Source organism: Megascapheus bottae, unplaced genomic scaffold, assembly GCF_031878675.1.
Source record: "Megascapheus bottae isolate mThoBot1 unplaced genomic scaffold, mThoBot2.hap1 HAP1_SCAFFOLD_50, whole genome shotgun sequence".
In the NCBI taxonomy this organism is placed as follows: domain Eukaryota; kingdom Metazoa; phylum Chordata; class Mammalia; order Rodentia; family Geomyidae; genus Megascapheus; species Megascapheus bottae.
Genome location: NW_028327837.1, coordinates 1659940 through 2236655, shown reverse-complemented (window position 1 = coordinate 2236655; position 576716 = coordinate 1659940). Strand labels below are relative to the sequence as shown.

Sequence of the window (576716 nt, the reverse complement as noted above, 5' to 3'; positions counted from 1 at the left end):
GTGAGGTAAATTTGTAGATGTCTGGGGGATTCTCAATTTCTGAAGACCTGTCCTCACCTAGGCAGGCCCTCTAGGTTAAAATGGAACCTTTGATTTATTCTTGTTTTCACAAGTACTTGTACATAGTAGTTCCAATTCAATGTGTCCTTTCATGAGTACAATGCATCTTGAGCGATGTCACCCACAAACGGAAGCTTATTAATAATCACCTTCCATCTTCAGGTGATTTCTATTTTACCCAGGGACACTTAAATCCTGAGGAAAGATTTGTGTCTTTCCAACTAGATGGGTGCTCTGCTCCCAGAGTCTGTGGCCTACTCTCCCCTCCCCAACCAGTTCTCTCTTCCTGTCCTCCTATCCCCTCCTTCCCCTCTCCCATCCTGTACCATCCACTTCTTTCTCCATTCCTGTCTACTTTTCTCTCCTCTCTTCACTTGCCCTCCCCCTTTTCTCCTCTTACCTTCCTTTCCTCTCCTGTCTCCTCTCCTTTCCGGTTCCTTCCCCTATCCTCACTCTTCCTTTTTATCTCTTCTCTCCTGTCTCTTTTCCCCACCCATCCTCATCTGTCCCCTGATCCCCTCAGCCACTCCTGGGTGAAACCAGAAGATGTGTCTGGACTTTTATTCCCGATTCAGTTCTGTTCTCCGAAAGGAATCTACTTCATTCTGGTTTTCACTGTAACTGATGCGACAAGTGGTAACCATTCTCTCTTTCTGAAGTAAGATGTCCTAATTAAAACTTTTAAACAACAACAACAGAAACAATAATCTATGTGAGCTACATACTTGCCAAGGGGGACTGGGGTAGTGTTTGTGTTCAGTCACTCAGAACCAAGAGCAGGTAGTAGGCTTTGTATCCTTCAGCCAGTAAAGTAATACATGCTAAGGCTTAATGCTTATTTTTTTTGAATTACATTTTATTTTGCCAATTGTGCTGAGCCCAGTCTAATTTAACAAATGGCTTTGGGGGGGGTGGAAATACAGTAGGGCAGATGCAGGTAGCCACCATTAAATTAGGATCCAAGAGTGAGATCTACACACAGAAGGAGGTTCTGCCAAGCAGAGCAGGAAAAAGAATAATGACAGGCCCAAGGAGAGTGAGTGCTTTGGGGTTCAGAGGGGAAAGATAATAGAGCCGAGACCAAAGAAGGCCACATCCCCAGGTCCCTTCCAGACGGCAGCCCCTTCCTGTGACCATAAAACTATAGATGGCTCCTATGAAACCTAATCCAATTACTTTCAAGCCTGTAGCTTTTCCCAGTTCTTGCTTTTCTTTTCTTTTCTTTTCTTTTTTTTTTTAAATCACGAATAAGATGCATGGATAATGAAGGACTCTTTTGCATGCTGTGCTGTTGTAAGAAATTCACTTGCCAGCTTGGAAGGCAAGACATGGTGTGAAGGGTTCCTAAGGACTTCTTGGCGGGTCATCAGAGCAACAAGCGTTTCCCACAGGCTCTGGAGACCCAGCTGTGTCCCTGGGAGAAGCCCAAGCTTGGCTAGATGGCCAGTGGGGGTATTCCCTGGGGTTGCAGGTCCCCTGGGCACGTGAAGACATGTACTTCAGTTCTTCAGGGCGGGGTTTGCCAACTTCTGCGTGGCATCCATAGAGAGGTGCCAGCCTCACTTTGCAATTTGCTGCTTTCCCTGAACGGACTCCCTCGCCAGCCTCCCTCCTCTCCGTCCTCCTCCCCACCCTGGTACCCCGGGGAGCCAGTGAGTGGGGCGCCCTGGCATCTCCTCTGCTGGCTCATGGTGTCTGGGGGGGGATGAGGTGCCATGCTCATCTCTGCCGGGAACCCCAGCCTCCTCGGTGGGGCGCGATGTGCCTGGGCTGGAGGTGGGCGCCCCCGCGCGCCCCTGGCCGCCGCCGCCGGCGTGAGTGCACGGTCCACGCGCCATGGCCCACCCGCCCGCCGGCTCGCCCAGAGAATCCACACCGGGTGTGGGGAGGGGGAGTGGCGGTCAGGGATGGAGCTGCTGCCATGACAACCCCGGAGGTCCGGGGCTCCCGGGGGAGGGGTGGGGGCGGCGCAGAGGCCTGGGCGGCCGCTGAACGGGGCATCCGCTGGTCCCAGGAGGAGGAAGAGGAGGGAGGGGGAGAGGGGTGGAGGGGGGAGGGGGAGAGGAGGAGGAGGGGGAGGAAGAAGAGGGGGACGAGGGGGAGGAAGAGATGGGGGTCGCCGCCGTGCGCCCCTGAGCCAGCGGCTGGGCAGGGGCTCCTCTAGGCTGGCGGCGACCACCGATTGGACCTCGGGGGAGGACGTCGCCCACGAAGGAAACCTCTCTGACTTCATCCTAACCCGCTGCGGGGTTCCTGCTTGGAACTTTTGATCGCCTTCAGGGAGGGAAGGAGGGAAGTAGGGAGGGAGGGAGGGAGGGGGAGAGAACCAGATGCGAGACTTGGGGACTGGTTTATAAATACATCCATACATATGTGTGCGCTAATAAAACATCTCCTCCCCTGGAAGCAGGAGGCTTTCATGACACCTCCTTCATGTCAGAGACACTTGCCTTCCTCCTCTCTGGCTTAGAAACTTTGGATGCCAGACCTCCGCCGAACCTGCCCCACTGCATCTTAAAGTAGCATCTCCAAGACAGACCCAGGCGGAGAACGCGCAATCGCTGACCTTCATCCCAGCACCTTGCGTCTCCTCTCCCGCCCGGACTGCCTCCCTCCCTCCTTCCTGCCCTCCCTCCCCCCCCCCAAGAGGGGGGGAGGAGAGAAGCATCGAGAAAGCTCTTTTTTTGGATGCAGGAGTTGGAGAGGGGAGGGGGGCATCAGGTTCTGCTGGGCTGCAAAGCTGAGGCAGGAACTGAGGAAGAATTATTAGACTCCGGAGAGTCGGCTTCTCCTTCTCCCTGTCTGCTCCTCCAGGCTGCTCCAATCTCGGTCTCCTCTCTCTCTCTCTCTTTCTCTCTCTCCAGCCGCCCCCCGCCCCCACCATCTCTCCAACACACACCCCACTTCCCGCCAGTGGTGGTGGTGTTTGGGACAGGGGAGCAGGGGGGGCGCGCGTGCGCCAGGCGGCCCCGAGTTGTGGGAAGTTGTGGCAGTCGAGGATGGGGGTCTGTGGGTACCTGTTCCTGCCCTGGAAGTGCCTCGTGGTCGTGTCTCTCAGGCTGCTGTTCCTTGTACCCACAGGAGTGCCCGTGCGCAGCGGAGATGCCACCTTCCCCAAAGCGATGGACAACGTGACAGTCCTGCAGGGGGAGAGCACCACCCTCAGGTAGGGGAGCATCCTACAACCGTGGGGGGGGGTGCTGAGACCCTCCCGTGGATGCCTTCTCCAGGGGGCAGAGAGATCCGAAGGCTCCAGGAGGGGCCAGAGCTTCCTGCGGAGAGGCTGTTTTGTAGTAGGCCCAGGTGGTGGTCACTGGCGTTGTGAGATGCTTAGACCGGGTTGTCATTTGCTCTGGGTTTTTTGTTGTTGTTGTTGTTGTTGTTTGTTTGTTTTGGATGGATGATCTTCTCAGGGGGTACTAAATGCAACACCTGGGACTTGAGGTGTCTGTGAGTCTTGGCACAGCTGCATGGATGTCTCTGTGAACATGGAGAGGGGTACTTGGTACTTAAGGTACTGTGTTGGCTAGCCTAAGACCTTTCCTTAGGTCTCTCCCAGGCCCAGCAGGATGCGATGAAATAGAGGCTAGACCCTTTCTCAAGCTCTGCATTCACCCATGCCTGCAAGTCTGTTGAAGAAAGAGCCTCTATGCCAACCCGGTGTGGTGTGCGTGGCGGCCCCTCTTGTAAATGTGAGAGCTGTTTTGGTTTGGCCATCTTGGGCCATGCAGAGAAATGTGTAGTTTTCATTCGACAACATCATTCCTGGGTGAAAAGCATGAGAGGGAAGCTTTTTGTTTTAGCTTAATGAGTTACAGAGAATCACTCACATGCTCTAGGCAGAGGGGTGGAGATTCTTGGAATATGAACCATTGGGGACTGGGCCTGCTGCAGTGGAGACTTTTAATAAAAATGCAGCTACCACTTTTCACCAGCTCAGCAGATATCATCTTTTATCCCTTTAATGAGGCAGTTCTGGTCCTAGGAGAGAGATTCAGGGACGTCCCAGCTTAACTGTGTCTTACAATGTACACAGGGTGAATGCATTTGCCCTGCCTGTGATTTTGATGGTTATGGTGAAAATAAAACATTCTGACCCAGATTCTGCAGCCAGTGTGCAGAGAGAGAGAGAGAGAGAGAGAGAGAGAGAGAGAGAGAGAGAGAGAGAGAGAGAGAGAGAGAGAGAGAGAGAGAGAGAGAGAGAGAGCTCGCACATGGGGGGAGTCCCGTTCTTATAAGCTTCTTCTGGGGAACTGAGGAGAGCCTCTGAGACACAGGTATTCTGTTCCTGAATGCCAGGGTTTGTTTGAGATTTTGGTTACTTTGCTTTTTTAGCTGAACCTTGTTTTGAGCTAAAGAAGAGATCTCAGAGGCCAGTCTACTGGAGGATAGACAAGACAGACATTATAAGGGACAATTTCTCTTGCCCAGTGAGCATGCCTTAGCTTGTCCTATATGAGAATGTGATATCCCTATTACATTGGTCAAGGAGTATGTGTTTTCTGAAACCTATGCAATGCACATCTGTAGAGGATTAGTTGGTTCCAGGATCCTAAGAGCTTAAGTAAAGGTCAAGCACGGTGTGAAGGGGCTTGAACACTTCCTAACACCACTAATCTTCTCATAGAGACAAAGAGGCCCGGCAATGAGTATTATTAGCTCAATGCTGAACTTTCCCAACACTTTAGAGCTCCTCTGGTCTCAAGAATTACACCAGAAACTTGGGTTTTCTCCTTTCTCGGATGCAGTAGGTGAATTTGACCATTAGAGGGCGAACTTTCATCTACTTTTTTTAATTTTTTATTTTATTTTATTTTTTATTAGCTGCTGCCCTGTTTTCATGATCTTCAAATTGTAATGTTTAGCAGCTGGGCTTGGTAATGAGAATGTGAATAAAAAAGGAAAAAAAGCTGAATACTTTTCATGCTTTGTGGGAAAAATCCCCAACAACTTACATGTTCAAGTATAAATGCTATTACCTTAGTAATTGGTTTTATGCTTTAGTTTTTCTAAAAAAAAAAAAAACAACTCAGAACATATTCTATAGTTGGTTTTGCCTCTCTTCTGTACTTTTGTCTCTGAAACAGAGAAATCCAGGACATTATGCACATACTACTTTTTAATATACTCTAAATTCCATCTTGTATATATATTTATTACTTTTATGTTTGACAACAGAACTAAGGTTTGAATTTGGGACCTTGTGTTTGCTAGGCAGCTGTTCTGCCACTTGAGCCATGCTTCTATCCCTTTTTTTGCTTTAGTGATCTTTCAGAGAGATTTCACCATTTTCTCCACACTGTGCTATTCCTACCATAATGGGAATTACACATTTGTACTGCCAGTTAGCTATATTTCTTTGTTTATTTAGATGGGTTATTGCTAATTGATTGCCAGGGCTGCCCCCAGAACTTCCTGATATCTGATTCCTGGGTAGCAGAGATTGTAAGTGTGAGCTCCTGTACCTGGCTTCATTATTTAATTTATTTTGTGATAGTTACTGAGGCTTGAACTCAGGGCTGGAACTCCATCACGTAGTCTTTACCCTCATTGCCGGTAGTTTACCATTTGAGCCAAAGCTTCACTTCTGAATTTTTGTTAAGAGTTTCATGAAGTTTCCTATTCCAGCTGGCTTCAAACTGCAATCCTCAGATCTCAGCCCGCTGCATAGCAAGGATTACAGGCATGAGCCGCTGGCGTCTGGATTCATCCTGTATTTTTCATAATATACCTCCCACTGATTTTCTTGAATCTCAGCCACTTCCTTTTCTTCTTTCCTTCCTTCTTTCATTATTTAAATTCATATCATTCCCTGATAGCTAAGAAGTTCTGAGTTCAGTATAATCACAATGTTTTGGGGTTTTTTTTATAGAAAAAAATAGAGCACTTCCTGCCAGTTTCTCTGGGTCCCACACATTTGCCTTTCATTTCCAATGCACATAGTTCCTCAGGACACTGAGATAGAGTCTACAATTGAATTTGATAGAAATATATGACGATGGCCTTGACCACAGATCAATGTGCTATGTCTTTCTTTTTCAGTTTGAAAATATTAGTATTTGTTCGTTTTATTTATTTTTGTGGTGTTTGGGATTCAATCCAGTTCCTCATGCATAGGAAACATATACTTTAACAATGAGCTACATTTGAGAAGCTTGTAATTTTTATGTCTAGTCACACTTAAGTGTCTTCGTGATAGGGTTCACTGGGAAGTCATTCCTTGGCAAGTTAATTTTTCAAATGGAACTAATGATACCATGTCTATTAGCTACAGAAGTCATTTTTCGATGTATCCGCTAGACATTATATTTATTACCCTTCTGTATCTAAATGTTGCATGAAGTTAGCAAAGGAGCAAAACAAAGGGATGAAAAAACTTAAGTCCGCCTTCAGATTTCCCAGTGAAAAATCTCACAGTTTAGAGGAAATGGCTCCCTTCCTGTTGTGACTGTTGTGGGGGACAATTGCAAGTGATATGAGATGACACTGAGATTTCAGATGGGGAAGAAAACTTGCTTTGTGTAAGTGAGTCAATATTATCATCCCTGTGACTACTTCATAGAGCTACTTGAAAAGGAAGAGCAATTATTTGAATATTGAGTTATTTTGCCTTTTTGGAAGTGAGTCGGTATGGAAAACGAAGGTGCTATTCACTATGGTTGAATTATAGCCTCTATGAATCTGATTTGAATTCATTATTACAAATGGGCCCTCTTGGCCAGAATCATTTCATTACAATTATGTGCTGTTGGGTTAAAAACGTTCAGTGCCTTTCAGTTAGATTAGATATGACAAGTATCTGAGTTTCCTGAGTCACTGCCTGCCTTGGGACAGAAGCCAGGGAACCAAGAGCAGAATCAGCTGGTATCTATCTATTAAGCCACCTCCATGGCCCAGGTGCCAGCCAATGGTGCCTTCTTCACAGACCCCATTCACCTCTAAATTTCCTCATCTTCCTCTGTGAATCCTCTTGAGCCTTCTGTGTGGCAGTTTTGAGGGGTGCCATGAAACTGTGGTCATAATTGTCCCTGTGGTACTTTGTGGGAGAAGATCCCACGCACTCAGTGGTTTATTGTGTTGATGTTTTCTCATTTGTTTTCAATAGTAGGATAATCGTTTTGCTGTGTTCAGGGGTTGTTGATCCAGGATTATGCTTAATGGCTCTTTTCTAAACTGTGCTGGCATTTTGAGTTGTAGTTTTGAGTGAATCCATTCAGAAACAAAGATATAAGGTTTGACTACTGCCAAGTAATAATCTGAGTAGTGGGGTTTGGGCCAAAGAAGCTGTGCAGTGGGGGTTTTCCTGCTTTCTGCTCTCACCACCAGCAGCGTGTCCTATTACGTAAATGAGGAAATATGAGGTCAACTGTTAGGTCATTGCAAACACACATGCAATTTTGGCATCTCAGTGTTTAAGGGACTAAAGCGGAATTAGGGCTGTATAAGTATGAATATGGTGCTCTTGGTCTGGGAAGATGAATGTGTATAAAGATGAATGTGTATAAAGAGCAGGAACAGTCTCAAAAGGATCTCTTTCATGGTGATGCTATCCTGAGTTTCTTATCAGAGTTAATGAAGATTTTACACACACACACACACACACACACACACACACACACACACACACACACGTATATGTCATACATATATGTGAACCCAGGGCCTCACATTCTTGATTTTTTTAATATTTATTTATTTTTATTTTTTAAATATTTTATTGTAATTAATAAAAGGGTTACATGATATTTGCCAGATAGAAGGTGCATTAATTCACATACATTGATACCCTTTCACATGTCTTGGTCCTCATTACCCTCCCCTCCACCCCCCCATCTTGATTTTCCCCCCTTCCGTATCCAATTTCAAATAGCCAAATACAAATATATCCAATATATCAGATAACAAAGTGAGATACTGTAACAATATGGTATAACCAAGGGACAGCAAAAGAGATGAGAGATAACATAGTTGTTTTTTTTTTCCTTCATTCAAGGATGGTATCTACAACCTGCTACTTCTTTGAGATGCTTTTTTTTTTTGCCAGTCCTGGGCTTGGGCTCAAGGTCTGAGCACTGTCCTTGGAATTTCTCAAGGTTAGAGCTCTACTACTTGAGCCTCTGCACCACTTCTGGCTTTTTTCTATGTATGTGGTACTGAGGAATCGAACCCTGGTCTTCATGCATTGTAGGCAAGCACTCTACCACTAGGCCAAACTTCTGGCCCTGAGATGCTTTTTTAAAACAGTGGCATTGTTGCTAGGGATCAGGGTGCTACTTAATGGCATATATCGAGCTTACCATGCACAAAGCTCTAGGCTTAAACTCCACCACCTCTCAAAAATATCTAATATCCAGCTCCCAGACGAAAGGAATAAACATCTCTCGAGATGGGCACAAATGTGGTTGAGAACTACTTCTCTCAGGGGCTGTCTGACCTGGAACATGTGAGCAAGGGTGAATGTCAGGTGTCTCACTCCAGCTGACGTGCCTTCTCTGTACTGTGCAGTGATGGAGACTCTGGGATGATGGATTCTGTGCTTTACAGGGAGTGGGTACCAAGGATGAAAATTAAGTGCTAGCTGAATGGTTCAATCCATTTTAATGTGCCTCCATTTCTTCTGAAGTAGTATCATCTCTCCGGTGATCCAGGAATCTTATCAGAACAGTTTCATTCTCTTTGGAATGCAGTGCTTGGACAATGAGCCATTAGTATTTGGGGATCTTAGAAATTCTGTGAGACTAGATTCCATTCAAATCCTTGGCCAAAGAAGGGACCACTGAACCTACTGAAGCCTGCGGTTTGGTCTGAAGCTATACAAGGGCCCTTTGAATCTCTGCTGACTAGACAGTAAGCAGATGGAAGAGTCAGGGGACTTGTCCAGGCAGCAGAATGGATATGTACCAGGAAGGCTGTCCTATCTCTGCAGAGATTTGCCTTGCCATAGATGGGAATGGACACAGACAACCAGAAAACCACTGACCAAGGATGTGGCTCATCCTTAGTTAAGCCATAGCTGCATGATTACCCAGACTAGAAAAGCTGGGATGGCTTGAATATGAACATGGCTGATTGGTAGAGTTACATCTCACTCCTACAACACATGCGCCACTTTCCCACCCTCAAAGCAAGGGATGGAGTCATGAAAGAATGAAGGGGCCACAGAAAACACCACATGTTATCCAAGGCCTTTGGTTAATTTGGCTTCTTGTAGTAAACCAGATCTTTGGGTTTAGGTTAGCTCCATCTTTCTATTTCATTTCCATCTACCTTCTAACAAAGACTGCACCCTTGACCTTCTTACTGTGCCAACTGCAGAGCTGGCTGTGAGGAAGCCATCCCTCAGATGTGAGGGGATGTGGGAGTGAGTAAGAGATGAGACAAGCCAGGCCTTTTTGACCTTCCCAGGGGAGGACTTTTTTTTTTTAAATTGATTCTTATTAACAGAAAGCACTTTCTACTGTCATGAGATGAGAAGAGGGAATTAATCCAGGATGTTTTGTAGAAGTTTGCTTTGTCTATTTTGTAAGAAAAGAAGTATTAACCTTTGCTTTTTTAAAAAAAATACAGACAAGAAAGCACCAAAGTATTTCAGATATGTTTGCTATTGTTTGTCTTGCAGGAAGATGGTTAGTCTGATGTTGGCTTTAGTGAAATTGGTGCCACAGTTTCCAGGGAGTATTGGTTGGAGAGGGGCTGGTTCTTTTCATCTTTGTGCTTCCACAAGCCACTGCCACACCCAAGCCAATAGCATTTTCCTATCTGTTTCTACACTGGTCTATGTTTGTATATGAGAAGGATGCAGTGAAGCTTCTGTGTCTTGGCTACTCAGCCCTTGCCCTGCCCTTGATGTGTGGTCATTTTTCTGCGAGGAAACATTAGAGAGAGGAAGAGTTTGAGCCTTGTGAAAATCTTTTCTTTTAGGCAAACACCATGGTCTCTTTAATAAAATTTCCAAGGGCCACAGTAGAGAGATATGATTTTGTGTGAGTGTGTGTGTGTGTGTGTGTGTGTGTGTATGTGTGTGTGGTTTAACTTGTTCCTTAAAGCTTATGTTCTGTTTCTTTCATTTTCTTTTTCTTTCTTTTTTTTTTCTATGTATGTGGTACTGAGGAATGGAACCCAGGGCTTTGTGTTGCTAGGCAAGCATTCTACCACTAGGCCACACTCCCAGGCCTATACTCTTATTTCTTGAGTCGCTCCTCCACTCTGGCTTTTGGGTAGGATTACAGGCTTGAATAAGTGATATCAGGTCCCCATGTGCTTTTCCAACAGCAAACCTTTGGATAGTCATAATTTATTGGGAGTCAGATGCCACACCCATCACCTATTATCTCCTGGATACCTAGGAGATTATCTTAAAGGGACATTAAACCACTGCTCTTCTGTCATGTGATTATGTAACAGATTTTCCTTTATAAGGCCTTTCTGCTTCTCCTCAGGTTCCAAGTATTCATTTCCCTTGCAGATACTGAGACCAAGGAAGGTGTCCAAAACAGAACAGAGCAGGAGTGTCTTATCTCTTTCCTGGACACATTGGAGCAAAGGCCAGGAGACTTGCCTTTAGCTGAGGGCCTTAGGTGGCAGTTGTGTCACCTGTAGGGTGTTGCATTTAAGTAGGTGCTGAACTCCTTGTTCCAGCTAGAAGTCATGAAAGTTCAACACTCTGCAAAATGATGGCCACCAGAGGGTTTCCATCATGAAGCACATTGGTGTTCTGGGCCAAATCTCTATGCTCATGTATTATCCTATCACGTGACCTTCTGCAGCACAGACAGAGCCCTAAAGGACTTGAAAACTAAGGCAAAGAAGCACATCATCTATTGACCAAAAGCCACCAATGAGACCCTTAAGGAAAAGAGTTTCTTTCCCTGCAAAGTATAGAGTGAGCAGAAACAGTTGCTTTAAGCCCTAAAATATGTCATCTCATACTTTCCTTACCTTTAGATTCACATTTTAGTTGAACCACTAAATAGCTATAGGCCCTCTATTCACCTTTCCTACTGATTCATACCCTAGGGAAAATCATGTGACTCATTTTATCTAACTCTTCCCTGGAAATGATACATTTTGCTTAAATCAAAGAGATGCTGAAGGATTTGACCTGGCTTCCCATAAAAGTGCAGATCGATAAAGTGTTTAAAATTGGTTTTGAATATTAAACATTTTCAGTAGTTCTGAAGATTTACTGCATCCGATTAACCAAGTTTCCATTGCATAATCAGAACAAAGAACATTTTAAGTGGTTGTTAAGTTTTCTGGCTAGTCCTCAGAAGATAATTTAACTCACAATTACCCAAAACGCTGTAGAATAGCAAGGAAGAAGAATACAGAATAACATTGTTGTAAAAGAAGTAATTATGCCAAAGAGAAAAAAATGACTATGATAATTTTCTATTTATTTTGAGTTCCAATGATGAAGAAAAGTAGGTATAATTACAATAAGATAATATGGAAACATTTTCTTAAAGCTATTTCTGAATACTTTCAAAAGTTCTGAAAGTTTATATTACTGTTTCTATAGGGCCAAATTTAATTTTTAAGATACGTGGTTCTTTTGAGAATCCATCAGTGTATGCATTTGTTGGGAAGCATTTTGCTGGTAATTGGGGAAATTCCATAGAAGAGGAAGGAAGGACCAAAGAAGATTTGCAGAAATAAAGGATAGAGATAAAGTAAAGGAAAGACAAAAAAATGGAAAGGCACTGGACAAGGACAAGTAAGAGAGTTATTTTCTGCAGGTAGTATCAAGAAATTGAAGGAAGAGATAACAGGAACCATGAGGCAGGAAAATCATAAGGGGCAGGGGCCCTAAAATACAATTAAAATCAAAGGCTAAGCCTTCTAAAGTTCTGGTATTTAATTGTTATCTCCTTGATTCTTCAGGCAGCACAACCACATATGACTAGAGTCCAGTGTATTTCAGCCACCATCAAGATAAAAGCAACCTAGAGTTCTTGCTTGCCAACAGGCTCCAGGCCTCCTTCCCTTCCCTCCCTCCCCCTTCCCCTTTCCTTTTTCCTTCCCTTTCCCCTTCCTTCCATCCTTTGTGCTATGGAACTGGGTCTTGAACTCAGGGCCTTCCATGACTGCCATGATTGTTTTCTCTCAAGACTAGGGCTCTATCACAGCAGCCACACTTTCATTTCCAGCTTTTTGCTCATTAGATATAGATAACATCTCCATCTCATGGAGATGGATTTGTCTACCTGTGCTAGCTGCCAGCAACGGGCCTTGTATTTCAGCCTCCCAAGTAAGTAGGGTTGCAGGGATGAGCCATTGATGCCCTGGAGGGTTCCAGGCTTTCGGATTCTTTTCTACCTGCCTCACAGCTCCACATCTTCCCTTGCCAGTAATCTTGTTTCATGTCTTTCTCATCTACATTGGCTCTGAGTGGTTGTACCCCCTGCTTGTCAGCTGGAAACTCCTCTTTGATTGAAGTAGTCTTGCTTAAGAGTGTCCCTCTGCCTTTTCAGAGATTGCATTTTTGTTTGATTATTTGAATGTTCATTGTGTAGATCTCTTCATCAGAGGTCTAGGCTGAAGGATTCTTGCTCTTGTCTGTTTGGATCCTCATAATTCTGTACTTTTCTCTCCCATCTACAACTTACTAAATCAGTTACTTTAGACGTCTATCTTGACCAGCCTTCCATGTGGCTCAGACTTGTGACTTCAAGACTGCTACAGGGCTGTTTACAACTCCCAGGTAATAAAAGACAGAGTTACTATTATCATCTACAGGGTCTTAAGTCAGTCCTGTGTTTTATTTGAATGGCAATGCTCGTAGAGAGATAGGATGCTGTGAGACACCTATGAAGAAGAAATTATAGTATTCAAGTTGATCCTGCCCTGATCCAATTGCCTTTTCCTATGTCATTTCCATTGTTTCTCTGAAGCTCTCTGTGTAATTCAAAAGTCTTCTGTGGTCTCTTTAGTGTGTGCAATTTCTAACACAATGTCTAAGACACTTCCTAACAATATATTCCCCAAGTTGTTAAAATAAAATGCTTCTCCTTTCTTCCTGTTTCTTCCTATCATAAGTACATGTGGGCATACACATGCACACAAATGAAATGACATTCATGCATGCTTCCAGTTCTTAATGAAGATATTCTCACTCATTTTTAAATTCAGAAGTCATTGAAATTACCACCAGAGTTTCTGGCATTTGAATTCTAGTTGAGATAATGATCTTTCCCTAGATGCTTGGTATTTAACTTGTCCCATCTCCTCCTGCTTGTTATAATTGCAGTATTTATGAATTTCGTAATATTCTTAAAGCCACCGGCAGACTTGGTGCCATCTCCAGGGAGGCATGTCTTCTTTCTTCCTGTCAGTAAGGGTCCTGATGAGAGCATGTATCCATGGAAGTATGCCAACATTGGGGAACAGAAAGGCCAACGTGATTCCTCTCCTAACATTGAAGAGGGCATCTGGGGAGGAAGGAGTTTTTAGACCTATCTTCTGGGATACCTGAAATGCAGCTGTTTCTGCAGCAAACACCTACCAAGATGGCCCCCACTACATCTCTGCAACGCGCACTTACACCGGTGCAGTGGGAAGACCTTCTAGAATGCTCTTGATTATATGCTCTCTTTTACAATTGGCAAGTCAATAGGTGCTTAGTGAAAGGTAAGATAAAGTATAACCTCTCTCAAGAAGTTAAGAACATCAGCTCTGCAGTTGAAAAGGCTCATTCAAGCCCCAACTCTGCTAGTTAAAGAACAGCTGTATGTGGTTGGACAAGTGACACAATTTCTCTAAGCCTTAATTTCCTGATTGAAAAAACAAAATCAAAAAACAAACAGGGTGTTTATACTCACTCGACTGGGTTACTGGAAGAGAGAAAATGGCCTTGAGTTTGTAAAAGAGTTTAAAAAAAAAACCTCACAATGTAGTAAGCTCACAATAAACTGCAGCTATTAAAATTTTTAAATATAAGGCAGGTCAATCCTTATTCTGCATGGGAGAATGGTCCAAAGTCCTATGCAGACATTGAAATATATAAACTCAAGTCCCTGATACAAAATATTATAGTGTTTGCATGCACTCCCTGCACATCTTTCTGTATTTCTAAATTACATATAGAAATTAATATCATCCAAATGCTACATGAATAGCTCCTATTTTATGTTGGATAGGGAAGAATGAGACAAATATGTGATTATTCACACATATAAGAACATCTAGGTGGGTAGATGTTTAATACATCTGCCTTTCTTTTTCTAGATGTTCTTGTTTTGTGATTAAGTTGGAACAGGCAAAACCACACGATCTGGAGAGCTAATTGTAGTAAACTCATAGTTTAAACAAATAGCACTCATTTATTGCTAACTATACATGATGCATCATTGTAGACAGTCAATATGAATATTATTCTGTCCTGTCCTGTCCTGTTCCATTGCACGGTTTTGGAGATTGAACCCAGGGCTTCCTGCACATTAGGCATCTCTATCACTTGAACCACACCCAGCCTGAATGTGGACATTTTAAAAGTTCTAGGGCTGAGAGTTTGGCTTAGTGGTTGAGTGCTTGCCTAGCATGTGCAAAGACCTAGGTTCGATTTCTCAGTGCCACATACATAGAAAAAAACGAAAGTGGTGCTGTGGCTCAAGTGGTAGAGCTCTAGCCTTGAGAATACCCAAGGACAGTGCTCAGACAAAAAAAAAGTTTAATTCTAATGCTTTCTTTTATAAATATTTGCATATAATGAATATATAAGTAACAGATCAAAGGAACCAGGAAGAAAGGAAAGAGGGAGAGAAATGATGGGAAGAGATATATTTATTTTAAATAAAGCATTTAAATAAATGTTCATCTCAATAATTATGAACACATACTCATGTTAACTATCATCCCAGAAAGCATAAAGTGTCTAAGAGAACCCGGGGTTTTTCCATGCCTCCTTTTTTACTGCTGTAAAATAACTGAATAAATAAAATGAAATTTATTGTTTGCAGAATCTTTTTCAGTGGCATTAAGAATATCCATGTTGCTGCATAGCCGTTCCCAGCATCCCTTACAGAATGTCTTTAAACTTCCCCAACTGAAACACTAATCATCATCCACCATTCTTCCCTCTCCCACAGGCCATGGAAAGTACCATTCTATTTCTGTCTTGAAGATTCTGTCTCCACTTGGAATCTCTGACAAGTGGTATTGTGTAATACTTGTCCTTTTGTGAGTGGCTAATTTAATTAGCATATCTTCAAGGTTTTTTTTCCCTGTTGTATCACATGTCATATTTCTTTCCTTCTTAAGATTCAATCATTGCAATCCTATATCATACTCCTTTAACCATCCTCTGATGGAGACTTGGAGACTTGTATTGCATTCACTATCGTGAATTAAAGCACTATGGATATGGGTATACAAATATTGTTTTGAATCTTTACTTATAATGATTATTTTGGTATTGCCCCAAAGTGGAATTGTCGGATCATGTAATCATTTTCTGATTCATTATTTGAAGAACCGCTATCCTATTTTACATGGTGCTTGTTCTATTTACATTGCCAACAGCCTAACCAATACTTGTCATTTTTTCCTTCTACTTGTTAATTTTTGCCATAATCAATTTAATGAATAGAAATTGTTGTTGATGAGTTGTAGTCTTGAAAAGAAGCCTTTAATCTATGTATGATTTGCACATAGTTTTGAATGTGTGCACATGTTTTAAAATATGTCCCACTGGATAGGTTGTTAATAGGTTAAGCAAATTAATTTTTTATGAGACAGTGTCTTGAAAAATAGCTCAGGCTGATTTTGACCTCATGATTCTATTATCTCTTGAGTGCTAGGAGTTATAATCTTGATCTGTAATGAATATTTCACCATGTTTGTATAGATATTTTTTGTTTAACATTCAGTAGTTGGTATAAATCCAGGAAACTCATACAAGTTCTGCCATTTTACCCTCCTGTCTCTGCCTCCTTTAAGTCGTTAGGGTTACAGGCATGCCTATCCTAATTGTGTTTTTGGATGCATGAAAGTTTTCAGTTCTGCTGTAGTCCAGTTTATCTGTTTTTTAAAATTCCCTTTTGTTGTCTGTGATTTTGATGTTTTATCCAAAAACCATTGTCAAATCCAATGTCATAAGCTTTCCTCCCATGTTCCATTTTGAGTTTTACGGTTATTGTAGATGCATATATAGTTATATACATATAGTTATTTATACATATTTACATAGATATACAGTTATATATGTCCATGTATGCATATGTATAGTTATATATACATAATACATTTATATTTGTGTATATATACAGCTATATATACATATTCGGTTACATATATTATGTTATATTAGTTTCTATATATGGTATAAAGATTCAACTTTATCCTCTTGTGGATGGATGTCCAATTTTCCATCATTTCATGGAGAAATTTTTATTGTCTTGACTGAGTGTCTTTGTTCCACATCTTAACATATAGTTGAGCATTATTTGACTGTGGAAAATCATTTGAACATTATTTCTGGGGTTTTCACCTTTGTGTCCAGGACAATCTATTTTGATTAGTGTATTTGTATAGAAAAAAAATAAAATTAAGGAATGTGAGATCTTGTATTTACAATGTTGTTTTTGGAAAAGGTGGTTTCTTTGAGATTTTACATGGATTTTAGGTTAGATTTTTGTTGTTTGAAATATGAAAATCTTGTATGCTTTTATTTAGATTTACCAGTATTTTATTCCATTTATGTATGCATGTCTGTGTGTATGTAAGTATGCATGTATTCATTCATTATTTTTGTGATACTGTGGTTAGATCAGAAGGCTTCACAAACATGAAAAATCCTCTTTGATGATTTTATTTTTATTTATTTGATCCTATACAAAATAGAATGGTTTTGTGAATTTTCATTTTGAGTGAGCTATTGTTTTCATATAGGAATGCAATTGATTTTTGTTTATTAATGTTTCCTTCTGTGACTTTATTGAATGTGCTTATTGTTTCTAATATTGATTTTGTGTGGAATATTTAGAATTTTCTACACATAAGATCATACCATATGCAAACAGATAATTTCTCTTCCTCCTTTCTTTTCTTTCTTCTTGACTAAATGTTCTCTGCAGAATTTCCCAAACTATATTGAATCAATGTGAAAGAAGCAGACATGTTTGTTTGTTTGTTTGTTTTTTTCTGATAGTATAGGAAAAACTTTCAGTCTGTATTTTTGTCAATGAATATATAAACATAAGATTTTCATATACAACCTTCATAGGTTTGAAATAGCTTTTTAGGTTGTGCATAGGTGTGTGTTTGTGTGTGTGTGTGTGTGTGTGTGTAGTGTGTGTATGTCTGAATGTGTGCATTTTTTTATTGTGAAAGATACTGAATTCTGTTTAATATCTTTTCTGTACCAACTGAGGTGACCAACTGTTTTCGTAGCCTTTTCCTTCAGTCTGTTAATGTGCTTCATGAGATGATTGCATTTTGTGTATCAGCTACCTTTGCACTGTAGGAATAAATACACTTGGTCATGATGTTTAATTTTTAAAATATCAGTTTTCGTACATTTGGAGGGAAGAACTTTGCTTCAATAATTTCACAAGTTGTTGGTCTGCAGTCTTTCACCCTTTCCTGTAATATTACTGTTTGACCTTGTTATCTGAATAATTCTAACTGTTAGAATGAGTTTGGAGCACTGGAGTGGAGCTCAGATGGTAAAGCAGCTGCCGAGCAAGTACAAGGCTCTGAGTTCAAAGGTTGGTGCTGCAAAAAAAAAAAGTAATAGAATGAGTTTGGAAAGTCTTTTCTCCTCTTAATTTTTGGGGGGAGAGGTTGAATAAATACTTTAATAAATACTTGAAAGAACTCATCCATGAAGCTTAAGCCAGGCATTCAGACCTTTCTTGCTTTGGTCACTGTATAGTCAGGTCTGCTTTTTGTCCAGGCCACTGTGGTCTGTGATCTTCCTATTCATACTTCCCACGTAGTAAAAAGGCACCCCCCATGATGCCCTGTTTTTATTGGGTGGTATGAGGGCTTGAAAACTTTTTATCTTGACTGGAATTGAACGGCAATTCTGATACCTGCTTTCCAAGTAGCTGGTATTATAGGCCACTGTGACTAGCTGGGAGATTTTAGTATTTCAATCTAGTCATAAGCCTATTATTATTGTGTGTGTGTGTGTGTGTGTGTGTGTGTGTGTGTGTGTGTGTGTGTGTGTGATTTGTTTGGGATTGAAAATTTTTTTTCTAGGAAATTTTTGATTTCCTGTATACAATTTTCCATCATACATTTTTTTTGGGGGGGCTGGTTCTGGGGCTTGAACTTTTATTCTTGAGCTTCGTCAAGGATAGTGTTCTACCACTTGAGCCACAGCAGTAATTCCAGCTTTTTCTCTGTATGTGGTATGGAGGAATCAAACCAAAGGCTTCATGCATGCTAGGTAAGCTTATTCTACTAGTAAGCTTCACTCCCTACCCCCATCATACTTTTTTTCATAGTACCTTTTCATGAATTTTGCATCTATAAAATTGGTTGTATGGCTGCCATAAACTCTCTTATTTTTCTGATTTGAGTTATTTGGACCTTGTGTTTTCTCAGACTAGTTAAAACTTATTTTTGTTATTTTTTTCAAGGAACCTACTTGTTTTCTTTATATTCTCTGGTGTTTTTCTTTCTCCATTTCCTTTTCCTTTTTTTGTGTGTGTATTGAGGGGGAAGGGAAGGTGGTCCTGGGGCTTGAACTCAGGGCCTGGGGGTTGTACTTGACTTTTTATGCTCAAGGCTAGCCCTCTTGAACCAGAGCTCTACTTCCAGTTTTTCTTTTTTAGTAGTTAATTGAAGATAAAAATCCCACAGGCCTTTCTACCAGGGCCTTTGAGCCTTGATCGTCAGATCTGTCTCCTGAGTAGCTAGGATTATAGGCATGAACTACTGGACCCAACTCTCTATTGTTTATCCTACCTCTGGCCTGCTTATATTTACATACACACATGCATACACACACATGCACACACATTATATACCCATATATTAATATATCTCTCTATATAATTATAAACATATGTATACATATATTACATACATATATGTACGCGTACATATATTCTTATGTTAATTTTATGTATAGTTTTTTCCCTGTTTTGGAATTTAATGGCTTAAAGTCAAATTAATATGAGAACATACTCTTCATTTTTGTTTCTGCATAGAGCTCTACATTTCTCTCAATGTTGCTTTCTTTATATCTCATAGTCCTTGGGGTGCTGTAATTTCATTTTCATATTTCTCAAGATTTTTTGCTATTTTGTGTACTAATTGGTTGTGTAAGAGCATGTTGTTTAATTTATACATATTTGTGCATTTAGTGGTTTTCCTTCTGCTATGGATTTCTGATTTCATTGGCTCTTTGTTAGGGAAAACATTTGGTGTGATTTCATTCTTCTAAAATCTATGAAGATTTGCTCTATGATTTAGCAGTCTATTTGTCCTTATGAAACGTGCATCCTTCTGCCTTTGCTGCATAGAATGTGCTGTGTCTATTTGTTATGTCTGACTCAACTAGAGTTTATTTTCTCATTGACCTTCTGTTGTATGTCTTTTCTCAAGAGGGTGTTTGTGATGCTTCCTATTATTATTAGAGGAACTATTTCTACCTTTAATTCTACTAGAGTTAGCTTTATGTGAGTAGATGCTATGAATTTTGATACATATAGATCTTTATGACATCTTCTAGGGAAATGAATCCCTTCATATTTCTATTGTACTTTATTCCTTACAAGGTTCCTAACTTTGTTTTATGTGATATTAGCAATACAATCATGCCTGTTTCCTTGTTTCATTTTCATTGACATATATTTCCAGCCTTTTCCTTCAACCTTCAAGCTGTATATAAACTTAAGTCTCAAATTAATATGTTCTTTTAGGAATCATATATAAATGGATTCTGTTGTTGTTACATTCATTTTAGAAGCTTCTTTGTGTGAGTGTGTGTGTGTGTGTGTTTATGCTAATCCTAGGATTTGAACTCAGAATTTGTGTTTCTACTCGCCTACATTGACAGCTTGAAACCTAATACTCAAACAATGCTTTCAGCCCAGCTTCTGCAATTAATTAATAATTGAATATTGTGGACTTTTCTGCCAGAGTTATGTTTGAACTATGATCCTCCAGATCTCAGCTTCATGGATAGCTAAGGTTATGGTTTATGAAGTTTATGTTATTTACATTTAAGAACTCAATGCTAGGGATAGAGTTACTATGCAATGTTACTTTTTTCATGTGTCTTATAGCTTTCTCCCTCTTCAGTTGCCCTTTAATTGACTTACTTTGTAATTAGTAGACTTTTTTTGCATTATAATTTTAATTTTTCTCTCATGCCTTTTTGGATACTCTATAGATATTTTTTGTGGTTAACATATGCAGCATACATAGAGTTTTCTAAAATTATAACGATTTATTGTAACCTAATAATTTTAATTACATACTAAAACACTAGACTTTTGAAGCTTGACTATCAAGTGCTAATGAATTATGTTCATATTGTACTTACATTGCTTTTATCATTGGACATGGATTTACAATTTTTTTATAGTTTTATTTTCCATCCTGCTTTTCTTGAAAGTTTTAGCAAGTATTTATTTTAATAAAACAGTTAAAGTAAGGAGAAAGAGTAACACATTTGCTGTTCTTCATGCAGGAAATGGGAGATTGACTCTTTGAATCAAATTGTGAAAGTAAAGAAACAATAATAGTTTCTTCTCTATTTGTCCATATATTTGTTACTTAATCAGATACATTTTTATAGAGTTTATCTTCCTTTTAGCCTCTTTTTATTTTATTATTTTTTTCTTTTTCTTCCAGTTCTGGAGCTTGAATTCAGGGCCTGAACACTGTCCTTGGGCTTTTCCTCAGGACAAATGCCACAACACCACTTCTTGCTTTTCTGTGTATGTGATATCAAGGAATTGAACCATGTTTCATGCATGCTAGGCAAGCATTCTACCACTAGGCAAAACTCTGAGCTCTTATATTTTACTTTTTTCATATATTTATTATTGTAATTTATAGAAGGGTTACATGATATTTGCCAGATAGATGGTGGATTAATTCCCATACATTGATATCCTTTCACGTGTCTTGGTCCCCTTTTCCCTCCCCCCCACCCCCACCCTTCATCTTGTTTTCCCCCATTCCCTATCTAATTTCAAATAACCAAATACAAATATATCCAATATATCAGGTAACAAAGTGAGATACTGTAAAGTCTCTTTTTTCACAGTTCTTGAAATACTAGTCTAAGGTAATGAATTCTTTCAGTTTTTATTTATTTGAAAGTACATAGCTTCTTCTTTATTCTAGAAGAAAACTTGCTGAGTTCTGAACTCTTGATTGACAGTTTTATCTGTTTTTGTTTTTGTATTTGCTTTCTTCCCCCCCCCCCATTACTTTAAATATAAAAATGCATTACCTTTGGTGTGAAGGTATGCAAGTTTTCTCCTGGAAAACGTTACCTGTGACCTTGCAGGGAGGGGGATTTCCTTTGTACACAATAATTGACCATTTGCTGGTTTCTTGATTTTGATGTGGGGCAGATCTAGTGCCACATGCCTGTAATTCCAGTACTCAGAAGCAGTATGCTTGATGGTATCTGGCAAGTTCCTTAGCCTTAGTTCAGTTTTATTCCTTTGTTCTTGGCTTGTTCCTCATACTTAGTAGTTTCTGATGACCATGTTTCAATTTGCTGAGGTTTTTTTTTTTTTTTTTAATGTCTAAGTCAGGAAGCGTTTCAGGAAGTGGTGCTGTGGCTCCAGGGATAGGACAGTAGTCTTAAGCCAGGGACAATACCCAGGCCCAGAGTTCAAGCTCCACGACCAACACACATATACACACACACACACAAAAATCTTTGGGCCCGGAGTTTGGCCTAGTGGTTAAAGTGCTTGCCTAGCATGCATGAAGACCCAGGTTCGATTCCTCGGTACCACATACATAGAAAAAAAAAGCCGGAAGTGGTGCTGAGGCTCAAGTGGTAGAGCTCTAGCCTTGAGAAAGTCCAAGGACAGTGCTCAGGCCCTGAGCTCAAGCCCAGGACTGGCAAAAAAAAAAGAGTAAGCGTTTCAATTCACAAAATAGTTTTTATTTACAAAAATTTTTATAAAAATTTTATTAAAATCTTTTATAGAAATCTTTTCTAGAAATCTAGCTATTCTCTAGTGGTTCATGCTTATCATCCTACATACCTGGGAGTCTGAGTTCTGAGGAAGCCATCTCAGCAGGAAAATCTGTGAAACTCTTATCTCCAATAAACTACTCAAAATAAAATCTGGGAGTGGTGCTGTGGCTCAATGAGTAGAATGCTTTTGCCTTAAGCAAAAGAAATTCAACAACAGAGCCCAGGCCCTGAGTTCAAACCTCAAAACCTTTTGCAAAATGCAAAACAAAACAACAATATCAAAAAACCACTTTTATCCTTGTTAATATTCTAATTTTGCTCCCATATAATTTTCTGATGGTTCTACTTCTTTACCTTTCCCTCTTGTCCTTTAAGAGCATATAAGATAGTTTGTAAAAGTTCTTTTAAGTAAGTCCAAAGACTGTGCTTCCTTAGGACTTGAGAGAAGATATATTTGATTCCTTTAAATTGGACAAGTTTCCCATTTCTTTGTATGCCTTGTTAGCTTTTGTTAAAAATCAGGGCAACTGTTGTGAAGTACTCCCACTAGACTCAGTTTTCTTCAATACAGCCTACTTTCTCACTGCTTGACCCACTGAAAGAGAGGAAATAGTCTCATCCCCTCTTGCTTGCAGGCAGAGCATATAGTTTGCAGACCAGAACAAACATCAGATTGCCACTCCCATGCTTCAGAGATTGGAGTCATCAGACTGTGGCCTTTAGAATGACCATGCTTATTATGCTATGGGACTACACAAATGAGTAACAGAAGTGAAGGGAAAGAAATGCAAAGAAAGAATTAAAAGGAAATACTAGAAAAAAGGGGGGGGTAGAAGTTTGGTCTAGTGGTAGAGTGCTTGCCTAGCATATGTGAAGAACTGGATTTGATTCCTCAGTACCACATATATAGAAAAAGTTGGAGGTGGTGCTGTGACTCAACTGCTAGAGCTCTAGCCTTGAGAAAGCCTAAGGACAATTCTCAGGCTCTGAATTCAAGCCCTAGGATAGGCAAGAAAAAAAATACCTGGTCGTATAAATGAAAATTGTCTTTTGTGTATTCATTATTGGACCTAGAGAGAGCTGAGGAAAGATTAACTTAAAGATACACTGATGGCATCTTTTTAAACTACAAAGAGTAAACAAGAAAAAAATCCACTTGAAAAGCCTTTGCATAATGGGAACACTGGAAACAAAAGAGAGAAGCTAGAAAAAAATTAGCAACAGTGGTTGAGAAAGCTCAGAGGACACTACACAGGAGGAACTAAAAGATGAAGAAAAAGAGATGTCTTTGCATACCGTATTCACACCAAAGAAGTTCAAGTGAAAGAAGGCAGATGAGAAAAATATCTTACCTGTAGAGGAGTCAAAATAAGAATACCCCTGAACATCTCTTAAGAAATCATGTGCAAGAAAGAGTATGATGAAATATTTAAAGGGTTGTAAGAAAAAGAATCACTAACCTGGACAAAGACTTCTTCCAGCAAACAGAAATGGAAGAAATTTGTCTTCAATAGCCCTGCCTTACATGAGATGTTAAAAGAAGCTCTTCAAAGAGCTAGGTCACAGACCTGGTCTTACAGGTAGCTTTGATTAGCTCAAGCCGGTTCTGATCATACTCACCCCACTCCAACCCAAAGACCTCCAGATACAGCTTATTCCATATCTAAAATCAAATGGTTCATTTTTAGTTTCTCTCTTCCTTGCTCTTTCTCTTTCACCCTTTTCCTCTTTCTATCTCTGTCTTCTCCCTCACTCCCTCTGTCACTCTCTGTCTTTTTCTCTTTCTGTTTTGCATACATACACACTTCTTTTTTCATTGGATATTAATTTCTCAAGAGTAGCAATGTGATTTTAGTTAATTTATGTCTAGTAGATCCACGATGAAGATGAAGATTAGTCTGGACTTGGGTGGTTAGGGCTTTCGCAGTATTTTCTGCCAACTGATTGAGAGTGGTGGCGGTTGGAATGGCGGTAGCCAAGGATACCGCAGTGGCAGTAGCTGCGGCTGCAGCAAGGACCACAGATGCAATTAAAGCCGTGATGCCAAAATCTCTCTTTTCCCGTAGGACAACAGACAGGCTAGAGTCTTCCACTATGGCCGGCATGGGCAGGAAGACCGGCAACCTCATCACGACGGCACTCGTGCCGGGATCCATTCCAGTACTGGATCAGCATACACATTTGTTGGCTGCAATTGAGGGTCGAGTACTCTGGTAGAATTAGTTAGTGGCATTGGCAGAGGAATTGTTTTCAGGATGGTCCACATAGTCCGACGTGTGGCCCCCTCCACCGGCAGGAGTAGAAGGATCGTCACTCCCAACATCCACACCGTCTGGGTCCACATGTTCATCTGGCGGTGATACAGGTCTGGTGAGATGCTCCAGCACCCATATTGGTGTCGGCTCCGCCTGTGAAAAAACACATACCGCTCCCCGTGCCCTGCGTAGAACCGGATCTGGTCCCTTCCATTGCAAGGTCACATTGTCCTTCCATAGAACCCAGGAGCGTTGCTCCAAGGCAGGGGTATTATGTCTGTCCGCGGCCGGCCGAGTGACCGTCCTCATCCAAATTTAAAAAAATTTAAGATAAAGAGGGAAATATTAACTATGTCTTTTGGGCTTTTATAAAGGCCTCCGATTCCCCCTTTTTGTTTTAAAAACATAATTTTTATGGTTCTATGAGCGCATTCAATGATGGCCTGACCTTGTGGATTATAAGGAATTCCTGTAGTCAGTCGAATACCAAAACAGGAAAGAAAGGAGTTAAATGCTTTAGATGTATAGGCAGGACCATTATCAGTTTTTAACATTTTAGGTATCCCCCAGGCAGCAAAGGAGTAAAGGCAGTGCTGGATTACATGACTGGCCTTTTCTCCAGCCATAGGTGTGGCCATAATGATGCCCGAGCTGGTATCAATACTTACATGAACAAATTGTAATTTTCCAAAAGAGGGATAATGGGTAACATCCATCTGCCAAATATGATTGGGCAGTATCCCTCGCGGATTTACGCCCAAAGAGGGTTGGGACAATAAGGGTGCATAGTGCATGCAGGATTTAACAATTTGACGCGCATCTGCACGGGAAATAGTAAACCGCTGCCGCAATGCAGCGGAATTGACATGAAATTGAGAGTGAAATAATTTTGCCTGCTCCAGTTAGGAAAAGTAAAAAATAGTTTTTGTCAAAGAATCTGCCAATGTATTTCCTGCCGTAAGAGGACCTGGCAATTGAGTATGAGCTCTAATATGGCCAATAAAAAACGAAGCGGACCACTGCTGGATGACGGCTTGTAAAGTCTGGAAACAGGAGGCAGCGGCAGACTTTTGATCGATGTGTGGTACCACCTCCAAAATATTGACCGAGTTGACTACATACTGGCTATCAGACAGAAGATTAAAGGGTTTATCCCCCACAATTTGAAAGGCATATAGCACTGAGGCAAGCTCAACTAATTGGGCAGAGGAATAAGTGGTAGGCAGGACATATTTCTTTTCCTCTTTATTAGTATCCATAATTACTACTGCCCCGACGCCGGTGGTGGAACCGTCAGTGAATACAGTAGGGCAATTGGACAATGGTCTACTTGAAGTTCTAGTAGGGGACACCATAGGTACCTTAAGGAGGAATTGAAGCCACGGGTGCTTGGGGTAATGATTATCAAATTGGGCTGTCACTGTACAATAAAGTATTGCCCAATCATCATTATTATTTATTAACCAGTGAACTTGTTGGGAGGTAAATGGCACTACTACTAAGGCCGGCTGGCAGCCAAAAATGGCAATTGCCTTCTCCACTCCCAAATAAATAACTGCGGCTACAGCCGAAGGGTAGGTTTTCAATACCTTAGAGGGGGTGTGTTTAAGATAAATTAAGCATATGGGGCCATCTTGCCATAATACCCCAAAGGGGTCTCTCACACCAATAGGTTATGTGTCTATAGGTTTGTGCTTATACTTTCGTTTTTTTTTTTTTTCTTTGCCAGTCCTGGGCTTGAGCTCAGGGCTTGAGTACAGTCCTTGGACTTTCTCAAGGCCAGAGCTCTACCACTTGAGCCTCAGCACCACTTCCAGCTTTTTTTTTTGTATGTATGTGGTACCAAGGAATTGAACCCAGGTCTTCATGCATGCTAGGCAAGCACTTTAACCACTAAGCCAAACTCCGGGCCCCTTGTGGTGGAAGAATATTACCCATTTTATCTTTAACTGATCTGCACTCACTGGCCCAGTGATTCCCCTTTTTACATCTAGGGCAAAGTCCTGGGCGAGGAGTTGTTGTGGCGACCGACTTTAGGGGTGTGCCATTGGCTTTGAGTAATCCCTTGATGGTAAATTCCATCCGGTTCCGAGAGACTTCGGAGCCCATATTGCAACTACCGTCGCTCTCGGCGAACCTAGTTATCCTCTTGTCGCTTACTGCGAACCTATAGACGTCTATCCTGGATCGGGGTCCTAATGTCCCTCCTAATGCTAAGATCGAACCCTCACGGGGCTGCCTTACCTGTAGATTACTTACCGGCTGGTTTCAGATCCTGGGTTTTGGCACCAGATATCACGCACTGACCCTCGCCTGCAAAGATCAGACACACGATACAGGCTGCAAAGCTTCTTTATTCTTCTCCTTTCCCCTCTCGTATATATATATATATATATATATATATGTATATGTATATATATGTATGTATATGTATATGTATGTATATATAATATATATGGCAGGCAGGCTCTGGTGTCTTTCAGATGTTGCTTCCTCTGTTATTTTATTTTCTTCCAGATTTTTTCATCACTCACCTTTATCTCAATAGGCTCTTAGCTTTCTGAACCAGCTTTAAGATGCATACTTTGGCATTATAAAGCTTTCTTGAGGGAGTAGGAGGCTCTAGGGCTTGAACTCAGGGGTTCCTACACTCTTGCTTAGGGTATTTTGCTCCTATCTGGTGCTCTATCACTTGAGCCCTGCCTCCAGTCCCTAAGAAAGATCCTGTAGAAGATAGATGAATGAAAGCATCTCCAGATTTGTTGTCAGGAGTGCAGAGGCACTCATACATCCCATACTGGTTCTGTGAACTCTTCTTTGGAGCTACTGATCTTGACTATAATGTTCTGTTGTAACTTTTGTCATCCAACAGTATTTTCCTGTCTACTGTAAACAGGATCATGTCCGTAGAAAGCAGGAAGAATGTCTCACACGATTGTCTTTCTACTGCTCTGCTACAGGAGGCAGCATGATGTTTAAGGGGAACTAGAAACTAGGGACAGGAACCCAGGCATCCATTTTGTTACCTCTCTTTGTCCCACAGTAACAGGGTCACCTTTATGTCCTCTTTTTCTGCACATTGTCCCTCCTTCACAAAGGAAAAATGTGCCACTTCTCAGGGGACAAGCCTCTTCTGAATTCATAGATTGTCTCTACATATTGTCTGCTGTCTTTCTGTACTGTTGTCAAATTTCCAGGAGATTAAATACGGTTGTCTCAAGTTAAGTTGGACATTTACTCTTGATCCAATCAAGCCACCACTAGGAAAAAAATGTTACAAATCAGAGAGGAGGTTTTTAGACCAAATATACATTCACAATGATGCATTCAATGGTAACATTTATAGTATTGCTTACAAAGGATCTTGGAGAGGGGACAGTTCCAGGATGTGTTTCCATCAGCTAAAGTGCTGATATCTGTCTTTTTTTTATGGCAACAAGGTGGCTGCTGTTGCTCTAGCCCTCACAAGTTCATATAATAAATTCTAAAAGTAGTCACTAAGAACTTGTGGCTTTCTCTTTAAAAAATGTCCATGTTGGGTGTTGGTGGCTCACACATGTAATCCTAGCTACCCAGGAAACTGAGGTCTAAGGATTGTGGTTCAAAGTAAGACAGACAAAAAAGTCTGTAAGAAAGTAGCAAAAAAAAGATAAAAAGTTGGGAGGAAAAAGAAAGAGAGAGACAGAGAGAGAGAGAGAGAGAGAGAGAGAGAGAGAGAGAGAGAGAGGGGACAGAAAGGAAGGAAGGAAGGAAGGAAGGAAGGAAGGAAGGAAGGAAGGAAGGAATTTTCTGTCTTAGCAAATTTTTCTGTGATGACTTTGGCTAGGATCACCATTACAGAGCCAGGCCTATAGTTGGAAGAATGGACCCGAAAAAGGGCTGAATGTCATTTCCAGACCCCATATGAAGGCGTGGCTCTATCAGCACGTTTTTGTAAAGAGTGAGTACACAAGGTCCATGCTGCAGAACTGGGAGGTATGCCTCATACTGGGCTTGGTGAAAGGATGACAGGAGGTGGCCAGTCCTCAGAGCTTGGCCTAGTGGATTTCCCCACGGTGCCATGCCCACAGCATTGAACACCGGGCAAAGACACCAAAGTGGGGCTTGCTGTGGAGGTGTTCCCTAACAATCTACCCTTGAGGCTTTAGCTCTGGGGCCCACTCACCCAGGATGCTGCCTGAATCCATGTATGGATGATGCACAAAGAAGCTTCACATGTCTAGAGAGGGGAAATGGAAAAAAAGAATGCTCTGGGCATTGAACAGAGGAAAAGCACTCTGTAGATGAGGCAGCTGGCCAAGTGGGGTGAAAACAAAGGCCAGGAGGAAGCCTGCAGGTAGAGAGTGGATATGGAGGGTCTAGTGGGGGTAGTTCCCAGGCCACAGGACCAGCAGGGAGAGCCGGGAGAAGGTTCAGGGAGGAGATAGAGGAGATTAATGAGCCACCCTGCGCCCCTCAGCCAGCTATGCCAGGACATGACAGCCAGAGCCAGCAGGCCAGTTCTTATTTCCCAGGGAGGGAAGTCAGTTATTTATTTATTTTGTAACGGAACCTAACAAATTCTAAAACCAGATAAATCCAATTACCAGTGTTTTGCCTTCAGGGAGTGCAAAAGATTAATGGTGGTATTTTGGCAGTCACATAAAAAGGAATAGGTGATAATAACAAGCAGTGCAATATAAAGAGCTGAGATGGAAGAGTGCAGTGCTGGAACTTCTACTAGCCACAAGGCTGTGGCCTGTGTTCCCTCTGCTTCTGCACAGAGACAGTCTGTGTCCTTCTCTGCTGCACAGGGGGTAGAGGTGTAGACTGGAGCCACACAACCACATCTGCAAGCATGTTCTTAGACATTCCAGAACCCAGGGTTTCTTATATGTAAAATGTGGGGTTGGAAATCAGCTGACTGTACACTTTTTGTTCTGCCTAAGTTTCATTGCATGAACCTTTCAGAGTCTTCCCTGCATAGCTTTTGGCTTTGGCCATGTTTCTTCCAAAACGCCTTGCTTGATATTAACATGTTCTGCTTTAAAAAAAAAGATGTAATTCTTTTTATGGAGATGTAATTCACATACCATAAAATCCACCCTTTAACAGTGCGCAATTCAGTGAGTTTTAGTGTATTAATAAGGCTGTACAGCCATCACCACTATGTAATTCCAAGATGTTTCCACCCCTGCCTCCCCCAAACTACTTCCAGACCTTTCCCCACATCTTGCAACCTGCAGATATAAAATGTGATTAATGAATGTGTCTGCATAGGACATACTATATACAAGGGCTCCTTTGAACTCCTCTATATACTCATTCTTTCATTCCACAAATATGTATGTTTGTATTATTGTTATTATTATTATTATTATTATTATTATTATTATTATTCAGTCATGGAGCTTGAACTCGAACCCTAGCTTTTGTCCCTGAACTCTTTTGCTTAAGGCTTGCACTGTTCCACTTTGAGCCACAATGCAACTTCTGGTTTTCTGATGGTTTGTTGGAGGTAAGAGTCTCACGGACTTTCCTGCTCTGGCTGGCTTAAAGCCATGATCCTCAGATCTCAGCCTTCTGAGTAGCTAGGATTATAAGGCATGAGCCACCCACCAGTGGCCAGCGTCACAAATACTACTTGCTCTCCTATAATGCTCAAACATTTCATTAGGTAAAATGGAAGGATACTACCAGCCATGGTGTCTGTTTTCAAGCCTATCATTTCAAGGTGACCATAATGAATAATGGACCCAGATGTGCAAATGACTTTACTGTCTCCTTAATTGTAATCTTCTGGAATGGCAGTAAACCCCACTACCAGCAGTGGAACTGGAAACCAGCCATAGGACAGAGTTTGATGGGCACAGCCACTGCTCTGCCTCATGTGAAGAAAGTTAGCTCGTCCTGGCAGACATCAGTATAAACTCTTTATTCAGACCCTAGGGAAGGGATATAATGAGGCTAATGTTGCTTCCAGATGCCCTACCTGGCGAATGCTCCTTATCCTGGTTCCCTTATTAGAAGTACATCCTGGTACATCTTCTGCTCCCTGAAAGTGTGCATGAGTGTGGTGTGATTAGGCTGTTCTGAATTCCCACGGTTCCATCCAAGAAATGTCTTTATGACAAAGGACAACCCTACACTGAGGAGACTGAGGGACTGCAGCCTTCTGCTTAGTACTCAGCCTCATGATTCTAGCCTAGTCCTAACATTGGTTCCAAACTCCTGGAAGCACTATTCAGCAATTTTACGCTCTTTAGCCTATACCACTGTCCAGGGGTGTCAATAGGACAGAATGCAGTTGGATGCTAATGGCTGCTCAGGAAGCTGAGAATCTGAGGATTGTGCTTCAAAGCCAACTTGGACCAAGAAAGTCTGAGAATCTTATCTCCAATTTACTACCACAAAGCCAGAAGTAGAGCTGCAGCTCAAGTGGTAATGGGTTAGCCTTGACAAAATAGCTCAGGAATAGCACCAAGACACTGAATTCAAGCTTCAGGACACTCTCTCTCTCTCTCTCTCTCTCTCTCTCTCTCTCTCTCTCTCTCTCTCTCTCTCTCTCTCTCTCTCTTACACACACACACACACACACACACACACACACACACACCAGAATGTAAAATCAGTAGTTCCAGCAGAGAAGTTTCAGTTTAATCTTTTTCCATGTGCTGCAATGCTGTGAGTCTAAGTATGGCCCTTTCAGAATCATAATTCTTCAGAAAGTTTATCTTGGGCAGGCTGCCTGCCTAGGAATGACAGCTCTGGTAAGAAGAGGCTCTTCTTTCTCTTGCTTGTATGTTACTAAAGCTCTAAGCTTGCTATTAAATCCAGATTTAAGGCATGAGGCCCAGACTTACAACCAGCTTGTTCATATTCTCAAATTTTTTCTACTTCCTGCTTGTGTCACTTTTGTGACTGTGTTTGATGGTCTTCTTTGATGATAACCAATGCACTGAGTATTGTATGTCCTATGTGTACTTAGATCTCTCTATTAATCATCTTATCATGGTTCACATTTGAGTCCTAAGCAGAATCTAGTCTGAAGTTCCCTTCTGTAGTTAACTGAGTCGTAGAAAATAATAAGCAGATAAGACACCAGATAGCCCAATACAACCTTGGTACACTTCCTACTCCTATTTTGCCTATTTCATAAGATGGTTATCGTGACAAAGATGGCCTTATTTCCTAGTTTGCTTATTTAATGATACGATTGTGATCATAACAGTGGGGTGATTGGTAAGACTAAACTGGGAGAAAACAGATAGCCTTGTAGTCTTTGTAATTTGAGTATTCTCACATGAACCTATTTGGAAGGTTGTTGGTAACTGGGAGATCGTAACCAAGAATGTCTACGTATTTAGGAATTTAAAAGAGTTCCAAAGCTTCATGTGCACATATTAGAGAAAGATAACGTATTTATTGGGGATTTTGTAACATGGAGTTAATTCACTTAAAAAAAACAAAGAACCCCAACCTAAGACTCTCTGGATTTGAATACCTTCTTTTTACTTTTAAAGTGAAAGTTAAGCTAGTTATTAATGGTTCATTCCTGTAATCCTTGCTACTAATAAGCAGAGACATCTGAGGATTGTGGTTCAAAGCCAGCCAGGACAGAAAAGTCCTGAGACTTGTATCTCCAGTTTACCACCAAAAAGCTGGAATTGAAGAACTAGTCTTGAGGACAAAAGCTCAGAGACAGCACCCAGGTCCTGAGTTCAAGCTCTAGTACCAGAACCAAAACAAAATGAATGTTGTACAGACAACAGAGTGTGCATGTTGTATAATTCAATTTTAGAAAGCTCATGAGCATGCAAACACATCACTGATGTTACCTAGATTTTAGCATAGTTACCATAGGAGCTAACAGAGAGGAAGAAGAGAATTGAGACAGAAGGCAGTGCCTAAAATTTTCCTGAGGAAGACTCACGGGAAGGTGAGAAGGTTCTATAATTTGACCTGGCTGTTTTCAGTATACTTTTGTTTATATGTGGAGAAACCCATGTTCTTAAGATCATTGCCTTTAAATTCTCTCCACTTAAGGGATTCTTCATTAATAAGAAGAAATGTGAAAAATATGCAAAGCAGTTTAAAATGTGAGTACTAAAAAATAGCATTGTGAAAAGGTAAAGGCAGATTTCATTCATGTAATTAAATTAGTAAATTAGAGGTGACATTGTGCTTTCACCTTATTGGGAGATAATTTTCAAGTCTAGTGACTTAAAACTAACACAATCATAAACTTGGAGATCTTATTACAACAATAAAAGGAAACAAGTGGCCACCCCAGCTGGGGTGGGAGTGGAAGTCTTGTTTCAGAAACCATAGAACAACAAACACTAGTGTCTTTTCTTACACATAAAGGACACTTATTTTATTTTAAGGCAGAGATATGAAAGCTTGCAATTATCTTAGTAGATAATTCATAGGTAACCCACAGTTTGTTTTATATCAATATGCCACATAGGAGAGGAGACATATACCCTTTGTCTCTCAGATTCTGACTTACTTCTCTTAAAGTACATTTTTTCCACGTCTATCCATTTCCTTGTGAATAACATAATATTATACTTCCTAATGGTTAAACTAAGTTCCATTTTCAGGTGTGCATGTGCATACACACACACAGATACATACGCATCCATATCACCTTTTCTTTTATCCATTCATCCACTCTAGAGTGTCTGGGCTATCTCCATAATTTGATTATGGTGAATTGTGGATGAAGCAGTGAATACATGTACAAGTGACTTTACTCTCTTCTTATTTGTAATCTTCTGGATTGTCAGTAGTCTAACTGAGAACCAGGCACAGGGACACAGAATTTTATGGGCTCAGCCATGGCTCTGCCTCGTGTTGCAAAAGTTAGCTCATCCTTGGCAGGCACCAGTGTAAGTTCTTTATTCAGACCCCAGGGAAGGGTTATAATGGGTCTAATGTCATTTTAGATGCCATGGCAACCTGAAAAGCCCACAGCTTCTAAACAGAAGCGTTCCTGCAGAGGAAGCCAGCCATCTTAGAATGCTGGTGAATGTTCCTTTCCCCGGGTAGCTAGGAAGTAGCATGTGCCTCCTTCCAGCCCAATCCACTGTAAACTGCTTGTTCTGTGTGCCCAGGGGCCTCTTCCAGATCTCAAAGATTCATTTCAGCCCAAACAAGAAGTAGTGACTTAGGCCAACAAGGAAATATGCTCATAGCCTTGGAGTTAAAGAAGAGCCTATAAGCCTGATATTCGGCTTTCGATTTTAATCGATAAATATTAATTAACAGAGAGAATAATAACTGTCTTATTGAATCAGCAATGATAAAAACAGGCCACTGATGCTACTGAATGCTAATTTTAGTTGCTGTCAGTTTCCGAAGGAGAACAGGCACGTGCAAGGTATAACACAGAGCTTCCAATACTCACTGTGGTGGTAAATCCTCGTTATGGTGTCTTAATAATCAATTGGACTTGAGCGTACAATATTTGTCTAATTAACTCCACATCGGCACCCAGGAGCCAGAATTGCTGGCCACAGATGATGGATTAGTTATGGTAGCTTGGGCTTGATGGCTGGAGCAGTATATTCTCTATGCTCTGGGGGTTAGAGGGTGGTTCATCTCCAGGGCCCAATGCTAACAAAATAACCTCTGGGGCTTCATGTGAAACATTTGTCACAATGTACAATTAAATAAGAATAAGAAAAATGCTACCTTTGTTAAATTTCCTACTTAGTGGAAGGGTGGAGTCATCTCTTCTTTCTTACTAGTCACCGTGGACTGTCCCTAACAATGAGATGGTAAGACCCCTTTGTGATTGGAGGAGGTAGGCTGAGCATGATCAGCTCTTTCCTTTCTACTTTATGTGTGTGGGTTTTGGTGGGAGGAAGCAGGGTATGGGGAGAGGGTGTTACTAGGTTTGGATTTTGTTTTTGTTTTCGTTTTTGTTGGTTGCCGGGCTTGAACTCAGACCCTAGTCTCTGGTCCAGAGCCTCTTTGTATTCAAGGATAGTGATCTGCCACTTGAGCCACACTGCCACTTCTACTTTTTGTGTGTGGTCAATTGGAGATAAGAGTCTCATGGAGACTTTTCTGACTGGGCTGGCTTCAAACCACAATCCTCAGATTTTAGACTCCTGAGTAGTTGGGCTTACCAGTCAGAGCTACCAAGGCCTGATATTTATTGATTGATTTTTTTTTAATCCATAGCCTATGCTTAGTAGGTAGGCACTCTACCATTTAAGCCACACAACAGTCATTTGGGCTTCCTAATAGGGTGTTATGCTTTTACCTGGACTGATGTTTGTATTGCTATCTGTCTTCCAAATAGCTGGAATTACAGGTGAAAGATACCATACCCAGCCACATTTTCACTTTCTCTGCTCAGAGGACCCTGCTAAATCTTATAAAATTTTCCAGACTATTCCCCCCGTGCACTCGTCCTCTCCTAGGATATTTTTGCTTCTTTCTAGTCTGTTTATACCTTTTTCTTCTATCTCTTCCTTTTAGTATCTAAAAGGCTAATGACACCATGTACTTATTTTTTTGTAATTTATGGTATATCATTTTTTGTGTGCGTTTGTGTGTGTGTGTGTGTGTGTGTGTGTGTGTGTGTGCGTGTGTGTGTGTGTGATGGGACTTGAACTCGGCCTGGATGCTGTCCCTGAGCTTTTCAGCTCAAAGCTACTGCCCTACCATTGAACCAAGCCTCACTTCTTGTTTTCTAGAGGTTAATTGGATATAAGATTCTTGGGTCCTTTGGTGCCCAGGCTGGCTTTGAACCGTGATCCTCAGATCTCAGCTCCTGAGTAGCTAGGATTACAGGTGTGAGCCACCCGTGTCAGCAAGGTAAATCTTTTATTCTTATGTTTTTTTTTATTTTGAGGGAAGTTACTGTATTAGCTGTTTAGCTTATAGTTTTCAGTTTAGGAGCTGTGAATTTTTACTGACCTTTTTCTGTCTTGAAAATGACACAGAAGTTCTCTGCTAGCCCTGCCAATCCACACAGTATTTGAGCAAGAGAGTAACTATGTTATTCAGGTCCCTACAATTCATATGGGAGTAGTTTTAATACATGGTGGAAAACTAACGTTATGGAGAAAAAGGGTCTTTGCTGCCAGGTATTGGAACAAGCTTCTAAGAGTCTATCTTTATTAGTAGAGATGACATTGTAAAGAAAATTTTAATTATCAACTTGTAGTGTATTATTTCAAAGGAGAGACATATGGATACTATGTGTTATCGTCAATTCAAATTGGTAAAACTGTACTTCTACAAAAGTAATAATAATAATAATAATAATCATCATCATCATCATAATTGACCCTGGGTATTGACTAGCTTGTTATGGAAAGTTTATGTAGCATGCTAAGGTCCAGAGTTTGATTTAATCTCTATTACTCCCTTAGTAAATCATAAACATCCAAATACTTCTTTTTTAAAAAAAATTGTATGGGTCTTTCTTAATCTTGAATTCAGAGTTCAGTTCCCTTTCCCAGCTTGCTTGATCATGACGACCACTCTACCATGCAAGGTACAGTTACAACTCCATATTTTACTGGCTAATAGGAGATAGAATCTCATGGACTTTTCCATCTGAACTTGAATCAAACTACTTTTCTCCTTATTTCAGACTCCTGAGTTGTTAGGACTACAGGTATCAGCCACCGATACCCAGCTAATACTCAACTGCTGAGAGCAGGAAAAGAACTTTACATACACTTAAACACATTTTTATGTAATCTCGAGAATAGAGCAAATAAAATCCCAAAGCTATGAAGGGAAAGACAGATATATGGACAGATGGGTCTTGTTAAATATGAAAGATCTCAACAGAAAAAGATAACATAAGCATTTAAAAGACAAGTGGTAGACTGGGAAAAATGATTAACAATATTTATAGCATGTATGTCTAGATTATATAAAGAATAGCTACAAATCACAAACAAAAAGATAAATCATTCAATAAGAAGCAGACAAAGGATATGAATCAGCAACTAACAGAAATAAAATAGCAAACAAATATCTGGAGAGATGTTAAGCATCATGAGTGATTGGGGAAGTACAAATTAAAACCCAATACAATGACCACTCACAAGCTCATAAAAATTCAGTTTGTGTCAGTAAGGAATCATGAAAAAAGTATTTCCTGGGCATTGTCTGCAGGAAAATAAAAATGTGAATCTTCTGGAGCAGATGATGTATAAACAAAAAGATTTAAATATTTACTAACTTCCAGTTCTATCCCATGAAAAGAAAATGTAAAATCAGGGGCCAGGAGTTTGACCTAGCAGTAGAGTGCTTGCTTAGCATGCATGAAGACCTGGGTTCTATTCTTTGGTACCACATACATAGAAAAAAGCTGGAAGTGGTGCTGAGGCTCAAGTGGTAGAGCTCTAGCCTTGAGAAAGCCTAAGGACAGTGCTCAGGCCCTGAGCTCAAGCCCAGGACTGGCAAAAAAAAAAAGAAAATGTAAAACCATTTTAAGAAAGTATTCCAAATGGCAGCCAGGTAAAAATGTGGCAGAATCTAATTGCCTATTTGACCAATTACTGGTTTTGTCACCTTTCTGTTGTTTGAGTTCTTCATTTGTGGAGTGAAAAGTTGAATAATTAAAGTTATTCATTTTTAGTTACATCAAACAAAAAATCTAAATGCCCAAAAGACCCTTGACAAGCTTTCTTTACCTTGCTTTGCATTTATTGCAAAGAACAAATAGGGTGCGATTGGCTCATGCCTGCAATCCTAGCTACACAGAAGGCTGAGATCTGAGGACTAAAGTCTGAAGCTAACCCAACAAGAAACATATGAGACTCATCTCCAATTAACTATCAAAAAGGTGGAAATGGAGCTATGGCCTATTTATTAAAGTGCTAGCTTTGAGCAATAAGGGATAGCCCAGGTCCTTAGTTCAAGTCCCAGTACTAGCATAGACACACACACACACACACACACACACACACACACACACACACACACACATCCTAAATGCTGCAGGGTATGTTGAGGTCTGGGTGCATGGTTCAAATGAAATATTGCAAAGCAAATTCAAGGGCCAGAGTTCAAACCCCAGAACCTAACAAGAAATATCCATAGATCCCAGAAAGAGAGAAGTAAATTGTGTATTAGCATGTATATATCATTCTTAAAACTCAGAGGTGTGCAGCATGCTTATACATGTATGATGCATGTATGCTTCAAAGTAGGTGTTGGAGATTGGTCATTTTCATTCTACGAAGGATTGCCTTGGAGAAAGTGGATGAGCATAAGACAGTGAGGTAAAGATGGGGCATGTGTCTGTTCTATGAGTCCTGCATGGATAGTATAGAATTAGCTTTAGAAATGTCATATATAGGGAGTTTGGCCTAGTGGTAGAGTGCTTGCTTAGCAGGCACGAAGACCCAGGTTCAATTCCTTGGTACCACATACAAAGTAAAAAGCCAGAAGTGGTACTGAGGCTAAAGTGGTAGAGCTCTAGCCTTGAGAAAGTCCAAGGACAGGGATCGGGGCCTGAGCTCAAGCCCAGGACTGAAAAAAATGTCATATATAGTAGAACTCAACAAGTTCAAGAGAAGAGGACAGATCAGGCATGGGCCAGACATCAATGCAGTCATTACATAGTTTACAGCATCCTCCTCATAAAGAGAGACTGCTGCTGGTAAATAACATCACCTTATCTTATACCAATCTCACAGCCATACTGCTGAGAGTCTCACACAACACCTTATGGAGTGTCACAGTGGGTACGCCTACTGCACGTACTTTTAGCTGGCTCCATGAGGTTCCCTCTTTACACTACTCTGAGCTTTGTCCTTTCTGCACAATTGTATTCTTCAATGGTCAGTTTGTACAGGAATCAGCTAAGCTATCAGCAGTCAAATTCTTTGTCTCACCAGGTGTCTTAGTGAAAGAAAACTTGGCTGACTTGCACATGGAGGAGACCAAGGAAGGAGCTGCCTTGGAAGAATGCCCAAGTTACCCTTGATCTGGACTGTGATCTTTCAAGCCTGCTCTTCCATTCCATGATTAGGGATAGAGGATTAAATTCATCTTGACCATAATTACAGAAACAATAATGTCTGACAGTAATTACTATGGAGGAGAAAACGTGGTCCCAAAGGATGAAATCATATTACAGATTAAATATTAAAATAAATAAGATAATTATCCTTTAGAGCTGCAGAAGTAGCCTGGATGGCGATCAGATGTTTAAATTTAGCCCTGTCTACCAATGACCAGGTTCAGAACAGATGAAATGACATTGACTTATATAAACAGGTAGACATAAGCAGACATGCAAAGCTGTCTATCCAAAGAGGGGACACAAATGTCTCTTTGGTGACTTCTCTCTCTGTGTCAGGGGACAAATGGCAGCACATTGCCAAGGGTTATCCTTTCACCTTCTTGAGGCAGACAATTTGGGACTTGTTTTGTTAATGCAGTGAGATGAATTATATGGCCCCTGGCTTTTTGAGACAATCAAGTTGTCCTTCACACTACAAGTGGATGTAATTAACTGCACTGATAGGATGTTATGCCAATAGCAACTCTGAAAACACCGGAAAATGAGTCAAAAGGATGCTTGGTGAACTGTAGCTCAGGCAGAGAAAGGAGGAGTCAGCCATGGCTGAGCTAGGTGGCTCACCTCTCAATCCAATGTTACCCGAATGGCTTTCTGACTTTCTAAAGTGGACAAATATGATTTTCATTAGCCCTGGGGGAGGGGAGGGAATAAGGAAAAGAACAGAGTGCATGTTCTTAGTTGCCATGTAGTAGGTTATTTCAAGAAGAATCAAGCACAGTTAGCAGTGTGATTTTTCTGGCAGATGAGAACATTTTAATCTTGGTCTCAAGAGTGTGGTGCTCACACATGCAGCCTTGGGCAGTCCAGCTTGCTATGCTGAGCTTGGCAGTCCATCTTGTCCAGGAGAAGAGAAAGCAGATGACCTGGGTGTATCTCTGTGCTAATTGCCTCTGGCTTTACACAGGGATAATTCACAGAGAAAGATGGAAAAGGGAAATAAGAAGTGAATCTTGTCACCCGACCTCATATTACTTTTATTTTCTGATGAATCTTAATCAGAAATGATACTTGTAAGCAAAGTGCACTGATGTTTACTAACACTATTGGATCATAATTTTAAGTAATTAAATACTAGTTAATTGATTTCCTGAATAATATATTTAACTTTCCAGTAACCATCCTCCATTAATGGATGCATACACTTATGAGAATTTTTACTACAATAAGTCATTAAGATTTCCTGAATAATTTCTCTCCAAATCATCGATCTTAAGTTACTTTTGCTAATGCAGATGCATAAAATCTGCTAATGTTGCCATGTATCAATTTCAATCGATGCCGTTATGACAGTCTGTGATTTGTTTATGTTTTACTTTTAGATAATAAAAAAATAGTGGGAAAAGGTGGTTATACTCACAGGTAAAATATTTGCCAAGTTGCAAATAACTTTCACCAACTGTTATCATTAGGTAATTGGTTCATTGCCCTTCTTAAACGATTATTTTAAGGGGGTCAGTTAAGGTTATGGAAATAGATTCTGCAATATATTTGAGCCAAGGTGAAAGTTGGCTTCTAATTTGCTCCCTTGTCTTCAGAAGGCCCAGAGGAAAATCCAGTGTAAATTTCTATGCCCTGGGGAGCCATAATCACTATGTGTTAACAGATCATTCTGGCAGTAGCATATGGAAGATGGAGTGATGTGGGCTGAGATGAGAGTCACACATGAAATGAAAAAACAGCCTCAATTAGGATGCTTTTTTTCCAAATAGTTTATGAAAAAGATGATTAAAAACTTAAGCTCTAGAATTATTTGTTTGTACAAATGAAAGACATTTACTCAGAAAGCTATCAAGGGTTGCCATAGAAAGTATCAGATTGTATGAAATGGTAAAGAAATAATACAGTCCATCTTTTTTGTGCTCAATTACCGGGTTGTCGTGGGTAACACTGTATAAAGATCCATAATGCAATTCACTAGGGATCTTTCTTTTGTCAGTCTTTTACTTTTTATCTCTCTTGTGATTCCTCCAAGTTATATTCTGTACTTCCATCTCTGGAATAATAACAATGGAAGTTTTCGGAATAAACAAAAAGGAAGGAAAGAGAGAAGGCAAGCGGGAAAACAGAATTAAGTTGTGGAGGCAGAAGATTATGATGAGTAATTGGCTTTACTACATTTTGAATGATTTTAACATGTCATTTAGATTCAAAGAGTTAAGAACAGAACCATATTCTAACCCTTGAAGTACCTGGAAATATGAACCTAACTAACCTATCATTTTTTTCTATGATAATTTTCTAATCCATTAGGTTTTTTCATCTTATTTTCTTTAGAGATGTATAGAGTACCAGTTTCCAAAGCATTTGTTTAACTTTTCCAGTAATGTGCTTTATAAAACCCCACATTTTATACTAATGATGTTTGTAGTGTTGATGATGAAGTTAATTATTAATTATGCTTCTGTGGGCTCAAAAACAAGGGGTGGGAAGGAGCTCATTATATGGTGGTGACTTATGTATATTGGTGTAAACAGAATATTTTCATTTTCATCAAAAACTATCTGGTTATCTGCTGCATTTGCAACATACTATAGCATGTAAATACTTTTCTTTTGAAAATTTTTACCATGGTAATTTCTAGCTCTATGAAACAGAAGGTCAGGATTTTAATATTACTTTTGAGAGCCCTGAAGGCTTAGCTGTTTATTGTTCTTTCTGTTTTCTCTCCTTACCCACCCCTTTACTGTGCTGGATTTGGATTTGTGGAGGCCTTTATCTTTTATATGTGAAGGGAAAATCAAAACAAAACAAACAACAACAACAACAACAAAAAACCCCTAAGAGTAAGTCATGCATCTGTCCAAGGTGCTGAAGATTTCTACTATACCAGTGTCCTCAGAGCTGCTGTATCCAATTAGTCCCAGTGTTTGAAGCTGCTTAAGTCCCACATTCTCCTTTCACTGTAATGTGAAGGGGTGAATTAAGATGCTTCCAACTCCATACATTCAGAATCTATGATGCTCTATGGAACTGATTGAGAGGAAACCTCTGGAAATCCATGAAACAAGTCTAATGTAAATATAGCCTTGAGTACAACATACAAATATAAGTATAAGCAATATACATATCTGCTTATGTGTATAGATGGCTATTTATGTATTTATACAAAGGTATAGATATGATATGTGTACACATATATGCACAAATGTACATATATATACATAATTCACTCAAAACAGTCATGCCAACACTTGACATGTGTCTTGAATAAATGATATATTTGTCTAGAGAGGCAGATGGAGATGAAATGGATCACCCTGTCATGTTTAGACATCAAGTATGGGAAGAGGAGTATTCTCTCCATTCTTTGAGCCATATTATGACATTTGGTGGTGTTATATTTAAAGAATCCAAAGAACATAAAGACAGAATTTGTCACTGGTCTAGCATCCTGCATGTGATATCATGGTTCTTGGTGACCCTTCCCCCACCTTGTGACTGGAGAGGCGTTGCTCGCTGCTATCTGTGTTTAACTGAAGTTTGAAAATTTGCGTTAGGAATGTGGCTAAAACAGCCAGAATAACTTTCTTCAAGGCTGTCTTGAGTAGTCTGTGTAGGGCAAGGCGGGCCAGTTTGCCAACTGTAATTTTTCTGACCAGTTCTGGACTTAACTTCAGGGCTTGGGTACTGTCCATGAGCTTTCTTACGGCCAGTGCTCTACAACTCGAGCAACAGCACCACTTCTGGCTTTTTCTGTGGATGTGGTACTGAGGAATCGAGCCCAGGGCTTTGTGCATACTAGGCAAGCACTCTACTACCAGGTCACAGTCCCAGCCCCCAGTTTGCCAGTTGGGCTTGGTTAAAGGACAATAGATTCCAGCACAGCTTTTGCTGTGATTATCAAGCTATTGGATCTCAGAAATGGTGACTTGTCTACTGGTTACTTCACAGTTTTAAGAATCTGGGATGCATATTTGCAGCTCAAAGGACTGATTTCCAGCTTTGTCTGGGAAATAATTCCAGCCCAAATTCTATTGTAAGTCTTTACCCACATAGACCTTTTACATGAACTGTGACAGGAGTTGAGAGTGAAAGACTAAGTGAGGGTACTTACATACAGACTTAAGAATAGGTTCATGAGTATTGAACTTGGGGCTGAGAGTTTGGCCTACTGGTAAGAGTGCTTGCCTAGTATGCACAAAGACCTGGGTTTGATTCGTTGGTACCACATAAATAGAAAAAGCTGGAATTGGTGCTGTGCCTCAAGTGGTAGAGCTCTAGCCTTGAGAAACCCAAGGATACTGCTCGAGCCCTGAGTTCAAGCTCAAGCCTGGCACACACACACACACACACACACACACACACACACACACACACACACACACACAAGTGTACTGAACCTATTTCACGTGGGCCATACTTGCTACTGTAACTTGAATATCCATATGTGTAAAGATGGCGTACTCTTCAACATTCCTGTTTTAAAAGTCTTCATTTTTAAAATTAGGGAGAACCTTAAGCATTCTTCATCTTTCTTTCTACCTATTATGGTTTGTTTTTTGCTTGAAGTTGAACTCAAGGACTCCAGTTCTGGCTTGGCCTTTTTTCCTTTTTCTTTCCTTTTTGACTTCAAGTATTGGACTCTACCACTTAAGTCACCTCTTTCATTCTGGCTTTTTGCTAGTTAATTGGAGATAAGGGTCTTTTGGATTTGTCTGCTTGGGCTGGCTTTAAACCTTTACCTTCCGAACTCAGATTCCCAAGTAGCTAGAATTTTCAGGTGTGAGCCACCAACACCACTTTTTCTACCTTTGCATGCCAGCTGACTAATTTCTTCCAGTGTGGCCTGGGTCTTTGTTCATTTGCTACAATTATGTAGTTACTGTCACAAAGCTGCAATCAATCTCAGGTTTGTGTGAAGATACTGGGTGACAGAAGATATTGTGCAAATGGCAAGGAACAGCAAATGCACAAAGCTTGGCTCCCCAGTATCTAAGTTTTGCTTTCCTCTGTGTGTGTGTGTGTGTGTGTGTGTGTGTGTGTGTGTGTGTGTGTGTTTATATTTAAACCTACCATGAGGAAAATAAAAATACTACTCACTCCTTGCTTCACAAAGATGCTAGGAAGAGGAAGTTCTGGAGCAGGATGATCTCTTACCACAGGAGATGAGCTTGAGGAGAATGATGAGAGAATTTTGTAAAGGAGAAAGAAAAGGACATTAGCCTCACCACACTGTGGGACTGTGACTCAGTGCCCTGCATGCATCCTATTCTTGTAATGTGCCAGCTATGGAATTTCCCAGTTTTATTTTGTCATATGCTTGCCTTCAGCTCCGCCTCGGGCTGCATGATTCTCTGAGACCCTCGGCCGTGTAATTAACTTCACATCTGAAAAGGCACTGCTTTACAGAGCTGTGGATCCCCAATTGCTTCTATTCACTCAGAGGCCAGGTTTCCTTCTCCCCATGGCTTGAGAATCCATGCAAAGACCCCTCATGTCATGTCTCCTTGTACCACTGCTAATCCCGATGTTCACAGCCTCCACTTGGTAATGAAAATCTGTGGTTTACCTTGGTGCTATGGTCACTTTAATTGCAGGGGGGAAAAAAGCAGCCCTCAGAGGAGCAGGCCTCGTGTACAAAGATTTCACGGGCGGCTGGCATGGTTTCTATTTTCAGTGTGGACTTTCCCGATGGAAATCTCTTTCTCCCTCCCTCACTCCTGTCTGCTGAATAAAAATTCTCCACGCAGTGATGGTTAAAAACATCAATTAACTCTAAAACAATTATTATTTTTTGAAATGCCATTTTATAAATGTAATAACACGACACAATAATCCAGGGTTATTTAACAGAGCATTTACCCTGAAAACAGTCATTACTCTTTAAATGCAGCCGACTCGAGAAGCCTCTTAACATTCAATGGCAAGTGAGGCAGAAGCAATATTGTCAAAAATGCCACATCCACCACATTTGCTAACAGGAGAAGCCTAGTGGTTGCCCTGCCCCATCAGATGCTGTTTCCTTGGCATTTCTTGGGCCCCAAAGCTTTCTTGTTTGGAGTGACATGGGCTGGCACTGATGTGACAAGCTGAGAGTTGAAAGAAATGTCTTGTGAAGCATTCCCTGACTCCTGTTTCCCTCACTCCTCCCCAAGGAGCAGGAATCTGACTCAGTGGTCAGTCGGGAGACCCCTGTTAGAGATCCAGCTTCACAAATGGATAGCCAGTTGTTTGTCCTGCCATTGGATCTCATGTGGGATTGCAGGTACCCTCCCTTCTTTCAGTAGCCTTTAAACACAGGGTGTGTTAGCATCTCTGACTATGTGACTGTGACTAAACCAAACACTACCTCTACGTTTGGATCTATGAAGCACTAAAGTCTTTTTTTACCTATGTTGATTACACGCAGTGCTTGAAGCCTGGGGCTCCTCTGGAATGGCTAACAAGAGGTTGCTGTTTACTTGATTGGTTGTTTTTTAAATTGTAGATGTGTGCACTGAAGGAAAAAAAATGGGACCTCTAACACAGGCTTCCCAGGTAAATGCCCATGTGTCTGCCAAGGGTGGAGTTTGAAGTTATATCTCACCTTAAGTGCTCTCATGTCTGTGAGGCACCCTTGTTCTTTGAAGAAGAGTTGCAGGGTGGCCTCAGAAGCATTCTAGCTGGGGTTACAGGGCCTGAGAAATCTGTGGCTCCTCTGTCAGAGAGGTCTTGTTTCCATAGCTTTAGGTATCAAGCTGTTACTTGCTGATACTGAGCATGTTTTGTTATGAAGTACACCCCACTTCCCCCTTACCCAGGCAGGGTCTGCTACAAGAAAAGCCTTTCTCTTCCCTAGCTTTCATGTATATGCACAGTAAGGTACAATTGTGTTCTATACACAAATAAATTCCCTTTTCTAATTTGTCTTCACACTGAGTAGTATCTTATCTTCATTGTCCAATAATCACAAAAATGAATGGGACTGTGATCAATTAGAGATATTGTTTGGACTTCATGAACCATGTATCCTGAATAGCACAAGAGAACACTTACAGAAGAATCTAGAAGACTACCAGAAAGAGTGGGAGATTAGAAGCATATATTTTAGAGCAAAAAAAATAGAACTTAGAATTCATATACATTTAAAAAAATTAAAAGATGTCAGGCATGGTGACTCATGCCTGTAATCCTAGTTAATTGGGAGACAGAAATTGCTAAAATTATAGAATTATAGATCTGGCCAAGTACTTGTGGTTATTCGTGCTATTAGGGTAATTGAAATAGCAGGATGTTGTTCCAGAATGTCCCAGGAATAAAAGTGAGATCTTTTTTTGAAAAATAATAAATGCAAAATCACCTGAGATATGGCATAAGTGGTAGAGGGCCTACTTAACAAGCACAGGGCCCTGATTTCCAACCACAGTATCACACACACGTGCACACACACACACACACACACACACAATCAGAGAGAAGGTTAACATCTTTCATTTTTGTTAATAAGTACTCAACTGTGAACTTCTGGTTACTAGGCTGAGAACTCTTGATTGCTGGGAATGTATCTTTCTAAAACTCATCTTGTTCATTCTTGATTGGTGATGTAACCACAGGCTTCCTTTTGGAAATAGTTGTTTCAGATTTGAAATCCCCTGTCAACAGACGATTTCTGGGGATGAAGCTACAAAATAGCCTCTGGGAACACAGTATTTCTAGAGTTCTTGCATTCATGTAGTTCCTTTGGTTCTGTCAGAATCTGTCAACTGTCTACCATGGAACTTCCGGTCTTCTAGATATAGGACGATGAAGGCAGATTCAACAAGGACTCCACATGCTCAACCTCACTTAATGGGATGACGATCTCATACACACTTGGATCACATGCAGGTGCTCTAGGAGATTAAGGTGTAAATAGTGACAGTAGTGTTATGAGCCATTGGTTGATTCCATCAGACACAGTGCATGACCAAGAGATAAGGTCATTCTGGAAGGTTATATTGAGGAATCTGCTTATGTAGGAAGCTGAATACTGGGAACAGGTAACACATACTTGTAATCCTAGTTACTCAGGATTCAGAGGATCACAGTTTGAAAGTACACTGGGTAGAAAAGTCCCTGAGATTCTCATCTGTGAGGAATCAGCAGAAGGAATCAGAATTATACCTCCAGAAGTTGGAGGTATAATTCAAGTGGCAGAATGTTAGCCTTGAGCACAAAGCTAAATGAGAACACAAGGCCCGTGATTTCTAGCCCTAGTGCCAACACACACACCCACTCACCTCCACACCCACTCTCTCTCACACAAGCACACACACGCACACACAAGTTAAATATTCTGAAACAAAAAGCTCATGGAAAAGGAAATAAGAAATCATTCAGAGCAAAGGTAACGTAAGGAAATCATATACAACAGGAACCAACTGGCTAAAATGGTAAGGGATTGGATTGAAAAAATACATAGGGTTCGTGCATGAAAGGAGCTGTAAGAATCTATTGGAAGTCAGTGAAATGAACTAGTAACAATGGCTTCTAAAATAAAAACTCGATGTCAGGTCATAAGACATAGTAAGGGCTGAGTGTTATAAGCAGGAGAACCTGGCTTTTTAAAAGTTAGCGTACGTAATGACTGTTATCCATTTGACTAGTCATGTTCATAATGTTGTTTAAACAAATACAAGTATCATTTGTCATCCAGTGAGTGTACATTTTGGGTCAGTCCCCTGTGTTACTTTAGACCCTATCATTTTTACGTTTATGCTTGAACGAAGGAGTTACTAGTAATGGAAATGATATCAGGCAAGTAGACTAACACTCAAAGCATGTTCCTAGCTTCTTTGATTTTAGTTTGGTTTTAGTTGGCTAGATCTGGTCTCTAGTCTCAGACTTTGAACCCCCCTCCCACCTCCGAAGTAGCTAGGATTCTAGGCGCACACCATCATACCATGCTCAGAAAAGTAAGCTTTGCCAATCTAGATACATGCTCATAAAAGATGCAGGATTCTTCTTTCTGGAAATATCTAGTTCTAGTGTTAGCATTTGCCTGAGTTCTTTCAGCCCCTAATAAGGGCATTTCCCTCTCTACCTTTCTTTAAGCTCGCTGACCTTTTCAATGGCATTAGAAGAATAATACTGCTGGTTCCTCTAGGGTATGCATTATCTGGATGCTTCCTGTGAGCAATTCTGAATGGTGGATGAGCCTTAATGCATGAATATTTCTTTCCCTGGCTAATGGGCTGCCCACCAAAGAATCAGCATCCCTGCACAACTCCCAAAGACTCGACTACCCCCAGCACAGAGACCCCCCAGAAAGCCATACATCGAGCCTGGGCTTTTATAGAAAGCATTTTAGGGTTTACATTTGGGAAAGCAAGAACCCCTTAGGACTTGTTCTTCACAGAGCCTTAAAGATAAAAGAAAATAGCTTTATTTAAAGATTTATTTAAGATGTTTAAAAAATTGAGTAGAACATGCATTTTTAATACTGATTGATATTATTGTAAAACATTTTAATGAGAATCTGCCCCGAGGGCCCTAGCCAGCTCCAAGGATAGAATATTCCTTTACATTCCTACCATGAGTCATATCTGAACCATGGATTAATACATTGATGAAAGGTGCCTCTGTTCTGGTAGGGGCAGTGGGGAAGAGAATAGAGAAAGGCAGCAGAGAGAAAGAGAGCGTTATGGTGTAGAAAAGTTATGTTTAGGCTACACTGAGAAAAGAGCAACAATAACAACAAAAAAACCCAAATCTTTCCAAATAAGAGACTTTCTGAAATATCCCTTGTAGTTTGTAAAACACTGCATTTGAGAAGTGGTGGAAGGCTCTGGATGCTAATGTAGTCACTGTTAATATATGATTCTCATTTATTGAAAATTGTCTACGTTTCAGAAAGCATCTTGTACCTTTACATTTGTTAATTCCACTGTAGTTCTCAAAACAATCTTGACAGTAACCTTATTATAGGGATGTTTTTTTTTTAAAGACATAAGCTGTGTGCCAGTAGCTCACATCTATAATTCTAGCTAATTAGGAGGCTGAGATATAAGGATCAGGCTCAAGATTCCAAACCAATCTGTGCAGAAAAGTCTGTAAGACTCTCATCTCCAATTAACTACCAAAACTACCAAAAACGTAGGAAGTAGAACTGTGGCACAGTGGGAGGATACTAGCCTTGAGGGGAAAAAAAAGCTAAGGAAAGGCTCTTTGGCCCTGAGTTCAAGTCTCAGCACTGGTACAAAAATTTATGAGGATTGGAAACATTTGCTAACTTACCTGAGCTAATAGTCTAGGACTACATTGCATTATCAAAAGTCAGTTTGAGCCAATTTTTAAATGTGTTTCACATGAGTATATTTTGCAATCTCTATTGAACGTTTAAGTGAAATTAGTCTTTATTTAAAGGAAGGTTAAATATGCTTCTTTGATCATCAACTTTCTATCTTAGGGACTGACTTAAGTGGTGATTCTTGGGGCTGGCGGCTTTCCACACTTCTTTCCTTTGATCTCTGTGAGATTCTGGGCAAATTAAATGCCCTCTCTGAGTGTCAGTGATTCAATGTGACTGGCTTTTCATCACTTCCAGAGCGGGGTTGTTTCGACTAAGGAAATGAACAGTAGAATTTGCACAAGGCTTGGCACCACAACTCAATGAGATGGTGGCCAAGAAGCAGTAAATACTCTGAGGAGTAACGTTCAACCTTATGGAGCATGCATATTGTGTTTCAGAAAGCATGGCAAGCCCTAGAGTGTCACCAATGTATTTCATCCCGTTGTTGAACACTTGAGAGGCTTGGTAAGAGTTCATAAAACCAAATCCTACCAATTTGCTAGCTTATAAGAAATGTCACTAGGCGTTGTCCACATGCAATTCTATCACCACATAGACAGCCCAGGAGAGCAGACTAGGTCCAGACCTGAGTAGCCTGGGCCCCAACGCTTGGGTGTCCCCTTCTAAGTACCCTTCTTTTTTCTTCTTCGGACTTTTGCTTCACTTCCTGCTTTTGAATTTATAGAACTGTTAGCTTGCAATTCAAACAAAACCCCTAGTCTTAATAGCTTAGTCAGTAGGTGGTTCACCAACCATTTCAAAAAACAAGTGCGTTCCCAGAGGAGTAGCAGTTGTTGTTTGGAAATAATTCTCCAAATTGCATTTCTTTCACAGCAGTCTGAGGTCACAAATTCAAGAGCAATGAGAACTCTCCATTCAATTAGACAACTCGATCAAAATGGATCTGTCAAAATGACATTCTGTTGCTGGAATCAATTGGAATGGAGAAATAATTGAATGGCTGCTGTTGTTATTTAGGTATTTTACCATTTATGGGAGTAGGGGAGCTGGGCATGAGTGAGTACTGGGTGAGTCCATGATATCTGTTGCTCCATTAGAAAGCAGTGCGTTGTCCTCCATCTAGTATTTCTGCTGGACAAATGGTTAAATGAGTGAAAAGTGTTTGCTAAGGGAACAAGTAGTGCTTTTCAGCTGAGTGTGTACAGTCTTCCTTCCCCAACACATTTTGGGACCATTCTATTTGCCAGCCCAAGGCAAAACTCACAACTCCTCAAGTGATGCTGGCACCTGAAGGACTCACCAAGATTACAGAAAAATGGTAGACAGTAACATGTTTTCTTTAGCCATTTTCTGATTTCAGAGAGAGGATGCTATCTATCAAAGGGCTGATGGTTGAAATGCAATTTAGTATCCTTTCCATCAATCAGTCATTAACAGTGAACTCACACACATACACACACATTGACACCCACTTTGGCTTTCTCGTAATGGTAGAGGGAAGCTACAGAAGAGCAAAGAGTGAAGAAATTGGAGAGTGTATTTTTTTTCAAAGATACTCCTTTTGCTGTTATGGTGATACTCTATTTGAGTCTTTGTGAGGTGAGGAAGGATAGTCTGACCTCAGAGTACCAATTCCCTTTTGCTTCCAGTTCCCACCTGTCCTGTGCTAACCTGCTACACCTAGCATCTGACACATACCATTCCTCAACAAGTTTGTGGACCAGGGCTTGAATTCAGAGCCTCATGGTCTTGGCCCTGCTTCCTTGCTCACTGCTGGCACTCTACCACTTGAACCATATTTCCAGGCTCCCGTCTTAATTTTTTGGTTATTTTAGAGATGAGAATCTCAGAGACATTTTTCCCTGGCTGGCTTCAAACCATAATTTTCTAGATTTCAGCCTCCTGAGTATCTAGTATTACAGTCATGAGCCTTCAGTAGCTGGACATGAAGTTTTTATTTTGACTTTTTTTTTTCAGGACATGTGAACTGCTCACTAACTCCTTCTGAAGCCCTGATACCTTGAGCCTGATCCCCTCTAGAATAACAACTTGTGTGAGTTTGAACAAGTGTGTAGAAGTTCATTCGGTTTTTCATTGAAGAATCTTGGAGTCTGGGATCTCAAAGTGAATATCAAGAGAAAGCTCCAACCAACTATACTCATAGAGACCTGATTTATTAAGCATCTTCTTACTAAGCTGGCTTCTCAGTTGCTGGTTTTCTATCTGGAGCTAACATTTACATATATCCTCATTTGAATAATCATACAGAAGTTTACACCAAACTGAATAGAAAGGATTAACTTAATGCCCATACCACAAACTTCAGGGGCAGAGCTAAGCAGCTCTGTTGGTGGCTTTTTTTCCAAGAAGATTCAGAAGCAGGTTTCTTTAAATACAAAGATGCTCCGGTGAAATAAAGTATGATTTCATTTACACATAGCTTTCACAAACATATCTGTCACGTGTAAATCAAGATGCATTTGAATAATCTACTTGCTAGTCTTGGAAACTGTCAACCTCTTTTTCTTTAATGTCTCTTTATCTTTTCTCTTTCACTGCTTCTAAGGACACTTCTGATGTCAGAAAGGCATAGAAAGGACATATAAAAGGCAGAGACGCACAACACCCTTCAAAGAGGACTGCTTTCCTGGGGAACAACAGTGTTGAGAGACAAATGTATTAATGGAGAATTTGCTCCCCCAAGTGTATTGTCCTTATTTTTAACCATGGCTAAACCTTCGCCACTTGGTTCCATAAAATAATGTGTATATATTTTGCATAACTTAAGAAAAACTATTATTGATGGGTTGTTATTTGCACATATTACTAAATACTTAAAGTAGCTTCTTTATAGTTTCTTACCATCCGCTTTAGGAAACAGGCTCAGAGAATCAAACCAAGTTAATCACATTAGGTTTAAAACAATGTAGTCGCAAATAATGTGTCACTTATTGGCGATTTATCTCCGTGCCAGGTTGTTTTAGCTGATGTTCTTTAGCTTTCATTGAATGTCAAACACTGGGCTACCTGTGGGAACTGTAACAAGGAGCAAAAGCTAGACATAGACATTATGTGGTCCCTTAATCCAATGGAATCCTAAGGGTACCGGGACACTGACCAGAGTGCTACCTGTAGCTCCTGGAATATGGATGAAGGATTTGAGCAGAATATCTCGAGTAGTTAGAAATGCCTGAACAGGTCTCTCCACATTCAGAGATGGCATTCCTTTAGTTCAGGATGGTATCCTACAGTAGGAAGGGTGCCTACCAAGTTTCTGGGGAGAAAGAAGAGAAAGGCAATTACATTGTATATCAGAGCTCATGAAAACAATGGCAGATGTGCTGAGGTACATTCTGATTTTTGTTTTGTTAATCCCACAGGAGGTAGGAGTTGGGTGAGAAGTGGGAGGGAGAGAGCAATCACATGAAATGCCTGTACAAAGAATATTTCACCTGAATGGTAGAGAAATGAATAGGACAGAGAGTGAGAGCACCAGCAGATTCTTTGGGATCGAATGAAGTACAGTTTCAGATGAGACATGGAGCGGGTTTAGACTGGAACTGTTGGGTAGGGATAGAGACCATCACACAAAGTTCAATAACCCATTGAAGATCAAATCAACAAGATTCGCTGATAGATCAGGTATCACTGCAGAAGAAAAGAGAGATGGTAGCTTTGACAGGTCTAACTGAATGGCAGGTGGCTCAGTTATTGAGATAAAAATTAGAGAAGGGGCCAGGAGTTTGGTCTACTGGTAGAGTGCTTGTCTAGCATGCACTAAGACCCAGGTTGGATTCCTCGGTACCACATACATAGAAAAAAATCTAGAAGTAGTCCTATGACTCAAGTTGTAGAGATCTAGCATTGAGAAAAACCCAAGGACAATGCTCTGGCCCTGAGTCTAAGTGCAAGACAGGCCAAAAAAGAAAAAAAATAAAGAAAGAAAAATAAATTAGAGAACTAAAACTCATTTGGGGCTGACGTTATAATCCCACCATGATCTTGTTTTAAGACATAACTACTTTAAATTGTCTTAAATCTTGGAGTTCTTGCAAAGAATGCAGGACAGAAAATGTCTGCTAGAATCTGATATGATGTGGAATACTTCCATCAGGAGAGACTTTAGATCTGCAGGAGAGAAAGAAGAAAGACTCGGAAAGTACTTGAACAGAGATTTAGTGATCATTTGTAGTTAGTGGCTTGAATTTAGCTAAAGGGACCAACCTTAGGAGGAACAAGACTTTTCCTAAATATTAGAAACACAAGAAAGATGGTTTTAGAAAAAGGAATTATTGAAATAATCCATTGCTTTCTGGTATAGTAATGTATAATGACTTATCAAAAACTTACTGGACTCAGTACTAAGATATTTGATGATAATTAACATATTACAGACAAGGGAAGGACTAGAACTTTAGATACAGTGAAGATCAAATGAAGTGGAGATGGTAAATCATGGAGATTCTTACAAGAAACAGCAGTGTCAAGGAGCAAAGAAATTGAATTAATTGAGTCATGTCTGAGGAAATAAGTAAGCTGTATCGAAGTTGGAGCTGGTGACATGTGTACAGGGTGTGTGTTTGTTCTTGTTCATACATATACCTCCAGCTCAAGAAGTGTAGCACACTTTGGAAATTGAGGCTTAATATGGGATTTTTTCTTTCATTTCGATTGAGGGCCCTCCATGTGAGATACCTGCTTTCACATCCAGAGACAAGATGCTGGACTGTTTTGCAAAGCAGTTGACCCAAGTTGGCTTGCATTCTTGCTAACTGTTCACCTCTAGCCTCCAAAAGAAATGGGCTGAGGTCTCTCGGGTGAAGAATTCATATAGTCTATGATGGATACCCCAGTGGAAGAGGGGTGGAGGGTGCTTCTTCCTCATCTCAATGCTAGCTGGAGATACCACAAGGAAGGCAAACAGACAGCTAGATGAGTGATCCCTGAAAGCTAACGAAGAAGTTAGGTAGTAGCTTGTGTAATGTTCAGTGGTCCCAGAGAACCAGACTACTTTTAGCATGTCAAAATTTGTGTTGTTTTTTTTGCCAGTCCCGGGCTTGAGCTCAGGGCCTGAGTACTGTCCGTGGACTTTCTCCAGGCCAGAGCTCTACCACTTGAGCCTCAGCACCACTTCTGGCTTTTTTCTATGTATGTGGTACTGAGAAATCGAACCCGGGTCTTCATGCATGCTAGGAAGGACTCTACCACTAGGCCAAACTTCCGGGCCCAAAACTTGTGGCTTTTAAGGATGTGCCCTGCCATGCTAGAACAATGTGTAAAGTTCTTGTCTAAGAGCCATATGATTTGATGCTCAAAAATCTAAAGATCAGAAAGCATCTACTGTAATTAATTAGCTATGATGACTGGCAATCTCCAGGCAAGGGCATATGTGAAGCTGGCAGGGTTACAGTGTAATGGGGATATAATGGAGATGGGAAGTGAGGAATTACATACAGTGAAGAAGGGACAGCCTTTATAGGAATGATAGGAATTGGTTCGAGCTATAGGAAGTACTTTTGTTTTCAGGCAGGTCAATATCTCAATGGAAACCAAATAAAGTCAAGCTTCCTTACTTCCAGAATAAACCTTACTGCTGCATTATAATCAATTCAAATAAATAAATAGCAGTCCTGCAAGAGCAATAAGGCATATTATTAGAAAGAAAATTAATATTTACTTTTGGAAAGTAGAAAGGTCTTCCTTCTCGTTAGGATATAGATCAAAACGCTTTTAAATTATTTTTTACCTGAGTTTCTCTCAATATTTGGCATTCCCATCTCAAAGGCCCACCTCAAACTACTTTCCTCTGTCGTGCAACAAACCAATACCCCAAACTCTCCATGGGGAGAGTTTCAGACTCTTTGGTCTCTGTCATATATTTTAAATTGATTCTACCTTTCTAGGGGGGAATCCTCTGCTCCTCCCACTGTAAGGTTAACTCTCTGTTTCTCATCATCTCACCAGTGTTTCTCACTGATTTAGCTCAATTCAACTCAACAAAATTACAAGATCGTATCTTTTAAAAGGGATGGAGTAAAAGTTCTTTGTATATAGATTTCAATGTTTCAGCTGTGTGTGTGTGTGTGTGTGTGTGTGTGTGTGTGTGTGTGTGTGTGGTAGTGGGTCTTGAACTCAAGAGTCGTGGCACTGTTCCTTAGCTATTTCATTCAAGGTTAGTTGGAAGCTACCATTTCATTTTCATCTTTTACTTGATGAAATGGAGATAAGAGACTCATACAGTTTTTTTGCCCAGCCTTGATTTGAACTGTGATCCTCATATCTCAGCCTCCTGAGTAGCTAGGATTTAGGTGTGAGCTACCCACATTGGCTTGTTTTGGCTTTGTTTGATGCAAGTATTTTTTTGAATTTATTTTTATTTTATTATTCATTTATTTAGTCAGTCATAGGGCTTGAATACTGGGCCTGCGCATTGTCCATGAGCTCTTCAGCTCAAAGTTACTGCCCTGCCCTTGGAGTCATCGTGCCACTGCCGGTTTTCTAGTGGTTAATTGGTGATAAGAGTCTCAGAGTCTTCAGTGCCTGGGCTGGGTTTAAACTGCAATCCTCAGATCTCAGCCCCTTGAGTAGCTAGGATTACAGGTGTGAGCCACCATACCCAGCTGCAAGTATTTTTTTAATGTAGAATTATTAATTATATCTGGAAAGAACCAGAGGAAATAAGCTGATGGAGTTAGGATTGATGGAGCTGTTAAACCCAATGAATGTGTGGAAACAAGGATCCTCAGAGATAAGCCAAAGGGACTGTGGTATCCCTTGTGACAGGGAGGGTTCTGTGTTATGGAAGGATCAGGAGAGGATTCTTGCAAGAGAATGTACAATGAATAATCTGCATCTCCTTTCATGTTCTCCCAGCTCTTAGGCACTGGAAGCCCTAGAGAGAACAAAGGGGAAAAATCTTTGCTCTCATCTGTCTTGTTATCTAATGAGGGAAGAATGGGAAGGACCATTTGCATCTTCAGTTCCAACACAAGGTCATGGGAAGCAAGCAGTGTCAAAGTGAGAGTAAGCTTCTTCTTCATCCCCGGTGATGGAAAAGAGAGTTCCTCTCTGAGCAGTGATGAGCCAGGACAGAAACATTGAGGGGATATCCACAACTGAGCTACCCAGATGCAAAGACTGTAGTTGCAGCCAGGAGAGTCAGACCTTTTTGGAAACCTTAGCTATGAGCCTTCTTTTTAACTTACATTTTCAGAAAAGTAACCATTAAACACTTCCAATTACCTTACCTGATTTATTTAAGTGTTCTAAATTATGTGTGCTGATTTCTCTTAAGGCAAATAACTTTGAATGTTGCTTATAAATTGAACTCTATTATCAAGAGTGATAAAAAACAAGGTGAGATTGTTCTGGCATCCTTAGTGTGGGTAGAAACTAGCAGGGATGTAGTGCCATGCTCACATCACCAATTCTGACTGTGTATCTCTAATTTCCTATCCTAGCACCATATTTAATTATTCTCCCTCTCTCTTATTTTTAATTTATCTTGTTCTTTTTTTATGCATCTTGCAACCCCTTTCAATTCTTTTGGGTACAAACTATATGTATAAATAAATAAACAGCACGTTCTAGAAACTCAATACTTTTTTTCCTCTCTAGCTCCACTCTGATCTGAACACACTGGCATGAAGTTCTGAATGTATCTTGCCAAATTAAAGTGAAAGAGCCATGGTTGGCTCTTTCGTAACTTTGAGGGATTTGAGTAGGAGCTGTGAAGGTTAAGGAAAGGTGTGTTCAGCATAGATGGTCATGGCTTCCTGGACTTCTCTGAAATAATATATAAGGTGCATATTCAGCCTTCAGATTCCTTTAAGAGTGTTTTTGACCTCAGAATTCTTGAAAATAGGCAATAAGGGCATCAAAAATCAAGATATAAAGGAAGAAGCAGATAGAAGGTAGCAACAAATTTCAAAAGCACCTTGAAGATCTAAAGTTGCCTTGTTAATGTGGGTGGAAGTTTCATCAGAATCTCTTGCCTAAAAGAGGAAATGATTTCAGATTTTTGCCAGTTTTCAATTTTGATAATGTCAGCTTCAATTCTGAAAATTAAACCCTAAAATGATCGATATCTATTAATAACTGCATCCATGTCACACTGAAGAAATCAAGATTCCTAAGTCGTTTCTGATGATTGATATTTATTCCAGGAAAATACTGGCCTTGACATCCTTTACATATAAACCTGTGATTTTAGGCTGGCATTATCCAGACAATCCCCAGACAGTTTACCCTCATGCTGAAGTGAAACACGCAGGGTTCTCCTTCAACAGTCACTTTTTCCAACTCCAGAGGAACAAAATATGAACTATGGAGTTAGAGAACAAAAGTATTGCTGACAGCAGGGCAGCCACTAGAGTTTCCTGTCTGCAATCCTAGCTCCTCAGGAAATTGAGAAGTGAGGATCATGGTTTGAAGCCAACCCTGGGAAGAAAAATCCATGGCACTATTATCTTCAATTTCTAAGCAAAGAGCCAGAAGTGGAGGTGTGGTTCCAGTGGTAGTGTTTCAGCTTTGAGTATAAAGGCTAAAGGAAAGTGTGAGGTCTTGAGTTTAAACCTCAATACTGGCGTGTATACACACACACACACACACACACACACACACACACACACACACACGTGCACAAGGATGAAATGTATTATCCTGATCACTGGCTATAGGAAGAAAATACCCAGAATGAAAATATAATCACTCAGGTTCATTGATATATTTTACTTTAATCCTTTAGCAGCTATACTTTTCTAGTGAGGTGGGAGATGCTGCAAAGATTCCAAGATAATCAGCTGTTGAACGTGGTGTCAGGGACAGAGGATCATCTTTATCATCCTGGATATGGATTTAAAAGTCCTGGTAGGTAAAGATTCTCCCTTCCTAAAAGCCAGCCACATGTGCGTGTTTAGCATATGAAGGTGGTATTCAGTGGACCTGTGGACAATGCTAAAGATTCCAGTTCTGCCTCTTGCTTTCTGGGTAGATTCAAGGGAGAGTTGTTAACAGGAAGAAGTCAAATTTTGGCAGCTTCTTTTGTCTGGAGTTAACCTGAGTTGTCTTGAGCTGATTGATTTTCTTCATTGTTTCTCCATGAGATTCTCTTTGAAATGGCATTTAAAATAGCTGTCCAGAGGCAACCAGCAATGCCCATGAGGCCCATGATCCTTTATTATTATTGTTTCTATATATGTGTGCAAATTCTGGGACTTGAATGCAGATCTAAGCACTGAGGTTGTTGTTGTTGTTGTTGTTGTTGTGTTTTTGATTGGTTGGTTGGTTGTTTTGTTCAAGGCTAGTGCTCTACTTCTTGAGCCACTGCTCCACTTTTGTCTTGTTAATTTATTGGAGGTAATAGTGTCCTGGACTTTCCTACAGAATTTGCTTCAAACTGTGATCCTGACCATCTCACCCTTCTGAGAAACTAGGATTACACTGAGTGTGGGCCTCAGGCACCCAGCAAGGCATGTTTCCTTATTCATTTATTATTTTTTTTGAGGGGGGTTGGTGGGGGAGTCCTGGGGCTTGAACTCTGGGCCTGGGTATTGTCCCTGAGCTCTTTAGCTCAAGGCTACCACCCCACCCCTGGAGCCACATCACCACTTCATTCATATTTTCTAGTGCTTAATTGGAGATAAGAGTCTCACGGACTTTAGTGCTGGGGCTAGCTTTGAACTGCAATCCTCAGATCTCAGCCTCCTGAGTAGCTAGGATTACAGGTGTGAGCCACCGCAGTTGGCTTTTTCCTCATTCTTACACTGCTTTTCTTGCTTCATTCCTGGGCATCAATCCTATAAAACTATCTCAGGCTGCCAAGAACCCTGTAAACTGTAAATTCTCAGATCAAACAGTAAAACAATGATTTCTGAGAATTTAGGATTGATTTGTCCTTTTCATCTATTCAGGCATGATTTAATGTTCCAGAAGTTTAAAAGGAACAGATTTTTTTCCATATATTTTTATTGTAATTAATAGAAGGGCTACATTATATTCATCAGATAGAAGGTGCATTACTTCACAAACATTGATACCCTTTCTCATGGCTTGGTCCCCATTTCCTTTCCCCCACCCTGTCCCTCATCTTGTTTTCCCCTCTTCCCTATCCAATTTGAAATAGCCAAATACGCATATATACAATATATCAGATAATAAGATGAAATACTGTAACAATATGAGATAGCCAAGGGACAGCAAAAGAGATGAGAGATAATATAGTACATTAAGGACAACAATCAGTCATTGTATGGCTTTTGAGGAACAGATTTTTTCTTTCTTTTTGTTGTAAAATTTGTGAATCATTTATCGAGTGACTGAAAGAGCTGTAGCTTTAAATGATTAAAATGTATTTTTGGTTTCAAAAGAAGACATTAGAGATGTTTGCCTTGGCCTTCCTTATGCCTTTGCACAGCATCTAGAGGTTCCTGCAAATTCAGGCAATGGTGAGGTGATTTTCTATGATTTATGGAGTGACTGAGAAGGAGTCAAAAAAAAAATAAAGACCAAACAAACAAATAATAGGGACAACTTTCATTTAAGACAGAGCCTTTTTCAGAAGCAAATAACCTTTGGTTTCATCTCCTGAGAAATGACATTTCCTTTCCCTTCTCCTGCTTTACAAGGATTTCAGATAGGTTAGGAGCGAAAGGGAAATAAATGGAAATCACGGCATACACAGACAACTTCTCATTTCTTCTCACTGCCCATCAGATATTGAGCAAATGGAAGGCAAGAATTGTGCTCTATTCAAACACAAGACATAGATGCAGTGCACTACCTCTGATTTCATTCCGGTTAGTATGGTCTACATAAAAAGTTTGAGATAGGCCGGGAGTTTGGCCTAGTGGTAGAGTGTATGTCTAGCATGCATGAAGTCCTGGGTTCGATTCCTCGGTACCACATACATAGAAAAAAGCCAGAAGTGGTGCTGAGGCTCAAGTGGTAGAGCTCTAGCCTTGAGAAAGTCCAAGGACAGTGCTCAGGCCCTGAGATCAAGCCCAGGACTGGCAAAAAAAAAAAAGTTTGAAGTAGGCCATGAAATCCAATTGAAGCCTCGAGTATTTTCCATGTGTCTTGAGGGTCCATGGTCTGGCCTTATCTGCCTTTGTGTAACTTTCTACATAGATCTTAGTAACATAGCCAGACACTGGTGCCGCATGCCTATAATTGTAGCCACTCAGGAGCCTGAGGTCTAAGGGTGGAGGTTCAAAACCAGCCTGGACAGAAAATTCCAAGAGACTCATCTCTAATCACCAGAAAACCAGAAGTAGAGTTTTGGCAGAAAGTGGTTTAGTGCTAGACTCAATCAAAAAGAGTTCAGAGAAAGCATTCAGGCTCTGAGTTCAAGCCCCATGACCAATAGAAATCAAATCAAAACAAAACAAAAAGCAGTTCTTAGGAACAGAATGATAAACATCCTGATAATTCCATATTCTTTCAGACCCACAAGCTTCTAACATCCTGCTTTTCTTATTTTGTCCTCTTTCATTTATTCACCCTTTCAGCTTTACACTGATTTCTCCTTTATGATACCATCCAAAGGCTAACATATTGCCTTTCCAGCTCCTGGATCATACTGGAAGTAGGAAAAGACATTCCAAAGCAACAAGACCTAAACTTGTGTTTGAGGCTGGCTCCTGGCCTGGCTTTGACTTGCTAAATATAAATTCCTGTAAGAAATTATCTCTGGGATTGGAAATATATTTCTCATGACACAACTTAAGCAGAGTAAGTTACAAAGCTAAGCATAGTAGGAAATATGGCAGAGGTGCTGATGTGTGAACAGGGAGTCTTTAAAATAGCAATCCCTTATGTTTGTGACTCTCCTTTTAGTAAGAAAGCATTTCTTATTATACCAACCTCTACCTACTTTGCTCATATATCAATCCCTTTCTCTGGGAAGGAAATGAAAAGTGATTACTCTTAAAATAAACTAAACATTTTTTTAAGTTTTCTTTCTTTCTTTCTTTCTTTCTTTCTTTCTTTCTTTCTTTCTTTCTTTTTTTTCTTCCTTCCTTCCTTTGCTTTCCTTTGCTTTCCTTTGCTTTGCTTTGCTTTCCTTTCCTTTCCTTTCCTTTCCTTTCCTTTCCTTTCCTTTCCTTTCCTTTCTTTCTGTAGTCATGGGGCTTGAAAACAGGGCCTGGACACTATTCTTGAGTTTTCTATTCAAGGCTAGTACTCTACTACTTTGAACCACAGTTCCACTTCTAGTTTTTAATGGTTAATTGGAGTAAAGCATCTCATGGACTTTCCTGCCCAGACTAACTTCAAACTGAGATCCTCAGATACCAGTCTCTTGATTACAGGCATGAGCCAACAACCCAGGTCCTTGTTACTATCAAAATGGCTTTGTCAGGACCACGTGTGTGTGTGTGTGTGTGTGTGTGTGTGTGTGTGTGTGTGTGTGTGTGTGTGTGTGTTCCAGTATCCTGGTGCTTGAACTCAGGAACTGGTTTCTGCCCCTGAACTTTTGCACTCAAGGTTAGTACTCTATAAGTTGAGCCAGGATTTCATTTTTTTGTGTTATTTGGAGATAAGAGTTTTGTGAATTTTCCTTCCCTGTTGGCTGAAACTACAACTCTCAGATGTCAACTTTCTGAGTAATTATGTTTAGCAGCATGAACCATGCATGCAGGGTGGACTATCTTGGCTTTTATAGTCAATAGGATGAAGGATTGTCATTACATTCAACTTGTATGGTGTGCATTGGGGACTTTTATAAATGTTAGACCTCATCTTTGGAGCAAATATAAAATACTTTGAAAGCTGGAGTGTTTCTCTCTCTCTCTCTCAATATATATGCATAGATATACAAATTATTCTCTTTTGCTCTATAGAAGGATCTGGAAGATGATATATATACAAACATATATATGTGTGTAATATATGTATGCGTGTATTGCATATATATATATATATAGTACATCCGCATTGGGTGGGGGTGGGAAAATTGGACTCAGTTGACTTTAATATTCTTTTACTGATGAAACTTGTCTCTGAGATGTTCAATAGTGTGAATCCTTGGGGAGGGGAGATGGGCTCTTTCCATGACTACATACTGGCTTTTCAAGGTGGGTGTGTGGATATTGCCTGGAGCCACATATAGAAACTCAGGAAAACACTCTTCAGAACAGCTTGTGTGTGATTCCAGAAGGGTTTTTCAGAAGTCAAACATAGATGCACATATTTAGAGTTAAGATAATTGTGTCACATCTCCCCCAATCCTGACAAATACCATCCACTCCATTGACTCCAACAAACTAGCCTTGTCTGACACATCCAGACCATTCCTTTTTGGTGAATTTTGTCTGGCTTTATGACTTCCTTACAGTACAATTTGGCAAAAGTGAGGCCACAGATTCTGAGGCTAGGTGAGCGAAGGTATTGCTTCAGCTTACCTGGTAGTCACCTGGAGAAGCTACTTCTCTTGGAGGAAATCTGGCTACCCAGAGATCATAAGCTTCTGAATGGAACCAGTTCAGCCAGCAACCCTTACCAGGGACTTGGACAAACCAGCCAACCTCTATCTTTGTCTGTGGGACCCTAGACCCCAGTCTTCTCAGCAGAGACCCTAGATGTCTTGAATCAGAGGGAAAACACACGTGTCATATCCATATTCCTTAGTCTTTTCACTATCAGAGTTAACAGCATCATAGTTTCTCAGGTATCTGTCTAGACATGTCTTGTGTATTTATAATTCGGTATCTCTTAGAGTATGCTTGTTATTTATAAGGTGGAGGTGGCTTGTGTGACAACAGAATACTCTACAATAATGTTTATGATAAATGAAATAGAGAAAAAATGGCCACAAACAATAAAAAGGTTAAAAAAGCATTACCAATACGGGGCTGAATGTGTAAGGTAAGATTGTCCAAACAATACAATTCTGGACAGCCCTCCAGGTGGGTGATAGATGTGTGCTTCCTTTGGAAAGCTCTTTAAGACATATTGCAAGGTAGAGAATGTTAGCTGTAAAGCAGCAGGTGGATAGTAACTGTGTTTATGTTTACGTGATGAAGGAAACTCTGTGTGTGTGTGTGTGTGTGTGTGTGTGTATGTGTGTGTATGTGTCTTGTGGGACATATATATGGGAAATTTCAATATGAATACAGGAAGAAACAAATACATTGTTAATTCTGAGGAGTGAGAATGGAGACCCAGGATAGGAGGACGTATTAAGAGCCAGAACAAATTTAATGTTTGTATTACCCTCTTTTGTTTGATTTTCTGCCACCAGTGTGTATTGTTTTTTCAGTTATTTGCTTCCCCAAATTTTAGAACAATGAAAATTCCATGTTCCATTTCTAAAGAGAAAAAAAATTCTCATTGCAGACACCAGCTGAAATTGTATTTTTTAGTTGCAGCACAAGGATAATAAAAATAATTTATTTTTGCAATTTTTGAGAAAGCCATCATAACCATATACCCTTCATACTAAGTTCATTTTCTGTAAAGCTCAATTCTCTGTGTTGTTTGAAATAACATAAAATGTGATGTCATGTGAAGCAGATATTGTTATGGCATGATATTATTAGGGCATTAATTGCATTTTCTTTCTATACCTCTTGACCCTCAGCAGAAGCAATACAAACAGCATGTTTAACCACAGGCAGAAATTAACTCAGTCACCCAAAGAGAGTAGTAATTAGCAAGATGTGGTTTTGGGTTATTGAATGTACTCTCTCTTTTCTAGTAGACATCCATATTGTGTTTTGCATTCCAGCAAAATGAAGATTTTCACCATTCCCCAGATTTCAGCATCTCTGCAGACAACATCACTGTTCATTTAGGGAGAACTCTCATGCAGTAGCTCTTGTGGAGAGGCATGGGATTTTGGTAGTGGGGTGCATTTATTGTTCATTGGTAATTTAATTTATATGGTAGAAAGGAAACGGGAGGATAAAGGATAGCACATGATCTGGGTTGCTGGATTAATAACTCAGCCTTTCTTGGGCTCCTGTGTCCTTTCATCAAGGATTAATCAGGAGCAACTTTATGTAACCAAGTCTTTGTCCCGCTTGCAAGAGTGTACTATTATAAAATAAGTCTGTGTGTGTGTGTGTGTGTTGGTGTGTGTGTTGGTGTGTGCGTGTATGTGTGTTTGTACTGAGTTTGAACATAGGGCCTGGGCACTGTCCCATGGCCTTTTTTTGCTGAAGACTAGCACTCTATCATTTGAGCCACACATGCTTATCTCCTGTTAATAAGAAGAAACCAATTTTCCTGCTGGTGATGGCTTCAAACTGTGATTCTTAGATCCCTGGCTCCTATATAGCTAGGATTACAGGAACTAACCAATGGGGCTCACTGAATGGGAGCAACCTTTTTTCCATTTTGTTGGACAGCACCTTTGAGTATGGCTGCCTATATATGTTAGTGGAAACAATTTTATAATGTTATCCCTTTTATCACCTATATGGTATCATGGATTTTTGATTGTAGCCACCATTAGAGTTGGGCACACATGGCCTCTGAGTTTGTATGTATGTAGCTGTCTACAGTTACCTAGTGCTATTTTATAAATTGTGACATCTTCTCATTATATCACCATGAATCATAACCAGAATGCAACTTCACAGAAGTCTTATTTGCATGTTTCTTCATAAATGATATTTTATTTCCCAACATCTATTCAAATAAAGAAAGACCAGGCAATCTTTCTCACCCCATGGTATTGGACTCGAAGTACTATTTTTGTTTCTTTCACAAGTTCTCTGTAAGGCCTCCTAGACATTACTAAAAATTGGAGTCAATTACCATGCTTTCTCTGACTTTCGAAGACAGAGTTATAGACTACCACTTTGTATGGATCTGCCTTTTCTGATGTGGAGCTGCCCAACTCTCTTAATGGATTTTTCGTGAGGCCTCTGTGCTACCCCACAAGTGAGCCATCTCCTCTACTCCCGCTTTGAACGGTGGGCACAATCAAAGGACAGTCATTAGCCTCCTGCTGCATATTTTCTCTCATATGGTGATTTCATCCACTTCCTGCTATGTGAATATCTCCCAAATGGGTAACTCTAGTTTTAATCTCTTTTTTATAACTTTGGTTCAATGATTATATAATTTTTAAGATGCCTTCCAGGTCTATAAATCTATGATCCTATTATACTTAACTGCTCACTAGATATTTCCTATTGGATGTTCCATTCTCATTCCAGACTCATCATAGTCAGGTCCAAACATGTTTTGCTTCTCATCAGAACATGAGGACATAATGGAGAGTGGAGTGTAGGTATTAGATTTGCCTCTCCAATGTATCACCCTTGTGCTGGAATTTGCAAAACTTCCCTGACACGAAACTTCGCCATTTGCAAGCATGAGTTTTGTTAGAGAAGGGCTTTATAAGGGTTAAATAAATTTTTGCATTAGAATGAAACACTGAAGATAAAAATTAAAAATACATTTGACACATGATAAATGCCAGGACCCATTCCCTTTTCTGCCTAATTTCTGAAGTTTCCAAGTTTTCCCCTTTTATTTTTATTTTTTATTTATATTTTAGTGCTAACACTGGGGCTTGACACTCTGCTTAGTTTTTTTCACTCAAGGCTAGCACTTTATTACTAGAGCCATAAACCCAAGGTATTTTTTTGTTTGTTTGTTTGTTTGTTTTATTTTGTTTTACTGGGCTGGCTTTGACGGGGCTGGCTTTGAAGGGGCATCTTCACATATCAACTTCCAGAGTAGTTAGGGTTACAGGTATTTATCACCAATGCTCAGCTGTAACTTTTCTTTGTATTAAATAATAGAAAAATTATGTTTGTCCTAATATAACTATTTGATGTTGTATGTCAGCCACTAAATTAAAAAATGAACTGAAATGAACTTTCATTCATGTAAGATACTGGTTGTCTCTCTGCTTCTACCTCTATGTTCTTGTTTGCTATCTGTAATCCACTGCCATGCCTCTAGAGTCCAGGGGTCTCCCTTCTAGGGTCCTGGCCCTCTACTCAACTATCCACACTCCCTGAGGAACGCTCTCCTCTGTTCTCAGTTCTTTCCCGACCATCACAGCAAAAGTGCTTTTGTTTTCATTCCTACAAACCCATCACATGCTTTTGGACCCCTTTGCTTGGCACTCACATTTATGGGTATGAGTGCTTTTGTATACGTAATTCCCACAGCCTGAAGCATCTTCCCCCATTTCTCTACTTAGTGAGTTTTATACTTTTTTCCAATCTGAGCCAGACAAATCTCCCCCTTCTTCTGGAAAGTCTTTCATAGAACATTCAGCCCTGTCTGTCCACTCTTCTTCCAGCACCTCAAGTACTGGATGGTGTGTGCATCCATCTCAATGTTCCTTATCTTCTCTTATTGTACTTACTATAGTGCACGCTCTGAGTTTTCCATATGGATGCTTAGAAAACTGGATCTCTATTTCTTATTATTCTACTCTCAAACTAACATATTCCTTTCCTTTTTTCCTTCCCTTCCCTTCCCTTCCCTTCTCTCCCCTCCCCTCCTCTCCCCTCCCCTTCCCTTGCCTTTCCTTCCTTTTCCTTTCCTTCCTCTTCCTGTTCGCTTTTTTTCCCCATCCCTATTCTCTTTCTCCTTTCTCAGTATCTTCTTTGAACTCAATATCTTTAACTCAGCTTTCCTCTTCAAATAGCACACTATCCCTTGAGCAAGACCTTCAGTTCAGGGGTGTGTGTGTGTGTGTGTGTGTGTGTGTGTGTGTGTGTGTTACTTTGTAATTTCACAGTCTATTTTTCCTAGGCTGGCCCCAAATCACAATGCTTTGGATCTCAGTCTCCCATGTGGCTAGGATTATAGACATAAGCCACTGTACCCAGCTTCATCAGTTTTATTTTTCTTGTCGCTGTTGATTTGTTTGTTTTTATTTTGTGTTTTGACTTTAACACATAGAAAGTGCTTAATAAACAGGACCTCAAAATTTGAGGTATCTTTTAAGAAAAAGGTGTAAGATGGGGAACGAGTGGGGATAATGAGCGGGGATAATGTTGGTGAATGTCCAGAGTGATTTCGAAGTGTCTGTCAATTGTGATATGAAGACCACTTGGAATAAAAGCACACAGAACAAAATGAAAGACAAGAGTGCTAAGACAACCTGACCCTGGCCATCATGCCCTCCCTTCAAATTTACTTCTCATGTGTGAGCCTGCTCATTTCCATCCAGAAAGGCACTTATATGTCGTGGAATGCTGATGTGCTGGATTTGGTCTTGTACTTATGTTATTTTTACTTGGAACAAATAAAAACTAAAATAGAAGGTTCATTTTTAGTTTATTCTTTGATCCTGGGCAGCATTTTAAATTTACTTCTCAGAGTAGAACATCCACAACACTTTCTAGCTGTCATTAGTCATTCCTTTTTATTGTCTTATCTCTCCCTCCACATTTAGAGTTTTCTTTTTCTTTTTCTTTTTTTTTTTTTTGTTTGCTTTTCCCTTGAAATGTCCCCAGCTTAAACATCAAGTGATGTTTGGTTCCAGAAGGAGAAAGGAAAAGTTGGGTTAAGTCTCCTTAGCCCCCAACCACTGGGCTAGAATGCAATGGCAATGAAATGTACTAATTTATCTTATTTTACATAATTAGAGTTAGGGGCTATTGAACACAGAATGCAAATGTATGCTAAATATGCAAATCAACCACATTTCCCAGATTTGGAGAAGTGGGAAATGTGGTAGCCTTATGTTAGATGGTTCTCTCTTTTCTGTGAACACAACTTTTCAGCACTACAAATGCAAGCAACAGCACAGTCACAGTTGGGGCTGCTAATTTGAAAATCCAGTTTAGGCTGATTTGAAAAGACAACAACAGTTTGCAATCACTGGTGTATTTTTTATGAGAGAGCTGGTTCTGCCATTTCTTATTTTCTGAAGATAGCCTATTAAAATTATTATTTTTAATTTTGAATACTGCCCAGTCCTTTTGTCCAAAGTCTGAACCTAAAACTGTAATGATCTATTGTGAACACTTTAGCCTGACAATGGCTTTGGAGATGCCTGATGTCCTATATCTCTTCCCAACTGCAGGGGACGCAGTCAGTAGACTGCCCACTCCTGTCCCTTCCTTCAGTGTCCTTGTGTTGAAGTGGAGCTGCCTCCTCCTTAGGGAAGCTCTTAATACAGTGACACAGGCACCAAGAGTAGGCAGTGTTACCTCATGGTGATTCAACCATGGGGTGCAATATTGCTTTGCTCTGAAACTCCTGCTAGGATAACAAAATATTTCTAGGTATGTGTAGCTTGTTTATTTTATTTTTTCCTATCCAGCGGTTACTGTTTCCTTCCTTTTCCTGTCTCAGGAATAAATGAACCTGTTGAATCCCAGACTCGAATCCGGGGTCTGTGTCCGCAAAACCAAGCTTATAGTAACACCCTATATTCCTTTCCTAATTTCTTGCCATGATAAAAAAGTAGCTGTGGAGCTAGAAAGCTCCTTCTTTCTCAAATGGGAAAACAAATTACTTTCTGGTAGTGCATCCTAATGTATAACTAGTAGCACTTAAAGTCATGATCTCAAAATGCTGAGGTCAACTAATCTGAGCCACTTTCAGATTGTATCATGTGAACCATGTTGTCATCACCAAATCAGACTCAAAAGAATATTTTTAGCCTTGTATCCCCTCATATGATTCTGACGCAAATGGTTGAGAGTGGATGATGAGAGAGCCTTTTCTGCAGGTTAAAGCAGTATCAACTCCATTTCAGAGGTAGGGGAGGAGAATCCAAAATGGGGATAGGTTTCAAATTACTATCTGGACTCAGTTAAGGAAATTATGTACAATTACTTGAAATTGGTATGCAACACTATTATAAGGCGTAGAATAATATGACCATTCTGCCAGTAATTTGGTTAGTAATTTGGTAGTAATCTCTAGTAATTACTGTAAATGCTAACCAGTTCATTTCCCAAATCACATTTCCTTTTGGGTGTTCGCTTTATTTCTTACATTTTAATTGACTTTTTTGTAGTACATGCTAACAATGTTTTACATTCTGTGGCCTTACCTAAAGTTGAGAGGCAGGGAAGGCAAGCTTGAGTTCTGAATTTGATCTTTAACAGTTGCTGCTTACTGCAGACTGAATTCCTGTGTGTCATTGTTAAGACTTGGTTTTCAGCATGCAATATCTTTGTGTTATGACAATAAGGAAAAATAAGATACTAAGTGAACAAAGAAAAAGAACCAATAGGTTTGCAACTCAGAGGAGACACATAGGCCCAGATATATACTGTAAGATTTGCATCAATATTATAGACAAAAGAGAGTCTCTATTCAGTTTATGGGACCAATATATATGCTTACATGTTTTATATGGGGTAGGAAGCAGCAGTGCTTATACTGGGGACTGGGGGCTGTTTCTTGGCTTCTTTGCTCAAGGCTGGCCCTCTACCAATTGAACCCCGGCTCCCCTTCTAAGTTTTTGCAGGTTATTTGTAGATGAGTGTCATGTACTGGCCTGCTCAGGCTGACTTCAAATCATGATTTGGAGCTATTCAGCCTCCTGAGTAGCTATAATACAGAGCGAGTGAATAAGTTCTAATTATTTAAGCTCTTTTTTTCATTCATGACATTACATTGATTCACAAGAGCTAGAAAAGGAGTCAAGAAACAATACAAGAAGGATGGGATTTGGATGTATAGGGTTTCAGCTGGAATGGAGCTTGATTACAGATCTATGCATTGGAGGGGAGAGGAAGAGGGGGCTAATTCTATAGAGATAAGGTTATAGGATTGATGCCTCTGAAATCTCAGTTTATGGTTCTGTAAAATGGGCTTAAATTACCTCTAAAGACCCAGGTAACTTAAAGAACACTTCGTCTGTGAATGTGGTGTCTGTGAGGCCTGCAGAGCCTGCAGGCAGCTAACAGCCCTCTGATTTCACCTGTCTGGGCATCTCTGTCTCTTTGCAGGGGCCCTGCCTCCCTTTTGACTTCTTCCTCCCGTCTCCCAGGGAAGTTTATTTGTTTGATTTATTGCCTATGCATGAAATAGGCCCTTGGAACACACACCTGTCTTATTACAATGAGGAGGAAAAACTGCTCATTGTTCCTGGACTGGTTTCAAACATTAAGTCCTCGTACTCTTTCTGAGGCTAGAGCTGGTGCTCTGGAAATTACATTACACTTCTTCCGTGCAAAAATTTTAATAGCTGTTCTGTATAACTTTCCACTGAAGTTTTGTTATTCACACCCATCATATTTTTATCACAAATGTGTCACTCTGGAAAGAGAAGCTCACTTTCCCAGTATCTTTCCTACATTAATTCTTGCAAAATGTAATTTGGTTCATGGGCTGCTACTAATAACTTGCAAAGCCTGATTCCTATTTTTAAAAATCTTCTTTTCTAATAGCACCTCATCTTGTTTTATTTTATTTTTGAAATGCACAGAAGCTCTGATGACTCCGTGTCCTTTTCACGTGCTGATTTCTGCAAAGCTGTGTGACCCTGGGAAGGTCAGCATAGCTTTTAACACATGCATCTCTTTTCCTGCTACCTCATCAGACTCTGCTCATCCAGGGCTTTGTGTTATTCTCTGTACAATTGCCATATTTTACACTATTTTCCATGTCCTCATTGCCCATGGAAACGTACACACACACAAGGCATTTTGTATATCTTTTTTATTTAGATGCTGGGTACAATATCTAGATATCATTTTATCTGGGGAATAGGAATTAAACAAAGGCAGCGATTTTCATTCTGTGTTGTTTTCGATTTTTGACTCTAAAGAGAATAGCTTACTTATATTAATTGTGTTTATACAGACTTTCTTTTAACCACTAAGCTGTGTGAAGTGGAATGTGTTGAAACAGTTATTCTAATACCACTTGTCACCTATATTTGCAATGGTTTTAGCCCAGCTCAAGGTCCCTTCAGCTCACCTCAGAGCCTTTGAAGAGTTCACTTTTTATGTAAATGGATTGTGAAGCACTTAATGCACAGGCTCTTGAATTCTAATTGTCATAGCATTGGGACAGGATGCTTGTTCTGGCTCTGAATATTTTACTGTCAGCATTTCCTAAGCCTAGTGAATAAGCCAGCGTTCTTTGGAAGAAGAAAACCAGTAGAGTACGTTTGTCCTATCTCTTCTCTCTCAGTTCACACACACACACACACACACACACACACACACACACACACACACACACACACGGAGGATAGAAAGCTAGATAGGATGTATAGATGAAAAAAGGCAGATCTAGGATGTAGTGCTGTGGCTTTAGTGGTGGAGTGCTAGCCTTGAGCAAAAGGAGCTCAGAGACTCTCCCAGGCCCAGAGATTAAGCCCCAGAATGGAGAAAGGGAGGGATGGAGAGAGACAGGGGAGGAGGGGAGGAGGGAGAAGATATCCAGAAAGAAGTGGGCATAGAGGCTTGATCTCATAGAGAGATCAAGTTGAAATCTATCTATCTATCTATCTATCTATCTATCTATCTATCTATCTATCTATCATCTATCTTCTCTATGTAAATGTATTATATATGTGTCTATTTATAAATAGCTGTAATGCTGTGTCTATTATGTATGTGTGTATAGGTATAGAGAAATAATGAAAAAGAGACAGAATAAGACATTGGGTCAGTCATTTGCAGAGACTGGGAAGCCTCAAGCTCTGGAGCCACCTGGTAGTGTGAATGCCAGTTTTATCTTGAAACTTACACTTTACAGTGCTCTAGTGGTTAAGTTTTGAGCTTTCTTGAAGGAAAGCTGCTTTAAAGGACCCCACATTTGAACAAGTAGAGTTCAACACATCTGCCCCTACTACCATGAAGAAACTAGACTCCATCCCAAACTCAGCCAGCATTACACAGAACCTGGGTCTCTATGAGGTCTGAATAGCCAGGTCTATTTATCTTGAGGTTCATGACCATGGCAGTTTGAACGGTGCCAGACCAGGGCTTTGAATACTTGCCTTGCTCTCTTTTTTTCTCCAGATGAGACCCATTTCACAAGGATTCTAAAGTTTCTCCATTAGTTACTTTCCTATCATTCTTCACTAGAAATCACCTGCACTCTCACGAATTCACATCCACTATACAATGTCCTAGCCTGTTAAGTAGGAGACAGCCTCCAACCTTGGCAGCAGACTTCCCTTCACAGATTTTCTCCTGAAGAAATCTGTGTGGGTATTGAACTATGTCTTTATCTATTCTGCATGTCTTCTAAACCTGTTAGTCTCCAGCTAGGAGATAATCCAGTTATAAGTATCTTGACTTTTTTTTTTTGTCAGCCATGAGGCTTGGTCTCTGGGCCTGGGCTCTGTCCCCGAGCTCTTCAGTTCAAGACTACCACCCTATTCCTTGAATTGCAGCTCCACTTCTGGTTTTCTAGTGCTTAATTGGAGATAAGAATCCCTTGGTCTTTAGTGCCTGGGCTGGCTTTGAACCATCATCCTCAGATCTCAGCCTCCTGGGATTACCGGTGTGAGCCTCTGCAACAGGCTTGACTTTTAATATATCACATTGTATCTGTTGGACTTCACTGATTGCCCAGGCTGGCTTAGAACTGGGATTCTTGATTCTCAGCTCTTGAGTAGCTAGGATTGCAGGGGTGAGCTACCAATACCTGACATTGCCTTCACTTTTTCTTATAAAAATATGCTGAAAACTCAGATATGCTTATGAGTTCATCCCCAGTTAACTGATGGCAGAGCTGGGTGCCTGGTGCTATGCACAGTACTGCAGTCTTCATTAATCAATGCAATTATTTCATTCTTTAGATTCTTAGAGCCGCACATTTTCCTTTCCTCTCATTCCTGTGACTATAATACCATTTCAGAAAACCACCTATTTTAGTGTCTCAAGTTCCCCGCCCATGGCCAGTTCAGTCTCTGTCAATGTCTGTCATCAGAAATGCTGACCGTGAATTTTGGGACCAAACACTTCAAACTTTCTCTGCAGGTTGAAAAGATGGATCTCACATCTTGTACATCCATCTCTGAAGAACGTGTCGACTGCTTCTCACTCAGTGGGACATACATCACTTCTAAAAGGCTACCACTGCCTCTTGCCATGCTGAGAACTGATTTGGGTAGATGAACCAGCTTTCCCTTGCCTATGATGGCAGAGAATTCTGAGGCGAAGCCTTATGTTTTCTTTATCCTGTGAACACAACCACTCTCAGTCCTGTTTCCTATTTTTAAATCACTCACTGGGGAAAATTAAGCTTTGTTTTGTTTCCTCTAACAGTCTGTGGCTGCCAGACCCTCTCTACTCCTCCTTGTCTTCAAAAGCAAAATAAATAAATAAATAAATGCCACATTTCTGGGAGACAAGCTCCATTCTTCCTGAGGCTCTGTACCCCTCCTTCCTTAAAAGAAAAAGCACCGGGCATATTTACCATTCCTTTTCATTTTCAGTCTCCACTTTCCATTCCAGACTGTGTGAAATAAGACTGGGGTACTAGCTCATTCCTGGCCTTTCTAAATACCCTATCATTGGCACATTTGTATTAGATATTGATTTCTGTTTAATAGAATAAGCCAGGAAAAAAATCACACTCTTTGTTGATGTTCAAAGGATAAACCATAAAAGCCATTAAGGAGAACTGTAAGTGTGAGAATGATTAATGAGAGTGGAGGTGCCGTCCACTGACTATTTCCAGATAATGTCTTTGAGAGATTCCATTGCTTCTGGTTGCAGTTCAGAGCTATTTATTTGCAAGGTGAAATTCTGAGTAATGATGTTTCCCAGGCAGCTTGACTGACAGTGTTAAAGAGACAGACTGGGATGGCCTTGAACTTGCATCTTACAGGGTTTGCTGAGAAGAGTTGCTAAGACTTGAGAGGTTGTGCTTTGAAAGATGGTACATCTGCTTCCCCCCTCAAAAAAATATGCTCCCATCCTAGGTGAGCCACGAATTTCCTCGTCAGGAGAGGCTGCTGGGCTGAAGATTTATAGGGAAGAAGAGATTTTCGAGAATTATGGATTCCTGACTTCAGTGAAACCAATGTGCACTTTTTTTTTAATTTTATGTTTTTGCTTCCTGACATTGGACCTAGTGTTATCCTGTGACAGCTAAGAAGGCTGTCCAAACTGGGGCTGAGACCACTACCATTCCCATGCACTTAGAGATCAATTGTGGGTTAGGACCCCGAATGCCTCCAATCTCTGATTCCTGCATGTGAAAGAACTGCTGAAAACTCCTTTCTCAAAGGACTTTGGACTTCAGGTCCTGCCAGGTCAGGGTGAAGGAGGCACAAGCTAATCCCCTTCTGACCTCACTGCTGCCATATCAGCATCACAGATACAACAGGCTTTGCAATGTGCAAACCAGCTCTCCTAAGATTGTCCTACAAACCTGTACCCTCAGTACCACAAAAAGCAAGGCCTAACTCAGGCTTCTTGCAGTGAGTTCCAGGGTCCTCTAAGACCATGTGCCCCAAGTAGACTGCAAGTCCTGCCTTTGGCCTTTAATTTCTCCCCAGTCTCCTCTGTCCTGCACTCTTTGTGAGAGGAAAACCCCATGCTGTGAGAGGGAAAACCCCATGCTGCCAGCATAGTGGGAATGGTCCCAGAGGTAGGAAGGAATTCAGAACGCATCCTGCATGGAACTTGTAATCAGTAATCAGTGCTGGTCAACTCCACAAAGAACTGGACAGATTCTGCACCTCATTGCAAAGACAAGACAGCAACACCACTGTGGCTCATTATCATTTGTGTTCCTGGTATACATGAGTCTTACCTGAGTCTGACTCCTCTTACCATCTGTGAGTCTGTCTCTGTCTCATTTTTCTTGCCGGTCCTGGCCCTTGAACTCAGGGCCTGACCACTGTCCTTGTGCTTTCTCAAGGCTAGAGCTCTATCACTTGAGCCTCAGCACCATTTCTGGCTTTTTTGTATGTATATGTGGTACTGAGGAATCAAACTCGGGTCTTAGTGCATGCTAGGCAAGGACTCTAACACTAAGCCAGATTCCCAGCCTGTCCCTGTCTCTTTTGCTACTTCAGTCTCTGTCCCTATCCCTGTCTCTCTGTCTCTGTCTCATCTACCTAAACTTTTGTCTAGCTTTTCAACTTATATCTTTTATGAGTAAGTCAACTTTTGGTTCACTTATCTAACTCAGTGACTCGGTTCTCCCCCTCACCTGTTTGTTCAAGATAAGTGTTGTGCCACTGGCGCCATATGATTTTTCCTGCTTTACTGTGGTTGATAAGAACAAAGAGAATCACAGACTTCTAACCCAGGCTGGCCTCCAACCTAGTGCCTCAGTTGAGCCTCCTAATGAACTGGGTTTGTAGGCTGAGTCCTAGGCACCTGGCTTCTAACCCATTTGGAAGAAAAACACATAAGTAGAGAATATTGGGAAGTTGCCCATGAGTTCTCAATAGCTCTTTCAGGGCTTGCATTAGTCCATGATATAGGGTAAGTGGTGTTTGAAGGCATAGTTTTAATGGTGTGGTAACAATGCAAGGGTCTCAGGAACTCTCGGCACACACTTTACAACTGAATGACACTCAAGTGTCAGGTATTTTCTCAAGCCATGTGTTCACATTGGAGAATGACAAAGTCCGTTCTGGTGAGCAAGCCAGCCATTCTGTCCTATGAGCTGTATTCTCTCCAGTCCTCACGGATGGTCTCTGCACTGGCTACTTCCTCCTCAGACAGGGCAAGAACAAGCATGTCCATGAGGGCAATAGCTGTGCAGCAACCAGGGCTGGCTTGGGCCTGGGGTCTAAGGCTGCCCTTATGCTGCCATACCCTGATGGAGGGGTTGGTGGGTGAGGACACTCTCTCCTGCCATACTTCTTTTTTTTGCTAGACCTAGAGGCTTGAAGTCAGGGCCTGAGTACTGTCTTGGGGCTTTCTGAAGGCTAGAGTTCTAACAGAACCACTTCTGGCTTTTTTTTTTACCTATGTATATATTTCCAAGGAATCGAACCCTGGTGTTCTTGCATTCTAGACGAGCTCTCTACCACCAATCCAAACTCCTGGGTCCCTGCCCACCTACTTATTTGCCTGTCCTAGCTATTGGTTTAGGACTCATTTTGATCCTGAGTGATGATCTGCACCAGCTCTAAGTCTTCTGGCTTGTATCCACGCACCTGGAATTTCTTGATAGCTTTCATGATGACGTCTGGGGTCTTCTCCTGGTTGGTCACCTGGGTTGGATCAGGAAACAGGCCCTGAGGACTGGGTCCCAGGGATCCCTCCGTGAAGTCAGTATCCAGGGCTTCTGTGGAACCATCTCAGTGTTAAACATGAGAAATGCCATTGGTGTCATGGGTGTGTTTCAAATCTTCCTTCCTGAAGAGGAGTCCATGCATTGAAGTTGGTTATTTAGTATTCTTAGAGTTTACCAGCTCTTCCTGGATCTGCTTTCCAGGTTTGGGCCCCTGAGATTTAGTGGAATACACAATAAACTCCAGAAACCCCAGGCAAGGGAGGAGCCAGCCAAGTGCCCAGTGCCTGCTCCTAGCCAGGTCTGGTGTGAGTTGGAGGATGCAGTGATTGACAACACCCCGTGGAGCCTTGATCAACTCCCCTAACACTGAGAGTCCAGGAGAGAGGAAGTCGTTGCCTCCCCAGATGACTGCTCATGACACCTGTTCTCATTCCTGTTGGTGAGAGGACTGAACCAGATGCAGACACCAGACCCAGCATGAGGAAGGAGGGGCTCTGAATGTCATCTGCCCAATTGAGTAGCTAGAAGAGCAGACATCTCTCTCTCCTGTGAGGAGTTTACTTGTGAGCAGATCTTTTAGCTCCATCATCTGCAGCACCCTACCTTAGACATTCCTCATCTTCCCAGAACATAGGATCCCTATGTCTCGCTGTCCTCCAACCCAGATGTGATTGTCAGAAGAGCCTACTAAGTAATGTGCGAAGATTGTCTGTGAGACAGTAAACAGTCTCAACTGGCAATCGTGTTCATTCACTACTAATCTTGTGATCAAACACCAGCCTTTAGGTTGTTTCCTGGGGAAAGTGAAGTATCTAAACTATGCCCTCCAGAGCCTAGGATTTCCCCAATCTTTGTCCGCATTCTTCCTCTCAGTCCTCCTCACTGACCCTGCCTGAGGATCTATTCTAGCCTGGAGACTGGGCATAATTTTCCCTCCCTCTTTTTTAGGTCAGAAGAGCAGAAGGAAATGCTGCCGCCCAACTCACCTCAATGCTTTTGCATAGACGTCTGTTTTCCACAGGCAGCACCACCCTGATGACACACGAGTCTCCCAGCCTGAGATGGGGAGGCACGGATGAGTTGTCACTACTCTGCCCTGAGGTGCCGCTGTGAGTGTTGGCTGAATTGGTGTCCATTGTGCTGGTGTCTGTGGGTGAGGATTGGCTGGCAGAGGCCAAGCTGGTCACCCCAGTGGACCGGGAGGAGGATCCCTGGACCTGTGGATGACAGCAACATCAGGAGAAGTCCAGGTTTCCAACCAGGTCTAGGGCTTTCCTCTCAGGCAGTGGAAAGCAGGACTATGGGCAAGACAGGAAGTCACCTTTTTCGGGTCTCCTGAGGATGTTTGTGAGATGCTCCTGATGAGCTCTAGGTAGGAGCTGGAGGAGGGAGCTGACTGCACATTGCTGTCTGACTGCATTGCAGCGCTGTTTGTGCTGCTCATCTCAGGGCCACCCTTGTCCTGGTCCATCCACTTCAACTGGGAGCTGCCACTGGTACTAATTGCAGCACTCTGGGTCTGGTGACTTTAGAGAGGGGTCAGCTTACTAAAGGAACTTCTCTCAGGACACACACAAGACCCTAGACCTCAAACACTGGGGACCTGAATCTCCACTCCATGATCTGGGTCAGTTAATATTTTCCCATTCCCTTATGTGATGGATGAATCACAGAGCCAGAACTCAGTGTGAGCAGAGGGGCAGACACCCCAGAGAACTGAGTGCCACACCTGGCTTCTCAATGGAAATGTCTCATTCCCACAACCATCCCATCATCTTCCCTGGCTCTTGCCCATCAGTGGCAAGGTCCTTACTGCTTCCAGGCCATCCAGATGCTGAAGCGCTTCTTGGTCGGAGGGCTTGCAGTGTCATTCTGTCCCGGGGGCTCCAGTGTACATGACAGGTCATAGCTAGGCAAGGGGTGTGAGGTGAGCAGACCAAATTGAAGCTTGGGACCTCCCAGCGTCTGCTTAGATTTCAAAGCCTACCACCCACCTGGTCATTGGCCCTAGGGAGTGTAAGTCCTCAAGTCCAGACATGTGACACTCAGGCTGGCACCACATCCCAGTGACAGGCCACTCTCCCTGTCCTAGTGCCTCCCAGCTCACCTGGACTCCTCGCTGAGCCGCTCCAGGCCCCTGAACCAACCTAGAAACTTCTCCTCTGGGGTGATGTGTTCATAGCTGCAGCTTGCCTGTAGCTGCTTCAGTTGCTCCATGATTGCATATTCCTGGCCAGGGAGAGCATGAGGAGAGTGGAGGGCTGTGCTGTGATGCCCAGAGGATGACCATTCACCAGGCTTTGCTCTGGGAAGCCTCAGTGCATCAGGGTGCTGTGGCTCTCATAACTGTGTCCACACTCATTCACAGGAAGCTCTCCTCTCCCACTTCACATCCCCACCCTGTCATCAGGAAAGATCTGCACTCTGAACCAAATTTCCCTACCGGTCATGGTGACTGAAGCTGACTCTGCTGCTGGTCCCCATCCAGCCAGGAGGGCACCTGAAACTCACCTTTCTCAATTTCTCAAAATGGATGACTCCCTCCTAGAAGGCAGAGAACAATGTGAGGAGAACCCCACCCTTCCTCCATTCAGTCCACCCTGTCAGGGGCTGGTCCTCTTCCATGGGACAGAGGGCATCTACATGTGCCTGTGAACCAAGTCCTAGATGGGACCTGGACACATCTCCAAAGAGGTTCTGGGATCATCTTGTCCAAACCTTCTGAGGACATGGGGAGACTGAGGGCTCAGCTGAGCCGGACTCACAAGTGCCTGCTTGGCCTGTCCTTTGTTTTCCACTAATCCCAACTGCCCACTGTGCCCAGAGGAACTTGAGTCCCAGCTGTGCTATGTGCCCTAGCTCCCTGTCCCAGCAGCTCTGGATGTCCCTTCTTAAGATGGATGCAGTGATATCTTAAGAAACCCTTCACTGTGCCAGAACTCAGCACACAGCAGGAGACTTTCTGTCCCAACCCCAGCAGCTCAGTGATGCCCAGACTACTCACATCCAGGAAGTCCCTAAAGGCCGTGTCGATCATTTGGAAGTCTCCCAGGAAAGTTTTCAGGTAGGGCACAGTGCCCTTGATGTGAACCTGTGGAATTGGATGGGTTGATGTGCCATGGCCTAGGACCCCATTGCAGGCTTCCCCAGACAGCCTCCATCCTCACAGGGCCTTTCTTATCAGAGTCACCTGAGGACCTTCTGGCCAATCTGTTAGAGCCCCTTCTCTGCACTTGGGATAATAAACAGTATAAGGGTGGCATTGACACCTCCCCAAGTTAGGGAGCCTCTGAAGGCCACCTGCCACACAGGCTTTGCCATGCTTGGGCTTCTACTCCTCCTTTGTCTCTGGCAGCCACTCAGGACAAGGGATTATAAGAATCAAATCCCGTGTGTATGGAGTTATTTCAGGCAGGGGAACAAGAGGTAAGATGAGCAAGCAGACCTCTCTTCTCTTCTCTTACAGGCACTCTTGGTGCGTTCAGGACACAGTCACTCACCATGTCCTCAGCCTGCCTCTGGCCTCTCTTGGCCTTCTTCTCCTTGGGGGCAAAGTCACCAGGCTCCTGTCACAATGGAGAGCAGAATTCCTGAGACATGTGTCCTCTCAACCTTTGTCCCTGACCTGAGCATGGATGGTGCCAAAGCTAGTGCCACCTGCTGCTTTGTTCTGGTTAAGTCTCTGCCTCAGCAGATCTGTGGGATGCCATGCTGTGAACTGGCCAATCTCTGCCTGCTTCCTCATCTGCAAACTCTGCAAATAAATGACGTTCCTCTTAGCGCTGTGGGATCCAGTAGTTTCTCCCACTGTTGGTGCTGCCCTGAGTCTCTGTGCCAATGCCTTCTCTGGATTCCTGGAAATTTGTTTCTCCTCATTGTCTCATCAATCATCCAAATTCCTCAGTCTTCATAGGTGACAGGAGGGGACCGAGGAATAGGAAGGGATGGTGGCCTGTCCACTTCACTGTAGGCAATCATAGAAGAGACACTCTAACTCTGTGAGCAGGGTCCAGTCAGTGAGTGCTCCCATAATTGTCATGGGCCAGAGGGTAGAAGAGTCCAGGAGGGAGAGGATTATGGACTTTCAGCTAACTTCCTAAAAAAAAGTTCTGGATTTCCTCACCTAGGGGAGGGGCTCTGAATCATGAGAAAGCTTCTGTCCCACAAAGCTCTTCCCTATGTGTCTGTGCCCTGACAGAAATCTTTCTCTATGCATCTGGGTGGGGAGTTCCCCAGATATACTGTAGTGGATAAGCGGGTCAAGGCATTGAGGAGTGCAATCTGTAGCCCTTCCCACTGAGGCTTCTGGAATCGTGTGTGAAGGAGCCCAGTATGTTGGAATGTAGAGATAGATACATCTTTTCCTTTCTTGATTTGTGTGGGTGACTCTATCTGAGCGACTAGTTCACTTGGGAGGTTTCATGGTTGAGTCTCAAGGTTTGGGCTCGCAGTCATGTCCAGCTGAGATTTCAGGGCTGAGTGAGCAGTGCCTGGCCTCCCTTGTCAAGAAAACCCCCAGCCACCTTCAGTTCCCCTGTCTAGTCCTTCTCTGTGTTTGTATGGCGGTGAGCAGCATCTGCTCTAGGGAAAGCACGGAGAGACCCAGTTCCTTCAGGTAGAAATCCTCGGTCTGAATGTTAAGATTCAAACCAAGTGTGTGCTATGTCTGTTTGGCTCCAAGGACAGCTGTGAAATATCCCATGGCAGAGCAACTCACTCCTGATCAGTGCAGGTGACTTACATACCAGGTACTCAAGAGCCTGAGATCAGAGGATACCAGTTCAAACCACAGTCACTGAGTCCGTGAATTACAATCAACTCCAAACATGGAGTGGGCTTGTGACTGAAAATGAAGGGCACTGAGTATTAAAAACTGTGGACAACAGCCATGCCCTGAGTTCAAGATCCAGAATGGAGAGAAAAAAAAACGGGAAAGCATTTCTTTTTGCAACTGGATCCCAATTTTGCCTTCTTAGCCCTGTTTTTTCTGACCCCTTTCTCTCTACCTGAAAGAGTAGCACTTTGGTCCGGAAGTAAGAGCATGAAAGAGGGGGCCGGGAGTTTGGCCTAGTGGTTAAAGTGCTTGCCTAGCATGCATGAAGACCCGGGTTCGATTCCTCGGTACCCCACATACATAGCAAAAAGCCAGAACTGGTGCTGAGGCTCAAGTGGTAGAGCCCTAGCCTTGAGAAAGTCCAAGGACAGTGCTCAAGCCCTGAGCTCAAGCCCAGGACTGGAAAAAAAAAAGAGCATGAAGGAGAAACGATCTCTGACAGTTTCTGGTATATCTGCATGCTGTCTCTGTAGGAGGGACAGAGAGAAGTGACAAATGGTAAAGTGAGATAGAAGGGAGACAGGCTTGGTTTTGTTTTAGAGCCAGGCCTGCAAGTTGCCTGAAGAGGAGGTTTTCAAATGATTGCATGAAGCTCCCAAGGACCCAGGAGCTGGAAGAAATTTCTCCTTCCTGTCCCAATGGAGTCCAGCCCAGTTCTATTAGAAAACTGTTCTCAGATTTCAATTAGACAAAAATGTAGAATTACCACAGAAACCCTGGACAGCTCCTCTGGGTCTCTGTCCAGCTTCCGTGAGACATTGCACTGAACATTTGCCGGTGCATGAACAGGCATAATGCAGGCACTGTCCCTGTTTTCCTGGCTAGCAGCCCAGGTCATACAGGCTTGGCTCTGGGGCTGGTGGTGAAGCTGGCTAGTCCCTGTGTGCGCACAGCTTCTGTGGAGAGAAGGACCCACCTGGAGACCTCTTGCCATGTGCTGTCCAGGCGCTGGATGGCGCTGCTGTGCAGAGCAGAGAGGATGGCATGGAGGGAGGAGAAGTTCCTGAGGACTCTGCATTCCTGCATGGGAAGGGGGTGTGAGACTGCATGCTACTGCTGCCACCTGATGCCTTGCTGGCTGGGCTAAGCCAGGGTCAGTACAAGGATTCTGGGGAGCTGCTTACAGGGCTTCAGAGGGGAGAGAGGGCTGACCAGGCCTGGGTGAAGTTGCCCCTGAGTCCTGAGTGTGAGGAAGGAGTGAGCACCATTGCATGTGTGGTATGTGGGAGTCCAGACAAGATGGCCCTGGGCAGGAGGCCCTGAAGTCCACACAGGGCTCTGAGCACATTGGAACACCTCAGAACATTAGACCCTGAAGGGAGAGTCTCTAGGCAGCAGCTGTGTCTTACCATGGCCACCGAGATCCAATGCTCTAGCACCCTAGCCCTGGAGCAGGGCTGCGTGCTGTGGCCCCCTAAGCAGGTGGTGAGCACGCAGGAGAACACCTGGTCAAACTGTGTGAAGGTGGCCCGGATGGTGGGGGCCAAGTTCTCCATGTCGTGTGTGTCCTTCTGGGAAATGGCAGAATGCAGGCAGTGGTGGGGCACCACCTTCAGGAACAGCTCCTGCCAAAGGAAGGAGTGTCTCATTGCCTGGCACACAACACAGTGCCCAGCCCCAGATTGGGTCCCGTAGTTGGGCTGAGAACTCGGGCTGTGTAGGGGTCTCTGAGGAATATCATGCTGCTTCGCAACCCTGGAGGGCACCTGAGTGTCCCTACCTAATGTCAGGGTCTGCTGTGCAATGTGACTCTTCCTCCTTGGCCTAGGCCGAATTTCTACCCTCCCCAAGTCACCCCATGCCTGTCCTATGGTGCATATCCACAGATGCTGCTTCTGTAGCACTTTCTGTTTTCTGCACTAGGCTCTGGCACACACACCAGAATCCTCATAATTGCTTGGGGTCATGTGGTCCCTGCCAAATGCGGAGGAGCTGCAATTCTGGCTGCACCTCTCCACGCATAGCTCCTGGGACACAGAGGTGTCATGTACACTTTAGTGTCTGCACTTTGGAGAGTGATACTAGGAAGCGTGATCCAAGGTGAAGATCAGGCTGGATGAAAGCTTGGGCTCTAGGGGAAGGAGAAGGATGATAAGACAGCCATGCACAGAAGGAAACCTCGTCCACCCTTCCCTGCCCAGGGCCTCACCGAGTCCATCCTGGTGAGCTGCTCAGCCACCAACAGGGGAGGGAAATCTAAGACCTCATTCTTCTCCTTGTTCAGTCCCTCCCCTGTGCTCCCTGAAGGAGGACAGGAAGATCCTGTGAGGAAAGCGTGCCGGGTCCTGTTTCGATTCTCCATATATTAAGGGATCCCACCCAAGCTGTGGACCAGGTCCTAGCTTGTTGCCCCCCAGGATATGGATTCCAGGCTTCCTTGGGAGTCTGCCATGAGGCCAAGTTTCAAACTGGCTCCCAGTCAGCAGAGCAAAGGAGGCGGGCACTGCATGTGACATAGCCTCAGAGTCCCGGGAAGACATGGCTGCCACCCACATCTGATGCTGCTGCTCCCATCTCATGGTACAGTAGAGTCAAGGCTGACTTTGGGTGTTGGTCTAATCCTGGTAATGTTCCTGCAATTAGGCTGCATGCCAGAGCTTGGAGCTCAATGCTGCCGTCTTCTTATACTTAGACAAACACTGGGCTAATGCTAGAGATACAGGAGAAGACAAGGCCCTCTCCATGGAGGATTTGTCCTGAGTCTTTGATAAGAGAATAAAGACCCTCTTCCCTTTGACTTCCCAACCTGGATCCCTCTATACATCCACATTTTCAACTTCTTTGCACAATCTCTATGTTCCAGTGTCTTTCTTCTTCATGGCAGAAGGCCTATATTAGAGCCTTTCCACCCTGTTATGGCCCACATTCATCCCGCCTCTTTCTTCTGTCTTCCCACCCAGTTTCCACACCATCAGGCTGTGTCTGGCTTGGCTCTTGGGCCTCCATCTGAGCCAGGAGCAGTTGTGCACAGCTCTCCACGTGTGATCCAGTCATGTGCCTCTTCAGGTGAGCCAGCAACTGCTTGAGGCAGGCAAAGTGTGCAGGCTGGCAGAAGTCCTCCCCGTACTCGTCCAGCCACATGTCCAGGATAGAAGAGATGGCACTAGGGGAAGATGGTGGGCAGCAGAGTCAGAAACCTGACCAGCGGCTACCCCAGACACTCTCAGCACTCATTTGAAACATGGAGATCAGTATCTCCCCAAGCCAAGCTTCTTTGGTGGTGGAGGTAGTGACAGTCCTCAGGAACCAAGGAGGGATTGAAGGGAATTCCAGGGAGCCAGCACCCAGTCATGGGATGAGCAACTCTGCCCTCTCCAGGGAGCTCCCCATACTCCTGCAGCTCTCCAATCCCTCCCCACTGCATGGAGTCTCCATGGGGTCTGTTGTATGCCTGGCATGAACTGGCTGCTGGTTCACATCCACTGGGGACTCTATTGACTCCGTTCCAAGAGCCACACATGGGCTATCTCCCCACCTCACTGTTCTCTTGGTGACCCAGCCAGGCCTTCTACTCTGCCAGCCTTCCTAGGGTCAGTAGAAGTCCTAAAACATGACATCAATGCTCTAATCCTGTTTGCGAGGCCATGGTGAGGACAGGCAAGGCTGGGCATCAGGGGCTTTGCAGAGGATGGGTTGGCACAGGGCTCAGCTCTGAGTTGAAGCCTCCACCAGTGATCCCAACAGCACTCCGGGTCATGGGTCAGCCTCCTCCTGCATACATATGCCACACTTCAACCCTGTGGTGAGAACGTCAAGATCTCTGGGATCCTGAGCTTGCCCACCACGCTACACTCAAACCTGGCTCCACTCTGCACACAGATGCCCTCCTTTGCGACCAAAGTCCACACACTTTCTGAGTTTGTCCTGTGGCATGCCATCCTGGCTGGAGAAAGGCAGGATTTCATCCTGTGTAGAGGAGTCCTTGAAGGCCTCATCTCTACTGAACCTGTGGAGGAATTGGACAGTTACTGGCTGTCTCTTCCTGTGTTTTATCCGGCTTGCAACAGTGTGGCTTATTTGTGCTTTCTCCCTACAAACATGTCCAGACTCGTAGGGGCTTCAACCTCTATGCAATGGAAAGGCACAAGCCTTTTCTCCGTTGAGAATCCTGTGGGCCAAGGGTCTCTCACTCTGCCTTCACCTATCCCTGCTCTGTCTACATGCAGTTGAGGAACCATTCTCCAAACAGGGAAAGTCTGCTTTGTCTGAGGGCTCAGAGCTTGGATGCAGAAAGCTGTGTCCTGAAGAAGAAGGTCACAGGGCTGAGCCTACACTACTAGGGAGCACACAAGGCATTTCTCATGGCCCTGGCATAACTTAAGATGCTTCTCTGCCCACCGCCACTCCACAGGATCACAGTAGCCCTGAGAGTTGTGCAGGTCATTCCCAGGGTCCCGTGGAGAAAAAGAGTCCACTGCCCTTGCAGTTGGTACTCACGTTTGGAAGAGCAGGTCCAGGACCTGTTCGGTGCTGGTGAATTTTCGGTAAGTGGAGAGGAAGGTGGGGATGAAGAAGTGTTCCCCGGTCAGCTGGGCAGGCACCAAGTGTTCCACCAGCTGCGGCAGGGGGCCTGCCCTGCAGCCCTCGTCCTGGCTTGGAGCTTCATCCTGGAGTGGGACCAGGGGAATAGTTTAAGCTGAAACTAGGGAACCAAAGAGGACTCTGACATACAGTCCAGGGAATTACATTAAAATAAGTTCCTATTCTCTCTATGTATGTCTTGCTGTCTCTGTCTCTGTATCTCATTTCCTGTCTCTCTGTCTTACTCTCTTGTCACTCTGTCAGTCCTTCTGTCTCCATGTCTTTCTGTTTGTCTGCCTCTCTCTGTCTCTGTCTCTCTCTGTCTCTTTCTTTCTCTCTCTCTCTCTCTGTCTCTCTCTCTCTCTCTCTCTCTCTCTCTCACACACACACACACACACACACACACACACACACACACAGACAAATAGACAGAGGAAATGGTGAGCTGGCAATGACTGGAGACTTAGATGTGGTGGGCTTTCCAGCCACTTACTGGCCTGGGCCTCCTCATGTCACCTGTGGGGTCCAATGATCCAGAAGTTCTCACTGCCAGGACTGGCCTTGTTTGGACACACGTGTGCCAGGCACCCTCTGCACTCTTCCATGAGGCCTGAGCCTCGCCCATTTCAGGAAAAACTGGCAAACATCTCCTGAACATCTGCTAGCCACACAAGTGAGTGGTGTGGGCCTTGTGTTGACTGTGGGTGCCAGGATACCAAGGTCCTAAGTTCCATTGTGAGGCAGTGAAGTCATCTGTGGAGGTCCCTTCAATTGACCTCTTCCTTCTGACACTCTCTCTCCAAAGGTCCCCTTCTCTATCCATGTGCTGGCTCTGAGCAGGATACAGCTGTCCAGTGTTGCCCCAGCACCTCAATTCTATGGTCCTGGGGTAGACCTGAGTGGAGTTGACACCACCCTGGAGGAGACACAATTGGGTTCTCAGCCTCATGGGACCCAAACTTAAACCCCTTTTCTCTCAAGTCCCACTCTGCTCTTCACTTGTCTTCTAAGACATGAAAGGGGAACCTTAAGATGAAGATTCCTGAGAGATGCTATGGATTCCCCAGTGGTCAGGCTTCAGGGTCAAGTCTCACCAGTTGCCATGCTTCAAGTAGAAAATCACTGAGGCTCAGGCCAAGGTGCTCTGTCCCTGATACACAGTTGTTGTCTACACAGGGCACAACCCCTTCCTTACTGGGACTGGAGGACTGACACCTGGGTAGAGCATGCGTGAGTGTGGGCCAAGGGAAGTTTGACGTCCTCATTTTGTGGCTGTCAAGAGTGGGTTTGGGGAACACTGTATTTCAGTATGGACCTGTGTGGCCATTTCCTGGTCTGGGAAGTGTGTTCTGTCATGTCTCTCCAGCCACAGGGACCTCTTTCCTACCTGCTCCTGGACACACGTGTGCTTCTGCTGTCTTCCTGGTGCCTTCATCGCTCCCCCCACATTCTCCCACTTATTCCTAGAGAGTTTGGCAGGGGCCTGAGAGACTGAATGGACATCTGCCCTCAGGAGTGAGGTGGAGGACTGGGGCCCTCCTTCCTGCAGGCGGCCAGCTTGCAGAGGACCCATGTAGCCTGCAGTCTCTCCCAGCTGCGGTCACATAGCTTGGATCCCATGAGCACCTGAGCATTATCAAGGTCTCCAACCTTTCCCTTCCTGTCTTTAGGAATTTGTACTCAGGACCTGGACGTTGTTCTAGAGCTCTTTTTGCTCAAAGCTAGAGTACTGCAGCTTCAAGCCCCATGTCTACATGTGGAGTTTTCAGTGGCTATGTGGCAGGAACATTTCATGGGGACTTTTCTGCACAGGCACCGTGATCCTCTGATCTCAGCCTCCCACCAGCACCAACCAGGCTCTCACTGTACTTTTTTATCACTATGTAAAGAAGTTACATTATTTTCACAGATGCGTAGAATGGTTAGTTACATAGGACATGTGTTGAGTTCTTTTCCTTTTCTCCAGTGTCAATCCTTCCGCAAACTATCAGTTTCCTGCTTCTGTTTCTACATGTGACTTGTGTAGATGTCTTTCAATACAATGTCTATTGAACATCACTGATGGACATTTTCACACTTTTGTCCTGAGTTCTATGTTCCTACCCAAGATACACACGAAAACAAATGTACAGAAAGAAATAAGAAAACAGAATCAGCAAAACCCCACAAGAAAAATATGTTTTTCTATAGTGTCTTTCATAGAGATATGTTTCTGAGTACGTATATATACCTATTGTTTAACCCATGTATACATCAGTATATAGCTATGTATTTATATATATATGGCAAACTGATAAGTATATTGGGTAATTGTTTTCTCATATGTTTCAGCCTGGTCTTCACAGATGATTTAGTTGGGTTATCCTTTATTTTGCTGAGAGTAGATTGTTAACATCTATTGTTGAACGGAGCCATCATCTTTGGTTAGCCTTAAGACACTGTTTTAAAGTGTACATAGTTGATGGGCCGGGAGTTTGGCCTAGTGGTTGAGTGCTTGCCTAGCATGCAGGAGGACCCGGGTTCGATTACTCGGTACCACATACATAGAAAAAAAAGCCAGAAGTGGTGCTGAGGCTCAAGTGGCAGAACTCCAGCCTTGAGAAAGTCCAAGGACAGTGCTCAGGTCCTGAGCTCAAGCCCAGGACTGGCAAAAAAAATAAAAATAAAATAAAGTGTACATAGTTGATTCATTGGTTTGTGCATCAATGTTTATTTACCTCTTCTTGGGTGTTTTCCCCTTAGATCATTCCCTTCATTAATATGCAGTGTCCTTCATTGTCTCTTTCCACTGGTTTGAATCAGAAGTCTATTTTATGGTGTAACCTCATACAAACCCCACATTCAGCCAGATATGAGCAATGATGTGCATGTTTGGTATTCTTTTAGGCTATTTGTGTATCCTGGCAGTGGATCATTGTTGGAGAATGTTCTGTGTGCAGCTTCTTGAATGTGAGTTTCATGGTCATCTGGTGACATACTCCTTTGAGGCCTATTAGCCCCATTGGCATTATTTGAATTCAGAAATATGTTTGTCCATTTTCTGCAGTGAAATCACTTTTCTAGCAATTATTGGACTGCATAGAAGTCAGCATTACAGGACATCATAAGACATGGAACATCTGTACAAGAATGAAGCTTCTTTAACAGTGGAAGGGCCTACACACTGAGGAGAGTCATTAGATCTAGGGATGCTGTAACTCTCAACTACATAGAGCAGCTGCTTTCTATCTCCACTATGTTACATCATACCCTTGAGTTTCTTGAGCACACACACACACACACACACACACACACACACACACTTATATATACTTATATATTTGTGCATCTCTCTCTTCTATGGATATATGTAAGTGTCAGAAGCCTAGACTGAATTGCCAAATATAATTTTTTTCTTTTATCAGTCTGGATATCTTTAAATACATGCTTGGGAGCTGTCCTTAAACTTTATTTTTTCCTATGTTTAGAGCTCTAGCGTTTGAGCCACAGGGTCACTGCCTGCTTTTCTGGAGTAGTTATTTGGGGTTTAGTGTTTCCTAGAGATTCTGGCCAAGGCTCTACCTCTTGTTTCTCAGCACCTCTTTGCAGGTTTTCCTGTTTCTATTGTACTGTGGAGTTGAACCTAGGGATTTGTGCATGCCTGGCAAGCATTCTACCCCTAGGCCACATTCCCCGCCCTGTGCATTTAAATGGAATACCATGTGTTGTAGGTCCAGTGTATATTCTCTGCAATTCCAGTGACATTTTCTGAGAGGCTGCAGTCCTGTGTGGGTGGGTGACCTCGGGTCTCTTGAACCACATGCCTATGGGATAACCACCATTCATAAGGAGGATTGGAGCAAGGTACCCCTATCCCATTGAATATCCTCCATACTCAACAATGTACTAATGAGGAGTCCAGTTATTGAAAAAAGAACAGTGATTAAGGTTTACAGGCTCATGGGGTTGTCTATCTTAAGAATAAGGTCTCGGGTTCAATGCATAACAAAAACAAGCAAACAAACAATCCAAAAGTCATCTGTCCTGCCCTGCTTTGATTCATTCCTTTTCTAAGATGAAAGAAAGAGGCTCATATAATGAATGATTGTTGTCCTTAATGTACTATGTTGTCTCTCATCTCCTTTGCTGTCCCTTGGGCATCTCATATTGTTACAGTATCTCACTTTGTTTTCTGACATATTGAATTTATTTGTATTTGGTTATTTGAAATTTGATAGAGAAAGGGAGAAAACCAAGACGGGGCGGGGGGAAGGGTAGTGGGTACTTAGACATGTGAAAGGGTATCAATGTATGTAAATTAATGCACCTTCTATCTGGCAAATATCTTGTAACCCTTTTATTAATTACAATAAAAATATAAAAAATACGTACTTTGGGTGTCAGGATAAGTAAGTAAATGAATGAATGTATAATAAATAAATTAATTTTAAAAAAAAGAAAGAAACAGGCTCAGTGACAGCGGCTTATGCCTGCACTCTAGCTACTATGGAGTCTGAGATCTCAAGGAGATTCAAAGGCAGCCTGAGGTGGAAATTCTGTGAGAGTTACATGTCCAAGTATCCACCAAGTGCCATAGGAATGTGTGTCTCATGTAGTATAGTACTAACCTGAGACAGGAAAGCTGAGGGGACTCTAGCCAAAAGAACTTACCCCTGGCAATGTTTGTGTTCCCTTAGGATGACTTTCACCTGGCCTTCCCTTTTGAGACCAAGCATACTCCTTATGCTTCCTCCTGAGTAGTGTGGCATCACATGTTTACACGAGTGTGGATTAGCCAGAGAGTCAACGAATATGAGTACACATCTCTGATTTTTGTTTGTCATTCATTTAGTATGCATGCACGTGACTATTGACAAAGCATACTTAATAGCTCTATGCTAAAAAAAAGGCACATGGAATAGGCAAACATAGGGTCAGGTGAATTACTTAAAGAATTATTAACCACACATACACACAAGTACACACACACACACACACACACACACACACACACACACACGGAGAGGAGAGCCGTTAATGACCAGGAAATTTCCATATGTTCAGCTACCCAGACTCTCACTGCCCTGAACCTCCCCATGTCACCTGTTGGGTCCAGTAACAACATCTCCAGAAGTGTCCACGGGCAGGCCTGGCCTTGTTTGGGCACACGTGGGCCAAGCACCCTCTGCACTCTTCTATGGGACCTGAGCCTCTCCCATTTGAGAAAAATCGGGCAAACATCTCCTGAACGGCTGCTAGCCACACAAGTGAGCAGTTGGGGGCTTGTGTTGACTGTGGGTGCCGGGATACCAAGGTTCCAAGTTCCACTGTGAAGGAAGTGAGGTCATCTGTGGAGGTCCCTTCAGTTGAGCCCTTCCTTCTGACACACCCTCCCCAGATGACCCCTTTTCTCACCACTTGCTAGTCCTGACCATGAACTCATCCATTCACTGTTCTAGCAACTGTTCAATACTACTCTCCCCAGGTAGACCTGGGTGCAGCAGCCACACCACCTTAGAGGAGATACAGATGGGCTCTGTGCCTCCTGGTGCCCAGTCCTGTATCCCTTTAACCACAATTTCCAATGTTCTAAGCTGGTGACTTTAAAGAGAAAGAACAGGGCAATGGAAATTTGAGGAACCATAAAGATTGTATGGGATGCCCAGTGGACAGGCCTCAGGGCTAAACTCCACCATGTCCCAAGCTGCAAACAGAAAAGCACTGAGGCTCAGCCCAATATGTTCTGGCCCCTGACACAGAGTCTCTCAGTCTACAGCCACAAGCCGGTCCTCACAGGGCCCTGAGATTGAGGCCTGGCTAACACACGTCTGTCTGATGGAGTTAGGAAAATTTGATTTCCTTCAAGTGTGTGGCTATCAGCAGTGGATTAGGGGACACTACATTTCAGCTTGGAAAGGTGATGTCATTTGCAGGCCCTATGATATTCCTTGGACACCTGTCCCTTCATGCCCCCTCATCCACACTTACCTCTGTACTGGGATGTTCCTATTTATGCCTCCAGTGGAGCTTGGAAGACAGATATGAAGTGGTTAATGTTTGTGTTCTTTCCTGGTGCCAGTTGTGAGGCTTACATTCTGGTTCTGGGCACTGTCCTTGAGCTTCTTGGCTCCAGGCTGGTACTCTGTCACTTCAGCCACTCTTCCACTTTTGACCTTTGAGTGTCAGGAACTTTTCTTCTGGAGATGGCTTGGAACCTCAGTCTCCACATCTCAGCCCCTGAGAAGCTATTAATACAGTGGTTCCTCATTGGCGCCTGGTTTCTATAATGAATTTTCACTGTTGTGTATCACATCTCCTTTTCCTTTCAACTGCTGGACCCACTGTTGTCGTGACCTTCCTGACAGGCCAATATCTGAAGGTCCTTTCCCGGACTCTATGTCATAGACCTTTGCGTGGCCTGCCAAGGAAAATACAAGCAGTGATGATGTCCCTCAGTTGATGAGTGGATCAACAAGTTGTGGTATTTGTACACAATGGAATTCTATGCTGCTGTCAGAAAGAATGACATCGCCCCATTTGTTAGGAAATGGAAAGACTTAGAAAAAAATCATATTAAGTGAAGTAAGCCAGACTCAAAGGAACTTAGGCTCAATGGTTTCCCTCATTCGTCATAATCAGTAGAAACCTTGGGCTCTACTAGCAGAGATCTGCAATAGAGCAAAATCTTGATACATAAGGCCATATAGTATGAAGCTAATTGAAAGGACCTCCAGGATATCGAAACAAAAGCCATATAACGAATGATTGTTGTCCTTAATGTACTATGTTGTCTCTCATCTCCTTTGCTGTCCCTTGGTTATCTCATATTGTTATAGTATCTCTCTTTGTTATCTGATATATTGAATGTATTTGGTTGTTTGAAATTTGATAGGGAAGGGGGGGAAAACCAAGACGGGTGGGCGGTGTCGGCGGGGAGGGAAATGGGTACCAAGACATGTGAAAGGGTATCAATGTACGTGAATTAATGCACCTGCTATCTGGCAAATATCATGTAACCCTTTTACTAATTACAATAAAAAAATGCAAAAAAAAACCAGTAAGGATTTAAGCTAGGAAATGGGTATGTAAAGTTCCAGGCGAGACCTTGCCTCCATATCCTGAAGGGTTCAAGAATGAACACAAGTACAAAACAATAACAACTCCCTGTGGCTTGTGTTCTTTCATCACTTTAGTTCATGTTTTGTGACAGCCGTTGTTGCTGACACCCTGTATGCGCAGGGTAGGTAATTCGTAATTCAAGGCTATTTCCAGACACTTTTCTTCTGAAAACCCTTCTGAATCCTACACCTGGCTCTCCCACATTGCTAGTTTTTAAAGTCCTGGAGAGATAAAAGAAACCATGGTGGATCATTGTAGCAGTGCCTCTGACCTCTTCTCTGTGCGAACAAGTAGTGCTGCTAAATAAGCAGCACAGACATTGGAGTGCTTTTATAACTATGCTGGGAAACATAAGCTAGATCTGAACCTGAAAATGGAGTCATTTTCAAGATCCCTGAAAATGAAAGACCAACTCTAATTGAAGTAGCCTGATTGCAAGCAAGTTTTGGCTACTATGCTCAACCTTCTTTCCAACAAGCTAAGCACACCATAAATTATTCATATGTGTCAATGAGATAGGCTGGTTGTCATGATGAGATTCTGGCTATGGGGCCATATCTAATTCATCCTCAATTTATTCTAACAATAGAGTACTCTTACCCTGATCAGGGCCTCATGTCCTTGGAAAGAATTTTCCCAGATATGGATAAAAAGCTGCCCTTCCCCCTGCCTGAGCCTCCTGATAGCACTATACACTTAGAACACAAGGTGGCATATAAAAACCCTTCTGGAACTTTATGGAGAAATTGCTGATTCCATCCCTTTGCAAGCCAGAAAGAATGGATGTTAGCCAAAGATCCAGTCCAGAGACTCCCAAGAAGGCAAGTGACTTAGCCCAAACCTCACTATTTTGAAGGACCAGATTTTGCAGGATCAGTCAAGTGTCAGTGCCTCATACCTGCACTCCTAGATACATGAAGTAAGGGGAGACACAGCTGAGTTCAAAGCCTACCTGAGAAAAACATCCTTGGGACTCTTTTATAATTAACTAACAAATAGCCTGTATGTTCAAAAGGTAGAGTCCCAGCCACGGGCAGAAAAGCCTAGCAATTGATACTGCAAGGCCCTTGTATCAACACACACACACACACACACACACACACACACACACACACACTATTTTGCAAGACCCAAATAAGTCTTCTCACTATCAAATTCAAGATCATTCCTTCAAATGGTTTGTTTCTAAACCAAAAGAAAATAGTGAACAATGAAACACCTTTTCTCACCTAATGAAATTTTACAAATGAATTTACTTCTTCCACCACCTGAGCACTCCTCCCCTCTGGTCTAGACAAATGACAGTGGAGTTACTCTGATTGTAAGAATTGTCCCCGAGGAACCACTGGAGTAGCACATGATTCCCAGGTAGTGGGGGGTGTGGAATAAACTGAACTAAGGGTCCCAGAACAATGCATCTGGTTTCTCTCTGCCTGGCCATAACTCATAGCTGCTAAGCCTGCCCTTGTCACTTCACGCATAGCTTCGTTGATGCTGGGGTTCTTCCTAACTCCTATTTTACCAGTTCCACCCTGGACTACAGTCCACACACTTAGTCCCAGTCCTGGGAACACTTGAACTTGGCTGGCCATATGGTTTTCTGCCCTACTTCCTCTCTGTCTAATAGCTTGCCTTAGCTTCTCCTGCTGCCATAAAAATCTAACTGCATCTAACTGGTTTTCAATGTTAGCCCTTGGCCATGCATGGCTCAGCACTCCTTTGCAGGCAAGTAAATTTCTTATCTATTCACCACAGAGGTAGTCTAGCCATCCAGCCCATCTTAGTTTTCCTTGTAGCCTGCCTTTTATTGTTCTAAAAAAAACTGGAGCTCAAGGTCACCTTCACTGCAGTCCAACAAGAGTAGGAAAAGAAAACAATCCCAATTTTGCAGATGAAAATCTGAGGCCTCAAAGATCAGTGCTGAGAAATGACAGAGCTGGAATGCTGGCCCCGAAGCCTGTGTTCTTAGTTAAAATCCATATGACCACTGGTGACTGTTCCTGGAGCTTCCGTTAGAAAGCAAAAATGGGCAGCCAGTAGGTTAGCTTAGTGGTAGAGTGCTTGCCTAGCATGCACAAAGACCCAGGTTTGATTCCCCAGTATCACATACACAGACAAAAATCCAGAAGTAGGGGCCAGGAGTTTGGCCTAGTGGTAGAGTGCTTGCCTAGCATGCATGAAGACCCGGGTTCGATTCCTCGGTACCACATGCACAGAAAAAAGCCAGAAATGGTGCTGAGGCTCAAGTGGTAGAATTCTAACCTTGAGAAAGTCCAAGGACAATGCTCAGGCCCTGAGCTCAAGCCCACAACTGGCAAAAAAAAAAAAGGAAAAGAAAAGTTGACTCATTTAGGGCCCGGGAGTTTGGCCTAGCGGTTGAGTGCTTGCCTAACATGCACGAAGACACAGGTTCGATTCCTCAGTCCCACATACATAGAAAAAAAAGCCAGAAATGGTGCTATGGCTCAAGTGGTAGAGCTCTGACTTTGAGAAAGCCCAAGGACAGTGCTCATGCCCTGAGCTGAAGCCCAGGACTGGCAAACAAAAACAAAAGCAGAAACCATCTGGCATCCAGTCTGCCCACTGCCCTTCCTCCTACTACAGAACTTCCCTTTCCTCCTCTGCCAGTCTAGACAGTGAGACTCTTATCTCCAATTAAACACTAAAAAGCCAGAAGTGGAGCCATAGCTCAAGTGGTAGAGTGCCAGCCTTAGTGAAAAATTCAGGCCCTAAGTTCAAGCCCTAATATGTGTATACATATATATATATATATACATATATATATATACATACACATACAGGTACACTACATTCATACACACAGAGATCAATATTGGGTAATTTTACTTATGTGAGATAACTAGAATAATAAAACTCACAAGACAGAAGAAAAAATGGTTATGTTATCTGTCCCTGAAATAACATTGCCTAAGATTCCACCTCACTCCAGTTAGAATGGCCAGGATCAGGAAAACGAATAACAACAGATGCTGGAGGGGATGTGGCCAGGAGGGATCACTGCTACACTGTTGGAGGGAGTGCAAACTCGTTCAACCACTATGGAAAGCAGTGTGGCAGTGCCTCAAAAGGATAAACATAGAACTCCCCTATGACCCAGCAATTCCACTACTTGGCATTTACCCAACCACCCAGAAACAAGGACATACTAAACCCACTAGCACAACAATGTTTATTGCAGCACTATTCACCATAGCAAAGATATGGAACCAACCTAGATGTCCCTCAGTTGATGAGTGGATCAACAAGTTGTGGTATTTGTACACAATGGAATTCTATGCTGCTGTCAGAAAGAATGACATCGCCCCATTTGTTAGGAAATGGAAAGACTTAGAAAAAATCATATTAAGTGAAGTACGCCAGACTCAAAGGAACTTAGGCTCAATGGTTTCCCTCATTTGTCATAATCAGTAGAAACCTTGGGCTCTACTAGCAGAGATCTGCAATAGAGCAAAATCTTGATACATAAGGACATATAATGTGAAGCTAATTGAAAGGACCTCCAGGATAGTGAAACAAAAGCCATATAATGAATGATTGTTGTCCTTAATGTACTATGTTGTCTCTCATTTCATTTGCTGTCCCTTGGTTATCTCATATTGGTATAGTATCTCACTTTGTTATCTGATATATTGAATTTATTTGTATTTGGATATTTGAAATTTGATAGGGAAGGGGGGAAAACCAAGACGGCTGGGGGGTGTGGGCTGGGAGCATAGCCTAGTGGCAGAGTGCTTGCCTAGCATGCACAAAGCCCTGGGTTTGATTCCCTAGTACCATATACTCAGAAAAAGCCGGAAATGGCACTGTGGCTCAAGTGGCAGAGTGTCATAGCTTATGACAATGAATATACTCCTTATGAGTATATTCAAACTTGTCATCTTAATGTAAATAAGGCTTCGTGTTTACCTATCAAAACATTGAAATTGATCAATGACTTGCTGTGACTTGCAGAGTTCTATAATTAACCACTTCATAACTTAATATAAAATTTCTGTTTAGTGTTTGCTTTTAACCTTTAGTGTTTGATTTTCTGCCTGCCCCACAACCCCCAGATATCTCCCAGATTCTTGAGCACTCACAACAAACACTTAGAAACCGGTCCTATGTACTCTCCACAGACTCAGGAAATGCTTTGTTCTTTGGATGAACAGCACATCATCTTAAAGGAAATGACACTGGCCATTTTTACACAGAACTTATAAAGCTTCAGAGAAAAGCTTAAAGAAGTTGTTTGTTCTGGATCTTTTCATAAAAGGTTTTTTGTTTTATTCTCCCCACCCCCAATTTTAAGGTTTTCACATAAAATCCACAACTAGACAACAAAGATCACTAAGGGGCTTAAGGAGAACCTAAATGTTTTCTTGAACAAAAGTGGAACTATCTTTTATTTTAACTCATCATCTCATAAACAGAAATGTCCAGGCTATGGCTTTTAAAACATCCGTCCCTTAGTGTCTTGCTTTGCTTCTATTTTAATGTGTCGGAATTAATCTTGGACAAAATGAGCACGTTTGGGTCATTTAAATAGCATTCTCTAAGTTGTGAAAACTAGCACATGTATTTGAATCTTCAATTCATGGTAGTTAATTCTTTAGTAAACATAGTTTTGAAAATGTTTAAGGACATTTACCTATGCAAATTCATCATCACAACTCAGGACCCCATCTGAAATGGCTTGGATTATACATAAACTCACTATAAAGTAATGAAAAGTAATAATGATGGTAATAAAACTAGATGAGGTTTAAAAAAATAATGGCTATTTCAATTAGAACAAACACACATGGCTGTAATCCCAGCTACCCAAGAGGTTGAGATTAGAGGACCATGGTTCGAAGCCAGGGGGCAGAAAAATCTGTGAGATGCTTATCTTCAATTAACCACTCAAAAAATGAAAGTGGAGCTGTGACTCAAAGTGATAGAGCACTAGCATTGAGCAAAAAAGTCAGGAACAGCACCCAGGTCTTGAGTTCAAGCCCCATGACTGACAAAACCAAAAACTCTTTCCAAGGGGAAAAAGTGGGAGAAAAACATGGGAAGGGGTAACAATGTTCAAGAATGCACCTTGGGTTGGGAGTTTGGCTTACTGGTAGAGTGCTTGCCTAGCATGCACAAAGACCCGGGTTCAATCCCTCAGTACCACATAAACATAGAAAAAAACATAAATGGGGCTGAGGCTCAAGTGGTAGAGCTTTAGCCTTGAGAAAGTCCAAGGACAGTGCTCAGGCCCTGAGCTCAAGGCCCAGGACTGGCAAAAAAAAAAAAAAAAAAAAAAAAAACAATGTACCCACTACCTTATGAATGTAACTGTAACCCCTCTATACATTACCTCAACTATATTAAGAAAAATCATTTCCACAGGTCAAGTATTTACCATAACATTTTTATAGTATTAATTCATTTCCCTTTAGAAATAAAGAGCATATAAGGTCTTTGAAATTCTACTAATATTTACACTCCTTGGATTTCAGTTCTATTAATATTTATTTATTTTTATTTATTTATTATTTATTTATTTATTTTTGCTAGTCCTGGGCTTGAGCTCAGGGCCTGAGCACTATCCTTGGACTTTCTCAAGGCTAGAGCTCTACCACTTGAGCCTCAGCACCACTTCCAGTTCTTTTGCCACAGGAGTACCTGTGAGCAGGCACCAGGCACAAGTAGCCTCAGTCCCCGCCCCGCCCCCGCCCCGCCCCCGCGGAAGGCGCAAGGGGCGTGGCCCGGGGAAGGGGCGTGGTTTGGGAGTCGCGGGGTGGCGGAGCCCGGGCCGGCTCAGCAGTCCTGGCTGCAGCCTGCCACCTGGGCCCCCATGCCTCGCGCCCCCACGCCTAGGAGGTGGTCCGGGTGGAGGAGGGAGAGCAGGAGGGCCTCTGCGGGCGTCTGCTCCGCCCGCTGCCCCTTCTCCGTCGGGCCAGAGCCGAGGCCACAGCGACCCACGCGAGCGAGCGGCCAGAGGGCAGGTAAGGACCCTGGCGGGGCCCCGCGGGCGGGGACTGCGGACCCAGCTCCGGCGGCGGCGCTAGGCCCGTGCGCCCTGCTCCGGGAAGGCGACTCCGCGACCGCCGCTCTCCACCGGCCCGGAGTCGGGAAGTTGGGGAGAAACTTCTCCCCTCCCCCGGCCCAGCGGGCGTGTGTCTTCTGCCCGCGCTACCTGCTTGCTGTGGCCGGGTCCCCGCCCCACCCCGGGCTTCCCGGTCCCTGCCCGCGTCCTCCGGGGCGTCGTGTGCCCACCCCGCCCCCGACGAGGTGTGCGTGTTGGTGGGGGAGGGAGGTTGGGTGGGAAATATGTGTGTGTGAGTGGGGAGGGGCGTTGAACCTTCATTCGGATCCCGGAGCCCGATGAGGGGTCGCGGGGAGCGGCTCCTTTCTGCCCTGGAGAGTGGACGGAGGTCCGCGGGCCGCCGGGCTCAGGGGGCTGCTGGGCTCAGGGGGCCGCTGAGCCGGGCTGGGAGGCCCTGGGCGCGGGGACGAGTGGGGGTGGGGGGAAGCTCCGGGCGGCCCCGGGTTTGATAGAAAACCGCAACCTGTGTAAAGTTTTCCTTTGTTTTGCCTGGGGGGTGGGGAGATCCACCCTTCCGCGGCCACTCGTGCGGCACCGGGCCGCTCCGCCACCTCCCCTTGGGTTCGGTTTCGGTCCACATGGGCTCAAGGAAATTTTGTTTTAAAAGTGTGTGTGTGTGTGTGTGTGTGTGTGTGTGTGTGTGTTCTTCTTGGTAATTGCTTCCAGCTTTTGCTTTATTGGGCAGAGTTGTTTTAAGGAGCTCCTGGAAAATCGTGTCTGGTTTGGAGGGATTGCTTTAGTTTTTGTTTTGTGAGTGGAGTGGGACGCAGCGCAGTTCAGCCTGGGTTATTTTCTGCAAAATTCATGGAACCAGTCATGGAATGACGTGCAGGCTCGTCACCTTGTAAGTTGCTCAGTGAAAAGTCTTCTAGTAGCACTGAAGCTAGCACATTCATGCCATTTAGTTTGTCTGCTGATGGGGGGAGGTTGTCATAGGTAATTTCAAGAATGTATGTCGTGGTCGTATATACGTGCATGGTTGTGCTCAAAGTGTTTATACCATTCACTTCCTAAGAGTTAAATTACACACTTAGGAAAATACTGCTAAATGTGTCCATGTGACTGCATTTGCGAGAAAATACGTATTAAATCTAGGATATCAACCAACACAGTGCCTTGGCACACAGCAGACAGGAAACATTTTGAATGGAATAGGTAATAAAGGAATGTCTTGAACTAGAAGCCAGGGTTCTTCTGTTCTTCACATATATTCGTACATTATACTTTGAGACAAAGTTACATTTCACCAAGGCCAATTTTTTTTAAAAAAATTATGTGCGAATCCTGCCATATCAACATTTAGTTTTAGCAGAATTTTTAGACATTAGCTGAACCTCAGTGAAAAATGGATATGTTTGTTGAGGACACAGAGGGTCCTAAATTTAGAAAAAAAAATAAAACCCCCACCAATTGCTTTTGGTCGCAATCTTAAGCACAAGACTGTTCATATACATGTTTCAAGGATAAAAGATAAAAGGGCTCCTAAAATATGTACTTAGTTATAACTACCGTAATGTTATAATAACTTTAATTTTCCAGTTAGTTTTGCTGCCTTCATAAACCACAAAATTGACTCCTTTCTGTTTGACCGAATGTGAAATTACAGCTTTTATCTGTCTTCCTGGGATAGGTGGAATTTGTCTTATGGTTAGAGTATATATAATATTAATACATTGTTGGGGGAAAATGTCTAGTTCAGGAATCCTGAAACTGAAAAAAAAATCAGTGTTTATATAAATGAATTTGTATCTTATTATATGTAGTAGTAAAAGAAGAAATATACTAAAAGAAAAGCAGTGACTGAGTAAGATACTTATTACCAATCCAACTTGTTTATTCATGGTTCATTTTCGTGGATCTTAAGTTATACATATTTTTTATATGAGTAATTTTTTTCCTTAAAAATATAATTAGCTCTTACATTGGGCACTGGTGGTGTAAGCCTTTGGTCCTAGCTAGTCAGAAGGATGAGACCTGAGGATCAGAGTTCAAAGCCAGCCAAGGCAGGAAATTCTGAGCAGACTCTTATCTCCAGTTAACCAGTAAAGGCAAGAAGTGGAGGCATGGTTCAAAAGGTAGAACACTACGCTTGAGTGAAAAAGCCAAGTGAGACCTTGCCCTGAATTCAAGCCCTAGCAAAAAAAAAAAAAAAAAAAAAAAACCCACACATATATATTTAGGTCTTAATCTAGTCAATCAGTTCCGTGGACATCCCTTATTAGTCCAGTTAAGAAAGAAGCCTAGTAAAACATTTTGAAAAGCATTGTTAAGATTTGCTGTCTAGGAATATACATCTGTCTGTTAAGAGATACAATTTCAATGAAATTATGCCTTTATAAGTTAAATATTTGCTGTCTTGGAATGCAAACTTGGGTGGCAAGACTACATTAAGAAAAAAAAGTCTGCAGGAAACTTATTTCATTAAAAGATAGGTTAGGAAGGAGAAGGCTGTGATTGCTATTTTGTTTCTGAAGTGGCAGGGTGTTTTTGTTTTTCCACCGTTTGTTTTTTAACCTAGTTGTGGTGCAGTGGAGTTGGCCTTTGTGTAATGCATTAAGCCGAATACCTCTTATGTGTGCTTTTCTGTATCTGGGCTTTATTTTAGGTGGAAGTTTTCTTTAAAGAATGTGTGTAATGTATATAAGATACTTGGATTAAGAACTAAGTGTTTGGTGATTGGATTTAGAACTTTGGTGGGGCTTTACTTTGCCTTAGGGGTAGACTTAAAAAAAATGGTTGGGGTGGGGTAATGTATTGAGGGGTTACAGTTACGCCCGGCAGGTAGTGGGTATATTACTTTTTGAATTTTGATACCTCTTCTCATGCTTTTCTCCCTCTTTTGCTCCCCAACCCCCCCCCAAGTCATCTTGTTTTTCCCCCTTTCTTCCCTATTTCAAATAAATGCATACAGTAACAACAGGTAGGGTTAGGTTTATTTAATCTTAATTTTTATATACCAGTTAGTGTGTATAATTGCCTTGAAAATGCTATGTACTCACTTCCAAATGTATAATAACTAGAGAATTTCAGAAAAGATATTTGCAATAAAGTTCTGGGTTCTTTTAGGATGATAATTATTTGACTATTTTGAGAGTAGACACTAGGTTTACTTACTTTAAATGTAAGTGAAAAATAAAATAAATACTGTTGTGTTGTCAAATACCCTGTTTTTCAGAAAACTGGTCAATATATCAACACGGCATTTTGGCATCACGGGAGTAATTTTTTTTTACTTTTGTCCATTTTTAGTTTTCTAGAGTAGAATGCTTTTAGACCAATAAATCCAGCCTTACATTTGACATTTGACATTGATTGTTAGGAAATTCTGTGAAAAATAAGTTGTCATTACTTAAATTTTATGAAAGTGTATATCAGCGCAAGGAAGATATACATCTTCCTTCAAGGGATATGTTTCAGAAGGAAGCAAATGACTGTATGGTGTTAGAGTTTCAGAAATGCAGATGGAAAGACTTAGAAAAAATCATATTAAGTGAAGTAAGCTAGACTCAAAGGAACTTAGGCTCAATGGTTTCCCTTATTCGTCATAATCAGTAGAAACCTTGGGCTCTACTAGCAATAGAGCAAAATCTTGATACATAAGGCCATATAATGTGAAGCTAATTGAAAAGACCTCCAGGATATTGAAACAAAAGCCATATAATGAATGATTGTTGTCTTTTTCTTTCTTTTTTCATATTTTTATTACAATTAATAGAAGGGTTACATTATATTCACCAGATAGAAGGTGCATTACTTCACAGACATGGATACCCTTTCTCATGTCTTGGTCCCCATTTCACTCCACCCACCCCCATTCCTTCTTTTTTTAATGGTTGTTACTTTTGTGTTGCTTAAGAAGTTTGGGCCTACTGTCAGGCCACAAAGATGGTTTGAGTTTATTCAAAGAGCTTGATTATCTTACTACTTCATACTGGTACAAGGGCTTAAACTCAGGGCTAGAGCTTTCATTTGGCTTTTAAACATTTTTTTTATTGTTATTATTAAGGTCATGTACAGAGGGATATCTCACGTGTGTGTGTGTGTGTGTGTGTGTGTGTGTACATGCATGCGTACACTGGTAGTGGAGCTTGAACTCAGGGTCTTGGCATGTCCACTAGCATTTTTGCTTAAGGCTGTGTAGGGAGCACAATAATGATACAGATAAGCTGAGATGCATAAAGGTGTTTATTTCTCCAGTGCTAGTTCCATAGTACCTTATTCCATTACCATCCAGTAGGCGGCGCACCTCACCCACCCAATGCAAGGCTACCCAGCCTCCTCCTACCTGCCTGTCCCAGCCAGGGCCACTCACTTGGTCCCACAGGTTGGCCTGCTACCACTTGATCCACAGCTTCACTTCTGGGGTTTTGCTTGTTAACAGGAGATAAGAGTTTTATGGACTTTTCTGCGTGGGCTGGCTTTGACCTTGAATCCTCAGATCTCAGGCTCCTGAGTAGTTTAGGATGAGAGGCAGGAGCCATTGGTGCCCAGCTCAGAATTTAATACTTTGGAGGAGTTTTAAGTTCACAGTAAAATTAAAAGAAAATGACAGATACTTCCTATGTCCCTACACAGGCCCAGTCTCCCCCACAACCAACATTCCCTATAGAGGGGTACACTGTGAGAATCAGTGACACACACCTCCCACTGGCACCCATGTCTCCAGAGACTGCAGAGTGTGGCTTATTTGCCCTGTTGTGTCATATGTGCACTGTGGTCCTGGGCCCAGGCACAATGTCGTGTGCCAATCGCGTTATGTTTCATCAGGAGTAATGCCAATGTTATACAATCCTTTTCTCCAATATAGATTTGGCCTAATGTCTCTAGATTTTGTTCTATTTTAAATCTCTGGGAGGAGAGCCCAAGGTTTCTACTGATTATGACAAATGAGGGAGACTATTGGGCCTATGTTCCTTGGTGTCTGGCTTACTTCACTTAATAGGATTTTTTCTAAGTCTTTCCATTTCCTTATAAATGGGGTGATGTCGTTCTTTCTCACAGCAGCATAGGATTCCATTGTGTATAAATACCACATCTTGTTGAGCCACTCATCAACTGAGGGATATCTGGGTTGGTTCCATAGCTTTGGTACGGTAAATACTGCTGCAAAGAACATCATTGTGCTATTGGATTTAGTATGCCCTTGTTTCTGGATGGTTGGGTAAATGCCAAGTAGTGGGATTGCTGGGTTATAGGGGAGCTCTATGTTTCGTCTTTTGAGGAACTGCCATACTGCTTTCCACTCCCACCAACAGTGTAGCAGTGATCCCTCCTGGCCATATCCCCTCCAGCATCTGTTGTTATTAGTTTTCTTGATCCTGGCCATTCTAACTGGAGTGAGGTGGAATCTTAGAGATGTTTTGATTTGCATTTCTTTTATGATCAGAGATGTCGAGCATTTCTTCCTGTGTCTCTAGACCATTTTTGTTTCTTCTTCAGAGAAGACTCTCTTTAAGTCTTTGGCCTATCTAATTGTTACAACTGAGGGAAACCATGGAGCTCAGTTTTCTTTGGGTCTGGGTTACTTCACTTAATATGATTTTTTTCCAAGTCTTTCCATTTCCTTACAGATGGGATGATGTCATTCCTTGCTCACACTTTATGAATGAATGAATGAAGGAAACACTTTCCCCTAATGACCTACAATACATAGTACCATGAAAGAGAGGTGCATCAGAACATCCCTGTCATTCAGTTTACCTTTTTCTTAGAAACATTTCATAAAGATTTCCATGTAGTTGAGGGTTGATCCTTCTGCAATAATATTGCTGGCCTCTGCAGACCAAATCAAGGGTATTCTGGATGCTCTGCCACTGACTTGATACAGGTAGCCATGTTAACAAAAGGGTAGCACTCCAACATGACTCAAATTTCCTGTACCTGCCCATCTTGAATTCCCTTTGATAGTTCAAGCCTATTTACTGAGAGGGGAACCTGTGGAGTGTGAGATGGTATGGTATGTGAGTGGTGGTGGGTGGAAGACTAGCGTGGGAGGAGCAGGAAATTGGAGACCCTGGGGATGAGATTGTAGCATTTTCAGTTGCAAAGCTGTGCAGCCAGGATAGCTTTGTGAGCTCTGTGGGTGAACTCTATTATCTGGTTCTTCCTGGAAAATCCCTGTAGTTACAGAGATGGCAGAGCAGCTCTTCCACCATTATTAAAGAGGCCAGAATTAAATCTGTGTGTGTGTGTGTGTGTGTTCCTCACATTAGTCACTGGTGAATGCTAATGGTCTTTCCAGTCTCAGGCATTCAGAGAGGGGGTACAAATGTGTTTCTTGGTGACCCTTAGCAGTGTGGTAAACTAAGTGGTGGTGGGTCCTTTCTTGTCTCATGAGAATGTCCATCACTGGATGACTTGCAGTTGTTGGAAGCATCATTTTAATGATGATATATAAGGAATTATTACTATTTTGGGGTGTGTGTATGTGGCAATCTTGGGGCTTACTCAGGGTCAGAACAGTTTTCCTTAGTTTTTTTTTTTTTTCACCCAAAGGCTAGTGTCCTAACAACTAAGGCAGTCCTCTTCTCCTGTTTTTTTTTTCATATATTTTTATAGTAATTAATAGAAGGGTTACATTATATTCTCCAGATAGAAGGTACATTACTTCACAAATATTGATACCCTTTCTCATGTCATGGTTCTCCTGGGTTTTTAATTGGAGCTAAGATTCTCATGAACTTTTCTGTCCAGACTGACTTTGAATCCTGCTTCTCAGATCTCAGACTCCTGAGGAGGTAGAATTCCAGGCATGAGCCACCAGTGTGCCTGGATTAAGACTTGTTATTAACCACATTAGAAATGAGCTCCTCAGCCCTCTTCTCCAGGTGAGAATGAGTTATGGAACAGGAAGCTTTCAGAGGCTGCAGGGAATTATACCCTGGTTTGAGGTTGAGAGGTCACCAGAAAACAGGGCTATCAGAGGTAAAGGAAGGTGGATCACATTTCTCAGCAGACATACAAATTTAGTTACACCACATTCTTGACTTCAGTGTATTTATATATACTGGACATTTAGAGTTTCAGTTAATAACATTGATTTGACATCTCTCATGGAACAGGAGAATGGGGTTGTAAAGGCTAATGAAGCTAGAGGACAACTGAGCAGTAGGCCACCTACCTCATCTAGATGATTCATTGCATTGCAGTAAGGTAAATAAGTACCTGTAAGTAAGTACTGAAGCTCCCGGGATTTCTGCACCTGGCTCTGCCTTCTGCTGGTTTGCAGCACAGTGTCCTCTCACTGCCCTCACGTTAAGGGTTAGACTATACTGGGTCCTTGCAATTCAATGCTTGGAGCATCTGAGATCCTGATCAGAGGCCACTGGTGACCAATACCTGTTCTGCAAGGGATGAAGTGATTCCTGGCTTCATTTTACTGTTTGTGGGTCTCCAGTAAAGTGGAACGGCTGAGAAGCAGGCCACGGGACAGCTGACCTGAGGTGTTGCCAGCACCAAGTGACAGCTTTCTAGAGAGGATAGTGGTAATGCTGCATCTGGAAAGTTCTCAGCTGAATTTCAGCTGAACAGATGCCAAAGGCCAGCCAGTTTCTGGATGCCCTCTGGGGAAAGGGCAGCCAGTAAAATTATAAAGACGAGACAGGGCATGAATGAGCACAAACAAGAGTAAGCCATTTCCACGAAGTCAGGGGGATGCCAAGAGAATAGAAAAAATGGTGTTGGGGGCAGAAGGCATGGAACTGAGTCTCATAGGCTTTCCTTATCCTTGGCTGGCTTCGAACTGCAGTGCTCATATCACAGCTTCCTGCTTAGCAAGGATTACATGTGTGAGCCACTGGTGCCTGCCTTACTTTGTATTGTCTATTAAATGCTCTAAGTGGCTTTTCTCATGTCTTCATTTTTCCCAGTTCATGCATGTTTGGCTCTGTTTATCCTATATCCTCTACTAAGGTGTCATTGATATGTTGGTCAAAGGGAATAATAAAGACAGATGAGAGGATTTTTTTAAACCAAACTTTCAGGCACCCAAGGGTTCTCACATTTCCTTTGACATTTGATCAATTTATATTCATATTAGTTGGAGCTCAAATATTAGGTCACAGCTACACTTAAGAGTAGGTTTTCTATTTTCTCCATTTCTAAACATCCAGTTTATTACTATCCATAGACTCTGTTTTTGTCTATCTAATGACAGAAGAGCTGCATAGCAGGGGCAGGGATCTTTTAGAATGGACACGTATGTATTTTGACTAAGATACTCTTTCGTGGAGCAAGCATGGATCTTTAAAATTGTTTGCACAGCTATGTTGTAAAATGGTAGTAGACAGAGCTGTTTTCATTGCATATCAGATTTGACCTGATGTGTGTGTGTGTGTGTGTGTGTGTGTGTGTGTGTGTGTGTGTGTGTGGTGGAAGATACCTCATGAAAGAAGAAATATATATTTATAGCAATGGGAACTGAACTGTTCTCTTCAGATGCCCAGAGGTAATACATTACATGAGCAAGGTGTGAGTATAAAATTTTCTACTTTTGAAGCTTTATCAATTATCAAGGCCCTTCTGTGTTACTATAGGTCTACAAACACCTTTCGAAATTCTGTTTATGACTGTGCAAATTTGTTAGCAGTTGACTTTTCCTGCTTTCCCAGGCTTCAATAACCTTTAATTATATAGGAGGGCTTCATTTAGTTGTTGCGAATATTCTAGTAGGTGATTTCTAAGCTCTAAATTAAAGTCCCTAGATTTTTCCAGAGTTGTTGATCAGTGAAAGTATGGTTTTAGATGTATCAACACAAATCTTATCTTCTGGAATTTCATTGTTGGACAACTGATGTACAAGCCAGCATACTAGCCTAGCTCTTAATAGTCTTGTGGTCTTATTATCCATTCTAGGGTATTCTACAAGATGCCAGCACTTGAATCCTCTAGGAATATTTAAATAATGTAATATTTGGACATAGGCCAATAGTTCATTCCTTTTCCATAGAACAATAATCCTTGGCCAATGGGTCCAGAATTTAGACAGGATCAATTTTTAAAAGGATCCCACGTAAGAGGTAATCCTAGGTATTTTTACTTGTTCTCATTCTTCCCAATTTGTTTCGGTAGATCCCAGGTAGACTAACCAACTTCTGGTCTATATTTGTTACCCTGTGGATGCTTGTTAGTGGCAATCTATTTTCCAATGTGGGCCCTTCTCTCACATGCTCCACTGGGATTAATAACCTTGGCATGCCTAATAAACCACTTCCTTAGGAAAGTCTTCTGACGCTTTGGAGTGTAGTAGACCTTGTTGTACTCTTCCACATGGTTATCTGTTTCTACTTTACTGTAATGTCTGGAATTTCAGGTCTTTTAAAAAACTATATACACATTTTTTTCTTGCTAGAAGGTAATCCTCTTAATAGCAAAAAATACACGTTATGGTGGCACTTCAATGCCTAGCAATTATTGTTCAAAAATAAACAAATCCATAGGCCTTTGATGATGGAGCCTAGAGGAGTTACCCATGGAAAAATCTGGTGCCATCTGCAGGTGCTGTGAGAAAGTGAGAGGGGGCATGATGTCCTCTCTCAGAGGCTCCTGAGAGGAAAATCCTTTGAAACTAGCCAAGGATTTAATATTGGTAGAGCATTTGTATTCACAGCACAGACTCCTCTCACAGATTGTTTTTTTACTGTTATTATAAAGGTGATGTAAATTGAGATTATAGTTACATAAATCAGATAGTGAGTACATTTCTTTTGGACAATCTCACCCTTTTCTTCACTCTCTCTCAGTTTTTTCCTCCCACCCCCACCCACAAGTTGTCTAGTTCATTTTCAACGTAGTGTTTAGTGATTACCACTGCTGCACTGGTTCACTTCCTTACCCTCCCAATGACATATAAATGAACATATGACAAAAAGAAGAGAAAACTTACAACAGCGACAAAGAAAAGAATCTCTAGTTTCCATTTCTTGGAGCTCACTTAGATAAAAACTTGATGCTCAGAGATACATAGGCCATGGTACCTTTGTGTTCTGTTCTTAAGTCTATCTGCCTTTGTCTCACTGTGTGGGAATGACTTGAGTCTTGTCCCAGTGTACTTTAGACCTAGCTTCCCCATGTGAGATACAAGTTGTGTCGTTTGGGTCTCTGAATTTGCCTAACCTCCATTAACATGATTTGTTCTAGGTCTATTCATTTCTCCACATCTATTGCTGATTCTAAGAAGGCTGTCTAACTTTGAGCTAAGCCACTTAGTGGTTTTGACTCTGGCCACTGTAATCTTTTTACCATCTTACCTTGCATCCCTACCCTAGTATCTTATTTTAGTGATCAGGGGTCAAGAAAAGCAAAGTGAAAAGAGGGCACAGGAAGTAGAATGGAGACAGCAGATCAGGTCCTGCTCATCACTACAGATTTTCTTTCTCCTTGGCATGGCTTCATACCTTTTTTCCAGCTTTACAGAGCTGTGGCTGGCTATAGGAAAATAAGGCTTTCCTCTAGATAACATTTTCTAGTCTTATTTTGATATTTTTATGAACATCGTATTAAATTATCTAGGGACATGCAAGCCTATTCTTCCTATAAGGGCTTGTGAAACCTGTACTATGAATCATTATATCTAATTTTCTTTCAAATCTACAGGCTTTTTATCAAATTTTATCAATTTTATTAATATCACTTGTAATGTACAAGAGTCATGGCAAACCTAAGAACTTTTTAACCATATCATGATTATCTTAAGATTCTCCTTGTTGGGTGCTGGTGGCTCATTCATACCTGTAATCCTAGCTACTTAGGAGCCTAAGATCTGAGGATGGCTGTTCAAAGCCAGCCCAGGCACTAAAGTCCATGAGACCCTTATCTCCAAGTATCCACAAGAAAACCAGAAGTGGGCTGTGGCTCAAGTGGTAGAGCACTAGCCTTGAGCTGAAGAGCTCAGGGACAGTGCCCAGGCCCAGAGTTCAAACCCTAATAGTAAAAAGGAAAAAAAAATAGTCTCCTATTTTTTAAATTTTTTCTATCAATGCTGGTCTTGGGCTTTGAACTCAGGGCATGTGCTCAGTCCTTGAGCTTTTTTTGCTCAAGACTAGCACAGTACCACGTGAGCCACAGCTTCAGTTCATTTTTTTTAGAGAATGGAAAATACGAGTCTCATGAGAATTTTCTGTCCTGTCTGGTTTCAAACCATGATCCTCAGATCTCACTTCCTGACCAACTACAGGCAACAGTGCCTGGCTAGGTCTTCTGTTCGTATATAAATCAGAGCGTAATAGATTACTTTTTTACCACACCTGAAATTTTTTTTTTTTTGCCAGTCCTGGGCTTGAGCTCAGGGCCTGAGCACTGTCCTTGGACTTTCTCAAGGCTAGAGCTCTACCACTTGAGCCTCAGCACCACTTCCGGCTTTTTTCTATGTATGTGGTACCGGGGAATCGAACCCGGGTCTTCATGCATGCTAGGCAAGCACTTTAACCACTAGGCCAAACTCCCGGTCCCCACACCTGAAATTCTTATGCAAAACTAAGTGCTCAGCAATCTATTTTCTGAAATAAGATGCACATTAATGATAGACAATTCTAACCTAGTTGGCTAGGGATTATGAGCTATATACCTGATTATAGAGATTTAAATGTAATCAATTTTAATAGCCTCAAGAAAATCTGTAATATTTTCTAGAAGCTAACGTCCCAGTGATGTGATACTTTATCTCTAGGCAAAGGATGAAGAGGGAAGCATTTGTCAACTAGATAGGATATTCTCTTCTATAGGATACCCAGAGTTCATTGCCCCTGGCTTCTTTCTAGATCGATCCCATTGTTGGAAATGAATCATGCTGTCACAGCTGTGAAGAATGACTAGGAGTTTTGTAGTCAGGACTGGATATAATGGAAGTGCCCTAGCAGCTTCCTGGGCTCCATCAGGGCAGCAAGATTAAATTTGAGCTCGAGTTTTGAAATGATAAAAAGCTGTTTGACTGCATTTTCAATATGTTTATCAGGAGAAAGCTGTAAATACGAGATAACTCCTGCAAGAAATTTAGAAGTTGAAATGAGCATCTAACAGTCTGAAAGGAATCTGCTGCCGTTGAACATTACTCATGTTTCTATTGCCGAGCACCAACACTGCACTTTTCCTCCCAGAATTATTTTTAACTAGCTTGGAAGTCATCCAGGTTTAACTCCTCTCCAAAGCAATTCTGTAAATGTGAGAGGGGCTAGCTAGGTTCTGATTCAAAAGACAGGTGTACCTGGATGTCTTTTGTATAGCTGTGAATATCGACAGGATGGTTCTCACTTATCATTCTGCAGTGGAACAGCTTAAGTGTGAAATGCAGTTCCTTCCAAAGGTGATGAAACCAGCAAGGCAGCTCAAAGGTAAAGCCATGCTAATGCACACATGCTTATTTTACTTTTTTCTCTCCTCAGAAAATATTCAGGTAATAAAATGAAAGCTTTAAGATGGGAGACATTAGAGACAGCAGTACATATTCAGTAGGAATGACAGTTCAAATTTAACATGGAAAACATGTTCAATACACCAGTGCAAAATAAATACAAGATAAGCCACATATAACTTCATTTGAAACGTGCCATGAAATAAATTGGCTATTACCAACTCATGGTTTATCAAGAAAGAAAAAAAAATGACTATACATTAACGAATGAAGAAAAATAGGTGGAATCTGATCTAACAATTATTTCTGATGGTCCTTTGCTTCTTATTGAAAGAAAAAAAGCTAAATTCCATTATGTCTTTTTCATCTGCTATCACATTGATATTGTAAATATTCAAACATTATAGCATTCTCACTTATAGGAATATTACAGACTTCATAGGAAACTTAGACATTTGACTAAGTATGTTTAAATAATGGGACACCAAAATAGATTAAATATTTAGTATATTGAATATATGCTACAATGAATATATATGTGTGTGTGTGTTTATTGTTTGTGAAAATTGCTTTTAAAATAAATGTTCATCTTGAGTAATGTTTTCAAAAGAGTTTGTTTACCAAGTGGGAAATCTCCAATTTATTCAATTTTTAGGACAGTTTCAAGAATATACTGTTAATTAAGACCAGTCCCAGTGTAAAACCTCACATACCGTCCTTACCATAAACTACTCAATCACCTGATTAATTTATTATTACTGTTGATACTATCTGTCTGGTTCAGTGCAATCCACTGAAAGGATTGGATTTATTCACTAATTTCTATGAATAAAATAGAGCTTAAAGGACCACCTGTCAGGCATGATGGCACATACCTGAATCCCAGATATCCAGTTGATTAAGACAGGAGGTTCTTTTAAGCCCAGGAATCAACTGGAAGCCATTCTGAATAACAGAAAGAGACTCTTTAAAAAAACAAAAGAAGAGAAGGAAAGAAGAGAAAGAGGAGGAGGAGGAGAGGAAGAAGAAGAAAGTTGGAAGAGGTGGAAGCAGAGGCAGAAAGAATAGGATGAATTAAATAAGAAATTAGATTTGGGAGTAGAGCTGTGGCTCAAGCTTCTTGATCTATCCTTGAGCAAAAAAAAAAAAAGCACAGGGACAGACCCATGTCCTGAGATCAAAGTCAAGGAACATCCCTCACTTACACACACACACACACACACACACACACACACACACACACACGCACACATGCACACACACTAGAAGTTTAGGTTATTAACACTGTAAATCAAGCAGGCTTGAAAAAACAAAATGTGACTTTTAAATTTTCTATTGAGCTGGACCTGTGGGCTCACACCTGTAATACTAGCTTCTCAGGAGTCTGAGGATCAAGGTTCAAAGCCAGCCTGGGCACAAAAGGATCTGAGACTCTTAGCTCCAATTACCCTCTAGAAAAGTATGAAATGGGGCTTGGCTCAATGGTAGGTTGATAGATGGTAGGCTGAAGAGCTCATGGACAACACCCAGGTCCAGAGGTCAAGTTCCACAACCTGGATATCTTTATCAAAATACCATTTTATTGCACATTAGAAATTATTTACCTATGAGTTATAATAGAATTATGCTAGGAATCATCATTTCATAGGAGGTTTGTGTTTTATAGACACATATGTGATGAATAAATGTTCCTCATAAGTTATCATTTCAGTAACAACACAAATCATTTTCATTTTCAAATGAAACCAATCCCTATGAGAAGGCTTTCACAAAATTGTATGACACAATTTGAAATTACCTTTATTTTTCCTCCTTTCTGGAAATTGATTATTGCACCACAATTTTCCCATTCCTTGAGCTGCCATCTGGATATTTCAGACTTTGTGGTCCAGAAGTCAATCAACCTAATGCACGACTGTAGCCATCTTCAGAAAATCCTCACCTGCAGCGTAAAACATGATTAATTTCTTGACAGGTACACTTGAGTCTTCCTCTTGTCCCCCTAGTCTATCCTCACTCTTAGGAGTTTTGTGTGCTTTTCTTTCATCATTTACATGGAAGAGCCACTGTTCATAAAACTGTCCTTGTGAAGATTTATCTCTTATTATTAGTTTGCTGTGCTGCAAAATCAACCTTATGTACAAATAAATGAAATGAGCAATCTGAACTGTAATAAAGAGATTTAACACAATATTTGAGAATATTGTGACTGAGACTGTTGGTCTTTGTTTTCTTCTTCTTTTAAATTTTTTTCTCATTTTAGTGTAGATTTAGGCATCTCTTTACTATACCTTTTTACAACTGGGGAGTGGAGGGAATTAACTTGGTTTGATAGAGGCATTAGACAAAAAAAAATAGGGAATTCTGGAGAAGAAATTAATGACAATTTTCAAAATTTAGGAAATAATTATAACTTGGATAATAAATAAATATTACTTTTATATGGTACGTTGCATAAAGACAGTCCTATTCACCAAGTAAAACATATTGGTTATGGTATATTCTGGTGAATTTATCTGTGGATAAATAGGTAAAATATCAATACATGAATGCATGATTTCATCCTAAGGGATGTTTTGTGGAAAAATGTATGAAATACTGGTTAAAATTCATTAGTCTGAAAAAATAGAGGTTAAATCATCATAAATTCAGTAAGTCTATATGTGTATAGATTACACAGAGAAAAATAACCATGTCTGTTATACTATATAATTCTGTGGAGCTTGTGAATTGGCTATGCTTGTAGTTCTCTCAGATGTTTCTTGTTGTCTGTGCTATAAGCCATAAAGGATACAATTGAAAAAAAATACTTTTAAGTGTGAAGTACCCTTCGTGACAAATATATTTGGTGACAGTTTTAACTGTAGAATGATTCACAAAGATGACTTCTAGGATGGCTTCATGTTAATAGAAAAATAAGTTCCATGCACAGTATGTTTGAGAAGCACTGACCTAGTGGCTTTCCTCATATTTTAGTGCTTGTGCAAAATGGTAGTGGACATGGTGAGTTTTCTTTTGTTTTTGTTTTTTTTTCTTTTTCTGTTTTGCCAGTCGTAGGGCTTGAACTCGTGGCCTGGGCACTGTCCCTGAGTAATTCAGCTCAAAGCTAGTGCTCTACCACTTGGGCCACAGCACCATTGACTTGGTAAGTTTCTAAGAATGTGTCCTTTTCTAAAAGTCATGGAACCAGGTGGTGCTTTTTTTCAAGATAATATTAGGCTTTCTTTTCTGTGGTGTAGGCTTTTTAAAACTAGATTAAAGAATTCTGGAAATGTAGTTATCATTTTCCATCACTGGTTATACAGTTGAAGACATTATTAGCAATTATTTGTTTTATGTTAACTATTTGTCAGATATATCACAATCCAAACATGACCAAGTCTTGAGATCCTTTGAGAGATTCTGTAGAAATGATTGAGCAGTCAGTATGCAAATTCTAAGTGGAAGATGTATAACTGTAATATCAAGCAGAATTAGGTAGGTAGGTAGCAAAAATCGTGTTCTCCTCCCTTCAGGGTTTAATGACTTACTGGAGGCATTCAATCATTGAAGAGGCACCGAAGAAAGTTTCTTTAATTTTTTTGAACCTAAGAATCCTAATCTCTGCAATTGTCCTAACAACTGCCACTTTTTTTTTTCTTGTGTCAGTTGTGGTGCTTGAATTCTAGGCCTGGGTGCTGTCCCTGAAATCTTCACCTCAAGGCTAAAACTCTAACCCTTGAGCCACAGCACCACTTCCAATTATCTGGTGGTTAACTGGAAATAAGAATCTCATGGGGGGCCGGGAGTTTGGCCTAGTGGTAGAGTGCTTGCCTAGCTTGCACGAAGACCCAGGTTTGATTCCTTAGTACCACATACTTAGAAAAAGCCAGAAGTGGTGCTGAGGCTCAAGTGGTAGAGCTCTAGCCTTGAGAAAAATCCAAGGACAGTGCTCAGGCCCTGAGCATAAGCCCAGGACTGGCAAAAACAAAACAAAAAAAAACCACACACACAATTAAAATATCTGGGGCCGGGAGTTTGGCCTAGTGGTAGAGTGCTTGTCTAGCATGCATGAAGACCCGGGTTTGCTTCCTCAGTACCACATATGTAGCAAAAAAAAAAAAAAAAGCCAGAAGTGGTGCTGTGGCTCAAGTGGTAGAGCCCTAGCCTTGAGAAAATCCAGGGACAGTGCTCAGGCCCTGAGCCCAAGCCCAGGACTTGCAAAAAAAAAAAAAGAAAAAAAAATCTCGTGGGCTTTCAAGCCTGGGCTGGCTTTGAACTATGATCCTCAGATCTTAGCCTCCTGAACTAGGATTACAGGTGTGAGCTACTGTTGCCTTCCTTTCCCTTTGGAAAGAGATGACAATAATACATTTGGAGATAATTTTATGTGTTTGAAGATCTGGAAAGTAATAGTAATAACTATAATATATATGAATATATGTATATATGCATATATGTAATATATATATAAATATATATATTATAAGGGATGGTAGTAAGGCAAGAAAAAAAAGAAACCTGGACTGATAAAAAAATGATGAGAGAAAAACTTTTCTCTGTGTATTTTCATACAAAAGAAAACCTTATAGATGTTAGAAATGCCCCCTATTCCAAAAAAATTCTTTTGCAATACCAGTTATGATGAATAACTTTGAGACAGTTTACCTATAGGAAGAAGTGCTTGTTTAGCACTAATTTAGTGAGATTTGGGCTTTAAATAGCCATCTTTAGTTAGGACCAGGTTTTATTCTTCTCTGTAATATACTGGAAGGGGTAGGTTTGGACAATTTGAGAGACGATTTTTAGCTTGAGTCTTGCTCTTCAGGTACCTTTTAGTTTAAGCATCAAAATACAAATTTATTCTTGAATATTTTTTCTCTAAAGAGACTGAAAGATCAATACATTTTGTCAATCTTTGCTTTTTAATTCCAAGATCTACCCAACAAATTGACATACAGGGAGAATAAAATCTGTTTTCCGCTAGCACTTAGTTAATGGTATCTGCAATAGGAGGATTCCAAGGATTTTTCAAGTTGGTGCTGTTATTATTCGTATTGCAAGGTCACAGAAACTTTGAGCTTAATAGCAGGTAAAAGATGGCTTAAACTTAGGAGTCCCAGGGAACCTTTGATCTTACCTTTTATCTCCCCTGAAGTCTTCTTTTATTCTTTGTTTGGCTCCACCATTTACCAACTATCTTGTCCAGGAAAAATTGCCATTGGCCTGGCAAAGGACACAGTCAAGTCGATACTGATTTTATATAAATTAAATAAAAGGGTTGTGCTTCATCTCTTTGACAACTAAATTACATGAGGCTCACCGGAATATCAGAGCTTGTTACATTCCCAAAAAGCTGCATAGGAGGAGCAATGTCATTTGATGCTATTAATGGCTTAAATGCCTTCAGGTTTGGTCATTCCTTTGGATCTACTTCTAACTTTACCAAACCAAAATGTTTAAGCATGAAGAAGTCATTGTAAAGACATACTCAAGGATACTTTAGAAAATGTGAGGAAACAATGATTCTTTTAAATGATAAGTACTGCCTGTATTTGTTAATCACAGAATGTACCTACTATCTGTGTAACTGGTATACCAAAGAAAGCAGAAAAAAATGACTGGAAGAATGCCATGTAGAGTTTAGAGCACAGGCTGTTTTTCTTTGATATAAGGAAAACAAGAATATAATATACTATGGACAGGACATACCATGTATTACTTTCCTGCTTTTTTATATAAAAATGTCCACAAACATATCTTAAAGCAATACCAATATATTACCGCACTCTCAGAAGTCTGGGTACAGTGTGTCTAAGGTGGGTCCTTTCTTGGTACCAAGATGGTGGCAAAGCTGTTCCATCCTGGAGATGAGGAGTGGATATTAGTTTGTGTCGTCATTCAGCTTATGATTAAATTTAGTTCCTTTCAGGCCCTAAGGTCTACTTAAACCTTGAGGTCTACACTCTTGTTGGCAATCATCAGTAGCTGCATATTACTTTCCCTCCTTTCTTTTCATGTCCTTTCTCATACCTGCCCTCATGAACAAGTCAACATCCTCTTATACTTTACATCTCTCTGATTCCATAGCCTTCTGAATCTCTCTGAACTCCACAAACATTTCTCTGTTTTGTGCCATTAGATGGATCCCACTAGAGTGGGATCCTCTTCTTATTTTCACATCCATAATATTAACTACATCTTCAAGTGACTTTAATCACAAAAAGTTATATTCATGGGAACCCAGGACTCAAGTAGTAGAGTGCTAGCCTTGAGCTGAATAGCTCAGGGACAGAACCTAGGCCGAGAGTTTATGCCCATGACCAACCAAAAAAAAAAATAGTCTGCACAAAATAGAGATTTCAAGGGCCTGGAATTTGGCCTTTTGGTAGAGTGCTTGCCTAGCATGCATGAAGCCAGCATGATATAGAAAAAGCCGGAAGTAGTGCTGTGGTTCAAGTGGTAGAGCTCTAGCCTTGAGAAAGCCCAAGGACAGTGCTTAGGCCCTGAGTAAAAGGACTGGCAAAATAAAAAGACATTTCAAGAGCTGCATAAGGGCAGCTATATTAGGATCCAAGGGGACCATTATACTCTTAGGGAGCAGATGGTATAAAAGTTCCACAGTGTTGACTAATATTTACAATGTCTCAGAACTCTTGAAAACTATCATATTTAGAATATTTTATTAGTCAAAGTTGACTTTCACTTTTTGTACAACTTTTACTTTTTTCATATATTTTTATTGTAATTAATAGAAGGGTTACATGATATTTGCCAGATAGATGGTGCATTAATTCCCATACATTGATACCCTTTCACATGTCTTGGTCCCCTATAACTTTTACTTTTTATTAATTACAATTTACCATTAATTAAGTAATTATAGTTATTGCTAGGAGAAAAAATGCAAGCAATTGGTCTATGTATGTCCCACTTCCTTTCCCAAAACAAAACATCTTTAACTAATCTCCTGTGAATTTGGTATCTTGTAAATAGAATACTGACTTTGGCTACAAGCAAAAGACTTGTTGCTCTCCTTAACAGGATGTCACTGGGTGAGGATTACCTGTAGTGAAGACAGCATGAATATAAAGCAAGGATATTTGTGTATATCCTTTGCGCACTGCCACCAGATGGCATGTCAAATGTTTATCTGAAACCCTTAATAGCTATAACTTTGAAGTCACTTAGTAAAGGTGGAAAATAAGTAATTTGATTCCTTCTAGTTGGATTTGAAAAATCTAATACTCACAGCTGTTGGAGATAACACAATCACATACTTAGAAATTCAAGTACAACATGGACATAAAGATATATTCTAAGTTAGACACTGGTGATTCATAATTGTAATCTTTGCTCCATTGGGGGCTGAGTTCTAAGGATCATGGTTCATAGCCAGCCCAGGCAGAAAAGTCTATAAAACTCATCTGAAACTAACAACCCAAAGGTGAAAAGCAGAACTGGGGTCTACGTGGTAGCCTTGAATAAAAAAGCTAAGAGAAAGCATCCAGGCTAAGTTCAAGACCTAGTATTTGCACACACACACACACACACACACACACACACACACACTAAAAATAATAAATTATTAGGCACATTATAGATTTTGCCTGTACCGAGAGGAAATGTTCCTAACTCAATATGTTGGTAAATAATTCCAATCTCTCTCATACAATGGTAAAATCAGAGCCACTTTTTGAAGCAGTGAAAATGCCTGGTGTAATTTCAATAGTTATAAATCAAAATTAAGCCTAGAAAACTGGACTCATAAATAAGTGCAGAGACTCCAGCTGGTTTTATTCTAAAGGCACTCTCAGATCCATTTGCATGAAGCTGACATGAGTATGGGAAAAGGGAATTCTATTTTAGTACAATCAGTTAGGAGCAGTCCCCAGGATTTAAATTTCCTAATAGGGAAATATACAGCAATTAATTTTTAAAGATTGAATTACTAAATGGAGAAATACAAGTTCTTATTTGCCCTTTGATGATTGTTTCTGTTCTGTGGAAAATTTCTAGGATTATAGATGAAGATTGAGGATAAGGAATTCTTTCATTCAACCACAAAGTCAGTAAGACAAAGCATGTAACCTACATTTTCTTCTAATCAAATCTGCTGTTTCTTTGATGAAATTGGTTTGGTGGGCTTTTTCTCAGCTTGAACTTAACCACATAAAATGAAACTTCATAGATTCTGACTCTAAATTCTAAAGATTAGAGAAAAATTAACCATCCTGACTTTTCTGTTTTAACCAGACTGCTCTAAGACTTAGAATGAATTACTTCAGTAAACAAACTGAGAAGATTGTGAAAGACCACAAAAACAAATAATTTCAAGAATTTTTGTTGTTTATATCAAATGTCTTATCTGTGGCAGTTAATGTAGAGGTTCACCCAGTTAGTTCCAATTGTATATTAACTTTTCCAATGAAAGAGAAAAATGACTCAAAGAAGTAAAATAACTAACCTAGCTGACACAACATGTAAATGTAGGAGACAAAGTTAGGAAATCCAGTCCCCTTTCAAATTCCTAATATCTTTTGTTTTTCTTAGTCAACTATATGAATATTAGGAGTGTCATTGTATTTATGTAGCCATTTATATGTTTATACCTGATGTCTCCTACTTAAAAGTACTATAAAATCTTTACTCAATACACACTTTTATTTTTATTCCTCAAAGTCTAAAATGCAATGCCATGAAATACACTTTTTTTTTTGCCAGTCCTGGGCTTGAGTTCAGGGCCTGAGCACTGTCCTTGGCCTTTCTCAAGGCTAGAGCTCTACCACTTGAGCCTCAGCACCACTTCCAGCTTTTTTGTATGTATGTGGTACCAAGGAATCGAACCCAGGTCTTCGCTCATGCTAGGCAAGCACTTTAACCACTAGGCCAAACTCCCGGCCCATGAAATACACTTTTAAGTTACTATTATATCTGCACTTTTAGAAATAAGCAAACTATATCAAGTTGAGTTAATAATGCAAAAATTTGATCCTACTTACTGTCCTTTTCCTTTTCCATATTTTCCTTTGGTAGTTAATGGTAGTAGAACTATTTTTTTAAGTTGTAGAAATATCACAGTTCATTTACTCAGCATGTATTTCTGGAGCACAAACCATTATGATGTTCTGTTTGTAGTCATGTGTTTGCTTATTTGCTGATTTATTTTGCCCTTTGTACCAAGTGTAGATAGGAAGAAATGCAACAGTTCCCCCACAATGAGCAGAAGGGACATGATTGTATCCTGAAGAGAACCTAGAAGAAGCAAGGAGGCAGCCAAAACAGGCTAGTTATTACCCAACTCTCAATGCCAGATATGGCTATATTTTGCCAGCTCTAATCTTGATACCTCCTATGTAATTGGTTAGGTAGAATTAGTTTAGGTAGATTTTTTTTATTACCAGGTATTTGCTCTTTACCATATCCTCATTCAGTGTTTTCTTACTTTAACTTTATTCCTCGGGGCTTTATCTATTCCTTATTCAGATGTTTTTACTCTTTTGGATGGATTTTTGTTGTTTTAATGTTTGTTTTTGTTTTTGTGCTGGTCCTGAACTCATGGATTAGGTGCTGTCCCAGGGGCTTATTGCTCAAGGCTTGTGCTCTACCGCTTGAACCACAGCTCCATTTTTGAATTTTTGGTGGTTAATTGGTGATAGGAGTCTCCTGGACTTTCCTGCTTGGGCAGACTTCAACTGCAATCCTCAGATGTCAGACTCCTGAATAATTAGCAAATAACTAGCATTACAGGCATGAACCACCAGTGCCCAGCTGGATTACCTTTTAAATGTGCATTTTCCTGTGATGAAAAAAGCCGTTCACGTAGCCTACAACATAGTCTGTGGGAGCTATTGCTTTCAGGACATGCAGCAAGCTAATGTTTATTTCCCTTACCTTGTTTGTTATTTTCCTTTTCAATGTTTCAATACTAGTAGCAGAGGCACAGATGACTTAACATTTCCCACTTATGAAACCCCTTTACAGAGTTTTATCTCTTCCAGATCGAGCATTTAAAATTAACTATGAGACTTCTCTATTGTCCTTGATTGGAATGCTGATTCAGTATTCACAAAATGAACATTTTGGCTGGCAGCTGAAGAAACAATGATTGATCATGGTACTTTCAAGTTGTACTAACATGAAAGAGCTGACTGATGAGAAGGGATGAGAGTATTTGTCTAAGTACTGCCCCAGTAGAGTAACTCACAGTACCCAAAGAATATAGAAGGAACAGAGAAAAGGAAACAAACAAACAAAAAAAAACCCTCCCCTTAATTCTTAATATCAGGTCATTATTGCTGACACATTTGATGAGATGGGGAAAATAGGCTTTTTGTTAATGTGTCATAAAATAAATAGGAACGACATAGTGGCAGATGAAAGCTTTTGCTTCTCTCCATTTTATCGCTTTTAAATGTGGCTTTTCACATTCTGATTAGAATTTTAAACATGCATGGGAATTAAGAAGATATGGAATTTATGAAAAAATGATCTCCACCAAGTAGTTTCTTAGGCAGATTGGAATGCTTTGACCTTGAAAAGATAAATCCAGAACAAGTTAAAAACAGTGCATTATATTGCTGTGAACATATACAACTCCTAGCGTGTTGTATATCACAGATTAACAATAAAATAGAACAATCAGAAGATGAGGATGAGACTGACTTTCAAAACATGATTTACTAATGCAATTTTGAATGATCCCAACTGTATTTTGTTCCATTTATGAAAGAGATCTTGCCTTTCCTAATAAAGATGATTCAGATATAAGATAACCAAAAAGCATATTTTTCTAAGTTCGGCTTATTTATGTTCTAGTAAAAGTAAAGGAAATTAGTAAGGATTAGGATTTCCAGTAAGGATTTGCTAGTTTTCTTTCTTGTTAGTTTCTAAAGCCTTCCCAAATGAGTCTGAGATAAAAATTGAAAGCTTTATAGATGAGTTTGGGTAACCTCCCAATAGAATGCTTCAGTTGATGCGCAAGAAAATTCATCTATTTTCAAATAGGAAAGACCTTCAAGGATGTGCCTTGAAAGTAGTCCTCAGTTTGTTCCTGGGTTCTTATTAAGGCTGATTATAACTATAACAGGCTGGTGATATGCTATGAAGACCAGTGTCGTAAAGAGAACCAATGAACTGACTGATGCAATCCTGATCATGAAAAAAGAGAGAAAAGAAGTATCACACATTTTCACAATGCCATCTTGGAATATCACTGCTTTGTTCCTTTATATTGCTCCGTACATAGAAGGTTGGGGGGTGGCTTATATTTAGACCTTATTATTTATACTTTCTTTTTGCCAGTCCCGGGACTTGAACTCAGGGCCTGAGTGCTGTCCTTGGGCTCTCTCAAGACTAATGCTCTACCACTTTCTGGCTTTTTCTGTATATGTGGTACTGAGGAATTAAACCGAGGTTTTGGTGCAGGCTAGGCAATCATTCTAGCACTAGGCCAAAACTCCCAGCCCTTTTTAGACCTTACTAAAGAACTAAAATGAAGACTTCAACAATCTTTCATTTTCTTCAAACCTAATATTTTTTTTTAAAAAAAGCTCCTGTGTATTTGGATGGCTAACAAAATATTTTATGGGATAACAGGTCACTGTGAACCTGTCATGGTGGGTGAGCCTATAAATCTGATTTTGAGAAAAAGCATTTCCATTTACATGGCATGAGAGTATTGAAACTAGTTCTCCTCAGCCCCTCTTCCTCAAATCCAACATTTCACTCCTTTCTTTATTGTATTTATATATCTACCTACAAAGATAGCACCGCTATTAGAGATTCCTTTCCTGCCTCCATCTGAAATGTAGTTATTGACTTTTGAAGTATTAAAAGAAAATGCCTTTAGAAAAGTGTCTTCGCAGAATCGTGAAGTTATTGAGATGGTATTGTAAATTTTCCAACCCAGCTTAATCCATCACATAATCTGTTGTGTCCAATAAGAGAACAGATATTTCAGATGGGTCTTTGGAATCACCATAGGTAAGTGGTCTGTGTGATCAGCGGGCAAAGAATGGAGAACAAGGTGGTTAATATTCATGTTCATGCATGAAATAACCAGTGAAAATATTAACATTTTAAGTTTGATCTGTAACGTTCTTTTTCTTTAGTAATTAGAATTAAAGTTAGGATCTCCTCTTGCATTCCAGGCAAATGTTGTGGAGTTCATATTCACAACTATTTTTGTACTTGCTTTTTGAGACAAAGTCCAATTAAGTTGCTTAGCTTAGCCTCAAATTTGTAATCCTTGTGACTCAGCCTCCCTATTAGCCAAGATTACAGAATCAAGCAACCATACCAGTACTGTCCATTTAAATAACAAATTATGATTTTCTTTTCCGAATCTTATTTTTATTATGTTTAAGTGGCTTTGCAAAGAAGTTGTCATTCTACGAAGCAGTTTATGGATACAATGGCTTTGAACCACCTCCACCCCTTTTATCATTCTTTCTATCTCTCCCAAGGCTACCCTGTCCCTCAATTTCATTAACTTGTAGGATATGTACTGAATTTTAAGACTTCATACTCCCGTCTGAAATACAGTTTTCAAATGCGTATTCAGATCTATGCACATGCTGGTATGGAAGTCTGAATTCAAAGCCCTGCACTCTCACTTGGCTTTTTCCCTTGAGGCTGGCAACCTTCTGCTATACTTTGGCTTCTGGCTTTTTGCTCATTAATTGGTGATAGGAATCTCTTGGCTTTCTCTGCCCTGGCTGGCTTCAAATAATGATCCTTAAAATCAGCCTCCATAGTAGCTAGGATTACAGGAATGAGCCATGAGTATTTGGTATCAGTGGTAGTTATTTGATATACATTGTAGTCCCATCCCAGCCTACTCAGTATGACACTATGAAGATAATTGCTCATGATATTTCTAAGCAAAGAAAGAAGTCCAGAGATGTAAAAAATATTTTCCTTTTCCTAACTTACATCATCTTTGGTCCAAGGCTTTGGTGGCCTGATAATAAAATACGTTGGGAAATCAATCTGTTGTGTTATCCCTGGGTATTTTTTTAAACTCAATACATAAAAAGTACCAACTGACATATGTTTTGGGGCTATATCACTCATACCATAGACACTTCTATGAATACTTTTATATTTTGGAATGTTCCATTTTATAATGCTCATGCTTTACATTATGCTTTGCATTTCAGGCTAGGTACAGATACTTGCTAATTGTGCAAGAAAGCTAATTGTGCAAGTTAGAAACTTAGATATGACCTAAATCTTGATGTAAAAGCGACATGTTCACCTCACAGCATTCTGTTTGCAGTTTGTTCTTTGGAATATGAGTTGATAAAAGGGTTTAGATTTTTTAATTGCTATCCTTTTATTCCCTTCTTTCAAAATAATTGTTTTATAGATAAAAGTCTTGCATATAACTCATTTTTCTACTTTAGACTCTCCTCTAGGCACTTTTCAAGACCATAGAAATGTAAAGTGTTTCCTTCTTTCCTACCTAGGATCTTCAAAATGAAAGTGACCATATAGTAGTAAAAATCAACACAGTAAAAACAAAAACCCACAAAAATAAACAAAAATTAAAAAAAATTCTAAAAGGGTAAGCCAAATAATTCTGGCTCTTCAGCTCAAGGCCACCACCCAACGCTTGAGCCAAGCCCCACTCACCCCCATTTTCTAGAGGTTAATTGGAGATAAGAGTCTCAGGTTCTTTTGTGCCCAGGCTGGCTTTGAACTTTGATCCTCAGATCTCAGCCACCTGAATAGCTATGATTACAGGCGTGAGCTACCTCAAATCTGGTTTTGCTTATCTTTTTAAAACTGAGACTTCTGTAGAGAAATATTTTAATACTAAATACTGATATGTTTGACCCATTCAAATAGCCATTTCCACTGTCTTAATTCCAAAGTTGGTTTATTTATTTATTTATTTATTTATTTTTCTACAAAAATAGATTCTACTTATCCCAAATAACTTTCAAAATTAAAAAAAAACACTCCACATATAAGTCAGGTGTTTAAATTATCAGCTCCCACTCTGAACCTTACTGATTCCATTAGCATGGCATTCTAATTGACTTGGTTATCTAGTTTCCCAGACCACAAAAGATTAGAAACAGTAAAGAAGTAAAGCCTAGTAGAGACACAGTGACAGCAGAAATGACAGCTGACATTGCAACACAAGAGAAAAATAATGCGGGCATAGAACTATATAGCCACATTGTGCAGTAATGGATGCTCACAAAGATGAGCCCTAAATCATTAATTAAGGGGATTCAACAGATAATATTATGTTTAGAGAGCTTTCTAAGTGAAAGAAGAAAGTAATTACATGTCATAGAGATTCTTATCTAATGTTTCTTCTTGAAACTGATATAAGCTGAAAAAATACAATTCTCTAGACTAGTCCGGCAAAATGAAGTGTTAGTAATCCCATCACTAAATTATTCTACTGAGTTTCTAACAACTTGGTCCTAGTTTCCATTTTTACTGGATTTTAGTAGCTGCCTTGTTAGAAGAAAAAAGAAACCAAAAGTAATTCTGAAGAAAGTTATTTTCTCATCCTACACAATGCTAACAACATAATGATTCTGAATAGAAATGGAGAAGGCACATACCAATGACCTAATGATGGAGTTGTGGAAAGTCTTTCATTCTCATTTTAACCCGGACTAAAAAAAGGACCAGTAGAAAGGTTGAATGCAGAGTTTCAATTTTACCAAACTCAACAAAATCTGCAAATATTAATTCTCATTTAGATGCATAGTACTGAAGAGGCCATGACCTAATCAACCCATCATTCCAATACATCTCGAGAGAGAGAAAGTCTTTGTTTCACCAACTTAGTGCCAGCCCCTACCAGTGACCAATAAGTCTATTATCTTCTCCCTGGGGAGGGAAGAGGGATATGGAGGGTGTAGTAAGTGTTTTCTAAGAAATTGCATTTGAGAGTATGGACTTGTTGGATGTTGACTTTTATGTGTCCTTTTAATGTGTTTTTATGTAACATTTTACAGATTACTTTTTTAAAATATTGTTTCCATTTATTAAAGAAGATAACAGCCGTATTTTGCAGAAGGACAGAGGACTGGGAACAAGTGAGATAGGTTTTATTTTCTTTTTTTCCTGAGTTATGTGATAATATGTTGCAGAGACATGATTCTTTTTCCAAATATATATTGTAATATTAATTTCTATCAAAGAAACTCCTGCTAGAATGGCTTGAGAAATGTGAGGAAGATGTGCTATAATTTCTGCTTACAGATTTTAAGTACTTGCATGCTGTAATGCTGTAATTTAGAACAGTGGAACTTGACCAACAAAGCATTACATCTTCAGGGAACCTATGTGAACATGAATGTATTACTGGAATTTACATGAGCATCCTGAAATGTTCTAACTCCACCTGGTGTAAAAAGGACCTTATCTTTAATGTTGCCTGTTTGCTTTTGATTTGTCTTGGCTATCGCCTGCCAAGAGGCTGTATAGCTTTAAAAGAATAATTTGTTAATAGGATTTTATTTAATCTAAGCATTTTTATTTCAGGTATGGCTCTTGTAATAGAAATAAATGGACTGAGACATCACAGAATGTTAAAGTGGGTCAGGGTCAACCTGTGTTTTTCTCAGAGCTGTCTGTTTGAAATGCTTGCTCTTCTCCACCTTTGTATCTACCTGTTTCATAAATTACTATAATATAGTTTGATTCTGTTGAACCAACCCCTAAAGAAACCAGTTAAATATTATTTTAGAAAAAGACATAAATGGTTAGTAATATAAAGAAAGGTTCTGTGAATCAAAGACCCTACAGATAATGTAGATGAGGTAAGGAGATTTGATGTATAATGTTAAGTGTGGTAAAGTTTGTAAATCAGAGAATGTCAACTCCCTTGAATTCACCATGGGAAACCAGTGCAGTTCAAGAATGCAGACTCAACATGCCTACATGCTTTATTTTTATTTTATAAATGCTTTTCACTTTCTTCATTCTCCCCCATTTTCCCCTTTGGCTATACTGAGATTTGAACTCAGGGCTTTGTATTTTAGTTAGATTATTACTCAGCTAACATTTATCGGGACACAGTTGCAATTTCCATGCTGATTTCCAGCTGTAATGTAACAGTGACCACATCTAGTAATTCAAATTCCTATAAAAGTCATTGACTTAACATTAAGTCACTTGCTGTTATTAGTGATAGAAGTGTCATGGCTGCCAAATGCACTTATTACTATTAAGTAGTTTATCAAAACAAACTTCCCTTTTTCCCTTGTACTTCAAGATTTGGGGGCTTAAACTTTAAGGTAGGAAACTACTAACCACAGTAAAATTTATCCAACATCCAACAGACTGGAAGTGATTAATATGAGAATATTGCTTTTAGACTGGAATTTATACATTTGGGCTCAATACATTATTGTCTTACTAATATTTACTAAAATGCATTTAGTACATAGAATGATGTTCTATGCCTGACCAAAGAATAGATACTTATTCATAAGCCTGTCTTTCATGGCTTGATTCTGTAGAGTGATCTTTAATTGTACACTGGCATAACTATATCTCAGTTCACTTTTGCTTGACCTCCAAGTAGAACACATTGTTTAGCTCAATGTTTAGACTGACTGGCAAAACAAGATAATGAGAATAGACAAGTTCTTGTGTTTAGTATCAATTTTTTTAAAGTGATCATCATTCTATTTGTACTTAATCTTGTCTCTAATGCAAGTAATCTGTACTTCATAGACATGAGACATTTTGATAAAAAAGTAGAGAATCAGATAGATTTGTGTATTATTCTTACTATTAGTTTCATAAATTTCAAATAAAGGCAAATCATGTACAAACTTATTTCCTTGAGAGACCAGCTTCTCTGGTTTTAATGTCTTAGATGTAAGCTCATGAATAACTTCTTTGGGGTTACAATACACAGTCATAGAGAAATAAGGGTATTCTTGGGCTCACTTCATGTAAAGACAGAGTGGATGTTTGTAGGTACTTATTTGAAAATAAAGTATTCTCAAGTGAAGTAACCTCCTTCATCCTCAGGCAGGTCTCAGTGAGCTACTAGGCCACAGCTGATAATCATTTGGCTATAATTGCTGCTGGGCCATTGTAGAATTGAATAGCATAAATTGAATCTTAACAGAGTATACTTTTTCTTCCCATTGCTTGCTTCATCTACTCTTTTAAAGTAGCTTTAACTAAATTCATCCCCCAAAAGGCAAATTCCATACTCTATCACAAACTATTTTGATAAAGCTGTGCTAATTTCTTCTCTATAAGATGTCTGTCTCTTTGAGGGTGAATATTACCTTGAGTGCTATTCTATATACGCTATTATTTTTCTTTTATTGTCAGTCCTGGGGCTTGAACTCAGGCCTGAGTACTCTCCTTGGCCTTTCTCAAGGCTAGAACTCTACCACTTGAGCCACTTCACTATGCTGGCTTTTTCTATGTATGTGGTACTGAGGAATCGAAGCCCGGTCTTCATGCATGCTAGGCCAGCACTCTAGTACTAGGCCAAACTCCCGGCCCAGTTTACATTATTTTTGACTCCAAAATATCTTACCTTTAGTTCTTTTTATTTTTTTCATATATTTATTATTGTAATTAATAGAAGGGTTACATTATATTTGCCAGATAGATGGTGCATTAATTCCCATACATTGATACCCTTTCATATGTCTTGGTTCCCATTTCGTTCTTTTTAAAATATTCAATACAAATACAACTTTCCTACCCCCTTAAAATGCTTGAGTGTGTGGTGTGGCTAATGAATTTGAGAAAAAAAAATCCTGTAATTTAAAAATGTTTAAGTATGGGCCAGGAGTTTGGCCTAGTAGGAGAGTGCTTGCCTAGCATGCACAAAGACCTGGGTTCGATTCCTTGGTACCACATACATAGAATAAATAGTCAGAAGATAGAGCTCTAGCCTTGAGAAAGTCCAAGGGCAGTGGTCAGGCCCTGAGCTCGAGCCCAGGACTGGCCTAAATAAATAAATAAATAAATAAAATGTTTAAGTATGTATGTAATTCAGAACTGTATGTAGTCATTAGAGGCACTATAATTAGGTACTTAATGTCCTGTTTCAAACAGATAATGCTATGTTAAATTTTCTTAAACTTAAGTTTAAAAAGAAAGTCATTGTGATCCTAAGGTGACCTTTAGAAATAATATAACCTAAAGAGTAGAATTCTATCATTTTCTTTTTTTTTTTTTTTGGCCAGTCCTGGACTTGAGCTCAGGGCCTGAGCACTGTCCTTGGACTTTCTCAAGGGTAGATAGAGCTCTACCACTTGAGCCTCAGCACCATTTCTAGCTTTTTTTTTCTATGTATGTGGTATTGAAGAATCGAACCCTGGTGTTCGTGCATGCTAGGCAAGCACTCTACCAGTATGCCAAACTCCCAGCCCCAAATTCTATCATTTTCAACCTTGAAATGCAGGGAAATTACTTCAACTTTATGAGATTCATTTCTTCATATATATTTCCTTAAGCAGTAAAATGAAGATAATTTCCTTTACCTTTTAGAATTTTATGAAGACTGTGAAAGTACAGAGGAGAAAACTCCATGGCTTACTGCCATTAGTTTTAATCAATAGTAAGTATTCTAACTGATTGCAGTATGTAGACTTTGTATGAAGGAAGTTTGTAATCACTCATGACATAAAACCACACTAAAACCTTAATTTGGGGAGAGGCAAAACACTTTATATTTTGTTTGTTTATCATTTATTATTTTATTCATATTGATTATATCATTTTTATTTATTATTTATTTTGATTTTCTTAAATATAGAATTTAGCTTTCTTCCTTCCTTATTCTATATTCTCAACAAAAAAATACTTCTTTTTAATTTTTAATTCTATATAGCCTGGTTATCTCCTGGCTTAATCCTGACCATCCAAGTGAGAAACAATCTAAGCTTCTCTCTGGAAGTCTTCCTAGGGAGAGGTCTACCAAAGCTCAAGACCAGTTATCATCTGCAGCTATACTGATTGTCTAGCACATCATTTCTTTATAACTTTGTGGCTTCTAATTTTCATTCATCTTGCTTTACACTTGCACATTTACTCTTCCCTTGGCTTTCCTCTCTCCCAATGGCCCTATTCATCTGATGATTCATATTGGTGCTAAATTGGAAAACGGAAGAGTATTGCCTATTTAGTATCACTTAAAAATGTCTCCACATTGTTATATGATCCTATGTGATATAAAAGATATGTGGGAAGGCTGATGTGGCTCGTACTGGTAGGGTACTAGCCTTTAGCAAAAACTGTTCAAGGACTGTGCTCAGCCCTGAGTTCAATATCATGATGGACTTCTGTGACTAGAGCTGTATAATTACTGTCATGAAGATCCAAATTTAAAAGATGCTAAGAAATTGAAAACAAATTGATTTTTTAAAGCCAGATTCAGAGAGACTCACATGTTTTCTCTCTTGACTTACCTGGTAGTGAGAGCTAGAATTTAAAAAACGCACTATGATGTTTATGCATGTAGATATAAGCAAACTGGCTGAAGGATGGTATAGTTAGGAGAGAAATCCAAAGGTATGACTCCTATGAAGAAACTGCTGCACAAAATGAATACCAGGAAGCAGAAACTTTTTTGTGGGGGAAGTTCAATAATGGGGAGCCACATAATAGAGAGAAAGCAGGTGAAAAAAGGTTTTAATCATATCCAATACATATTCTGTGGAATTGAGTTATATAGCCTGAGAATAAGGGTAGATCTGAGAAAATGGAAGAGAATGAAGGAAGGAGTGCCACTGAGCCAGATATATATTATTCATAATCTGACATGGAATTACAATCTCATTGTACAACTCCTTAATAATAAAAGCTAAAAAAATACATTTGCCAACTTTGGTCATTGGTGTGGATGGCTAAAAAAATTTGCAAGAGTTGATTCTAGTTGAAATATGGAAAATGAACATGTCCTAGCCCCTCAAAGCATCACCTTATGACTTTTGCCATTGGTATTAGAGCTGTGTGTGCCTCATTATTACAAGGTTGTCATTTAGACTAATAAAATCCTTTGTAAAGATCATCATTGTCAACCATGAAACTCATCTATATTCTGCAAGGAAGAACACTTTTCAAGTGAAATAGAATGAAAATTGTGATGCAGGTGTACGCATTTGTGCTGTATTAATCTAAACAATACTTGATCAGAATGTGTTGGTGAACATGCTCAACAAATGTGTTCCACCAAACAAAACACCAGATGCAGAGCTGAGAATGGTGACTTGTTAAAATTAGACTCATTGGGTAGAAAAGAAAGTGGAATGCTCTAAATAAATGCCATCAGCATTTCAGGGAATGGAAGCAAATTGTCCTGATAGTATCTCTGACCTTTTCTCAATTGACATCTTTAAAAATTGTATTTTGGGTGCTAGATAAGGTGGGAGAATAAAAAGTACAAATAAAATTTTACCATGATCATTTTTAAAATATTTCCTCTTCCTATCAGCTGTTTCCAATGTATTTTTCACATGTTATAGGCTATTTGTTCAAATGTAAAAGTTCGCTAATAATATTTCTTTCATGATATACTTCAACTGAAAGAAAGAGTGGACATACACATGGGAATAGAAAGAGTAGAGAAGGAAACTTTTCCCAACTATTTCCCTGTGAAAAGGAATACCTTATGTTTGGACTGATTTCCATGAAAATATACATGACCTGAGATGATTATAAGATGTAAGGGGAACAGTAGTCTCTTTTTTTATGGGCTCGAAAACTACATTCAAGTACTCTGGTGTAGCCAAGTGAGGTTTAAAAAAATCAATTAATTCAGTGAAAGTTCTCCAAACGAATTCAATTAAGTAAATCGATTGTCTGTGTGACTGAATTAGGCCAGTAAATTTCATCAAAATGGTAGACTTTTTAACAGAAAACTCTCTAATTGACAAAAGAGTTACAGTGTTAGGGAACAGGAAAGCCAGAATCAGACATTAGTGTATTCAACTTAAAATATTGCATCTGACTTGCTTCACGGTCTTCCAAACATGCCCTAGTTAAATTATAGAAGAAATACCAATTACTCATGAATGATCACACATTCATTCATGTCTCAAGGTTTTCTAAAATGAAGCGTTATTTACTGAATCAAGCCTATGTAATATGTCATGACCGTTAGTACCTGATCTCAAGCAATGATTCAATGTTTTCACATGTAGTATTAAAATATATTAGTGAATAATTAATGAACCAGGGACTTGTAAATAGCTTCTGTTTTCTTTTCACCTCACAAAGCTTATGTGGTTTTTCAAGATTCAACACAGAACCCATCAGATTCAGGCACAATTTTCTGTGTTTTTTGAGAGCTCTTTGCATATCATCATCATTTTTCTCTTTAATTAGTACAATAATAATTATGCTAGAGAAAATATTTAATGGTTACTATGCATAAGGCACATAGTAACACATTATCACAGTCCATATCTTTTTGTCTGTAATTTTCATAGCAACTTGGGAAGTAGACAGAACATCACATTGTATAGATGAGAAAAATAGGGGCTCACCAGGTATAATTACATTATTAAAGTTACACAAGAGTGAAACTGAGAGTCAATCCCAATAGTCTACATTAAGGCCTATACTTATACTATTTTCTTCTTAGGGACCATTCTCTCATTACTTTGCTTTAGTGCATATTTTGTCTTCTTGATTACATCTTAAGTTTGAGTAACTCAGTCTGAGCAGAATCTTCATAGAGCTAGCCACAGTACAGATTAACATTTACATATCTTCTTAGCTAACATTCCTCCATTTGATTTTTGTTGTTAATAGTTACTAAAGTTCAGGTTTATTAAAGAGTAATGTGCTTATCTAACAATGATGATAAAGTAATTCATGGTTCAATTATCCTTTCTGCATCTCCTGTGGATTGACCTCAAGTTCTCCTGGATGCTCATACACATAAACTCTACCATTGATGGAATTTTGAGATGATGGAAAATATCACCTTATTTACACTGCATAGTAATAGCTTAAGTTAACATAGTTTCATCTTGTTTTAAAGGAATCTTCTAGTTTGTTATCATTTCACTGGCCAAGTGCAAATGCTGAAATCTTTTTTTCCAAATTATGTTGCTTATTTATGCAGACAAACCACATCTAGTTGCTTTCTTGAAAAAGTACAAATTTACGCTGTTTTCCAAACAGTAGTAGTCTAGCACAACAAATGACATCACACACTTCAGATCTGTCAGTGTTTCTGTAATTGACTGGTAGCCCAAAATACTTGAACATCTTTTAAAATTGAAGAGCAATGCCAATCAGTTTGAAAATTTGTTGAATTCCTCATATTTGTGGTTTATGTGATTGATGATTTATTGCAATTCTTTTTTCTATGAGTATGTTTTATTCTCTTACTGTTAAGAATATCTGCCGCTGAAGCTATTATCTTCCCTTCAAATATACCCGTCTTTGTTTTCATTGAGAAGGCTCCAGAGCCACCCAACCTAAGATCACCTTATTCCCTTTGAAATGGCTATGAGTTCACAATGTGTTCCTATTTCTGCTCCCAAGCCCTCTCAAATGTCCGTCCTCATCTCCATTCCATTATTGCTGTAACAGACCTAGCATTCCTCTTTACCTTAGTCTCCAAGCTTGCCTCCCTGAATTCTATTAACTTCCTTTACATTTTCTACTTATTAACACTTCATCGGAGCTATGGAACGCTATTTAATTCATGTGTTCCTGTATAAGAGTTCCTGATACTCGTTGGTTTGCCGTCTACCTATCCTCTACAGTACTTCCCCTTACCATCCTCCATATCTAATCCCTGCTCCAGGCATGCAAATTGTACTTAGCAGTTCTTCATCGTTGCCATGTTGGCGAAGCCTCATTTTGTTGTTAATTAGGCCGCAATTGTCTAAAAAGAAGAAATCACCCTTACTTTATTCTACCTTTCTCTTTCCTGACACCATCACCAAAGATCACCAAAGGTGCCTTATTCCTGTCTGAATGGTTTTATCCCTCATTTCTGTCACCTATCAGGCTTCTATTCCATTCCACACTGTGCTGTTTTTTTTCTAGTAGAACATTTCTTGAAATGGGAGGAAACGGAACCTATGTCTCATTTGCAATTTTATTCAATTATCCAAGTTAGATCCAGCTACGTGTAAAGTGTTTAATCAGTGGGTAGATGGGCTGATAGGTTCCTATCTGAAATAGGTGCACCCATTTTTTCTATAAAATACTTTTTCTGTATCTGAATATTCTACAAAATAAATATCCTTAAATCAGTTTAAGCATTTCACATATGCAATAGTAATTCTCATTCTACTTAATGTTAAATATCTTTTAAGACACTTCTGAAGATGATCTTTTCTTTGTATTCTGCATAAAGAGCTCATAGTATTTTGTATTCATTTCCACATGGACGGATAATTTAAGCATGTCATCATTGTCTAATTGGCTTTATATGAAAGTATAAATTCAGTATCACTGGCTTTATATTATTTTCAATTAATTATAATTCAAAATGTGTTTGGTACAAGGTATAGAGGTGCATGCTTATATTCCCAGCACTTGGGAGGCTAAAGGAGGAAGATCCTGAGTTCAAGACCTTCCTGGGCTACATTAGGAGTCTGTTTCGAAATATCAAAACAAAGAAAATTGGTAATAGGAAATAACACAGATAAATTTAACCTTCTCAGCCACATTTCCTCATTTATATTCTTCAAACAAAAGAAATCTGTTCTTCAAATTTCTTTCTTTACCTCTAACTATCACGCATTCATTCTTAAAACTTGAATTCTCTTAGTTTATCAAAATCCTGGAAAATATTTATGGATAGTAGATACTTCTATAAGTAAGACATTATGATTCATGACATTGTATACACACTGCTAAAATAGCAAGGTTCTATTCCAACAATTAGTTCTTTATTTTTGTGCTTAAAATGTACCATGTCAGTGCAATACTAAAGCCTTTCCCCAGAGCAGCAAGCTTTCCTATACAACAAATCTCACTCCAAGTTCTTACTATTGATAGCACATATTTAGTTACAAGATGTGCATGTAATAATAAAATATTGATTTGTGACTTGAGGCTTAGTAAATATTTAATAATTTGGTATAGCAAATATTTATCATCAGGAGAAAGAAATGATTAGAAAATAATAAACTTGAAAATATAAAATTAATCATGAGTAATATAAGGTAGCAATATTTGGCTTCACTTTAGGTATCAACCAGGGGAAATGATTTATGATTTTTCCATATAGAAAGCCAAATAGATTAAAAAGTAAAAGAATCTATTAAGTTCCTCCTACATTGTGCAGAATGTAAAGTGTTATTAATCTTCCATATTACTGTGGTTTCTATAGCAACCTGAAAAATCTTGTTAAAATAAATTCCCCAACAGTTGTTTGTATTGTCCCAGAAAAAAAATAGATGAAAGAAAGTGCAGTGTATCTGAAGATTGTGGAAATCAGGTTTTTAAAGACATGTTTCATGGGCACATTTTGGTTTGCAGAAAAGTATGTTCAAAACAACCAAGATCTACAGATGAATGCTAAAAGTTGTAGGCAAAAGTTTTAGGAGGAAAAGTATATCTGCATTATCTTAACCCCCACATCTGGGATTTTAGCAACCACAGAGTGAAAACAGTTATTTTTACAGTAGAGAAATATAAGTTACCAAGGCAAAGAACAACACTAAAAAGACATACAAACATCAATGTCTCCAGAGGCATATTGCTCTGGGTAGGGAGGGCCACTTCTGGAATGTTTTTGCAAGCATGTAATCTCAATCTCATCATGAGAAAACCTCATGTGAGAAACCCACATTGAAAGATAGCCTACATGGTTCCTCAAAAGACTAAACATAGAGCTCCCCTATGACCCAGCAATTCCACTACTTAGCATTTACCCAATCGTCCAAATACAAGGACATACTAAACTCACCAGCACAATGTTCATTGCAGCACTATTTCCCATAGCAAAGATATGGAACCAACCCAGATGCCCCTCAGTAGATGAATGAATCAAGAAGATGTGCTATTTATACACAATGGAACTCTATGCTACTGTCAGAAAGAATGACATTGCCCCATTTGTAAGGAAATGGAAAGACTTGGAAAAAATCATATTAAGTGAAGTAAGCCAGACCCAAAGGAATATAGGCTCAATGGTTTTCCTTATTTGTAATAATTAGTACATAACTTGGACTCTCCTAGCAGAGGATTATAATAGCTCAAAACCTAGATACATAAAACTATATAGGATGAGGCTAAATGAAAGGACCTCCAGGATATGGAAACAAGAGCTATATAATGAGTGAATGTTTTTCTTAATGTACATTATTTCTCATCTCTTTTGTTATCCCTTGGTTATTCTCATATTGTAAAAGTATCTTATCTTGTTATCTGGTATATTGTACATATGTTCATTTATTTGAAAGAATAGGAAAGGGATAGGGAAAAACAAGATGAGGGGAGGGAGTGGAGGGAGGAAAATGGGGACAAAAACATGAGAAGGGGTATCAATGTGTGTGAAGTAATGTGCCTTCTATCTGACAAATATAACTGTAACCCTCTATCAATTACAATAATAAAAAAGAAAGCCTACAGAATAACTGATGAATATGGGTCCAAACTGTGTCTAGTACCCAAGTACTAAGAAAGACATCAGAAATAAATGTAATGTGGTATCCTAAAATGATTTAATTTCAGAATAATAGTATTAATGGAAAACTCTGGAGCCTACATCAAGTGTGTAGTTTGGCTCATAGTTTTAAACCATTGTTTCTGGGATAGTGAAAATGGAAGATTTTAACAGGAGAAGTAGAAGCAGAAGACACACCATAGCACACCCCACTATCTCCGTAAATTTTCTGTGAATCTAAAGTTGTTGAAGAAAACTTCTATTTGCATCATGTTTGGATTATATCATAAAGTCCATAACCAAGTATTGCTATAATTAATGAACATATCCATAGCATTAATGGTATGTCCTTTTTAATAATTAAGAAAACAATGATCAGTTTGTCAATATTCAAAGAGCAGGTTTTTTTTGTCTGAACCTACAGGAAGCTTTGGGACATTCTGCCATATTTCTAGGAGTTAGCACAGGGTGGAAAGGTAGAGACAACTCTTAGAAAATTGGTATGGTGAGCAAACACTTGTGTTTATTCTTCAGCTTGACAGCACTCGTTGGGAGATTACTGTTCTAACTTGAGTTCAAGTTGATTCTGTTGTTTTGTTTAGTTTTGGATTTTTTTGAGTAACTCTATACAGCCAATGTATTTTTGTCCAGAACCATTATTTGTATCTCAGCCTTTCCACCTATAGACTACTTTTGCTGTAATAATTTAGACTGACTGTACTTTAACATATGTTAACTGGTTTAGCAGTAGATGGGTATGAAAATAAACTAATAAAAATTATTGGAAAAATGCGCTCGATTATATTTTAATCAAGCAGCAGGTAAACAGCACTTAAACAATATCTAATTAAATTTTCTAATGTGGCATTGTTCAGCTTTATAGGCAATTAACATTTACATGATGTATGTGGTAGTTAGGGAAAGTTGGATTGGGTGTCTGTGTGTGATGAAGGTACCAGTATCAGGGCCTGAACTGGTTAAGGGTAATATTTGTATCTGTATACCAGTATTTCTTTCAAGGATAGCCTGCAGTAGTGACTTAATTTGTAAAATATAAATATTCAAACAAAAATTGTATAAATACTCTGTATTCACCTCTGTGAGCCGTTCTCTCAAACAGAATATTCTCAGGCACGGAGTACTTGAGTTAATAATTCTATTTGTATATTTAATTGTCCCAAGTATAAACAGTGATACTCTATGAAACAGAAATAGGATGAGATTTGACAGATCAAACTGTACTATTATCTGGATAACAGTACAGGAAGCCTTTTGTAGCAAGGAAAAGAGAAGGGATGGTAAATGCTCTGTGTACTCCTAGGACTGAATACCATCCAACATGCTACATAATTCCCATTGTTGCAAAGAGGCATTTTAATATTCCAGGGAAACCTAGTAGAAACCATGACTACAGGAGCACTTGGTTGAAGGCATCCTGCTACATTTTTAGCCGTTGTCTGAAACTAGATGACATGTTAGGCAAATGAAAATCATGACAAAGGTGGTATAGACATGGCACATGAGACACAACTAAATTAGATTGGGATTTACTAAATTCTGGGAAGTTTTGATGAAGTTGTAATATGTAAAAGACGTGAAGATGGATGAGTAGATAGCACTGTAAGACCTACTAGTAACATCAGAATATAGATGGTAAGGGAAGAAAGGAATACAAATAATTACCTAAACTGCAAGGCCTTGGGTTCAATCCCCAGAACTGCACACAAAAAGAATACAGAAAATCCTAAATGGAAACAATTGAGAAAGGTTTGCAGAGAAGCTAACAAAAAATAAACAAAGAATTAATTTGGAAGCTACATTGTGTCAGTGAATTTCCTTTGGTTATTAAAATTATATGATATGTTATATCTTAATCTTTATAAGTTAGCAAAATAGCCTTTAATCCATTCATGTATTACTGCTTGCAGAATGTTATTTGTTTTACAGCAATTGATATAGTGAAAGAATCTAAGAGCATTTTCTGTATCTATGAACATGTTTAACCTGTGCTATGGCCTTTCAATACTTTGAAGACCTTTATTCATCAAATGCTTTGTAACACTTAAGTAAATGTTAATAGACATTATGTTACTTCTCTGAATATAGCAATTGTCAATTTGTTCCTGATGAATAGCAGACCATGCTGATAATGTAAAAATTCCAGTTTTTTTGCCACAGGAGTCCCCTTAAGCAGGCGCCAGGCACAAGTAGCCACAGCCCCCACCCCGCCCCGCCCCCGCTTCCGCCCCTCCCCCGCGGAGGGCGCAAGGGGCGTGGCCCGGGGAAGGGCGTGGTTTGGGAGTCGCAGAGTCGGGAGCCCGGGAATTCCCTCCTCCTGAAGTCAGGCATCCGGGGCCGGCTCCGCAGTCGTCGCTGCAGCCTGCCGCCCCGCGCCCCACGCCTCGCGCCCCCACGCCTAGGAGGTGGTCCGGGTGGACGGGGAGAGCGGGAGGGCCTCGGCAGGCGTCTGCTCCGCCCGCCGCCCCCTCTCCATCCGGGCAGAGCCGCCGCAACCCGTGCGAGCGCGGCCGGAGGGCAGGTAAGGACCCTGCATGGCCCCGCGGGCGGGGACTGCCAACCCTGCTCCGGGCGGCGCTGGGCCCAGGCGCCCTGCTCCAGGAAGGCGACTCCGCCGTCGCCGCTCTCCACCGGCCCGGAGTCAGGAAGTTGGGGAGAAACTTCTCCCCTCCCCCGGCCCGGCGGGCGTGTGTTTTCTGCCCGGGCTACCTGCTCACCGCAGCCGCGGTCCCCGCCCCACCCCGGGCTTCCTGGTCCCTGCCCCCTTCCTCCTGGGTGTCGTATGCTCACCCCGCCCCCGACGAGGTGTGCGTGTTGGTGGGGAAGGGAGGTTGGGTGGGAAATGTGTGTGTAAGTGGGGAGGGGGTTGAACCTTCATTCGGATCCCCGAGCCCGATGAGGGGTCGCGGGGAGTGGCTCCTTTCTGCCCTGGAGAGTGGACAGAGGTCCGCGGGCCGCCGGGCTCAGGGGGCCGCTGAGCCGGGCTGGGAGGACCTGAGCGGGGATGGAGGGGAGCTCCGGGCGGCTCCTGGCGGCCCCGGGTTTGATAGAAAACAGCAACCTGTGTAGTTTTCCTTTGTTTTGCCTGGGGGGTGGGGAGATCCACCCTTAGGCGGCCACTCATGCGGCACCGGGCCGCTCTGCCTCCTCCCCTTGCGTTCGGTTTCGGTCCACATGGGCTCAAGGAAATTTTGTTTTAAAAGTGTGTGTGTGTGTGTGTGTGTGTGTGTGTGTGTGTGTGTGTGTGTGTGTGTGTTCTTCTTGGTAATTGCTTCCAGCTTTTGCTTTATTGGGCAGAGTTGTTTTAAGGAGCTCCTGGAAAATCCTGTCTGGTTTGGAGGGATTGCTTTAGTTTTTGTTTTGTGTATGTGCGAACCCTGCCATATCAACATTTAGTTTTATCAGAATTTTTAGACACTAGCTGAACGTAAGTGAAAAATTGATATGTTTGTTGAGGACACAGAGGGTCCTAAATTTAGAAAAAAAATAAAACCCCAACCAATTGCTTTTGGTCGCAATCTTAAACACAAGACTGTTCATATACATGTTTCAAGGATAAAAGATGAAAGGGCTCCTAAAATATGTACTTAGTTATAACTACCGTAATGTTATAATAGCTTTAATTTTCCAGTTAGTTTTGCTGCCTTCATTAACCACACAATTGACCCCTTTCTGTTTGACCGAAAGTGAAATTACAGCTTTTATCTATCTTCCTGGGATAGGTGGAATTTGTCTTATGGTTAGAGTATATATAATATTAATACATTGTTGGGGGAAAATGTCTAGTTCAGGAATCCTGAAACTGAAAAAAAAGCAGTGTTTATATAAATGAATTTGTATCTTATTATATGTAGTAGTAAAAGAATAAATATACTAAAAGAAAAGCAGTGACTGAATAAGATACTTATTACCAATCCAACTTGTTTATTCATGGTTCATTTTCGTGGATCTTAAGTTATACATACTTTTTATATGAGTAATTTTTTTCCTTAAAAATATAATTAGCTCTTACGTTGGGCACTGGTGGTGTAAGCCTTTGGTCCTAGCTAGTCAGAAGGATGAGACCTGAGGATCAGAGTTCAAAGCCAGCCAAGGCAGGAAATTCTGAGCAGACTCTTATCTCCAGTTAACCAGTAAAAGCAAGAAGTGGAGGCATGGTTCAAAAGGTAGAACACTAGTCTTGAGTGAAAAAGCCAAGTGAGACCTTGCCCTGAATTCAAGCCCTAGCAAAAAAAAAAAAAAAAAAAAAAAAAAAAAAAAAAACCCACACATATATATTTAGGTCTTAATCTAGTCAATCAGTTCCGTGGACATCCCTTATTAGTCCAGTTAAGAAAGAAGCCTAGTAAAACATTTTGAAAAGCATTGTTAAGATTTGCTGTCTAGGAATATACATCTGTCTGTTAAGAGATACAATTTCAATGAAATTATGCCTTTATAAGTTAAATATTTGCTGTCTTGGAATGCAAACTTGGGTGGCAAGACTACATTAAGAAAAAAAAGTCTGCAGGAAACTTATTTCATTAAAAGATAGGTTAGGAAGGAGAAGGCTGTGATTGCTATTTTGTTTCTGAAGTGGCAGGGTGTTTTTGTTTTTCCACCGTTTGTTTTTTAACCTAGTTGTGGTCCAGTGGAGTTGGCCTTTGTGTAATGCATTAAGCCGAATACCTCTTATGTGTGCTTTTCTGTATCTGGGCTTTATTTTAGGTGGAAGTTTTCTTTAAAGAATGTGTGTAATGTATATAAGATACTTGGATTAAGAACTAAGTGTTTGGTGATTGGATTTAGAACTTTGGTGGGGCTTTACTTTGCCTTAGGGGTAGACTTTAAAAAAATGGTAATGTATTGAGGGGTTACAGTTACGCCCGGCAGGTAGTGGGTATATTACTTTTTGAATTTTGATACCTCTTCTCATGCTTTTCTCCCTCTTTTGCTCCCCAACCCCCTCCAAGTCATCTTCTTTTCCCCCCTTTCTTCCCTATTTCAAATAAATGCATACAGTAACAACAGGTAGGGTTAGGTTTATTTAATCTTAATTTTTATATACCATTTAGTGTGTATAATTGCCTTGAAAATGCTATATATTCACTTCCAAATGTATAATAATTAGAGAATTTCAGAAAAGATATTTGCAATAAAGTTCTTTTAGGATGATAATTCTTTGACTATTTTGAGAGTAGACACTAGGTTTACTTACTTTAAATGTAAGTGAAAAATAAATACTGTTGTGTTGTCAAATACCCTGTTTTTCAGAAAACTGGTCAATATATCAACACGGCATTTTGGCATCACGGGAGTAATTTTTTTTTACGTTTGTCCATTTTTAGTTTTCTAGAGCAGAATGCTTTTAGACCAATAAATCCAGCCTTACATTTGACATTTGACATTGATTGTTAGGAAATTCTGTGAAAAATAAGTTGTCATTACTTAAATTTTATGAAAGTGTATATCAGCGCAAGGAAGATATACATCTTCCTTCAAGGGATATGTTTCAGAAGGAAGCAAATGACTGTATGGTGTTAGAGTTTCAGAAATGCAGATGGAAAGACTTAGAAAAAATCATATTAAGTGAAGTAAGCTAGACTCAAAGGAACTTAGGCTCAATGGTTTCCCTTATTCGTCATAATCAGTAGAAACCTTGGGCTCTACTAGCAATAGAGCAAAATCTTGATACATAAGGCCATATAATGTGAAGCTAATTGAAAGGACCTCCAGGATATTGAAACAAAAGCCATATAATGAATGATTGTTGTCTGTTTCTTTCTTTTTTCATATTTTTATTACAATTAATAGCAGGGTTACGTCCTAATTAGCTAGGATTATAGGTGTGAGCCTCTGTGCCCAGCAAGTCCAGTTTTATTTTTTTTAATATTGATCTTTTACTCAGTGGCAAGGCATATGCATATGCATATATTCCTTTTTTGTGGGTCATGGGTTCCTCAGCTTTTCAGCTCTGTCACTTTGAGCCACAGAACCACTCCTAGTTTTCTGGTAGTTAATTGGAGATAAGAATCTCATGGACTTTTTTGCTGGGCTGGCTTTGAACCACAATCCTAGCTCTCAGCCAGTACCCAGCAACATAAAGATTTTGAGCCAGGCACCAGAAACTCATGCCTGTGATCCTAGCTACTCCAGAGGCTGAGATCTGAGGATCACAGTTTGAAGCCAGTAGTGGCAGCAAAGGGTCAGAAGTGGAGCTAATAGTCAAGTAGTAGGATGTTAGCCTAGACTGGAAAAAGGGAATGCATAACATTTAGACTCTACATTCAAGCCCCAGTACCGTGAAAAAAAAAGACAATCTTGTATTTCAAGTTATCTGCTTTTTGGACTTTAGTTAACTAAGCTGATTTAAACATCTAGAAAAGTTCTATTAGTGAAGAAACTAATTCTCGGCAATAATACTAATTGCATCCAAAGGAAAAATCATGAGAAAATATATGTTTATTTATTATGAATTAGATACTTTCATTCTTTACCTATAGCCATTGGAATGTCTTAAGTTAAAAGACTGAGATTAGCCAAAGACACCTAAGGCTAGTGTTGTAGACTCTGGGTTAGAAATGCAAAGTACTTATTTTTCCTTTTAATTATTACACAAGTATTTTATTAAAATCTTAGAAGAGATTAATAGAAATGAATATAAAGGAAAAAAATCTAAAATACAAATTGTCACCATCCAAACAATTAGGCACTAACTCATATCCTTCTTTAACCATATGGTTTCCTGATGCCTTTGAATTTTAATATGTTCAGCTGATTCCTTCCTATATACAAATACATATGATTTATACTCATTATCTATCTATCTATCTATCTATCTATCTATCTATCTATCTATCTATCATCTATCTATTATCTGGACTCTTTCTTTGCTTTTTTTCTCAATGACTCACTTTTTTATCAATGAAATAAGCATCCTAAGTATGATTCTGTACACAGGAAAATATGTCTGGACATGTTTGGATTACTGGTCAGTGCCCTCCACATCCTAAAAAGATATACTGGATATAGAGGGCATATATGAGCCCCTGTATTCATGTGCTTTTGTTTCACATATATACTTCTCACATTTTCCTGTTCCACTCCTTCTAAAAGAGGAAGTTCAAGCATCTCGTCAGAATGTGATTCCCACATCTTCCCACAGCTTATTGTTCATCCCATTATTCTGCAGACTCCTTGCTTTGTTCTTTTAAAGAAGGGTGCTGCTCAATCCTCTGAGGCTGCAGATCTAACAACACGAAGTCCAGTAAAGGCACAAGTTCTAGGTAAGAAGTCCAATTTAATTCTAAAAATTTATTTGACAAATTTTCTTTGTAACGTATTGGCTGCCATGTTTCATAATCAATAAAAATGATAGCTAACAAAGGTAAATTTAAAAGGTGGATCCAAGGAACAATTACAATGGCATACTTCATTTTTTTTTTCCCCGTACTGGGACTTGAGCTCAGAGCCTGAGCGCTGTCATTGGGCTTTGTCAAGGCTAGAGCTCTACTATTTGAGCCACAGCACCACTTCTGGATTTTCCTATGTATGTGGCAACAAGGAATCAAACCTGGGTCTTTGTGCATGCTAGGCAAGCACTCTACCACTAGGTCAAACTCCTGGTCCCCCTTTTTCCTTATAGGCCAAAAGTCACTTTGTAAATTGACCAATTTTTTATCATCAAGTTCTTTGAATAGGTTCATTAGAGTATGCCACAGAATTGGATTCCATAATGAGTTTCAATTTAATGTGTTCTGATACAATAGGAATGTCATGGGATCACTTACAGGGGAGAAGAAGTGATAAGCTCACTTAGACAAGAGACTAGATTTAGGAAAATAAGGTATGGATATAGAAATGGCAATGAGCAGATGAAGAACTTTGTTGGAAAAGGAAAGACACAGTGGACAATTATGAGAAAATATCAATTCACTTTCTAGAACAGCATCTTTTTTAAGAAATATAATAAATCACTCTCTCAGAAATGATGCTTAAAGTTGCGAGAGCTATTATTAATGGAGAGTCTGATCTGAAACACAATCCTAAAGGTGCATGGTCACAAGGCCGTTCCTCCCTGGTCTTGTCAGAGAAAGTGACACAGTAGGAACCACCTTGCCACTAGGGAAGTGAAAACCATCTAAGGAAATATTGTTCATTCTGAAAGTTTTAGATGCCGTGCAAATTTGATAAAGAAGTAAACTTCACTTCAAAGAATGCCCGATTTGGGCAAGTAGGGAAAAAAGGCATCTTTAATGAGTGTTACAAATAGTAGATTAAGTCACAAAAGAGGAAAACTGATTGCCAAATAAGAGAAGAAATAGTTCTTGAAAACACTTGCTGTTGAGGTGAAAACAATTGGAATGAGCTGCTGATAGGTTACTTAAATGAGGCAGATAAGAATAGGGTGATTGTGGTTCTTAATGTACAGTTATTTCTTTTTTCTTTTTTCCCCTTCTGGTTAATCTCATGTAGTTACTGTATCTGGCTTTGTTACCTGGTATTTTATATATACATTTATTTGTATATTTGGGAGGGGTGCGTGGTGAGAAACGGGACAAACATGAGAAGGGTTATCAATGTGCAAGAAGTAATGTACCCATTACCTGACAAGTGTAAGTATAATCCCCTATACATTACCCTGACAATAAAATAAAAATAAAAATAAAAGAATATGCACTTTGAATTTGCTCTTTTTTATTATTTTTTTTACATTTTATTTTTAGCCTCTTGTGTTGGTTCACTTGTATCAAATAAATTAATCACAGAAATGTTTCCATGTCTTCCTCTCAGATGATATTCAGTATATATTCAATTGATGAAAATCTGGGTCATTAAAGTAATTCCTGAAGGGAGAAATAAAAGTATTTTGCTCAGGGTTACTTTGAACACTTCAGGATAACTTTTGTTATGTCTAATTTAAGAATAGACTTCTTTCTTTTACTATCATTTATCTGACTTCAGTAGATGACTGGTGAAAAATATGGTTTTCTCAGCAGGCCATGACTCTCAGTCTATTGCAGCAGAAGAGCAAGAGAGTTGTGAGGGCAGGGAACATAAACAGCCTTTGGTATGTTCATCATTTACATTCTATCTTCTCCTACAAGTGTATTTTATTTATTCAATAATATAACCAAAGGAATTTATTTACCTCACAGACTACTCTAAACAATCAATAGTTCAAAATAACAAGTGCTCTATAATTATTTTACTAAGTATGAATATTGAGACATTATTGCATCTGAAGGAGATGACTAACAAGGAAGGGTTTATAATATTACAGCACAAACAAATTTTTTTTTTTGCCAGTCCTGGGCTTGAGCTCAGGGCCTGAGCACTGTCCTTGGACTTTCTCAAGGCTAGAGCTCTACCACTTTAGCCTCAGCACCACTTCTGGCCTTTTCTCTATGTATGTGGTACCGAGGAATCGAACCCGGGTCTTTGTGCATGCTAGGCAAGCACTCTACCACTAGGACAAACTCCCGGCCCAGAATTTTTTACTTTAATGAATGGAATCAGAAAATATAACTAAAAATTTATAGATGGATTTAATGATAACTTAGCATATGTTGATATTGGGTAATCTGCCGTGATTATACACATATGAATGACGTAGAGATTACCAAGTTGAAGAAAACCATTAGCCAATGCATCCTACAGGAACTTAGGGCTTGGTTTTTTTATAGCACATTAAAAATTGTTATGTGTTAGACACTGAATCCATTTCCTTTTCTGAATAATTACCTTTGGAGAGATAGACAGGAAACAAACAGGATGAATATTTACATGAGAGAGAAGGAATCTGTCAGCAAAGAATTTTCATCTCTAGAATCCCTTCCAGTGAAGATGTTAAAAAGGATTTCATTTTCTTGCTTGCGGAAATGGAAGCCATTAGGAAGAAAATTCTATATTCAGACAATGGGTTCCCTAATATGACATTGTATCAGACAAATGAATATCTAGGATACATTATCCAGGGAGACAGAGCAGAGAATGCCTAGGTTCATCATTTTATACTTACAGTCATATATTGAGCAGTTGATAGTGAGATACTCATTATCCTGGCATCTACATTGTTACAATGAATAAGAAAGGAATGATGGCAGAAAGACAAGACACATTTTTCACATTTAAGAAATAGCTTCTTACCAGATACAGAGGCTGGGAATTGGAAGGTCCAGGTTCAAAGCCAACCCCCACAACAGTCTGGGAGACTCCTGGTCAACAATAAGTAGCCAAAAAGGAGGCAGGCAGTGTACCTCATGGGGTAGAGTCCCCGAGTGGTCTAGAAAGCTGAACAAGAGTAAGAGGGGCCCTCAGTGTAAAGGTTGGAACAAGCTGAATCTGAAAACCAAAGAAACAAAAACTGTCCTATTGCTTTCATTCTTAAAACTTATAACTTTTCCTCCTAGGGAAGAGTTGTATATTGTGATAAAACTTTCAGTATTTAAATGTAATGTAAAGAACAAAATTTCCATTGAGCTCTCTGTGATTTACTGCTTTCTTCTCACTGAAAGCTTTTCCTTAATATATAGGTTCTGTACTTCTGTCTTTGTGTATCTAGGACAATACTCTTCTTTTTTCTTTTGATGTTAATCCTGAGTTGTGATCTCAGGGCCCCTGCCCTGAGGGTATTTTTTTTGCTCCAGACTAGCAGTCTCCCACTTGAGCCAGGCTCTATTTCTGGACTTTAGTGGTTCATTGGAGAAAGAGTCTCACAGACTTTGCTGCCTAAGCTATTTCAAACTGCGATTCTTTGACCTCAGCCTCCTGAGTAGTTAGGATTACAGTTGTGAGCCATTAGAGCCCAGCCGACATTACCTTTTCTTTTGCTTAATTCAGTATTAGAATCTCTCTTTATTATACAAATATCATCTTTTGAGATGTAAGCTATTCTTCTCCTGGAAAGTGTTTTTATATTTAATTCTATCCCAGTGAAAATAGTAGTACTTTTAAAATTATGTATTTGATACCCTATCCTCCAAAGCTCATGGGATATGCACGATTGCTGTCTATGTTCTTGAGTTAGTTGCTTGCTGAAATACTCCCACCAGCCATAGTTCTGTGCATCTGCTGGGTTTTTCTATAGTCACACGCTTGAATGACATGATCAATGACCTGACGACAACCACAGCAGCAACAACAGTTGTTTCACATGCAAATCAGAAAGAAATAGGCACTGCAAATAACAGGGTCCTTTTTAATGAACGGTAGCATTTACCCTTAATATTGAAAAAGTAATTAAATCATAGCTAGTATTCATACTTAAAATAGTATCTTTTTATCTTTATCTTATATATTTGATTCTTGATTTTTCCTCTAACCTTACATGAAATGAGTTCATTTCAGAAGGATCTTTAGTGCAAATATAAAAAGATGAATAATTACCATATTTGTATATTCGATATATGGCATTAGAAGTATTTTCAGAAACACATACACATTTTGAAATACTGTTACTTACTTTATAGACCACAGACCAAATCAATGGAACAGGTGGCACTAATGTCTTCTCTAAGTCGTCTGAATCAGTCCCAGAAGAGTCTGCATTGCCTCATTATGAGCATTTCTCCATGCAAAGTAAACAACACAGAATGGAAGGTGAAGGTAGGGCCACTGAATACCTGTAAGGTCCTTTTTTAACCAGTCCTGGGACTTGAACCCCAGCTTGGGTACTGTCTCTGAGCTTCTTTTGCTCAAGGCTAGGACTCTACTACTTGAGCCCCAGCCCCATTACTCTTTTTCTGAGATGAGACCATTATGGAACTTCCTGCCTTGACTGGCCTTTAACCAAAATCCTCAGAACTCAGATAGCTTAGAATACAGTTGTTGTGAGTCACCGGCACCTGGCTTCTAAGGTCTTTTAGATTACTTACACTAGCACTGCTTATCACTGTTATACAATACCAATGTGTTATTATTGCATTAGTGTCACAAATATGCCTCAGTTTAAAGTAGAATGAGGGCTACACACTTTGCCATAGAGAGATGATTCCCACTGCATCGCTCTCAGTGGAAAATCCCTCCTGTGTCTTTTCACTGTGCTTCTCCTCCATGCTCTCCCATTCTCACAGAGGGTCACACCTACAATACTACAGGAACTTTAGGTACCTTTCACTTTCACCCCAACTTAGGAGACCCTAGTCAGCTCTGTAAATGCTAATCCCATATTTAGTGCCTACCAGATCTTTTCAAGCCTTGGTTCAAAAGCCAGCTACTGTTTCTCATTGCTACAGATTTCTCTAGATTTCTCATGTACCTTCCCATATCCATACAGGAGTATTCTTGCAGTAGAGCATTTAGTTTTCTTTTGATTTTTTAGGTGTTACTGATGCCTGATGAACTACACATGATATGAAATTTACAGTTTATTTTTTCACTATTGTATTCCATATATGTTTATTCATGGCCACTAAAGGAGCGAATAAACATCACTCACAAAATCTCTTCATGTTCCTTTATGTGACTTTATTGGGAGCTTTCCAAAAGCCAGGCAGGGTGACATGTATTTGTTTTGTTTTGTTTTTTGGCCAGTCCTGGGCTTGAGCTCAGGGCCTGAGCACTGTCCTTGGACTTTCTCAAGGCTAGAGCTCTACCACTTGAGCCTCAGCACCACTTCCAGCTTTTTTCTATGTATGTGGTACCAAGGAATTGAACCTGGGTCTTCATGCATGCAAGGCAAACACTCTACCACTAGGCCAAACTCCTGGCCGCGGCAACATGTATTTGTAATCCCAGTGCATCTCTGGCTAAGACTGGATTTAAAGTTTCAGACCAGCTGGAACTACATAGTGAGGCCCTGTGTCAAAACAAGTGGGGAGGAGGTGAGTGGCAGAAAGGAAAGATAAAAGTAAGGAAATTTCCAAAAGTTATGTAAATTCTCATTGCCATTAGCTATTAACATCAACATTACTGGTTTCCTTTTCTCTGTTTTTACAAGTACACTGTAATGTGACATTGGTTGTGAGTTTTAGCATTTTAGCTGGTCCCTGCCCTGCTGCATATCCAAGTCCTTTCATTGCATCACAGACGCATGCTGATGGTTGCTATCCTGCCAGGGCCAATTCTATTTGTGTATCATCTCTGGTGAATTGTCTTTCCACAGCTCATCCTGAAGAGTTCAGATCACCGTTACTCTAACAGCTTTCATTTTCGAGAGGATACATTTTTGGCTTTATTTTTTAAGCTCTTAATATGATCACTGTGTGTGTGTGTGTGTGTGTACACGTGTGTATGCACATGTGCAGAAAGTCTGGAAGTCTGAGGCTCAAATGCTTGGCATTTTGCTTTTGGTTGGTTCTGTACCACTCGAGTCTAGGCTCAACCCTCTGGGGGTTTGCTAACTAACTGAAGATAAGGGCCTCCTGTATTTATTTACTTGCCCACCCTGATCCTGTGAGCCTCCTGAGTATCTAGGATTATAGGGTTGAGCTTCAGCATCCAGATCTATCAGCATATGATTTCTTTCTTTTATTAAGTTCTCCCAAGTGCAGAATAAAATGTATCAGTTGGGACTACTGAGAAAACTACAGAGTAATCACGGTGGTTAATACATGATTAGTTATGCTCATCAACCTTCTGTATGATTTCTGTAATGTACAACTTGATTTCTTGAGCCCTATTTTTGGAAGCAAGTCACTTTCAGATAAAGTTGGTTCTTTCTGTCTTGGTTTCATAAATTGTTAAGATATTTCAGGACAAGATTTCTTGAGGGTTAATTCTGCCCTGTTGAAGCAAGGCCTTTCTGATGTCCTCTGTTCTATAAAGACATCAGTTCCTGGCAGTGTGTGAACAATAGGTAATTTTCTGTCATCTCTTCATGTGTTTTATTCCTCAATGCCAGGCCCCTTTCTGAACACACGTGATCCACTGCTCTGCTACATATGCAAGGGGGTCCTGTGTAGCTCTCCTGAATTCCCCTTGTTCCTCTCTGAACTCTCCAGTGCGCTGTCACGTGACACTCATCCTCCTCGCTTCCATCAGCCTGTTTTCCTCACCATTGCATCTTGGGAACCTGGAGTATGCACCACCTAGCTCTCTTCTTTCTGTGCCTTGGTCTGTACCCCTCTCACAGAAGGGCCTGGGTACTGGGCATATTTTCTTCACTGTCTCTCAAGGACACCCCTCTGCAATAGTTTAGCAGTGCATTCACTGACTCCATTCTCTCAAATATGTTGTCTTCAAAGTGCTTTAGTGTGGTTTGCTTGAATATTTTTGGATTGGCTTCAGGCAGAAGCATAGCTCAACACAGTTTACTCCATCTTAGGTAGAAACAGACTGCCATGAAGCATCAATAACTATTGTAGATTGGATAAATATCAGCTCATAGTCTCTCTTCCTGTCTCCTTTTTAGTGTTTAATTATCAAGGTAGCTATTTTCTTCTGGAAAGTACTCCTGTGCCTAATAAATTCCTAGAACAAGGAGAAAATGCATCTAGTTAATCGACAGTGGTCATTTTTCTGCCTTTCCACTGCCCTAGGCTCTAAGCTAACCCAGAACAGGGATGTAACCTGCAGAGCTTTGTACAGTGGTTTCATATGGGGTAGAGTGTCCAGAGTGAGAATGAGAGATTATGGGTACATCTGGTCCTTTATGTGCCCAAAGAATTTTTTCTGTTTTCTTTCAGGTCAGCTATTTCAGACCCAGGGTGCAATTCACTCATATAAAATATCTTCACAACTTAAAAAAAGACAGCGTAAAATACATATAAGAATATGTTTGGAAAATGTATTGAAATGCCAGGAAAAGGAGCGAGCAGAAAGCAAAGTATTATCACAGTTACAGTGTGAAGAAGAACAGGAAAGAGAATTTTGTCATTGGAGGTATGTATCTAGTTGTGTGGAAACATTTGAGCTCCATTTAAATACATACAGAAAAGAACTTTTGCTGTGACTGACTTCCCTCTCACTTTCTTCAGGGTTTTGTTTTGTGGTGCTTGATATTTTTTGATGAGTTATTTACCATTGATACATGAAGTAATTAAAGGAATATTTTTATTGCCAGTCCTGGGGCTTGAATTCAGAGCCTGGACACTGTCCTTGGGCTTTTTCCTCAAGGCTACCCTCTACCTCTCAAGCGACAGTACCACTTCTGGCTTTTCTATGTATATGGCTCTGAGGAATCAAACCCAGGTGTTCATGCATGCTAGGCAAGCACTCTACCACTAGGCCAAACTCCCTGCTCCAGGAACATTTCCTGAACCTCAATTTTAATGATGTAAACAAAGTAGAACAGACATCTCAGTATATTGCAAAAACTTTTTTTTCCAGTCCTGTAGCTTAAATTCGGCCTGGACATTGTCACTGAACTTTCTCAAGGCTAGCACTCAGCACCACTTCCAACATTTTTTCTGTGCATTTGGAACTGTGAAATCAAACCCAAGATTTCTTCCATGCTAGGCCACTTCCATACTCTACCTCTAGGCCACACTCCCAGGCTGCAAACTCTTTTTGAACCTTAATTTTTTTAATTAAAACTGATGCTGATGAAGAATATTCTTCATATAAGTAATTTTATATATTTCTAATTATTTACTTTCAATAAATGTTATGTGTAGCAAATATGTCTACCTGTGTAAAATATGAGTAGATAAAGACTTTGATCAATATTTCAAAAATACTCATAGAATGTTTCTATTCTTTCACAATTCCTTACAATATACAATTGTCATTTCTACTCAGTAAAATGTTTTTAAAAATTATATATTTATTTTTCTACAGCTGGTTCTGGGGATTAAATCCAGTGCTTCAACTGTGTTAGATTCTTCTGTTTCTCTGAGGCTGACAGGAGCAGTCACTTATTCTCACTCAACAACAATGAAAGAAAAAGTTGATTAGAAAGTAGTTCTTTGGGGTGGGCGGGAGTGTGACTTAGTGGTAGAGTACTTGTCTAGCATGCCGGAAGCCCTAGGTTTGATTCCTCGGTGCCATATATATAGAAAAACCAGAAGTGGTGCGGTCACTTGAGAGGTAGAGGGCTAGCCTTGAGGAAAAAGCCCAAGGACAGTGCCCAGGCCCTGAGTTCAAGCCCCAGGACTGGCAAAAAAAAGAATTCTTTAATTATTTTATCTACTATCCCTATTATATATGCATATCTAAAAATTAATCTATGCTAGAAAAGTTACTGTTTTATTTTAGTAACTATTGTATTATTTAAGTTTATCATTTAAGTTCTTCCTAGTATTCATACTGATATTAATCAGTGACACTGTTACATAAAGGAAACATGGAAGTGTGGTTGCAGATATTAGAAAACTTAGCTTGGCTTGGGGTTCTGGTACTGGGTAGATACATGTTGTGTGAAAATATCTTAAGGGGCTACCTTACACTGCAAGTCATTCTTTGAATTATCGGAAAGATTGTATAAAGGTAAAACTTTTTTGTAGAAAATGTATGCACATTTGTGCACATTAACCTTAAAACTTATTAGCTACATTGTATTATATTACCTAGTTTAGTTGAGAGAACATTAGGATTATATAAAAATGACTTTCATCTCTTATGAATAATATTAGAGTTTCATTTTCATATTTTATGCTAGTAAAAGTAGCTTCCTAAGTAACAGAATTATCTTTAATTGTTCCTTTTCTACTGTGGTAGCTTTTGGAAGAGATTTAAGTGACATACTACATAAGGCTAGAAAGGAAGGGATCATAAAAGTTTTATTATGGTAACATGTGAAGAGATATCGGCCAATGAGCTTTACATTTTCTAACAAAAGAAATTTTACAACTGTATTCATGTCTTAAGACTAGATGACAAGAAGACAAATGCACATTGCTCATCTGAACAAAACAAGGAAAGACAAGATAATAAAGAAGGCAATCAGCAACCTTGTGCATGTGATATGGAATTAGAGACTTTACGAAATGCCTTGATTCAGGTAAATAAATCTGCTACAGACATCCAATTGCTATGTTTATTTCATTTATTTCATTGCCAATATTATTTTTTGTATCCCTTTGATTTAGTATATTCAGCAGGCACCTGCAGAAGGAACTGCATAATTAGGCAATTTCATCACTGCAAAACCATCAGAAGGATGCACTTCCACACACTTAACACACCTGCTTCATCAGTAGACTTGCTATCCTGTGGGTCCACCTTTGTATGCCTGGCCTGTGTTTGACCAAAGCTCTGTATGTGATTTGTTATTGTTTCACTTAGGCAGGACACAGTGTGTCTCCTTCTAGAAATAATGATATTTAAAACAAATAATTGGGACTAATTCTTAACATCTAACATATGTTTAGTATATATTATCCCTTCCTTCTTTCCTTCCTTCTTTCCTTCTTTCTTTTTTTCTTTCTTTCCTTTTTCATCCTCTGCTCCCCTCTCCTTACTTTCCCTCCTTTCTTTTTTTCTTCTTCTTCCCTTCCTTTTCCCTTCTTTTTTTTTTTGCACTACTTCTGGCTTTCTTCTATGTATGTGGTACCGAGGAATCGAACCTAGGTCTTTGTGGATGCTAGGCAACCACTCTACCACTAGGCCAGACTCCTGGCCCCTCCCCTCTTTTTTTGAGCAACTGAAATTGAATTTAGAGTTCGAATTTGTCGGACAAGTACTCCACTGCTTCAGTCACATTACCAATCCTTTCTTTTGTTTTTTGCGTGATTGTCCTGAGGCTTGAACTCAAAGCCTATTCACTGTCCCTGATCTTTTTGCTCAAATCTAGCACTTTATCACTGAGCCACAGCTCCATCTCTGGTGAGGTGTGTGTGTGTGTGTGTGTGTGTGTGTGTGTGTGTGTGTGTGTGTGTGTGTGTGTGTGTTATTGGAGAGAAATATCTCACAGACTTCTATGCTATGGCTGGCTTTGAACTATAATCTTCAGGTTTCATCTACATGAATTGCTAAGATTGCAGGACGACCCACCAGTGCCTAGCTGCCAGTCCTTTATGTGATTTAGTTGCTTTTCTCTTGGTATCCATTTTGCACAGAGATGGCCACAGACTATGTTCCTTCTTATCCTTGCCTATCATGTACTGGGATCTCGAGTACATTCCAACATGCCTGGCTTGCTGGGTGATAAGGGAGACTCATCACATTCCCTCCTACACCTAATTCCAAAGTCTACCTCTTACATACCTAGTGTGAGCTCCTGTGGCAGACCCTCGTGTTCTATGTTCTTTCTTTCTTTTTTATTTTATTATCAGGGTGATGTATAGAGAGGTTGTGGTTTGATTTGTAAGGTAGTGAGTACATTACCTCTTGAACATTTTCCCTCTTCCCATGTTTTTCTCCCACTTCCCATACCTCCACCACATCCCAAGTTGTAAAGTTCATTTGCAACGTATTTTCTTGTGAATATTCCTTTTACACTGCTTCATCCTTTGGCCTTTGTCTCAGCATCTTGCTTTTCCCCTTTCCTTCCCTGATTCAAATAAATAAATAAATATATGTATAATACATCAGGTACCAAAGTCAGATACAGCAACAACAGGTGAAAAATAATAAGGGAAAAAAGAAAAAAATAGAACAATAAAAATAAAAAAGCAGAGTAAAGAAACAGCTTCACATAATACATTAAAGGCATCATCCACAAGGACATATCTCTTTTTTCCATATCCTGGAGTTCATTTCACTTAGACTTATATTTCCCTCCTTCAGTGTATATGTTCTAAAGGAAGGAGTAGAAGGCATATTGATTTTAATCACTGGAATAAATATTAATATAAGTATTTTAATGTTAAAGCTTTGAAAGTATAATTACACTAGTCAAATATTTTGTGAGATGATTATGTTTCACAGTAGAATCTCATCTCTGACCGTATTAAAGAATTATTTTTGATTGTTGTCAACATTTTGTCATAGGAGAAATTAAAGTCTATGTAAAGTATATTGGATAAAGGACCTTAAATTGTCAGATGCGCAGGTTAATACTTGTAATTTCTGTTAGTCAGAAAGCAGAGATGAATAAATCACAGCCTGGTAAAAATCAGGAAGCCCCAATCCCAGGAAATAACTGGGGCCTGGTGAAGCTTTCCTTTAATGTAAGCAACACAGGAAATATCAGTAGGAATATCATGGCCGGAGCCGTGCCCCCCCCCCAAAAAAAACAAAATAGCTTAAAAGTAGAGATGTGGCTCAAATGGTTGAGCAATTACCTAGCAATCAAGAGGCTTTGAATTTGAGCCACATTACAAGCAACAAAATGGTGAATTAAAATAAGCACTGTTTCAAATTTAAGATCTGCTCCTCCCAGTTATAGTATGACACCAAAAAATTAAGAAAATGTATTTCTAGCTTTCAGAGGAACAAAAAGAAATCAAGAGGGAACTTTCCAAACTAGCAAAAGACAGAAGACTAGAAACTGAAATCTCATCAAATTGTCTTTGCCTGCCCAAGGAGATACAAATGGAGCAACAAAAACTGAATTCTGAGGTATTCCCTTTAGTCATTTCCAAATATTGTATGATTGTGCAGATGGACACATTTTAAGAACCAGCTCTGTGTGTTATGGAATTGCATGTGTGTATGCAATTGTTGGTCTCATCACATGAGGTATAGTGCAACAATGACAGGATGACATTCCCAGTGGCCTCAGCCAAACAAGAGGTTTTTGGGGGGGAAGGGGGAGGGGGAGAGCCATCCAGGGTTCCCTTGCCCAGCAAGTCACAGGCTATGTTCAAAATACCGCTATTGCCAAAATCCAAAGACAGCCGGGCACAAGTGGCTCATGGCTGAAATCTTAGCTACTCAGAAGACTGAGATTTGAGGATCGTTGAGGATCGTAGTTTAACGTCAGCCTGACAGAAAAGTCCCCATTAGACTCATCTCTAATTAATGACTCAAAACTAGTTGTGGCTCAAAGTGTAGGGAGCAAAAGAGCTCAGAGACAGTGCTCAGGCCCCAAGTTCAAAGCTCAAAAAAAAAAATCCAAAGAGAAAAGAGAAATTTGTAAATATTTTCCAAGAAGAAAATGGGTATTTTATCTTTTGTATCAAAACTCTTGAAATCAACCACTTGTATTCTAAGTTTTGATGTGTGGATGTGGACGTTAATTTCTTCCTTCACTTGTAGATAAGAGAACAGGGAGCTGGGATGAAACCCTCCTGTAAAAGTCATTTCCTTCCTTTGAGAAGAGCCAGCCTCTACCTCACATAACCTCCTATTTCAGTCAGAGAGCTTTTGGGAAGTGATGTGTCACAACAAACCCTCAAGCTGAGTCCCTTCCACAAAACCTCATTCTCATCCCCGACTCCATATTCATTTGGTTCAGTATTTCAAGATAACTTGTAAAGAAATGATTTATGAATTTCCCCTGAATTGCAAATATATCACATTAATTTTTCTCTCATTTTACACCTAGAATAAAAGGCCTGAAATGTTAAGCATACGTAAAATCTATAAGTAGTTGATAAAATATCTACATTATGCTATTGGATTTCTTTTTAAAAGAATATTTATGTTAGCTGGGCTCAGTGGCTCACACCTGTAATCCTACTCAGGAGGCTGAAATCTGAGGATCGCAGTTTAAACTCAGCCTGGGAACTAAAGACCATGAGACTATTATCTCCAATTAACCACCAGAAAACCGGATATAGCACTGTGGTTCAAGGGGTAGGGCAGTAGTCTTGAGCTGAAGAGCTCAGGGACAGAGCCCAGGTCCAGAGGTAGGAGAGTAGCCTTGAGCCAAAGAGCTCAGGGACAACACAACACCCAGGCCTAGAGTTCAAGTCCCACAACTGACAAAAAAACATACTTTTACTGAACAGTTGTCATTATTAAGGAATTGTTACTAATGGAATTATTTATTCTCAAAAAATTGACATACCAAGGTTTTTAAGCAATAACTCTTAAGCAATTATATATCAAAACCACATAAGGTAGTATAGGGTACCTATACTGTAACTGTACTAAGGTAGCTTTTTAAATAAATGTGCATGGTTTTCTCACAGTGGTAAATAGAGAGCTTGTTTCCTTTACTAGATATTACCATATCATCTCACCTACAGAAAGAACTGCCAAAAAAAAAAAAGGACTGCCTCTCCATTTTCTGCTAGGTCCCATTTTACTTTGCACCTTTGCATCTGAGTGCTTGCTAAAGTTGCCCGTCATGAGCCCTGTCTTAGAATGAATTGCTTTGAGGGGAATCTTGACTTTAGAGTAGAGTTCAGCATTTCAGGTGCATGGCTTTCCCCTGCCTCTGATTGTCAGCTCCATTACTTGCCGTCCAATGGAGAAGTGCCATTGTGCTTTCTGCTGCATGATCATGACCCCCTGAATAGCACTGAGAACAAGACATCTATCTCTTGCTTCCTGTGCCTAAAACCACTGCTGCCTATGGCACCTGTAGATACTTGCTTTAGCCATGGGGATTGATTCTGAAACCTTGTGCTCTCCACTTTCTGTCACTGTTACTGCTGTGAAGAAGGATTGGTCTCCTGAAGACTTCTCCCACCCACATGCCACTTCCTAAAGGATGGCATGTTATCAGAATATAAAATGTGATCATATGCAAATGCAGACAGTTCTCTGTGCTACTGGCCCTTTCTGGATGTTTCCTAGCTTAACATTTCCACAGCCAGTGAATTCTATACTGTTCTGATTTTCATGGCACCAATGGAGAATTGAAGACACAGGCATTACCTTGCATGATAACACATACTAATTAGCTGAGGAGGGTGGTTCAGAGGCAGGCACTGTGCAAACTATGAACATGCTACCACTCACTCTGAGATGCAGAGCCCATTTATTACAGAATAACATGCTATTCCATCCCAAGCGTAGCCTAGTTCTGCATATTTGTATATGTGAAAGTTTCATATTCTATACAATGTGTTAGTGCTTTAAATTCCAAATATAAATGTTTTCCACAAACACTTCCCCATTTTGCCAATTAGAATGTCTGATAAAAAAACAAAGCTTAAAAATAATGTTTGAGCAAGAAGTAAAAGGAGAATCTCTTAAAGGAGGAGGACTGGGATCATGTAGAGAGTAATAGGAGAAGCTAATAGAAGATATGATTAACATAAAATATGTGCAAAGAAACCCATTGTTCTAATACACACTCAAAACATTTTTAAACTACAAAAGTTCTAGAACAGGGTCATAATTATGTCTGTACAAGGCTAGCCAGTATAATTGTAGGCTCTGTGGACCATGTGAATTCCTTGAAACTGCCTTAGCGAAGTACACAGTATGAGCCCTAAAGTGGACCAGAACAGCATGGGGATGAAGGGGTCTCACAATGCTTGAAACATGCCAGCACAAAAACAGTTGGTGTACAAAAGTGCACCAGAATGTTGCTAAAATGTTTCTCATCTCTTTTAGTTGCAAGAAGGAAAGGAGGAAGGATGCACAGAAGCTGTACCAAAGGCAAAGGAAATGGAAGATGAAATGCAAAAGTATAAATTGAAGCAGCATAAATTACATACATGTGTGTGAAGCTAAGGAACCTGCATTCTGAGTTCCTAAAATGCATATCCAGGGGTTTGGGAAGTAGTTCAGTGGTTGGGAAGATGGTTGGCTGAATGGGCGCTTTTATAGGATCCACAACAGAACAAGAAGAGAACCATGATATGTGTATAGCATCTCAAGTTAATCCTAATTTTGCACATTTTATATGAAACAAAAGTATGATTACTAAAATCTTTTGAGGCATTTCAGAATTTCTATAATCATTTATTTAGAACCTTGTTTAAAATTATATGAAACATTTAAAACTGGATATGTGGAAATAATTATTTTAAAACCTGCCTTGTAGGCTTGTACTTCAAAATTTCCTATTGAAAGCTACCATAGAAAAGAAAACAAAGAAAATTGAAAGACTTCAACAAAAGCTGAAAAGACAAAGGGCAAAACTGGCAAGCTCTCCTTTGGTGAGTCTCTTCCCAAAGTCTACCACACTAAAGAGGAAGACTTCTTTTTCCATTGTCAGAGTAAGGAATGTTTAAGTCAATTTGACAAAGGTTATTGATGGCCGTATTTCTTTTCTCATTGGTTGTGGGGCTTGAACTCTGGGCCTGGCCACCGTCCATATCCAGCTCAAAGCTACAGCTCTACCCTTTGAGCCATAGTGCCAATTCCGTTTTTTTACTGGTTAATTGAAGATAAGAGTCTCACAGGACTATTTGCCAGGGCTGGCTCTGAACCTTGTTCCTAAGATCTCAGCCTCCTGAGTAGCTAGGATTACAGGCATGAGCCACTGGTGCAGTATTTCTTGTATTCACATTGGTGCTTCATCCTCTTTACAGCTGTTGTGTTGACTTGATGGCACTTGAATTCAAAAAAGTTGATGAAGTTTGTAATAAGATGCCAAGGAAACTAGATCATTGTAAAAGAAACTTTTATACACACTTAATTTTATCAATGGTTAAATTTTGCCATCTAGAAATTGGTGTAATATCAGTATCAGAGAGTATTTTTAAATTAAAAAAATAAATTTATTGTAAAGATGATGTACAGATGAGTTACAGTTACATAAATCAGGTGATGAATACATTTGTTTTTGAACAGTGTTACTCTCTCCTTCATTTTCTCACAAGTTGTTCCCTCCAGATCTCCTGACCCTCCCCGTAGTTTAGTACATTTACAACATACAGTTTTTGATATTACAAGAAATTTAAGTAAAAAACAAACTTGTACTAGAGTCCTGAGTTTGTCTTTATAATCTAATATTTCAGTGATGTTTTGCAGAGGAATCATTTGTAATCTGAATTCCTCATGAAGAATGCATGGTATGTCCCTAGGGAACACTTTTCCCTCTAGAATGTTTTTCTCTCTGGCATCTGAAAAGAAAACCTAGCTGAGCATGATGCTACATACCTACATGAACTCAGCCCATGGGAGCCAAAGTGAGGGCAGCTTCTGTAGGTGGCTGTGGGTGCATAGGGAATTGACATTTCCCTATCTCAAAACAAACTGGGCATGCTCATAATCATGTTCATAATCTCATGTCTAAAATCTCAGCTACTTAGCATTGTTTAAGCATTGTTGCTTAAAAAGTATTCCCAGGTTTTATTCTTTGTTGTTGTTTTTGTTTCCTTTTTTTTGTCTGTTGATTTATTTGTCTTTGTGGGGGTAAAGGAGAACATAAAGATAGGGAACGAAGAGTAAACAAATGTAGCAGTGGTACTCAGTAGATTGTATGTTGAAAATGAGTTGTACAACTTGTGGGTGGGAACGGGAAGGCGTGACATTGTCCAAGAAGAAATGTACTCATTACCTGACTTATGTAATGCCAAGCATTCTGTACTTCCCCTTTCTAATAACAATTAAAACTGAATATTAAAAACTAAAAAATGAAGAAACTATTTCACTTGGTTCATCAGACTTTCCAGGTCTTTCTTAAACAGCTCATCTCAGTAGAAATTTTTGAATCATTCAAGATGCCGATGTGTAGAGAGAACTGAAAGCTACATAAGAATTTAGCAGGAGAAAGTGTCTCCTGTCACCCATGCTTGCTCCTGTAATGATCAAGAACACAAGATGGCATGGGGAGGACTCGATGCGAGTAGTGAGGTAGTTGTCTCCAGGAACTGATTCTGGATATAGTAGCTGTTTGCATGCAGTTCCATTATACACGTAGACATTTGTGATGACTGATCTCTCTGAAGGCTGAAGAAACACTGAAACATATGAATTAGTGCCATTTAAGTGGCATACGTTGATACACAGGACAGGAAAATACACTGATAAAAGGTTCTCCAAACCAGGCACTGATGGCTCACTCCTGTAATCCTAGCTACTCGATCAAGGTTCAAAGCCAGCCCTGGCACAAAAGTCTGTGAGATTCTTATCTCCAACTAACCACTAGAAAGCTGGAAGTGCGCCATAGCCTTGAGCTGAAGAGCTCAGGGACACCGCCCAAGCCCAGAGTTCATGTCCCATGACCAACAAAAAAAGAAAGAAGAAAGGAAAAAAGAATAAAAAAGTGTCCTCCATAAAAGAGACTGCCAGGTTACATCAGATACATCAGGTTCTTAGAGAAGTGTATTAAGGAATTGAAAGTTATAAAACGTGTAGTTCTACTAGTCATGTTCAAAAATAATAAGGGATTTGTTTTTGGTAATTCCCAAAGATGTGAAGTAGACATGTGGCCTAGGTTTATTAGCCACTTTGATCTCTTCTAAGATTCAAAAGTTCAATCTGAGATCTATCCAGCTGTATCCCTAACTCCTCCAGAGGTGCTCATGTCAGAGCCCATTAGCCAGGGATTCTGGGTGAATTTATTTCACAGGCACTGTGTTAACATGGAAAAACCAATCAAGAATAGGCTCTAGATATCCAACCCTGCAAATAATGCAGTTGAATATATGTCTGAAAGAAGCTTTAGAACAAGACCATGGCAAAAATAGGTCTCTAGAAAACTGCTCACCAAACAGAATAGGGGCAAGTCCTATAAAAAAAAGTCAGGGATTGTGGGTGAAAGCCAGACAAAGAATGATATTCAGCATCTTCAGGAAGTTTGTCCTCCTACACACGAGACCAGAAAATCACTGCTCACAGCAACGTGAGTTAGAATGAACAAGCAACATGTGACACCATCTACAGAAGGGACCTCGGCATGTAAAGGATTTTGTAGGTTTGTCTACAAGTACAATGGCAGGAACAAATACCATAGAAGTATAAATGATCTCCTTAAATAGGTAAGGGCTGGAAATGTACATGAGGGAAATGAGTTTAGCCTTGAAAGGCTATGGAAACTGGAAGGGGAGGGACCAAATGTCAGAGATTGCTGCAAGTTCAATAGGAATGGCCAGACGCACAAGGGAAAGGTGTGGCCACTGTTTGTAAGTGGAAGTGATGAGCAAAGCCAGACGATTCCTCTGCTTGGGATGGTTTTCCAGGCATGCTCCTCAGAACTCAGCCTCCTGATTGTCTGGGCTTACAGAAGTGAGCCATTGAAATCATTGTTACAGTAGCTGTTTTCATGAAGTTCTGGGCTTTGCATGGCCAATGCTGTAATGCTTAAATATGTGTTTTAATTTGGTTTAGAGCCAAGGGCATGTTCAAAAGGGTTCAGAAAATTTAATGGAAAATCAGATTGAATGCAGGGTTAAAATGTTCGAATCTCAAGTTTCTCAACTAAAACAAGGACAAGAGATGCACAACATTCCAAGGAGTTCTGTGTAGAGAGAATAACCCACAGAGAGACTCAACAATATGAACTCAGCAAGTAAGTAATAAACTGAGAATGACAGAACATAATCCAAGGTCAGTGACTGTGTCTCTAGAGAAATGGTTGATGACATTAGTAGGCTATGAGACATAAGTACTATGACTTTGGAATATAATTGTTAGTAAATTAACTTGTAAAATGTTACTCAAAAATGGGTACTATTATTTTCTTTATATGGATTTTCCCACTTAACTCTCTTATATGATGAATTTATTCTCTTAAATTATCTGCTACATATTCAATGTTAGTAATTAAGAAAGATATGTTGTTGTAAAATTCCTTTGCAGATTTGATATAAATAGAAATGCTGAATACAACTGTTTTTTTTTTTTGCAAGATTCTACCCTAATTATTTCTCATGGGGATGGAGTTAAAATACTTTTAACTCCAAGGTGACAGACACTAGGGTTAGTCTTTTAAACTAAGACTGGAATTGGTCAATTCAGCGGCTGCATTTTTGTGTGTGGCCACTTGAGGGAGGCTGGAGATAAAATGCCTTTAGTGTCGCTCATCTGGGTGGGATATGTGCCTCTTCTTCCAACCATAGGACAAAATATTTTTGGGCAGCAAGTACGTCAGCTTCCTGGTCTCTTTTGTTATGCTCAGCACATTGCAAGCATCGACGGGAAGCATGGCTTGTTCACAGGCTTAACTCCAAGACTGTGTTCGGGAGCCCTTGGAACTGTGGTCCGTAGACAGGAACTGGAAGTTTCCGTAGAGAAGCCTCATGTTCCTTTGACCAAGTTATCAAAGAGACAACTCGAGAGATGATGGCTCATTGTGCTGCTACCCTCATTACACATCCCCTCCACGTGATCACTCTGAGATGTATGATACAATCCATTGGCAGAGAATCCAAATACTGTGGACTTTGTGACTCCATAATAACTATCTTTCGGGAAGAGGGCTTGCTGGGATTCTTTTCGGGTCTCATTCCTCACTGCCTAGGTGACATCATTTCTCTGGGGTTCTGTAACTCCCTGGCCTACCTCGTGAACACCTATGTACTGGACAGTGGGGTTTTTACCATGAATGAAATGAAAAGTGATTCCCAAGCTGTCACAGCATACTTTGCCGTATGTTGACCTATCCCTTTATGCTTGTATCTAATCTTATGGCTGTCAACAACTGCAGGCTTGCTGGTGGAGCCCCTCCTTATTCCCCACTGTATACTTCCTGGATAGATTGCTGATACATGCTGCAAAAACAGGGAAATATGAGCCAAGGAAATAGCTTGTTTTTCTGGAAGTCTCCTGTGGGAACTCTTATTATTATGACCTGAGAATGTTAATTTGAAGATGTGAGGCAGGGACAGTGACATTTCTATAGTCCCAGATGCACAGAATTATGGGAGAGAATGTTGATTTCTATACAGTGTGGCATGCTTTTTAAATAATCATTTAATCTTGGGAAAATGGAAAAAAATGCCTTTGGTGTTTCTCTACTGCACTGAAAGGAGAAATGAAGAAGGGGTTAAAATATTTCCTTGTTAAGTATGAAGGCAAGTGGAAGACAGAAGGGGCAAGTCCTGTCAGGCCTCATTGAAGATAGATAAAAGGAAGAAACTGCTCAAGAGCTTTTAAAATGATTTCTGATCCTGCATTCAGCTCTTATTCGTCCCAGAGGTTGTGACTGAATTATAACTCAGTGACAAATGCTCGTTTCCGCTCATAGTATATACATAGATGATGAGACTGAATGTTTTCTAGTTCTTGGGAATATTATCTAGAAACTTTTAAGTTGATTTGCTAAAAGGAAATTGTTCCTTAGGCGTTCTTTATTGACTAACGAAATGCTGGTATTTGTCCTTGGCAAACTTCACAGGACTGTGGACAGCATGAAGGAGGCCATTGAAGGAATTTCCTTGGTGATTGCACACACTCAGTCTCTTGCCCATACTCCTGTCACAAGGCCTAGCAGCGAGGGCTCTTCTATGGAAAACCTTCCACGTGATGCAGAATTGAAGGGAAGTTTCCCTCCTCGAGAAAACCATGTGACTTCTTCCTCAAATGCATACACTTCAGTTGAGAGCCTGGACCAGTACCTGAGCAGGGTCAGTTGCATTTCAATATGTTGCAGTATTTGAATGATTGTTCTTCAGTTTTTGAAATCCTGACTTGTTTGACTGCTTTGTGTTCAGTTAATATTGCTACCATTCAGTGTTCATAATAGAATTGGAGATCTGGGCATTTTTTAAAACTTCAAGCTCTCATGCTGAATCTCTACAGTTATTTTGTTGTTGGTGGTGGTGGTATGTCTTTGTTGTTTACAGTGGTGCTTCCAATATCCTCCATACCTGTGCTCTCCACTCTCAGAATAATTTCAACAGTTGTTCTGGTTTCATTCATAGTTATCAAATAGTATACTTAAGAGCATTTCATACATGTCCCATACCTTCTTCTGTCATGTCCTCATTCCCCACTGCTGTCCTTTCCCCCAAAAGTTCCTCTGGTACATTCCTATTATTCATCTTTAAAGTCTAGATTTACAAGATAGAGAGAACCAGTGACATTTCATTCTCAGTCTGGTATATTTGGCTTAACATGTTAAGCTCTGCTGCTATTTTCCTGCAAATGATATTATTTCATTCTTTATAGCTGACTGATTTTCTGTTTTGGCCACATATTGTATTTATGCATGTGCTCCTTGATGAACAGGTACTTGTTTTGATTCTGTGTTTTAACTCTTTTGAAGAGTACTAATATAAGCACAAAGGTACAGTGAGAAAAGATATGTTTTGTGTAACTTGCCTCTATAAGGATATGGAAATTGGCATTTTAACTTTCTGTGGAAGCTGCATCTGAATTGGTTTGGAAATGAACACTGCTGTCTAGACATATCACTGACCGTGCTTACTACCTGCGTGACTTCACCTCACAGAACCTGATTGTCCTGCACCATCTCAAGCTTACCATCCACTCTTGAACTCATATGCTTACAATGTCAGCAGAGAATTTTATAGACCTGTAAACTTAAAAACTGAACTTTGTTTCATGGATAAAATTGTGTCATTTGTTGACCTACATTTTTTGTTGTTGTCAGTTGTGGGACTTGATATCTAGGCCTTGGCGTAGTCCCTGATCTCTTTAGCTCAAGGCTACTGCCATATCCCCGAGTCACAGTGCTACTTCCAGTTTTCTGGTGGATAATTGGAAATGAACAACTCATGAACTTTAGTGCCCAGGTGGCTTTGAACTACAATCCTCAGATCTCAGCCTCCTGAGTAAGTAGGATTGCAGGAGTGAGCTATGGCACCCAGCTACAAAATTTCATAATTACAATGTTCTTGACAAGAACAAGTTTTCCTAAATAACATTTATTATTCTCATTCTTTTGGAAGTGATGATATATTTCCATTGAATTTTAAGGAAATAAGTGAATTTTACTATACTCTATTTCCAACTTCCTGTGCCACACTTGTGAGCTCTATTCTTTGTCTTTAAATTCTCAGTCATACCATCACTAGAATGCCTGATGGATAAGTGAGTAGTAATAAATAACTTCCATGTTAGGGATGGCGAGCTTAAATTATCAATTTGTTTCTCCTATTCAGATTCTGCGCTTACTGTCCTCCTCTCATCTATAGGTGTCATGTAACCATTTCATCCCACCTTGTGATACAAACCCGGTAAGTCCCCGTGTGTGCACCCCTGGAAATGTGCAAACTGTGACACATGCCAGTCACTGCTGAGTGTGTGAGAGTACATTGATGACAGTTTTGCTATTTATCCACTGTTTGAATATTTCTAGACCAAGATTAAAAATTACAGCAGCAAAATATTTATTGGAACACATAGACAAATATGTCATGTGACCCAGCTGTTTAGCCATTTACATCAGTGAGCCTTGGCTCAGAGCTCTGATGGGATACTCTAGATGTTTGAACACACAGAGAAGTCACACAGGTCTGGGTTAAAAATGAAATTCAGCCACATCTTCCTGTTCAGCTCCTGCCCAAATAGGCTTATGGAAGGAAAAAAATGAAAGATGCCCAAACATGTTTTAATATATAATTCATGATATCCTAGCTGGATAGTGTTTGTTTTGTTTTGTTTCAGAGTTTTTCATCTAAGAAAAAAACGAGGCTCCAGGTATTCATGATACACAGTCATTTACTGGACTCATCTGGCACAAGTGAGGAGCACACAAAAGCTTTCTACTTCCCCATTGTTAGGCTTAACACAAATGTGGAATATTCTCCTTAGCACTTAGCAGAAAGATTAGAGAATTATTTTTCAAGAAAATGATGATTGGCCCAAGCAAGATGTAGGGGAAAATAATTTACATAGTTGGAGGCAAGTAGGTTTTTGCTGATTTTTAATGGTATACAAATCATAGAATGTTTACATAGAATCTAATGGATATCATGTATGCGTGATTATGCTGTGTGGAATTTGACTTTTGACTTTGAGTCTTTGATATTCTTTTATTGTTGGGATAATGTATAGAAGGGCTACAGTTACATTCATCAGTTAGTAGGTGCATTACTTCTCACACATTGATACCCCTTCTTGTGTTTTTGTTTCCATTTCCCTCTCCCCACCCCCTCCCAATCATCTTGTTTTCCCTCTTCCCTTTCCTATTTCAAATAAACAAATAAACATATATATAATATACTAGACAACGAAGTCTGATACAGTAACAATATGAGATTAACCAAAGGACAAAAAAGAAAAGAGAAATAGTACATTAAGAACAACAATCACACAAGATAAAGCTCTTGTTTCCATATCCTAGAGATCCTTTCATTTAGTCTCATCCTATATGACTTTAGGTACCTAGGTGTTACACTATTGTAATCATCTGCTAGGAGAGTCCTAGATGTGTACTAATTATTACAAATGAGGGAAACCATTGAGCCTATAGATTCCTTTGGGTCTGGATTACTTCACTTAATGTGATTGAGTCTTTGATTTTCTTATTCTTTGAAATATCAGATTTCACGAGTCCTGATCTAGGAAGGGTTCAATGTTAATTTCCCACTCACAGCTTCAATACTCTTTTAGAATCTCTCTCTCTCTCTCCTCTCTCTCTCTCTCTCTCTCTCTCTCTCTCTCTCTCTCTCTCTCTCTCTCTCTCTCTCTCTCTCTCTCTGTCTCTCTATCTCACACACTCATACACATACAGATACACACATACACACACACAAATGGGTTTAAAGTTCAGAGTTAATTCATCTGTTTTAAATATTTTAAACTACAGTCCTCTTTTGTTCCTGGAAACAAGAAGAATGCCCAAGAGAAGTAAAAAATTGCTGTGGTGCCAGAAATCTTTAAGAAAAAAGCAAAGGAATATCACGGAGCCTCATGTAAAATGTGACAAAAAGAAACTGTTTGCCCAAAGGATGCTGTGAAAGGCAAAGAAGATGTTCATGAGTACCCAGGAATGTCCCAAACTGAGATCTGAATGCCTGGTACAGCACAAGAATCTGGCCAACTTCTAGATACCTGGGCAAAACCAAATTGGCCTTTCACATCAGAATCAGAAATTTCAATGTAGTGAGCCTAGAGTTCCTAAAGGTTTTACAATGTGTCTGTTTTGATAGATTCCAATAACACTTTCGTTACGCTCAATAAAGCTTCCATTATCATGCTTGTTACACAACAAAAGACTTTTAATTTCTACTTCTTGTTATTACTGCTCTTACTCCTCGGTAGAAAGATGGTCAGAGGTGGTAGATGAGTTTGGGAATAGGTGGAGAAAAATGAGATAAGATAATGTTGGGTTATTAATAGAAGAGAGGAACATTGTTTTCGTTGTTGGTGGTGGTTGGTGGGGCTTGAACTCTGGGCCTGGCCATGGTTCCTGAGCTCTTTTCTCTCAAGGATAGTTCTCTACTTTGAGCCACAGCACCACTTCCAGTTTTCCCAAGCCCTAAGTTTAAGCACTGGGACTGGCAAAAAAAAAAGTTGGGACTGGCAAAAAAAGGTTGGGACTGGCACTATCATTTTTTCCTCTGGAAGCACAGATGATAGTTTAAGTCTATAGTTTTCAAGAATACAATTCTAATTAATCCCAAATAACTACAAAACCAAACAACAACTAAAACTTCAAGCCTATCAAGTTCAGTTAAGTTTTGGGGGGCTTTGGAGGGTTTATTTATTTTTTGGTTGGTCATGGGGCTTGAACTCTGGGCTTGGACCTGGTTTTGTCCCTGAGCTCTTCAGCTCAAGGCTAGCTCTCTACCACAGTGCCACTTCCAGTTTTCTGATGGGTTTAATAGGAAGTAAGAATCTCATGGACTTTCCTGCCTTGGCTAGCTTTGAACCTTGATCCTTAGATCTCAGCCTCCTGAGTAGCTATGATTACAGGTGTGAACCGCCAGCATCCAACAAGTTCAGTTTAGTTTATCTTGACTTTTCAGATTTATCTCCTACTCTTTTGAGGAAAGAGTATGGTGAGCAGTTATGATGGGACAGTTGGGTAGATGGACTCAACAGTTCTTGTTCTCTAGTGTACGGGGGAACTCTGGTTACCAATAATTATACATACCAATACAGATAATAGAAAAAATTGGGGGTTTGTACTGATGGATATGCTATTTACACAGTAGGCCACAACTATTTACAACTATGTACCAAATAAAACCCTTAACATTGTTGTAAATCGGTGAATCTATGGGATAAATCCCAGAGTTTGATGATCGTAGCCCAGTGACCACTGATTTCTCAACTGCAGTTGAGGTTGGAGGTGGTGGGAGTCTGGGTTTGTTTCATTTCTGTTTTTAGGAAGCAGCCCTTTGCTGTTTTGAACTGTGATCTTCAGATCACATCCTTCTGAGAAGCCAGAATTACAGGCTTGAGCCACCAGTCTCAGAACACTGTTTTTGATGCAAACCCCAGAGCCTAGAGTTAAACAGACCTAGCTGTGATCATAGGTCAAATCTCCCTGGAAGGCCCAACCTTCTATCTCCTTGATGCTTTCTCTCTAGTGATCTCAGCCAGACACTGTAGAGTGCATCCCTGTTTCTATCCTGCGAAGAACAAGACAACAACTTCAGCCTCTGGGAACACACAGGCTCCTTTTTTGAGGCTTCTTCAGTTCTTCTTGTATCCCCATGAGTCAAAACAGAGGAGTGCCATGTACAGAGAAACTTGAGGGTCTTTTATTGAAGACAGTGGGCCTAGAGCTGGCTATTTCCAAAAAGATTCTCTCAACCAGGAAGGGAAGTTGAGCTGGGTTTTGAAAGTCAGCAAAGCTTAATTGGCAGCGAGGCTAGCTTCTGACCAATTAAGCAGACAACTGGGGCAATGAGGAACCAGCAAGAGGTGTGCTTTAACTCCAGGTGGCCAGAGGCCAGGACTGGGTTAGATAGTTCATCCCCCCCTTAGTGGTAACTAATGGAAGCATTGGTTTAGTTTGAAGTCATTCTCAGTTGTTAGGTAAGGTGGTATAATGGCTGAGGAGGTACCCTAGGGTAAAATTTGTCCTGGGTAGTCACAGCTGCTCTTGCCACACAGTTTCCATTCTGTATCACACAGCTCCCGTCCCTGTAGAGGCTGACATCCACACATGGCCATGTGGTTCTTGCAGGCCAGGGTGAGTCGGCTGGCTAAGGTCTAGCAGGGCTGGACTGTCATGAATGGGAGTCTCTGGGTTGTCATCAGGAAGAAGTGGGGCTGGGTTTAGACATCACCTGGGTGCAAACTGGAGCTGAGGCTGGTACTACATGTATAATCATGAATCATCTAAGTCTCTATGGTATGAGGGGTGATCCGTGTCAGCTTTTTTTTTTTTTGGCTGATCCTAGGGCTTAAACTTGGGGCCTGGCTGCTGTCCCTTAACTTCTTTTGCTCAAGGTGAGCACTCTACCACTTGAGCCATAGTACTGCTTCTGGATTTTTGAGTAGTTTACTGGAGTGAGAGTCTCATGGAGTTTCCTTCCCAGGTTGGCTTTGAACTGCAATCATCAGATCTCAGCCTCCTGAGAAGCTAGGATGAGAGGTGTGAGCTACCAGTGCCCAGCTAAGACACATTTCAGGTATAATCACTGCATATTTCTAATACAGATTGGTTTACCCAAGAAAGTAAAGAATAAACTACAGCGCAGCTCCATTAACCTAAGAGTTAAATTTTAATATCAAAGATGTAGCCAGCAATGAGCATGCAGGTAACCATCAAAGACATTGTAAAGGTAAGTCCCAAACTGCTCCTCTCAGTGAAGTCCTTTGTTGAGTCACAGCATAAAAGACTACTGGGACCTAACCTAAGAGTGTGCTCTAATTTAGGATGGAAATCCCTTCTGTAATGGTCATGAGACCTGTAGTCTTCTCATCTAGTTGGTTTTCCATTTCATTGACTGCATCTCCATCATAATTCCTCCAGACAACTGTTCACAATGCTTGTATCTGGAACCCAAGAGGCACTGCAGCTTTCCACCCGCAATACACCAGCTTGTGTCTGTAAAGAAATTTAGCTGTAGAAGGCCAAATAACGGTTAAAAGAACATCAAATCCAGAACCTCATTGGAAACAGAGTCCACTGAAAATACATTAGCTATAGTTTCATTATTATTATTTTCCTCATTTTCAACAATTTTCTGTTACCAATCATCTTATGCCTGCATCTTTTTTTGTTTTTTTTTTGTCAGTTGTGGGGCTTGAACTCAGGGCCGAGGTGCTGTGCCTCTTTGTGTTTGAGGATAGTACTCTGCCACTTGAGCTACAGTGCCACTTCCCCTTTTTGAGTGATTAATTGGAGATCAGTATTTCATGGGTATTTTTTCTGTCCAAACTGGCTTTGAACCATGATCCTCAGATCTCAACTTCTTGAGGAGCGAGGATTACAGGTGTGAGCCACTTGCATGGCAGATATGAGGGCAATGATAGAAAATAAAATTTTGCCATTCTCCCCCAAAATACTCCAAAATAGAAAAATTATTTTTATTCATGATTGATAGTACTGCACGTGAAGTTCATTGGGTGAATACAGTGGGAAGGAAATGCCAAAAGTAACCACAGATTGTTTCCATTTATGTGATTCCAGACATGTCAGAATAGAAAATACTTCATCCAAAAGCAAAAGAGCAGAGCAACATAGGATAAGAGGAGAAGAAATAGAGATGATGGGAGCCAAGAGAACATTCTAGTAATTAATGCTGCATTTCAGAGACATTTTTACATGAAATAAATATCTAAAAGCACTACCATCAATAAGCACATTTCAGTTTTCTTTCTTTATCCTGTTTCATATGAATATTGTACTTTTTATACAAAAAAAGAAACTAAAGTCATATCATAGTAATGAATTGGGTATATGGTAGTTTAGGATAATATTTTACAGTTTACTGATCATAAGCTGAATCTATATAATAGTGATATTTCTGATTCCTGACTCCATTTTGAAACCCACTAAAGTGCAAGAGTATCACTCTTTTTATTTGCCTCAAATTTTCTTCCTTTTTTTTTTTTTGCCAGTCTTGGGCTTGAGTTGAGGGCCTGGGCACTGTCCTTGAACTTTCTCAAGGCTAGAGCTCTACCACTTGAGCCTCAGCACCACTTTCGGCTTTTTTCTATGTATGTGGTACTGAGGAATACGAACCCAGGTTTTCGTGCATGCTAGGCAAGCACTCAACCACTAGGCCAAACTCCCGGCCCAAATTTTCTTCCTTTTAAGTAGAAAAGAATCAAGTCTCAAAAACTCTGAAATTCAATTGTGTTATAGTACTTGCTCCAACAGATGTGTGAGGACATTTGTGAAAGGCAGTTGAACCTCAAATTATAACACATTCAGAAGTTTGTTTCCAAAATGAAGGGTTGCTGCAGTGGTAACAAGTAATATTAGCAATCTCAAGTCATTTTGTCTGAAGCCAAATCTAGGAAGACAGAATTATAAGGAAAAACAGTTCATGGGACTCTTTCAATACATTATCGTCTTTCTATACATATAACATGTCAAATTCACCATCATGAACTTTCTGAAATTGACCCATGTTTTAAAAAAATGGTTTAAAAATCACACCTTTCATCCTTTTTCTTTAAAGTTTTGAACTGAAATGTTATGTGTGACAAGTAGCTGGCCCAACTGATATAAACAACTAAATCATATTAAACTTCTTTGTCAATATATAGAGCTACATCATTCTATCATACTTGCCTTGAATTTAGGCATGAGAAAAACTTATCATAGCAATTCAAAAGGAGTGGATCAAAGAAAAGAAAAACTGTAGAAGAAGCAAAGACTTGATGAAAGCAATATTTGTAAAACACTCAGATCTGATAGTCAAGTATTAAAAATGCTCTAAAGGAGATAATGAACAAGGTCTATTATAACAGTCAGAAAATGAGACAATCTCACAAATATGAAATGGCATTGATAGGCTCTCTGCTGTTAAATGTAAAGACTAATGATTCAGTCCACAATTCCTTTTGGATTCTCAAAGGGGTTCATTTGAACATCATAAATCTCCTACTCTATTTTTCTCTTGGTTCTTTTCAGGGAATAGTTAGTTAGAGGTAGCGGAGAGGGAGAGACAGAGAGAAAGTGAGAGGAAGAGAGGGAGAGAGACAGGGAGAAAGAGAAGGAGAAAGAGAGGGAGACAGAGAAGTTTCCAGTATCCTTCAAGGGCATAAAGTAACTCATCTTGCAGAGAAACACAATGGTTATAACCAATGTGAGAAAGCCTACCCTTCCTATACTTACCTTAAAAGCCCAGGAAAGAATTCACACTGGAGAGAAATCCTAGGAATGTAAACAATATGAAAAAACATTCCCCCTTTCCAGGGTCCTTTAATGAACTTACACTGGAGAGAAGCTCTATGGATGTAAGCAATGTGGGAAAACCTTCATTCTTCCCCATTTCCTTAAAAGACAGGAAAGAATGTACACCAGAGAGAAACTCTGTAGATATATGCAGTGTGGAAATACATTCTCTTTGTCTTGTTAACTTGAGGCACAATAAAGTAGTAACACTAGAGAGAAACCCTTCAATGTGAGTGATGTGGGAAAATATTATTTCTGGTTATCTTTGAAGACATGAAAAATCTCACACTGGAGAGAAATCCTAAGGATGTGTGGAATAATATTTATTCATCCCTGCTACCTTCAAAAACATGAGAGAACTCAGACAAAAAACCCTAAATATGTAAGCATTGTGGGATTTTCTTCACACAACTCTCTCACCATTAGAGACATGAAAGAATTCACACTAAAGAGAAAAACCTATTTGCATAAACATTGTGTGAATAGTGTCTCTGGTCTAAGTGCCTTGCGAATCAAACTATACATGATGTTGAGAAACCATGTGGACATAAACAATATGGGGAAGAATTCACTCCTTGCCATTCCCTGTAAGTCCTCCTCTTTTTTGTTTGTTTGTTTGTTTATTTGGGTTTTTTGTCATGAGGCAGAGCAGGAACCAGAGCACTGAACAGTGACCCTGCAGGTCAACCAGCTGCCCTTTGCCTCCTGTCAGGCCCTCTTCTGTGATGATGTATTAGGCAGTAATCCTTTCAGGGAGGAAATTTCATTTATTTGGTTATTTTTAAGTTTTATTTGTTATTGTTATTATAAAGGTGATATACACAAGGTTACAGCTACGAAAGTCAGATAATGAATGCATTTATTTTTCTTTTCAAACTTTTACTAGTCAGGGGGCTTGCTCTTTTGCTCAAACATTTTACCACTTTGAGCCACAGCACCATTTCTGGTTTTCCGGTCGTTCGTTGGAGATGAGTCTCATGGACTTTACTAATTGGACTGGCTTTGAACTGTGATCCTCAATTTCCGCCTCCCGAGTACAAGGATGACAGGCATTCGCCACTAGTGCCCAGCTGTCACAGGTTCACTTCTTTTTAGACAGTGTCAATCTGCCCTTTCTCTCTCCATTTATTGTTTGTGCTCATATTTGTATTTGAAATCAGCCTTTGGCATTGTCCCTTAGTTTTTGTTATCAAGGATAGTGCTTTACTCCTTGTGTCACAGCTCCACTTCTGGGTTTTGGATATTTTGGTCCTATGGTCTTTTCTTTCTGGCTGTCCTCAGATATCAGCATTCTAAGTAGCTAGGATTACTGACACTTGGCACTCTAGAGCACAAATCTTATCTCAGAAGCATGGATGGGCATGGAGGAATCTTTCTCCTCTGGGTCTTGGTGTACCAACACAGGAGGGTTGGCTCATAGGTGGTGATCACCTGATGCCAGGGCATCAGAATGTGATTACCTGTAATGCAGAAGGGCCCGCGGGCCAATATCTGGGAACAGTTTGGCTGCCACACCTAAGGTAGGTGCTTCTTACATGAAGATGGAGGCCCCGGATGGTGTTCAGCACACTACAGTGCCCATGACAACCACACAGAGAACAATCCCATCCCAGTGTCCACAGTGTTTCCTATAAAGGGGGTGCAGGAACAGAAGCCCGTAGACCAATCAGGAGCTGGGTCAGACCCTTCAGAAAGCCACAAAGACCAGGAAGCTTAATAGGAAGCAACGCTGTTAATCCCTGCCACCTGAATTGTTACTTCTTTTCTCTGTGCCTCTGTTTCCAAATGTGCAATATGGTTATCCCAGTTCCCGGTTTGAAGTCTTTAGAAGGAAGACTAGGTGAAGTAGTCTGTTAAAAATTCAAACATCCAGTTCCCAGTGCCTGAAATCTGAGCTAGTTTGGGGCTTGAGATTTGAGGATTGTGTTTTAAAGCCAGCCTTGACAAAAAAAAAAAGGAAGCTCAGGGACAGAGTTCAAGCCTTAGGACACACACGCACACACACACGAAAACAGAGTTTGAGAGAGGAGTGCTGCAGCTCTGGATAATTTACAGGAAGCGACTCGACTTGTCTCCTCTCTTCCAGATGACATCCAGTGGTTGGCAGGATCTAGTTCTCCCATCCTATGCTGAGCCCTCAGTGAGGAAGCCCCTAGACCTTAGCTGACTGGCCAGAGGCCCTGGCATTGGGGCTGTGCTGTCCCCGCCCCCTTCCTCTGGGCTCCGCCCCCATGCTCTTGGGCATGCCCACTCTGCATAGGGGACAGTGGGTGACAAGGCCTTGGGTTCCTTGACTGGAAACCTCCTTGCTTTGCTCTCTGGGTAATGGATGCACTTGGGAGCTTCAGGAGGATGCAGCACCTTTCTGCCATGCTGCTCACTTCAGCGCCCGGTAGGATCAGGCCAAGTCTAGTTCCTCAGGGCCCCCCAAGGCCCACAGCCTTCCATGTCCCACAGGAGGCTCAGAACCCGGGATGGGCCCCCTGGGCTTCTGGCAGAGCCCACATGACAGACGTGAGCCACAGCATCCAGCTTTTTATTGAGCTGAAACTTGTGATATTTTGCTGTGATGTCCTTGGACTACCATACTCACTTCTCAGCTTCCTGTGTAGCTGGGATTATAGATGTAAGTCACTGCACCTGTGTTAACCATTCTTCTCTAAGTCTTTCTGCACATATATTTTTTCATTTTCCTCAAATTAACATTTTATATGGATGTTTCATGTTTTTGTGTTCTTCTTTGGATTTATACTCAAAATGTGATTATGATTTGTGCTTCTGATATGCCTCACATGATAAAAGTTTAAATCCAAATCAGACTTACAGAGCAGTAGGAATTAAGAATCCTATTTTGTTTTTAACCCTTAGCTTCTTACCAAATGAAAATAATTCTAAAGGCTCCAACTTCATAATTTCATAGAATATCGTTAATGCCCAAGATAAGGATGTAAATATACCATGTAGTGTCCAAGTGTTACCTTCACTGTATAGATTGAGGGAGATAAGAGTCTGACATAACCTAACTTCTTGTGTCTGAAGGAGATAATTGAAAGGGTGTTTAATATTGCAAAACAAACAGAATCTTTCATTTTAATGAGTGGAATCAAAAAAATACAATCAAGTGTTTATAGACTGATGTAAATACAGCTTAGCATAGATTTACACTGGACATTCTGCTGTGAGTATACACAGATAAAAGACCCTGTAGAGACTATAACCAAGTTGAAGGAAACCATTAATCCACATATCCTATAAAAACATAGGAATTGGTAATTTATGCCATGTTAAAATTCTGTTATTTATAAAATTATGTATAAAATTGTGTTACATTGTATATTTGCTATGTATAGACACTGAATCAATTTCTCCTTCTGAAAATTTACCGCTGGAGAAACAGTTAATCAGTGAACAAACAGGATGCATATTTACATTGTAGTGTTGTATCAGCAAAGAATTGTCTCCAGAACCCCTTCAATGTAGGAATTGAGAAGGATTTTTCTTGGTGGCTGAAAGGAATACCAGTAGGAGAAACATTCATATTGAGATATGGCTCCTCCAGAGAAAGAATACTGACAGACAAGCCTCCAGGGACGCAGAGCAGAGAGTGCCTAGGTTCATCATTTTATCCTTCCAGTCAGGGAATGAGCAGGAGGCAGCTAGAAAGATACCCATTTCCTTGGCATCTGTGTTGTCATAATGAATAGGAAAGGAATGATGGCAGAAGGAAATATTTCTCACATTTAAGAAATATTTTCTGAGTAACACACCTATTATCTGGTGAATGTAATTGTAATCCTTCTATACATTACAATAATAATAATAATAATAATAATAATAAAGAAATATCTTCTGGGAGTCGTGCTGTGGTTCAAGTGGTAGAGCACTAGCCTTGAGCTAAAGAGCTCAGGGACAGCATCCAGGTCCAGAATTCAAGCCCTACCACCGGAATAAAGAAATATCTTCCTACCAAACACAATTTATACTTTTGTTAATCAAGAGGCTGGGAACTGGAAGGTCCAAGTTCAAGGCCAATTCATCACAACAGTCGGAAGACTCCCTGTCCATAATAAGGAGCAAAAACGGATGTAGGCATTCTGCCTCAAGTGGTAGAGCCCTGGAGTGGTCTAGAAAGCTGAGCAAGAGTAAGGGGCCCTCATTTTAATGAGTGGAACCTGCTGAATCTGAAAACCAAAGAAACAAAGAATTGCCCTTTTGCTTTATATCTTAAAGCTTATTATAATTTTTTTCTCATAGGGGAAAGTTGTACATTGTGGTAAAACTTGCTCTATTAAATCTAATGTGCAGAACAAAGTTTCCATTGAACTCTCTGATATGATTTACTACTCTCTTCTCACTGAAAGCTTTTCCTTAATGCATAGGTTAATATGCTTTTCTGTCCTTGTGTATCTAGGACAGAGCTCTCGTTTTTCCTTTTGGAGTTGCTCCTGAGTCTTGAATTAGGGCCCAGGCACTGATTATTTTGTTCCGGGTTAGCAGTCTCCCACTTGAGCCACAGCTCCATTTCTGGATTTTTAAGTGGTTCATTGCAGAAAAGAGTCTCACAGACTTTGCTGCCTAAGCTGGTTTCAAACTTTGATTCTTTGATCTCAGCCTCCTAAGTAGTTAGGAGTACAGGTGTGAATCACCAGAGCCCAGCTGGCATAACCTTTTCTTTTGTTTAAATCACTATTAGGAATTCTCTTATCATGGGAATATCATCTTTTTATATATAAGCAATTCCTCTCTTGAAAAATGTTTATATTTAATTCTATCCCAGTGAAATAGTAGTACTTTCAAAATTATGTATTTGATACCCTATCTTCCAAAGCTCATGGGATGTTCTTGAGTTAATTGCTTGCTGAAATATTCCCATCAGCCATAGTTCTGTGTATCTGCAAGGTTTTCCCATACTCACATGCTTGAAGGACATGACCAGTGACCTGACAACTATAGCAGCAACAACACTTGTTTTCAATGCTTATCAAGAAGAAATTGCCTAAATGATAAAGCCAGTTCAAACAAGGTCCTTTTTACTGAACAGTATTAATTAATATTGAAAAAATAATTTAGAAATAGTAGCCATTGTCATCAGAAAGAAGGATATCACCCCATTTGTAAGGAAATGTAAAGACTTGGAAAAAATCATATTAAGTGAAGTAATCCAGACCCAAAGGAACATAGGCTCAATGGTTTCCCTCATTTGTCATAATTAGTACAAACCTTGGACTCTCCTAGCAGAGGATTACAATTAGCTCAAAACCAAGTTACAAAAGGCTACATAGGATGAGGCTAAATGAAAGGACCTCCAGGATATGGAAACAAGAGAAATATAATATGTGATTGCTGTTCTAAATGTACTATGTTATTTCCCATCTCTTTTGTTGTCCCTTGCCATATTGTTACAGTATCTTACCTTGTTATTTGGTATATGGTATATACATTTATTTGTTTATTTGAAATAGGAAAGGGAAGGGGGAAACAAAATGAGGGGAGTGGGTGGGAGGAGGGAAATGGGGACAAAAACATGAGAAGGGCTATCAATGTATGTGAAGTAATGCACCTTTTATCTGGGGAATATAAGTGTAACCCTTCTATTAATTACAATAAAAAAAGTAGAACGTATAAAAGAAATAGTAGCCATTATATATAGCTAAAGTAATATCGTCATGTCTTTATCTTATATATTTGCTTCTTAATTTTTCCTCTAACCTTTAATGAAATGTGTTCATTTCAGAAGTATCTTCAGTGCTAATATAAAAAGATAAATAATTACCATATTTATATATTTGATATATGGCATTGAAAGTACTTACAGAAATACATACACATTTTGAACTACTTTTACTTTATAGACCACACACCAAATAAATGGAACAGATGATTCTTTTTGTTATTTTTATTATAATGTTTTGAGGGGTTACAGTTACATTCGACAGATGGTAGGTGAATTACTGGAACAGATGATTCTAATGTCTCCTCTAAGTTGTCTGAATCAGTCTCGGAAGAGTCTGAATTGCCATATTATGAGTATTTCTCCATACAAAATATACATCAAATGGAGGGTGAAGGTAGGGCCACCACATTGAAAGGAGGATGAAGTTTGGACAACTAAATATGTCAGGGGTCTTTTATCCTTTTTTTTTTTGACCTGGGACTTGAACTCAGGCTTGAGCTCTGTCCCTGAGCTTCTTTTTGCTTAACACTAGGGTTCTACCACTTAAGCCATAACCCCATTACTGTCTTTTTCTGAGAATCTTATAAGATGTGAGGGACTTATGGACTTTTTTTTTTGCCTTGGCTGTCTGTCTTTGAACCACAATCCTCACATCTCAGCCTTCTTAGTAACCAGGATTAGACTGTGAGTAACCAGCACCTGAATTCTGAGGTCTTTTAGATGACTTACACCACCACTGCTTACCATTGTTACACAATACCAATGTGTTATTGTTGCATTAGGGTCACGAATATGCCTTAGGTTACAGTAGAATGAGGGCTACACAGTCTGCCATACAGAGATGCTCCCCACTGCATCGCTCTCAGTGGGAAATCACTCCTGTGTATTTTTCATTGAGTGCTTCTCCTCTGTGCTTTCCCATTCTCACAGAGGGTCACACCACATACAAATACAGTACTGCAGGAACCTTAGACGCCTCTTACATTTACCATAGCTCTGGAGACCATGGTCAGTTCTGCAAATGCTAATCCCATAATTAGTGCCCACCAGATCTTGAAAGTTTTACTTCCCCTTTCCCTATTTGGCTCCCCTTTATGCTTGCTTCTTGCCTTATTGCACTGGCTAGGAATTCTAATACTATGTTAAAGAGGAGTGGCGAGAGTGGGCATCCTTGTCTCATTCCTAATTTTAGAGGGAATGGCTTTAGCTTTTCGCCGTTAAGTATAATACTAGCTGTGGGTTTGTCATACACAGCCTTTATTATATTGAGGAATGTTCCATGGATTCCTAGTTTCTCCAGAGCTTATAACGTAAAGGGGTGTTGGATCTTGTCAAATGCCTTTTCTGCATCTCTTTAGACAATCATGTGATTTTTGTCCCTGCTCCTGTTGATGTGTTGAATTATATTAATCGATTTGCGTATGTTGAACCAGTTTTGCCTCCCTGTGATGAAACCTGTTTGATCATAGTGTATAATTTTTTTGATGAGTTGTTGTAGACAGTTGGCCAGTATTTTGTTGAGAAGTTTTGCATCGATGTTCATCAAAGAAACAGGTCTGTGGTTCTCCTTCTTTGATGAATCTCTGTCTGGTTTGGGGATGAGGGTTATACTGGTAAGCTCTTAATATGGTGTTTGTGTGTGTGTGTGTGTGTGTGTGTGTGTGTGTGCTAAGACTTGAAATCTGAGGCTCAAACATGGCTTTTTGATTATGGTTAGTCTTGTTCCACTTGAGTCAAGCCTCCATTCTCTTGCCTTTTGCTGGTTAACTGAAGATAGTGCTCTCTTGTTACCTGCCCCAGGTGGCCACAAACCCTGATCCCCTGAGCCTTTTAGTATCTAGGACTATTGGGATGAGCCACTGGCATGTCATTTCTTTATTAAGATATATTGGCATGCTGTTTTTTTCTTTATTAAGTTCTTCCAAATGTCACAGGAAGCATATCACTTACAGTTGGGACTACTCAGATAAGACACGGGTGGTAAACACATGGGTAACTTTAGTTATCGTCATCAACATTCTGCCTGATTTCTATCATAAATTGGTACTGCATAATTTGAATTTTTGAGCCATAATTTTGGAAACAACTGAGTTACTTACAAACAAGTGGATTCTCTGTCTTAGTTTTATAAATTGTTAGCTATTTCCAGGGTTGATTGTTAATTCTGCACTAATGAAGCATGTTAATTCTGCACTGCTGAAGGAAGACCTTTCTCATGTCCTCTGTTTTGTAAGGTCATCATTTGCCTGCAGTGTGTGTGAATAACAGGTAGTTTCCTGTCCCATCTTCCTGTATTTCTATCTCAATGCCAAGCCCTTTTCTGAACACATGTGAATCCATATCTGCTAGCCATAAATTAATAAACTACCCTAGGCAGCTGGTCCTTTAAAGAATGAGCAAATGTCAGTGCTACAGATGAAGAACCTTAAGACTGACTTCCTCCTAAAAGGGCTCCTTCCCTTCCTCACTGCCTCTCCATCCACTACCCACGAGGGATATGCATCTGTCCTCATTGGATATACAGCCTTGGGCTGGGACCCCGCAGCCTTCAGAACCATAAACTTCTCAGAGTCAGGTCTTTTATTATAGCAACAAAAACTAAGACATCTACCATTTCCTCACACTCCCACTATTTTCTAGGTCAGGAAATGCAACTGATTGGAACAACTAGAGACAATTTTGAAAAATACATACAAGTATAATATTTGATTTTTAACAGACTGTATGAGTTTGTAATATAGCAATCTGATGTCCTCAAATATACTTGAATGTTAACTGCTGAAATTAGTATGTAATTTGCCTTTGGTTTTGAGTTCAGTTTTTGGTGGTGCTGAGGTAGTCTTTACCACACAGCTGTGTCCTCAGTCCACAGCACAGCTTCTTCTTATTAAATGCCATTGCACAATATCTCATGGCAATTGAACAATTTGGGAATTCTTCCCTTATGAGTTGGGGTGCTGACCAACAGAACTTACTCTTCATTGGGAAAGGCCTGTCTGTTCATTACAAACCACATGTTGGGCCTTACTGATTCTACTTTTGAGTGGAAAAGCAATATTCACTTCTGTGGTCCTAAAACCATTTTGAATCCCTGGCTGAAGTGAAATAAGAAAAAGATGACATAACAGATGAGGGATGTGTCTCAATTACCTGGCATCACAGGCTGTAATTTGCCATCTTGTACCCATAAACTTGGTTTCACCCAAGTGTTAAAATTGTCACATAGAAGCCAGGAGAGTGGTGTTGGGGTAAAATGCTTGCCTAGCATGCACAAAGCCCGAGAACTGGTTCTTCAGTACCAAATACACAGAAAAGGCCAGATGTGGTGCTGTGGCTCAAGTTGTAGAGTGCTAAAATTGAAAAAGCCTAAGGAAATTGTCCAAGCCCTGAGTTGAAGCCCCAAGACTGGGAAAAAAATATGAAAAATTGTCACACTGGAATGAGTTATAAATATGGATGATCTGCTTATTCTATTTTTAGTGTTTTATCTGTAAATTTTTCCACAATAATTCAGACTACTATGTATATTGTATGATGAAACTGTATGGTAAGAAAAGTTTTCGTGACTATACCCATGGTGACAATGAGAGTCTACCATGTCAGCCAGTCTATTTTTTTTAAAGATAAAAATGAGTTCAATATAGCCCAGAAGTCATTAAATATAGACAGTTTTACTGGTAAACTGTTTATATTTTCATTGTTTCACTGAAATATAAAAGCTCCAACATTCACTTTGGTAAAGATGGCATGCTATAAATTTGATTGTGCACGGATGGAAAAAATGAGATCTGAACATTCAGTAGAATATTTTTCATTTTCTCCATCTCTCCTGTCTCTATTTTAACTGCTGCGCTTTTATGATCCACAGTGCCACCCCTGGAATTTTGCTTATTTAGAGGTAAGGGTATCTCAGAATTTTCTGCCTGGAATGGCTTCAAACCTGGTACAAGTGTGAATTACTGGCACCCACTAATTCTCACTAAAGGGAAATATGTTCACAGCCAAGAAATGTATGTAGACACATTGATGGATGGATAGGAAAACAGAAAGACAGATTTTTCCAACAATTCTTTATTGAAAAAGACACTCAGCCAAGTTCTCTTTTGGGGCAAAATGAACAATGGAGGCCTCAGGTTTGCTTTTACCAGTTCTCCTGGTCATACAGAAAACCCTAGTTCTGCATCGTTATTTTGAGATTATTTTTGAGGTTATTTTTGATGTTTGCCTCTAGTGTGGCTAGACAGTGATCCTACATTCTGCTTCCTCCCATAGCTGAGATGATAGGAAGGTGCCGCCATGCCCAGGTTTTCTGCTAACATGAAGTTTAACATGAACTTTTTTGCCTGTGATGATCCAGAACTACAATCCTCCCAACCTAGCTTTCTACACAGAAGCTACAAGTGTGAGGAAATAAATGCCTGTGTTTAGGATCTCTGTGGTAGTGTTTAATGGCAAAGTTGGATAACCAATATAACAGGGATGCGGAAACATAGCATGGAGAAAGGCTGAGCCAGGGTAAGAGGACTACGAACCAGGTGAGGGACAAAGTGAGAAGACAGTGTGCAGGGAAGGTCAAGGAGCAGGCAACAAGGAACTGTCATGCCCCTTTGTCAACTGAGAGGCCAAGCATCTGATTACCTTTCCACCTCAGGAGAATGAGAGGAGCCGATGTGATTATTATTTTTTCTGTGATTATTTCTAATTAGTTGTACAAAGAGGTTTTAACTCAGCCAATGAGTTAATGAGTACACTGCACCTTGATAATTGTCTCCTTCTTCCCCATCTCCCTCAACCCTATGTATCTCCCCTTATTTTACTAGGTTCCAGTTTCATGGAAGTGCATTGAAGAGTATTATGCTATCAATCAAATCCTTACGAATTTTATTTACTTATTTAATACCTGAGTTGAATTCACTCACAAAATATGACCCCTTTCTAGATGCTTTGGATACAATGCTTCTGTCGCTGTCCCTGAGGCACTCACTGGAGGAGAAACCAGGCACGTGGGCATTAAATGTTACAGCAGAGGTGTTCACAGGGTCCTGTGGGAACGCAGTGCAAAAGAGGGCCTAAGTCACCCCCACCCACATAACGATCATCAGTGATGAAGAACTTTCAGGATCACACACACACACACACACACACCAGACCTTGAAAACGTGCACTCACTGGCCCCTCATGTCTTGCAATCATAGTTACTCAAGAGGCTGAGATCTGAGGGCTATGGTTCAGACAGCCAGGAGAGGCCATGAGACTCTTATTTTCAGAAAATGCTGATAGTAGTACATAGCTCAAGTGATAGGTGTAGCTTTGGGCCAAACAAGCTCAAGGATGGAGCTCTAACCCTGAGATCAAGCCCAAACACACACACATGTGATCTAGAGGACTAGTGCTGCCCCTGTGGGTAATTTACAGGAAGCAGCTCATCATGTCTCCTCTCTCACGGATGACATTCAGTGGTTGGCAGGATCTAGCTAAACCATCAATGCTCAGTCCTCAGTGAGGATGCCCCTAGACCCTAGCAGACTGGCTGAAGGCACTGGCATTGGGGTTGTGCTGTCCCACCCTCTTCCTCTGGCCTCCGCCCCCATTCTCGGGCACACCCACTCTGCACAGGGGAAGGTGGGAGAGGAGGCCTTGGGTTCCTTGGCTGGAAATTGCCTTGATCTGCTCTCTGGTTAGTGGATGCGCTTGGGAGCTTTAGGAAGATGCAGTATTTTCTGTCATGCTACTCCCTTCAGCGCAAGGTAGGAACAGCCAGGTTCAGTTACTGGGTGGGGGGTAGGGAAGGGAATCCCATGGCCTTCCATATCACACCCAAGGTGCACAAGCCTGCATGGGTCCCAGGGGGCCATGGTAGCCAGGGTACTGCTCTACTATCTGAGCACACACTTGCTTGCTTTCATTCTTTCCTCCTTGATTTTCTTTCCAATTGTTCTCTTTTTTCTTCCTCTTCTTTCTTCTGGTTAATTAGAGATAAGAGTGTCAGTCAATGGATATTCCTGCCAGGGCTGGGTTTGAACCTCCATCCTCAGATCTTAGCCTCCTGCATAGCTAGGATTACAGATATGAGCCACCAGCTCCCAGCCTGTTCATGTTTTGAAACAGTCAATGCTTTTCCTTCTTATGGTTTTAGGTACAGCATATTCAAACATAAAACAAAAGCGATGGTTTGAGGCTCACACATGTAATTCCAGATAGTCAGGATCTGAAGATTGAGGTTCAAAGCCAGCTGGGGGAGAAAAGTCTGAGTTTCAACACAACTTAACCAGCAAAATATGCCAGAATTGAAGATGTGGCTCAAGAGGTAGAATTACAGCCCTGAGTTCAAAAGCTAAGGAGCAGTGCCCAATTCCTAAGTTCAAGCCTCAAGACATACTTGTGTGTGTGCACGTAACACTCGCACACAAATGCACACTTACACACACACGGAGAGAAAAGTTACATGTTCAGTAGTACAAAATTAATGCTTTCTTTTGCTGTTTCATATTACCCTGGGTTAGTGAGACCCATTGTGAATAAAAGACTGAGGTACATTCCTACCAGAACCTCCTCATCCACCCCTCATTCAGCTGCCAGACTGGTATCTTCCAGGCAGGCTGCTGGTATTTGTGGTATTTGTCCACTTTCTTCTGGAAATCCCAGGAATCCCATCCCTAGCTGGAGACTTGGCAGATGCCTATACTTCAACAGCCAGCTACTCTCCCAAATCTCAGGATACAGAGGTTCACTGGGCACTACTCCTGGGTTGGTTTATCATTGTCGAAAAAGAGTAATCTATGCCTAGAGCTCTCCGCATCTCAGGATCTGAAATAGCAATAGCAACTGTAAGGATATACAGGAAACAGCTTCTCCTCTTAAAGAAAAATCACTAGCTCTAAGCTACCCAGGACTACACTAACAGTGAGAGGCTGTCTCAAAAGAGCAAAACAAGCCAGAAACCAGAGGTTCATGCCTAGACCTCTGGAACTTTTCATACTCAGATAATAAGAACAAATGTTTTTCCACACTGCTTACATTCATACGGTTTCTCTGGAGTGTATACTTTCGTGTCTTTGAAGATGATAGGGAAGAGCAAATGCTTTCTCACACTGCTTACATTCATAGGGTTACTTTCCAGTATGAATTTGCTCGTATTTTCGAAGGAGAAAGAAGAAAGCAAAAGTTTTCCCACACTGCACACATGTGCAGCATTTCTCTGCAGTGTGAATTCTTTCATGTTCTTTAAGGGATCTAGAGGAAGAGCATGTTTTCCCACATTGCTTACATCCATGGGGTTTGGGTTTCCCTCTAGCATGAGACTTTTCATGTTTTCGAGGTCACTAGAAAAAACAAATGTTTTTCCACACTGCTTGCAACCATGGGGTTTCTCTCCAGTGTGAATTCTTTCATGTCTTTCAAGGTAGCGAGGAAGAATGAATGTTTTCCCGCACTGCAGACATCTATAGGGCTTCTCTTCAGTGTGAAGACTTTCATGTCTTCGAAGGGAACAGGAAAATGCAAATGTTTTTCCACATTGCTTACACTCATAGGGTTTCTCTCCAGTGTGAATTCTTTCATGTGCTTTAAGGTAATGAGAGGAAGGGAAGGTTTTCCCACATAGCTTGCATCTATACTGTTTCTTTCCAGTATGACCTCTTTCATGTCTTCCGAGGGTGCTGCTAGAAACAAATGCTTTCCCACATTGCCTACATTCATAGGGTTTCTCTCCAGTGTGAGTTCTTTCATGTGCTTTAAGATAACTAGAAAAAGGAAAGGTTTTCCCACATTGCTCACATTTATAGGGTTTCTCCGTGTGAACAGTTCTTTTGTGCTCCTGAAGGGTAGTGGAGTTAGGGAAGGGTCTTCTACAATGCAGACATTCATAGCAGGGTTCAACTTCAGTGTCAATTTCTTCATGTCTATGAAAAACACAAGAATGGCTACAGGAGTTTTCACATTGCATAGCTGCAAATGGATTTTCCTCATGGTGCATTCTATGGCCAGTTTGATCCTGATGGGATTTCCTGCAGGCTCTCCCACATTCTTTATGAGTGGTGGGGATTTTCTCCCATTCCTGATTCACAAAGGCTGTCTGTCCTGTGTGAGCTCTGAAAGGCATACCCATGGGGGAAGGAGTAAGGATGGTTTCTCCAAACACATGGGTATTAAAGGGTGCTACTCCAGGTAGAGTCTTCTTATTCAAAATGCTTTCCACATCCTGTTGGAAGGCTTCTTCACACTGACTGCCCTGTTCATGTTCAGACACTCTCTCTACAAATTGAGTTCTGTGAAAAACAACACACACACACACACACACACACACACACACACACACACACACACACACAGAAACTGAGAACTGCTTGCAAACTAGGAAACCATTAGAAAGCGTCTCCTGAGCTTTCATGATGTCCTCCAAATGCTCCCAATATTGGCATATTTTTTTAGATTCCTGAATTTTCTAGTTTTGGAGCTCCATTTGTATACAGTTTAAAAGGAAAATTTTCTAAGATAAAATCAATTTCTATCTGTGTGCATTTGTATAGCAGCTTGGTTTAAAAATTTCCTGCCACTCTGCATAGTATTATCTCTGGTTAGTGCAATTACCTTACTTCCTCCCTGGGATTTTTGCAGTTAACTTCAGTCTTTTCTTTTTCTTTCTTCTTTTCTAAAATGCAAACATAGAAATCAATGATTTTTCAACAATATAAAAAATATTAAGAATGCAACTATCATCATGAATAATGTGATCACAGTATATTTATAATTATCTATTCACCCACATGTTCAGTTTTTCATTCCAAATCATGCAGCATCACTCAGGGCAGGAACAGCTCACAGGTTAAGTAAGGCAATATTTACTTATAGAGGCCAGATTTCTAATGATTTCCCCCATCACATCTCGGTAGAGCTTCCTTTGAGAAAGACTCAGTAAAGCCCATTCTTCCAGGGTAAAATTGATGGCCACATCCTCAAAGTTCACAGTCTCCTAAAATATTCCACAAAGAATTCCAAAGCAAGAGTTAAAGTCACAGAAATGAGTCTCATCTTATTTTTTTTTCAAAAGGATACCTTATGTTGTCTATATATCAATTATTAAATACTCACCAGACATCTTTTCTACATGGTACTTCTCACATAGTTCTTTGTTACTTTTTCCTCCCCACAAACCCACAATTCTAGCACTCCTTAAACCTGAGAAAGGAAGAAAGAGCTAAACGGGAAAATATGATGTAACAGAGGAAGAACAAAAGAACTTTGAATTTGTTTAGATGATATTCTACAAAGTGACTGGCAAAATAGATCAAAGGAGGGGACATGAATTCTTACTAGGATAAAACATAAATTCATTCAGGACACAGTAGATAGCACACAGTAAGAGCAAGTCTACAATCTGACATCTATTGGGAAACATGTACTTCATTTCTTTTTATCAGAGACATTAATTAAATTGTCTTGAAACAGGAAAGCTAAAAGTAGAACACGTTCCCCTACATAATGGCAAAGGCCTAAAATTTAAAGCATGGAGAGGATGATGTAGCACAATCTGAAGTTCAAGGTCAGCAAGGGCTGAATAATTTGTTTCAGACTCGTGTATTTTTGTCAGGGCTTCAACTCACAGCCTGAACACTGTCATGTAGCTTTTTTCTTCAAGGTGAGTGCTCTACCTCATGAGCTACAGCACAGCCTCTAGTCATGTTTTGGTTAAGTGGTGAAAGGAGACCCATAAACTTTCCTACTTAGGCTAGCTTTGAACTCTAGTCCTTAGATTTCCATCTTTTGAGTAGATAGGATTGCAGGAATGAGCTAATGGACATCTGGCCCAGCTCCAGACTTATGGCCTAACACTTTTGTCGCAAAGTATTGTAGCCAATAAAACCTTGTCTGTAATAATATTACCCAACACATGGAGGAGTTTAATATGTGTAAACTAAGGGAGACAAAAGAAAATTAGGTGCAATACAAGTCAAAACAAAGGATTAATATGTTCAGTACACTAATGAATGAAACTATATAAAAATACACAAGGAGGGGCCAGGAGTTTGGCCTAGTGGTAGAGTGCTTGCCTAGCATGCACGAAGACCCGGGTTCAATTCCTCACTACCACGTACATAGGAAAAATCCAGAAATGGTGGTGAGGCTCAAGTGGTAGAAGAGCTATAGCCAAGGACAGTGCTCAGGCCCTGAGATCAAGCCAAGGATTGGCAAAATAAATAAATAAAAGAAAAAAACCAAATACACAGGAATGACTAGCTAGTCAAGATAATTTTGTACATATAAACAAATTTCCCTGGGACTGACTCACAATCACAAAGTAAAACGTATTAAAACCTTACATACCTTTAGTTATGCATGAATAAAATTGAAAATGATGCACACTTTACTAACTTGATTGGCTAAAATTAAAGATCTGAGCCATTGGCATCGGGACATATGCCACGTTTTTTTAATTTGGCCAGTCCTGGGGTTTGAACTCAGTGCCTGAGCACTGTCCTTGGACTTTTTCAAGGCTACAGCTGTACCACTTCAGCCACAACACCACTTCAAGTTTTTTTCTATTTAGTGATACCAAGGAATTGAACCCCAGACTTTGTGCATGCTAGACAAGCATTCTACCACTAAGCTAAAGTCCAGGCTCTATATGCCATCTTTTCAAAATGTTATTATTGTAAAGATGATGTACAGGAGACCATGGTTATATCAGTCAAGGACTAAATACATTTCTTTTTGGACAATGTTATCCCTTGCCTTTTCATCCCAATCCACAAGTTCTTAGTTCATTTTCATTATAGTTAAACATGCCACTGTTACATTTATTCACTGTTTGCCTGGCCATTTCTGTTTCTCCTTAACCTGGTAAAGACATATATACATAAAGAAAGAAGATGAAAAGAAAACAACAAGAAAGAAAAAAGAATCCCCATTTCCACATGCTGGAGTTCATTTAGATAAGCATTATTTTATATGATCTGATGCACAGAGGCATTGCCCCTTCATGTTCCTCTCCTAAAAATGTCCTCCTTTGGTCTCACTGTGGTAAATGACTGTAGTCCTGTGAAACATGTGCCATCTTTTTAATATCCAGAAAATGTAATGTGGATTTGTTTCTCTCGCATATATATGTGTTTTGAAAAGTCATCTTAAATGGCCCCCACATCAGGACCACCTTAATAAATGAGGAAGCAGGCTGTCTCTAACCTCATACATGTGTGAAACCTACAAAGGCAAAAAAGATCCTAGGATTTCATCTGGAACAACTTCAGCATTTGCTTTTGGAACTTTCAAGGGTCAAAAGTAAAAGAATAGTGTTCAGTGTGTAATCATACAGAGACACAATTAAAAATAGAAGGCCAGGTGCTACCACCTCATAGCTATAACCAAGCTACCAGGAGGCTGAGATCTGAGGATCACAGTTCCAAGTCAGGCAGGGAAAGAAACTCTGTGAGACTCGATCTCCAATTAATCACCAAAAATGCCTGAAGGGAAGCTATGACTTAAAGAATATCCTTGAGTGGAAAAGCTCAGGTTAAGCTTCACTACCGACAAAATAAAAAAAAAAGTTCTAAGGGGAAAGCAAGGGCTCCAGGACCTATGAAAAGCAGACAGGACAAGGGAGAGCATGTACACAGGAATGTGACAGTAGAAACTAAGAGACTGAAACTCTAGCCCTGGCTGCACGGGAAGTGAGTCTAGAGGCCCCATCCTCATCACAAGGTAATATGGTGACAGACCTAGTTAATGAAGTGACTTCTATTTGGAGCCTAATTACAGTGTTTGGACCTGGCAGGGTAGTGACTCTCCCAGCATGGGACACATGACACATCAGCAAAGGATAAGACAATCTAGCTTCTCATATTGCAGAAAGCTGAAGAAAGCATTATCTTGGAAGAGGGCCTTCTGTCCAAGACTTAAGTACTTGAAGCTATTGAAAACAGGAGCAATCTCAGTTCCAGGAGTCTTAAGAGACCTCAGCACAGTGTCTGAAGAAGACATGGCTAAAAGGATTCATGGGGCTGGGGTTAGTAGATCATGCCAAAAATCCTAGTTACTCGGGAGACTGACATGTGAGGATCATGTCACAAGTCCAGGATAAACAGGCCAGTCCGTGAGACTCTGATTTTCAATTGACCAGCAAAAATCTGGAAGTGGGAGGAATAAGTGGTAGAGAATCAGCTTTGAGTGAAAAAAAACAAGGAACACTGCCCTGAATCTAAGACCCAGGATTTGCATTGAAGAAAGGAAGAAAGAAAGGGAGCATGGCCTAGTGGCAGAGTACTTGCCTAGCATGCACGAAGCCCTGGGTTTGATTTCTCATTACCACATAAACAGAAAAAGCCAGAAGTGGTGCTGTGGTTCAAGTGGTAGAGTGTTGGCCTTGAAATAGCCCAAGGACAGTGCCAGGCCCTGAGTTCAAGCACCAGGACTGGCAAGAAAAAATAGTAAATAAATATTACAGCTGGGAGTTTTGCCCAGTGGTTGAGTGCTTGTCTAGCATCCAACAAGGCCCAGGTTCGATTCTGAAGCTCTGAGTCTGGCACACTCTGTCACAGTGTACATGTACTGTCCAATGGGGAAATGGCTTCCAGAACCAGTAGTAAACACGAACGAGTTTTGACTTGGGTGAGCTGAAAGATCCAATGGGAATAGCTTGGAAGCCCCTGCTTAAGAGCCTCTTAAGGAGTTGGCAGTTTGACTCTGTGGAAGAGCACTTTCCTAGCAAGTATAAGGCCTTAAGTTTGGTCCTCAGCTCTGAAAAAAATATAATATATATATATGTATACTTATAGATTAAAAAATTAAAGCTAAGTGTTTCCTAGGCAATAAAGAAAAGTGTTTCCATAGTGAAACAGGGGCCAGGTTCTAGGACCTCTGAAAGCTGATAAATGAAAGCAGCTCCAAGATGCTGGACAGTGGTGTGCCTTCTGATCAGTGGACTGGGATCCCTGGAGGAGAATCATCCAAGCCTTTGGAAGGAAGAGAGTCAGCAGCACTCAGGATCTATCTGCTGCCCCTGGGTGCTGGCTGCTAGATGGGACTGAAAGCAATCAGCAACACATATGGCAGCAGGTGGCCCCCCTCCCCCTACATGGGTGAGATCTGAGAGAACTGAAACTGCAGGGAGACCACCTGAACCCCTCACTGCTAGAAGTAACAGTGCCAAGGTAATGAAAAGCCCTGGAATGAAGAGATTCACTATAGAATTCTTCCAGACTAAAAGAAGTATCAATAATGTCCCACTAAATGGAAAGAAAGGAACTCTGTCATTCATTCTATGAAGTCACTGTTACTCTGACAAGGAAACAACATAGACAAGTTACTTTTCTTTTTTTCCCTTTTTCTTTTGTCTGCCATTCCTAGGGCTTGAACTCAGGACCTGGGCACTGTCTTTGGACAGTTTTTGGTCAGGGCTAGGAATCTGCCACTTAAGCCACAGTACCACTTCTGACTTTTTCTATGTATGTTGCACTGAGGAATTGAACCCAGGGCTTCATGCATGCTAGGCAAGCACTCTACCACTAGAGTGCTGTCTAGACAAGATGTGTTCACAAAGTATAAAGAATGTCTACGTAATTCATCTTTTGGCCAATGTGGATAGAGAGAAAGATTACATTAGAAAGAGAGACCAACACTTGCTGGCCACCCCGCCGCCCCAGAGGCCCCCGGGTCCAGCGGCAGGGTAAGTCTGAGCGAAGTCAGCTTTCGGGTCCCCTCCCCTGGTGCGCTGGGCGACCGCCCTGGCAGCCTCCCCACTTCGGGCCCCCAAGCCCCGGCCGGAGCCCCAAGGCCCCAGACCGCCCCCAGTGCAGCTCGGGCGGCGCCCTCCGCTGTCCCTCCGCCCTCCGCCTCTGTGCCCACCCCCTCGGGGGAGGGAGCGGGGACGCCGGCTCCCCAGTCTCCTTACCTGCTCAGCGCGCCCAGGACACGTGCGGACACGGACTGACACTCGCTGCCGTCCTCAGGAGGCCCAGAGCCGCTGGGCCCCGCAGGTTCTCAGACTGCTGAAGGAGGCGCGCCCCGGCAGAGTATGTGATTGCCTTGGTGTCGGGGTAGACACTTCGCTTCGGGGAGGGAAGAGGAGGGATCAGGGGTTTGCTCCTCTCAGGCAGCAGCAGTGCGGCGAATCCGCAGGCGGAGTTTCGCAGCGGCCTCATCACAGTGGAGCCAGGCGAGCTGGCGGGGAGGTCGCTCCATCCAGTCTCGGCGGCCACAAGAATCCGGGCAGCCGAGGCACCGGAGCACCGGAGCGGGCAGGGCGAAGGCCAGCGGAACCCAGGGAGCGAAGGCTCCAGCCGGCGAGCGCACCCCCACCGGCCCCAGCGATGCAGCGCAGGGCGGCATGGAGAAGGAAGGGATGAGCCGAGCGGACCAGCAGTACGAGTGCGTGGCAGAGATCGGGGAGGGCGCCTATGGCAAGGTGTTCAAGGCCCGCGACCTGAAGAACGGGGGTCGGTTCGTGGCACTGAAGCGCGTGCGGGTGCAGACGGGCGAGGAGGGCATGCCGCTCTCCACCATCCGCGAGGTGGCGGTGCTGAGGCACCTGGAGACCTTCGAACACCCCAATGCGGTCAGAGCCTGAGTGACCTTGCCGCCAGAATGAACAAACAAACAAAAAAAGACCTGCTTCTTTGCCTCTGGGCCACTCCCAAGTGCATTCTCTTTGCTGCCTTTTGGGGGTCCTGGGGGAATTGGGTCCTATTGGGGACAAAACCCAGCCATCCTGAAACAGGTTCTACTAGCCCCATGTATATACATACATGTATTTGTTTTTCTGCCGTAGGAAGACTTTATGAGACTCAGAATGAATGGAGAGGTAATGGGTTGTGTGATAATTAGAAGAGAACTTTAAGGGTGGGGCCTAGTATAAATCAAGTTAAAGAAATGCAGAACGCAGAACTTGTCAACCCCACTCACAGTTTCTTTTTATCACCGTTGCCAAATGATTGCTGATGGTCTAGGAAGTTTCAGTCGTGATGCTTGATGTCAAATGTTATTTTAAAAAATATCTTCCAGGGCCCGTTTGGCCTAGTGGTAGAGTGCTTGCCTAGCATGCAGGAAGACCCGGATTGGATTCCTGGGTACCACATACAAAACAGAAAAGCTGGAAGTGGTGCTGTGGCTCAAGTGGTAGGGCTCTAGTCTTGAGAAACTCCAAGGATAGTGCTCAGGTCCTGAGTTCAAGCCCCAAGATGGGAAAAAGAAACCCAAAAATCAACAAATAAAAAAAAATGTCTTCCAAAGACAGGTATGGTGATACAATCCCAGCACTTCGGAGGCTTAAGTAGGAAGGTTCAGAGGTAAAGGCTAGCCCGGGCTATACACATTGGGAGACCCTATCTTAAAATAAAAATAATAAAATAAAATAAAATTGGGCTGGTGAGTGGTAGTGGACCAGTTTAGCAAGCATAAGCCTCTTTGGGTTCCAACCCCCAGGACCATCAGGTGGGGGGGATATGTCTTGCACGCTTGTCTCACGTTTGTACTACTTAATGCTTCTGTGCTGACATAGTCCTTAGACTTCTGTTAGGGGTTAGCTGTGAATCCAGGATGTGGCATCTTTAGATTCTACATGTTCTGCAATGGCTTTCCGGGACTAATTGTGCAAGTGGGTAGACAACAGCACTCTAAGCAGTCTCCCATGTAGTAACCAGTATTAAAAGAAAGTGTTTGTGATTTAGGATAATGATGTTTTCTTAGTGATCCTGGAATTTCCCCATTGTGTGTGGTTGTGTCATCCTTTTCTTTCTGAAACCAATGCATAGCTACATAGCTTGAAGTAAAAAAGGAATGCAGAGAGGCTTGTATAAATTGAGTTGTAGTTTTTAACCTTATTGGGCTCTTAATATGTGGGAGAAAGGAGATTTGGAGGGTTGTCTCCCTTTTTCTTATCCATCTAAGGATTCTGTTCGACAAATATGTGCCTACTATGTGCTCTGTGGATGAAACTATGTAAATAAGCATAGCTAAATATTTTTGTAAAAAGTCAAAACAATTTAACATTAGTCATCAAAATGGAGAGACCCAGGACTGACCTTTGAAATACCAAGCCCCCAAGAGAGACAGATATCCCCAAAATCTTCCTGGGAGGTTTTAAATTGTCTCCTCTTATCCTGGACTCCGTGATTTGTGAGATGCTTTCTTACCAGCACTGAGGCTAGAAGGCAGCAAAGAATCATAAATACATAAATAAAGCAGTAAAGGGTTGTAAAGATAGGACCACATTAGCCTATGCTTTAGTCAAGACTGGGAGGCAGAAAGATAATGAAATTGGGGGAATAAGTTTCTGGAAGATAGGGATTTATATAAAAGAATTAGATTGCCTTTTGTGTCTCTCTGTGTGTGCATGTTGAAAAACAACAAAAACTTTTTGGGGAAGGCGGTCATTCAACTCACCAGACTTCATTCTTTTCTCAGAGGAATCACTGAAGCTCTTCCCAAAGAATGACTTTCAGCCCTAGAATTTTAAGAACAAAGCTTTTGTTTTATTTTTGTTACCTGTTCTATAGAGTGTGATTATCAAGCATACAAATAAAATCATTTCTTACTAAAAAAAAAAAAAGAAAGAGAGACCAGAGTGAGCATGGTCTTACATTCACCAACAGTTACTGCACATGTTAATAATCTCATGCACATTCAGCATGAAGTAATCGATTATAAGAAATCTGTTTCTTTATTCTATGCTCTCAAGTCCTGAATAAGAAAATCTCTATCTTCCACTCACTTCCTAACAGAAACTTTTGAAATGCATATGCAAAACAGTATTTCTTACGTGTGAGATTTCTGTCTTATTTTGCTGACTAGAACAATAGATTGTGTTCACTCTGTCCTTTGGGGCTTTTTAAATAGTTGCCTCTCAGATCTGAGTGTTTCAAAATTATTTGTTACATTTATCATCCATTTCTTTTCTCTATGGTTTTCCTTTTCCTTTTCAATTCCTTCAGTAAGTTTTTCTCATGCCTATGTTTAAGGCAACTATAAAAGAATTGTTGTAACTGTCTATGTTGGCAAAGAAACTTAATGTGATTTAGTCTTTTTTTTTTTTGCCAGTTCTGAGCTTGAGCTCAGTGACTGAGCACTGTCCTTGGACTTTCTCAAGGCTAGAGTTCTGTCACTTGAGCTTCATCACCACCTCTGGCTTTTTTCTGTGAATGTAGTACTGCGGAATCCAGCCTGGGTCTTCCTGCATGCTAGGCAAGCACTCTACCACTAGGCCAAACTCCCGGCCACTGTTATAGCCTTTTATAGAAGTTAGGACCAGCTATTGTTACATGTAATGTTTCAGTTAAGAATTTGAAATGGGCCGGGAGTTTGGCATAGTGGTAGAGTGCTTGCCTAGCATGCAGGAAGACCCGGGTTCAATTACTTGGTACCACATACTTAGAAAAAGCCAGAAGTGGTGCTTAGGCTCAAGTGGTAGAGCTCTAGCCTTGAGAAAAATCCAAGGACAGTGCTTAGGCCTGAGCTTAAGGCCAGGACTGGCAAAAAAGAATTGAAATGAAGAAAGTGGAAGAAAAGTATGTGATCTTTACCTTCTTTTTTTCTAAAAAGGAAAACAAAACAAAAATGTGAGTCCATTTAAGAAATTTCATGGTAGTTGAGTTTGACATGTCATGTATATAGAAACAGGACTAATAATCTATATAAGTAAATCATTGAGAAAAAGAATCTGTTTATCCTTACAATTTTGTCTTTCTTTCTCCCATTTCTCCTTCAAAGTTGGCATCAAGAGACAAAGTGGTTCAGTGTTCTAACTTAGGCTTTCTGATTATTGGTTCCTGCTTGCTAACCCCTTTTTTCTTCTTAACCCTTCATTCTGGAAACATGTTTCTGTATATGTTACAATTCTAGGTTCATTCAACACCCACAAACATCCTCACACACCTGGTGGAAATTAAGGTTTGACTGTTTTCTCTCTAAAAGGAAAGATATTTGAGGTGAATAAAAACAGTCAGTCCACTGAAGTTTGGTGGGTTCCAAAAGAGTCATGGATGAGAACTATAAGTATGACATAGATGTAGCTTATGACCAGTAAGCTGTAAAACTTTGTCCAAAGTTAGCACCTTAGAATTGTGGTGAAGGATAGGAAATTCCTGAAAACTCTTAAGAGGTGAGGCCCCACCCACCCTCAGGTAGAGGTCTGCATGAATTGCTAGAGGCAGGGCTAGGGGCTTGGACCTGGCAGACCTGCACCAGGAACTCATCTCTTTTGCCATCCCTTGGTTATCTCATATTATTACAATATTTCACCTTGTTATCTGATATATTTTATATGTGCTTAATTGGTTATTTGAAATTGGATAGGGAAGAGGGGAAATCAAGATGGGGGGGGGTTGGAAGGGAAATGGGGACCATGTCATGAGAAAGAGTATCAATGTTTGTGAAGTTATGCACCTTTTATCTGGTGAATATAATGTAACCCTTATTAATCACAATAAAAAAACCCTGATAATCAAAAGTCAACATCTAGCTTGTTGCCAGGGACACAGGCAGCCTGCAATGCTAGCTACCCCGGAGGATGACATGTGTAGTTTCTGGTTCAAAGGTAGATTAGGTAGGAACATCAGTGAGACTCTTATCTCCAATTATCCACCAGAAAGCAGGAAGGGCAGCTGTGGCACAAGTGATAGAGCACCAGCCTGAGTGAAAAAGCTCAGGGGCAGTAGTCAGGCCCCGAATTTAGCGCTCACACCTGCGCGTGTGAGCACACTCACTCACACACACACACACACACACACACACACACACACACACACACATACACACACACACAACCAATATCATAAAACAAGTCTGAAATCCGTATCATATTGAATATAAGATATTGACATTTCTAAGGAGTGTCCCAATATTCATACTTATGAAATGAATTATAGAGCACTTAATGCTTTGTCCCACTGATTGTTTAGAGTAACCTGCGAGATAAATTCCTTTGGCTATATTATTGAAAATACAAAGACCCCTTATAGGAGAAGATAGAATGTAAATAATAAACACACAAAAGGTTATGTTCTCTCACACATGTCTTGCCCTTCTGCTGCATTAGACTGAGTCATGTCCTGCCGAGAAAACCATTATCTTTTATCAGTCTCACCTACTAAAATCAGATAAATCATGGTATTTAGAGCAAAAGAAAATTTGATCCTTAAAGAAGCAAAAGTGCAAATCCTCAAGTATTCAAAGTAACCAAGAGCAAAATTCTTTTTTTTTTTTGCCAGTCCTGGGACTTGAATTCAGGGCCTGAACACTGACCTTTGGCTTTCTCAAGGCTAGAGCAATACCAGTTGAGCCACCACAGCACCACTTCCAGCATTTTTTGTATATGGGGTCCTAAGGAATCTATCCCAAGACCTCATGCAAGCGAGGCAACAAGGCTACCACTAGGCCATGCTCCCGGGCCTAGCAGGAATTACTTCAGTGACCCAGATCTTCATCACTTGAATATATACAGAAGCTTACCCAAGATAAGTGCATGGAACCATTTTGGTGGCTAATTTATTGGGTGCAATTGAAGCAACAGGATAAAAAGAAACAGTAGGGGTGGGGGCATGAGTTTGGCATAGTGGTAGAGTGCTTGCCTAGCTTGCGTGAAGACCCTAGTTCGAATGCTCAGTAACACATACATAGATCAAAGCCAGAATTGGTGCTGAGACTCAAGTGGTAGAGTTCTAGCCTTGAGAAAATCCAAGGACAGTGCTTAGGCCCTGAGCTCAAGCCCAGCACTGGTAAAAAAAAAAAAAAGTAAACAGTAAGGCCAGGAGCAGGAGTGGATAGTGAAACTCATTACGTAGCCCCATTCTGTGGCTTGCTCCACTGATCCTGTTCAGAGAGCTTGATGACTTAAAAAATTATCAATTCACAAGGTCACTTTTGAACTGTAATGAAAAAGGCAAATGCAGTGTACTACTTTAATTATTCTGTGGATCTACTTCTAAGCTTACCTTTATTAGCTATCATTTTGATTGACCATTTAACGTAACAGTAAATCTGTTGAGAAAATTTCCGTTAAATGACTTTTTAGAAGTAAATTGGACTACTTACCTTGCCCTCGTGCCTTCACTGGAGTTTGTATCCTTAGCTTTTCAGCCTCAGAGGACTGAGCAGCACACTTCTTCAAAAGAACTAAGCAAGGAGTCTGCAGAATAATGGGATGAACAATGAGCCAGTGGGAGATGTGGGGATCACATTCTGACAAGATGCTTGAACTTCCTCTCTTAGCAGGAATGGGACAGGAAAATGTGAGAAACATGTATATGACATGAAAGATCATGAATACAGGGGCTGATACACGACTTGTATGGCCAGTATGTCTTTTTAAGATGTAGAGCCATTGACCAGGAATCCAAGCACCTATGTCCCGTCACAACTTCCTGACACACAGAGTGATAGCTAGGGTGCATAGTTCAACTAGGAATTTATTGGGAATAAAATCAAAACAGGAGGACAAGTCCTGAGTTCAAGCCCCAATTCCAATACCAGGAAGTACATAAATGACAGATAGAAAAGACAGACTTATAGATGATAGATTGTATAATCATATCTACACATAGGTACTTATATTCAGGAAGGAATTATCTGATCATATTAATATTCAAAGACATCAGCAATCTAACTGGCTATGGAAGTCTAGGAGATAATTTTGAAACTTTTTGTATGGTGACATTTTCTATGACTAGTTTTTATCTTTATATTCATCACTATTCATTGCTTCAGAATTTTTCTGTGAAATGCTACGTAACAATTAAAAGAAAAAAATAAATACTTGACCTTTCTAACCCAGAGTCTCTAAAACTAGGCTCAAGTATCTTGAGTTAATCACAGTCTTTTTACTTAGGACATTCAAATATCTATTGCTGAAGAAAGTACATAACCCTACATTCCTATACATTGATCTTTCCTTTTGTTTCAATTAATAGCACTGCTGAGAATTAGTCTCTTCACTAATAACACTTTTCTATGTTTTTAAATCTGCTTACTTAAGAAAGGCGAAAAAGCATATTACATTGAAATGCAAACTTGCCTGCTCCTGTTTTCTAACACAGTACTAGCCCGTAAACATGGGGTCTAAATGTTATCCTTTCCCTTTTTTCAATCAAGGCTAATGTTCTACCACTTGAGTCATAGCTCCACTTCTGATTCTTTGCTGCCACTACTGGCTTCAATCTGATCCTCAGATCTCAGCTTCCTGAGTAGCTACGATTCCAGGCATGAGTCCCTGGTGCCTAGCTCAAAGAAAATCTTTATACATATGTCTTGCCATTGAGCAAAAGATCAACACAGAAAAAAAAAACAACTAGACTGAGGTTTTTATCTCAGTAACATAGTTCTAGTAGTGTTCATAAATATATTAGATGGTGCAATTAGATCTCTGGTGCCAAGGGCATTTTGTGCACCATTTGCACCTGTGGAAAAAATGACAATGTAAATGTATTATTGGTATAAAAATGCTATTTTTCTTTTTGTCTTTAAATTGACGCTGAGACCTGAAGGCAAAGGCTTCATACACAGTATGTACATGATGAAGCTACATTCTTTTGTCAAGGAGTAATCCTTAATTCAAATGCTATATCATTTACAATCTTTTGGACAAACTAATTCCCTGCTCCTACCCAGGAAAGCATTCTGTTCTCTGGATTTACCAGTTCTGAATATTTCATACTTTTTGGTTTCAGATTTTATGACCAAACTACTAACCCAATAGCTCCATGTATTCATATTATATTCATGTATATTCATAATATAATTACTATATATACAGGGCTTCTTATGACTTGAATTTTGATGAAGCCCCGGAGGAAGTGTAGAATAAATGTACATCATCAACAATTAAAATGAAAGGCCAAAACCACTACACTTTTAGCCTGAGAAATTAAATTTAAGAAGCCCAAAACACATGGGATCATCAAGGATACAGAGCAATTTTAACACTTCTACATTATTTTAGATACATTGTTGGGGAAAAAATCTGACATTTTCATAAAATTTACACTTACGTTTTATGATCTAGCACTTATATTCCAGACATTTCCCTCAGAAAAATAAATGCATCTGAAGAAAGACTTCCATAGAATGTGTAGCCCAGGCTCAGTGGCTCACACCTCTAATTCTAGTGACTCAGGAGACTGGAATTGATAATATCATTGTCCAGGGCCAGACTAAGCCAAGTACTCACAATCCCTCATCTCAACAATAAAAAGCTGGACATGCTGTCATTCCAGTTCTGTGAGAAGCATAAATAGGGGGATAGAAGTCCAGGACGGCTTGGGATAAAGGACGCCCTATTCAGACAATCACAGCACAAAGCTAACAAGAGGTATGGCTCAATGGTTAAAATAAAATCAACCCCAAACTACCTGGCAAGCACAAGCCTCTGAGTTCAAACTTCACTAAGTGTAACAAGGAAAAAAATAAAAACCAAGAAAATAATGCAGAGTGTTTATGTAATTAATGTAAGTATCTCAGAACAAACAAATTTTATATGAAATGGTGCATTCTGCAGTGTTCGTAAAAAATGCAAAAACTTTACTATGGTAGGAAACAATAATATGTCAGCTATGGTGAAGCTTATGTGTAATAACAGCTCCCAGAGGGCTGAGACAGAAAGATCTGGAATTCAAGCCCAACTAGGCTCTCTTTGTCTCAGACCTTGTCCCAAAAGAAGAAGCACAGTAAATGGAAGGAAGGAAGAAGGACAAGAAGGAGAAACTGAGTATGATGGTACATGCTTTTAATCTCAGCTACTCTGGAGGCAGAAGGATCATGAGTGTGACATTCCTATAGTAAGCAGATGCCATACAATTTGTATTTTATGGTGGCCTTTTGGGGGACTGTACTGGCACAGACACAACCTCAGTCTCTAAGTGCTGCCTTGTAGCTTTTAACTTAAAGGTTGTGCTCTACCATTTGAGCCATTCTCCTCCACTTTTCACTGGTTAACTATGGACGTTCCTGCGTGGCCTGGCTTCAAACCACCATCCTCAGCTCTTAGTCTACTGACTAGCTAGAATTACAGGAATGAGGTGCCCAAGAACAGAGCTTAGATGCAAATGTTAATATTCTATACCTAAAACTGTAACAAACAAGGCTTGTCTATCTTGAAAACTTGGATAAATTTTCATCTTTTAAAATTTTTTTTTGCCATTCCTGGGCTTGAGCTGAGGGTCTGAGCACTGTCCTTGGACTTTCTCAAGGCTAAAGCTCTACCACTTGAGCCTCAGCACCACTTCAGGCTTTTTTCTATGAATGTGGTACCGAGGAATTGAACCCGGTCTTCGTGCATGCTAGGCAAGTACTCTACCACTAGGCCAAACTCCCAGCCCTAAATTTTCATCTTATCCAGCAATTTTAAACTTTTATGAGAGAAAAAGGTGACATATAAATTTCAGTGGTGACCTCTTCAACAAGTTAACTTACAATTGCCAAATCAATATTCTCTGTAAGTCCTAACAAATTTTTGTAAGTTATTGAGTGAAACTGGAATATATGAAAAATGACAATATTATTATTAAGAAAACTTTTAGTTGGTTGTTAGTGGCAAACATCTTTCATCCTAGATCTCAGGATGACCGTATGGAGCCAACATAGACAGGGAAGTCCATGAGACTCTTATCTCCAATTTACCACCAGAAAGCCCTAAGTAGTGTGGCTCAAATGGTATAGCACTAACCGTGAGCAAGAAAACCCAGACCTTTCCCCAACCCAGTTCAGGACCCACTACCCACAAAATGAATGAACAAATTGTTAGTTATAAGTAAACTATATATAAATAAACGTTTAAATTATAAATAAAGTACATATTTTAAGGTAAAGTCAATGTACGACAAACTCCAGATGCTCCTTTAGTAGGTCTACCAAGAGCCCCTGTCCCTTGGCCTCCAACTGTGCTTTCCACAGGGATTCCAGGCAAGCAGCTCCCATGGTCCTCTGGGCAGGAGGGGCGTGTCTAAGCGCGGGTGGGTGGGGCCGCGGGGGCGGGCTTGGATGGACTGCAGTCCACCTGCAGGCTGCCAGCCCAGCTGGTAGGGGCATCCTCACTGAGCTCTGAGGGAAGGTCAGTGGAGCAAGAGCCAGCCGAACTCTGGTAAACCATCTGGAAGAAGATGGGTGAAAACCAGCTGGTTGCCAGGAAATAGCTCTTGAAGCTGCAGCACTGATCTCTCAAACTTGGCCAGGATTTCTGGTCTTTTTGGTTCTTTACATCATCTTGTTAACTGAAGATAAGAGTTTCATACCCTTTGCAAACCAAGCTCAATTTGCACTGCAATCCTCAGTTCTCAGCCTACTAGGCAGCTAGAATTACAAGTCAGAGCCAATAATGCCCTGCTTAAACCTCTCTTGATTTAGACGTTCATTCTTAGGTATTTATTTCATGAGTGGAAAATGGACTCAAAACATCTAGCATTGGAACACCATGTGTTGACCTAGCAAGACATTTATCAAGCATTAAAAAGCTTTCACAGATTTGCCAAGCCAATTCCAATAAACTAGTGACTGCCTATCACATATTTATCTTGTCATAATACTTGTGCATGTGTGCCAGGGCTGAGACTTGAACTCAGGTCCTGGGCATTGTTCACGAGCTTTTTGCACAAGGCTAGTAGATGATCACTTTAGCCATTGTTCCACATTCAGCTCTTAGATAGTTAATTGCAGATAAGAGTCTCTCAGACTTTCTTGCCCTTGTGGCTTTGAACCATTGATGCACATCTCAGTTTCCTGAGTAGCTAGGATAACAGGTCTAACCTACCAGCATGTGGCTAGTAGTTTTGAACCTAAAGGTTAAAAGCAAATTATCCTCAAAATGCAGAATGTGATTTTATTTTTCTATTTCAAACAAATGAGATCAGATGGCTAGCTTTGGTTATTGTTCAGATAGGTCGTTCCTTTACCCCAGGCCATCCTCGACCTCTAGCCCCCTACTTTGGCTTCTTCCAGAACTGGGATGACAGTCATGAGTCACCGTGCCCAGCTATTAATTGTTGAGATGAGGGCTTGCAAGCACTTGGATTGGTCTGGCCCTGGACAGAGATACTCTCAATTCCAGCCTCCTGAGTAGTTAGAATTAGAGGCGTGAGCCACTGAGCCTGGGCTACACATTCCATAGAAGTCTTGGTTTAGAATAATACTTGCATTTTCTCAGGGAAATACTCTGGAAAATCATTACTAGCTCATAACACATAAATGTTAATTTTATGATAATGTCAGACTTTCTCCAACATTACATCCAAAGTGATGTATGATGTTCCAATTGTTCTCTCTCCTTGGTGACCCCATGTGTTTTTGGCTTTTTAAATATTATCTCTCCTACTAGAAGTGTAGTGATTTGGGTATCACATTTTAGTTGATGATGGCATACATTTATTTTACACTGACTACTGAGCTTCATCAAAATGGAGGCAATCCAATGAAGCCCTGTACATATAGCATACACAGTATGAATATGATATAAAGCGAATTAGGCTTAGTAGTGTGGGGAATCTGGTAACGTCTATATGTGTGTGTCTTTGTATAGTAAGGCTAGAATCTGAGGCTCAAATGCTTGGCATTTGATTATGACTGGTTTTGTATCACTACACTTGCGCCTCGACTTTCTTGCTATTTACTGGTTAACTAATGATACTGGTCTCTCATATTTACCTGTCTCGGGTAGGTAAGAACCCTAATTCTCTGAGCCTCCTGTGTATCTAGGATTATACCTATGAGCTACTGGCATCCAAGTCTGTCAGCATGTGATTTCTTTCTTTTATTCAGTTCACCCCAATGTCAAAGGAAAATGTATCACTTACTGTTAGGACTACTCAGATAAGACACAGATGGTTAACACATGGGTAACTTTAGTAATCCGTATCAACCTTCTGTATGATTTCTATCATTTATATGAGTACTACATAATTTGATTCTTTGAGCACAAATTTTGGAAACATTTTAGTCACTTATAAACAAATTGATTCCTACTCTTAGGATTTGTGTTTGTTTATTTTGTTTGGCTTTGTTTGTTTTTTGCCAGTCATGGGGCTTGAACTCAGAGTCTGAGCACTGTTCTTGGGCTTTCTCAAGGCCATCATTCCACCACTTGAGCCACAGTACCACTTCTGGCTTTTCCTATGTATGTGGTACCTAGGAATCAAACCCAGGCCTTCGTGCGTTCTAGGCAAGCACTCTACCACTAGGCCAAACTTCCGGACCTCTTTCTCTTGGTTTTATAAATTGTTAGCTATTTCAGGACAGGGCTTCTTGAGGGTTAATTCTCCCCTGCTTAAGGAAAACCTTTATAATGTCCTCTGTTTTGTAAGGTTATCACTTGCCTGGAGTATGTGTGAATAACAGGTAGTTTCCTGTCTTGTCTTTGTGTATTTCTACCTCAATGCCAAGCCCTTTTCTGAACACATGTGAGTCCACATCTGCTAGGCATAAACTACCCTAGGCAGCTGGTCCTTTAAAGAATAAGCAAATGCCAGTGCTACAGCTGAAAGACCTCAAGAATGAGTTCCTCCTGAAAATGTAAGTTGGGTTCCTTCCCTTCCTCACTGCCTCACCATCCACTGTCCACGTGGGATATGCATCTGCCTCACTGGATACACAGCCTTGGGCTGTGACCCTGCAGCCTCCAGAACCATATGACAGACTTTTACTTTTCAAATATAGTTTTCTCACTCAGGTCTACTATTATAGCAATGCAATATCAAGACAACCACCATTCCCCCTCATGTTCCCACTATTCCCTAGCTCAGTAAATTCAACTGATTGGAACAAGTGGAGAATTACCATTTTGAAAAATGCATACAAGTATAGTACTCATTTGATCTTTCAACTGTCTAAATGAGTCTGTAATATGACAATCTGATATTTAGAGGAAACTACCTTAAACATCATGTAAAAATACAGTTTTACTAATGTTTCTTTATATCATCATTTGGGACTTAATGAGAGTTATTTTTTATTATAATTAATAGAAGGGTTACTGGCGAAAGTAATGTAACTAACAGTTATTTTTTGAGATTATTTACAATAGTCTAAATTGAATAAGTTCATATTTTGTCCAATTCTTTAGTTGACCTTCTGTGATAGCAGAAATGTTCTATACTTTACACCCTTGCAGCCTCATGTGACTTTGGGTTCTGGGAATGTGGCTAGTGGTAACTTTTCATTTGATCGCATCTGAACCAATTGAAATGTACTATGACACAGATATCTGTGTCTGGTGGCTGTCATGTTAAGTAATACAGATTGTACCCATCTTCTGCATCTACCCGGGTAGCTCTTATTATCTCTTATGTATTTGTGACATGTCTTCAACAAAGGAATGTGTAGAAAGATGGATGTTGGAGAGATGGATGAATGGCTGAGTGAGATGGAAGGATAGGTGCAGGGATGGCTATGTGGGATGGATGGATGAATACATGAATGAACATGTTCATTATCCTCAAATATACTTAACAAATTAGGAAATGCCAAAATTAACATACAACTTGCTTTTGGTTTTTTAGTTCAGTTTTTGTTTTAATTTGTATTGTTGGGTAATGTATAGAGGGGTTACATAGTTCCATTTTTGGCAGTGCTGAGGATATAACCAGGGCCTGTGTATGCTAGGTGGTCTTTACCACACATCTCTGTCTCTGTCCACAGCACTGCCTCTTACCATCATATATCTTTGCACAATATCTCATTGCAATTGAACAATTTGGGAATTCCTGCCTTATGGTGATTTGGGGTGTCGACCACCAGAACTTACCCTGCATTGGGAAAGACCTATCTATTCATTCCAAAGTACATGTTGGGCCTTACTGATTCTATGCTCTCGGCACACCCACTCAGCACAGGGGAGGGTGAGAGATGAGTCCTTGGGTTCCTTGAGTGGAAACTTCCTTGCTCTGCTCTCTGGATAGTGGATGTGCTTGGGAGCTTTGGGAGGATGCCCTTCTTCCCTGTCACGCTGCTCCCTTCTACACATGGTAGGACCAGGCAAGGTTCAGTTCCTCAGGGCCCCTCAGGCCTATGACCTTCCTTGTCCTATGTGAGCCACAGACCACACATGGGTCCCCCTGGCCCTGGCCCGGAGTGGGAGCCGTGGTAGCCAGGGTACTGCTCTACCACCTGAGCACCCGCTTGCCTGCTTTCCTTCCTTCCTGCTTGCTCATCTTTCTTATTTTTTCTCCAAAGACTAAGTCACAGGCTCTGAATTTAAGGACCAATAATTACAAACACATGCACACACACACACACACAAACACACACACACACACACACACACACACACACACACACACACAGTGGCCAGGAGCATTCTGGATTCTTGTGATGTCTCAGATATTCAGAACATGTGGCCCAGGGAGCATGGCACCTCCTCTGCATAGAGGACCAATTTGTCTGTGCCTGAATCCTAAACTGGCTGGACCCCTCTGGTCACCTTGGACTCCTGTGTCAATTTTGGCCATCACAATGTGTTCGCTCATGTCCCCAGGTGAGACCTAGGTTTCCCCTAGAAAAAGGCTAAAATACCAGATGTATGGGCTTGGATGTCTGAAGCTTACAATTAATAAACAGGTAGTAAATGCACCTGTAATCCTTGCTTCTTGAAAAGCTGAGATCTGAGCACTGGAATTCCAACTCAACCTTGGCAGTTATTTCAATAAAAACTCATCTCTGATTACCCATCAGAAAACAGTAAGTGGTGCTGTGAGAGAAAGTGGTACAGCACTAACCATGTTTGAAAAAGCTCAGGAACAGGGTCCAGGCCTTGAGTTCAAGGCTGTTTTGACCATAAAGATATGAAGGTAGAACAGGGGGTAATAATGTGAAAATACTAACATAATGAATAGGATGGGAAAATACTAGAATAATGAATATATTACAAACTAGATGAATATGATGTGAAAATGCTAATATAATGAATATGATTAGAATGAAAAACAATGGGATGAAATATAGCTAAACTACTTCTAGAAGTATATTGTTAATGCCAACTTGTATCTAAAGGCATATGGCATATGGCCAGGGCATGTGGCAATAACGATGGAAACGGCCGGCATCCAGGCACACAGGATAAAGTAATCGCAAACGGCTAAGAACCAGATACCTTGCCATAGGAGAAAAGGTAAGAACCCATCACAACCCTGGGCACAACTAATTGAAAAGAGACTTTTCTGGGGCCTAATCAAGCAAAATAAACAAGAAAGAGTTTGGACCAGAGAGAAATAGCCAATGCCCAATATAAGCAAAAGACCAAAAATGAGGGTCAGCAATTCTTCTGGCCTTAACCAAGACTGTGGTTTGAGGACCTACACTGGAGCTACTCCTGAGCCAAGAGGACTGATGAGGACTGATGTGGCCCCAGAGCTCACACCATGACAGGACTGGGAACTGCATCTACCAACTGACTGGCAGGCCCTGTTTGACTTAGAAACTAAGAGATGTCAGAGTGGTGGGTCCAGCATGTGCACTGGATAGGCAGGGTAGAGTTAGGCAAGTTAGGAATCGAATACAGTAACTGTGTTAATTCTGCTAAGATATGTTAAATCATTAAACTGTGTTGCATCATATTACCTGCCTGTTGGTGAATAATGTCCCCTGCTCAAGAGAAAGGCCCATGAAAAAAAAAGAAAGAAAAACAGAAAATCATCAGAAGATGGTTGCTCATGCCTGTTGTCGTAGCTACTCAGTAGGCTGAAGATTGGGATTGCAATTTGAAGCAGGCCAAGCAAAAAAGCCTCTGAGACTCTGATATCCATTTGACCAGAAAAAAAGCAGAAAATTGTTGTGGGTCAGGATGTAGAATGGCAGCCTTGAATGTAAATAGGTAAGGAAGAACATCAGAAGTTCAAATACCAGGCCTTGGGCAAAAAATAAAATAGAATACAAAACAGCCTTTTAATTGCCTGTAATATCTACCTTACTATTGTCTTTGGGTTCCTTCCTTACTGCTCAGCCACTAGGAGTCCAGTTTGCTTGTAGTAGCTTTAGGGTATGGTGTTGAGAAGATGGTGCCTTACCCACTTAGGTTCAGATGCTCCCAACTTTGCCCTGGTGCCTGGTCCTCAGACAGGCCTCCTCCAATCCAAGGCCTACCAGGGACATAGACCACAAGACCATAACTGCAAACATTAAACCCAGCTTCTTTGGGTTAACAAACAAGAATAGGGAAGCCCAGGGAACTCTGGGTGCTCTGCCCAGAGCCATTTGTGAGCACAGATATCTCTGAGCTAGCCAGACCCAGGACTCTCAGGAGACAGAGACTTGGACTAGAAACAATGGGGCCCCAAGGATTCTGGGAGATTTCAAAGCTCTGGAGGGCGAAGGGAATAGAAAATCCTCTTCTACTGAAGGAAGCTGAGTGATGGGGGAGGGAAAGCAGAGAGGGCATTAAGCTACAGGTTATAGGCAATTAAACAGCTATAAATTTTTAAAATTCAATTTACATACTTTTTTCTTACTGATTATAGAAAGATTACATGAAGAGGGATTATGTCAACAGTCAGGTCATATGCATATTGATGTTGAAATAGTGGCATCCATTTCCTCACTATCTCCCAGTTTTTATCTCTATCCCCACCCACAAGTTTTTGGGTTTTGCCAGTCCTGAGGCTTGCCCTCAGGGTCTGAGCTTTGTCCCTGAGCCTCTCTGTGCTCAAGGCTAGTATTCTACACTTGAGCCACAGCAGCACTTCCAGCTTTTCCTGAATTGATATTGGAGATAAGAGTTCACAGACTTTCTTGCTAGTGATGGCTTTGAATCATGATCCTCAGATCTCAGCCTCCAGAGAAGCCAGGATTACAGGCTAGAACCACTAGTGCCCAGCTCCACCTACAAGTTTTAGAGATTATTTTCAATATAATATCCAGAGAATACCACTGCTGCATTTCTCCCACCATTCCTCCCCCCATTCTTCCAAGGATATAGAATGAGAAACACCAGATGAAAAGAAATGTGAATAAAAAATGTGAGAGGCCAGTATTTCACGCCTGTTATCTTAGCTGCATAGGAGACTGAGGATTGCAGTTCCAAGTCAGCTCGAGCTGGAAAGCCTTTCAGTTTCTAACATCCAATTAAACACTGGAAAATTGGAAGTAGCATTATGACTGAAAGTAGTGGGATGCCTGCCTTGAATGAAAAGCTTAGATAGAGGGCCCAGGCCATGAGGTCAAGCATGCTGACATATGAGAAAAAAAAAGAGAGAGAGAGAGAGGAAAGGAAATAAAAAAACAGCCAATTGTTTCTTTTTCCTGGTGATCAGTTTCCTATTATTTTTTCATATATTTTTTATTGTAATTAATAGAAGGGTTACGTGATATTTGCCAGATAGAAGGTGCATTAATTCACATACATTGATACCCTTCCACATTCTTGGTCCCCATTACCCTCCCCCCACTCCCCCTCTTGGTTATCCCCCCTCCCTGTCCAATTTCAAGTAAACAAATACAAATGTATCCAATATATCAGATAACAAAGTGAGATATTGTGACAATATGAGATAACAAAGGAACAGCAAAAGAGATGAGCCATAACATAGCACATTAAGGACAGCAATCATTTGTTATATGGCTTTTGTTTCAATATCCTAGAGGTCCATTCAATTAGCTTCATACTGTATGGCCTTATGTATCAAGTTATTGCTCTATTGCAAATCTTTGCTATTAGCGCCCAAGGTTTCTACTGGTTATGATTAATGAGGGAAACCATTGAGCCTAAGTTCCTTTGAGTCTGGCTTACTTCGCTTAATATGATTTGCTATTATTTTTATGAAGTCATTGGGTGGTGTGTGTGTGTGTGTGTGTGTGTGTGTGTGTGTGCCTCCACATATGCACATGTTCATGATTGGGTGTGTTCGTACTAGGGTTTTAAGCAGAGCCTTATGCTCTCCCTTAACTATTTCTACTTGAGGCAGAAAACTTATAAGCCAAAGCTCCACTTCTGTCCTTTTCCTGGAAGACTGGAGATAAGGTTCTCTTGGATTTGTCCAGCCTGGCTCTGGACCTTGATTCTCACATCTCAGTTTCCTGTGTAGCTAAATTACAGGCATGAGCCACCTTGTGCTGGAGTAATTGAAAGTCCTTGTTATCTTCTTGGTTAACAAGAGGCAGAACCATATGGGCCAAGATTTGAAATCAGAAACCCAGTCTGAAACTGTCTGCACCATTATTGTACCTGAAACTGGGACTTTAGACTCCGGCAACCAAATCAAGGAGTCCTAGCTGCAATAGGTCCAGCCACTCACCTACAGAAGACAAATAAAGAGATATGGTGAAGTGTGGGTAAAGGATATTAAGTTTATAGCAGGCTTAGGAAGATAGCACTACTTCTTCAGCTGTCTTCAGAGGTACAGATATGGATTTTAGGTTAAATAGGGAGGCTTAGGGGAAGGCAGGGAGAAGAGCTTGCATACAAAAAATAGTCCCAAATCCCACGGTGGCCTGGTTGACCACTAGTGAGCTCAGACATTGTCCCTAGAAGAATTCCAGAGAAGTTGTTATCACTTTATTACAGGAACAGAACAGGGACCAAATTATCTCCTGAGATTTGGGCCATTGGTTTTCAGCTGCTAAGAAGCATCTTAAGGCTGTTGTTTCCACACATGATGATTCTCAGGGAGTCTTTATATCCTCCTGGAGCCCAAAGGTGATTGTGAAAGAATGCAGCACAGAAGAGTTCAGATCCAGATAGGAGGCCATTCCGTGAATTCACAAAGCCTGGCAAAAACATCTAAAAGGTTACATCTTACATACCAAGATCTGCTTTGGATCTAGTAAATCTGTTCCCTGTCCACTTGGATTTAGAGTTTGTGACTGAGTGGCACTGGGGACAACTGAGAGCACATGGAGGCTAGGACAGCTATTGGCCCACAGGCTCTGGAACAGAGAGGGACAGCAGCCACCACATCCAATCCCAAGAATCACACACATGCTCCCTGCAGTGTCTCTAGAACCTTCCAAAGAAAGACCTTCAATACCTAGCATTTTGCCCTATGCTAAGGGGGTCCCCCTCTACTTTGGGCAAAGAAAACACAGCACCTGAGAACTGCACAGGGATCTGCCAGACCCACACACAGCTGTCCTCTGCCTCCTGTCACTACCCTCCTCTCCATCATCCTTTTAGAGAGCATTTATAAAAATTTTTATTGCTTTTATAAAGCTGAGATACAAAGGTGTTAAGTTGCAAAAGTAGCTAGGATTATAGGCAAGACACATAGTACTTGTCTTGCTCTCTCCCTATTTATGATTTTGCTAATACTGAGGCTTGAACTCAGGCCTTTGGCATTGTTCTTTTGCTTTATCTTTCAAGGGGAGTGTGCTTTAGTACTTGTGCCACAGTTCTACATGTGGTTTTTTGTGGTTGATTACATACAAGTCTCGTGGACTGGTGTTTCTACCTGAATCAGCTTCCAACCACAATCCTCAGATCTCAGCCACAGACAGGACTTCAGAGAAGCAAAGCTGTGAGTGCCTACGTGGCAGTGCCCCCTGGGTTGGAACTTCCCTCCTCTGAGCCTCAGTTTCCAAATGTCCAATATGGATTTCCCAGTTGCCACATTGTAATCTTTCTGAGGAAAACTACACGAGGTAGTCCTTGTTAAAACTTCAGACAGCCAGGTCGTTGTGTCTCTTGCCACTAATCCTAGCTACTCAGGAGGCTGAGATATGACGACTGTGATTGAAAGCTGGTACTGAGTAGTGAGACTCTTATCTCCAAGAAACAACCAAAAATCTACAAGTGGATTTGTGGCTCTAGGCACAAAGAACAAAACTTGAACCAAAAAAAGTATAAGTTTAATGCCCGCGCCCTGAGTTCAAGTCCCAGGACAGTCTCACAGGCAAATACAAACACACACACACACACACACACACACACACACACACACACACACACACCCCAAAACATAACAAAAATTAAATAAAGCACAACACTCCTCACTACTATAATTGCTTACCACTAGTCCTCCTGCTATCCAGCTCCTCTGACTTTGGCCTCTCTCCAACCCCAATACCTGTGACAGGAGCTCCCATTCCAACTGCCAACTTTGGCTCTTTGCAGCTGGCCAGACAGGCAAGACCATGGGAGACAAGTAACGTAAGAAGACTGTGTTAACAGCACAGTAATCAAAGTATGTCTAGTTCTTGGAATTAGCACATGAATCAAATCTTATTCTATCAATTGCATGCATTCTATGCAATATTGTGTGAATAAACTGGTGGTTTGTGGTGCCTGTGTGCGAGAGTACGTGTGTGTGTGTGTGTGTGTGTGTGTGTGTGTGTGTGTGTGTGTGTGTGTGTGATGATACTGGGTTTGAACTCACGGATTGTGTGCTGTTGCTTAGCTATTTTGTGCAAGGCTGATGCTCTATCACTTAAGCACAGGTCTACTTTTGATTTTTTTTTATGTGGTTTACTGCAGAAAAAGTTTGATGGATTTCCCTGCCTTGATTGGCTTTGAACCTTGATCCTCTCAGCTCCATATACTAAGTAGCCAGGATTATAGGTGTCAGGTACTGGGGCTCAGATTTGGTCAGATGTTAGTAAATGCCAATCATGACTTTACCAAAGGCCAGTAGGAGTCTAAACGTGATACTTATGGGAAGGTTGTCTGAAAAGGACATTTCCAAGAAGTATTTGTGTGTGTATGTGTGCCTGGTGCTGGGGATCAAACCTAAGACCCAGCACTTGCTAAGCAGAGGCTGTGTCAGTGTACCATTGGGAAGCCTAAGTTAATACTGAAGTTGTATGAACTTCAGCAAAAAGGTATTTTTTTAGCAGGCCCCACCGGAAGGTCACTCTGAACTAACTCTAAACCAGCAGAGATAGCAGTTTCAAAGAAAGTAATAAATTACAGCCTACTCCCAGTGATTTGAGGCCCCAGGATAAAATAAGCATCGAAACATCCTGTGATAACCATTGAGATACCCTGGCCAGCTGCCCTTCAGCTGCCCTGCAGCTCAGCACATATCCCCTAGCACTAGCCAATCAATTAATAATACATCAACCCTGTGAGCTAACCCTATAGAAACCATGTACAACAGGAAGTCAGGCCTCTCAATTCAGACCTGCTGTGTCAGTGTCGGTCTTGAGTCCAGGCTTGAGCTTGCAATAAGGACTCTTGTGCTCTTACATTGGATTCAGCTCCTTGGAGGAGACCCTGAAATCTGGACCGTGTCTTCAGAATGAACAATTCAATTTTCAACAGAATTAACTTAGGTTTGGTCTACAGTCTAGACAGTAGCCATAAACCTAGAGTATCTTGCTATCTAATAGCTTCACTTGTGTCTAAGTATACTGTGCAAATAGGAACAGCAGCTAACATAACGAGCACTTGCTTGAGCCAACAGTTTCAAGGGCCTTGCAAACGGAATAGGATCTGTTACTGTCAACTGTTAATAGGAGAATTAGGGGCCCAGTGAATTTGACTGAGAGAGGCCAGCAGGGAAGACTGAGATCAAACATGGCAGTCTAGTTCCAGATCACAGGCTATTAACCACCACCCTGGTTTAGTTCTAGGTATATTTTATATTTTAAGTTTTTGTGTGTGTTTGTGCTGGTACTGGATGAATGTATTTTCCTTTAGCTGTTTTTGCTCAATGCTGGTGCTGTACGACGTGAGTCACAGCTTTCCTATCGCCCTTTCATGGTTTATTGGCAGTCAGGCTCTCAGGGTCGTCTCTCCGGGCTGGCTATCCACTGTGGTCTTCATAGCTGAGCCCGCTGAGCAGCTGCCAGGAATCATGATATATTCTCATGTCCCTCAGCTCAGTTCTTTGGGCTGCTGTATAAATTACTATTGTTGTCTTTTCACCTAACGAGAAACTTGTACAAAATTTAATTTTAAACAACAAATTTTCCCTCCTGAGTCCAGGTGCATCAGCTCCGGTGGGTTTGTGGTTCAGATAGACATGGCCGAGTCCAAGAACCACACTACACACAACAGTCCAGGAAATGGCACAGAAATGGCATCAGGACACCCAGATCACAAAGATACGCATCTCTGAAGGGGAGGACCCCAAGTTCCTGAGGAACATGCGTGTTGCTAAGAAGCACAACAAGAAGGGCTTTAAGAAGATGAAGGCCAACGATGCCAAGGCCATGAGAACGTGGCCCAAGGCCATCAGACCCTGAGAAGCCCAAAGCAACAAACACAAGTTCCACAGCAGGCTACCAGCAAGCTCCAGCAACTTGCCTACATCGCCCACCCCAAGCTTGGGAATCACATCCATTCCTACATTTCCAAAGGTCTTAGGCTCACCTGGCCCAAGGCCAGGGCCCAGGCCTTGGCTAAGGCACAATCCAAGGCCCAGACTCCAGCTGCAATGCCAGCTAAGGCCCAGGCCCCAGCTCCTAAGGGTGCTCAGGCCACAGCCTCCTAAGGGTGCGCTGACTCCAGCCTCTAAGCTGGAGGGCTCTGTGAAGGCCCCACAGAGAAGACCTTTGTCTGCCAGTGTGATGACAGGTGAACTGCTGTGGCTCCCTGGCTGCCATCTAGAGGGTGGGGTGTGGCCTGTGTCAATTCTACCAATAAACCTGAGGCAGGAAGACAAAAGTAAATCAATGAATAAATAAATAAATAATGTTTTTTTTTGCCAGTCCTGGGGCTTGAACTTAGTGCCTGAGCACTGTCTCTGAGCTTCTTTTTACTCAAGGTTAGCTCTCTGCAACTTCCCAGCTTTTTGCATGTATGTGTGATACTGGGAATTCCAACCCAGGGCTTTACATGCTAGGCAAGCACTCTACAATTAAGCCACCTTCCCAGCCCACAATTTTAATTTTATACTGTAGTCCATGACAACAATTTAGAAATAAAATATGTTTTGTATTTAATTATGTCATTTAAGTTCCTTTCTGCAGTTAGCAACAGAAGACAAATTTAAACACACACACACACACACACACACACACACACACACACACACACGTACACACACAATTTCTTAAGATACTTAGCAGAAATGGAGGAAGACATTTCTAGTGGAAATTTATGTGAAAAATTCAATAATATCATTTCTGATTGGCCTTTTTGATTCTCTTGGTTTTTGCTCCACAGCTGTCCATCATTATGGTACCAAGTGAATAAGAAAAAATAGAGAAAGCTATTCCCGTACTGGCATGCTATCCAAGGTATTAGATTACTATGTTGGGTGTAAATCCTGAATTTGTTACTTTACTAATTTTTTGATATATCTAATTGTCCAAACTTCTAATTTCCCAGGAAAATAGAAGTAATGATAGCACTTGAATTATGAGGACTAAATGAATTTACTATTGAAGAGCTTCTAGGCAGTGGATTTATTATGATTGGGCTCCATAAATGTTACTATTTTTAGAATTATCATGAATAACTCTCTAAAGTAGCTACCGAAGTATACTAATAACTTTGCTCTTCTATGATATTGAAAAGTCTATTTTCCTTTTTAAAATTTGTGTGTGCACGTGTGCATATATATGTATGTGTGTGTGTGTGTGAGAGAGAGAGCAAAAGAGAGAGAAAGAGAGGGAGAGAGAGAGAGAGAGAGAGAGAGAGAGAGAGAGAGAGAGAGAGAGAGAGAGAAGGAGACAGAGAGAGAGAGAGAGAGGGAGGGAGAGAGAGGGGGAGAGCCCATACATGTGGGAATGTACCTGGGTATGTGCCCATTATGTGCTTGAACTCAGGGCCAGGGCACTGTCATGAGCTTTTTGGCTCTAGTGTAGTGTTCTACCAGTTAATCCACTTCTTACTTTTTTGGGGACGTGATTAACTGGACATCTGAATCACATACATTCCTGACCAGGCAGTCTTTGAACTGGGATCCTCAAATCTTAGCTTTCTGAGTAGCTAGGATTACAGGCATGAGGCATTATCTCCCAGTTGAAACATCTTTGGAAAATCTTTTCTGCATTACATTTAATTAGTACATTATATTTAATTAGTGGTTTCAATCGAACATGTCACTTTCTGAGTGCAATGCATGTTGATCCATGCCACGCCTTCAATCATTTTTCCCAATTTCTCCCAATCTTTTCCATTTCTCAAGTTACCTAGGTCCATTTTGATATAAAATTCCTCACTCTTCCTCTCTCTCTGGATCAATCTGATGTAGGGCATCTGAGCTGTTTCCTTAACATGGTTGTATAGTAATTAGTGCATCAATGAACATGGAGGTATATCTATCTATCTATCTATCTTTATTGTATACTGACTTTCAGTCTTTTGGATAAATTCCCAAGAGGGTTACTGCTGGAACATAAGAAGTTCTAAATACCTATCTTACCTGAAAACTCTTTTTAAAATTTAAAGAGCTTGTAACAGTGTATTGGAAATAAATTATTTTCACTATAGACTATTAGAGGTAGAATGATGTAAATTATATGCATATTTTCTAGCAGTACTTTTTTTTTCTGCTGGTCATGGGGTTTGAACTCTGGGCCTGGGCACTATCCCTTTGCTCTTCAGCTCAAGGCTATTGCCCTGGCCCTTGAGCCAGGGGCCACTTCCGGTTTTCCTAGTGGTTAATTGGAGATAAGAGTCTCATGGTCTTTAGTACCCTGGCTGGCTTTGAACCCAGATCGTCAGATCTCATCCTCTTGTGTAGCTAGGATTACAGGAGTGAGCCACCACTCCTGGCTTTTTTGTAGCAATTCTGAAAAATGGATACACAGGGAAGAAAGAAAATGAGTTGAGAGAAGAAGGCCAGTAGTTGTGGAGACATACAATTGGTAAATTCATAAACTAGCCAATTCAAGATTATGATGTATGTACATATGTATACATGCATTGATGAGTTCATAGAAACATACACACTCTGAAGAGAGGTTACTATTACCAATATATAATTTATTTAATAAACATACAGAATATAGTGTGTTTGTCACTGAAAGACTTCTTCAAAGAATATATCTACAGCAAAGTCTGGACGATATATGTTCCATGTCTTTTCTTTATGTGGATTGTCCAGGTCAGCTCGTGTTAAATAAAGTCTAAGGACAGGAAAAAAAGTCATTACATTTTCTTTTAGGGCTTACAGTATGTGATTGTAGTTCTTAATGTACTATATTATTTCTCTTCTCGTTTTTTTGCCCTTATGGTTTTTCTCATGTTGTTACTGTGTGTGACTTGCTACCTGGTATATTGTATACACATTTATTTGTTTATTTGAAACAGGGAAGGGAAGGGGGGAAAAGAGAGGACTGGGAGGTGGAGGAGGAGACAAAAGCATGAGAAGGGGTACAATTATGTGAGAAGTAATGCACCTACTACCTGACGAATATAACTGTAATCCATCTTTACATTCTCCCGACATTAAAAAAAGAACAATAAAACCAAAACAGAATAGTCATCCAATAGCACACCCTTGTTTACAAAGAGACTTGCTGGCTGCAACCAGGATTTAAGTCCTACTTGTCTTCACTACTTAGCCCATTCTGCCTCTTTGGAATGACATAAAAGACCTTAATCTTCAGAAACAAATTGATCAGTCACAACATGCCTGTTAGAGAATTACTGACACCCACATTGAGCATATTATCTAAGTGTTTTGTAAAACTTTTTAAATTTCATTTGTCAGGTAGTAGGAGGTGCAGGTCTTCTCACACATTAATACACCTTCTCATGTGTTTCTCCCTGTTTCCCTCCACCCACCCCCTTCCAATCATGTTTCCCCTCTTTCCCTACTTCAAATAAACAAACAAACATATATTCTAAGTGTTTATAATTGACAAAAGTTACCAAGGGGCTGGGAGTTTGGCCTAGTGTAAGAGTGCTTGCCTAGCATGCATGAAGACCCAGGTTCAATGACTCAGTACTACATACATAGGAAAAGCTGACAGTGGTGCTGTGGAGCAAGTGGTAGGACTCTAGCCTTGAGAAGGCCAAAGAACAGTGCAGAAGCCATGAGTTCAAGCCCCAGGACTGTCACAATAATTACCAAGACATAATTGGGTGTATAATGAAACCTCGTAATTAAATAGTGTTCTGGGGTTTTTTTTTGTATTTGTCTTTGTTTTCGTTAATGTCAGTAGTGGGGTTTCTACTCACGACCTTGAGTTCTCAATAAACTTTCTCTGCTCAAGCTGACCCTCTCTTACTTGAGCTCCAGTTGCATTTCTGATTTTTCAAGGACTCGTTGGAGATAAGTGTGACATAGACATGCCTGCCCAGGCTAGCTTCAAACTGTGTTCCTCAGATCTCAGCCTCCTGTGTAGCTAGAATGACAGGTCACTGAGCCACCAGTGCCCAGCTATATCGCCCTGAATCGGTGAAATGATGTTTTTGTCTAAGCCACAATCTCATCAGTGTAAAAAAGATTTATCAAGCAAGGAAAAAATGATACCAATTTTCCAGAAATGACTACAAAAAGGAGGATCCAATGTTCTTATAATCTCCAATGAGATGATGGTGGTGGAAAGGACAAAGCTATCCTTTAGCAAGAACCAGTTTGACAAGAAGCAACAAGTAAACACCCTGCCTTTGTCGAGGACTTTGCTCAAGAGACAGCTGGACACATAGGAAAATGGATAGAATTTTTCCTTTAAATGTAGAGTTTACTCTTTCCAAAATCAAATTGTATGTGAGTTACAAATCTGTAGAAATGAGGCTTTCTTGCTGCTGTCTTAATAGATTTGAGGTATTATCAGGCCCAGTTCAGATTTCAAGAGAAGTCTGGCACTGGATGTAACCAATACTATCCAGCACCACTTCTGGCTTTTTCTATGTATGTGGTACCGAGGAATCAAACCTGGGTCTTTGTGCATGTTAGACAAGCACTCTACCACTAGGACAAACTCATGGCCCAAGGTTTTCATTCTCCCCCCTCTCTCTCTCTCTCTCTCTCTCTCTCTCTCTCTCTCTCTCTCTCTCTCTCTCTCTCTCTCTCTCTCTCTCTCTCTCTGTCTCTCTCTCCCTCTTGGTGGGTCATGGGGCCTGAGTGTTGTCCCTGAGCTCTACAACCCAAGAATAACACCCTACCCTTAACTCAACCCCTATTTCCCTTTTCTAGAGGTTAATTGGAGATAAGAGTCTCAGGTCCTTTAGTGCCCAGGGTGGCTTTGAGCCTTAATCTTCAGATCAGGCTCTTGAGTAGCTAGGATAATAGGCCTGAGCCACCTCCCCCAGCTCCAAGGTCTTCATATCTATCCTCACAGTTTTATGAGGACATGGCAACAGTAATTTCTACCTTGATATGGATGATCTAGAAAGTGTTTTTCTTTTTACCACCACAGGTCAATACTCCTGAAAACTGAGTCTTTGTAGGTTCAGGAATGAGTTTCTAGATAAAGTAGTAGGTTCTTAGCAATAATACATCATTCAGTCATGAGGAAACCTTTTCAAAGGGGAGGTTAACCAAACAATGCTTTTGAAATTGCTAATACTTCTCAGGCCTTAAAACTTCTGTCCTACATGGAAATGTGCCTACAGCAGAAGAAAGCCAGCTAAAGCCTCCCTAGACGAATCCCACCAATCATGATCCAATAAAGTGACATCCACATAGACCTTTCTATATTCCAGGAACCGGGTAGATGTACAGGTCGTGAGAGAACTTGATCATTACTATGATCTGAGTAATTGCCTCTTCACTGACACATTGCCTTGTGGTAGGGGATAGGAAATGTTTGCTTAAGCAATTCTTTATTTTTGTAGAAAATGAGCTTAGTATAGTAGGCAAAGGAATTGCCAATCTGTCTTACAATCTGTCCTTACCTGTTCTTCTCTATGAGAGATGTATGGAACCACATGAAGAATGCACAGTCATCATAATAGTTTGGAAGCTTCTAAAAACACATGATTAAAGAAAGAGGTGATTTGTATAATAAAATGGATACCAAAAACTAATAATTGCATTGGGGTTGACGTTCCTTCCTTCTGCCTTTTTGTGTACATCAATTGCAACATCCTATCTATTACAATGTACTCAGAGGCTTGAAGAGAATACTTTTTCATTAAAAATATAAAGGATCAAAATTACTACAATGAAATAGAAAACAAGTGTTCAGTTGGATTTCATTAAAAGACATAATCAGGGTGAAAAAATGTAGCACCAAAATAGAGGGAAACATAGGCATATTTTGTATCTGGATGGGATCTTGTATTCACAATATTTTTAATTCAAAAACTAATGTCTGAAAAACAAAAGCAGATGCAACAAACACCAAGGGTTTGAGCATATACTTCAGTTAGTCAGAGAGTATACCCCAAAGGTGGCAAGCACATGCAGAGCAGAGCTGGACTTCTACTGTCTCACCCACTAGGATCACCAACAAAATTCAGCAAAACCACAGACCACTGGAGTCCTCAGACCTTGCTGACACAAATGCCAAATGGGAAAGCAATGGTAGAAAAGCGTCTGTGGGTTTCTCAATAAGTTAAACATAGAATGACCATTTGGCACCAATTCAACTTCAGGGATGTTTTTATATGATAAATATAGACAATGATCTCTCAATCTGATTAGAACACCACTAAAGAATCAACTAAAGACCTATGTTTAGACACACACACACACACACACACACACACACACACACACACACACACACACAAACATACTGTGGTGAATTCTTCATCCTTTCTGCTTGCTCTGCTTTCATTTTGACTCTGTTAGGCTGGAATACCAGAAGCAGGGCACAGCCACCCCCAACAGTTTCCAGTCTCTGCTACCTCTCAGTTCCTCAGTGGGAATGAGCTAGACACCTGTCTCATGCACCCATTTTCTAGTGATCACCTGTCTATGTGACAGCAGATACAATGCACTTGACCTAGTGACTTCATACTACCAGGGACCTCTGAAGATATGTCACAGTGACTACTTGTGTTACAGCACCTTGGGCCACAATGAAACCTCCCATGGAAAACCTGCTAAGGTCACACCTGGCCCCCAAGAGAATGTTATTTGCTTCTAAGGTTGCCTTGTGTCCCTCTACTGGTCAGGTATCAGTTTCCCCTGGATGGCTCCCCTCCATCCACTGGCCCTGCAAGATGTGCTGCCTTTCCCTTCTCTGTCATAAACTGCTTCTCTTATTCACTGTGTTGTGTTTTCATGCTTTGTTGGTGACTTATCTAATAAGCATATACAACCTGCTCTATTCAGGGTTTTCCTAGAGTGATTAATTTGGTAGAAAGTCAGACAGCAGCTATAGGTCATGTGTCAGTACAAACAAGTTTCCTGTGAGGAGGATCCATGGTCACCAGTGGGACAATTAGACATGAAGCCACTCCCCACCAGGGTAAACAATCATCCTGTGAAAGACACACTGTACAGCATCCACAGCCATTTCACCTGGAGCTCCATCACAACAAAGCTGGAATGTATGGTCCTGTCCAGAGACAGAGTCCTTGAGAGTCAGCCCAAAGACATAGAACTCACATCTATTTCCATAACTGACAGCTAGTTTGAATAATTAGGCATCAATATTGGTGATGGCTAGCTACACAAGAAGCTGAGATCTGGAGGATCAAAGTCAGCCATGGCAAAAAGTAAAATATTGTTTCCACGTTAACCAGCAAACAAACAGGCCTGGAGGCATGACTCGAGTGATAGATGTTTAGCCAAGCAAGTAAACCAAGCAAAAATCCAAACCAAAGTATGGCCAAAAACAAAACAAACCAGTAATCAATAATTTCCTCATTTTTCACAAGCATTCCATCCCATCTTAACCCTTAATAATCACAAAACTAGCTCTCATCAAGACCCCCTGCACCAAGGAAAAAAACCACAGTGTTTGTTTAGAGACACTAGCTAAGCAAGAATTCACAGTGGTTCTGTTATGCAATGGGAAACATTGAAATGGAGAGACTTCCCAGGTGGTCACTTGCTTCAACATTTACATTCACATCTCAGTACCTAAGACTGCTCAGCAGTGAGCAAGCAGGTAATGAAGGAGGGCATACAGAACACATGGAAGTTCTTACTGAGAGTAGGAATAGATGATTTCATAGAAAATCATTATAGTCATATATGACACTCAGACATGACATGTACGGCTGATCCATTAAAATTACACAGTCATACTAATGATAGCAAGTCAATAGATAATTATGGACAGGAAAGTAAAATCTCCCTCACATTTGGTAGACACACTGATCATGACGTGTTTAAAAGATAGACAACATAACTGTAATTACTCTTATGGAAAGTCAACAATGTCAGTTTCTTTTTAGCATCTTTGCTTTCATACTTTTCTCATTTGATAAGTAACAGATATCAATTGCTTACAATTCAGAAGAAAGTGATCAGAAATATTTTAAATATATACAAGAAATCCTGATGACTTTGTTTTGTGTTTTCCTCCCCTTCCCGAGACATGCATTTTTATCTGTCCTTTATATTTTAGGGAACTGCAGCAAAGGAAATTGCAAACCCAGACCAAACAAAAGAGCATACAATCATGCAGGATACTTGAGGACTCACCGAAGAAGAAAATTTTACTTTTATATCATCACATAAGTCCGGACAGTTGGGCACCAAAAAGATTGCTCTATTTGTATCAATATCATGGACAACCTGTCAATGAACACATGGAATTAGGAACTCAAAGTGTTGCCAGCGATTAGTATTCTTTTTCACTCATGAAATCATCCTTAATTCATTATATACTCATAATTTCATAGCTCAGTAATTTCATATAGAAAATAGCAGTAATTTTTTTCTGAAGTGGTAAAGGTACTGGGCTCCAAATGTTTGATAGCTATCTTAAGACTACACTTGAGAAGCAAAGTATTCATTTTTGACAAGTGTCTTTTTGTTTATTGTAATGTATAGAGGGATTACAGTTATATTCACCAGATAGTAGGTGTCTTACTTCTCACACATTGATACCACCTCTCATGGTTTTGTCCCCATTTTCCTCCCCCAACACCTCTCCCAATCATATGGTTTCCCCACTTCTCTTTCCTATTTTAAATAATCAAATAAACATACATACAATATACCAGGTCACAAAGTCAGATACAGTAACAATATGAGATTAACCAGAAGGAAACTAAACAGAAGAGGAATAACGGAGTGCATTAAGAGCCACAATCACACAAGATAAAGCTCTTGTTTCAATATCCTAGAGATCCTTTCATTTAGTCTCATCCTATATGACCAGGAGTTTCTAATGTAATACACATGACTGTTCTATGTGAATCATCCGATTTTTATATTCTTTTAAGGATGCGCTTTTAACTTCAGTCTGAAACAGTATATTGATGTTCAAGAAGCAATGAATAATTGACCCTACTTTCATGACAAATATTATGTTGCTGATGAGGTCAATGAGCCATTCCAGTGAATGGAATGACCACAAACAGGTCAAGTTTGGGGATTAACAACTATGAAATCATCCCATGTATTACTCTGATATTCATATACCATCATAGAATAAGAAGAAAGCTATGCTAGGCTTCAAGAAACATACCCACAGAAGACTCTCACATGATTTTCAAGTTTTCAGGAAGTTTTCTACATACAGAACAATATGAAAATAATATATTGTTTTCAAGCTTTATAAGGAAGTGTGCAAGTGTGTCCTATGGGAGGGCAGTATACAGCAGAAAGTTTGAATAACAAAGCATATTCTAGAAAATAGACTTTCAGTTGGTCATTGGAGGATTTTAATAAAGGAGGAATAATATAGGCCTGAGAAGAGAAACCAGCAAAAATATCAATGAAACTGAGAATTTTATTCCATGTGCCAAACAGATGAGTCAGTCTTCTCTAATGGGAATTTGTAGGTCCAGATATTAATGGAAATAGCTTGGCTACACTAGGGTTGTCATGGATTCAGAGCTTAAAATCCAGGAAAATAAGAATAAATGTGGGCTAAGAATTGATGGGATCAGTGTCCTATGTGACAAAATGGTTTGAAAATGGTCACTTTTTACACTGATTTGATAACTCATAGATTAGAGATTAAATTCAAATATATTACCTAAACCTCACAACACACTACACTTGTGTGCATGTACAGAAGTTACAACAGGAACCTGGGAATCATTCTGAAAGCTTCCTTTGGGATTAAAAAGGAAATTAGCCAATTTCTCCTAGAAAAGGTGCACAGTCTTGAGAATTTCTTGAACATTTCAGAAATGGCTGTGGGTAAAGAGGCATCTCCTCAGTCCATATGCTGTCTCTACTGCTCTCAAGGTGACATCCAACAAAACGTCTCAATGACAGTCACTGAGCCCATTGCTGAGTGGACAGATTCTGCATCACTCTTTGAACCTATGACTTTCCACTTCCACAAGTGCCAAGGTGACCTTCAAGAACACTGCATTTGAGAATCAGAGCTTTGTAATAAATGATCAAAATGATCAAAAGGAAGATCATATGGCAAATACTGACATGATGTATGCATTTAAAGCCTCGAGTAATTCCTGGGGACATTCTTAGCATTTGTGGGCACAAGTGAATTCGAAGCAGCACTAAACTGAAGCCCAGTTTGACAATATCTTTCAGAAACTGTTTGGAACAAGGCTCTGCTTTGCATCTGAACTAAGCAATGCCAACTGGAATGGTGACAGAGGGCAAGAGCTGTCTCTTTTTGGTGAGTGTTACTTTGGGGAAGACCATCATGCCACTTGACTGGGAGCTTTGACACAAACATGAGAATTCTCATTTATGAGCTTTGGCTCACCGTGCAGGTTTGGCGAGTACAAGTAAATACAGTCTTGTGCTGCATTATTATTTCAATTTTCAGGTCTGCTCCATTACCTTCTCCTACTCCTGCATAAAAGTGAAAAAGAAAACGTATATGTTTGTTAGAGTACAGAGCAAAATGTCTTGCCAGTTAACTCAATGGAGAATAAAGAGAGAAAATATGGGCCAGCTAAGGTTGTGGGTTTAGTTAATCATTTGATCTTGCATAGAATTTGTCCTTTACAAATGGTTTCTGCCTCTTAAAGCAGTTCACAATATTGCAAAGAAAGACAAAAATCATTATATCTTAATCTTCTACAAGATAAATTCTTACTACATCACCATTCCAGGAAAAAAAAAACATTGGGAGCTTCCAGAATTTCTTGCTTATGAAATGCTACCTTTAGAGTTCTATAATAATAATCTAAATTTAATTTTCTCTAAGTCAAATTTATAAATCAATATCAAGGATAATATTGGTCAGGTATACCCAAACATTAGAGAGAAATAGTCCTATGCCATTTTAACTTATACTTTTAGTATCTTAGGTGGTTACACAAGCGGGTTTACATTAACCAATCAGTTTATAAGTACAATATATCTTGATGGATATATCAACCCCTATCCTATCTTCTCCATTTCCCTAGGTTCATAGGATATATGTTGTTAAATATTATGGCTGCATTCCCCTATTCTCTCCACATTAATCTAAATTCCTCCTCTATATAGACATAAAAACCTATGACTCTATAGACATAATGTTTTATTTCATAAATTAATGTGTTTCCATGACATACAAACCTTAGCTTCATTGTGATTAAGTTCTAAATACTAAGTCCCAGTGATTGTAAATAGAGATTGCCTCCTTGAACACTTGTATGTTAAACTTGTCATTTAAAAGATGATGTAAAAATCAACGTTAATAAATTCTTTTTTTTAAAAAAAGAAAAGGTTAAAAAAAAACTAATGGGTTGTCAGCCTGACAAAATGAGTGTGGTCAGGAAAACAACCAGGGAATCATTGGGAGAATTCACCGAAGTCAGGCCTTAGGTTTAGCTTCTTTAACCAGTTTGTGCAGAAATTTGCAGGCAACCCAGCAGGAGGTGTGACATTCCATTGGAGTTACTGAGAGATGAAACTGCTGCCACATATTCTGTTCTGCCTGATTCTACCACCACCCCACAGCCGTTTCCTGAGAGGACTGGAACCAAAAACTCTTGGTGATGGGACATTCTGTGCTAAACTCAAAGTCCCCTAGTTGGTTCCAGCCATTATGGTGACTCTGGATGGGTGAATTTTCCATCCAGTGCTGAACAGCCTAGATGAGGGAGATGCTAAATGGGTATGAGGACTATGGGCCCCCCAGAGGAACCGTAATCCCCACCCGAGGGATATGCATCTACCGTTGACCGGTGTAGAGCATTTGCATGAGGTGCAGCTAAGACTGCGAGGAGACAGCCTAAACAGCCCTCAGTCTCGGGGTCTCCTGAGGGACACGCCCAATAGCATGGAGGTTGGCATCTATGAAAACCATTCCCCCGCAAAAAGATGCTTGGCCTCAGCAGAAAGACAGATACATGAGCCAGTGGGTCTTGCTTCTTCCTCAACATGGCCTCCATTCTAGGAATCATGGCCTCTGTCCCCCCTCTCAGGTTAATGCCTACCATAATTCAGATATTGCCTAAATCCTTGCCCCTCACTTATTTCAAGATGACGGGAGGAGATCGGGGACATTCTCCCCCTCCCTGAATTCTTACTGTAAGAATGTGCTTGCATCTTGTAAGTAGGTCACTAAGCAACACATGCCTGCTTGCGTTGATATGCAAACATCCTACTACCTGGCCTCTACCCCAAGCAAACATCCTACTACCGGACCCCCTCCCCCGAGCAGTTCCTATACCCCAATCCCTCTCCTGAAGAGGCATATAAACCCTTGTGTGAAAAATAAAATTGGCAGCTTGATCAGGATGCTTGTCTTGCTGCCTTCTTCATGTCTCCTGTCCCTTTCATTCCTCCCTCTAGGTTCTTGGCCCTAGTTGATGTCCCGCTGGATGGGACACTCTTTCACTTTGGAATATTTATAATTAATTGGGGATAAGTGTTTTCTATCTGGGTTGGCTTCAAACCACAATCCTCAGTTCTCAGCCTCCTAAGTAGCTAGGATAACCAACGTGACCCCAGGGTGTGTGACCTTTTCCTCAGTTCAAATGGCCCCTCTTCCTTTAGCCTTTCCTCCAAGATCTGGTTTCAGAGTCCACAATGAAGTTTTTCCTTTCAACCTTGCCTATTTCACATTAACATGAAGCATGTCTGATTGGGTTTTCATCTTGCCTTGTTTTGGTGTCTCTTAATTTCATGGATCAAACACTATCATCAGAAAGATTTCTGATGGAAACATGGCTTTTGCTGCACTCTCCTCTCCCTTGTTCCAGTTGTCCAACTGCTTTCTACTGATATCCTCTAGCAATAAGCCACTGAAATTCACAAGTACAATGTGCTAAGCCTTTATTTTCCTCACATTTAAACAATTTACATCACACAAAGGAATTTCATCCTTGAAAAATACAGACAAAGCTGGGCTCAGTGGCTTCCATAGTAACCATAGCTCCTTAGTGTCTGAGATCTGAGGATCAAGGTTCAAAGCCAGCCTGGGCACAAAAGGACCCGAGACTCTTATCTCCATCTAACCTCCAGAAAACAGGAAGTGGGGCTTGGCTCAAGGGTACTGCAGAGCTTAGGGACAACACCCAGGAACAGGGGTAGGGTCGTAGCCTTGAGCTGAAGAGTTCAGGTACAACTCACAGGTTGGGCTGGAAACCCATGATCCCCCCATGCACCCACCGACAAAATGCAGACAAAATGAAGTGAAAATTCTCTGTCTCACCTTCTTCTACATGTTTAGGTTTCTAGCTCTAAATAAATAACCTCTTTCACTATTTTTCTAGGCCAGCCTGTGTAAAGAGAGACTTCATCTAGGAAAAGAGTAGAGCGGCCCAAGCCTGTAGTCCCACTTGTGGGAAGACTGAGATGGAGAACCCAGGGGAAAACTTTGGAGAACTGGGTGGTCTGTGCCAGTCTTTCCAGCAATACTGGGAAGTCTAAACTAGACAGTCTGATTTCTTGGAAACAGCACCAACTTGGCAGTTGCTAGAGGAGTCTAGTAGAAGAACAAGTTCTCCAAACCTGTTCTATGTCCATGGAGATTCAGGTGTGAGTGTCAAACAAGGGCAGTCAGGGGAATCCAAGTGCTGCCCTCTAGGAACCTTGTCTGTACTACCTAAACCTGGCCTGCAACAGAGTCTAACTTTTGTATTTGCAACTAGCAGAGTTTGAAGTCTGGGTCTTGAACCTGCTCAGCTTGTCTAGCTGACACTCTATCACTTGAGGCATGCCCCCATTTTGCTTTTTTTGGTTGCAATTGGAGACTCAGAGTGGCTTGGGATGGCTTCAAACTGTGGTCCTCCACATGTCAGCCTTCTCAGTAAGGAGGCTTTTAGGTAAAGAGCCTTGAGAACCCCTGCATTGTAGTTGGTTTTTTTAAAAATCTAAGCACTTATTTGTCTTTTCTGCTCACAACCCCAGCTGAATGCTAGCATATGACCTGGCCAAAGGTGGCAACAAATAAAATAAGGCATCCTGATGGAGAAGATAGTGAGGAGATGCTTAGAGGAGGAGGAAAGAGAGAAAAGACTATAGTTCTGAGAAGAAAGGGCCGCTGGAAGGACTGGCCAAGAAAATGAGGCAGGGCCAGCAATGCTGAGATGAACCATGAAGGAGAAATGAGTCTGAGAAAGAAGGATTCTACTGGGTTCTTTAATCTTCTCTTCTATGAAAAAAATCTATCCTAGGTTGAGACAAGAACATCGAGAACAGAACGCAAGGGGTAGAACCTCCCCTCAAGTGGAAATGGGCAAGGGAATAAGAGAGGCATCTAAGGAGAGCTCAAGAGGGAGAAGGTCACATGCATTGACACTTAGCTGTGATGTAGGATCATTTGCATAACATAAGCAAAACCCTCCCAAATAGTGGATCGCACATCCTCTTGTCTTCTCCTTCCTTTCTAAAGCACTTACCTTGGATGGAGTAAATCACAAATTTCACAATTTTAAGAGGTTTTTTCACTGGCATTTCCCAGTTCAACACATTCTTCAAGATGTCAAAGTAGTGGACATAGCGACTCTGTAAAGCAACAAAAGCCTCCACTTTAGTGGGAATGCCAGATGTAAAGTCAGTATCCTAATCTCCTTCTCTTTTTCAGCTTGTGAACAGCAGTAAGAGCGGAAGACAACATTTAGGGCTGGGAGTTTGGCCTAGTGGTTAAAGTGCTTGCCTAGCATGCATGAAGACCCAGGTTCGATTCCTCGGTACCACATACATAGAAAAAAGCTGGAAGTGGTGCTGAGGCTCAAGTGGTAGAGCTCTAACCTTGAGAAAGTCCAAGGACAGTGCTCAGGCCCTGAGCTCAAGCCCATGACTGGCAAAAAAAAAAAAGAAAGGAAGACAACATTTAGAATGAGCCCTTACATTATCAACATTCTTATGTATTTTCCTCATTGTGGAAAAAGAGCCTAGCTGAGACTTGCAGATAGTAACATGGAAAGAAGAAGCCCTTGCTTCTAGGCTTGCTTATGACCATGAGAACAGTGAAGGTGCTGAAACAGCGATGACAAAATCTGTTGTCATGCACTAGAGAAAGGACTATGGTTGGGAGATAGTTCCTCATCAGGAGGAATGACATCTCCACTTAGCTGCACTAGATGATTCTGTACCATTAGTGAGGGGTCCTCTACAGAGAAGAGATTCTTTATCTACCTTTTTCTCCAATATGTTTTTTTTTTGGTAAGGGAACCTTTCAATACTCTGGCTCCTAGCAAGTTGCTCAAAGAGGATTTCTTAGAATTCTCTTTGAGAAACTCCAGATGTCTGATGATGAACCAACTGAGAAGAGTTCATAAAGTGAACTGCCACATTTCCAATTAGCAAAAGCACTTGTACTGCATGCGAGTGGCTGATGTCTGTAATCCAAGCTACTCAGGAGGCAGAAGCTGAGAGGACTGAAGAATAATGCCAGCCAGGGCTGAAAACTTTGAGATAATCCATCTCTATATACTTAGCCAGAAGTTGAGCTAGAGATCTAGCTCACCTGGTAAAGTGCCACTTGTGAAGAGTTCAAGCCTACTGAGCACCAGGCCACTGAGTTTAAGCCCCAGGATGGGCAAACAATGAAAGGGCAATAGTGAGAAAGATGCCTGAAAATGCAATAGGGCAATGCAAGATGCAATAGGGCAGTGCTGTACCACTTCGCATCTCCAACTCAGGCTGTTTTGGTTCTTCATTAGAACTAAGAATGAAAGGATTTCCTGCCAGGGCTGGCTTTGGAACACCATTCTCAAATCTCAGCCTGTATCTAGAAATACAGACAGGTGCCAGTCATCAGTGTCGGGTAGATGCTTTGCAGTTGTTGGATTTTTTTTTAGAGTGCATATGTTGGGTGTCATGCCAAACTTCTTGTGAGATAAAAGGACCTGATGAATAGAATTTCCTTCAAAGTAATCCTGGTTGAGGAAAGAAGAGTAGGAAGGGTGACCCAGGGTTTGAGAAGAGTGGGGAAGGAATAAACAAAGCATGACTGTAGGTTGGGATGATGATTGTAGAATGCACTGTATGGTTCCATCTTTGTGTGTTAGAATTTGGATATGAAATGTGCACTTAAAAGGCTCATAGATGGAAGGCTTGATCCCCAGTATACCAGCAGCGTTCAGAGGTGGGTATGGGGAAGTAATTATATTATGAGGCTTTTGACTTTATCCACAGATTCATTCGGTGAGGGCTTCCTAAATTTAAAGCATTAGTAGGAGGTGGGGAAAATGTTAGGAGTTGGGGCCTCATGAAACCAAAGAAGTCACTGGAAGGATGGATCATGTCGCAAACCCTTCCTTCTCCTCAGCTTCCTGGGAACCTTGAGGTGAGCAATCCTTCTCCACAATACCCGCCTCCTTGACATGATTGTTCAGTGTCAGTGTAGGCCCAAAGCAATGGGATCAAGTGGCCTTAAAGGAAATCCTGAAACTGTGAGCCCAAATGAATCTTTCCCCACTTTAAGTTCTTTGGTCAGTTATTTTTTTTTATAGTGACCAACACTCCAATCCAATATAATTGGGATTTTTCATATTTTCATAATAAAGTATTATCAGAGGAAAATAGGACAACAGTGGATAGTTTAAACAATGTTAAGAATATGGAATGAAAGAATATGATAATGTCTGCTGGAACAAGATTTGTAAAATACTTATTTTCCCAGTTCATTCTGTTTTCTTCTTTCATACTCCCATTATCTCTGTGTGTCTTTATCTCTCATTCTTGGTCTGAGGATCTCTCATTCTTTCTCTTCTCTGCACTCTTCTTTCCCCTACACTGGGGTCATCACAAAACCATCCTGGCAGTGTTCTAAAGACCTTGAATTGCTCATTGCCTTAGCAAAAACTGGTGAAGGATCCAATCTCTCTTTCTAGGGAAACCAATGGCTAGTAGATCATCTACTAGCCAGAGATCATGTTCAGGCATCAGAAAACCTTAGATATTTGACCTTCCTTTTTGGGAGGGGACTCAATTCCAGAAGCTGTAGGGAATAAAGAATAAGAAATGGAATGTGTGATGCTCTGTTGAGAACTGTTGGGAGCCAGAGTGGAATCAAACTGTACCTTGATTTGCATCAGACAATTGCTTTATTGTCTTATGGTTTTCTGGCCTTATTCTGTTTAAATGACCTGAGATTTACCATATGAATGTAACACCTGGAAGTTCCCTGGTTTCAAGAAGGGATATAAGCCTTGAGTTGAGGATAAACGGGGCTGCAGTCTTTACCTGGGCTGCAGACCTACCAACCCCATGTGTTTGTCTCTCTTCTATTTTTTCCAGGCCCTGCCCCGTATTTCAGGAACCCCAATTTGCTGCCGGTAGGCCCCGGCAGAGAACCAAGCCAAGTAGCCTATGAGGCTACAGATGTGGGCCTCCAAAGATCAGGAAATGGTTAGGAGTCACAAGTCCTCTGCCATCATTGATTGTTAAAGAAGGGTTACAGATGCGACCAGGCTAAATGTGCCACTAACATCTCCCCGTAAATAACTTTTTGTGAAAAGAGAAACTTACTTGGGAAGGAGTTTCTACACCTTGAAACTGACTGCTCACATTCCTGTCAGTTCTGCGCTCCCCGAAGTATTCAAGGCTGTCCTACAGAAAAGGGGTTAATACAATCACAGTGCTTATCTGTCCTCTTTGGACAGAGCTACTTATGAACTTTCTTAGTTCCTAGCTTTTTAAGTGGCTAAGATTACAGGCACAAGTCTACAATGCCCACCTTTCCTTTGATTCTTTTAAAAATTACTTTATTATTTTTTGAGAGGTCTTTCTAGCTCCTTTGCCAAATTACTGATTAGCTCATTAGTTTTGGGGAGATGTTAATTTTTGAGCTTCTTGTATATTTTGGATATTAGGACTTTGTCAGATATATTGCTGGTAAAGATCTACCAGTCTGTTGGCTGTCTTTTTAGTTTAGCACCTATGTTCTTTGCTGTGCAGAAAATTTTTATTTTGATATAATCACATTTGTCAAGTCTCTCCTACTTTCTGTGGCCTTGCCACTATTTCCAAAAAGTTCCTGCCTATGCCTATCAGTTCTAATATTTCTCCTACTCCAACTTGCAATAGTTTCAATGTTTCAGGCCTGACTTTGAGGTCTTTAAATTCATTTGAGTTGATATTGGTGCATGGTGATAAACAAGGATCCAATATTAATTTTCTACATATGGAAGTCCTAATACCAATTATTGAAAAGACTATATTTTTCCATCACACATTTTTATTGTGCCTAATTTCTTTATATATATATATATATTTTTATTAAGATGCTGGAGGGGATGTGGCCAGGAGGGATCATTATTACACAGTTGGTGGGAGTGCAAACTCATTCAAGAATTATGGCAGCTCCTCAAAAGACTAAACATAGAGTTCCCCTATGACCCAGCAATTCCACTACTTGGCATTTACCCAACCGTCCAGAAACAAGGACATACTAAAGCTACTAGCACAACGATGTTCACTGCAGCACTATTTACCACAGCAAAGATATGGAACCAACTCTGATACCCTTCGATTGATGAGTGGATCAACAAGATGTGGTATTTTTACACAATAGAATTCTATGCTGCTGTCAGAAAGAATGACATCACTCCATTTGGAAGGAAATGGAAAGACTTAGAAAAAATCATATTAAGTGAAGTAAGTCAGACTCAAAGGAACATATACTCAATGGTTTCACCTATTTGTCATAACCAGTAGAAACCTTGGGCTCTCCTAGCAGCGATTTACAATAGAGCAAAACCTAGATACATAAGGACATACAGTATGTCGCTAAATGAAAGGACCTATAGGAAATAGAAACAAAAGCCATAAAATGAGTGATTGTTGTACTATGTTATCTCCCATTTCTTTTGCTGTCCCTTGGTTATCTCATATTTTTATAGTATTTCACTTTGTTATCTGATATATTGTATATATGCGTATTTGGTTATTTGAAATTGGATAGGAAAGGGGCAAAAACAAGATGAGGGTGGGAGTGGGGGGAGGGAAATGGGGACCAAGACTTGAGAAAGGGTATCAATGTATGTGAAGTAATGCACCTTCTATCTGGCGAAAGTAATGTAACCCTCCTATTAAGTACAATAAAAAATATTTTTAAAACTCATTATAAAGGTGTTGTACAGAGAGGCTACAATTACATAAGTCAGTTAATGAGGATATAGCTTTTTAGAAAACGTTGATTCTTATTTCTTAAATACGGAATTACAAAGTCATGTCTATATCCTACAACATTAAAGAAATGGTAGGAAGGAAGTAGTGGGTGGAGATGGAGGGAGGAGAATGATGAACGAGTGACCTTACTCACAATGCACTGAAATCTCAAACTGCTTTTTTGAATGGCAACTACTTATAGATGGTAAAAAATATACCTTAAAATGCTGTTCTTCTTAGTAATTCTGAATTTGGACATTCCCTCGCATTTGTGTCTCACTGCTCTCACTATAGGCTTGGCCCAGAACAAGAATACAAGGGTACAAGTCCAGTAAATAACTGCATATTAAACAAGGCTGCATTAATCCAGGCTTTCACTTTCACTTAATCACCATGAGCTAAGCATTTCCTTAATATTGTACCATGAATGCTTCAGAACTAGCAAATTCAATACATATAAAAGACTAAGTATCAAAACCTTTTTCCTACCTTTGCGGTTAAAAACGTGCCAGTGGCAAGAAGTAGAATAGATATCATTGTGCCTGTTCGTCCTAGAAAAGAGCAGAAATGAGTTCAAGAAACCTTTGTTCCAGTGTAAAAATACACTCACAAATACTCATTTGGTATTGGTACTGTTTCTTCTGAAGTGTTGCTGTCTCAAAATTTCCAATTGAGAAATATTAAGACTTTCTCATTAATGTAATGAAAAGAACGCTGGTCCTCATGTATAATTCCAGATTCCCAGGTGGGAAGATCAGGATGGTTGTGATTCCAACCAGCTTAGGCAAAATAAGCAGGACCTCATTCTCAACCAGCAAGATGGGCCGGGTGCTTCACATCTACAGCCCTCATTGGGTGGGAGACATAGAAATGGGTTTCAGACTGATGCCAGCTCAGGAAAATGTAGGAGGTACTTTATCTAAAAAAAGCATTGAAGCAAAACAGAGCTGGGCATATACCTGAAGTGGGAGAATGCTGGCCAAGCACGTGCCAGGTGCTGAGTGCAAATGCAAGCAGGAACCCACATTACCAACTAGAATTGTAGTCCCTATGTAATTGCATTATTTGAATTGTATTGTGAACATTTGCAAACATAAGAATGTAGAGAGACAAGCATAATGAATACGCATATTCCTATTCCTCAGATTATATAATTCTAAGTATTTTGCTGTAGTGTTCTTGCTTACTTTCTACCTCAGCTTACATGCCTGCTTTTCTCTCTTCTCCCTCTCTCTTTGCCTCTGCCTGTGTGTGTGTGTGTGTGTGTGAGATAGTGTTTTGTAGCAAATACTTTGACAATTATAGCAAATCCTTGACTTCTTCCTGCTTCAAATCACTCATCCTCTAAGTCTCTTCTGTTACCTTCTACTTTTATCTTAGTTTTGTCCTACAAAATTTAAGTTTGAAAATATGTTCTTTTCTCTTTCTATATTCATCCTTATAATCTAATTTTTAACATACCCATTTACCTGAAAAGTACACATTTTTCATCTAGTCTTTAAACATTTTTTTCCACTGGAGGAAGAACAGATTTATTATCTTCATGTACAGAGAAATCAACATTGCACATCTAACCCAGCTTAGTAGCCAGTTCCTTAGCCTTTGCCTTTTCCAGCTTGCCAATTTGAGTCACATATTTTGGACTGAGGACGTGCCTTCCCACTGAGGATGGATCTCATCGTGAGCTTCAACTCATGAACTCCTTTGGCTTCTTTTGATCAAGAGAAGGTACTCTACCAATTCAGTCATATTATCTCTACTTCTAGCCTTTTGTTTGTTAAACAGAGACAACCATCTTAGGGATTTTTTTTTGCCTGGGTTGCCACAAATCTCACATTCCTGAGTAGCATGGGTTACCAGTGCCTGGTTGAAACTTTCACAAGGGCAAAAACAAAGTATCTTAAATGCCAAGTGAGAAGTCATTCATGTTGAGGTCTGGTTCTCAGAAGATATGCAAATGGCTAATTGATACCTAAAGAAATGTTCAACTTCTTTAACCATAAAGAAAATACAAATAGAATCTGTGCTGATTTCATCACACCAAGGCAGAATGGAAGTCATAAAATAAAACAATAGCAAAGGCTGGCAAGTATGGAGCAGAAAGGTGAGAATGAACTATATTAGTATACTGTTGGTTGGTTTGAAATTAGTCTATCCACTAGAGAAATCAGTATGGAGGGTCTTCTTCAAAACACTAATCATAGACTTACTTTGTAAGTTTTATAGGTCTTATAAGTTACAAGGTAACTTCTCATTTTATAGAATATCTTGTTTGTGACTTTGGATGTGGTGAGCTCTGTGTGTGTGTGCTGTGTGTGTGTGTGTGTGTGTGTGTGTGTGTGTGTGTGTGTTTCATACGTTTTACTACAGAAACATCTCAAACCAACAATTTAATGGTACAACTTAAAATGCTGGAAAAAGAGTACCAAACCCAACCAAAATCTAGTAGAAGGAAACAAATTATTAAAAGTAAAGCAGAATCAAATGAATTAAGAATCCAAAAAAAACCCAGAATCCACAAACAAGGAGTTGGTTCTTGGAAAAAATTAACAAAACTGACAGACCCTTACCAAATCAGATCAAAAAATGAAGGGAGAACACCTAAATAAACAAAATTATAGACAAGAAGGGCAATATAACAACAGAAATTACCAATATCCAGAGCATCCCAAGGGATTACTTGTCAAATCTTCATGCCAACAAATTTGAAAATCTAGAAGAGATGGACGAATTTCCAGCAAATATTGAAATAACCAAACTGAACCATGAAGATCTAAATCTACTAAACAGACCCACTTCAAGTAATGAAATAGAAAAAGCAGTAAGAGTCTATAGGATTCTTTAAATACAGAATCATGTCATCTGCAAAGTGGGATAGACTATACTCCCAAGCTCCTTGAGCTGATTCAAAACTTAGGAAGAGTAGCAGGCTATAAAATCAACCCTCAAAAATCAACTGCCTTCCTTTACGCCAACAGTGAGAGGAACGAGGCAATAATCAGGAAAGAAACTCCTTTCACAATAGCTTCAAAAAAAATAAAGTACCTATGTTGTCTCTCATCTCCTTTGCTGTCCCTTGGTTATCTCATATTGGTATAGTATCTCACTTTGTTATCTGATATATTGAATTTATTTGTATTTGGGTATTTGAAATTTGATAGGGAAGGGGGGAAAACCAAGACAGGTGGGGGGTGTTGGGGGGGAGGGAAACGGGTACCAAGACATGTGAAAGGGTATCAATGTATGTGAATTAATGCACCTTCTATCTGGCAAATATCATGTAACCCTTTTACTAATTACAATAAAAAAAATAAAAAATAAAAAAATAAAGTACCTAGGAATTAGCTTAACTAAGAATGTAAAGGACCTTTTTGACGAAAACTTTAAAACCCTAAAAAAGGAAATTAAAGCAGAACTAAGGAAATGGAAAAACCTCCCATGCTCCTGGATTGGAAGAATCAACATTGTGAAAATGACAATCTTGCCAAGAGCTATCTACAAATTCAACGCAATACCCATCAATATCCCAATGTCATTCTTTAAAGAAATAGAAAACGCAATCCAAAATTTCATATGGAATAATAAAAGACCCCGTATAGCAAAAACACTTCTTAGCAGAAAGAACAGCGCTGGAGGAATTTCATTTCCAAACTTTAGACTCTATTACAGAGCTATAATTCTCAAAACAGCTTGGTACTGGCACAGGAACAGGCCTGAAGACCAATGGAATAGAACTGAGGACCCAGATATTAAACCACAGACCTATGGCCACCTAATCTTTGACAAGGGAGCCAAAAAAATAGAATGGAAGAAAGACAGCCTCTTCAACAAGTTGTGCTGGCAGAACTGGTTAAGCACCTGCAGAAAACTAAAGCTGGATCCTTTGTTGTCACCTTGCACTAGAATTAACTCCAAATGGATCAAAGACCTGGAGGTAAAAGCTGACACACTGAAAACATTACAGGAAGGAATAGGAGATACACTAGGCCTCCTTGGCACAGGTCGAAACTTTCTTAATAAGGACCAAGAATCACAACAAATCAGAGAAAGGCTGGATAAGTGGGACTGCATTAAACTGCAGAGCTTTTGTACGACAAAGGACATAGATAGTAAACTAATCAGGAAGCCTACAGAGTGGGAGAAGATCTTCACCAACCAAACAACGGACAAAGGCCTCATATCTAAAATATATCAACAACTGAAAAAATTGAATCACTCCAAAACTAATCTCCAAAGTAACAACCATCCCATTAAAAAAATGGGCCAAAGACTTAAAGAGAGTCTTCTCTGAAGAAGAAACAAAAATGGCCTATAGATACATGAAGAAATGCTCAACATCTCTGGTCATAAAAGAAATGCAAATCAAAACAACTCTAAGATTCCACCTCACTCCAGTTAGAATGGCCAGGATCAGGAAAACGAATGACAACAGATGCTGGAGGGGATGTGGCCAGGAGGGATCACTACTACACTGTTGGTGGGAGTGCAAACTCGTTGAACCACTATGGAAAGCAGTGTGGCAGTGCCTCAAAAGGCTAAACATAGAACTCCCCTTTGACCCAGCAATTCCACTACTTGGCATTTACCCAACCATCCAGAAACAAGGACATACTAAATCCACTGGCACAACAATGTTCATTGCAGCACTATTCACCATAGCAAAGATATGGAACCAACCCAGATGTCCCTCAGTTGATGAGTGGATCAACAAGTTGTGGTATTTGTACACAATGGAATTCTATGCTGCTGTCAGAAAGAATGACATCACCCCATTTGTTAGGAAATGGAAAGACTTAGAAAAAGTCATATTAAGTGAAGTAAGCCAGACTCAAAGGAACTTAGGCTCAATGGTTTCCCTCATTCGTCATAACCAGTAGAAACCTTGGGCTCTACTAGCAGAGATCTGCAATAGAGCAAAATCTTGATACATAAGGCCATATAATGTGAAGCTAATTGAAAGGACCTCCAGGATATTGAAACAAAAGCCATATAATGAATAATTGTTGTCCTTAATGTACTATGTTGTCTCTCATCTCCTTTGCTATCCCTTGGTTATCTCATATTGGTATAGTATCTCACTTTGTTATCTGATATATTGAATTTATTTGTATTTGGATATTTGAAATTTGATAGGGAAGGGGGGAAAACCAAGACGGGAGGGGGTGTGGGGGGGAGGGAAATGGGTACCAAGACATGTGAAAGGGTATCAATGTATGTGAATTAATGCACCTTCTATCTGGCAAATATCATGTAACCCTTTTACTAATTACAATAAAAAACAACAACAAAAAAGCAATAAGAGACCTCTCATCCAAGAATAGCCCAGGACCTGAAGGATTCATAGCTGAAATCTATAAGGCCTTCAAAGAAGAGCTCACACCAATACTCCCCAAAATCTTCAATGAAGTTAAAAGTGAAGGCTCTCTACCAAACCCATTCTATGAAACCAGCTTAACCCTCATGTCAAAATGAGACAGGAACTCATCAAAGAAAGAGAACCAGAGACCCAGTTCTTTAATAAATATTGATGCAAAACTGCTCAACAAAATATTGGCCGATCAACTTCAACAACTCATCAAAAAATTATACACTGTGATCAAACAGGACTGATCACCGGGATCCAAAGCTGGTTCAATACATGCTAGTGGGTTAATATAATTCATCACATCAAAAGTAGCAAGGACAACAATCACATGATCATCTAAATAGATGTAGACAAGGCATTTAACAAGATCCAACACCCCTTGATGCAAAAAGTTCTGGAGAAAGTAGGAATCATGGAACATTCCTCAGTATAATCTTACACGACCACCCTACAAACTAGCATAAAAGTAAATGGAGAAAAGGTAAAGCCATTTCCTCTGAAATCAGGAATGATACAAGGATGCCCACTTTCTCCACTCCTGTTCAATACAGTATTAGAATTCCTAGCCAGAGCAATAAGGCAAGAGCCAAACATAAAGGAAATTGAAATAGGGAAGGAGGAAGTGAAACTTTCTCTCTTTGCAGATGACATGATTCTTTTTTTCCATACATCTTTTATTGTAATTGATAGAAGGGTTACATTATATTTATCAGATAAAAAGTGCATTACTTCACAAACTTTGATACCATTCTCATGTCATGGTCCCCATTTCCCTCCCCCATTCCCCCATTCATCTTGATTTCCTCCCTTCCCTATCCAATTTCAAATGACCAGTTAAGTATATATAAAATGTATCAGATAACAAGGTGAAATATTGTAATAATATGAGATAACCAAGGGACAGCAAAAGAGATGAGACATAACATGGTACATTAAGGACAACAATCACTCATTATATGGCTTTTGTTTCTACATCCTGGAGGTGCTTACTAGATTTTGTTCTATTGTAAATCTCTGCTAGGAGAGCCCAAGGTTTCTACTGATTATGACAAATGAGGGAAACCATTGAGCATATGTTCCTTTGAGTCTGGCTTACTTCACTTAATATGATTTTTTCTAAGCCTTTCCATTACCTTACAAGTGGGACAATGTCATTATGTCTGACCTCAGCATAGAATTCCATTGTGTATAAACACCACATCATCTTGTTGATCCACTCATCAACTGAGGGACATCTGGTTTGGTTCCATATCTTTGCTATGGTAAATAGTGCTGCGATGAACATTGTTGGGTTCGTGGATTTAGTATGTCCTTGTTTCTGGACAATTGGGTAAATGCCAAGTGGTGGAATTGCTGGATCATGGGGTGATCTATGTTTAGTCTTTTGAGGAGCTGCCAAACTGCTTTCCATAGTGGTTGAACAAGTTTGCACTCCCAATAACAGTGTAGTAGTGATCCCTCCTGGCCACATCCCCTCCAGCATCAGTTGTTATTAGATTTCTTGATCCTGGCCATTGTAACTAGAGTGAGGTAGAATTTTAGAATTGTTTTGATTTGCATTTCTTTTATGACCAGAGATATTGAGCATTTCTTCATGTGTCTATAGGCCATTGTTATTTCTTCTTCAGAGAAGACTCTCTTTAAGTCTTTGGCCCATCTTTTAATGGGATGGTTGTTAATTTGGAGATTAGTTTTGGAGTCATTCAATTTTTTGAGCTGCTGATATGTTTTAGATTTGAGGTCCCCAAAATACAAAACAAAACAAAACAAAATTAAACTAAATCATAGACAAGAATGCAAATATCACAGCAGAAATTACCAAGGTACAGAACATCATAATGGAATACATCTCTAACTTTATGCCAACAAATTTGAGGATCTAAAAGAGATGAATGAATTTCTCGCCAATATTAGCATACCCAAGCTGAACCAAGAAGACCTAGTCCAAATAAACGGACCTATGTCAAGTCCCGAAATAGAAATGGCAATAAGAGACCTCCCATCCAAGAAAAGCCCAGGGCCACATGAATTCACAGCTGAATTCTATGAGGCCAGCAGAACAGAGCTCACACCAATACTCCTCAAGCTCTTCAATGAAATTGAAAGTGAACACTCTTCTGCCAAACTCATTGTACAAAGCCCCCCTAACCCTCATCCCAAAACCAGATAGGGACTCATCAAAGAAAGACTCATCTCTTTGATGAATATTGATGCAAAACTGCTCAACAAAATACTGGCCAACCATCTTCAGCAACTCCTCAAAAAATTATACACTACGAAAAAAATTATACACTATGCTCAAACAGGATTCAGCACAGGGGTGCAAAGCTGGTTCAATAGACGCAAGTAAATTCCTATAATTCAACACATCAACAGGAGCAAGGGCCAGAATTCCATGATTGTCTCAACAGATGCAGAAGAGGCATTTGACAAGATCCAACACCCCTTTATGCTAGAAGCTCTGGAGAAACAAGGAATCCATGGAACATTCCTCAGTATAATAAAGGCTGTGTATGACAAACCCACAGCTAGCATTATACTTAGTGGTGAAAAGCTAAAGCCATTTCCACTAAATTCAGGAATGAGACAAGGATGCCCACTCTCTCCACTTCTCTTTAACATAGTATAGAATTCCTAGCCAGAGCAATAAGAAAAGAAGCAAGTAGAAAGGGGATCCAAACAGGGAAAGAGGAAGTGAAACTTGCCCTCTTTGCAAATGACATGATTCTTTATTTAAAGAAATCTATAGATTCTACTTGCAAGTTGCTTGAGCTGATTTGAAACTTTGGCAAGGTAGCAGGGTATAAAATTAACCCTCAAAAATTAACAGCCTTCCTGTATACCAGCAATGAGGGGATTGGGGCAGCAATCAGGAAAGCAACTCCATTTGCAATAGCCTCAAGGAAAATAAAATACATAGGAATTAATTAACTAAGAATGTAAAGGACATTTATAATGCAAACTTTAAAAACCTGAAAAATGAAATTTAAGCAGATCTGAAGAAATGGATAAACTTCCCAGGCTCCTGAATTGGAAGAATTAACAACATGAAAATGGCAATCCTGCCAAGGGCTATGTACAAATTCAATGCAATAATCATCAATAGCCCAATGTCATTCTTTAATGAAATTGAAGAAGAAATCCACAATATCATATGGAATAATAAAAGACCCTATATAGCAGAAAGAGCAACTCTGAAGGAATATCCATATCAAATTTCAGACTCTATTACAAAGTTACAGTAATCAAAACAACTTGATACAGGCACAAGAATAGGGCAGAGGACCAATGGAATCAAATTGAAGGCCCAAAAATCAACGCACAAACCTATGGCCACTTAATCTTTGATAAGGGAGCCCAAAAAATAGAATGGAAGAAGACAGCCTCTTCAACAAGTGATGCTGGCAGAACTGGTTAAGCACCTCCAGAAAATTAAAGTTGGTACCTTCTATGTCACCCTATACTAGGATTAGTTCCAAATGGATCTTAAAAACTTTACAAGAAGGAATGTGAGATACACTAAGTCCCCCTGGCACAGATCGAAACTTTCTTAATAAAGACCAAACAAGCACAAAAAATTAAATATAGCTAGGACAGAGGGGAATGCATTAAATTGTAGAGCTTCTGTAGGTCAAAGGACATAGGTAGCAGGTTAAATAGAAAGCTCACAGAGTAAGAGAAGATCTTCACTAATCATACAACAGACAAAGGCCTCATATTTAAAACATACCTTTAGCTAAAAAAATGAATCATTCCAAAATTAAGCTCCAAAGAAATAACCATCCTATAAAAAGATTGGCCAAGACTTAGAGTCTTCTCAGAAGAAGAAATAAGAATGGCCTATAGACACATGAAGAAATGCTCAACCTCTCCAACCATAAAAGAAATGCAAATCAAAACAACTTTGAGATTCCACCACACTCCAGTTAGAATGGCCATGATCAAGAAATGCAATAACTACAGATGCTGGCTGGGATGTGGCCAGAAGGGATCATTACTACACTGTTGGTAGGAGTGCAAACTCGTTCAACCACTATGGAAGGCAGTGTGGCAGTTCCTCAAAAGGCTAAACATAGATCACCCCATGACCCAGCAATTCCACGACTTGGCATTTACCTAATAGTCCAGAAACAAGGACATACTAAAGCCACTAGCACAACAATGTTCATTGCCACAATATTTACCATAGCAAAGGTATGCAACCAACCCATATGCTCCTCAGTAGAGATTGAAACACCAAGATGTGGTATTTATACACAATGGAATTCTATGCCGCCATCAGAAAGAATGACATTACACGATTTGTAAGGAAATGCAAAAACTTGGAAAAAATCATATTAAGTGAAGTACTGAAAGAAACATAGGCTCAATGGATTCCCATTTGTAATAATTAGTACACATCTAGTTTGCCCCTAGCTGAGGAACACAGTAGCTCAAATCCTACACACATAATGCCATATAGGATGAGGCCAAATTAATGGACTACCAGGACATGGAAACAAGAGCTTAATTATAAGTGACTGTTATTGTAATGTATCATGTTCTTCTCTCTACTCTTGTGTTGCCCTTTGGTTAATCTCATATTGTTACAGTATCCCACTTTGTTACCTGGTATATTATCTAGATGTTTACTTGTGTATTTGATATAGGAGGGGAAAAATCAGGGGAGGGGTTGGGCAGAGGGAAATGGGAACAAAAACATGAGACGGGATATAGATGTGTGAGAAGTTTGGCACGTTCTATCTGGCAAATATAACTGTAACCCCTCTATACATTAAATTTTGAAAAATAAAGTAGATAATCAGCTGAGCAAAGAGGTATACGCTATGGAACCAGAGAATCTCCAAAATGGGTTAAGAAACAACACAAATAGCAAGACAATACATTAACCTTTCCTAAAGCAGGACAAAGAGGGAGGTATGGTGGCCATTTCTGCCATTCAGCACACAGAGGCAAGGGCAGGAAGATAACAAGCTTGAGACTATATAGGGAAATCCTGACTCAATCAAAACCAAACAAATGCTCACAAAACACAAAGCCAGCCAGCCGTAGTGGCTGTATTACTAGCTATTCAGATATAGACAATGGGGAGGTTTGTCATTCAAGGCAAGCCCAAATCTATACAAGAATTCTTCTCAAGTAAAAAGTAGAGCATCACAGTATGTATCCATGAACCCAAGTGTGTGAAAAAGTTAAAGAGGGTCACAGTCTAGGCCTTTCTGGATTCAGGATGAAAAGTGAGAACCAATGTGAATAATGACTAAAGCAAACAGGTATAAGGAATGTAAGTGGCTCCAGTAGTAAAGGGCCCCAGGACGTGTGAGGCCTTGGGTTCCGACCATATTAATGCCAAGAAACAATACAAAATCACCCCACACTCCCAAGAATCAAAAGGCAGTGTGGTAGGACACAGTACTTGGAAAGACATTTCTGAAAACGAAACCTTAAAGTGGCCAACAGATTTGTGAAACAATTCTCAATGTCACTAGGTAACAGGGAAGAGCATCTTAAAAGCCCAAGGCGAGAATGCATTTGTTAACTAGCTTCATTCAGCATTCCACATTGTATATAAATAGGAAAGTATTACATTTACATGATACATAAGTGCAGCACTGTCAGCTAAAGAAGAAAAAGGCATCACTGCAAATGAGATACAAATGCAATACCATCCTGAAGTTGAACACTGTTTGGGGGAGGCAGGTATACATGGCTAAACCAAAATGGAAGAAACCCATATAATCAGCAATTAAGGGAAGTAGCTCATTGTCCTCCCTTCTTTACATTAGTTTTTCCTTTGTTCTTCCCTCCCCTTCTCTATTTTCCTTTTAGTATTCTTTGCTTCTTTCATCCTTTAAACACAATATTAATATGTTAGCAATGATGAATCTATCTGAGGAGTAGCAGTAGGTATCTTCCTACTGCCTGTCAATATTTATTCTCAACTATCTTTTTACAAAGGAGACAGAAAGGAAAGCATCATTACCTTTTCCACCTTTGCAGTGAATTATGATGATGTTGTGAGGATCCTTGGATAACCAGGCAATGACTTCTTTAGAGAAGGAAACCATCTCTCTGGTTTAACAAAAATTTTTAGTTAATTAAAATTCATTCCCAAATTTCAAGCCCAGTGAATTTAGTGCTTTTCTGACCATCCGTGTGGCATCAGACTTACTCAAGAGTGGGGACATTGTGATCCTCTATCATTATTCTATGCACACGGTGATGAAAATACTTAGGGTCATAAGACCGTTCGCCTGAAAGAAATGAGATATGTGTCAAAGCTGTATGCCTACTGACATGAAAGTTAGGAACGAAGTTTAAAATTTCTCTTAGGAATTCTTATCTCCTTTCCATTGTTCTAAAAGGATTTTTAACATCACCAGCACAAAGGTCCTGAGAGGAACACAGGCAGACCAGTGGACAGAAGAGTCAAGGAGACATGAAGGACATTAGGGACAGATTCTTGTCCTTAAAGACTTTTTCATCCCAAGTAATTTAAAATCAGCTCATGCTTCATATTCCTTACCTTTAACCTTCTAACAGAGTGATTATTCGATCTTCTAGACTGCATATCCTATCATCCTGCATTCTGCTTATTCTATCTTCTAGACTGCTTATTCTATCATACTACATAGGTACCACTAAGTAGAGGTTAATGGTGCTGTCTAAATGCTCAATCCCTGAAAATATCATTAAATGTTTATTCTGACAATAAAATGCAATAAAAATGTACATAAAAATCATGATTGGGAAATCAGGGGACAGTGAAAAGAGGACAAAAACATGAGAAGGGGTATCACGGTTTGAGAAGTAATGTAACCATTACCTAAAAAAATCTAACTGCAACCCTTCTATACATTAACCCTAAATAAAGTACAAAAAAACCCCACACCACCATAAAAAAATCTAGACAGGTGTTAATGTCTAGACAGGAGAAAAACTGAAGACAGACACAGCAAAAAACTGGGGGCACATTCTTCTCTTTCTTCTGTTTTCTTTTGTCGTTTCTTATCACGCGCCTTGTTCTCATCACCAACTCTTTCTGGTGGATCATAGAACATACTTGCTGAATTGTCTGTGATACAATCTGGCATTAAAGGCAGGAAGAGTTGATTGAGCATAAGAGCAGATCTTTCCTGAGCACTTCCTCTGTAAGTCTGCCTCTTCGCTCTCACTGGCCCATCTCTTTCTTAGGGAATGTTGTGTTGCCAAGCTCACTTTTCCTACTACACAGCACCAGCGCAATACAGAGATTTCTGATCTGACTTCTTACTACGTAATATTTACAATTAAATGAAAGATACCCAAGGTGACTTTCTTACATATCTACAGTAGCAAATATATTAAAGTGATATACATACTACAAAGGTTGTATACAAAATAATGCTCAGGATGTCTGGTGTTGAAGAAACGAGCCACTTCCTAAAAAAGATAAATACATTCATAAACTATATTGTTGAAGGCGGCTCCTTTGTACAACTACTTAAAGATACTAGTAAAACATGCTGTCTACTTTTGAAAACGCTTTTGTCACAGCTTTAATCTTCTGATTTTCTTCTTCTTCAAGTCTGCGAAATGCTTCTTTTGACCTAAGAGTATACACTAGCTCCCCCCTTGTTCTGAAGGACAAAGCAGCCAAACATTCATGCCTTCTAATCCTTGTCTATCTCCAGATAGACCCTCAGATTAAACAGGAAGGTGCTGGAGGCATTAAGGTAGGCATGTTAAATCTGTCCAAGTCTCAGTCTGAATGACCTGCCCTTAGCCTTTGTCTCTGGAGGCCTGGCCAGTGTTTATAGTTCTGGATTTTTCTCTTCAAGATGACAAGAAAAGGCATTGTGTTTGGAAAGCAGTCTGCCTTTTGCAGTTTTATAAATCCTGTTCTTCCTGGATCCCTAGATATCTATGAAGTGACTACAAGAGAGCATGGCTAAGATCAAGAACACATTGTATTTTCCAGCAAAAGTAGCTTTTACTTGACTTAGGGGCAAAGGGACATGGTCTGACTGCATACAGAAGTGGCCAGACTTGTTGATGCTTCCTCACTGTGTTTGTTTCTCCAGTAACTGTGGCTGTGTTCCACGCATCTGCACTCTGACCCTTTTCTTTCTATATTCAGTGTTGTTCAAAATACAATGCTGAAACCTTCTTCCCTTTGAAGGACAAGCAGGAACATATGACCTGATTAGCCTCCTCAGGAATTAAGTTTGTTCAGTGTTATGTTTATGATGTACAGATCAACACAAAGTACAATGTTTACCCTCATTGTTTTCAAACTCAAATATTTAAAGTCATATGAGCTATAAAATGTCCACTCAAAAACTTCCAGCTGCCAAATTTACATCTCTTCCTCCAGCTTTATTTTGTCATAGTTGCATGTTTTCCTTTCTACCAAATGGATTTGCAGAATATAATGCATTTCATGACACTTTGGAGCAGTATATAACACTATACTTTCTGTGCGTGCATTTTCCATAGATCCATAAATATTAATCCTATTTTTAAAAGAACAACCAGGGCACAAAACTAGAATTTCTTTTGCTGGTAGAAACTCAGTTACAAAAGACCTACCATATGATTCTTCTATGAGAAACTCAAGAAACATTAACCTGATCTATGGCAATCAAAAATCAAAAGAACACTTTCAGTGTTTAAAAAGTGATTATAAATGCCAGAACATTGTCAACAATTTCATAGTGGTGTTCATTGCATGCCCTCATACATAATTGCGTTAATAGACAAATGTAAGATGAGGGCAATGTGGAGTCTGCATCAGTAAAGGTTTATTTATATAAGCATGCATTACATAATGATGGTTTTTCAGTTAAACACCAATTGTTTTTTTTGTTGTTGTTGTTGTTTGCCAGTCCTGGGATTGAGCTCAGGACCTAAGCACTGTCCTAGGACTTTCTCAAGGCTAGAGCTCTACCACACTTCAGCCTCAGCACCACTTCCGGCTTTTTTTCTAGGTATGTGGTACCGTATTGTTCTTTATTGATACATACGGAAGAATAAATGTCATGCAGATTACTAAGTATCACATGAGATTTTGAGACACACACATGTATATGCGTATACACATACAAAAACACATACATACATGTACATAAATCAGGTTAAATACAACTATTATGTCAAGCATTAGATAACATCATAGTGAAACTTTAAAATCCTTTCTTCTTTAATAATATATAACACAATGCTGTTGTGTGTAATCAACCTACTGTGTAACAGCTCAGCGAAAAGTTACCTCTTATGTCATTATAATCTCTTGCTCATTGATCAACCTTTGTCCAAACCTTCCTCCTTCTGACTCACCCAAGTTTCTGATATTCACTAGTCTAGGCTCACCTTCATTGAGATCAATGTTTTTTTATTTCACATATTCCATACTTGCCATTTGGCTTATTTGATTAACATATAACTTCTCCTTTTGTGTTATTGACAAAGACAGTTGTTTGCAGGAGTAAACAATGCACTATCATGTAGAGGTGCCACAACATTCACCTTGGAATGGAAACTTAAGAGGTGGATTTCATCCCTTGGCTATTCACTGCTGAGCAGTGAGCTTTTAACCAGGGGTACATATGTCTCTGCCACATAATGATCTCTTTAAGTCGCATCAATACCCAGTCGAGGTATGATTGGATCCCAAGATCATTGAAGTGTGATTTGTTTGAGAATCTTCACACTGTTTTCTTGAATGTCTATGCTAATTGATATCATCAATAGCTTGCCATGGGCCATCTTTCTCCACAAGTTTACTAGCATGTATTACCCCTTAACTATTCAATAATTGTCATGCTTGTGGAATGTTGCAGTGCTATCACATTGTGGTTTCCACCTGCATTTTTCTGATGATGAGTGAGGTTCTACATTTTCTCTTACACTATTTTTTTTACCAATCCTGGGGCTTGAATTCAGCGCCAGGTACTCTCCTTGGATTTTCTCAAGGCTAGGGCTCTACCACTTGTGCTACAGCACCACTTCTGGCTTTTTCTGTGAATGTGATCCCAAGGAATGGAACCCAGGGCTTCATGCATACTAGGAAAGCACTCTACTACTAGGACTTGCTCGCTTGTCTCATAAGAGTTGTGGAGCATTTATTATTTGCCTTGTGTGGGGAAAGAGACCTGTAGTCCTGAGGCTATGTTTGGATAACTGATGCCCAGCTTACACAACAGTACTCTTATGGGATGAAGCTGCTTAGAATTCCAGGAACTTACTTCAAGTACATTCATTGATGTTCACACACTGAATGATCACCCATCAGAGCATTTCCTGTCATTGACCACTGAATGTATATACATTATATATGAACCTATACACAGATCTCCAATTATATTTCATTAAGGAAAAACAGTAGGAATTACTACAGGAATTCACTGTATGTGAATACATACGTACATATATCCCTAACCCCAAATTTTATGTGCTTTCTTAGTAAGGAGCTTCAAGGGGCTTAAAATTAAGTTAGTCACTTACAGAGCCAAAAGTGGGATTTCCCTTATTTAATTATCAGGGAATCTATGTGAAAGAACATATATATTTTTAGACATGGCTTTCTTCTCCCTGAAAGACTACATATGGGGACACAATTCCTCTCATCCTGTGATGGAGACTATTTTCTGATCCTTGAATCCAGACTGCTTTTGTAATTCATTTTTGTCTTAGCTAATGAATTCAAGGCCACTCACACTCACTTGAAGACTTAGTCTTAATGGAATTACATTCATTTGCTTGCTCTTCCTAAGGCCATCTCAATGGTCCCCAAGATCTAGCTGCCTGGGAGAAGAGACATAATAACAGAGAGGCAATCAGAAAAGCCAATTCAGATTAGCCAGTCCTCAGAGGAGCGGCAACTGATCAGAGATGCCCAGATCAGCCCAGTGAAGTAGCCAGTCCTGTACCTAATCATTGGAACCACTCCATTAAGCCCCATCCAAATGTTCAAACCACTCTATCTTGAGATAAATAAATGGGTGCTCTTACGAATCAGTAGGACCTCCAGGGCTTCGCATAAACAAAAGCAAGTTGATACCATGCTTTTATGATTTTTCACCAGAAAGAATAAAATGGTAGAACACTGCTTTGCCTGGGTCAACACTAAGCTCTTGAGTCTATAGAGTTCACTCTGTGCTGCACAAATATGCTTACCTGCATTGGATTCCTATAGAATGTATGTATCCCAGAGGATGGAAATGACATGGCGACAAGACGGTCTGGAAAGCAAAAGAATCCCTATTAGGAAAGTCAGTACAGATGGGAACAACAATAATAACAAAAATTATTTGTACATCTATCCAGGTTCTTTTCTCAGAGTACAAGAAGAGTTGATATGATAGTGACATAACCAAGATGATGCATTAAGATGAAGCAATAGAAGTCTAGGGAGGTGATTTTGTGGCAGAGCGTTTGACTTGCATGCAAAAACACTCTGAGTTGGATTCCTCAGGACAACATAAAGAGAAAACACCAGAAGTGGCAGTGTGGCTCTACTGGTAAAGTGCTAGCCTTGAGCAAAAGAAGCTCAAGGACAGTTATCAAGTTCTGAGTTCAAGCCCCAGGACTGACAATACAATACAAAAGTAAATAAATAAGTTATGCAATATCATAATATCCTTAGGCTCAACAGGAACTTAGTGTTTGAAGCCGTCTTCCCTTAGCAAACCTGACCTCATGGATAATGAACTTGTTCTCTGGGATTTTAGAAGATTAAGGTCTCTTTCTCTTGGATGCTTAGATAGCTAACAAAACTGAATAAATAATAAGTGAAATTTTAATGGAGCCACTTGAAATTGCATCGTATTTACTGTCTAACCACCAGGGAGTCTTGGTTTGAAATGAATGAGATTACCTGTGCCCAGATGTAATCTACCAATATATTACCATAACACAGTAGCCTATGAAATCATTGAGAAAAATACTTTGAGAGTATGGAAAGGAAGGAAGGAAAGAAGAAAGAAGAGAAGGTAAGCGAGACAGAGAAAGGAAGAAAGAAGAGAAACAAAAAAGAAGAGAGAGAAAGCAAAAAAGCTAGGCATTTTTGGCTCAATCTTGGAAATCAGCTATTCAGGAGGCAAAGATCTGAGGAACATGGAAAGACTTCATCTCAATAAATGGCTTGGTACAATGGCATACAAGTAGAAGAACTGTAGCTCAGAAAAGCTGGGACAGAAAGCAAGAGCCTACCTTGAAAATAACAATTACATAAAAAGTGCTAGTGGTGTGGCAGAAGTAGGAGAGCCTCCCAAGCAAGCAAGAGACTGAGTTCTTTTCCCAGAACCACCAAAGAAGCCAACGTAGTAACAAATCAAAAACAAAAAGCACAAACCAATGTGCCTTAGATAAAAAACATTGTAGTTTGGGAAAATCAAAGGGAATATTCTTACTTCAAAGGAAAATGTGGATTAAACATAAGTCAATCACATGACAAGTTTCAAAAAACAGTAATATAATTAAGAGAAGTCAATCAACAGTTAAGTTTCACAAACCAGTGATGTAAGTTAAATCTAGGTCAAATCCATCCTTGGCATATCGTCTCTTATTGCCAGACACCTGGGAGGAACAAAAATGATGAAGCTGTAAAACAGAAGTCAAGCACAAAGAATTTGATATTGCTACCTAAAACGTTTACCAGGATGGGAAGCAAACATGTCCTGCCCACTTACCAGTCTTCTGATTAATTTTTCTAGATGTCTTTTCTGAGTTGCAAGGTGAAAGATCCTCATAAGTGTTATGAGCCTCAGAAGCCGAAAGAATACAATCATTCTAAAAATTGATAGATACATACTTTTAGTTCAGAAAGAGAAGAGTTCATCAATACATACGTTTAAATCTGTGTACATATGTTACATTGCTCTGCACGACCCCCATGGCCTCCACATTCTGCTCTAGTGCTCTAACAGTCAGCTATACCCCTCATCCCAGAGGACACTGGGTAACATATGGACATACTTGGTGGTCACAACCAAATGGATGCAGGTGCTAATCACATCTAGGACTGCTGCTAAACACCCTACAATAAATATGAATCTAGGAAGAATGATAGGATGTTTTTGTCCTCTCTTCCCTACCCAAGTAATAACTATCTTCTCAAAATATCAGTAATGCTAAGATTGAGAAATTACTGTCTGGACAAACAGTAATGAGTTCATTCAGATTTATAGACTATTTTAGTTTTCATCTTCCCCCCAAATGAACTTTGATTGTTTGTACATTGGTGTTATTCCTTTTAGTAACAGAGGCTCCCTACAGCTAGTACATGCATATCAGGCAGGGAACAGGTTGCAATACTTCCCAACCATACTGGCTGGTGTTTCTCCTCCATTCAGAAACACAAAGGTGTGGACATGTCCAACAAGATTCATTTGGCAGAACTGCTTCAACCATGGTTCACAGATCCCAGAGTTTCCAATTCAGTGGTCTAGGGTGGAGGCTGATGTGTTCTTTCTTTCTTTCTTTCTTTCTTTCTTTCTTTCTTTCTTTCTTTCTTTCTTTCTTTCTTTCATCTTTTCTTTCTCTCTTTCCTTCTTTCTTTCTTTCTCTCTCTGTTTCTCTCTCTCTTTCTTTCTCTTTCTTTCTTTCTTTCTTTCTTCTTTTCTTCCTTCCTTCCTTTCTGTCCTTCCTTCCTTCCTTCCTTCCTTCCTTCCTTCCTTCCTTCCTTCCTTCCTTCCTCATTTCTTCGTTTCTATCTTTCTTTCTGAAAAACACACTTTATTGGGAAGCAGAGTGCTGCACAGCATAGACAACAGAGATTGCCAGATGTGAGACCTACAAGCCACATTTCATAAGACAAAGGGGAATTTTTAGTAAAATCATCTGACCCATGGTTTCCACTGGGCAGGCACTAATGGCTTCCCAGTGGAGAGCTAGGAAAACTCCCATCACTTTCCTGAGGCAGTTGTGGTTCCTAGAGATAGAGCCCCTCAGGTGTGCCTTCTTGTTTTTAATAAACAAGGTTTCCTTTAGATTTTTTGAAGTCTACATTTGTTACTTTCATTCTGCGTTCCCTCAAGGCCATCAGCGCAGCTTCCGTACAGATTGCCTTATTGTTGGCCCCAGAGAGATCATCTTTGCCCTGATCAAGTCATCTAGAGTCACGTTGTCTGCCAGGACAGTCATGCTTTTATGAATGTGGAAGGTGAGCTTATTTTTTTTCTCATCTGGCAGGGGGAACTCAATCTTTCTGTCAATGAAGCCTGGTCTGATCAGTGCTGGATCCAAAGTTTCTATCTGGTTTGGGGCCATGATCACTTTCACATCCCCCCTTGAATCAAAACGATTCAAGTGGCTTAACAGCACCAACATGGTTCTCTGAACTTCTCTCTCACCTCCAGAGTCCAAATCTTACATTCTGGTGCCAATGACATCAATTTAATCAATAAACACAATGGATGGTTCGTGTTCTTCTGCAACTCGAAACAATTCCCATACAAGTAGGGGCCCGTTGCCTAGGTGCTTTTGAATAAGTTGTGAGCCCACCTCTCTCAAGAAAGTGGCCAATGTTTCATTTCCTACTGCTTTAGCCAACAGTTTTACCTGTGCCAGGTGGCCTATAGAGAATGATGGGTGTTTTATACCAATCTCTTCATAATATTCAGGATGAGTGAGAGGCAATTCCTCAGATTCCTTAATATACTGGGTTTGGTTGTCTAAGCCACCCATATCTGCATATGTCTCCTGGGGAGCCTCTCCACCTTCATCACTGTGACCAGGGGGACCGTGTCATCCATTAGCATCCCTATCACCGCATGCACTTTGTGGTTGAGCAGGACTGAGCAGCCTGGTTCCAGCAGGTTCTTGTCCAGGATGGAAAGGATGATGACACAGTGCTCAGAGCCCACAGATGTGGACACCATAGCACAAATGTCATCAGTGATCCTCTTCCAAGGTGCCTACCGACATCAGGGTCCCCCCCAGGTCATCCACCTTTCATCTTTCCTCCTCTTGCTTTGCTTCTAATAGCTTCATTTGTTCCTGATTTCTAAGAAATTCTTCTTCCATGAGAAGATAATCTTTAATTATCTCTAACTTCAGTTATTTCAAGTGACACTGAGTTTAAGGTGTCACCAGTGGCAGTTTGCTGGCAGCATCTGGTCACTTCGTTTTCTTCTTCTATTTCTCCACTCTAGTTGGTACAGGTGCTTCATATTTCCTTTTCTTGTCCTTATCATCCTTCTTGCTACCTCTGGCCATGACCATGACTCTGACTCCGATCCATTTTGATTCAGCTGCTGTAGCTGCTACCTCAAGTGTTGTCTTGCTACCAAGGTCTCAAGTGGTGTTGAGGTTGCCCATTGAAGGACCATATGGATTGAGGTTATTTTCAAGATCCAAACCCTAGCCAAAGCAATATTTACTTGGGGATCACACTGGACCTCTCAGAAACTTTGGTAAGAAAGAATCTATTTCTTTGACTTCTAATGAATATAGCTAAAAGCCTCCTAACATTAGCCCTCCAATGTACATTGGTATTTTTCTATCTCATTTAGGGAAAGGGAGATAGAGACAGAGGCAGACACAGACACAGATACAGACAGACAGCCACACCCATACACATATTACTTAGTAATCCCTTACTGCTTTAACTTTGCCTTAACATTCTTCGTTTTACCAAACTGCCATTGCAAAAATCCATTATCTGGGTTGCCATATACGTGATTTCCTGGTTTCCATCGGCTATTTTTTAGAGAAGTATAACTAGAGCCACTGAAACTTCATACATGTTCAAGTCAATACACTTGCAACATTAGGAAAAGCAGATTAGTAGATCATCAAGGGGGGATTTCAAAATGATGTTCCAGTTCCTATATCCAATGGAAGTACTTTAGTGAAGACACCTTTAACTGGCTTTAAATGCTGTCTGTTTTTAGATCTCAAGGGTATGAAAATGTATCATTTTCCCTTCATTTGTTCTTCCATTTTTGTGTTACAGTCCCTTGAAATCAGGTTCTTATACTTGCTAAGTAGGCCTCTACCACTCAATCCATGTCATCTTCCCTAATATTTTATTTTCAAAAAATGTATCAGGTTCAGAACTTAAACAGAAATCGGTTCAATATACACAATTTAAGCCAAGAATAAGTACAAATTAAGGAACAAATGAAAGAAAAGTGTGACAGTTAAGTCATGGGCTTCCTACCTTTGGATATCTTTAAAAAATGTAGCATTAAAGAATATGTATGTGATGTCCATAAATAAAATAATGATAGTGATGGCAGCATCTGTAATATTGAGGAAATCTGAAAAATAATGCTTTTTCCTGTAAGAGAAAGTAAAAAAAATGGTTATCTTCTTTAAGAGGATAGAGGAAAATCTTTAGAGCAAAAAGTACTTGACTCAACTTCATTAAAATTGTTATTGTAATAGATTCTATGAAATGGATGGACTGGATTTGGGAAAGAGAAAACATAATACTGGTGGAAGGTATTCAAGTAGTAAATTTGTATTATTACATACTTGCATACCTGATGACAATCAAAGCTTAATGAATAAGCCATCTACCCCATCCATTGGACAAGAGGTATGCACTGCCTTCTCCCATGGAGTTGGAAGAAGACAAATGCAACAGTTCTGTTGAGCAACAATTTCAGTACATCATACTATCCCCAGATCAATATATGAGTATCATATGAGATGGGTATGAACTGCGCTTCTGAACTCATAATCTGTCCTTGCACCCACAATGGAATCCCACGGGGCTGCTGTGTCCTTAAAAGGACAAAGACCGACATCCATCTACCAGACTCCTCTCCACCACTGACTCCTGCAGAGGTGAGCACTAGTCCTCCAGGAAAAGCATCTTCACACTCTGAGGCAGTCTGTCAGGATCAGACTAACCTGGCAGTGAATAACTCTGCTTAGCTCAAGAGAAGAAGGAGAACAAGTCCTCAGGAAAGAACATACACTACCTTCTGAAATGACTTGGAGAAAGGGAGGCTAGGAAACCCAGTGCGTGACTCGCCCAGCAGCCCATCCCTAAGGCTTGCCTCACCCATCCTACCTTTCAGAAAACCAGCAAGCAGGAAAGGGAAGCAATCTATTTCTTTCTTGCTACATCTCACTAATGAGATGATAAGCAATCTCCACATCACCTGCAGATGCTTTCATTGAAACTTTTCCTTTCAATGAACTCGGGACTATTTAGAGTGCAGTATCTAGTATTTCACATACTATCAAACGTTACTTGAAATTCCAGTCAGAATCAAAGTATTGATCTATAGACCTCAAGTATATACTTCTCCTTCTAATTTTTAACAGTCATGGGGCAGAACTCTGGGACTGGGTACTGTCCCTGAGCTATTTAGCTCAAAGATACCATGCAACACTTGAGCCAGAGAAACACTTCTGGTTTTCTAGTAGTTAACTGGAGATAGGAATCTCACAGACTTTAGCACCTGGGCTGGCTTGGAACTGTGATTCACAGATCGCAGTTTCCTGAGTAGCTAGGATTACAGGCATTAGACACTGGGCCCAGATTCTTCTTCTTTTTTTTTTCTCAAGTCTTGGTGCTTCAACTCAGGGCCTGAACACTGTCCTTGGACTTTCTCAAGGTTAGAGCTTTACTACTTGTGCCACAGCACCACATCTGGCTTTTTCTATATGTGGAACCGAGGAATTGAACTTGGGTCTTTCTGCATGCTTGGCAGGCATTCCACCATTAAGACAGACTCCTGGCACTCATACTTCTCCTTCTTAACATACACATTGACATATTAATTACCTGGTCCCTTTTGGTAAGTCCCTTTAAGCTTTATCTGTTCAAAGACTTTTCTCAACTACTCCATGAGAGTGTCTCAAGCAATATAAAACTAATTAAAGCTACTCAATGAAAATCTGGGTTTGGGCCTTGGCTTCAAGAATGCTTTTCAAGAGGCACACATTTGTTTGGATTGATCTTCTAATTAATTTAGTATCCTGAAAAAAATTTGGCTGGGAGTTTGTCCTAGTAGAATGCTTGCTATCATGCACCAAGAACCTGGTGCAATTCCTTGGCACCACATATATAGAAAAACACTGGGAGTGGTGCTGTGGCTCAAGTGGTAGTTCTTTAGCCTTGAGAAATGTCCAAGGACAGCGCTCAGGCCCTGAGTTCAAGCACCAGGACTGGCAAATAAATGTTATTTTGTGTAAATCAAGGAGATAAATGGGAGTTTCAAGCACACAGTTAAGGGAAATAGTGAGCCTGAGCTACTTGGTGGAGGAGCCAGTCTCAGTAGGGTTCTTCAGATTTAGGCTTCAGAGAGAACAAAACTTACCCTTTCAGAAATACTTGTAGAACAACATCCAAAAGGAAAAATATAGCAATCACAAGGGAAAGTGATCTGTACTCTAATGGAATATGGAGTTTGCTGGTTGTAACTGTAATATCTGTTACCATTAGACCAAGATCGACAAAAATCAGTAGTATTGCCAAAATCCTAAAATAAATAAAGACAATGAGAGTTTGGCACCACATTTCAACAATTCCTAAAACTATATGTCAGATGCTAAAAAGACATTATTTAAGATTATAGTGGCCAGTGGTATGAAGAATTAGTGCATTACTATCTAAAAACATTGTTCAGTTTTTTTATCCAATAGAAGCACTGAATAGTGAACAACATTCCCTCCTAAACAGTATACTGGAGGGTATGTAGAAACCACACAATAACTGCAAGCTAGAACAAAAATGGAAATGAAATGACTAGTCTGTCAGTATAAACTCTTTAAATATTGATAAATTCTGAAGATGAATCTATCAGTTTCTTTTAGCACATTAAAAGTCATCAATCTGAATCTTTGTCAGACTGTAATAGTTAAAGCTCAGTGAAGGCATAACTGACCTAGCGCTTGAAGGACTACCTGCCTGTGTGTGGTGGTTCATAGCTATGATATTAGCTACTCATGAGACTGAGGAGGATACCAGGTCAAGGCCAGCCCCAGCAAAGAAATTCCACAAACCCACTTCAACAAGACAAGCTAGGTGTGATGATGTGAGCCTCTTGTCCCAGCCAGGTCAGTAAGGCAACTTCAGTCTTCCTACTGAAGTCCAGGCCAGTCAGAGCAAAAAGCCAAACCTTATCTCAGAAATAAGAAAGCAGGAAGGGCTAGAAGTCTAGTTCAGTCAGTGAAATGCCTGTCCAGGAAGCATGAGGCCCTAAAATGACTAATGCCCACTTGGATCCTAAGATTTTTATTGAGGATTTTAACATGGATATGATTATTTATTTGGGGGTACTCCTTGCGCAGCTATGGACATATGAAAAAGAATTCAATTCCATACATATTTATGGAATTGAACTCTAAGTGCTTTGAAGCCTTTCTGTCACATATTTTAAACGGACTACCCATTGGTTGATTGTATCGTTTATGTCGTTATGACGATGAATTGAGAAGATTTCAAAGTCTTTAAAACTGAAACTCAAATGAAAATACTATTAATTTTTATGTACTCTAAGGCACAGTATAAAATTATTCTCATATGTAGAGTGGAAGCCTAAGGAACGTGTTTCCAGAATGGAGGAATCACATAAATAAGGGAGTTATTAGAATACAACCTATACTTCCAAAAGTTTAACACTTCGTTGTTATTCTTTCCTTTATTTTTGCTTTCCTTCTTTCCTCACTCCCTCCATACTTTTCCCTCTTTCCTTCTTTCCTACTTTCCTTCCTTCCTTGCTTCCCTCCTTCCTTCCTTGCACTCCCTCTCCCTCTCCCACACCCTCCCCCTCTCAATCTCCCTCTCCCTCTCCCTCACACCCCTCCTCTCATTCTTCCAGTATTTCTGTCTTTCCTTCTTCCTTTTCCATTCCTGAGCCTTGTACTCTAGGTGCTGTCCCTGAGCTGCTTTTGCTCAAGACTAGCAAACTCACTTGAGCCAAAATGCCACTTCTGGCTTTTTCTTGAGATAAGAATCTCAAGAACTTTCCTGTCCAAGCTGGCTTCCAGTGGTAATCCTTAGCTTTCAGCAAGGATTAGAGATGTGAGCCACCAGCACCCAACTTATATTTACTTACTTTCATGAGTAGAAAAACACATAGCCATATGTCATTACATAGACTTGCTTAAATGCCATTTTTTTCTGAGTTATAAGACCAGCTTAAGACAATTTTCCAAGATCAATTGGATTATAGTATGAAGGCACACACGGGTTATTTTTCAACATCTTAACAGTAGAAACTCTTGTTGCTCAGTTTGGACTTTCTTAGATTCTTTTCACTTCAAATATTGATGTTATATTTTATATACATACTTCATTGCTTGTATTTCTACAGTCTTACCCACCTGAATGATAGAGACAGTAGAATTTTATTTGCAATTTTCTTCATGTGGTTGCTGTAAAATGTGAACAAAAATAAAATCAGTCACATTTTGTCTCTCTTGATATGGCTTTTTTACCTTTTAAGGAAAAGAGTGATCTGTTGGTCTTAGGAACCGAAACTTTGGTGCAAATCCAAACAAAAGTACATGCATTGTACAAGATTAACCAAAACCAAAGTCCTGTATAATATCAATTTAAAGGGATATTCTACACCAGTTTTATAATGAAATGCTTTTAATAAACAACTAAAATATTTACATTTATGTTTCATGAGTTTTTCACCTTCACATCCAGAATATATGAGGAAACAAACATACATATACCATACACCAAGTTTTGAATCTTTAGTGTAATATTTACCTTTCACATAAAATTCTAACCCTGACTTGATGGTAAGAGACTTTTCATCCACTAAATAAAGCACATACAATATGAGGGGCCTGTCCTCAGCTGTCAGTTCTCCATGAACAACTGGAAACCTAGTCAAGTCATTATATATTGGCCAACCCAATTCCCAGAGCAATGAAATGAGGTACATCGGGATAAACACGGGCCCAAAAAGATTCTCGTGTCTTCATCATCATCTCTTGATATGGACATCTGACACGTAGTTGGGCAGAATTTTGTTTAAGGCTTGAAATACACCTTGGAGGTGAGCCATTATAGGAAAACATATTTCAAATTAAAACTTCCCTAAGGACTAGTCTTTTCTCATTCTGAGAGAGGGGGGGGGAGGGAGGGAGGGAGGGAGGGAGGGAGAGAGAGAGGGGGGGGAGGGAGGGAGGGAGGGAGGGAGGGAGAGAGAGGGGGGGAGGGAGGGAGCGGGGAGAGAGAGGGGGAAGGGAGGGAGGGAGGGAGGAAGGGAGGGAGAGAGAGAGGGGGGGAGGGAGGGAGGGGGGAGAGAGAGGGGGAAGGGAGGGAGGGAGGGAGGAAGGGAGGGAGGGAGGGAAAGAGAGAGAGAGAAAGAGGAAGAAGAAGGAGGAAGAGGAGGAGGAGGAGGAGGAGGAGGAGGTGGTGTAGGAGGAGGAGGATCAATGCTGGTGTTGTATCCTCTAGCTGGAGATAATGGAGCACCTGCAGAGTAGTTTCTTATCCTGCTGGGGCTTCCATCAAAACACTGAATTGGCTTTGGCCATTACAATAGATTAGGAATAAGAAGAATTCTTGATATTTATTCTTAAGACAGCTAAGGTTTGAGAAAGGTAGCTGCAGATATTACATCCAATGCATCTTAGAAAAATATCAAAAATCCTGTATTGTCATCAATACTTCCAAGAAAGTTCTCTAATCTAAATCACTTTCCTTTCTTTGACTATACTTTCATGTGTGTCTGTACCTACATTCATGTTAATATCTATAAGTATACCTAGGTGAGTGGTGCATATATGTTCAGAACATACCCTTCATTGTTGTTAAGTTCATCACGTTTTGTTGTGGTATCAGACAAGATATCGCTACAGGATGAAAACAAAGCACATTGTCAGGTATCTTCTAGACTTGATTACATATCCCCCCATATTTCTCCAATAACCATCAACCAACCGTTCAAAAATGTTTTGTTCTACTTCTATGTATTTCAATATATTCTGTAGTTTATCTAGCTGTCTATTTCTACTGGAATTCCATCATGGGATGATAGCATGCAGTAATACAATCATTTCTTTTTTCCCATATATTTTTTGTAATTAATGGAAGGGTTACATTATATTCACCAGATTGAAGGTGCATCACTTCACATACATTGATACCCTTTCTCATGTCTTGGTCCCCATTTCCCTCCCTTCCCCCCGGAACATTATCTTGTTTTCCCCCCTTCCCTATCTGTTTTCAAATAACCAAATATACGTATATACAATATATCAGATAACAAGGTGAAATACTGTAACAATATGAGATAACCAAGGGACGGCAAAAAAGATGAGAGATAACAGTACATTAAGGACAACAATCACTCATTATATGGCTTTTGTTTCTATATCCTGGAGGTCCTTTCATTTAGTGTCATACGACATGGGCTTATGTATCTAGGTTTTGTTCTATTGTATATCTCTGCTAGGGGAGCTCAAGGTTTCTACTGATTATGACAAATGAGGGACACCATAGAGCCTATGCTCCTTTGAGTCTGACTTACTTCACTTAATATGATTTTTTCTAAGTGTTTCCATTTCCTTCCAAATGGGGCGATGTTGTTCTTCCTGACAGCAGCATAGAATTCCATTGTGTATAAATACCACATCTTGTTGATCCACTCATCAACTGAGGGGCATCTGGGTTGGTTCCATTCTTTGCTATGGTAACTAGTGCTGCAATGAACATCGTTGTGCTAGTGGCTTTAGTATGTCCTTGTTTCTGGACGATTGGGTAGATGCCAAGTAGTGGAATTGCTGGATCATAGGGGAGCTCTATGTCTAGATAAGTAGGGCTGCGTTAAACTGCAGAGCTTCTGTATGGCAAAGGACATAGCTAGAAAATTAACTAGACAACCTACAGAGTGGGAGAAGATCTTCACTAACCATACAACAGACAAAGGCCTCACATCTAAAATGTATCAACAGCTCAAAAAAAATGAATCACTTCAAAACTAATCTCCAAAGAAACAACCATCTAGTAAACAGATGAACCAAAGACTTAAGAGTCTTCTCTGAAGAAGAAATATGAATGGCCTATGGACACATGAAGAAATGCTCGACATCTCTGGCCATAAAAGAAATGCAAATCAAAACAACTCTAAGGTTCCACCTCACTCCAGTTAGAATGGCCGTGATTGAGAAATCTAATAACAACAGATGCTGGAGAGGATGTGGACAGGAGGGATCATTACTCCACTGTTGGTGGGAGTTCAAATTCCTTCAACCACTATGGAAAGCAGTATGGCATTTCTTCAAAAGACTAAACAGAGCTCCCCCAATCATTTCTTATGTGTGTCTATTAAGACTTCCTTTATACTCTACAAAGAAAACCATTTGTATAATTACATTGTAATAGAGAAGGAAAAGAACAATTCTGCCTTTGTGCTGTAAATATTTCCTTTGGAGAAAGCTTGGGGAGTGCTGGGATGATACTTATTCTGTGACTGTTGAGTGGAATATTAGGCAGATATGTGCTTCCATTGGCTATATGTCATTGGTTGAATCGGTTGCGGATTCTATGGAGAGGATCTAACATGGTTGGGATCCATCTCCTCATTTATGTGCAGCGGTGTCTGTTGTGTGAAATTGGGTGCATTGAGGCTTAGCTGCCTTTTTGTTGCTAATCATTGCAGTATCTTAGCCACATGAAGTCACTTTCATCTTGTATTATTTTCAAGTTTTCTTTGTTACATAGAAATACATTTTCATTTTCTTCCTTTTCAGCTCCATTCTGGGAATACCTTTTTCCATCCTTTCACTTCAACCTGTACTTGTCTTTGCTAAGGAGGTGAACTTCTTTTTGGGATATTTTTGTGCTGAAACTACTAGGGCTTCATCTTAGGGATTGGTTGCTCTTCCTTAGGTTTCTCTATCAATTCTGGTACTCTACCACTTGAGCCATACTTTCAGCTTTTTGCAAGTTAAATGGAAATCACAATCTCATACATTTCCTGCCTATGCTGTCTTTGAACCATGGTCTTCATGAGATCTCAACAGTACTGACCATTACAGGCATGAGACACCATTGCCCAGAATCTGTGTCGTCTACCTTGACTGAGGTAAAAAGTACCAGGTGTATAGTATTCATGAGGTACATAGTATACATGATTCCATAATTTCAGCAAAGCAGTGCCAATATATATATATATATATATATGTATAAAAACACACACATGGAGAATTCTTAGGTGAGTCTCCTGTCTCCTGGAATTTATCATTTGTTTAGATATAAGACTCTTCTTGGGGTGGCTACATAAAGACAATCGCATTTGGAACAGCATGAGGTAGTGGTAGGCAGGAAGCAGAGGTGCCTTCAGAAAGTTCAGTGAAGCTAAGAATCCTACAAGTGCTCTTCCCTCTCAGGTAGTGTTGTCTCTATGTTAGGTGGGTGCCCCAGGCCTTCACAAGTTCCTTCATCATTCCTGATGGAGCTTCTCTCACAGCCCTATAAAGTCTTGATATGTCTTCACAGAGATGAAACACTGAACCTTGAGTTTTTCGGCTGTTTTGCTTTGTTTAGTTGGTTTTGTCCTTCTAGTCCTGGGTCTTGAACTCAGGGTGTGGGCACTGTCCTTGAGCTGTTGCAATCTATCACTCTATCACAACCTACCACTATAGCAGCACTTCTGAGTTTTTCTATGTGCATGTAGTACCTAGGAATCAAACCTAGGGTTTCCTGTGTGCTAGATAGGCAATCTAATAGTAGACCACCCACTCAGACCAGTTGTTTATTTTTTCTTTTATTTCCTTTCTTTCTTAGTTTCACTCCCTTCCTTCCATCCTTCCTCCTTCCCTCCCTTTCTCCATCTCTCTGTCTCTGTCTCTCTGTCTGTCTCTATCTGTCTCTCTCTGTCTGTCTTTTTTCTTTCTTTCTTTTTCCTTCACCTGGCTTGATACTTGATTTTGGGGGAGAATGCGGTGGGCGTTGGTCCAGAGTCTTATACTCAGGGCTTGGCTGCTCTCCCAGAAGTCTTCAGCTCAAAGCTTGTGCTATGCTCCTGGAGCCATAGCTGCACTTCCAGTTTTCTGATGATTAATTAGAGTCTCCTGGAGTTTTGTGCTTTGGTGACTTTGAACTGCAGTCCTCAAATCTCAGCCTCCTGAATAGCTAGGATTGCAGGGGTCAGCCAATGGCACCCAGTGATACTTGATAATTTTTTCATGAAATATATTGACTGTAAAGTGAGATGACTCAAGACTTGAGCTGTGGCATTCACAATCAAATCAAATGTCAGTGACAACATTGATTTGTCTTTTCAATCAGCTGTAGTTTGGAGGTGTAAATGCCCTCAATCCACCCAGTTTGCTGATTCCTTCATCTCATCCATTCTTCAGCATCATCTTGATGCTTCTGTCTCAGATAGGATTCAGAAACCATAGTCCTGAGGCAGGAGCTCGATCCTTGGGATTAGAATGTGGCCCTCACTTCACTTGGTAGAAGCACCATAGCAGAAGCACTCTGGCAGGATAATGAATACTTCTAGGATTTTAGTTTCATTGTTTTCTGCTAAAGAGTCTTCAGAAAACAGTGGAGCCTCCTACATCCTATTACCTCCAAATAAAACAATTAAATCACTACTGCTTTGTAAAACTTAAGAGAACTTTAATCTCCCTGAGAGAGTCCACATGAAGTATCTAAGTGACAAATGTAGGAATGATGATTCCCTCAAAAAGAAAATCACTCCCCCCTGCCCTCCTCCCCCTTCTTCTCCTCTTCCTGCCACTTTCTCCCCCTACTCTTTTTCTTCTGTGTCTTCATCTTTTATGTCTTCCCTTTGTCCAATTGTCTTTCTCTTGCATTGTAATGGGGATTGGACCCAAGAACTTGCCCATGCTAGACACTTAAATGACTTGCTACACATATCCTATCTCAAACCAAAGACAGAGGAATAGTCTGTAAAGATCTTAATGCCCGCTTCAGTGAGGAAAATGCTCTGAAGTCTAGATACTGGCCGTCTCCCTTCCCAGCCCTTCCAGTCCCTGTGACCACCCCAGCCAAGATGGCCTCTAGAGTGCAAGTTGCTGAAGTGTGTCACATTTTCTATGACATGGAAGTTTAAAAATTCTCCACACCAGAATAAAGCAAGAAAAGGAAGAAGGTTGTCCTTTTTTGTCTCATTGCAGACAAAACTTACATCATTGTTGAAGAAGGCAAAGTAATTTTGGATGGAGATGTTGGTGTTACCATAACTGATCCTTTCAAGCATTTGGGGGAGTGCTTCTTGAAACAGGTTGTCACTATGCTTTGTATGATGCAAGCTTTGAAACTACAAATTCTAGAAGAGTTGATATTTTTGTGGGAGCAAAAAAAGTCAAATGATCTGTGTGAACTCCATGCCATTACAAAGAAGCTTCAAGGCATAAAACACGAATGTCAAGCAAATGGGCTGGAAGACCTCAACATGCTTGTATTGCTGAAAAGCTAGGTGGGTCATTAATTGTACTTTCTGAAGGGTGCCCTGTTTAGGCCATCATTCAGTGCCACAAATTAAAGCTTCCATGTTTAATGTTATCCTCTTGCTACCTAAGTAAAGCAAATTTACCTAGGACAGGGTTTTACTGGGGGGAAGCTGTCTTGTCATCTTCTAGAGTAAACTAAGATATATAAATATATGGGGAAAATAGCCATAAATATATCTAGAGTCTAAAGTTAAAAACAAAATCTTGGTGCAGGAGTGCGGGAGTTGGATGGCGGGAGGTGAGGTTCCTGGTTTCAGAGAAGATGGCAGAGGAACTGGATTTCATAGGGCAAGACTCAGTGAGGAGGTGGTCCTAACTCTTGCAGAGCTCATGGAAAGGCTGGAGCAGGCCTGGAGGATGCAAAATTTGCTCCTGAACTTCTGGAGAGCAAGTGTGAAATTGTAGAAGGCGTCACAGAACAGCTGGATCACATGGAAGAAAATCTCAAAAGAGCCAAAAAGGGAGATCTGAAGGTTAGTATATGTCAAATGGAGATGGAGAGAATCCGTTATGTCCTTAGCAGCTGCTTGCAGTATTGACTCACAATGATAGAGAAGTTTTTCCCTCACATTCTAGAGAAGGAGAAGACAGGATCCTGAAGGGGAACCTTGCAGCCTTTCTCCAGAGGAATTTCCCTTCACCAAAGAGCACATGGCTCACAAGGACACTTATCTTAAAAATGTCACCTTAAAGCACATGCCTCCCAACTTACAGAAAGTGGACCTCTAGAGGGCAGTTACCAAACTAGATCCAGACTCATATGTGCTTCTGAGAGTAAAAGAACAGCAATAAAATAGTTTGGTAGAACCGAATCAGATGAGCAGATGGATTGGATGAGGACTCCCAACACTTGATCCAGTATTGTTCCTCTGATTGCTTCTGGAGCAGTGCAGCTAATTTAAAAATAACCAAGTGTGAAGACACGGAACCCCAGAAAACATGAGAAAGCCTATGTCTCTACATGCCTCAGAACACTAAGGAGCTATTGCTCCTGACAGCAGGCTTTTCTCCCATTGCTGTGGGCCAGTAAGAATGGCAGGAATGCTACACTTCCATCTCAGCCAGCATCAGTGGGTGGGGCCCTTGCTCTTTTTGTTCTGAATATGAGGCAAATAAACAAGTCTGTATACCTTTTCAAAATAAAATTCTTTGAAAAATAAAGAATAATTCTTTTAAAAAATCTTAATTGTGAGAAGACTTTAAGAACAGTGTTGAAAGAAATCTATGGACACTTGGATGCCAATACAGTGATCTCCATGTTTGCTTCTTTACACACACACACACACACACACTGTACTTTCTATCTTACATTTTAATTGGTAATCCACTTGTAGGTACTCTTTTGGTTTCTACTTCAGTTTTGCTAAAGAATAAAAAGGAATGCAAAAGAAACCATGTCAGTTTGGGTCAAGTTAGTTATAATTAATGTTTAACTAGCAAGCTGATCTTCTAAACTTTACACGTAGTAATCTACCATGTTATCTGTTCTAGAAAATGATTCTAATTGATCATATCAGGCCTGTGAAGACAGAAGATTTCAACCTGGTTATAGTTCTGCATGCCTGTAATCAATGCACACTAAACGCAGGAGAAGAAAGATCATTCCAGGAGAGCTCAGAGTACCTTGAGACCATGGATTAACAACAGCAGCAAAATGCCGAAAGATGTATTGTTGAACTTCTTATTTTTACTACAATAGGACTTTATAGGCTAGCAATGAGGACCTCAGAAAATAGTATTATAAAAGTATCTTTATTAAAAAGTGAAAGATTTATACAATCTGAAGAGAAACCAAACTACATGACCCTGATGACAAAATGCCATAGGAAGAAAAAGTATCGTCATATTCATAAAACTCTCACCATAATGTGGAATTAGGCAGACAGGCTCACAAGATGACCTAGGACTGGTTAAAGAAGAGCTTATGTGTGATCCTCGACTTTGCTCCACAAAGGATTCTTTTTTAGCATAAACTTTCAGTCAAAAAACTGATTACATATGAACCAATCGATTTTCACTGCTCATGTCATATTGCTACTTCATATGACACCATACATATTAGTAGCTAAAATCAGAAGATAAGTGAATTCGGTCACCATTTAATTAGAATAAAAATGATACGGCTTGAGATAAGTGCCTTCCCAAGCAGGCTTCTAAATGAGATCACATCCAACTTCCACTCACCCCACAGCCATGTGAGAGGCATGTGTGACAGGCTGACCCTTCCTGATGTATGCTTCTTTCATTTTCCTAGCAGCACTGGTGTTCCAACACAGGATCTTTACTTTCTGCCATGCGCTGCATCACGCCTGCCACCAGTCCTTTCATGGTGTTGGTGTTTCTTTGTGTCCAAGTGCTCAGCTCCAGCCATGTGTATGTGCATACTTATGAGTACATGTGTCTGTACATATATATATATATATATATAATATGAACATAAACTTCCACCTCTACACTTGTCTTGGTTTATATCTTACCTTTCTGTCACATTGCCATCATCAGGTGCTGGACAAGGATCATGTGCAGTTGTGCTAAAGTAACAAAAACACCTATGGTCACATATCACATGAATACGGAAGAGTTCAAATTCTGGGTCAAATTCTGATGCAGGTCCTACATTCATGCACTGTTTTTCCCTATAACTGGTTCTCTTCTCACGTTGATTTGAAATAAATGCAACCTTACAGTTTCAGACCATGAAGAAATACACTTGATGACACAAAAATGACAGTTAGCATGACTGGCATTCTGGGAGTGAGTGTGTTTCTAGTTCAGTGTGTCATTAAGGAGGACAGGTGCAAGGTCATCTCCAAAAGAGAAAACAACCACATTACTCACCAAGCCACCAAAGAAATTTGGCCTCAAATCACTAAGGGGAAGGCGGGCGCGTCGACTATCCATGACCTTCCTCACATCTAATCAAAACCTCCAGTTTTTCCAAGTAACTACAGTTAGATGAGAAAAAGTAGCTACAGACTCATTTCTGATCTGAAAACTTCAGTGTCCTCCATTCACATGCTGGGGAAATCATCAGAGTGACTGTTGGAGCAAGGAACTTTTGTGTAGTCCCTCTATTGAACATTTATTCCCATGTCAATCCATCACTTTGAAACTTATCAACCACTTTTCCATGCAAATAAGTGTGAGTATTAGGGGAAGGGAAAAATCTAATCTGAGACGATTAGATAGAACAAAATCTTTATGTTCGTGACTTACAACTAAGTGAAAGCAGTGCTCTTAGCTTTTTGTGTTTTCTCCCTAATGGCCCTCTGTTTTCTCAGTCCAAATTTCCTCTTTCTTCCTAGTTAAGTTCCAGGTTCTCCACTCCTTGTGCCAACTTTTTATTGCCATCATTATAAATATCTACCTTGCTCTAATACTATGTGTGGCACGAGGTCGAGCCTTTTCAGTGTGTAACAGACTTGGATAAGAACAAGTCTTGCATGGTGGCAGAGCAAGACACAGTGCCATTGTAGACACTAATTTCACAATGACAGGGCTCTGAACTATCAGGGATGCATGCATGATCTTGATCTTATACATGCAGTTCTGTGCAGACTCAGTAGCCTCTATTTTTGTTTCTTTTACTTTTCTGCACATCGGATCTGCTCCTTTGGTCCAATCAATTACAGACTCACAAGTTGGAAACGTCATGTTTTCTAGAGGAATATGTTACTAATGTTAACAATGTACTTGAAGCATATTGTCATGACTGAGTCTTTCTCCAGCGCTTCAATGGTATTAGAAAAGAAAGTGATCCACAAATCTCTCAGGGGCTGAGATCTGAGCACCATGGTTCAAAGCCAACCCAGCCATGAAAATCCATGACTCTTATGTCCAATTTACCACCAGAAAACCCAAGGTGGCGCTGTGGCACAAGCGGTAGAGCACTAATAGCCCTGAGCTGAAGAACTTAGGGACAGCACCCAGTTCAAGCCAATGAATTACCAAAAAAAAAATAAAAAATAAAAAGTGAGAGAGAGGGAGAAAGAAAAGTATACCATAACCCAACAAATCTACCTACTCTAGTAGATAATGACGTCTTGTTCACGTTCAACTCACTTCAGAAGAACTCAAGACTTACATATCATCTAATTATCATCTAATATTCCCTGCTGCTGCTCCTGCTCTTCAGATAGGAGTAAGAAAAAGCAGTCTAGAAGTAAGGCTCCCCTTCAGTATGAATGTGGGCCTTTCAGGGTTTAAGCATTCAAAAGAAGGAAGGATCACCTCTTAGCTACTGCTGCTAGGCCTACTTTTGGTTTCAGCAAAGGATTCCCAGGTCCCTTGCCACATTCGGAGTAGCTGACAGGCACCGTGATAATCTAAGAATTTTGGGTGCTAGTAGTTGCCTTCATAGCACACCATGAGCAAGTGTCTTTGGACAGGTTCTATCATTTCTATTGAGTTTCAAAACACATCATGATTACATTCAATATCGATAAGCAGTGCTTGTGTACCCTGAAGATATCATTGTGCAACATGAGTTATCACTTAGATGACAAAAAAAATCAACTCACCAACTACTGATGTCTTCATTGGAATGAACTATAACAGCTCTTAAGCCACTATCCTCACTGTGGACATATTAAACACACATAATAATTAACTGGGAAAATGTGAGAATTAATCACGCATTTTTTTTCCAGAACACTAAGTTAGGAAACTAAGGTCTTGTGAATGCAACACAAAAATGCTGCCAACAGAGCTTCATCTGTACCATTTTTGTCCCTGCCACTCCTGCCACTACTGAGATCTCACCCCAGAGCCCTGTCCTTGCTACTCCTTTGTTCATGGTATGGTGACAATTTGGGCCTATAATGAGATATGATAATCTAAGGGTTTTGGGTGCTAGTATTTGTCTTCACAGCACACCAAGAACCACTGTCTTTTGATCTGCTCTATCATTTTCTACTTAGTTTGAAAACATGTCATGATTATGTGTGATATGAACAGGCAGTCCTGTGTGCTCTGAAAAGCCATCATTTTCCAAAATGATTTATCAATTAGATGAAAAATCAACTTACAGTAAATGAAAAAAAATTCTAGAATACAGAAACAAGAGCTTTACCTTGTGTGATAGTTGTTCTTAATGTACTATGTTATTTCTCTTTTCCTTTTTCCCCTTAATTGTTAATCTCATATTGTTATTGTATCTGAAAATTTACCTGGAGCATTACATATGTTTATTTGAAATAGAAGAGGGAGGGGATAAAGCAAGTTGATTGGAAAGGTGTAGGGGAAGGGAAATGGGATGAAAACATAAACAGGGCTATCAATGTGTGAGAAGAAATTCACCTACTATCTGAGGAAAATAAGTGTAAGCACTCTATACATGATCCCCAAAATAAAAAAAAAATTAACTCACGCAGTACTGATGTCTTCGTTTGAATGAACAACAACCGTGGTTAAGTTGCTGTCTTTGCTGTGGACAAATTGAAACATATAAAAATTAAGTAGGACAATGTGGGAAGGAATGTTGTATTTATAACAATATTAGGTTAGAAAACCATAGCTTGTGCATGCTACACAGATGCTCTGTCAAATGTACTATGCCTCTATCTCCTCTGTCTCTGCCAAAACTTCTCTCCAGTACTGAACTCAGAACTCAGAGCCCTGTCCTTGCAACTCCTATGGTGATGGCATGGTGATCCCTCCTACCTAAGGCTTGCCTGTTCAATGACACTTCCCCTTAGGATTTCACCAGAATGGTAGATGGATGTGTAGACTTGGGTTCACAGGTGAGATTCTGTCTACAGTGGGGTTGAACAGCAGAGGATAGCAATATGAAGCCTTCCAGAGTATTCCTTCTGGCAGAAGTCCATCTCCACTGAATGAGCAAAATGCATTGCATGTGTGAATGAGGAAGAAGAGATTCAGTGATAAACAAGAAAGTAAAATATTCCTGGAGCCCTGACTTGAAGCCATAGTATCAGAGTATTGCCACTCTGCCACACACGTGTGGACATAATCGATCTTTCTCTCTCTGTCTCCTACCTCTTTCATTGTAAGCATAAATTTATTCACGAAACCTGTATTCACAGATGTGAGCAGTAAGGAGCTTGACATAATGCTGTGGAGCCATCTGTCTATCCAATAGAAATGGTGCCCATAAAGTACTCACACTGTCACAAACCTTACAACCACAGTTTTGAAAAGCTGGCATTAATGCACAATGAACATAATATGTATAATTTAAGGTCTAGGCCTACAGAAAGTGTATAGCCATCAAAGAACTGGACATAGCCAACAGAATATGGAAAGGACCGAACAAACATGTAGCCACTTCGATCTGACACTTGTATTTCTTCACCTGTGAAGAAATTGTTATGGCAGGAAATAAATGCATAGGATTCTGTGTCTTTGCCATCAGACCAAAGGAACACAACCAGTTGTAGTAGGATCTCATACACTGGCAATGTGGGGGGTTTTAGGCGTTTCCCTTCACTGCTCCCTACAATAGCAAAACACTTTTGTGCAACTCATTTCTCATTTACTCATCAAAATGGAAAAGGGGCAATCTGACAGACAGAAGGTACACTGACAATATTTGGAAACTACCCAGAAATGATCAATCTGTTTCATAACATTTATATTTATGTATGTTTATCTACTTGTAGATATCTGACCTTTGCTTGAATTCTTCCGTCCCAAGATCTGGTGGGTCATTTTTATCCAAGCTAAAGAGAATTAAATTATAGATAATCAAATACAATGTGCAATAATAGTTTTACATTTTCACTCAGTGTAGTAAGTTAATCTAAGACTAACAAATTTGTAGAAATCAAAACTTTTACATATTTAGCTAAATGAACAAAGGAATTTAATTTGGGGTAGGGGAGTTACATTTTATCATTTCAAAAGAAATCTTTTATGCATGGTCAAAGAATTTTTCTCTCTTAGTAAACCTAATACACTGCTCCCTACAATAGCAAAACACTTTTGTGCAACTCATTTCTCATTTATTCATCAAAATGAAAAAGGAATAATATGACAGACAGAAGATACACTGACAATACTTGGAAATTTCCCAGAAATGATCAATATGTTTCCTAACATATACTTATACACATTGATGTATATGTCTATATCTGACCTTTGCTTGAATTCTTCTGTCCCAAATTCTGCTGGATCATTTTTATCCAAGCTAAAGAGCATTAAATTATATACAGTCAAATACCAAGTGCAATCATAGTTTTACTTTTTTACTTAAGGTAGTAAGTTAACCTAACACTAACAAATTTGTAAGAAATGGAAACTTTTACATATTTATCACTTCAAAAGAAAGCTTTTATGCATGGTCAAAGACTTTTTCTATCTTACTAAACCTAACACACTGATTATTGGTATCATGTAGTTTAATTGTACATGCAACTCACTTCAGAAGAACTCAATCCATTATACAATCTGATTTTCAGCTTTCTAAGTCTGCTCTTCTCTCTCCTTCCTGTCACTAACTTGGCTGATTTCTTAACTGCTTCTCACCAAAAGACAAGAAACAACAGCCTAAAAGCTGGACTCTCATCATACCTGAAAATGAGCCTGTCTACTAAGTACCAGATTTCTAGAGAAGGAAAGAGGCCAACCAGCATTTTCACCTCAGAAACACTGAGACCACCTCATTGTTCCTGACTGGGACTCTCTCCTCCATTGTCTCAGTACAAGTTGCAGGAAATAGGTAAATAAGGTAGAGAATAGGTAAATAAGGATACGGTTACTATGTTTTACTTCACAGTATACCATGACCAAGTCTCTGCTGCCTGACGCTATCATTTTCAATTTAGTTTCAATACAAGAGAAGGAATACATGAGGACACTGATCAGCTGTCATATAGATTGGGTACTAACCTCACCCTAGAAGTGAATTTACACTCAGATGACAGAAAATTCAACTCACCAAATGTTAATGCTTGGGTCACAAACTGCAATGGCAGTTAATGCTGTGTCATCTCTAAAAAATAAAATAATAGAAAATCAGCCCCAGAAAATCAGTTGGAACATTTAGAAGAAATCAAACTGTTTCTACAAGGCTGTGTACTAAAACCATAACTGTGTTCATCTGAGGAACATGCTCTGCCACTTGAGCTACATCGCCATCTCCAGCTCTTCTGTTCCCTCTAGCTATTTGCTCTGGTACTATGGTGTGAAGTAGGAGACCTGTACTTAAATGAAAAGCAGTATTTCCATTTTACAATAGAATAGATTTGAATCTCTTCAGGAACTTAAATATGGAACTTAGAAAAGTAAAGTTTTTACACAAGATAGAAGAATTGTTCGCCCTACCACAGTACCTAATGCCATCTTGTATGACTTTCAATGCAATGCAATTCAAGGGCGCTCAACCCAGAGGTCACAGTCAATATTCTGCTTCCTCTCTTCCTCCTATTCCCTTCTTATTTTCAACAATCGTGGATGTCTTTACTGACTTACTTGCAGAGAGTACCAATGGGTGGCAGGCCAGAAGCAGAGAACTCTCCACTGCTAACCAGGACAGTGAGAACTCCCTCTCCTTCTGGAGTCTCAATCCTTCACCCAATTTGCAAAAAGAAAGAATGGCACAAAAAATTGCACTTCCCTGACCTTCCAAATGTTCCCACAAACATGGTGCTTAGTCTCTCTACAGCTTTCTACACAAGTCTGTCGACATTTGGGTATCTGACCACTTAGGGCTGTCTTGTGTGCATCCATGTGCATCCTGCTAGTTATTATCAACATCAATAATTAAATTGCACACAGTCAAATACTGTGAGAATTCCAAAACCTACTTTTTCTCCCCAAATAGCTATAACTGCCTGAAAACTAACTCTACATATACTGTATATGCAAGGGGGTATTTCGTGTGCTTTCCTAAAAATATGGCCTCTCACTTCAATGAAATGTTCACCTGTGCTAAACAACCACTTATGCAAGACTGACAAATTCTTTTCCTAAACCACTGGTAGCACTGTTTTTGTGGGTTTCCTTATCTTCCATTTCCCTTGCTATGGAATTAATCAAGCTGATCTACCACCTACATTTCTGCTTTCTCTCTTCCCTCCATGCTGGCACTATTGTTCTCTATCCATCCAGCCTCTCTGAGTGATAAAAAGGATTTGTATTTCATGAGTTATTCACATTAATATCCAGAATATATGTTGGAATGATCGCACAGACATGCTTTTACTATTTAGTAGTATTTCACATTCATATAAAATTCTAACCCTTACTTGATGGTAAAAGCCTTCTCATCCCCTAAATAAATCACAAATGGTATGAGGGAGGTGTCTTCAGCTGTCACGTCTCCCATGAACATCTGATATCCTAGTCATTATATTTTAACCAGTCTCCTTCCCACAGCAATTGAAGGAGACACATCAGGGATGAATACAGCATGAAAAGATTCTCTGGTCTTTTCATCACCATCTCTTGAAATAGACATCCAGCACATAACTGTGTAAATTTTTGTTTAGGCCTGAACGTGAACTTAGAGGTAAGGCATTTTTGGATAATACCTATCAAATTAAAACCCAGTAATGACCAGCCTTTACTCATTCATTCTGGAGGAACAGAGGGAGGGAGAGAGGGAGGAAGAGAGAGAGGGAAAGGGAGAGAACACATCTAAGTTGTTTCATCCTCTAGCTAGAGAAAACAAATTCAATAGAAAGAAGTTTCTTAACCTGCTAAATCTTACAGCAAAACATTAAATTGTTTTTGGCCATTAAAATAGATTAGGAACAAGAAACATTCTTGGTATTTCTTCTTAAAAATAGCTAACATTTTAGAAAGGAACTACTGATATTATGGCCAAAGTAAATTAGAAAAATATCAAAGACCTTCAATTGTCATCTATACTTACAGGTCCCTAATCTCAATTACTTTCTTTTCTGTGACTGTCCTTTCATGGATGACTGTACTTACATACATGTAAATATGCATAAATACACATGGGTGACATTGTATGTTTATTCGGACCTTACCCTTCATTGTTGGTTCCTTTGTCATGTTCAGTTGAGGTATCAGATAAAATATCACTAAAGAATGAAACCAAAATATATAGTCAGAGGCTCCAATGATTTTCTACATTTGATTACATGTCCCTCCTTTCTTTCTTCCATAACCCATTAAACATTCAGATTTTTGTTCCATTTCTATGTATTTTAATTTTTTCTATTGTTTACTTCCATGTCTATTTCTAGTTGAATTCCACCATAGTATGATAGCACATGGTAATATTATCTTTTCTTATATGTCCTGTTAAGACTTCCTTTAGACTCTGCCAAGAAACCTCTTTGAATAATTACTACGGAGGAGTATTAGAGAAAGGAAAAGGAAAGAAGAGAATAACGCTGCCTCTATGCTGTAAATATTATTTCCTTTGGGGAAAGCTTGGGGTTGCCTGGACGATACTTATTCTGGGACTGCTGGATGGAATATTCTGCAGATATGTGCTACCTTTGGCTCTGGGTCTTCAGTTAAATCTGGTTTCTTGCGGATTCTTTGGAAAGGATCGAACATGGTTGGGATCCATCAACTCAGTTATGTTCAGCGATGTCTGTTGTGTCAAATTGGGTGCATTGAGGATTAGTTGCCTTTTTGTTGTTAATCATTACAGTGTCTTTAGCAAAATGAAATGACTTTCATGTTGTAATACTTTCAAGTTTTCTTTGCCAGATAGGAGTACATTTACATTTGCTTCCTTTTGGGTGCCATTCTTGGAATATCTCTTTCCATCCATTCACATCAAGCATGTGACTGTCTCTGTTAGGGAGGTGGACTTCCTTCTTTCTCTTTCTTATTATGTTTCTCTGCAGGTACTATTGGGTTTCCTCTTAGGGCCTGGGTGTTCTACTTTAGCTTTCTCTATTAAGATGAATACTCTACCACTTGAGCCATACTTCTTGCTTTCGGGAAGTAAACTGCTGGGTTTCCTGCTGATATTCCTATTTAGAATGCCACTGCTTTGTTCCAGAAAGGATTCTATCCTTTGGTTGAAGTGTAGCTGATATAATGACTAGAAGAAATTCTCCTCATGACCTGTTCCTCTCTTACCCTAGTTGTTATAAAGAAGGAAGAAAGATGTGCATTTGTCTCTCAGTAGCTGGGCTGTCATGCCTGTGTCTTAGTTGCTTCCCATACTTCTTATTTCACATTTTGACATCTGTTGGTGTACGCACAAATATATTTCTTTCCTTCATGCTGCCTTTAGAAATATGTGTGGATATATATATGTATATGTATATATATATATATATATTCAGAGAGTCCTCCTAGATTTAAACTCACATTTCAATGCTAGATCCCACATAACATTCTACAGACACTTCTTCCAGGATAAGAAAGTCTCGTCATAAGGCACAACTATACTATACATTTTCAGTCAAATAGCTACCTACTTTATACATGAAGTGATCAATTTTCTCTACTGCTATAACACTGATACCTCATACTTCAGTATACATATAAGTAATTAAAATCAGTAGATAAATGAAGCTAGGTCATCAGTTTGATTCGAATGAAAGTATGTTGTTAATGATTACTAATAGTGGAACTGTCCCTCACTTAACAACAGTTTCTTAGTATTACCATATATGCACATGAAGGCATGTATCACTTGGAAAGTTAGAGTGTAAATACTGCACCCACACAGATTTTACTGATTATTAAGTCTTTTAACCATATGCTTCCTGTTGCTCATTAAGTTAACTACTGCTAGTAGTAAAGAGTAAATTGATAGGCCAGATACACAAAGAAGAAGAGAATAAAACTTTCTCTACACTTTCTCCAAACAACAAAGGAGGAAAGAAACAAGGATACAGTAAAGAAAAAGAAATGTGAGCAATATGTCCCTTATGATCAAGCAGAATTTGGGTGATACGGACTATTCTCTTTAATGAAAGATGCCAATGGTTTTAATGGTTTAAATATAATGAATTTAACCTTGACTCAATGATACACTGCCCACTAAACACGCATTTCATGAGTGAGTATGGAATGGAGGAATTTATTTCTGGAAAACAATCAAATGTAAGCAATGACAGAAAATTCTTGTTACACAGTTAAAAGAAAAGCGCAGTAAACAGTGGAAAAGTATCAAGACTGGCAGGAAATTTTGTGAACTATATCAAATAAACAACCATGGCAGCATAGATATCTCCTGATTTCTGCTTTTCTGAGGTGTTATTCCCAAAGAAGGAAATTAGTCATAAGTTCTTGTCTCTAGACTTTCTTTATGGAGAACTCAGGTTAAAATATATAAAACTAACAAAAATAGAAACCCCATCTTGTTTTCCCCCTCCTCTTCTCTATTTCAAATAAGTGTATTAAAAGGGGGGAAGGGAGGTTAGCCTAGTGGTAGAGTGCTGGCCAAGCATGCAGAAAGACTCGGTTTCAATTCCTCTGTACCATGTACATAGAAAAAAGCCAGAAATGGAGTTATGGTTCAAGTGGAAGAGCTCTAGCCTTGAGAAAGTCCAAGCACATTGCCCAGGCCTTGAGTTCAAGCCCCAGGACCAACAAAAAAAACAACAACCATGAATAGTCATTGTAACAATATAGGTATGTAGGGCAGGAAACTGCTGTTCTATAAAACCAACAGCATGAAATCTTCAAGGAGACATACACTTGAATGACATTAGATGCATTCTATCCATTGCTAGTAAGGAAAGATCAGTTAGATAAAAAATATCAATCAAAAAACATCAAAGTTTACTACAGTCCAAATTTGTTTAGAAGACACTTGAAAACATTTCATCTTTTAGCTGAAGAATATATATTCTATCAGAAGATCAGATGCTGAGCTACTAACCTAGTCTGAAGAAATCAAAAAACAAAATTGAAATCAAAAGTGTATCTTACTTTTTTCAATTCATGGGGCTTCAACACTAGGCCTCGGCTCTTTCCGTGAGCTCTTCAGCTCAAGACTACTACTACCCTGTCCCTAGAGTCACAGCACCACTTATGGTTTTGCTAGTGGTTAATTGGAGGTAAGAGACTCACACAGTCTCACAGGCCAGGGCTGGTTTTGAACTGTGATCCTCAGATCTCTGCCTGCTGAGTGGCCAGAATGACAGCAGCAGTGTATCTTATTTAAGGACATAGAGCTACAAAAATACTAAAGGTATTAGAGATTATATTAGATATGAAAGTTAACTGATAAGTAATTGATCAATCAGAGGACTGATAAACCAAGAAAGAAAGTTTAACTTACTTAAAGGAAATGGGAAAAAATTGATACTATTGCAAAACACACTAACTTTGATATGGTAGTAAAGCTGATATTCCAGATGTGTAAGATGGAATAGTAGTCAGAGATAAGGCGTTGCCAGTGTGGGTAGAGGGATTGTGAAATGTCCCTTGCATTGTGCTGGTGTTTTATCAGTGTCTTACCTCCTGGGAACTACAGACAAATGAGAGTACCTTTTTGTTTCAGAAAAGGATTCCCTGCGACCTTGGCTCATTGTGAGTAGCTGACAGGCACCTAGGGATTCTAGGTGCTAGTTCTTGACATCACAGCACTCCATGAACCACTCTCTTTTGATCTGCTCTTCATATCCTGCTTAGTTTCAAAACACATCTGGATTACATATGATATTCATAGGTAGTCCTCTGTATCCTGAAAAGTCACCACTGTCCAATTCTGATTTATCACTTGATGACAACAAACTCAATTTACACTAAATGAAAGGAACTTTAAAAAAATGGAACCAAGAGCTTTATTTTGTGTGATTGTTGTTTTTAAGGTATTATGTTATTTCTCTTTTCCTTTTTCCTCTTTATGGTTAATTTCCTATTGGGACTGTATCTGACTTTATTATCTGGTATATTGTATATGTTCTTATTCGGTTATTTGAAATAGGAAAGGAAAGGAGGGAAGACAAGATGATTGGGAGGGGGTAGGGAAAAGAAATGGGAAAAAGTATGAAAAAGAGGAATCAGTTTGTGACAAGTAATCTTCCTATTACCTGACGAATGTAAGTGTAACCCCTCTATACCTTGTCACGACCAAAAAAAAAAATCAGTTCGCACACTACTTATGTCTTCATTTGAAGGAACAATAACAGTTGTTAAGTTGCTGTTCTTGTTGTGGACATATCAAAACATAAAAAAATTAAGTGGGAAAATGTGGGAGGAAATGATACAATGTTCTAACACTACTCGGTTAGAAAACTGTGGCCTTGTTTTTCTACACAGGTGGTCTGTCAAATGTACTATGTGTCTAGGTCTTCTGTCTCTGTCAACCCTTCTTTTCCTGAGGTCAGAACTCAGAGCACTGTCCTTGCTACTCCCATGATCATGGCATGTTGATCCTTCATGCCTAGGCTTGCCTGATCAATGACCCTTCCCTTTCAACAGAATTTTAGATAGATGTGCAGACCTTTGGTTTACAGATGGGGAAAATATGAGAGGATAGCAATAGAAAGCCATCCAGGGTATTCCTTTCTGCAGAAGTACATCTCCACTGAATCAACAAAAGTGTGCACTCCATGTGTGGATCAAGAAGCAGAGGCCCAATGATAAGCAAGAAAACAGATTAATCCTGGAAACCTGATTTGGAGCCCCTTTACCTAAAGCACACATGTGGACACACACTCTCTCTCTCTTAGTCTCCTAGCTCTTTCATTGCAAACATAAATTTATTCACAAACCCTGTATTCACAGGTGTGAGCAGTAAGGAGCTTGTCATAACGCCATGGAGTCATCTGTCTATACAATATAAATGGTGTCCATAAAGTATTCACAGTGTCACAAACCTTAGAACCACAATTTTGAAAAGTTGGCATGAAGTTCACAATGAAAAGAATAGATATAGAGAAAGAGTATACCCATCAAAGAACTGGATAGAGCCAATAAAATATGGAAAGGCCCGAACAAACTTGTAGTCACTTTGATCTGACACTTGTATTTCTTCACCTGTGAAGAAACTGTTACGGCACGAAATAAATGCAAAGGATTGTATGTCATTGCCACCAGACCAAAGGAACACAACCAGTTGTAGCAGGATCTTATACACTGGCAATGTGAGTGGGGGGTTTAGGAGTTTTCCTTCACTGCTCCCTAAAATAGCAAAACATTTTGTGCAACTCATTTCTCATTTACTCATCAAAATGAAAAGGAGTAATATGACAGACAGAAGGTACACTGACAATATTTGGAAACTACCCAGAAATGATCACAGTCTGTTTCATAACATATATATTTATGTATGTTTTTCTATTTATAGATATCTGACCTTTGCTTGAATTCTTCTGTCCCAAATTCTGTTGGGTCATTCTTATCGAAGCTAAAGAGAATTCAATTATATACAGTCAAATACCATGTGCAATCATAGTTTTACTTTTTTACTCAAGGTAGTAAGTTAATCTAACACTGACAAATTTGTAGAAATTGAAACTTTTACACATTTAGCTAAAGGAACAAGGTATTTCCATTTTTTTCCCTAGAAAGGAAATTTGTTTTGCAGGAACTTATATTTTTACCTCTACAAAAGAAAGCTTTTATGCATGGTCAAATAATTTTTCTCTCTTAGTAAACCTAACACACTGTTTATTGGTATGTGTTAGTTCATTTGTACATGTAACTCACTTCAGAAGAAATCAATCCACTATACAATCTGATTTTCAGCTTTCTAAGTCTGCTCTTCTCCCTCCTTCTTTTCACATACTTGGCTGTATTCTTAACTGCTTCTCACCAAAGGACAAGGAACAACAGCCTAGAAGCTGGACTCTCATCATAACTGTCAGTGGGCCTGTCCAAGTATCAGATTTCTGGAGAATGAAAGAGGCCCACCAGCTCTTTCACCTCAGAAACACGGAGACCACCTCACTGTACCTGACTGTGATTCTTACCTCCATTGGCTCAGTAAAAGTTGCATGTAGGCAATAAGTAAATAAGGTAGAGAATAGGTAAATAAAGATACGGTTGCTATGTTTGAATTCACAGTAGACCATGACCAAGTATCTGCTGCCAGATGCTGTCATTTTCTATTTAGTTTCAATACAGGAGGAGGAATAATGAAGACAACGATCAGCTGTCATATAGACTGTGTACTAAACTCACACCACAAATGAATTTACATTCAGATGACAGATAACTCACCAAATGTTAATGCTCGAGTCACAAACCGCAATGGCGGTTAAGGTTGTGTCATCCCTAAAATGTAAGTAAAAAAAAAAAAGACACAGAAAATTCAGTTGGAAACTGTAGAGGAAATCAAACTTTTTCTGCAGGCTGGGTACTAAAACCATAACTGCGTTCATCCTAGGAACAGGTTCTGCCACTTGAGCTACAGCTCCATCTCCAGCTCCTCTGTTCCCTCTAGCTCTTTGCTCTGGTACTCCGGTGTGAACAAAGAGACCAGAACCAAATGAAAAGCAGTATTTTCATGTTACCACAGAAATACAGTTGAATCTGTTCAGGAAATTAAATATGGACCGGTTTCATGCAAGGTAGAAGAATTTTTCCCAGTACCCCTACCATAGTACCTCTTGACATCTTGTATGAATTTCAATACAATACTCTTCAAGGGAACTCAACCTGAGATCATAGCTAATATTCTGCTTCCTCTGTTCCTTCTATTCCCTCATTACCTTCAGTAATCCTAGATGTCTTTACTGACTTACTCTCAGATTGGACCAATGGGTGGCAGGCCAGAAACAGAGAACACTTCATTGTTCACCAGGACATTGAGAATTCCCTCTCCTTACAGGAGCCTCAATTCTTTATCCAATTTGTGAAAACACGGAATGGCACAGAAAAATTTCACTTCCCTGACCTTCCAAAGGGTTCCCACAAACATGGTACTTAGTCTCTGTACAGCTTTCTACACAAATCTGTCTACATTTGAGTATCTGACAACAAATGGCTCTCATCTGTCAATGTATGTGTATTCTGCTCCTCATTATCAACATGAACCATTAAATTATGCACAGTCAAATACTATGGAAGTTCCTAAAGAGACTTTTTCTTCCCAAATTGCTATAATACCCAGAAAACGAACTCTACATATACTACATATGTAAGGGGGTATTTCCTAGAAATGAGGCCTCTCTCTCCAATGAAATGATTACCTGTGCTAAATAAAAACGTATGCAAGATTCACAAGGAGTTCTTTTCCTATGACCCTAAAGCACTGTTTACACTGTTTTTGTGGGTTTCCTGATGTTCCGTTTCCCTTGCTATGAAGGAAATTGAGCTGATCAACCATCTACATTTCTGCTTCCTCTCTCCCCTCCTTGCTTCCTCTGTCTGTCCAGCCTCTCTGATTCATAATAGGATTGGTAGTTCATGAGTTATTCACCTTAAACTACAGAATATATGTGGAAACTAACACACAGACATGCTTTGGCTATTTAGTAATATTTGCCTTTCACATAAAATTCCAACCCTGACTTGATGGTAAAAGACTTCTCATTCACTAAGTGAATCACAAATGCTATGAGGGAGCTTTCTTCAGCTGTCACGTCTCCCATGAACATCTGAAAACCTAGGTAAGTCTTTCTATTTTAGCCAGCCTACTTCTCACAGCAATGAAATGAGACACATCAAGGATGAACATGGGCATGAAGAGATTTGCTGGTCTTTTCATCATCATCATCATCGCTTGAGATAGACATCCATCACATAATTGGGCAAATTTTTGATTGGGGCCAAAAATGCACCTTATCAGTAAAGCATTTTAGGAAAATACATAACAAATTAAAAAGCCCCTAATGATCAGCCTTTACTCATTCATTGAGAGAGAGAGACAGAGAGAGAGAGAGAGAGAAACAGAGAGACAGAGAGAGACAGACAGACAGAGAGAGACGGAGACAGAGAGATACAGTGTGTGAGAAAGAGAGAGAGAGAGAGAGAGAGACAAACAGACACACACACAGACAGACACACAGACAGACAAACAGACAGAGAGACCACCTTTAACTTGTCTTATCCTCTAACTAGAAACAACGGAGTCACCAGAATGTTTAACCTGCTGAATCTTACAACAAAACACTAAATTTCTTTTGGCCACCACACTAAATTAGGACAAAAAGAATTCTTGATATTTCTTCTTGAAAACACCTAAGATTTTAGAAAGTGATCTACAGATATTACAGCCCAAGAATCTTAGAAAAATATCAAAGGCCCTGCAGTGTCATCAATACCTAAAATAAAGTTCTGTAATCCTAATCACTTTCATTTCAGACACTATCCTTAATGTGTGACTGTACTTACCTACATTTAATTATGCATAGATGCACATAGATGAGAGTATATGTATATTTAGACCTTACCCTTCATTGTTGTTTGTTTCGTCAAGTTTGGTTGTGGTATAAGATGAGGTGTCCCTATAGGATGAAACCAAACGTCATAGTCAGGCTCTCTAATGGTTTTTGTAGACTTGATTACAAATCCCTTCTTTCTTTCTTTAATAACCCATTAACCATTCACAGTGTTTGGTTCGATTTCTATCTATTTCAATATTTTCTGCAGTTTATCTTGCTATTTCCAGTTGAATCCCACCATAGTATGATAGGAAATAGTATATTGACTTTTCTTATATGTAATTGTTAAGACTTCCTTTATACTCTGCCAAGAAATCTCTTTGAATAATTACTGTAGAGGAGGTATTAGAGGAAGGGAAAGGGAAAAAGAATAATGCTGCCTCTAGGCTTTAAATATTATTTCCTTTGGAGAAAGCTTGGGGGTTGCTGGGATGATACATATTCTGGGACTGTTGTGTGGAATATTCTGCAGATATGTGCTGCCTTTGGCTCTTGGCCTTCAGTTGAATCTGGTTTCTTGCGGATTCTTTGGAAAGGATCCAACATGGTTGGGATCCATCTACTCATTTATGTTCAGCACTGTCTGTTGCGCCAAATTGGGTGCATTGAGTCTTAGTAGGATTTTGTTGTTAATAATTGCAGTGCCTTTAGCCAAATGAAATGACTTTCATGTTGTAATACTTTCAAGTTTTCTTTGCGAGATAGGAATACATTTACATTTGCTTCCTTTTGGGTGCCATTCTTGGAATATCTCTTTCCATCCATTCACAACAACCCTGTGACTTTCTCTGCTAGGGAGGTGGACTTCCTTCTTTCTCTTTCTTACTGTGTTTATGTGCAGGTACTATTGGGCTTCTTCTTACGGCCTGGGTGCTCTCCCTTAGCTTTCTCTATTAAGAAGGGTACTCTACCACTTGAGCCATCCTTCTGGCTTTCAGGAAGTTAACTGGATAAGAATCTCATAGAGTTTTCTACCGATATTACTATTTAGACCTCCACCTCTTTGTTCCAGAAAGGATTCTATCCTTTGGTTGACTGCATTTGTAACATCTTGTGAAGTGCAGCTGACATACTGACTAGAAAAAATTCTCTTCATGACCTGTTCCTGTACCTGAAGAATATATATTCTATCAGAAGATCATATGCTAATAACCAGATCTCAAGAAGCTGAAAAAATGAAATCAAAAATATATCTGATATTTTTTCATTCAAGGGGCTTGAACTCTGAGCCTGGGCATTGTCCCTGAGCTCTTCAGCTCAGAGCTACCACTCTACTTCTTGAGCCCCAGCACTGCTTCTGTTTTTTTCTGGTACTTAATGGGAGGTAGGAGTCTCAAGGTCTTTAGTGCCAGGGCTGACGCTGAACCACGATCCACAGTTCTCAGCCTCCTCAGTAGCTAGGATTATAGGCTCTATGTATCTTTTATTTTTATAAAGACAGAGCTACAAATATCCCAAAGACTTTAGGGATTATAATAAGACATGAAAGTAAATTGATAAGTACTTGATCAATCAGAGGTCTGATAAACCAAGAAAGAAAGTAAAAATTACTTCAAGCAAATAGAAAAATAAATGATTCTATTGCAAAACACACTAATTTTCATGTGGTAGCTCAAGCTGATGTTCTAGATGTGTAAGACAGAAGAGTAGTCAACAGTGGGGATTTGGTAGTGTGTGTCCAAGGATTGTGAAATGCCCTTTAGATTGTGCTGGTGTTTTTGCAGGATCTCAATCACAATGGGGACATGAAACATATCTTAATATATTTCTGTTTTGTCCAAATAAGATTAGAAAGATTCCCAGGCATACAATATCGAGATGAGGTAGAAACTTAGTTGATGTCATTTTCTAGTGCTGGAAAACTCTCCCTGAACATCAGAAATCTGTCTCCACATTTCTCTACTTATTAGGTATCTTCAGTATCCACACATGCAAAGAAACTGAAGTGAGGCTTTTTGCAGAAATTAAACTTTTACACCTGCAAAAGGTGATTTTTATCCATGTTTAATAACACTATAAACAAATAAATCTACCTAACCTGGTGGATAACAGCCTCATCTTCTTGCACCCAACTCAATTCAATTTCCGCATGCCACTTGCCTTCTACTCCCAGCTCTATTTCCTGCCCCTCAGTTAGGGACAAGGAAGAGCAGTCTAAAAGCAGGACTCCCATTCAGTGTGAATGTGCTTCTTCCTCTTGTGCCCTTCAGACACCTGGGACTACCTTTAGGTTTCAGAAAGGGATTGCCAGGTCCCTGGGCTTCTGGTGAGTAGCTCATAGGCTCTGTGATAATCTCTGGATTCTGGGTGCTAGTTCTTGACTTCACAGCACTCCGTGAGCCACTGTCTTATGATCTGCTCTATCATTTCTCCTTAGTTTCAAAACATATCATGATTCCGTGCGATATGGATAGGTAGTCCTGTGTACTGTGAAAATTCATCATTGTCCAAAATGGTTTATCATTTAGATGATCAAAAACTCAACTCACACTAAATGAAAGGAACTCTAGGATATGGAAACAAGAGCTTTATCTTGTGTGATTGCTGTTCTTAATGTACTATGTTATTTCTCTTCTCTTTTTTTCCCCTTATGCTTAATCTCATATTGTTACTGTATCTGGCTTTGTAACCTGGCATACAGTATATACGTTTATTTCCTTGTTTGAAATAGAAAAAGGAAGTAGAAAAAAACAAGATGATTGGGAGGGGGAAGGCCCATGGGCACAATAACATGAGAAAGGGTATCATTGTGTGAGAAGTAATGCATCTACTATCTGGCAGATGTAACTGTAACCCCTCTATGTATTACCCCAACAATCAAAAATAAAATAAAATTTAAAATTAGTCAACTCACCCCCTCCTGATGTCTTCATCTGAATGAACAACAACTTTGGTTAAGCTGCTGTCCTCCCTGTGGATATATTGAAACATACAGAAATTAAGTGGGGCAATGTAGGAAGAAGTGATGCATTTTTCTGACACTTCTCGGTTAGAAAACTATGGCCTTGTGTGTGCTACACAGGTCGTCTGTCAAATGTACTATGTCTCTAGCTCTTCTGTCTCTGCCAAACCTTCATCCAGTACTGAAGTCTCAACTCAGAGCCCTGTCCTTGCTACACCTTTAGTCATGGCCTGGTGAGCCTTCATGCCTAGGCTTGCCTGTTTAATGACACTTTCACTTAGTCTTTCACCAGAACTTGAGAGGGATGTGCAAGCCTTTTGTTCACAGATGTGATTCTGTTTTCCAGGGGTGTGGTGGATGTGGGGGGAAGACCACCAGAGGATGGCAAGATGAAGCCATCCAGGGTAGAAATTCCTTTCTGTGGTAGGCCATCTCCAATGAATCAGCAAAATGGTGTGCTGCACGTGTGTATCAAGAAGCAGAGCCTCAGTGATAAGTAAGAAAGGAAAACATTCCTGGAGCCCTGACTTGAAGGGATATCAGAGTACCGTCCTTCAGCCACACACGTATGGACTCTATCTCTCTAACTATCTGTCTCGTAGCTCTTTCATTGAAAATGTACATTAATTCATGAACCATGTATTCACAGATGTCAGTAGTAAGGACCTTGTCATAATGTCACCGAGTCATCTGATTATCCAATATAAATGGTACAGAGACAGTGTTTATAGTTACATAAAACTTAGAACCACAGTTTTTAAAAGTTGGCATTAAGTGCACAATGAAAGGTATATGTAAAAATGAAGGTCCAGACCTAGGGAAAGGGAATACCCATCAAAGAATCAGACATAGCCAAAAAACTACGGAAAAGATCAAACAAAGTTGTATAGCCACTTTGAACTGACACTTGTATTTCTTCACCTGTGAAGAAATTGTTATGGCAGGAAATAAATACATAGAATTGTATGTCATTGCCGTCAGAAAAAAGGAACATAACCAATTGTAGTAGGTTCTCATACACTGGCAATGTGCAGGGTTTGGGGGGTTTTCCTGTACTGCTCCCTAAAATAGCAAAACACTGTGTGCACCTCCTTTCTCATTTACTCATCAAAATGAAAAGGAGTAATATGACAGACAGAAGGTACACTGAAAGTATTTGGAAACTACCCAGAAATGATCAGTCTGTTTCATAACATATATATTTATGTATGTTTTTCTATTGATAGATATCTGACCTTTGCTTGAATTCTTCTGTCCCAAATTCTGTTGAATCATTTTTATCCAGGCTAGAGAATTAAATTATATACAGTCAAATACCATGCACATTCATAGTCTTACTCAAGGTAGCAAGTTACCCAAACACTCGTGAATTTGTAGAATTTAAATTTTTCCATACTTAGCTAAATAAACAGAGGAATTCTACTATTACGCAGAAAGGCAATTAATTTCTGTGGAAACTTACATTTTTATCTCTTCAAAAGAAAGCTTTAGTGCACAAGTAAAGAAATTTCCTTTCTTAGTAAACCTAACACAATGTTTATTGGTATCATGTATTTTCATTGTACATACAACTCACTACAGAGGAACTCAATCCTTTATGCAATCTGATTTTCAACTTTCCAAGTCTGCTCTACTCCCTCCGTACTTACATTAACTTGTTGTTTTCTTAACTACTTCTCACCAAAATAGAGTCCAAAAGCTGGACTGTCATCCGAACTGAGAGTCCAAATATCACATTTCTCAAGTATGAAAGAGGCCCACCGGCTCTTTTCACCTCAGAAACACTGAGACTACCTCATTGCTCCTGATTGGGATTTTTACCTCCATTGGCTCAGTGCAAGTGGCATGAAGGCCCTGATAATAGGTAAATAAAGATATGCTTGCTACTTTTCACTTCATAGCAGACCATGACCAAGTATGTGCTAACTGACTCTATCATTTTCTTTTACTTTCAATACAAACAAAATGATAACAGGAGGACACTAAGAAGCTGTCATATAGATTGTGTAATAAATTCACACTACAAATGAATTTACACTCAGATGAGAGATAATACAACTTACCAAATGTTAATGGTTGGGTCACAAACTGCAATTGCAGTTAACGTTGTTTCATCTCTAAAAAATAAAGTAAGACACAAACAATTGATTTGGAACATAGAGAGGAAATCAAACTTTTCTACAAGGCTGGATACTAAAACCATGACTGTGTTCATGTAGGATCATGTTTGCTATTTGAGCTCCAGCTCCATCTCCAGCTCTTCTGTTCCCTCTAGCTCTTTGCTCTGGTACTCCGGTGTGAACTAAGAGACCAGAACCAAATGAAAAGCAGTATTTTCATTTTACCCAGAAATACAGTTGAATCTGTTCAGGAAATTAAATATGGAACAGTTTCATGCAAGGTAGAAGAATTTTTCCCAGTACCCCTACCACAGTACCTCTTGACATCTTGTATGAATTTCAATAAAATACTCTTCAAGGGAACTCAACCTGAGGTCATAGCTAATACTCTGCTTCCTCTGTTCCTTCTATTCCCTCATTACTTTCAGTAATCCTAGATGTCTTTACTGACTTACTCTCAGATTGGACCAATGGGTGGCAGGCCAGAAGCAGAGAACTCTTCACTGCTCAGCAGGACAAGGAGAACTCCCTCTCCATACTGGAGTCTCAATCCTTCACTCAATTTGCAAAAAAGACAGAATGGCACAGACAAAATTACACTTCCCTGACCTTCTAAATTGTCCCCACAAATACGGTTCTTGTTCTCTGTACAGCTTTGTACACTACTCTGTCTATACTTGGGTATCTGACCACATATGGCTGTCCTCTGTCAATCTATGTATGTTCTGCTCCTCATTATCAACATGAACCATTAAATTATGCACAGTCAAATACTATGGAAGTTTCTAAAGAGACTTTTTATTCCCAAATTGCTATAATACCCGGAAAACAAACTCTACATATACTATATATGGAAGGGCGTATTTCCTGTGCTTTCCTAGAAATGAGGCCTCTCTCTCCAATGAAATGATTACCTGTGCTAAATAAAAACTTATGCAAGATTCACAAGGAGTTCTTTTCCTATGACCCTAAAGCACTGTTTACACTGTTTTCGTGGGTTTCCTGATGTTCCGTTTCCCTTGCTATGAAGGAAATTGAGCTGATCAACCATCTACATTTCTGCTTCCTCTCTCCCCTCCTTGCTGCCACTACTGTCCTCTGTCTCTCCAGCCTCTCTAATTCATAAAAGGATTTCTAGTTCATGACTTATTCACCTTAACCTACAGAATATATGTGGAAACAAAAACACAGACATGCTTTGGCTGTTTAGTAATATTTGATTTTCACATAATATTTCAACCCTAACTTGATGATAAAAAACTTCTCATTCACTAAATAAATCACAAATGATATGAGGAGGTTTCTTCAGCTGCCACTTCTCCCATGAATAACTGAAATCCTAGGCAAATCATTCTATATTAGACAGTCTCCTTCCCACAGCAATGAAATAAGACACATCAGGGATGAACATGGGCATGAACAGATTCGCTGGTCTTTTTATCATCATCATCATCTCTTGAGATAGACATCCAGCACATAATTAGGCAAATTTTTGTTGGGGCAGAAAACGCACGTTAGCAGTAAGGCATTTTAGGAAAATACACATCAAATTAAAAATCCCCTAATAATCAGCCTTTTCTCATTCATGGAGACAAAGAGACAAGGAGAGATACAGAGAGAGAGAGAGAGAGAGAGAGAGAGAGAGAGAGAGAGAGAGAGAGAGAGAGAGAGAGAGAGAGACAGAGACAGAGAGACAGAGAGAGACAGAGAGACAGAGAGAAAGAGAGAGAGAGAGAGAAGGAGACAGAGAGAGAGAGAGCTCACAACTGTAACTTGTTTTATCCTCTATTTATCAGAGAGAAGTTTTTAAATTGCTGAGCCTTACAACAAAACACTAAATTGCCTTTGAGCACCACAATAGATTAGGAACAATAACTCTTGACATTTCTTCTTGGAAACACCTAAGATTTTAGAAAGTTATCTACTGATATTACAGCCCAAAAATCTTAGAAAAATATCAAAGGCCCTGCAGTGTCATCAATACCTAAAATAAAGTTCAATAATCCTAATCACTTTCTTTTCAGTGACTATCCTTTTATGTATGACTGTACTTCATACATTTTATTATACATAGATGCACATAGATGAGAGTATCTATCTATCTATCTATCTATCTATCTATCTATCTATCTATCTATCTATCTATATATTTAGACTTTACCCTTAATTGTTGTTTGTTTCGTCAAGTTTGGTTGTGGTATAGGATGAGGTGTCCCTATAGGATGAAACCAAATGTCATAGTCAGACTCTCTAATGGTTTTTATAGACTTGAATACATATCTATCCTTTCTTTCTTCAATAATCAATTAACCATTCAAAGCATTTTGTTCCATTTCTATGTATTTCAATATTTTCTGTCTTTTATCTTTTGTCTATTTCCAATTGAATTCCATCATAGTATGATAGCAAACAGTAACATTGTCTTTTCTTTTTTTTTTGCCAGTCCTGGGCTTGAGCTCAGGGCCTGAGCACTGTACTTGGACTTTCTACCACTTGAGCCTCAGCACCATTTCCGGCTTTTGTCTATGTATGTGGTACCAAGGAATCGAACCCGGGTCTTCGTGCATGCTAGGCAAGCACTCTACCACTAGGCCAAACTCCCAGCCCATTTTACTTTTTTGTTTTTTTTGCCAGTCCTGGGCTTGAGCTTAGGGCCTGAGCACTGTCCTTGGACTTTCTCAAGGCTAGAGCTCTACCACTTGAGCCTCAGCACCACTTCTGGCTTTTTTCTATGTATGTGGTACCGAGGAATCGAACCCGGGTCTTCATGCATGCTAGGCAAGCACTTTAACCACTAGGCCAAACTCCCGGCCTGTCTTTTCTTATATGTAATTGTTAAGACTTACTTTATACTCTGCCAAGAAACCTCTTTGAATAATTACTGTAGAGGAATATTAGAGGAAGGGAAAAGGAAAAAGAATAATGCTGCCTCTAGGCTCTAAATATTATTTCCTTTGGAGAAAGCTTGGGGGTTGCTGGGATGATACTTATTCTGGGACTGTTGTGTGGAATATTCTGCAGATATGTGCTGCCTTTGGCTCTTGGCCTTCAGTTGAATCTGGTTTCTTGCGGATTCTTTGGAAAGGATCTAACATGGTTGGGATCCATCTACTCATTTATGTTCAGCGATGTCTGTTGTGTCAAATTGGGTGCATTGAGGATTAGTTGCCTTTTTGTTGTTAATCATTACAGTGTCTTTAGCAAAATGAAATGACTTTCATGTTGTAATACTTTCAAGTTTTCTTTGCCAGCTAGGAGTACATTTACCTTTGCTTCCTTTTGGGTGCCATATTGGAATATCTCTTTCCATCCATTCACATCAGGCCTGTGACTGTCTCTGATAGGGAGGTGGACTTCCTTCTTTCTCTTTCTTACTGTGTTTATGTGCAGGTACTATTGGGCTTCCTCTTATGGCCTGGGTGCTCTCCCTTAGCTTTCTCTGTGAAGAAGGTACTCTACCACTTGAGCCATACTTCTGGCTTTCAGGAAGTTAACTGGATAAGAATTCCAGAGTTTCCCACCGATATTACTAATTAGGTCTCCACTGCTTCGTCCAGAAAGGATTGTATCACTTGGTTGATATTCAAGGGGCTTGAACTCTGAGCCTGGGCATTGTCCCTGAGCTCTTCAGCTCAGAGCTACCACTCTACTTCTTGAGCCCCAGCACCGCTTCTGTTTTTTTCTGGTAGTAAATGGGAGGTAGGAATCTCTAGGTCTTTAGTGCCAGGGCTGTCTCTGATCCACGATCCACAGTTCTCAGACTCTTCAGTAGCTAGGATTATAGGCTCTATGTATCTTTTATTTTTATAAAGACAGAGCTACAAATATCCCAAAGACTTTAGGGATTATAAAAAGTCATGAAAGTAAATTGATAAGCACTTGATCAATCAGAGGCCTGATAAACCAAGAAAGAAAGTAAAAATTACTTCAAGCAAATAGAAAAATAAATGATTCTATTGCAAAACACACTAATTTGTATGTGGTAGCTCAAGTTGATATTCCAGATGTGTAAGACAGAAGTGTAGTCAACAGTGGGGATTTGGTTGTGTGTGTCCAAGGATTGTGAAATGCCCTTTAGATTGTGCTGGTGTTTTTGCAGGATCTCAATCACAATGGGGACATAAAACATATCTTAATATATTTCTGTTTTGTCCAAATAAAATTAGAAATATTCCCAGGGATACAATATCGAGATGAGGTAGAAACTTAGTTGATGTCATTTTCTAGTGCTGGAAAACTCTCCCTGAACATCAGAAATCTGTCTCCACATTTCCCTAGAAAGGAAATTAATTTCTTTGGGAATTTACACTGTTATCTCTTCAAAAGAAAGTTTCTATGCACAAGTAAAGACATTTTCTTTCTTAAAATTAACAAAATGTTTATTGGTATCATGTAGTTTAATTGTACATGCAACTCACTACAGAGAAACTCAATCCTTTATGCAATCTGATTTTCAGCTGTCTAAGTCTGCTCTACTCCCTTCTTATTTTCACTAACTTGGCTCTTTTCTTAACTGCTTATCAACAAAATACAAGAAACAACAGCTTAGAAATTGGACTCTCATCAGAACTGACAGTGGGCCTGTCTAAGAAACAGATTTCTGGAGAAGGAAAGAGGCCCAACAACTCTTTCACCTCAGAACCACTGAGACAACCTAATTGTTCCTGACTGGGATTCGTACCTCCATTAGCTCAGTGTAAGTTGCACGTAGGCACTGATAATAGGTAAATAAGGATATGATTGCTAATTTCACTTCATGGCAGACCATGACCAAGTATGTACTAATTGACTTTATCAATTTCTACTTAGTTTCAGTACAAAAATAACTATTACATGAGGATACTGATAAGCTGTCACATAGATTGTACACTAAACTCACACTACAAATGAATTTACACTCAGATCACAGATAACACAACTTACCAAATGTTAATTCTTGAGTCACAAACTGCAATTGCAGTTAACGTTGTGTCATCTCGAAACAATAAAATAAAATAAGACACAGAAAACTCATTTGGAACATACTGCAGAAATCAAACTTTTCTACAAGGCTGGGAACTTAAACCATGTCTGTGTTCATGCTAGGATCATGTTTGCCACTTGAGCTGCAGCTCCATCTCCAGCTCTTTTGTTCCATCTAGCAACTTGCTCGAGTACTCTGGTGTGAACTAAGAGACCAGAACCAAATGAAAAGCAGTATTTTCATTTTACCACAGAAATGCAGTTGAATCTCTTCAGGAAATTAAATATGGACCGATTTAATCCAAGGTAGAAGAATTTTTCCCAGTAGCCTAACACGGGACCTAATGCTATCTTGTATGACTTTCAATACGATGTTGTTCAAGGGAACTCAACCTGAGGTCATAGCTAATACTCTGCTTCCCCTGTTCCTTCTATTCCCTCCTTACTTTCAGTAATCCTGGATGTCTTTACTGACTTACTCTCACCTTGGACCAATGGGTGGCAGGCCAGAAGCAGAGAACTCTTCACTGCTCACCAGGACAGTGAGAACTCCCTCTCCTTACTGGAGTCTCAGTCCTTCGCCCAATTTGCAAAATGATGGAATGGCACAGACAAAATTGCACTTCCCTGACCTTCCAAATGGTTCCCACTAACATGTTCCTTCATCTCGGTACAGCTTTCTACACAAATCTGACTGTATTTGGGTGTCTGACCTCTTATGGTTGTCCTCTGTAGATCTCTGAGTGTTCTGCTCTTCATTACCAACATGAACCATTAAGTTATGCGCCGTCAAATACTCTGGAAATTCCCAAAACTACTTTTTCTCTCCAAACAGCTATAACTAGCTGAATACTAACTCTAAATACTCTTTATATGCTAGGGGTTATTTCCTGTGTTTTGCTAGAAATGAGGCCTCTCTCCCCAATGAAATGTGATAAACAAAGATTTATGCAAGGTGTAAAAGGAGTTTTTTTCACATGACCCTAAACCACTTTTTGCAGTGATTTTGTGGGTTTCCTTATGTTCCATATCCCTTGCTATGAAGAAAATGGAGCTGATCAACCATCTACATTTCTGCTTCCTCTCTCCCCTCCTTGCTAGCACTACTGTCCTCTGTCTGTCCAGCCTCTCTGATTCATAAAAGGATTTGTAGTTCATGAGTTATTCACCTTAATCTACAGAATATATGTGCAAACAAACACACAGACATGCTTTGGGTATTACCTTTCACATAAAATTCCAACCATCACTTGATGGTAAAAGACTTCTCATCCACTAAAAATATCACAAATGGTATGAGGGAGCTGTCTTCAGCTGTCTGTTTTCCCCAGAACATGTGAAATCCTAGGCAAGTCATTCTATTTTAGCCAGCCTCCTTCCCACAGCAATGAAATGAGACATATCAGGGATGATCATGGGCATGAAAAGATTCTCTGGTCTTTTCAGCATCATCTCTTGAGATAGACATCCAGTACATAATTAGGCAAATTTTTGTTTTGGGGCTGAAAACACACCTTAACAGTAAGGCATTTCTGGAAAATACACATCAAATTTAAAAACCCCTAATGACCAACCTTTTCTCAGTCATTGAGACATAGAGAGAGACAGGGAGAGACACACAGAGACACAGACAATAGACAGAAAGAGAGAAACAGAGACAGTCAGTCAGACAGACAAGACAGAACCCCGGTAACTTGCTTTATCCTCCAGCTAGACAAAATGGAGTCACCAGAGAGAAATTTCTTAACCTGCTGAGTCTTACAGCATAACACTGAATTGGTTTTGGCCACTACAATAGACTAGGAACAAGAAGAATTCATGGTATTTCTTCTTGGAAATACCTAAGATTTTAGAAAGGTCTCTACTGATACTAGAGCCCAAGGATCTTAGAAAAATATCAAAGGCTCTGCAGTGTCATCAATACTTAAAATTAAATTCTCTAATCTCTATCACTTTCTTTTCTGTAACTATCCATTCAAGTGTGTCTGGACTTACCAACATGTAAATATGCATAGATACACATAGGTGAGAGTGTATGTATATTTACACCCTACCCTTCATTTTTGTTTCTTTCAGGAAGTTCAGCTGTAGTATCAGATGACAGTTCTTCATTTTGGGGCAAAATCTCTTACCTCTCATACATTTCCCACAGAGTTTCCTTCACTGCTTAGGTTTGACAGCAGACTATAGTATTCCTACCTATGTCTCACAGCTGGGATCTCATGCCTATACCATATTGCTCTGCTACTTCTTGTTTAACATGTTGACATCTGTGTGTGTATGCACACATTTCTTGCCTTCATTCTGACCTTAGGAGTACGCGTAGATATGTATATATGTAAATATCATCAGATCATTGAGAGCCTTCAAGGATATTAACTCACATTCCCATCCTAGATCACACATTATGTCCTACAGCCAATTTTCAGGATAGAAGTGTATTGGAATATATAGGCAGGCATGACACATAACTTTAGCATACATGTTCAGTCAAAGAACAATCTACTTTATACAAATGATCAATTTTCACTACTCATAGCAAATTGCTACCTCATAGGATACCATACATAATGATAGATAAAATCAGAAGATAGATGAAACTAGGTCATCATTTTGATTATAATAAAAATGATCTATTAACATTTACTATTGTATAACTATCCTTCACTTAACAATAGTTTGTTAATATTACCACAGACCCCACAAAAGCATTTATTTCAAGGTGAAATAAATATGTACTTTGATGATAATCAAGTATTTTAATCATATCTTTACTGACACTCACTAAGTCAACTTACTGCCAGTCATACAGGGTACAATTTTAGGCTAATACACAAAGAAGAAGAGAATCAATCCTTCTCTGGGTTGGCAGCCACCAAATAACAAAGAAGCAATGAAACAAGGATATATGACAGAAATAAATGAGAATGGGAGCAATATGTCTCTTCTGATCAATCAGAAACTTAGGGGAATATGCATTATTGTATCCAATGAAAGTGCCAATGGTAGAGTAAGTTTGAAAACCCCTGCCCCAATGATATGCTGGCTGCTGAATACCCATTTTTAAGAGTGAGGATGGAAAGGAAGATTGTATGTCTAGAAAAATCAAATGAAAGTAATAACAAGCAGTTCTTGATATGTAAAAAAAAACCCAGACTACAGCAATCACTGGAAAAAGATGTCAAGAAGAGCAGGAAATTATGGCAAATACATCAAATAAACAACCAGGAATAGTTATTGTAAAGATAGAGGTATATAGTGCAGGAAAATGCTTTTCTATAAAAACAACATCATGAGACCTACAAGGAGACATATACTTGAAGAGTATATTACATGCATTCATATCCATTGCTAGAAAGGAAGGATCATTCAGACAAAAATGTCAATCACAAAACATCAAAGTTCACCACATTTCAAATTTGTCTAGAAGACACTTCAAAACATTTCATTTTCTAACTGAAGAATATACATTCTACCAGAAAATCACATGTTAAGCTAATAACCAGGTTAGAAGAAACTGAAACAAAAATTGGATATACCAATGTATCTTATTTTTACAAAGCAATAGAGATACAAAAAGAGAGAGGACAAAACAACGCATGAAAGTTAATTGATAGACACTTGAATGATCGGGGGACTGATAAACCAAGAAAGAAATGTAAAGTGTCTTGAAGCAAATGAAAACAAAGTGATGATATTGAAAAACATATTAACTTTAAGGTGACAGCTCAACATGATACTCAAGAAGTGTGAAGTAGAATAGTAGTCACAGGGTGGGGAGTTTTGGAGGCGGGTACAGAGTCAGTGGTGTATTAGCACAGAAGGAGTCACACCTAATGTTTTACAGAGCCCAGTAGGAGCTTGTTGGAAAGTTACTGAATGCTTCCCCTTTTTGTCACACTGGAGTGTGATGACAGGGCATTCTGTTTGCCTGCTAGGCAAACACTCGACCACCTGAGTAATGGCCTAAGTCATTTGGTGCTGTAGATGTCTTTCCAGGAAGGTCTTCCTTCTGTCTAGGTCTGGAAGTGGCCTCAGATCATCACCTGGTTATCTGTGCTCCTGGGAGAAGGGAATACAGCTGTGAGCTCCTAGGACAGGCTCATTGCTTGAGATAAGGGTCTCAATAACTTGTTTTCCAATGCTGGCTTCTACATAGGATCACCTCCAATTTCCACATACCACACAGTCAGTGTGACAGGCAGACCCTTCCTGATGCATATTTCTTTCATTTTCCTAGCAGCACTGGTGATCCAACACAGAATCTTTCACTTTATGAATTGCACTGCATCACACATGTCACTGCTCCTTTCATGCTGTTTGTATTTCTTCAAATACAAGGGCTTAGCTCCAGCCTTATGAATGTGGATACTTATGTGTCCCTGTGTCTGTACATACATTCATATAAAATATGTACATAAACTTCTACATATACATTTGTCTAGCACTCTATTATATGGCTTGGATTATAGCTTACCTTTCAGTCACACTGTCATCATCATGTGCTGAACAAAATTCAAATGCAGATGTGCTATAGGGACAAAAAATACATATAGTCAGATATCACATGAATAATTAAACTTCATATTCTGGGTCAAATTATTTTGCAAGTCACAAAACAGTGGACTATGCTTCTTCCCTATAACTGAGATATTCTTCACACACTTGATTTCAAATCAGCACAACATTACAGTTTAAGATTATCAAAGAAATATACTTGGTGATAAAATATTAACAATAAGCGTTCTAAAGTAATTGTGTATCTAGCTCACTGGGTCAGAAAAGAAGACAGGTGCAAGGTCATCTCCAAAGGTAAAGAGAACACATTACTCATTGAGTCACCAAGACACTAGGCCACAACTTCCTAAGGAGAAGGCAGGGTAGTCATCTATCCATGATCTTCATCACATGTAATCAAAACCTCCAGTTTTCCCAAGTAACTGAAGACAGAGGAGAGAAAGTAACCATGGAGTCATTACTTGCTCTGAACGATACTGCTATATCCTCCATTCACATGTTGGGATAATCTTCAGAGTATGTGGTGCCAAGATTGAACATTATTACCATATCAATCCAGTCACTTTGAGACTTGGCAACAACCTTTCCATATAAAGAAGAGAGAGTAGTTTGGGAAGGGACATATTTGGTCTGGGACAATTCCATACAACAAAGCCATATCCATGCAACAAAACTTTTATGCTCATTGTTTGCAACTAAGAATAAACATGAAACACGTATAAATGTGAGGCGGGTTCCATCAACAGTGATGATGAGTGGGTACTTGTAGAACCAGCTTCACCTGCTGTTGAAGGTTCCTCTACGCCCTGCCAACTGCAGCCTGTTCCTGGCTCTTTCCAAATTCTTTGTTTCTTGCTCTTTCAGGATTCTTTTGTCCTTCACCCAATCTGAAAAATCTCATACCAAAGCATTTTGAATGAAATGTTCTTTTAGATTGTGTGGGTGTTTTTACAGTGTCTTAAACACAACAGGGAAATGAAACATTGCTTTCCTGACATGTTTCTCTCTTATCCAGATAAGTTTCTGTTTTACCCAAAGAAACAAAGTTAGAAAGACTCCTATACACACTGTATTCAGATCAGATAGAAACTAGGTTAATGGTGTTCTCTAGTGCTGGAAACCTCCATGAACATCACAATTCTCAGTCTGCACATTTGTCTACTTGGATAGGTATGTTCAGTATCCATACATGCTAAGAAACTCAATTGGAGGTGTCTTAGAGAAATTAAACTCTTCTACTTGCAAAAGGTAAGACTTTTCCCTAAAAGTTAAGAATACTATGACCCAATAAATCTACCTGATCTGATGGAGAATAACCTCTTCTGGTTTCAGTTCAACTAATTTCAATGGAAATCAAGACTTAGATATCATCTAAATATCAGCATTCTAGGTGTCCTCTATTCCCTGGTGACTTTCCTGCCTCTAAGATAGGGACAAGGAACAGAAGTCTAGAAGCAGGGCTACCATTGATTGTGGTTGCAGGCATCTATAGAAGGAAGGATATAATCTTCCTTTATGGGCCATATAGACCGCTGGGATTACTTTTTTGTTTCAGAAAGGGATTCCCAGCTGCCTGGGCTCATTTGACTAGCTGACAGGCACTGTGGTGATCTAAGGATTTGAGATGCTAGTACTTGACTTCATAGCACCCCATGAGCCAGTGTATTTTGATCTACTCTATCATTTTCTAATAAGTTTCAAACCAGATCATGATTACCTGCAGATATGGACAGGCAGTCCTGTGTAGTCTGAAGACACATTATCCTCCAAAATGATATATTACTAAAAAAAATCAACTCACCAATTACTGTTGTCTTCATTAGAATGAAAAACAACCATTGTCAAGTCGTTGTCTTCACTGTGGACATATTAAACATATACAAAAATCAGGTTGCACCATGTTGGAAAAAAATCACACATTTTTTCTGACACTACTAGGTATAGAAATTATGACCTTGAGTATGCCACACAAGTATCTGCCAATGGAGCTGTATCTCTAGCTTTTCTGTCCCTAACATCCCTTATCTCCAGTACTCAGGTCTCAACTCAGAGCACTATCTGTGATACTCTCTGTTCATGGTATGGTGAATCTTTGTGCCTAGGCTTGCTTGATCAGTGATCTTTCCACTTGGGCTTTCACCAGAATGTACGATGGATGTGCATGCTTTTGGTTCATATGTATAATTATATCTACACAGGTGGCAAAGATCAGAGGACAGCAATATGAAAACATCCAGGGTAGAAATTTATTTTTGTAATTGTCCATCTCCAAGGATCCAGTAAAATGTTGCACTGTATGTGTGGTTCCAGAAGCAGAGCCTCAGGTATAAGCAAGAAAGTAGACTATTCCTGAAGCCCTGACTAGAAGCCATAGTATCAGAGTACCCCATCCCACATGCTCGTGGACCCAATCTGTCTCCAAACTCTTTTATTTGAAATGTGAATTTTTTCATGATCCCTGTATTCACATGTGAGCAGTAAGAAGTAAAATAAAATCATAATGCCATGGATTCATCTCTTTCACCAGTATAAATGCTGTCTATAATCTGAAAGGGTATCAATGTATGTGAATTAATGCACCTTCTATCTGGCAAATATCATGTAACCCTTTTACTAATTACAATAAAAAAATGCTGTCTATAAAGTGTTCATAGTGTCACCAACCTTAGAACCACTGTGTTTAAAATGTGGCATGAAGTGGACAATGAAAATATTATGCATAAATGAAGTTTTGGATCTAGAGAAAGAGCACACCCATCAGAGAACTGGGCATAACCAGCAAAAATATGGGAAAGAGTTGTACAAGAGGTTATTTACCCCTTTCACAATGAAACAAACTTGTAGTCTCTTTGGTATGACATTTTATTTCTTCACCTTGAAAAAATTCATTTGGTCAGAACAAATGCATGGAATTGTGTGTCACTGCTGTAACACCAAAGGAACAAATCTAATTCTAGTAGGATCTCATATATCAGCAAGGTGTGGATTGTCTAGGAATTTTGCTTCACTGCTTACTGAAATAGCAAAACACTTTTATGAGACTCGTTTCTCATTTATTCAACAACCATGGAAAAGGAGTAATATTACAGACAAAAGCTGCACTGAGAACATTTTGAACATAATTCCCAGAAACACTCTGCTTAACAACCATGTATATTTATATATCTTTATCTACATATAGATATCTGACCTTTTTGTCAATTCGTCTGTCCCAACTTCTGTTGGATCTTTTCCATCCATGCTAGAGGATTAAACGATAGTCAAATGCCATGTGAACTCATAGTCTTAGTTTTTTATTCAAATTGGCTACAGTTTATCTAACACAAATAAATTCATGAGTAGAAATAATACATAACTTAGCAAAATGAACAAAGGTATTTCCATTTTTCCCTGGAAAGGAAAATTAATTTCTTGTGTAAAAGAAAACTTTTATGCATGATTAAAGTCTTTCTTTCCTAGTAAACTTAGCACAATGCTATTGATATTATGCAGTTTAATGCTAGTTGGAACTCACTTCAGAGGAACTCAATGCTTTAGAACTTCTAATTTTCTGCATTCTAAGTCTGCTCTACTCCCTCTGTCCTTTCATTTATTTGGTTGTTTTTTTTTAACTGCCTCTCACAAATGGACAAGGAACGGTAGCCGAAGAAGAAGGATTCTCATCAGTTCTGATAGTGGGTATCAGAATTCTGGAGAATGAAAAAGATCTGTTGTTCGTTTCATTGAGAAACCACTAAGACCATTCTCACTGTTTCTAACTGGGATTCTTACCACTGTTGGCTCTGTGAAAGTTGCATGCAGGAACTGATATGTAAATAAGGATTTGGTTGCTAGGTTTCACTTCAAAGCAGACCATGATCAAGTGTGTGTTCATTTATGCTATCATTCTCTATTTCAATACACACAAGGATTACATGAGAACTCTCTGAGAAGCTGCCATATTGATTGGGCATTGTACTTACATTGAAATCAGTTTAACTTTCAGATGATAGACAACTCACCAAATGTCAATGTTCGAGTCACAAACCGCAGTGGCTGGAAACGTCGTGACATCACTAGTAATGAAATAAAATTAGAAACAGATAATTGAGTTGGACCATGTAGAGGAACTCAAACATGTTTTATACAAGCTGGATATCGAAATCATGGCCTTGCTCCTGCTAGGAAAATGTTCTGCCACTTGAGCTACATCTACATCTCCAGCTCTTGTGTTCCCTCGAGTGATTTTCTCTGGTACTGCAATGCAAAACTGAGAGGCATGTTATTAAATGAAAAGCAGTATTCCATTTTGCCATAGAAATGGAATTGTATCTCTTGGGGATATTAAATATGGACCTCAGAAAATTAAAGGTTTCATCCAAGATGGAAGAATTTTTCTCAGTACATCTACCACAATGCCTAATTCCATCTTGTGTAACTTTCAATGCAAGTCAAAGGAACTCAACCCTGAATTCCCTAATTTTCTGCTTCCTCCATTCCTTCAATAATCTGGGATATCTTTACTGATTTCAACTCTCAGATAGGAACAATGGACAGTAGGCCAGAAGCAGGACTTCCATCAATATAATGGTGGGCTTTTCAGTATCACCATTGTGGAGAATGCAGGGTCAATCCACACTCAATAAGAACTTTAATAGTAGGCTCTACACACCATTTCACCACAGGGTTAGTTCTGAGTAGGACTGTCACCTCCGTTGGCTAATAGAAAGCAACCTACAAGCACTGACATTATGAAAAATTTGGTTGCTTCCTAGACTACAGAGCAGCCAATCCACCAGTGTTCTTTGACCAACTCAATCATCCTCTATTTGTGTCAATATTCAAAATGACTTCATAAAGATATTCCTAGGCTGTCTGTATAATCTGTATTGTCCTCAGACTCCAAAACGATTGTACACTGAGATGTCAAATCAACTCACCAAACATTTGCGCTCGGTTCAGATATGAGGACCTCTAATGTGTGGTGCTCACTATAACAAAATACAAAACATAGAGACAATTAAGTGGGACACTGGGAGAAGAAACAATGCATTTCCCTAAAAGGTTGGGGGTTTAAACTATGGTTTGTGCTAGATATGCATTTGAGTTGTGTATCTAACTGTTCTATAGCTTCAATCCCTGTCTCTGAAACTGCAGCTTAAAGTTTGGGCCCAGTGCTGAATGAAGCTTCTGAGGACAGAAGATTGCTTTTGTCTATGCTGACTCAATCATCCCTTGCTGGCTGTGCTCTCAGGATGATCTGGCATGGGTAGATGAACCACTGTCAGACCTCTGTGATCTACTGGATCATGTACTGAGAGAACTGAAGACAGATGACAAAAACAAAGTCACTAAGGAAAAGAATGTGTCTGAAAGGCTAATTCAGTTCAGCAGCAAAATGCTGATGAGGGAATCTACAGATCAAGAATGGAAGCAACAGGGCCGGGAGTTTGGCCTAGTGGTTAAAGTGCTTGCCTAGCATGCATGAAGACCCGGGTTCGATTCCTCGGTACCACATACATAGAAAAAAGCCGGAAGTGGTGCTGAGGCTCAAGTGGTAGAGCTCTAGCCTTGAGAAAGTCCAAGGACAGTGCTCAGGCCCTGAGCCGAAGCTCAGGACTGGCAAAAAAAAAAAAAAAGAATGGAAGCAACACCCGTGGCACAAGAACAAAAGGAGCACAAGGCCAAATACCACAGCAACTGCACAGGAACACACACACACACACACACACACACACACACACACACACAATTGGTAATTTCCTTGATGAAGAATGTGATCTTGTGAGAAAACCCAGCAACTGTCCATTTCAAAAATTACAATCATGTCTTGATGCCAAGACTTTAAGGCTTTACCCAAATAAATGACGTCTGTGCACTATTCATGGAGTCAGAAACCTTCGATTCACATTTATGAAAAAGTTGCATTAACTGTACAGAAGAACATGGCATCTGCCAAATAGGATAGAAATCTAAAGGAGGAGTGGATGGACCAAACAATTGTCCAAGCCAAAAGGGAGACTTTGTGGAGACATTCTCTTCTACTGTCTCGAACAAGAGACAAATGTTCACAGCCACTTTCAGACCTATAATCCCCAGTCGTGGGAGGTAAATTGTTAGTGCACAAGTTCTTCCTTTGTGATTCTTTGTTATTGCCATCCTAGAAAATGTGTACAAACCCTTCAATCTGTGTCTCATGCCCAGGTGGTCTGATCAGAGTTTTCTAAGAGTTCCCTTCACTGCTCACAAGGACCGGGAGAATTCACTTTCTCCTGGAGTCTGACTGAGTCCTTCACCCAACTTTCAGAAGGATGGAATGGCACAGACAAAATCGCACTGCCGTGACACTCCAATAGTTCTCCACATTCTATGTGCTCAGTCTCTGAACATCTTTGTACACATGTATATCCATATTCTGGTATCTGTTATTTTATGCTGACCTCTCTAGATATACGTGTGATCTGCTTTGAATCATTAAATTATACAGAGTAAAACACTGTGGAAATTCCTAAAACTATTTTTCACCCAAATTTGGTACAATTCATCAAAAACAATCACAAAATATACTATTTTTGGAAGGGGGAATTTCCTAGAAATGAGGTTCTTGGTCCAAAGAAATGTTGACCTCTGATAAAGGAATCTTGTATAAAAGATTGACAAAGAATTCTTTCCTTATGGACATATATTGTGGATTTGTGTCTTTCCTTATTTTCCATTTCACTTGCTATGCAGGAAATCAAGCTGATATACCATCTACACTGCTGCTTCCATGACTCCCTCAGTTCCCACTTGCTGGTGCTACTGTTGGCTGTCTTTCTAGCCTCCTTGATTGATAGAAAGATCTGTAGGCTCCCATCCAGTGTGATAGTATGCCTTTCAAGGTAACAGAGGAGTGGAGTATGAAGAAGTGATTCAGGTTCCATTAGTGTTTTTTTATGTGAAATCTGTTTCCAATACATTCAATTGGTGTGAGTTTTATACATGAACTGTGACCATCTTCATTTCCCTTTATAGATCCTACTACTTGACTTTCAAAGAAAACAGGAACAATTGTCTTTTGACCTTTTCTATTCTTATTTATGTCAAAACTTAAAACAAGGATGTACTGATACTGATCGACTGTCATATATATTGTCTACGGTTACAACACTTTACATTGTTTATCACTCAGTTGACAAGTACATGGACTCACCATATGTTGAGGGCCGGCCAGGACTGGGATACATTTCCCCTCTGGGTGTCAGATTCCACACTGTGAAGAAATTAAAGACATACACAAAAATTGAGCCAGAACAGTACAGAAAAATATCTACATTGCTGGGTATTGAAACCATGCCAAGCATGGGATCTGATATTAGAGCTCCACCTCCACCTCTGCTATCCCTGCCAGGCCTCCTTGAAGTATTGAGGTTTGACTTCAGAATCTTGGGTTAGATGAAGCTGCATAGGAGTGATTCGAGTTTTGGCAATGCTGCCTCATCATGTGAACCTCTGTTTTCTCTTAGAATGGCAGGGAATGGACTGGTGAACCACTGAATAACATTTCGTGGAAGATCTGATGATAGCAAGTGGAAGGCACTCAGAGTAGAAATGGCTTTGAATGGCTATTTCCAATCCTGCACCAAAACATTGGACTACAAATGTGGAGTTTGAGTGATAATGCGTTATATTAGAGCACAAGAGCAGAGGGGCATGTCATAATACCAGTGCATAATCATATGAATACACATAAACACATATCACACACACACACACACACACACACACACACAAACACACACACATACAAACACATAGGTTAAACAGTCCATAATTTCTTTGGTTGAGTATGTGATTTCTTTGGAACACCCAGTCACTCTTCACTTCAGCAATTAAAATCATGTCTTGATCCCAAGACTTTAATGATTCGCCCAAGATAAATGATGCTATACAATACACATCAACTCATAAACCCTGGATTCATATTTGTTAAAAATTGGCATTGGGATGGGATTTGGCCTAGTGGTGGAGTGCTAGCCTAGCACATGAAGATCTGGCTTCAATTCCTCAGTACCACACACATAGAAAAAAAAAGCCAGAAATGGTGCTGAGGCTCAAGTGGTAGAGCTCTAGACTTGAGAAAATCCAAGGACAGGATTCAGGCCCTGACCTCAAGCCCAGGACTGGCCAAAAAAATGTTAGTATTTACTGTACAGAAAGAATGGCATGTGCCAAGTAGGTCAGAAAACTAGAGGATGAATCCATGGGCAAGAAAACTATCACAACAAAATGGGACTTTGTGCTTCAATTATTTTCTTCATCCTTGAGTCAGAGCCAAGTGTTCATGGGCCCTTGGAGAACTGAATCCCCTCAGTGCTCTCAAATACATTGTTAGTGCAGAAGCTACTTCATTGTGATTTGTCACTGAGCTCTAGAAAACATACACAATCCCTTGGAATAAAGTCTCATGGAGGTGATCTGATTATAGATTTTTCTAAGAGTTCTCTTTATGGCTCACTAGAACAACAGGAACTCCATTCTCCTCACTCATCTTAGTCATTCACCCAACTCGTGAAAGGATGGAATGGCACAGATAAAAGTGCACTACTGTGGCATTCAAAATACTGCCCACAAACTTGATGCATACTCTCTGTACAACTTTATACACATACCTATCTATATTCCAGTATCTGACCCTCATGGCTGACTTCTCTAGACATACATTTCCTTCCCCTTATTATCATTACTTTATCTTTAAATTATACGCAGTCAAATACTATGTTAATTCTCACACCTACTTTTTTCCCAAAGTATCTATAATTCATCAAAAACTATCTATATATTGTATATGCAAGAGAGTACTTCCTGAATTTTCCTGGAAAATGATGCTTCGTACTGTAATAAATGTTCACCTCTGCCAAACAAAGTTTTTATTCAACATTGGCCAAGAGATCTTGCCTTATGAATGTACACAGTGTTGACTGTGGCTTTGTGGCTTCCCTTATTTTCCATTTCACTTGCTATGTAGGAAATCAAGATGACATATCCTTTACATTTCTGCTTCCGTAGCTCCTCTGTTCCCTACTTGGTTGCAGTATTAGTGGCTGTCTGTCCTACCTCTCTGATTGATAAAAGGATCTGCAGGACCTCTATCTGATGTGATGCTGAGTCTTTCAAGGTAACATAAGTGTGGGGTATAAAGAACTGATTCAGGCTTCTTTAGCTACTTTGTATGTGAAATCTGATTCCATTCCATTCAATTAGTGTGAGTTTCATATATTCACCGTGACCATCTTCATTTATCTGCATAGATCCTGGAACTTGACTTCCAAAGAGAACAGGAACAGTTGTTTATTGGTGTGTTCCATTGTGGCCTGTTTATTTTCAAAACTGAAAACAAGGTTGTACTAACACTGTGTGCCTGCCATGGGTATTGTCTATGGTTACAACACTGCATATTGGTTAGCATTGTGATGAGAAGTACACGGGGGACTCACCAGATGTTCAGGGCCGGCCAGGACTGGGACAACTTTCCCCTCTGGGTGTAAGTGTCCACACTGTGAAGAAATTAAACACATACGCAAAAATTGAGTCTAAAAAGTAAAGAAAACTATCATTTTCTATCTACAATGCTGGGTATTGAAACCATGGACTTCTCCATGCCAAGCATGGCATCTGCTACAGGAGCTACCCCTCCACCTCTGCTATCCCTACCAGGCCTCTTTGCAGTACTGAGATTTGACCTCAGAAGCCTGCACTAGATGAAGCTGCATGGGATGAGACTAGCATTTGGCAACGCAGTCTCATCACATGAACCCCTGTTGTGCCCTCAGCATGGCCAGGAATGGATTGGTGAACCACTGCTCAACTCAATAATGACATTTACTGAGAGGACTGATGATAATAAATGGAAGGAAATCAGATAGAAATGGCTTTGAAAGGACATTTCCAATTCAAAATATTGGCAACAAAATATTGGACTGGAAAGGAAAGTTGAAAAGAAAATATCAGACTTAAGCACAAGAGCAGAGGGGCAGATGTCATAATACCAGAGTACCAGCACACAAACACACATATAAACACACACACACACACACACACACACACACACACACACACACATACTCTCTCCCTAATTTCTTTGAGAATATGATTTCTTTGGAACACCCAGTCACTGTTCATTTTCACAATTAAAATCATTCTTGATGCCTAGACTTCAATGCTTTACCCAAGGTTATTGATATCTACACACTATTCATTGAGTCATAAATCTTGGATTTAGATTTTGAAAAAGTATTCACTGTACCAAAAGAATGTGTTATTTGTACACAATGGAATTCTATGCTGCTGTCAGAAAGAATGACATTGCCCATTTGTTCGGAAATGGGAAGACTTAGAAAAAAATCATATCAACGAAAGTAAGCCAGACTCAAAGGAACTTAGGCTCAGTGGTTTCCCTCATTTGTCATAATCAGTGGAAACCTTGGGCTGTCCTAGCAGAGATTTGCAATAGGGCAAAAACCTTGATACAAAAGGCCATAGAGTAGGACGCTAAATCAAAGGATTTCTAGGATGTAGAAACATAAGCCATATAATGAATGATTGTTGTTCTTAAGGTACTATGTTATCTCTCATCTCTTTTGCTGTCCCTTGGTTATCTCATATTGTTACAGTATCTCACTTTGTTACCTGATATATCGGATATATTTCTTTTTGGTTATTTGAAATTGGATAGGGAAGGGGGGGGAAACTAGATGAGGGGTGGGGGTGGGGGGAGGGAAATGGGGACCAAGACATGTGAAAGGTTATCAATGTATGTGAAGTGATGCACCATCTATCTGGCAAATATCATATAACCCTTCTATTAAGTACAATAAAAATATATGAAAAAATAAGAATGGCATGTGCCAAGCAGGGCAGCAATCTAGAGGAGGAATCATGGGCCTGACAATTGTCCACAACCAGGAAAACAGGGAAAAGGGATCTACAAGGAACTTCCTTTTCCTCAGCCCTGTGTAGGTGCCAAGTAGCTGTGGGCCCTTTGATTTGAGCCCTATATCCCCCAGTGTTGTGATGTAAATTGTTACTGCGGAAGCTACTTTTTCTGTGATCATTTGTCATTGCAGTCTACAAAATGTGTACAGTCTCTCAGAATAGGGTCTTATAAACAAGCTATCCTATCAGAGTTTTCTAAGATTTCTCTTTACTGTTCACTGAAACATCAAGAACCCCATCTCCTCACTGGTGTCTCAATCATTCACCCAACTTTAAAAGGACAGTATGGCATAGATAGAGCTGCACAGCTGTGACATTCAAAATAGTTTCCATAATGCAGGGATCAAGTGACTAAAATCCTAGCTTCTCAGGAGGTTGTAATCTGAGGATCATATTTCAAAGCCAGCCTTGCCACTGTAATTTCCAATGAGACTGGAATCTCCAGTTAGCCACCAGAAACCCGGAAGTAGTGCTATGGCTCAAGTGGTATAGCCCCTGCCTTGTGCTGAAGAGCTCAGGGACAATAGCACACAGGCCCAGAGTTCAAGTCCCCATCCTACAAAATAAAATCAAAGAAAATAATCGGTCCTACATACTTATTTAGTCTCTGTATATCTTCATACATATGCCTATCTATGTTCATTATTTGACCTATCATAGCTGACCTCTCTAGATAGAGATGGGATCTGCTTTGAATCATTAAATTAAGCACAGTCAAATACTATGTACAATCCTATATATACTTTTTTAATTTTTGCTAATTCTGGAGCCTGAACTCAGGGCCTGGGCACTGACCTTGAGCTTTCTCAAGACTAGCGCTATATCACTTGAAACACAGCACCATTTCCAACTTTTCCTGTGTATGTGTTACCAAGAAATAGAACCGAGGGCTTCCTGCATGCTAAGCAAGCACTCTACCACTAGGCCATACACCTGGCCCTTCCTATATGTACTTTTTCACACAAATTAGCTGCAATTCACTGAAGACTAACTATAAATATGATATATATATATATATATATATATATATTCAAGAGGGTATTTCTTGTGTTTTCCTAAAAAAGAGACTTTGGGATCTAACTAAATGTTCATCTCTAAAAAACAAAGCTTTTAGACAAGACTGATGAAGAATTCTTTCCTTGTGAACCTACACCAATGTTTTCTGTGGTTTTGTTGTTTCCTAGATTTTCTTTCCCTTGCTATGTAGAAGCTGAATCTGATATATCACCCAAATTCTGCTTCCAGGTCTCCTTTTATCCCTTTTGCTCGTTATGTAGAAACTCCAGCTGATATGGCTTTTAAATTTTGTATCCTTGTTCACTGTTTTCCACTTCATGCATTATAATAAAAATTCCAGCTGATATATCATCAAAATGTTTGATTCTGTTTCCCCTTTACTCCTTGCTTCCACCAATACTAGCTTTCTTTCCTGCCTGTCTTATGGAGAAAAAGATCTGCACAGCGGAAGCAAGATTCCTATCCATCATGATGGTGGTATTTCAGGTGAAATAGTCCTGGCTTTTGACACATTTATCCTGATTCCTTTAGCTACTTCATATCTGAATTCCTCCTCACTTCAAACTAGTCATTGTGACTTGAGTGCCTGACCTGTGATACTCTTTTAGCTCCTCATAGTTAACTTTAGAACAGCCTATGAGAAAGTTTCTTTTGACCTCTTTCCTTTGGTATTTATTTTCAAAACAGATAATAGTTACATGATATGGTTGGGCAGTAATATCAACTTTGTCTTGGTACCATATTTCAAAATGATTTTACTTTCAGATGACAGGTAAATCCACTCACCAATTGCTCATGCTGGATCAACAGCTTCTGCCAGAGCCCAGTTTACATGGACTCAGGCATGCCTATCACAGCATCTCAACTGCAGTATTTTAAACAGAAGGAAGCCTGGTGGTGCTGGCATACGCTGGTAGTTCTCCTCTGTAGGAGATAGAGCTGAGGCTCAGGGTTGAAGCCAGCCACAGCCAACAGTCCCTGAGACTCTCATCTGCAATTCACAAACAGAAATGGAGATGTGGCACAAAGTATCTGAAAACTAGCTCCAAGCACAAGACCTCAGGGACAGTGCTAATGTCCTGAATTTTAAGTACCAAGACCACAAAAAGAAAAAGAGAAAGAAAGAAAGAAAAAGAAATGTGTTTAATTTGTGAATGTGTGACATATCATTTCCATAGAGTTGACATTTATTAACAAAGAAAGTATAGGTATATTCTCAATCTCATCAGCCCAGCTTGGGACTTTTACTCATGGTTTAAAGCATCTTTGAATCCCATGACTTACATATTATATTTGTTGAGGGTCAACACTGCTACAGTGTAATCCGGATATATCTCAGTATAGTATCACTAGGTAACAAACCATTCACCTAAGAGAAGGAAAACACAGAAGAATTTCACACTGATTGTGTTGAAAATATACTTAATATACCAAACATTATGGAAAGTCATGCACACAGAACTGTTTTAGGTGGTGGTGAGCCTTTTAAAATCTATAGCCTATGAAACCTTGAAAGCCATAATTCTTCAGAGTTGACCAATCCTGGGAAAAGTACATTCTGCAATTACTTTTCAAAGTTCTGTTACAGAACAAGAGAAGAAAAATTTTTGAATCAACAAACTTTCACTGATATACAAGGCACCTTTACAGATAATGCATTGCTTCACAGGACATAGAGATGTAAATAAATCCATTATTAACAGAGTTTATATCACAGTTATTATGGATTTTCTACTTGGAAACATTTTATAATAGAAATAAAAAGGATGAGAAATATTGTACATTCTATAATATTTCACAGAGTGGGTACATGTTAAGATAATACAATGTCAATGGGAAATAAAAAGATATTATAACCCTAGCTACTAAGGTGTTCTGAGGATCTCAATTCAAAGAAACTTAAAAAAAACAGCCAGGAGACTCCACTTATCTAAAAGGAAAAAAAGCTGCACTTGAGAAAGGGTATCAATGTATGTGAAGTAATGCACCTTCCATCTGGCGAATGTAATGTAACCCTTCTATTAATTACAATAAAAATATATGAAAAAATATATATCTGAAAAAAAGCTGAAATTGGACCTGTAGCAGATGTCATAATTCACTAATCCTGGGTGCAAAAAAAGTTGTGAAAGCATTTAAGACCCTTAATTAAAACCCCAGTGTTACCACACATTCACAACATCTGTACACACACACAAACACACCCACATACTCAAAATTGTCCAATAATAATAATAATATGATATTTACACTAAGGCATCCAGATACATGTAATACATTCCTACACTCTTCAAAAGAAAAAGTAACATGAAAATAAAATTCTTCTTGTAAAAATATATAAATAAATACATTTAGGTAAAATACTGGTTCTGACTTTTAGATCTGGAGCAGACACTTGTAAAGCACATTGTATCCAGCCATACCATTTCATACAGAAAGGAAACAGAACTCCCAATGCTTGCAGTCCCTAGTCCTTAGTCCCTAGCCATGGGAGCCAGAAGAGGTTAAGGCAGAGAAAAAAGACTTGTAGCCAGCCCTGCTTCTGCTGTGGAGCTGTGACAGAACTGTGAAGAGCTTCAGATACCCTAAAATAATTAGGCAAAAGGACTCAAACTGTCTCCAGCCTTTCAGTTTGTAAACAGCTAGACACAGAGGAGGATCAAACTCTGTCACAAATTTAAATCATAGCTGATTTTCCTGCTACCTTTCAGGCTAAGAACTTTCTTTTCTTTTTCTTTTCATTCCTTTTGGTTCATCACTTCCCCTAAACCCAGTTTGTTAAGATAAATCTTTAGAGGAAATGAGCTTTAGGTGATTGACTAATCAGAAATCCCAGCTATTCAGGAGCTGAGATCTGAAGACAAGAAGTTCAAAGCCTCAAAAAGCTTCGTGGAACTCTAATCTCCACTAACCAGCAAAACTTGTACATGGAGTTGTAGCTCAAGTGGCAGAGTGGTAGGAGTTGGAGAAAAAAAAAGCTAAGGAACAGTGTCCAGGCCCCAGTTTCAAGTCCCCATACAGACACACACACACACACACACACACACACACACACACACACACACACACACACACACTTTATTCAGGTAGCTACAAGGCAAAGCCTTCATATGTAAGAACCAGAGAGATCCCCAGTCAGCTCTCACTCCTCCAAGTCCCCTCCAATCAGCCCCTTCTCCTCCTCACATTATCCAACAAGCCCTCCCTCAAAAAACTCATTCTTTTTACTTTAATCCCTATGGAAAGGATGGGAAGAAAGTCCAATGTCATAGAGAGCAAACCCTATGATAGACAGACTGCCCTTGCTCAGACCCTTACCTTGTAGAGCAAACTCTACTCATATAGTTGCTCCTATGGCAACCCCAAACAGAATGTACTGGTCATCTTTACATCACTGCAGAATGAGGAATGGAATGTTTGAGAATTAAAGGCATACCAGTTCTCCTTAAAGACAGTGGACTGAAATTGGAAAGGACATAAGACCAAAGTCGAACACTACAGTAAAATAGTTTCAACACATAGAATACCTCACCTTTTCTTTTGCCTCTATATTTAATGTGGAGAATTTTTCCGTTAACCCAAACTTGAAAAATGATTTCTGAAATAAAAGTCTGGGAGATTGGCCTAGTGGTAGAGCATTTGCCTAGCATGCATGAAGACTTGGATTTGATTATTTGGTTCATACCTAGAAAAAATCCAGAATTGGGGTGTTACAAAACCATTTATTAGCTCAAAATTCAGCCAAAAATTAGATATGTTTTTAATTTGGCAAAACTAGTGGAGCTTGTTCCCATGGAATATGCTGGCATACCAGAATGCATAAAACAAGTTGATCAAGAACTAAATGGAAAACAAGATGACCTGAAGAGTGAACAGTAAGTTTGGCCTCTCGTCCAGACAGAAGTGAAGAATGTGCTGATGAAGCAGTGCCCTTTTTACTTTTATTTTTATGTAAAATGTTACAAAATTGACTTTTCTTAATGGACTTCTGTATTAGGAACTGTTCACTGCTGTATTGGTTTGCAGATATTTACCAAAATGCTTCCATATCACTTAGTTGAACTAAGTACTTTGAGCTAGTCACATAAGGTGTGCTATAAAGTTTTTGTGGAATTCTGTTTGGCAATACTGTAAATTACATTATGTTTCCAAGTCATAGAACACCATTACATTGTTGTTTGGGATGACACATTTAATAGAAACATGAAAAATTTGTTCTGCATTGAAATAAATTTTATTTTTGCCTCCAAACCCAGATTAATTACATAGAATAATCCTATTACAAGTAGCATACTATATGTCATATACTAGACATAGATTTACTTAGTAAACTTAATATGCAATATATTTGAAGGCCATACTTCAGAGCTCTTCATATAAGCTCTTTTTTTCAAGAGTGGCCTAGATTAGTAAAATTAAACCAGAAGTGAGCTAAGCTTTTAAGATTCATTCTCTCTCCTGTACTGAACACATTATATCTATGGTTCTTTGTTTTTTAGAAATTTTTTGTATAAACTTTCTTTTACAAAGGAATTCTTTTTTAAAAAATTTATTCCTGCTAAGTCAAATCCAGTTATAAGAGATATTGAAGCATTCCAGGGGTTCCCCAGTAGCCTCTTATCTTTGATCCAAGATGTCCATCCTGTATTAATGTCACTACAGTGAGTTAAGCCAAAGACTTTTACTTAGGCATTCCTTCTGAGTTCAACACATCAGAATTATGAATAAAAATCATGTTGGGTTTCATTGTAATTGTATACGGTATATGGAGGACATCTCAAACTGTCACTCATCTATATGTCTTCATCATCTTAAAATGGACTGAACTTTTGGGAGGTGGTTTTCTACTACATTTAGGACTTGGCTCTTCAAAGAGTTTCAAAAATACAAAACATAATTTCAAAAAAAAAAAAGAAAAAGCCAGGAGTGGTACTGTGGTTTAAGTGGTAGAGCTCTAGCCTTTAGAAAGTCCAAAGACAGTGCTCAAGCCCTGAGGTCAATCCCAGGACTGGCAAAAAAGAGATTTCTGAAATAAAAAGCTTTACTAAACTCTTACAAACTCTAATTAAAAATAAGTGTTAATACTAGTTCCAATTCCCTACTGAGAATAGGTAAAAGGAAAATTGCCCACCTAGTGAAGAGAACCAGGGTATTTCATTAATACAAAGAATATCTTGAAAGAATACTAAAATATTATACTGCATCACATGAAAAGGAAAGCACAACACAAAGGGAGGAAAGTCTTGAACTGATAGAAATTTGCTCTTCCTTGATTGGTTCTTAAGGAGAAGTACAAAGTTCTTGGTGACTAACCTTAAGAATACAGGGACTCAGTTGAAGCATTGTCCCCTTTTCTCTAGTTTAATGTTGTTGATGTACTCTGTTTTTCTCTTTCCTCCTCCATCCTACAGTCAGTAACAAGTTGAGAAGTCTCAGAATCCTCTTATCACCTATTATGTATTCTGATAAATATATTACATTGATCTGTGTCTTCCACTGTTGGTTGGATAGAATGACTAGAAGGCTGGATATTTTCTGACCCATATTCAATTGGGGTCCACTAGGCAAGAGCGATAGTGAGGACTTGGGGAGGAATAGTTGAATCGCTCACGCTCTCATTTCAGAGAATTGAGAATTTATATGGCTGGGTATGGTGGCTGTAGCTTGCCATCTTATCTATTGAGAAGCAGAGACTGGAGACTGTGGTTCAAGGTCAGCCAAGGAATACTAGTTCTTGAAAGCACATCTGAACTAACTGTTATTATCCTAGCTCCAAGGGAGACACAATGGCTGGGATCCGTGTTGCACGCCTATCCTACCCAGCAAGGTGACTGCAAAAAGCTCATCTGGACCAGACACAAAGCAAGAGCTGCCTCCCTCAAAAAGAAATGAAAAGAAATAAATCACTGCAAATTAACATTTTTAACACTATACATCATAGTTATGGTTGAATACAGTAACAGAGGAAAATTAAATGAAATAAAGCTAAAATGCCCTGGATATGACTCCTTGGAGATTTCTATGAAAAAAAATTACCACAAAGGGGGACTCAGTAACCCAACAAATGGGCAAACACACGGAAGAGACATATCTTGAAAGAATACAATCAGGAAGAAGTCTTCAAAAATTCCTTGCCCTTAGAGAAATACAAACCAAACGTGAGAACTTCTTCAACATCAGTCAGAATTGGCAATCACTCACAACACAAACAACAACAAATGGTAAGGAAACAGAAATCAGTACAAGCACTATGGAAACTGATACGGAGGTTCCTCAAAAACCTAAAAATACATTTACCAACCAATACAGTGATAACATTTTGGGTCATGTATCTGAAAGAATGTAAATCAGGATATGATAGAAGCACAAGCAAACACACAATCTTTGTAGCACTGTTTAAAATAGCCAACATATGGAAACAGTTGACCCAAAACTGTCAAATGAATTGATAAATGGGGTATAGCTACATAATATGTATTATTCATCCATAAAGATGAAGTTATATTGTTTTCAGGCCAGGTTCACAAGGGAAAAATCACATGTTTCCTCTCATATATGCAAAAACATATGTAAAAGGATACATGGGATCATACACAAAAATACAGGAGTATCTTCATTATTATGGGAATGTTTTATTAGATTAGAAGGAAATGAGGAAAAGAGAATGATAGATGTTGAAAACTGCTGCAATAGAATGTATCTGTGAATGGAGACAGTATTCAGACGCTGCTGAATAATACCAGATATAGGGAGAGTAAGAAAACGTGGGTCCATCTAATTCAAGAATACTAGGTGTAGGTTTGAAACACCCTGGTGAAGGATGTAGGTTCTACAAATAGATTTAGCTTGGGACCCTGCCATATTGCTATTGGGGATATATCTCAAGGAATCTAATGAATATACAGGAAAACCCATGCATACCATGTTTATTTCAATTCGATTACCACAAGCATACGATGGATTCAGCTAAAGTGCCTAGGAACTAAAGATTAAATAAAGAATTGTAGTACATATATATGATGGAATATGACTCCGTTATTTTTTCTCTCATATATTTTATTGTAATTAATATAAGAGTTACATTATATTCACCAGATAGAAGGTACATTACCTCATATATATTCATACACTTTTTCATGTCATGGTCCCCATTCCACTCCCCCTTCCCACCGCACAACTTGATTTCCCCTCTTCCCTCTCCTATTTCAAATAAGCAATGAAGCATATATAAAATATAACAGATAACAAGGTGAAATATTGTAATAATATGAGATAACCAAGGGACAGTAAAAGAGATGAGAGATAACATGGTACGTTAAGGACAGCAATCACTCATTATATGGCTTTTGTTTCTTTATCCTGGACGTCCTTACATTTAGCGTCATACTATATGGCCTTATGAATCTAGATTTGGTTCTATTGTGAATCTCTGCTAGGAGAGCCCAAGGTTTCTATTGATTATGACAAATGAGGGAAATCATTGAGCCTGTGTTCCTTTGAGTCTGGCTTACTTCACTTAATATGGTTTCTTCCAAAGTTTTCCATTTCCTTACAAATGGGCGGTGTCATTCTTTCTGACTGCAGCATAGAATTCCATTGTGTACAAATACCACATCTTGTTGATCCACTCATCAACTGAGGGACATCTGGATTGGTTCCATATCTTTGTTAGGGTAAATAGTGCTGCAATGAACATTGTTGTGCTGGTGGATTTAGTATGTCCTTGTTTCTGCATGATTGGGTAAATGGCAAGTAGTGGAATTGCTGGGTCATAGGGGAGTTCTATATTTAGTCTTTTGAGGGACTGCCTTGCTTTCCATAGTGGTTGAACGAGTTTGTACTCCACCAATAGTGTAGTAATGATCCCTCCTTGTCCATATCCCCTCCAGCACCTGCTGGTAATAGATTTTTTGATCCTGGCCATTTTAACTGGAGTGAGGTGGAATCTTAGAGTTGTTTTGATCTGCATTTCTTTTATGACTAGAGATGTCGAGCATTTCTTCATGTGTCTATAGGCCATTCTTATTTCTTCTTCAGAGAAGTCTCTCTTTAAGTCTTTGGCCCATCTTTTAATGGGATGGTTTTTTCTTTGGAGATTACTTTTGGAGTGATTCAATTTTTTGAGCTGTTCATATATTTTAGATATGAGGCCTTTGTCTATTCTATGGTTAGTGAAGATCTTCTCCCACTCTGTAGGCTTTCTAGTTAATTTGCTAGCTATGTCCTTTGCCATACAGAAGTTCTGCAGTTTAATGCAGTCCCAATTATCCAGTGTTTCTTGGTCCTTATTAAGAAAGTTTCAACCTGTGCCAAGGAGACCTAGAGTATCTCCAATTCCTTCTTATAAAGTTTTCAGTGTATCAGCTTTTACTTCGAGGTCTTTGGTCCATTTGGAATTAATCCTAGTGCAAGGTGAAAAAGAAGGATCCAACTTTAGTTTTCTGCAGGTGCTGAACGAGTTCTGTCAGCAACATTTGTTGAAGAGGCTTTCTTTCTTCCATTTTATTTTTTTGGCTCCCTTATCAAAGATTAGCTGACCATAGGTCTGTGGGTTAATGTCTGGGTCCTCAGTTCCATGCCGTCTTCCGTAAATCCTCAGTTATTTTTTTTTTAAAAAATCCTAACATCCTGTGATTTACAGTACAGTGGACAGTCCTGGAGATGATCATGTGATTGAGATGAACCAAGCTCAAAAAGAAAATATCACATTTTCAATTATTGCTGGAATCCAAACTTTAAAGGCATACCAGTACATGTATATTATATATATATATATATATATATATGTCTGTACACACACATATACACAGAAAAACCAACATGGAGGCTAAATATAATCAAACTATAGTAAATAAAAAGGCTGTTAATGAACAGAGGAATGGGAGATGGAAAGAGAAATAGGATGAGATTCTTCCTATTAAAATGCAGTGTATACACATGGCAAATATTATGGATATACTGCTTTATGTAGTAAATATACACTAAAAATTAAGCTCTTCAATTAATACCAGCCTTTATTAAAACAATACCTAGCAGGAACCCTAAATAATAACTAGAGGGGCGTACTCTATCAATCCTTCAAAAAATGGATAAAGACATTAAAACATGGAAAACTGAATTGTCGGAATTTATATTAATAGTACTTCATCATTATAATTAAGGGATAGTTACAGTAAAGCCTTAACATGTATCATTATTTCATGTTAATTATTTACTAATATCAGTTTTAAACCTTTCTGAAAGTAATCTTCACATCTCTGCAAAATTTCACCCAAACTTCACAGTGATTTTTTTCCTCAAATCATCATAGCAATAAATCATTAAATTCATAGGGAAACATAAAATATCCCAGGTAGTAAAAATAATCCTGGGTAAAAAGATCAAAACACTAAAGGTTTTATACTACCAGACTTTAAAAGATTGTAAAGCTACATGGATAAAAACAACATGGTCCTTAGAAAACTAAGAAAACAAAATAGAAGACTCAAAATTAAATGCACACAGCCATCCTCATACAATTATTGGAAAAAGGAATCAAAAGTATGGTTTAACAATTTTGAACAACTGTTTATCTACATGTAGAAGAGTGAACCTACAATCATAGTCTCTCTATACAGTTCAAAAATCAATTCAAAATGGATCAAAGCTATTTATATTAAGATTTGAAACTTTGACATCACTACAGAACAACACAGGGTGCAGTGAACAAGAGAGACAGGAAATTATCTCCTGGATAGGACTCAAGAAAATAAGAACAAGAATTAGTTGACAAATAGGATTCCAATCAATTAAAAAGTCTCTACACATCAAATGACACCATAAATTCATGCAACAATTTACACAATAGGAGAAAATCTTGGTCCTCTATAAAACACATAAGGGTTAATATGAAGAATACACAATTCTACAAACAAAAACCAATTAATAAATTAGCAAATGACTTCTTCAGGTTGCAGCAGTACAAACAGTTTCCACCTCATTTGCAAAGTGACCCTGAGACTGCAATCTCACCACAGTGAGAACAGCAATTATTATAAAAGCAAACAACAAATGCTGATGATGAGGTTGTGAGAGTAGACATGGGGAAAATATCCTTTATACAATACACTACAGTGGGTGGGCATGTAATTTCGTGTGTCCACTGTGGAAATCACATACTTATAGGATGCTATAAATATATACATACTTGTATGTAAATATATATATGACTATATATACACAAACTCACATATAAGTATGTATATATGTGTATGTATCAGTATATATGTGTGTATATACATAAATGTATTTATACATATATATTTATTTATTTATGTTGGCTAGTTCCATTAACCCTAGCTAATCAGTAGAGTGAAACCTGATAGATGACAGTTCCCCCCAGCCCTGGAGGAAAGACCATGGTACTTCATCTTCCAAAGTGACCAGCAACAAGCCACGCTGGAGTATGGTTTAAGTGGCTGAGTACCAGCAAGCAAGCCAAGAGAACAAACTCTAGGGCTTGACCTAAAATTCTCCTATTTAGGGGCACTTGGGATAGGCTAAAATAGAGCAACCTTATAATCCTGCTGTGTGACCTTTGCATATAGAGTCAAAGGATTGATTAGACATAAAACTCAGATGCTGCTATATGACCTTTGGACAAACATCTGGAGAAATGTAAGTTGTTAAAACAGTTAAACATTTATAATACCCATTTTTATTGTAGTGCTCTTCCCAACAGTTAGGCTGTGCCTCAGCCAAGGTAAACAACAACCAATGAATGCGTAAAGAAAATGTAACACTCGCGCCCAAAGGATAGCCTAGTGGTAGTGTGCCTGCCTAGTATGCACGAAGCCCAGTGTTACATTCCTTGGTACTACCAACACAAAAGCCCGAAAAAGCCAGAAGTGGTAATACCCTAGCCCTGAGAAATACCAAGGACAGTGCTCAGGCCTTGAGTTCAAGTGCTAGGATTGGCAAAAGGAAAAAATGTAATACTTACAAGCAATGGAGTTTGATTCACATGAAGAAGAGTCAAATATCATTGTCTCTAGGCAAATGAATGCAACTGGGATCATCATGTTGACTGACACAGACCAAGCTCAAGATGTCAAATAGCACAGGTTTCCATTCATGTGGAAACTAGATCTAAAGTAATGATAATAAATAATAGTAAAAATGGGAGATGTGTAATAAAAAAATAAAACAAAGTGAAACAAAAACACAACAAAGGGAAACCTGCTGATTAAATAAGTGAGAGAGGAGATGGAAACCAGGTATGAGGAAGATGATGTTTCATACAGACACTCACCTATATATGGAGAGAGTCTGCCGAAACCTATTAAATGCTGTATGGACAAATGGGTTAAAAAGGAATAGGACAGGAGAAACTCATTCAAAGTTCAATGTACATATGTATAGGAATATCATAATTAAACCCCATGGTACTATTCATAAATGCTAATAAATTGTTTAATCATTACAAAATGATAATTATGCAAACAAAATTAGTAAATCTCATTACACTAAAATGCTGAAACCAATTTCAATACCAAGGAAAATTGAAACAGTTAAGTCAATATGATCTATCGACTTCAGAATTTGCCCTAGTTATAGAAAGTAATGTGTAGGAAGAGTAGACATAAACATGACTTCTTATTTTTATAAAGACTGTTCATGAGCTTAATATAATGTCTGTATAGCTGCAATATCACACAGCCATACAAATTAAAAATGCAACAAAATGGGAGGCAATTTGAGAACATCTCATAGAACCCAACAAACTAGCTTCACAAAAATTAGGTCTTCATTCACATGCGGAATCAAAAACTAAAAGGAGTATATATTCATGTTTAGGCCTATATGGATAAATATACAGCAGGAATTTGACTAAAGGACTACGTAAGTATAAATGGAGAAGGGTGGGTAAAATAAAAGTAGTGGGTAAATATTGAAATAGCTAGTTTGATTGCAAAAATTCTGACAGAGCAAGGAAACCTGTTGAAAAAATTGGGGGAAAGTAATAAAGGAAGATTGATTACAATATATTGTATACATGTACGAAAAAAAGGCAAACCAATTCTCCACCTTAAAATTAATATAAGCTAATACAAGACTATTTGTAACTTATGTGTCAATATGGACAGGAATGGTGAGAAAGGAATCTCTCAACATACTGAAAAAAGTTTTTCAGAATACTTCAGATTCTCTATGCAATACTATTGAGGGGAAATAGAACTGAATGAATTTTTCCTCACAATGAAAACATTTGAAATACAGCTGGCTGTACCCAAAAACACAGACAATACCGAAGGCTGACAAGAGACATGGGGAAGAATTGGGAACAAGACTACAAGGTGATGCAACTGCTTTGGAAAATGCATGTAATGAGGCAGATCTTCACAGTGACCATAGGACTCAATACTTCTAATGTAAGCTGTGTACATACCCAAGAGAAATGAAAGCACTTATCCACAAATGTTCACTGCTGTATCACTCAAACCACCCAAAAAGTAGTAACAACACAAATGAATGCTTGAAATATGCCATGTCTATGCGATGGGGTATTGACCATCCAAAAGAGTGCAGAATAGATATATAGATACATACTACAACCAGGAGGAGCTTCCAAAGCATACTAAGAAAAACAATCCATGAAAAGTCTGAAAAAGCAAATACACAGATACATTAGTAGTTGTTTATAGCTCTGATGGAGAGTCAGGAAAAGAACAGGAAATATGACTGCTATTAGGTATGGGGTTTCATTATGTGTGATATGGAGTGATAGTTTCCTCACTCTGACAATGTAAAGAAAGTACATTAACCTGTATATATAAACATAACTACATAGACATAAAAATCTATGATGGGCAATATACTCTATAGAATAATGTTTTATTACATAGATTAATATTATCTATGCCACACAAAGACTCAGTTTAATTTTATTTATGTTCTAAAATCTATGTGCCAGTGACTGTATTTGACATTCCCTTTGTTAAACATGACATTTGAAATAGGATGTAAAAATCAATGTTAAAAAAAAAGTGAAATGCAGGGTAAATGAATTAGCTTGCAGTGAACATGTAGAAAAATCTACATTCAGTGACGCTTCTAAGGGTGGTAACTAGTTCCCATCTGATGGTGTAAGTGATGCATGCTAGGCTCTCCATGAATGCACAATTTACTAATACCTGAGGTTGTGAAGACTGAATGCTCTGCTTCAACACACAGACCACTCCTGGACAACTACAATGGCCTCCAGAAATCCTGTTCCTGTCCCTCATGCGTTCCCTCGTCGTTGAACCTGGCCTCCATCACCTCTTCTTCTTGCTTAATTCAGGACTCAGTATTAGCAGCTGCATGGCCAGGGTCAAATCTTCTGGAAGCCAGTCCAGGCAGACCACAGTCTGAATACAAATGCTACAGGGAGACAATCTGGCATACTTGCTCTTCATCTGGGGAAGAAGAGGGGCTGGCCTCCATCCCTTCACTCACAGTCCTTCCTGCCCCTTCCCCATGTTTCCAGAACCCTGAGGCTCTTGGGGCTGCAGCAATTTAGGCCAGGCCATGGAATAACTTCGGCAGGTCCGCCAGGCAAATCCCCCAGTCTGGCACTGCCTAGATGCCTCTTCTCTCACTGCAGGCGGCCCACTGGGTCAGGCAGGCACCAACTCCTAGGCCTGGAGAACAGCAAGTCTGGGCCTTTGGCCCCACCAGTCGGCCAGCCCGGCAGCCCCTGTAGGATGGAGGTTCCAGGAGCAGCGGTCACCTCTTGTGCAGCCTGGGCTCTGACAGCCCAAGTGGACCGGCGGGCCGGGCCCCCCACGCAGGCCGCTGCCGGGTGCTCGTGGGCTCCAGGCCGCTTCAAAACTGCCGGCAGGACAGGTGACCCGGGCTGCCGGGAACCCCGAGGGTGAAAAGGAGTCCTGCCACTCCTTCCCCAGGAAGGTCATGGGGACAGAACTTAGTCCCCTAGGTGCAGCTGGAGGAAATGGCCGTCAAGAGCCAGAAGTGAATGTTCCCAGTGTCCCAGCATCCAGCTGAGGCTGCATCGGTGACATCCTGGTTGAGGCTCCGCCCCTGCCCAAGTCCATGTCCAGTCCAGGTCCTGTCTTCAGGTAGACCCGCCCCAGAGCAAGTCCACGTCCAGTCCAGGTCCTGTCTTCAGGTAGACCCGCCCCAGAGCAAGTCCATGTCCAGTCCAGGTCCTGTCTTCAGGTAGACCCGCCCCAGAGCAAGTCCACGTCCAGTCTAGGTCCTGTCTTCAGGTAGACCCGCCCCAGAGCAAGTCCACGTCCAGTCCAGGTCCTGTCTTCAGGTAGACCCGCCCCAGAGCAAGTCCACATCCAGTCCAGGTCCTGTCTTCAGGAAGACCCGCCCCCAGAGCAAGTCCACGTCCAGTCCAGGTCCTGTCTTCAGGAAGACCCGCCCCCAGAGCAAGTCCACGTCCAGTCCAGGTCCTGTCTTCAGGTAGACCCGCCCCCAGTGCAAGTCCACGTCCAGTCCAGGTCCTGTCTTCCTGTAGACCCGCCCCAGTGCAAGTCCACGTCCAGTCCAGGTCCTGTCTTCAGGTAGACCCGCCCCCAGTGCAAGTCCACGTCCAGCCCAGGTCCTGTCTTCAGGTAGACCCGCCCCAGAGCAAGTCCCCATCCAATACAGGTCCTGTTTTCCTGTAGACCCGCCCCAGAGCAAGTCCACGTCCAATAGAGGCCCTGTCTTCAGGTAGACCCGCCCCAGAGCAAGTCCCCATCCAATACAGGTCCTGTTTTCCTGTAGACCCGCCCCAGAGCAAGTCCACGTCCAATAGAGGCCCTGTCTTCAGGTAGACCCGCCCCAGAGCAAGTCCAGGTCCAGTCCAGGTCCTGTCTTCGGGTGGACCCTCCCCAAGGCCCCAGCAGAAGCCCACGCCTACTTATCGGTCCTACCTTTCAGTGACCCCAGGAATGGCTGGCAGCTCCCTGAGGTGAATTTTGGGCACAGCTGATTTTCCTCACTGCATCGGTAATTTGCAGCCCTAGATGATCTTGGTTCCTCCCTGGGTGCTGAACAGCCCACCTGGGACACACAGCCAATGGTGGGAGTGTCCGGTTTCAAGGTGGAGCAGCAGCTGCTGCCTCCAGACATGTCTCCCTCAGGTGGTCTTGTGACCCATCTTCCTCTGCCCTCCCCTCTGCCTGTCATTGTTTGTTTCCTTCTCCGTTTTGATTTCAGTCTCCCAAAACATTCATCCTTTCCTGCACACATCTGGGTTGTACTAGCACCACAAGTAACCAATGCTCTTGTATTCAACAGGGTGTAGCCCTGGAGTCATCCCTACCAAAGCCTCTGATTCCCATGGGAAGAGTATTTGTAAATTCACTCTAGGGGGTGCTGCTGAGTGGACTCAGATGCTCAGAGTAATTCAATTCTAGGTAAACTTGTTCTGTTATCTACTATTTCTCTCCATTTTTCTGTTTTCTATTTCTTCATCTCTTCTCTCCACCCCCTGCTGCTACTCCTCATCCCCACTCTGTCCTGCTCCTACCCTTAACTCTTATCCCCTCCTAATCACCAGAACTTGTACTTTCTCTTTCTTTTTCTCTTATTTGGGGATCTACCACTTGAGTGACACATCATCTTCTAGATTTTGGTGCTTATTCCTGAGAAGAGTTTCTAATATCATTGCTCCAGCTCGCTCCAAGGCATGATCCTCATATCTCAGCCTCCTATCTTGGATTAGAGGTGTGAACCTCTTTACCAAGCTCTGCTCTCTTCTTGCAAAAACATTTACTCATCATGTGTCACAAGTTCAAAGTCAAGAACAAAACTGCCTTGGATACTTCATTCCCCTTCCCTCTTCTACTTTGTTTTTATTTACTATTTGGAAGGCGAAACAGTTAACAAGTAATTAAACTAGTAAATGAAGAAAGACAGAAGTAAAGGAAGGAAGAGTGGGAGTGAGGGAGGGACACAGGCCAGAAAGAAATAACTAGTGGTTCTTTTCTTTGTCATAGGCTTTTTTTATATTTTTATTGTAATGTATGGAGGAGTTACAGTTACATTTGCCAGATAGTAGGCACATGACTTCTCATATTGATACGCCTTCTCATGTTTTGTCTCCATTTCCCTCCCCCACCCTTCCAAATCATCTTCTTTTCCCCCCTTGTCTTTCCTATTTCAAACAATCAAATAGATGTATATACAATATTCCAGGTAACAAAATCAGATACAGTAACAGTATGAGATTAACCAAAGAGCAATAAAAGAGAAATAACATGGTACAGTAAGAAAAAAACAATCACACAAGATAAAGCTCTTGTTTCCATATCCTGGAGATCCTTTCATTTCACCTCATTCTATATGACATTATGTATCTAGGTTTTGCAATATTGTTAGTCTCTGCTAGGAGAGTATTAGATGTGTGCTAATTATTACAAATGAGGGGAACCATTGAGGCTATTTTCCTTTGGGTCTGGCTTACTTCACTTAGTATGATTTTTCCCTAGTTGTTCCATGTCCTTACAAATGGGACCATATCATTCTTCTGATAGCAGCAGAGAATTCCATTGTGTATAAAACCATATCTTGTTGATCCAATCATATTCTGAGGGACATCTGGATTGGTTCCAAATCTTTGCTATGGTAAATAGTGCTTCAATGAACATTATGGAGTTAGTGGTTTTCATATGAAACATAGAGCTCTCCTGTGAGGAAGCAATTCCACTCCTTGGCATTTACCCAAATGTCACAGGCTTCTTTACATACATTGGAAGTGAACATTTAGGAACTACCAAAACTTTCTTTACCTCTGTTATGGTGCTTAATACATGTTGTAAATTTAAAAATGGTTTAATGCTAACAATAAATTATTTACATCTATTATTAATAACATTTATTGACAAAATGATGTAATAATTTAATAATAATAACCAACAGTTTAGTAAGGTTCTATTTCCCTTCATTTGTTTGGTATTCATTGCTACTCATATTCGTGAATATGGCCAATCTTACTGGAGTGAAATGCAATGTCAGTGTTGGATTGATTTTCATTTCCTTTATGACTAGAGATGTTTAGCATTTACTCGTGTGTTTATTAACCAGTGTTATATGTGCATCACATTTGTCCATTTCTTGAGTTGGTTTGAAGGGGGTTTAGATTCTTGATCTCATTGTGTATTCTTGATATTAGGTCCTCATAGGTGTATAATGGGTAAACATTTTCTCCCATTCTGTGGGCTGTCTTTTGAGTAGCCATGTTTGTAGCCTTGCTCAGTGTGTTGAGGCCCTGCTGAGGAAAGGAAGTGTGAGCACGAGGTGTGAAGAGGGGTCAGACTAGTCATGCTGGCCCATGCTGGGCAGCTCACTCTCACTTACCTGACTCCTCTGTCTGCAGGGTGAGGACATGGGGAGATGGAGTCCCAGGCAGATGCTTCCTGGAAACAACTGCACCGCAGAGGGTTTATGGTAGCTCTGGAAAGTGCCCGACAGTGTATGAGTCAAGTTGTCCACTTTACTAAGATGAGATCAATCATGCTTTCCCTTCCCCAAATCAGGCTTAGAAGATACTGGTTCAAGGCTAGGTTCATTTCCCCAAAGCAGAGTTTTCTTCTCTCACTGTGTTGCTTGGGAACTCCCAGGATCTTCCTGTTGTTGCCCCAAGGCATCCCCTCCTCTGTGACCTCTATGGCCCTGTCCATTGATGAAGAATCAGTCCATCAATCAGGTAACTAGCTATGATCACAGTCTGTTCATCTTCCACACTACGTAGTTTTGATGCCCACCCAGGCTCCCCAGCAGTATATGGCCTCCCCAACCCTGTTGTTCTTGTTCTTCTGTTCTTGATGGCTAGGGCTCACATACAGTACTTCAGGTTCCTTCCTTTGGTTACTAGTTGGCTACAGGCTGCTCCTGTGAGTCCCAGCTTATACCTCTAAACAATTTGTATTCCTAATTTTTAACCCCCCACCCTTTGGCATGGTAGACAAGAGTTCCTATAGGATGTCACACAACAGCCCTCCCACCCGCCCCACCCCTGCCTCACGTTTACATCTGTAAACCCGTAGTTCAGTGGTTGCTAGTGACTCACACCTGTAACTCTAGTTACGCAGGAAGCTGAAATTTAGGATTATTGCATGAAGCCCATCCTGGCAAGAGGATTACAAGACTGTTATTTCCAATTAATTATCTCCCCTGCCCACCCCCCAAAGAAATAATCTGTTAGCTGTAGCTAAAGTTGGGGCATGCCTACGCTGTGAGTTCTACCCCTCCACCATGAATACATGCGCACACACACACACACACACACACACACACACACACACACACACACACACAGTTTTTTGAGTCCTTGAGCAGGCTGGAAGGAGCATGCACAATAGTTCATGAGCATATCACCATCTAGCGACTATGTCAGGTAACTGCAGGGCAGCCTGAAATGTTTAAACAATTATGGACCAGAGTGGCAACTCAGGAATTTATTGGGACCCATGACCGAGTACTTTATAGTGTTTGTTCTTTTTGAAAGTCCTGGAGCTTGAACTCTGGATCTGGGCACTATCCTTGGACACTTCTTGCTCATGTCTACTGCTCTGCCATTGAGCTACAGTACCACTTCTGGCTTTTTTATGTGTATGTGGTACAGAGGGACTGAATGCGGCCTATCTGTATTCTAGGCAAATACTCTACCACCAGGCCACTCTACCGACCCCAGAGTATTTTCTTCAGCAATAATAACATTTTATCCAGGACAAGGTGCATTTCTTTCCTTGTACCCTTCCCCACCCCAACCCCTCAGTGTCTACTGCTTGCTACATTCTTGCTGGGTATTTGGTTTTCCACTTCATCTCAGCTACCCAATTGTTATGATTTTTAGGCAAAATTTCCTTCTATGAGACTCCAACAGACTGGGCAGTGCTACCCAAACCATTATGTCTACTAAAGAGAGAGAGGAAAGACATACAGCCATTTGGCATGACCTCATTGAGAAAATGAGATAAATTGACCCCAAGTCAATTTTCCAGAAACTGACATGAACTATTTATGATTTCTACAAAAGGAAGACAAAGTACTTGGACATATGTGGTTGAGAGAGCATAAACCCTGATCAGGCCAATGTGCTGTCTGATCATTAACTCAGTTGTGGCTTTCTGGAGGTTTGGAGACACTCTCAATATCATCACCAAATCAAGAAGGCAATCTAGTCCCCAAAACTTAACTTGAGTAATAGGATTTCTAGGGAGGGCCAAGTGCAGTTTTGCTGGGAGAGAGAACTAAGGGGAAGGAGTCTTGGTGGAGTTTGTCAAGGAGAGACGACTCAGGCAAGGGGCCATTTTCCAGGACCACCTAACATCCCAGCCTTTTGATCATTATTAAGGAGCACAGACTCTCTCTGTCTACTTCCCGCCGACAAGGGGCATCCACCTCAAAGGTAGAAGGCAGAAATGTAATCCCATCCAGAGAAGGCTGCAGTAACAGTTCCTCTGTGGTGAACGCCCCTATTTGTCTCTGGATGAAATCGAAAGGACAAGGCAGGAGCCATACAGTTAGAAAAAAAAAGACCAAGCATAATTAGCGCACTCATAAATGGCAGAAGAAAGGAGAGTCATCAGTTCAGGCTAGAAAAGAAAGAATTGAATGTCTTGGCTGGTTCCTGTCCCCTTTGTTGTAGGTGGTTCTGCATTGGTAGGTATGTCCCTAACTACTCCTGAGTGACATGTGGCCACTGGCTAGAGGACAGCATAGTGGACTTGTTAAGAATAACCAGTCAGAATCTGTGACTGGATTAGAATGGTATGGGCCCGGTGGGAGGCCTTGGTCATTTTCTGGAGTAAAGAATATGGATGGTAGACTCGGTATAAATAGAACTAATAGGTAGTAGATATGTGTTCCTTCCCAGTTAAAAGACAGATAGGAATGAGTATTAGATAGGCATGCTTATGAAGTCTGTACTTTTGATATCTGGACTCTGGTTAATTTTGAAATGGGAAGCACTAACTGACTCTGTATGGGATTTAACATCCCCTCTTACCTGACCAGTTCTCCCCAGCTTCCTCTGGGGGGAAACTTGTGGCAGCAGTAGTTCTGTGGAGGGGTGTGTGGAAACTCCATTTTTCCTCTTCTTGCATACCATCTTCACTAACTTTACTAATAAGCTCTACCTTCTCAAACCAAGACATACTCATACCAGCTGCTCCTTACTCAATCCAGTAGTCTTCATTTCCTCCTTTCTCTCCTTGGAAACAACCTTTTCAGCTAATTCTTACTTCCCAAATCCTTTCTTCCTTGCTTCCTTTCCCAAGGCTTCCTTTATTAACTTCCCTCTGTTTCTTTACATTCCTAATCTCCTTCCTGTTTTCTTTACAATGACTTTTGAACACCTTGGTTGGTGGAGAAGGAGAAAGATGGGAAGAAGAATGTTGGTCACAAGAATACCTACCACTGTGTACGAATACCACAACTTGTTGATCCACTCATCAACTGAGGGACATCTAGGTTGGTTCCATATCTTTGCTATGGTGAATAGTGCTGCAATGAACATTGTTGTGCTAGTGGGTTTAGTATGTCCTTGTTTCTGGATGGTTGGGTAAATGCCAAGTAGTGGAATTGCTGGGTCATAGGGGAGTTCTATGTTTAGCCTTTTGAGGCACTGCCACACTGCTTTCCATAGTGGTTGGACGAGTTTGCACTCCCACCAACAGTGTAGTAGTGATCCCTCCTGGCCACATCCCCTCCAGCATCTGTTGTCACTCATTTTCCTGATCCTGGCCATTCTAGCTGGAGTGAGGTGGAATCTTAGAGTTGTTTTGATTTGCATTTCTTTTATGACCAGAGATGTTGAGCATTTCTTCATGTGTCTATAGGCCATTTTTGTTTCTTGTTCAGAGAAGACTCTCTTTAAGTCTTTGGCCCATTTTTTAATGGGATGGTTGTTACTTTGGGGGTTAGTTTTGGAGTGATTCAATTTTTTGCGTTGTTGATATATTTTAGATATGAGGCCTTTGTCCGTTGTTTGGTTGGTGAAGATCTTCTCCCACTCTGTAGGCTTCCTGATTAGTTTAGTTGCTATGTCCTTTGCCATGCAAAAGCTCTGCAGTTTAATGCAGTCCCACTTATCCAGCCTTTCTCTGATTTTTTGTGATTCTTGGTCCTTATTAAGAAAGTTTCGACCTGTGCCAAGGAGGCCTAGTGTATCTCCGATTCCTTCCTGTAGAGTTTTCAGTGTGTCAGCTTTTACCTCCAGGTCTTTGATCCATTTGGAGTTAATTCTAGTGCAAGGTGACAAAGAAGGATCCAGCTTAATCATATTAAGTGAAGTAAGCCAGACTCAAAGGAACTTAGGCTCAATGGTTTCCCTCATTCGTCATAACCAGTAGAAACCTTGGGCTCTACTAGCAGAGATTTGCAATAGAGCAAAATCTACATAAGGACATATAATGTGAAGCTAATAAAAGGGACCTCCAGGATAGTGAAACAAAAGCTATACAATGAATGATTGTTGTCCTTAATGTACTATGTTGTCTCTCATCTCCTTTGCTGTCCCTTGTTATCTCATAATGGTATAGTATCTCACTTTGTTATCTGATATATTGAATTTATTTGTATTTGGATATTTGAAATTTGATAGGGAAGGGGGGAAAACCAAGACGGGTGGGGGTGTGGGGGGGAGGGAAACGGGTACCAAGACATGTGAAAGGGTATCAATGTATGTGAATTAACGCACCTTCTATCTGGAAAATATCATGTAACGCTTTTACTAATTACAATAAAAAAGAATAAAAAAGAATACCTACCACATGACCTTTCTCTTTTCCTAGGTGGGTAGCATTCTCCAGGACCTGCAAAGAGGATTGGGGAAAGTGCCCTGAACAGATTTTCAAGGAAAGGAGGCAGCCCTTCTCTTACATTCTATTAGCTTACATTTTATTTCTTTTCCTGCAGCATGAAGGTACACAGAGCTGAGACTGAATGTTTGGTGCTAGGGGAATATCAATACCAAACTTCAGACTCCATTACAGAGCTATACTAATCAAAACAACATGGTATTGGTACCAGAACCGGCCAGAGGACCAATGGACTAGGACTGAAGACCCAGAAATTAACGCACATACCCATGGCCCCTAATCTGTGATAAGGGAGCAAAAATATGAATGGAAGAAAGATAGCCTGTTCAACAAATGGTGCTGGCAGAATTAATTAAGCACCTGTACATAGCCAAAATTGGATCCTTATATATCACCCTGCACCAGAATTAATTCCAAATGGATCAAAGACCTTGAGGTAAAGGCCGAAACCCTGGAAACTTTACAGGAATAAATAAGAGACACACTAGGGCTCCTTAGCACAGGTTAATAAAGGCCCAGAAATACAACATAATAAAGAATGTTTGGACAAATGGGACTGCAGTAACTTGGTTGGTTACATATGCAAAGCATATAGCTAGAAGTCAAATAAAAAGCCCAGAGAATGGGAGAACTTCACTAGCCATACAATAGACAAGGACCTCATATCAAAAATATACTAATGGCTCAAAATATTGACTCTCTTAAAAACAAATCCTCAAAAAAAATGATTCCATTTAAAGGTGGGTCATAGACTTAAAGAGAAACTTCTCTGAAGAGGAAATAAGAATGGCCATCAGTAGAAACCTTGGGCTCTCCTAGCAGAGATTTGCAATACAAAAGGTCATAGAGTAGGACGCTAAATGAAAAGATCTCTAGGATATAGAAACATAAGCCATATAATGAATGATTATTGTTCTTAAGGTACTATGTTATCTTTCATCTCTTTTGCTGTCCCTTGGTTATCTCATAGTGTTACAGTATCTCACTTTGTTACCTGATATATCGGATATATTTATATTTGGTTATTTGAAATTGGATAGGAAACGGGGGAAAACAAGATGAGGGGTGGGGGTGGGGGGAGGGAAATGGGGACCAAGACATGTGAAAGGGTATCAATGTATGGGAATTAAGGCACCATCTATCTGGCAAATATCATGTAACCCTTCTATTAATTACAATAAAAATATATGAATAAAATGGCCAATAGACACATGAAGAAATGCTCAATATCTCTTATCAAAAAAAGAAATGTAGGGCTCAGGAGATTGGCCTAGTGGTAGAGTGTTTGCCTGGCATGCATGAAGACCTTGGTTTGATTCCTCGGTACCACATACATAGAAAAAAAAAGCCGGAAGTGGTGCTGAGGCCCAAGTAGTAGAGCGCTAGACTTGACAGATTCCAAAGGACAGTTCTCTGCTCCGAGCTCAAGCCCAGGAGTAGCAAAAAAGAAAAAAAGAAGGAAATGTAAATCCAAACAATTGAGATTCCTCCACACTCCAGTTAGAATGGCCATTATCAAGAAATCAAATAGTAACCATTGCCAGTAGGGATGTGGCCAGAAGTGATGTAAACTGCATTGTGAGTGGGAATGCAAACTTGTTCAACCACTCTGGAAAACAGTGTGGCAATTCCTCAAAAAACTTAATGTTCAGTTCCATTATCACCTAGCAATCCCACTCCTGGGCATTTTCCCAAATGTCCATAAAAAGGACATATTAAACCTAGTACCACCACCATGTTCATTGCAGCATTACTTACCATACATAAGATATGGAACCAATCCAGATGTCCCTCAGTTGAAGACTGGATCAAGACATTGTGGTATATATACACAATGGAATTCTCTGCTGCCATCAGAAAGAATGACATCACCCCATTTTTTAAGGCAATGGAAAGACTTGGAAAAAATCATATTGAGTGAAGTAAGCCAGACCCAAGGTGTGCCTCATTTGTAATCATTAGTATACGTCTAGGTTTTCCTAGCAGAGAATCACATTAGCTCAAAAGCAATGAACCTATACAGGGTGAGGCTAAAGGAAATGAGTGTGGTAAGGATGTGCAGGGAACCCAGTAAAGACACAGAGGGAGTCTAGAAGGACATATGATTCTTGAGGTCAAAGAGGGAACGAGGAAGTGGATGGAAGGCATCCCAGTGTGCTCCAGCTCTCTCCAGCTGACTGTCAAATTCCGATTCATACATCTTCAGAGGGGGAAGAGACTAGCCAGAAGGTATAAAGTTTCCCTTGGGTGTGGCACCACGTTAAAAACAGAGACAGATGAACAGAGGGCTCAGAGTCAGGAGTTACACACCAGCAAGACATTGACAGGAGATGATGTGGTGCATGCATGGCCAGCATGGGAAAGGCTAGAGTCCTGAGGTATTTCTGTGTGTGCACATGTGTCTGTATTCTTCCACTATAAATTCTTCCCTAGGGCATTGCAGATATCCTAGCTTCTACCTCATGGCTGATGCATTAAATCAGGCACCATGCTTCCAGGCACCATTTTGCTGAAGAATTGGATTTGTATGCTGACACATGTCTACCCTGAGTTTCCTTCAAAATTGTTTCCCCTGGCCTCAGGCATAAGAGTAGAAACTATTTTACATGTCAGACAGCAGGATGCTCAAGATCAAAAGTATGGAGAAAGCACAAAGGTATCATTGAAGAATCAAGCACATGTGAAATAGTGACTCTATCTTGAGAGCATGTCTATTACAGGCCCCTGAATTGCCATCTCAGTACCCAAGAAAAACAGTGGTGGGGAGGAGGAGCTACAGATGGATCTCAAGTGGCAGTGCACATACCAAACACGCTCAAGGCCATGGGTACACTAGTGTGGACAATCCACTATGGACAGACATACGATTTCTTCCATAATTACTTCCAGATTCTTTTTTCATGTATGTGTTGAATTTGTTAATGGTGAAAACAGCTAGTTTGCAGCCACTGTCACTTCCTCAACTAGACATGATCATTGTTGAGTTAACTTGTCATTTGTGTTTAATCATTTTGGAATATGATAAGAATATACAGGATGCATAACAGCCCATAAATATCTGCATGAAATTTTTTCAGATGTCAAAATGAAATAAGGAGACTGGGTCTCCACACCATCACCTTGTTCTCACAGCCATCCTGGCATCAAGCTGGGTGATAAGAGCTTTTCATCCAGCTACAAAACCTTCAAAGTGAAACAAGCCATTTTTAGGAGAGCTTGTCTTCAGAGAATATGGAGATGTCATGCTGTTTGGCTTTAGGGAAGATTGGCTCCAGAGAATGACTGCTCCTCACCCAAATCATGTGTTTTTTGTCTTTAAAAGCTTTGTGCAAGCTCTATGCTAGGCTGCAGGTCTTTGAACAGAAGTCTCCCTGCAGTCACTGGCTATCCAATAAAGACTCCCAGTTCTGCCTCTCAAAATCTGGCTTCTCTGTTTTTCACTGACTGAGTTCTCATACAACAAAAATAAATGGAAAACAATTGAAAAGGACAAAAGATAATTGTTTATGGTCTGTTGTGAAATCAACTACTAACAAACACAATGCTTAGTAAGATTGCCACAATGGATATATGGAAGTCACAAGCCACTGAAGTGAGAAGGCCCTAAGAAACAAAGGAGCAAACAAACCCAGGATCAACACTTAATACCAAAGAATTCTCCTACTCTGACTGCCCCATTTGATGAGGGTCCTGCTTCTATCCTTCAGCTGCTTTTCCCTATCAGATAGGCAGGTCAGACAGGAAGCATTAGCACAGCAAGGAGTGAGAAGAGGGAACATGGAAGCAGAATTTTAGATGTGGAGTAAGGACATAAGTTCCTACAAAGTATGTTAGCTTTAAAATGGCTTAAACAAGAGGACATTTAACATTGGGTTGGTTAACAAGGAAAGAAATTTTCATCAATGTAGCATAAAACTTTGCTTTTGTAGAGTCTCATGTCTATGAAAAAAACAGGAAATATCCTTCTTCATACGCACCATTTAAAATGGTGTTTAGATAAACTGAAGTAAAAGTGTGTGAAAAAAGTAAGTCGAATGAATTTACATGGTATTTGACTATAATTTCATTCTTTAGCATGGATAATGAGGACAATTATGTGAACAACAACTATGTCAAGAAAAATCGTTAATTATAGTTTTGTGACTGGGTATTCTAGTGAAATCACATTCTCAAAGAAATTATAGTGGGTGTGTGTTGTGTGCGTGTTTGTGCATGCATGCACATTGCTTATATGGCATTATGCCCCATGACTCTGTATTCCTTGCTAATGCTTGAAGTCTTGAACTGTGCTTTTCCCGTCCAGCATTATGCTGGTGAGTTGGAAATGGCTATCAATAACAGTAAAGCCTTATATTCAATCTTGAAAATAAGCAACAGTAGACTATGTGGAAAGACAATTGCTCCTGTTCTCTTTGGAAGTCAAGTAGGAGGAGCTACAAGGTCAAATGCAGATGGCCACAGTACATGTATGCAGCTCAAACTTATTGGAGGGAATGGAAATAAACTTCACATACAGAGTAGCTAATGGAGCCTGAATCAGTTTTCTGTACCCCACAACTCTGTTATATTGAAAGGTCCACCACCATATTGGATGGGCGTTCTGCAGATCCTTTATCAATCAGATAGGCTGGACAGAGAGCCAACAGTGGTGCCAGCAGGGAGGAACAGAAGCATCATGGAAGCAGAGATGCAGATGATAAATGAGCTTTGTATCCCACATAGCAAGTGAACTAGAAAATAAGCCACAAAACCACAGGAAACATTAGTGTATAGTCATAAGGAAAGAACTATTCATCAACCTTTCTTCTAGTTTTTTAGCTATATTATGCTTTTTGACTGTTGCAAATTAAGGTAGTGATCTGATTGTATCCTTGGCATTTCTATGTGACCTTAGCCACATGTCACTGATTGCTGCTAAGAAAAGATTCAGAATTACTCCTACTTTTTGTTTCAAAATTATCTGATTAGTTCAAATAAGTTGCCTTACTTCTACTTCATTATTTTGTGGAAGCTGCTTTAAAACATTAAGGGCTATTGCATCTGACCAACCTCATCTCGATAGCATTAACCAACCCCCACTCCACTCCTGTCTCTAAGGCATACTGCCCATACTCCCATGTCTTGTACCTCTTGGAAAACAACTTGTAACTTCCATATTGAAGTGAGTGTGCTGCTCAGTATTATGTTCTTCATTAACTTGAAGAAAGTTCAAATTTCCCTGTTGATTTCTAAACATCGTGTTCCCTAGCCGGATCTCATGAATTATATATCAAAACATGCTTTGGGCACCAGTGTGGAAATGAGCTGAGTAGGAAGACATGGTTGAATCTCATTTTTAACACAGGCCTGTGTGACTTCTCTGTATGTTCAAACATCTAGAGAATCCCATCAGAGTTCTGAGCCAAGGCTCACTGATGGAAATGGCTACTTTAACAACTGGGACAGATAACATATTTCTCTATGTGTTCCAATAAATATTTTTGCTTCTGTAATTTTTAATCTTGGTGTAGAAATATTCAAACACTGGATAAACAGCAAAACCATCATCAGTGTACTCTCACACACCCAGCAGTGCCTGGCATGTGTCACAGTCTGCGCATTTCCAGGTGTGCATACACGGAAACTTACCGGGTTTGTATCATAAGGTGGGATGAAATGGTTACATGACGTCTATAGATGAGAGAAGAACAGTAAGCGCAGAATCCAAATAGGAGAAACACATTGATAACTTACACTCGCCATACCTTGCCGGAGGCACCCGGCCAAGGGTCCTCGAAGAGTAGGGCTGAGAGGTTGAAAGGAAAATAAGACAGAGACAGAGGGGTTTGGGAGGGCCAGAACAATTGCTGCATCTGACAACTTTATTAAACAGCTTGTCTATTTTATACCTTAGTACAAGAAAGCAATTGCTTATGTTGGCAATCAAGCTACAGTTCCATACTTGAATAATAACAAGAATTCTCAGAAGACTTATTGTTTGTATAAAGACTCATCCAGTCTCAACTATCAAGTTATTCTCAGCCAATCTATCTCCTGGAGGGAGAGGGTAACCAAACAAGTCTGGGAATACTTTCAAAGCACACTGTCATGACCTGTGAGAATTTAGGCAAAAAAGGTTACTCCACCCTTGCATGAAGGCAGGCAGATTGTACTCTTCACCCTTTGTCCTCAATATAGGCCTTTCGAGTATAACTCTGTTAGACCCCAGACTCATATTGGTTTCCCACAATACCTAACATAGAAGTTATTAATATTCACTTATCCAGCAGGCATTCTAGTGATGGCAAGACAGTGAGAATTTAAAGACAAAGGTATAGAGCTCACAAGTGTGGCACAGGAAGTTTGACCTGTAGCATACTAAAATCCAATTATTTGCTTAGAACTTAAGTGAAATCTACCATAACACCCAAAAGACTTACAGCAATAAATGTTATTTAAAAAAATTAATGTGAAAGTGTTGTCAAGAAAATTACAATTTAGAGATTTTGTGTTTGCACCTAGGATTCTCCTGGTAGAGGATTACAATCGCACAAAACCTAGATACATAAGGCCATATAGGATGAGGCTAAATGAAAGGATCTCCAGAATATGGAAACAAGAGCTTTATCTTGTGTGATTATTGTTCTTAATGTACTATGTTATTTCTCTTCTCTTTTGTTGCCCTTTGGTTAATCTCATATCATGATAATATCTGACTTTGTTGCCAGGCATAATGTACATACATTTATTTGAAATAAGAAATGGGAGGGGATAAAACAAGATGATCGGGTGGGGAAGGGGAATGAGGACAAAAACATGAGGAGTATCAGTGTGTGAGAAGTAATGCGCCTACTATCTGGCAAATATAACTGTAAACCCACTATATATTACAATAACAAAACCACATAGAAAAAGATTTTGTGTTTGAACAAAATTTTATTGACACAATTTTATTCATGAAACAGAGTTCATTTTTAAAGTTTACAGGTCCATAAAATTATTTGCTGACATTTAATTGTAAGCATATGAGCTCCAGCATGGAGGGTAAGCTTGAGATGGTGCAGGACAATCAGGTTTTGTGAGGTGAAATCACGCAGGTGGTGAGCATGGCCAGTGATGTGTCTCGACAGCAGTGTTCATTTCCAAACCAGTTCAGATGCCGCTTCCACAGAAACTTAAAATATGCTAATTTCCATATCCTTATGGAGTCAAGTTACACAAAACATAACTTTTCTCATCGTACCTTTGTGCCTATTTTAGCACTATTCAAAAGAGTTGAAGCTGGACACCAGTGGCTCTCGCCTGCAATCTTCACTAGTCAGGAGACGAGATCTGAGGATCACAGTTCAAAGTAGCATAGGCAGGAAATACATGGCACAGTACTCTCCAATTGATCACCAGAAAAACGGAAGTGGCATTGAAGCTCAAAGTGTTAGAGCCCTAGCCTTGAGCTGAAGAGCTCAGGGAAAGAGCCCAGGCCCAGAGTTCTGGTCTCACAACAACAACAACAAAAATGTTGAAACACAGGAATCAAAACTATTGCCTACTCATCAATGAGTATATACAAAACTGCTATATGTGGACAAAATGAGGAATGAGTCTGCTCTAAAAATGGAGTGAAATCATTATGGGGACAATGGATAGGAGAACTCATCATGCTAAGCCAAATACATCACACTGAGAGCCAAATGTCACATTTTCTCTCCATTTTGTAAATCTAGACTTTAAAGATGAATAATAGGAATGTACAAGAGGACCTTTTGCGGTAAGGGCAGCAGTGGGGAGTGAGGACATGACAAGAGAAGGTATGGGACATGTATAAAATGCTCTTCAGTATACTATCTGATAAACATTAATAAAGTCAGAGCAACTGTTGAAATTATCCCACGAATGGAGAACACAAGTATGGAGGATACTGGAAGCCCCACTGTGAACAAAAAAGACATAACAATAACAAACAAACAAAAACAGCTGGCCAGGCACCATGGCTCGTGCCTGTAATCTTAGCTACTCAGGAAGTTGAGATCTGAGGATCACAGTTCAAATCCAGCTCAGGCTCTAAAGTCAATGAGACTCTTATCTCAAATTAACGACTACAAAATCGGAAGTGGCACTGGGGCTCCAGGGTAGGGCAAGAGCTTTAGCTTTGAGCTGAAAGGGCTCAGGGACAACACCCAGTCCCGTGACCAAAAAAAAAAAAAAACCTGTAGCAATTCAGAATGAGACCTAGAGGTTTTAAAAAATGCCAAGATCTCCAATTCTTTTATGAACACTGAATGGTAGCAATCTTAACTGAATACATACAAGGCAGTCAAACAAGTCAGGATGTCAAAAACTGAAGAATAATCATTCAAATACTGCAAGCCAGTGGAAAACATTGACGCAACTGACCCTGCTCAGGTACTGGTCCAGGCTCTCAACTGAAGTGTATGCATTTGAGGAAGAAGTCACATGGTTTTCTCCAGGAGAGAAACTTCCCTTCAATTCTGCAACATGTGGAAGTTTTTCTGTAAACTAGCCCTCGCTGCTAGGCCTTGTGACAGGAGTATGGGCAAGAGACTGAGTGTGTGCAATCACCAAGGAAATTCCTTCAATGGCCTCCTTCATGCTGTCCACAGTCCTGTGAAGTTTGCCAAGGACAAATACCAGCATTTCATTAGTCAATAAAGAACTCCTAAGGAACTTGCATTTCTGAGAACCAGAACAAAAGAATAAATGAAAAATGCCTTTGCATCCATAGTGTTAGTAATATTGGACATATGTCATAACATGGCTGAGTGCTGAGGAGCTGTGAATGAAGATTCTTTCTATGAGTATTTTTGAGATATTGATCAAAATCATGTTTCAATTTTATAATCCTATACATAAAAATATTTGTTGAAAGTAATTAAATAGGAACATATAAAATTATTTATATACAGAATATTTTTTCTGGCAGCATCAACAAATAGCATATTCAAAATGTTTTGCTTTACAATGAGATCTCAGTATATTCTCCTTTTAGGAAGTCATTAAAATTGTGATTTAAGAAATATGCCTTTAATCATTACATGTATCAGTGGTAAACTAACTTGTCCCAAACTGTCAAACACTACATATAGATAGGCATTTACCTCAAAATGACAAAATTCTCCTTCCTGTTCTTCACACTGTAACTGTGATAACATATTCTTTGCTTTTTTTTTTTGCTCCTTGTCTTGGCATCTCCACATATTTCCCAAGCATATTCTCATATGTATTTTACATATGAATGAAGTGCATTCTGGCTGAAATAACCAACCTGAAAGAAAACAAGGGAAAAAGCTATGTCAGGTTGGGTTATTTTTTTATTATAAAGGAACACATATTTTCACATCCACTCTCTGTCCAAGTGCATAAAGAGGTTCTACTTCAGGAAACAACTACATGAAGATCTGTAGGTAGATGAGTTACATCCTTGTTCTGGGTTACCTTAGAGACTAGGGCAATGGAAAGGCAGAAAAATGGCCACTATCGATTCACTAGATGCTGGAATAAAATGCATTTTCTCCTAGGAATTGACCTTCTTTAGGCACAGGAGTACTTTCCAGAAGAAAATAGCTACATTGATAGCTAAACACTAAAAAGGAAGCAAGAAGACAGACTATGAACTGGCATTTATCCAGTCTACAATATTTACTGATGCTTCATGGCAGTCTGTTTCTACCTAAGGTGGAGTAAGCTTCACTGAGCTCTGTTTCTGTATGAAGCCAATCCAAAAATATTCAAGCAAACCACATTAAAGCACTTTGAAGACAACCTATTTGAGAGAATGGAGTCAGTGAATGCACAGACCAAGGCAAAGAAAGAAGGGAGCTAGGTGGTGCATACTCCAAGTTCCCAAGATGCAATGGTGAGTAAAACAGGCTGATGGAAGCGAGGAGGATGAGTGTCACAAGACAGCGCACTGGAGTGTTCAGAGTGGTATGAGGGAAATCCAGGAGAGCTACACAGGACCCCCTTGCAGATGTAACGGAGCAGTGGATCACGTGTGTTCAGAAAGGAGCCTGACATTGAGGAATAAAACACATGAAGAGATGACAGGAAACTACCTATTGTTCACACACTGCCAGGAAGTGATGTCTTTACAGAACAGAGGACATCAGAGATGCCTTGCTACAGCAGGGCAAAATTAACACTCCATAAATCCTGCCCTGAAATATCCAAAAATTTATAAAACCAAGAGAGGAAGAACCAACTTTCTTGTAAGTGATCTAATTATTGCCAAAAATAGGGCTCAAGAAATCTAATTACACATTACAGAGATAAAAGATTGAAATCATACGGAAGGTTGATGAGCATAGCGAATGTTAACCCATGTGTTAAACATCAGTGTTTTATCTGAGTAGTCCTAATTATAAGTCATTTGTTTTCCTCTGACATTTCTTACAAGTGAATAAAAGAAAGAAACCCCATGCCAATAGATATGCATGCCAGTAGTTCATCTCTTATAATCCTATTTACTCAAGAGGCTCAGAGGATCTTGGTTCATAGCTACCAGGGGTAGGTAAATATAGAAGAACTTTACCTTCAGTTAGTCATCAAAAAACTAGAAAGTAGAGGATCAAGTGGTACAGAGCCAGCCATAAGTAAACAACCAAGCAAGTTTTTGAGGATTGGATTTCAAGCCTTACTACACACACACACACACACACACACACACACACACACACACACACACACAGTGATCAAATTAGTGCCAGAAAGTATCCTCTCTAAGAAGGAATCTAGGGCTGGGAGTTTGGCCTAGTGGTAGAGTGCTTGCCTAGCATGCACGAAGACCCGGGTTCAATTCCTCGTTACCACATACATATATACAAAAAAGCCAGAAGTGGTGCTGAGGCTCAAGTGATAGAGCTCTAGCCTTGAGAAAGTCCAAGGACAGTGCTCAGGCCCTGAGCTCAAAGCCCAAGACTGGCAAAAAAAAAGAAGGAATCTAGTAGACTGAACAGACCCCTCTCTAGATTTCCCCCTAATTTCCTGAGTAAGCTGTGGGCTGTAAATTCCTGACAGAAGAACAAAGGCAAGAAACCAGGTGGAAATGTTACAATTTTATTGGCCTCTTGCATATGGCCAGCTTGTGCCTTATGGTCAAATTACTAAAAAAACCCCTGCTAACTGAAGGGTCGGGGCTCTCAATTCTAACCTGCTGTGTGGCTGATGATTAGGAGCCCAGGCTCAAGCTTGCAATAAAAGACTCTCAGGTGTTTACATCAGCTCCTAGCTACTCAGGAGGCTGAAATGTGAGGATCAAGGTTCAAAGCCAGCCCCAGCACAAAAAGGACTTGAGACACTTTATCTTCAGTTAATTTCTAGAAAGCGGGAAGTGGGGCTTGGCTCAAGAGTAGGGAAGCTGAAGAACTCAAGGACAACACCTAGGGTAGGGTGGTAAACTTGAGCTGAAGAGCTCAGGGACAGTGCCCAGGCCCAGTTCAAGACCCATGACCCACCCCCCAAAAATTACAAGATGTGGTTTAACAGATGCCAGAGGAAATAAAAGTAGTTTTCACAGATATTAAAACTCCATCTTGCACACTGAAGTCATCATACAGAGAAAATCAGAGCTTTTATATTTGTGTTTATTCTTTATTTAACTTAAACTACTATAGTTGAGTATCAAATACATATTTTAAGTACTAATATCTTCACTGGGCTAGAAATAAAATATGAAAACACTTTCTAGAAGAAAAATTGCTTATGTCTCAAAAGATGATATTGATATAATCAGAGGGATCCTAATACTGAATTAAGCAAAAGAAAAAGTATCATCAGCTGGGCTCTAGTGGCTCACAACTGTAATCTTAACTACTCAGGAAGCCGAGGTCTCAGAATCCCTGCTTGAAATCAGCTTAGGAATCAAAGTCTATGGGACTTATCTCCAACAAACCTCCAAAAAACTAGAAGTGGAGCTGTGGCTCAAATGCTAACCAGGAGCAAAAACATGTAGGTGCCCAGCTCTGAGTTAAAGCCATAGGATCATGACCAACAAGCAACACCAACAAGAAGAAAAACAAGTATTTTCCTAGATACAAAAGGACCCAAGAGGGTATTAATCTATTTATTAAGGAAAAGCTTTCTCTGGCAGGAAAGCAGTAAATCATGTGAGAGAGTTCAATGGAAATTTTCTTCTGTACATTAGCTTTATTTTTTTCTTTTTTTAAATTTTTTATTGTAATTAATAAAAGGGTTACATGATATTTGCCAGATAGAAGGTGCATTAATTCATATACATTGATACCCTTTCACATGTCTTGGTACCCATTACCCTCCCCCCCACACCCCACACCCGTCTTGGTTTTCCCCCCTTCCCTATCAAATTTCAAATAACCAAATACAAATAAATTCAATATATCAGATAACAAAGTGAGATACTGTAACAATATGAGGTACCCAAGGGACAGCAAAGGAGATGAGAGACAACATAGTACATTAAGGACAACAATCATTCGTTATATGGCTTTTGTTTCAATATCCTGGAGGTCCTTTCAATTACCTTCATACTATATGGCCTTACATATCAAGATTTTGCTCTATTGCAGATCTCTGCTAGTAGAGCCCAAGGTTTCTACTGATTATGATGAATGAGGGAAACCATTGAGCCTAAGTTCCTTTGAGTCTGGCTTACTTCACTTAATATGATTTTTTCTAAGTCTTTCCATTTCCTATCAAATGGGGCGATGTCATTCTTTCTGACAGCAGCATAGAATTCCATTGTGTACAAATACCACAACTTGTTGATCAAAATCAACTGAGGGACATCTAGGTTAGTTCCATATCTTTGCTATGGTAAATAGTGCTGCAATGAACATTGTTGTGCTAGTGGATTTAGTATGCCCTTGTTTCTGGATGGTTGGGTAAATGCCAAGTAGTGGAATTGCTGGGTCATAGGGGAGTTCTATGTTTAGCCTTTTGAGGCACTGCCACACTGCTTTCCATAGTGGTTGAACGAGTTTGCACTCCCACCAACAGTGTAGTAGTGATCCCTCCTGGCCACATCCCTTCCAGCATCTGTTATTATTCGTTTTCCTAATCCTGGCCATTCTAACTGGAGTGAGGTGGAATCTTAGAGTTGTTTTGATTTGCATTTCTTTTATGACCAGAGATGTTGAGCATTTCTTCATGTGTCTATAGGCCATTTTTGTTTCTTGTTCAGAGAAGACTCTCTTTAAGTCTTTGGCCCATTTTTTAATGGGATGGTTGTTACTTTGGAGATTAGTTTTGGAGTGATTCAATTTTTTGAGTTGTTGATATATTTTAGATTGTACATTAGCTTTAAATACTATGTTTGAGCCAGGAGTTTGACCTATTGGTAAGAGTGCTTGCCTATCCCATATCACGTATCATGTTTGATTCCTCGGTATCACATACATAGAAAAAGGTGGAAGTGGTGCTGTGGCTCAAGGGCTAGAACACTGTCCTTGAGAATATAAGGACAGTATTCAGGCCCTGAGTTCAAGTCGTAAGCCTGGCAAAAAACAAAAAGGAAGAAAAGAGAAAGAAAGAAAGAAAGAAAGAAAGAAAGAAAGAAAGAAAGAAAGAAAGAAAGAAAGAAAGGAAGGAAGGAAGGAAACTACAGCCAAGCACAGTGTCTCATGCCTGTAATCTTAGCTATTCAAGAGTCTGAGATCTGAGAATCTCTATTCAAAGCCAGATCAGGCACTAAAGACCCTGAAGACTGTGAGACTCTTCTCTCCAATTAACCACTAGGAAATGGGAAATGGCACTGTGGCCAAGGGGTAGGGCAGTAGCCTTAAACTGAAATGCTAAGGGACAGCACCCAAGCCCAGAATCCAAGCCCAACAGCCAAAAACAGAAGAAAATACCATTTACAGCTTTCCTCTGTGAATAAAAAAAGTATAATAAGCTTAAAAAAAAAAGGCAAAAGGACAGTTGCTTGCTTAATCCCTTTATCTTTCTTTCTTTGCATTTCAGATTTAGCTGGTTTCAGCCTTTAAACTGAGGGCCTCTCTTACTCTTTCTCGCCTTTCTATACCACACTTGGCCTTTACCTCATGAGGTACACTGTCTGCCTCCTTTTTTTTTTTTACTACTTATTGTGGATAGGGAGTCTCCCAGACTTTTGTGATGGGTTGGCTTTGAACCTGGACCTACCAATTCCCAGCCTCTTGATTAACAAAAGTATAAGCTGTATATGGTAAGAAGAGTTACTTCTTTTTTTTTTTTTTTTGCTAGTCCTGGGGCATGAACTCAGGGCCTGAGCACTGTCTTTAGGCTTTTTCCTCAAGGTTAGTTCTCTACCACTTGAGGCAAAACACCACTTGGGTGTATGTGGCACCAAGGAATCAAATCCTGGTCTTCATGCATGCTAGGCAAGCACTCTACCACTAGGCCAAACTCCTAGCCCAAGAAGAGCTGCTTCTTAAATGTGAGAAATCTCCTTGTCCTCCCGCTGTCATTCCTTTCTGTTCATTATAACAATGTAGATGCCAGGATAATGGTATCTTTCTAGCTGACACCTGCTCAGCCCCTGACTGTCAGGATAAAATGATGAATGTAGGCGTGCTCTGCTCGTCTCCCTGGATGATGATCCTCCTAGAGATTCACTCGTCTGTCAGCTTTCTTTCCATGGAGGATCAATGTCATATTAGGGAACCTGTTGTCTGAGTAGGGAATTTTCCTCCTTCTGGCTTCCATCTCAGGAACAAAGGAAATGTAAATCCTTCTCAACATCTTCACTGGAAGGGGTTCTAGAGCTAAAAATTCTTTGCTGACAGATTCCTTCTCTGTCATGTCAATACAATGCAAACATGCATGGTTTGTTTCCTGATGGTGTCTCCATAGGTAACTATTCAGAAAGGGAAACTGATTCAGTTTTGAATACACAACACAATTTTAACATGGCATGAAGCCATGATTTCTAAGTTTCTATTGGATATATGGATTAATGGTTTTCTTCCACTTGGTTATAGTCTATACAGGGTCTTTCATCTGTGTATACTCACAGCAGAAAGTCCAGTGTGAATCTATGCTAAGCTATATTTATATCAGTCTATAAAAATGTGGTTGTATTTTCTGATCCAATTCATTAAAATGAAATATTCTGGGTTTTTTGTAATATTCAGCACCCTTCCCAATCATCTCCTTCAGATACATGTCAGACTCTTCTCTCCCTCAATCCACACATTGAAGGTACGCATACCACATGATATATTTCTGTTCCAGTCTTTGGCATTAATGATTTTAATATGAAATTATGAATTGGGAGCCATTAAGAATTATTTCCCTTTGATAAGAAGCTAAGGGTTAATGACAAAATAGGATTCTTAATTCTGACTAATTAGTCAGTCTTTGATTTGGATTTAAATTTTTATCACATGAGGCATATTTATTATCAGAAGCACAAATCAATCACACATTTTGAGCATAACTCTAAAGATCATACTTAATATGATGCTGATATTTCTTAAGTGTTTTAGTAAGTACTCATACTTGCAAAAATAATTATAGCAGTTGCTGATTTGACCTATTAATTGTTCAGGGTAGTCTTGGAAGTAAATTCCTTTGGCTATATTATTGAAAATACAAAACCCACTTATACGAGAAGATAGAATATAAATAATGAACATACCAAAGGATGGATATGTTTCCTCACAACTGTCTTGCTCTTCTGATGCAATATACTGAGTCACATCCTGTAAAGTCAGATAAATCATGGTATTTACAGCAAAAAAAAACACTGATCCTTAAATAAGAAATAACAAAAGTATATTTCCTCAAGTGTTCAATGTAATTCTTATTGGAATACTTTTATTTTTCCTTCAGGTATTACTTCAATGACCTAGATCTTCATCATTTAAATATATACTGAGTATCATGTAAGATGCACACACAGAAACATTTTGGTTCTTAATTTGACACAAGTAAGCTAGCAGAATAAAAAGAAACAGTAGGGCTGGAATTGGGAGCAGTAGTATTCTAATGGTCTAGTGCTCACATAGCATGTATGAAGACCTAGGTTCAATTCCTCAGTATCCCATACACCGAAAAAAAGCTGGAAATGGTGATGTGGCTCAGGTGATATAGTGCTAGCCTTGAGAAAGCCCAAGAACAATGCCCAAGCTGTGAGTTCTAGCCCCAGGACTGGCAAAAGACAGAGACAGAGACAGAGAGACAAAGAGAGAGAGAGACAGAGAGAGAGAGGCACAAAATACCAAAATGAGGGCTGGGAGTATTGCCTCATGGTAGAGTGCTTGCCTAGCATGCAAGAAGCCCTGGGTTCAATTCCTTGGTACCATGTACATAGAAAAAGCCAGAAGTGGTGCTGTGGCGCAAGTGGTAGAATATTAGCCTTGAGAAAGTTCAAGACAGTGCCCAAGCTCTGAGTTCAAGCACCAGGACTGCCATTAAAAAAATATCAAAATGAGGGGCCAGGAGTTTGGTCTGGTGGTAGAGTGCTTGCCTAGCATGCACGAAGACCCAGGTTCAATTCCTAGTTACCACATAACAGTGCTCAGGCCCTGAGTCCACACCCTGGACTGGCAAAAAAAAACACCAAAATGAGCAAATTTAAGGTGCACGTTATTGTGTACTTCACATGAATAACCTATAAACACCTTGTTCCAATTTCTTTCACCTCAACAATAGGTATTTTCCCAAAGTATTTCTTCTATTACTTTGGCAAGTCTTTTCCTCATTAGAGACTTAGTCTACCATTTGTAACCTTCATTAAGGATTCCTTTTCCTCCTAGATGCCCACACTAACATTCTTTGAGGTTAGCTTAATTCTTTATCAAATTTTCACTGTATCTATAACTCTCAGAATGGACAATATTTCCTTAGATGGTTTTTCCCTTTCCTGCTGGTAAGGAGTTTTATACTGTCTTATTTACCCTGACAAGATCAGAAAGGAATGGCCTTGTGAGCATGTAGAATTAAGATTGTATTTTGGTCCAGTGATCAGACTCTTTCCAAATAGCTTTCTCAACATTAAGCGTGACACCTAAGGGAATAATTTATTACATTTCTAGCAAAAAAATGTTGTTCTTCATTTGCCCATAGCCATTTCTATACACAAACTTTGTTTTCCTGGATTTAGTACATTGTCTCTGAGTGAGCTTCATTATCATTTCCTTCCTCCTGTAAGCCCTATTGAAACTCATTATGGAACCCCATTCTGTGGCATTCATAGAATTTGATGATAAAAAATGGTCAATTTACAAGGTAGCTTTTGACCTATAAAGAAAAAGGCAAATTCAATATGCTATTGTAATTATTCCTTGGATCTACCTTCTAAGCTTACCTTTATTATCTATCATTTGATTGATCATTTAATGTAATAGTCAATCTGTTAAGTAGAAAATTTTCTTTTTTATTTTTATTGCATTTTATCTTCAGGATAATGTATACAAAGGTTACAGTTACATCCATCAGATAGTGGGAATATTACTTCTTCAACATTGATACCCCTTCTCATGTTTTTGTTCCCCTCCCCCTCCCCCCACTCCCTCCCAATCATCTTGTTTTCTTCCTTCCCTTCTCTTTTTCAAATACACCAAGTATACAAACATATATACAATACACCAGGTAACAAAGTCAGATACAGTAACCACATAAAATTAACCACAAGGGAAAAAAAAGAGAAAAGAAATAACTTCATAACAACAATCACAAAGATAAACCTCTGTTTCCATATCCTAGAGTTCATTTTGTTTAGTTTCATCCTATATGGTCAGATGCACTTAGCTTTTGAGCTTTTGATCTCTGCCAGGAGATGCGTAGATGTGTACTAATTATTACAAAGGGAGCCTATGTTCCTTTGGGTCTGGCTTCACTTAATATGCTTTTTTTTCCCCAAGTCTTTCCATTTCCTTACAAACACGGTGATGTCATTCTTTCTGATGGCAGTATAGAATTCCATTGTGTATAAATACCACATCTTCTTGATCCATTCATATACTGAGGGGCGTCTGGGTTGGTTCCATATCTTAGCTATGTTAAATAATGCTGCGATGAACATCGTTGTGCTAGTAGCTTTTGTATGGCCTTGTTTCTGGACTAGTGGGTAAATGACAGGGAGGGGAATTGCTGGGTCATAGGGGAACTCTAGGTTTAGTCTTTTGAGGAATCGCCATACTGCTTTCCAGAGTGGTTAAAGGAGTTACACTCTCACCAACAGTATAGTAGCACTTCCTTCTGGCCATATTCCCACCAGCGTCTGTTGTTATTTGATTTTTTGATAATGGCCATTCTAACTGGGGTGAGGTGAAATCTCAATGTTATTTTGATTTGCATTAAGAAGAAAATTTCTAGCTGGGCACAGTGGCTCATGCCTGTAATGAATGCTAGCTACTCAGGAGGCTGAGATCTGAGGATTGTGGTTCAAAAGAAGATGACTACAAATTTCTGTCAACTAACATTTTAGAACTTAATTGGATTCCTCACTTAACACTAGTGCCTTTTCTGCAGTTTGTGTTGTTAGACTTGCAGCCTCAGAGGACTGAGCAGCATACTTCTTTAAAAGAACAAAGGAAGAAGTCTGCAGAATAATGGGATGAGCAATGAGCCATGGGGAGATGTAGGGATCACATTCTGACAAGATGCTTGTACTTCCTCTCTTAGCAGCAATGGGACAGGAAAATGTGAGAAGCATGTATGTGAAACAAAAAGTACATGAATACAAGGGCTCATATATATGATCATGTACAACCAATATGTCTTTTTAGGATGTGGACCCACTGACCAGTAATCCAAACACCTATGTCTAGACACAACTTCCTGATATACAGAATCATAGCACCCAGGAATACATTGGGGAAAAAAGGAAAGCAGGAAGACAAGACCTGAGTTCAAGCCTCAATACCAGTACCAGGTGATAGATAGATAGATAGATAGATAGATAGATAGACAGACAGACAGGCAGTAGATTTTATAATTATATCTGCACATAGGTACTTTGTTGGGGACCGACTGTGGGGTCAGTAACCGTGACTGTGGGGTCAGTGACCTTGGACCCGCACAATTGAGTACACAAGGAAGTAAGCTCTTATCATGATTTTGGGCTGTGTCAATAGCTTCTCATTTAACCTGTTTGGGACTTGATAGCTTCTCATTTAACCTATTTGGGACTTGATCGCTTTTCATTCAACCTATTTGAGACTTGATACTGTTTGTACGAATGTAGCCACTGGCAGTTCCCTAGTTTAAACAAGTGTATTTAAGGTCAGAACTGGAAATAAACTGGGCTACAGTCTTGGGCTACTGTCTTCTTAAGCTGTGGCTCCTAATTTGGGCTGTAGCCCTCCCAAACCCCATCTGTTTGTCTCTCTTCTATTTTTTCCTAGTCCCTGCCCCCTATTTCAGGAATCCCAATTTGTGAACCCTGGTTCACTGCCGGCTGGCCCCAGCAGTACTTGTATTTAGGAAGCAATCATCTGAACATATTAACATTCAAATATATCAGCAAACCATCTGGTTACTGAAGGATGTAAGTTAGTGGTTAATATTTTGGGATGGTGACAATTTTTATGATTTTAGTTTTTCTTTTTCTTCATATTCATCTCTATTCATGTCTTCTAAATTGTTCTTTTTGGTTCTTTCCATCTTCTTGTTAACTGAAGATAAGAGTTTCCTACCCTTTTCAAACCAAGCTCAATTTGCACTGCGATCCTCATCTCAACAATAAAAAGCTGGACGTGGTGATTCATGCTGTCATCCCAGTTCAGTTAGAAGCATAAATAGGGGGATAGAGGTTCAGGATGGCCTGGGATAAAGGAAGGCCCTATTCAGACAATCACAAGAGAAAACCTAACTAGGGGTATGGCTCAATCAGTTAAAAAATTAATCAATCCCAAGCCAAGCACAGTGGATCATGCCTATAATCCTAGCTACTCAGGATGCTGAGATCTGAAGATCAAGGTTCACAATCAGCCCCAGCACAAAAGGACTTGAGATGCTTCTCCAATTAACATCTAGAAAATGGGAAGTCAGGCTTGGCTTAAGGCAGTAGCCTTGAGCTGAAGAGCTCAGGGACGGTGCCCGGGCCGAGTTCAAGCCCCATGACTACCTCCCCCCCACAAAAAATTAATCAATCCCAAACCTTGCCTGGCAAGCACAAGCCTCTGAGTTCAAACTCCACTATGTATAAAAAAAACCAAAAGAGAAAACAGGAAAAGAAAAAGAATATCCATAACAGTTACATTCATCACAAACCCAAAATTACAAATAAATCCAATGTCCATGGATAAATAAATATGGGGATAAATGGATGAATAAAATGTGATAATGGATAAACAAAATGGGGAATGTTTATGTAATAGAGTACTATTTCAAAATATAAAAAAGAATGCAGAGGGTTTATTAATAATTTATAAGTATCTTGGAAGTTTTATATGAAACCATGCAATATGCAGAGTTATATTTATAGAAGGTCCTACAAAAGGCAAAAACTAAACTACAGTAGGTAACAATAAGAACAGGTCAGGTATGGTGAAGCTTGTCTGTCTTAACAACTCCCAGAGAGCTGAGACAGAAGGATCTAGAATTCAAGTCTAGCTAGGCTATCTGTGTCTCAGACCTTGTCTCACAAACAGAAAAAAAAGAGAAAGGAAGGAAAGAAGGAAGGAAAGAAAGGAGGGAGGGAGGGAGGGAAGCAAAGAAGGAGGGAGGGAGGGAGGGAAGGAAAGAAGGAGGGAGAGAAGGAGGGAAGCAAAGAAAGCAAGAAGGAGAAGTTGGATGTGCTGCACATGCTTTTAATCTCAGCTACTCTGGAGGCAGAAATATGAATTTGTGACCTGTATAGTAATTAGATGTCACACAACTTATGTTTTATGGTGGTCTTTTGGTGGGGAAGGTGCTGGTATAGACACAATCTCAGGCCCTAAGTGCTGCCTTGTAGCTTTTATCTCAAGGTTTGTGCTCTACCATTTGAGCCACTCTCCTCCACTTTTCACTTTTTTTTTTAAATTTTAAAATGCTATGACTTTATTGTATGATTTGAGGTAGGAAGGAAAAAGCAACAAAAGTGGGAGGGGGGAAGACAACAGATATAAAACTAAATAGTCTCCAGGTTAATGTTATAATGTCAGGAAGATGTATAGGCTCTCCACTGTTGTCATAGAAAAGAGTAAAAATTAGAAAGATCTTTTAATATTAATACAAGTTTTATTCAAAAGAGGAGGCGAAACTTTAACAAAGGAAAAAAGTTACTAGCTATCTACCCATATAATAAAAAGTAAAAGTGGGTCTCATTTGTAACATATAAATAAAGTACACGTTAACATTTTTTAATAAAGCTGCAACCCACTCTTGAGAGTCATGTAACTTTTGCTTATAATGTCAATCTATTCCAAAATTAGGACACATACACACAACTGAAATAAAGGGAAGTACCTAGCACTTTCACTGAAGGCTGTTAACTACCAGGGCAACTTAAGACTGCTAATTGCTACATGGATTCAATTTAAATCACCTTCATTATATCTACTTACACTTTTTTTAATAATCAGTGTTTGTGATTTTACAACTCCTCCAAACTACATTTTAATATTTTACATGGTAGTTTCAAAACTAAATACTTAAGGCCTTAGTTTTAAATTTTCCCCCAACATAATAAGTAGTTTTAAAAACAAATGTTAAAAGTACCACATTACAGAAAGCACAGAAAATGTACTTTCTTACAAAATAATTACTTTTATTCCATAATTACGATAAATTGAGGGGGGCAACTCAAGAATTCTAGATGATTCAGTGCTAGGGAAAATCTTAATAGCAGTCAATATAGTCAGTTATTCCTGGAGTCAAAATGGCTGTTAGCATTGATCAAATTTCTCATTTTTGGTGGTTGTTGCTTTAGCTGGTAAACAGCTGGATTTAAAACAAAATATCCCATTAAACTTTATGCCAAATATTACAAAAACATATACAGAAGATAGACTCACAGAGGCTATAAAGCTTAATATCTCAAGTAACTCACCCTTAAAATGGGTACAGATTTTTAAAAGAGGATATCCAATAGTTTTGCTCTAAGTAAATGCCCCTAATTCTCAGAGAGCTCTTACTCTTCAATAGGATACTTGAGTAGCTTAACAGTTTTGCTATAAAAATCAACCACTTGTCTTAACAAACCAAAAATGTAAAAGAAAACTAATAAAGGACATACGTTTCACAGTTAACAATAAATAAAAGTGCAATATGTGTTCAAGTAGGTCATGTAGTTCAAAAACTACATGTGACTATTTGGCATAGGTCATCTTTTAAAGGCCCTCCGAGGATCCCTGCCATTACTCATTGTGGTCATGACTGTGTGATTATTAGTTGCTCCTGATAGCTGTGGATAGGTCAGTCCCCGGCCATTGCTTCTACCAGAATATGAAATTTGGCATCCCCTTGATTCGAGGCCAGTTTGAACACCATTTCCCACTGGTCCAAATGTACCTGTACTGGTATTACTATTTTTCAGCTCATTATTTACCCCTTGGTTCTGCTGTCCTCGATAATCTGGGTTGGGTTCACTGAAATTTGGCACTTCTGAATAAACCATACAAAATTCCCCAATTTTTTGAAGTTCACCACCTCTTCCAGTATAAAGTGTCAGACATCCTTTCCACATAGATGCATATCCTCGGGTCAACCGTATGATATCCCCGGTCTGGATGAGACTGCCGACCTCAGCCCACACGGAGATGGTGATGCTGCCCGTTTTATCGGCCACTTTGCACGACCTCACTTCATGGCCATCTTTGGTCTTGGTCAAGCGCCACATGCACGGGTGCGCATCCCTTCGGGCCCGGGCTCCGGAGAGGGACGGGCGGTGACAGCGAACCCTGAGCACAGAACGCAGCCCCCGCGCCACCGCGTCCCCAAGCAGCGACTGCCCCACTTTTCACTGGTTAACTATGGACGTTCCTGCTTGGCCTGGCTTCAAATCACCATCCTCAGCTCTTAGTCTACTGAATAGCTAGAATTACAGGAATGAGGTGCCCAAGTACACAGCCTAGTTTCAAATGTTCATATTCTGTACCTAAAACTGTAACAAAAACAGTCTTGACTATCTTGAAAACATAATTTTCCATTTTACCCAGAAATTTTAATCTTTTATGATAGAAAAAGTGATGTATAAATTTCAATGATGACCTCTTCATCAATTTAATTTACAATTGTCAAATCAATCCTCTGGGTAAAATCGTAACAACCTTTTTTTAAAGTTTTCACTTGACTGAAACGATGGGATATGGAAAATGGCAAAATTATTTATTAAGAATATTTTAAGCCGGTTGTTAGTGGCTCATATCTGTAACCCTAGCTCCTCTGCAGACTGAGACTTCAGGATAATGGTTTGAAGCCAACCCAGTCAGGAAAGTCCATAAGACTTCAATAAACCACCAGAAAGCCATAAGTAGTGTGGCTCAAATGGTATAGCACTAACCGTGAGCAAGAAAACCCAGACCTTTCCCCAACCCAGTTCAGGACCCACTACCCACAAAATGAATGAACAAATTATTAGTTATAAGTAAACTATATATAAATAAACGTTTAAATTCTAAAGTACATATTTTAAGTTAAAGTCAATGTACGAGCAAACTCCAAATGCTCCTTTAGTAGGTCTACCAAGAGCTCCTGTCCCTCCGCCTCCAACTGTGCTTTCCACAGGGATTCCAGGCAAGCAGCTCCCATGGTCCTCTGGGAAGGAGGGGCGTGTCTAATCGCGGGTGGGTGGGGCCGTGGGGCGGGGCTTGGATGGACTGCAGTCCACCTGCAGGCTGCCAGCCCAGCTGGTAGGGGCATCCTCACTGAGCTCTGAGGGAAGGTCAGTGGAGCAAGAGCCAGCCGAACTCTGGTAAACCATCTGGAAGAAGATGGGTGAAAACCAGCTGGTTGCCAGGAAATAGCTCTTGAAGCTGCAGCACTGATCTCTCAAACTTGGCCAGGATTTCTGTTCTTTTTGGTTCTTTCCATCTTGTTGTTATCTGAAGATAAGAGTTTCATACCCTTTCCAAACCAAGCTCAATTTGCACTGTGATCCTCAGATCTCAGCTTTCTGGGCAGCTAGAATTACAGGTGTGAGCCATCAATGTCCTGCAAAGCCTCTCCTCTTTAGAAGTTCACTCTCAGGTATTTGTTTCACGAATGGAAACTTGATTTCCAACATCTACCATTGCAAAAGCATGTGTTACCTAATAAAAAAATTTATCAGGCACTGAAAACCTCTCACCTATTCTGTCTAACAAATCTAACTAAAAGTAGTGATTTCCTGTCAGATATTTACATTGTCATAATTCTTGGGCATATATGCCAGGACTGAGACTTAAACTCAGGGCCTTGCATTGTCCCTGAAGTTTTTGCTCAAGACTAGTACACTAGTGGTTAATTGGAAATAAGAGTCTCATGGAATTTCATGCATAGACTGGCTTTGAACCTCGATCTTCAGATCTCGGTCTCCTGAGTAGCTAGGATCACAAACATGAGCCACCAGTGTCAGGCAATTTGATTTTTCTATTTCAAATAAATGAGAGTAGCTGCTTTCTTGGGGTTAATAATTTATCAGTAATATTTTACAATCTTTTTGTACAAACTAGGACTACAATTAACTCTCAATGTGAAAACACAACAGTTGTTGATTCCAGTGACTCACAACTATAATCCTTGCTACTCTGGAGGCTGAGGATAGTGGTTCAAAGCCTACCTCAGCAGAAAAGTCCATGAGACTCACATCTCCAATTAGCCAGAAGAAAAGCTAGGGGTGAAAATGTAACTCAATTAGTAGTGAACTAATGTTGAGTGAAAAAAGACAAACAAGTGCCTTAGGTCCTCAATTGGTGCCACATTAAGGAAAGAGTAGGAGGAGGGAAAGAATCAGGAGGAGAGAGAAGAAGACGGTGAGAGAGAGGGAAAGGGGGAGAGAGAGAAGGAGAAGGAGAGGGGAGAGATACAATTACTGAAATTCAAAGTCTTCTTTTCAGTTTCTCTTAGTCTGCTGCCAACCTGCACTAGCCATCTGGCTGCTTTACCTGAGTCTCCCTTCGGGAAGAACTATGTGAGAAAGAGAGTAAGAGGCCTGTGAGGTAGCTGAGTCATGCCCAGAGAAGCAGTCCAGCTCATTCTTGTGGACTTTGGACAGGATCTTTACATTCGAATTTGACATCTTCCTACCTTAACCCAAAATATCACTCACACTATCTGCCCATATGCATAAAGTTTCTCACTTGCCATTTACAAAATAACTGGAGCCTACCAGTAAATTTTGATCTTATCTTTATAAAGACATTACTGTAAGTTGCCAAATGTAAAAGTCTTACATCTATTTAAACCATCAAACTACAGCTGCTAAGGAAATGTACCTAACATGTAAAACACAGGAGGCCTGAGGTGTTATAAGCTGTAAGCATACTATTACACATTCTAAAGCAGCATATGAAGGCAAGGACAGTTTTATTAAAGAATTTCTATATTAGGGGAAGCATTCACTGAAATCTAGCTGTTATTTTTACAGCACATCATTAGCCAAACATGAGTTAGTGATAACCAAGAATCATTTATGAGAAGTGTGTGTGTGTGTGTGTGTGTGTGTGTGTGTGTGTGTGTGTGTGTGTGTGTGTGTGTTTCTTCCTGGGAATCAAAGTCCTGGCCTTGTCCTTGTTTACCATAGGGCTTCACCTACATTTCTATTCATGACATATTCGGGGGGAGGGGTAGCAGTGCTGGCACTTGAGCTCAAGGCCTTTTTATTCACCTAACATGTCCATTTTTCCATGATTGCCTGAGTCAAGGATTAAAGCAGTTTTAGAATTTCAGATGTGAATTTTGTTTTTCAACTTGAAAGAGAAGCAGTAAAGACTGGACTGTGGTTTGGAAAGAAATTGATAAGTCTTCCCCAATCCAATGTAAGTTCTGTAGTTAAGCACCCCCTGAAATTTTCATTTGATTTCAATGGAACTAATTGTACTCTGTCATGCTATCTGTGGCTGGTGGCTATTGTGTAAATTAATACAGATTGTACCACTTTCCCTATCTACCAGGGTAGCCTTCGTTCTCTCTTATGTATTTGCAAAATGTCCTCAACAAATGAATGGATAGAAAGATGGATGATGGATGGAGAAATGGATAATGAATGATTGGCTGTATGGGAGGATGGAGAGCTGAATGGATGGATGGGTGGTTATGTGGTATGAATGGATCAATAGGTCAATGCGTGAATGAACAGCCTCAAATGTGCTTAACAAGGTTGCTAGTGCTGAAATTAGTATGCAATTTCTTTTCTTTTCTGATATTTAGTTCAATTTTTGGTAGGGCCTCTGTGTGCTAGGCAGTCTTTACCACACAGCTGTGCCCTCAGCCCAAAGCACTGCTTCCTGTCATCAAATTCCTTTGTATAATATCTTGTTGCATGGAGCAATTTGAACATTCTTGGTGATTGTGGGTGCTGAACAGCAGACATTATTCTTGGCTTGGAAATACCTACCCATTTCTTTCCAAATCCTTACAGTCCTTACTGATCCTACTTTCAAATGGAAAAGCAAAATTCACATCTATGATCCCCAAACCAACTGAATTCCTGACTGAAGGGAGCAGGAAAAAAATGGACATATCATGTGACGCAATATGACTTTTTTTATTAAAAAATAATTTTATTTAACAGGAATTAAACAATGTACAGAAAGAAAAGGTGCTGGAATCAAGATCTGTTTGTGTTCCTTCCCATTTGTCCTTTTCTCTAGCCCAGTTCTTCACGTGTCTTGCCTATTTTGGGGGGCATTTTCTTTGTGTGGGAATCTTCGACCTCCTTGGCCTTGTAGAAGTGGGGAGCTACTTCCAAAAGCCAACTGCTGTCAATCTCCAACACCTGTCTCATGAATGCCTTGCTGGTCAAGACAACTTCATGGCAAAGCAACCAGCGGGGCGGCTGCTCTTTAAAGAGGGAGGAGTTGGGAGGAATGACCACTTCATGCCTTTTCTTCACTGTTCAGTAGCCAGTAGGTGTCAGCCATGCTATGTGGTAAAAGTAACCAGAAGTGATGGCCTTGCGGACCCGGATGTAGTCCCCCTGGCAGGAGCTCAGCCCAACTTCCACATGCTCCAAGAGCCCTTCCAGCTGTTCCCGCACATCCCGGGCTCAGGGCATGGATCTGACCTGTACAAAGTTCTCATAGCACCACTGGGAGGAGTAGCCACTCTCAGCCCACTGTGTAAACACGTTTAGCAGAACCAGGTGGTCTCCACCAGGGAGGAAGAAGTTGACAGGGGCATTGTCAGCGTGGATAGCCTTGTCCTTAGGCCGGTAGAAGATGGAGTTGTTGACAGAAAGCATGGCAGCCACTGTCAGGATCTCCTCTGAACAGCTGTACTTCTCAGAGGCCAAGATCATTTTAGATAGCATGGGGTCCACAGGCAGCTCTGCCATCTTTCGACCAGTCATGGTGAGCTCTCCAAGGTGATTGAGGGCTCCTAGAGCGTACAGTTGTTCCAAAGCCAGCAACAGGGTCTCATATGGTGGAGGGTCCAGGAAGTCAAAGTGCACCAGGTCATGGATCCCTAAGCTCTTAAGCAGCAGCACAACATTGCCCAGGTTGGTCCTCTGGATCTCAGGCACTGTGGTCTCTTCCAGCTCATGGTGATAGGCCCAGGCTGTGTACAGACTGAAGCACTTGCCTGCAGCTACTTGACCTGCTCGCCCAGCACGCTGATTGGCTGAGGCCTTGCTGCAGGGGGTGACAGTGAGTGACTCCATGCCTGTGCGGGGATTGTAGCTCTTCTGCTTACACAACCCGGGATCCACGACATAAATGATGCCCTCGATGGTGAGTGAAGTCTCTGCAATGTTGGTCGCCACAACCACCTTTCGGGCCCCAGGAGGTGTGAGCTGGAAGATTCAGGCCTGCATGTTAGAGGGCAGGTTGGCATACATGGGCAGCACCAGGAGCTCCCGGATTTTGGAGCCCAGTTGGCAGCAGCAAACCTGGAGCATCTTGCAAGCAGCCTCAATTTCCTCCTGTCCAGTCAGGAACACCAGGATGTCCCCAGGGGACTGTGTCACATGGATCTGCAGCACAGACGAAACACAGGCTTCCAGGTAGTCAGTGGGGCCAGAAGGGAGAAGACATCATGCAGGGAAGGTCAGGGAGCAGGCAACAAGCAAGTATCATGCCCCTTGTCACTGTGAGAGGCCTAACATCTGACTACCTTTCCATCTCAGGGAAATCCCAAGATGAGTGAGAGTGAGATTGAGAGGAGCTGATGCTCCCTTTTCTGTGATTATTTCTAAGTAGTTTTACAAACAGGCTTTGATTCAACCAATCAGTTAATGAGTACAACACACCTTGATAAAAGTCACCTCTTCTCTCCTTCCCCATCTCTCTCAACCATACTTAACTCCCCTCAGTTTTCTCAAGTTCCAGTGTCATACAATTGCATTAAATAGTATGGCTCTATTAATCAAATGCTTATGAATTTTATTTACTCAGTAGATACTTGAGTTTAATTCAGTCACAAAATACGTATGAATTTAATTCACTTATTTTTGTGTTTACAAAGCCTCATTCTGACCCCTTTCTAGATGCTTTGGATAGGATGTTTCTGTCGCTGTCCCTGAGGCACTCACTGGAGGAGAAACCAGGCAAGTAGGCGTTATATGTTACAACAAAGGGAAGATAAATGAAAAACAAGAGGATTGGGAGGAGTTGAGGGAGGGAAAACCTGGGAAGGGATAACAATGTGCAAGGTACAGGGCGGGGATCGGTGTGCTAGCAAGAGTGTGCGGGGCGGAGGCATCCTGGCCAAGCATGGTACTACCACAGGCGCGGGCTGGAGGGGGTGGGGGGGCAATGTGCGGCGGCGGCGGCTATGGCTGCGCTGACGGCTGCAGTGCTGGTGCTGGGCTGGAGCTGAGCCACGCCAGAGCAGCGGATCCCGGTGTCGCTGGGGCAGCAGCGCGAGTTCGCGCATGGCCGGGAGACGCGGTGCCTTTCTGCCTCCCACCCACTTTTTTTGTTTTGTTTTGTACCGGAGCCAATGAACGCCTCCGCGAGCCGCGACCCGCGACCCGAGCTCCAGAGGCCGCAGGCATCCCGAGGACCAGACTGGCGTCCAGCGGGAGGCAGCGTCTGGGGTGGCGGGGGCGGCCCGCGGAGTCGCCGGCCATGGTGGCGCCTGGCAGGGCCAGCGAGTGGCCGGTGGCTGGGGCGCCGCCGCCCGCCCCGCGGTCCCCTCGCCCCGCATCCCTCCAGGACGCTGGCCCCGGCCTCGGGCTGGCTGCCAGGGCGGCACTGGGCTGCGCTGCTGGTGTTCGGGCTCCTGGTGGCCGGAGCCATGGACGGATGCGACCTGGTGCCCAGACACCTCCGCGGGCAACGGTTGAGTGGCTTGGCCAGGGCGGCTGCTTCTCCAGCGCCAGTGGTGGGCGATTGCCAGGCGCTGCTGACAGATCCCTGCATGTCACTGAGTCCACCATGCTTCACAGAAGAAGACAGATTTAGTCTGGAAGCTCTTCAGACGATCCATAAACAAATGGATGATGACAAAGATGGTGGGATTGAAGTAGAGGAAGGCGCTGAATTTATCAGAGAAGATATGAAGTATAAAGATGCGACTAATACGCATAGCCATCTGCACAGAGAAGACAAGCCTATTACTGTTGAGGATTTGTGGAAGCGATGGAAAGCATCGGAAGTTTATAACTGGACCCTTGAAGAGCCCCTTCAGTGGTTGATAGAATTTGTGGAACTCCCACAATATGAGAAGAATTTTAGAGACAATAATGTCAAAGGAACAACACTTCCCAGGATCACAGTACATGAGCTTTCATTTATGATTTCTCAGTTGAAAATCAACGACCGGAGTCACAGACAGAAACTACAGCTCAAGGCCTTGGATGTGGTTTTATTTGGACCTCTGACACGTCCACCTCATAACTGGATGAAGGATTTTATTCTCACAGTTTCTATTCTAATTGGTGTTGGAGGATGCTGGTTTGCTTGTACACAGAATAAGACATCAAAAGAACATGTTGCAAAAATGATGAGACTTAGAGTCTACAAACTGCAGAACAAAGTCTTACGGACTTACAAGAGAGGCTTGAAAAGGCACAGGAAGAAAACAGAAATGTTGCTGTAGAGAAGCAAAATCTAGAGCACAAAATGATGGATGAAATCAATTATGCCAAGGAGGAGGCCTGTGGGCTGAGAGAGCTCAGGGAAGGAGCTGAGTGTGAACTGAGCAGATGTCAGTATGCAGAGCAGGAATTGGAGCAGGTTCGCATGGCTCTAAAAAAGGCTGAAAAAGAATTTGAACTGCGAAGCAGCTGGTCTGTTCCAGATGCTCTTCAAAAATGGCTTTAGTTAACCCATGAAGTAGAAGTACAGTACTACAACATCAAAAGACAGAATGCTGAAATGCAGTTAGCTATCGCTGAGGATGAGGCAGAAAAAATTAAAAAGAAGAGAAGCACCGTCTTTGGAACGCTGCACGTTGCTCATAGCTCCTCCCTAGATGAAGTAGATCACAAGATTCTGGAAGCAAAGAAAGCTCTCTCAGAGTTGACAACTTGTTTACGAGAACGACTTTTTCACTGGCAACACATTGAGAAGATCTGTGGCTTTCAGATAGCCCATAACTCGGGACTCCCCAGCCTGACCTCTTCCCTTTATTCAGATCACAGCTGGGTAGTGCTGCCCCGAGTTTCCATTCCACCCTACCCAATTGCTGGAGGGGTTGATGACTTAGATGAAGACACACCCCCAATCCTGTCTCCATTTCCTGGGACTGTGGCTAAACCTGCTGGATCTTTAGCCCTAAGCAGCAGCTTGTGTCCCTCTCGCCCTAGCATTGTGCCCTCTTCACCACAGTCCCAGCGAGCCCAGCTTCCTCCACATGCTCCTCATCCAGCCCATCCTCGTTATCCTCACCTGCCTCAGCATCCCCAGCACTCATTGCCTTCCCCGGATCCAGACATCCTCTCAGTGTCAAGTTGCCCTGCACTCTATCGGAATGAAGAAGAGGAGGAGGCCATTTATTTCACTGCCGAAAAGCAATGGGAAGTGCCAGACACAGCTTCAGAATGTGACTCCTTCAACTCTTCCATTGGAAGGAAGCAGTCTCCTCCCCCAAGCCTCGAGATATACCAACCAGTGTCTCCTCGGAAGATATCCAGAGATGAGCTCTCCCTAGAGGATTCTTCCAGAGGAGATTCACCCGTGACGGCAGATCTCTCCCTGGGCTCTCCTGATTGTGTAGGTCTGACAGAAACGAAGAGTATGATCTTCAGTCCTGCAAGCAAAGTGTACAATGGCATCTTGGAGAAGTCCTGTAGCATGAACCAGCTCTCTAGTGGCATCCCGGTGCCTAAACCTCATCGCACATCATGTTCCTCCACTGGCAATGAAAGCAAACCAGTTCAGGAAGCCCCAAGTGTTACCAGGATAAGCAGCATCCCCCATGACCTTTGTCATAATGGAGAGAAAAGCAAAACGCCATCAAAAATCAAAAGCCTTTTTAAGAAGAAGTCTAAGTGACCTACCTGGCTGTTTTGTTGGGATTCCATTTCGGTAGCACCTGTACACTTTTTTTTCCATCCATCCTCTACTCCCTATTTTTGTTTTAATTTTAGGACTGCAATTAACTCCATTGGGGCTTTCGAAATTGGATGCCATAGTGGAATGTCCTGCAAGGCAACTGTCTACTGTCTGCTTATTTAAGTGACTACAGAGCCAATTCATCAAGCCAATTACTGAAAAATCATTAAGAGATGAGACAGTTTACAGTCATTTCCTGCCTATTTATTTCTGCATTTTTGATGGTGATGTATATACAATATTTTGTTGAAAGCCACTATGGACTTACAAGCTTTAATGGACTAGTAAGCCAGCATGGGCTTGCAAAAATTTCTTGTTTACCAGAGCATCTTCTTATCTTTCCACAGAGCTATTTACATGATGGACTATATAACTTAAAAGAAGTAAAACTAATTGCACTACTGTTTTCCAGACTGGAAAAAAAAATCTCTGCAAGTTAAACTGTATAGAGTTTGTAAAATGACTGTGGATAGGGGACTGTTTTCACTTTTAGATCAAAATGGGTTTTTAAGTAGAAACTAGGGTTTCTAATTGACTTGATTTCTGGAAACGAAAACCCATGCTTTTTTTTTTGCCAGTCCTGGGCTTGAGCTCAGGGCCTGAGCACTGTCCTTGGACTTTCTCAAGGCTAGAGCTCTACCACTTGAGCCTGAGCACCACTTCCGGCTTTTTTTTTCTATGTATGTGGTACCGAGGAATCGAACCCGAGTCTTCATGCATGCTAGGCAAGCACTTTAACCACTAGGCCAAACTCCCAGCCCAACCCATGCTTTTATTATGGGATGCTTCTTCAAAATGCATTTAATATAAAGGTTCGAGTCCTGCTGTAAAGATCATGTTTTGTTTTCCCCAGGGCTTTCACTGGGATTTACTGCATTTCAGGCTGTATGATAAAAATATAAATAATTTAAGGAGAGAAACCTCTTGATTCCTTATGTGAATGGAAGAGCTAAAGCTTGATTGAAGGACTTAAAACATTCACAAGCTGAAACTGAGGTGGGGAGTGTGGGGATTCAGACCCTTGTTTACAGACTTTGAATAACTGCAAAGGACTTACGGTTTGTGAAAAATTTGTACTGTGGAAAAGATAATAAATTGGAGACAATATTGAAAAAAAAAGAAGCAAGGTACACTGGGGGGAGAGGGGGAGCAGGGGCTCACTCCTATAATTCTAGCTCCTCAGGCGGCTGAGAGCTGAGGATCAAGGTTCAAAGCCAGTGCGGGCACAAAAAGACCTGAGACTCTTGTTTCCAATTCACTTCTAGAAAACGTGAAGTGGGGCTTGGCTCAAGGGTAGGGAGGTAGCCTTGAGCTGAAGAGCTCAGGGACAGTGCCCAGGCCGAGCTCAAAACCCATGACCCCCCCCCACACACACACAAAAAGAAGCAATTTAACCACTACCTGATGAATGTCACTGTAAGCCCTCTGTACATCACTCCAACAATAAAAAAAAATAAATGTTATAACAGAGGTGTCCTCAGGGTCCTGTGGGAACACAGTGCAAATGAGGGCATGGGTCACCACCACCCTGAAAATAATCATCAGTGAATAACATATTAGATGGTTACACACACACACACACACACACACACACACACACTCACACACACACACACACACACACACACACAATCAGACTTCCAGATGGAGGCCAGTGGTTCACATATGTACTGATAGCTACTCAAGATGCTGAGATCTGAGGACCTCGGCTCAAATCCAGCCAGGGCAGGAAAGGCCATGAGACTTGTATCTCCACCAAACTACTAAGAAAATCTGGAAGTCGAGCTGTGGTTCAAGTGGTTGAGAGCCTTGAGCAAAACAACAAGCTCAAGGACAGAGCCTTGGCCCTGAGCTCAAGCCTCAGGACCAACACACAAAAACAAAAGTGTACTTTAGAAGAGGAGCGCTACAGTTCAGGGGCTCATTTATATGAAGCAGCTCATCTTGTCTCCTCTCTTCCCGATGACACCCAGTGGTTGGCAGGATCTAGTTAACCCATCCTATGCTGTTCCCTCAGTGAAGAAGCCCCTAGACCTTAGCAGACTGGCCAGAGGCCCTGGCACTGGGGCTGTGCTGTCCCTGTCCCCTTCCTCTGGGCTCCGCCCCCACGCTCTCGGGCACGCCCACTCTGCACAGGGAACAGTGGGAGACAAGGCCTTGGGTTCCTAGACTGGTAATCGCCATGCTGGCAGCTTAAAGGATGCTCTTGGTAGCTTTAGGAGGACACTTCTCCTCTCACTGCAAGGTAGGATCAGGCTGATTCCAGTTCCTCCGGGGCTGTTCATGGCTTCCGTGATTGTTTTCTTGCTTTCCTTCTCTCCTCTTCTTTCTTTCTTTTTCTTCTTTTTCTTTTCTTCCTCTTCCTCTTCTCCTCCTCCTCCTCCTCCTCCTCCTCCTCCTCCTCCTCCTCCTCTCTTCTTCTTCTTCTTCTTCTTCTTCTTCTTCTTCTTCTTCTTCTTCTTCTTCTTCTTCTTCCTCTCTCTCTCTCTGTCTCTCTCTCTCTGTCTCTCTCTCTCTCTCTCTCTCTCTCTCTCTCTCTCTCTCTCTCTCTCTCTCTCTCTCTCTCTCTCTCTGTCTTCATCCCTCCCACCCTCCCTCCCTCTCTCTTTCTGGCTGGCTTGCTTGCTTTCTCTTGCTTTCTTTGTCCCTCCCTCCCTTCATTCCTTCCTTCCTTTCCTTCTATCTTTCTCCACTTTTTCTCTTCCTCCCCCCCTCCTTGTTCTCTCCTGTTTCTCTTCTCTCTCCCCCCTCCATGGCTCAAAGCCACGAAAGTTCATGACATTCTTATTTCCAATTAACCACCAAAATTGCCAGAAATGAAGCTGTCAGTTACCTCATAGAATGCTAGTCTTGAGAAAAAAAAAAGCTTATGGACAGCATCCATTCTCTTGAGTTCAAGCCCTGTGGCTGACCAAGAAAAATACGGAAGAATGAGTTTTTTTATACCAAGAGCACAGTTACCCTGATGACTATCTTATTGGCACAAATGATGTGAAACATGCATTAGGTCCAAGAGACAGAAAATGACCAGACCCTGTGTTCTGATTTTAATGATTACAGCCCAATCTAGAACACCAAGATGAAAAAAAATTAATCAGTTTTTATTTCTAAATGTTGGTCTTTTGCTTAGATCAGCTGGTTAAGACTAGATTTGAGCCAGGCACTGGCGGCTTACTCCTGTATTTGCAGCTCCTCAGAAGGCTGAGATCTGAGGATCACAGTGTGAGGCATGCCTGGGTAGAAATGTAACCAGCAGGAGAACAGAAGTAATGCTGTGGCTAAAATTTTAAGAGTGCCAGCCTTGAGCATAGAGAGGCTCAGGATCAGTGCCCAGTCCCTGAATTCAAGCCCCAGAACTTCCTTTGCTGAAATCATCTATTTGCCTAGAGGAGCTCCACGGTGGCTTTCATCTTTTACCTTTAGTGAGGTGGAAAAGTTTGCTCATTCACTTGGCCACACAAGATTGGAGCAGGAGAAAGCAATAGTCTCCTTACCTGTAGAGAATATAGTCTTTCTATTCCACAGCTTTTTGAAAGAGGAATAATAGCCTATTCCAGTGTATAGGAAGAGAATGGAGAAAGGGAACAATGAGAGACAGGTGAGAAAGACATTTGATACTGCTCTAGGAAGAAAGAGAGTAAAGAAGGAGCTGCTTGAAAGCAAACAAGAGAGGATAGGCCATGTCCTTTGATGCGGTTCATTATACTAACCTTAAAGTTTTCCACCACCTCTTACTGGAGAGACTTGAAGCCCTTCAGCCATACCTGTTTGGCCTCAGGTGAATGATTTACAAAGCATCTTCAATACCAAACGGAACAAATTTAATTGTTTTTAAAATCAAATTCTTAGTTGTGAACGTTAAAAGTTCCCTTGCATTTTAGGAATTGGAGAATGATACAGGTTTGCAGCAAGGAGTGAGAACTAGTCATAAAAGAAGACCTCCCAGAATTAAGATTTTTTAAAAAATTAGGATAAAAACCACAGCATACGATGTGCCAGCATATCTGTTTTTGTACAGCTGGGTAGTGTTAGGTGCATTGCCTATGCTGTGAGGCAACTTTGGGTCATTTTGTTTAATCCGAACCTCCATGCTCAGAAGCCACCCTGTCTTCCTCCTTTTCTGTAAGCTTGCAACTCACTATTCAACTTTCTCATCCTGTGAGTTTGGTGAGCTCCGTGCTTCACATAAGTGAACCATGAAGATTTGTATTATTTTCTTCCCTTTTTTCCCTCATCTTGTTGATTGTACTCTTTAGTACCATTTTTTACAGTCTCATATGATTTGCATTTTTGACTGCAACTTGAGTGTCAAGTCCTTAAACTCACAGCCAAAACTACTTCCGTGAACTTGTGTGTTTGCACACACGTGTGTGCCCATGCACTAGTAGTATGGCATTGTGCTTCTTCCCTTGAGCTGCTGGCTGATGCTTTAACCCTTGAACTGTATTGGGCGGGTGAATTGGAAATGGTCTTTCAAAGCCATTCCTACTGTGAGTGCCTTCCAATTACTATCATCTGGCCTCAACCCTCACAGTAAATACTATCTGATTGAGCCAGCGGCTCATCAATCCAATCCTGGCCATGCTGAGGGCACACAAGGGGTTCATGTGATGAGGCAGCATTGCCAAAAGCTAGACTCATTCCTATGCAGCTTCATCTAGCACAGGTTTCTGAAATCAAACCTCAGTATTGAAGAAAGGCCTGGCAGGGATAGAAGAGGTGGAGGTATAGCTGAAATAGTAGATCGTGTGCCTAGCATGCAGACAATCATGGTTTCAATACTCAGCACTGTAGATGGAAAATATGATTTTCTTCTACACTGTACAGACTTTTCTTTGGAGGGGGGGTGGTCGTGGGGCTTGAATTCTGGGCCTGGGCATTGTCCCTAAGCTCTTCAGCTCAACGCTAGGGCTCTACCACTTGAGCCATAGTGCCACTTCTGGTTTTCTGTCTGTTAATTGTAATAAGAGTCTTACAGACTTTTTGTGCCCAGGCTGGCTTTGAACCACAATGTTCAGATCTCAGCCTCCTAGTAGCTAGGATTACATGTGTGAGACACCAGCACTTACCTAGCTGCAGACTGAATTCTTGTGTATGTGTTTAATTTCTTCATAGTGAAGACACCAGCACCCAAAGGGACGATGACTTCTGATCTTGTCTGGAACCAAACACCTGGTGAGTCCATATGCTGCTCATTTTAGTGTGGAACAATTGAGAGTATTGTAACCATACAGTATACAGGACAGGCTATGGGTATCAGTACATCCTTGTCTTCAGTTTTGAAAGTAAACAGGCAACAACAGATCAGGTCAAAAGATAATTGCTCCTGTTCTCTTTGGAAGTCAAGTCCTAGGAACTACAAGACTAAATGAAGATGGTCACAGGATTTATATGCAATAAACACTTACTGGAGGGAATGGAAACAGATTTTATGTACAACATAGCTTAATGGAGTCTGAATCCGTTCTTTGCACCACACAACTCAAGTTACTTTGAAAGACCCACCATCACACTGGATGGGAGTACTGCAGAGCCTTTTATCAATCAGAGAGGCAGGGGCTGGGAATGTGGCTTAGTGGTAGAATGCTTGCCTGGCATGCATGAAAGCCCTAGGTTGGAGTCCTCAGCACCAAATAAACAGAAGCAGAGGTGACACTGTGCCTCAAGTGGTAGAGGGCTAGCCTTGAGCAAAAGAAGCTCAGGGACAGTGCACGGGCCCTGCGTTCAAGCCCCAGGTCTGGGGAAAAAAAATCAGAGGCAGCCAAGAGTAGCACCAGCAAGGAGGGAGCAGAGGAGTCCTGGAAGCAGAAATACACGTGGTATGTCAGCTTGAGTTCCTACATAGCTAATGAAATGGAAAATAAGGAAAGCAGCAAAAGCACAGTAAACATTATATAGGTTCATAAGGAAAGAACTCTTGGTTGATCATGCATAAAAAATTTTGTTTTGCAGAGGTCATCATTTAATTTAGTAAAAGGCCTCATTTCATGGAAAAAGCAGGAAATATTCCCATGCATGTACAGTATATAAAGTTGTTAGTGAATTATATCTAATTTGGATGAAAAAGTAAGTGTATGAATTCACATGGTATTTTTCTATGAATCATTTAATCCTTCCGTGTTCTCAAGAGAACCAGAACACAGTGATGATGGGAGAGGTTTGCTTAAAAAGGTCAGATATCCAAATATAGGGATGTATATAAAAGATGTACAGAGACAAGGCAACAAGTTTATGGGAACTAGTTTGAATGTCACAACAGTGCAGCTTTTGTCTGTGCCATTCTGTCCTTTTGTAAGTTGAGTAAATGACCAAGACACCAGTGTGGAGATGGAGTTCTTGCTGTTCTAGTTACCAGTGAAGAGAACTCTTAGAAAACCCTGATAGGATCCCTTGTGTATGAGACCCTGTTCCAATGGGTTCACATTTTCTAGGATTGCAGTTACAAAGGATCAGAGAAAGTAGCTTCTGTACTACCAACTTACATCACGGCTCTGGGGAACACAGGTTTCATATTGAAGTGCCTGCTACCATTTGGTTTTTGCTCGGGTGGTAGAAAAGAATCTATCCATGAAGTCCCCTTTTTCCTATTTTCTGGGTTGTTGACAATTGCCAGTGGACTTACTCTCAGGATTTCTGCCTTATTTTGCACATGATATTCTTTCCTTCCTTTTTTTGGGGGGGTGAGGTGGGGTAGGGGCGGTCCTAGGCCTTAAACTCAGGGCCGGGGCACGGTCCTGGGACACGTTTTGCTCAAGGGTAGCACTCTACCACTAAAGCCACAGCTCCACTTCTGGCCTTTTCTATGTATGTGGTAGTAACGAATAGAACCCAGGGCTTCATCCATGCTAGGTGAGCATTCTACCACTAGGCTATGCTCCTGGCCAAGACTTTTTGTTTTTGGTTGGTCATGGGGCCTGAACTCTGAGCGGTCTGTCTTTTGGTGGTGGTAGTCATAGGGCTTGAACTCTGGGCCTGGGAGCTGTCCTGAGCTCTTCACCTCAAGGTTAGTGCTCTCCAACATTGAGCCACAGTGCCACTTCTGGTTTTCTGGTGGTTAATTAGAAGAAAAAAGTCTCATGGACTTTCATGCCTTGGCTGGCTTTGAACCTCAATCCTTAGATCTCAGCCTTCTGAGTAGCTAGGGTTACAGTCATGAGCCTCTAGTGCCCAGCTACTTGACTGCCTTTCTATACACTTAATGATAACTTTTTTTTTTTTAGTCAGTCACATCGATTGCAAGGCTTGAACTCTGGGGCCTAGGCACTCCTGAGTAGCTAGGATTAAAGGTGTGAGCCACCACATCTAGCATGGAAACTTTTTTTTATCACCTAAATCCAAGGTTTCTGACTGAATTAATTGTGTATAGACATCATTTACTGAGGGTAAAGTGTTAAAATCTTGGCATCAGGCATGATTATAACTGCTAAATGAGCAGTGATGGTTTTCTAATGAAATTACATCCTCAGTCAAAATTTAGGGAGTTGAGACAGGAGTTTGGTCTAGTGGTAGAGTGCTTGCCTAGCATGCACAAGGGACCTGGGTTTGATTCCTTGGTACCACATACATAGAAAAAGCTGGGAATGGTGCTATGGCTCAAGTGATAGAGCTCTGGCCTTGAGAAAGCCCAAGGACAATGCTCAGGCCCTGATTTCAGGTCCCAGGACTGTGTATGTGTGTGTGCATCCTCCCGGTAATATTATCATCCAGTTGAGCCAGTGGGTCACCAGTCCACTCCTGGCCATGTTGAGGGCACAATAGAGATTCACATGATGAAGCAGCATTGCCAAAAGCTTTTTCAGGCTTCCTCTAGCACAAGCTTCTAAAGGTAAACCTCAGTACTGCAGAGAGGCCTGGCACAGATAGCACAGGTAGAGGTGTGGCTTGAATAGCAGATCTGTGTGCCTAGCATGCACGTGCCATGGTTTCAATACTCAGCCCTGTAGATAGAATGATGTTTCTACACTACTCATACTAAATTTGTGTATTGTTTAATTTCTTCACAGGTACCATCTAAATGAGTGATGTTGTTCACGTATGTGCTGATGTAAAGATCTGCAGAGTCCATGTACTTGTCATCTGACTGTTAAATAATTTAGAGTAGTGTAACAATAAAGAATACACATGACAGGCTGTCGGTATCAGTATGTCCTTGTTTTCAGTTCTGAAACTAAATAGGCAACAATATACAGGTCAAAAGATAATTGTTCCTTGTTGGGAGCAGAGTGCAGGGTCAGGCTGACCCATGAATCTGCATCACTGAGTCAGATAACCACCCAAAGAAATGAGCTGTCATGTATGAACACATGCCTAACTTTGAGCTATACCGTTGGTATTGTGAATCACTTTCTGCTGAGACCTAGAGTGAGAGTAAACATGTGGAACTCCTCCACGCTGCCCACCTTTGTGTTGATAGGCCCCTGCAACCTATATTAGCTGAATGTACTTCCTCATTAAACGAGTTCCTGCCTTGACGGGTCTCCCTGATGTGTCTGATTGTCTTCCGGTGAGGGAGGGCTGGGTGCGGGCAGTCAGTCGGCCCACTCCTTTCTGGGCTCGTCCTGGTCAGGACGTGTTCTCCCTATCCCTCCTGCAGGTCAGGAGGGACTGAGGGCTAAAAACCCTGACAATTCCTCTTCTCTTTGGAAGTTAAGTAGTAGAAATACAAGGTTAAATGATGGTCAAGTCGCTGCAGCCAGGTGCACATGCAGCCTGAAGTGCTTTCTAGGAAAACAATCTATGCAGGATGTGGACTATGTCAAATTCCACGCCTTTGCCTCTCAGTTTTTGCTTTCAGAAGAGCCTGCTTATAAGAAGTCCTCTCTTCACACATCTGTTTTCCATGACTGTTTAAGCCAGGAATTAATTCAGTTTTAGAATGACAGATGAGTTTCATTTTCAAACTTGGAAGAGAACCAGTGAAGGCTGGAACGTGTTTTGGAAAGAAATGGATATGTCTTTCCCAATCCAATGTAAGCTTCTTTGTTCAGCACCCCAAATCAAATTGTTCAAATGCAAAGAGATATTTTACAAAGGTATTTGATGACAAGAAACAGTGCTTTGGGAGGAGGACATAGCTGTGTGGTAAAGATGGCTACTATATAGAGTCTGGTTACATCTCCCACTCAGACCAAAAACTTGATCTCTGAAAACCCAAAAACAAACAAAAAGGAAATGCCCTATGGAATTAGGTGCATACTAATTTCAATACTAGCATTTTCTCCCTCCCTTTCCCATGTCTCATTATTCTAAGCAGCAGTGTGCTTGTATGATCCATCGTGCCACCGCTGGAATTTTGCTGCTTAACTAAGGGTAAGAGTATTAGAGTTTTCTGACTGAGATGGCTTCAAACTGAATCCCCACATCCCAGCCTCCTGAATACTAGGTTTACAGGTGTGAGCTACTGGCACATAGCAAATCTCATTAATCTGAAATACGTCCACATCCAAAACAGGGAGATAGACCAATCAGTAGATCACTGGATAGATAGATGGATGGGCACACAGATTTTCCAACAACCCTCCATTGAAACACTCAGCCAAGTTCTCATCTATGTGTATGGGGTGGGGAGGGGAAATGATCAATGGAGTTTGAACTCAGGGCCTCAAGTTTTCTTTTACCAGTTCAACTGATAAGTCATACAGGAAGCTCTTTTTCCACATGGATATTTTGAGGTATTTTGATTTTTGCCTCTAGTGTGGCTCCACAGTGATCCTATTTTCCACTTCCTCTGTTAGCTGTGCCTGTGCTAACCAAGAATTACAATACTCTCAACCTCAGCTTCCCATATAGCTTCTAGAAGTCTGAGGAAATACATTTCTGCTGTTTGGATTTCCTTGTGGTAGCATTTAATGGCAGAGTTGGAAAACTAATATCCCAGGGATGTGGAAGGATGGCATGAAGAAAGGCTTGGCCAGGGTAAGAGGACTACAGTCCAGGTGAGGGAGAACGAGAGTGGGGCCAAAAGGGAGAAGGCCTCAAGGCATCATGCAGGGAAGGTCAGGAAGTAGACAACAAGCAAGTGTCATGCCCCTTGTCACTGTGAGAGTTCTAACATCTGACCACCTTTCCATCTCAGGGGAATCCCAAGATGAGTGAGAGTGAGATTGAGAGGAGCTGATGCTCCCTCTTCTGTGATTATTTCCAAGTAGTTGTGCAAAGAAGTTTTTATTCAACCAAATCAGTTAATGAGTACACTGCACCTTGATAAATGTCTCCTTTCCCATCTCTCCCAACCCTACTTACCTCATTTTACCAGGTTCCAGTTTCATACAAGTCCTTTGAATAGTATGGCTATATTAATCAAATGCATATGCACTTTACTTACTCATTAAATACTTGAGTTTAATTCACTCAGAATACACTTATGATTTTAATTTTGTGTTCACTTATCTTCATTCTGATCCTACTCTAGATGTTTGGGATGAGATGTCCCTGTCACTGGAGGAGAAATCAGGCATGTGGGCATTAAATGTTACATCAGAGATGTCCACAGGGTCCTGTGGGAACACAGTGCAAACGAGGGCGTGGGTCACCACCACCCAGATAATGATCATCCATGACCAGGAACAATTTTCAGTGATTACATACGTCCACGTGTGTGCACATACACAACAGACCCTAAAAATGGGCAATGGTGGCCCATGCCTGTAATCAGAGCTACTCAGGAGACTAATCTAAGGACAGTGGTTCAAATCCAGCCAGGGCAGGAAAGGCCATGAGACTAATATCTAGCAAACTATTTAGAAAATGCTGCAAGTAGTGCTGTGGCTCACGTGGTAAAAGTGAGAGCATTGAACAAAACAACAAACTCAAGGACAGAGCCCTGGCTCTGGGTTCAAGCCCGAAGACCACCAAAGAAAAAGATAAAACTGGAGTTTGGCAGATTGAGTTCTGCAGCTTTGGGAGTAATTTATAGGAAGCAGCTCAACTTGTCTCCTCTCTTCCCAATGGCATCCAGTGATTGGCAGGATCTAGCTCACCCGTCCTATGCTTGGTCGTCAGTGAGGACGCCCCTATACCCTAGCAGACTGGCTGGAGGCCCTGGCATTGGGGCTGTGCTGTCCCCACTCCCTTCCTCTGGGCCCTGCCCCCACGCTCTCAGGCACACCCACTCTGCATAGGGGACAGTGGGAGACAAGGCCTGGGTTCCTAGACTGGAAACCGCCTTGCTCTGCTCTCTGGGTAGTGGATGTACTTGGGAACTTCAGGAGGATGCAGCAACTTTCTGCCATGCTGCTCCCTTCAGCACCTGGCAGGATCAGGCCGAGTCCAGTTCCTCAGGGCCCCTCAAGGCCCACAGCCTTCGGTGTAGCACAGGAGGCACAGAACCCCGCATGGGTCTCCTTGGGCCTGGCGCCGGGGTGGGTACTGCTCTACCACTCAAGCCTTAGCTCATCTTATGGCACTTGCTTTTTTTCTATGTTTCTTTTGTCTGTTCTTCTTCCTCCTTTTTACCTCTCTCTCCTCCCTCCTCATTTTGGTCAATTAGAGATAAGAGTCTCAATGAAAGTTCTTTCCAGGGCAGGCTTCCAACCGCCATCCTCAGATCTTGAGTCCTCCTGAATAACTAGGATTACAGATATGAGGCACCAGCTCCCAGCCTGTTTTGATGCAAACAGTGCTGTTTCTATTACAGTTTTGGGTATAGTATATCCAAACAAAGTAAACCTGGGTGCTGGAGGCTCACACATGGAATTCCAGCTACTCAGGAGATTGAGATCAGAAGATTAAGTATCAAAGCAGGGAGGGGTTAGGGGCGCACAGGAAAGTCTGTGAGTCATCACCATTTAATCAGTAAAAAAGCCAGAACTGGAGATGTGGCTCAAGTGGTAGAGCTATAGTCTTGAGTTCAAAAGCTAAGGGACAATGCCCAGTCCTGAGTTCAATCCTCAGTACTACTGGTGCCACACATATCTCTGTGTGTGTGTGTGTGTGTGTGTGTGTGTGTGTGCACAGAAAAGTTACATGTTCAGTATTACAAAATGCATGCAATATTTTTATGCTGTTGTCTCATATCAGCCCGGGACAGTGAGATCTACAGTGAGTGAAAAGATTGAGGCATGCCTCCTCACCCACCCATCCTTCACTCAGCTACTGGTATCTTCCAGGCAGGCTGCTGGTATCTGCCCACTTCCTTCTGGAAATCTCAGGGATCCCATCCCCAGCTGGGGACCTTGGGAGATGCCTGTATCTAAATAAACAGCTACTTACACTCTCCCAAAGCTCAGGGTACAGAGGATCACGGGGCTCTGATCCTAGATTGGTTTATTATTGCAGAAAAAGAGCAGTCTATGCCAAGAACTCTCTTCATCCCAGGATACCAAATAGCAATGATAACTGTAAGGATACAGAGGAAACAGCTTCTCCTCTTGAAGGAAAATCACTAGCCCTAAGCTAGCCAGGGTTACACTCATAGTGAGATCCTGTTTCAAAAGAGCAAAAACAGCCAGGAGCCAGGGGCTCATCCTATAACTCTAGGTAATCAGAGTTATAATGAGAACAAATATTTTCCCATCCTGCTTAAATCTGTAAGGTTTCTCTTTAGTGTATTCTTTCATGTCTGTGAAGATGGTAGGGAAGAACAAATGCTTTCCCACATTGCTTACATTTATAGGGTTTCTCTCCAGTGTGAATTCTTTCATGTCTTCGAAGGGAACAGGGAAACACAAATGTTTTCCCACACTGCTTACATCCATAGGGTTTCTCTCCAGTGTGAATTCTTTCATGTCTTTGAAGGAAATGGAGAAGAATGAATGTTTTCCCACATTGCTTACATGTGTAGGGTTTGTGGCCAGTGTGACTTCTTTCATGTCTGCCAAGGGAACTGCGAAAAACGTATGTTTTCCCACATTGCTTACACCCATAGGGTTTCTCTCCAGTGTGAATCCTTTCATGTTCTTTAAGGTAACTAGAGAAAGGGAAGGTTTTCCCACATTGCATACATTCATAGGGGTTTTCTCCAGTGTGACTTTTTCATGTCTTCGAAGGGCACCAGAAAAAGCGAATGTTTTTCCACATTGCTTACATCTATAGGGTTTCTTGACAGTGTCAATTCTTTCATGTGCTTTAAGAGAACTAGAAAAAGAGGATTTCCCACATTGCTCATATGCCAAGGGTTTCTCACCAGGGTGGATTCTTTCATGCCCTTGAAGAATACCAGAATGAGGGCAAGATCTTCTACAATGCAGACTTTCACAGCAGTGTTTAACTTCAGTGTCAATTTTTTCTTGTCTGTGAAAAAAACTGCTAAAGGAGTTTTCACATTGTTTAGCTGCAAATGGATTTTCCTCATTGTGCATTCCACAGCTGATTTTCCCCTGATGGAATTTCCTGTAAGCTCTCCCATATTCTTTATGAGTGTTGTGGCTGTCCACATATACTGATATGTCCTGATACTGAAAAGATATTTGTCCTGTGTGAGCTCTGAAAGGCATACCCATGGGTGAAGGAGCAAGGATGGTTTCTCCAAATATATAGTTTTTGAAAGATGCAAGTCTGGGTAGAGTTTTCTTATTCATGGTATGTTCTACATTCTGTTGGAAGGCTTCATTAAACTGACCCTCTTCTTCAGATCCATAGAGCCTCTCTAAAAATATAGTTCTGAAAAACAAAAGACAGACAAACTAAGAACTTTTTTTAAAGCACTAAACCATTAAAAAGTATCTCCTGTGCCTGCACGGTCTTCTCCAAATGGTCTCCATAGTGTCATATTTTAGACTTCTGAATTTACAAATTTTGGAACTCCACTTGTATACATGTTAAAAGAAAAATGTCCTAAGATTAAGTCAATTTCTATCCTTATGTATTTGCATTATCTGTTTAGTTTAAAAATTTCCTGCCACCCTACAATATTTGAAAGAACAGTATTGTTTCTGCTTAGTGCAATTACCTTTTTTCTTCCCTGGAGTTTTGGTTAACTTCACTATTTTCTTGTCCCTGCTTCTTTTCTAAAATACAAACACAGAAACCATTGATTCCTTCAATATTACAGAAACAATATTAAGACTACATCACTTTTCATGGCATAATGAGATCATGGTATATTTACAGTCATATATTCATCTACATGTTCCATTTTTCATTCTAAATCATGCAGCATTACCAAGGGCAGGAACAGCTCACAGTTAAGTAAGGGAATATTTACCTATGGAGGCCAGGTTCTTAAATGTTTCCCCCATCACATCTTGGTAGAGCTTCCTTTGAGAAAGACTTAGTAAAGCCCATTCTTCCAAAGTAAAATTGATGGCCACATCCTCTAAAAGTTCACAGTCTCCTAAAATATTCCACAAATAATTCCAAAAGCAAGAGTTAAAAGCCACAGAACTGGAAATGAGATTCAACTTATTAACAACAACAAGAGAAACACATATATTGTGTTGCCTAGTCAACAATTTAATATTCAATAGCCATCTTTTTTTTTGGCTAGTTCTGGCTGGAAATGAGCATTTCCCATCTCCTGGGGCCAGTAACTCATGCCTATAATCCTAGCTTCCCCTCTGTATGGGTGAGATCTGAAAGAAGTGAAACCTGCAGGGAAAGCACCTGAGCCCCTTAGTGCTGGTCATAATAGTTCCAACAGTAATAGTCTCACTGTAATGAAAAGCCCAAGAATAAATGTTCTCTCTACTGAATTCTCCCAGTCCTTTAAAGAAGAATCAAGAATGTTCCATAAAATGGAAAAGGAAAGAACTTTGCCACACATTCTGTGAAGCCAGTATTAGTCTGATAGCCAAACTGAACAAAGATACCACAAAAACAGAACAGAACTATTTATATATATAAAGAATGTCTACGTAATTCATCTTTTGGCAAGTGTGGATAGAGAAAAAGATTAGAAAGACACACCAGAGTGAGCATGGACTAGTATTCACCTACACAGTAAATCCACACTTGTTTATATTATGTAAATTTAGCCTGAAATAAACAACTAATTTATTTGAAGAAATCTATTTCATCCTATACTCTCAAGTCCTGAATAAGAAATTTTCCATCTTCCACTCACATCATAATAGAACCTACTGAAATGGAGATGCAAAAGAGCATTTCAGTTGAGTTCCAGTGGCTCATGCCTATAATCCTACCTGGTCAAGAGGCTAAGGTGTGAGATCTGAAACCAGTCTAGACAAGATACAAAAGTCCATTAAGGCTTTTATCTCAATCATCAAAAAAAAGTTGAAGCTATGGCTGAGTGGTAGAACACTAGTCTAGAGCAAAAATGGTAAGAGACAGTGCCCAGGTCTTGAGTTTAAGCCTTGGGACTAGTATACACACATATACACTGACAAAAACAAAATACTAAAAAGACAAAGAAAAGGGGCTGGGAGAAGCTGCCTCAGTGGCTCATGGTTTGATGGAAACCAACACGGCAATGCTTCAAGGCCTTAGAGACCACTAGCACTGGGCTGGTACAACACAGGTCATTCTATGGGACACTGAGGAAAAGTTTAGCAGCCAGGAAATGGAACTCTGGTTCCTCTACACCGCCTTCTATTCCACTCTTACCATCATGAAAGATTTTTCCAGAGGCCTAAAATCAACCAGTCATGAAACACTCCCTACAACCTGGGAAGGCTGTGACTTGTGTTCTACTTATCTGTTATCACTTGTGACAACTAATATGTTGTGGTTTGGGAACATGATTTAATTATCCAGCAGCTGACAATTCAGTTGTAACAGCATTCAGGCTTATCCCAATCCATCTCACTATATAGTCACTATCCACTAAAGGGGCCAATCTATAACATGTTTTCCCTACCAGATAGCCAGTCCTGTGGGTCTTGAACTCAGCCTAGTGTTATCCCTTTTAAGCTGTTTTTGTTTTTGTTTTGTCATTGTAGGGCTTGGACTCTGGGCCTGAGCCCTGTTCCTGAGCTCTTCAGCTCAAGGCTACCACCCTACCCCTTGAGCCATAGCACCACTTCCACTTTTCTAGTGGTTAATTGGCGATAAGAGTCTCATGGTCTTTAGTGCCAGGGCTGGCTTTCAACTGTGATCCTCAGATCTCAGCCTCCTGAGTAGCTAGGATTACGGGTGTGAGCCACCTCGGCCGGCTCCTTAAGTTGTTTTGTGCAGGCCTGGCATTCTACTACTTGAGTCATGACTCCACTTCTGCCTTTTTGGTGATTAATTGGAGATATGGACTTTCATGCCAAAGAGAGCTTCAAACTGAGCTTCCTGAGTATTGACAGTTTAAGAGGGGTGAGTCAGGGGTGCCAGGCTGCCAGTCCCCAGCCTGCCAATGCTACAGAGAGGCAGCACTCTGGCAGAGTTCATGTTCCCATGCATTCAGACAATATTTGAAAACAGCTTATGAAAAGAATCAAAGACACTCCAATTGGTTATCAGATTTCAAGATATTTTAGGATCTCTGTACCAGGAATAACTTTGTATATTCTCAACTTCTTTGGGGGCTTTGAACTCAGGGCCTAGATGCTGTCCTTTAGGTTTTTTATGGCTTTTGTTACACCACTTGTGTTTGTTCTTTGAAGGCAATAACCTGTACTATAGGAGTTTGTCATGACTTTTGATAACTATTATCTGTTGTTTACAACACCAATGAGTTGGTTATCCAACCCCAACTAGATGTCCAGTGCAGTTTTCATACCGCTCAGGCTTTGCACAATCTACAAAAAATTTGGAATCAGTCCAAATCTCAAGATCAAGTTTCAAAGCCAGTGTGGGCCACTGTTACATTTTTTTTCTTTTCTTTTTTTTTTTGGCCAGTTCTGGGGCTTGAATTCAGGGCCTGAACACTGTCATTGGGCTTTCTCAAGGCTAGAGCTCTACCACTTGAGCCACAGCACCACTTCCAGCTTTTTCTATGTATGTGGTACCAAGGGATTGAATCCAGGTCTTCATGCATGCTAAGCAAACACTCTACCACTAGGCCAAACTCCCATCCCCAACTGTAAGACTCTTATTTCCCAATAAAGTAGTAAAAAAAAGTTGGATATACAGGTGTAGCTCAAGTGGTAGAGTGCTGACCTTTAATGAAAAACTAAGAGACAATGCCTAAATCCAAGTCCTGGCCTCGGTATCCAAAATACACAAAGGATTTCTAGAGTAAGAACCAATTTTGCTGTCTTTTCTCATCCCTTCTCTACAATTCTATTCTATTTTTGCCTTCTTTAGAAAGCAAAGCTCTTTTCTCCCTATCCATGTAAATGTTATGTTTCTGGGTTTCCTTCTATCAATAAACCCAGAAACCGGAAAACATCTGACCCATCATGGTCAGATGTTAATCAGCCTTTCACTTAAGAATCAACATGTGGCCAGGCCCTGGAAGCTCACACTTGTAATCATAGCTACTCACAAGGCTGACATATGAGAATCACGGTTCAAAGCCATCCCAGGCACTAAAGTCTGTAAAACTCTTATCTCCAGTTAACCACTAGCTGTGGCTCAAGAGGTAGGGTGGTAGCCTTGAGCTGAAGAGCTCAGGGACAATGTCCAGGCCCACAGTCCAAGCCCCATGGCTGACAAAAGAAGAAGGAGGAGGAGGAGGAAGAGAGGGAGGAGGAAGAGGAGGGAGATGGGGAGGGACAGGGAGAGGGGGAGGGGAGGAGGAAGAATAATTAACATCTGGTCACTGCTCTCACAGTTGTGACTACTTGCAGTAGTGGCTGTCTTACTTCCACTCTGGCCCAGACCTGTCCTATCTGGTCCTTGGGGTATAGCTGCTGTCCCAGCTGTGCTCCAATGCTGCTCCTCTTCTGGCAGCTTCCCAGCCCCTCTGGAGGTCTTCAACAGGGCTGGAACTAGAGATATTTCCTCCTCTGCCACCTGCTTGTCCTAATAATGTCCAAGATGGCATCAAACTCCTGGGCACAAGAGATTCTTCCACATCGGAGTCCCAAGTGGCTGGTATGACAGACTCTTGTAAACAATTTTATATGCAGTGTCTTCAGCCTATTTAAATAAATATCAAGCAGTGTGATAGCTGGCTTTTATGATCTTTTCAAAATTCTGAATCATGTCTGATAATAGAAAATTGGGAGACCAGCCTCCAGCACCACCACACCTCCTGAGGAGCAGTTATATTTGGCACTAGAGGCAAAAATCCTTCATCAGTGAATCCAAAATCCTTTATCAGTGAATCAATTTGAAACATCTGCCCCATCTGCCGTTCTTTGTAAAAACCAGGAATAACTATGTTCACATTTCTCCAGCACTGAAAAAGAAAGTAAAAACCTGGGCTCGATGGCTCACACTTGAAATCCTAGCTACTCAGGAAGCTGAGATTTGAGGATCTTGGTTCAAAGCCAGCCTGGGCACTAAAGTCCATGAGACTCTTATCTCCACTTAACCACCAAAACCCCAGAAATGGTGCTGTAACTAAATGGGTAGGGGGGTAGCCTTGAGCTGAAGAGCTCAGGGGCAGCAGTCATGCCCAGAGTTCAAGTCCCATGACCAAAACAAACAAAAAAAGGTAAAAAGATTTCTCCTTCATCTGATTTTGAGCACAACATTCATGTTGGCTTTGATGATGGTAATGAAGAATTTACTGGCAGGCCACAACAGTGGGCTTGGCCGATTCAGACCTCAAAATATCACAAAACTAGACTAGTAGAAGTATCTGTAGGCTGTGCTGAATGTCTTCTAGTTCTAAAACTCTTAACACTGTGAAGCAGAAACATATATGTTTGATTCCTCCTGAGAAAAATGACTTCCTTTCCAGTACACTAAGCACTGAATTCCAAAGGATCAGAAACATCAGCAACAACAGAGAAGATGGGATGAAGAAGCTATACCTCCTGTCATTGTCCTGTGAACAGATCGTGCAACATTAACTTACACGCAGTCAGTATTTGACCCTATTCTTGCACTAGGTGGTGACGTTAATGCTGACAGTAGTGTCAAGTTTTCAGACAAAAATAGACCAGGCTAGGAACCTGGCTGTAGTGAGTGCTTGCCTAGCATGCACAAAGACCCGAGTTCAATTCCTCTGTACCACATACATAGAAAAAGCCAGAAATGATACCATGGCTCAAGTGGCAGAGTGCTAGGCCTTGCGGAAAAATCCCAAGGACAGTGCTCAGGTCCTGAGGGCAAGCCCCAGGACTGGCAAAAAAGGAAAAAAAAAGTCCATTGTTTTTTTATATCTTGGAGTTCATTTCAGTACATATATTATTTTATATAAATATGAAAAGGTATTCAGGCATTGCACCTTTGTGATTCTTTCAAGAGAATTCTCTTCTGGTCTCCCTGTATGTGAGTAGCTAGAATTCCTTTATCATTTGTCATATCCCAGTGCATTTTAGATCTAACTTCAGCATAGTAAAGAGAATATGAGCGCTCTGAGTTGTTTTCATTTTTTATACCTATTCACAACTCAATCAACTTTTAGGACCAATATGTTAGCCAGCAATTTGAAATCCTCAAGGATTTTTTTTTAAGAGAATACCTCCATTAGCCACAAGCAAACGTACTGCAGAAGAAGCCAGGTTGACAGGCAATTCCTGGCTCATCTCTCTGATCCTCCATGGTGAGAGATACTCGGTCACCACAAAGTCAGCCAGGCTGTCCTATCACAAACAAGATCCCTGTGATTTCAAGATCAAAGTAATATGAGTTATTGAGGGCTTTCTATCTGCCAGGCATTGTTCTAAGCACTTTTTATACTAATTAACACATTCAGTCCTCATAGTACCAGGGGGTTATCCAGGGGTATTATTAATCCCTGATGTACAGTTTGGGAGCCTATCTTCCAGAAAGAAGCTATTAAGTTTGAAGAGTCTGAGACTCTTATCTCCAATTAATCTCTAGAAAACTGGAAGTGGGGCTGTGGCTCAAGGGGCAAGGCAGTAGACTTGAGCTGAAGAGCTCAGGGACAGGCCTGGAGTTCAAGCCCCATGACCTACAAAAAAAGAAAAGGAAAAAAGAAGGTCTTCAAGCTGGGAACATAGCCTCGGCTACGATTATCCTAGCTATTAGGCATAAACACTCACGAATGCAGGAACCCAAGCGCGTGTGTGCCTGAGAACGCATCCATGTGCATGTGCATGCACATGCTCGCGTGCACGCGTGCACACACACACACACACACACACACACACACACTTTTAATTTAAAGAGTGAGTTTTCAACTCATCAACTCAGCATGTTATTTTGAAAGTATTTTGCCCGCTCCCCCCACCTTTTTTGTTTTTTTTGTTTTTTGGTGCAGGTCCTGGGATTTGAACTCAGTCCTGAGCAACATCCCTGGGTTTTTCTGCTCAGGTCTGGCATTCTACCACTTAAGCCAAGACTCTACTTCTTACTTTTCAGTAGTTAATTGGAAATAAGAATCTCATGGACTTTTCTTCCAAACAGGCTTGGAATTGTGATCCTTAAATCTCACACTCCAGTAGCATGGATTACAGATGTGAGCCACCAGTGTTGGAATAGTACTGAAAATTTTAATACTTTGACTTTGTCAACTCCATCTCTTCTACTCTAAAATTCATTATATTTACAATAGTTAAACAGTTTTCCTGTAGACACACAATTTGATATTGGTTTTAATGCATTGTATCTCTTAATTGAAATATTTAAATAGTGTTAAAAGTAATACAGAACTGTGATTTTTAAATTTTAAACAGTTCACCTCTTGTTGAAAGAACAATTAATTATGACTCAAGGTTCAAAGAAGGAAAATCAACATCTACTCTGATCCTATATTATATTTATCTAAATGAATTCCAGGGGCTAACGGGAAGACACAGAAATGGAGGCACAAAGCCTGGCACAGAAGCTCATGTCTGTAATCCTAGCTACGCAGGAGACTGAGATCTGAGGAACAGGGTTCAAAGCCAGCTTGGGCACTAAAAAGCTGTGAGGCTCTTATCTCCAATTAATCACTAAAAAATGAGAAGTGAGGTTGTGGCTCGGGGGTAGGGCAGTCACCTTGAGCTGAAGAGCTCAGGGACAGGACCCAGGCCGAGTTCAAGACCCATGACCCCCCTTCCCCCAAAAAAGTAACCATTAAAAGTCAACATTCATCCTGTTGCCAGGGGCAGAAGTACCCTGTATAATCCTGGCTACTCAGGAGGATGAGATTTGAAAGCTACACTGGGCAGGAACATCTGTGAGACTCTTATCTCCAATTATCCACCAGAAAGCAGGAAGGGCAGCTGTGGCACAGGTGGTAGAGCACCAGCCTGAGTGAAAAAGCTCAGGCCCTGAATTTAGAGCCCAGACTCATACATGAACACAAACACATGCACACACCTACATCGACATCATAAAACAAACCTGAAATCAGTCACATGTCAGAGAGGACAACAGATCTCTCCAACATCCACGACCACCAGATGTGCATATGGATCTCCATCTCCAATGTGTTTGGTAATTTAGGAGACAGGTGAAAATTCACATTATTTATCTTGGGAGCACTCAGAATGGTCCGGGGATTTAAACCCTGCTTCCCTTGGCCCTGAAAAGTCTCTTAGGAAAACCAGGAGAAAGGACAGATGACTGGGGACACCATATTCCCCCTGCTCCTTCTTACAAATAATAAATTCCTCCACCCCACACAGCCTGTGGTGACTTCACCTCCTGTGGAGCAGACAGGATGGCCAGGACCGGGCGGCAGGACTCCTAGGACTCAGGTGCCCGCTGCCAGCCCCGCCCCGCCCCAGCCCTTCTCCAGGCCTTGGAGGGCTGAGGAGCTCTTCACTACCCGGCCCCCTAGGGCCTACCAGACCCAGCTGAGCCCCTGCCTTCCGGATCCGCCCCCCACCCCGCCCAGGATCCTGACCGCGGACCGGGGTCCGCACTCACCACTTCCGCTCCCCGCGCACCCCGCTGTCCTCGCGGAGATCCACAGGCACTGCACCCCACACCCCCGCGGGCGGCTCTGAAACCAGCCCGGGCGGTGACGTTTGTGGGAGTCTAACCCGGAGAAACGTCAGCAGCGGGGCGAGGCCCGGGGTGGAGGGCGCTGGCGTCCAGGGAAGAGCCCGAGAGGCCGCGCTCAGGACCGCAGCTCAGCTTCCCCAACTGGGATGGCAGGAGTTGTTACTGAGCAGTGACTCCGCCAAGGGGAATTAAAGTTCAGGAGGAGACAGCCCCACTCACGCCAGCAGCGTGTGCCTCTTGCCATGGACGCTTCTCATTGGACGATTCATGAAGACGCTCCTACAATTAGCCAATCAGAAGCAACCTGTGGTGATTGGCTCACCGTGGCCCATCCCACCCCCAGGCCTGAGTCACCCTATTGGGTTCATTTACCTGACTGAGTGGAGTTGAAGGAAGGAATCCAGTAAAAACCATCTCCTGTTAGCTCAAGCTTTAGTCCCTGAGCCAGTTATTTGTACAGCAGACTTGGCTCTATGTATCCATTTGTAGTTTCTGTGTGTGTCTGTCTGTCTGTCTGTACCCTAAAGGCTTGACCTCAGTCGGCCTGGGTGCTGTTTCTAAGCTTTTTTTTTTTAACTCAAGGTTAGCTCTCTACCACTTCAGCTTTTTTTTATGTTTATTTGAGTTTGTAAAAGGCACAGGGCGTTGGAGAACCCTCAACAGAGGAGAGTAAGTGTTCACCGAGTTATTGGTGGGGACTCCCACCAGAGAGCCCTAAGGATGCCATAGTTGACACCAAGTTTACTCCCTCAAGAACTGGGAGAAAAATGGCCCATTTCTGTTGGCCTGGATGAGGGTTTAGGGCTTGGGTGTTTACAGTTTTAAACTAAGTGTGGGAGTACAGCGTGTACTGTAGAATTGGAAAGACCAGTTTACAGGGGGAGGAAAAGCCTGGGTCCATACATCTGGTCAAGGAGGAGCTGCACCCAAAGCGGCATCATTGGGACTGGCCAGGGACTTGACAATGCAGAGGTTGGTTTGGCACACGTTGGGATTGGACAGGACATCTGAGGAATTAAAAGTTGTATAGCATGGCACAGAGGGATATAAGGGGAGATTTAAGGGCACGGTGTGATGGGTGGAAGTAGGTTTTATTTTTAGTAGAAATGTTAACTAGGAACCAAACCACAGGGGATTGTTGTAGGGGAGCCCAAAGAAAATAATCTGTTTTAATTAAAAGATTGGAGAATGGGCCAGGAGTATAGCCTAGTGGTAGAGTTCTTGCCTAGCATGCATGAAGCCCTGGGTTCAATTCCTCAGTACCACCTACATAGAAAAAGCCAGATGTAGTGCTGTGGCTCAAGTGGCAGAGTGCGAGTGTTGAGCAAAAATGTCCAAGGACAGTGCCCAGGCCCTGAGTTCAAGTCCAAAGACTGGCAAAAAGTTTTTCATAAAACAATTTAGGAGATGAGTATAAAGAAAAAGAAACATGAAAACCATAGAAACCGCCATCATCCAGAAAAATTAACCACTAACTTAGTCCTATAACCAGATAGTTTGCTGATGCTTTTGAATTTTAATATGTTCAGTTGATTCCTTTCTGGATATAAATACACATATGTGCAGATACTATCTCCTAGTACTGGCATTGGGGCTTAAACTCAAGGACTTGCTCTCCTGTTTTGGCTTTTTCCTAACTGAAATACTAGGCGAAATAGGCACCCTAGCTATGATTCTGTGTCTGAGGAAGTTGTATCTGCACATACATGTTTGGATTACTGGTCAGTGGCCTCTGCATCCTAAAAAAGACATACTGGCCATACAGGGCTTATCGGAGCCCCATGTATATATGATCTTTCATTTCACATACAGGCTTCTCACATTTAATATTCCATTGCTCTTGAAAGAGGAAATTCATCTTGTCAGAATGTGATCTTCACAACTCCCCACAGCTCGTTTTGTTTATATCATTATTCTACAGATTCCTTCTATGGTTCTTTTAATTTAGTTATTTTGTATTATTGTCATTATAAAGGTGATGTACAGAGGGGTTAGTTATATTCATCAAGTAAAATGTACATTCCTTTGTGGACAATATCATCTCTTCCCTTGCTGTCTCTCAAGCACAATTCTTTTTTTCCATATATTTTTATTGTAATTAATAGTAGGGTTACATTATATTCATAAGATAGAAGGTGCATTACTTCACAAATATTGATACCCTTTCTCATGTCCTGTTTCCCATTTCCCTCCCCCCTCCCCTCTCACAACTTAATTTCCCCCTTTCCCTCTCCTATTTCAAATAACCAATTAAGCATATATAAAATATATCAGATAATAAGGTGAAGTATTATAACAATATGAGATAACCAAGGGACAGTAAAACAGATGAGAGATAACATAGTACATCAAGGACAACAATCACTCATTATATGGCTTTTGTTTCTACATCCTGGAGGTCCTTTCATTTAGCGTCATACTATATGGCTTTTTTTTCTGTGTTGAGCTTTTGCTCAGTGGCAAGACATATGTATAAAGATTTTCTTTGAGCTAGGCACCAGGGACTCATGCCTGGAATCCTAGCTACTCAGGAAGCTGAGACCTGAGGACCAGATTGAAACCAGTAGTGGCAGCAAAGAATCAGAAGTGGAGCTATGACTCAAGTGGTAGAATGTTAGCCTTGATTGTAAAAAGGGAAAGGATAACATTTAGGCCCTATGTTTAAGCTTACTGTGTTAGAAAACAAGAGCAGGCAAGTTTGCATTTCAATGTAATCTGCTTTTTCGCCTTTCTGAAGTAAGCAGATTTAAAAACATAGAAAAGTGTTATTAGTGAAGAGACTAATTCTCAGCAGTGCTATTAATTGGAACGAAAGAAAAGATCATGAGAAAGAACATGTATAGGAATGTAGGGTTAAGTGCTTTCTTCAGCAATAGATATTTGAATATCATAAGTAAAGGACTGTGATTAGCTGAAGATACCTGAGGCTAGGTTTATAGACTCTGGGTCAGAAAGGTCAAGCATTGTTTTTTCTTTTAATTTTTACACAGCATTTCACAGAAAAATTCTGAAGCAATGAATAGTGATGAATATAAAGATTAAAAACTAGTCATAGAAACTGTCACCATACAAAAAGTTTCAAAATTATCTCCTAGATTTCCATAACAAGTTAGATTGCTGATGTCTTTGAATATTAATATGTTCAGATAATTCCTCCCTGAATACAAGTACCTATGTGCAGATATGATTATACAATCTATCATCTATAAGTCTGTATTTTCTATCTGTCATTTATGTACTTCCTGGTATTGGAATTGGGGCTTGAACTCATGACTTGTCCTTCTATTTTGCTTTTATTCCCAATAAATTCCTGGTTGAACTATGCACCCTAGCTATCACTCTGTGTGTCAGGAAGTTGTGACTGGACATGGGTGTTTGGATTCCTGGTCAATGGCTCTACATCCTAAAAAGACATACTGGCCATACAAGTCGTGTATCAACCCCTGTATTCATGATCTTTCATGTCATATACATGTTTCTCACATTTTCCTGTCCCATTCCTGCTAAGAGAGGAAGTTCAAGCATCTTGTCAGAATGTGATCTCCACATCTCCCACTGGCTCATTGTTCATCCCATTATTCTGCAGACTCCTTGCTTAGTTCTTTTGAAGAAGTGTGCTGCTCAGTCCTCTGAGGCTGAAGAGCTAAGGATACAAACTCCAGTGTAGGCACGAGGGCAAGGTAAGTAGTCCAATTTACTTCTAAAAAGTCATTTAACTGAAATTTTCTCAACAGATTTACTGTTATGTTAAATGGTCAATCAAAATGATAGCTAATAAAGGTAAGCTTAGAAGTAGATCCACAGAATAATTAAAGTAGTACACTGCATTTGCCTTTTTCATTACAGGTCAAAAGTGACCTTGTGAATTGATAATTTTTAAGTCATCAAGCTCTCTGAATAGGATCAGTGGAGCAAGCCACAGAATGGGGCTTCGTAATGAGTTTCACTATCCACTCCTGCTCCTGGCCCTACTGTTTACTTTTTTTTTTTTGCCAGTGCTGGGCTTGAGCTCAGGGCCTAAGCACTGTCCTTGGATTTTCTCAAGGCTAGAACTCTACCACTTGAGTCTCAGCACCATTTCTGGCTTTGATCTATGTATGTGTTACTGAGGAATCGAACCAGGGTCTTCGCGCAAGCTAGGCAAGCACTCTACCACTATGCCAAACTCCTGCCCCTCCTACTGTTTCTTTTGATCCTGTTGCTTCAATTGCACCCAATAAATTAGCCACCAAAATGGTTCCATGCACTTATCTTGTGTAAGCTTCTGTATATATTCAAGTGATGAAGATCTGGGTCACTGAAGTAATTCCTGCTAGGCCCGGGAGCGTGGCCTAGTGGTAGCCTCTTGCCTTGCTTGCATGAGGTCTTGGGTTCGATTCCTCAGAACCCCATACACAAAAAATGCTGGAAGTGGTGCTGTGGCTCAAGTGATATTGCTCTAGCCTTGAGAAAGCCAAAGGTCAGTGTTCAGGCCCTGAATTCAAGTCCCAGGACTGGCAAAAAAAAATTGCTCTTGGTTACTTTGAATACTTGAGGATTTGCACTTTTGCTTCTTTAAGGATCAAATTTTCTTTTGCTCTAAATACCATGATTTATCTGATTTTAGTAGGTGAGACTGAGAAAAGATAATGGTTTTCTTGGCAGGACATGACTCAGTCTAATGCAGCAGAAGGTCAAGACATGTGTGAGAGAACATAACCTTTGGTATGTTCTTTATTTACATTCTATCTTCTCCTATAAGGGGTCTTTGTATTTTCAATAATATAGCCAAAGGAATTTATATCCCAGGTTACTCTAAACAATCAGTGGGACAAACATTAAGTGCTCTATAATTCATTTCATAAGTATGAATATTGGGACACTCCTTAGAAATGTCAATATCTTATATTCAATATGATACTTAGAGTTACACTCAAAATGGATGATTATGATTTGTGCTTCTGATAATAAATATGCCTCATGTAGATGGGCATGGTGTCTCATGCCTATAATCCTACCTAGTCAGGAGGCTGAGATCTGAGGATCAGGATTCAAAGCCAGCCCTGGCCCTAATGTCCATAAGACACTTATCTCCAATTAACCACCAGAAAAATGGAGGTGGTGCTGTGGTTCAAGGGGTAGGGCAGTAGCCTTGGGCTGAGGAGCTCAAGGAAACACCCAGGCCCAGAATTCAGGTCCTACATCCAAGAAAAATAAAAAAATAAGTAAATATGCCTCATGTGATAAAAGTTTAAATCCCAATCGAAGACTAAACATTCTGAATTGTGAATCCTATTTTGTTACTAACTCTTAGCTTCTTTCGAATTCGATAATTCTCAGAGGTTTTAAATTCATCATTTCATATTAAAATCATTAGTGCCAAAGATCTGGACAGAAATATATCGTGTGCTGTGCTGTGAACTTCAGTATGTGGATTGAGCGAGTGAAGAATCTGACATAATCTAACCAGTTGTGTCTGAGAAGTGTTTGAGAAGGATGTTTAATATCACAAAAAACATAATATTTCATTTTAATGAATTGGATCAGAAAATAAAATGAAATGTTTTTTGGCTAATTTAAATATAGCTCAGCATAGATTCACATTGGATATTTTGCTGTGAATACACACAGATTAAAGAACCAATATGCATGATAACCAAATGGAAGAAAGCCCAGGAACCCATATATACAATAGGAACTTAGGAATCATGGCTTCATGCCATGTTAAAATTGTGTTATATATTCAAAACTGAATCAGTTTCCTTTTCTGAATATTAACCTATGGAGACACCATCGGTGAAAAAACTACGCATGTTTGCATTGTATTGACATGATGGACAAGGTATCTGTCAGCAAAGAATTTTAGCTCTAGCACCCCTTCCAATGAAGATGTTGAGAAAGATTTAAATTTCCTTTGTTCCTGAGATGGAAGCCAGAAGGAGGAAAAGTCCCTATTCAGACAACGGATTTCCTAATGAGACCTTGATCCTCCATGGAAAGAAAGCTGAGAGACAAGTGAATCTCTAGGAGGATCATTGTCCAGGGAGACGAGCAGAGCATGCCAATGTTCATCTCTTTACCCTGACAGTCAGGGGTTGGGCAGTTGTCAGCTAGAAAGATACCCATTATCCTGGTGTTTACATTGTAATCAATTGGAAAGAAATTTTGCCAAAAGCCCAAGACTCATTTTTCACAGTTAACAAATAACTGTTCTTATGCCAGACTCAAAGGAACATAGGCTCAATGGTTTTCCTCATTTGTCATAATCAGTAGAAACCTTGGGCTCCCCTAGCAGAGATTTACAACAGAACAAACCGAGATACATAAGGCCATATGGTATGATACTAAATGAAAGGACCTCCTGGATATAGAAACAAAAGCCATATAATGAGTGATTGATATCCTTAACGTGCTATGTTATCTCTCATCTCTTATGCTGTTCCAGGCTTATCAAATATTGTTACGGTTTTTCAGCTTGTTGTCTGATATATTGTACATATGCTTATTTGATTATTTGAAATAGGGTAGGGAAGGGGGAAAAACAAGATGAGGGGCGGAGCGGAGGGAGGGAAATGGGGACCAAGACATAAGAAAGGGTATCAATGTTTGTGAAGTAATGCACCTTTTATCTGGTGAATATAATGTAACATTTCTAATAATGACAATAAAAATATATGAAAAAAAAGAAATAGCTCTTCTTACCAGATACTTCTCCTTTAGATAATCAAGAGCCTGGGATTTGGTAGGTCCATGTTCAAAGCCAACCCATCACGAAAGTCTGGGAGACTCCCTGTTCACAATAAGTAGCATTAAAGGAGGCAGGCAGTGTGCCTTATGAGATGAGGTCAAAGCCAGACGTGGTGTAGAAAGTTGAGCAAGAGTTAAGAGAAGCCCTAAGTTTAAAAGTTGAAATCGAAGGAGAGGGGGGGGGAGAGAGGGGGAGAGAGAGAGAGAGAGAGAGAGAGAGAGAGAGAGAGAGAGAGAGAGAGAGAGAGAGAGCGCACAAGCAGTAATAAATTATCCTTTTAATTTCTTGAAGCTTATTATACCTTTTTTCTTCCTAAGGGAAAGTTTACATTGTGGTAAAACTTTCAGTATTTAAAACTAACACATTGAATAAAATTCCATTGAGTTTTCTTGTCAGTGAAAGCTTTTTCTTAATGCATAGATCAATATGCTCTTGTGTCCTTGTGCATCAGGAAAATATGATTTCTTTTTCTATTGCTGTTGATCCTAGGCCTTTAATTGAGGGCCTGGGCACTGAGATGTTTTTCTTTTTTTTCTTCTTTCTTTTTTCTGTGCCAGTTCCAAGGCTTGTACTCATAACTGGGGCCCCGAGCTCAGGCCCCAGGACTTACAAAAAAAAAAAAAGAAAGAAAGAAAGAACAAAAGAAAGAGGCATTGTCCTTGCATTTTTACAGGCTAGTGCTCTACCACTTAAGGCACAGCACCACTTTCAGCTTTTTCTATGTATGTGGTACCTAGGAATTGAACCCAGAGTTTCGTGCATGCTAGGCAAACACTCTACCACTAGGCCATGCTTCTGGCCCACTGAGGTGTTTTTGCTCTTGGTTAACACTCACCCATTTGAGCCACAGCTCCACTACTGAATATTTGAAGGTTTATTAAAGATAAGTCTGTTAGACTTTGATTCCTAAGCAGATTTCAAATATGGATTCTGAGATCTCAGCCTCCTGAGAAGTTAAGATTACAGATGCAAGCTAGTAGAGCCCAGCTGACCATTACCTTTTCTTTTGCTTAATTCAGTATTAGGATCCTTCTTATCATACAAATATCATCTTTTGATACATAAGCAAATTCTCTCCTGGAAAGTGTTTCTGTATTCTATTACTATCCTAGTGAAAATATTAGTACTTTAAAAAATATGTATTTGATACCCCATCCTCCATAGCTTATGGGATGTGCAAGGTTGCTTTCTGTGTTCTTGAGTTAATTGCTTGCTGAAATATTCCCACCAGCCATACTTCTGTATATCTGTAAGGTTTTTCAATAGTCACATGCTTGAATGACATGAACAATGACCTGACAACAACCATGGCCGCAACAACAGTGGTTTCACATGAAAATCAGAAGAAAAGAGCTCAATGATTAAGACACTGAAATCAACAAAGTTAATTTTTTATGAATTCAAACATTTTTACTTAATTAATTTTGAATACCAATTAAGGAATGGTAGCCATGAATTATAGCTGAAATAGGATCTTTACATCTTTATCTTATGTATTTGCTTTTTAATTTTTCCTCTAACCTTTAAGAAGAAGAAAGAACTCCAGGTGTGGTAATGAATAATTATCTCATTTGTATATTTGATGTATGGGATTGAATGTATTTTCTGAAATACATATACATTTTCAAATACTGTTATTTAATTTATAGATCACACACCAAATAAATGGAGCAGATGATTCTAATGTCTCCTCTCAGTTGTCTGAATTGGTCTCAGAAATCTGACTTGCCTCATTATGAGCATTTCTCCATGTAAAATACCACTGAATACCTCTAAGTTCTTTTTGTCTTCCCCCAGTCCTGGGGCTTGAACTGAGACTCAAACTGTGACCCTGAGCCTTCCTTGCTCAAAGATAGGGATCTACCCCTTGAGGCATAGCCCATAGCTGTCTTTCTCTGAGTATTTTACGGGAGATGAGTGTCTTATGGACCTTCCTGCAGCAGCACCCTTCTCCTCTGTGCTCTCCCATTCTCACTGAGGATCATACCGCTTCCACCTACAATACTGCAAGAACCATAGGTGCCTTTCACATTCACGACAACTCCAGAGACCTTGGTCAGTTTTGTAAATGATAATCCCGTGTTTAGTGTACACCAGATCTTTTCAAGCAACATGGCCACAGTGTTATAGCTCTCACTTCTCTAGATTTCTCATACATCTTCTCATATCCTCACAGGGGGATTCTTGTAGCAGAGCTTTCAGTATTCTCAAGGTTTTTTAGGTGTTACTGATGCATGATGAACTATAATTGGCATGAAATTTACAATTTAGTGCTTTCACCTCTGAATTCTGTGTATGTTTAATCATGGCTGCTAAAGAAGTGAACACACATCAGTCACAAAAGTCTCTTCCTGCTCATTTATGTGGCTTTCTTGTGAACTTTGCAAAAGCCAGGCATGGTAACCCATATCTGTAATCTCAGTGTGTCTGTGGCTAAGACCAGATTTGAAGTTCCAGACCAGCTGGGACTACACAGTGGGAACCTCTGTCGAAAATTAGCAGGCGTGGGCAGGAGTGAAAGAAAGGAAAGGTACAAAGAAGGGAAGTTCCAAAAGCTTTGTAACTTCTCATTGCCTTTAGCCATTAATTGAAGCTTCCTTTCTGTTTTCACAAGCATACTGTAGGGTAAGATTTGTTGTGTGTTTTAGCATTCTAGTTTGTCCATGCCTTGAATGCACATTGGTGTCCTTTTACTATATAACTGAAGACTGCTGATGTTTGCTGTCCTTTAAGGGGTGATTTATGATTGTGTATATTCTTTGGAGATCTGCCTTTCCATACTTTCCATCTACAAGACTTCAGATTACCATAAATCTAATAAATTTGTTTTTAGAGTGGATACTTTCTGGCATTAATATGATCAGTGTGTGTGTGTGTGTGTGTGTGTGTGTGTGTGTGTGTGTGTGTGTGTGTGTATAGATGTGTGTAGTAGGGCTTGAAATCCAATCCAAGAATCTTGCTTGTTTTTTACTTATGGCGGGCTCTGTTCCACTTGAGCCTCCACTTTCTGGGTTTTGGATGGCCCATTGAAGATACAGGTCTCCTATATTTGCCTGCCCCTGGTAGCTATGAACCAACATCCTCTAAGCCTTCTGAGTAAATAGGATTATTAGAGATCAACTACTGGCATCCATATCTATTGGCATATGACTTTGATCTTTAGTCACTTATAAGAAATGTCAGAGGAATTCAAATGACATCATTAGGATTACTCTGAGAAAACACTGATGTTTACACATGGGTTAACATTCGCTGTGCTCATCAACCTTCTGTATGATTTCAATCTTTTATATCTGTAATGAGCAATTAGATTTCTTGAGCCCTGTTTTTGGCAATGATGAGGTCACTTACAAAAAAGTTGGTTCTTCCTCTCTTGGTTTTATAAATTGTAGGATATTTCAGGACAGGATTTATTGAGGGTTAATTTTGCCCTGTTGAAGCAAGGCATTTCTGATGTCCTCTGCTCTGTAATGACATCAATTCCTGGCAGAGTGTGAACAATAGGTAGTTTCCTGTCATCTCTTCATGTGTTTTATTCCTCAATGTCAGGCCCCTTTCTGAACACACGTGATCCATTGCTCTGTTACATATGCAAGGGGGTCCTGTGTAGCTCTCCTGGATTTCCCTCGTACCCCTCTGTACTCTCCAGTGCGCTGTCATGTGACAGTCAAGCTCCTAGCTTCCTTCAGCCTGTTTTCCTCACCATTGCATCTTGGGAACTTGGAGTATGCACCACCTAGCTTTCTTCTTTTTGTGCCTTGGTCTGTACCCCTCTCACAGAAGGGCCTGGGTACTGGGAACATTTTCTTCACTGTCTCTTTAGGACACCCATCTGTAATAGTTTAGCAGTGCATTCACTGACTTCATTCTCTCAAATATGTTGTCTTCAAAGTGCTTTAGTGTGGTTTGCTTGAATACTTTTGGATTGGCTTCATAGAGCACCACAGCTCAGTACAGCTTACTGCACCTTAGTGGTTTCATGGAGTAGAGTCTTTTTATGCACTTGGACAGAAGAGTGAATGAGAAAATATGGATACATGTGTTCCTTTATGGTTAAACAACTGAGATAGCCTTTTTACTGTTTTTTTTTCAGGTTGTCTATTTCACCCAGAATGCACTTCATTTATGTAATGATCTTCACAACTTTAAAAATATATTTGGAAAATATATTTGGAGAATATATTTGGAAAATACTTGCAAATGTCGAGAAAAGGAACAAGAAAAAATCAAAGAATGTATTATCACAATTAAAGTGTGAAGAGTAAGAAGGAGAATTTTGTCATTTTGAAGTATGTGCCAGTCTATATGGAAATTCTTGAACAGCATTTAGATCTATACATACAACTTCATAGCTTTCTGACTCCCCTCTCAGGTGCTTAAAGGTGTGTTTTTGTAGTGTTCACAGTTTGGGATAAGTTATTTTACCAATGATACATGTAATAATTAAAGGCAAATTTCTTAAATCACAATTATAATAACTTCCTAAAATTAGAATATACTGAGATCTCATTGCAAGGCATAATTTTTGAATATAGTATTTGTTGATGCTGCCAGGAATAATATTTTGTATATGATAATTTTATATGTTCCTATTCACTTACTTTCAATAACTACTCCTGTGTAAAGTATTATAAAATTTAACATGCGTAGTTAACAAATTTTTTGATTAATAACTGCAAAATACTCATAAAAATTTGTTTGTTCACAATTCCTCAGCATTCAGCCATGTTGTCATACTTTTCCATTATTGCTGATAGTTAATGCATGCAAAGGCATTTATCATTTATTCTTTTGTCCTGGTCCTCAGAAATTCAAGTTCCTTAGGCATTCTTTATTGACTAACAAAATGCTGGTATTTGTCCTTGGCAAACTTCACAGGACTGTGGACAGAATGAAGGAGGCCATTGAAGGAATTTCCTTGTGATTGCACACTCTCAGTCTCTTGCACATACTCCTGTCACAAGGCCTAGCATCAAGGGCTCTTCTATGAAAAGACTTCCACATGATGCAGAATTGAAGGGAAGTTTCCCTCCTAGAGAAAACCATGTGACTTCTTCGTCAAATGCATACACTTCAGTTGAGAGCCTGGACCAGTACCTGAGCAGGGTCAGTTGCATTTCAATATGTTCCACTGGTTTGCAAAGTTTGAATGATTACGCTTCAGTTTTGACATCCTGACTTGTTTGACTACCTTGTGTTCAGTTAATATTGCTATCATTCAGTGTTCATAGAAGAATTGAATATCTGGGTATTTTTTTAAACTTCAAGCTCTCATTCTGAATCTCTACATATTTGCTTTTTTTTTTTGAATACCTTTTTTGTTTACAGTGGTGCTTCCAGTATCCTCCATACCTGTGCTCCCCACTCTCGGAATAATTTTAACAGTTGCTCTGACTTTATTAATGTTGATCAGATAGTATATTGAAGAGCATTTTATACATGTGCCATACCTTCTCATGTCATGTCCTCACTCCCCACTGCTATCCTTCCCCCAATAGTTTTGCAACATCAGTTCAACAATGGAACCTCTCTGTTTAAGTGTTTAGAGTGGCAGCTTTTTGTGTTGTGCTTTCTTGCTTCTTTTGTACTTTTCTTGTTATTACGTAGGTGATATACAGATGGGTTACCATATCACAAGTCAGGTAATGAATATATTTGTCTTTAGATAATGACATCCCCTCCTTTATACTCTCCCATTTTTCACCTCTGTTCCTTCCACAAGTTATATAGTTCATTTTCAACATGATTTCTACTGAGTATCACTACTTCATTTGTTCACTCTCTGTCCTTCCACTTTTGTGTACTTCCCTCATCCTCCCCATAGACAGAAGCAGAGAGGCATTATACCTCTTAATTCCTCCTCTAAGAGTACCTGCTTTGGTCTCACTATATATGAATGACCACAGTCCTCTATGACTTTTCATGTCACCATGTATTTTAGATTTACTCTCTGCTTATGTGTCATTTGTCTTTCTGAATTTGACTTATCTTCACTTAATATGATTTGTTCTGGGCCCATCCATTAACCCCCAAAAGACAGATTTTTTTTGCCATTCCTGGAGCTTTAGTTCAGAGCCTGGGCAGTGATTTCTGAGGCTAGCACTCTACCACTAGAGCCACAGTACCACTTCCAGCTTTTGTCTATATAAGGTACTAAGGAATTGAACTCAGGGCTTCTTACATGGTAGGTGAACACTCTACCACTAGGCCACACTCCAGGCTCCCAAATTACATAATTTTATTTTATTTTTTGGTCAGTCCTGGGTTTGAACTCAGGGCCTCAGAATTGTCCTTTGGCTTTTTCCTCAAAGATAGTGCTCTACCACTTGAGCCACAGCACCACTTCCCGCTTTTGTATGTATGTAGTACCAAGAAATTGAACCCAGGTCTTTGTGCATCCTGGGCAAACATTCTACCACTAGGCCAAACCCCCGACCCCAAATTACATAATTTTTTCATGGCAGTGTAAAACTACATTGTGTATCAGTATCGTACATTATTTGAATCCACTCACCATTGTAGGACACCTGGACTGTTCCCAAGACTGGGCTATTTTGAATATTACAGAAATGAACATAGAGGCACAACTATATTTACAGTGTTCTGGCTTGTGTTTGTCCGTATAGAAGTCCTGGAATGTTATGGCTAGTTCACAGTTAAAGGATTTTTTGAGGAACCTCTAGACTGCTGTCCAAAGTGGTTGTATTAGTTTACAGTGAAATAGGATTCCTTTTCCCTCAAATCCCCACCAGCATTTGTTGTTCTAACTCCTAATGTTGGACAATGTAACTGGAATAAGATGGAATCTCAGAGCCATTTTGATTTGCATTTTCTTATGGCTAGGGATGGTGGATTGCACATCCTCTGTTTCTTTGTCATTATTACCTCTTCCTCTGAGAAGTGTCTGCTCACTGTTTCTCATTCATGCACCTAACTTGGAAAAGAAAGGAATGGTACAGACAACAGCTGCACTGCTATGACTTTGAAAATAGTTCCTTGGTCTCTACATATCTTTATACACATGTGTATTTATATGCACATATCTAGCCTTTGATGGAAGACTTTTTCTGATGGTTTACTGGAGAAAAGAGTCTCTCAGATTTCTTGCCTGGGCTGCTTTGAACTGTGATCCTCAGAACTTAGGCTCCTGAGTAGATAGGAGTGCAGTCATGAGCCATCAGTGCCCGGCTGTTCATTTTCATCTGTGCTAAATGATTAAACTATACACAGTCAAGGGCCATGTGAATTCATAGACTTAGTTTTTCATTGATGTTAGCAATAGTTACCTAATACCAACTTTACATACTGTAAATGCAAAGGGTATTTCCTGCTTTTGTCTAGAAATGAAGCTTCTTCTAGCAAAAGTTAAAATGTAAACTCTGGAAACAAAGCTTTTATGCATGATTGAGACATATTACTTTCCTAGCTAACCTAATTCAGTGTTCATTGTGCTTTTGTTGCTTTATGTATTTTGCATTTCATGTGCTAATTGGAGTTCAATATGATATAACATCTAAATTTCTGCTTCTATGTCTTCTCTATTTCTTGTTTGCTCTAGTGTGGGCTGTCTGTCCTGCTGCTCTGATGGATAAAAGCATCTGCAGGAGGAATGCAGGACTCCATCCAAAGTGATGCTTAGCATTTCAAGCTGCAGAGTCCTGGGGTATGAGGGACTGACGCAAGGTCAAATAGCTCTTCCTCATCTGAAATCTTTGTCACATGCCAGGACTTTTTGTGAGTGGCGTACACAGACTGTGATCATCTGACTAAGCATTGTGGTTGCAAGTACTTGACATCACAACGGAAAATGTCTTTGACTTTGTCTACTGTTTCTGTTTCATTTCAAAATTGAACATAATTGCATCCCTGAGCAAGATATGGACAGGCTTTCAAGTATACTATGTATTGTTATGCTCCAGAATGGCTTAACACTCAGAGGACAAGTACATGGATATGCCAGGTATTTGGCTAGGAAGTTCAAGTATGATAATATTTGTTAGTATATTGTCATCATTTTCAACATTGCAAGTACACAAAATGTTAATTTGGACAATATCAGAGAAATCATACTTTTTACCTACAGTGATAGGTATTGAAAGCATGGCCTTGTGCATGCTAGGCATGTGGTTTGCCAGTTGAGCGACATCTCCAGCTTAGGTTTTCCCTCTGCCACTTCTCTCCGGTGGTGAGATATGAACTCAGAGCCTTGAACTTTCCAATTTAGTTTCAAAACCAAACACGAGAACATAGTGATACCAATACTCTGTCTTGTATACTGGTATTGTCTCAATATTCTAAAGAATTCAGATGACAAGGACATGGACTCAGCAGGTGCTTAGGTCCAGACAGGCACTGAGGTCATTACTCCTTTGAGACCTGTATCTCCCAGTGCTGTCATGTAAATTGTTAGTGCCGAGGCTCTTATTTCCTGATTATTTGTTCTTGTACTTTAGAAAATGCGTACAACCCCTTTGAATTGGGTTTCATACACAGGTGGTTTGATGAGGATTTTTTTTAAGAGTTCTAGTTCTCTGCTCAGTAGAAGAAGAATCCATCTCCTCAATGGTGTCTCAGTCATTCCCCCAACTTGTCAAAGGGCAGAATGGCACAGACAAAGGCTGCACTGCTGTGACCTTCAAACTAGTTCCTCACAAACTTGGTGCTTGTTCTCTGTACATCTTTATACGCCTTCTATCTATATTCAGGTGTCTGAACTTTTTTGGCTGATCCCTCTGGATGTATGTGTACTCTGCTCCTTATTATCAGCACTGAATTGTTAGATTCTACACAGTCAAATACTATGTGAATTTCTACACATACTTGTCCTCCACAAATACCTATAATTCACCAAAAACTAAGTCTACAAGGCTGTATTTCCTGCCTTTTCGAGAAATGAGATTTCTTGTTCCATTTAAATATTCACCTCTGCTAAACAAAGCTTTGATGGAAGGAAGACCAAGAGTTCATGCCTTATGAATCTACCCCAATCTTTCCAGTGGTTTTGTGGCAACTGTTACTATTTGATTTATTGATAGCGGCCATTCTATCTGATGTGAGGTGGAATCTCAAAGTTGTTTGGATTTAGCTTTCCTTTTTTTTTCTTTTTTGCTACTACTGGGCTTGAGCTCAGGGCATGGAACTATCCTTTGGACTCTCTCAAGTCTAGCACTCTTACTACTTGAGCCTCAGCACCACTTTCTATGTATGTAGTACCGAGGAATCAAACCAAAGTCCTTGTGCATGCTAGGCAAGCACTCTACCACTAGGCCAATTTCCTGGGCCCTACATTTCTTTTATGGCAAGAGATGTTGAGGATTTCTTCATGTGTCTATTGGCCATTCTTATTTCCTCTTCTGAGAAGTTTCTCTTTAAGTCTTTAACCCACCTTTAAATGGGATCCTTGGGGTTTTTTTTTTTTGAGGATTTGTTTTTAAGACAGTCAATACTTTGAGCCATTAGTATATTTTTGTTATGAGGTCCTTGTCTATTGTATGCCTAGTGAAGTCCTCCCACTCTCTGAGCTTTCTATTTGACTTGCTAGCTATATGTTTTGCACACAGAACCAAACCAGTTACTGCAATCATATTTGTTCAAACATTCTTTATTATGTTGTGTTTCTGGGCCTTTATTAACCTGTGCTAAGGAGCCCTAGTGTGTCTCTTATTTATTCCTGTAAAGTTTCCAGGGTAGACACCCTTTACCTCAAGGTCTTTGAGCCATTGGGAATTAATTCTGGTGCAGGGTGATATATAAGGGTCCAATTTTGGCTTTGTACAGGTGCTTAATCAATTCTGCCAGCACCATTTGTTGACCAGGATATCTTTCTTCCATTCATATTTTTGCTCCCTGATCACAGATTAGGTGGCATTAATTTCTGGGTCTTCAGTTTTATTCCATTGGTCCTCTGGCCGGTTCTGGTACCAGTACCATGTTGTTTTGATTACTATAGCTCTGTAATGGAGTCTGAAATTTGGTACTGATATTCCTCCATCACCAATCATTCAGTCTTTCAGCTCTTTGTACCTTCATGTTGCAGGAAAAGAAAAAAATGTAATCTAATAGAATGTAAGAAAGGGCTGCCTCCTTTCCTTGAAAATCTGTTTAGGGCACTATCCCCAATTCTCCTTGCAGGTCCTGGAGACTGCTACCCACCTAGGAAAAGAGAAAGGTCATGTGGTGGGTATCCTTGTGACCAACATTCTTCTTCCCATCTTTCTCCTTCACCAACCAAGGTGTTCAAAAGTCATTGTAAAGAAAACAGGAAGGAGATTAGTAATGTAAAGAAACGGAGGGAAGTTAATAAAGGAAGCCTTGGGAAAGGAAGCAAGGAAGAAAGATTTGGGAAGTAAGAATTGGCTTAAAAGGTTGTTCCCAAGTAGAGAAAGGAGGAAATGAAGACTACTGGATTGAGTAAGGAGCAGCTGGTATGAGTATGTCTTGGTTTGAGAAGGTAAAGCTTCTTAGTAAAGTTAGTGAAGATGGAATGCAAGAAGAGGAAAAAGGGAGTTCCCACACACCCCTCCACAGAACTACTGCTGCCACAAGTTTCCCCCCAGAGGAAGCTGGGGAGAACTGGTCAGGTAAGAGGGGATGTTAAATCCCATACAGAGTCAGTTAGTGCTTCCCATTTCAAAATTAACCAGAGCCCAGATATCAAAAGTACAGACTTCATGAGCATGCCTATCTAGTAATCATTCCTATCTGTCTTTTAACTGGGAAGGAACACATATCTACTACCTATTAGTTCTATTTATACTGAGTGTACCATCCATATTCTTTACTCCAGAACATGACCAAGGCCTCCCACCGGGCCATTACCATTCTAATCCAGTCACAGATTCTCACAGGTTATTCTTAGATAGCCCTTGGCAAGATTGTCATTTTCACCATATTGATTCTTCAAATCCAGGAGGAAATCAAAGCAGAATTAAATGAATTGGAGTCTAAAAGAACTATAGAAAGAATCAACAAAACAAGGAGTTGGGTCTTTGACAAAAAGTAACAAAATTGACAGACCCTTAGCAAATCTTACCAAAATGCCGAAATAAATAAAATCACAGATGAGAAAGGTAGTATCACGACAGAAATTACCAAGATCCAGAGCATCATGAGGGAATACTTTTCAAACCTTTATACCAACAAGTTCTAGAATCTAGAAGAAATGGATGAATTTCTAGCCACTATTAACATACCAAGAAGACCTAATCCAACTAAACAGGCCTATGTCAAGCACTGAAATCAAAATGGCAATAAGAGACCTTCCACCTAAGAAAAGCCCAGAGCCAGATGGATTCACAGCTGAATTCTATAAGGTCTTCAAAGCAGAGCTCACACCAATACTCCTCAAGGTCTTCAACGAAATTGAAAACAAAGGCTGTTTGCCAAACTCCTTCTATGAAGCCAGAATAACCGTCATCCCCAAACCAGACAGAGATTCATCAAAGAAAGAGAACCATAGACCCATTTCTTTGATGAATATTGATGCAAAATTTCTCAACAAAATACTGGCCAACCGTCTACAACAACTCATCAAAAAAATTATACCCTATGACCAAACAGGATTCATCACAGGGTTGCAACACAGCAACAGGAGCAAGGCCAAAAATCACATGATTGTCTCAATAGGTGCAGAAAAGGCATTTGACAAGATCCAACACCCCTTTACGCTAAAAGCTCTGGAGAAACTAGGAATCCATGGAACATTCCTCAGTATAATAAAGGCTGTGAATAACAAACCCACAGGTAGTATTATACTTATTGGCGAAAAGCTAAAGTAGCTATCTTTTTTTCCTTATTCACTTTGCATCATAATGATAGGTAGGCTTTGGAGAAAAACCAAGGGAATCCAAAGGGCAAATCAGGAATGATGTCATTGAGCAGTTTTAATAAGTCTCCACTAGCACTGTCTACTCCAGCTCTACTAAGCACCCAAAGAAATCTAGTGTATGTGTGTGTTTAAATTTGTCTTCTTTTGCTAACTGCTAAAAAGAACTCAAATGACATATTTAAGTTAAAAATGCATTTTTTATAAACTTGTCATGAACTACAGTATAAAATTTGGGGGCTGGGAAAGTGGCTAGTGGTAGAGTGCTTGCCAAGCATGCATAAAGACCTGGGTTCGATTTCCTAATACCACATACACAGAAAAATCCAGAAGTGGTGCTTGAAAAAAGTAAGAAGGACCACTCGCTGCTGGGCCGTGTGTTCGCCTTCGACGCCGTCTCCAAGCCCGGCATGGACTACGAGCTGAAGCTGTTCATCGAGTACCCCACGGGCTCGGGCAACGTGTACTCCAGCGCGTCCAGGGTGGCCAAACAGATGTACCAGGACTGCATGAAGGACTTCGGTCGGGGCCTCTCCTCTGGCTTCAAGTACCTGGAGTACGAGAAGAAGCATGGCTCCAGGGACTGGCGCTTGCTTGGGGACCTGCTGCCCGAGGCCGTGTGCTTCTTTAAGGAGGGCGTGCCAGGCGCTGACATGCTGCCCCAGCCCTACCTGGAGGCCAGTTGCCCCATGCTGCCTATGGCGCTGGTGAGCCTCAGCCGCGCCCCCAGCGCGCCTCAGGGCACCGGGCCCTGCCACCTGCCGCGCCCTTGGGCCGGGGTGCAGCCGCCAGCCTGCGGAAGAGGAAGGCGTCCCCCAAGCCCCCAGACTCGGCCTAGGGCGCGCTGAAGCTGGGCAAGGAACAGCAGAGGCAGCAGTGGATGGCCAACCAGAGTGAGGCCCTGAAGCTCACCAAGTCGGCTGGGGGCTTTGAGGCGCCAGGCAACGCAGCGGGGGGGGGGGGGCCGCCGCCGCCACCACCCCCACCGCCCCTGGGACCCCATTCCAACCGGACCACCCCGCCGGAGTCAGCCCCCCAGAACGGGCCGTCCCCTATGGCCGCGCTCATGTTGGTGGCAGACACTCTGGGCAAGGCGCACTCGCCCAAGAATGGCAGCTCCATGCACTCTACCACCGCGTCTGCCCGGCGCAACAGCAGCAGCCCCATGTCTCCAGCCTCCGTGCCCGGGCAGCGCCGCTTGGCTTCACGTAACGGGTACTGAATTTACAGGTGGCGCCCCCACCACCTAATGCCCACCCGGGCATGGACCAAGTGCACCCCCAAAACATTCCGGATTCCCCCATGGCCAACAGCGGACCCCTCTGCTGTACCATGTGCCGCGAACGTTTGGAGGACACGCATTTCGTTCAGTGCTCCTCCGTCCCTAGCCACAAGTTCTGCTTCCCTTGTTCTAGAGAAAGTATCAAGGCCCAGGGGGCCACTGGCGAGGTGTATTGTCCCAGCGGAGAGAAATGCCCCCTAGTTGGGTCGAATGTACCTTGGGCCTTCATGCAGGGCGAAATCGCTACTATCCTAGCTGGGGATGTTAAAGTGAAAAATGAGAGAGACCCTTGAACCCTAAGGCCACCACCTGCTTTGCCCTAGTTCCTCTCCCATCCAGAGGGCCCCACCCCCACCCCTCCCCTTCCCATTCTCCACCCCTCCAAGATGTAGAATTGTGAATATAACAAACTGCAAAAAGTTAGTCTTATGTATAGACATTATTTTCGTCGTATGTTTCTATATTTTGGAACAAAGGTATGTAACTTCTTCATTTGAAGGATAAGCTGGTTTGTGTTAAGCAGTATAATATGAGTTGGGTTATTCGCATCATAATCGTTAGCATTTACTTGGTGGCAGAATGTTTGCCTAGGTACAGAATTAATAGCCCTTAGCAACCACTGCTGCTGGTGTGTATTTTTGTAAATGTTATGCACTCTGAAAGGAAACACACACACACACACACACACACACACACACACACATGAAAGAAAAGTCTTTTTTTGTTTGTTTATTTTGCCAAGGCGAGTGTTGCTGCCTAAAAAAAAAAATTAATAATATTAATGATGATGCTATAAAATGGTGAAAGCTTCTTTCTAAACAGCCCCAACCAAGTGTTGAGGTCCTCACTTAATTTTGTGTTCTGTTCTATTTTGTTTTCCTGTTTCGTTTGCAAAATGGTGAAGGGGGATGTTGGGGGAGGACTGGGGTGTTTTTTTGTTGCAAGTTTATGAAGGGGGAAATGTTTTGGTTTGTTTCTACTGACCTGAATGTGTTGGATCTTCACGTGTTGTTTTGTTTTTTGCTTTATTGATGCACGGATGCTTTTGAACAGTAGAGCGAAATGCTAGACATGGAGAATCTGCTCTGTTTGTACTTTATACATTTCTGTAGTTAACAGAACACTGTAATGTGCCTTGGAGCTTAGTAACTTGTAATAAATTCAATTGATATTAAAAAAAAAGAAAAAAGTGGCCTTGAAAAAGCCCAAAAACAGTGGACAGGCCTGAGTTTAACCCCCAGGACTGGCAAAATAAAAAGAACGATTTTAATAAAGAAAAATTCAGATAAAAAAATAGAAGAGTGAATGTGATAATATTAGCAAATGTGTCATTTATATACATGTATATATAGTAATATCTTCAAAATGAGTGGAAGTTCTTCAGGGCAAAGGAAAATGCTATTAGAACAAAGATCTGGCAAAGAAGAATGTACAAAATGATTTAAATACTAAAGTCCTTTGTTATGCTCATCTCTTCTCACACATCAATATTCTCAGCAATACAGGAGTAATTACAATCTCTGAAGAGAAAATCCTTAAGGATATCAGCTGCATATAGGATGGGAGGAATCCAGAGTATTCTAAGACACCTGCATTAACTCTGAAATAGGACGATGTTAAATGAAAGTGGACTTAGAACTCAGGTGTCTAAAATTCTACATACTAGGAAGGTGTATTAGGAATGAATTAGAGGCTACTCTGGGCCACTTGGCAACATCCTGTGTTCAAATAAAGCAAGGAAAACAAAAAGCTAGGCATAGGTGGGTCATATATGTAATCCTAGATCTCAAGATGTTCATATCCAAAAATCATGGTTTGAGGCCAACCTAGAAATTCCATGATACTTGCTCCAATAAGCCAATTTAAAAAATGGAACTGCAGATATGGTTCAAGTGGCAAAGCAATAGTCTTGAGCAAAAAGAGCTCAAGGACAGCACTCAGACTCTGAGTTCAAGCCTCAAGACCAGCAATAAAAATGAATGAATGAATGAATAAATAAAGAAAGCAGAATAGCTAGAGGATATAGCTCAGAACTAGAAGGCATATCTAATAAGCACAAACCCTTGGCTTCAACCTCCAGTGAATACTTCCCCAAATGATAACTTTACATGCAATGTAAATAAATCCTTGTAAAATCTAGGAGAGTAAAATTAGGAGACAAATGTATTTGATATCCAAACAAATAAGATGAATATAGAGAGTGCAAAAATAAATGGAAAGGCAGAAATGGGAAACATTATGCAAGTGAAAACTCTGATGAGTAGAAAAGTTTACCAATACTACTAAAAATCCAGTATCACTTCGACTTTGTGTAAATATGTGAAGAAGCACAGTGTACTAAAAACCAATACCAAACTATTGTCTACAGGAAAACTCTTTTAAATTTAATACATTTTAGCATAAAAGAGATGCATTGGAAGAGTAAATACTGGCCAAAGAATTAAAATGTTCAGTGATAGCCAGGCACTCCTTACTCACATCTGTTAATCTTTTGAATTCAGAATGCTGAAAACTGAGGATCAGAGTTCCAAGCCAGTTTTTGAAGAAAAGTACAAGAGATTCTTATCTCGAATTAAACACCTGAAGTAGAAAATATAACAATGGCTGAAGCGGTACAGTGTCAGACTTATAGTGGAAAAAATTAAAAAGTCAGAATCAGAGCCTAGGCCTGAGTTCAAGCTCCTGGAGCCACCCCACAAAAGAAAGGAAGGAAGGAAGGAAGGCAGGAAGGAAGAAAGGAAGGAAGGAAGGAAGGAAGGAAGGAAGGAAAGAAAAGAAGGAAGGAAAGAAGGAAGGAAGGAAGCAAGCTAGCAAGCATGCTGCACTGTAAGATTCAGTGAAAAAGGAAGGATGCAATGAAATTAATAAAATAGCATGTTGAATTCTGTGTGTGTGTGTGTGTGTGTGTGTGTGTGTGTGTATAGCTAGGATGACAGACTGCATCTCTGCCAAATTTAAAGATAAAAAGCCTTTTAAGCTGGGCACAGTGGCTCAAGCCTGTAATCTTAGCAACTCAGGAGATTTTAATATGAGGATCGCAGTTCCTTTATTGCCATCCTGGGCAATAAAGTCCATGAGACGCTTATCTCCAAAATTAACCACCACAAAACCAGAAGTGGTGTTGTGGTCAAGTGGTAGAACACTAGCCTTGAGCTGAAGTGCTCAGGAACAGTACCCAGGCCCAGAGTTCAAGCCCCAGGACCAAGAACCACAGCCTTTTAAACAAGCCATGTGGAATTGGCTCATGCCTGGAATCCTTGCTGAAAGGAGGCTGAGATTGGAGGATGACAGTTCCAACTCATCCTGGGAAAGTGAAGTCCTTGAGACTGTTACTGCCTAGTAAATACTCAAAAAGCTGACATGACACAGCCAATCTGAGTAAAAATGCTCAGAAACAGCACCCAGGCCTTGACTGAGTTCAAGCCCCTGGTGCTCACACACACATGGATGCCTGGGGAAAAAATCTGATGTATCCCTAAGCTGAGTTCGAACGCCACAAGAGCTAAAGCTTGAACTGATAGAGGTGTTTTACTAGATTCTTTCCCTGGATGGAAGTCAACTCAGTCAGGGCAACACATCTGGTGACTCAGGCCTCCAGGAAGGGAAGGGGGTGGGGCTATGCTAGGCGGAGACAGTCGCACAGATTGTTTCTGATTGGCTGAGGGGAAGAGCGGCTTCAGGAGCTGAGCAATGAGAAGCGTCCTTGGTAGGAGGCCCCTGGCGAGGGCGGTGGGGCTGTGTCTCCCAAAGGCGCCAGTTTTATTCCCTCTCTGCTGCCCGGTGGCCCAGGAGGTCACAGCCTGGGCTCTGCGGTCCCGAAGCTGAGCTGCGGTCCTGAGCGCGGCCTCTTGGGCTCTTCCCTGGACGCCAGCGCCCTCCACCCCAGGCCTCGGCCCGCTGCTGACGTTTCCCCGGGTTAGACTCCCACAGACTTCACGGCCCGGGCTGGTTTCAGAGCCGCCCGCGGGGGTGTGGGGTGCAGTGCCTGTGGATCTCCGCGAGGACAGCGGGGTGCGCGGGGAGCGGAAGTGGTGAGTGCGGACGCCTGTCCACTGTCAGGATCCTGGGCGGGGTGGGGGGCGGATCCGGAAGGCAGGGCCTCAGCTGGGTCTGGTAGGCCCTAGGGGCCGGGTAGTGAAGAGCTCCTCCAGGTGGGGAAGGGCTCCTCAGCCCTCCAAGGCCTTCCAGAAGGGCTGGGGCTGGGCGGGGCTGGCAGCAGGCACCTGAGTCCTAGGAGTCCTGCCACCCGGTCCTGGCCATCCTGTCTGCTCCAGAGGAGGTGAAGTCACCACAGGCTGGGGCTTTTCCATCCTGGAAAAGACTCCTGGTGTAATGGTGGAGAGAATTGATGATTCATTTGTGACGTCTGAATTTCCACCTGTCTCCCACATTGCCACCCTCCTTGGAAAGGGGGATCCATACGCACCCACGTGGTGGTGGTGGATGTTGGGGAGATCTGTTGTCCTCTCTGACCTGTACGGATTTCAGACTTGTTTTATGATATTGGTTGTGTGTGTGTGTGTGTGTGTGTGTGTGTGTGTGTGTGTGCTCACACGCGCAGGTGTGGGCGCTAAATTCGGGGCCTGACTACTGCCCCTGAGCTTTTTCACTCAGGCTGGTGCTCTATCACTTGTGCCACAGCTGCCCTTCCTGCTTTCTGGTGGATAATTGGAGATAAGAGTCTCACTGATGTTCCTGCCTAATCTAGCTTTGAACCAGAAACTACACATGTCATCCTCCGGGGTAGCTAGCATTGCAGGCTGCCTGTATCCCTGGCAACAAACTAGATGTTGACTTTTGATTATCAGGGTTTTTTTTATTGTGATTAATAAGAGTTACATTATATTCACCAGATAAAAGGTGCATAACTTCACAAACATTGATACTCTTTCTCATGACATGGTCCCCATTTCCCTTCCAAACCCCCCATCTTGATTTCCCCTCTTCCCTATCCAATTTCAAATAACCAATTAAGCGCATATAAAATATATCAGATAACAAGGTGAAATATTGTAATAATATGAGATCACCAAGGGATGGCAAAAGAGATGAGTTCCTGGTGCAGGTCTGCCAGGTCCAAGCCCCTAGCCCTGCCTCTAGCAATTCATGCAGACCTCTACCTGAGGGTGGGTGGGGCCTCACCTCTTAAGAGTTTTCAGGAATTTCCTATCCTTCACCACAATTCTAAGGTGCTAACTTTGGACAAAGTTTTACAGCTTACTGGTCTTAAGCTACATCTATGTCATACTTATAGTTCTCATCCATGACTCTTTTGGAACCCACCAAACTTCAGTGGACTGACTGTTTTTATTCACCTCAAATATCTTTCCTTTTAGATAGAAAACAGTCAAACCTTAATTTCCACCAGGTGTGTGAGGATGTTTGTGGGTGTTGAATGAACCTAGAATTGTAACATATACAGAAACATGTTTCCAGAATGAAGGGTTAAGAAGAAAAAAGGGGTTAGCAAGCAGGAACCAATAATCAGAAAGCCCAAGTTAGAACACTGAACCACTTTGTCTCTTGATGCCAACTTTGAAGGAGAAATGGGAGAAAGAAAGACAAAATTGTAAGGATAAACAGATTCTTTTTCTTAATGATTTACTTATATAGATTATTAGTCCTGTTTCTATATACATAACATGTCAAACTCAACTACCATGAAATTTCTAAAATGGACTCACATTTTTGTTTTGTTTTGTTTTCCTTTTTAGAAAAAAAGAAGGTAAAGATCACATACTTTTCTTCTACTTTCTTCATTTCAATTTATTTTTTTTTGCCAGTCCTGTCCTTAAGCTCAGGCCTGAGCACTGTCCTTGGATTTTTCTCAAGGCTAGAGCTCTACCACTTGAGCCTCAGCACCACTTCCGGCTTTTTCTGAGTATGTGGTACCAAGGAATTGAACCCGGGTCTTCGTGCATGCTAGGCAAGCACTCTACCACTAGGCCAAACTCCTGGCCCATTTCAAATTCTTAACTGAAACATTACATGTAACAATAGCTGGTCTTAACTTCTATAAAAGGCTATAACAGTGGCCGGGAGTTTGGCCTAGTGGTAGAGTGCTTGCCTAGCATGCAGGAAGACCCAGGCTGGATTCCGCAGTACTACATTCACAGAAAAAAGCCAGAGGTGGTGATGAAGCTCAAGTGACAGAACTCTAGCCTTGAGAAAGTCCAAGGACAGTGCTCAGTCACTGAGCTCAAGTTCAGAACTGGCAAAAAAAAAAAAGAGTAAATCACATTAAGTTTCTTTGCCAACATAGACAGTTACAACAATTCTTTTATAGTTGCCTTAAACATAGGCATGAGAAAAACTTACTGAAGGAATTGAAAAGGAAAAGGAAAACCATAGAGAAAACAAATGGATGATAAATGTAACATATAATTTTGAAACACTCAGATCTGAGAGGCAACTATTTAAAAAGCCCCAAAAGACAGAGTGAACACAATCTATTGTTCTAGTCAGCAAAATAAGACAGAAATCTCACACGTAAGAAATACTGTTTTGCATATGCATTTCAGAAGTTTCTGTTAGGAAGTGAGTGGAAGATAGAGATTTTCTTATTCAGGACTGGAGAGCATAGAATAAAGAAACAGATTTCTTATAATTGATTACTTCAAGCTGAATGTGCATGAGATTATTAACATGTGCAGTATCACTGTCGGTGAATGTAAGACCATGCTCACTCTGGTCTCTCTTTCTAATGTAATCTTTCTCTCTATCCACATTGGCCAAAAGATGAATTACATAGACATTCTTTATACTTTGTAAACACGTTTTGTCTAGCCAGCACTCTAGTGGTAGAGTGCTTGCCTAGCATGCATGAAGCCCTGGGTTCAATTCCTCAGTGCAACATACATAGAAAAAGTCAGAAGTGGTACTGTGGCTTAAGTGGCAGATTGCTAGCCCTGACCAAAAACTGTCCAAAGACAGTGCCCAGGTCCTGAGTTCAAGCCCTAGGAATGGCAGACAAAAGAAAAAGGGAAAAAAAGAAAAGTAACGTGTCTATGTTGTTTCCTTGTCAGAGTAACAGTGACTTCATAGAATGAATGACAGAGTTCCTTTCTTTCCATTTAGTGGGACATTATTGATACTTCTTTTAGTCTGGAAGAATTCTATAGTGAATCTCTTCATTCCAGGGCTTTTCATTACCTTGGCACTGTTACTTCTAGCAGTGAGGGGTTCAGGTGGTCTCCCTGCAGTTTCAGTTCGCTCAGATCTCACCCATGTAGGGGGAGCAATGAGAAAACCTCACAGGCCACAATTTGTTATTTTATATCCAAAAAAGTGTTCAGATACTTTAGTATTTTTTCCATTAGTTTTCCCCTCATTTTCCATGCTAGTGTCTGAAATGTTTTAAGAGTCATAGCTCTACTTCTGGCTTTTGGGTTTTTGTTTTTGGAGGACTTTTTTTGGGGGGGCTAATGATAATATTATTGAGTTTCCTGTCTGAGCTTACTTCCAATCAGGATCTTTAGTGCCCAATATCCCAAGTATTAGGTTTACAGATGTGAGACATTAGCAGACAGAAAATATTATTAACCTAATCTAAAATATATTCACAATAAATACAAGTTTTAGGTATGTAGGTATGGACATAGGTAGGTACTTACAGAAATAGATAAATAGATAGATCCTTCAATAACTCTTCACCGAAACACAGAAAAATTCATTCTCATTTTTGTGGGGTGTGAAAAAGAAAAATGGAGCTTGTATTTAGGTCACCAAGTTGGATTAGTAGGCATTCTGCTGTTGAACCATACTTTAAGCCCTTTTTCTGAACTGATTATTTTCTTTGAAAGGTAATAAGATCAATATTAATTGATGCCTAACAGCTTGTTTTGAAGAGAACTCCAAAAATGATTTAAAAAATTATATGAAATTGGATACTGTAAGAAACTGGCATTGTTTTCTAATAATTTCACATACATGGTTATTATTTTGATATTCACATTCAAATAGGAATAGACTTACAAAGTGTTATTTAGCTCTCTAAAATAAAAGGTACAGATTGTATCGTATTGTAAGTCATGAAAATGTGTGAGGATAAAAAGCCAGACCATGAACACATTTTATACAAGGGACTTGGCTCTGGGTGGGGAAATGGGGACCAAGACATGAGAAAGGGTATTAATGTATGTGAAGTAATGAACTGTCTCTTTGGCGAATATAATGTAACCCTTCTATTAATTACAATAAAAATATGAAAAAAACAAGGGACTTGGCTCTATATAGTTCAATTTAGCTGTCCTTTCAGCCAAAGTCTGGAAAAAATGCTTAAAATATCATAGAAAAATTATTCAATCTACATTAATGAAAATAATGATGCTTTTTAAGATTAAATACAACTCAACAGAATGTCTATATGAGAGCAGAAATGGAATTAACAAGTACCTGTCTGATGCCAGAATTATCTGTATTTTATTTTCTTTACAGAGTAGACAGACAAATGAAAATATCAGAGGTAACTTCCAAGAGAACATCATGAACGTCAGGCAAATTTTCTAATAAAGACACTTTTGAGGGCCGGGAGATTGACCTAGAAGTAGAGTGCTTGCCTAGCATGCATAAAGTCCTGGGTTCGATTCCCTGGTACCACATACAGAGAAAAGCTGGAACTGATGCTGTGGTTCAAGTGGTAGATGCTAGCTTTGAGAAAGCTCAATGATAGTGCTCAGGCCCTGAATTCAAGCCACAGGACTGGCCATAAATAAATAAAGAAAAAAGAAACTTTTGAAGTTCTAGATTTTTGCAGAAACAATATACATGAAAATGTAATATATTGCATATATTGTTCTATCATTCAGTGAAACTTCAATTGTATTTCACACTTGTATTTTCTAATGCTATATGTACCTAATTGCACCAGTGATTTTAAGACAGGGTTTTGGTTTTTGCCCAGGGTGTATCTGGACAGTGACTCTCCTATTTCATATTCTGCCATTGGCCACAGATGAAAGGAGCATGACACCATGGCTGGCTTTCTCTGTTAAGATGGAGCCTCAGTAACTTTTATGCCATATAGTCTGCAATCATCATCCTCTCAATCTCAGTTTCCCACAGCTGAGATGGCAGGCATGAGCTACTGCGCTAAACTTTAATGTTTTTCTCTTATACTTCATAAAAGTGAGAACAAACTTCTGGTGTCTAGTTCATTCATGATCCAGTGGTGAAGCTAACAATTATTGATGCTTATAGTTGAGTGACCTGATGCAAAGACAAACCTTCTGTATCTCAGATACAAAAGAAGCGTCCATGACTCTTATAGTAATAACTCAGTACTTGATAGTCACACCGGGTCACATTTTCTTCCCTTTTACTTTTTACCTCGTTTTCTGGTAGGAACTTGGATTCCTCCCTCTGGTTTTTAAGTTTTGTTTTCATTTCTGCTGCATATAGTATTTTTATTTACTTCAGGAAATGCATTAAGTGGTCAGGTACTGGTGCTCAGGCCTGTAATCCTAGCTACTCAGGAGGCTGACTTCTGTGTATCATGCATGGAAGTCAGCCCAGGCAGGAATGCCCATCATTCTCTTCAATTATTCAGAAAAAAAAGCTGGAAATGGAGGTGTGCTTCAGTTAGTGTGCCAGCCTTGAGCAAAAATAGGCAAGCAAGTGAGAAAAGCCCTGAGTTCAACTGCCAGCACAGCCAGCCCCCAATATATGTCATGAATAGAAATCCAGAGGTAGCCCAGTGGTAAGCAAGTAAAAGGCCTTGCTTTGATTCCCGGGATGAAACACACACACACACACACACACACACACCACACACACACACACACACACACACACCACTTGAATGGCCCTTAGTTACCATTAGTTCATCTTTGGCTACTGATGCGCTGTAAAATGTAATGACTGGATTTCAGTTATTCCCTTCATATAGAAATTCTTTGATAAAACTATCTTTGTCTTCATATTCTGCTTTTAGAGTGTGTAAAATAGTATGGGTACAGCTTGTAACACCTCAGGCCTCTTTATAATTTACATGTTATTTACACTCCCTTAGGTGGCCATATTTAATGGTTTAAATAAAATGTAAGAAGTACATTTGGACAGCTTACAGTAGGGTATTTTTTTTGTGGGTCATGGGGCTTGGACTCAGCCTGGGCACTATCCCTAAGTTCTTCAGCTCAAGTCTACCACCCTACTGCTGGGCCTGGACATAGTCCCTGAGCTCTTCAGCTCAAGGCTAATGCCCTACCCAGCTTAGTAGTGCCTTTTTTTTACATATGATCATAATTTACACTTTGTAAATTGTGAGAAACTTTACACATATGAGCAGATAGTATTATACTTTATATTGCAGTATGAGAACATCACCAGGTAACAGTAGTAGCTCACACCTGTAATTGTAACTACTTAGGAGGCTGAGATATGAGGATTGTGGTTCAAAGCCAGCCTGGGCAATAAAATCAACATGACATCTTTTTTTTGTCATAAAAACGTGAAAACATTTTATTCTATGTACAATAATGTACACAGATTTAAATAGATACCAAAGAGACCAGAAGTAATTAAAGTGGTATATTTACAGTAGCACATCACAGTAAACAGAAAACCATTCACAGATTCAACATTGATACTGTTTTTTTGTGCTTGGTTACACACTGAAGTGAAGCATATTACTTCATTTTGGATGAACTGAATTTTAAACGAATACCTCAATGATTAGTAAATGCTATTTTAATCAGTGTCATCATTAACAAGTTCTTCAGCTGCTGCGCCTGTGGGCCGAATCCCTCCATTTCTTTCTCTTTGAACATCAGCATCATCATCAACATTGTCATTATCATCATCATCATCATCATCATCATCACAATCAGTACTGTCATCTTCATTTAATTCTCTGTCAGATTCAGCAGATTCTTCTCTTATAGCTTCCTCTGGATTTTGATTTTCATTGGGTGCAATAAATCCATTGTTGTTAGACACATTTGAATCATCCTTGATATCAACTTCAATGTATACTTTTTGATGGCACATTGGACAAGTATCTTGAATGTACAGCCACTTCGAAGGCAAAGTGCATGGAAATAATGATTACAAGGTGTAACACGAGCAGATGTTGTAAACTCATGGTAGCAGATTGCACATACATCACCTGTTTCTTGCAAGCGGCTCCCTTTTACTTCAAGAAGTGAATTGATTTTCTTAACGGCAGTTCTACGGTTCATGAATGTCTTCCAGCCCTTTTTTGCTTGTAAGTAGATGTTAAAATAAGCATGTAGGCACATCATACAAGCCCGAATTTTACTTCCTGACTCAAACATCATAGTATAAGCCCCATTTTCAAACATCACTACTCCAAATATAAATTCAATAATATTGCCTATTGAACGAACGTAGTAGACATAATCATCAAGCTTTTCCCAGAGGACATTATAGTAGCCATCAATCATGAATAATGTATAAACAGTGAGAGAAACAATTACTTTTAAGCAGAGTTCCACGCAAAGGCTGTTACTGCAAACAACCATGTATTTAGTGCATAGTGATGCCAGAGAACATAACTGAGTAAAACAGGAAGGACAACCAGGCAAGCAGAGACAAACAGCATGGGAAAATGTCTATGAAAAGATGACACATGGGAGGCACTGAGAGACATTAATACAGGATCTGTCATTCCATGGATGAAATGCAGGACTGCAGTTAATAAAAGGCACATGTTTCCACTTAAGCGAATAAGTCTCTCTTCTGGCCTTAACCCACTTAAACCAGTCTGAAGAGCCAAAATAAAAAATAAAACTGGTGCTACAAAGCCAAGCGGCCTGTCATCTTCTTCAGTTGATCCAATAAAGGCCAATATTCCAAGGCCCAAGTAATGGGCTACTGAAGAAATTACAGCACTCATGCCCAGTACAGTTAGGGTAGAATCACATCCACTAATTATAAGGTTACAAATGAGGTCCCAGAAATCATCCCAAGAAATAAAATAGGACTCAGTTTCATTTGCCATCCTTAAAATGTATATTAACACTGTAGCCTGGGCTGTAACTCTTGTTAGCCAGAAGACGCGAAGTATATCTGGGAAACGAATCCTCTTCCATGTGTCTTCCATCAATAACTGTAATCCATAAATTCGATACATGTGCCTCACTAAAAGATAAACTTATCGTGTAGAATAATAAGAATAGATGGACTGAATCTGGAGTGGTGTGATGTATCCACTTCCAGATGTGAGCTGTAGAACAATGAGTGCCGCCTGCAGTGAGGGCCCTTTCCGAGGAAGCAGCTCAACCCTGAAAGCTGATGTGTTGTAGGCACCATAGAAGTCAGTGTGCGAAGCAACATAATAATTCACCAGCACTGAAGTTGCGGCTAACAGAAATTCTGAGCTGTACACGTAAAACTTGAAAAGTGATCGTTGTGACAAGATCGGAACAATACTGGATACAAATATCCCGAGGAGCCAGAGGAGGACCTGGAGCGCCATACAGAACCGGCTCTGGCTGGAATCGCAGTAGGAGTTGAAGATGGCGTCGATGATGTCAAGGCAGGGCACCCGGAGCGCCACCTCAAGCGCTGTCCACATCTGCTGAGGGGCCATCCTCCCCTGCTGCTGCGGTGCCCCTCCGCCACTGCCACACCAGGGGCTCGGGCTGCGGCTCCGCCCCGACGCCCTCCTCTCCTCTCCAGCAGCCCACCCCGCCGCCTGCTGGCTTCATGGCTTGAAGCCAGCTTAAGCAGAAGTCCAGAGTTAGCCAGTAAAAATTCAGTAGTGGAGAAGAGTGGTTCAGCCTTAAGTGACAGTCTAGGGGTAGCCTCCAGGGCCTAAGCTCAAGTTTCCATGCCAGCACCTTCCCTGCCAAAAATCCACCCTAAAACAATTTGTATGTTGTCTAGTTACTGTATGGATTTCAAACTCATGATCCTTCTGCCTCCAGACTAGCTGAGATTAAAAGCATGTGACAGTATACCCAACTTCTCCTTCTTGTCTTCCTCCTTCCTTCCCTTCCTCCTTCTTTCCTTGCTTCCCTCCTTCCCTCTTCCTTTCCCCTCCCTCTTCCCTGTCTCTCTTGTTCATCATATGAATGAAACAATCTGGCATGATGCTCTGTTTCATATAAAAGTTCTTTCATTCTGAGATACTTATTACATAAACCCTCTGCATTCTTTTTGTATTTTGGAGTATTATTTCATCACATTTTATTTATTCATTCTATTCATGGACACTGGGAATGTTTGTATTTTTGGCTGTGATGAATGCAACTGTTATGGATATTCCCTCTTTTTTTCTGTTTTGTTTTGCTTTTGTTATGACTAGTGAGGTTTGAATTCAGAGTCTTGTGCTTGCCAGACAAGGTTTGGGGTTGATTTTTTGTTTTTGTTGTTGTTGTTTGGTACATAGTGGGGCTTGAACTCTGGGCCTGGGCACTGTGTCTGAGCTCTTCAGCTCAAGCCTAGAGCTCCATCACTTAAGCCATAGGGCCGCTGCCAATTTTCTGGTACTTAATTGGGGCTAAGAATCTCATGGACTTTTCATGCCCTGGCTGGCTTTGAACTGAGATCCTCAGATCTCAGCCTTCAGAGTAGCTAGGATAACAGGTGTGAGCCACAGGCGCCCAGTTGATATTGATTTTTTTTAACCAGTAGAGCCATACCTCTGGCTAGTTTTGCTTTTGTTATTGTTTAAATAGGCCTTCCTTTATCCCAGGCCATTGTGGACTACTATCCCCCTATTTATGCTTCTCACAGAACTGGGATGACAGGCATGAGTCACTATGTCTAGCTTTTAATTATTGAGATGAGGGTTTGTGAACACTTCACTTTGTCTGGCCCTGGACAATGATACTCGCAATCTCAGCCTCCTGAGTAGCTAGAATTAGAGGTTTGAGCTACTGAGCCTGGCCGACACATTCCATTAGTAGTAGTCTTGTTTAGATATGTTTTCATTTTTCCCAAGGAAATACTCTAGAATCTAATCTCTGGCTCATAAAACATACATGTTGATTTATTGAAATTGATAGATTTTTTCCCCAAATCATATTATTAGACACTCCTTCCCAAAATGTATGAATATGCCACTTGCACTGGCTGATTTTTTGTGTTTTTGGCTTTTTAAGTTTTATCTCTCATGCTAGAAGTATAGTGGTTTTTGCCTTGCATTTTAACTGATGCTGTGTTAATACTGAGCTTCATAGAAGTCAAGATAATCAAATGAAGGGTATATATGTATGGTATGAGTATGAATAGGAAGTGAAGCTAATGTGTTAGTAGTTTGGGGAATTTGACAAAATCTGAAGCCAAAAATATGAAACACTTGGCTGGGAATAGGAAAATTATCTGTCCAAAAGTTGTAAACTATATGGTATTTGAAGTCAAGATTACTTAAGTGTAGCTTACTAGTGTATACAGTATGTATGAAGCCTTTGGCTTCAATTGCCAGCATCAAATAAAAGACAAAAGGAGGAAAAAAATAATAACGTTTTATGCCAATAACATGTTTGCCGGGGCCAACCGGCAGCAAACCAGGGTTCGCAGATTGGGGTTCCTGAAATAGGGGACAAGGACTAGGAAGAAAAAGAAGAGAGACAGACACACCGGGTCCAGGATGTCCGCAGTCCAGGCAAAGACTGACTAGACTGCCGCGTTTATTTTCCCCTCCCCCTTCTTCCCTCCTCCTCTCCCAGGGAACCTCCAGGTGTTACATTCATATGGTAATTCTCAGGTCATTTACATAGAATAGGGCCAGAAAGCAATAAGACAATATAGCCATCGTCTGATGCAAGTCAAGGTACAGTTTGATTCCACTCTGGCTCCCAACACATGTTTACGCTGCCATTTGTTCACAGGTGCAGATGGTGCAAACTGTGCCCTTGGCACCAGAGACTGGTGATGACAATAGCTGTTCTATTAAAGGAAACAACCCGAACTATGACACTGAGGTAAAAAATTCAGTCCAGTTTTTGTTGTTGTTGTTGTCGTTGTTGTGAGTCACCAGACTTGTAGTAGGCCTGGGCACTGTCCCTGAACTCTTTGGCTCAAGGCTACCACCCTACCCTTGAGCCAAGCCCCACTTCCGGTTCTCTAGAGGTTAGAGATAAGAGTCTCAGGTCCTTTTGTGCCTGGGCTGGCTTTGAACTGTGATTCTCAGATCTCAGCCTTCTAATTAGCTAGGATTATAGGTGTGAGCCACTGTGCCCAGCAAGTCCAGTTTTGTTTTTTTTTAATATTGATCTTTTACTCAGTGGCAAGGCATATGCATATGCACATATTCCTTTTTTGTGGGTCATGGGTTCCTCAGTTCTTCAGCTGTGTCCCTTTGAGCCACAGAGCCACTCCTAGTTTTCTGGTAGTTAATTGGAGATAAGAATCTCATGGAGGACCGGGAGTTTGGCCTAGTGGTTAAAGTGTTTGCCTAGCATGCATGAAGACCCAGGTTCGATTCCTCGGTACCACATACATAGAAAAAAGCTGGAAGTGGTGCTGAGGCTCAAGTGGTAGAGCTCTAGCCTTGAGAAAGTCCAAGGACAGTGCTCAAGCCCTTAGCTCAAGCCCAGGACTGGCAAAAAAAAAAAAAAAAGAATCTCATGGACTTTTTTGCTGGGCTGGCTTTGAACCACAATCCTAGCTCTCAGCCAGTACCCAGCAACATAAAGATTTTGAGCCAGGCACCAGAAACTCATGCCTGTGATCCTAGCTACTCCAGAGGCTGAGATCTGAGGATCACAGTTTGAAGCCAGTAGTGGCAGCAAAGGGTCAGAAGTGGAGCTAATAGTCAAGTGGTAGGATGTTAGCCTAGACTGGAAAAGGGGAATGCATAACATTTAGACTCTACATTCAAGCCCCAGTACTGTGTAAAAAAAAGCCAATCTAGTATTTCAAGTTATCTGCTTTTTGGACTTTAGTTAACTAAGCTGATTTAAACATCTAGAAAAGTTCTATTAGTGAAGAAACTAATTCTCGGCAATAATACTAATTGCATCCAAAGGAAAAATCATGAGAAAATATATGTTTATTTATTATGAATTAGATACTTTCATTCTTTACCTATAGTCATTGGAATGTCTTAAGTTAAAAGACTGAGATTAGCCAAAGACACCTAAGGCTAGTGTTGTAGATTCTGGGTTAGAAATGCCAAGTACTTATTTTTCCTTTTAATTATTACACAAGCATTTTATTAAAATCTTAGAAGAGATTAATAGAAATGAATATAAAGGAAAAAAATCTAAAGTCATACAAATTGTCACCATCCAAACAATTAGGCACTAACTCATATCCTTCTTTAACCATATGGTTTCCTGATGCCTTTGAATTTTAATATGTTCAGCTGATTCCTTCCTATATACAAATACATATGATTTATACTCATTATCTATCTATCTATCATCTATCTATTATCTGGACTCTTTCTTTGCTTTTTTTCTCAATGACTCACTTTTTTATCAATGAAATAAGCATCCTAAGTATGATTCTGTATACAGGAAAATATGTCTGGACATGTTTGGATTACTGGTCTCCACATCCTAAAAAGATATACTGGATATAGAGGGCATATATGAGCCCCTGTATTCATGTGCTTTTGTTTCACATATATACTTCTCACATTTTCCCGTTCCACTCTTTCTAAAAGAAGAAGTTCAAGCATCTCATCAGAATGTGATTCCCACATCTTCCCACAGCTTATTGTTCATCCCATTATTCTTCAGACTCCTTGCTTTGTTCTTTTAAAGAAGGGTGCTGCTCAATCCTCTGAGGCTGCAGATCTAACAACACAAAGTCCAGTAAAGGCACGAGTACTAAGTAAGAAGTCCTATTTAATTCTAAAAATTTATTTGACAAATTTTCTTTGTAACATATTGGCTGCCATGTTTCATAATCAATAAAAATGATAGCTAACAAAGGTAAATTTAAAAGGTGGATCCAAGGAACAATTACAATTGCATACTTCATTTTTTTTTTTTGCCCATACTGGGACTTGAGCTCAGGGCTGTCATTGGGCTTTGTCAAGGCTAGAGCTCTACTATTTGAGCCACAGCACCACTTCTGGATTTTCCTATGTATGTGGCAACAAGGAATCAAACCTGGGTCTTTGTGCATGCTAGGCAAGCACTCTACCACTAGGTCAAACTCCTGGTCTCCCTTTTTCCTTATAGGCCAAAAGTCACTTTGTAAATTGACCAATTTTTTATCATCAAGTTCTTTGAATAGGTTCATTAGAGTATGCCACAGAATTGGATTCCATAATGAGTTTCAATTTAATGTGTTCTGATACAATAGGAATGTCATGGGATCACTTACAGGGGAGAAGAAGTGATAAGCTCACTTAGACAAGAGACTAGATTTAGGAAAATAAGGTATGGATATAGAAATGGCAATGAGCAGATGAAGAACTTTGTTGGAAAAGGAAAGACACAGTGGACAATTATGAGAAAATATCAATTCACTTTCTAGAACAGCATCTTTTTTAAGAAATATAATAAATCACTCTCTCAGAAATTATGCTTAAAGTTGCGAGAGCTATTATTAATGGAGAGTCTGATTTGAAACACAATCCTAAAGGTGCATGGTCACAAGGCCGTTCCTCCCTGGTCTTGTCAGAGAAAGTGACACAGTAGGAACCACCTTGCCACTAGGGAAGTGAAAACCATCTAAGGAAATATTGTTCATTCTGAAAGTTTTAGATGCAGTGCAAATTTGATAAAGAAGTAAACTTCACTTCAAAGAATGCCCGATCTGGGCAAGTAGGGAAAAAAGGCATCTTTAATGAATGTTACAAATAGTAGATTAAGTCACAAAAGAGGAAAACTGATTGCCAAATAAGAGAAGAAATAGTTCTTGAAAACACTTGCTGTTGAGGTGAAAACAATTGGAATGAGCTGCTGATAGGTTACTTAAATGAGGCAGATAAGAATAGGGTGATTGTGATTCTTAATGTACAGTTATTTCTTTTTTCTTTTTCCCCTTCTGGTTAATCTCATGTAGTTACTGTATCTGGCTTTGTTACCTGGTATTTTATATATACATTTATTTGTATATTTGCAACTAGAGAAGAGGGGAACAAGATGATTGGGAGGGGTGGGTGGTGAGAAACGGGACAAACATGAGAAGGGTTATCAATGTGCTAGAAGTAATGTACCCACTACCTGACAAGTGTAACTATAACCCCCTATACATTACCCTGACAATAAAATAAAAATAAAAATAAAAGAATATGCACTTTGAATTTGCTCTTTTTTATTATTTTTTTTACATTTTATATTTAGCCTCTTGTGTTGGTTCACTTATATCAAATAAATTAATCACAGAAATGTTTCCATGTCTTCCTCTCAGATGATATTCAGTATATATTCAATTGATGAAAATCTGGGTCATTAAAGTAATTCCTGAAGGGAGAAATAAAAGTATTTTGCTCAGGGTTACTTTGAACACTTGAGGATAAACTTTTGTTATGTCTAATTTAAGAATAGACTTCTTTCTTTTACTATCATTTATCTGACTTCAGTAGATGACTGGTGAAAAATATGGTTTTCTCAGCAGGCCATGACTCTCAGTCTATTGCAGCAGAAGAGCAAGAGAGTTGTGAGGGCAGGGAGCATAAACAGCCTTTGGTATGTTCATCATTTACATTCTATCTTCTCCTGCAAATGTATTTTATTTATTCAATAATATAACCAAAGGAATTTATTTACCTCACAGACTACTCTAAACAATCAATAGTTCAAAATAACAAGTGCACTATAGTTATTTTACTAAGTATGAATATTGAGACATTATTGCAACTGAAGGAGATGACTAATAAGGAAGGGTTTATAATATTACAACACAAACAAATTTTTTTTTGCCAGTCCTGGGCTTGAGCTCAGGGCTTGAGCACTGTCCTTGGACTTTCTCAAGGCTAACGCTCTACCACTTTAGCCTCAGCACCACTTCTGGCCTTTTTTCTATGTATGTAATACCGAGGAATCGAACCCCGGTCTTTGTGCATGCTAGGCAAGCACTCTACCACTAGGACAAACTCCCGGCCCAGAATTTTTTATTTTAATGAATGGAATCAGAAAATATAACTAAAAATTTATAGATGGATTTAATGATAACTTAGCATATGTTGATATTGGGTAATCTGCCATGGATATACACATATGAATGACGTAGAGATTACCAAATTGAAGGAAACCATTAGCCAATGCATCCTACAGGAACGTAGGGCTTGGTTTTTTTATAGCACATTAAAAATTGTTATGTGTTAGACACTGAATCCATTTCCCTTTCTGAATAATTACCTTTGGAGAGATAGTCAGGAAACAAACAGGATGAATATTTACATGAGAGAAAAGGAATCTGTCAGCAAAGAATTTTCATCTCTAGAATCCCTTCCAGTGAAGGTGTTAAAAAGGATTTCATTTTTCTTGCTTGCGGAAATGGAAGCCATTAGGAAGAAAATTCTATATTCAGACAATGGGTTCCCTAATATGACATTGTATCAGACAAATGAATATCTAGGAAACATTATCCAGGGAGACAGAGCAGACAATGCCTAGGTTCATCATTTTATCCTTACAGTCATAGATTGAGCAGTTGATAGTAAGATACTCATTATCCTGGCATCTACATTGTTACAATGAATAAGAAAGGAATGATGGCAGAAAGACAAGACACATTTTTCACATTTAAGAAATAGCTTCTTACCAGATACAGAGGCTGGGAATTGGAAGGTCCAGGTTCAAAGCCAACCCCCACAACAGTCTGGGAGACTCCTGGTCAACAATAAGTAGCCAAAAAGGAGGCAGGCAGTGTACCTCATGGGGTAGAGTCCCGAAGTGGTCTAGAAAGCTGAACAAGAGTAAGAGGGGCACTCAGTGTAAAGGTTGGAACCAGCTGAATCTGAAAACCAAAGAAACAAAAACTGTCCTATTGCTTTCATTCTTAAAACTTATTATAATTTTTCCTCATAGGGAAGAGTTGTATATTGTGATAAAACTTTCAGTATTTAAATCTAATGTAAAGAACAAAATTTCCATGGAGCTCTCTGTGATTTACTGCTTTCTTCTCACTGAAAGCTTTTCCTTAATATATAGGTTCTGTACTTCTGTCTTTGTGTATCTAGGACAATACTCTTCTTTTTTCTTTTGATGTTAATCCTGAGTTGTGATCTCAGGGCCCCTGCCCTGAGGGTATTTTTTTTTGCTCCAGACTAGCAGTCTCCCACTTGAGCCAGGCTCTATTTCTGGATTTTTAGTGGTTCATTGGAGAAAGAGTCTCACAGGCTTTGCTGCCTAAGCTATTTCAAACTGTGATTCTTTGACCTCAGCCTCCTGAGTAGTTAGGATTACAGTTGTGAGCCATTAGAGCCCAGCTGACATTACCTTTTCTTTTGCTTAATTCAGTATTAGGATCTCTCTTTATTATACAAATATCATCTTTTCAGATGTAAGCTATTCTCCTGGAAAGTGTTTTTATATTTAATTCGATCCCACTGAAAATAGTAGTACTTTTAAAATTATGTATTTGATACTCTATCCTCCAAAGCTCATGGGATATTCACGGTTGCTGTCTATGTTCTTGAGTTAGTTGCTTGCTGAAATACTCCCACCAGCCATAGTTCTGTGCATCTGCTGGGTTTTTCTATAGTCACACGCTTGAATGACATGATCAATGACCTGATGACAACCACAGCAGCAACAACAGTTGTTTCACATGCAAATCAGAAAGAAATAGGCACTGCAAATAACAGGGTCCTTTTTAATGAACGGTAGCATTTACCCTTAATATTGAAAAAGTAATTAAATAATAGCTAGTATTCATACTTAAAATATATCTTTTTATCTTTATCTTATATATTTGATTCTTGATTTTTCCTCTAACCTTACATGAAATGAGTTCATTTCAGAAGGATCTTTAGTGCAAATATAAAAAGATGAATAATTACCATATTTGTATATTCGATATATGGCATTAGAAGTATTTTCAGAAACACATACACATTTTGAAATACTGTTACTTACTTTATAGACCACAGACCAAATCAATGGAACAGGTGGCACTAATGTCTTCTCTAAGTCGTCTGAATCAGTCCCAGAAGAGTCTACATTGCCTCATTATGAGCAAAGTAAACAACACAGAATGGAAGGTGAAGGTAAGGCCACTGAATACCTGTAAGGTCCTTTTTTAACCAGTCCTGGGACTTGAACCCCAGCTTGGGTACTGTCTCTGAGCTTCTTTTGCTCAAGGCTAGGACTCTACTACTTGAGCCCCAGCCCCATTACTCTTTTTCTGAGATGAGACCATTATGGAACTTCCTGCCTTGACTGGCCTTTAACCCAAATCCTCAGAACTCAGATAGCTTAGAATACAGTTGTTGTGAGTCATCGGCACCTGGCTTCTAAGGTCTTTTAGATTACTTACACTAGCGCTGCTTATCACTGTTATACCATACCAATGTGTTATTATTGCATTAGTGTCACAAATATGCCTCAGGTTAAAGTAGAATGAGGGCTACACACTTTGCCATGGAGAGATGATTCCCACTGCATCGCTCTCAGTGGAAAATCCCTCCTGTGTCTTTTCACTGTGCTTCTCCTCTATGCTCTCCCATTCTCACGGAGGGTCACACCTACAATACTACAGGAACTTTAGGTACCTTTCACTTTCACCCCAACTTAGGAGACCCTAGTCAGCTCTGTAAATGCTAATCCCATATTTAGTGCCTACCAGATCTTTTCAAGCCTTGGTTCAAAAGCCAGCTACTGTTTCTCATTGCTACAGATTTCTCTAGATTTCTCATGTACCTTCCCATATCCATACAGGGGTATTCTTGCAGTAGAGCATTTAGTTTTCTTTTGATTTTTTAGGTGTTACTGATGCCTGATGAACTACACATGATATGAAATTTACAGTTTATTTTTTCACTAATGTATTCCATATATGTTTATTCATGGCCACTAAAGGAGCGAATAAACATCACTCACAAAATCTCTTCATGCTCCTTTTGTGACTTTATTGGGAGCTTTCCAAAAGCCAGGCAGGGTGACATGTATTTGTTTTGTTTTGTTTTTTGGCCAGTCCTGGGCTTGAGCTCAGGGCCTGAGCACTGTCCTTGGACTTTCTCAAGGCTAGAGCTCTACCACTTGAGCCTCAGCACCACTTCCAGCTTTTTTCTATGTATGTGGTACCGAGGAATTGAACCTGGGTCTTCATGCATGCAAGGCAAGCACTCTACCACTAGGCCAAACTCCTGGCCCCGTCAACATGTATTTGTAATCCCAGTGCATCTCTGGCTAAGACTGGATTTAAAGTTTCAGACCAGCTGGAACTACATAGTGAGGCCCTATGTCAAAACAAGTGGGGAGGAGGTGAGTGGCAGAAAGGAAAGATAAAGTAAGGAAATTTCCAAAAGTTATGTAAATTCTCATTGCCATTAGCTATTAACATCAACATTACTGGTTTCCTTTTCTCTGTTTTTACAAGTACACTGTAATGTGACATTGGTTGTGAGTTTTAGCATTTTAGCTGGTCCCTGCCCTGCTGCATATCCAAGTCCTTTCATTGCATCACAGATGCATGCTGATGGTTGCTATCCTGCCAGGGCCAATTCTATTTGTGTATCATCTTTGGTGAATTGTCTTTCCACAGCTCATCCTGAAGAGTTCAGATCACCGTTACTCTAACAGCTTTCATTTTCGAGAGGATACATTTTTGGCTTTATTTTTTAAGCTCTTAATATGATCACTGTGTGTGTGTGTGTGTGTGTGTGTGTGTGTGTGTGTGTATATACACGTGTGTACGCACATGTGCAGAAAGTCTGGAAGTCTGAGGCTCAAATGCTTGGCATTTTGCTTTTGGTTGGTTCTGTACCACTTGAGTCTAGGCTCAACCCTCTGGGGGTTTGCTAACTAACTGAAGATAAGGGCCTCCTGTATTTATTTACTTGCCCACCCTGATCCTGTGAGCCTCCTGAGTATCTAGGATTATAGGGTTGAGCTTCAGCATCCAGATCTATCAGCATATGATTTCTTTCTTTTATTAAGTTCTCCCAAGTGCAGAATAAAATGTATCAGTTGGGACTACTGAGAAAACTACAGAGTAATCACGGTGGTTAATACATGATTAGTTATGCTCATCAACCTTCTGTATGATTTCTGTAATTTACAACTTGATTTCTTGAGCCCTATTTTTGGAAGCAAGTCACTTTCAGATAAAGTTGGTTCTTTCTGTCTTGGTTTCATAAATTGTTAAGATATTTCAGGACAAGATTTATTGAGGGTTAATTCTGCCCTGTTGAAGCAAGGCCTTTCTGATGTCCTCTGTTCTATAAAGACAGCAGTTCCTGGCAGTGTGTGAACAATAGGTAGTTTCCTGTCATCTCTTCATGTGTTTTATTCCTCAATGCCAGGCCCCTTTCTGAACACACGTGATCCACTGCTCTGCTACATATGCAAGGGGGTCCTGTGTAGCTCTCCTGAATTCCCCTTGTTCCTCTCTGAAATCTCCAGTGCGCTGTCACGTGACACTCATCCTCCTCGCTTCCATCAGCCTGTTTTCCTCACCACTGCATCTTGGGAACCTGGAGTATGCACCACCCAGCTGTCTTCTTTCTGTGCCTTGGTCTCTACCCCTCTCACAGAAGGGCCTGGGCACTGGGAATATTTTCTTCACTGTCTCTCAAGGACACCCCTCTGCAATAGTTTAGCAGTGCATTCACTGACTCCATTCTCTCAAATATGTTGTCTTCAAAGTGCTTTAGTGTGGTTTGCTTGAATATTTTTGGATTGGCTTCAGGCAGAAGCATAGCTCAACACAGTTTACTCCATCTTAGGTAGAAACAGACTGCCATGAAGCATCAATAACTATTGTAGATTGGATAAATATCAGCTCATAATCTCTCTTCCTGTCTCCTTTTTAGTGTTTAATTATCAGTGTAGCTATTTTCTTCTGGAAAGTACTCCTGTGCCTAATAAATTCCTAGAACAAGGAGAAAATGCATCTAGTTAATCGACAGTGGTCATTTTTCTGCCTTTCCACTGCCCTAGGCTCTAAGCTAACCCAGAACAGGGATGTAACCTGCAGAGCTTTGTACAGTGGTTTCATATGGGGTAGAGTGTCCAGAGTGAGAATGAGAGATTATGGGTACATGTGGTCCTTTATGTGCCCAAAGAATTTTTTCTGTTTTCTTTCAGGTCAGCTATTTCAGACCCAGGATGCAATTCACTCATATAAAATATCTTCACAACTTAAAAAAAGACAGCGTAAAATACATATAAGAATATGTTTGGAAAATATATTGAAATGCCAGGAAAAGGAGCGAGCAGAAAGCAAAGTATTATCACAGTTACAGTGTGAAGAAGCACAGGCAAGAGAATTTTGTCATTGGAGGTATGTATCTAGTTGTGTGGAAACATTTGAGCTCCATTTAAATACATACAGAAAAGAACTTTTGCTGTGACTGACTTCCCTCTCACTTTCTTCAGGGTTTTGTTTTGTGGTGCTTGATATTTTTTGATGAGTTATTTACCATTGATACATGAAGTAATTAAAGGAATATTTTTATTGCCAGTCCTGGGGCTTGAATTCAGAGCCTGGACACTGTCCTTGGGCTTTTTCCTCAAGGCTACCCTCTACCTCTCAAGCGACAGTACCACTTCTGGCTTTTCTATGTATATGGCACCGAGGAATCAAACCCAGGTGTTCATGCATGCTAGGCAAGCACTCTACCACTAGGCCAAACTCCCTGCTCCGGGAATATTTCCTGAACCTCAATTTTAATGATGTAAACAAGGTAGAACAGACATCTCAGTATATTGCAAAAACTTTTTTTCCAGTCCTGTAGCTTGAATTCGGCCTGGACATTGTCACTGAACTTTCTCAAGGCTAGCACTCAGCACCACTTCCAACATTTTTTCTGTGCATTTGGAACTGTGAAATCAAACCCAAGATTTCTTCCATGCTAGGCCACTTCCATACTCTACCTCTAGGCCACACTCCCAGCCTGCAAACTCTTTTTGAACCCTAATTTTTTTCATTAAAACTGATACTGATGAAGAATATTCTTCATATAAGTAATTTTATATATTTCTAATTATTTACTTTCAATAAATGTATGTGTAACAAATATGTCTACCTATGTAAAACATGAGTAGATAAAGACTTTGATCAATATTTCAAAAATACTCATAGAATGTTTCTATTTTTCACAGTTCCTTACAATATACAATTGTCATTTCTACTCAGTAAAATGTTTTTAAAAATTATATATTTATTTTTCTACAGCTGGTTCTGGGGATTAAATCCAGTGCTTCAACTGTGTTAGATTCTTCTGTTTCTCTGAGGCTGACAGGAGCAGTCACTTATTCTCACTCAACAACAATGAAAGAAAAAGTTGATTAGAAAGTGGTTCTTTGGGGTGGGCGGGAGTGTGACTTAGTGGTAGAGTACTTGTCTAGCATGCAGGAAGCCCTAGGTTTGATTCCTCGGTGCCATATATATAGAAAAACCAGAAGTGGTGCTGTTGCTTGAGAGGTAAAGGGCTAGCCTTGAGGAAAAAGCCCAAGGACAGTGCCCAGGCCCTGATTTCAAGTCCCAGGACTGGCAAAAAAAAGAGTTCTTTAATTATTTTATCTACTATCCCTATTATATATGCATATATAAAAATTAATCTATGCTAAAAAAGTTACTGTTTTATTTTAGTAACTATTGTATTATTTAAGTTTATCATTTAAGTTGTTCCTAGTATTCATACTGATATTAATCAGAGACACTGTTACATAAAGGAAACATGGAAGTGTGGTTGCAGATATTAGAAAACTTAGCTTGGCTTGGGGTTCTGGTACTGGGTAGATACATGTTGTGTGAAAATATCTTAAGGGGCTACCTTACACTGCAAGTCATTCTTTGAATTATTGGAAAGATTGTATAAAGATAAAACTTTTTTGTAGAAAATGTATGCACATTTGTGCACATTAACCTTAAAACTTATTAGCTACATTGTGTTACCTAGTTCAGTTGAGAGAACAGTAAGATTATATAAACATGACTTTCATCTCTTATGAATAATATTAGAGTTTCATTTTCATATTTTATGCTAGTAAAAGTAGCTTCCTAAGTAACAGAATTATCTTTCATTGTTCCTTTTCTACTGTGGTAGCTTTTGGAAGAGATTTAAGTGACATACTACAGAAGGCTAGAAAGGAAGGGATCATAAAAGTTTTATTATGGTAACATGTGAAGAGATATCGGCCAATGAGCTTTACATTTTCTAACAAAAGAAATTTTACAACTGTATTCATGTCTTAAGACTAGATGACAAGAAGACAAATGCACATTGCTCATCTGAACAAAACAAGGAAAGACAAGATAATAAAGAAGGCAATCAGCAACCTTGTGCATGTGATATGGAATTAGAGACTTTACGAAATGCCTTGATTCAGGTAAATAAATCTGCTACAGACATCCAATTGCTATGTTTATTTCATTTATTTCATTGCCAATATTATTTTTTGTATCCCTTTGATTTAGTATATTCAGCAGGCACCTGCACAAGGAACTGCATAATTAGGCAATTTCATCACTGCAAAACCATCAGAAGGATGCACTTCCACACACTTAACACACCTGCTTCATCAGTAGACTTGCTATCCTGCGGGTCCACCTTTGTATGCCTGGCCTGTGTTTGACCAAAGCTCTGTATGTGATTTGTTATTGTTTCACTTAGGCAGGACACAGTGTGTCTCCTTCTAGAAATAATGATATTTAAAACAAATAGTTGGGACTAATTCTTAACATCTAACATATGTTTAGTATATATTATCCCTTCCTTCTTTCCTTCCTTCTTTCCTTCTTTCTTTTTTCTTTCTTTCCTTTTTCATCCTCTGCTCCCCTCTCCTTACTTTCCCTCCTTTCTTCTTTCTTCTTCTTCCCTTCCTTTTCCCTTCTTCCTTTTTTTTTGCTAATCCTGGGCTTGAGCTCAGGGACTGAGCACTGTCCTTGGGTTTTCTTAAAGCTAGCACTCTACCACTTGAGCTATAGCACTACTTCTGGCTTTCTTCTATGTATGTGTTACCGAGGAATCGAACCTAGGTCTTTGTGGATGCTATGCAAGCACTTTACCACTAGGCCAAACTCCTGGCCCCTCCCCCCTTTTTTGAGCAACTGAAATTGAATTTAGAGTTCGAATTTGTTGGACAAGTACTCCACTGCTTCAGTCACATTACCAATCCTTTCTTTTGTTTTTTGCGTGAGTGTCCTGAGGCTTGAACTCAAAGCCTATTCACTGTCCCTGATCTTTTTGCTCAAATCTAGCACTTTATCACTGAGCCACAGCTCCATCTCTGGTGAGGTGTGTGTGTGTGTGTGTGTGTGTGTGTGTGTGTGTGTGTGTGTGTGTGTGTGTGTGTGTGTAATTGGAGAGAAATATCTCACAGACTTCTATGCTATGGCTGGCTTTGAACTATAATCTTCAGGTCTCATCTACATGAATTGCTAAGATTGCAGGACGATCCACCAGTGCCTAGCTGCCAGTCCTTTTTGTGATTTAGTTGCTTTTTTTTGGTATCCATTTTGCACAGAGATGGCCACAGACTATGGTCCTTCTTATCCTTGCCCATCATGTACTGGGATCTCGAGTACATTCCAACATGCCTGGCTTGCTGGGTGATAAGGGAGACTCATTACATTCCCTCCTACACCTCCTTCCAAAGTCTACCTCTTACCTACCTAGTGTGAGCTCCTGTGGCAGACCCTCGTGTTCTATGTTCTTTCTTTCTTTTTCATTTTATTATCAGGGTGATGTATAGAGAGGTTGTGGTTAGATTTGTAAGGTAGTGAGTACATTACCTCTTGAACATTTTCCCTCTTCCCATGTTTTTCTCCCACTTCCCATACCTCCACCACATCCCAAGTTGTAAAGTTCATTTGCAACGTATTTTCTTGTGAATATTCCTTTTACACTGCTTCATCCTTTGGCCTTTGTCTCAGCATCTTGCTTTTCCCCTTTCCTTCCCTGATTCAAATAAATAAATAAATATATGTATAATACATCAGGTACCAAAGTCAGATACAGCAACAACAGGTGATAACCAATAAGGGAAAAAAGAAAAAAATAGAACAATAAAAATAAAAAAGCAGAGTAAAGAAATAGCTTCACATAATACATTAAAGGCATCAACCACAAGGACTTATCTCTTTTTTCCATATCCTGAAGTTCATTTCACTTAGACTTATATTTCCCTCCTTCAGTGTATATGTTCTAAAGGAAGGAGTAGAAGGCATATTGATTTTAATCACTGGAATAAATATTAATATAGGTATTTTAATGTTAAAGCTTTGAAAGTATAATTACACTAGTCAAATATTTTGTAAGGTGATTATGTTTCACAGTGGAATCTCATCTCTGACCGTATTAAAGAATTATTTTTGATTGTTGTCAACATTTTGTCATAGGAGAAATTAAAGTCTATGTAAAGTATATTGGATAAAGGACCTTAAATTGTCAGATGCGCAGGTTAATACTTGTAATTTCTGCTAGTCAGAAGGCAGAGATGAATAAATCACAGCCTGGTAAAAATCAGGAAGCCCCAATCCCAGGAAATAACTGGGGCCTAGTGAAGCTTTCCTTTAATGTAAGCAACACAGGAAATATCAGTAGGAATATCATGGCCCCAGCCGTGCCCCCCCCCAAAAAAAACAAAATAGCTTAAAAGTAGAGATGTGGCTCAAATGGTTGAGCAATTACCTAGCAATCAAGAGGCTTTGAATTTGAGCCACATTACAAGCAACAAAATGGTGAATTAAAATAAGCATTGTTTCAAATTTAAGATCTGCTCCTCCCAGTTATAGTATGACACCAAAAAATTAAGAAAATGTATTTCTAGCTTTCAGAAGAACAAAAAGAAATCAAGAGGGAACTTTCCAAACTAGCAAAAGACAGAAGATTAGAAACTGAAATCTCATCAAATTGTCTTTGCCTGCCCAAGGAGATACAAATGGAGCAACAAAAACTGAATTCTGAGGTATGCCCTTTAGTCATTTCCAAATATTGTATGATTGTGCAGATGGACACATTTTAAGAACCAGCTCTGTGTGTTATGGAATTGCATGTGTGTATGCAATTGTTGGTCTCATCACATGAGGTATAGTGCAACAATGACAGGATGACATTCCCAGTGGCCTCAGCCAAACAAGAGGTTTTTGGGGGGGAAGGGGGAGGGGGAGAGCCATCCAGGGTTCCCTTGCCCAGCAAGTCACAGGCTGTGTTCAAAATACCGCTATTGCCAAAATCCAAAGACAGCCAGGCACAAGTGGCTCATGGCTGAAATCTTAGCTACTCAGACGACTGAGATTTGAGGATCGTAGTTTAACGTCAGCCTGACAGAAAAGTCCCCATTAGACTCATCTCTAATTAATGACTCAAAACTAGAAATGGAGTTGTGGCTCAAAGTGTAGAGTGCCAACCTTGAGCAAAAGAGCTCAGAGACAGTGCTCAGGCCCCAAGTTCAAAGCTCAAAAAAAAATCCAAAGAGAAAAGAGAAATTTGTAAATATTTTCCAAGAAGAAAATGGGTATTTTATCTTTTGTATCAAAACTCTTGAAATCAACCACTTATATTCTATGTTTTGATGTGTGGTGTGGACGTTAATTTCTTCCTTCACTTGTAGATAAGAGAACAGGGAGCTGGGATGAAACCCTACTGTAAAAGTCATTTCCTTCCTTTGAGAAGAGCCAGCCTCTACCTCACATAACCTCCTATTTCAGTCAGAGAGCTTTTGGGAACAGTGATGTGTCACAACAAACACTCAAGCTGAGTCCCTTCCACAAAACCTCATTCTCATCCCCGACTCCATATTCACTTGGTTCAGTATTTCAAGATAACTTGTAAAGAAATGATTTATGAATTTCCCCTGAATTGCAAATATATCACATTAATTTTTCTCTCATTTTACACCTAGAATAAAAGGCCTGAAATATTAAGCATACATAAAATCAATAAGTAGTTGATAAAATATCTACATTATGCTATTGGATTTCTTTTTAAAAGAATATTTATGTTAGCTGGGCTCGGTGGCTCACACCTGTAATCCTACTCAGGAGGCTGAGATCTGAGGATCGCAGTTTAAACTCAGCCTGGGAACTAAAGACCATGAGACTATTATCTCCAATTAACCACCAGAAAACCGGATATAGCACTGTGGTTCAAGGGGTAGGGCAGTAGTCTTGAGCTGAAGAGCTCAGGGCAGAGCCCAGGTCCAGAGGTAGGAGAGTAGCCTTGAGCCAGAGAGCTCAGGGACAACACCCAGGCCTAGAGTTCAAGTCCCACAACTGACAAAAACATACTTTTACTGAACAGTTGTCATTATTAAGGAATTGATACTAATGGAATCATTTATTCTCAAAAAATTGACATACCAAGGTTTTTAAGCAATAACTCTTAAGCAATTATATATCAAAACCACATAAGGTAGTATAGGGTACCTATACTGTAACTGTACTAAGGTAGATTTTAAATAAATGCGCATGGTTTTCTCACAGTGGTAAATAGAGACCTTGTTTCCTTTACTAGATATTACCATATCATCTCACCTACAGAAAGAACTGCTAAAAAAAAAAAGGTATACCTCTCCATTTTCTGCTAGGTCCCATTTTACTTTGCACCTTTGCATCTGAGTGCTTGCTAAAGTTGCCCGTCATGAGCCCTGTCTTAGAATGAATTGCTTTGAGGGGAATCTTGACTTTAGAGTAGAGTTCAGCATTTCAGGTGCATGGCTTTCCCCTGCCTCTGATTGTCAGCTCCATTACTTGCCATCCAATGGAGAAGTGCCATTGTGCTTTCTGCTGCATGATCATGACCCCCTGAATAGCACTGAGAACAAGACATCTATCTCTTGCTTCCTATGCCTAAAACCACTGCTGCCTATGGCACCTGTAGATACTTGCTTTAGCCATGGGGATTGATTCTGAAACCTTATGCCCTACACTTTCTGTAACTGTTACTGCTGTGAAGAAGGATTGGTCTCCTGAAGACTTCTCCCACCCACATGCCACTTCCTAAAGGATGGCATGTTATCAGAATATAAAATGTGATCATATGCAAATGCAGACAGTTCTCTGTGCTACTGGCCCTTTCTGGATGTTTCCTAGCTTAACATTTCCACAGCCAGTGAATTCTATACTGTTCTGATTTTCATGGCACCAATGGAGAATTGAAGACACAGGCATTACCTTGCATAATAACACATACTAATTAGCTGAGGAGGGTGGTTCAGAGGCAGGCACTGTGCAAACTATGAACATGCTACCACTCACACTCTGAGATGCAGAGCCCATTTATTACAGAATAACATGCTATTCCATCCCAGCGTAGCCTAGTTCTGCATATTTGTATATGTGAAAGTTTCATATTCTATACAATGTGTTAGTGCTTTAAATTCCAAATATAAATGTTTTCCACAAACACTTCCCCATTTTGCCAATTAGAATGTCTGATAAAAAAAACAAAGCTTAAAAATAATGTTTGAGCAAGAAGTAAAAGGAGAATCTCTTCAGGAGGAGGACTGGGATCATGTAGAGAGTAACAGGAGAAGCTAATAGGAGACATGATTAACATAAAATATGTGCAAAGAAACCCATTGTTCTAATACACACTCAAAACATTTTTAGACTACAAAAGTTCTAAAACAGGGTCATAATTATGTCTGTACAAGGCTAGCCAGTATAATTGTAGGCTCTGTGGACCCTGTGAATTCCTTGAAACTGCCTTAGCGAAGTACACAGTATGAGCCCTAAAGTGGACCAGAACAGCATGGGGATGAAGGGGTCTCACAGTGCTTGAAACATGCCAGCACGAAAACAGTTGGTGTACAAAAGTGCACCAGAATGTTGCTAAAATGTTTCTCATCTCTTTTAGTTGCAAGAAGGAAAGGAGGAAGGATGCACAGAAGCTGTACCAAAGGCAAAGGAAATGGAAGATGAAATGCAAAAGTATAATTGAAGCAGCATAAATTACATACATCTGTGTGAAGCTAAGGAACCTGCATTCTGAGTTCCTAAAATGCATATCCAGGGGTTTTGGAAGTAGTTCAGTGGTTGGGAAGATGGTTGGATAAATGGGGGCTTTTATAGGATCCACAACAGAACAAGAAGAGAAACATGATATGTGTATAACATCTCAAGTTAATCCTAATTTTGCACATTTTATATGAAACAAAAGTATGATTACTAAAATCTTTTGAGGCATTTCAGAATTTCTATAATCATTTATTTAGAACCTTGTTTAAAATTATATGAAACATTTAAAACTGGATATGTGGAAATAATTATTTTAAAACCTGCCTTGTAGGCTTGTACTTCAAAATTTCCTATTGAAAGCTACTATAGAAAAGAAAACAAAGAAAATTGAAAGACTTCAACAAAAGCTGAAAAGACAAAGGGCAAAACTGCCAAGCTCTCCTTTGGTGAATCTCTTCCCAAAGTCTACCACACTAAAGAGGAAGACTTCTTTTTCCATTGTCAGAGTAAGGAATGTTTAAGTCAATTTGACAAAGGTTATTGATGGCCGTATTTCTTTTCTCATCGGTTGTGGGGCTTGAACTCTGGGCCTGGCCACCGTCCATATCCAGCTCAAAGCTACAGCCATAGTGCCAATTCCGTTTTTTTACTGGTTAATTGAAGATAAGAGTCTCACAGGACTTTTTGCCAGGGCTGGCTCTGAACCTTGTTCCTAAGATCTCAGCCTCCTGAGAAGCTAGGATTAGAGGCATGAGCCACTGGTGCAGTATTTCTTGTATTCACATTGTGCTTCATCCTCTTTACAGCTGTTGTGTTGACTTGATGGCACTTGAATTCAAAAAAGTTGATGAAGTTTGTAATAAGATGCCAAGGAAACTAGATCATTGTAAATGAAACTTTTATGCTCACTTAATTTTATCAGTGGTTAAATTTTGCCATCTAGAAATTGGTGTAATATCAGTATCAGAGAGTATTTTTAAATTAAAAAAATAAATTTATTGTAAAGATGATGTACAGATGAGTTACAGTTACATAAATCAGGTGATGAATACATTTGTTTTTGAACAGTGTTACTCTCTCCTTCATTTTCTCACAAGTTGTTCCCTCCAGATCTCCTGACCCTCCCCGTAGTTTAGTACATTTACAACATACAGTTTTTGATATTACAAGAAATTTAAGTAAAAAACAAACTTGTACTAGAGTCCTGAGTTTGTCTTTATAATATAATATTTCAGTGATGTTTTGCAGAGGAATCATTTGTAATCTGAATTCCTCATGAAGAATGCATGGTATGTCCCTAGGGAACACTTTTCCCTCTAGAATGTTTTTCTCTCTGGCATCTGAAAAGAAAACCTAGCTGAGCATGATGCTACATACCTACATGAACTCAGCCCATGGGAGCCAAAGGGAGGGCAGCTTCTGTAGGTGGCTGTGGGTGCATAGGGAATTAACATTTCCCTATCTCAAAACAAACTGGGCATGCTCATAATCATGTTCATAATCTCATGTCTAAAATCTCAGCTACTTAGCATTGTTTAAGCATTGTACTCAGTAGATTGTATGTTGAAAATGAGTTGTACAACTTGTGGGTGGGAACGGGAAGGCGTGACATTGTCCAAGAAGAAATGTACTCATTACCTGACTTATGTAATGCCAAGCATTCTGTACTTCCCCTTTCTAATAACAATTAAAACTGAATATTAAAAACTAAAAAATGAAGAAACTATTTCACTTGGTTCATCAGACTTTCCAGGTCTTTCTTAAACAGCTCATCTCAGTAGAAATTTTTGAATCATTCAAGATGCCGATGTGTGGAGAGAACTGAAAGCTACATAAGAATTTAGCAGGAGAAAGTGTCTCCCATCACCCATGCTTGCTCCTGTAATGATCAAGAACACAAGATGGCATGGGGAGGACTCGATGCGAGTAGTGAGGTAGTTGTCTCCAGGAACTGATTCTGGATATAGTAGCTGTTTGCATGCAGTTCCATTATACACGTAGACATTTGTGATGACTGATCTCTCTGAAGGCTGAAGAAACACTGAAACATATGAATTAGTGCCATTTAAGTGGCATACTTTGATACACAGGACAGGAAAATACACTGATAAAAGGTTCTCCAAACCAGGTACTGATGGCTCACTCCTGTAATCCTAGCTACTCGATCAAGGTTCAAAGCCAGCCCTGGCACAAAAGTCTGTGAGATTCTTATCTCCAACTAACCACTAGAAAGCTGGAAGTGCGCCATAGCCTTGAGCTGAAGAGCTCAGGGACACCGCCCAAGCCCAGAGTTCACGTCCCATGACCACCAAAAAAAGAAAGAAGAAAGTAAAAAAGTGTCCTCCATGAAAGAGACTGCCAGGTTACATCAGATACATCAGGTTCTTAGAGAAGTGTATTAAGGAATTGAAAGTTATAAAACGTGAAGTTCTACTAGTCATGTTCAAAAATAATAAGGGTTTTGTTTTTGGTAATTCCCAAAGATGTGAAGTAGACATGTGGCCTAGGTTTATTAGCCACTTTGATCTCTTCTAAGATTCAAAAGTTCAATCTGAGATCTATCCAGCTGTATCCCTAACTCCTCCAGAGGTGCTCATGTCAGAGCCCATTAGCCAGGGATTCTGGGTGAATTTATTTCACAGGCACTGTGTTAACATGGAAAAACCAATCAAGAATAGGCTCTAGATATCCAACCCTGCAAATAATGCAGTTGAATATATGTCTGAAAGAAGCTTTAGAACAAGACCATGGCAAAAATAGGTCTCTAGAAAACTGCTCACCAAACAGAATAGGGGCAAGTCCTATAAAAAAAAGTCAGGGATTGTGGGTGAAAGCCAGACAAAGAATGATATTCAGCATCTTCAGGAAGTTTGTCCTCCTACACACGAGACCAGAAAATCACTGCTCACAGCAACGTGAGTTAGAATGAACAAGCAACATGTGACACCATCTACAGAAGGGACCTCGGCATGTAAAGGATTTTGTAGGTTTGTCTACAAGTACAATGGCAGGAACAAATACCATAGAAGTATAAATGATCTCCTTAAATAGGTAAGGGCTGGAAATGTACATGAGGGAAATGAGTTTAGCCTTGAAAGGCTATGGAAACTGGAAGGGGAGGGACCAAATGTCAGAGATTGCTGCAAGTTCAATAGGAGTGGCCAGACGCACAAGGGAAAGGTGTGGCCACTGTTTGTAAGTGGAAGTGATGAGCAAAGCCAGACGATTCCTCTGCTTGGGATGGCTTTCCACGCATGCTCCGCAGAACTCAGCCTCCTGATTGTCTGGGCTTACAGAAGTGAGCCATTGAAATCATTGTTACAGTAGCTGTTTTCATGAAGTTCTGGGCTTTGCATGGCCAATGCTGTAATGCTTAAATATGTATTTTAATTTGATTTAGAGCCAAGGGCATGTTCAAAAGGGTTCAGAAAATTTAATAGAAAATCAGATTGAATGCAGGCTTAAAATGTTTCTCAACTAAAACAAGGACAAGAGATGCACAAAATAGAGATTCAACATTCCAAGGAGTTCTGTGTAGAGAGAATAACCCATAGAGAGACTCAACAATATGAACTCAGCAAGTAAGTAATAAACTGAGAATGACAGAACATAATCCAAGGTCAGTGACTGTGTTCTAGAGAAATGGTTGATGAGATTAGTAGGCTATGAGACATAAGTACTATGACTTTGGAATATAATTGTTAGTAAATTAACTTGTAAAATGTTACTCAAACATGGGTACTATTATTTTCTTTATATGGATTTTCCCACTTAACTCTCTTATATGATGAATTTATTCTCTTAAATTATCTGCTACATATTCAATGTTAGTAATTAAGAAAGATACGTTGTTGTAAAATTCCTTTGCAGATTTGATATAAATAGAAATGCTGAATACACCTGGGTTTTTTTGCAAGATTCTACCCTAATTATTTCTCATGGGGATATAGCAGAAAAATACTATTAACTCCAAGGTGTCAGACACTAGGGTTAGTCTTCTAAACTAAGACTGGAATTGGTCAATTCAGCGGCTGCATTTTTGTGTGTGGCCACTTGAGGGAGGCTGGAGATAAAATGCCTTTAGTGTCGCTCATCTGGGTGGGATATGTGCCTCTTCTTCCAACAACAGGACAAAATATTTTTGGGCAGCAAGTACGTCAGCTTCCTGGTCTCTTTTGTTATGCTCAGCACATTGCAAGCATCGACGGGAAGCATGGCTTGTTCTCAGGCTTAACTCCAAGACTGTGTTCAGGAGCCCTTGGAACTGTGGTCCGTAGACACAGGAACTGGAAGTTTCCATAGAGAAGCCTCATGTTCCTTTGACCAAGTTATCAAAGAGACAACTCGAGAGATGATGGCTCATTGTGCTGCTACCCTCATTACACATCCCCTCCACGTGATCACTCTGAGATGTATGATACAATCCATTGGCAGAGAATCCAAATACTGTGGACTTTGTGACTCCATAATAACTATCTTTCGGGAAGAGGGCTTGCTGGGATTCTTTTCGGGTCTCATTCCTCACTGCCTAGGTGACATCATTTCTCTGTGGTTCTGTAACTCCCTGGCCTACCTCGTGAACACCTATGCACTGGACAGTGGGGTTTCTACCATGAATGAAATGAAAAGTGATTCCCAAGCTGTCACAGCATTCTTTGCCGTATGTTGACCTATCCCTTTATGCTTGTATCTATCTTATGGCTGTCAACAACTGGAGGCTTGCTGGTGGATCCCCTCCTTACTCCCCACTGTATACTTCCTGGATAGATTGCTGGTACATGCTGCAAAAACAGGGAAATATGAGCCAAGGAAATAGCTTGTTTTTCTGGAAGGTCTCCTGTGGGAACTCTTATTATTATGACCTGAGAATGTTAATTTGAAGATGTGAGGCAGGGACAGTGACATTTCTATAGTCCCAGATGCACAGAATTATGGGAGAGAATGTTGATTTCTATACAGTGTGGCATGCTTTTTAAATAATCATTTAATCTTGGGAAAATGGAAAAAAAATGCCTTTGGTGTTTCTCTACTGCACTGAAAGGAGAAATGAAGAAGGGGTTAAAATATTTCCTTGTTCAGTGTGAAGGCAAGTGGAAGACAGAAGGGGCAAGTCCTGTCAGGCCTCATTGAAGATAGATAAAAGGAAGAAACTGCTCAAGAGCTTTTAAAATGATTTCTGATCCTGCATTCAGCTCTTATTCGTCCCAGAGGTTGTGACTGAATTATAACAAATGCTCGTTTCCGCTCATAGTATATAGATAGATGATGAGACTGAATGTTTTGTAGTTCTTGGGAATATTATCTAGAAACTTTTAATTTGATTTGCTGAAAGGAAATTGTTCCTTAGGAGTTCTTTATTGACTAACGAAATGCTGGTATTTGTCCTTGGCAAACTTCACAGTACTGTGGACAGCATGAAGGAGGCCATTTAAGGAATTTCCTTGGTGATAGCACACACTCAGTCTCTTGCCCATACTCCTGTCACAAGGCCTAGCAGCGAGGGCTCTTCTATGGAAAACCTTCCACGTGATGCAGAATTGAAGGGAAGTTTCCCTCCTCGAGAAAACCATGTGACTTCTTCCTCAAATGCATACACTTCAGTTGAGAGCCTGGACCAGTACCTGAGCAGGGTCAATTGCATTTCAATATGTTCCACTGGCTTGCAGTATTTGAATGATTGTTCTTCAGTTTTTGAAATCCTGACTTGTTTGACTGCTTTGTGTTCAGTTAATATTGCTACCATTCAGTGTTCATAATAGAATTGGAGATCTGGGCATTTTTTAAAACTTCAAGCTCTCATGCTGAATCTCTACAGTTATTTTGTTGTTGTTGGTGGTGGTATGTCTTTGTTGTTTACAGTGGTGCTTCCAATATCCTCCATACCTGTGCTCTCCACTCTCAGAATAATTTCAACATTTGTTCTGGTTTCATTCATAGTTATCAAATAGTATACTTAAGAGCATTTCATACATGTCCCATACCTTCTTCTGTCATGTCCTCATTCCCCACTGCTGTCCTTTCCCCCAAAAGTTCCTCTGGTACATTCCTATTATTCATCTTTAAAGTCTAGATTTACAAGATAGAGAGAACCAGTGACATTTCATTCTCAGTCTGGTATATTTGGCTTAACATGTTAAGCTCTGCTGCTATTTTCCTGCAAATGATATTATTTCATTCTTTATAGCTGACTGATTTTCTGTTTTGGCCACATATTGTATTTATGCATGTGCTCCTTGATGAACAGGTACTTGTTTTGATTCTGTGTTTTAACTCTTTTGAAGAGTACTAATATAAGCACAAAGGTACAGTGAGAAAAGATATGTTTTGTGTAACTTGCCTCTATAAGGATATGGAAATTGGCATTTTAACTTTCTGTGGAAGCTGCATCTGAATTGGTTTGGAAATGAACACTGCTGTCTAGACATATCACTGACCGTGCTTACTACCTGCGTGACTTCACCTCACAGAACCTGATTGTCCTGTACCATCTCAAGCTTACCATCCACTCTTGAACTCATATGCTTACAATGTCAGCAGAGAATTTTATAGACCTGTAAACTTAAAAACTGAACTTTGTTTCATGGATAAAATTGTGTCATTTGTTGACCTACATTTTTTGTTGTTGTCAGTTGTGGGACTTGATATCTAGGCCTTGGCGTAGTCCCTGAGCTCTTTAGCTCAAGGCTACTGCCATATCCCCGAGTCACAGTGCTACTTCCAGTTTTCTGGTGGATAATTGGAAATGAACAACTCATGAACTTTAGTGCCCAGGTGGCTTTGAACTACAATCCTCAGATCTCAGCCTCCTGAGTAAGTAGGATTGCAGGAGTGAGCTATGGCACCCAGCTACAAAATTTCATAATTACAATGTTCTTGACAAGAACAAGTTTTCCTAAATAACATTTATTATTCTCATTCTTTTGGAAGTGATGATATATTTCCATTGAATTTTAAGGAAATAAGTGAATTTTACTATACTCTATTTCCAACTTCCTGTGCCACACTTGTGAGCTCTATTCTTTGTCTTTAAATTCTCAGTCATACCATCACTAGAATGCCTGATGGATAAGTGAGTAGTAATAAATAACTTCCATGTTAGGGATGGCGAGCTTAAATTATCAATTTGTTTCTCCTATTCAGATTCTGCGCTTACTGTCCTCCTCTCATCTATAGGTGTCATGTAACCATTTCATCCCACCTTGTGATACAAACCCGGTAAGTCCCCGTGTGTGCACCCCTGGAAATGTGCAAACTGTGACACATGCCAGTCACTGCTGAGTGTGTGAGAGTACATTGATGACAGTTTTGCTATTTATCCACTGTTTGAATATTTCTAGACCAAGATTAAAAATTACAGCAGCAAAATATTTATTGGAACACATAGACAAATATGTCATGTGACCCAGCTGTTTAGCCATTTACATCAGTGAGCCTTGGCTCAGAGCTCTGATGGGATACTCTAGATGTTTGAACACACAGAGAAGTCACACAGGTCTGGGTTAAAAATGAAATTCAGCCACATCTTCCTGTTCAGCTCCTGCCCAAATAGGCTTATGGAAGGAAAAAAATGAAAGATGCCCAAACATGTTTTAATATATAATTCATGATATCCTAGCTGGATAGTGTTTGTTTTGTTTTGTTTCAGAGTTTTTCATCTAAAAAAAAAAACGAGGCTCCAGGTATTCATGATACACAGTCATTTACTGGACTCATCTGGCACAAATGAGGAGCACACAAAAACTTTCTACTTCCCCATTGTTAGGCTTAGCACAAATGTGGAATATTCTCCTTAGCACTTAGCAGAAAGATTAGAGAATTATTTTTCAAGAAAATGATGATTGAGTATGAAAAATGAATACATTGACCCAAGCAAGATGTAGGGGAAAATAATTTACATAGTTGGAGGCAAGTAGGTTTTTGCTGATTTTTAATGGTATACAAATCATAGAATGTTTACATAGAATCTAACGGATAGCATGTATGCACGATTATGCTGTGTGGAATTTGACTTTTGACTTTGAGTCTTTGATATTCTTTTATTGTTGGGATAATGTATAGAGGGTTACAGTTACATTCATCAGTTAGTAGGTGCATTACTTCTCACACATTGATACCCCTTCTTGTGTTTTTGCTTCCATTTCCCTCTCCCCACCCCCTCCCAATCATCTTGTTTTCCCTCTTCCCTTTCCTATTTCAAATAAACAAATAAACATATATATAATATACCAGACAACCAAGTCAGATACAGTAACAATATGAGATTAACCAAAGGACAAAAAAGAAAAGAGAAATAGTACATTAAGAACAACAATCACACAAGATAAAGCTCTTGTTTCCATATCCTAGAGATCCTTTCATTTAGTCTCATCCTATATGACTTCAGGTACCTAGGTTTTATACTATTGTAATCATCTGCTAGGAGAGTCCTAGATGTGTACTAATTATTACAAATGAGGGAAACCATTGAGCCTATAGATTCCTTTGAGTCTGGATTACTTCACTTAATGTGATTGAGTCTTTGATTTTCTTATTCTTTGAAATATCAGATTTCATGAGTCCTGATCTAGGAAGGGTTCAATGTTAATTTCCCACTCACAGCTTCAATACTCTTTTAGAATCTCTCTCTCTCTCTCTCTCTCTCTCTCTCTCTCTCTCTCTCTCTCTCTCTCTCTCTTTCTCTCTCTCTCTCTCTCTGTCTGTCTGTCTGTCTCTCTATCTCACACACTCATACACATACAGATACACACATACACACACACAAATGGGTTTAAAGTTCAGAGTTAATTCATCTGTTTTAAATATTTTAAACTACAGTCCTCTTTTGTTCCTGGAAACAAGAAGAATGCCCAAGAGAAGTAAAAGATTGCTGTGATGCCAGAAATCTTTAAGAAAAAAGCAAAGGAATATCACAGAGCCTCATGTAAAATGTGACAAAAAGAAACTGTTTGCCCAAAGGACGCTGTGAAAGGCAAAGAAGAAGGTGTTCATGAGTACCCAGGAATGTCCCAAACTGAGATCTGAATGCCTGGTACAGCACAAGAACCTGGCCAACTTCTAGATACCTGGGCAAAACCAAATTGGCCTTTCACATCAGAATCAGAAATTTCAATGTAGTGAGCCTAGAGTTCCTAAAGGTTTTACAATGTGTCTGTTTTGATAGATTCCAATAACACTTTCGTTACACTCAATAAAGCTTCCATTATCATGCTTGATACACAACAAAAGACTTTTAATTTCTACTTCTTGTTATTACTGCTCGTACTCCTCGGTAGAAAGATGGTCAGAGGTGGTAGATGAGTTTGGGAATAGGTGGAGAAAAATGAGATAAGATAATGTTGGGTTATTAATAGAAGAGAGGAACATTGTTTTCGTTGTTGGTGGTGGTTGGTGGGGCTTGAACTCTGGGCCTGGCCATGGTTCCTGAGCTCTTTTCTGTCAAGGATAGTTCTCTACTTTGAGCCACAGCACCACTTCCAGTTTTCCCAAGCCCTAAGTTTAAGCACTGGGACTGGCAAAAAAAAAAGTTGGGACTGGCAAAAAAAGGTTGGGACTGGCACTATCATTTTTTCCTCTGGAAGCACAGATGATAGTTTAAGTCTATAGTTTTCAAGAATACAATTCTAATTAATCCCAAATAACTACAAAACCAAACAACAACTAAAACTTCAAGCCTATCAAGTTCAGTTAAGTTTTGGGGGGCTTTGGAGGGTTTATTTATTTTTTGGTTGGTCATGGGGCTTGAACTCTGGGCTTGGACCTGGTTTTGTCCCTGAGCTCTTCAGCTCAAGGCTAGCTCTCTACCACAGTGCCACTTCCAGTTTTCTGATGGGTTTAATAGGAAATAAGAATCTCATGGACTTTCCTGCCTGGGCTAGCTTTGAACCTTGATCCTTAGATCTCAGCCTCCTGAGTAGCTCTGATTACAGGTGTGAACCGCCAGCATCCAACAAGTTCAGTTTAGTTTATCTTGACTTTTCAGATTTATCTCCTACTCTTTTGAGGAAAGAGTATGGTGAGCAGTTATGATGGGACAGTTGGGTAGATGGACTCAACAGTTCTTGTTCTCTAGTGTATGGGGGAACTCTGGTTACCAATAATTATATATACCAATACAGATAATAGAAAAAATTGGGGGTTTGTACTGATGGATATGCTATTTACAGAGTAGGCCACAACTATTTACAACTATGTACCAAATAAAACACTTAACATTGTTGTAAATTGGTGAATCTATTGGATAAATCCCAGAGTTTGATGATCGTAGCCCAGTGACCACTGATTTCTCAACTGCAGTTGAGGTTGGAGGTGGTGGGAGGCTGGGTTTGTTTCATTTCTGTTTTTAGGAAGCAGCCCTTTGCTGTTTTGAACTGTGATCTTCAGATCACATCCTTCTGAGAAGCCAGAATTACAGGCTTGAGCCACCAGTCCCCAGAACACTGTTTTCGATGCAAACCCCAGAGCCTAGAGTTAAACAGACCTAGCTGTGATCATAGCTCAAATCTCCCTGGAAGCCCCAACCTTCTATCTCCTTGATGCTTTCTCTCTGGTGATCTCAGCCAGACACTGTAGAGTGCATCCCTGTTTCTATCCTGTGAAGAACAAGACAACAACTTCAGCCTCTGGGAACACACAGGCTCCTTTTTTGAGGCTTCTTCAGTTCTTCTTGTATCCCCATGAGTCAAAACAGAGGAGTGCCATGTACAGAGAAACTTGAAGGTCTTTTATTGAAGACAGTGGGCCTAGAGCTGGCTATTTCCAAAAAGATTCTCTCAACCAGGAAGGGAAGTTGAGCTGGGTTTTGAAAGTCAGCAAAGCTTAATTGGCAGCGAGGCTAGCTTCTGACCAATTAAGCAGACAACTGGGGCAATGAGGAACGAGCAAGAGGTGTGCTTTAACTCCAGGTGGCCAGAGGCCAGGACTGGGTTAGATAGTTCATCCCCCCCCCTTAGTGGTAACTAATGGAAACATTGGTTTAGTTTGAAGTCATTCTCAGTTGTTAGGTAAGGTGGTATAATGGCTGAGGAGGTACCCTGGGGTAAAATTTGTCCTGGGTAGTCACAGCTGCTCTTGCCACACAGTTTCCATTCTGTACCACACAGCTCCCGTCCCTGTAGAGGCTGACATCCACACATGGCCATGTGGTTCTTGCAGGCCAGGGTGAGTCGGCTGGCTAAGGTCTAGCAGGGCTGGACTGTCATGAATGGGAGCCTCTGGGTTGTCATCAGGAAGAAGTGGGGCTGGGTTTAGACATCTCATAGCTTATGACAATGAATATACTCCTTATGAGTATATTCAAACTTGTCATCTTAATGTAAATAAGGCTTCGTGTTTACCTATCAAAACATTGAAATCGATCAATGACTTGCTGTGACTTGCAGAGTTCTGTTATTAACCACTTCATAACTTAATATAAAATTTCTATTTAGTGTTTGCTTTTAACCTTTAGTGTTTGATTTTCTGCCTGCCCCACAACCCCCAGATATCTCCCAGATTCTTGAGCACTCACAACAAACACTTAGAAACCGGTCCTATGTACTCTCCACAGACTCAGGAAATGCTTTGTTCTTTGGATGAACAGCACATCATCTTAAAGGAAATGACACTGGGCATTTTTACACAGAACTTATAAAGCTTCAGAGAAAAGCTTACAGAAGTTGTTTGTTCTGGATCTTTTCCTAAAAGGTTTTTTGTTTTATTCTCCCCACCCCCAATTTTAAGGTTTTCACATAAAATCCACAACTAGACAACAAAGATCACTAAGGGGCTTAAGGAGAACCTAAATGTTTTCTTGAACAAAAGTGGAAGTATCTTTTATTTTAACTCATCATCTCATAAACAGAAATGTCCAGGCTATGGCTTTTAAAACATCCGTCCCTTAGTGTCTTGTTTTGCTTCTATTTTAATGTGTCGGAATTAATCTTAGATAAAATGAGCACGTTTGGGTCATTTAAATAGCATTCTCTAAGTTCTGAAAACTAGCACATGTATTTGAATCTTCAATTCATGGTGGTTAATTCTTTAGTAAACATAGTTTTGAAAATGTTTAAGGACATTTACCTATGCAAATTCATCATCACAACTCAGGACCCCATCTGAAATGGCTTGGATTATACATAAACTCACTATAAAGTAATGAAAAGTAACAATGATGGTAATAAAACTAGATGAGGTTTAAAAAAATAATGGCTATTTCAATTAGAACAAACACACATGGCTGTAATCCTAGCTACCCAAGAGGTTGAGATTAGAGGACCATGGTTCGAAGCCGGGGGCCAGAAAAATCTGTGAGATGCTTATCTTCAATTAACCACTCAAAAAATGAAAGTGGAGCTGTGACTCAAAGTGATAGAGCACTAGCATTGAGCAAAAAAGTCAGGAACAGCACCCAGGTCTTGAGTTCAAGCCCCATGACTGACAAAAACAAAAACTCTTTCCAAGGGGAAAAAGTGGGAGAAAAACATGGGAAGGGGTAACAATGTTCAAGAATGTACCTTGGGTTGGGAGTTTGGCTTACTGGTAGAGTGCTCGCCTAGCATGCACAAGGACCCGGGTTCAATCCCTCAGTACCACATAAACATAGAAAAAAACATAAATGGGGCTGAGGCTCAAGTGGTAGAGCTTTAGCCTTGAGAAAGTCCAAGGACAGTGCTCAGGCCCTGAGTTCAAGGCCCAGGACTGGCAAAAAAAAAAAAAGAATGTACCCACTACCTGATGAATGTAACTGTAACCCCTCTGTACATTACCTCAACTATATTAAGAAAAATCATTTCCACAGGTCAAGTATTTACCATAACATTTTTATAGTATTAATTCATTTTCCTTTAGAAATAAAGAGCATACAGGTCTTTGAAATTTTACTAATATTTACACTCCTTGGATTTCAGTTCTATTAATATTTATTTATTTATTATTTATTTATTTATTTTTGCTAGTCCTGGGCTTGAGCTCAGGGCCTGAGCACTGTCCTTGGACTTTCTCAAGGCTAGAGCTCTACCACTTCAGCCTCAGCACCACTTCCAGTTTTTTTGCCACAGGAGTCCCAGTGAGCAGGCACCCTGCGCAAGTAGCCCCAGCCCCCCCCCCCCGCCCCGCCCCCGCGGAAGGCGCAAGGGGCGTGGCCCGGGGAAGGGGCGTGGTTTGGGAGTCCAGGGGTCAGGGAGCCCGGGAATTCCCTCCTCCTGAAGTCAGGCAGCCCGGGGCGGCTCCGCAGTTGTCGCTGCAGCCTGAGGCCCCGCACCCCAGGCCTCGCGCCCCCACGCCTAGGAGGTGGTCCGGGTGGACGGGGAGAGCAGGAGGGCCTCGGCGGGCGTCTGCTCCATCCGCCGCCCCTTCTCCGTCGGGCCAGAGCTGCGGCCAGAGGGACCCGTGCGAGCGTGGCTGGAGGGCAGGTAAGGACCCTGGCGCGGTCCCGCGGGCGGGGACTGCCGACCCCGCTCCCGGCGGCGCTGGGCCTAGGCGCCCTGCTCAGGGAAGGCGACTCTGTGATCTCCGCTCTCCAAGGGCCCTGAGTTGGGAAGTTGGGGAGAAACTTCTCCCCTCCCCCGGCCTGGCGGGCGTGTGTCTTCTGCCCCTGCTACCTGCTTGCTGTGGCCCGGTCCCCGCCCCACCCGGGGCTTCCCGGTCCCTGCCCGCGTCCTCCTGGGCGTCGTGTGCCCACCCCGCCCCCGACGAGGAGTGCGTGTTGGTGTGGGAGGGAGGTTGGGTGGGAAATGTGTGTGTGTGAGTGGGGGGGGGCGTTGAACCTTCATTCGGATCCCCGAGCCCGATGAGGGGTCGCGGGGAGCGGCTCCTTTCTGCCCTGGAGAGTGGATGGAGGTCCGCGGGCCGCCGGGCTCAGGGGGCTGCTGAGCCGGGCTGGGAGGACCTGGGCGCGGGACGAGCGGGGGTGGGGGGGGAGCTCCGGGCGGCCCCGGGTTTGATAGAAAACCGCATCCTGTGTGAAGTTTTCCTTTGTTTTGCCTGGGGGGTGGGGAGATCCACCCTTCCGCGGCCACTCATGCAGCAGGGGCTGCTCTGCCGCCTCCCCTTGCATTCGGTTTCGGTCCACATGGGCTCAAGGAAATTTTGTTTTAAAAGTGTGTGTGTGTGTGTGTGTGTGTGTGTGTGTGTGTCTGTGTGTGTTTTCTTCTTGGTAATTGCTTCCAGCTTTTGCTTTATTGGGCAGAGTTGTTTTAAGGAGCTCCTGGAAAATCGTGTCTGGTTTGGAGGGATCGCTTTAGTTTTTGTTTTGTGAGTGGAGTGGGACGTGGCGTAGTTCAGCCTGGGTTATTTTCTGCAAAATTCATGGAACCAGTCATGGAATGACGTGCAGGCTGGTCACCTTGTAAGTTGCTCAGTGAAAAGTCTTCTAGTAGCACTGAAGCTAGCACATTCATGCCATTTAGTTTGTCTGCTGATGGGGGGAGGTTGTCATAGGTAATTTCAAGAATGTATGCCGTGGTCGTATGTACGTGCATGGTTGTGCTCAAAGTGTTTATACCATTCACTTCCTAAGAGTTAAATTACACACTTAGGAAAATACTGCTAAATGTGTGCATGTGACTGCATTTGCGAGAAAATACGTATTAAGTCTAGGATATCAACCAACACAGTGCCTTGGCACACAGCAGACAGGAAACATTTTGAATGGAATAGGTAATAAAGGAATGTCTTGAACTAGAAGCCAGGGTTCTTCTGTTCTTCACATATATTCGTACATTATACTTTGAGACAAAGTTACATTTCACCAAGGCCAAGTTTTTAAAAAAAAATTATGTGCGAACCCTGCCATATCAACATTTAGTTTTATCAGAATTTTTAGACACTAGCTGAACCTCAGTGAAAAATTGATATGTTTGTTGAGGACACAGAGGGTCCTAAATTTAGAAAAAAAAATAAAACCCCAACCAATTGCTTTTGGTCGCAATCTTAAACACAAGACTGTTCATATACATGTTTCAAGGATAAAAGATGAAAGGGCTCCTAAAATATGTACTTAGTTATAACTACCATAATGTTATAATAACTTTAATTTTCCAGTTAGTTTTGCTGCCTTCGTAAACCACAAAATTGACTCCTTTCTGTTTGACCGAAAGTGAAATTACAGCTTTTATCTGTCTTCCTGGGATAGGTGGAATTTGTCTTATGGTTAGAGTATATATAATATTAATACATTGTTGGGGGAAAATGTCTAGTTCAGGAATCCTGAAACTGAAAAAAAAATCAGTGTTTATATAAATGAATTTGTATCTTATTATATGTAGTAGTAAAAGAATAAATATACTAAAAGAAAAGCAGTGACTGAATAAGATACTTATTACCAATCCAACTTATTTATTCATGGTTCATTTTCGTGGATCTTAAGTTATACATACTTTTTATATGAGTAATTTTTTCTTTAAAAATATAATTAGCTCTTACGTTGGGCACTGGTGGTGTAAGCCTTTGGTCCTAGCTAGTCTGAAGGATGAGACCTGAGGATCAGAGTTCAAAGCCAGCCAAGGCAGGAAATTCTGAGCAGACTCTTATCTCCAGTTAAAAGCAAGAAGTGGAGGCATGGTTCAAAAGGTAGAACACTAGTCTTGAGTGAAAAAGCCAAGTGAGACCTTGCCCTGAATTCAAGCTGTAGCAAAAAAAAAAAAAACAAAAAACCCCACACAAATATATTTAGGTCTTAATCTAGTCAATCAGTTCCGTGGACATCCCTTATTAGTCCAGTTAAGAAAGAAGCCTAGTAAAACATTTTGAAAAGCATTGTTAAGATTTACTGTCTAGGAATATACATCTGTCTGTTAAGAGATACAATTTCAATGAAATTATGCCTTTATAAGTTAAATATTTGCTGTCTTGGAATGCAAACTTGGGTGGCAAGACTACATTAAGAAAAAAAATCTGCAGGAAACTTATTTCATTAAAAGATAGGTTAGGAAGGAGAAGGCTGTGATGGCTATTTTGTTTCTGAAGTGGCAGGGTGTTTTTGTTTTTCCACCGTTTGTTTTTCAACCTAGTTGTGGTGCAGTGGAGTTGGCCTTTGTGTAATGCATTAAGCCGAATACCTCTTATGTGTGCTTTTCTGTATCTGGGCTTTATTTTAGGTGGAAGTTTTCTTTAAAGAATGTGTGTAATGTATATAAGATACTTGGATTAAGAACTAAGTGTTTGGTGATTGGATTTAGAACTTTGGTGGGGCTTTACTTTGCCTTAGGGGTAGACTTAAAAAAAATGGTTGGGGTGGGGTAATGTACTGAGGGGTTACAGTTATGCCCGGCAGGTAGTGGGTATATTACTTTTTGAATTTTGATACCTCTTCTCATGCTTTTCTCCCTCTTTTGCTCCCCAACCCCCTCCAAGTCATCTTGTTTTTCCCCCTTTCTTCCCTATTTCAAATAAATGCATACAGTAACAACAGGTAGGGTTAGGTTTATTTAATCTTAATTTTTATATACCATTTAGTGTGTATAATTGCCTTGAAAATGCTATGTACTCACTTCCAAATGTATAATAATTAGAGAATTTCAGAAAAGATATTTGCAATACAGTTCTGGGTTCTTTTAGGATGATAATTCTTTGACTATTTTGAGAGTAGACACTAGGTTTACTTACTTTAAATGTAAGTGAAAAATAAAATAAATACTGTTGTGTTGTCAAATACCCTGTTTTTCAGAAAACTGGTCAATATATCAACACGGCACTTTGGCATCACGGGAGTAATTTTTTTTTACTTTTGTCCATTTTTAGTTTTCTAGAGCAGAATGCTTTTAGACCAATAAATCCAGCCTTACATTTGACATTTGACATTGATTGTTAGGAAATTCTGTGAAAAATAAGTTGTCATTACTTAAATTTTATGAAAGTGTATATCAGCGCAAGGAAGATACACATCTTCCTTCAAGGGATATGTTTCAGAAGGAAGCAAATGACTGTATGGTGTTAGAGTTTCAGAAATGCAGATGGAAAGACTTAGAAAAAATCATATTAAGTGAAGTAAGCTAGACTCAAATGAACTTAGGCTCAATGGTTTCCCTTATTCGTCATAATCAGTAGAAACCTTGGGCTCTACTAGCAGAGATCTGCAATAGAGCAAAATCTTGATACATAAGGCCATATAATGTGAAGCTAATTGAAAGGACCTCCAGGATATTGAAACAAAAGCCATATAATGAATGATTGTTGTCTTTTTCTTTCTTTTTTCATATTTTTATTGCAATTAATAGAAGGGTTACGTTATATTCACCAGATAGAAGGTGCATTACTTCACAGACATGGATACCCTTTCTCATGTCTTGGTCCCCATTTAACTCCACCCACCCTCATTCCTTCTTTTTTTAATGGTTGTTGCTTTTGTGTTGCTTAAGAAGTTTGGGCCTACTGTCAGGCCACAAAGATGGTTTGAGTTTATTCAAAGAGCTTGATTATCTTACTACTTCATTCTGGTACAAGGGCTTAAACTCAGAGCTAGAGCTTTCATTTGGCTTTTAAACATTTTTTTTATTATTATTATTAAGGTCATGTACAGAGGGATATCTCACGTGTGTGTGTGTGTGTGTGTGTGTGTGTGTGTGTGTGTGTGTGTGTGTGCACATGCATGCGTACGCTGGTAGTGGAGCTTGAACTCAGGGTCTTGGCATGTCCACTAGCATTTTTGCTTAAGGCTGTGTAGGGAGCACAATAATGATACAGATAAGCTGAGATGCATAAAGGTGTTTATTTTTCCAGTGCTAGTTCCATAGTACATTATTCCATTACCATCCAGTAGGCGGCGTACCTCACCCACCCAATGCAAGGCTACCCAGCCTCCTCCTACCTGCCTGTCCCAGCCAGGGCCACTCACTTGGTCCCACAGGTTGGCCTGCTACCACTTGATCCACAGCTTCACTTCTGGGGTTTTGCTTGTTAACAGGAGATAAGAGTTTTATGGACTTTTCTGCGTGGGCTAGCTTTGACCTTGAATCCTCAGATCTCAGGCTCCTGAGTAGTTTAGGATGAGAGGCAGGAGCCATTGGTGCCCAGCTCAGAATTGAATACTTTGGAGTAGTTTTAAGTTCACAGTAAAATTAAAAGAAAATGACAGATACTTCCTATGTCCCTACACAGGCCCAGTCTCCCCCACAACCAACATTCCCTATAGAGGGGTACACTGTGAGAATCAGTGACACACACCTCCCACTGGCACCCATGTCTCCAGAGACTGCAGAGTGTGGCTTATTTGCCCTGTTGTGTCATATGTGCACTGTGGTCCTGGGCCCAGGCACAATGTCGTGTGCCAGTCGCGTTATGTTTCATCAGGAGTAATGCCAATGTTATACAATCCTTTTCTCCAATATAGATTTGGGCTAATGTCTCTAGATTTTGTTCTATTTTAAATCTCTGCTAGGAGAGCCCAAGGTTTCTACTGATTATGACAAATGAGGGAGACTATTGGGCCTATGTTCCTTGGTGTCTGGCTTACTTCACTTAATAGGATTTTTTCTAAGTTTTTCCATTTCCTTACAAATGGGGTGATGTCGTTCTTTCTGACAGCAGTATAGGATTCCATTGTGTATAAATACCACATCTTGTTGAGCCACTCATCAACTGAGGGATATCTGGGTTGGTTCCATAGCTTTGGTACGGTAAATACTGCTGCAATGAATATCATTGTGCTATTGGATTTAGTATGCCCTTGTTCCTGGATGGTTGGGTAAAGCCAAGTAGTGGGATTGCTGGGTTATAGGGGAGCTCTATGTTTAGTCTTTTGAGGAACTACCATACTGCTTTCCACTCCCACCAACAGTGTAGTAGTGATCCCTCCTGGCCATATCCCCTCCAGCATCTGTTGTTATTAGTTTTCTTGATCCTGGCCATTCTAACTGGAGTGAGGTGGAATCTTAGAGATGTTTTGATTTGCATTTCTTTTATGATCAGAGATGTCGAGCATTTCTTCATGTGTCTCTAGGCCATTTTTGTTTCTTCTTCAGAGAAGACTCTCTTTAAGTCTTTGGCCTATCTAACTGTTACAACTTAGGGAAACCATGGAGCTTATTTTTCTTTGGGTCTGGGTTACTTCACTTAATATGATTTTTTTCCAAGTCTTTCCATTTCCTTACAAATGGGATGATGTCATTCCTTGCTCACACTTTATGAATGAATGAATGAAGGAAACACTTTTCCCTAATGACCTACAATACATAGTACCATGAAAGAGAGGTGCATCAGAACATCCCTGTCATTCAGCTTACCTTTTTTTAGAAACATTTCATAAAGATTTCCATGTAGTTGAGGGTTGATCCTTCTGCAATAATATTGCTGGCCTCTGCAGACCAAATCAAGGGTATTCTGGATGCTCTGCCACTGACTTGATATAGGTAGCCATGTTAACAAAAGGGTAGCACTCCAACATGACTCAAATTTCCTGTACCTGCCCATCTTGAATTCCCTTTGAGAGTTCAAGCCTATTTACTGAGACTGGAACCTGTGGAGTGTGAGATGGTATGGTATGTGAGTGGTGGTGGGTGGAAGACTAGCGTGGGAGGAGCAGGAAATTGGAGACCCTGGGGAGAAGATTGTAGCATTTTCAGTTGCAAAGCTGTGCAGCCAGGATAGCTTTGTGAGCTCTGTGGGTGAACTCTATTATCTGGTTCTTCCTGGAAAATCCCTGTAGTTACAGAGATGGCAGAGCAGCTCTTCCACCATTATTAAAGAGGCCAGAATTAAATCTGTGTGTATGTGTGTGTGTTCCTCACATTAGTCACTGGTGAATGCTGATGGTCTTTCCAGTCTCAGGCATTCAGAGAGGGGGTACAAATGTGTTTCTTGGTGACCCTTAGCAGTGTGGTAAACTAAGTGGTGGTGGGTCCTTTCTTGTCTCATGAGAATGTCCATCACTGGATGACTTGCAGTTGTTGGAAGCATCATTTTAATGATGATATATAAGGAATTATTACTATTTTGGGGTGTGTGTATGTGGCAATCTTGGGGCTTACTCAGGGTCAGAACAGTTTTCCTTAGTTTTTTTTTTTCACCCAAAGGCTAGTGTCCTAACAACTAAGGCAGTCCTCTTCTCCTGTTTTTTTTTTCCATATATTTTTATTGTAATTAATAGAAGGGTTACATTATATTCTCCAGATAGAAGGTACATTACTTCACAAATATTGATACCCTTTCTCTTGTCATGGTTCTCCTGGGTTTTTAATTGGAGCTAAGATTCTCATGAACTTTTCTGTCCAGACTGACTTTGAATCCTGCTTCTCAGATCTCAGACTCCTGAGGAGGTAGAATTCCAGGCATGAGCCACCAGTGTGCCTGGATTAAGACTTGTTATTAACCACATTAGAAATGAGCTCCTCAGCCCTCTTCTCCAGGTGAGAATGAGTTATGCAACAGGAAGCTTTCAGAGGCTGCAGGGAATTATACCCTGGTTTGAGGTTGAGAGGTCACCAGAAAACAGGGCTATCAGAGGTAAAGGAAGGTGGATCACATTTCTCAGCAGACATACAAATTTAGTTACACCACATTCTTGACTTCAGTGTATTTATATATACTGGACATTTAGAGTTTCAGTTAATAACATTGATTTGACATCTCTCATGGAACAGGAGAATGGGGTTGTAAAGGCTAATGAAGCTAGAGGACAACTGAGCAGTAGGACACTTACTTCATCTAGATGATTCATTGCATTGCAGTAAGGTAAATAAGTACCTGTAAGTAAGTACTGAAGCTCCCGGGATTTCTGCACCTGGCTCTGCCTTCTGCTGGTTTGCAGCGCAGTGTCCTCTCACTGCCCTCACGTTAAGGGTTAGACTACACTGGGTCCTTGCAATTCAATGCTTGGAGCATCTGAGATCCTGATCAGAGGCCACTGGTGACCAATACCTGTTCTGCAAGGGGTGAAGTGATTCCTGGCTTCATTTTACTATTTGTGGTTCTCCAGTAAAGTGGAACGGCTGAGAAGCAGGCCACGGGACAGCTGACCTGAGGTGTTGCCAGCACCAAATGACAGCTTTCTAGACAGGATAGTGGTAATGCTGCATCTGGAAAGTTCTCAGCTGAATTTCAGCTGAACAGATGCCAAAGGCCAGCCAGTTTCTGGATGCCCTCTGGGGAAAGGGCAGCCAGTAAAATTATAAAGACGAGACAGGGCATGAATGAGCACAAACAAGAGTAAGCCATTTCCAGGAAGTCAGGGGGATGCCAAGAGAATAGAAAAAATGGTGTTGGGGGCAGAAGGCATGAAACAGAGTCTCAGGCTTTCCTTATCCTTGGCTGGCTTCGAACTGCAGTGCTCATATCACAGCTTCCTGCTTAGCAAGGATTCCATGTGTGAGCCACTGGTGCCTGCCTTACTTTGTATTGTCTATTAAATGCTCTAAGTGGCTTTTCTCATGTCTTCATTTTTCCCAGTTCATGCATGTTTGGCTCTGTTTATCCTATATCCTCTACTAAGGTGTCATTGATATGTTGGTCAAAGGGAGTAATAAAGACAGATGAGAGGATTTTTTTAAACCAAACTTTCAGGCACCCAAGGGTTCTCATATTTCCTTTGACATTTGATCAATTTATATTCATATTAGTTTGAGCTCAAATATTAGGTCACAGCTACACTTAAGAGTAGGTTTTCTATTGTCTCCATTTCTAAACATCCAGTTTATTACTATCCATAGACTCTGTTTTTCTCTAATAACAGAAGAGCTGCATAGCAGGGGCAGGGACATTTTAGAATGGACACGTATGTATTTTGACTAAGATACTCTTTCGTGGAGCAAGCATGGATCTTTAAAATTGTTTGCACAGCTATGTTGTAAAATGGTAGTAGACAGAGCTGTTTTCATTGCATATCAGATTTGACCTGATGTGTGTGTGTGTGTGTGTGTGTGTGTGTGTGTGTGTGTGTCCCTTGTGTGGAAATAAAATTTACACATCCCTAATTCTTTTTTTAAAGCATCATTAATTCTTCATTCTAGCATTAGAACTAGGTGGGCACATGGCTTCCCAGCCCGTGCCAATATTTCAGCCTCTCCTGAAGCTAGATGTGACCAGGTGACTACGTTTCCTCCAACAGAATGTCATCGAAACGTTCACAACCTCTGCGACAAATCCTTGGAAGTTAATTGCTTGCCTTCCCTTTCTTTTTTTTTGCTTCCTTTTGGCTCCAGTTGGGATATCTGTTGGCCAGCTTGTCTCAGGGTAGATTAGGAGCATATTGCAGGGAATGAAAGGGCCATGAGAGGGGTGGCCTCCCTTTGGGTTCTTAATTACCGTTCCTATTGGTGATCACCCTCATCATCACGACCATCAGATCAGAGTTACAGGCAGCCAGATAGGAAGATGGCAAAGGCCTTATCTATCCTGCCTGTTCTCTCTTAAATCTTTTTCCAGAATTTGTCACTAAATATTCCCAGTTCATTGATCAGAGTTTAGCTATATCTAGTTATACAGTGACCCAGATAAAAGTAGGAATTGTTTTTAACTAAGGAAAAGAAAGAAGTGTTGAGTGGACTTCTACTTAGAAAACTCCTATCTAGGTCAACAGTAAAAAACAATGGCCTATAGACCAGATCTACCCACAACCTTGTTTTATTATTATTGTTGCAAATACATTGTTATTGGAGCAAAGCCATAAGCACTCATTATACATGTCATCTCCAGCTAACTCCAGGCTAGCAGAGTTGAACAAGTATTCCAGAGAGCAAAGGGACCATGGGCCTAACCTGCTTACCATGTGCCTAGAGTGTCCTGGAATCACAAACCTCTCCATCTTAGCCTTGTGTGCTAAGATGTCTCCATAGTAAGCTATGTATTAAAGAAGAGGTCTCATAAACCTACATACTCAGAATAGCTGCAAGCTACCATTCTCCCAAAGTCCACCTCCCAGGTAGCTAGCAATACAGTCATTATAATGCCTCAATTCAGCTGATTTTAACTTAACTGAGTAACTAGTGCCTCACTCCACACATGACCCTTGCATGGAGAGTCACTGCTTTTGCACCCTCTTACAGGAATGCTCTAATTGAGTTATTTGTGAACCAACACGGTTGCCATCCCTCCATATGTCTTCATCATTTGTCATTTCCCTATGCACAGGTGGCTTCTTTCTGCAAATTACTGTCACTCTTTGCCTGTGGACATTTTTTTTACCTATAGTAGCATGCTCAGCCTACATAAGGGGCAATCTGGAAGTCCCTTAGGCATTAATGCTCCAGGACAGCCCTTAAACAATAATGAATATGAGCTATTACATAAAATATCCCAGCTTCCTTACTCCTCTAATGGGTCAACTCTGAGATATGTCCCAGAATAATTCTCTGTCTGTCTCTGTCTCTCTGTCTCTGTCTCTGTCTCTGTCTCTCTCTGTCTGTCTGTCTCTGTCTCTGTCTCTGTCTCTCTCTCTCTCTCTCATTTTCTTCATTTCCTTCCCATTAGTGATTCTTGGAAGGACCTACTTTTAGTCCAGTTCTTACATCTGAATCTATTTCTCCATGGACAGAACTGAAGCAGGGATAGGAGTTTGGTCTAGTGGTAGAGTGCTTGCCTAAGCATGCACGAAGAACAGGGTTCGATTCCTCAGTACCACATACATAGAAAGAAGGTGGAAGTGGTGCTGTGACTCAAGTGGTAGAGCTCTAGCCTTGAGAAAGCCCAAGGACAGTGCCCAGGCCTGCCCCCCCTGACAAGAGAAATGAAGGCAGTAGCTTGTCACATTTTGTGTCAAGGAAAACTGATATGACTGATGATTTGCATCTGTTTCAGGGAAATTGGATAAGCCTTTGTTCAGAGTCCATCTGCCTGAGTTAAATACTGAGCAGGAGCTGGTGTTTTTCAGAACAAACCCCAAAGTAATAGATGGTAAATTGGTGAAGCAGTCTGATGTGTATTTAAATTTTGTTATAAATGTCTTCCATCCTGTCAGATGGAAGACTGTCTCTGTAACATAGAGATAAAAGAAGAAAAGCACAAGAACCAGAGCAGAGAGGAACAAGAACTTTAATTAAATGTGAACATTCAAATCTAACTTATCTTTCTAAAAAACCCCTCCAGTCCCATTAGTAGTTTACTTTCTGGCATGTACACAAATATTCATTGTAAATAAATCATATACAGAGCAAGGGCCCATGCTTCTTGAAATTCCAATCTTCAATGGTCTCCAATGTCTGTGGTACTGCTCTGTGAAATGGTGTTTGCATGACCTTGACGCGAATAATGGGCCAATGAGTCTGCATGCGTATGTAAGAATGAGTTCTGAGGCATTTTCCTCAACACCACAGCTCTGCAGTGTGTGGTTTCCATCACTTGGTGAGTCTCAATCAAGCCTCATGGCAGAGGCTTGGATTTTGGTGTAGCCTAACAAAGATTAGAAAGGCTGAGGGTCGCGAATTGTCCTTTGGTGAATCTTTGAAGAACAGAACTACGATTTTGGGAGTAGAAGAGCCAAGTGCACAAGTGGTGGTGACCTATAGTAGAGTCCAAAATGTCAGGTGATAGTGTGGTGGGTACAGTTGCCCTGTGATGGCACAGGGTGCCCGAGGCACTCAGGGAGTCCAAGGAGGGAAGGGGAGTTGGGCTAATGCAAGTAGCCTGGACACAGCAGGGTGGTTTTGTAGGTGGAGTGTGGGTATCCTGGGCTGGAGTAAAAGAAGGTGCAGGGTGGCCAGGGCCACTCAAGTCATCATGGTCAGTAGGATCCAGGGAGACATGCGCAGGTGGAGCTCTCCTTAAGCCTTGCTTCCCCTCCTCTTCCTGTGGAAGAGGCTGAAGCTAGATCTCTGCTTGGCAGGTGTCCTCCGGGGGAAGGTGTACTTCCGCAACACCACATGGTAGACGTCCATAGTCTTCAAGGCATAGAAAACGTTGGCATCATCAGGAATCCTCAGCTCTGGTGGAAGAGGGACACAAACCTTAGCTGTCCAAACTGGGGCTGAGACCACTACCATTCCCATGCACTTAGAGATCAACTGTGGGTTAGGACCCCGAATGCCTCCAATCTCTGATTCCTGCATGTGAAAGAACTGCTAAAAACTCCTTTCTCAGAGGACTTTGGACTTCAGGTCCTGCCAGGTCAGGGTGAAGGAGGCACAAGCTAATCCCCTTCTGACCTCACTGCTGCCTTATCAGCATCACAGACACAACAGGCTTTGCAGTGTGCAAACCAGCTCTCCTAAGATTGTCCTACAAACCTGGACCCTCAGGACCACAAAAAGCAAGGCCTAACTCAGGCTTCTTGCAGTGAGTTCCAGGGTCCTCTAAGACCATGTGCACCAAGTAGACTGCAAGTCCTGCCTTTGGCCTTTAATTTCTCCCCAGTCTCCTCTGTCCTGCACTCTTTGTGAGAGGAAAACCCCATGCTGTGAGAGGGAAAACCCCATGCTGCCAGCATAGTGGGAATGGTCCCAGAGGTAGGAAGGAATTCAGAACACATCCTGCATGGAACTTGTAATCTGTCATCAATGCTGATCAACTCCACAAAGAACTGGACAGATTCTGCACCTCATTGCAAAGACAAGACAGCAACACCACTGTGGCTCATTACCATTTGTGTTCCAGGTATACATGAGTCTTACCTGAGTCTGACTCCTCTTACCATCTGTGAGTCTGTCTCTGTCTCTTTTTTCTTGCCGGTCCTGGTCCTTGAACTCAGGGCCTGACCACTGTCCTTGGGCTTTCTCAAGGCTAGAGCTCTATCACTTCAGCCTCACCACCATTTCTGGCTTTTTTCTATGTATATGTGGTACTGAGGAATCAAACCTTAGTCTTAGTGCATGCTAGGCAAGGACTCTACCACTAAGCCAAATTCCCAGCCTGTCCCTGTCTCTTTTCCTACTTCAGTCTCTGTCCCTATCCCTGTCTCTGTCTCTGTCTCATCTACCTAAACTTTTGTCTAGCTTTTCAACTTATATCTTTTATGAGTAAGTCAACTTTTGGTTCACTTATCTAACTCAGTGTCTCGGTTCTCTCCCTGACCTGTTTGTTCAAGATAAGTGTTGTGCCACTGGCGCCATATGATCTTTCCTGCTTTTACTGTGGTTGATAGGAAGAAAGAGAATCACAGACTTCTAACCCAGGCTGGCCTCCAACCTAGAGCCTCAGTTGAGCCTCCTAATGAACTGGGTTTGTAGGCTGAGTCCTAGGCACCTGGTTTCTAACTCATTTGGAAGAAAAACACATAGGTAGAGAATATTGGGAAGTTGCCCATGAGTTCTCAATAGCTCTTTCAGGGCTTGTATTAGTCCATGATATAGGGTAACTGGTGTTTGGAGGCATAGTTTTAATGGTGTGGGAACAATGCAAGGGTCTCAGGAACTCTGGGCACACGTTACAACTAAGTGACACTCAAGTGTCAGGTATTTTCTGAAGCCATGTGTTCACATTGGAGAATGACAAAGTCCGTTCTGGTGAGCAAGCCAGCCATTCTGTCCTATGAGCTGTATTCTCTCCAGTCCTCACGGATGGTCTCTGCACCGGCTACTTCCTCCTCAGACAGGGCAAGAACAAGCATATCCATGAGGGCAATAGCTGTGCAGCAACCAGGGCCGGCTTGGGCCTGGGGTCTAAGGCTGCCCTTATGCTGCCATACCCTGATGGAGGGGTTGGTGGGTGGGTGGGTGAGGACACTCTCTGCTGCCAAACTTCTTCTTTTTTTTGCTAGACCTAGGGTTCTGAAGTCAGGGCCTGAGTACTGCCTTGGGGCTTTCTGAAGGGTAGACTTCTAACAGCACCACTTCTGACTTTTTTTTTTTTGCCTATGCATATATTTCCAAGGAATCGAACCCTGGTGTTCTTGCATTCTAGACGAGCTCTCTACCAACAATCCAAACTCCTGGGTCCCTGCCCAACTACTTATTTGCCTATCCTAGCTATTGGTTTAGGACTCACTTTGTTCCTGTGTGATGATTTGCACCAGCTCTAAGTCTTCTGGCTTGTATCCACGCACCTGGAATTTCTTCATAGCTTTCACGATGACGTCTCGGGTCTTCTCCTGGTTGGTCACCTGGGTTGGATCAGGAAACAGGCCCTGAGGAATGGGTCCCAGGGGTCCCTCCCTGAAGTCAGTATCCAGGGCTTCTGTGGAACCATCTTAGTGTTAAACATGAGAAATGCCATGGGGTGTCATGCGTGTGTTTTAACCCTTCCTTCCTGAAGAGGAGTCCATGCATTGAAGTTGGTTGTTTAGTATTCTTAGTAGAGTTTACCAGCTGTTCTTGGATCTGCTTTCCAGTTTTGGGCCCCTGAGATTTAGTGGAATACACAATAAACTCCAGAAACCCCAAGCAAGGGAGGAGCCAGCCAAGTGCCCAGTGCCTGCTCCTAGCCAGGTCTGGGGTGAGTTGGAGGATGCAGTGATGAACGACACCACGTGGACCCTTGATCAACTCCCCTAACACTGAGAGTCCAGGAGAGAGGAAGTCGTTGCCTCCCCAGATGACTGCTCATGACACCCATTCTCCTTCCTGTTGGTGAGAGGACTGAACCAGATGCAGACACCAGACCCAGCATGAGGAAGGAGGGGCTCTGAATGTCATCTGCCCAGTTGAGTAGCTAGAAGAGCAGACATCTCTCTCTCCTGTGAGGAGTTTACTTGTGAGCAGATCTTTTAGCTCCATCATCTGCAGCACCCTGCCTTAGACATTCCTCATCTTCCCAGAACATAGGGTCCCTATGTCTCGCTGTCCTCCAACCCAGATGTGATTGTCAGAAGAGCCTACTAAGTAATGTGCGAGGATTGTCTGTGAGACAGTAAACAGTCTCAACTGGCAATCGTGTTCATTCACTACTAATCTTGTGATCAAACACCAGCCTTTAGGTTGTTTGGTGGGGAAAGTGAAGTATCTAAACTATGCCCTCCAGAGGCTAGGATTTCCCCAATCTTTGTGCGCATTCTTCCTCTCGGGATTCCTCACTGACCCTGCCTGAGGATCTATTCTAGCCTGGAGACTGGGCATAATTTTCCCTCCCTCTTTTGTAGGTCAGAAGAGCAGAAGGAAATGCAGCCACCCAACTCACCTCAATGCTTCTGCATAGACGTCTGTTTTCCACAGGCAGCACCACCCTGATGACACACGAGTCTCCCAGCCTGAGATGGGGAGGCACGGATGAGCTGTCACTACTCTGCCCTGAGGTGCCGCTGTGAGTGTTGGCTGAATTGGTGTCCATTGTGCTGGTGTCTGTGGGTGAGGATTGGCTGGCAGAGGCCAAGCTGGTCACCCCAGTGGACCGGGAGGAGGATCCCTGGACCTGTGGATGCAGCAAAATCAGGAGAAGTCCAGGTTTCCAACCAGGTCTAGGGCTTTCCTCTCAGGCAGTGGAAAGCAGGACTATGGGCAAGACAGGAAGTCACCTTTTTCGGGTCTCCTGAGGATGTTTGTGAGATGCTCCTGATGAGCTCTGGGTAGGAGCTGGAGGAGGGAGCTGACTGCACATTGCTGTCTGACTGCACTGCAGTGGTGTTTGTACTGCTCATCTCAGGGCCACCCTTGTCCTGGTCCATCCACTTCAACTGGGAGCTGCCACTGGTACTAATTGCAGCACTCTGGGTCTGGTGGCTTTAGAGAGGGGTCAGCTTACTGAAGGAACTTCTCTCAGGACACACACAAGACCCTAGACCTCAAACACTGGGGACCTGAATCTCCACTCCATGATCTGGGTCAGTTAACATTTTCCCATTCCCTTATGTGATGGATGAATCACAGAGCCAGAACTCAGTGTAAGCAGAGGGGCAGACACCCCAGAGAACTGAGTGCCACACCTGGCTTCTCAATGGAAATGTCTCATCCACAGCCTATCTCATTCCCACACCCATCCCATCATCTTCCCTGGCTCTTGCCCATCAGTGGCCAGGTCCTTACTTCTTCCAGGCCTTCCAGATGCTGAAGCGCTTCTTGGTCGGAGGGCTTGCAGTGTCATTCTGTCCCGGGGGCTCCAGTGTACATGACAGGTCATAGCTAGGCAAGGGGTGTGAGATGAGCAGACCAAATTGAAGCTTGGGACCTCACAGATTCAATTCTGAGCCTGCCACCCACCTGGTCACTGGCCCTAGGGAGTTTAAGTCCTCAAGTCCAGACATGTGACACTCAGGATGGCACATCATCCCAGTGACAGGCGACTCTCCCTGTCCTAGTGTCTCCCAGCTCACCTGGCCTCCTCGCTGAGCTGCTTCAGGTCTCTGAACCAGCCTAGAAACTTCTCCTCTGGGGTGATGTGTTCATAGCTGCAGCTTGCCTGTAGCTGCTTCAGTTGCTCCATGATTGCATATTCCTGGCCAGGGAGAGCATGAGGAGAGTGGAGGGCTGTGCTGTGATGCCCAGGGGAAGAGCATTCACCCAGGCTTTGCTCTGGGAAGCCTCAGTGCATCAGGGTGCTGTGGCTCTCATAACTGTCCACACTCATTCACAGGAAGCTCTCCTCTCCCACTTCACATCCCCACCCTGTCGTCAGGAAAGATCTGCACTCTGAACCAAATTTCCCTACCGGTCATGGTGACTGAAGCTGACTCTGCTGCTGGTCCCCGTCCAGCCAGGAGGGCACCTGAAACTCACCTTTCTCAATTTCTCAAAATGGATGACTCCCTCCTAGAAGGCAGAGAACAATGTGAGGAGAACCCCACCCTTCCCCTATTCAGTCTACCTGTCAGGGGCTGGTCCTCTTCCATGGGACAGAGGGCATCTGCATGTGCCTGTGAACAAAGTCCCAGATGGGACCTGGACACATCTTCAAAGAGGTTCTGGGATCATCTTGTCCAAACCTTTTGAGGACATGGGTTGACTGAGGGCTCAGCTGAGCCGGACTCACTGGTGCTTGCTTGGCCTGTCCTTTGTTTTCCACTGATCCCAACTGCCCACTGTGCCCAGAGGGACTTGAGTCCCAGTTGTGCTATGTGCCCTAGCTCCCTATCCCAGCAGCTCTGGATGTCCCTTCTTAAGATGGATGCAGTGTTATCTTAAGAAACTCTTCACTGTGCCAGAATTCAGCACACAGCAGGAGACTTTCTGTCCCAACCCCAGCAGCTCAGTGATGCCCAGTCTACTCACATCCAGGAAGTCCCTAAAGGCCGTGTCTATCATTCCGAAGTCTCCCAGGAAAGTTTTCAGGTAGGGCACGGTGCCCTTGATGTGAACCTGTGGAATTGGATGGGTTGATGTGCCATGGCCTAGGACCCCATTGCAGGCTTCCCCAGACCGCCTGCATCCTCACAGGGCCTTTCTTATTATAGTCACCTGTTCTGGCCAATCTGTTAGAGCCCCTTCTCTGCACTTGGGATAATAAACAATATAAGGGTGGCATTGACACCTCCCCAAGTTAAGGAGCCTCTGAAGGCCACCTGCCACACAGGCTTTGCCATGCTGGGGCTTCTACTCCTCCTTTGTCTCTGGCAGCCACTCAGGACAAGGGATTATCAGAATCAAATCCCATGTCTATGGAGTTATTTCAGGGAGGGGAAGAGGAGGTAAGATGAGCAAGCAGACCTCTCTTCTCTTCTCTTACAGGCACTCTTGGTGCGTTCAGGACACAGTCACTCACCATATCCTCTGCCTGCCTTTGGCCTCTCTTGGCCTTCTTCTCCTTGGGGGCAAAGTCACCAGGCTCCTGTCACAATGGAGAGCAGAACTCCTGAGATATATGTCCTCTCAACCTTTGTCCCTGACCTGAGCATGGATGGTGCCAAAGCTAGTGCCACCTGCTGCTTTGTTCTGGTTAAGTCTCTGCCTCACCAGATCTGAGGGATGCCATGCTCTGAACTGGCCTCTCTCTGCCTGCTTCCTCATCTGCAAACTCTGCAAATAAATGACATTCCTCTGAGCGCTATGGGATCCAGTGGTTTCTCCCACTGTTGGTGCTGCCCTGAGTCTCTGTGCCAATGCCTTCTCTGGACTCCTGGAAATTTCTTTCTCCTCATTGTCTCATCAATCATCCAAATTCCTCAGTCTTCATAGGTGACAGGAGGGGACCCAGGAATAAGAAGGGATGGTGGCCTGTCCACTTCACTGTAGGCAATCATAGAAGAGACACTCTAACTCTGTGAGCAGGGTCCAGTCAGTGAGTGCTCCCATAATTGTCATGGGCCGGAGGGTAGAATAGTCAAGGAGGGAGAGGATTATGGACTTTCTGCTAACTTCCTTACAAAAAGTTCTGGATTTCCTCACCTAGGGGAGGGGCTCTGAATCATGAGAAAGCTTCTGTCCCACAAAGCTCTTCCCTATGTGTCTGTGTCCTGGCAGAAATCTTTCTCTATGCATCTGGGTGGGGAGTTCCCCAGATATACTGTAGTGGACAAGCGCGTCAAGGCATTGAGGAGTGCAGTCTGTAGCCCTTCCCACTGAGGCTTCTGGAATCGTGTGTGAAGGAGCTCAGTATGTTAGAATGTAGAGGTAGATACATCTTTTCCTTTCTTGATTTGTGTGGGTGACTCTATCTGAGCGACTAGTTCACTTGGGGGGGTTCATGGTTGAGTCTCAAGGTTTGGGCTCGCAGTCATGTCCAGCTGAGATTTCAGGGCTGAGTGAGCAGTGCCTGGCCTCCCTTGTCAAGAAAACCCCCAGCCACCTTCAGTTCCCCTGTCTAGTCCCTGTCTCTGTTTTTGTATGGTGGTGAGCAGCATCTGCTCTAGGGAGAACAGAGAGACCCAGTTCCTTCAGGTAGACATCCTGGCTCTGAATGTTAAGATCCAAACCAAGTGTGTGCTATGTCTGTTTGGCTCTAAGGACAGCTCTGAAATATCCCATGGCAGAGCAACTCACTCCTGAGCAGTGCAGCTGACTTACATACCAGGTACTCAAGAGCCTGAGATCGGAGGATACCAGTTCAAACCACAGTCACTGAGTCTGTGAATTACAATCAACTCCAAACATGGAGTGGGCTTGTGACTGGAAATGAAGGGCACTGAGTATTAAAAACTGTGGACAACAGCCATCCCCTGAGTTCAAGATCCAGAATGGAGAGAAAAAAAAAAAAACGGGAAAGCATTTCTTTTTGGAACGGGATCCCACTTTTGCCTTCTTAGCCCTGTTCTTTCTGACCCCCTTCTCTCTACCTGAAAGAGTAGCACTTTGGTCCGGAAGTAAGAGCATGAAGGAGAAACGATCTCTGACAGTTTCTGGTATATCTGCATGCTATCTCTGTAGGAGGGACAGAGAGAAGTGACAAATGGGAAAGTGAGAGAGAAGGGAGACAGGCTTGGTTTTGTTTAGAGCCAGGCCTGCAAGTTGCCTGAAGGGGAGGTTTTCAAATGATTGCATGAAGCTCCCAAGGACCCAAAAGCTGGACGCAATTTCTTCTTCCTGTCCCAATGGAGTCCAGCCCAGTTGTATTAGACAACTGTGCTTGGATTTCCATTGGACAGAAATGTAGAATTACCACAGAAACCCTGGACAGCTCCTCTGGGTCTCTGTCCAGCTTCCGTGAGACATTGAACTGAACATTTGCCGGTGCATGAACAGGCATAATGCAGGCACTGTCCCTGTTTTCCTGGCTAGCAGCCCAGGTCATACAGGCTTGGCTCTGGGGCTGGTGGTGAAGCTGGCTAGTCCCTGTGTGTGCACAGCTTCTGTGGAGAGAGGGACCCACCTGGAGACCACTTGCCATGTGCTGTCCAGGCGCTGGATGGCTCTGCTGTGCAGAGCAGAGAGGATGGCATGGAGGGAGGAGAAGTTCCTGAGGATTCTGCATTCCTGCATGGGAAGGGTGTGTGAGCCTTGCATGCTATTGCTGCCACCTGATGCCTTGTTGGCTGGGCTAAGCCAGGGTCAATACAAGGATACTGGGGAGCTGCTTACAAGGTTTCAGAGGGGAGAGAGGGCTGACCAGGCCTGGGTGAAGTTGCCCCTGAGTCCTGCGTGTGAGGAAGGAGTGAGCACCATTGCATGTATGGTATGTGGGAGTCCAGACAAGATGGCCTTTGGCAGGAGGCCCTGAAGTCCACACAGGGCTCTGAGCACATTGGAACACCTCAGAACATAAGACTCTGAAAGGAGAGTCTCTAGGCAGCAGTTGTGTCTTACCATGGCCACCGAGATCCAGTGCTCTAGCACCCTTGCCCTGGAGCAGGGCTGCATGCTGTGGTCCCCTAAGCAGGTGGTGAGCACGCAGGAGAACACCTGGTCAAACTGTGTGAAGGTGGCCCGGATGGTGGGGGCCAAGTTCTCCATGTCGTGTCTGTCCTTCTGGGAAATGACAGAATGCAGGCAGTGGTGGGGCACCACCTTCAGGAACAGCTCCTGCCAAAGGAAGGAGTGCCTCATTGCCTGGCTCACAGCACAGTGCCCAGCCCCAGATTGAGTCCCATAGTTGGGCTGAGAACTCTGGCTGTGTAGGGGTCTCTGAGTCTTAGGCATGGGTTTGTAGGGATGTCATGCCGCTTTGCAACCCTGGAGGGCACCTGAGTGTCCCTACCTCATGTCAGGGTCTGCTGTGCAATGTGACTCTTCCTCCTTGGCCTAGTCCTGAATTTCTGCCCTCCCCAAGTCACCCTGTGCCTGTCCTTTGGTTGATATCCACAGATGCTGCTTCTGTAGCACTTTCTGTTTTCTGCACTAGGCTCTGGCACACACACCAGAATCCTCATAATTGCTTGGGCTCATGTGGTCCCTGCAAATGCGGAGGTGTTGGGATTCTGGCTGCCCTCTCCACGCATAGCTCCTGGGACACAGAGGTCTCATGTACACTTTAGTGTCTGCACTTAGGAGAGTGATGCTAGGAAGCGTGAGCCAAGGTGAAGCTCAGGCTGAATGAAAGCTTGGGCTGTAGGGGAAGGAGAAGGATGAGAAGGCAGCCATGCAGAGAAGGAAGCCCGGTCTACCCTGTGCTGCCCAGGGCCTCACCGAGTCTATCCTGGTGAGCTGCTCAGCCACCAACACGGGAGGGAAATCTAAGACCTTATTCTTCTCCTTGTTCAGTCCCTCCCCTGTGCTCTCTGAAGAAGGACAGGAAGATCCTGTGAGGAAAGCATGCCGAGTCCTATTTCGATTCTCCATAAATTATTAAAGGATCCCACCCAAGTTGTGGACCAGGGGCCAGATTGTTGGTTCCCAGGATATGGATTCCAGGCTCCCTTGGGAGTCTGCCATGAGGCCAAGTTTCAAACTGGCTCCCAGTCAGCAGAGCAAAGGAGGCTGGTACTGCAGGTGACATAGCCTCAGAGTCCCGGGAAGACATGGCTGCCACCCACACCTGATGCTGTTGCTCCTATCTCGTGGTACAGTAGAGTCAAGGCTGACTTTGGGTATTTGTCTAATCCTGGTAATGTTCCTACAATTCGACTACACGCCAGAGCTTGGAGCTCAATGCTGCCCTCTTCTTATACTTAGACAAACACTGGGCTAATGCTAGAGCTGCAGGAGAAGACAAGGCCCTCTCCATGGAGGATTTGTCCCGAGGCTTTGAAAAGAGAATAAAGACCCTCTTCCCTTTGACTTCCCAACCTGGATCCCTCTACACATCCTCATTTTCAACTTCTCTGCACAGTCTCTATGTTTCAGCGTCTTTCTTCTTCCTGGCACAAGGCCTATATTAGAGCCTTCTCCACCCTCTGATGGCCCACAGTCATCCCGCCTCTTTCTTCTGCCTTCCCACCCAGTTTCCACACCATCAGACTGTGTCTGGCTGGGCTCTTGGGCCTCCATCTGAGCTAGGAGCAGTTGTGCACGGCTCTCCACGTGTGATCCAGTCATGTGCCTCTTCAGGTGAGCCAGCAACTGCTTGAGGCAGGCAAAATGTGGAGGCTGGCAGAAATCCTCCCCATACTCGTCCAGCCACATGTCCATGATAGAAGAGATGGCACTAGGGGCAGATGGTCTTCCCCCTCCCAATCATCTTGTTTTTTCTACTTCCTTTTTCTATTTCAAACAAGGAAATAAACGTATATACTGTGTGCCAGGTTACAAAGCCAGATACAGTAACAATATGAGATTAAGCATAAGGGGAAAAAAGAGAAGAGAAATAACATAGTACATTAAGAACAGCAATCACACAAGATAAAGCTCTTGTTTCCATATCCTAGAGTTCCTTTCATTTAGTGTGAGTTGAGTTTTTGGTCATCTAAATGATAAACCATTTTGGACAATGATGAATTTTCACAGTACACCGAACCACCTATCCATATCGCGTGGAATCATGATACGTTTTGAAACTAAGGAGAAATGTTAGAGCAGATCATAAGACAGTGGCTCACGGAGTGCTGTGAAGTCAAGAACTAGCACCCAGAATCCTGAGATTATCACAGAGCCTATGAGCTACTCACCAGAAGCCCAGGGACCTGGCAATCCCTTTCTGAAACCTAAAGGTAGTCCCAGGTGTCTGAAGGGCACAAGAGGAAGAAGCACATTCACACTGAATGGGAGTCCTGCTTTTAGACTGTTCTTCCTTGTCCCTAACTGAGGGGCAGGAAATAGAGCTGGGAGTGGAAGGCAAGTGGCATGCGGAAATTAGATATAACTCTTGAGTCCCTTTGAATTGAGTTGGGTGCAAAGAGATGAGGCTGTTATCCACCAGGTTAGGAAGATTTATTTGTTTATACTGTTATTAAACCTTGGATAAAAATCATCTTTTGCAGGTGTAAAAGTTTAATTTCTGCAAAAAGCCTCACTTCAGTTTCTTTGCATGTGTGGATACTGAAGATACCTAATAAGTAGAGAAATGTGGAGACAGATTTCTGATGTTCAGGGAGAGTTTTCCAGCACTAGAAAATGACATCAACTAAGTTTCTACCTCATCTCGATATTGTATGCCTGGGAATCTTTCTAATTTTATTTGGACAAAACAGATATTTATTAAGATATGTTTCATGTCCCCATTGTGATTGAGATCTTGCAAAAACACCAGCACAATCTAAAGGGCATTTCACAATCCTTGGACACACACTACCAAATCCCCACCATTGACTACTCTTCTGTCTTACACATCTAGAACATAAGCTACCACATGAAAATTAGTGCGTTTTGCAATAGACTCATTTATTTTTCTATTTGCTTGAAGTAATTTTTACTTTCTTTCTTGGTTTATCAGACCTCTGATTGATCAAGTACTTATCAATTTACTTTCATGTCTTATCAAAATCCCTAAAGTCTTTGGGATATTTGTAGCTCTGTCTTTATAAAAATAAAAGATACATAGAGCCATAATCCTAGCTACTGAGGAGGCTGAGAACTGTGGATTTGGTTCAGAGTCAGCCCTGGCACTAAAGACCTTGAGACTCCTACCTCCCATTAAGTACCAGAAAAAAACAGAAGCGGTGCTGGGGCTCAAGAAGTAGAGTGGTAGCTCTGAGCTGAAGAGCTCAGGGACAGTGCCCAGGCTCAGCGTTCAAGCCCCTTGAATGAAAAAATATCAGATATACTTTTGATTTCATTTTTTCAGCTTCTTGAGATCTGGTTATTAGCATATGATCTTCTGATAGAATATATATTCTTCAACTAGAGGAACAGGTGATGAAGAGAATTTTTTCTAGTCAGTATGTCAGCTGCACTTCACAAGATGTTACAAATGCAGTCAACCAAAGGATAGAATCCTTTCTGGAACAAAGAGGTGGAGGTCTAAATAGTAATATCGGTAGGAAACTCTATGAGATTCTTATCCAGTTAACTTCCTGAAAGCCAGAAGTATGGCTCAAGTGGTAGAGTACCCGTCTTAATAGAGAAAGCTAAGGGAGAGCACCCAGGCCCTAAGAGGAAGCCCAATAGTTCCTGCACATAAACACAGTAAGAAAGAGAAAGAAGGAAGTCCACCTCCCTAGCAGAGAAAGTCACAGGGTTGTTGTGAATGGATGGAAAGAGATATTCCAAGAATGGCACCCAAAAGGAAGCAAATATAAATGTATTCCTATCTGGCAAAGAAAACTTGAAAGTATTACAACATGAAAGTCATTTCATTTGGCTAAAGGCACTGCAATTATTAACAAAATCCTACTAAGACTCAATGCACCCAATTTGGCGCAACAGACAGTGCTAAACATAAATGAGTAGATGGATTCCAACCATGTTGGATCCTTTCCAAAGAATCTGCAAGAAACCAGATTCAACTGAAGGCCAAGAGCCAAAGGCAGCACATATCTGCAGAATATTCCACACAACGGTCCCAGAATATGTATCATCCCAGCAACCCCCAAGCTTTCTCCAAAGGAAATAATATTTAGAGCCTAGAGGCAGCATTATTCTTTTTCCCTTTCCCTTCCTCTAATACTCCTCTACAGTAATTATTCAAAGAGATTTCTTGGCAGAAATCTTAACAATTGCATATAAGAAAAGTCAATGTACTCTTTCCTATCATACTATGGTGGGATTCAACTGGAAATAGCAAGATAAACTGCAGAAAATATTGAAATAGATAGAAATCGAACCAAACACTGTGAATGGTTAATGGGTTATTAAAGAAAGAAAGAAGGGATTTGTAATCAAGTCTACAAAAACCATTAGAGAGTCTGACTATGACGTTTGGTTTCATTCTATAGGGACACCTCAACTTATACCACAACCAAACTTGACGAAACAAACAACAATGAAGAGTAAGGTCTAAATATACATATACTCTCATCTATGTGCATCTATGCATAATTAAATGTATATAAGTACAGTCACACATGAAAGGATAGTCATTGAAATGAAAGTGATTAGGATTACAGAACTTTATTTTAGGTATTGATGACACTGCAGGGCCTTTGTTATTTTTCTAAGATTCTTGGGCTGTAATATCTCTAGATCACTTTCTAAAATCTTAGGTGTTTTCAAGAAGAAATATCAAGAATTCTTCTTGTTCCTAATTTAGTGTGGTGGCCAAAAGAAATTTAGTGTTTTGTTGTAAGATTCATCAGGTTAAACGTTCTGGTGACTCCGTTGTTTCTAGTTAGAGGATAAGACAAGTTAAAGGTGGTGGTCTGTCTGTCTGTCTGTCTGTCTGTCTGTGTGTGTGTCTGTTTGTCTCTCTCTCTCTCTCTCTTTCTCACACACTGTCTCTCTCTGTCTCTCTGTCTCTGTCTGTCTGTCTCTCTCTCTTTCTCTCTCTCTCTCTCTCTCTCTCTCTCTCTCTCTCTCTCTCTCTCTCTCTCTTTCTCTCTCTGTCTCTGTGTCTGGCTCTCTCAATGAATGAGTAAAGGCTGATCATTAGGGGCTTTTTAATTTGTTATGTATTTTCCTAAAATGCTTTACTGATAAGGTGCGTTTTTGGCCCCAATCAAAAATTTGCCTAATTATGTGCTGGATGTCTATCTCAAGAGATGATGATGATGATGAAAAGACCAGCGAATCTGTTCATGCCCATGTTCATCCTTGATGTGTCTCATTTCATTGCTGTGAGAAGGAGGCTGGCTAAAATAGAATGACTTACCTAGGTTTTCAGATGTTCATGGGAGACGTGACAACTGAAGAAAGCTCCCTCATAGCATTTGTGATTTATTTAGTGAATGAGAAGTCTTTTACCATCAAGTCAGGGTTGGAATTTTATGTGAAAGGCAAATATTACTAAATAGCCAAAGCATGTCTGTGTGTTAGTTTCCACATATATTCTGTAGTTTAAGGTGAATAACTCATGTACTACCCATCCTATTATTAATCAGAGAGGCTGGACAGACAGAGGAAGCAAGGAGGGGAGAGAGGAAGCAGAAATGTAGATGAATGATCAGCTCAATTTCCTTCAATCAGGAAACTCACGAAAACAGTGTAAACAGTGCTTTAGGGTCATAGGAAAAGAACTCCTTGTGAATCTTGCATAAGTTTTTATTTAGCACAGGTAGTCATTTCATTGGAGAGAGAGGCCTCATTTCTAGGAAATACCCCTTTACATATATAGTATATGTAGAGTTCGTTTTCTGGGTATTATAGCAATTTGAGAAGAAAAGTCTCTTTAGGAACTTCCATAGTATTTGACTGTGCATAAATTAATGGTTCATGTTGATAATGAGGAGCAGAATACACATAGATTGACAGATGAGAGCCATTTGTTGTCAGATACTCAAATGTAGACAGACTTGTGTAGAAAGCTGTACAGAGACTAAGTACCATGTTTGTGGGAACCCCTTGGAAGGTCAAGGAAGTGAAATTTTTCTGTGCCATTCCATGTTTTCACAAATTGGGTAAAGAATTGAGGCTCCTGTAAGGAGAGGGAATTCTCAATGTCCTGGTGAACAATGAAGTGTTCTCTGTTTCTGGCCTGCCTCCCCTTGGTCCAATCTGAGAGTAAGTCAGTAAAGACATCTAGGATTACTGAAGGTAATGAGGGAATAGAAGGAACAGAGGAAGCAGAATATTAGCTATGATCTCAGGTTGAGTTCCCTTGAAGTGTATTGTATTGAAATTCATACAAGATGTCAAGAGGTACTGTGGTAGGGGTACTGGGAAAAATTCTCTACCTTGCATGAAACCGGTCCATATTTAATTTCCTGAACATATTCAACTGTATTTCTGTGGTAAAAGGAAAATACTGCTTTTCATTTGGTTCTGGTCTGTTAGTTCACACCGGAGTACCAGAGCAAAGAGCTAGAGGGAACAGAGGAGCTGGAGATGGAGCTGTAGCTCAAGTGGCAGAACCTGTTCCTAGGATGAACGCAGTTATGGTTTTAGTACCCAGCCTTGTAGAAAAGGTTTGATTTCCTCTACAGTTTCCAACTCAATTTTCTGTGTCTTTTTTTTTTTTAACTTCACTTTTTAGGGATGACACAACGTTAACCGCCATTGCGGTTTGTGACTCGAGCATTAACATTAGGTGAGTTATCTGTCATCTGAATGTAAATTCATTTTTAGTGTGAGTTTAGTACACAGTCTATATGACAGCTGATCATTGTCTTCATTATTCCTCCTCCTGTACTGAAACTAAATAGAAAATGATAGCATCTGGCAGCAGATACTTGGTCATGGTCTACTGTGAATTCAAACATAGCAACTGTATCTTTCTTTACCTATTCTCTACCTTATTTACTTATTGCCTACATGCAACTTTTACTGAGCCAATGGAGGTAAGAATCACAGTCAGGCACATTGAGGTGGTCTCCGTGTTTCTGAGGTGAAAGAGCTGGTGGGCCTCTTTCATTCTCCAGAAATCTGATACTTGGACAGGCCCACTGACAGTTATGATGAGAGTCCAGCTTCTAGGCTGTTGTTCCTTGTCCTTTGGTGAGAAGCAGTTAAGAATACAGCCAAGTATGTGTTGGAGTCTCTTAAGGGGCTGAGTTCTGAGGATCACAATTCAAAGCTAGCTCTGGGCAGGAAATTGTTATCTCCAAATAACTACCAAACAAAACAAAACAAAGAAAAACTGGGACTGGAGCTGTGGCTCAAGTGGAAGAGCACTATCATAAAAAAGTTCATAGCATCCAGGCCTCAGGACTGGTGGATGCACACGTTTCTTTTTTTGACAAATTAAAGACGTCATAATTACATAAAAATATTAGTGATACAAAGGCTCGCATTTTTGTTTGTATTTTACTCATTTGGATTTTTACAGAATTACATAGTTAGTGGAAGCAGTGACTGTATTATGTTTTTCTAAAAATTTAGACACATTTTAAAATATTTCTTTATAATTTTAAAATAATTTTATCATAGGATGTTATTTATTGAGTGGTTACTTGAAGAGGAGAAGCTAGTTTCCAGTTCTATGTTCGTATGTGAATATGTGTATGGGTAGTTTTATGTTATGTTTAAAATTGATTTGAGGTATTGAGGTTAATGATTCATGGGCCAATCAACTTTATTAACTTTTTTTGTTTCATTTTGACACTAAGTTTAGTGTTTGCTTGTATTACTGGATGGAAGTTCTTTTGAGGTAGCTGCTTAACACGTTTTGATTCTGGTACCCTGTGTGTTGTATATATGTTTATCTGATTTGGGAAAGAAAGGAGAATGACAACGTGGTGAATCAAGGACATAGGGTGAACCAGTGTAACAGTGATACTCACAAGACACTAGGTTAGAAATGAACTTTACAACTTGGGGTGAGGGGGAATTAAAGGAGTAGGAGAGTGAGAGAAAAAGGATAGAGTTGTAACTGTGTTCAACAAGAAATGTACTCAAGGGCCTGGAGTAAGGCCTAGTGGTAGAGTGCTTGCCTAGCATGTAGGAAGTCCTGGGTTTGATTGTTTGGTACCATGAATATGGGCAAAGCTAGAAGTGGTGCTGCGGCTCAAGTGGTAGAGTGCTAGCCTTGAGAAAGCCCAAGGACAGTGTCCAGGTCCTGAGTTCAAGCCCCAGGACTGGAAAAAACAAAAGAAACATACTCATTACCTTACTTATTAACTGTGACCCCTCTGTACATTGCCTTTACAACAAAATAAAATAAAGATAGCTAAAATGTCAACTCTTAGTGCCAGAATAGTTTTTCTTTTTTGGTGCTATTTCATTTTTCTCATCCTTATTATAATTTTAGTAATTATTTAAAAATATGTTCCAATTTTTGTAAGACCTTGTGTATTTTTTGCAATCAAAATCACATGTTCTGATTTTTTTATTTTCTTTTTTTTTTGATGGGGAAAGAGATCATTCTTGAATTTTGATAATCTACCCGATTAAACTGACCTGATAAAACAGACATTTTAAAGTAGAAAACACAAAAATAAAAGAGAACTGTCTTTGGAAATACTGCACAACTTCTTGTTTCCTCCAAATTTGCTTTATATAATTGGATGAATGTAAATTAATGAACAGAAACTTAAGCAAGATACATGTAACAGAAACTAATAAGTGAAATTCTTTCAATTTTTTTTCAAACTCATCTTTAAATTTTTCCATCATGGGAAATTAACATTATAGTTGAATGCCCAATTAACTAATTATGACATATTAAATTCTTCTATAATGCAATCATGAAGACCCTTCATGACACTTGTGTTTTGTATGTGGAAAAGTGTTAGAATTACAATTTCAACTCAATAAAAAATAATAAGTAATACTTGGCTTGTTATCTGGAGACTGCTTCTTTTGATGATTTTTAGTTATAACACCACTGAGCTGAGCAAATAAATCATCTTCTGCGAACATAAGGAAAAATAAACACATGCAAAATGAATAAAACACACTACTACATCTTTACTAGGTCATCTGTACTTCTAATAGTTCAGAAACTTAGAGATTTAGTGTACTCTTACATTAACTGCAAGAAAAAATAAAGGAGAAATTCCTTTTTTGAGATCACACTATGAAGTCAAATGGTTATTCAAATTCTGAATTTGTGTGCAAAACATGAAACACATTTACCTTTGTTCTAGGACTTAACAGATAACTTTCCAAGAATCAAACACACAGATATATTTGTGTGACTTCAATAACCTCAGCACTACAGTAATGAGAGATGTAGTAACCTTTTGCTATTTCAAGACTATAGGGAAAGAAGTCACAAAAAAGGAGAATTAAAATTGTTACAACTAAGAAACTGCTTCTTGTTAAGTTTCACCATAGTGCCACTTTCACCTTTACATAAGCATGGTGGCATAATTCAAACTCAATAAATCAGAAATCTTAATATTTAAAATTTACCTTGGCTTTCAGTTATCACCATATTAACAACAAAGGAATTAGATAGAACACAGAAGGGGTAATGGTTAAACCCACTTTGCTAGTTGGTTTCTTGACACATTAACTCATTTTTAATAAAAAGGGATAGTACATCTCAGTTTGCTTACAAGCTAGGAGATCACTTTGAATTCTCCATTTCCTAACTGCAAACAGAATAAAACATTTACAACAGATTATAAATAAATTGGTTTTCAAGCATAGAGCCAGCCCCAATGATAATAATACACTATTTTTAAAGACCTAAGGCAATGAATTCCATTATGTTCTGATTTTTCAAAAGAAGAGTTTATAATCAAAAGTGAAACTTTTTTCATATATTTTTTATTGTAATAAATGAAACTGTTTTAATAGGAAATTGGATGATATACTGTAGAAACTTCTTGAAATCTAGTCACATTTGATTGTCCACTTTTATTACCTGTGGGCATTTCTGTTATATATGGCCCAAATTTTTAATAAGGTATTTAGAAAAATGTCATGAAGTTGTTGCTTTAATTAGTATATTTGGTCTTTTTTAAGATGACTACAAGAACCATTAATAATTTTGAATTTTTCTTTGTGTTATTACATATGTACATTTATATAGGCATGCATTATTAATCTTACTTTGGATATCTTATTTTCTTTTTTTCTTCTCTTCAGATTCTGTCACAATTTGAGAACAAATGTACCTTATAGCTCATGGAAGAGAAGACACAAATCAAGACATTTTTGGGTTCCAAGTTGCCGAAATATGGTGCAAAATCTGTAAGAAGTACACTGAAGCCGATGTCCAGTGGGACAGCTGTTACTCTATTAGGAACGTCCAAGGGTAGTAACATCAAAAGTTATATAAAAAATAATGGCTCTGATTGTTCATTACCTCATTCCTTTAATTGGAGGAAAGCAAATAAATACCAACTTAGTACACAAAATACTGAAGAACCTAACAGTACTCAAAATTCACATGATAAACTCACTGATACTGAAAAACATGCACCTGCTCAAGGAATGTTGGATAAAAATGAGGTAAAGGGAGGTTTAAAAAGTCTTCCTTTATTCACATCAAAGTTAACAAAGCCATCCACTATGTTTGTATCATCTACAGAGGAGGTAAACCAAAAGTCTTTTTCTGGACCATCTAACTTGAGTAAATTCACCAAAGGCACGTTACTAGGAAGGACTTCATATTCTTCAGTCAGTGCTCCAAAATCTCAGTTGAATGGATTTTATGGAAATCGATCAGCTGGTAGCATGCAGAGGCCCCGAGCAAACTCCTGTGCCACTCGAAGCAGTTCTGGAGAAAGCTTAGCACAGTCCCCAGACAATATTAAGTCTATGGCTTGTGAAAGAATGGTAAGGTCACAGAGTTTTTCACATTCCATTCAGAATTCATTCCTTCCCCCTTCATCTATAACCAGATCACATTCCTTCAATAGAGCTGTTGATCTTACAAAGCCTTATCAGAACCAGCAGCTTCCCATTAGAGTGCCTCTACGGTCAAGTATGCTAACAAGAAGTTCTCGGCATTTGGAAGTACTTAATGGAAATGAACATTTGGGGTATGGATTTAATAGGCCTTATGCTCCTGGTGGAAAGAAACTGGCTTTAGCAAATGGGCCAGGTGTAACTTCTACTTTGGGTTATAGGATGGTTCACCCCTCTCTACTGAAATCCAGCCGACCTCCATTTTCTGGAACTATCACCGTCGATGGTAATAAAAATACATCTGCTGACACCTGTGTAGAGGAAGAGGCTACAGTTTTGGTTAAGGACAACACTACCAATAAGGACCAAGAAGTAATTGAAAATGAAAGTTACAGAACAGAAAATGACCAGACCATGAAACATGATACTAAAATTAGATATCTAAGTGATGATGTGGATGATATTTCCTTATCTTCTTTATCATCTTCTGATAAGAATGACTTAAGTGAAGACTTCAGTGATGATTTTATTGATATAGAAGACTCCAACAGAACTAGAATAACACCAGAGGAAATGTCTCTCAAAGAAGAAAAACATGAAAATGGACCTTCCAAGGATGTATTTGATTCCCCCAAAGAAAATGAAAAAACCTTTGGTAAAACTGATGAATGGATAGATTTAAGTGTTTCTGGTAAATATTAACATCCTTAATTTCCTTGCTTTTCTCCTATAACCAAATTATCATTTAGGATTATCTTCTAAGATACTCTCAGTGTTATACAGCAGGTTGAATCTGGAGTTGGGCAACATTTATCTTCCTTGTGATTTTTGTTCCCTATCCTCTTTTTAACCTATCTAATGCAAAGTCAGTAAAATGTCTTTTTTGTTCTTTCTTGGCTATTATATCCAAGACACTTCGTATTTAATATAGAGAATGTTTCCCAAATGATCTCTCTGCCTAGAGTGATGAATCATTGGTCTTTGTTAAGAATAAAACTATGTCAAAAGAAACGTAAGATAGGGAAGGTCATGCCCAGTCTAAATTTGCTTGTTTAGCAATTTTAATAGTGATACTGCCCAAGGAACTTTATTTCTGTAATTGAAGAAAATGAAATAGCCGTATATGAATCATTTCCCAATATAGATAGCTATATTGACATTAGATACTAGAGAACGTATATTTGTATTTTCATATGCCCTAAAAGAAGAACTGAAAAGAATGGATACAGGAATGTGGTCATGCCTGGAAATACACACAAACCCTTGATTGTCTGCAGGTCTTATAAAAGGGACTGTGAGAACAAGTTTATTTCCTTATAAGGAGGCAACTATGAAGTTAAAGAACACACAGAGGAAAGGAGTTTCCTGAACAGTGGTTAAAATAATATCTTGGAAAATATTAAAGAAATATGAGGATATCAGAAATGTTACAGTAGTAAAGGATGGCTAAGTGAATTTTTTTGTTTACTAGAAATATTTTAAAGATTTTATTCTTTATTTTTAAAAAAAATTCTTTAAGACTTAGAAGATGTTGCAGTTATGTATGCGTTTGGGGGCCATCTCTTTGGCCATAATATATTGAATTCTTATAGCTTATTTTTTAGAAATGACAAATAATCATATTTTGTGAATCAATATTTCTCTCTTTTTTAAACCAACTGAAGATAGGAGTGGCTATACAAAGCATACTCCCAGAAATAACTTGATTTCCCCGGATGCGGATTACAGAGCTGGCTCTTCATTTGAACTCTCCCCATCGGATAGTTCTGATGGAACATACATGTGGGATGAAGAGGGCTTGGAACCCATTGGGAATGTGCATCCAGTTGGCAGCTATGAATCTTCTGAAATGAACAGCATAGTACGTATGGATTTCTATGCCCTCTTGAAATACTTTACCTTACTGTAGTGAAGCTTTTGGCATTGATTGACATTTTTAATTTATGAAATAACTTTCCTAGTTTGGGAAATAATAACTCATGTATTTATTAGGACCCTATAAAATGTATAGTAAATACAGAAAGTGTAACCTTTGATTTAAATACATATACACATGTTCATTATAGAATATGCATACATACATGCACACACATACACATGTATCTATGGATGTACTTTATTGGGCAAGTTTAGCTAGGCCAGAAATTCTCAAGTAGGTAGAGATCGTCAGTATCTGGGAACATTTTTGGGTCTTTTTCCTTTTGATACCGGGATTGAACCTAGGACATTGCACTTGATAGGCAAGGGCTGTGCCACTGATCTATTTCCTGGGCCTTTCTGGAAACATTTTCAGTTATATTGCAGAGTGTTAGTTGGTGAATAGAAAGAAGCTAGAGGTTCAGCTATCTCACTGTGCCCATGGCAAAACATTACCTAGCAATTATTGAGAAACCTAGGGATACCATTCACAGACCACAGTAAGGTTTTTTTGTTGTTGTTCTTCCTTGTTGTTGACTGTGAAGCTTAAACTCAGGGTCTGGGTGTTATCCCTAAGCTCTTTAGCTCAAGGCTAGCTAGTACTCGACCATGTTGAGCCACAGTACCACTTCAACACAGTAAGTTTTAACTTTTAGTCTTACCTTTAGTCTTTACTCTTTACCTTGTTGAAGGCCTGGATAGCCATTGGAGGCACCTGTCCATTATGATCTCTGCAAGTTTGATCACTTGAAGCCCTTTGTTGGAGAGGAAGAGATTGTGTTGTTGTCTTATTTATAAGTTTCCTATCAATCTACCATGCATTTATTATACACAGGTATTCTAAGAAACAGTTGTGAGTAATGTGGTTAATATGCTGTTTGAATAAGGTGTAACAGATGTGTTAGTTAACAGGGCATTGATGCCTTTTGTGCTTGTATTCCTGAACTTAAGAGGCGTAGATCCAGAGGAGTGCAGTTTTAAGAATGCTTAGACAAACTACACCTCAAATGACTCACAAAAAGGAAAGGTTGACTTAAGTGGTAGAATGTTAGCTGAGTAAGCAAACTGAGCCCAACAAGCTCCAAGAGCTCCTGACAATTAAACAAAAAGACTCAGGCTGGGAATGTGTTTTAGTGGTAGAGGGCATGCCTAGCATGCATGAAATCCTGGGTTCAATTCATCTACAGTACCACATAAATGAAAAAAAGCTGAAAGTGATGATGTGGTTCAGCTGGTAGAATGCTAGCCTTGAGCAAAAGCAGCTCAGAATCATGGCACAAGTCCTGAGTTGAAGCCCTAGGACTGGCCAACAAACAAAACAACAACAAAAACCACTCTCATCCTTTATTATTTAGTATGTAAAATGAGATTTCCTCATAAAGTCATATAGTAGTTTTTGTGATTATGTTGCATTCAAAGTAGATTTCAAGCAATATGATTTTTTTTGTACTCCTATGAAATAAAGACATGGAAAAAAAAACAACAATATTGCTACCAGGCTATTTCAGGAAGAGGGTAAAAGTGGAGATAGGAGTGCTTCTGGAGTTTGATCTCAGGCTTTTCCTGGGCTGGTACTTTATCTCTTGAGCCACACCCTAGTCCTTTTTACTTTCATTATCGTTCAGATAGGGGTTCTTGTTTTTTCTGGGTCTGGCTTCACCTCATAATCCTCCTAACCACAGCGTCTCCCTTAGCTGGGGTCACAGGTGATTGTCACAGGTGATGACTGGCTTGTTTGTTGGGATGAACTCTAGCTAACTTTTTGCCAAGGCTGGCCTTGAGACTTGGCATTCTCTCAATCTCTGCCTTCTGAGTAACTGTGATTATAGTTACAAGCTACTATACTCAAACTTAACAGAAATATTTTAAGTTGTACAAGCATATAGAGGAAGAGGAAGCATATTTAATTTAGAGAAAGTGTCTTTATGTTATTAGATAAAGGAAATAAAGCTTACAGTTTATGATTTTTTTATTATGAGGCCTTTTAAAAATGAATGTAATTGAAATGCACATGAATGTGATGTCCAGCAGATGGCAGCAATATGACATTTAGTACCTGGTGCCTTTAGCGGTTTACCATTTTCAACACCCAAAAATGCCTTCTCTTAGTTTTAAACATGTCTCAATTGACTATTAGCCCCTGATATCCATGACTTTCCTCCGTGATCAGTATGTTTCTGTTTACTTGAGATGGGAAGGAAAAAATAGGCTTTCTGTACTTTGGTGTTTCTAGTATTTTTCTTCTAATCAAAAGAAGACAGGCTAAAAAAGGACGAAGAACTGATGGAAAAGTTGAGATACGTGTTGAGATTCTGTTTTGCAATAGTTGGACTTAGCATTTTTGCTTGGAAGTTCAGCTGAATTTTTGCTTTGAGTATTTTAAACTTACTTATACAAGCATGTACTTGTATAGAATTGCTTTTATGATGAATTATTGTTACAGCCCTTATTCACTCTCTATATTCTATTCTTTTTTGTGCATTTTGTCTTATCTCTTTTTCTCCGGATACTCATGTGAGTATTCTCTTTTATAAAAAATAAACTCTAGGATAGGGAAACAAGAGGTTTATCTTGTGTGATTGTTGTTCTTAATGTACTATGTTATTTCTCTTCTCTTTTTTTTACCCTTATGGTTAATCTCATGTTGTTACTGTATCTGACTTTCTTATCTGGTATATTGTGTATACGTTTATTTAAAATAGGGAACGGGGAGGAACAAGATGATTGGGAGGTATTCGGGGAGGGAAATGGAGACAAAAACATGAGAAAGGGGTATCAATGTGTGAGAAGTGATGCACCTACTACCTGACAAATGTAACTATAACCCCTCTATGCATTATCCTGACAATTAAAAAATAAAAAGAGTCTTACAGACTTTAGTGCAGGGGCTGGCTTTGAACTTTGACCCTCAGATCTCAGCCTCCTGAGTAGCTAGGATTACATGCATGAGCCACCTCACCTGACTAGAATAAATGTTTTGATACTTTGTAAGTAATTAAAAATTAGTCTTTTCATCCTTTTTGTACTCATTAAACCATTAGTTGAAACACAACTATTTTGGAGATGAAATTCAGTACTTTTTTCTGCTAAGTGTTATTATAGTCATATTTATTTATATAGCATTAGGCAAAGGCATTTTTTTTTCTTTTTTAAGCACAGTTAACTGTACTCAGAATCCTCTGCTGTCATGCTGTGACCAGTATGAAAGCTCTAATTGAGGGGAATTGAACTATAGTGTCACAATGACTGACTTCATAACTCCAAAATATTTAGGAAGTGGTAATTTTAAAGTATAAGATGCTGTTATTTTGGGAATTACTTTTTCTTTCTTGTTTTTCTTCTATTATCTTAAAAAGGCTTTTTGCCATGTAGCTTAGGGTGGCCTGGGACTTGGTAGATTGCTCTGGGTAGCCTCAAACTCATAATCCTCCTGCCTCAAGATTAAAGTTATGAATATGCACAGTCATCTGGAATGATTTTTATATTTGAATCTCATGTCCTTATAAAAGTGTCTAGCTTTGCTGTTCTGTGTTTTGTCAACTTTGCCTCATTTTCTTATAGTAGGACAGTTTAATTCCTTTTCATTATTTTAATTTTTGAAAGATTTTATTAACACTGGTTTTTACATCATATTTCAAATGTCATCTTTAACAAACAAGAATTCAAGAAGGGAATCTCTCTATGTACATAGTTTGTTTTTGTTGTTTTTTGTGTTTTTGTTTTTTTTTTTGCCAGTCCTGGGCTTGAGCTCAGGGCCTGAGCGCTGTCCTTGGACTTTCTCAAGGCTAGTGCTCTACCACTTGAGCCTCAGCACCACTTCTGGCTTTTTTCTGTGCATGTGGTACCGAGGAATCGAACCCGGGTCTTCATGCATGCTAGGCAAGCACTTTAACCACTAGGCCAAACTCCCGGCCGTCTATGTACATAGTTTTTAGAACATAATTAAAATTAAGCTGAGAGTTAGTATGTCATAGATACCTATCAATCTATATGACATATCTATAGAGTAATATCCCATCATAGATTTTTATGTCTATGTAATTATGTTTATATCTCCAAGACTGTGTAATTCCTTATCCTTTAAATAATCTTGAATATTAAAATGGAGTTTAACAATTGTTTGAATGTCTTTCATGTAATTATTCTAATTTCAAGTATACAGATATATTTTACTGAACATTTGTGGTTTACTAAAAAACAACAGGCTAGATTTATTTTTTGGTGTAACTGAGGGTTGTATTCAGGGCATGATGCTTGCTAGGCAGGTGTTCTATTCCTTGGCCCTTTTTGCCCTTGTTATATTTTGGATTGGGTCTTAGGGTCTTATATTTATAATGCCTAAGATTGGCTATTTATACTTTATGTAGCTTGGATCCTATACACTGTACACTGTGTCCAGTTGTTGATTGAAATGACGTCTTACATTTGTGCCCAGGCTGTCTGTGAACCTTAATTCTACTGATTTCAGTTTTTGAGTAGCTAGAATTCTAGATGTGAGCCACTGGTATCTGCTTCTATATTTGATTTTCTATGTTGACTATTGGTCTAGACTTTATTGAGACCTAACTATGTACTGAGTATAATAATATTCTTATTAGTAGTTTTTGTGATTTTTATGAATTTCTGGGTTATTTTTACTGAAGTTTGGAATATCTCAAGTACAAAAGTAGAGAAGAACATAAAAATGCTTAATCTTGTTTTGAGTTTTAGAGGTAACCTAGATAATTTTTGGCTTTCTATCCTTTAATTTATCCTGGTTATTTTAGTTTAAGAAAGAGACTAGAGATGGCTTTTTTTTTTAAATCTCTATGAGGAGTATTCGTGGGGCTGGGAGTTTGGCCTAGTGGTAGGACGAAGACCTGGGTTGGATTTCTTGGTACCACATATATAGAAAAATCTGGAAGTGATGCTGTGGCTCAAGCGGTAGAGCTCTAGCCTTGAGAAAGCCCAAGGACAGTGCTCAGCCCTGAGTTCAAAACTGCCCCCCCACACACATAAAAAAGGAATATTCACAATATATTTGTTCTGCTAGTTTTTCGCCCCCTTTAACAGGCATTGTACTATTGCCAAATAGTTATCATTTAAGTGATGAGTTTATGTGCCTTATTTATACCTGTATCTTTGTTATAGGACTCTCATACTGCTATTCCTTATATATTTGTGTATATACTATTTGAGATTACTTGTATTTTTTCAGTGTTACTTTTGCCTATGTTGTTCTTAAGCCTAGGAAGCCTTCCTTCCTTAGTTTCTCTGCTGGTCAAATGTGTACTTGTTCTCTAATGTTTTTTTCTCCTTGCCCCCTAAGGGTTACTATTTAATGAGGCACCTGGCAGCACTTTATGTATCTGTATCTGTATTCATGTATGTATATATGTTTGTATGTATGTACACATGTAATATATATGTATGTTTGTGTATATATATGCATTAATTATTCCTTTTTACTATTACTGGAACTAGGATTTCAGCTAAGTGTTGCACATTTGCTTGGTGTGATTTACTTGCTCTTCAGCAAATGGCTATCACTTGAATCATATCTCTATCCCACTTCTAGCATTAAAAAAAAATCACATCCTAGCTTTCTTTTTTTTGTTTTGCTCAATATGAAGTGATGTTTGCTATCCTGATTTCCAACAGACTTAGTATTTGTAGTCTTTAGTAAATGCCTCTTTTCCATTAGAATTAATCACTCCTTCTTCTCTGCTTCTAACTGCAGTGCTTTCCCTTGTATCAGTACTTTCCCCTTTGGGGTCACTTTAAACTGATTTCCTCATTGTCTGAAGGTAAAGAACAAATTATATTTTGTATTTCTTTCTTGGCATACACAGGTAGGATTTATTGGTTCTTTGACATGAAATGGACCTAGAGAAGTTAGTACTAGTGATAATGAATTATATTCAGATTTTTATTTTATTCTGTAAAATTATCATTTTTATGATATATATATATATGTTCTCCTTCAGCCCGGATTTTACTATGAAGTCTATATTAGTGCTGAGTTTCATGGTGGTTATTGATATTTAACTTCTGTCCCTGTGGTTTGCAGTGAAATCTCAAGTTTAGACTTGTGGTCCATAGGTCCTGATTTTATTCAGGTTTGTCTCTCTCTTTTTTTTGTGTGGTGAATTGGTTCCCTCCTTTTCTATATGAGTCTGCTATATTTCTATATGAGTCCTCCTATTCATTCAGATTCATTATGTGACGTAACAAGTATAGGGTAAATGATGATTGTTATCTCTGTAAAATGATTCAGGGGCTGTGCAGTGATAACCCTAGCCACTCGGAAGGCTGAGATCTGAGGATTGAAGTTCTAAGTCATCCTGGGCAGAAAAATCCATGAGGCTCTCATCTCCAGTTAATAAGCAGAAATGAGGAACTGGAGTGGTAGAGTGTCAGCTGTGAGTGAATGAGAACACAAGGCCATGAGTCTATGCCCCAGTACCAGCATACACACAAAACAGGATGTAGCTACTAACACAGTTTTGCATTTATTTAAAAAGTGACAGCATGGCCCTATGTAATAGCACATGACTACAATCCTAGTGGATAGCTGAGGCAAGAAGACTGACTTGAAGGCAAACCTAAACTACATAGAAAGTGAGATTACTTCAAAAAGACTAGGGGAAAAGAATCTCCTCCCAAAACAATCCCCCCCCAACAAAAAAGATACATGAAATTGTTAAATGTTCTACTTTTTGTAAAGCCACAAATAATCTTTCACAGCTACTTTTGCAACATTTTTCAGACCCTCCCCCCATTCTTCAATCATCATGGCTCTCAAGTAAGGTTCAAGGGCACCTGTTTATATTCTACTATACAGTTAAATATCCTCCTACTTCAGCCTCCTGAGTGCAGGGATTGTAGACTTGTGCCACTATACTTGATTGAGATATTACAAACATTTTGTCCTTAATGTTTTGTAATATTTTTTTCTCTTAAGATAATTGGAATTTACCAAATTCTATAATGGATTGACTGTAGGGGGAAAAAAGCTCATGTCCTCACTTTAAGAATGTTGAGTAACATTTCTGCTTTTGTTTGTTCTTCTAGATTATTTGAAACGGGAAGTATAACTTGTTAATTTTTATTTTCATAATTTCTCTTTGCTCAGTTCTCACTATATTTTTTTAGTCTAAATACCTTTGCTCTCCAGTTTCTGCTACACACCTTGAATATAGTATGGATTTTATTTTAATTTTCTATTTAATTTTAATTTTTTGGTGGATCATTGGCTTGAACTCAGGGCCTTGATGCTGTCCCTGAGCTTTTGTGTTCAAGGCCAGTGCTCTACCTCTTTGAGCTTCAGCTCCATTTCCAGTTTTCTGGTAGTTACTTGGGGTTCATTGTAGATAAGAGTCTCATGGATTTTCCTGTGGAGGCTGGCTTTGAACTATGATCCTCAGCTGCCTGAGTAGGTAGGATTATAAGCATGAGTTACCTCTGACTGACTAATGTATGCTTGGTAACTCATTTCTGCTTTAGGGTTCTGATACTTAATGTTTTAATAAACACTTGTTAAAATGGATGCCTGATGACCTGATAACCATTACCATTTAGTTAAAAAAAACTAGAAACACTTAAAGATACAGTTTATTGCTGTTTAGGATTTTTTTCACATACATTGTGACATAGTGTCTTTTCAGAGTAAGTTTCTAAGGTATCACATGTCGTAATAGCAAGCTGCAGCTTGCTGGAAATATGATGCTAGCACAGATGGATAGTGGAGGGACGGCTTACAGAAAGTTGAGACGGGCTTAACATAGGTAAATCAAAATCTCAAACTCCTATTGTTCCTTCCACTTTTGCTTGACCACCAAATCACAGAGAATTAGAAGTGAACTTCTCCACACATTTGATGAGGGGATACAGTAAGATGAAGAAACTTTCTCAAAAGTTTTTTTCCCCGAGTAGTAAAGCTTTACATATATACTGATCAGCATAGGTTCATTTTTTTCCTATTAATATAACTCTTATATTTGGAGAAAGTTCAGATTTGCCAAATATAGTTGTGACCCTTTAAAACATTTTTTCATCCAATATTAATGTAATTAAGTATAATATGAAGTTTAATGTAGTACTTTTTTGAACTATGATGATGCAAGTACACATAAATTCTGAGGACACTGATGTGGAAAAGGTTTTATTTTTAATGAATTCAGATCCTAATATGACAGATAGAAACATGATCACAAGATGATTTTATAAGTGATATGATGTGATTAGTACATATAATGTCTTGAAATAACAAGTTATCTTTTCATATACATGTATAAGTATAGGAAGGAGATAGATGGAGGAGGGCAGGAAAATAATAATCAAGTTTCAAAGAAGAACATTTTGAATTGAGTTTTGAATAATGGGTACAAAGTTAGCTTATTGGCCAAGGAATTGAGAAGTTTTGCATTTTAGTTATAGGTACCAGCATGTATCCTGAGAGTACCACTAAAATGAGATGTGTGGGAAGAATAGGGGAATTGCTAAGAATGTAAAGAAAAAAATACAAGTAGGGGGGAAAAGCTAGAGAAATAATATGGGAAGGAAGGAAAATCGGGTATCTCAGAAGGACAGATGATGTATACAAATCACATCCTAGAAATATATGACAGATGTGTTAAATATTAGTGTACCTATATGTGAGATGGTGAGTAGAATATTTTTTTCTGAGTACTTTCACAAATTAAACTTTATACTTCCCAGTCAGAGACTGTCGTTCAAAACAAAAATTAGTGAATGTAAAAGTAAATTTTCTTCTCACCACATCTCCTTTATGGAGCATAGAACCAGGCACAAGGTAGATTTATAATATTTATGGAAAAATTTGTGAATTCTGTGAATTGAATCAGATAGCATGTAGTTAACTGGTACACTGAAGCTGAGAAATTAAATGATTTTCACAAACTAGAAAAAATTTAAGAGTTGAAGTTACTGTTTTGTCTGAATAGTAATTGCAAATTTTAAACTCAGGCTGCTATTGTTGTTGTTGTCATCGTCATCATCACCATCATCATCATCATCATCATCATCATCACCAAAATTTGTCCTGTGACAAAGCAAAAGCCAGAACATACTGTCTGCAGACTCTTCTGTTTCTAGTGTCCTTTAGTTGGTATTTTCCTAATCTTTCATCTCTTTTCTAGTTTAGGAACCAGGTAATCTGTATTTGTCATTGTTGCTGATTTAGGAGCTTAAGTTGGTTTCATGTAGGCAGATGGAAAGTTAATCTTTAACTGGATTTAATGAAGTAGAAAATATGAGAATATTAGATGGACTACAAAGGAACCCAAAATTTTGACCCTAGTTCTACAATTGGTGCTTTTTATTTTTTTTCTCTCTCTCTTTCTCTCTCTCTCTCTCTATATATATATACTGTTCTTCCCTTATGATTTGCATTAAGTGACTAGAGATTTTTACCAGCTCTGAAGCTCTTAAAGTTTTCTCTGCCCTGTAATGTAACTTGTTTTCTTTGCCTCTTGCTTTTAATACTTGCAGAAATAACTTTTGTTTTGAAAATATAGTATCTTTCTTTGAAAAGCTTTAATTTCCTAAATTATTACTATTTGTTTTTGAGATTTCCTTTGTTTTCAGGGGTTGACTAACTCCGGTTAGTGCGAAGTAATCAATAGGAAATGTTTTGCTACTCAGATATTCTATGTAAGAATGACTTAAAGTTTTGTTTCATCTTACAGCTTATTAGTTTTAGCTATTTAGACTTACAGAGAAAAATTGAAAAATAGAGTTGGAGTATAACTTTCATCTCTCATCTCCTAATGTTAGCCATGGGGTAGTGATCAAAACCAGGAAATTAAGTTTAGTATAGTACCTTTTTAATGTCTGTATTGGCTCTTGCCTGGCCATTTCATTTAGGACTGGTTTTCTACTACTCCATTTCTGGATTTGTTTCTGGTTAACTGGAAATAAAAGTCTCACAGACTCCTATGCCCAGATTGGCTTGGAATATAGTCCCAAATCTCAGCCTACTGATTAGCTACGATTATAAATGTTAGTCAGTGACTATCTGATTTTTTTTATGCTATAGAGGGCATATGCTTAATATATTTTTAGAATAAATTTTTGTATTTGGGTTGACTTCTTTGTGTTTTTTGTTGTGAGTTTTAGCACTACTTGTTGAAAAGACGTTTCTGCAGGGAATACTTGTGTGCCTTTCTTGTAATCAGTTAATGGTATTTGTGTGGGTTTATTTCTGAACTATGTGTTCTATTCACTGATCTGTGCATCTTTTCCTTTGCTGTCTTGATTCCTGTCTTGTTTTGTCTTGGGGTATGTCCTCTCATGTACAATAAGGAGTTCAGTTAGTTGTTCTCCCTGGTTCCTGTGTGGGAGCCTCTATCCATCTTCAGAATTTTTAGAGTAACAGAAGTATCTTTGTTCTTGGTGGGCCCTGCTAGCTTATGCTAATCAGGTGACAGCATGGGGGCAGGCAAGTTACGTCAGAATGACCAAATATGTGGAGGACTGAGTTTTGAGCCATATGGTATAATCTAACTTTTGGGGAAGGAAGAAAAAGGTACTGGAGATTGATTCTGTCATGTGGGCAATAATTCAGTTCAGTCTATGTAAGGAGAATGACTAATAAAAACCTTGCACATGTTATACCTGGTCAATAATATTCTTGTGTGTGTGCAATTATGTGTCATGCTGCAGAAGGGTGACATGGGCTGGGCTGATTTTGTGTAGACATGGAAGGTTTATATTTGGACTCATCTCAGAACTTGTGCTGTTTGTCACATTTTCAGGTTGTCATGATTTATATCCTTTTTTTGCTATAATAAAACTATTAATGTACTGCTTTTTTGAGTTGTATGAATTATTCTAGCAAATTATCACACCCAAGGGAGAAATAAGTACCTCTGAATTTGTAGTCAGTTGTTCAGAAGTACAGGTACCCTGGGAACTTCTCAACTTGCAGCTGGTATTCGAAGTAAAGACATTCTGTTTCTTTAATTTGTGATGTGTTTCATATAATTCTAGATAGTTGTAGAAATCCTGGGCTTTTGTTAGAACAACTCCTAGGCACTGGATTGTGGTTTGGTATAAGAAAAACTGATGAAAGGTAGACTTGAGGAACCTGTGATTGTGGGGTAACTTCCCAATCACTTGTGACATGAAATGTTTGACTGTGATCTGTTACTGAAGATACAAATTAAGGGATGGAAATGAAATTTTCTTCCTTCAAAAAAAAAAAAAGTTAAGCGATGGAATTTGGAAAGGGCAGTAGGCCCAGCTTTTCAGGAAACGCCTCAACTAGATACAAAAGGAATTGTAAAATTTAAAAAAAAAACAATTAAATATGAAGTTCAGGCTGGGCGCTGTTGGCTCATGCCTTTATCCTAGCTATTTAAGAGGCTGAGTTCTGAGAATCGTGGTTCAAAGCCAGCTAGGGCATGGCAGTCCATGAGACTTCTATCTCCTGTTAACCCCCGAAAAACCAGAAGTGGCAAAGTGGCTCACCATGGTAGAACAGTAGCCTTGAGCTGAAGAGCCCAGGCCCAGAGTTCAAGCCCTATGACTGACGAACAACAGCAACAAAAACAAAAAAAGAAGTTCATTGATAATTATTACCTGTAAAAACAATAAGTGAAAGTCATAGAGAATGCTGGAGCCCCTGAAGTTGAACCAAACTAGGTTTCAATCAGTCTGAGCCATGACCACTAGCCTCAAAGCCACCCATGGTGGGAAAGGTTGTTATAGTGCACTGGAGAGTACTATTCATGGCTTCTGATTTTAAGGAAAGGTAGTGGAGAGAACAAATCAAGATTGTACTGAAATCAGAGGTTATAGTATAAAACAGTTGCCTCGCTTTGTGGCCCATTCTCATCAATATCCTGAACTATCTTTTGCTGACTAATTTTGAAGCTGACTAATTTTTTATTGTAATTAATAGAAGGGTTATATTATATTTGCCAGATAGAAGGTGCATTACTTCACAAACATTGCTACCCTTTCTCATGTTTTTGTCCCCATTTCCCTCTCCCACCTCCTCCCCTCTTCTTGTTTTCCTCCTTCTCTATCCTTTTCAAATAAACATATATACAATATATCAGATAACAAGATAAGATACTGTAACAATATGAGATAACCAAGGGACAATACAGTAGATGAGAAATAATATAGTTTGGCTGGGAGTTTGGCCTAGTGGTTAAAGTGCTTGCCTAGCATGCATGAAGACCCGGGTTCGAATCCTCGGTACCACATATAGCAAAAAGCCGGAAGTGGTGCTGAGGCTCAAGTGGTAGAGCTCTAGCCTTGAGAAAGTCCAAGGGCAGTGCTCAGGCCCGGAGCTCAAGCCCAGGACTGGCAAAGAAAAAAAAAAGAAATAATATAGTTCTTAATAGAACAACAATCAAGGTATAGAAACAATCTTGTTTGTATATCTTGAAGGTCCTTTCATTTAGCCTCATCCTATGTGACCTTATGTATCTAGGTTTTGCTTATTGTAAACCTCTGCTAGGAGAGTCCAAGGTTTATACTAATTATGACAAATGAAGGAAACCACTGGGCCTATGTTCATTTGAGTCTGGCTTACTTCTCTTAATATGATTTTTTTTCCAAGTCTTTCCATTTCCTTAGAAATGGGGTGATGTCGTTCTTTCTGATGATATGAAGCTGACTAATTTTTATTTTGACTTTGATTCCTACACAATGGAAGAAAAGGTTGGGTTGATATAGGATGTAGCCTGGGATGGTATTTCAGTAGATTAGTCAAAGATTTATATAAAAAAGGCCTTTATTTGAATTTAATGCTTAATATCATGTACTTGAGTGGCTAACATGGTCATGGGCTACAGAAGAGACATTTCTGAAACTCCTGGACCGAAGGCCCCATGCACTTTAGGTGAAATCTCAATTGGGGTAGTGATAAATACTGAGAGTATAGAAATATATAGATTGATTTGATGAAATTTAATTTTATGACATTTGAAGATGAAAGATGGGGATGAAAATTGATTTTTTAAGCAAGTTTATTTATGTAAAGTGGTCGCTTTTTTTTTCTTTTACCTAAATGGATATTATGTCGAACTAGGAAATACTTTCCCAATCAAAGCTTGTTGAAGGGGTACAGAAAACTACTGTAAATATAAAAGTTGATGGAATTATTATGTATGAAGTCTCAGAATAATAATGCCTCCATCAACAATATTTATGATTACAGAAAACAGTGTGGAGGCTAGTTCCTCTTTTCCCTAACAGATTACTTTCTTTCAGAAGGATTATGTCATTAACTAGAAATACTTAAGTTTATGTATATTGTTTTATTTTTTATTTTTAGGGTGATTCTTTGAAGCATTAGTTGTAATTTTGGAAAATTGGAAACAACCCAAACATCTAAATAATAGTCATACGACCTAAGAGTAGCATAGTATAAGGACTTAGTAAAAGAAGGGATATGAATGTTTAATTTAAACTGAAATAATTATGCCATTTTTTCGAAACAGGAGACAAATATGAATATATTTACCTTCCATATGCGTGTAGAAATATATTATGCCATTACAGATAATTCAGTAATTGGCTGTGTCATTTTTCTATTTTGATAACAGATGTATATAGAATTGCAGTGTTAACCAAAGGTATATTTTCAAGTGATTTCATAAGTTACCTGAACACTAATTTAAGTTTAAAAAGTTTTCTTTTAAGTTGGATGAACTTTACATAACATAAAAATATTTTAATGGCATTTAGCTCATTGAAATGCTTCATACCAACAATCTTTATGTAGTTTGAAAACTTTTTTTATTTTTTGGATGTGGAAGGCAGCTTTGTCCTTGCAAGGTAGGAACTCTACCATCTCTGGCAGTTCTAAAACACTTCCAACATCCCAAAGTGAACTTTAACCATATTAAGTAGTTATTTCTACCCACCCTAAACCCCTCTACCTCTGGAGACTACTAATGTGCTTTCTGCCTCAATGGATGTACATAATTTACATAAAGATAGAATAGTAGAATGGTTTAAAATTCATCCATGTTGTAGTATGTATCAGCAATCACTCTTATAAAGCTGAGTAATACAGTCTGTTTTTGAGCACCTGTTTTAAATTTGAGGGGTTTTATATGTACATATAAAATTTCTGAGTCATATGGCAGTTAATTCTATGTTTAACTTTTGGAAGAACTGCCAAACTCTCCTAACAGCTGAGTTATTTTACTTTTCTATTAACAATATATGAAAGTTCATATTTTCCCACATATCTGCCCACATTCTTTGCTCCTAGTTTTTAAATAGCTATTTTTCTGGGTGGTAAATTGTATTTAGTGGTGTTTTGGGTTGCATTTCTCAAATGATGTCCTGTTAGCTGTTTGCATATCCTCAGAGAAATATCAGCTCCTCTGCCTAGTTTTGGCTCGTTTTTATGGTTGAATTGTAAGAATTTCATAGTTGAATTTGTGGATACTGGTTTCATCCGATATATGATGCACAGATTTTTCTGTGATTCTGTTAGCTGTCTTAATTTTCCTTGTAATTTCAAGAAAGTACACAAAAAGTTTTAATGAAATCCTATTTATTATTTCCTTTATTATTTATAATCCAGATTTCATGTCCTGAAAATTCAATGCCAAGTACAAAAGTCATGAAGATTTGCCCTTTGCCCTTATGTTTTCTTCTAAGAATTTTATGTTGTTTTTTCCTTTTAATATTAAGGCCATTGTTTTGTTTTGTTTGTTTGTTTATTTGTTTATTTTTTGGGTCATGGGGCTTGAACTTGGCTTGGGCACTGTCCCTGAGCTCTTCAGCTCATGGCTACCACCCTACCCCTGGGCCTAGGCTTTGTCCCTAACCTCTTCAGCTCAAGTCTACCACCCCTACCCTTGAGCCATGCCCCACTTCTAGATGTTAATTGGAGGTGAGTCTGAGGTCCTGTTGTGCCCAGGCTGGCTTTGAACCTTGATCCTCAGATCTCAGCCTCCTGAATAGCTAGGATTACAAGTGTGAGCACTGAGTCCGGCCTGGCCATTGTTCCATTTTGTGGTTTTTGTTTGTGATGTGAAATAATGATCCAAGTTCATGCTTTCATCATTAGTTGACAGCTTTATAGATATCATAGATATCATTTCACTGCAGTGGACTGTAAGCTTTCTGATGGACGGTGTCATTGTTCATCTCACTGTGGGTTCCTGATATGTGACATCATTTCTCTTTCTGATTTCAGAAAACCTTAGACTTTAAACAGTTTGAATAATGTCTTTGTGTGGTTGCTGTTTATATCTATAATCTACTGTGGCTTTTTTCTAGTTTAGAAAGCTTTAGTCTTCTCATCTCATCTTGTCTTCTTTCTGTATTCAGATTTGAACTCAGTGCCTTGTGCTTCCTAGGCAGTCAACTACTTGAGCTACTTTTTCAGCTGTCTTTAGTTTATTATCTACGCCGCATCTCCAACTGCCTTCAACTGGCAGACTTTTTGTCTTCAGAATTTTTTTTAAGCCTTCTGTTGCTTTATTACTATTATCTTCCTTATGAATCTAATGTATGATTTCCTTTGGATCTTTGTATATATTCAAAATAGTTTTTATATAAAACATTATTTGGCAAGCCTACTGCTTATACTTTTTATCTACTTAAAATTACAGATGTGAGCAAATATTCTTGACTTCTTTTTTGAGATAATCACACTAACTTTTGATAGGCTTTCCACCTTTTATGTAGCTAGGATTATAGGCATGAGACATTATGACTAGTTCCTCCCACTTCAAATATCCTTTTTCTCACTTATGGGAATCTCTTTCTTAACAAAAATATTGATTAATAGATATTTTATTTCTGTCCTCAAATTTCCTTAGGCTTTGTTTTTCTTGATTGTGGGTTTTTTTTTCCTCTGTGGCCTGAAATTTTACATGATCAAGCTCATTCTCTCTCTGGTTCAAATTGGCTATAGAAATTCCCTACTAAGGTTGCCTTTTGTTTTCTTTTGAGGAACAATTTTCACAGTATCTGGTTCCAATAGGAATGCAGTAATTATAAATTACATCTTTATAATTTTGCTCTTAATTCTTAAGATTTGCCAGTTTTTGAGATTTTTAATTGTAAAACAAGTTAAAATTTACCATCTTAAACAGTTTTAGGTGTATATATAGTTTCATAACTTTAGCATTCAAATTGTTAATGCAACCAATATCCAGAACCTTCTTATATTACAGGCTGGATATTATTATTGTTCTTAATTTAAGGCAGAGTCTCAGTATATATCTCAGGCTGGTTTCAAATTCTCCATTCTAGTCCTGCCTTACTTTGTGTCTGAGATAACCACCATACTCCTGTTGTATTTTGAATATTCTTTTTTTTCTCCCCTAGTTCTTGATAACCATCATTTTGGTTTTTGTTTCTGTGAATGTAACTGCTTTGCACTCATCTTATTAGTGGATTCATACAGTATTTGTCATTGTAAGATACCTTATTTCATTTAACAATGTCCTTAAGAATTACCCTTTTTCTTTGAGATTATGTAGTGAGCTGGCTAGTAGTAGCTTCACTCTGTTACCCTAGCTACTCAGGAAGCTGGGAGATCCAGGGATCATGGTTTGAAGCAAGATCAAACAGGAAAGTCTGTGAAACTCTTATCTCTAATTTATTACCAGAAAAGCCAGAAATGGAGTGGTGGCTCAAATGGTGGAGTACTAACCTTCAGCACAAAAGTCCAGGGGCAGCAATCAGGCCCTGAGTTTGAGTCCTAGGGTGGGCAATTAAAAGACCGAGTAATATTTTGTTATAGCTACATATCACCTTTTGTAAGGTTTATTTAGTTCACAATTTTGGAGGCAGGCAGGGAGGCTTAGGATCTTGGTGTCAACATCCTTTAGCTTCTTGTGAAGGCTTCATGTTAGATCAACTTGAACAGAAAAGTAGAAGGTGGAACAGCCACACACTGAAAAAGTAGAGTATACGAGGTTGAGTCCAGGTGCTAGGTGCCAGGTGCTACCTTGTTAACAACTGGCTCTCTAAATAACTAAATTTGTGTGGAAAGTACCCAAATCCCCTTCTGAGGGTGATACACCTTTGGCATGATTACATCTTAGAGGCCCATTAACTTTCAGAAATGTTATGTTGGAAAAAAATTTAACATGAGGAAAATGAAACTGTGACTCAATGCTAGCCTTGAGCTTAAGAGCTCAGGAACAGCATCCAGGCCCAGAGTTCAAGCCCCACAACCAAAAAAACACATGAGGTTTTGTGGAAACAATTCACACTCAAATCATTAGTATAAATATTTCTTCAAGATTCTGTTTGCAGTTCTTTTGTTTGTATACATAGAAGTTGTAGTTAGATTTTTCTTGAACTGATTCTGTCTTTTCTGTCCTATTAGTCTTGGGGAGGTCCTTTTTAGAAATTATCATACTTTACTGGTGTTGCTAGTAATGGGATTAGTGGTGAGACTACTTATTGATGGTTTCCTTTGGTTCTTTGCATTTATAATAAAAATTAAAAAATCAACATTTAGTAAGTTCAGAGCTGAGGTTTTCCTCAGATATGTTTCAATAAATCTCTGTTTTAGTCATGTGTGCTCTGGCATGCCTGATATGTTGGCTTGTGGTTACTTAGTGTTTTGTGAATATTTCCTTGAATGTCATAAGCCAAATGTAATCAAAATTATAAGAAAAGAGGAAGGACACACACACACACACACACACACACACACACACACACAGAATATATAAGTTTGAGCAGGAGACAAACCCTAAAAGACAAAAATAAAAAGACAGGTTGACTCTGTCCTGGGTTACACTTCCAGTGCTTGCTTCCCTTTGTGCTCCACTGAGCCAAGGAAGTGGAAAGCTGTCTCAGGTTCTCTTAGATGTTTACTGAGAGTAAGGTGCTGTCCTGCATTTTTGTGGCTTTCTAAATTTCCCCAGTATTCATGGCAGCATTACATTGTCTTTTCACTCCAAGCTTTTATTTTAAAAAATCTAATATGATTTACTCAAATAGAATTTACTCAATAACATTTTATATAGTAAAGTTTAGTGAATTTTGTCCCAGAAAGCTAAGATTTAAATTCTTTTGTGAAAAGAATTTCAGTCTCTCAGCCTTTGGTCATCAAGAAAGACATGGTAGAAATAACAATAAATAATTTAATGCAAAAGGCCAGGTAACTAATGGGATAATCAGTATATTTTTTCATATTTATGTTTTGTTAATATTGTGATAGAACAACGAGTGCATATTATAAAAATGAGTATAATGGAAATTCAGTCTACATTATTCAGTATAAACAGATTTGAAGCTCACATCTCAGAATGAAAAGATGAAAGAATTTCTCACATAGCTAAAACACTTTTCTAATGACAGCAACAACAAAACAAGTTTAGGGTGAAGATAAAAGTATGAGGGAGAACCAGGTTACCCCCAGTTTTGGAGAGAAATTCTTCCTGGCTTTTTTTCTCCATTTTTTCCATTCTGTTATGTTTGTCATCCTTTGCCACAGGTGACTCTTCATAGTTCATTTACCTTACATTGTTTTTGAGGACTGCCCTAAGCTTTTCTGCCCCAGTGAATTCTGAATTACTTCTGGTAATCTCAGACTGGTTAGGGCAGACAAATAATTCTTTGTGAGTAAAGGCTTCAACTTTGCCCTCTGGAACCAATGTTTCTGGAGGGAGTGTGCTGTCTTCAAGTATACAGTGGAGCGGAGAAGGGGATTATGGGAGGAGCCTAGAGAAGATTCTCAAAGCCTGTTTTTACATTGTCCTTTTTTTTTTTTGGTTGGTTGCACTAAATTTGTTTTCTCATTCAGTTCTGACAAAGTTGGTTATAAATTGCTTCATGATTTTTCAGTGTTGGAGGAATGAGCTTAGCTTTTTTTTTTTTTTAATTAGTCACTGGATTTTGTAGAAACGGAACTTTGGGGGATCTGGAGATGTAGCTCAGTAGTAGAGCGCATTCTTGTGGAGGAAACTGCATTGGTAATAAAGCTTGACAGCAGCTTTGGCTGCTGTTAAAGACACCAATGTTAACTTCAAGGCCATCTGAGTTATTACCACATGTTTGATACTGCCTCACATTTACTCTTGTTCAATCAAATACGGTCATTTTAGGTTCTTCATTTGCACTGTGTATTTTCCATTTGGAAAATGGAGTGAAGCAAGAATTAATAGTTGTGTGTTGACTAGGCTTGAGTTACATTGGTGGCCCATCTCATGTGGGCTAGTCACTGCTGTGTCCACATAGAAGAAAGTGACAAGGCCCGGAATTGAACTTGGGTCTTTGTGCATGCTAGGCAAGCACTCTACCACTAGGCTAAACTCCCAGCCGCCTGATTTCATTTTTTGTCTTTAATTCTCATGCCCCTTTCTGCTCCTGTGTTTTTTCTTGGTTTGCATGCATCTCCCTCTGAAAATCTGGCCTTTTTTTTTTAAATCAGTGATTTTATTACAAGAATAATACTCCAGAAGTGCAAGGAATTTTTAAGTATTCTACCTTCTGCTAGAGTGTTAGAATTTAATTTTGAGGATTCTCAACTATTCTACGATACTTTAATGGCATCAAGTTCTGATTTTCTGAGTCTGCATTTGACATTCAGATTTATGACTTGACTTCTTTCTCTCCTGTTCCATTCCCTTGTTTCCATAACATCCAGACATTTTACAATACCTGCTTTGTAGCTCCAAATGGGGCCTTAGGTTCTTCTTTAGGATCTACTCATTTGTGAATCCTCAACTCCTACGAAGTAGCCTCCCACTTAATATCTATTCTGTGTGAAAGCAGAGATAAAGAGTGGGGGAGGGGAGAGATCCTCAGAGGAATTTCTATGACTTCTCAGACATGGAAATGAGAAATCACTATTTTGGGATTCCCAAATGATCCCCAAATGCCCCATTACTTAATCCTATGCATTTATTCACACAGGCATTTTGAGAAAGAGAGAGTCTGCAGTGATAATACTTTCAGTGACTACAGAATGGATCTTTGATGGCAAAATTATTTTTCAATGTCAGCCTGTATTCTCCTCATTCCCCTTGACATTGTTGGAAAGCTCGCTCACTGCCCAGCTCTGCAGAATGTGTGTATGATTGACAGCTTGCCTGCAAGAAGTCACAGGAACAGTTCAGATGCATCCCCAACCCTCATCCATCCCAAGAGGGCAGATTATAGCATCACAGCTGAGCTCACTTCCAAAACCAATTCTCAGGGCTGGAAGTGTAGCCCATGTGGTTAGAGCACTTGCCTAGCAAGTAGTAGGCCCTGAGTTCAAACCCCAATAGTTAATAATGACATAACATGCAAAATTCTTCCTCAGCAAATGTGCATTTATAGCTAAACAAAATACAAATAGATCTTAATCACATGACAATACACTTACAATCTGAGACTAACCATCTGGTAAGTGCCCAGTATTTCCAAGTTCTGAGGAATTTTCTACATTTCCTTGACAAATCTCAGCTGAGTGTTTGTACTTTGATAACCAAGGTAGGTCAAATGCAAATGTGAACTGCAATGAGAAAAGTCATAGCAGCTATGATATAGGTTATTTCTTAAATTTGTTCATGACTAATGTTGAGAAGCAATTATAGGCTTTCTGAAGTCCCAACTGCCAGGAATGTTCAGAGCATAGGGTGAGGCCGAAATCCAAGAGGGAAAGTCTGTGGATGCAGGGTCATGTGGCAAGATAATCCAAGGAGCATTAGAAGTCACACCAAGGACCAACCATAGAAGCATAAAGGGTTGCTAAACATGAAAAGAAATGCTTTCTAGTAATCAGAATTGTACCATACAGTGACATTCTATTTATTAAAAATCTTTATGTGCAAAGATCTGTAAAATAGAAGCAAAAATGATAAGCAAAAAATAGAAACCTAGCTGACAATAAAAATGACTGAATTATTTCATCCATATAAAAATGATTCCATAGCTAGTGCTCTTGAAATTTTTGCTTTTATATTATCCACATTATAACTGAATTAAAAGTCACAACTGGGACTAAGCTTAAAACCTTGAAAGCAATATCATCTTAATAGGGATATACATATAAATATGTTTATGAGACAACTAGTTGATAGTAGAAATTGAATTCTAGTTGATTTTACTTTTGTACTCTGCCTTACATACTTTTTTTTTTCTCTCTCTATATATATGGTGGGTCATGGGGTTTGAACTCGGCCTAGGCACTGGCCCTAAGTTCTTCAGCTCAAGGCTACCACCCTACTCTTGAGCCAAGCCCCACTTCCCGTTTTCTAGAAGTTAATTGGAGATGAGTCTTAGATCCTTTTGTGCCTGGGCAGGCTTTGAACATTGATCCTCAGATCTCAGCCTCCTAAGTAGCTAGTATTATAGGCGTGAGCCACCTCGCCCAGCCGTATTTTCTATTTTTAAGAAATTGTATTCTAGGTTGGTGGCTTACGCTTTTAATCCTACCTACTCGGGAGGTTGAGATTTGAGGATCCCAGTTCAAAACCAGCACATAAGTGACAAATCTGATTCATCTCCAATGAGAAAAAGGCTGGAAGTGGTGTGACTCAAATGGTAGAGCACCAACATTGAGTGAAAAGCCAAATGACTGCAAGTTCTTAAGCAAAGCCTCGATTCTGCCCCCCCCACACACGCACAAGCACATACACAGCTGTGAGACTATGTTTATAGAGAGATTGTAGGTATGTTTTCAAATTGAAAGTCAAAGTAATTTCTATTTCCTGGAGCACATTGGTAAAACACATGATACATAGTACTCAATAACTGATCTCAGCCACTGAGCTATGAACTGGCTGTCCACACTACCCTGACATAGGAGAGTGCTTTAGGAAATGATAAGTCACTTATGCAATATGCACGAATGGGTTTGCTGCATCCTGAGTCCCTCCCTCCCTCCCTCCCTCCCTCCCTCCCTCCCTTCCTTCCTTCCTGCTTCCTCCTTCCTCCTTCCTCCTTCCTCCTTCCTTCCTTCTCTTTGGTGTTACCAGGGTTTGAACTCAACTTCACCCTTGCTGGATAGGTGCTCTGTCTCTTGAGGCCATATCTCTTAACTGTTTTTTGGTTTTTTTTTTGTTTCTTTTGTTTTTATAGGCAGTCCTGATCCCACTCAGCCAGATTCTTGGATGTTAATCCACCTGTTTTAGGCTTCCTGTCAAAGTGGAGTTGACTGGCTCAAGTGACCAGGCCCAGCTTTTCTGTTGTGATGTAGACTAATGGATTATTCCATCCTAGTTGGCATAAAATAGATTCTCTCCTAATCTCAGCCTCTGTGTTGCTCAGGATAATAGCGGATATCACTGCACCCTGTTGAGAAGGGGTGGGGGTCGCAAGGACTTTCCTTCCCACACTTGGAACCTCAGTCTTCACATCTTCAGCCTCCCAAGAGCTAGTTTTACAAGTGTATATCACCAGCACTTGACTGGCCCCTTTTATTGATTGAGACAATTGGGATTGGGACTCCATTATTCAAAGTATCAGATACAGACCAACCATTAGTGACAAAGTATTCCTTTGGAAATCAAACAATTTGCTTTTGTAGTGCAGATAAGTTGGGGCTACAGAGACTCTCCCTGCATTGCACAAGCCCTTCTTTAGGCTTTCCATGGAGTCCTTTTTTTTTTTTATTGGTTCTACCTACACCTTCCCAAATAGGAGTGCTGTAATGAAAGTATTTACAGACTAAACAATCTTTATTTGGGTCCTGCTTCATGCCACTTTTTTTTCTTTAGGGTTCCCTTCCTTCTATGCTAATGATCAGGAGTAGGGTGAGGGGCAGCAGTCCATTTATCCAAGTCTCAAGCCCACAGGGCCTGATGGGCGCATCCTCCCCCAAGGAACAGAGGCAGCAACTGCACAGACAAAGGAACAGGAGCAGAGCTCCTCAGGCAAGCAACCTGAATAAAGTCTGGGTGACTACTCGTGCTTTGGATGGAGAAATAATATTCTCCCCATGATAGCTTTTTTTTTTCCTGTCTGGGCCAGTGTCTATGCCTGACCGACACATTTCTAAATAGCATCTAAGGGCAGAGGAAATGATGGAGTTTTTTTGTCTCTGAAAAAATTTTAAACACCAGGCTCTGCACATCTTGTGGGGGCTACTTGTCCAAAGCCAGGGACTTCATAGGCTTGCATGCTTAACCTCCCAAATGTACCCATACTGCCTTCTAAGAATTTCATTGGATTTTCCCCCTGCTGAAGCAATAATAAGCACTTGGGGTTGCCATGGGGCTTCATGCTTGAGAAAAAAGGGAGGAATAAGACATGTAGAGCCTTCATCAAGAATCCCACCACTATGGGGCCGAGAGCATGGCCTAATGGTAGAGTGCTTGCCTAGCATGAACGAAGCCCTGGGTTCGATTTCTTGGTACCACATACACAGAAAAAAGCCAGAAGTCGTGTTGTGACTCAAGTGGTAGAGTGGTAGCCTTGAGAAAGCCCAAGGACAGGGCTCAGGCTGAGTTCAAGCCCCAGAATTAGCAGAAAAAAAAAGAATCTCAGCACTATGGCATTCTACACAAGGATACCAGAAAGCTGGCTTTGTGTTCCTAATTTTGTGGGACTAAGCCTAAACCACAGATTTCCTCACTTTTAACTAAAGTAGTGCTAACACTCACTGCACAAGAGAGACAACTGGTTGACCTCCATACCACCAGGACTTGGCACAGAGCCTAGTGGTCCAACCTGGGCAGATATGTGTCCACTCGTGTAGAAAATGAGACATAGGCTGTCAGGCAGGTCTGGGTCTCAGTCTGTGTTCAGGACCCTGGGGTCCCCCAAGGCCATAGCAGGGCTTTATTCTAGTTGAGCAAGATGAAGGAAAGAATATCCAATGTAATTTAATTTTGTTTCGCAGCTCTAAACTTCTTTTCCTGCAATACAACCTAATACAATCAAATGCAACAAGCCAGGTACTGGTGGCTCATGTTGGTAATCTCAAAAAACCGAGATCCAAAGGTCATAGTTTCAAGACAGCCCCTACACAGACAACTGGTCGACCTCCATACCACCAGGACCTGGCACAGAGCCCACGAGATTCTTATCTCCAATTAACAAAAAGCTGGAAGTGGAGGTGCAGACTAAGTTATAGAATGCTAGCTGATGAGCCTAAATTCAAGCCCCAGCATAGACCCCTCCCATTGTAGATTACTTCCCTCAATACCTCTTTCCAAACTATTTTAGCTATCCATCATTTTCTATAACTCCTGGTTAATTTTAGAATTGTTTTGTCAACTTCTACAAGAAAGCATGTGGGAAATATGAGGAACGCAGGGAGTCTTTGCCATTAGGGGGAAGTGGGAATTACTTATAAGGGGGTCACCTTTCTTCTTGTCTCTTTCATGCCCCCATCCAGTCTTTTGTTCTGTGGAGCAGTGGGAACAGGACCCAACCCTACATCTTTGGCATCCCCAGAAGCCCCAGTTGAAACATCTGACAGACACATGTGTATAATGATGGTGACAAACTGAGTTCTGTGCCATGCCCAGCCCGCACTTCACACCTCACTGACCCCTGGACTGGCCCTTGTTGTAACTTTGCAGAGCAGCCCTCTGACTGCACTTAGCTCACAAGCTGGGCACTAGGCTCACTATTTTGCAGGGAAGAAGCTCAGGCTCAGAGAAGCTTTATAACCTGGCCGAGCTCACAATCTTGAAATGACATACTAGAACTTGAAATCAAGACGCCTGCATCATGCTCCGTGCACTTAAACGGTAAATGGCCGAGCCTTTTGCTCGCAAGGTACATTTAATCCCAGTTCATTTTTTACAGCAGTTCTTTCTTTCTCATGGGAAAAGGAGGCCCATGGTGTTCAAAAGTCACTGGATCAAAATCACAAAGCTATTAAATAGTCATATTTAGCTCTGATAGGGGAAGGAAGGTTAAAAGAGCTATGGCTGGGTTCTTCTTTTATACAATGCTGACATCTACTGGAGCAATGTACAAGCTTCCTTACATATGGATAACCCAGAAGTGAAAATCTCAGAGAACAGCAATTTCTAAGGTGTTCAAATACTAAAGGACAAGAATTAGAAAAATAATGAAGATGATATCTTTTAAATGAGAACACTCAGGTTTAGCTCTGAGTTTCCTGACAGCCAGGGGGGAAAGGAAGAAATTTACATGTCCATGCTGTCACTGCCCAATTAGGAACTGAACATCACAAGAGTTTTAATGATTCTTGGAATTTATAAAATAACCCAATGACCTTTGTTTGACATTCACTTACCTAGAAAAGCCAGCCTCATGTTTTCATGTGACAGGCTTGCCTCTTTCTTTAAGAACCCTGCACATCCTTGTTCAGAGTCATATATATATATATATATATATATATATATATATATATATATATATATAGTTTATAAGTTGAGAACTAGTGGCTTGTGCCAAGCTACTCTGTAAGCTGAGACCCAGAGGACTATTGTTCAAAAACAGGCCAAGCAGAAAAGTCCTCAAGATAAGGCATCTCCAAATAACCAACAAAAAGCTGGGCTGACTTTGAGGCTGTAAGTTCCAACTGCAGTAGCAGGAGCAGAAAAACAAATTTTATTTATAACTTTGTATTTATTACATATCAAAAGAAGTTATCTCCTATTGGATTATCAATATTAAGTTCACTTGTTTTCATATTTTAATATGTGACTTGTACATGATTTAAAATTGCACAGATGGCTGCTCTCTGAGCCCATTAATCCCTGAAGTGCTGGCCCAAGCTGCTATTCTGCCTCTCCCTAGCTCTAACTACATGAAAATGCAGGGTCCTCTAAAATCTGTTATCATATCACAGAATGTTTTCGTTCTTGTCCTCCACAGAGGGTTGCTTGGGGTTGGGAGAGGGAAATTCCATTGAACCACACCAAAGCTACATCAGAATGGGGAAACTTAGGTGCAACATTCAGTGTCACAAACAGTTTTGCTGGGGGCAGCAGGGAGAGGGGAAGGAGAAAGCAAAGGTAAACTGGGCGGGCCCCTCTTTTGACAAGTGTTCACCCATCCTAAGCAAAACAGTGTCCGGAACTCATCCCTCCTGTGGTGTCGTGTCCCCTACATCATGTACTAGGGAAAATATATTGGGTCAAGTTTCCCTAGTGTGTTATTGTTATTAGGTGCTTGCACCAAATAACAACCAGTGTCTCACAATCAAGTGGATATCTCCAGTGCCCTGGACACTCCCAATTGCAAGTTGTAATTGCCAGGCGTAAGGGTTGTCTCTTGGGCTGTGTGCCTCCCTCCCTACCTTCCTGTCCCCTCATTGTGGTCTTTCCTTCCCATTGCAGGCCCTCAGGCCTCAGGCTGGACAGCCTGCCAACAGGACCTGCATTCTCAGGGCCTGCCACACGAGGGCGCGCGGCCCTCGCTCCGGACCAGACTGGCTTTCAAGTCTTTGTCACAAGCCTGTTTTTGTAGCTCATCGCTGTTTGCAGATCAGACTTTCTCCTACACTCCCGCGCCCCCGGGGGCTGTCTGGACACCCCAGGTGCGACATTGTTGGCAGAGGTCCCCTCGATGACTTTGTTTCCAAAGACACTGCAGCTTGGACAAGTAGGTCCAAGAGCTCAGCCAGGTCCCGTCCATTGTAAAACGGAAACTGCACCCCGAATTCTTCCTCCTGTCCCAACACGTTTTTCTCTTCGCCAGTCTTTCAGAGGGGAAAGTTCGCACAGGAAGCAAGGATTCCTGAGCCTCGTGGCCTAACTAAGAGTGTCCCAACTTTCCCAGGGAAAAGCTGGGGCCAAAGGCGCGCAGGCACAGACGGAGGTGATGGCTGGCCCTGTACTTCCAGATTTGGCCACGCGAGGGAGAACACGTTCAGCCCTGTACCTTCAGTAGCGACATGGGGATTATTACAGCTTGCACTATGCCTCTGTGACATCTGATGTCTCTGCCCTCTCACAACCCTGGAGACGCAGGTGCTGGTATGTTTTTCAGTTCACGGGTAGGCTTCCAGTTGTAGGGGGTAGAGCAGGCCAGGAACAGCCCAGTGCAGGGAACTTGAACACCTATTCGTCTGCTCCCTGTAGCCTTAAGACCTATTCTTGCTCTCTGATTTCCTGTCTGCTGTGTCTCCTAGGCCTTGTGCGCACTGCCAGTGGCACAGGCTCCTTGCAAGGCCCTTGAGACCGTTCAGGCTCCGGGGCTGTCAAGAAATAGCTCCATGCTCCCTTCCTTTCACTGACCAGTGATCACAGACTACTGCTAAGGGCATGCCACATGCAGGGCTTGGGGCTCCAGCTGTGAGGAGATAGGGAAGGAGTGAAGGAGAAATGGTTTTGCAGTCTCCTCCCTGCAGGGGTTTTCTACTGTGGCCCAAGTGAAGGTCTAGAGGTGCTTTATTCACCTTACATTATGGAGCACCCAGTTCTAGGCAGAAAAGAAAGGACACTTTTCCAGCTTCCATGACATTTCCTTTTTTTGTTTGCCCTTTTGCTGTTTGTACCAGGATTTGAACTCAGGGCTTCCTGATGGACAGGATGCTACTCCAGCAATTGAGCAACCTGGCTTTTGTTAATTCTTTTAGATCTGGAGTCTTGAGGACTTTTCTGCCCATATTGGCTTTGAACTTTGATCTTCCAGATCTCAGCCTCCTGAGTAGCTGATATTACGGGTGTGAGCCTCTGACACATAGTTTATGAAATGCTATAGTGATGTAGATAAGTATAATGAGCTAGGTGGCAGTGGTTTCCACTTGGGATCCTACCTCCTTAGGAGAATGAGATGTGAGAGGCATGGTTTAAAGCCAGCCTAGGCAGACAAATCTGTGAGACTTATCCCTGGTTAACCAGCAAAAAGCTGGAAGTAGGGATATGGCTCAAGTGGAAGAGTACAAGCCTGGAGAATTTAGGTAGAAGGCTGCATCCAGGACAGGTGAGAAGCTGGCTCACAGTCAGCCTTGTCCTGGGATGGGGGTCCCACAACCAGGATGGATGGTGTGGCTGGGGCCTGCTTGTCCTTAGCTGTCCCTGCCCAAGCCTGCACATATCCGCTCACTGAATGAACACTGTCCCATTCCCATTAGTAGATTCTTGGTTTACTTATTTCTCTCTCTGTCTCTCTCTGTCTCTCTCTCTCTGTCTCTCTCTCTCTCTCTCTGTCTCTCTCTCTCTCTCTCTCTCTCTCTCTCTCTCTCTGTCTCTCTCTCTCCCTCCCTCCCTCCCTCCCTCCCTCCCTGTCTCTCTCTCTCTTTCTGTCTCTCTCTCTCTCTTTTGTGCTCGTCCTGGATCTTGAACTCAATGTGTAGGCACTGCCGCAGAGGAGCTTGCTTTTCTTTCTTTCTTTCCTTTCCTTTCCTTTCCTTTCCTTTCCTTTCCTTTCCTTTCCTTTCTTTTTCCCCTCAAGATTAGCATTCTAATACTTGAGCTGCAGCCACACTCCAGCTTTTTGGTGGTGAAGTGGGGAGAAGAGCTTCACAGACTTTTCTGCTTGGACTGAATTCATATTGCAATCTGAAGATTTCATCCTTCTGAGTAGTTAGGATAACAAGTGTGAGCCACTAGTCCCTGGCTTTTTTTTTAATCTATCAGTAAATGGAATAGATCGACTAAGACTCAGGCTCCTGGCCTGTTAGATTCTGGTTTTATTTTCTGCGGTCTGCTGGCTGGAGCTGAAATGTTGCACGATTTCCATTCTGAAGACACAGGTGATATCATTTTTGGCCATACTAGTGCTATTCAGCACTCAAATCCCCTGTGCTGTCATTTAGGCATCATCATATTCTCAAGATCCTGATTTACCTGGGTTGTAGACACCAGGTAAGTTGTTTCCTTTCCCCATGTGTGGATGAGGTTTACGGCCTGGCTACCACTTCTCAAAAGCCTTTGGCTACCAGGCAGGTAAAGCCAGGGAAGTTGTTATGGAAGGCTCCATCTAAGAGAGGACAGGCTTCATGGCAGCTGAGACATAGCTGAGTCATAGTCCTCCAAGATCTGAAAACAGAAGCAGACTTTTGGAGGCAGAACCTCCAACTCCTTTCAGAGTAATGAAACAACGAGGGAGAATTATGCCGTACCATCTGACACAGGGTGTTTCTGTTCCCAGTTTACCCAAATAACAAGATCATTTCATTTATAATGAGATAAATGGAGAATGGTGCTCAGTAGGGCTGGGTGTCATTACAGAGCTATTTCTATGTTAGTGGTGGTTGGGAAGAGAAGGTGGGGATGGTTGTTAGAGGTTGGGAAGGGTGATATGAAATGAGCTGGTTACAACATAGCCAGGAAGGTCTCATTTCAACGAAGGGAATCAACTGGCAATGTTTGACTTAGGTGCTTCTTAGAGAGGGGTAGAAGTACTTGTACCCCATTGTGAACCTATCCTAGGAAATGTGGCAATTACTCTCCTCTTGTGCCCTCCAGAATTTGGCCTGTGAGTTCTAGGGGCAGGGATTCTAGGAATGATCCAGAGACACCCTCAGGATGGTTATAAACCCCAGGTCCTCTGCCTGGGTACCAGCTGATCATGGAGAAGACAAACCATGAAGCAATCTGAAGTACAAAATGGAGAAACCAACTCAAAAATGAACAAAAGATGAAGCCATAGGATTGACTCAAGCAAGCCAAGTATCCATGGCTCATGCCTGTAATCCTATATATTCAGGAGTCTGAGAGCTGAGCATCCTAGTTTGATGCTAGCCTGGATAGGAAAGTCTGTGAGACACTTAGTTCCAATTAACTACCAAAAAGGTGGAAGTAAGCAGTCGCTCAAGTGGTAGAGTGCCAGCCTTGAGTTAAAAAGCTCAGGGACAGTGCCCCGGCCCTGCATTCAAGCCCCAGGATCTGCTTGTGTACACACACGCATTTAACTCATATCAATGGTAGAAAAACATGCAAACGGGCTTACACACAAGGTGTTCTGGTGTGGCTTGCTTTGGCCTTAAAGAAGATTGTAAGGATGTCATTATCAGTCTCTTCCGTTGTTTGGAACTCCCTTCTTTTTTGGGTCTGCTCCAGACTTCCTCTCAGGGTCTGTCTCTTTCCTCTAAAGTACAATGTATCTGGTCATACCCTGGAGAAAAGTAGGGATCTTCCTAGAAAACCTGAGAAAAGTATCACTACCTACCTGTGTCTTTGACTGGGAAATATGCTCTCCTCTAAAACACTCCCCATGCCAATCAAAATGCACAGCTCTGATTGGCCAGGTCTGCCCCTTGGACCGGGCCTGAATGACATGGCCCTCCAATGATGGTTCTGCTCCAGTGTCTGTGTTTCTCACTTCCAACCTCCCAGGCTGCTGCAAGTGTCTTTTCTGTGCTGGCAGGTACAGAGAGTGGTATAAATACTGGCTTGTCCCTGAGTGAGAATTCACCTCCCACCAATGTGTGAATTGTCCTTTAAATAAATTTCAAAATAAGCTTTTGGCATCTACAATCAGTGGGTAAAGGGACCCAAGTGCGATTCTCCTTGGGGTAGTCTGGGAATAACAATTCCAGCCCAAATAAAAAAAATAAGATGGGGTCTTATTTTATTTTTATGCATTTTATTGAATGATTCCTTTAATTTATGTAAAATAATGCACCTAGAACATTCATACAAAATACATCCGGATATTCAACTTGCTTCAGATAGGAAAATACATTATAATGGGACAATTATTGGAATAAAATCAGTTTGGTACAGAAGTTAGGCACATCAATGGATAACATTCCCATGTAGAAACATACACAAGTAGTACATGAATTTAGTTTATAATATAAAGGGCATTTCAAAGCAGTGGGGGAAAATCAATGGTGGTGTGATCTCTGGCAAAAAGTATTTGGAAAACAAGAACAGTCAGTTTTGTCCCATCCATATATAAATTACAAGTTTTACCCTATCCCCCCTTGCTTGTAGTGCTTGTGTGCTCTCTCTCTCCCTCCCTCACCCCCGTCTTTCTCTCTCTTCCTTTCTTTGCAGTTGAGAACTCTGAGAATCAAACTCAGGGCCTCACAAGTACCAGCAAAGTGCTCTAAAATGGAGCCACACCCCCTAGCGATTCACTAAATCTATTCAGGGATTGAGTTTCTTGTTGTTTGTTTTTGTTTTTGTGCTAGTCCTAGAGCTTGGACTCAGGGCTTGAAAGCTGTCTCTGAGCTTGCTTTGTTCAAAACTAGTACTCTTCCACTTGAGCCACAGCTTTTTCGTAGTTAATTAGAGATAAGGCCTTATCTTATGGACTTCCTGCCTGGGTTGACTTCAAACCTTGATTCTCAGATCTCAGCCACCTGAGTAGCTAGGATTACAGGTGTGAGCCACTGGTACCTGGCTCATTCTTTGTACCTACCTACCCCCTTTTTCCCCCAAGAGAGTGCCCCATTCTTCATTGGTAATTTGAGGGTTCATTAAGGGTAAATCAATTTGGGATAAGGGATAAAGTTGCTAGAGTCAGCCATCACAGGTCTTAGGCATTGGGTTGGTGTATGCATGAGAAGGCTCATCCAGCAAGAATCAATCTACTGGACTCAGGGTTACTACTTGGCAAGGAATGAGGCCAAGAGAGCTCCCAGGAGAAATGAGGGATCTCCTGGTATGGAAGGGAATTGTGGGGGGCTCTGTCACTCAGCAGTGTGGAGTGGGGTCTGAATGCACAGCCCAGACAGTCCTGGGCATCTTAGAGCCTTTGACTGCACAGACCTCATCCTATCCATTGCTAACAGCTATTAGTTGGGGCTGGGAATGACAGCGACACAGGTAGACTTTACATGGCTAAAAACTTGGCTTGTCTGAGCTATTTTAAAAATAATTGGGCGCATCAAAATCTGTGAGTTTGATACTGGCAGGCTTTTGAACACACACGTCTCAGCTTGAGGTGGGGAATAGAAGCAAACTAGAGGCTACCCTACGAAGTCATTTATATGAGTTCACTTGGAGTTGCTATAACACAATCTGGCTGGGTACATTATAAATAAAAGAGGTGTCTGCAGCTCACTGTTTTGGAGATTGAAAGGGCTGAGATTGGATGGCTCTGTTGGCTTGGCATCTGGTAAGGAGCTCATGGCAAGGGGTGTCACAAGGAGGTGGGTGGGAGCTAAGGGGATGGCAAAACAGGAAAGCCAGGCAGTAGAGAACAGGTTCTTTTTGTTGTTGTTTGAAATAACCAGCTCTGTCAGGAGCAAGTCAAATCCCTGTGAGAGTTACATGAATCTATTCTTAGGGCTGTGTCTCCCAGTGTGGCCATAGCCACACTGGACTAAATTTCCAGCAGGAGAAGACACAGCCATACCCTAACCTCAACACCCACTTGAGCTTGTTTATATAAGGCGTGGCTTTACAAAGGTCTGTGAGTGAGGTCTTCTCTCTCAGCAAGCCCAAGCTTCTCCCTGGTGGGAGATCTGGGTGAGCCCTCAGTCTAGTCTACAAGGAGGTGGGTTGTTTCTGAGGTGCTCACCATCTCTAGCTCCTAATGGACTCTTGACTCTCATGAGTTGTGTCAGTGCTGCGTTGGCTCATCCAGCCCAGCTCTGACCTTTACCCCCTGGAGTGTGGGACTACATGGCTTGGCTGAGGGACACTGAACTTGGTTTCTGGTCCTGCCCCACCCAGCCATACTTCTGCAGTGGACTTATTGTAGGCCTGTGGTTTTTAGTATTCCAACCCACAACTCTAGGAGGGGCCCGGAGTCAGTGGTGATAGGCCCTGTGATGCAGATAGCTGCAAATCATTGGCCAGGACCCTGCAAATCAGGGTCCAGGAAAGAGTGCACAGGTCCAGGGCAGAACAGGCAGGGTAGCATCCTTTCAAACTCCTAGGGATGCTAAAGCTTTAGTCTAACTGACCCAGGCCAGTGGTCCTCACACAGTGCTGATTAACTGTTGTAAGGTTTGAATACAGACAAGGCAGGATTTTGAGAGGTCAAATCTTGGAGTCTTTATTAAAAGTCCACTGACTGCATGGGGGACCCAAAGACCAACAGCCAGCAAATACCCTTAGCATAGGAAATAAGCCAGAGAGGAAAGTAATGGAGAGCAGAATTGGGACTCCATGGTGACTGGAGAACAAGGGACAGGATGTGAACACAGAGACCTGTGGCATGGTGTAAAGTTGCCTCTGCTGGTCCAGATCTAAACAGGGTAAGGTCAGGGTCACAGGAAACTCCCAGTCCCAGGCTCTGGACTGACAGGTCTCATAACCTATCAGCCACTGCCCACCCCTCTCTCCAGGGATTCAGGCACGCCCCTCACCTGGAAGGTGGTGGCTTTTCATTCCCCCACCATGAAGACAAGATGCCAGAGCCTGCCATCCACCATGTGGCCAAGATGGTGCCAGCCACACCTGACCTCCTTACTTCATCATGACATAGATGTCAACATGTATTCAAACCATAGAAGTTCTGTTCTAGTTCTGGGGCGGGGGGGGGGGGGCTTATATATGAATAATCCTTGAATTCCCTGGGAGTCTGCTGAGCATGGAGGAGGCTAGGAAGCCAGGCCTGGGCACCCACAGGTGGACAGCTGAAGGAGGGCTGCTGGGATTGCTGGTGACGTGATTTGCAGCCTAGAGATGCAAGGCATGAGGGGATCCTCATGATCTCACATGCTCTCAAATCCATGTACACAGAAGCCTCACCATGCAGCTTTCCTTGCCTTCAGGTTGTTCAAGCTTTCCCCATGGCAGCCACAACACCCAGATCCTAGGGTTTCCTTCCACAATCTTGATGAAACACATCCCTCCCCACCCTTATCTGAGAGGCCCCCTCCCAGGCATGTTCTCATACAGCCAGGGGGGGGGGCTGATCTCCTGAAAGCCCCCTTCTCAGCTCTCTGGAGAGGGGTTTGTGGGTGGGTATTGCCTCTGGAGGAGCCCTAGGGTATGTGAAGGCACAACCTTGGCTCCAACAGCTTGAGGACATCGTGGTCAGGACTGGGGAGGAGAGTATGCAGTGAGCCGCCCATGCTATCTGAGCAGCTCCTGGCATGACTGGCAGGCCCAAGACCTGTGACCTGCAGCTCCCACATCAGCTGTGTGGAGCAGGTCATTCACTTCCCTGTCCCAGCTGTGGGTCCCCAGGGAGCAGCTGCCAGAGCTGGCTGTGTGGTCCTGGGCAGGCGTGAGCCTTTCTGAGCATCATTTCCTCACCCACCTCTCTCCACTTCTCCCAAGGACAGTGTTTGTGGATGTGTGGACTTGAGCTTTCTTTCCCCCTTTCTTTCTTGCCAGACACTCTACTTCCATGTAATATCAAATATACAAAGCAAATTGACAAGGCAGGGGCTCCCAGCAAGTTCCCCCCCTCTCCATAATGAGGAAACCGAGGCACAGAGAAGCTAGGTAACCTGCTAGAAAGAGTCAGATTCCAACCCTCCCTTGCCAGGCTGGTGACAGGGCTTCCTCATTTCCAGTCCTTCCTTCTTCCCAGACCTGACCCCTCACCCATTCATCCTTTTTCTTTAGGTACAGGTGTGTGCCATGGTCCTTGGCAAAGGTTTCTTCAGGTCTAGTCTGTGCTTCCTCATCAACCTGGGTACTGTCATAGGACAGGGATTATCAATAATCAGAGCACATTTAATATAAAGCATTTCTCACAAGCTATACCATTGTGAAAGTCTGTCACTAAAACACGCAAAGGGATTCTAGAGTGTCACAGACATAGTGAGTGGTATCAGGAATGAGCTCTCACCCCACGGATGGAGGAATGAAGGAAGAGAATGGATGTCTGAAATCTCTAAGGTCAGCAGAAGAGGCCCCAGATTGCTGAGTGAGGTTGGGCCCAGGGCTGGGCTCTCTCCAGTGGATGAGGGTGGATCGGATGAGCATCTCTGCAGAATGCACCCGATTTCTGCCTACCCTCGGAGGGGTGAAGAAGCCTGGATGGGGTAAGGAGATCTACAGGAGGAGGCAAAACCCTGAGCCCTCTGCCAACCTTGCAGTTTCTCTCCAGTGCCCTCTACTGGCAGAATCCAACAGGGAGCAGCTAGAGCATCTATGGGTTTACTGCATCCCTGGGCTGAGATGGGGCAGGAGCTGAGATACAGTTACTGAATCAATGACCTACTTCTTATGGTCAAGGTGAAGGGCTTGTTTCTGTCTCTCCTACTCCAGGCTAAGTGCCTCCAACATTTCCTTTGTGCTCAGTTCTCTGGCCTCTCTTTAGCTAAGTGTTTTAAATTCCTCTGGTGAAAGCCATAGCCAAACCTGATGACTAGATATTTATATGCATATGTGTCTTCTGCGTGCAGGACTGAAGGCTCAGCCATCCACACATCCCTACTTGGGTGTCCTATAGGTGTCCCAGGCAAGCAGGATCCCTTCCCAGAATATTCCAGAAAGGCACTACAGGGGACCGAGGGAGGAAGGAAGGAAACTGTGGAACTGCTTTTCTTTCTTTCCTTCTCCTCCATCCCTCTTGATCCTGTTTTACATCTGTATGTGTATGGTACCTACATCTCCTAGAGATGAATAATTTGATTTTTGTTTTCAGGAAGGGACTGATAGGCTTTAACAACATCAAAGGAGCACATATCAATTATGTTCCAAAAAGCCCACCATAAAATTAACTCCAAAGTTACTTAACTGAGAAATGTACAATTACTGTCTTGTGCAATAAAATAGAAAGGACTGTTTAAGCACTTAATTGGCATCCAGCAACCTGTGAGGACATATTAATTAGGCATCTATTATGGCAGAGCATGGATTGACATTTGATAAGAATTCTAACTGATAACCAATGTTTGCTCTGCAAAGTTAAATGCCTTGGTGGGCTGCTACTGACTACGGGGTAGTGGAAAGGCTGTAATGCCTGGTAACCACCAAGTGGCAGAACGTGGACTCTAGAATATTCTTCCAAGAGTCAAGCAGTTGGGCATTTCTACAGTGGCATCTGGGGCGAAAAGAGGTCATTTTCCTGCTGGAGTCAGACATTGTGTTGAGTACACAGGTGCTGGGGCCAGCCGGCAGCAAACCAGGGTTCGCAGATTGGGGTTCCTGAAATAGGGGGCAAGGACTAGGAAAAAATAGAAGAGAGACAGACACACCGGGTCCAGGATGTCTGCAGCCCAAGTAAAGACTGCCTCTCCTGCTTCTTCCCTTCTCGAGACCCAAGGAACTTCCAGGTGTTACATTCATATGGTAAATCTCAGGTCATTTAAACAGAATAAGGCCAGAAAACAATAAGACAATAAAGCCATTGTCTGATGCAAATCAAGGTACAGTTTGATTTCACTCTGGCTCCCAACACACAGGAACTCTTTCTGTTTTCTCAAAGCTACTCAGCTGCAAGCTTTGCACTGTCTGTCCATGGCTTTGCAGCCAGATCTGTCTAAGGCTGAGCCTGATTCTAGCATGTCCTCTTTGTGACCGAGTCTATTCCCTTCGGCTTGCTTCTACTTTCCTAGGCTTAGGAAAAGTATTGGCCCCAGTGCTTAGCACAGAGTAGGAGCTCAGTCTTCTTATTTTTTTCTTTCTTTCCCTTCTCTCCTTCTGGCCTCTGGCTTGTTCCACCCTGTTGCACTGTAGTTCTGACACCATCTTTTTTTTTTTTTACCTTCTAGTTGTACCAAATTTTAGCAACCACCAGGGAATTGCTGGGGGTAGGATTTTATTGCTCATTCCGTTGTGTATTAACTCAGTGGCGTTGAGTCACTTAATGTGTGTGTGTGTGTGTGTGTGTGTGTGTGTGTGTGTGTGTGTACGTGCCAGTCCCAGAACTTGAACTTAGGACCCATGCACTTTTTCACTCAAGTCTGACAATCTACCATGAAGCCATATCACCAACTTTGGCTTATTTTTTTTTCCCTAGTGCTTTGGTGTTGAATGGAAGCTAATAGTCATACAGATTTTCCTGCCCAAGCTGGCTTCAAACCTGGATCCTCAAATCCCAGCCTCCTGAGTAGCTAGGTTTACAGGAGTGAGCCACCAGGGCCTCAGAGTTCTCTATTCTTCAGCTTTCCTCTTGTATGTTACAGGGACTGCGCATTCAGCAAGCTTTCTGTATCCATGGGACCTGCATCTGCAGACACAAGCCACCAACAAGCTGAACCCATTGCAGCTGAACCGCTTCTGAACAGAATGTGCATGCCTTTCCCCCCATTGCATTATCCTCTAAACAGAACAGTGTAGCTGCAAACCATTTACTTCACATCAGGAGAGGATATCTGTGCATCCGGGAGAGTATATGGAAGTTTATGCAAATATGTGTTTTTGTTTTGTTTTGTTTTTTGCCAGTCCTGGGGCTTGAACTCAGAGCCTGAGCACTGTTCCTGGGTTTTCTCAAGGCTACCACTCTACCACTTAAGCCACAGCACTACTTCCAGCCTTTTTCAATGTATGTGGTACTGAGGAATCAAACTCAGCTCTTTATGCATGCTAGGCAAGCACTCTACTACTAGGCCAAACTCCCGGCCCCAATCTGTGTTGTTTAGAAAGGGGATTTGGGCATTCTCATATGCTGGTGACTGTGGGGGTTCTGGAACCAGTCTACCATGGACACGGAGAGATGCTTTACCTTTTAGGGTTGATACAAGCATGTGGGATGGTGTGTGTATTTGACCAAAGCCCAGTCTATGTTGGCTGTTGTAGATATTAGAGCTGAAGAGAAAGAGAGAAGGGAGAAGAGAGGTGGGTGGGAGCAAGAGAGGACATAGGAGGGAGAGTGCAAGTGCACTTACAGTGTTAAACGTCCTAATTCTCTTTAACAAATGTGGTGACTCTGCTCTCTCTGCTCTGTTCTCAATTGCTATTTGTGAGTATGTGTGTGTGTGTGTGTGTATGTGTGTGTGTGTGTGTGTGTGTGTGTATTTCTGTGTGTACGTGTGCATGCCATTTCTGGAGCTTGAACTCTGAGTCTTCTGCTTTAAGGCTAGTGCTCTATCACCTGAGCTATACTTCCACTTTTGGCTCTGGAGATAAGGGTCTTAAGGGCTTTCCTTTCCAGTCTGTCTTCAAATAATTATCCTCCTATCTCAGCCTCCTGAGTAGCTAGGATTAGCTACTCAGGATTAGCACCTGGCTTCTCAGTTGGTATTGTTCTAAAACGTTACTTAGAAACTGAGATTGCCCACAGATCTAGGTCAATCCAAAGAAAACTAATTTATTAAATGGCTAATTTGCTAAAAGTCAAATAACTAGGAGGTAATTTGCTGGAAATCCATTTGCTGAGTCATCAGATGACTGGATGGCTAATTCACCGAGAATTGACAAAGCTGCAGCTGTGGGGAGGAAGTGGCTAGCAGTGCTGCCAGAGCAAGACACACCTGTAGAAGTCAATCAGGAATGAAGAGAGAGTAAGGCACATGCCTCTAAAACAAAAGGGGCCTTAACTGCATGGGCACATGTGGCTCACACTTGTAATCCTAGCTGCTCAGGAGGCTGAGATCTGATGGTCAAGGTTCAAACTCAGCTCATGAAGAAAAGTCTGTGAGACTTTTATCTGCAGTGAGCCAGCAAAAAGCCAGAAGTGGCACTGTGGCTCAAGTGGTAGAGCACTAGCTCTGAGCACAAGCAGCTCAGGGACAGTATACAGACACTGAAATCAAGCCAAAAGAATATAAAATATGAAAAGATTTTTTATTAAAAAGCCCAACTCCACACTTAGGCAATGCCTGTGAGTTTGATGAGATTTTTTTGTCAATCCTGGGGCTTGAACTCAAGTCCTGACCACTGTCCTTGGTCTTGCTCAAGGCTAATAGTCTGCCACTTGGGCTACATCACCACTTCCGGCTTTTTCTGTATAGGTGGCATCAAGGAACGAATCCGGGTCATCGTGCATGCTAGGCAGTACTCTCCCAGGAGCCCAAACTCCCTGCTCCCTTGAAGAGATTTTATATTCAGATTTTATTCTCATCTAAGTTGTGTGGGAGTCAAATAATTATAATACAGCAGTGATGAAGCCAGGCACCAGCTTGGCTCATACCAATGAGTAGTCAGTCCTACTCAGGAAGCTGAGGATCAAGGTTCAAAATCAACCAGGGTAGAAAAGTCTGGGAGACTGTTATCTTTACTCTTGACCCCACAACATTGTATTCATAAACTGTTCAGTGGTAACTCCTTTGTGCTTCCTAATAATATAAACTATCTCAATTTTGCAGTCATCATTCTGTACTGATAGTTCCTCAAATTCTTGGTTTTCACTATCACTATCACCTGTGTTGTGACCAGTTGGCCATGCCAATGGGACGAGTCCTTACTAAAAGTGTTAAAGAATAGACCCCTCCCCTTCAGTGAACACTTTCCATTTACTTTACCCATCTCCTCAAACTGTACTTCCCAGCAGCCTGCTCCCAGCCCCACTCCCAGACTGCAAGGATGAGAAGAATGTGCATCTTTTCCTCCACTGATGACCAGAAAGCATTTTAGATTCCTTATATGATCTCCTCACCCGACTCCTTAGCACAGAGTCCCTCTATCACATCTGTACTGAGTAGAGGGTAAGGAGTATACAAATGGTTTGAACAAATCACAGATGTCATCTGGGTTGGGATGAATATTGATCTGATCAACCAGGCCTGCCTCACTCTGAGGAGAGTGGCAGATCACCCTTCTGTATAGAAGGAAAAGGCCTTGATGAAAGCTGCTCTTTCTCCTGTGTATTCATTTTCTGATACCAGAGAGTCACTGTATATTTCCAACAATACCAACATACAAACTGCATCATGCAGATAACTTGGAGTTGACTAATGTTGGCCTAGCGTACTAAGGTCCAGAATTTGGATTTTAAAGGGGAGAGAGTGTTTGCTTACTGATGTGAGGCTAAAAATGGAAGTAAACTAAATACTACGAAACAATGATAAACCTAAAATGCCATCTTCCAAATAAAAACCCCAATGTAGACCTTCCTTTCTTCTTTCCTTCCTTCCTTTCTTTCTCTCCTTTCTTTCCTTCCTTCCCTTCCCTTCTCCTCCCTCCCTCTCCCCCCTCTCTCTTTTTCTTTCTTTCTTTCTTTCTTTCTTTCTTTCTTTCTTTCTTTCTTTCTTTCTTTCTTTCTTTATTTCTTTCTCTTTCTCTTTCTTTCTTTCTTTCTTTCTTTCTTCCTTTCTTTCTTTCTTTCTCTCTTTCTTTTTCTTCCTTTCTTTCCGTGCCAGTACTGGGCTTGAGCTCAGGGCCTTATGCGCTCAGCCTTTCTTCTCAAAGCTGGTCTCTACCGCTTGATCCACACCTCTACTTCTGGCTTCTTGGTGGTTAATGGGAGATTTGTCTGCCTGCACTGGCTTCAAACCTCAGTCTTCAGAACTCAGCCTCCTGTGTATCTATGATTACAGGTGTAAGTCACCAGCAGGTAGCTTCAAAGGAAAGACAGGATAGAGTAGAACTAAAGGTAAACAAGTGAGTTTTGAATCAAGAACAAGGAGAGACCAGGATGGATCAAGACATGACTGCAAAGACATACAAAATGAGAGTGGTGTGTGCTGGTTCTGTAGTTCCTCTGTCTCATCTGTACTGAGCATAGGGCAGGGAGTATACAAATTGTTTGAACAAATCACTGATGCGTAGGATTTATTTAGCTGAGCCCTCTCTTCCTGTGTGGGACTAGACCTGCATGTTGACTCTCTATCTCTTGGTGATAGGGCTATAGCAGGACTATTTCCAATGAAATCAAAAGGTTTCATTACCTCAGACTGGTCATGTCCTCAGAGGCTGAGGACATTTTAATAATTGCCAGACTCTGGATGTTTCAATAATACTTCCAGATCCCTGCGATAGTCATCTAACAAAATTCAAAAAAAAGCACATAATAACTTTTAAAGCAGTTTTAAATATTAAAATAACTAATGATTGCAGGAATGTGTGTATGTGTAATCATTAGATATGGTATACACACATATTACTATAAAGAAATGTACTCAGGAGGCTGAGATTGGAGGAGCATCAATCAAAGCCAGCCCAGACAGGAGTTGGTGAGACTCGTATCTTCAATTAAACAAAGTTAGAAGTGGAACTGTTGCTTAATTGGTAGAGTGCTAGCCTTGAACAAAAAAGCTCAGGGATATCACCCAGGCCCTAAATTCAAGCCCTAGGATTAGTACAGAAATAGAAAGAAAGAAATATGCATAGATGGTGAAGTCAAACCCTATACAATGCCAAAGCATTCTTGTCTTGAGTAGTCTCTTAGCTTAGCTCAATCCATGTTTTATGTTTAGTCATATTATTAATTATGTACATGGTCATATATACCTATGAATACGTTTGAATATATATGTTTTTTAGGCTTAGCTTCCATATGTGAGTGAAAACATAGGATACAGAAAAAGAGAGAGAGAGAGAGAGAGAGAGAGAGAGAGAGAGAGAGAGAGAGAGAGAGAGAGAGAGAGAGAGAGAGGTGCTTGCCTTAACTCAAGATGAGAAGGGGAGGGAGGGGAGAATGAAATAAGCCATGCTGTAGTAGCTCACATCTATAATCCTATTTACTCAGGAGGCTGAGATCTGAAGATCACGATTCAAAGCTAGCTTGGGCAGAAAATTCTGTGAGACTGTTATTTCCAATGAACCACCAAAAAGCTGGAAGTAGAGTGGATCAGTGGTTGAGCACTAGCCTTGAGTATAAAGCTTTATGGACAGTGCCAAGACCCTGAGTTCAAGCCCCAGGAGTAACACTAAGAAGAAGGAGGAGGAGGAGGAGGAGGAGGAGGAGGAGGAGGAGGGGGAAGAGGAGGAGGGGGAAAAGAAGAAAAAGAAGAAGAAGAAGGAGAAGAGAAGAAGAAGAAGAAGAAGAAGAAGAAGAAGAAGAAGAAGAAGAAGAAGAAGAAGAAGAAGAAGAAACAGCTCAGAACTGCAACACATTTAAAGTGTATATATTAACATACCACATAGAAATTCAGTGAAAGCTGTTGACAAGTAAGGGGGGGAAGGGTAAGAGGGAAGAGAAATCAACTCTGTAGATGGGTGGGAACAACTGTCAGGGTTTGGAATGGCAGGGAGGATAAAGGAGGCTGAATACTGTCTAAAGAGATTATTTGCAACTGTGAAAATGAGATAAGGAAGTCTGTTGTGCCTGATACTTTGTAGAGGGTAGAGGTTAAGGGAATGTGACAGGGTGAGATTGACTGGGATAAGTGTAAAGAAATGTAACAAGGAAATCAGTTCCTCTTGTAGAATTCATAGACGCTCATGAAAATTAAAATAAAATGCAAAAGGATTATTTTACATCTTAAAATCAACTACTAGTATTTTCTTGTGTACATTTTCCAAAATATGCATATAACTAAGTGTGAACATATGTTAATAATTTTAGTTATATATTATATGTTAGCATTTTTAATTCCTTCTTTTAAAAAATACGTATAAGAAGTATATCACTTATCCTTTTACTATTTTCAATTAAAACCATGAATTGGAGTGTTCTTTTTGTGTAAACAGTTCTTTCTTAAAATAAAAAAATGAACAACAAAAAAATCCCAAACACTGAGTGGCATTTCAGTGTGTGGAGCTATTGAGCCAAATTTTGTTTAAATGTTTATGAGAGTTCTCATTGATATACTTGACAATACTCGATGCTGTCAATCTTCTTAAACTGTGATTTCCTGGTTGGTGTAAAACAATATTTCATTATACTTTTAATATAGAATTTCTTAATGGCTAATAAGTTTAGTACATCTTCCTATGTTTAGTGAACACTTATCCATTCTTTCATTGCCAAGTACCTGTTCAAGTGTCTTCCCATTTTTCTATTGCTCTTCTTGACTATAGTAGATATTTATAGACTCTTGATTCAACCCCTTTAAATCTATATATGAGTTTTATATGAAATATATGAATATTAAAATATATGGATACAATTACATATGATATGATTTTTTTTAGTTTGCAATTTGATTTTGATTCTCTCTTAATAGTATCTTTTTCCATATGTTTTTTATTGTAATTAATAGAAGGGTTACATATCTTTTGAAGTATAAGAATCCTCCTGGGAGTTTAGCCTAAGTGCTAGAGTGCTTGCCTAGCATGCACAAATCCATGGGTTTGATTCCTTGGTACCACATACAGAGAAAAAGTCAGAAGTGATACTGTGGCTCATGTGGTAGAGCACTAGCCTTAAGAAAGCTCAAGGACAGTGCCTAGGCCATGAATTCAAGCCCCAGGACTGACAGGGTGAGATTGACTGGGATAAGTGTAAAGAAATGTAACAAGGAAATCAGTTCCTCTTGTAGAATTCATAGACGCTCATGAAAATTAAAATAAAATGCAAAAGGATTATTTTACATCTTAAAATCAACTACTAGTATTTTCTTGTGTACATTTTCCAAAATATGCATATAACTAAGTGTGAACATATGTTAATAATTTTAGTTATATATTATATGTTAGCATTTTTAATTCCTTCTTTTAAAAAATACGTATAAGAAGTATATCACTTATCCTTTTACTATTTTCAATTAAAACCATGAATTGGAGTGTTCTTTTTGTGTAAACAGTTCTTTCTTAAAATAAAAAAATGAACAACAAAAAAATCCCAAACACTGAGTGGCATTTCAGTGTGTGGAGCTATTGAGCCAAATTTTGTTTAAATGTTTATGAGAGTTCTCATTGATATACTTGACAATACTCGATGCTGTCAATCTTCTTAAACTGTGATTTCCTGGTTGGTGTAAAACAATATTTCATTATACTTTTAATATAGAATTTCTTAATGGCTAATAAGTTTAGTACATCTTCCTATGTTTAGTGAACACTTATCCATTCTTTCATTGCCAAGTACCTGTTCAAGTGTCTTCCCATTTTTCTATTGCTCTTCTTGACTATAGTAGATATTTATAGACTCTTGATTCAACCCCTTTAAATCTATATATGAGTTTTATATGAAATATATGAATATTAAAATATATGGATACAATTACATATGATATGATTTTTTTTAGTTTGCAATTTGATTTTGATTCTCTCTTAATAGTATCTTTTTCCATATGTTTTTTATTGTAATTAATAGAAGGGTTACATATCTTTTGAAGTATAAGAATCCTCCTGGGAGTTTAGCCTAAGTGGTAGAGTGCTTGCCTAGCATGCACAAATCCATGGGTTTGATTCCTTGGTACCACATACAGAGAAAAAGTCAGAAGTGATACTGTGGCTCATGTGGTAGAGCACTAGCCTTAAGAAAGCTCAAGGACAGTGCCTAGGCCATGAATTCAAGCCCCAGGACTGACAAGAATAAAGAAAAAGAACCCTCAACTTTACTCACCTCTCATTGAGTAATGCTTTCCTCAATACTTGATGCCCTTAGGAAAATGATCATTTTTTCATATTTTGGGAAGGGAAAAACTATCCCATATGCTATGATTTAATTTTTGAGTTATTATTCAATCCAGCTGTATTTGCTCTTTCTGTGAGTGGCTCAATGTGGTGAATAATTTACTCATTTTTCCTCAATGTTTATCTAGTTGACCTAGCACCATAAAAAAGCCTATCATTAAAATTTTGTTAATTAAACCAGCTACTTTATTTGGTGTTGGGGATTCAACTCAAGGTCTCATGCATTCTAATCATGTACTCTGCCTCTCAGCTCCACTGTAGCCTCAGGTTTTACAAATGATACATTATAAAACCCAAAAGAACTCAGGCTGGAAGCGTGGACTAGTGGTAGAGTGCTTGCCTACCATGCACGAAGCCCTGGGTTTAATTCCTTGGTACCACATACAAAAAAAAATGCTGGAAAGTGGTTCTGTGGCTCAAGTGGTTGAGCACTAGCACTAGAGAATTCCTAAAGACAGTTTTAGCCTCAGGACTGGCAAAAAAAAGTTTCTTTAGGCTGGGTGCAGTGGCTCAAGCCTGTAATCCTAACTACTCAGGAGGCTGAGATCTGAGGATCAAGATTCAAAGCCAGCCTAGGCACAAAATGACCTGCGATTAACCTCTAGAAAAAGGGAAGTGGGGCTGGACTCAAGGGTAGGGTGTTAGGTAGGCTAATGCCCTACCCTTGAGCTGAAGAGCTCAGGGACAATGCCCAGACTCAGGGGTAGGATGGTAGCCTTGAGCTGAAGAGCTTCTTAAAATAGTTGCTGTCATTTTCTGGATGCAGAGAAGGCATTTGACAAAATACAACATCCATTCATGTTGAAAGCACTAGAAAAAATAGGAATAAGAGGTACATTCCTTAAAATAATTAAAGCCACTGACACTCATAGGCACAGGCAAAAGATTCCTGAACAGAATCCCAGGGTCACAACAGATTGGAGAGAGACTCAATAAATGGGACTACCTAAAAATAAAAAGTTTCTGCACAGATAAAAGCATAGACACTAAAGTAGAGAGACAGCCAACCAACTAGGAAAAGATATTTACCAATAATACATCAGACAAATACTTAATATCCAGTATCTACAGGGAACTCAAGAAACTAATCCCTCCCAAACCCAACAAACCATTCACTAAATGAGCAAGGGAACTAAAGAGAGACTTATCAGAAGAAGAGATTAAAATGGCAGAAAAGCATACGAGAAAATGTTCATCATCTATGGTCATAAAGGAAATGCAAATAAAAACAACCTTAAGATATCACCTTACCCCAACAAGAATGGCCAAGATTTTGAACTCAGACAATGAGAGATGCTGGCAGGGTTGTGGAGAAAAAGGAACCCTACTGCACTGCTGGTGGGATTGGAAGCTAGATCAGCCACTCTGGAAAGCAATTTGGAGGTTTCTTAAAGAACTGAAAATAGACCTTCCCTACGATCCCGCCATACCAGTCCTCGGCACCTATCATGAACATCATAACCCAAGATATGATAAGGACACCTGCTCAGCTATGTTCATCTCTGCACTATTCACAACAGCCAGGAGATGGAAACAATCCAGATGCCCCTACTGCAGATGAATGGATACAGAAAATGTGGTATATATATACAATGGAATTCTACATAGCCAACATACAAGATAAAATAATGGCATTTTCAGGGAAGTGGATGAATCTAGAGCGAATCTTGTTGAGTGATACAAGTCAAGACCTAAGGAACAAAAGGCGCATGGTATACTGAATATGTGGCTATTGGATCCAAACAGCACAAGAGTGAGGACTCAATATTTGTGTACCCAGTGCTATGGGCATGGTACTGGAAATAAAAACACAACCACATAGACATAAAAATTTATGACTCCATAGACAGGTTTTATTACATAGATGAATATGTATCTATGACATACAAACCCTCAGCCTAATTTTAAATATGTTCTCAAATCTAAGTGCCAGTGATTGTATATAGTTTCCCTTCTTGAATATTTGTTTGTTAAATATGTCATTTGAAATATGATGTAAAAATCAATATTAATAAATTCTTTAATTAAAATATAGTTGCAGTCAGATGTTATAATACCTCGATTTATTATTTATGGTCTAGATTTCTTTGGTTATTCAGAGTATTTTTGATGGTTTCACACAAATTTTTGTATTTGTTCTAATTTGGGGATCAGGTCATTTGTTAAATTTGAAGTAGACAGTGTGATATTGTAGCCATGATCATTCTTCTAATCCGTGAGCATGAAATATTCTTCCATTTCTGCAGCATTTTCAATTTATTTCATTAATGCTTTGTACTTCTTTTATCATACAGTTCTGTAACCCTATTTGATTAAATTTGTGTGTAGATTTTTTTTTGTAACTATGAGATTGACGTCTGAGTTTTTAGGTTGTGTTTCAGGGAACTGATGATTAGAAGAACAATGCTATAGCTTTTTATTTTGTTAGTAGTGGGGCTTGAATTCAGGACCCAAGTGCTATCTCTTAGCTGTTTTGCTCAAGGCCAATACTCTACCTTTTTGAACTACAGTGTTACTTCCAGTTTTCTGAATAACTTACTTTCTGGTTTTTTTTCCTTTTCTTCCTTCCCTCCCTCCCTTCCTTTTTTTCCAGTCCTGGGGCTTGAACTCAGGGCCTGAGCACTGTCCTTGGTGTTTCTCAAGGTCTAGTGCTCTACCATTTGAGCCATGCCACCACTTCCAGCTTTGTCTATATATGTGGTACCAAGGAATTGAACCTGGCCAGCACTCTTACCTCTAGTCCAAACTCCCAACCCCCCACTTCCAACTTTTGCTGTTTATATGGTTCTGAGGAATTGAAACCAGGGCTTCAGGCATGGTAGGCAAGCACTCTACCATTAAGCCCCATTTTAAGTCATGAGTGACTTTCTTGGTGAAATATTAGGGGAGTTCTCCTCCTTACCTTTTTGAGCTGGTACTTGGCATTGAACTCAGGGCATTCTGCTTCCTTTGGTTTGTTCTTTGGTTTTCTACCACTTGAACCACACCTCCACCCTGCCTCTCACCCCCACTCCCTAATGGGGATTTCTTGTGCTTTCCTTTTCCCATACTTCCATGATTCATTTCTCAAGTGATTTAAAATTTTTATTCATATGTTCAAAGAGCAAGGGCTATTTTTGGATTTCTTTGGACTTTTTCTCTGTCCTTTATTTATTTTCTTCTCTATTTTTTTCTATCCTTCATCTTCATCCTTTCACTTTGAGTTTAATTTACCATTCTTTCCCCAACTTCTTGAGATGGATGTTTAGATCCTTGATTCTCAGCATTTCATCCTTTTCACGAATGCATTAAATGGTAAACGTCCTCTTCTATTCATAGCGTTGACTGAATTCCATAATTTTTCCTAGGCCAGTACCAAATATTTTCTAATTTGCATTGTATATTTTTCTTTTGGCTTTTGTACCACATAGAAATGTTTGCTTAAAATGTGATACATTTAGGAATTTTTGGTCATCTATCTTTTACTGATTCCTAGCAAACTTCTATTGATGGTAAGAAAGATAATCTGTCAGGTTTTCATGTGTTTATCATCATTGGCACTTGCTTTAGGAGTCAGTATATGATTGATTTTCATAAATTTTCTGTAATTGAGCACTTTGAGCTATAGTACTATGCATATTTCAATTAGGTATGGTATGCTAAACATGCTATTTTAATGCTATTTCTAGATTTTTCTGTCATCTCTGGAACTGTTTTGCTCAAGGCTGGTTCTCTACCACCTGAGCCACATCTCCACATTGGAAATAAGAGTCTCATGGACTTTTCTGCCTGGACTGGCTTCAAGCCAGATTCTCCTTTCTCAGCTCAGCTTACAGGTGTGAGCTACCATCACTAGCTTATGTTTGGGATTATGTGGAAAATGTCTTCTTCTTTAGTTTGGCTTTTATGCTGGAAATAAAATTCTTAGTTGAAAGTTATTTTCTTTTAACAGTATAAATGTGTCTCCATATACCTATGTATTTATCTACATACCTACATATATATGCATATATCTATATTCCTTTCATTGCAAATGCAATGAGATGATGTAACTCTGCATGTATGGTCCCTTTCCTTGACTGTCTGCTGACTCAGGTGCATGTGGAGCTCTAAATTGCCAGTGGGAGTTTCAACTTCCCATGTGTCTGGTAGAAAACATTCTTTCTTAGTAATTATGAGCTCCACACCAGCCGAGTTCCACATGGTATGAACTTAAAGCAACTATTTTGTGTTTAGTAGCTGGGTAAATATCTGCCCAGTGAGTTTATGGACCCTGGCTAACTGTGAAATGGATTAAGGCAGAAAGTCCATGTATTACTCACTATCCATCAGCCCCAACTTTGATGGGTGAATTACAAGGGTGTCTGCATCCTTAGGGATTACTATCAGCTTAGGCAGTTCCCAGAAATCCCTGATAAGCTTCTGCATGGACCATTGGCTCCAAGTCTGTAGGGCCGGAGATGTGGAAGGGGAATTTGCACTATATCTTCAGTCAGCTTCCTAGGATTCTTCCAGTGCAGGACCTGGATCACCTTGTGCCCATCCTTGTCTGTAATATAGCCAAGCGTTGGAAATTAAAAGGGAGGCAAAGGATGACTCAGAATGACTTGGGAATTCAAGTCAGATTTATCAGATTCATCCAGGTCTACCACCATAGCCCGATTCAGAGGGCCAAATCTTAGTTATGATACTAACTCAACCACTACTTATGTCTCTGAATCAACAAATTCAGCAAACTATTGTTTGCCTCATAACTGCACAGCCTTTGAAAAGGTGAAACAGAATGAGAATGCTGTTTCTGATGACAGCTGACATCATAAAAGACAAGAGCAGTTATTAGTATACAAAAATAAGAAGGCTAAAGGATGCATACAATGGCAATGCCAGTGGTGGGATAATATCCTTTCTTAAAAAGTTGATCCATAGAGGTAGTAGGGAGAATCACAGTCCCTCAGAATGCCCTCCGACTAGCCTCCTGAACTTATGAATAGGCGTGTTTCCTTATAAGACCAAAGGGATTTATTGATGTGACTGACTGCAACTGTGCATGAGATGGCCAGTTTAGCTTAAGTTACCCAGGTGGTGTCAATTTAATTCTTCCTTAATTCTTCCCGCCTGAAGAGAACCAGAGTAACGGCCATGTAAGAAGATCTGATGGCCTGATATTGCTGGCTCTGAAGATAGAGAAAAGGAACCATAAGCAAAGAAATGTGAGTGGCCTCCAGAAAGAGGATGAGACAAAGAAATAATCTTTATCCTAGAAAAGAATAGAGTAAGAATAACCAAAAAAGAGTCTGATGCCCACTTGACTTTAGTACATTTGAGGTAATTTTTGACTTCTGGTCAAAGAGGAAAATGAGTTTGTGTTGTTTAAGTCATCACATTAGTGGGTATGTGTGATGGTAGTAATAAAAACCAATACAGTAAGAATATAACAAAGAATAGAAAAATAGGGAGGGAATGGAAACAATTCACAGAATTAATCAAGTAAAACTTAAAGATGTGTCTAAGTGCTTGTAGCTCACACCTGTAATCCTAGCTATTCAGGAGTCTGACATCTGAGGATTTGAAGCCAGTCCTGACAGGAAAGACAATAACCAATCAAATTACAAAAAGCAGGAAGTGGAGAATTGTTACAAGCAGAAGAACACTAGCCTTGAATTAAAAAGCCCAAAGGACAATTCTCAGGTCCTGAATTCAAGCATCCATACCAGCACACATAAAAAAAAGTTTTAAAGATATGTTTAATTTTATTAATGAAACAGATTAATGTAAATGAAAACAAAGAGGTGCCATTCTTTACTCTATAAATCTGTAGTTGTTAAAACCAGTGATAAAGGGCTGGGAGTTTGGCCTAGTGGTTAAAGTGCTTGCCTAGCATGCATGAAGACCCGGGTTCGATTCCTCGGTACCACGTACATAGAAAAGACCGGAAGTGGTGCTGAGGCTCAAGTGGTAGAGCTCTAGCCTTGAGAAAGTCCAAGGACAGTGCTCAGGCCCTGAGCTCAAGCCCAGGACTGGCAAAAAAAAAACAGTGATAAAGAGAAACAATGAATGAGAGACTAGCATTCTTGAATTTGGTTGGTAAGAGAGTGAATTCTTTGGGGAAGGTACTAAATATTACCCAATATTACAAATAACACAGAAATTCGTTGACTTGCAAAGCCACTTTTGACTATAAATGTAGAAAATTTACTGTGGTGCCCAAAATCTAGAACTAATATGAAGATTTATCTTGTGTCATGGATAAATGATTATAGATTCACAATATGAAATACTACAGTTAACTGGAAATCTAGTAACTTTACCTTGTGTATAATATTTCATATTATGAGTAGAAATCAGGGTATTTCATATTATAGTATATAGTTCATATTTTGGGTATATAACATATTTCATATTATGAGGAATATTATATTTCATATGGATATATGTATTATGGGCATATATCTTGTGTATAATATTTTGTATTATGAGTATAAAAGAATTTTGTCCATTGTGTATTATGGACTAAAATAGAAAGTTGCAAGAAAATGAGCATAATATGACTCCATCAAGGTTAAGAATCATGTGACCAAAATCTAAAGCAATGTTTATATGTGTATGATTCTGTTTGTTTATTTTTTGTCTGCTGGTCCTCATACTTGGGACTCAGGGCCTGAGTCCTGCATCTAAGTTGTTCATTTTTTTTGGCTCAAGGCTAACATTCTACCACTTGAGACTACAGCTCCACTTTTGACTTTTTGTTGGATAATTTGAGATAAGCAGCTCACAAACTTTTTGGCTCAGGCTGGCTTTGAGCATGGATTTTTATATCTCAAGCCTCTTGATTCAGCATCATTACTTGAAACAAGCAGATAAAAAGGAAGAGTGAAGGGGGGAAAACAAGACTGGGGATGGGGGGCAGGGAAATGGTGAGTGACCAAGACATGAGAAAGGGTATCAATGTATGTGAATTAATGCACCTACTATCTGGCAAATATAATGTAACCCTTCTATTAATTACAATAAAAATATATGAAAAAGGAAGAGTGAAAAATCATTTCACAGTCACTGGAATAGTAATAATAAAAAAGATCAATACCAAGTTTTGACCAGGATTTGGAGACATGAAGACCCTCCTAGAAGACTAGAGGGAATGCATTGCTATTGACTACAGACATTCAGGAAACAGGTTTGAAAATTCCTCAAGGAGTTAAACACGGTGTCAACATGCGATCCACCAATTCAATTCCTAGGTTCACATACAAGAGAAATGAAATATGTGTTCATGTAAAACCTTGCATCTGAATGTTCATAACAGCCCCAAAACAGAAACAACTCAAACATCCATTCATTCCTGCATTAACACCCTGAGGAATATCTTGCAATGAGAAAGTATTCCATAACAAAAAAGACATGAAATTCTGATGCATGTTACAATATGGCTAAACCATATTCAAAATGTCAGGAGATAATTTAAAAAGACCAGGTTTGGTATAATTCTGTTTATGTGACATGTCCAGAAGAGGCAGGAGATAGGTTAAGGTCACCAGGCTGTGTGTGTGTGTGTGTGTGTGTGTGTGTGTGTGTGTGTGTGTGTGTGTGAGTGAGTGTGTAATAAAATGCTCCCTAATGGAGATAAAATTTCTTCTCTGGAATGATTATTCAAAATTTAGATAGTGATAATAGTTGCATAAATCTGTTACTGTAATAGATACCACTGGCTTATGCCTAGATGCATTTTATTGCATATGAATTATTTCTCAATATAGTTATCATATGTAAAAATATGAGATGTATTTCTGAGCTCTGGTGGCTCATACCTATAATTCCATCTCTTTCATAGCTGAGACCTAAGAATCATGATTTGAAGCAATCCTGGGCATAAAAAAAATCTGTGAATTCTCTGATTGCCAATTAACTATCAAAAAGCTGGGACTGTAAGTGTGGGTCAAGGGGCAGAGAACTAGCCTTGAACAAAGAAGCTGAGAAAAGACATGAGGCTCTGAGTGTGTGTGTGTGTGTGTGTGTGTGTGTGTGTGTGTGTGTGTGTTTGGAAATATAAGAGCAGGTATAGATAACTTGTGTTTTAGTGACCAGTGCATTTCTAATAATTTTTAAACTAAATAGAACCTACACATATTTCTTTTTTCCATATATTTTTATTGTAATTAATAGAAGGGTTTCATTATATTCACCAGATAGAAGGTGCATTACTTCACATACACTGATACCCTTTCTCATGTCTTGGTACCCATGTCCCTCCACCCCCCTCCCCTCATCTTGTTTTCCCCCCTTCCCTATTCTATTTCAAATAACCAAATACGCATATATAAAATATATCAGATAACAAGGTAAAATACTGTAAAAATAGGAGATAACCAAAGGACAACAAAAGAGATGAGAGATAACATAGTACATTAAAGACAACAATCACTCATTGTATGGCTTTTGTTTCACTATCCTGGAGGTCCTTTCATTTAGTGTCATACTATATGGCCTTATGTATCTAGGTTTTGCTCTATTGTAAATCTCTGATAGGAGAGCCCAAGGTTTCTACTGATTATGACAAATGAGGGAGACCATTGAGCCTATGTTCTTTGAGTCTGGCTTACTTCATTTAATATGATTTTTTTAAGTCTTTCCATTTCCTAACAAATGGGGCAATGTCATTCTTTCTGACAGCAGCATAGTATAAATACCAAGTCTTGTTGATCCACTCATCAACTGAGGGACATCTGGGCTGGTTCCATATCTTTGCTATGGTAAATAGTGCTGCAATGAACATCATTGTGCTAGTGGCTTTAGTATGTCCTGTTTTTGGATGATTGGGTAAATGCCAAGTAGTGGAATTGCTGGGTCATAGGGGAGTTCTATGTTTAGTCTTTTGAGGAACTGCCATACAGCTTTCCATAGTGGTTGAACAAGTTTGCACTCCCACCAACAGTGTAGTAGTGATCCCTCCTGGCCACATTCCCTCCAGCATCTGTTGTTATTAGATTTCTTGATCCTGGCCATTCTAACTGGAGTGAGGAGGAATCGTAAAGTTGCTTTGATTTGCATTTCTTTTATGACCAGAGATGTGGAGCATTTCTTCATGTGTCCATAGGCCATTCTTATTTCTTCTTCAGAGAAGATTCTCTTTAAGTCTTTGGCCCATCTTTTAATGGGATGGTTGTTTCTTTGGAGATTAGTTTTGGAGTGATTCAATTTTTTGAGCTGTTGAAATATTTTAGATATGAGGCCTTCTTCCATTGTATGGATAGTGAAGATCTTCTCCCACTCTGTCGGCTTTCAAATTAATTTGCTAGCTATGTCCTTTGCCATACAAAAGCTCTGCAGTTTAATGCAGTCCCACTTTTCCAGACTTTCTCTGAGTTGTTGTGTTTCTGGGTCCTTACTAAGAAAGTTTCGACCTGTGCCAAGGAGACCTTGTGTATCTCCTATTCCTTCTTGTAAAGTTTTCAGTGTGTCGGCTTTTACCTCCAGGTCTTTGACCCATTTGGAGTTAATCCCAGTGCACGGTGACAAAGAAGGATCCAACTTTAGTTTTCTGCAGGTACTTAACCAGTTCTGCCAGCACCATTTGTTGAAGAGGCTGTCTTTCTTCCATTCTATTTTTTTTGGCTCCCTTATCAACGATTAGGTGGCCCCAGGTCTGTGGTTTAATATCTGGGTCCTATTCCATTGGTCTTCAGGCCTGTAGAACATACACATATTTCTATCAATGCGATATTTCTGAGAACTTTTAAAATCAAATAATACCATGCATTTTGAGAGCACATCTCCTTAATAAAGGGCTTAAGCATTTAAGAGGGAGAAAAAAGAATGTAGAAAAACCATGGAAGAAATAAGAATAAGATATTAGAGATGATATTAAAAGATTGTAGACGCCAGTCTGTCACGAAGCTGGGCAGAACTGAATAAAGCACACTGAATAAAGAGAAGAGCACTGGGGAAAGAAGGAGGATGGGTCCTTAAGGACAAGTGAAAATGAAAGTTCTGGGTTAAAAATTATCAGCACGCTGTAATGAATAGAGAAAAGCAGCAAGGGAAATATGTGTCCAACTGGAACACCTGAGATACAAGGTCCTGGAGATAATAAGCCAACATATTGGTATCTTATTAATAACAACAGGCGTCTGGTAACACCAGGCACATCTGGCAACTAATTGAAGAGGAGAGGGAAAACCATTTAATACAGGTGAATGATCTCTCTCCCTCCCCTATACACACATTGCTTGATTTCCTACAGTTAATGTTTTGTGCTCTATAAGTGTCTCATGCAACCAAGCCATTGACAGTGGCTTGGTCTGCATTGAGAATGACCGGAGGTCTGTTCCTGGCTTCAGCTGGGGCAAACGTTAATGGAGGGCCAAGTTCAATGTTGCAGTGAAAGGAAAAATGACTCATGGTCTCCAAGGAGCTGGGGAACTGAACCATGCACTTGTATGACCTTTGGGGCAGCAACTACTTTTAAGGAGTGTGAATCACATAGACTCTCAGGGACTCTGTAGAATAACATGTGTGTCCCTATCTTGGGTGTGACTAATCAGCTTCAAGCTTCTTGTTCCTTAATCAATTCTTGAATGGTTTGTGCTAAGTTCAGAAGTGGTATCAGGTACTCACTTGAAATGATGAGCCAATTGGAGAGGCCAGAGCAAGTAGTTCCCACTGGTACACCTGGTAGAGGTAGCTGGGGGTAACAGGAATCATCTGCCAATGAGCAGTAAAGAGGGATGCACAAGAATGGGAGTTCTGCAATGGCCAAAGAGCCAGGACACATAGTTTCAGTCAGGAAAGGCACAATTTTTCCCATTACTGTAGCAAATAGTGAGATGGTTGACTTCCCAAAGAAGAGATGAATTGGGACTCATGGCTCTAAAATATTAGGTGTAGAGCCTTTGTGACTCTGAGGCATCTCAGCGTATCATATCTGGTTTTCAGCTCTTCAATCCATGAGGTTTCAATCATTGTCAGATTAAGCTCTGCTCTCTTAATTAAGGTATAACTTTGGGCATTTTAACAAAATTAATATGAGGAAATTGGATCATGCCTTGTTAAAGAGAGGAACAGCAAGGGAGGACAAAATACAAGTGGAGAGAGAAAAGATGAGTAAATGCAGTCAAAATTGTACATATAAATTATATATAATAAATAATTTATCTATAATATAATTATAGTGGCTTGAGGGGATGAACAGGGTTGGGAAAGACAAGAAAGAATGATGGAAGGGGTGACTTGATTAGGATGCTGCTGAAAGCTAGTGACTCACACTTGTAATCTGAGCTACGCAAGAAGCTGAGAGCTGAGGATTACAGTTCGGAGCCAGCCTGGACAGAAATTACAGTCCAATTAGCCAGCAACTCTGTTCCCACCCCACTCCAAAAAAAAAAAAATTGAATAACCCACAGGTGGAACTGTGTCTGAAGTAGTGGTTACATGGAGATTGGAAACCCCTTTGTACAACTGCTTAAAGATATTAATTTAAAAATATGGGTTTGGCACACATTTTTCTCATATGTGGAAGCTAGATACAAAATAAAACTGGACGTAATAACCTATACAGGACCCTAGAGGAGGAATCAAAAGCTGAAACTCCTGTAACCATTTAAAATACTGTTTATTAAAATGAATTCCAAAAAACAGAAAAAAATATGAGTTTGGGGATTGAATTTCTGCATGATCTTAGGGGAGGATGGGAAGATGGGGGTTGGACAAACTGTCGACAAGGCATAGCAAAAGGTGAGGTGGACTTGATGTCCACAGGCCTGATGTGGCCTCAGGGATGAAGTGTGGAGGAGAGGGCATGGGGCAAGGGGTTTGGGCAACTGTGACACACACTTCATGATGCTGTTTTTGATTTTAATTGGGCACTCCACTTGGTGCTACTGCTTCATCCTTCAAGGCATCTCATTTCCCTTAAGCTAGCTTGCTCACACAGGCAAAGCCCAAACAAAACATGGTCAAGATCTAAGTGGATTTAGTATGCCCTTGTTTCTGGATGGTTGGGTAAATGCCAAGTAGTAGAATTGCTGGGTCATAGGGGAGCTCTATGTTTAGTCTTTTGAGGAACTGCCATACAGCTTTGCATAGTGGTTGAACGAGTTTACCAACAGTGTAGTAGTGATCCCTCCTGGCCACATCCCCTCCTAGCATCACAATTTTTCATGCCATGCATTACTTAAATAAATGAAAGCATTTACTTCATGTGACACATTTTATAGAGTTACACTTTCTTATGCTAATTCACAGACTTCAATTAAATTTGTTCCTTAAAAAACTGAAAAAAAAACCCGTGGTCAAGATCTTTAAAAAAATTGTTATTATAAAGGGGGGCATTCAAAGGGGTTATGGTTACTTTAGTTGGGTGAAGAGTACATTTCTTTTTGGACATGTCACCTCTTCCCAGTGTTTTCCTCCTGTCACCATCTGTCAAGATCTTATGAACCATTCACATACCTCACGACTTTGTCTTATGCAACTGAACTAGTTTTGCTATTGTTCATTACTATTTTTTATTAAACCACAGAATCTCAGGTAATATGATCTACTTGAAGCTCTTTGTGAGGCCCACAAACAACTTGAATTTACAAGGCCAGCTGGAAAAGTGAAGATGATGCTCTCATTACCTAGCTGTACCACCTTGAGTGGGTAGACTGCTAGTGGTGCATTTCTTAAAGAATGAGTAAGACAGAACTCCATGATGCCCGGAACCTTTTTGTAGCTGCACAGAAGTCAGTTTGGGGGAAGGAAGTGAGTCTATTTGTTTGTTTTTGAAGTCTGGCCAAGTTCAAAGTAGCAGGGTATAAAATTAACCCTCAAAAATCAACTGCTAGGAGAGTCCTAGTGTGAGAAGTAATGCACCTACTACCTGATGAATGTAACTGTAACCCCTGTATACATTATCCTGACAATAAAATAAATTTTTTTTAAAGTCTGGCCAAGTTATTTTGAAAGAGATTCCTCTAATCTAGATCTAGAGCCTTTGGGTTAGTTAACCAAAGGCAGGGAGCTGGGATAGAAAAAATTTCGCCTTTTTGTTGGTATATAGCCCAAATGATAAAGGCCTTGTCTAGTGGAGTCAGAGTCACAGATCATGCAAATGGTCTGCCTTATGGCCATGCACTCCAATGGGCAACTGAAGTGGGAGAATGGTCAATATGATTGCTGGTATCCTGAAAAGTGTCAGGAAATAAGTCACTGAAGACAACAAAGCCAAGCTCTACAAGGAGGAGGGAATGTGCAGAGCAATGTGAGGTGGGAAAATGCAAAGACAATGGCTGTTCTCTTCAAGGCAGGAGCAGAGTAATTGTATACTGTTTCTAGCAGACAGGAAAGAATGGGTGTCAGGCTCTCCTGGCTGTAAATTTTGTGGGTTAATTGCTTCAACTCTTGGAGTCTCAGTTTTGCCACTAGTTGAAGGTTGTCTAGAAAAACAATGTATGAGCACAAATTCAACCCAATATAAGTTCCCCTTGCCTTCCATTCTCTTTCAATCTCCCTTCCTTCATAGTTTAGGAAAAAGCAATGAAAATATTCTGGTTTTTGTTGTTGTTGTTTCTCAGCAAAACAATGTCAGTGAGCAACCTGTTTAGAACTTCAACCCTGAACAGTGCAAATATAAGTCACTTCCCTAGTTTTTTCCTAGTCACTTCCTCTGCCCCGTCAAATTGCTGAGCGTTGGTAGCTTTCAGGTCTCTCAAATATTACAATTAAATCTAAATTTATTACTTCAATCTCAATCTTGATTTAAATCTCTTATTTTTGGGGGGGATGTAGAAGATAGTTTAAGGGGGTCGAATCCTTACTTCTCACAAACCTAGAAGAATGCCACTCAGTATTATTGCTTCGGTGTAATGGAAGAGCATGGCTGTTATTGTTATTCAGATACTTTCTGTTACTATAACAAAATAACAAAATGATAATTTATTAAGAAACCTTTTTTTTTTCTTACAGATTTGGAGATCCAAGAATATGGTTCTGGCATTGGCTGGGTTCTGGTAATGGTTAGTGAAATTGCAGTGGCAGAAATACTTAGGGAGGGATTCAGGCCACATGCAGAGTCTGATTTCCTATTTTCATGGGAATGAATCCAGTCTCCTGTGACCTGCACAGTGCTCCACACAACCCGATTCCCTCACACTGCCACTCTGGAGAATGAACTTCTAGTCATAAAGTTTGGGACACAATTCTAACACCACCTAACCATCGCAGGATCTGATGGGGCAGTTGAAGGCACGTTTCTCATGCCTTTCAGCTTCTGGGAACTGTCTGTGGATAGGGAAGTAACTGGCAGTGGGGCAGAAGTATTCTTGCTTCTCTTTCTTTATCTCAGTCATGGACTATTTGTCTGGAGGTGCAGGGAAATCATTTTAAGGAGTACTGGAAATCATCTTTCTTCTGAGTTCTAACTAGACAACCCAAGCTATACCCACAAGAAACATGTCTGCCTAAGTTATGCATCTCCATCCACAGTCTTAACTTCCTTTGCTTGTCTCCTGGTGATGGGGTAATGTGGTAAGTGCTCCTGGGAGGCCATTTGAATCTCTTTCTTCACTTCCAAGTGCCTGTGTTCTTTCTGAATTAGATTCACCCATCCTGGTGACACTAGGACTCCTGCTTTATTCTGCATGGTCTGGTTTGAGCCCCTACATCTTCCCATCTGTCACTCCTGGGATATCTACTCATTTGCCCAAGGCAGGCTGAGCTTTAGGGTCTAGAGTGAGCCTATTAGTGGCATGGATATTTAGGATGAAGGGGATGTGATCGAAAGAACAGAGAATCAAAGTCTGCATCACCAAGGGTAGAAGAAGGGCGTGCATTTCTGTCCAGGGTAGCAACAAGAAAGCCTCTGAGGGTACAGAAAAAGACAAAACCAAAGAAAATGAAAGTGCAGCCAGATGCTGGTGGCTTGCACCTATAATACTCAATACACTGGAGGTTTGGATATGAGGATCATTGTTCAAAGCTGGCCCAGGTAGGAAAGTTCACGAGACATTCTCAGAAGTTACCTTGTCTGCTCAAAGATTTGTAAGACCCCTTTCTGCAGCCAATCCTGTCCCATATCTGAGAGGAAAAAGATTGTCTAAGAGGACCAGAGACTGGTGAGTCAGTCAATAATCCTAACTACTCAGGAGGCTGAGATCTGAGGATCATGCGTTGAAACCAGCCTAGGCAGACAAAACTACGGAACTCTTATCTCCAATGAACTAGCAAAATGCTGAAGTGTAGATGTGGCTGAAGCATACCAGCCTCAAACAACAACAAAAATCCAAGCAAGAACAGAAGTCCCTGAGTTTAAGCTCCAGTACTGGGGTAGAAACAACAAGAACCGAGTAAAAAACCTACAAAATGTATAAAGAGGCAAGAAACCATTGGAAAAGACAGGCCCTTCTGCATTTCTCCACCCAGTCTGCTTCCCCTAGCTCACCCAGTGATCCAGACTGCCCATGCCCCATCAAATCTAAGTAGAATCATTCACCCAAGGTGAACTCGGTCTTCAGATCATCTATCTGAAGTCTCCCGTGTGACATAAAATGATAATTGAACAAATCTGTTACGACTTTTCTCCTCTTAGTCTGCCTACTGCCTTTTTAATTCATCAGACACGACAATAAAATCTTTTAGAAGGGAGGAGAGAAACTTCTGTGCAATGTTGTAGCCTGCTAGAGGTCAGAGGCCATGAAAATGATATCCTCCAGAATCTGAGGCAGGGACTGGGGCAAGCTACTGCCAATAAAGGTCTTAACATACCTCCCTCTGTCTCTTAAAGGAATTCTGTCTGTTCCAGGCCTCATTGCTTCTAAGCCCTTGTGGTAACCTTAGTCAGAGAAGTGGCTCTTTATCCTATCTGACATCCTATTTCCCCCACCCCCAACCCTGCACCCTAGGATATCAGTTCTGTGATACAGCCTCAGAGCTTGCTGAATGTCCAAGTCAAATAAATCCTTTGAAATCAAAGGGAAATTTGTTCCCCATTTAAAAGGCAAGCTCTTCAAATTGAGCTCAAAGGTAGGGATTTAAAAAGAAATTCTGGTCTTTTTCCTCACTCCCTATGGAGGTGGTGCTGGAGGAAGCCAAGGCTCCCTGGAAAGTGGAGAAAGGGTCTTGGGACAGGTTCATCAAGCAAAGGTAACCTTTTAATATCTAAAGATATTATACCACTACATTTTCCTTTTTAAAGTTAAAGTTACATGTTTATTAATTTCCTCCAGAGGGCTTATTAAAATAGGAAGATTACAGTGTGAAATTTATTAAAGATGACTTTATAGATGGGAGCACCTTTTAAGACTCGGATATTAGACTCAATCAAAGGATAGATGCTCAATCCCACATAGAGATAAATTTTTCAGGAAATGGGCTCATGAGCTTAGGTAGTTCAAGCAAAGGAGCCCATGTCCTGTCTTTCCTGGAGTCTCCAATTTGAAGACTGTTCATGGCTGCCTTTCCACATCCTTCCCATAGAGAAGCCCTCCCATTGACTCTCTTTTAGGTTAAGCTTCTGGATAAATAGAGGATAAATAGAGCCCCAGTAAGAAGAGATGGGGAAGATGAAAGGGTTAAGGGCAACAGATGCCAATGCACCCAAGAACCTGTGGGAGGTTCTCTGCTTCTGCTGTCCTCAAGCCACAGTCTTAGCACAGACCCAGGGATGCTTGTATGGCAGGCCTTAGTGTGGGGTGAAGTGAGAAAGTCTGGGCAGTAATGTTTCTGATAGAGCAAGTTGTGCTCCAGGGGACCAGGGGCAGGGAAAATGGGGGAATGGACTTTGTTCTGGTCCAGGCCTGGTTTGGGTGGATGCTGTGTCTGATTTGTTCTCTGCTCAGCCAGAAATGCCTGTCCCTGATTGCAGCAGAGGCTGTGACAACGAAGCAGGTTACGGGAAGTGGGGAGTGCCTTGACTCTTGAACAAAAGAGGATTGGACAGGTGGACATGTGTTATTCTTGTCTATTATGGCTCTGAGCAGCTAGAATCCTACTTAAAGTTAGGTATCACATTAGGATGTTTGACAAACCCTAAGGCCCAGCACCTGCTGCTCTGTGACCCAAGAGAAGCTGGGCTTCTTGACCCAGGCTCAGCCACTCTGTCTCGAATGGTCTACCTGCAGAAGGATGGTGTGGGAGGCCAGTGCAACATCATTCCTCTGTCCTGGGAGTCACTGAGCAAATGGAATCAAAAGCTTGTTCAGCCCCCTCTTCTCTCATGCCTTCTGAAGACGAAAAAACCTCAAGTGTTCTCCAAATAGGAATGTTTTGTCCAATCCACATCCATCAGAACTCACTACAAACAGCAGAAACAGACTGAGATCCACTTAAAAGAGCCATACATAATATAAGAAATTAACTTTCTTGGCTAGTTCACTTTAGCATCACCATTTTTTTTTCTCCCTGTGCCAATGTTGTCTCTGAGCTAGACCATGAGACACAGGGCCAAAGAAAAAAGTGTGGGTTTCTAGGATGTGGACACTATAGGGTGAGCAAGAGGAGAGCAGATGGAGGGGTGATGCATTCATCAAGATGGGAAGCATCCTCATGGGGAGGAGACAGGGATTTAGAGAGCCTTTTGTCCTGTGGCTTAGTGCCTCCATTCTTTATGGCATGGCAGGTGGTGGCCACAGTGGAGGTACAGAAAGAATAGGAACATAGGAATGCTGCAGAGGAAGCCAAAAGCACAGCCAGTAGCACAAGGGTTCTCACCTCTGGTGATGGAAGAGAGAAAGCTTGGGACATTCTTTGATCCCAACTATCTATGTAGATGTGTAGGGGGAAGCTGACACTTCACAGGATAACTGAAGCCAACACCTGTATCCTCTGAGAACTTCTGGGGCCAGAGTGAGTGAGGCCCTTAAGTTACCCCCACAAAATCTAGGGGAGGCCTGGAGCACAGGTACACAGCTAAGGTCTCCCCACTATCACAAGAGCTGTCAGCCCACGTGATCTGGGCTGATAAAACACACAGAGGGTAAAGTGCAGGGTAAACATTCGCTCTACTATCTGGTGTGTGTGTTGCCGGTACTCAGGCTTGAACTCAGGGCCTCATTCTTTTTTTGTTTTGTTTTGTTTTTACTCAGGGCTACCATTCCATCACTTGAGACAAATCTCTACTTCTAGCTTTGTGTTAGATTATTGGAGGTAAGAGTCTCACAGACTTTTCTGCCCAGGGTTTGGTTTTGGACTGTAATCCTGAAATCCTAGTCTTCTCCTGAGTAGCTGGGATTATAAACATGAGCCATCAGTGCCCAGCCCTGTGTAAATACTGGAAAATAGCTCTTTCTTTTCAAAATAGACTGAAAAGTAGTTTTATTAGATTTCCCCCCTCTCCCCTCTAAGGTAGAATCTTACTATGTAGTCAGGCTGGCTTTAAACTCCTGATCCTCTTGCCCCAGCCTCCTGACTTCTGGGACTATGGGATTAGAAGCTACCCAGTCAATGGATTGAGATATATTGAATGCACAAGTTTAAAGGCACCTCTGCAGGTGTGAAAAGCTTAGGAAGAGCAGCTGAGTTAGCAGGAAGATGTATGTAAAAGATGAAAATAGGTGTGGAAAAGATACATGCTACTTTGTGTTGCAGTCTGAGTTGTAAGGCATCCTTTTTGATCCCATTGCATAAACAACATGAGATTGTTGCATGGAAATCAGGATGATGTCCACAGAACTGCTGGGGGGAGGGGCTGAGGGAGGCCTGGGAAACCCTAGCTGACTGACCAATGGGAAGCAGCCCTCACCTCTGCCTTCTCACTGCTGGCTTTCTTTCTCTGCAGTTGGCCCCTGTTTACTTCTTGGGCCATAGAACTGTGAACATCAACTCTATCAACCTTTGTATCCCTGTACTGGAAGAGCCACATATTTTCTTTTATGCTGTTGTCAGCTTAGCCTGGAGAAAGCTTCCTGAGGACATACACTGGTCTGTACAACTCAATGCCTAGCAGAGGCCTGAAATACTTAGACATTGACTTAATGATTATAATAATTACGATAATGAGACCTACTTAATAGTCCTGTCCCTCTGAGGACATGGATTATAAAACATGTTTTATATGTTGAATATGTTTACAGCAGCCTTTACTTTTGCAAGACCTGGATTTTTATACAAAATATGAATTAAAAAAATCAATAGTTCCTGAGTCTTTAGGGGCAAAACATTATACTTAATGACATTTAAAGGAAAAAGTCAAGCATCAGCCTACTTTGAAAGGACAGAATTTCTGATGGATAGAATTTCTGAGGGATAGACTTTTTGAATTTTTTCTGAATAAAATGAATACAACTCCAAGTTGGAAGGGGGAATGTAGGCAGAGATGGTAAGCAGAAGTAAATTCAAAGAAATTTTTTTATCTACACATCAGAGCATTCTTTTAGGACCTGTGGAGTTAGGAATCTAGGATGAGAATGCAGAATATACAGGTGGTAGAAGAATCTGAGAAACCACCCTCACCACACCATGCAGCTACAGTGAGAAGAGCTCCTCTACCATGAATCAAGGATACAATGTAAAAACCCATTGTGGTGCTAGGGTGCTGGATTACTGAGTACATAAAGGAGAATCAATGGGAAGAAACTCCCAAAAAAGAAAGCATGCCTCCTGGCAAGGTGCTCAGATGGACACTATTTTTATTTTACTGATGCTGAAAACAATTCTCAAAGTATTTGAAGGGTGTCCAAGGCCAGTTTGTGTGACTCTAAAGTCTTATGCTTTAAACTACCACTCTAGTCTACTACTACCTGAGACTAAAGAGATAGCTGGTTGCTTCCTCTCTTCTAGACCATAACTCTTCCTGTGTTATGAGTCATCAGGTATCATGTGACCTAGGGCCTTTGCTTTTGACAAATCATTACCCTGATTTTGAAGATCAAGAACAGACAGGGCTTGCTTTACATCCAGTTATGACCTACTTATTTCTAACTCCACGTGGGCAAAGAACTACACACTTGAGATTCCAGCTACGAGTTAGGTAGAAGTAGAATGATCTTGAGTTGGGGGACAGGTTGGGCACCATTTAAGTAAGACCTATCTCAAAAATAAAAAAAAATAAAAAAAAGAGCTGGGGGTATAGTTCAAGTTGTAATGAACTCACTTGCCTAGTGTTTACAATGTCTCAGGCATCACAAAGGTCGAACAAACACAACAATGGTACTCACTAGGCAGTAGGTGGAAAATGGACAATACATCTTGTGGACAGGGACCAGAGGGGAATCCTGGGAGAGAGCGAGGGAGGGAGTTGCACTTGTTACTCATTACCTGATCCATGTAACTGTAACTCATCTATTATCAACTCTATGGCAACAAGAACTAAAAACATAACTAAATAAAATAAAATTCTATTAACTTATCAAAGCTACTCAGTATCATCCTCTAGGGATTCCTTTGTGACATTATGGGATATATATATATATATATATATATATATATACACATATAATATATATATGTATGACCTGATTTTAACAACCACAGTTTATATATATGATATGTAATATATACCACGTATGATATATAATATAAAATATATATCTCTATATAATTATTTATGATATAAATATATTATAATTATGCAATATATGATTATCTATACGTATGTATGTGTATATATATATATTATAAACTGTGGTTACTAAAATCAGGTCATTACCTAAAGTCACCTGGTTATTTTTCAGATCACATAAATCTTTTGCCTTTTACTAAAGCTTGAGCTCAGGGCCTGAGCACTGTTCTTGGACTTTCTCAAGGCTAGAGCTCTACCACTTGCACTTGCGCCTCAGCACCACTTCTGGTTTTTTTCTATGTATGTGGTACCGAGGAATCAAACCCAGGTCTAAGTGTATGCTGGGCAAGCACTCTACCCCTAGGCCAAACTCCCTGCCCAGTCACCATAAAATCTATGCACTCCTAAAGACAGAAGCAGGAAGAAGAAAAAGTGAGAACAATTCAGTGTGAAAGGTTTACATTATAAACAATTCCTGGATTAAAAGAAGAAACGACAAGGTAAGAGAAGTTGTGGAGGGGTTGGAGGGGTTGCAGGAATCTACAACAATCCTTAGCAGACAACAAACAAGACACAGTGACCTAAGACCAATAGCCTAAAGACTGGATTCACTTAAGTATTGGAATGAACAAAGAAGTGATATTCTCCTATAACTTTCAGGTCATAACTTATCCCAGCTTCATATAAACCTGCAGAGAAATGCTATGTTTACTTAGATCTCTGATCAGCAGAACTGTAAAGTTATACAAGGATATTCTTTCAAGCTGCTAAGTGTTCAGCAGTTTGTAGGCAGCAGTAGGAAACTCAAACGTTTCCATGAGAGTTATCATTTCTCATAAGGCTGATAGTAACAACACTGGACAGGTAAAGGCTTAGATAGCCAGAATGCAAATTGGGTCATTATCTTCATTCTGAACCTGGGTCATATATTGATCAGCCCCCAATCACAGTCCAAATTGAATTGTTTGTGCATGAGAATTAAACATTAAGTGTTCTACAAGGATTCTCTGTACTCCTCACAAAGTCATGAGAAGAGCTAGCATTCCTCAACCATACTACCTTTACAAAATGTTGTGAAATAAAAACTAGCTTTGGAACTAAAGAGCTACAACTTAATCTTTTGTGTAAGCTTTAAGAAAAGTAAAATATCTGCAAGCTTATAGGGAAAGCAGCATTTCTCAGTTGAGAAGCTCCCAACATAATGTCATTAAAAGTCACTAAAGATCCAGCTCTCTAAAACACAGTTTCCCTGACATTTACAGAGTGAGGAGGGGGTTACTAAAGCTTCAAAACTCAAATCATTGAATAGAAAGAAAGACTCAATGTTCCCTAAACTGCTTGGATGTCTGCAGTTCAATAACCTTTCTGTGGCAATTTATTTTGTGGTTTAGTGTGTTTGAAATGCTTCAAGCTAAAACAAGAAGTAGAGTAAAAACAGAGAAACAGGAGAAAGCAAACATAACAAAAATAACAGAGCATCTTTTCCTGTGGAAACGTGAAAATTCTTTGTAATCCTAAGAACTAGGCCCTAAGACAGAATAAACAGAGATGACAAAAAAAGGACTAATTAGTTTGGAGTAGGAAAGATACCAGTTTGAGACAGTTTTCATTCCCACTGGTTCATGACCTGTTGTCATTTCCCCTTCTTATGTAAGTTTCAATGTGTCTCTCTTCAAAACAGGAACAACAAGATTCTGTCAATACTGAAGACAGTGTTAATAAACATCTTCTCTTCTCTGTCTTGCTCCCTACTAGTTACAAAAGCTCCAAGGGTGATAAATATATTCCAAGTTGACTAATTCCATTCCTGATGTTTAACCTTTTCTGAGAGGAGAACTTGCATCCCATTATTTTTTTTAAAGGCCAGAAAAGGAAATTCATTAACATCTCTTAGTCATTTTTTCCTGCAACATCATTTATACCAGGAATAGTCTTTTCAAATTCTTCCTAATAAAAACTCAAACCTATTATCTATCCACAACATGTACTCAAGGAGAAGCTAAGAAATTAAAATGACATAGCTAATATGGTTAGAGACCAACAGGCTTAACTAAAAGAGCTAAGAAGATTAAAATTTGCTGCCAACATTCTTAGTCCCTATCGGACTAAATTCTTAAGCTGGTATCCTATGTATCTATGCCCCGTCGATTAACAATAATTAGGATAATAATCCTCCCTTGATATTCATGTGCAAGTTCAAGCAACACATCCCCCAAAACTTTTTTTTTTCACATGAGAGAGCCCCTGAAAAATACACTGGAAAATGAAATGAGTAAAAATGAGCTGACTACTGTTATGATTTGAATATGAAGTATTCCCCAAAAGGGGCCATGTGCTAAACACCTAGAACTCAGCTAATGCAAAACAAATGAACCAAAGGGATCCTAATCTATCTCCTCAACAAATTAATGGCGATTTGATTGCTGAATGGGCTACAAGGAGGTGAGTCCTGGTTGGAGGAAGGAGGCTACTGGAGGCATGCATTTATAGAGTACATCTTGACACTGTCTCTCCCCCACGTCTCTCAGTTCCCTGGTTGCTATGAAGTGCGCTATTTTCCACTGCCTCCCATCTCTATAATATTTCTGCCTTATCTCTAGCCTAATAGCAAAGGAGGCTGAAGACCATGGACTGAATGCTCTAAAATAATGTCTCTTCCTTAAGCTTTGCCTTCACATTCAGATACCTTGTCACAGCAAGGGAGGACAGAGTAAAATAACTAAGCACTGAAATCTCTGAAAGCGATCTCACTGAAAAATATAGGCTTATAACATTTAAAATCCCAATAAAGACAGTGGTGATTGCCTAAATTCATGAACTGATGTACTAAAGGTACTACTTGAGTTGCTAGTGTACCATTTGTGTCTTCCTACAAAATTTGGTAACTACTAAATGGCTTGTAATTGATGGCATTCAATAGCCTGAATCTTTCAAACTTGGGTGACACTAGTGTGGACCAACAACTGACAAACCATTTTTTTTAATTTCTGGTAAATCTAGATATACTTGGTTTTGTGAACCATAAAGTTTTTTTTTTCAGGCAACTTTGCTTTTGAAGCACTAATCAGTCGTGTTTTCCCATAAAAGTTAATTCATTAAGATAGGTAGTGGGCAGAATCTGGCCCCAGTTGGCAGACCTGGTCTATAATATATAGATAAAAATTCTTTCATGTTGACTGTTAGAATTTTATTTTGAGATTACACACACACAGGCATGCAGATAAACAGACACACACACACATCTAACAGGGGTGGAGTGCATAAACAAAGATAAAAATTTCTCTAAGAAATTCAGTAAAAAATAAATAACTTCAACAGAGATGTATGGGAGATCTGGAAAATAAGATCCAACCTTCTCTCCTTCCTGTGCATATAAAACCATTGACATTCCATGGTATCTAGGTGGCTTTCAACTTGACTTGATTTGATAAGTGCCACTTGCAGTTAACCTAAGATGTACATCTGATCTGCGTAAGGACATTCGAATCCTTAAAACTGCTTCAGTATGGGAGGCCAAGTTCAGAAGTCTAGCTATTTTTTTTCTTTTGCCAGTCCTGGTGCCTGAACTCAGGGCTTGGGCTCTGTCCCTGAGCCTCTCTATGCTCAAGGCTAGTGTTCTATCATTTGAGCCACAGCGCCGTTGTTACTGAGGAATCGAACTCAGGGCTTCATGAATGCTAGGCAAGCATTCTACTACTAAGCCACATTCCCAGCCTATCATATTTTGTTTTATTAGTAATGCTACACACACATTCCTATCTTTTCCTTTATCCTTCCAATGGCTTCTATGTTTCTTCCTGCAGATAATATATCATGCTCAAAGATTAGGAGGGCCATTCTAAGAGCTAATGCTTGAAGTTTGTTTAAAAAATAATAACTGGAAATCTATTGCCAAATGGTATTGATTTGTATCTGCTGATGTCAGATATACTCATTTCATTGACTTAAGCTTCTCTGAGACTCAGGGAATTACAGAAAATAATGGTTCTCACGACCTTGCACAGGTAAGTTGATCTTTCAGACTGTCAGGACAGGAAGAACCTGGCTTGTTCAATACATTTATAAGTTAGCGTCTGTAATCAAGGCACAGAATCTTCCTCAAACTTCACAATAGATCATAGTTGGAGATTGCAAGCAATACTTTGCTCTTTTCCCTGTTGGAATATCCATCATTCCTCAGGCTATGCATGTCAACAACATTGCTTTTTCTCCCTACTTATAGGAGCTTCTTTACATTTGGAAAGTTGTCAAAACCTCTTCCTGCCTTGCACACTCTCTCCTCTCCTCCTCCTTTCTTGCATTCTAGACATAAAAACCATGCACTCCTAAAACTAGGAGTGTGAAAAGTAGGGTTCTTGGATTCCACTGAGATGAAAATTTAAGCATTCAACTCTGTTATACAGCATTTTGAATAGTCATAGGTTCCTGGGGAGAAAACTTTCAAATAGAATTCTGAAGCAATACAACATTATCTCAGTTCTGTCTTTCTTTGGAAGTATTAAAGATTTCCTCCTCTTACATTTTGGGGAAAAATATTCCTATTCAGCAGTGAAACAACTTAACCTTCACATTCTCTCCTTTCCTTTTTACATTTATGGACACTATTTAGAAAGGTTTCAATTTCCATTACTAATACGACCAATTGATCCACACTGAAGAGAATTAAATCACACCTTGGTGACAAATTTAGCTTAAAGCAGAGTTTCACTTAGGACTTTCCAAGCAAATTTCTGTTGAAAAGGTCAGTTTCTAACATTTGTCAGTTAAATCCCACATCAGGCAAATTAAATTTTCCTCTCCCTGTGTGAAGCACAAACACTTTCCACACGGAATGTGGGTGAGTGTCAATTAGGGAAGCCACTTAAAGAAAGTAAAACTGAAGAGATGTTGTTCCATTTGTTTTCAGAAGAAGACCTGAATATTTATTTATTCAACAGTTAGAATGCATGTTCTTACTAAAAAGGTATCATGATGATAGTTGGAAAATACAGCACGATCTGAATGATAAAGATCTCTGTAATACTGAAAGTATTTGAACACAAGTATTGAGAAAAGAAGTGGGAGAAAGTCATATATAATATGGTTTTTTTTTTTTTGGTGGGTAGGGGACAGAGTATCCCTCTCCCTCCTCCTGTCCCTCTGCATCATCTTTTCAGTCCTCTTGCTTCTACCTCCTAAGTAGTGGGTAACGGACAGCCATCACCACATACAGCTATATTTTGAAGCCTTTTTTTAAGGTTATAAATCTCTAGAAAGAAGCAAAATCAGTTTGAGAATGAGAAATGTACAGGCAATCCTCAAGTAAAAAGTTTGATAAAAATATGGTCCCACCTTAGGATAAAGGTAGTCTATACCTGAATTTCATGGTTTGTTTCTTTGCCAGTACTAGGGTTTGAGCTCAGAGCCTCAGCCTCATGCTTGCTCAGTTTCATTGCTCAGCTATTGCTCTACCATTTGAGTCACACTCCCAGCATGGGATTTTGCTGGGTTTTTTAATTGTTATTCTAGATGTAATATACAGAGGGGATACAGTTACATGAGGCAAATAATGAGTATACTTTTTAAACTATATCTCCCCTTCCCCTGCTTCTCTCCCAGTTTTTCCCTCCAATCCCTATCCATAAGATATACAATTTGTTTTCCACAATGTCTAATGAGAACATTGTTGCATTTGTTCACTCTTTTCTGCACCCCTCCCTTAGCTTCCCAAAGACTGATGAATAAAGAAACGAAAAGTAAGCAAAAACCTTAACAGCAGCTAAAAAATCGCCTGCTTCCATTTCATGGAATTCATCTCATAAAATATTTTATACACCAGGCACAGTGGCTCATGCCTGTAATCTTAGTTACTCAGCCTGGGCACAAAAGGACCTGGACATGGGCTGGCTCAAGGGTAGGGAGGTAACCTAGAGCTGAAGAGCTCAGGGACAGCACCCAGGCCAATCCCCATGACCCACCCCCAAAATAACAGTATTTTATAGGATAATATGCACATCGCTTTATAACCTTTGTGACCCTCTCCTATGCATATACTACCCTGGCCTCAATGCATGAATGTCTCTAATTTATCATGTGCTAGTGTCTATTTTTTCATCATTCAGTGTATTTACTTGTATATTTTTAGGCATATCCTAATTACCTCTAATGAGGGAACCTTCAAAACCTATGTTTCTTGGGATCCAGCTTACTTTGTTTAATACAATTTTTCTGGCATAACCATGTTCACTGAAGCATTGTGTAATATAGCCAAAATATGAAATAAACCCAAATGCCTTCTCAGAGGATGACTGGATCAAGAACATGTGGTATGTACACAGAATGTAATACTACTCATACTTCAGAAAGAATGATATTGGGCCATTCATACAGAAATGTAAAGACTTGGGAAATTATATTTTAAAAGCACAAAATCTGTGCTAGTTTGGATTTGTAGAGAAAGCTTTGTGAATCACAGAGACTGTGATAAATAATTAACTCAGACATACTTAATGTTACAGTAATTACATTTTTCCTTTATTTCTGTTTTATAATATTTTATGACAAATTATTATTATTATTATTATTATTATTTTGCCAGTCCTGGGCTTGGGCTCAGGACCTGAGCACTGGGCCTTGGACTTTCTCAAGGCTAGCACTGTACCACTTGAGCCTCAGCACCACTTCCAGCTTTTTTCTATGTATGTGGTACGGAAGAATCGAACCCGGGTATTGGTGCATGCTAGACAAGCACTCTACCACTAGGCCAAACTCCTGGCTCTATACAAATTATTTTTAAAGGTCATAAAGTTTTCAGGGTGAGAGTAAAAGAGCATATATGGATAAAAAGAAGAAAGATTATTTTTCAATTTTCTCCAGCTAGTCTCAGATCAAACAGGACTAGGTGTACTGGCTTCTTCCTTTTTGGTTCTCAATTATTAAATGGTCCCCAATTTACTCTGAAGATTCACGGCAAAACATCTATAAAACAATTTTTACCCATGACACCACCAGCAAAGGATACATATTTGGCAGGTCTTTCAATAAGACCTGGATAAGATGATTGTTCATTGCATTGTTTACATGTTTCTCTAGTTATACAGAAGTTGAGATTTTGGTAGCCAGGAGAGATTATTTTTCCCATCAGATATTCTTAGAATTGCATGCACATGTGCACACACAGACACCCCAGACACATACCATCATCAGATTGAGAGGAACTGCTCACTGAACTAACCTAGCATTACTGAGAAATCTCTTTCCCAAACACCATGTAATTACTATCACTTGGTTCAGTTCAGTGCTACTCAACTTATCACATTGCTCAGGAAAGGTGGACAGTGGTTGTGAAAGATCCTGAGTACCTGGCTCTGTAGGTATAAGTCATTAGGAAAAAACAACATCACAACTTTCAGGCCTATGTAAAGATAGATCTTTCCAAAGACTAGAACGTATGGCTGGAAATTTCATATAGCTTTAAGTAGAAGCATCTGCCTTCAACGTGTAATGTGGAAACTCCTATTTATCAGACATTCAAATTAACCAAGATAAGGAGAAGAGTAGTAGGGTCTACAAGCTGGGAGCCATTTATTAAGATATCTTGTGTTAAGGACCCATTGTAGGGAGGAAATAGCGTGAAGAAAAATGTCAAGAGACTCAAGAATTCCACAGCCTTGTAAAAATAGTTGTCTGGGCAGATGAGAACCACTGACTTCTGAAACAGGGTTTAAGTGCCAGTGAGAATGGGTTTTACAGATGGATTCCCCCTAAGGGTGAACTACTTCAGCAGTGATACTCACTGGATATTCCGTTGAAAATTAAGTGTACAACTTGTGGGGGGGGGTCAAGAGGGAGAAAACAAGGTAAGAGGTGACACTGCTCAAAAAGAAATGCACTCATTATCTGACCTATGTAACTGCAAACCTTCTATATATCACCTTTACAATAAACATTAAAATTAAAAATAAATCAATAACAAGAAAACCCAAGTGGATTCCCAAATGCCCATAAAGTATCAGTGGACTCATAAGATTAATGTGTTAGTCTTTTGAGGAACTGCCATACTGCTTTCCATAGTGGTTGAACAAGTTTGCACTCCAACCAACAATGTAGTAGTGATCCCTTCCCTATGACCCAGCAATTCCACTACTTAGCATTTACCCAATCATCCAGAAACAAGGACATACTAAATCCACTAGCACAATGTCCTTGCAGCACTATTTACCATAGCAAAGATATGGAACCAACCCAGATGCCCCTCAGTTGATGAGTGGATCAACAAGATGTGGTATTTATACACAATGGAATTCTATGCTGCTGTCAGAAAGAATGACATTGCCCTATTTGTAAGGAAATGGAAAGACTTAGAAAAAAATCATATTAAGTGAAGTAAGCCAGACTCAAAAGAACATAGGCTCAATGGTTTCCCTCATTTGTCATAATCAGTAGAAACCTTGGGCTCTCCTAGCAGAAATTTACAATAGAACAAAAACTAGATACATAAGGCCATATAATATGATGCTAAATCCAGGATACAGAAACAAAAGCCATATAATGAGTGATTGTTGTCCATAATGTACTATGGTATCTCTCATCTCTTTTGCTGTCTTTGGTTGTCTCATATTTTTACAGTATTTCATCTGGTTATCTGATATATTGTATATATGCATATTTGGTTATTTGAAGTCAGATAGGGAAGGGAGGAAAACAAGATGAGGGGTGGGGGTGGGGGAGGGAAATGGGGACCAAGACATGAGAAAGAGTATCAATGTATGTGAAGTAATGCACTTTCTATCTGGTAAATATAATGTAACCCCTCTATTAATTACAATAAAAATATATGAAAAAAGATTAATGTGTTATAAAAGTCAATATTGACTAACAATCAACAAAGATGATAGTCTAACATACGGTTAAATCATTAATAGATTCAGTAACATTCAATGAAATTTTAAAACTCTGTAATGGTTCAACAGGTCAATTAAGATGAAATCACAATGTGTTCATAGTATCTTGAGATATATGTAAGATCAGACTGATCTTGACCTGCTCAACAATTGGAAGATATTTAGATCTGTTGTTTGTTCTTTGGGGGAGGTGAGAGAGTTCATTTATTTCTTGGTAGAAACAGCACTGAAAGTGAAGCTGAAAGACCAGGATTAATGCAAAGAAGGTCTGCCCTCTTAACCAAATAGAAGTCAGGAGTTAAATGATCAATAAATACCTTTTGAATTCAAGGCTTTGAGACTAGTTTTACTCTAAGGAAATCAATAAGCCTTGGTTAGATTACATGAAATGAAAGAAAGCAGTACTAGTATGCCTTGTTGTCTTTGCAGGTTTTCATTCCATGACCAAGTCAAGTGTCACTTCAATGACTACCTCAAATAAAAGAAATTTATTCCACTGAACTGGATATCCTATTTACATATCTAAAACTAAAATAGGACCAACAATACACATCACAGAAATGGTACCACTTCTCTTCAAGAAGTGTATGAGCTCTTAAGAGTGAAAGAATCTATCCCTTCATATGCAACCCAAGTGTGAGTGGAGGCAGAGCCTGGGTTGGACAAACTAAAGAAGCACAGATGTGAAAGCATCTGGACCTCCTTGAATAATTTAAAGTGGTAGGTACAGTTTTTAGGGGAGGTTTACATGCCACAATAACTCTGGATGGATACTGACTTGCAAAACATCAAGGCCAGCCCCAATAGTTTTTTCCCTCCCAGTGGAATGTGATTTTTTTTTCTGATAGGCATCTATCAGATGTGTTCTATATTCATAACTCAGATATCATTTTCTATAGCTTCAGAGAATCATTTTACGGACAGGTTGTTAGATTTCTGGGGCAGCGGGCTGAGGCAGAAGTCCTTGAAGGGACCCCTTTCTTGACTTCCCCAAAATCCATCCCCTACAGTCATTTCCCATCTTTATGACAAAGGAGGACTTTTGACCTAAGGCAGGGACTGCAGAATCCCTGATAACAGCTCAGATTACAAGAGCAGTTAAACCAGGTGGAGTTACCAGAATTCCTCCCACCCAACCCCCCCCCTTGGCCGGCCAGGGAATTCCCTCCCCTTCCTTTGTCATCAGAACAGTGTGCCAGAAGCCCACCTAGATGATAGGTCAGTTCAAACAGCAAAGGTGTCAGTGGTTGCCCCAGCCATCAATCAACCATGTTGAATTCTATTGGCCACCTGTGTATGACCAGCCCAGCCACATGGTTGGGGTCTATAAAGGTAGCCTGTAAGATTAGGCGGGGTCGCTCTCTCACTCCAATCTTAGAGATGGCCCTGACCGGTCAGTATGATTCTCGATGCTAGGCACGGAATAAACCTCTGTTTAACTTAACGTCCAACTTGCGCTTTTGTGTCAGACTCGTTCCTTTGATCACGGACCCTAACAGTCCTGAAGTTCCTTGGCTGCCTAGACATTGGCAGAAAGCCAGATCCCCTTGTTTCAGGCATTTATTTGCTGTAAATGGACAGAAAACACGGCCACTGTCCCTGCCAACTCTCATCTCACCATAGCACAGGGGGCATCAGGGAAAACAAATGACAATGCCAGGGCACTGCCACCTCCAATGTGCTCAGAGACTGGCACTGCTGGATCCTCCTGAAGCCTGCTGGGAACTCAGCACCTACCGCCACTCTCTGTCCTTAAGAATAAAGGCCCAGTGATTTGCATGCTTGGGAAAGCAGAAACATACATAAAGAAATAAATAACACTCACTGCCCTATGCCCAGCTTGACATCTGGACTTCCTGGTAACTTCCTGAGATCTTCCCAATAACTTTGGTGGCAATGGAGTTCAGTCTCTCCCTCCCTCCCTTCTTCTTCCTCTTCTTCCTCTTCTTTCTTCTTCTTCTTCTTCTTCTTCTTCTTCTTCTTCTTCTTCTTCTTCTTCTTCTTCTTCTTCCTACCCCCCCCCTCTCTCTCTCTCTCTCTCTCTCTCTCTCTCTCTCTCTCTCTCTCTCTCTCTCTCTCTCTCATCATCATCATCATCTGGGAATTGTTTTCCACTAATAAAATGGCTACCCTCTTGATTAAGGAATGCGATAAACCTGCCGTCAATTACCTTAATTGATCTGACAAGCTGATTAGACCCAGAAAGGGGAAATTTTCCTCAGCAGAGCCTTATTAAAGAGAAGAAATCAAAACAAAGGCTCATGTAATTAAAATGTGATCGCTAGCAATGAGTATGTAAAATCAGCCTTGAGAGGCATCTGTGATGGAAAATTCTTTTTTTTTTTTAAATGACATCTTAGAAAGACAAAGAATCACAAGATGGTCAAATAAATCACCAGGCTACTAGGAAAGAATGTTGATCGGAACCATGAGGGGCTTGGCTCAATTCTTAATTGGCCAGTCGTTTTGGAATGAATAAAAAGCTTTCTGGGTTTGTAGTGGGGTGAACATAATTCTTGGCCCCACCGGTAGCCTTATAAACCCAAGCAAAATGCCAGGTAGAATTTCCATGGGTGAGTAGCCCCACTCCCCTCCCCTTGCCTGCAACCTCAGAGTAGACTATGTGTCTGCATATCAGTAGTGACAGAGCAGAATTTGAGCATCAATGCCACATAGAAATCACAAGTGCTCTACAGAAGGATATGCTCACCCAAGAGTTAAAAATGTTGATATAATTTCTGGTAATATTCCCTTCATTTCCTGATGCAATTTTAAGTAGAAATAATCTTTTGACTATAACTTCTGCCTTAGGTAGCCCCCCAACCAGACCTTCAAAAATAAAAGGGCAAATATGATGACTAGCTGACATTATACAACAAAAATATCTAGGTCCCCAAAGTGCTGAGAAATAGAATGCTATTAGCTAATTAGGATGAGCCTTCAGACTGGAGTGTTTGATTAAATTAATTAATCAAGCCAATGATTGGTCCAAAAGTGGGGGGTAGGAACCTTTTTTACAGTGCACCTGCTAAATTTTGCTATTAAATAACAACTTCTTAGAAATTTAAAGAAACAAATGTTTAGCTGAAAGATAAGCAAGCACCAAGTTGATACAATGATCAGGATGAATAATAACAGCTGTGTACAATAGGGCTAATTTCAATTTCTGACCTTTGAAAAGACAACAGGGATCAACAAAAGAGTTAAGAGAGAAAGAAATGGGGAGAGAAAGTGAGGTAAAGCACAGCGCAAATGACAAACTAAACAGTAATTTAATTTTTATACACTTCAAAAAGAGTAGTTATTTTTCCAGTTTTTCAGCAGCAAGAAATTCAGTACATCATCAGTTCTGATACAAGACTCGAATCTACAAATAAGCAGGAAGTTTATCTTATAAAGCATTTACTTGTATAGAATTTTTAAAATGAATAATAGGGATGGACTTTCAAAAATTTACAACAGCTGTGGTTCTGCCCCTGACATATGGAGCTTCTTAAAGGAAAACAAATATAAATCAGAGTAATTTTTCAGCAAATTCAATCTCTTTTATCTCCCAGATGGGTGGGCGGGTGGAAGCAGCAGGTGGGAAATTCATTTCTATCTAGTAACATTTGATCATGTGATATATTTTATTCCCACAGTTGATACAATTTAATAAACAGTACTTTGGGAAAACATAATTTGGAAGTCAGTGTGTGTGTGCGTGTGTGTGTGTGTGTGTGTGTGTGTGTGCAGAAAAATAAAGGATTTGTGGCAGTGGTAAGAAACAAAAATCACTATTGTATGTACTTTGTAGGAGCATTTTATTTTAGGCCATTGGTTCCAATTCGTTTTGGACAGTATAATGTTTACAAAGATCATCTTAATTATATAGAGCAGAGTGATCTCAAGCCAAATCCTTCCAGAAATGTCTTCACAAATACAAACCTCAAGATTGATAGAAATGATTCTGTAGACTTTCATTATAGGGTAACTAAGATTGTGTGCAACGAATCTATGTAGTCATAAGACAAATAGTAATTGGGGTAATCATTAGGCATATTTTGTACCAAACCCATTTGTTTGTATCTTTCAAATATATATATGTATATATAACTACATAGTTAAATATAGTTTTATAACTATAGTTATAACATATACTGTCATGGTTATAAATATATGGTTATATATTTATGTGCATATGTCTGTATGTGTATATACATATAGCAAAAAAAGCTCCTTAAGCAGGTAAAGAAGTGGAAAAGAGAGTCATTTTAGAGATGGGCGTGTGGATTAGTGGTAGAGTGCTTGCCTAGCACTCATGAAGTCCTGAATTAGATTCCTAGGTACCTCCTACAGAAAAATGCCAGAGGAAGTGTTGTGGTTCAAGTGGTAGAGCGCTAGCCTTGAAAAAAAGTGCTCAAGGACAATGCCCAGGCCCTGAGTTCAAGCCCCAGGGCCAGCCAAAAAATAAATAAATAAAGAGGGTCATTTTATAACATTACAACATTATGAAGGATCTGGAGATGGAAGAAGCCAGGAATTCCATCCAGCTAAATTCAGGAATCGAACATTAAATTAAAATTGTTCTGCCATAAAACAACCTTCTCCACCTATCCACAACGGGTGATAATCAGAGGTAGTACTCTGTATGACTACCTCGAAAGTTATGTAACTCTGCTCCTGGAAGTACTGTTCACATAGTATTGGCCTTTCTCCTAACAGGTACTGAAAAACTTCTAAATCGGATATCCAGGTATATTCAGATGAATAAAATTTTTACATTGAATTCAGTTTACTTCGTTTGTTAGTTCAGTGTTGACTACACAGTTCAATGGATTCCTGTTTAAGTTTTTAATTTTTTTTCCTTCTCTTTCCTTTTACAGGGTTTTAAATCTCAAGAAAGCTGACATAGCTGTTCTAAGATTCCTAACTTTCCTCAGATATTCATCAATATGTTTTGCACATGATCTATGACTTCCAGATAGATAGAATGTTTCATTTAGTAGAGAGAGGATGTGAAAAAACAGGAATGACTGAATTCTGTTGGTAGGATTGCGTGAAGGTACTGTCTGCATGGATAAATAGGATGAAGTTTCTCCTAAAGATTGAAAAGAGAATTGCCATGTGATATCACAATCACTCCTTAGGTCATAGTGAAGTCCCTTCATCCCAATTATTATTCACTGAAAATGAATTAAGGGAATATAAAACAGACTTTCTTGAGGACTGGGATATCATGGAGAAGAGGTTAAATGGAAAACATGAAGGAAAAATGAACATGGACATAATGTGTCACATACACAATTGAAGGTAAAACAATGAAATTTGTTGAAATTGTTTAACAGGGTAAAGGAGAAGGTAAACTTGTTCCTGGTATGTTGTATGCATGTATGGAAATACAAAATGAAACACCCTGTACAACAAATAAATGCTAATAAAAATGTCAAACAAAATGTTCACAGAATGAACAGACTCAAGCCAAAAAAAAAAAAAACAAAAAACATTACTCAATTACTCCTTAGGGTGAATGTCCAAGAAACCTGGAAGCAGGGTCTGTGTGAGAAATCTGGATTCCTATCCATGATCATACAATTATACTCAGGAGAAACAAATTGTAGTGGTTACCAAGAGGCCACTGAAGGATGAAAGCAAAAGCAAAATGCATAGTGGGTACTTATAGTCTCATACTCCTAATTTCCAGTGAGGTTCTGTCCCCATAAACTCATTATAAGTTGAAAATATTACACATGGAGACCTGACTTAACCTACTTCAGTTCAGACATCATAGCTGAGTTATGCTTAAGACATGTCAATGAGCCTAGAGTTGAACTTGAGAAGAAATAATATATGGACTGGGTAATACTAGCACAGGAAAATATCAAAATTCAAATTTTAAAGTTTGGTTTCTACTGAATGCACGTCACTTTCACAGCATAATGAAGTGCAAGAGAAAAGAAATGAACTTTCCTAAATCAGTGACCATTCATGTCCCCTCAAAAGGGAAGAAATTCTGACACATGCTATAATAGGATGAACTGTAAGGAAAATGAAAGCAGTGTAACCTAAGCATGAACTGTAAGGAGTAATATGATCATCACAAAAGTAACATGAAGAAGTAACATGAAGAGTAATATGATCATCACAAAAAGACAGATTCAGTAAGAAAATGAAAGCAGTGTAACCTAAGCATGAACTGTAAGGATATTACATGAAGAGTAATATGATCATCACAAAAAGACAGATTCAGTAAGATTCCCCTAAGAAGACGAACCTACAGCAGTGAAATTCATAGGAGCAAAAGCAAGTAGAATGATTACTATCCAGGAGTTAGGGTGAGAGACAAAATTCAGTATCGAGTTTCAAGATTACTGGCTAGAAAAGGTTTAGTGGTTTGTTTTATAACAACATGAAAACACTTAACAATACTAAACTGCATGGTTAGAAATAGTTAATATATGAAATTTTATATGCTCTTCATTCTATATATTTTTAAATACTAAAATGAATGTCATCGATTCTGTAGCTAACATCTCTAGAAACTTGATTCAAGTGAACAACCAACCTGAATAGATACAGAATATCTGTCTATTGTAGCTAAGAGCTCCCAGACACACCAGGGTGGAAATCCAGGAGTTTCTAGATCCATGTGAAAGCCTCTCTCCCTCTTGGATTTCTAAGGAAATGTGTGATGTGTGTTCCCTTGTCCTGCTCTCTAGTCTTGTCCTATTGTTTAGGTTTCTCTAAACCCATGCTGATTCCCAGCTCTTCTACAACAAACCCTCTTGCAATACTGAGCAGATTCTGATGAGATGTCTGACCACCAATTCTAGGAGGATTTTCTCTTTTTCTGTTGGGATTTCCATCAAGAAGTTTTATGCTTTGCTTAGGAATAGGTTATCCATCCACATTCACAATCTTGTTTTCGCTTTACAAGAGAAGGGAAACCACACCAACATTTCCAAAAATCACCACAGGAAGGGACGCTAGTCTCCCAGTGCTATTGTCACTGGTCAAAAAAAATGATTTTATTCACCAGGGATGAGGGACAGCTATCAGGGCACAAATCTAGGCTATATTACTGAGCTGTGGGTGGTATGGATAAAAGGAATTGGAGCCAGACATGTGGGGGAGGGGAAGTCACAGGATGCTGGCTGATGACTCACTCTTTATCTTGTCCTGTCCTATTTATTTCCAAAGGTCCTTCACTCATGTATCAATTCCGATGGCTCTTCTCTCTCTTATTATCTTCTCTCTCCTCAAAACATACACCCCAATTCTTTGTCCTCTGTTCTAGGCTCCTTAGTACATGAACCCACTGCCAAGCCTTGTCCATGGTATGCTGTTTTTGATCTAATTTCTCTCCTTAGTTTATAGATGCACTGCTTATGTGTAAACATTATCCTTAATGTTCTATTGGGCAATTTTTTACTGCATGTGTCACTTATTTTTCATAACAAGTCATGCATGATCTTTCTGATGGAAACAATTAGGGGTAAGATGAGCCTGTTGAACCAACTCGTTTTTTCCTACAACAGAAAAACAAACAAACAAACAAAAAAAAAACCCCTGCTAACCTATTTGTTTTTCTTATCTGTCTACAGATGAACCCTACTGGTAGACATGAAGTTCCTTGTCTGCAGTTCCTACCTTAGCCCTGAAGGATCAAACAATACAAGTTTGGTAAGAAAAATAAAAAGGTGTTCTATTTGGAGTGGACACAAGGATAAGGGGCAGAGAAGGAATGGTGGGTGCTAAGAAAAGATAAGTAAGCAGCATTTCAGGCCTCCCTGTTCCTTTGTTCCCATCAACTTTCAATGTCCACATGGAGGTGCTATACAGTCATGCAGCTTCCTCATCTAAAAGCCTAAAATGTCCCCAGGGCTACTACATCACATTGTCTTACAAGGATAGGCTGGTGGCCTATACTTCTATGATCACATAAATCCATTCTGTCACCTGGACTGACCACGGTCTACCAAAAATTCTACAGTGGTCTCTTAACTCTTCCACCCATATCTAGAATCACATTTCCACAAACTGTCTGCCAAGCAGAACTTAGAGAACTCTCTATATAAATAATTTTATGGGCCAGGAGTTTGGCCTACTGGTAGAGTGCTTGCCTAGCATTCGCAAAGACCCGGGTTAGAAAAAAGCTGGAAGTGGTACTGAGGCTCAAGTGGTAGAGCTCTAGCCTTGAGAAACTCCAAGGACAGTGCTCAGGCCTTGAGCTCAAGCCCAGGACTGGCAATAAATAAATAAATAAACAAACAAACAAACAAATAATTTTACTGATTTTGCTAAGGCTTTTAGAACCTACAAAGCCCCTAGCTTCTCTCACAGTGCCCTCTGTGACCTTCTGAACTACCTACCAGATCTAATAGTTCCTTTTCATCCAGTGAACTATTTGAAAGTATATGGAAATAAAGGACTAAGACATGCAAACTTAAGTATCTTTTCATAATTGTCTAGAGGCAGTGTCTCCCTATGTAGCCCAAGCTAGCCTTGAACTTGAGATCCTCTTTTATCAACCTCCTAAGTGCTAATAAAGATGAGCCACACCATGTGTAGGCACACATGCTTTTGTGTGTGTGCGCGCGGGGGGGGGGTGTTCTTCCTCAGACACCCATTCCTTCACTCTGGCAAAGCTAATGATCTCATAGCACTAACGAAACTCAAGGCACAATTTCCCTGGAACCATTGCTCTCTAAATGACCTATTACGAGGCCTACCAACCCTCATGAATTTTCATCATTTCCCTCCAAGGTGTTTTCACTTCACTTCGGTTTTACATTTTACTTACCATGCTATTTGCAGACTCATTCTTCTATAGAAACAAAATTGTAGACTATTCGAGTTCAGAGACTTTTCACACTGTCCGTCAACAATATTTGTGGAACGAAATTGAAATAAACTTAGTGTGTTTGCTTTCAAGTAAAGGCGATGTCTGTCTTATCTGTGGCTCTGCATCTGCTTAGATGCGTCCTATAATGTACTATATAGTTCTTTTTTTTTGTTCGTGGCTTTTCTCTGGTTTGCAGGGGGCTCCGGCCCTACGCAGTGATTATAGACTTAGAAAGGAATCGCCACAAAATGAACTCTTGTCTCCTCCCCCTGCAGTCCTCTATCAATTTATATATAAATAATCAAATTCTATCCCTATTAATATAGGATAACGCAAGTATGTCCTATGACTCTGCAGCTTCCCCAATGAGACTGACTCCTGACACATACATTGAATTAGTAACAACAGATTCAGTATCTTGTCCTTCATTAGTCGACTACTAATGTCATTCTAACTTTCCCTTATTACTAAGGGATCATCTGAGAAGTAGTGACTTGTGTTAGAATCATACTCTTAGAATTTGTTTCTGTGAGATCTCAAATAATATGATATGTAATGCTATGCATTTACATTCCAGAACACTTATATAAATCTATGAAGTACATACTAATTATTATTGTTGTTTTTGTTGTTAAGGTTGCTGTTACACAGATGTGGATGGAAACTAAGGCTCAAAGAGGTAACACTTGTACAAATTTAGGGTAGGTAAAAACTGGACTCCTGGTTTTGTTTAGCTTGCTTTTCTTTCCCTACTACATTAATTCTTCTCGTTGTTTCTTTATCATTTTTGAGTTGCAGAGCTCTCATCTCCCTTGTTGATAGTGTTCTTTGAGACTCTTTTTTTTTTTTTACCAATCCTGGGCTTGAGCTCAGGGCCTGAGCACTGTCCTTGGACTTTCTCAAGGCTAGAGCTCTACCACTTGAGCCTCAGCACCACTTTTGGCTTTTTTGTATGTATGTGGTACCGAGGAATCGAACCCGGGTGTTCATGCATGCTAGGCAAGCACTTTAACCACGAGGCCAAACTCCTGGCAATAGTGTTCTTTTAATAGGTAAGTCCTCTAGGGAAGGTTCATAGTTGGAATCCAGCATAGCTAAGGCTATCAGCTCTGAGTTCCCAAGTAAGTCTCACACTAAGAGAATATGAGATCACTCAGGGAATGGCAAGAATAGTTTTGCCATCAACCTGTCCAAGAAGTAAAGTGGATTCATTCATGAATAGAAAATGACCCACAGAGCAAAAATTGTGTTCTATAGATAATGGTGAATACTTCTGTTTTCCTTCTTTCCTTTTTTCTTTCTTTTCTCTTTTCTTTTTTTGTTGTCTTTGAGGTAGAGTTTCCTGACGAACCCTGGTCTCAAACTCATGATCCTCTTACTTGGGTTTTGAGGATTGGTTTGTAATTACAGAAGTACACAAACATGAATGGTTCTATGGATAATTATTTATGAATTGCAGGGAGAGGAAAGTATATAAAAAACAGAAATTCATCTACCACAAGAAAAGTGGAGAACAGATTAAATTGCTCAACTTTGCTGAACGCCAATGGCTCAAGCCTATAGTAGTAGCCACTCAAGAGGCTGAGTTTGAAGCCAGCTCAGGTAGGAAAGTCCATGTGATTCTGATCTCCAATTAACTACAAAAAATAAAACAAAATCTGGAAGTAGAGCTGTGGTTCAAAGTGGTTGAACTTCAGCCTTGAAAATAAAAGCTCGGGGACAGTGTCTAGGCCCTCAAGGACTCTCTCTCTCTCTCTCTCTCTCTCTCTCACACACACACACACACACACACGCACACACACACAGAATACTTACCTCCATAACCAAAGATATTCAAGTACTAAAAATTTGTTTCTGGGAGATCTCAAATATTTTTTTTAAAAATCTTCATTTTTATCATCTCATTATGATTTGATTTCTGAATTTTCTGAAATTTCCAAACATTCTGCAATTACATGTGCACAGTTTTCTGGTTCTATGAAAAAAATTTTACAAGGGATTATAATTGTTACACATTACAAATACAAATAAGTATAATTGTTATAAACAATAAATACTCCAACTATGCTGAAGGGTAGCTGTTTTTGCTTAACCAGGCATTATACTGATAGTTACCAGATAGTCATTGGATTTTTGAAACACAGTGTCTGTAGCATGTCCTTGACCTAAATCACAGTCCAAACGTGAATGGTCCATGTCTCTTCTTGCTTTTTATTTTCATGTCTCCAGCAGTGACAGGCATCAGTGATATGGTTGATAGTTGTGTGTAAAATCCAAGATTGCATGCACCAATATGAAGGCATTTGTTTGTGTGGTTTCAATTAAGGTGGCAACTGACAAGTATACAGAGCAGCAAGGCCAAGACTATACATCTGATAATGAATGGCTTTCCTGAATTGAGAGAAATGAGTACTGCATGCGTGCCAGGTGTTTCTTGTCATCTCCATGTTCAGCAGCAGAAAACTTTTTAAAAAATTAATTAATTTATATTTTTGTACTGGTCCCAGGGCTTGGGCTCAGGGCCTGAGCTTTCTCAAGGCTAGAGCTCTCCACTTGAGCCACAGTACCACTTCCAACTTTTTCTATGTATGTGGTAATGAGGAATCGAACCTGAGTCTTCTTCATGTATGTCAGGTAAGCACTGTACCACTAGGCAAAACTCTCAGCCCAGCAGAAGACTTTTAACACCATGTTGTGCTACAATCCAAAGCAATTCTGTCGAGGCTCATTTGCCTTGATTCCTCCACACTATCTTCTTAACAATTTTGCCCGGAATTCAGTAATCTAATAACCGTTGTTTGTTTTGGATGATCAAACCAGCTCAGCGGGACTTTCTGAGTGAGAAGAAAGATTGGAGATTTTTGAGCAAGGAAAACAAATGTATTTTTAATTACCTTTAAATTACATTAATAATACTATTCTCAGTGGGACAGAGAAATCCTACTGCATAGGAAATTTTACATTGGCTGGGAAAAAGTTTTCTTCTTTGGTTGTTTTTGAATTTTGTAGGGGGCTGGACTGTAAATATTAGGATTTGAGTATTGTGGTCTCTCTCAAACCAGTAATGGATTGCGTTGCTACCATTGTTGTTTTTGACACCACTGTCATGAGTCATCCATGCTTCCTTGTTCTTGAGGAGAATCTTTTAATCCAGAAATCAGGACTCTAAGAGAACACAGCTTTCTTGTGTTTGCCAATGAAGCCAAGAGACGCTAACTGGCATTGCTTACACTCGCACGCTTGCTACTCTATCATCTGTGTTCTTTCAATTTTTCTCCAAATAGTTTTTGAACATTTTCATCAGGAAATTCCTCCATCCTGCACAAGCACAGCTTTGCATACTCCCTGCAATGTCTTTGGGAGTCCTGGAGTTTGTAGTCAGACAGTTTGATGAGAAGTTAAGTTTTGCGTCCTTAACAAACCCTTATTCAACAAAACTTAATTTGGTGCTAATTACTCCCAGACTATATTATCAGCTATCTCAAAATCTATTAAAACCCAGAAAGGCTTTCCAGGAACTTACACATACTCACGCACAGCACGCACAAACACAGAAAGAAGAAGACCTAAAAGGCACTAAGGTACCTAGGTACCTCAGGAGTTTACCAATGAGATGAATGGCACCCACTGACCTATGAGAACATGGAGGAAATGTAGCCTAGATGCTTAAATAAGAGCTTAAAATACATCATTAACTGTTTATGGTAGATATTCAAAGATTTAATGGCAGACAGAACACTCAACTCTCTCTCTCAAACTCATAAATGAATAGGAAGCTACAGAAGGAATGATGACAGTGGAATTGTGCCAGATCTGAAAAAATTGCTTCCTAATCATCCTAGAAGGTAAAGATTAAGGAATGAGCAACTATTGGCCAATTTTATTAAGATTGTTGATATAAAATAGGGTAAAAGTAGCACCCAGAATTCACTACTGAATGAATTCAAGAAATAAAATTAGCTAAATAAAGCAGATTCATAAGCAAAACAGTGTTAGACTAAGAAATTAAAAAATACTTTCCAAACAAGGTACTTGTGGCTCAAAATAAGAAGAATGCAAACAAGTTTATTTAAATATTGTATGTACCAAAGATTCACTCTGCAGATAAAAAAGTGTTTAACCTCAAACATGAGGCAGAGAAAGTTTAAAATTTAGATTAGTTTAAAGTTTAGATTAAATTTGAACAAAAAAAAGAAAAACAATTTTAAGAGAAGCAAGAGAATGGAAATAAAAATAAAGGAAGAAAATTAGAGAAAAATATTTTAAAGTTAAATTCCCTAATATGCCCTATGATTTGTTTCTTAGGGAAGCATGATTAGAAATTTACATTTAGTTTTAACATATAATTCTGAGAACAGAAAAACAAAATGTGATTGCTTTGTTAGTAACTAAAGGGTTTACTGTATATAGTTATATATAAAATGCTTACTGCAAATAATTTTAGAATTACATTGGCCAGTTATTATAGAAAGAGGAGCATACTCTAAAATAAGCTAAAGGAATTAAAATTCTTGCTGTTCAGTAATAGTAGTTTTAACTTTGGTCATGTCTTTCTGCTTTCTCTGAGCCTACCTTTCTTCTGTTACATAATTGCTGGGTGTATGTGTGCATTTGTTTGTCCTTTGTGAGGATGAATTATATCAGATTTCTGCTAACTCCACTACCAATGACAGAAACATCAAATTTTAGAGCCAGGTTGCCTTAAAATGCTTTTAAACAATCTTGTGATTTATGATTAGTATCTTATGTAGCCTATTGCCTACTCTTTTATTATCTCTCAGGTCACAAGTAACTCAATTTCTCTCCTCTTATAACACCAATGCCATCTATTTCATTCTGATACCTCTCTCTCTCTCTCTTTGAGTAAACATTTACGTTCAACAACTGTAAGAACTGTAAGTTCTACAACAGGTGACTCTCATTTGAAATGAAAACCTCTATTCTGGTTGGATCCCAAAGTAGCGCCCTATCAAGAGCAGAATGTTCACTGCAACACCTCAAGACAGGGGCTGACTGTGCAGTTGTTGGGTACACCTTGGGATTAGCCTACCATAATTCAAAAGAACCAGCCAGGCCTGAGTGGTGCACACCTGTAATCCTAGCTACACAGGAGGCTGAGATCTGAAGACAGTGGTCTGAAGCCAGCCCAAATACAGAAGTCCATGAGATCCTTATCTCCAATAAACTACTCACAAAGAGGCAGATATGTAGCTATGGCCCAAGGGATAGAGCACTAGCCTTGAGCAAGAGGGTAGAAGCAGAACTAGGGTCCTGAGTTCAACCCTGGATCAGCAAAAACAAAACAAACAGAATCAGCCTCCAATCACTATAAAATTTATCTAAACTCTTCCCCCAAAGCTATTTCAGCATGCCTTCCTTCCAAACTACCAGAATGACAAAATGAAAAAGAAGGATCATTCCCACTGCAGCCATGTATATGGGGAAACAGGATTAAGAGAACATACAGAGGGTCTATGTTTATTGCCACCTTTCTGTAGAGCAACTACACATATAATTTCATTTCAGATTATTGCAGATTTTCTCTTTGTTTCCTATTTGGGAGTTTGCTACATCAGAGAATTTGTATCCACACATGCATGTCTGCATGCATATGTGTTTTGGTGTGTATTTGTTTCCTGGGCCTTACCCTATACCTACATTACGTATTGTCCACTGTACCGTGTTGCACTGAAGCTTTTTTTTTTCTCTCTCTCTCTCTAATAGTATCATGCTTTAGCTCCATGGGTTCCATATGACTTGTAGACATAGGCCAACATTCTTATCCTAACTTCCCATCATTCTGACAAAGGTCATCAATAAAAAGTAAATGGTTTAACTACAAAATTGCACTGACAACTTCATGAACACACAATGATGCAGAGCACAGATGACACATGCGCTGCTGATGCACTCCACGTAACAGAACTGAGGGATTCCCAGAACCCAAAGCTGGATCTTATTTTATCCTAAGGACTATATCCCTGAGAAGGGACTTCTCTGAGTTTCTATGAGGATTTGGGGAGTGCTCTGCATCCTTTCGTAGCTGAAGTATTCAGTGCCTAGATGAACAAATCCCTCTGAAGTCCCCGCTACTGAGCTGCACACTTCCTTCTTTCCCCAGGGCCTGAGAATCCTCACACACACTATCCAGGACATGGAAACAAGTGCCTCTAGGTATCTTTGCATTTTGAGGCAGGGGAGCCGCAATGAGCAGCCAGGATCCTGTTATTTCCCAAATGGCTTCCTATGACTTCTCGAACCATCCCAACAAGCCTTTGTGGACACCGTGGAAGTGTGGCCTGGGAAAGACTCCACTGCCCAGCTTCTTATGTCTGAAACCACCATTAAACATTCCATGTACGCCAACTTCTGCCTTCGTGGTATACTTAAGCCTGCCTGTTTGATTTGCTGCTCGTAAGGCTTGAAGTGGGTCTTCCTCTGCCATCCAGACCCCAACTCCCCACAAAGTGGCCATGAGGCCAGCAGCTTCTCCCTTCTCCTGTCACCCTCAGTAGTATTCTGACCACACCGCTGTTTGGGAAGGAAGCATCAACAGAGCATTTTGAAAACCCACGGCAACACGGCCCTTGAGGACCTGTCCAATTGCATTCTGGCTGCCCGGATGCTGCACTTGCCCTCAATCCATCTCTCTCATGCACAGGATCCTCACCACCTGCACAGGGGTGAGAAAAGAATCATTTCCTTTTGTCACAAGTCACCATGCTTTCTTGTGAAGTGGCTGTAGGCAGGGGAAAGGGAGAATACAAATGATATCAAAAGAAGGAGAAAATGTACTCAGGAAAAGAAATTGAGATGGAGAAATGAAGAGCCTCTGATACAAATACAGAAATGGGATCCTTTCCTTGCACTGGAATCCACACAATCATTTGCTGACTTCACGCCAGCTACACAGTATTTGGATTTTCCCTTGCCCAATTACTAGTCATCATTTTATTTAAGTTGATGGCGGTAGTGATGTGGGCTAATTTATCTTAGTAAAGAAATCCCCCTTCCTTACATCCTTCCCAAGATTCTTGTACATTGTACAGAAGTCTTAATCTTTAAAATTAATTCCAGCGTTAACTTGGCTTCTCCATATTCTTACAAAATCATCACCACGTCATTCAGTCCTTTCTTTATTATCTTATCTTGACATGTGCATACTAATGCATGCATGTGCACACACACACACACACACACACACACACACACACACACACACAGAGGATGTCACAGTACATCTACATACACAAACTAAGAAGGCAAATCCAGCCAATACATTGCTGGTTTCCTGTGTATGTGGTTCCTGATTTAAGGGCCAGGAAGCTAGGTCTCCAGGATTTGTCACAGCGAGAAACACTCCAAATTGTTTATGAATACAGAGAAAATGACTTCAGAAGTTCTCTTGCAAATTTCACTCGTTCCTCCTGCTTACCTATACTTTGCTTGCTAGCCACATTACTCAGCTTTATAAAAACTGAAATTTTTTCTAACTATGGAATAAAAAATACATTTGCTTTCTATTACCACCACCTTTCCAAATGTGTAACTGATTCCGCTCTCTTTTGAAAAGTATATGGAAGATAGTTGAAATGGAGAAATGAAAGGAGAACTGGGTCCTTGATATATGGATCCTGGTTATTGCATAATGTAAAATTTAAGGTAATTTACTAAACAGTTTTATGCCTCTACCTATTCATTTATAAACATAGACTGACATAGAGATGATAGATTTGATAGATAAGTAGATAGACAGATAGGTAGGTAGATAGATAGATAGATAGATAGATAGTAGTTAATTGCCATTTTCTATGGAATACTTCGTTACTAGAAAGCCAAAGCAGCTCATGTAAGAAGTTGTTTTTATATAGCACAGTTATTGGCCCACAATATATCATACATACATACACCATGAGGATAGGACCAGAGTTTCATTACCCCATCCAGGACCAACTGTGTGCCACCATGACAATTATACAGGATCCTGGGGCACACAGTGAATGTTATAGGTCACTTTTTGTTTCCTCTTTTAATCAGCTCATTGTTTTACTTAGCTGGGTCTCCTTTCTCCACGCACTACTTCTCCACGTCCACCTATGTTCTCACTATGATAGTTATCCTGATGTGGAAGCACAATCACAAGACTTGAATTACTTCTGTAGATTTAATATATTTTCTCCACATCCACTGTTGGAGAAAGCATTTAAATTCATTTTCTCCAGCTCACAGATTCCTCATGAAGATCAAAGAAGAAATGTTTCTAAAACTATTTGTAAACTTGAAAGCACTGGGCAAGAGCAGCTTGTTGGTGTGTGCATGTGTGTGAGCGTGTTGGTTATGTGTATGTGTGCATGCCTGCCGCACATGGAGATTGAATTCACGACCTGACCACTGTCCTTGAACTTGTTCACTCAAGAACACTTGAGCGATAGCTCTGCTTCCAGCTTTTTGGTGGTTCATTGGGAGCATCAACCACAACTTTCAGATCTCAGCCTCCTAAGTAGCTAGGCCTAGGAGCATGACCCACTGGTGCCTAGCAACAAGGAATCAATTTTGAGGAGATGGCTAAGAACCCACTGCTGCTACAGCTTTCTGTAGATGAATTTTGACAATCTCAAAGCTTGCCTGTCAAAGACCAGGGACCTCTCCTCCCATGTGGGTACATCACTCAGGATTCTACAAGGAAGCATTTAGCAGCCAGTACCACATTGGGCCTCCCCATGCTAGCAGAAATAAGGCCACAAATGGTAGAGGTAACACCATCTCTGCAGTGAGAGGATGAGAGCAAAACCTTGTTATTGCCGTTTACCACATAGTCTCAGCCCTGTCTTTCTGACAAATGAATTTCTATCAGTGCCCTGAAGTTTTGGGCAGTAGAGTCCCCTGCTCCAAACATCGGACCCCACTCAGTACTGCCACTACCTGTGGCAATATTATAGCCCTTGGCATTTCTCAATCAGTGTGGGAACCCTAAAGTCTTTCTCATTTCTGATGCCAGAGGCTTTCAATGCTGATTCACACGACACTCACAAAGGAAACATGAAAATACAGAATCTGGACCCATTCCAGGTGGATTTCATTAGACTCATTCAGGCATCAAGTTATATGAAAAGCTCCTCAAAGGTGAAACCTGCTTGGAACCTTTTAGAAAGGAGGTGATTTCAGGGTTCTCCACTTTCTCCACTGAAGCACCTCCTAGGTAATAAAGCTATATCCCTCAAGAAGGTGAAGCCAGATAATATCCAATACTTGTGCTTTGTGTAGCCAAACTCCTTACCTCAAAATAGCTCAACCAAAGCAGAGTACAACAACAACAATGCCTGACAATCCATTTTTCTCAGGACATTTTTTATTTCTTTTATAGAAAGAGCTTAGTAGTGTAGTTTCTTGATGCTCCCCCCAGCCTATGGGAATCTAAGCCCCTATTGACCCACAAATTTACATTTTAACAGACTTCCCATAGCACACAAATACACAGAAGGGTAGGGCCAGTGCATTTATATAAAGAGTTCAATCATAAGATCATTTTGGAGTTCTACAACTAGCCGCACACAAACTGAAATGCAATCTAATAGAACCCCAGGTTTTCAGGTGTAGTACTGGCATTAGTGTGTGTGTGTGTGTGTGTGTTTCTAGTCACTCTGATAACCTGTGCTATTATTATATATTATACATACATGTGTAGGTATATATATAGAGAGAGAACATATAGATATATATAATAAAATATTACAGACTATGTAATAAAGTATCTTTTGGTTGGCCAGATATCATTTCCCAAAAAAATGCTTCATGACAATTTTCCTCAGAATGTGACAGAGTAAGTTCCTTTCCTGTCAACTTTCCTCTTTCCCACAGAAAGAAGCTCTACTTCAAAAAGTACTTCAAGCAGTGGTACTAGGAATGTGTATTATTTCAAACTAGAACCAAAGGCTCCCAGGCATTATTAAACAGATGCACTCTGGATGGATTTAAAGATAAGTAAAATGTTGTTGAAATGAAAATACACCAATTCTTCATAGAAAAGTCACGTAAGTAAAGACCAAGCAAAGGAACTGTTGTGGATTTTCATGTGCAGACCACAGAATTTACATCTCAAAAGCTCACTTTGCATTCTTAGTGAGGCTGGCTATTGTGCATTGGAGAATGAGCAGGGGATAGAATGCTTGTTAATTCCCTGTGTTAGGGGGAGTGAGTTTTCCCAGCTCACCCTGCTGGGTGCTATGCCTGGTAAGGTACTTATTACAGCCTGAATAAATGCAAACCCAAGTCAATTATTGCTTTGGCCACCTGGTTTGTTTTTCAGCACAACTCTGAACTATGCAAAATGGAATAAGGAGCTCATGACAATACAGAAGGGCCATTTTTTTTTTTAATTTGGTAAATGTAAAGGCGGGATGGAGGAAGTCTCCACTAGGTCCCCAGCCCACTCAGCGGTAGCTCCTGAATGTCCCGTGTCACCGAACTCTTTGAAATAACAAAAAGGAAATAATAAAGAGCCACCCGCCACTCACAGAGAAAATAAAATGTAGGCTGCACTGCTGCCCTACATTCTGTATAAGTCCTTCCCAAACCCAGCCACTCACTCAATGGGAGGAAGACAATGGAATTCCCATCTATCCGAAATTTGTGACTGGCTCCAAAACATTGCCATGCATCATCCTACTAACCACTTAAAAAGTAAATCAAAGGACATTAAAACACTTTTGATGTTAGCTTACTTCCTCAAGCAAACCATAAACAGACAGAATTTATATCATTTGCTGAGCAGAGGGAGGAGGATGCTGGGTTTTAAAAACAAATTTATTAGCTTGTTTCTTGTGCTATTTTTCCTCCTTCCTCCCCTCGGGAAGTGATAAACTCAAACTGCTGGATGCCGTGATGAACTGCTAAATTTGTAGTTAAGGTTCACATCATTAGCTAAAGCAGACTGGATTTCAACAGGGTGATGTATATTTCTGGGCTAGCAACAAGACAGAAAACATTTTCTGCGTAAACTAAGTGGGGGGCGGCGGCATCTATGGCTATTTGACCAGCATTTACACTCAACATGCCAAGCCTCATTTTCTTCCTTTTTGAAATTCCCAGAGAAGGACCAAAGTAGAACACTGAAATAAACCAAAATACAAGGCAGCCCACCTTGGTAGGCTGAAGGGTAGGCTGATCTTGGATAAAGCCTGATCCTCTGGACTCACTGTCAAGTGTGAAATGCATAGCCTGATTGAGATAACTGTGATGGTCCATTTCCATGTCACAGTCCCAGCATTCCAACTGC

General features: G+C 40.4%; 7 protein-coding genes, 2 long non-coding RNA genes and 8 pseudogenes across 24 annotated transcripts; 7 read left to right on the top strand and 10 right to left on the bottom strand.

Annotated features, from left to right (window-relative positions):
* Nucleotides 1-98073: 98073 nt before the first annotated feature.
* On the top strand, nucleotides 98074-439305 carry LOC150039056 (uncharacterized). Its single transcript, XM_090328058.1, has 16 exons — nucleotides 98074-98222; nucleotides 143429-143522; nucleotides 145233-145306; nucleotides 147708-147843; nucleotides 150864-151059; nucleotides 152986-153118; nucleotides 155482-155619; nucleotides 158512-158585; nucleotides 158945-159059; nucleotides 426483-426606; nucleotides 429647-429842; nucleotides 431761-431893; nucleotides 434336-434473; nucleotides 437365-437438; nucleotides 437797-437971; nucleotides 439210-439305. The coding sequence occupies exons 4-16, from the start codon at nucleotides 147810-147812 to the stop codon at nucleotides 439288-439290; spliced, it is 1611 nt and encodes a 536-aa protein (XP_090184184.1). The 5' UTR covers nucleotides 98074-98222; nucleotides 143429-143522; nucleotides 145233-145306; nucleotides 147708-147809; the 3' UTR covers nucleotides 439291-439305.
* Nucleotides 162795-163996, top strand: LOC150039069 (mitochondrial carrier homolog 2 pseudogene; annotated as a pseudogene).
* LOC150039068 (zinc finger protein 627-like) lies at nucleotides 170619-198793 on the bottom strand. Of its 12 annotated transcripts, none has more exons than XM_090328048.1 (6): nucleotides 198756-198793; nucleotides 195111-195171; nucleotides 187581-187707; nucleotides 187326-187386; nucleotides 186513-187003; nucleotides 170619-170761 (listed from the first exon to the last, which is right to left on the bottom strand). In XM_090328048.1, exons 3-6 carry the CDS (start codon nucleotides 187612-187614, stop codon nucleotides 170637-170639), a joined length of 711 nt encoding a protein of 236 aa, XP_090184174.1. In that variant the 5' UTR covers nucleotides 187615-187707; nucleotides 195111-195171; nucleotides 198756-198793; the 3' UTR covers nucleotides 170619-170636. The 12 variants fall into 12 exon arrangements, 9 of the variants coding, with proteins under 9 accessions (XP_090184174.1, XP_090184171.1, XP_090184170.1 ...); XM_090328045.1 differs by lacking the exon at nucleotides 198756-198793 and adding an exon at nucleotides 194750-194871 and having other exon boundaries at nucleotides 170619-170777; XM_090328044.1 differs by lacking the exon at nucleotides 198756-198793 and adding an exon at nucleotides 194750-194871.
* LOC150039066 (phosphatidylinositol 3,4,5-trisphosphate 3-phosphatase TPTE2-like) lies at nucleotides 217486-289126 on the bottom strand. The gene is made up of 30 exons (XM_090328054.1): nucleotides 289034-289126; nucleotides 288206-288256; nucleotides 286923-286979; nucleotides 284078-284131; nucleotides 281904-281957; nucleotides 281038-281088; nucleotides 275786-275839; nucleotides 273727-273780; nucleotides 272459-272509; nucleotides 271198-271254; nucleotides 270350-270406; nucleotides 268307-268360; nucleotides 267139-267192; nucleotides 261141-261194; nucleotides 259704-259754; nucleotides 257696-257857; nucleotides 255580-255699; nucleotides 252107-252206; nucleotides 251930-251993; nucleotides 250593-250657; nucleotides 246797-246857; nucleotides 245608-245689; nucleotides 245419-245507; nucleotides 234560-234621; nucleotides 232430-232510; nucleotides 229354-229459; nucleotides 225279-225367; nucleotides 223070-223162; nucleotides 220363-220433; nucleotides 217486-217643 (listed from the first exon to the last, which is right to left on the bottom strand). Exons 15-30 carry the CDS (start codon nucleotides 259745-259747, stop codon nucleotides 217535-217537), a joined length of 1398 nt encoding a protein of 465 aa, XP_090184180.1. The 5' UTR covers nucleotides 259748-259754; nucleotides 261141-261194; nucleotides 267139-267192; nucleotides 268307-268360; nucleotides 270350-270406; nucleotides 271198-271254; nucleotides 272459-272509; nucleotides 273727-273780; nucleotides 275786-275839; nucleotides 281038-281088; nucleotides 281904-281957; nucleotides 284078-284131; nucleotides 286923-286979; nucleotides 288206-288256; nucleotides 289034-289126; the 3' UTR covers nucleotides 217486-217534.
* LOC150039067 (26S proteasome regulatory subunit 4 pseudogene) lies at nucleotides 253348-254624 on the bottom strand (annotated as a pseudogene).
* On the bottom strand, nucleotides 291254-321578 carry LOC150039065 (uncharacterized). Its single transcript, XM_090328036.1, has 12 exons — nucleotides 321522-321578; nucleotides 314073-314225; nucleotides 311825-311909; nucleotides 311327-311531; nucleotides 308026-308085; nucleotides 305742-305801; nucleotides 303490-303540; nucleotides 302572-302625; nucleotides 301761-301811; nucleotides 300372-300428; nucleotides 298530-298583; nucleotides 291254-291305 (listed from the first exon to the last, which is right to left on the bottom strand). The coding sequence occupies exons 4-12, from the start codon at nucleotides 311335-311337 to the stop codon at nucleotides 291254-291256; spliced, it is 450 nt and encodes a 149-aa protein (XP_090184162.1). The 5' UTR covers nucleotides 311338-311531; nucleotides 311825-311909; nucleotides 314073-314225; nucleotides 321522-321578.
* Nucleotides 339236-355909, bottom strand: LOC150039063 (uncharacterized). Of its 3 annotated transcripts, none has more exons than XR_016534554.1 (4): nucleotides 355869-355909; nucleotides 347927-347990; nucleotides 341433-341599; nucleotides 339236-340939 (listed from the first exon to the last, which is right to left on the bottom strand). It is a non-coding gene; the product is annotated as an uncharacterized LOC150039063 (long non-coding RNA). The 3 variants fall into 3 exon arrangements; XR_016534553.1 differs by having other exon boundaries at nucleotides 355844-355908; XR_016534555.1 differs by lacking the exon at nucleotides 355869-355909 and adding an exon at nucleotides 355721-355797.
* On the bottom strand, nucleotides 353595-354993 carry LOC150039064 (SOSS complex subunit B2 pseudogene; annotated as a pseudogene).
* LOC150039062 (pre-mRNA-splicing factor ATP-dependent RNA helicase DHX16 pseudogene) lies at nucleotides 358939-360382 on the bottom strand (annotated as a pseudogene).
* Nucleotides 361739-363881, top strand: LOC150039061 (stromal interaction molecule 2 pseudogene; annotated as a pseudogene).
* On the top strand, nucleotides 366051-372137 carry LOC150039060 (uncharacterized). The gene is made up of 3 exons (XR_016534556.1): nucleotides 366051-366102; nucleotides 368973-369032; nucleotides 371861-372137. It is a non-coding gene; the product is annotated as an uncharacterized LOC150039060 (long non-coding RNA).
* On the bottom strand, nucleotides 373081-378106 carry LOC150039059 (uncharacterized). The gene is given in 4 exon segments (XM_090328033.1): nucleotides 373081-376825; nucleotides 376828-377456; nucleotides 377746-377803; nucleotides 378001-378106. Coding segments are annotated over 4 exon segments (1149 nt in total). The 5' UTR covers nucleotides 378035-378106; the 3' UTR covers nucleotides 373081-376397.
* LOC150039058 (putative E3 ubiquitin-protein ligase IRF2BPL) lies at nucleotides 404232-405833 on the top strand (annotated as a pseudogene).
* Nucleotides 416129-418089, bottom strand: LOC150039057 (E3 ubiquitin-protein ligase RNF139 pseudogene; annotated as a pseudogene).
* Nucleotides 439306-441641: 2336 nt separating the features above from the next.
* On the top strand, nucleotides 441642-444680 carry LOC150039055 (mitochondrial carrier homolog 2 pseudogene; annotated as a pseudogene). The gene is made up of 2 exons (XR_016534547.1): nucleotides 441642-443095; nucleotides 444606-444680. The product of XR_016534547.1 is annotated as a mitochondrial carrier homolog 2 pseudogene (transcript).
* Nucleotides 444681-464242: 19562 nt separating this feature from the next.
* On the bottom strand, nucleotides 464243-466720 carry LOC150039054 (ral guanine nucleotide dissociation stimulator-like). Its single transcript, XM_090328034.1, has 5 exons — nucleotides 466546-466720; nucleotides 466259-466354; nucleotides 465751-465955; nucleotides 465417-465647; nucleotides 464243-464403 (listed from the first exon to the last, which is right to left on the bottom strand). Exons 1-5 carry the CDS (start codon nucleotides 466653-466655, stop codon nucleotides 464278-464280), a joined length of 768 nt encoding a protein of 255 aa, XP_090184160.1. The 5' UTR covers nucleotides 466656-466720; the 3' UTR covers nucleotides 464243-464277.
* Nucleotides 466721-474834: 8114 nt separating this feature from the next.
* On the top strand, nucleotides 474835-505353 carry LOC150039053 (serine-rich coiled-coil domain-containing protein 2-like). Of its 2 annotated transcripts, none has more exons than XM_090328042.1 (4): nucleotides 474835-474903; nucleotides 480542-481997; nucleotides 482971-483167; nucleotides 505235-505353. In XM_090328042.1, exons 2-4 carry the CDS (start codon nucleotides 480581-480583, stop codon nucleotides 505271-505273), a joined length of 1653 nt encoding a protein of 550 aa, XP_090184168.1. In that variant the 5' UTR covers nucleotides 474835-474903; nucleotides 480542-480580; the 3' UTR covers nucleotides 505274-505353. The 2 variants fall into 2 exon arrangements, with proteins under 2 accessions (XP_090184168.1, XP_090184169.1); XM_090328043.1 differs by lacking the exon at nucleotides 505235-505353 and adding an exon at nucleotides 503084-503287.
* The last annotated feature ends 71363 nt before the right edge of the window (nucleotides 505354-576716 follow it).

Bases quoted from the DNA above. Each gene is read 5' to 3' on its own strand.
- LOC150039056 (XM_090328058.1), top strand. From the start codon at position 147,810: ATGCAAAGTAAACAACACAGAATGGAAGGTGAAG. The intron at 159,060-426,482 runs GTGAGTCTCTTC...CTTACTTTATAG, and splicing joins AACTGGCAAGCTCTCCTTTG to ACCACAGACCAAATCAATGG. The intron at 431,894-434,335 runs GTAAATAAATCT...ATGTATTTCTAG, and splicing joins TACGAAATGCCTTGATTCAG to CTTTCAGAAGAACAAAAAGA.
- LOC150039068 (XM_090328044.1), bottom strand. The intron at 187,387-187,580 runs GTAAATATTGCC...TTTGCATTTTAG, and splicing joins TAGAAATCTGGCCTCTATAA to AAAAGAAGAAAGAAAAAGAA. The intron at 187,004-187,325 runs GTAATTGCACTA...TGTTTTTCACAG, and splicing joins AATCCCAGGGAGGAAGTAAG to AACTCAATTTGTAGAGAGAG.
- LOC150039066 (XM_090328054.1), bottom strand. From the start codon at position 259,747: ATGAAGAAAATTGCAAATAAAATTCTACTGTCTCTATCATTCAG. The intron at 229,460-232,429 runs GTAAGTTTCTCT...GTTGCTTTACAG, and splicing joins GTGTAGAAACTCCTTCCCAA to AGTCGCTATGTCCACTACTT. The intron at 220,434-223,069 runs GTGAGTCCTCAA...ATGTGTTTTTAG, and splicing joins AAGTAAAATTTTCTTCTTCG to AAGCTTCCAAACTATTATGA.
- LOC150039065 (XM_090328036.1), bottom strand. The intron at 305,802-308,025 runs GTGAGTCCCCCG...ATTTCTTCACAG, and splicing joins TGGCCGGCCCTGAACATCTG to TGTGGAATCTGACACCCAGA. The intron at 302,626-303,489 runs GTGAGTTGATTT...TTTCATTACTAG, and splicing joins GAACCGAGCGCAAATGTTTG to TGATGTCACGACGTTTCCAG.
- LOC150039054 (XM_090328034.1), bottom strand. From the start codon at position 466,655: ATGGAGCAACTGAAGCAGCTACAGGCAAGCTGCAGCTATGAACACATC. The intron at 465,648-465,750 runs GTGACTTCCTGT...CTGCATCCACAG, and splicing joins CCTCAGGAGACCCGAAAAAG to GTCCAGGGATCCTCCTCCCG. The intron at 464,404-465,416 runs GTGAGTTGGGTG...GATCCAACCCAG, and splicing joins GTCTATGCAGAAGCATTGAG to GTGACCAACCAGGAGAAGAC.
- LOC150039053 (XM_090328042.1), top strand. From the start codon at position 480,581: ATGGAAGAGAAGACACAAATCAAGACATTTTTGGGTTCCAAGTTGCCG. The intron at 481,998-482,970 runs GTAAATATTAAC...AACCAACTGAAG, and splicing joins GATAGATTTAAGTGTTTCTG to ATAGGAGTGGCTATACAAAG. The intron at 483,168-505,234 runs GTACGTATGGAT...TTGTTTTTATAG, and splicing joins CTTCTGAAATGAACAGCATA to GCAGTCCTGATCCCACTCAG.